Genomic DNA, 522915 nt, shown 5'->3' with positions numbered 1-522915 from the left:
AATTAGAAGATAACTTGAGAATACAACAATGGTATATAGAAATGAATAAATGTATTCCATTAGAAAAAATAACATATAATTTAAGAAATAACATTACAATATTTGAACAAATATGGGAGCCATACATGAAACATAATAGAGAAAACCCACTGTGGACATCTACCACCTAAAATGACAGAAGGAGAAGAGAATGAAAAGAACTGACTCAGTGGAATTTCTTGTTTATTTTTATTGAGTGACAACATTGTTTGACGGGTTTAATGTATCTTATTTTCTGAACTTTAAATAAATGGGAGGGGAGGTAGGGAGGGAGGGAGGGGAGGAAGGAAGGGGGGGAGAAAATGACACTGTATATATTTAAGAAGGAAAATGTATGTATCTTGATCTATATGGTTTATAGTGTGAAAAATAAAAAATTTAAAAAAAAACAAAAAAAAACCTCATTGACTGATCAAGGCAGAGTGGAATGAGGAGCATGCAAAGGGCTATGGGTGGGATCGGTCTTGGGAGGTGTGTCCAGCCAGCAGAAGCCAATCATAGCATAACAATCGTTATAACAAAGAAATATAAACAAACTGTGCAATACAGAAAAAATAATAAATATTGTGCAAAATAAGAATCCTTAAATGAGTCTCTGATTGAGTTTGTTGATTGTGGAGGAGTACCAACCTGAACCTGGTGGTACGAGTCTTGTGGCACCTACACCGCTTTCCTGTCTCGAGGAGTGGATGCTTCGACATAACTTTAAGGAACGTTAAAGGATGCCTGAAGATATTTTTAGGCTGGTTTTCATCTGGGCGCTCTGGTTTCCTCAGACCCTCCAAAATTGTTTGGTGTTGGAAAGTTAATTGGTCACATGGATGTATTTGTGCAGTGTGGGATCGTGGGCTGGAAGGGCCTGTTATCATGCTGTATTCCTAAATTTTAAAAATAATTAATTAAATATTACACGTGTTTCTCCACTCTGTGCACAATGCCGGCAACCAAATGACAGGAACATCAAATGGCTTTGGAAGGACTGCAAATTAGGTCGACTAGAATGAGCCCAGGGCGAGAAGGCTTAAATTACAAGTTCAACTGGCACAGGCCAGGCTTGTATTCGCTTGAAGAAAGAAGATTAAAGGTTGATATAATTGAGGTGTTTAAGATGATTAAAGGATTAAATGGGACTGACAGAGAGAAGCCATTTCTTCAGATGAGCAGTAAAGACAAAGGCACAACATTAATATTAGCGTCTGCCATTCAGCGAACACTTTTCACACAAAGGGAAGTATCAGTCAGCAATTTTCCTCAGCAAAAAGACTGTTGAAGGTTATTTCCAATCTCATTCTTTCCTCAGCAAAGACAGGGGTACGGAGTTTACCGAATAGCCACAAAATCCATGCTTGGTCAAACAGGTGAAAGGGGGTTGAGTGGACCTTTGTTTTTAAAGCAATATCAAAGGAAGAAAAATAAACTCCATCCTTTTGATAATTGAACAGGATATATTTCAAAACATTCAAGATGGCCCTATATGTTTAAACTCTAAAACAGGGCTAGTGCCTTTTTTTTAACATTGAAAGCTCATAAGCTGCATGCCCAAGATGGCGGCTCTTGTGCTCAGTAGACAGGCCATGAGGGTTGTGGCACCAGAGTGTGAGAACACGTCCATACCCAACACGCTCCCCCCCCCACCCCACTGAGAGTGGAAGGACTACAGCAGCAGACCGGTGTAGGGTCTGGTGGCCAAAGGACTCACACTAGGTCACGGGCCAGCAGGAACTGGGTATTGGGTCTGGAATCCATGATCGTGCCGATGTTGAGCAGATCTCCTGAAGGGCCTTGCTTTTTGGGCACTATTATTTGTTATTATTAATTTTTTTTATAGTAATGTTGTAAGATGGTTATAATATGAAAGTTTACAATATGACACTGCCATAAACCACCTAATTTCATGACTTGTTCATGAGAATAAATCCTGATTCTGATTCTAAATTTATTGTCATGAACAAGTCATAAATTCAGTTATTTGTGGCAGCGTCACAGTGCAAACATTCATATTATAAGCATCTTTTGACATGACTATAAAAAAATAACAGTGCACGAAAAGAAAGGCAGCGTCTGGTTCATTGATTATTTCAGGATCTGATGGCAGTGGGGAAGAAGCTGTCCTTGTGCCTCTGAGCGCTCGTCTTTAGGTTCCTGAACCTTTTTCCCTAATGGCAGCGGAATGAAGAGGGCATGTCCTGGGTCTTGAAGGACAGAGGCTGCTTTTTTATGACACCATCACATGTATATGTCATCGATGGAGTGAGGTCTGGTTCCTGTGATGTCACAGGCAGATTTAACAATCCCCTGGAGTTTATTCTTGCCCTGAGAGTTGGCGCCTCCATACCAGGCAGTAATGAAACCAGCAGAATGCTCTCCACAGTACACCTGCCGAAGTTTATGAGAGTCTTCGATTACATACCGAATCTCTTCAGACACCTCAAAACATAGCCACTGGTGATCCTTCCTTGTGATTGCATCAACATGGAAGCTCCAGGACAGACCCTCGGAGATGTGGACACCCAGGAATTTGACCCTCTCCACTAATGGGCTCTCGATGAGACTGGGTGTGTTCCCCTGAAGCCCACAATCATCTCTTTGGTTTTACTGACGTTGAGTCGTTACACCATTCAATGAGCTGATCTATCTTCCTCATTGCCATTTGTGATTCTGCCAACAACTAGCAGATAAACAACAATATCCACAAGCAAGTAGAATATCAGGATGCTACAATTTAAATTATTTGAGGAAATTAAGTCCTAATGACAAAAACATACGATGAGATTATTCGGAAATACAACAGCACTTCCATTGCTACCCTGCTTGAGGTTTCAATTTATCTGCAGAACGCTGCAGAAATGAGCTCGACTCCAGGACCAAAGATCTGTCTGCACCATTCAACATCACAATTTTTTGCACAAACTGCGACTGTCGATATTTATCTCCCCTTATTAAGTTTATTGTCTTGTTTTCTTCTATCATGGAGTGATTTAATTTATTGTTTATTAGTGTATTTGTGAGCTCTTTCACAAATCCATGGAATTTTGGAAGGTGCAAAGAACACATTCAGTATTTCCATAGGCACTCACTTTCCAAACCTTGGGGGGGCAGACCCCTGCCTCGGTATTTATCAACTTCCAGTGGCATTAATTACTCCAAAGCTGCATGGTTACCAATACTATATATTTCCAGATCCTTATTAACTGCACCTGTTATTCCTCATTAATTGATATGGCTTCTTCATTAAGACACAAAATATTAACTTTACGGCCATTCTCTTATTTACCGATACAAGTTTTTGCTACTTTCTGCAGACAACGTATGCGTGGAATGATAAAGAATATACAGTATGATAGGTGATAGACTCCCATCAGTGCACCAGATTGCAATCTCTTTTACTAAGGGACAGGTGTTTTAGAAATATCATATCACGATGAAATATGGGTGACCAGAAGTTCCACTGGATACATTCTTTCTTTGGCTTGGCTTCGCAGACGAAGATTTATGGAGGTGTATGTCCACGTCTGCTGCAGGCTCGTTGGTGACTGACAAGTCCGATGTGGGACAGGCAGGCACGGTTGCAGCGGTTGCAAGGGAAAATTGGTTGGTTGGGGTTGGGTGTTGGGTTTTTCCTCCTTTGTCTTTTGTCTGTGAGGTGGGCTCTGCGGTCTTCTTCAAAGGAGGTTGCTGCCCACCGAACTGTGAGGCGCCAAGATGCACGGTTGGAGGCGATATCAGCCCACTGGCAGTGGTCAATGTGGCAGGCACCAAGAGATTTCTTTAAGCAGTCCTTGTACCTCTTCTTTGGTGCACCTCTGTCTCGGTGGCTAGTGGAAAGCTCGCCATAGAACAGGATCTTGGGAAGGCGATGGTCCTCCATTCTGGAGACGTGACCCACCCAGTGCATTTGGGTCTTCAGCAGCATGGATTCGATGCTTGCGGACTCTGCCAGCTCGAGTACTTCGATGTTGGTGATGAAGTCATTCCAATGAATGTTGAGGATGGAGCGGAGAGAGCGCTGATGGAAGTGTTCTAGGAGCCGTAGGTGATGCCGGTAGAGGACCCATGATTCGGAGCCGAACAGGAGTGTGGGTATGACAACGGCTCTGTACACGCTGATCTTTGTGTGTTTCTTCAGGTGGTTGTTTTTCCAGACTCTTTTCAGTAGTCTTCCAAAGGCGCTATTTGCCTTGGCGACTCTGTTGTCTATCTCGTTGTCGATCCTTGCATCAGATGAAATGATGCAGCCAAGGTAGGTAAACTGGTTGACCGTTTTGAGTTCTGTGTGCCCGATTGAGATGTGGGTGGGCTGGTAGTCATGGTGGGGAGCTGGCTGACGGAGGACCTCAGTTTTCTTCAGGCTGACTTCCAGGCCAAACATTTTGGCAGTTTCCGCAAAACAGGACATCATGCGCTGGAGAGCTAGCTCTGAATGGGCAACTAAAACGGCATCGTCTGCAAAGAGTAGTTCACGGACAAGTTGCTCTTGTGTCTTGGTGTGAGCTTGCAGGCGCCTCAGATTGAAGAGACTGCCATCCGTGCAGCACCGGATGTCAACAGCGTCTTCATTGCTGAGGTCTTTCATGGCTTGTTTCAGCATCATGCTGAAGAAGATTGAAAAGAGGGTTGGTGCGAGAATGCAGCCTTGCTTCACTCCGTTGTCAATGGAGAAGGGTTCGGAGAGCTCATTTCTGTATCTGACCCGACCTTGTTGGTTTTCGTGCAGTTGGATAACCATGTTGAGGAACTTGGGGGGGCATCCGAGGCGCTCTAGTATTTGCCAAAGCCCTTTCCTGCTCACGGTGTCAAAGGCTTTGGTGAGGTCAACAAAGGTGATGTAGAGTCCTTTGTTTTGTTCTCGGCATTTTTCTTGGAGCTGTCTGAGGGCAAAGACCATGTCAGTAGTTCCTCTGTTTGCGCGAAAGCCACACTGTGATTCTGGGAGGACATTTTCGGCGATACTAGGTATTAGTCTATTAAGGAGACTCCTAGCGAAGATTTTGCCTGCAATGGAGAGCAGCGTGATTCCCCTGTAGTTTGAGCAGTCTGATTTTTTGCCTTTGTTTTTGTACAGGGTGATGATGATGGCATCACGAAGGTCCTGAGGCAGCTTTCCTTGGTCCCAGCAGAGCATGAAAAACTCATGCAGTTTGGTATGCAGTGGATACATTCTTGCCTACATATCCTCAAGAGGTTCTGGTGTAAAGGATGAAAGCCCTCACCTGAACAATCCGGAAGCGGAGTAGAAAGTGTGTAGAAACCGTAAAGTTGCAGAACGATATAGACAGATTAGGAAACTGGGCAAAATTATGGCAGATGAGATTTAACATAGAGAAATGTTCAGTTGTACATTTTGGCAGTGGAAATAAACAGGCAGAATACTATTTAGATGGAGTGAAAATTCAGACCGAGGATGTGCAAAGGGACCTGGGTGTCCTCGTGCAGGGAAACCTAAAAGTTAATCTCCAGGTGAATTTGGTAGTGGGAATAGTGTATTAGAGTAAAGAGATGTTGATGAGGCTCTATAGGGCACTGGTGAGACCTCATTTGGAGTACTGTGTGCAGTTTTGGGCCCCCTATCTGAGAAAGGATGTGATGTTGTTGGAGAGGGTGCAGAGGAAATTTACTAGGATGATTCCCGGAATGCAAGGGCTAATGTACGAAGAGTGTTTGGCAGCTCTTGGGTTGTATTCATTGGATTATAGGAGAATAAGAGATCTCATAGAGACATTTTGTATTTTGAAAGGTTTAGATAGGGTGGATGCGGGTAAGGTGTTTCCCTTGGTGGGTGAATAGAGGACAAGGGGTCATAGTCTGAAAATTAGAGGTTATCCATATAAATCAGAAATTAGGAAGAACTTCTTTAGCCAGAAGGTCATGGATCTGTGGAACTCACTGCCACGTACAGCAGTGGAAGCCAAATCACTGGGAGTATTTAAACAAGAAATAGACAAGTATCTCATTAGTGAGGGCATCAAGGAATATGGGGAAAAGGTCGGAAACTGGAACTAGTGTAGAACAGCTTAGTGTAGATTTACGGAACAGACTCGATGGGCCTAGTGGCCAGCTTCTGTTGCTTTGTCTTGTGGTCTTGTGATCTAATAGGCATTTGGAATTCTCCCCCTGAACCAACACTCAGCTCAATAGGAAATTATTCTTCAGAAGTAACAAAAGACCCTGTCATGGAACTCCAGAGATCGGTTTTTATCCCAATCCAAGTTCTGTCTGTGTGAAGAATGGACTTTCTCCCCGTGACATCCTCCCCTATGCCAAAGAGGAGGTGACTGGTCAGTTAATTGGCCCCTGTAAATGACCTCTCGTGATGGGGCATGGCAGGAGAATCAGATGAGTGGTGGGCAGGGAGGGGGGGAGTTGATGCATAAGAAAAAAAATGGAATTTGTCTCAGGTTTTATGGCTTTAGTGTTGGTGGAAGCTTAATAGTCAACCTGAGCACAGTGGCCTGTTTCCATGTTGTATGACAACCTTGTGCGCCAACCACTCCATGACTTCTCAAGGCCATCTAGCAGAAGGCTCACAAACCCCCTGAAAAAATTAAACAATATTTTTCTGCATATTTCTCAAGCAAGAGGAGCACCCTTGGACATAGTGTAGGTCCTTGACATCACAGAATAGTTCTCAGAAAAGGGAAAGCACTAAATGTAAAATGCCCAAGGGAAACAGAATAACAAGAGCAGATCTAAATAACAGATTATCCCTCTCCTAATTTTAGGAGACCTGTAACTGGCTTTGTGTGGTGAATGCAAAACTCCTGGGGTTGGAAAATATGGAGTTAAAACTGTAAACGGACCTAGAATTTGTAGAAGATAATTGTGGTGCGCTGTTAGCCAGAATCAGATACACACAAAGATAAAGACTGTACAACAGGCTTTAATCCACAAAGACTTCCACAGAGCCAGGTTGGCTGTAGCTGCAGCAACTCTGAGTGAGGCCTCGGGAGGCCGGCGCAGGCTTATATCCCGGAGGGTGATTGACACCCGACTGGGTGGGGCTTGATCCATTCAGGCCGACAGGTGTTGTCCTGTCCCCTTACACTCCTGTAGGTACAAACGTTGCCCCCTGCAGTAGGCCGGTGGTGTACCACCACAAAAATTGATTAGGTTCCGTTCAAGAACAATGGCCTGTTAACTCAGCAAAAACTTACGAACAACTGAGACTGACTGCAAACATAGGAGAGGAGAGATAAAAGCTTAGAAGCAACTAAGGGAAAGAGGGCAGAGGGTAGCTCTCCGATAAGAGGTTAAGGGAGCTGGAGGAGGGATGGAAGGATAGGGAAAGGGAGAGAGAACAGGTTAATGGAAATTGGAGGTTGATCATATATGGTGTGGCTAAAATCAGGATCATAATGCAACAACAAGGAATTTTATGCATCTTGGCAAAACAGTCAATATTTGCTGTTAGTACTTAATTAAATTGACCATTTATGGTGCCTGCAGATGCTCAGTAAAGACAAATTCTGGAAGTTAATAGCAATGATCCCAACTCCTCCTCATGCACATTCACTGATTTGACATAACATTTTACACACTATTCTCATCATGAAAATGCACTGGAAATAGTAATGGTTCCACTGCCGTAGGAGATGAAGAGAAATGTTATCTCCCACCGAGTTACGCACCTTTGGAATGCTTTGCTCCAGAGATCAGCGAGCTGGTGCATTCAATTGATTCAGGGCTGAAAAGATAAAATGAAGACTTTAGAGATTGCAGATATTGGTACCCAAAGCAGAAAAAGCAAACTGCTGGAGGAACTCAGCAGGACAGCCAGGACATGGAATGCTGATGTTTCGCGTCAAAACCTTGATTCAGGACTGTGGAGGGAGAGGCAATATTAGTGTGCAAGGGGTGAGCCAGACAGTGACAGGTGGACCAAGGAGGAGTGAAGGATGATGGACAGGTGGAACCAGGTAGGGTGCCATTGGGAGACAGAGGGAGGTAGAAGCAAAAGGGGTGGAGGTGGAGGGGGAAGGAGCAGACAACTGTTGAAGGAAGGATATTGATTGATGTATATGAAAGGAGGGATGGTGGTCTGATGGGAATAGTGGGTGGGTGATTGGTGGGGTAAGGTGAGAGGGGGAAAGGATCTGGGGACTGGGAGGATGGTTGGAAAGAAAGGGATGTTATAGGACCAGGTTGGATGAGAAGGAGAGAGAGAGAAAGGAACAATGGGGAGTGAATAGTCCCTACTTCTTCTGTTCCTTTGTGTAATGAGCTGTTGCTAACATTTCAACCATCGTAATTACTGATGAAGAACCCTCTGGCCGAAAGATCTAATTTTATATCATGAACAGCTTGGGTTATAATTTTGTAAAAGAAAATTTTAATTTGATAATTCAAATGATTTTTTTGAGGATGTAACTAAAGGAGAAATCAGCACATGGAATTTATGTGATCCCAAGGCAATTGAATGGAAGGGGAATTGAGGGGAACGGGGAATAGGTAGGTAAATTGGGCTGAATCTTCGACCATATCAGAAAGGATCTCATTGAATGGCAAAGCAGGTTCAACAAGTCTGATGGTCTACTCATCTTCCTTCTTGAGATGTTCTTATGCACTTAACAACTAGAGCAATACAGCACAGTACAGGCCCTTCAGCCCTCAATGTTGCATTGTCCCATATATCCCTTAAAAAAAAGTACTAAACCCTCCCTACCTGTAACCTTCTATTTTTCTTTCATCCATGTGTCTGTCTAAGAGTCTCTTAAATGGCCCCAATGTTTCAGCTTCCACCACCATCCCCGGCAAGGCATTCCAGGCTCCTACAACTCTTTAAAAAAAAACTTACCCCTGATGTCTCCCATAAACTTAGTTCCCTTAACTTTGTATATATGTCTTCTGGTGTTTGCTCATACTGCCCTGGGAAACAGGTGCTGGATGTCCACCCTATCAATGCCTCTTAATCTTGTAGACCTCTATCGTCTCATCCATCCACACTCCAAAGTGAAAAGTCCCAGCTCTGCTAACCTTGCCTCACAAGTTTCCCCAATCCAGGCAACATCCTGATACATCTTTTCTGCATCTTCTCTGTAGCTTCCACATGCTTCCTATAATGAGGTGACCAGAACTGAACACAATACTCTAAATCTGTAGTCTTACCAAAGATATGTAAAGTTGTAATATGACCTTTCTATTTCTGAATTCAATCCCCCTATTATTGAATCCCACCATGCCATAGGCCTTCTTAACTATCCTATCAACCTGTGTGGCAACCTTGAGGGATGTATGGATTTGCGCCCCAAGGTCCCGCTGTTCATCCATACTCTTAACTAACTGACCATTAACCTTTTGGTTTGTCCTTCCAAAATGCATCACTTCACACTTATCTGGATTGAACTCCATCTGCCACTTTTCTGCTCAATTCTACGTCCTGTCTATATCTTCTTGTAACCTTCAACAACTTTCATACCATCCACAACTCCTCTAACTTTTGTGTCATCCGCAAACTTACTGGTCCAACCGTTGCATCTTCATCCAGGTCATTTATAAAAATCGCAAAGAGCAGAGGTCCTAGAACAGATCCCCGTGGCACTCCACTAGTCAGCGACCTCTAGGCAGATTACTTTCTTTCCAGTTTTCCATTGATCCTGTGACTCATGACTTTCTGGATGAGTCTCTCCTGGGGAACCTTGTCAAATGCCTTGCCTTTTTGGTACGATACCATAAAATAGGTCACTGTCTAACTTAAGGGCTTGTAGGCAATGAGTAACATATAGTTAGAGAAATGGTGAAAGGACAGTTGGAATAAAGACACAGTTTCAGCCTCGGGCTCTTGACTACTTACAGTTTATGCCGAAGAATTAGGAGAAAATATTGGAGATAATTTACCAGGTTTGTTAATGATACTAAATGAGGTTTGTAGACAAATTATACTGGAGGATACAGAGTCTGTATTGGGATGTGTACATGGTTAATGAGTGTGCCGATGAAGATAAGGAATTGGATGGGAAAATGAGATTACTGGGAATAAAAAACTATAATATTTTTAAACTGAGATACCTTGGTGCACAGAGGAATCTTGATGCATTAGCTCAAGAGACACAGGAAGTGATCACGCAGGTGTAACAAGCAATCAAGAAGCAGAAAAGTGTTGATTTTTATTGCGAGAGGGTAGGTGGTCAAGTATAAAATAAAGTTAAAGTCTGCAGACACTGGGTTGAATGCAAAATGCAAACGTACCAGAGGAACTCAGCAGGTCAGACAGCATCTATGGAAAGCAAAGAGTTTCAGGCCTGAGGCCTAAGGACATCTTCCTGCAAAAGAGCACAGGCATCAAAGGGGGACTGGTCTTTGAAGTAAAGGATGGATGCATTCGTCATGGAGACAATGCAACATGATTGCTAACAAGGGAGAAAGTGTGTTCTTGGAGGAGACCGTGAATAAATTTAAGGATTTAAGGAGAACTCACTCACATTAGAAGAATGAATGGCAATCTCACTGAAAATTGTGACGGCTGTTTCCTTCATATGGAACCAGGAGTTTAGCTCAGAAAAGGAGACACCTCTTTACCATTATGCTGTGAAATTTTAGACTGCTCTATTCTGAAGGGACTCAGAAGCCTCACAGCCTATTTTTGCTCCAAGTTTTTTTATGATCTTGTAAGGCTTGCTATTTGCTCCAAATAACATCTGAAAATTCCATGGATTTTAGCCAATCTATAATTGGTGCCAAATCCACGGTTTCCTCCACCTGAACTCTTGCATCAGTTGATTCGTGGAAAAGTCCAGACTGTAATGCCCTCTTTATCTTCTTAAGACTTCAAATATGTAGCTCCTTTCTTCCATCTGCTTTGCCTTCTCCTGGAGCCGAAGCTGCATCTTACAAACCAAAATAAGTCTCCTCTTGATCATTACTTATTATGTTCAGGTCTGCGCCGCTTAATGACCATGATATGTTCTGTGAAATCGGCCGTTATGCGATGTGGACATAGTAGCAAAATTATATGAGATACTATTTAGTGTAAAACTTTTTATTTATAAGTAGGGATCAGTGTGGGAACTGACACAGGGCTGTGGGAAGAGAGCGGGGCAGTGGGATTAGTTGTGACCGATACAGGGCTGTGGGGAGAGAGCGGGGCAGTGGGATTAGTTGTGACCGATACAGGGCTGTGGGGAGAGAGCGGGGCAGTGGGATTAGTTGTGACCGATACAGGGCTGTGGGGAGAGAGCGGGGCAGTGGGATTAGTTGTGACCGATACAGGGCTGTGGGGAGAGAGCGGGGCAGTGGGATTAGTTGTGACCGATACAGGGCTGTGGGGAGAGAGCGGGGCAGTGGGATTAGTTGTGACCGATACAGGGCTGTGGGGAGAGAGCGGGGCAGTGGGATTAGTTGTGACCGATACAGGGCTGTGGGGAGAGAGCGGGGCAGTGGGATTAGTTGTGACCGATACAGGGCTGTGGGGAGAAATTGGGGCAGTGGGATTAGTTGTGACCGATACAGGGCTGTGGGGAGAGAGCGGGGCAGTGGGATTAGTTGTGACCGATACAGGGCTGTGGGGAGAGAGCGGGGCAGTTGGATTAGTTGTGACCGATACAGGGCTGTGGGGAGAGAGCGGGGCAGTGGGATTAGTTGTGACCGATACAGGGCTGTGGGGAGAGAGCGGGGCAGTGGGATTAGTTGTGACCGATACAGGGCTGTGGGGAGAGAGCGGGGCAGTGGGATTAGTTGTGACCGATACAGGGCTGTGGGGAGAGAGCGGGGCAGTGGGATTAGTTGTGACCGATACAGGGCTGTGGGAGGAGAAAGTGGGGCAGTGGGATTAGTTGTGACCGATACAGGGCTGTGGGGAGAGAGCGGGGCAGTGGGATTAGTTGTGACCGATACAGGGCTGTGGGGAGAGAGTGGGGCAATGGGATTAGTTGTGACCGATACAGGGCTGTGGGGAGAGAGCGGGGCAGTGGGATTAGTTGTGACCGATACAGGGCAGTGGGAGGAGAAAGTGGGGCAGTGGGATTAGTTGTGACCGATACAGGGCTGTGGGGAGAGAGCGGGGCAGTGGGATTAGTTGTGACCGATACAGGGCTGTGGGGAGAGAGCGGGGCAGTGGGATTAGTTGTGACCGATACAGGGCTGTGGGGAGAGAGCGGGGCAGTGGGATTAGTTGTGACCGATACAGGGCTGTGGGGAGAGAACGGGGCAGTGGGATTAGTTGTGACCGATACAGGGCTGTGGGGAGAGAGCGGGGCAGTGGGATTAGTTGTGACCGATACAGGGCTGTGGGGAGAGAGTGGGGCAGTGGGATTAGTTGTGACCGATACAGGGCTGTGGGGAGAGAGCGGGGCAGTGGGATTAGTTTTGACCGATACAGGGCTGTGGGGAGAGAGCGGGGCAGTGGGATTAGTTGTGACCGATACAGGGCTGTGGGGAGAGAGTGGGGCAGTGGGATTAGTTGTTACCGATACAGGGCTGTGGGGAGAGAGCGGGGCAGTGGGATTAGTTGAGACCGATATAGGGCTGTGGGGCGAGAGCGGGGCAGTGGGATTAGTTGTGACTGATACAGTGCTGTGGGAGGAGAAAGTGGGGCAGTGGGATCAGTGTGGGGACTGATACAGGGCTGTGGGGAGAGAGTGGGGCAGTGGGATTAGTTGTGACCGATACAGGGCTGTGGGGAGAGAGCAGGGCAGTGGGATTAGTTGTGACCGATACAGGGCTGTGGGAGGAGAAAGTGGGGCAGTGGGATTAGTGTGGGGACTGATACAGGGCTGTGGGGAGAGAGCGGGGCAGTAGGATTAGTTGTGACCGATACAGGGCTGTGGGAGGAGAAAGTGGGGCAGTGGGATTAGTTGTGACCGATACAGGGCTGTGGGGAGAGAGCGGGGCAGTGGGATTAGTTGTACCGATACAGGGCTGTGGGAGGAGAAAGTGGGGCAGTGGGATTAGTTGTGACCGATACAGGGCTGTGGGATGAGAAATTGGGGCAGTGGGATTAGTTGTGACCGATACAGGGCTGTGGGGAGAGAACGGGGCAGTGGGATTAGTTGTGACCGATACAGGGCTGTAGGGAGAGAGCGGGGCAATGGGATTAGTTGTGACCGATACAGGGCTGTGGGGAGAGAGCGGGGCAGTGGGATTAGTTGTGACCGATACAGGGCTGTGGGGAGAGAGCGGGGCAGTGGGATTAGTTGTGACCGATACAAGGCTGTGGGGAGAGAGCGGGGCAGTGGGATTAGTTGTGACCGATACAGGGCTGTGGGGAGAGAGCGGGGCAGTGGGATTAGTTGTGACCGATACAGGGCTGTGGGGCGAGAGCGGGGCAGTGGGATTAGTTGTGACCGATACAGGGCTGTGGGGAGAGAGCGGGGCAGTGGGATTAGTTGTGACCGATACAGGGCTGTGGGGAGAAATTGGGGCAGTGGGATTAGTTGTGACCGATACAGGGCTGTGGGGAGAGAGCGGGGCAGTGGGATTAGTTGTGACCGATACAGGGCTGTGGGGAGAGAGCGGGGCAGTTGGATTAGTTGTGACCGATACAGGGCTGTGGGGAGAGAGCGGGGCAGTGGGATTAGTTGTGACCGATACAGGGCTGTGGGGAGAGAGCGGGGCAGTGGGATTAGTTGTGACCGATACAGGGCTGTGGGGAGAGAGCGGGGCAGTGGGATTAGTTGTGACCGATACAGGGCTGTGGGGAGAGAGCGGGGCAGTGGGATTAGTTGTGACCGATACAGGGCTGTGGGAGGAGAAAGTGGGGCAGTGGGATTAGTTGTGACCGATACAGGGCTGTGGGGAGAGAGCGGGGCAGTGGGATTAGTTGTGACCGATACAGGGCTGTGGGGAGAGAGTGGGGCAATGGGATTAGTTGTGACCGATACAGGGCTGTGGGGAGAGAGCGGGGCAGTGGGATTAGTTGTGACCGATACAGGGCAGTGGGAGGAGAAAGTGGGGCAGTGGGATTAGTTGTGACCGATACAGGGCTGTGGGGAGAGAGCGGGGCAGTGGGATTAGTTGTGACCGATACAGGGCTGTGGGGAGAGAGCGGGGCAGTGGGATTAGTTGTGACCGATACAGGGCTGTGGGGAGAGAGCGGGGCAGTGGGATTAGTTGTGACCGATACAGGGCTGTGGGGAGAGAACGGGGCAGTGGGATTAGTTGTGACCGATACAGGGCTGTGGGGAGAGAGCGGGGCAGTGGGATTAGTTGTGACCGATACAGGGCTGTGGGGAGAGAGTGGGGCAGTGGGATTAGTTGTGACCGATACAGGGCTGTGGGGAGAGAGCGGGGCAGTGGGATTAGTTTTGACCGATACAGGGCTGTGGGGAGAGAGCGGGGCAGTGGGATTAGTTGTGACCGATACAGGGCTGTGGGGAGAGAGTGGGGCAGTGGGATTAGTTGTTACCGATACAGGGCTGTGGGGAGAGAGCGGGGCAGTGGGATTAGTTGAGACCGATATAGGGCTGTGGGGCGAGAGCGGGGCAGTGGGATTAGTTGTGACTGATACAGTGCTGTGGGAGGAGAAAGTGGGGCAGTGGGATCAGTGTGGGGACTGATACAGGGCTGTGGGGAGAGAGTGGGGCAGTGGGATTAGTTGTGACCGATACAGGGCTGTGGGGAGAGAGCAGGGCAGTGGGATTAGTTGTGACCGATACAGGGCTGTGGGAGGAGAAAGTGGGGCAGTGGGATTAGTGTGGGGACTGATACAGGGCTGTGGGGAGAGAGCGGGGCAGTAGGATTAGTTGTGACCGATACAGGGCTGTGGGAGGAGAAAGTGGGGCAGTGGGATTAGTTGTGACCGATACAGGGCTGTGGGGAGAGAGCGGGGCAGTGGGATTAGTTGTACCGATACAGGGCTGTGGGAGGAGAAAGTGGGGCAGTGGGATTAGTTGTGACCGATACAGGGCTGTGGGATGAGAAATTGGGGCAGTGGGATTAGTTGTGACCGATACAGGGCTGTGGGGAGAGAACGGGGCAGTGGGATTAGTTGTGACCGATACAGGGCTGTAGGGAGAGAGCGGGGCAATGGGATTAGTTGTGACCGATACAGGGCTGTGGGGAGAGAGCGGGGCAGTGGGATTAGTTGTGACCGATACAGGGCTGTGGGGAGAGAGCGGGGCAGTGGGATTAGTTGTGACCGATACAAGGCTGTGGGGAGAGAGCGGGGCAGTGGGATTAGTTGTGACCGATACAGGGCTGTGGGGAGAGAGCGGGGCAGTGGGATTAGTTGTGACCGATACAGGGCTGTGGGGAGAAAGCAGGACAGTGGGATCAGCGTGGGGACCGACACGGAGCTGTGGGGAGAGAGCGGGGCAGTCGTATCAGTTTGGGTATAGAGTATACAATTTCCTAGAGCTAGCAATCGCTTTTTCTAAATTGCTGCGGACTTGCTCGCAGTAACTGAATAATTATGGGACCATGAACGTATATGCAGTTGGACGTTGCCTGAATGGACGTTAAGCAGCGCATATCTGTATATTTAATTATGCCTATATTATTATTTTGTTTATGACAAGTGTGTCCTCATTAAGTCATTTAGGGTTTTTTTCCCCAATTGGAAGCCCTGGATGAATAATGAAATCTAAAACCTGCTGAGAGCCAGATCTAAGGCATTTAAGTCCAGAGATCAAGGACACTACAAAAGGCACAGGTATGGCCCACAGAAAATCATCTCCTGGACGAAGTGAAGATTCCAGTCGAAAATGGAAACAACAAAGCTTACCTGACAGCTGTGCCGGGGTCTAAATAACACAACCTGCAACAAAGCCAACTACGTTGTAATAGGAGACAGCAAGGCTTCACTCCCAAATGAAGCCAATGCCTTCTACATCCAATTTGACTACCAGAAAAAGGAGGACCATTGCATACAACCACATCTCCTGATGACTTCTATTATCCATATGTGAAGATGATGAGCGGGCACCCCCTTCAAGAGAGGGAACCCAAGAAAATCATCAGTGCCTGGCTGAATACTAAAAATCTGTGCCGACCAACTGGTCAATGTATTCTCGGATATCTTCAACATCTCGCTCCAACAGTGTGTAGTACACACCTGTTTCAAACAGATTTCAATTGTACCCGGTGACCAAGAAGAGTGTGGGAACCTGACTAAACCTGCCTAGGGCGGTATGGTTGATGTAGCGGTTAGCATAATGCTGCTACAGTGCCAGTGATAGGGACTGGGGTTTGAATCCCGCGCTGTCTGTAAGGAATTTGTACTGTCTCTGCGTTGGTATTTCCCAGTGGCTCTGGTTTCCTCCCACTGTTCAAAATGTTCTGGGCATGATAGGTCAATTGGGCAGTACGGGCTCTTGGGCCAAAAGGGCCAGATACTGTGCTGTATGTCCCAATTTAACATTCAAATAACTATTGACTAGTGGCACGCACATCCACAGTGAAGTGTTACATGAGGCTGGTATTGAAGTATATATTCCTGGCTGAGTGGCGACATAGATCCGTTCCAAGTTGCCTAATGCAGCAACAGATCGAGGACAGATGCCGTCTCACCTGCTCTTCACAAAACCCTGGAACACCTGCATCCATCAGGATGCTCTTTATTGACAATAGTTTGGCATTTAACACCATCAGCCCCTCAAAACTGATCAGTAAACTCCAAGTCCTGGGCTCCACTGTGTAACTGGATTCTGGATTCCCTCACCTCTAGACCCCACTCAGCATGGATTGGCAAGAACATCGCCCCCACAATTCCCTTCAGTACTGGAGCACCACAGGGATGAATACTTAGCCCCTTGCCTTCTCCCTTTACACCTGTGACAAGTTTGTTGACATTACCACCTTAGTGGGCCATATAAAATGGGGTGATGAGTCAGCACACAGGAGGGAGATTGAAAACTTGGCTGGATGGTGCCCCAACAACCACCTCTCACTCAATGTCACCAACACCAAGGAGCTGATTGTAGATGTTAAGAAAGGAAAACTAGAGGTGTATGATCCAGTGATCATTGGGGGAAAAAATATCAGAGGTGGATAGGGTGAGCAAATTTAAATTCTTGAGTGTTACCATCTCAGAGGGCCTGTCCTGTGCCCATCATATGCTATTGTGAAGAAACCACTACAGCACCTCTCCTTCATCAGGAGTTTGAGGAGTTTCAATGTCATCGTAAATGTTGGCAAATGTCTATAGAGGTGCAATGGAAAATGTGCTGACTGGCTCCATCTCCGCCTGGTATGGGGTCACCAATATCTCTGAGCAGAAAGCCCCACCAAAGTTAATGGACTCAGCCCAGTACATCACAGGCAAAACTCTCCCCTAACATTGAGAACATCTGCATGGAACATTGCTGTCAGAGAGCAGCAGTAATTATGAAGGATCCATGCCACCAAGGTCATGCTTCGTTCCCACTGCTGCTGTCAGGAAGGAGGTCCAGGTGCCACTAGACTTGCATCTACCTCCAGGTTCAGGAGGCATTTGCTACTTCTCAACGATCAGACCCCTGACAACAGACTCATTCAGAGACTCATACTTTGCTAAATATTTATTTATTACGGAATATTTATCCTTCTGTATTTGCAGACTCAGTTTGTTTACAATTCTTTCTGTCTTTAGTACAGTTTACAGTTACTGGTATTTGGAAACTTAGCCTGGCCCGCAGAAAAAGAAGTCTTGTCGGCACTCTGACAAAAATGTGAACTTTGATATTTACCTGCTCCTCCATTTAGCAAATTTACTTCATTTTCCATGATTTATTTTATAATGAAAATACCAAGTGACTAAATATCAAGTTAACATCAAGTTGGAAGATCAGAAAAAAAACTCAGAAAAACGGAGTCAACCACCTCTTTGCATCAAAAGAATATTTTGATTAGAATGGCAATTAGCAATGAGAAAGACCATCGGTCAGTTTATCTGATTAATCCTTTCACAGAAACATAGGACACAAGCAACAGAGGATCTGGCTGAACGTTAAATGGTTGGAATTCTTGCCTTCTGGAAGAATGGTTTTGGTGTCTACATTCACCACCACAACTAGTTTGACTTCACACCAACTCTTCCTACAGTTGTGTGTGAACATGATATATAGCACAATGTTTATCTTTATATTTCAACCAGACTCATTAAATCTCTAGGTTTTGATTATTTTCCGTCTATGAATCCCTTTCTTTGCATAAAGTTTCTGTAAAGACCTTACCTTTTCATAGAGCAGTAGAAAAAAAATTGGGCTTTCGAATTTTGATTCTAATCCTTTGGAACTGAGAGAATGGAACCACCGAATAGAACTATACTAAAAGAATGGTCTTTGTAATCTAAAAGCAAAAATACCAAATTCCGAAATGACTACAGGACGTGTCAATTATTGTCAGATTTTCTGTGTTCATTTCAAATTTTCAGTAACTTTTTTCAGTCAGTTTTCTCTCTCCCACCCCCCAAAATCAACAGTTCCAGAAATGCCCTGCACTATTTGCAAATCATTTGTTGATTTAGATTTTATGATGATAACATGTTTGACTCTGTGGACAGGGACATTATTTATGGCTTGTTGGAACATCCTGGATTATTGGATCTTAATAAATTTATTATTCAGCTTTTAATAAACAAATGGGATTAAAACAAAACTGAAGCCAACAAGACAGCATTTCAAAATTCCAAAAGAATGATTCAATCAAGAATTATGGTGAAATTATGCAGAGGAACAAAATAGACAGAGAAAATTCAGATTGGCTCATTTGTATGGATGAAGAATGAAGAATGAGATTAAGCCTGCAGAAAGGTGTAACCTCAATTAACTGTGCAGTGTAAACCAGTTGGGCCCATTTCTCCATCATTTGTAAGCCATCATTTGGCCATAAACTGATCTAGTGTAGTCATATACACAATGCAGCTACAAAAGCAAATGAGGGGCTAGGAATCCTGCAATGACCAACTGACCTCCTAACTACCCTAGAAATGTCCACCATCTCGAAGGCTCGTCAGGAGTGTGATATACTTGCTTTCAGATGCAGAAAGACTTACCTTGAGCAGCCTTTAGAAGCATTATTTTACAATGCTAAATCAATGTAATATGTGCCCACCACCTTGTTCCAGGCATCTCTGGCCTGTGTCTCACTCAGTGCAGCAATGTTAAACAATCCAAATTCCTGAGCTAGGATGGCGTTTAGATGTGGGGTGGTTTGGATGGCAGTGGAGCTCCTGATAGTTCGGAACCCAGACTTTATATTGTAGACTTGAAGATGCATATGCATGGTAGGGTGACCATTGCAGACCAATTACCCCATGGGCATCACAAAGCAAGGTATTGATCTAGTAGCAGGGTGGACCAAAATCTTTGAAGTCTATTAATGCTGAATGGGTAACTACGTTCATAGGGGCATGATCCAGAATTCCAGTACTCATGCACTCACAGGCACATGCATACAAGCACATACACATGCATGTTCTCACACACACATGCACACAAGTACACACACAAGTCACACAAATCTGTGGGCACACATGCACAGAAGCACACAGACACACGCACAAATGCATACATGCACACACACATGCATGGAAGCACACACACACACACACACACACACACACACACACACACACACACACACACACACACACACACACACACACACACACACACACACACACACACACACACTCCACCCCCCTCACCCGCTCAGGCTCAAGTGTCTTTGCCCCCACTCTCCTTCTCACATCTTTAATCGGCTCCTCAGCATGGCTGTCCTTTCCCCTTTCATCTGGCCAAAAAAACACGGCAGTGACTGCATACTTAGCCCACATTCTCAAAGCTGTCAGCCCACCTGGAGCACATTTCCGAACCCCCACTCCAGCTGCACAATCTCCTGGGTTCCCAACACCCTTCCGGCTCTGCTCTGGCACCTGGGCCAATTTTCTGACCTTCAGTCCCAGCCACACATTTGGCCAAAGTTTTTCCCACACTCTCACCCTCCAGGTCCTGCCATGATTGCCCATACTCCCTCACCCTATCCTTTCAACACCCTGGATGTACACACAGCTGACATGGATTAAACCAGGCTCCATCCACAGACCTGGCCCACATTGTTAAACCCAAGTCATTTTGGGTGCAATATATCCATGATATTCATCATACTTTTTCTGCAGAGCCCAAAATGGCCTAGATTCAGGATGTGGCAAACACACAACAGCAAATAAGTCCTGGAATAGAATCATCTCTGCCCAAGGATGGCACATCAATAGAACCAAGAGAAAGCTGCCATAACTGATGAGCAATACATATACAAAAGTACTGGAGAAGCTCAGCAGGTCACACAACATTTTAAGGGATAGAATCATTTCAGGACTGAGCACTTCATAAAGGTATGAGCACAAAGCAGGCCTGAATAAAAAGTTTGGGGGAGGAGAGGAGGGAAGAAGGAGCACAGGCCAACAGCTAATGGGTGGGAAGGCAGAAGAGAAAAAAGTGATGGGGGGAGGGGGTAGCTCCTTGAATATAGAGCAGGGGTGTCAAACTCAAATTCACGGAGGGCCAAAATTAAAAACTTGGACTAAGTCGAGGGCCGAACTAAATATTTATTGAAAATTTTCAACAACATCTGCATGTTTTCTCTTCTTTCAACATATGTAATGTTAAACTTTAGGATATAACTTTAGGAGGATAATGTTACAGGTCAGGAGTAGGTAGCTCAAGTTCACCCTTTGCTTGACCTGAGGGAAACCTATTTGGTCCCTGTGGAGATGTAGTCAGCATTCACAGGCTGTGCCCATTTTGGCCTGCATCAGGACTCAGCATTTCCTGCTCACTCCTCAGGCTCTAGGCCTCTATTCACCCTCGACCCACCATCCCTCTACCTGACCAGTCCTTTACCCAACCTCTACTCACCCCTCACTCCACTCGCTCTGCCTCTACCCACCCCATCCTATACACGCCCCTCTACTGCCTATCCCCTCAACCTGTTCCTCCCTCTACCCGTCTCTCACCCTCTAATCACCCCTCCCCTACTCGCCCTGCACCTCCCCTTTTACCTCTTCCCTATTCACCCCTCCTTCTACTCATCCCTCCCTCTAACTGCCCCTCTTCACCATCATAACTTCCCCTGCCCATTACTCCTCACCTACACCCTCTGCCCACCCCTGCTTACCTACCCACTCAGGCCCAGCGCGCTGCCGATCAGCCTTTGCGGACAGCCACCAACTCTCTCTTCACGTGCAGGGCCGAACCAGCCGTCCCTGGGGTCCGTGCGGGTGCAAGTGCTGAAGGCCGTGGTGTCCGGGAGAAGTGCGCTCGCGCTGTGGAAGGGCTGTCCGGTGCCAGTCGCGCGGGGCTCGCGCTGCCCAGCAGCCTGCCATGCCCGTCATGCCGACAGGAAATCACAGGGACTCGCCCATCCGCCGCACCGCTCGACAGGTGGGAGAAGTGACTGGTTGTGCGGGGAGCCTTCCAACTGGCTTGCCGGCTGATGACATCGACAGACTTCTCGTGTTACAATTTCTCGTGTTACAATGGGGAAGGATGTGCAATGAAGGGGGAGGATGGTGGGGGTGACATTACCAAAAAACAGCATCGGCTCTCGCTGCAGGGCGGGCCGCCTCTAATACATTTTTGAAATGATCTTGCGGGCCAAATATAATTATATCGCGGGCCAAATTTGGCCTGCGGGCCAGAGTTTGACATGTGTGATATAGAGGGATGGGTGCTGGAGAAAAGGAGAGAGAGAGAGAAGAAACTAGAAAAGTTGACATTGATGCGTCTGGTTGGAGAGCAACCAATCAGGATGGTGATCATGGTGACGGGGTTTCATTTTATTCTCATCGTCCAATAAACAAGCCAATGAAATACAATCAGCATCAGGTGTAAATTAAAGAGTAGTGATATAAACATTACAATAAAACAATGAAAACCAACCACAACGAACTGTTAAGGAGTACTGATTTGACAATCTGAGTGCAGAATCACTCAGCGCCAGGATTCAGTGTTTCAACATAGTCACAGCATCATTTAAAAAAGCTCTCCTTGAGCCTACTGGTGCATGATTGAAGATTCCTGTAGCGTCTGCATGAAGGGAGAAGAGTGAATAGACTATGTGTGTTGCACCTTTGATAATGTTTCTTGCTCTGTCCAGGCATCTTTCCCTATAGTTTTTTTTTATGGTAGGCAATTGGTGTTGTCCACTAATATGTGGGTTGCCTCAATTTGGCAGTGCAAGGCCATGGACAGATACATCAGTATGGCAATGGTGTGTGGAATTGAAATGGGTGGCCACTGGGTGGTGTTTGCCTTTGCAGCTGACGGAGTGAAGGTGCTCAATGAAACGATCTCCCAGTCCGCGTCCAGTCTCTCTGATGTAGAGGAGACCACAAAGCAAGAACTGGATGCAGGAGATGACCCCTGCAGATTCACAAGGTAAGTGTTACTTGGAAGGACTTTTTGGGGTGATGTGGGCACAACTATAGCACTGCATGCAGTCATCACAGGTATGGTTGGTGGGAAGGGACGAGTGAACTAGGGAGTCATGGAGGGAGTGGTTCCTGTGGAAGATGGAGCGGAGAGGAGAGGTGAAGATGTGTCTGGTGGTGGGATCACATTGTTTGTGGCAGAAATTGCAGAGGATAATACATTGGATGCAGAGGCAGGTGGGGTGGGAGGTGAGCACAAGGGAAAACCCGTCCTTGTTGCATCTCATGGCCAGGGCAGATGTATGGGAAATAGAGTGGATGCAGGTAAGAGCTGAGTTGATGGTAGTAGAGGGAAAGCCATATTTTCAGAAAGAGGAGGACATCTCAGATCTTGTGGTTCAAAGTTGAAAGTTCAGAATTATTATCACATACAACCTTGAGATTCTTTTCCATGATTTCTACTTAATGGTCAAGAGGGTGCAGGGGAGATTTATCAGGACATTGTCTGGATTGGAAAATAAGTCTTATGAGGCAAGGTTAGTGGATCTTGGACTTTACTCCTTGGAGTGTAGAAGGATGAGAGGAGACTTAATAGAGGTTTGCAAGATTATAAGAAGCATAGAGAAGGTGAACAGCCAGCACCTGTTTCCCAGAGCAGGAATAGCAAACACCAGAGGACATGGGTACGGAGTAAAGGGAAGGAAGTTTAGGGGAGACATCAGGGGTACTTTTTTTTTAAAAACAGAGACTTATGGATGCCTGGATTGTCTTGCCAGGGATGGCTGAAACATTAGGGGCAATTAAGAGAATCTTAGACAGGGACATGGCTGGAAGAAAAAGAGGGTTATGGGGTCAGGAGAATTTAGTATTTTTTAAAATTAAGGAATATATGGCTCAGCACAGCATCAAGGGCTGAAGAGCCTGTACTGAGCTGTAGTGTTCTATGTTGTAAATGAGTCTTCGAGCTTGTCATTAAGGAGCCTGATGGCAGAGGGGTCACAAGTCTTGCAGAACCCGGTAGTAAGAGTCTTGTGGCACCTATATCTCTTTCCTGATGGCAGCAGTGAGAACAAAGAAGGTGTTGGATGGTGTGGATCCTTGACGATTATTGCTGCCACCCCATGGCAAGATCCCAGGTAGATTTTTCTTCATAGCAGGGAGACATTTGCCTGTCATGCACAAGTCACTACCTTTTGCAGGGATTTACGCTCAGGGATATTGGTGTCCCCACTACCAGACCGTAATGCAGCCGGTCAGCACACTTTCCACCCCACATCTGTAGAAATCTGCCAGGGTTTCCGATGTTATACCAAACCTCTGCAAATTCCTGAAGAAGTAGAGGTGCTGACGTGCTTTCTTTGCTGAGCCATTAGTGTGTTGGGTCCAGGAATGATCATCTGAGATAGTGACTCCCAAGAACTTAAATTTGCTCACCTTCTCCACCTCTGATCCCCCATTGATCACTGGAGTGTACACCTCTGGTTTTCCCCTCCTGAAGTCAAAAATCAGCTTCTTGGTTTTGGTGACATTGAATGGGAAGTTGTTTTTGCTGCACCAATCAGCCAAGTTTCCACTCTTCCTTCTGTACGCTGACTCATTTCCCCTTTATGTACAACCCACTACCATGGTATCGTCAGCAAATTTGTTAATGGTGTGGTTGTATTGAGCAGCACAGTCATAGATGTAAAGCGAGTAGAGCAGGGGGGCTAAGAACGCAGCCCTGAGGTGTTCCAGTACTGATGGAGATTGTGGAGGAGATGTTCTTACCAATCCTCACTGTTTGGGGACTGGAGGTGAGGAAATCCAGGATCCAATTACACAGTGGGGTGCTGAGTCCCAGGTCTTCCGGAATGGAAGGCCTCATACTGTTAGCAGATGCGACAGAAATGGAGGAATTGAAAGAAAGGAACAGAATCTTTGCAGAGGAGAGAGTGTGAAGCGGTGCAGTCGTGGTAACTGTGGGAACTGGTGGGATTGTGGAAAACAGCTCAAGAGATTGCTTCTCTCGCTCTCTGTCTCCTTTCCAGCAACTCCCAGCACCCTTCCCATCACTTTCTCAGCTTTATTCTTTTCTCCCCTCCCGCCCATGTCCATTTACCTCTCACCCTGCTCTCTTCACCATGTCCTTTCTTCCCTCCTCTCCTTTCCCAAGGAATTTTATTAGGAGCCAGTCTGCTCATACCTTGAAGAAGAGATCGGGGCCAAAATGTTGGTTAGGTCGATGGCTGCATGTTTTTCTCCAGCACTATTGGGCCATTGCATAAGGAACACTCCTGCTTACCTACAGATCAGATGTACCGGCATTTGCCCTCACATTTGTGAGAATTTCTCTGAGTTATCGCCACCACACCCCGCCCTGTCACATTCAATCCTCCCACACCCCCAAATTACCATACTCCCACACTATATACTGGCACAATGTCACTACAATGCCAGCAATCCAGGTTCCTATCTGCTGTTACCTGTACGTTCTCCTTACATTCATGTGGGCTTCTTCCGGGTGATCAAATGTCCCAAAGGCATACGGGGTTCGTAGGTAGATTGGTTGCATAAGTGTACTTAGGCAGTTCGGATTCTGGCCAAGTATCTTTTAAAAAGTAAATTAATTAAATCATGAATAATGTAAAATTATCTGGCCATAAACTGTTGTTTCTGGACCTCTACTTTGTGTAAACTACAGTTTCTGACTGCTCAACAACTGAAATGCTAAACCTGTTAGTAATTAATTCATTCAGACATCCTGAGGTTGGAAAGGTACTTCACAAATGTATCTCTTCTTTCTCTCAGACAAAACTCCATTTGGATTCCCATCAATCCCATCAATGAGGTGGAGTGAAATATCAGGCCTTTTGTCTGCTTGCAAATGCACTGAGTTCTGCAGGAAGGTCTCTCCCCATTTTCACAGCATGAATGAGAATTAGTTCTTCATCAGAATAAGACTAAAATTAGATGCTCAATTTCAGACTTGAATGGAAATTTTCAAACACTGGGGGGGGGGGGTGGGTGTGGGGGATGGAAGTTCTGATAGCTCAATGGTTAGAGCACTGGTCTTGTAAACCAGGGGTTGCGAGTTTGTTCCTCGCTGGGGCCTCAATTCTGTGAGGGGCGGTGGACAAGTTGGCAACTTTCTTTCTGTCTTGTGTTAGACAAAGTTAAAGAATTTCATTTATGTTTCATTCTAAATGAGGAACTTTACCTTATCTTTGATTTGTTATGAAGGTAGAAATGCTGCCTTATGAGGTAATTTTTTTTGGCCAAATAGCCTCTTTCTTTATAATGGGTTTAGATTTTCCTTTTTTAAAAAAAAATATCAATACAATATAATCTGTTTGATTAAAATTTGGGAAATCAAGGCTGAAATGACATGATTTAAGTGTAATGTGTCCTTCTGAATTTTAACATATATCCATATACACCCTGCATTTTTGGATGTGAAATTCCAATGTTAATAAAAATATTGACAAAGAAGAGAATAATAAAACAGTGGAAGATTCTCCAGGGTCCGTGACAATGCAATAGTTCAGCGTGATTTTATAACAGATGGTGTGAGGAGCAGAATATTCGATCACGGATTAAAGCTCGTTGTAAATCCAGATGTCCTTGCTTTCTCCAAAAGTTAGCCTAGCATCTATGCTAAGCTGATTGCCGATCTTCAAGTCCCTTCCCCCCATTAGTTGAAGCTTATCATTTGAACTTAAAATTTGAGCAGTATCCTCCTGCAAGCAGTAATTGAAGGCATCAGTTGTCAATTAGGGGTGTGGTGAAATATTGATTCCAAATCCTTTTCAACACGTGCCCTTCATAAACAATTCTTGAAAAGTCAAGTCTTGCATTTTTATTTGCTGCTGCAATTTTTTGCTGCAATTTGTCCATTGGGACCTGGCATTTGGTCATGTGGCCCAGGCTGCACGATCAGCCTCTCCATCAGCTGCATGCTTATGGGCAGTATTCCGACAAACATTCGAAGAGTTTTCAAGAAGACGATCATCATCATTTTACCCTTCTTCAAAGGCATTTGTTTTCCCCTTGGAGATGATTTTTAATGAATAAAACAAGCAATTTTTAATTGATTAATGACACCAAGTTTTCCTTCTTCAAAGTTTAAAATTCTTTCCTCAGTGATGTGATTTAACAATTGAAACAAGAGGGTGCGGTCGCGAGGAGGTGCAGCGAGCAAATCACACCGACAGCCATGAGCGAGCTAAACCAACTTATTTTAATTAAACTCACGCGCGCTTGATTCTCCCAGTTCCCGACCATGCTAGCAACTCCCGGGATGGAAATACCGTCAGCCCCGAGGGCTGTAACCACACCCATTATATCGGCACTCTCTGCCCCCCGCGAGTCCTCGGTTCTGTAACCCGGTTCGCTTGCAGAGTGGTTCAGCCCGGCACAGGACCCCATCCCCCCACTCTACCCCAGAATTGGTGTTTGGAGGTGGTGAGCCATCTGACAATACGGTTTGTACGTTTAGGTGGGCGATCCCTCCACCACGGGCACGCTACTATCACCGGTTGCTCTTAGTCGATGTGTGCAGGCTTGAGGCGGTTGACTGTGAAGGTTTCTTCCCTGTCCCTAATGTCTAGGACACACACCATGTCATTGTGTTGAAGCACCTTGTACAGACCCACAAATGGGCACTGAAGTAGAGTTTGGTTCATGCCTCTCCACAAGTAAACATATTAGCAGTCTTTGAGGTCTTTCGGGACATAGGAGGAAGTTATACTGTGTCATGAGGTTAGGATAGGGGCTAAGGTGCCGACTTTTTCCCCGCAGTCATGTCAGGAGTGCTGTGGGCAAGTTTTCCTGTCCCCGAGCTGCAGGCATGAACTCACCCAGGTCAGTAAGTAAATCCTCCTTCAGCACTGTGCATATGCCTAAAAGCACCCAAGGCAACTCGTCTACCCAATTTGGGCCTTTGAGGCGTGCCATTAAGGCGGTCTTCAGATGGCGATGGAATCTCTCCACAAGGCCATTGGACTGTGGGCGGTAGGCCATTGTATGATGCAACTGGGTGCCAAGGAACTGGGCTAGCACTGTGTATAATGCTGACCTGAACTGCGCTCCCCTGTCTGAAGTTATGCCAGCCGGTATTCCAAAATGAGCTACCCAGTTCACAATGAGGGCCCTGGCGCAGGACATCGTAGAGGTGTCCAAGAGCTGGTCAGCCTCCGGCCATCTTATGAATCTGTCAACCATCATGAACAGGTACTTGGAGCTTCTTGAAGGTGGCAGAAATCCAACGATGTACATGTGAACATGGTCAAAACGCCTGTGCCTCGGAGGAAAAGACTGCAGAGGGGCTTTCATGTGTCTCTGTACCTTGGAGGCCTGACAGTGCACAAAAGTTCTGGCCCAGTGACTGAACCGTTTCCGCAGGCCATACCACATAAATTTGTCAGTGATGAGCTGTGAGGTTGCTCAGATGGATATGTGTGCCAGGCCATGAATTGCATGGAACACACGGCGTGTCCAAGTGGCAAGTACAATAGGTCAAGGTTGGCCCATGGATAATCGCAGAGAAGCGAAGCCCTGGATGGTCTGAACCTCACGTCCTCTAGCTTGAGCCCTGAAATGGTGGTACAATAGGCTGGTATCTCGCTGTCCTGCTGTTGTGTTGCTGTAAGAACTGTGTAGTCAATTCCTGGAGACAAAGAATGGATTGAATGAGCAGATGTGCATCCGCCACGAGATTGTTCTTGCCTGCAACGTATCGAATGGACGTAGTGCATTCCAAGATACAGGAGAGATACCTCTGTTGCCTTGGTGACCATGGGTCCAACACCTTGGCAAAGGCAAACGTGAGGGGCTTGTGGTCTGTAAAGACAGTGAAATCTCTTCCTTCCAGGAAGTACCAGAAATGGAAGATGGTAAAGGGCCAGGAACTCTCAGTCAAATGTACTCAAATGTTTAGGAGGCCTTAAGTGTCTGCTGAAAAAAGGCCTATGGTTTCCAATTTCCATCGGCCAATTGCTTTGGGACACCACTGATGGGCATGTCAGATGCATCGACCACGAGCACATTGAATCGTGGATGCACCTAGCACAGTCGCATCGGCCAATGTGTCTTTGGCTCTTTCGAAAGCTGCCGTCAACTCCTCGTCTAATTTTAGATCTATGGGCCATCCGGACAGAAGTTGAAGAGGGGTTGAATAATTCTAGCTGCTGTCGGTAAAAATCAATGGGAGAAATTCACCATGCCTACAATTTCCTGTAGACCCTTCACCCTGGCTGGCTTGGAGAATTTGCGTATGGCCTCCACTTTAGACGGGAGTGGCACTGCTCTGTCTCAGTCGACACGGTGCCCAAGGAAGTCATTAGCTGCAAGGCCAAACTGGCACAGAGATGGATTGATAGCCATGCTGAGTTGCTGGCAGAGTTGATGCAGGTGCATGCTGTGCTGATGAGAGCGGCTGGCAATGTGAATGTCCTCCAGATAAATGAAGACAAAATCCAGGCCACGACCCATTGAATCCATAAGCCTCTGAGATATTTGCGCTGCGCTCTTTAATTCAAATGGCATTTGATCAGCCTGAATGGCATGATGAGTGCCATCTTGGGAACATCATTGGGGTGCATGCTAACCAGTTCGATCTAGGAGAAGATCTTAGCACCGTGAAGGTTAGCGGTGAAATCCTGGATACGAGGAACCTGGTAACTGTCTGCAGTCATGACATCATTGAGCCGGTGATAATATCCGCATGGTGTCCATCTGCCAGAAGCCTTCGGCACCATGTGTAGGGTGGGGGGGGGGGGGGGATGCCCATGGACTGTCCAAGTGACAAACTATCCCAATCTCTTCCATCTTCCAGCACTCCTCTTTGGCGAGCTGCAGCTTGACTGAAGGCAGTCGGCATGCCTGAGCGTGTAGTGGGGATCCTTCCATGGGAATATGGTGCTGGACCCCATGCTTGGGTACAGCTGCAGAGAACTGCGGGGTGACAATCCTTGGAAATTCTGCCAAGATTTTGGCATTCTTATTCTGAAAGAAATTCACCGTCCAGATTGGGTGTCAGCGGAGTGACTTGGCATAAAGCGTGCGATTCAAAAGTCTTGGAATTGACCAATCGGCATCCCTTCAGGTCCACCAGGAAGCAGTGAGCTCAGAGGAATTGTGCACCCAGCAAAGGATGCCCCAAATTGGCCAACGTGAAGGTCCATAAAAGTAACAGGAGCTGAAGTCAAGTGGGATGGTCCACACACAATATGTTTTAATATTGCTGCTGTTAGCAGCAGTGAGAGAAGGCCCAGACTTTCCAGCACAGTTGTCCCAGCTTGTGGGAGGAAAAATCGACTGAAATGCTGGTCCCCACAAGTAGAGGAGCTGTTTCGGTGGCCAGCGTCATAGCCATTAGTGACGACTGGCCCGGGCATTTCCCGGACTCGAGCAAGGTGGGCAGCAGTGGCGGCCCACAGAACCCCATCTCTGGTGGTAGTAGCACCACCACTGCTTTTCCAGGCTTTTATCTGCAGTAGCTGTCACTGCCCTCTTTACTGGGGCGGGGGATTAACTGAGTGTTCTGGCATGATCAGCAACTTGGTCGATGGTCATCCTATCATGTTGCTTGGTGGGCTATTGTACATCAGCGCAGGCTGCCGAAATCGTCATCTGGCAGGAGCAAGCGAATGTCCTCTGGCATCTGCTCCAGGAATATTTGATCGAACAGCAGGCAGAATTTGCGGTCGTCCATTAGCACCAGCATGTCGTTCATGAGGACGGATGGTGTTCGGTCAACTAGGCCGTCCATGTGTAGCAACCACGCTGCCTGTTCATGGCGGGGAAGCCAGAAAGTATGGATGAGGAGCGCTTTAATGGCCTCTTACCTGTTAACAGCAGGGGGTTGATGCAGGAAATTAACAATTCTTCCCATGGTCTCTTGGTCAGTGAGCTGACCATGTAGTAATAGTTTGTTGTGTCCATGGTGATCTGTCTGATATGAAACTTGGCCTCAGCCAGCTTGAACCAGACAACAAGCTGTGAGGTCCAAAAGGCAGGCTGTTTCAGAGAGATCACATTTAGAGAAATTAGCCTTGTTCATCGTGGGGACCAAAATTGCCATTCAGGCCCATTGGGGTCACCACTGTGGTCGCAAAGAGGTGCAGCGGGCAAACCACACACCGGCAGCCTTGAGTGAGCCAGACCAACTGATTTTAATCAAACTCGCACACGCTTGTATCTCCTAGTTCCCGTCGACACTAGCGACTCCCGGGACAGAAATGACGTCAACCTCAAGAGCTGGAACCATGCCCGGTACATTGGGGCTTTCTGCTTCCCACCCTCCCCACATTTGCAGAGTGGCTCAGCCCACCACAAGGGACACAGGGATTCTTCAGGTTCAAAAACTTGACTTTAGATAAATTATTCCCACACAATTTTAAAATACTTTTCAAGTATGTAATAATAATAGCAAAACTTTTAATGGTATTCATTAATGAATGAAAACAATGTATATTAGTTTAATTTTTGGTAATATTAGATGATTACACAATAGAATGAAAGAATTATAGCAAGTATATGCAGAGCAATATTCCATGGCGGTTTCTGTCTTCCATAGAAATTGATTCTCTTGATTGCCACCCGAATGTAACTCGGGGATTGCCTATACTGTTCAATTTCTTTTTATTCAATGTAAATTTATCTGTTTGAAAAAAAACAATGATCTGAGTTGATATTCTACCTGAAAAGAAAGGAAAATGGAATTATGACCTTGAGCTGCCAGTCCTGCCCCTCCTACAACCAAATTTCTCTGATGGCTGCTGTGTTCCTGGCTTCTGTTTCAGGCATGATTGAATGATAGAGGGAGGAGTAGCATTGCTTGTCAGGGAAAATATCACAGCTGTGCTCAGACAGGACAGACCAGAGGGCTTGCCTACTGAGGCGAAATGGGTGGAGCTGAGGAACAGGAAAGGTATAACTACACCCATGGGGTTGCACTATAGACCACCCAATAGCCAGCAAGAATTGGAGGAGCAAATCTATAGAGAGATAGCAGACAGCTGCAGGAAACATAAGGTAGGAGATTTTAATTTTCCACACATTGACTGGGACTCCCATACTGTAAATGGGCTAGATGGCTTGGAGTTTGTCAAATGTGTTCAGGAAAGTTTTCTAAATCGACATTATAGAGGTACCAACTAGAGAGAGTGCAATTCTGAATCTCCTATTAGGGAACAAGCCAGGACAAGTGACAGAAATATGTGTAGGGGAACATTTTGGGTCCAGTGGTCATCATGCCATTAGTTTCACGTTAATTGTGGAGAAGGATAGGTCTAGGCCTTGGGTTGAGATTCTAAATTGGGGAAAGGCTAATTTTGAAGAAATGAGAAGGGATCTAGAATGCATGGATTGGGAGAAGTTGTTTTCGGGCTAGGATGTGCAAGGTAAGTGGAGGACCTTCAAAGGTGATATTTTGAGAGTACAGAGTTTGTCTGTTCCTGTCAGGTTTAAAGGAAAGATTAGCAGGCAGAGGGAACCTTGGTTTTCAAGGGATATTGTGTATCTGGTTCAGAAGAGAGGAAAGAGGTGTTTAGTAGGTATAAGTAACATTGAGCAAATGAGGTACTTGAGTACAAAAATGCAAGAGAAAACCTCAAGAAAGAAATCAGGAAGGCTAAAAGACCCAAGGCTGCTTTAGCAAACAATGTAAAGGAAAATCGTAAGGGTTTCTGCAGGTTTATGAAGAGAAAAAGCACAGTTAGATCAAAGGGATATTAAGGGACAACATTGGTCCCTTCAAGATCAGAGTGGTCGGCTTTGTATGGAGCCAAAAGAGATGGAGGAAGATCTTAAATGTTTTTTTTTGCATCGGTATTTACTCAGGCAAGAGTAGAGGAAAGTAAGGAAAACAAGCAGTGAGGTCATGGAACCTATTCAGATTAAAGAGGAGGAAGTGCTCTCTATCTTAAACCAAATAAAGGTGGATAAATCCCCGTGGTCTGACAAGATATTCCCTCTGACCTTGAGAGGGGTTAGTGTAGAAATTGCAGGGGCTCTGGCAGAAATATTTAAAATGTCCTTGGCAACAGCTGAGATGTCAGAGGATTGGAGGATAGCTCATGTTGCTCTGTTGTTTAATAAAGGATGCAGAAGTAACCCTGGAAATTATATGTTGATGAGCCTGATATCAGTAGCAGGTAAGTTATCAGAAGGTATTCGAAGAGATAGGATATCTCATGGATGGCCATGAATTGATTAGAGGTAGTCAACATGGTTTTGTGTGTGGTAGGCAGTTTTTAAACCAACCTGATAATTTTTTTTTTAGGTTACCAGCAAAGTGGCTGTCGATGTTGTCTACATGGACTTCAGTAAGGCTTTAGACAAGGTCCCAAATAGGAGATTAGTCAGGAACATAGAACATAAACAGGTTCGAAATTCATGGTGAAGTCGTTGAACTGGATTCAACATTGGCTGGACGGGAGAAGCCAGAGAGTAGTGGTGGATGATTGCTTCTCAGTCTGGAGGCCTGTGACTAGTGGTGTGCCTCAGGGATCAGTGCTGGGATCATTTTTGTCTATCATCTCCATCAATGATAGAGATAGTATACAATAGTAGGGGTGGAGAATTGGATAAGCAAGTTTGCGGATGATACAAAGATTGGTGGTGTTGTGGACAGTGAGGAAGATTACCGTAGATTAAAAAGTGATTTAGGAAGGCTGGAGGTGTGGGCTGAGAAATGACTGATGGAATTTAATACAGATAAGTGTGAGGTGTTACATTTTGGAAAGGCAAATCTAAATAGGTCATACCCATTAAATGGTAGGCTATTGAGATGTGCAGAGCAACAAAGGGATTTAGGAGTTGTGGTAAATAGTACCCTCAAGGCTGATACTCAGGTAGATGGTGTGGTGAAGAAGGCATTTGGGATGTTGGCCTTCATAAATCGGAGTATTGAATTCAAGAGTAGGGAGGTAATGATGAAATTGTACAAGGCATTGGTGAGGCCAAATTTGGAGTACTGTGTACAGTTTTGGTCACCAAATTATAGGAAAGATATAAACAAAATAGAGAGAGTGCAGAGAAGGTTCACGAGAATGTTGACAGGATTTCAAGGTTTGAGTTACAGGGAAAGGTTGTGCAGACTGGGGCTTTTTTCTCTGGAGCGTAGAAGATTGAGAGTGGACTTGATAGAGGTATTTAAGATTTTAAAAGGGACAGACAGAGTAAACGTGGATAGGCTTTTTCAACTAAGAGTGGGGGAGATTCAAACTAGAGGACATGGTTTAAGATTGAAAGGGGAAAATTATAAGGGGAACGTGAGGGGAAATTTCTTTACGCAAAGGGTGGTAGGGATGTGGAATGAGCTTCCGACAGACGTGGTCGAGGCGGGATCATTGGTTACATTTAAGGAAAGACTGGATAGTTACATGGATAGGAGAGGACTGGAGGGGTATGGACCGGGTGCTGGTCAGTGGGACTAGGAGGGTGGGGATTTGTTACGGCATGGACTAGTAGGGCCGAACTGGCCTGTTCTGTGCTGTAAGTGGTTATATGGTTATATGGTTATATGGTTAATGATCTGGATGATAATGCAGTCAATTGGATCAGAAAGTTTCCAGATGGCACAAAGATTGGAGGTGTTGTGGACAGCGAGGAAGGTTTTTCAGAGCTTGCAGAGGGATCTGGACCAACTGGAAAAAAGGGATGAAAATTGACAGGAATTTATTTCCGACAATTACGTAATGTTACATTTTGGAAGGACAAACCAAGAAAGGACATGCATGGCAAATGGTCGGGCACTGAGGAGTGAGGTAGAACAGAGAGATCTGGGAGTACACACAGATAATTCCCTGAAAATGGCATCATAGGATTGTAAAAAGAGCTTTTGGCATAATGGCCTTCATAAATCAAAGTATTGAGTATCGGAGTTGAGACGTTATGGTAAAGTTCTAAAAGACATTGGTGAACCCAAATTTGGTGTATTGAGTGCAGTTTTGGTCACCTAACTACAGGAAAGATAGAGTGCAATAGAAGATTTATTAGGATGTTGCCCAGATTTCAGGAACTGAGTTATAGGGAAAGGTTAAGTGGGTTAGGGCTTTATTCCCTGGAGCCTAGAAGAATGAGGGGAGATTTGATAGAGGCATTTAAAATTATGAGGAGGGTAGACGGAGTGAAATGGGAAAAATTCAGGGGAAATTTCATCACACAGAGAGTGATGGGAGGGTGGGACAAGCTACCAGCTGAAGTGGTAAATGCGGGCTCAATTTGGACATTTAAACCATTTCATCTATTTGGACATTTAAGAAGAATTTGGACAGGTACGTGGATGCGAGGGGTATGGAGGGCTATGGACTGGGTGCAGGTCAGTGGGACAATGGAGAATAATAGTTCAGCACAGACTAGAAGATTTGAAGGAGCTCATTTCTGTGCTGACGTGTTCTATGTATCATTTAATGTTCAGGTTGAATTTGAAGTCTCCCGGAGTTAGCTGGAGTAGATGGCAGGAAATTGTCAGTGTCTACCCATTCGTCCCATGTTAAAATTGCATGTGCTATCAGTTATGCAGGACATGTGTAACTCTGGGCACTGAGGGGCTGAGACTGTGGTGAAGCCCTCAAACATCAGAGGAGGAGGAATGATAAGGCACCACACTGGTCATAATGGTGTCAATAGAAATAAATGTAACAACAAACAGTGATAGAAGCATATGGATTTGAAACTAAGGGTGAGAAGAGACTTTGGATGGTTTTCCTTTTGTAAATCATTTATTTTGAATAAAATGTATTTTTGTTTAAAAAAAATCCAACTCACTGGGGTTTCTACCTGCTCATATCCCCAGTTATCAGTCACTTTCTGAGTTCATTAAGACTTGGGTGAGGTTACAGGCATCCATTAGAAAACCGAACATCTTCAGAAGTGTGAGGGCAGCTTCGATGGAACGAGAAGTAGTTTCTCATCAAATGTTTGGAAATTAAGAGAAAAGAAAATCATCAGGCCCTCAGTCCTGCACAACAGCTCTGTAATGTATTTTCAATTTGGAGGGTTACGGCTACCTAACTTTCAATTTTATTATGAAGCAGCTCAATTTAGATTTCTTAGCGCATTAATGGCCACACAAGATACGCCTAGTTGGGCACAGATAGAATTGACAATTATTTCTGAAAAATTTTCGAATGAATTTTTATTTCGATGGAATAAAAATTTGTTACGAACTTATGATGTACCAATATTGAAACATTTAATGAATTTATGGACAAGTAAATTACATAAAATGGGATTGAAAAATAAGTGGTCGGGAAGATTACCATTATATAATAATCAACTTGTTCCTTTCACGGTACCTAATACTATTTTGAAACAATGGGAGGAGAAAGGAATACATAATTTATCTGACTGTTTTTTAGAAGGTCATTTTTGTTCTTTTGTAGAATTGCAAAAGAGATTTGATATAAGTGGTTATTCTATATTTGTGTATTATCAGTTAAGATCTTTTGTAAAACAGGTATGCGGTCGTCAAATGAATTTACTGTCTGAAACTGATTTTGAGAAATATGTGCTCTCATTTCCAGAAAAGGGTTATATATCAGGTTTGTATCGTATTTTGTTGGAAAGTGAAAGTAAAATAGATTGGGATAAAGATAAAATGAAATGGGAAAAAGATTTAAGTTTAACAATAACTGAAGAAGATTGGTCTGAAATCTGCCGTAATAGTGTTCGAAAATTGATTAATGCTAGATTGGCGATGATTAATTATAGTTTTATACATCAATTATATTTAACACCCGAAAAATTTAAAAAATTTGGTTTTAGTCAGTCAGATCTTTGTTTTCGTTGTGATCAGGTTTCGGGTACTTTTTACATGCTGTTTGGTTGTGTGATCGGTTACAACAATTTTGGAAAGGTATTCAATCTGTATTTAATAATCTATATAATCTTCATATTGCATTAGACCCTGATATATTTTTATTAGGGAATATGCAACTGTTGATTGATTTAGAATTAGATAATTACCAGATCTCTTTTATTTATTTAGCGCTGGCAGTGGCCAAGAAATGTATAGCGATTACTTGGAAGAATAGAAATGTATTGTCTTTAGATAGGTGGTATTCAGAGATGAAGTTTTGTTTGGTTATGGAAAGAATATCTTTTTCTATACAAGATAAGATGTCTTTGTATGAGTTAAAGTGGATCCCATTTATTGATTATATACAATTTAAATAAGTTTGAATTAATCATTTTTTTTCTTAAAAAAACTTTTTTATTATATATTTTTTCTATATATATGTTTTCTTTTTTTCTTTCTTTTTTCTTTTTTTTCTTTTTTTTAGTTTTTTTAATTATTAGTTGTTTTTTTTTCGTTTAAGTTATTTTTGTTTTTGTTTTTTCATATATATTCTTATATAATTTTTTTTTTGATTAATAATTAATACTTAATTAATTTTTTTTGTTTTTTTATATATATCGATCTTTTTTTTAAGATATATTTTTTTTAAATTATACTAATAGTATTAATTCTTCACTCTTTATCGTGGGGGTGGGGAGGGGGGGTTTAGGGGTTAAAAATAGGTTTTTTTTTAGTCTTAGTTTTTAGTTGTTAGGGGGAGATGCCGAGATTGGTATTGTATTAACTATGTTACTTTGTACTTGTATTACTTTATTTTGTATTTTTTCTGTACGTGAATTACTTACTTTCTTCATATGTTAAAATTAATAAATAAAGTTTCAAAAAAAAAACAAAATTTGCCCTGTTCTTTCATGTGGAATAACCATCTGGATTGCAGTCTTTCCTGGGTTGTATGGCATTGATACAATTCAGTGATTTGAAACTGCTTCTCAAATGACTGCACGTCCTCAGCTTTCTTTGACAATTAACACTTTTTTTTTGATCACCCTGCAATCAATTTTGATGCCAAAGCCACCACCATCATCTGTATAAAAGGCAGAGCAGACCTCCCCCTTTCTCGGTGGAACATTCCTTTTGAATAGCAGTACCCAGCAGATGCAGTTTCATTTAATCACTAAGCAAGCACATCAACCAACCCCCACCCCCATTTATTGCATTAAATACACCAAGGTCTATTTATTAACAACGACCTCTCCAAAGCCCAGATGTCTCAGAACTCATATTAAACAGGGAAATTGCACTGATGGTTGGCTGTTTCTTTCCAAAGGGAACATTCAGAACTGTTGGAATCTGACAGTAATTGATCTGTACCTGAGAGAAGGAAGTTTCATGGTGTTTTAAGCATGGAAAATAAAATAGACTCGGTTTCTAAATCTGTTTGTGAATTGGAATACTTTCGGACAGGGTAGTTGTTGAGCAGGGGTGGGATTTGGTGCTTGTTCCTCCAAAAATTGAGCAGTTAAGTAGACCTCAGCTTTTGCAGCAAGATGAATAGTAATTCATCTAACAAGTTAACTTCAAACTCTTTTCATTCTGATACATAGAGTCCTCCCCTTCTGTCATTATGTGGTGAATCACTGTATTCTCATTTATCTGGTTCCACCCCACTCTGTGACTCCTCCCTTTTGGGCCTGTATAAAGGCTCCAACACCATAACCTCTCCCCAGAAAGCCTGGGTCACAGCACAGGACGACCTTCAGGTTTATTGTAAATAAAAGCCTATCGTTCTGTACCCCAGTCTTTCAAGTTATCAATAACACATCAATTTTATTTACAATTTTTTTTCCTCCCCAACCCTTGAAGCCTGATAAGCTGGAGATTGACCCACAATCACCAGAAGCCTCAGACTGCTTTGAACTCTGGCTACGCTCCTTAGAGGTCTTTCGACAAAATTACTTCAGAATCGTAGCCACAGAGGCAAACAAGCTGCATTAACTTTCTCTCCCCCTCCAATGATCTGGGACATCTCCATGTCCAGGGAAGCAATGGACATACTCAAGGACCAGTACAGAGAGAGAGTCAAAGAAGTATACTCCAGGCACATGCTGGCTACCCACAGACAGTACCCAGGTGAATCGAGCTACGAGTTCCTCTGGGCCCTGAGGGGACTCACAACTTCCAGTCGGTGTGGGCTGCCTGAAACACGGAGGACATCAGGTTGGACTAGGTGTGCCAGAGCCTACTCAACCAGAGTAAGTTGGGGTGATTGACCTCATGAAATCGCCCTCCGTAACATAGAACCTTACTCAGTGATTGGCACAGGGGGTCTCCGTCTTGGGATGCGGGTTTACAAGCCAGTCCGCTACTGCATCTGACGAGTGAGCCTGCCACAGCTGCAGTCTCGTGGGAGAACTCCAAGTGCAACTTCCGTCACCAACCAAAGCACCCCCGAAAACACTGCCCAGTGAAAGACGTGACGTACTCAAAGTGCAGAAAGAAGGGACACTATGCAAAGATATGTCGATCACAGCTGCCTTCCAGTCTCAGCACTGCCCCATGCTCGGGGCTGCTGTCTTTCCCGTTGTCATCTTCCGGAGACAACCGCACGCCGACATGGGGGCTGCCATCTCGGATGCCACCAATTTCTGGGGATAACCACGCTGCCGCATTGTCACCACCATTAAGCTCCCAGACTACGAGTTGGCACAGATTAGATCACAAACCAACACTGGCCTCTGTAGTACTGGATCAAAGCAGTTTGCATCAACTATAATGGACATCTTGATCAATGATCAAGCGACAAGATGCCTTTTCAATAGCAGGAACATTGAGTTTTATCCAGTTTTTCTACTCTCCGTATTGATCGCCCACTGCTGTTCACGAACCTCACCCCCACAACTGTAAACCAGTCGCTACAAAAAAAAGCGGGCGATACAGTGGACGGTGTTTCTAGAAATGGAAGTGCAGTAACTCTTGAGGGGGATCAGAGGCCAGAACCAGTTCGTGGAGAGCTCAAGTAGTGATGGTCAAGACAGAATGGTGATTGACTATAGCCAGACCATTAACCGCAATACAGCTAGATGCTTATCCCCTCCTCGCATTGCAGATATGGTCAAATTGTCCAATATCGTGTGTTCTCCCTCTGCCTATCACCAGCTCCTCATCCACCCAGTGGACCACCTTCAAGGTAGATGGCCACCTCTACCATTTCTTCAGGATCCCTTTCAGTGCTAATAATGGTGTCTCCGTCTTCCAGTGGGAGATGGATTGGATGGTGGACCAAAATGACCTGTGCACCATCTTCTCCTACCTGGAGAGCATCACGAACTGCAGCCTCGACCTGCAAGATCATGACACTAATCTCCAGAAATTCCTCACAGCTGCTAAATGTCTAAACCTGACCTACAACAGAGATCAATGTGTTTTCCACATGACCTGCCTGGCAATCCTTGATTGAGTTGTGGAGATTGGAGTCATTGACCCCAACCCTGATCGCATGTGCTAGAACTCCCCCCTCCCCTACAGCCTCAAGGCCCTGAAAAGCTGCCTGGAGTTCTTTTCCTACTACGTCCAGTGGGTCCCCAATTATGCAGGCAAAGCCCACCCCTTATCAAGTCCACATCCTTCCCCCTGACGAGAGGCCTGGGCAGGCTTCTGTTGCATAACAGAAGAAATGGCCAAAGTCACACTGTATGCGGTGGATAAATCTGCCCCATTTCAGATGGAAAGCAACACGTCGGATTTCGCCTCGGCCACCACTTTTAACCAGATTCTGACCAGTGCCAAGATAAAAGTGTAAATTGACAGGATCAAAATTCAACGGTTCTCCTCCTTGCTTCTCACTTGCCTCTCATTTTCCCTTAATTTTGCCTACTGTCCTCAATACATTCACTCCTTTCTTCTCCAAGATGTAGCAGTGCTGCAATTGCCTTCCCGACGGTAAAACAATCAGAAAGATATATCAATACACAGATATATCAATCTGAAACACACATGCAATGTAGGAATGAACAAACTGGCGATATCTATACCTGGTTACAGATAACTCCAGTCCTGCTGATTCAGTCCTGACCACTGATGTTGTCTGACGAGTTTGGGCTAGTCAATGGTCACTAAGTTTTGCATCCCTTGTGTCAGTAAGTGGAGAAGCAAGGGGAGTCAATGGGAATGCAGAGAGAACAGAATAGGATGAGTTTAAATGGGTGCTTGATGGTTTGTGCTGACTTGTGGACAAAATACAATGGCATCCGACACAAGCAGCCTGCGGCCGGGTTAATAGGTACCAACAGTCCAGAAGACTGGGTTATTCACAAGGTGCATGGATTTCAATGAAGTCTTTGATGCAGAGGTCTGGCGCAAGTTGAAGGCTAAATTAAAATCTTCTTGAAACTGGCAACTAAATCGCATCAGGAGTTCAGAACAAGGGGCCAATGAGGGCACCTTGGAGCAAATAACAATCTGCTGAAGGAACTCAACAGCTTGGACAGCATCAGTGAGAGAAAAAGAATGGACGATGTTTCAGGTCGGAACCCTTCAAGTAATTGGTGAAGGTTCTGATCGGAAACGTTGTCCATTCCTTTATTCCCCCATTGATGTTGTTTGACCCACTGAGATCCTCCAGCAGTTTATATTTTTTTGGTCCAGATTCCAGCATCTGCAGTTTCTTGTGTCTCCACATGGAACTTATCATTGCTGGTAGCACAAAATGAGTCAGTAGAATTCCCGATGGAATAGAATTTTCATAATTCAAATGTAATTCCAGATTTGGTCTATCCATTTATCCATTTGGGATGCTGAAGATTCAGAAGTTCTCAGATTAGTCTTTGTCAAAAGGGCAAAGTGAGATAACTTATCCAAAATAAAATACAGTACTGTTGATGCTGGTATCTGAAATAAAAGCAAAAATGCCAGAAACCCTCAGCAGGTCAGAGGTGTGATCAGGGAAGCAAATTCATGTTGCAGCTTGAATTGTCATCAACCAGAAAAGTAATCTGTTCCCAGCATTTTCTGGTTTAGTTGGCCAATTATAACACTTGGCCATTTTCCTTCTGATTGAATTTGACACACCTGTGATTGTTTGTTTGTTCACCATTTGAAAAATATGTTTGCTCCATGCAAGGCTTTGAATTAGATGCGCTGTGATACTTTCCCAATTTTGACTGAACTGAAATCCACAGCCTAAATAATTACACTATCAGACATCTAATTTTAATTATCAACCAGGATTTGCTCTCTAACCTAGGCATGTTACGATGCTCATCAAGATTCAATAAAACCCCTGATATCCAACAACTACAGGGATTGGCACATGTCAGATAAGTGAATTTTCTGATTGCTTGAGATTGCATGTTGCATGATGCAGAGGCATACCAAATTTAAACTTCTATATTTTTTTTACCTGTATATTTTCCACGATTTTTTTTGCCAGTGGCTTGAATTCTGGATAACGGAGATTTTACTGCATAAACAGTTGGAGTCATTTCTGAGAATGAATTAGGATACAAGAGTTGAGGTGTGCAAAATTCATCAGCTGACTCCGAAATGCACAGGAAAAGACAGAACCAATCAGAATCAGGATTTATTGTCACGAACAAGTCATGACGTTCAGTGTTTTGCGGCAACATCATGTTGCAAACATTCATATTATAACCATCGTACAACATTATTCTAAAAAATAAAATAATAATAAGAATAGTTAGTACATGAAAAGTGAGGCATTGTCTGGTTCATTGATTATTCAGGAATCTGATGGCAGAGGGGAAGACGTTGTCCTTGTTCCGCTGAGTGCTCGTCTTTAGGCTCCTGTACCTTTTCTCCTGATGGTAACAGAGTGAAGAGGGGATGGTCTGGGTGGAGCGGGGTCTCTGAGGATAGAGGCTGCTTTTTTAAGACATCGTCTCATGTAGATGTCCTCAATGGAGTAAAGTCTGGAGCCTGTGATATCACAACCATCTTGTCCTGAGAGTTGGCGCCTCTATACCAGTCGATGATGCAACCAGCCAAAATGCTACCCATCATAGATGTTTATGAGAGTCTTCGGTGACATACCAAACTTCATCGGACACCTCAAAGTATAGCCTTCTTTGTGGTTGAATCAACACGGAGGCTCCAGGTCAGATCCTCGGAGATATTGACACCCAGGAATTTTAAGTTCTTGACCCTCTCCACTACTGAGCCCTCAATGAGGACTGGGTCATGTTACCTTGACTTCCTCCTGAAGTCCACAATCATCGCCATGGTTTTGCTGACAATGAGCACACGGTTGTTGTCATTACACCATTCAATGAGCTGATCTCTCTCACTTTCCTGATCCCCCTTTCCACCTCCATTATCAAATGGCCAGGCAAAGCACTTGATTTGCACACTAACAAAAGCTACTGGGACAAGAGTCAGAGAAGTACCAGGTTGGAGGTCAATTAGGTGTAATTAAGGCAGCATGGGTTTGTGGGCTAAAAGGGCTTGTTTACACCTAAATATAAAATGTAAATGTCTGTCTGTCCATATGAAATTTCAGTGAAGCAGTGATATAGAGCTTCAAAGTAATGATACTTTGAAGTGGGGGGGGACAGAGATTTTAAGAAATTTAAGCATAAAGATAATTTATACAATAACCAGTGAGAGCAGCTGAACATACAATCTGAACATAGAATCTCAAAGATTGGTGTATGCAGATTCAACAGTGTTTTTCAAAGGGAATTGGATAAAATATGGATTAGAAAGTGTCAGTGAGTGAAATTATTAAGAGCTGGCAATCAAGAAATTCTTTTCATTCTACATAATTCTGACAAACCCTTCAGGAGAAAAACACGTAAAGACAGCCATCAGAGAAATTAGCCGAATTGTTCCACTGAGAGAATTTTTTCCTTCAGATTCTTGCTCAGATGAACATCTTGGATTTTGCGGAAGTGCAGTGCTCGCGTTACATGAGCGTGGAGAAGCACGGCACACACACCAAAGCCTCGGAATCGAGACTGGTTTATTGCTTTGGCTGTTGCTCTTATACAGGCCTCAGGCACTGATGTCAGGGCCCCGCATCATCAGAGTGCTGGCCCAGGATTGGCCAGCATTCCCGCCAGAGTTCCCCATCTTCCCGGCATGTGGGAGGTCACCTGGGAACCTGGGACAACGGTCAGTGTCACCCCCAGGTCCGCGCAGTCGCCTGCCATTTTGTGGGCCGTACCTCCATGTGCTCCAGGAGAACCTTTTCTGATCTCTGAGTGTTTTCAGTTTTTACAAAATGTTGAGTCGATAAATTAAAACCTGCCATATAACCCAACAACAAATCTCATTGATGTTATAATGTCATAACGACAGGCCTAACAAAATTATTAATTCTATGCTTACTTTCCAAAACGTGTATAATTACTGGTTCAATCATCAGTTCTGTCTAATGAATGAGTCTGATCCCAGAAGAAGCAATTCCAAGTGAAGTTAAGAACAGAGTCAGATACTCGCCACCTACATTAGGGCTTGCAAGCCATTACATCCTGCAAGGCGAAGCCCAACATCATAAATGGCTGTGATGCTTCACTCCTCGATCACCTTTTATACTTGCTTTTAAATGGAGAATTCAATGAGAATCCCTGCAGAAGCTGGTGACCCTGTGCTAACTGTTTCAGAGGGCCAACGTCGGAGCATCCTTCAAGAGGGTGAACCCTCGCAAGTTGCCATGTCACGATTGCAGACCTAGAGGGCTCTGAAAAATCTGTGCCAAACAAGAAGCTGGCGCGTTCATGGATATTTTCAATCTCTTCTTGCTGCAGTCAGAGGTTCCCACCAGGGTGAGCCACCTTAAATGACTATCGCCCAGTAACACTCACATCTACTGCAATGAAATGCTTTGAGAGATTGGCCATTCTTAATTACTATCAAAACTTGTAGATTATTATTAGTATTTTTTTGACCCCATAGTTATTATTATTTATTAGTAGAGCACTCCTCAACTTGGCCAGCAGCTCTCAAAGGATAGGGTTTGATTCATAGTTTTAAAAAGTTTATTTTTTTCTCCTCCCCCCCCCCCCAATTAATAACATTGGTTCATAAATAGCTTGTTCACTGTTATTTGATATTTGTAACTCATTATTAATTTACTTTATTATAATTATATGTACCTATGTATTTTGCACATGTTAAAACCAATAAAAAGATTGAAAAAGAAAGATTGGTTATGGTCAGAATTAACTCGTAACTAAGACCTGGAGCCACTGCAATTTGTCTATAGCCACAATCGTTCCACAGCAGATGTGGTCTCCCTGGCTCTCAGATGGAGAGTAGCAATATCTACATTGGTCTATTTTTGATTGATTACAGCTCGGATTTTAACACCATCATCATGGACCCCTGCACGATGGATCCGTGACTTCCTCATTGGAAGACCACAGTCAGTGCAGATCCGTAACAATGTCTCCTCCTCACTGACACATTAGAGAAGTACTTAGTCCACTGCTCTACTTACTCCACCACCGTGATATGCGCGGCTGCGCACAATTTAAATCCCATCTACAGTTGGCCAAAATTGTCGGCAGAATCACAGATGTGAGAGAGATCAGGTGGTTGAGTGGCGCCACAACAACCTTCCACTCCACGTTAGCGACTGACCGCGGTGTTCAGGAAGAGAGCACAAGCCAGTCCTCATCGAGGAGTTCGCCCTCTGCTGGAGGGTAAGGAACTTGAAACTCCTAGGTGTCAACAAGTCTTGGATGCAATCATGAAGACGACTCACCAGCAGCTAATTGTCATTGGGGAGTTTGACGAGATTTATTCTGTCACCAAAATCTTTTGCAAACTTCTATGGGTGTACCGTGGAGAGCATTCTGACTGGTTGCATCACTGTCTGGTATGGAGGCGCCAATGACCAGGAGAGGAAATGGCTGGAGGATTGTAAACTCGGCCAGCACCATGATGGGCATTAGTCTTCACTCCATTAAGGACATCTTGAAGAGGTGGTGCCTCATGTAAGCAGCCTCAAATATTAAGAACCCTCACTCTCCAGGTCATGCCCTCTTATCACTGCTACCATCAGGAAGGAGGTAAAGGTGCCTTAAGATGCAAAAACAGCTTCTTTCCCTCCGCTAACAGATTTCTGAACAGACAATGAACCACAGACACTACCTCTTTTATTTGTACTAATTAATTACTTTTAAGAAAAGAAGTAGATGGTTACGGCTGCTTGGAAGACAAACCCCACAGAATTACTGCAAAAAAAATAATTAGAAACTAAGATCAGCTGCATGGAAATGGCTGAAGTGCCAGAAGATGGTGGTGAGGAGGATGGAGAATCCAAAATGGAAGCAACATCTGAAATAGAGGATGAAATACAACCAGGTAATAGTGCATCAAATACTGGTAGCAGGGGAAGCAAGAGAAGTTCTAGATCAAGCTCCAGTGTTTCAAGTACTGCATGCAAAGGTTTGGGCTGAAAAGGCCACTCTTGAAGTAGTACGAGAAAGGCTTAAGGATAAATATGCCTTTGAAGAACTAGAGGAAGAGAAGAGGACCAGCCAGGAATGGAGAAAAATAGCTGTTAATGAGTCCAAGTCAAGGGAATTAGAAAGATCAGAAGTATCTGGCACTCAAAGTAAATTATCTAGCATGTCTAACATTTGGGAGTCATGTTTTGAGGAAGATCAACAGAAAAAGAGCCAGGGTTAAAGTCATAAGACATATATGGTCCTAACCTAGCCAGCTTAAGGCACAGAGGTGCCAAATTTCAAGCCCCAATAATGAACCCAGTGGACATAGATATGAGATGTGAGCTAAATACCATCTTATGAAGTAGAATACACACCACTAACATCAGGTAACAGAAATCCAGGTGGACACCGTGACAATGCACAGGGAAATATATTGTCAATCATGGGGGAAATAAATGAAATTATTGCTTTATTAATACAGCCACAAGGTCTCTAGGCCCTGCCCAAGAAGGAGATTCAAATTTTTGGTGGAGACTCACTTCAGTATCAAGCATTTATTAAATCTGTGATCAATTCTACTTTAAAAAGAACCACTTGACAACTTCAAGTTCAAAAGAACAACTTTATCTAGGGCAGCAAAATTACCTATACACTTCTTCCTCTGTCATTTTTCTTCTGCAACACACAGCATGTCCTCCAAGCTATATCCAAGGCACACAGGAAGTAAAGAAGGCAGACAAGACAAAAAAAAACTCTCCCAGCCTCACTTTAAAAGCAGCTCACATTACAAGACTTCTCCCCCCTTAAAAATCCGACATGGCCCAAATATAATAGAACAATGGTGTCATTAGCTTAGATACTCCCAAACCTTATAACAAAATCTCATCAACAATTTTGTAATATAAAAACATCTTAAAAATGTGGCAGATTCCACATTCAGTCATAAAAAAAACTGCCCAATCAAAGATTCACTCTGTCAGGAGATTTGAGAGTATGCTGTGATCTGTGCACTACCCCAAATAACTCAGCAGGCACCACTGACAAAGGTAGTTGGGGCAGATCTGGTGTTAGAGGCAGTGTCCATGTGGGAACATACATCCTCTTCAGAGGACCCAGACAGCCCCCCTCTCCACACACACACACACACACACACACACACACACACACACACACACACACACACACACACACACACACACACACACACACACACACACACACACACACACACACACACACACACACACCTTCTTAGCCTCCTCTGTAATTCCACAGAAAAATTACCCCATCCTTTTTTTCATACTCCAGCCAATCCTCAAATCTATCAATAATCTCAAACCTGGCCATTCAAACTCGCAGCCCTGGTTCAAAACAGGTCAACACTGACACAAAACCAAAAATACATGGTAACTTCTACTTTAACTTCAAGCTCAAAAGAACTTTATCTAGGACAACAAACCCAGATTCTATGAGCATAAACTTACCTTCTTCCTCTTTTATTTCCCCTCTGCCACTTACAACCCCACCTCCAACCTATATACAAGGTACACAGGAAGTAAAAACCCTCCCAGTCTCACTTTAAAAGCAGCTAACACTACAACAAAATATTTTGAACACAATATTGAAAGCAAGAATAAGAACAACAGAGATCATCTTTATTACCTGAAACAGTACATTGAGGGGAGGGATAGCCAAAGGAACTTGTAAAGTGTTGCCTACATATGAATTCAGGAAGGGGATTCCTGAAAGTAAGGGCTTTATTACAAGAGCATTTTGGCAACAAGCATAGAATTGAAACAGCTTATATGGATAAGGCATTTTCATGGGCATCAAGTCAGATAATACAAAGGCTTTACAAACATATGGTCTCTTTTTAAGAGTACGTTGTAATGCTATGGAAGATATTGACAACATGCATACACTTAAAGATGTTTTCTAATATGTTAACCATCAGCCAGAAGACACCTTACCAGCTGTGGAGAGCAAAGGTTTGCAAACTCCAGATAAAATATAGACAAAATATTACTTTTGAAGATATTATGGATTTTCTGAAATGCCATGTGTAGATTGCAACTGTACCAGAATTGGAGATATCAAAGATACACCAAAGTTGAGCAAAGAGATGGAAAGTTTCAAATTGCCACCTGAAACAAAATTGAAAAAAAGTACATTTTTCACCCTCCTTGGTAGTTGCAGATAAAGAAATTAAGGAAAAGGAGAGTTTGCCTGCTGTGTGTTGTGTAACAATAAGCATACTTTGGGAAAAGCATGCACAGTAGGAAAGGAAGGCGCACGGTGAGAAAATCACTTTTCTGAAGGAAAATTGAGTATGTTTTGGCTGTCTGTGTAAAGGACACATCAGCAAAATGCAACTTAGCTGTGACATATGCAGTCAAAAGCATCCCAAAATGCTACATATCTTCCCAGAAAAGGAACAAACAGCAAGAAAAGAAGCAGTTGACAACAGTGCTGAAGCCTTGGTACAGACAATTGGTCTTTCTGGGGCTGGAAAGAACAACTGCCAACTTTTAAATCAAGGCCAAGAAAAGTGCAATAAGGCATACTTATGGATTTCTTGACCCAGGTAGCACTTTTGTACTGAGGGGCTAATGAATAAGCTTAAGGCCAAAAATTCTATTGAGAACTCTAGGTTAAGTTAAACTCATTGAAGTTTGGGCCTAGTGATCGCTGGACTGGATAGTAATGACTTTATGAACTCCCAGGTGTATGCACTCAGAAGGCAATGCCTGTGCATGAAGAAAACATCCCACATCAAAATGACATTGAATTGTGGATGCATTTGAAAAATGTTTGTTTACATGAAATCAACCCTGAGATTGGTTCTGATGTGCCAAAAGCTCTGGAATCACTAGATATGATGAGGATTGTGGGTGACAGGCCTTATGCTGCCAAAACTATGCTTGGTTGGACAATGAATGGACCATTTGGAGGAAGAAAAGTGATTCTGGATCAGTCGGTGAAAAGGCAGGTAGGTGAAGATGAGCCTATCATCAGATCAGCCATGATCTTGTTGTATGGCGGAACAGGTTCGATGGGCCAGATGGCCGATTCCTCCTCCTATTTCTTGTATTCTTATCTTGCAAGTATGTAGAGATAGTGGAGATATTGGGGTTGCCAGATGGTGGAGATGGTGGGGTTGCCAGATGGAGGAGATGTTGGGGTTGCCAGATGGTGGAGACGGTGGGGTTGCCGGATGGTGGAGATGATGGGGTTGCCAGATGGAAGAGATGTTGGGGTTGCCAGATGGTGGAGATGGTGGGGTTGCCAGATGGAGGAGATGTTGGGGTTGTCAGATGGTGGAGACGGTGGGGTTGCCAGATGGTGGAGATGTTGGAGTTGTTCTCTTTAGAATAGAAAATACTGAGGTGAGAGTTTTTTAAAAAAAACAAGAATATGGAAGTCGAACATTTTTTTAAAGCATAACTGGATAGATATTTTAGAGCAATAAGAAAAGAGTGGAAGAAAAAAGTTTGTAGCCATCAAGGAGTTACAGATGCCACAGGACTCTCATCTCCAGATTCAGGAAGAGTTACTACCCCTCAATCACCAGACTCCTGAACAGACTCACTCAGAGAGGCACTGAAGGACTCTTAACTTGCTCATTATTACTGAAGATTTATATTTATTTCTTTGCACAGTTTATATTAATTTCTTTAGTATGCATTTCTTTGTTCTTGAGTACAGTTGACCATAATTTAGAAATTCTGCTGGCCCGCAAGATAAAGAATCTCAGGGTTGTATGCGATCTTATGTACAATAAAGTTGAACTTTTAGCTTTGAATGCATCCAACTGAGCAACTTGCATAAAAAGGCAGAAGCAGTATCAAGGTTCTTTCTGTCAAGTTTCAACTCTGGTCTGTTCTTAGACATGGTAGCACAGTTTAGCTATTGCATCCAAAGCTCGAATAGGTAGATTTCTTAGCTCAGGTTGCAAAAATGAATGTGGTATTCTAGTGCCTGAAAGCTGCATGAATCAAGTATTTTAAATGTGTTCTTGCAGCGTGTCGAATGACTCAAAGACTTGTTGACTCAAACCAAGGCTTTTATTTACAAAAGACTGGAGCGTATTACATTGAGGTTGACCAGTCCAGACTGACCTGGGTCTGGTTAGGAGCAGCCCTTTATGACCTGTCAGTGGGCGTGACTACATCTCTCAGCCAATCACTACCACTCTATGTAAATATATACAAATATGTACATTGGTGATAGCATCCTGTACTATCTGAGTTTTTTTTTCCATGATGTGGGGCAGGTCCAGGACAAACCAAGTGACAGAATTTGGCTTTGTCCTGTTGTTCAGAGTTCATGTGAAATCCATAGCCCAATCAAGCTGGGAATGTAGCATTACGCTGGGAATCAATTTCTGAAAGTCCCATGTCGAGTAACTTTTGCAAAAAGGATCAAAGCCCATGTTCCTTTGATTGGGGATTCCCAATTTAGAAATTAGAAGGTAGATTTGTTTTAAAATGTTTTTCTTAAAAACAACAAATTGGAGCAGGAATAGTCCCTCCAACCCTTCAAATCTTCTTATCATTGTTTAAGATCAAGACAGATCTTCCAGCTCACCGTTTCCTGCAGTTACCGCTTTATTCTATTAATTCCATAAATCTATTATTTCTGTGTTTTGAAAGAACCAAGCAATGACCAAGCGTTTGCCATCCTCTCAGCTGGTTCTTTTGAAGCATTTAAAGTGAAGGCAAATATATTTCTGTAAAAACAGGTGTTTGAGGACAATGGGGAATCTGCCACAAGGAGCAGAGCTCTGACTTTTTGAATGGCACAAAATACCAAAAGATCTAACATTTATTCTACATGTTTGCAGATTGCACTCAACCCCAGCATCTGCAGACTTTCTTGTTTTACTATATTAAAATCGTGTTGATCTATTGATAGGTTAATGTCCATAAGACTGGATAAACCACCTATCTCTCATCACAACAGTAACAAGGTAACAGATTAGTGGAGTTTTATTGTCGATCCTTTCTTGTTATGGAGACCAAAGGTGCACATAATGTTCCAGGTGCAATATTATAAAGGCCCTCTAAAACTAAAATAATGTCTCCTTGTTCAAATCCCCTTGGCAAAAATATTACCATTTGCTTTCTTCATCAATTTCTGCACCTGAGCTTTGAGCAACTTAAAGCTTCTGAACATCGGTGTCACCCAACGTTTATTTTACAAATATTCTGTTTTTGTTTTATGTATGACAAACTGGAGTACTTCACAAATTATATTCCACCTGCACACTCACACAACTTGCCCATACCTCCCTTGAAGCCTTCTTCAATCCCCATCTTGAAGTATATCCTAGGCATGGGATCTATGGATCCTTGGTTGTGTGGGTTCAGAATGGGCTTGCCTTCAGAAAGTAGAAGGTGGGATGTATTCTTGCCGGAGGTCAGTGACTAGTGGAGTTCTGCATGGATCTGTTCTTTATGATTTTTATCAATGACCTGGATGGAAAGAAAAAGAGGGATGGTCAATAAGTTTACAAATGACACGAAGATTGGAGGTATTGTGGATAGAGTTGAAGGTTGTTGTAGGTTACAACAGGATGTAGACAGGATGCAGAGTTGAGTGGAAAAGTGGTTGATAAGTGTGAAGTGATGCATTTTGGAGGCGGGATTCTTAACAGTGTGGAAGAACAGAGGGATTTTGCAGTCCAAATCCATAGATCATTCAAGATTACTGCGCAGGTTGGCAGGGTAGTTAAGAAGGCTTATGGCATGCTGGTCTTCATTGATCAGGGGATTGAGATGAAGGGGCATGAAGTAATGTTGCAGCTCTATAAAACTCTGGTTAGACCACACTCAGAATATTATGCATAGTTATGATCGCCTCATTAAAGGAAGGATGTGGAAGCAATGGAAAGGGTTCAGAAGAGATTTACCAGGATGAGGCCTGGATTAGAGACTGTATCTTATGAGGCAAGGCTAACAGAACTGGGGCTTTTCTCTTTGGAGTGAGGATGGACAAGAGGTGATTTAATAGCAGCCTAAAAATTATGAGAGAATCCAGTGAACTGGGATTCACTGGTGCTCTGTTGCGCTGGTGGCTGGCTCCGCCCCCATCTGCTCACATATAACCCTGGTTTCCCACCTAAACCCAGAACTGTTCTGAAGATGACTGTGAAACCCTACCCTTAGTTATAAGCTAATAAAAGCGTTTGTTCTCCCTCCAGTCGTGTGCGTTAAAGAGGTATAAATAAGATAGACAGCCAGGACCTATTTCTTGGAATGAGAGTAGCAAATGCCAGATGACATCTGAATCAGGTGAGGGGAGGAATGTTTAAGAGAGATGTCAGAGATGTTTTTTTTACACCGAGTAGAGGGTGCCTGCAATGTATTGCCAGGGGTGGTGGTGGAGGCTGGTACAATATGGACGTTTAAAAGACTCCAAATCATGGGTCCTCTATCGGCATCACCTACGGCTCCTAGAACGCTTCCATCAGCGCTGTCTCTGCTCCATCCTCAACATTCATTGGAATGACTTCATCACCAACATCCAAGTACTCGAGCTGGCAGAGTCCGCAAGCATCGAATCCATGCTGCTGAAGACCAACTGCGCTGGGTGGGTCATGTCTCCAGAATGGAGGACCTTCGCCTTCCCAAGATCGTGTTCTATGGCGAGCTCTCCACTGGCCACTGAGACAGAGGTGCACCAAAGAAGAGGTACAAGGACTGCTTAAAGAAATCTCTTGGTGCCTGCCACATTGACCAGCCAGTGGGCTGATATCGCCTCCAACCGTGCATCTTGGCACCTCACAGTTCGGCGGGCAGCAACCTCCTTTGAAGAAGACTGTAGAGCCCACCTCACTGACAAAAGACAAAGGAGGAAAAACCCAGCACCTAACCCCAATCAACCAATTTTCCCTTGCAACTGCTGCAACCATGCCTGCCTGTCCCACATTGGACTTGTCAGTCACCAACGAGCCTGCAGCAGACGTGGACATACCCCTCCATAAATCTTTGTCCGCGAAGCCAAGCCAAAGAAGAAGAAAAGAAGAAGACAAGCACATGAAAAATAGAGGGTATGGATGTGAGGTAGGGAAGGTTTATATTGTTGAGTAGGATTATATAGGTTGGCATAACATCGTCGGCACAAGGGCCTGTATTGTGCTGTTATGTTCTATGTTCTATACCAAAGATTCAGCCACCATAGCTTTCTGGGATTTCGCAGTTCCTATGATTAGCATTCCTTTATAGAACTTTTTTTTCTCTCATCTCAGTCTTAAAAGGGCACTCACTTATTCTGAGATCAACCTCTTTCATCAGAGATTCTTCCACACTTACTCCAGTGGTAAACAAGAAGTTTGCAATTGCTGGAAAACTGGAGCCACATACAAAGTGTTGGAGGAACTCAGCAGGTCAGGCAGCATCCGTCTATCTATCCTAAAGTCAACTGTCTATTGCCTTCCATGGATGCTGCCTGATCCATTGACTTTCTTCAACACTTTGTCTGCTGCTCTGTCAAGCTCAAAATATGTTTCAGTCTCTTGTTCTTCAAAACTATGATCAAAGCCCCAACCTGTTTAATCCATCCTCAGATAACAATCCCCTTACTCCTGGTGAATCCTGTCTGAGCTGAATCTAATAATATTCTATCTGAGGACAAAACTGTTCATTGTAGGCATGGCTGTGGTGGTACAACCACGGGGCTCTCTGTAACTGCCTGCACCTGCCTGCACTCCTACACAGCCTACTGCAGGGGGCGACCCATTGTACCTGCAGGGGGGGTAACCTGGGAGACTGGCACTACCTACTCCCTGCCAATCGCCAGCCCTTGGGCAGGGGTGGAGCACACAGAGCCAAAGAGGATCCAGAACCTTGTGTGCAAGTTTTAAGCTAATGAAGGCCTTTTGCTGTTTGTGCTTGTTTTGTTCACACTGCAGCGCACCACAGTGGCTTCACCTTGTAGTAAGGGTTCCCTATGTTTGTACACCAACCCTCTTGAAATTAAATTCAGCAGTGCATTAATATGTCCAATTATTTGTTGGGCCTAAATTCTAGCTCTCTGTTTCTGGTATACCCTGAAAGGTCCTTGGTACTGCAATACATTCCTGTTGAAATAATATTTCATCATCCTTCCTTCCAAAAGGAAGAACTTCACATTTTTGCACATTATATTCTAGGGGAACTTGTGCCTACCTGCCAATACCTCTGTGTAAATGATTTGAATCCTTCTCAGAACGTGTTCTTCCTATCTATTTTTAATAGGATTCACAAATCCAGCTGTGAGCATAGCCCACCTTCATCTGAATGATGAATGTGTATTGTAAATAGCTGTAATCCCAGCAATGACCTGATCTGTAAGTGGCCCCCATATCTCTATTCACTGCTTTCTGTGGTTATTATTAAACCTATGCTCTTTTAAATATTTTTTATTGAGTTTAACGTATAAACTTGCATACATAACACGTCACCTCATAAATATATACATACATATACATATGTATACATATTTATTTATTTATATGTATATGTATCTTTCTTTTTTTCTTTGGCTTGGCTTCGCGGACGAAGATTTATGGAGGGGGTAAATGTCCACGTCAGCTGCAGGCTCGTTTGTGGCTGACAAGTCCGATACGGGACAGGCAGACACGGTTACAGCGGTTGCAGGGGAAAATTGGTTGGTTGGGGTTGGGTGTTGGGTTTTTCCTCCTTTGCCTTTTGTCAGTGAGGTGGGCTCTGCGGTCTTCTTCAAAGGAGGTTGCTGCCCGCCAAACTGTGAGGCGCCAAGATGCACGGTTTGAGGCGATATCAGCCCACTGGCGGTGGTCAATGTGGCAGGCACCAAGAGATTTCTTTAGGCAGTCCTTGTACCTTTTCTTTGGTGCACCTCTGTCACGGTGGCCAGTGGAGAGCTCGCCATATAACACGATCTTGGGAAGGCGATGGTCCTCCATTCTGGAGACGTGACCCACCCAGCGCAGCTGGATCTTCAGCAGCGTGGACTCGATGCTGTCGACCTCTGCCATCTCGAGTACTTCGACGTTAGGGATGAAAGCGCTCCAATGAATGTTGAGGATGGAGCGGAGACAATGCTGGTGGAAGCGTTCTAGGAGCCATAGGTGATGCCGGTAGAGGACCCATGATTCGGAGCCAAACAGGAGTGTGGGTATGACAACGGCTCTGTATACGCTTATCTTTGTGAGGTTTTTCAGTTGGTTGTTTTTCCAGACTCTTTTGAGTAGTCTTCCAAAGGCGCTATTTGCCTTGGCGAGTCTGTTGTCTATCTCATTGTCGATCCTTGCATCTGATGAAATGGTGCAGCCGAGATAGGTAAACTGGTTGACCGTTTTGAGTTTTGTGTGCCCGATGGAGATGTGGGGGGGCTGGTAGAGATGGTGGGGAGCTGGCTGATGGAGGACCTCAGTTTTCTTCAGGCTGACCTCCAGGCCAAACATTTTGGCAGTTTCCACAAAACAGGACGTCAAGCGCTGAAGAGCTGGCTCTGAATGGTCAACTAAAGCGGCATCGTCTGCAAAGAGTAGTTCATGGACAAGTTTCTCTTGTGTCTTGGTGTGAGCTGGCAGGCGCCTCAGATTGAAGAGACTGCCATCCGTGCGGTACCGGATGTAAACAGCGTCTTCATATAGAGATATATATGTATGCGTGTGTATTTTTGTTTGTGTGTGTGTGTGTGTGTGTGTGTGTGTGTGTGTGTGTGTGTGTGTGTGTGTGTGTGTGTGTGTGTGTGTGTGTGTGTGTGTGTGTGTGTATACATACATACACACAAGTACAAAAAATAAATGAATGGAAACACATTAGACAGTTCCTTGATCCACATAAGAAACAAGTAATTGAATTGATCTGTCTCTCTTTGGCTTGGCTTCGCGGACGAAGATTTATGGAGGGGGTAAAAAGTCCACGTCAGCTGCAGGCTCGTTTGTGGCTGACAAGTCCGATGCGGGACAGGCAGACACGATTGCAGCGGTTGCAAGGGAAAATTGGTTGGTTGGGGTTGGGTGTTGGGTTTTTCCTCCTTTGCCTTTTGTCAGTGAGGTGGGCTCTGCGGTCTTCTTCAAAGGAGGTTGCTGCCCGCCAAACTGTGAGGCGCCAAGATGCACGGTTTGAGGTGTTATCAGCCCACTGGCGGTGGTCAATGTGGCAGGCACCAAGAGATTTCTTTAGGCAGTCCTTGTACCTTTTCTTTGGTGCACCTCTGTCACGGTGGCCAGTGGAGAGCTCGCCATATAACACGATCTTGGGAAGGCGATGGTCCTCCATTCTGGAGACATGACCCATCCAGCGCAGCTGGATCTTCAGCAGCGTGGACTCGATGCTGTAATTGATCTGTAATAGTCACGTTAAACCCATATTTGCCAAATTAAACCAAATGTAAAAATTATAAAAAGAAAATAAAACTTTTTTAAAAAACCTAAATCTAATTGGCCCCCTCCCTCTAGTCAATATATCCTTTGTAAAGGAAAAGGGAGCTTGTGGATCGGATAGCGACCTCCAGTCCTTGGACAAAGAATCTCTGAAACATTCAAAATTCTTAATTCTTCCAATCGTGATAAGTGTTCCATTCTTACACCTATGATATCATTAGCCTTATATCTTAAAAAGTAGCCAATGCATGATATTTTGTTGAATTCCTTCTAATGTCTTCGAAGGGACTCTCTGGCCTCTTTTTCTCTACCTAATAGGAGTGCTTTCCTAGTGGTAACATAAATAACTAGTGGCAAACATAAGTAAACAAATTTTGTGTATGTATGTATATGATGATAAAGAAATATTGAAAGTCTAAATGCTTTATATCTAACAGTTACTTCTATCCAGGCTGCCTGATACTTTCTCAAAGACTAATTTTCTCAGATATGATGTTTGCCTTCATGAAGCTTTGTCAGCTGTTGTGACTTTCCAGTGGATTCTAACATTTCCCCAATGATAGGCATTAGACTGGCTAATCTAGTTACTTGACCTCACTTCTGTTTCAAAAAAGAGTATCACATTGACACCTTTCCAATGATCTGGTACTTCCCCACAGACTAAGGATCTTTGGAAGATTATAACTATTTCATCATCCCTCTCTGCGGTCATTCTATTTCACAATCCTGCGGTGTATTACAAATCGAACATCGAGTAACCATTTCTGAATTCTCATCTGTAGACCCGGCAGGGTTGCCTGCTCTCTTTGGGTTTTTGCTTCACTGAGTTCCATTGTGATTTGGTAGGTTGCAGAAATAAGGAATGAGAATCAGCCAATCAGTCCCTGGAACCTCCCACATCATTCAACAAAACTATGGCTGATCTAACATTCCACATCTCAGCTTTCTATAATTATTATCCGTGTTAATCTTTTCTCTATTCCAAAATGAATATCATTTTCCCAAATTATACACTCTTTCTCACTTTTCACCTACTTGCCTATTAATATATTTTCTGTAGATCATTTGCAATCCCCATATGGCCATTTGTCACAAATTGTTCATCTGAAAATGAACTCCTGAACTCTTGCTGCCTGTTAGTGAATCTATTGCCCAGGCAAATATTTTTTACCTTCAAAACCATGGGTTCTTATCTCATAACTTAACCCTTCCTGAAGCACTATGTTTGTTATAGGTGGTTTGTAGAGAAGCATGCGGCTTCCCTGCCTGTCTGGAATATTGTGGATTGTGGTGATCATGTGTTCTCCCTGTCTGAAACTTATTCGGATGTTACATCACCTGTCAATCAAGATTGGACTCCAGCCACCCATTAGTGCACACCTTGCTGTTGGCTAATTTAAATCACCTAGGGTCATTATTGGCTAGATGCCAAGATCAGAACTATATAAAACATTCTTTCTCTCTGCCTCGTGGTCCAAGCCCAGGACATTGCTCTTTGGATATTGCTGGAAGTCTTGCGGGTAAGGTGTTCACTGCACTGAAGTTGAGCTGTAGTACTGCGATACGTCAGTACTTGCAGAGAACCGCACTTCCATTCGTACAGGGAACCAGGTGTGTGTGTGAAAGTCCCTGTCTGTAGAGCGTGTATGCAAGCATGTGAAGTATAAGTGGCCATTGGTATCAGAATCCAATGTTTTAGAACCATAGAACTTTACAGCACAGGAAAACAGATCATTTAACCCTTCTGGTCTGTGCTGACCAATAAAACTAGCTAGTCCCACTGACCTGCTCTCATTCCATAACCCTCCAGACCTCTCCTATCCATGTATTTATCCAATTTAATTTTAAAGCTCAAGATCGAACCTGCATTCACTACATCAGTTGGCAACTCATTCCACTCTACTACCACTTTCTGAGTGAAAAACTTTCCCCTAATGTTCCCCTTGTACCTTTCCCCTTTCAGCCTAAGGCTTTGACCTCTCGTATTTCTCTCCTCCAATCTAAATGGATGCATCCTTCTCACATCGACTCTACCTATACCCCTCATAATCTTATAAACCTCTTTCAAATCTCCCTCATCCCTCTTTGTTCCAAGGAGTATAGTCCTAACCTGTTTAATCTTTCCTGATAACTCAATTCCTGAAGTCCCGGCAACATCCTAGTTAATCTTCTCGGCACTCTTTCAGTCTTATTGATATTTTTCCTGTTGCTGGGTGATGAGAACTTCACACAATATTCTAAGTGTGGCCTCACTAATGACTTGAATAACTTTAACATAACATTCCAACTTCCATGTGAATGTCTATATTGTTGTTTAAGTAATATAGGAGTCGAGTACCATTTGAAGATCTCCCCTGTTTGTCTCCCTTGTGTTAATTAAGTTGCATGTGATTGTAACACTTGTGTACAGACTTGTCTCTCTCTGAACCCACTGAACCTGATAGTCCCCATCACGACATTGCCAAAACCTTTCTGATGGTCCAAATTCATCCACTGGTTCCTCTCTATCCACCCTGTTCAACATTTCTTCACAATTTGGACAGCACAGTTGGTGTAACGGTTGGCGCTACGCCATTACAGAGCCAGTGATCGGGACAGAATCCTGCACTGTCTGTAAGAAGTTTGGTTGTTCTTCCCATGTCTGTGTGGGTTTCCTCCGGGGGTTCCGGTTTCTTCCCACCATTTGAAACATACCGGGGGCTGTAGATTAATTGGGTATAATTGGGCGGCAAGGGCTTGTGGGCCGAAATGGGCTGTTACCATATGTATTTCTCAATTTAAATTTAAAATGTAATCTCCCCTTCATGAAGCCATAACGACGCTACTTGATTTTATTACAATTTTCCAAATATTGTGCCATTACTTCCTGACTAATTGAATCCAACACTTTTCCACTTTTCTAACATTAGCTATCTGGCTACTTTACCTGCTTTAGGTCCCTCCCCTTTTTAAAAAAAGGAGTATCACACTGGAATTTTTTTCTCCAATGCTCTGGCAGTTCTCCAGAAACTCAAGAATGTGTAAAATATCAGAGCTAATGCTCCCCCACTTAATCGTTTTGTGCCTCCTACATGTCTTTTTTTCTCTCACCATGTTTTCTTTCATTTCTTACCATCATTTATCAGTTTTTTTTTCTCATTTCAGCATTTGTTTTTATCTCTCCACAGCTCCCCCTCTTCTAACCATTCTCTTTTGCTTGTTTTCTTTATCATTCTATTGAAATTACTCATCCAAAATATCTTCAGATCCTGATGAAGGTCAGAGAGTGGGTTTTTTTTTCCAATTTAGTTGAAGATCCAAAGAAACGGGTTGACTGTGATAGTATCAGAGGAGTTTTGGGGGGGGGGGGCGAGGTGAAGTGAAAGGACAGGGTGAGTATAACGTGGGAAGATGTTACATTAACCACTTTAATAGAGAGGGTGGCAAAGTGGACTTTCTCCAAGGTCTTGTTTACAAATCGCTCCAAGGTAAGCATACGAGTTGAGCAAGCGACTGGGATGCCAAACACATCGACTTTTAAAGCATTAGGATATGAGCATTTAAGACATTGTCCTGGCAAGATCTCGCCTGGAATATTGGTCCAGTCTCCCTACTCGAGAGGTGACATCATTCTGAAAGAGGGAGCACAACAGCAATTCATCAGATTGATTCCTGGAAAGTGGGGGGGGGGGGGGGAGTTATAAATGGTGGTGGAGGAGTGGGGGGTTGTGAGGGAGGCAAAAGGGAAGTGATTATCCAACCCAGAGATTAAGCAGATTGAAAGATAAAAAAGAATGGGTGGGAAGGGGAGGTGAAGGGGGTGATACATTGCTTTAATTCACTCAAGGGGATGTTAGCTTTGAAGGCTGGCTCAGCATTTAATTGCCCATCCCTAATTACCCTTAAGATGGCAGTGAGCTGCCTTTGTGAACAGCTGCCATCCTTGACTTGTGAGTATAGCCACAATGAAATATGGAAGGGAGTTCACGGATTTTTGACCCAGAGAAGGAACAACCAAGGGGTGGTGTGTGACTTGGAGGGCAACTTCCAGCTGGTGGACTTCCCATTGCCTTTCTGCCCTGGTAGGGTTTATGAGTTTGGGATCAACTGTCTACGAGGTTCAGGCTTCTTGTATCGTCATGTAATAATACATAATTTAATATGCATAACATAATTCAATTTTTGTCTGCCAAAGGCAAACCCAGTCAGCATGAGCATTGCCCAGCTCTCCTAACAATAAGGAGAAACAAAAGAGAGTTCCTTCAGAGCTACTGAGTGTCCACCTCCCATGCTTCCGCAACCTCACACGTTTTTGTTCAGACTATTGTATAAAGGAAGGGGATGAGCAACATGCAGGAGGGAGGATGAAAACTTGGCTGAATGGTGCACCCACAACAACCTTGCACTCAATGTCACCAAAAATAAGGAGCTGATTGTTGACTTCAGGAAAGGAAAACTAGAGGTATTCAATCCAGTGATCATTGGGGGATCAGAGGTGGAGAGGGTGAGAAAATTTAAGTTCTGGGAAGTCACTGTCTCGGAAGATCTTTCCTGGACCCAACAATCCAAAGGCATCGTGAAGAAACCATGTGAGCACCTTTACTTCCTTTGGAGTTTAGGAGGTTTGGTATGACATCAGAAACCCTGGCAAATTTCTACAGATGTGTGGTGGAAAGGGTGCTGACCACCTGCATCACGGTCTGGTATGGGGACACCTTTACCCCTGAGTGTAAAGCCTTCCAAAAGGTAGTGGCCAGAGCCCAGGACATTACAGGCAAACCCCTCACCACGATCGAGAACATCTATAGGGAACGCTGCCATTGGAGAGCAGCAGCAATCATCAAGGATCCACTCCAGCCCACTGTTCTCACTGCTCCCATCAGGAAAGAGGTATAGATGCCACAAAACTCACACCACAAGGTTCAAGAACAGCTGCTACCCCTCCACCATCAGACTCCTCAATGACATACTCCATCAGGGACTCATTTAAGGACTCGTGCTTGTTAACTTTATTGATTTTTTTAATTCTCTCTGTATCGTGCAGTCAGTTTGTTTACATTTGTCATCTGTTTACAGTTCTTTATTTGCTTACATGTATACATTGTGTACAGTTTTTTATTGCACTACCAATAAGTAATAATTCTGCCTCACAGAAAAAGGAATCTCAGGGTTGTATGATGTCATGCATGTAGATTTGACAATAAGTCTGAAATCTGAATCTAAAAGGTCACTGTTCTCCTTTTATATGTGCATTTGATTATATCAGTTTGATTTGGAACCTGTAATACAGTCCTGCTGTTATTTCAGATAAGACCATTTTCCATTTTTGTGTCACATCAGCACCACACAGTGAGTTCTGTGGACATGGCAATTTGCAACAATTAATTTGCTTGCAGCTACCCAGCACTTTGGTCAGGTTGAATTATCTCAGAATGCATAACACAAAGGAGTACCTTTGAAATACTCTGGCTTATCAATAACCGAATGAGGCAGAAATTCCATGCCAGTGATGGCCCAGAAAGAGTGGTGATGACTAATCAGATATTGGTATTGAAGATTATTAATTGGGAGGCAAACTTTGACCTTGACAAGCAATGTTTGAGTGGTGTCGTGCACCCAAACGAACATATTGCATATTCAAAATACATCACCTCCAACAGGCTCTCTCAGCTGTGCCTGGAACATTGTTCTAGTACAGGGTTTGGACGCTGACCTAAAATATCCTAATGTAGCAGCAATGCAGTTACATTGATATTTTGGGGGTGGAGTGCCCTCTGCTGTAATAAAGAGAATGGATAAATAAGAATTCTTCCAGCTCTAAGAAATAATGGGCCTGACAGCTCCTTGCACTGTGATTTGAAAAGGTAACTGGGTAAGACAGACAAGAATGAATTTTTTTTTGTGGGCAGATATGCAGGTCCATGAAACAGCCAACATATGAATCTATTCCTGGATGCGGAATTCCTGATGCCCTCTGTAAATCTTTGGTGTGTGTCAACAATTTCAACTTCCACTAATTTCTCAGGGGTACAGGAATAAGTTATAAACGTGTCTATGTAACAGTTTCCCATTTACCAATGTTAACATTGAAATGATCACTCAATTTCAGGTGCACTCGTTTATTTTCTTTTAAGTCTGAAATATAAACTGTGAATGGAATGTTTACCCACTGCTGAAGACATCGTTGGAAGTGGATAAAGAAGCCAGTGGAGAATCATCTGCCATTTGCTGTAGCATACACACCTGTACTTGAAAATACAAACCCCCATATTCAAGGACGCTTTCTTTCTTGCTGTTGTCAGACTCTTAAGTGGAATGTTCATTGGCAAAAGATAATTCCGTGGCATTGATTTTAACTTTACTTTTCTCTATATTATGGCGTGAAGCAAGGCTGTGTTCTCGCACCAACCCTCTTTTCAATCTTCTTCAGCATGATGCTGAACCAAGCCATGAAAGACCCCAACAATGAAGACGCTGTTTACATCCGGTACCGCACGGATGGCAGTCTCTTCAATCTGAGGCGCCTGCAAGCTCACACCAAGACACAAGAGAAACTTGTCCGTGAACTACTCTTTGCAGATGATGCCGCTTTAGTTGCCCATGCAGAGCCAGCTCTTCAGCGCTTGACGTCCTGCTTTGCGGAAACTGCCAAAATGTTTGGCCTGGAAGTCAGCCTGAAGAAAACTGAGGTCCTCCATCAGCCAGCTCCCCACCATGACTACCAGCCCCCCCACATCTCCATCGGGCACACAAAACTCAAAACGGTCAACCAGTTTACCTATCTCGGCTGCACCATTTCATCAGATGCAAGGATCGACAATGAGATAGACAACAGACTCGCCAAGGCAAATAGCGCCTTTGGAAGACTACACAAAAGAGTCTGGAAAAACAACCAACTGAAAAACCTCACAAAGATAAGCGTATACAGAGCCGTTGTCATACCCACACTCCTGTTCGGCTCCGAATCATGGGTCCTCTACCGGCACCACCTACGGCTCCTAGAACGCTTCCACCAGCGTTGTCTCCGCTCCATCCTCAACATCCATTGGAGCGCTCACACCCCTAACGTCGAGGTACTCGAGATGGCAGAGGTCGACAGCATCGAGTCCACGCTGCTGAAGATCCAGCTGCGCTGGATGGGTCACGTCTCCAGAATGGAGGACCATCGCCTTCCCAAGATCGTATTATATGGCGAGCTCTCCACTGGCCACCGTGACAGAGGTGCACCAAAGAAAAGGTACAAGGACTGCCTAAAGAAATCTCTTGGTGCCTGCCACATTGACCACCGCCAGTGGGCTGATAACGCCTCAAACCGTGCATCTTGGCGCCTCACAGTTTGGCGGGCAGCAGCCTCCTTTGAAGAAGACCGCAGAGCCCACCTCACTGACAAAAGGCAAAGGAGGAAAAACCCAACACCCAACCCCAACCAACCAATTTTCCCTTGCAACCGCTGCAATCGTGTCTGCCTGTCCCGCATCGGACTGGTCAGCCACAAACGAGCCTGCAGCTGACGTGGACTTTTTACCCCCTCCATAAATCTTCGTCCGCGAAGCCAAGCCAAAGAAGAAGAAGGATTGTGGAGGGTCATGTGACCTCTTCATCAAGGACCTGGTGGGAGTGTGGATTGTGGAGGGTCATGCGACCTCTCTATCAAGGACCTGGTGGGAGTGTGGATTGTGGAGGATCATGCGACCTCTCCATCAAGGACCTGGTGGGAGTGTGGATTGTGGAGGATCATGCAACCTCTCTATCAAGGACATAGTGGGAGTGTGGATTGTGGAGGGTCATGCGACCTCTCCATCAAGGACCTGGTGGGAGTGTGGATTGTGGAGGATCATGCGACCTCTCCATCTAGGACCTGGTGGGAGTGTGGATTGTAAAGGGTCATGCGACCTCTCCATCAAGGACCTGGTGGGAGTGTGAATTGTCGAGGGTCATGCGACCTCTCCATCAAGGACCTGGTGGGAGTGTGGATTGTGGAGGGTCATGCGACCTCTCCATCAAGGACCTGGTGGGAGTGTGGATTGTAAAGGGTCATGCGACCTCTCCATCAAGGACCTGGTGGGAATGTGGATTGTAAAGGGTCATGCGACCTCTCCATCAAGGACCTGGTGGGAGTGTGGATTATGGAGGATCATGCAACCTCTCCATCAAGGACCTGGTGGGAATGTGGATTGTAAAGGGTCATGCGACCTCTCCATCAAGGACCTGGTGGGAGTGTGGATTATGGAGGATCATGCAACCTCTCCATCAAGGACCTGGTGGGAGTGTGGATTGTAAAGGGTCATGCGACCTCTCCATCAAGGACCTGGTGGGAGTGTGGATTGTGGAGGATCATGCAACCTCTTCATCAAGGACCTAGTGGGAGTGTGGATTGTGGAGGATCATGCGACCACTCCATCAAGGACCTGGTGGGAGTGTGGATTGTGGAGGATCATGCGACCTCTCCATCTAGGACCTGGTGGGAGTGTGGATTGTAAAGGGTCATGCGACCTCTCCATCAAGGACCTGGTGGGAGTGTGGATTGTGGAGGATCATGCGACCTCTCCATCTAGGACCTGGTGGGAGTGTGGATTGTAAAGGGTCATGCGACCTCTCCATCAAGGACCTGGTGGGAGTGTGAATTGTCGAGGGTCATGCGACCTCTCCATCAAGGACCTGGTGGGAGTGTGGATTGTGGAGGGTCATGCGACCTCTCCATCAAGGACCTGGTGGGAGTGTGGATTGTAAAGGGTCATGCGACCTCTCCATCAAGGACCTGGTGGGAATGTGGATTGTAAAGGGTCATGCGACCTCTCCATCAAGGACCTGGTGGGAGTGTGGATTATGGAGGATCATGCAACCTCTCCATCAAGGACCTGGTGGGAGTGTGGATTGTAAAGGGTCATGCAACCTCTCCATCAAGGACCTGGTGGGAGTGTGGATTGTGGAGGATCATGCAACCTCTCCATCAAGGACCTAGTGGGAGTGTGGATTGTGGAGGATCATGCGACCACTCCATCAAGGACCTGGTGGGAGTGTGGATTGTGGAGGATCATGCGACCTCTCCATCTAGGACCTGGTGGGTGTGTGGATTGTAAAGGGTCATGCGACCTCTCCATCAAGGACCTGGTGGGAGTGTGAATTGTGGAGGGTGATGCGACCTCTCCATCCAATTGCCTTTGCTCCCTGACCATGACTAGCAGGTTCAGAGACTTAGAAGGTACATCATGCAAGTTATATATGATGTAAGCTGCTGAGGAAGGGACAAATATTAATGTCTGTAAACTGTGAGTACTGCTGCAGCCATACTCAAAGGCAAAGAGAATTTATTCTCATTCTGATACGTTCCTACACATGGATTTGATCCATTTGGGGAAAAGAATGCCCTTCATTTGCTCTTGTATCCACAATTTTTTTTATTTGGATGGAGACGTCCTGTTTCTGATACATGGTGATTGGCTGGGACAGTGAAGTGGAGAATTTGGCTACTGAATAATGTCAAGGGTGGTGTTAGACTCTCATTTTAAACATAAATCTTTTGTGACAGAAATTACACTTTTCAGTCTCAATTTTAATTTAAAAATAAACTTTATTAATTAAGTATAAAAGAGCAATATTCTTTATATTATTAAAATAATCCATCTATACATCAGCATTCTGTCCATAATCAAGTTAACATTTGTCTCCAGTACCAAGGACCAATGCCAATCGTATGGCCTCAGGTGATACGCCCTTCCATTGTGTGGTGGGCTTCTCCATCAGACTCAGCCCTTCATTGCACAGTAGTGAAAAACCCAAAACTGTTGTGCATCCCAACAGGGCCTTCGCTTTGGCTGCACCTCCACGTGCGCTCCCGCAGTCTGGAAGGAGCCAGGAGCAGCATTCCCTTAAGGCACCTCAGGGTGCTGAAAGACCAACAAGTTTTGGGCAGATCAAAGAGCTCTTTTCACTGAGTTGATGATCTTGCCAAGGTATCACTGCATGTAGAAACAGATTACTTCACTTTCTGAATTAAAACATTAAAGAACACTCCCACTTGGGATACAATGGATGGGGGTAAAAAATGAATAGCTGAAAATGATCAGGATTTGATCTGAGGAGTTTCACCTAGTGGTAGCCCGCTTCCCATTGGTTCACTTTGCTGGGGCTCTTCAATGCCACACTCAAAAGCTACCATGACTACAATGGTACCAGTTCTGACTTCTGGAATTCAGTTTAATTGTGGACAAATAAAATGATTCCCAACTGGACAACAGTGGGCATTGAACAGCTAATCGTTTTTTCCCCAGGTTTGAAGACCCCCAAGCTAGAAGGCATAGACTAGAGCAGGAGGGAAAGGATTTAAAAGTGACCTGAAGAGCACTTTCTTACATAAAGAGGGGTATTTGAAACAATCTGCCCAAAATAGATCAAAACTGAGGGTCAATGCATGGACTGAGAATCGACCCATGGTGCGATAACTGAAAAAAAATTCAATTTGCCCAACATTTGTCACCGGACGCTCTTGGAGCTGGGCTGAATTTTAAAACATTTAGCAAAAGCAACAGGAAGTCCACAAAACCATCTGAGCCTTGCCCAGATAGCGTTATCCATAATCTTTGCTGTTTCCAACGAACGCAGGCATTGTTTAAAAAAAAAATTAACCTTATAACCGCAAGAAACACTGAAGTCTGCAGGCGCAGTGATTGTAGTAAAATCACGCCAAAAATTGCTGGAGGAACTCCAGCATCTGTCAAAGACAAAGATATTTTGCTGATATTTTGGGCCTAGGCCCTTCCTCAAGGAATAAAAAGGGCAGTGATAGGGGATGAATATTCTGGTGAATATGGAAACAATGGAAAGACTCAAGAGCCAGAAGGCAATATCGCATCACGGAACACAACTCTTCTCTAATCGGCTCATACAGCTACAGTACTTGTTAACTGATGCTGGTAGGTTTCTAGTCGATAGCAACACCAGGATATTGGTAGGAATGGTAGTAATCCTACTGGAAACATTGGAAGGCTATAGACTCACTTATAAATAGGCTCCAGTAGCACAAATGTTAATGATCAGCCTCAGCCACCCCTCGTTTCGCTTCATTAGGAGTAATCTAAAATCAAATCATTAATTCAAAAAAAAACAAACAGCCTCTGATCTTAATGTGTTCTTACACCCCTGTGGCTGAAGCCTCAGATGTTGCACTGAAAAATTGCCAGCAGGATTGGATGAGGTGGCGCTGATCAGAGGGAGTTGCTTTCCAAATTTCCAAAGCCATGAAGACACCCAGCAGTAGACAAAATTCCCAGAGTATGACCATTTGCAGCAGTTTTAAGTGTTAGCGCCAGTCCCAAGACGCTTGGGAATGGGAGCTTGCAGGATGGGGGTGCCTGCAATTTGCCGGTCAAAAGCAGGAGGCCCACTTCTTTGCCGTTGTTTGTTGCAATTAAAGTGGAAGCACGTTGGGCCTGGAATCAAAGCACGACTTTCTGCTTTCATTCATCGTTCAAATTGGGTTGCGTTCCGTTTTTATTAGTTTTCTGTAACCCCAATTTTAAAAATTGCATGGACTTTCAGTCGAGAGTACAAATGTAAAATAGCAATAGAATCATGTCCAATGTACACCAATTTTGTAATCTGACTGAGAAAGAATTTGAGATTTGAAATTCTTCCTCCCTAATTGGAGTAAGACACATATAAGCATCGTGGGGAGATGATGGGTTTTTATCATTCAACAGAGCAAAGAACTTGGAGATCAACTACTTGACAATCCACATGAAGTAGATTTAACATTAACAGTGAATCAGCACCATGTCTTGTTTGATCTTCCTTCGCCAAATCTGAGTTTATGACTTCAGAGGCTGTTACTTTGCAAAGACCTTCAGACTGAACAATTTCAGGAAAACATTTTCTCCACTCCACTGTACATGCCTTTGGTCTCTCACTCAATTCGTCGCCACCTTGTTCTTGACAGACAGTAGGTGACATGAGCAGTTTGAAAGCTATTTGCACCATTTTCAGCTGTACAGTAATTCAGCCTGATTGTCGCTAATTGTCAAAGTTTTAAAAGGTTCCAAACAAAATTTCTTATTAAAAACAAAAACCCATCTCCAAGTGGAAGTGCAAACATCTGCAGACGCTGCGAATGTAGTAAAAATGCTGGAGGCCTTGCAGCATTTGTAAGAGGTAAAGATGGAGAGCCAACGTTTTGGGCCTGAGCCCTTCCTCAAGGTACAGTATAGAGTGGAGACAGGCCCTTCAGCCCAAGATATCACTCCAACCACGGCTAGCACAATGCTATTACAGCGCCAGCAACCAGGGGTAGAATCTGTCAGTAAGGGGTTTGTATGTTCTCCACTCATCTGCAGGGCTTTCCTTCAGGACCTCCCACCCACCAAATACGTATTGGGTTTGTAGGTTAATTGGGCAGTATGGGCTCAGGGGAAGGAAGGGCCTGTTGCTATGCTGTGTCTCTAAATTATATTTTTTAATTAAAAATTAAAATGTCTCACCCACTCTAGTCCCACCTGCCTGCGTTCGGCCCATATCCTTGTAAACCAGTGGTTCTCAACCTTTTTCTTTCCTCTCACTGAAATATTTCAGTAACAATTGGGTCTAGAGCAGTATTCTCAACCTTCCCTTCCCACTCACATCCCACCTGAAGTAATCCCTATGCCATTGCTGCTCTGTGATTAGTAAGGGATTGCTTCAGGTGGGATGTGAGTGGGAAGGGAAGGTTGAGAATACTGCTCTAGACCCAATTGTTACTGAAATATTTTGCTTGAGAAAAATTGTAATTGTCCCATTTCCTTTGGAGCTCTGAAACCATGCACATAACGAGCCAATGAGGGATGATTAAAACAGTGGTTTTCAATCTTTTTCTTTCCACCCACATCCCACCTGAAGCAATCCCTTACTAATCATGGAGCACCAATGGCATAGGGAATATTTAAAGTGGAAAGAAAAAGGTTGAGAACCACTGTTCTAAACCCATCCTCTCCAAATATCAATTCATTTTTTTTTATTAAACATTGCTATAATGCCTGCCTCAACCACTTCCTTCAGCAGCTCATTCGATGCACCCATCACCCTCTCTATTTAGAAAAAAAATTACCCCTCAGGTTACATGTGATTTTGGTTCCCATTCAACCAATGTATATTCACAAAAAAGATCTGATCTTTTGATTGTGGCGTTACAACCACTGGACTGTCTGTGACTGCCTGTGCCTGTCCATGTTCCTACCTGCCTACTGCAGGGGGAAACCCACTGTACCTGCAGAGAGGAAACCTGGGAGGCTGGCTCCACCTATCCCTGCCAATCACCAGCCCCATATAAAGGCTCACGCCACCGGCCCTTAGGCAGGAGTAGAGCACACGGAGCCAGAAGTGATACTGAACCTGGTTTTAAGCCTTCGTAGTTTGCCCTTGTTGGTTCGCACTGCAGTGCACTACAATGATAGTAATATTTTTAAAACCTGAATTCAAAGTTAATTCAGGTCAGCTCAATTTGAAGTAACGTATTGGCAGGTGGTGGGTAGTTGATGAGGTGGTCCACTTCTGCCACTCTTGTAGGGCCTCTGCACCAATTCATGGCTTTGTTTTCAACTCCACTAGCAACTCCTCCAACTGTAGTGGTCATGGCAAGGAATAGCCAAGAGGCATCGAACATCTCCTTTTTACCACTGTAAACCTGACATTCTCTTCTCTTCAAGATCAAGATCAAGATTCAATTTATTGTCATGGTAATAAAACAGTATCCTATTACATGAAATTCCCTTTTGCCTGTTGCAAGGCTGACAGATTCACCACTGGCAGGAATTGCCTTGGCACCTCTTACATATATTTACAGTGAGAGAAAGAGAAGCAAAAGAGAGTCCTCCCCCCAGCAGGGTCACCAAGCGTCTGTAGATTCGCACCCCCCCAGAGACCAGTCCAAACTATTGGTGACCTGAGTTCCAGATCTGAAACTCTACACGGTCAGGGACCCTTCGGTACCCTCAGGACCTCCTCACATCCCAGTTCCGATACCTGGTACCCCTCCAGCCAGTTCGAGCCAGCTTCCAACAGTCCGCAGCCCGGCAGCAGTCTCCAGCAAATTGCAGCTTCCGTGGTCTCCTCGCCTCAAGTTGCCAGCAGGCCGCAGCAGAGCCCCGTCACTGGTCCAGCTCCGTGGTCTCTGTCCTTCTTAGACGGGGGGTTGGTCTTCCCATCTTCTGCTCTAGTCCTCCGCTTTCCCGGTGGTCTGCAGCCCCCCGTGGCTGATTAATAGGTGCTGACATCCTTGAAGCAGACCCCAAAGTCGCAGGATCTCAAATAAAACCACTTGGGCTTTCTCAGCTGTTCAAAGCCCGTGCAGAACTGACGACAGTTGACTGGTTGGCTGGAGCCTGCGGGAGATACAACGGCTCCGACTGTGCCGCCATCCTTTGACGGAGATCGAAATAGTGCCTGTTTCAAGAGTGCTGATTGGCCATATGAACAACAGCACCTGCTCAAGTAGCCAAAAGAGCAACGTAGACGTCTGTTCTGACATCCGTTCGCGTGTCCTTCCAATGAATTTGAAGGGTTTTTTTTTTTGGAGAGCCAGCATTAATGGTCCTTTTCCCTAGTGCCAAGATGCTTCCTACAGGTATCCCAATCTGTCAAGACCAGATGGGGAGGAGGGATCGCTGCTAGAAAAAAAGAGAAATCAAAAATAAATATGCAAAGCAAGAATGAGTTTCTGATTGAGTTTGTTATCTGGGAGTCCAATGGTGGAGGGGTAGCAACTGTTCCCGAACCTGGTGGTGTGAGTCTTGTGGCATCTGTATCTCTTTCCTGATGGCAGCAGCGAGATCAGAGCAGGTCCTGGGTTGTGTAGATTGCCGCTGCTGTCCAATGGTAGATTTTTTTCAATGATGGGGAGAGCTTTGCCTGTGATGCACTGGCGGGCTGTGTCCACCATTTTTTACAGGGCTTTCCGCTCAGAGGTATTGGTTCCCCCATTCCAGGCCGTGATGCAGCCGGTCAGCACACTTTCCACGACACATCTGTAGATGTTTAGGCAGATGTACATGCAGCACGGTGACAGGCCATTTCAGCCCATGCCGCTCAATTACACCCAATTAACCTACAAACCCCGGTACATTTCGAATGGTGGGAGGAAACCGGGGCCTCCGGAGGAAACCCACACAGACACAGAGAGAATGCACAAACTCCTTACAGACAGTGCTGTAACAACATTGTGCTGACCAGTATGACAATCATTTTCCAAGGTTTTCATACCAAACCTCCACAAATTCCTGAGAAAGTAGAGGCGCTGCCATCCTTTTTTCACAACAGCATTTGCTGGGTCCAGGAAAGGTCCTCTGAAATAGTGCCACCCAGGAATTTAAATTTGTTCATCCCTCCTCCTCTAATCCCCCAATGATCACTTGATCATACATCTCCAGTTTTCCTGTCCTGAAGTCCACAATCAGCTTCTTGGTTCCATCCATCTATGGCCCATCTCTTCGCAAGTGAAGATGAATATGGAGCCTTGTAGCTTTTCAGCTTTAGGCACCATGTGCTGGGGCAAGGACTTGGAGGCGAGTGCTTGCCCAGGACCAACGCCTCCCTCTGGGTCTAACGCCACTGAGCCTGGTGGAGTGTGAGGCCTGACAGCCAGAGTGATGCGGGATTGCCCTGTAGTGGTCTGTTTCAAGACCATGCTCACTGGCTGTTGTCCTTACGGATCCTTCGCCCACCGAGTTTGGCGCTGGAAACTGTTTCCTGCGCTCTATCACAGCTGCCAGCCCCTGCTGCCAGACTGACATGTGCTAGTTGCCCATAGCTAGGGCCCTTTCTTGGTTCACTGAAGCAAGAATCTAGGAACACTTCGCATTCCTTTCTCCATCAAGTTACCATGGACCAACTATTACAACATGGCAGAGATCGCCATGGGCAACACGCAACAATGATGATCTCAACGTACATCAGCCAAGGTTGTGGAGGATATTTTTTGTCAATTCATTTTTGGATCCTATTTTAAAACGCACGATTTAGTGCTGATTCAACTTAATTTGTGATTCAGGTTTTTTCCCAGTCATCTTTTATTTGTTAATTATGTATATTAAAGACCGGAGTAGGCAATTTCCCCTAATTGTGCTGACCTTTTTCAAAGAGCAATCCAAAGAATTTCTTTCCCTTGCTCTTATCCCCAGGACTATAAATACTTCCCCTCAAGATTGTTACGGCATGGACTAGTAGGGCCGAACTGGCCTGTTCTGTGCTGTAAGTGGTTATATGGTTATATGGTTAATAATCTGGATGATAATGCAGTTTCCAGATAATATAGGGATTTCTCTTTTGAAACTTAATGTTCTGTTACGTCACAGACCAGCAGCAATGAAATTCAACAAGACAGTCTTATTGTTTTCTTTTAAAACAATATATTTATTAATAATTAATAATAAAATAGCACATTAATTAAATTAACCCTAACTATGCACGAATGTGTGTGTGTGTGTGTGTGTGTGTGTGTGTGTTTGTGTGTGTGTGTGTGTGTGTGTGTGTGTGTGTGTGTGATACCCAAACCTTAACAGTTTAGGTACAATTCTGGAAAGTCATTCCAAAGTTCAGTCTTAGAAATCCTGTGTTGAAATGCAGACACTCAATCTGATGCCCAGAAGTAATCACAAAGGAGGTGGGAGAGAATGAGTGACAGGACCGCTGAAAACTCATGAATCCTTGTTGAGTTTCTTGCTGAGAAATATCCTTTCGGACAAATGGTTGTCACAACTCACCTTTTCCTTGCATAGGGGAAACGAAACACGTGACTGCCATGATGCTTCCACAACCCAGGTGCAGGTCAGTCAAAGTGACCTTTCTTTTGGTCACGGTGTTGTTCACAACCATTCTTTTGTAATAACTCTGCTCCTGCAGCTTCATCTCCAGCATCTACTGCAAAAGAAGATGGCTTTCAAATACAGGTGACTTAAGCACAAGCTGGTGACATAAAATGGCTTTTAGTTTGTCAAATGCTTCCTGACAAAGTTCTGTCCAAACAAACTTTTCACCCTTCTTCAGAAGGTTTAGTCAAAGGAAGTGCAAAATCAGCAAATTTTTAGCAAACTTTTGATAATATTCTCCCATTCCCAAAAACCTCCTAACATCTTTCTTAGCCTTGGAAACGGGAAACTCAGAAATCGTCTGAACCTTTGCCTGAAGATGCACCAATTTTCTTTGACCAACGACATAACCAAAATAAGTTCATGGATTTCCTCAAATTCCTGAATATTTGCCGATAAGCTTCTGGAACCAATTTATAAGCTTTAAGCACGGCTTGCTTCACAGTCTCATAATCAGCAGCTTGTTCGATTGTAAGGGCAGAGTAAGCCTGCTGGACCTTGTCTTTAATCGCACTTTGTAACATGAGGGACCGATGGTCTTGTGGCCACTTTAAACTCTCAGCAACTTTCAATAAAATGCTGGAAGTACATCAATCACAGCCTCATCAATCGGAAGAAATAGCCTAACCTCCCTACCGGTCACAAACCTCTCACTAGGACCAGAAAGTGGAACTCCATTTCTCATCTCTCTCTCAAACTTCTTCCTCATATCTGTGTTTTTTTCTAGATCAATCAATCCAACGTTAACGGATGCTCAAGGAATTTACTCTCGGAAAATTGATCTAACTTCCCCTCTCCAAATTTCCCGGCTGCTATATAGTTTGGTTCAATAATTTTCTGGATCTCTGCCTTTTTCATAGATGGGTTTATCATACCAAGTAACAATTTCAGGGCAATGTCCACCAACTTATCCTTTCTCACCCTCTGCAAACCCACAGAGGATGGCAATTTCAAAAACTCATCAATATCCATTGCTGCTATTTATTCACACACCCACAAGCCTTTCAACTGGCTTTCAAAAAAAAAAGGAATTTAACCAATCAAATAAAAATCAATTGATAAATAAGCTCTAATTTTTGTCACATCCCAGATGAGTCCTCATTGACCACCAACAACATTCATCATGACAGTCTTATTGTTTTCTTTAAAAACAATATATTTACTAATAGCTCTAATAATATAATAGATTTCTTAAATTACCCCAACTATGGGCAAATATACGTGTGTGTGTGTGTGTGTGTGTGTGTATGTGTGTGTCTGTGTGTGTGTCTGTGTGTGTGTGGTGGGAAAATACCAAAACTATTACAGTTTAGGTATAGTTCTGGAAAGTCATTCCAAAAATTCAGTCTTAGAAAACCTATGTCAAAACATAGACTTTTAAACTGATGCCCAGAAGTAATCACATACGAGGTGGGGGAGGCTGAGTGACTGGACTACTTAAAACTCACAAATCCTTGTTGAGTTTCTTACTGAGAAATATCCTTTCAGGTAAACAACTATGCTTTTCCTTGCGTAGGGGAAATGAAACATGTGACTGCCACGATGCTTCCACCACCCAGGTACGGGTCAGTTGATGTGTTCTTTCCTTTGGACATGGTGTGATGCAATAATTCCTCTGACCAGGAGAATTAACCAATTTGTCCATTTCACACAGAATCACTCCACCTCAGTGTTCCACGAGATGGCTGGTGGTCAATAATAAAAAATGCTGTTCCGCTCACATGACTGTCTCACCACCTGGATCAAGCAACAAATGTTCTTTCTCTTACTCTGGAGTATCAACTTTGGGCATAGTGCATACTAGATGGTGCCACCCAGTCTCTCCTCAGCTGTGAATGGTTACAGCTGGTACTAGCCCTTGAAGTGATGCTCACACTAAATGAAATGGAAGCTCGTAATAATTGAATTTGCCTGCACTAACATATCAGGCAACATGTTCCATTTCATGATAAACAAGTTTTCTTTGTTTATGAGCAGTATTGCATTCCACGTTTCCATATTCATGACATTCGTATTCATGCTCGTTTAAAAATTCAAGGTATTGATACTTTAATCAGGCTCTGATGGATATTCACAACTCATCTCTTCCACACCAAGCTCATTAGCCTCTACCAACAACAGCCCAACCTTGGGACGTTCATAGAGCTGAAATTCAAACCTGATCACCCTCTTTGCCTTGTGAAATAGCAAGAGGGAGTCCTGCATATCGTCCAGCTTGAATATAACGACTGAAAACAAAGACATCTGAACAAATGCAATGTAACCATTGATCTTTCTCTTGCTCCAGGAAATGTCTACAGTGAACACTTTGTTGACACACTGAAATGGGAATTTAATTGGATGGGGAGTTCACAGTCACAAACCAGCATCCCATCATTGCTTTGACAGAATGTCTCATTGGTTGGAAAGGAAATGGTCAAGATTGGTCGAGACAGTGCAAGGTAGTCTTTTACTGTGCAAGTATCAGACAGCTTCCTGATTAATTACCTTTGATAAATTGGTCTGAATTTTGAAAGAACAGGTCCTCTCATTCCTTCAAGTCCTTGGGGCAAATTCCTCATCTGTCCTGCAGAATGCTGAAGTGGGAAAAGGGATGACAAGTTGATAATGATAATGAATTTATTATTATAACACGAAATGTTACTTGAGCAAAATTCTTACTTGCATAGTATACATTAAGTTACTCCAGTACAAAAAATTAATAAATACAAAACTAGATACAAATTGAATTGTTACAGGGTGCAAGAAGGAAAAAAGTGCCTTTTCAAATAGTACAGACAGGTAGGTTTCTTTTTTGGTGCCAGAGTAGTTTACAGTGAGTTCAAGAGCCACTGTTCTTGAACCTGGAGGTGCTGATCTTCAAGTTGCTGTATCTTCTTCCCGAAAGTGGCAGGAGAAGAGGTTGTGACCAAGCTGATGGGGGTGCTTTATGATGGCTGTCTTCTTGAGGCAATGCCTCACATAGATCTCTTCCATGAATGCAAGATCAGAATCTGTAATGGACATGGCTATGTTTCTGCCACCTTCTGTACTGTAGATTGTCTCTCTGTCTGGAACCTGGTGGGAGGGTGGATCGTGGAAGATCCTATGGCCTATCCATCTGGACCTCATTCGGAAGACACCTCACCTGCCAATCAAATGTTAGATCTGCCCACCTGGTGTGTGTGATTGCCCTGGCAGCTGATGTGTGATGGGTCCTCCAGGTCACTTGGACGAGCCCTGCATTGAAAAGCCGTTCGTTCATTTTCTTTCTCTCTCTCTCTCTCTCTCTTCCTCCCTCCGCCTTCAGGCCATTGGCGAAACTCCAGCGTTAAGGCAGTTCCAGAGGGTCGAACGCAATGGGTCCATCCCGGATCCCGAGCTGTGGTTGATGTTGGAAACCAGATTAATTGTTGGTTGTAATTAACTTACTGTTTGTTAGTGTGCTGTGCCTGCTAGAGATAGAGCGAGTTGTTGGATACTGTGTGTTTAACCCTCGCATTCCCAATCAGGAGATGAGAATGTTTAGTAGTGATTTATTTGAACCAGATGTGCAGTTATTTGTGTATTATTTTGCGTGTGTTTGTTAGTTGTGACTATTGCTATACTTCAGGCTGCGAGCCACAGGCAGCTCCAGAGGGTCAACTGCAATGAGCCCGTCCAAGATCCCGAGAAGCGGCGACAATGGAGATCAGGTTTGTGTATATGTACCCGTTAAGTTACACGGTATACCATGCCTGTGGGTGGTGAGTGCTGAAGAAGATAAACCTTCATTTCTCAATATATCATTCCTGTGAGTGCTGGGAGCTGAAGAAGTTAAACTCTCGTTTCTCAGAAGGCCAGGCTTGTGGATGAAGGGTGCTGTACAGGTTAAACCCTCATTTCTCAGTATACCGTGTCTGTGTGCTGTGTACGTTAGTCAGTCAGTGTGTGCCCTTTTAGTGAATTTCCCTCTATTTAAAAAAAGACCACTGTTTGTTCGTAACACTTGTCCGGCCTTGATTCTCTTTGAACCCATTGAACCTATTCTTGAACCTATTCCTGGACATTCAAAATTAACAAACCAGACCATGATGCAACTGGTCAGTATACTTTCCAGTCAGTATACACCTGCAGAAGTTTGAAAGAGTCTTCATAGACTTGCCAAATCCCCTCAGACTTCTTAGAAAGTAAAGGCATTGATATGCCTTCTTCACAGTTGCCTCAATGTGCAAGCTCCAGGAAAGGTCATGCAATATGCAAACTCCTACAAATGAAAGGTACTAATCCTCTCCACGTCTATCCTATCAATATGGGCAGGTACGTAGTCCTTTCGCCTCCCCTTTCTAAGGACCGCAATAAACTCCTTGGACTTCTTAACTTTGAGAACAAGATTGTTGTTCTGGCACCTCCCAACCAGATTCTCAATCCCCAGCATACATTCTGACTCATTATTTGCCCAAATAATGTTGTTCTGAATGCTTTTTTTCTGATCAGCCACACTTCATAAACTCAAACTAAGTTCTGCTACATATATTCTAATTCAGTGGTTCTCAAACATTTTCTTTCCACTCACATACCACTTTAAGTAATCCCTATGCCATAGGTGCTCTGTGATTAGTAAGGGATTTCTTAAGGTGGGATGTCAGTGGGAAGAAAAAGTTTGAAAATCACTGTTTTAATCATACTCGTTATGTGCGCGGTTTCCGAACTCCAAAGGAAATGGGCCAATAACAATTTTTCTCAAGCAAAATATTTCAGTAACAATTGGGTCTAGAGCAGTGATTCTCAACCTTCCCTTCCCACTCACCGACCACCTTAAGCAATCCCTTACTAATCACAGAGCACTTATGGTACAGGGATTCCTTCGAGTGATATGTGAGTGGAAAGAAAAAGGTTGAGAAGCACTGATCTAATTAGTGCCAGGTTTCCTTGTCCCAAATGTAATCATTACACAGTCACTCTTCCTGACCACAAATAACTGGAAAATCTACACAATGATAACAAAAAACATTAAATTTCTTGTTATTTTGGTGGTGAATTCTGGGCTACAAAATTATTTTAATCAGGAAAAATCAGAATCAGAATTTATTGTCATGAACAAGAAATGAAATTTAGTGTTTTGTGGCAAAATCATATATGTATGTATATATATATTTTTTAAAATTTAAATAACAGTGCACAAAAAGTAAGGCAGTATCTGTGGCTCATTGAATATTCAGGAATCTGATGGCAGCGGGGAAGAAGCCGTCCTTGTGCCGCTGAGTGCTCGTCTTTAGGCTCCTGTACCTTTTTTCTGATGGTAGCAGAGTGAGGAGGGCATGGCCTGGGTGGTAGTGGGGGTCCTTGAGGATAGAGGCTGCTTTTTTAAGACACCACCTCATGTAGATGACCTCGATGGAGTGAAGTCTGGTGCCTGTGATGTTTTAGGTTGAGTTAACAACCCTCTGGAGTTTATGCTTGTCCTGAGAGTTGGCACCTCCATACCAGGCAGTGATGCAATCTGCCAGAATGCTCTCCATGGTCCACTTGTAGAAGTTTTTGAGAGTTTTTGATGACATACCAAATTCCTCAGACCCCCAACAAAGTATAGCCACTGGCGAGCCTTATTTCTGATTGCATCAACATGGATGCTCCAGGACAGATCCATTGAGATGTTGAGACCCAGGAATTTGAAGTTCTTGAACCTCTCCACTACTGACCCCTCGTTGAGGACTGGGTCATGTTCCCCTGACTTCCTCCTGAATCTAGGAGTGTTTGAACAAAGATCCTTTCTATATTGAAGTTTTACTTAGTAGACACATTCTGTCAAAATGTTATCAGCTCAAGGTCAATTCCCAAGGCCTGATCACATTACCTTCTCGACTGTGCAGAACTATTATGTTCCTCAAATCTGAGCAAAATCGTAGTAAATCTTCACTGAACACTCAATTTTATTCATATCTTTCCTGTAAATAAGTCACCCAAAACTGCACTCAATCCTCCACATTTGGCCTCATTATGTCTTGTACAACTTTACCATAACATCCCAACTCTTATACTCAATACTTTGATTTATGAAGGCCAAGTGCCAAAAGCTCTCTTTACAACCCTATCCACCTATGATGCCACTCTCAGTGAATTATGTACCTGTATTCCCAGATCCTTCTGTTATTCCACACTCCTCAGTGGCCTACCATTTACTGTGTATGTTCTTTCTTGGTTTCTTGCAATACCCCACCCTTTTCTGCATTAAATTCCACCTGCCATTTTGCAGCCATTTTCCAAGCTGGACCAGATCCTTCTGCGAGCTTGAAAACCTTCCTCGCTGTCCACTATGCCTCCAATCTTAGTGTCATCGATAAACCAAAACAAACCAAAAGATGCACATAATTGAGGTAGATGCAAAATATCCTTCAGCATTTTCCAAAGGAAACCTGCTTTTTTTCCCCCATTTCAATACAAATTCAACTAATTGCAAAGATAAATAATCGCCACCTTGTTCACTAATGATTTCTGTACGTGAGAAGGCGACAAGGATAGGATACCCACAACATAATACAACTTATTTTATCTATTTCCTTTTGTTTACCCGTCCACCAACCTCAAAGAAAATTTGGCTACAAATAATTCTCATATTATTTGGATGGCTTATGGAGAAAAGAGATTTGTTTGAACAGGTACTTCTCAAGATTCCACTTCAACGTAGCCCATGTTCAGTTACATCGAACCTGCAATTCACAACAATCTGTGTGGGTACAGGTATTCCTCATCTTCACCGACCTTTCAGCACATCTTTCCATCCTCCTTTCTCCAATTATTTTTGAGAAGATCTCAGGAATGTGTATTAAGTAATTCCCGCTGCACAGAGTTCCACATTCTGACCATTAAGTAAATTGCATTTTCTGCATTTATGACCATCTTGTATTTATGTCCTCCAGTTCTGGATTCTCCACTATAAATGCTCTTTTCCCTGTCTGAATTATCCATAATTTAAAAGCCTTCAACTTTCTCTGTCCACGGAGAAATGAACAAGCTATTCACTATTTCAAGCCAGCTGCATTCTCTTAGTTCTTGCACTGACCTGGTCAGTCTCTTCAATCTCAGTTTCCCTTTTTTTTTCTCTGTGTAGCTGGCTTCATTTTTCCCTCATGAACATAACATCACATGGAAAAAATGTATTTGAATGTGTCAGCGATGCAAGTTTTCTAATGTAATATACTGAACACTCTCACTCAGGTACAATTTATATCCCCCATATGGTATCACCTGAAAATTCATAGACCAACTTGATTTGTTGCTGGACTACTTTCTCAACTGGCAACGAATTCAGTAATCGGAGATGCAGAGGGATTTGGGAGTCCTGGTGCAAGATTCCCTCAAGGTTAACTTGCAGACATAGTGGGTGGTAAGGAATACAAATGTGGCGCTAGCATTCATTTTGAGAGGAATATAAAAGCACGGATGTAATGTTAAGGCTTTACAAGGCATTGGTCAGACTGCACTTAGAGTATAGTGAGCAGTTTTGAAAGTGTAGGGAGCATTTTTGCTGGCTCTGGGACTGTGCTCGCTGGAGTTTAGAAGAATGGGGGGGGGGGGGAACCCAGTGAAATATGAAAAGGCCTGGAAAGAGTGGACTTGGAGAAATTGTTTCCTGTGATGAAGAAAGTTTTTGGACCAGAAGGCATGGCCTCAGAATACAAAAAACATCCCTTTTAATCAGAGATGAGGAAGTATTTCTTTACCCAGAAGGTGGTGAATGGGTGGAATTCATCAGCATGGTCAGTTGCAGAGGCCAAGTCACTGAGCAGATAGAAGACAGAGGTAGACAGGCTCTCATTGAGGAAGAGAACCAAGGGTTAGAGTGAGAAGGCAGGAGAATTGGGTTGAAAACGATAGTATATCAGCAGGCAGATCCAATGGGCCGAATGGCTTAATTCCACTCCTACGTCTCATGGTCTAAATTCAAATCAATGAAAACTAATAACATTGTTCTCCCAATCTGAATACATAAAAACCCCTGGTATCCAGAATTCAAGTAACCAGTAGAATAAAAATAGAGGAAAATAAATGTTTAAAAATTAAAATAAATAAAAAATAAAATAATAGGTAAAAAATGCATGTTTAAAATTGTAAAAGTAAATGTTCTCTGAAGTAACACATAAACTTTGGTGAGGATGGAAGCAAATATTCAGCCAGCGGAGGGTCTTGGTCAGGCTTTGCTCGTAGCAGCTGTTTGAATAAAGTTGTTGAAACAGCAATGGCATCACCCAAGATGACGAGCTGGTTGATGCCGCTCGCCGTAGGGTGACTTTATTAAAGTGTCTTCTTATCCCTGCTTAGTAAGGGTCACCCCAGTCAGAGGCTTTACCTGTAAAATGGGTCGGGTGGGGGGGGGGGGCGGGGTAATTATCTATAACAGTGGTTCTCAACCTTTTTCTTTCCACTCACACACCACTTCAAATAATCCCTATGCCATTAGTGCTCTGTGATTAGTAAGGGATTGCTTAAGGTGGGATGTGAGTGGGAAGGTAAGGTTGAGAATCACTGCTCTAGACCCAATTGTGACTGAAATATTTTGCTTGAGAAAAATTGTCATTGGCCCATTTCCTTTGGAGTTCTGAAACTGTGCACATAACGAGCCAATTAGGTACGATTAAAACAGTGATTTTCAAACTTTTTCTTTGCACTCACATCCCACCTTAAGCAACCCCTTACTAATCACAGATCACTTATAGCATAGGGATTACTTAAGGTGGTCTATGAGTGGGAACAAAAAGGTTGAGAACCACTGATCTATAATGTTACTGTTCATCTTTCGGGCAGTTCCTTGGTGGGGGAGGAACCTGCAGATGCAGTGATGGGTAAATACTTTCAAAGAATGTGACTGAAAATAAAGTCATATGCTTTTTAAGGTCTATATAATAATGCAAATGAGGTTTGTTCAGTGCAAGTACAATTTAATATTTTTGTCTTTTATACTGTTTATTCTTAATGCTGATGTATAATTAGGCATTGCAAGAGTAAGTCTCAAGCAACCGAAAAATACACTTATCCGGCACCTACCAATCCCCATAGGATACCAGGGGTTTTACTGTATTAGTTTTTCAGCAGATTTTTCATTTATCTAATTTCCTGTCTTTTCAGTGTATCTGCCCCAACTCCACACCCCCAACTCCACACCCCCAACCTGGGTATTCTCCTGCCTTCTCACTCTAACCCTTGGTTCTCTTCCTCAATGAGAGCCTGTCTACCTCCGTCTTCTATCTGCTCAGTGACTTGGCCTCTGCAACTGACCATGCTGATGAATTCCACCCATTCACCACCCTCTGGGTAAAGAAATACTTCCTCATCTCTGATTAAAAGGGATGTTTTTTTGTATTCTGAGGCTGTGCCTTCTGGTCCAGAACTTCCTTCTTCCCAGCATACAGCATTATTCTTACCCATTTTGTCCATCGCCTACTCAAATCAGTTGAGCAGTTGAATTTTTCAGTGTATCACTGTATTTGCTGCATTCTACATATCCTGTATCACTTCTTGGAGTACACCACTGATGAGAACCATGTGCCAATCAGCTTGTTTTGTAATCCCCCTTGTTTTGGATATCGGAATAAAATTAGCCTTTTGCTAATCCTCTAGAACCATGACATCAGATAATTTTAAGCTTTTGCATCTACTGCCAGTCCTTTAGATTCATTGATGCACGGGTTCAAATGATCAAGCAGGATTTTGCTATCTAGGAATTACTCACTCCCTTTCATGCTCGATCATTTACTTTGTTAACTCTGATGACCACCCAGAAACTCTCTTTAACTCTCTTGTTTCTCAGTACTGACTTCAGAAAGGGAAAGCCGGAGGTATACAATCCAGGAATCATTGCGGGATCAAAAGTGGAGACAGTGAGCACGTTTAAGTTCTTGGGAGTCACTGTCTCAGAGGATCTTTCCTGGACACAACACTCTGATGGCATCGTGAAGAAAGCACATCAGCGCCTCTACTTTCTCAGGAGTTTGAGGAGGTTTGGCATGACATCAGAAAACCCTGGCAAATTTCTACAGAGGTGTGGTGGAAAGTGTGCTGCCCGGCTGCATCACGGTCTGGTATGGGGACACCAATAGCCCTGAGCGTAATGCCCTGCAGAACGTAATGGTCACCATAGGCAAAACCCTCCCTACTACTGAGTACATCTAAAGGGAACGTTACAGTCAGAGGGCAGCAGCGATCATCAAAGACCAGCACACGCTCTGTTCTCGCTGTTGCCATCAGGGGAGAAGTGTAGGTGCTACAAGACTCACACCACCAGGTTCAGGAACAGCTGCTACCCTCCACCATCAGACTCCTCAACGACAAATTCATTTAAGGACTCTTACTTTTGTACTTACTCTGACGTTTTTATTGTCTCTGGATTACACAGTTTCTTTACGATCGTTATCTTTTTACAGTTCTTTATTTGTTTACATGTATACACTGTGTACAATTTGTTTTTGCACTACAGGTACCATTTAGTGGTAATTCTGCTGCGCCCACAGGAAAAAGAATCTCAGGGTTGTATGTGATGTCACTTATGTACTCTGGCAGTAAATCTGAAATCTGATGCCTCGCACCATCAGTGCATGATGCTATTACATTCTTTCCACTGTCTCTATCACAGAGAAGCATTCAGGATGCCCTCAAATCCACTTTGAAATGTACCATCCCTTTCAACTACAGATAATCTCTGGCTTCAGACCACTCCAGAGGAAGAAAAGATTTCAGGGGAACTATTGAAAGCCTCACGCTCCTCCATCAGCAAATGGGGTGATCACTATGTCGACTGCATCTGCTTACCTTAAGGTAACAATGCCCCACAGTTCAGAGGAGACATCCCACACATTTATTTCAGAATCAACAGTCACTTCCCCAAAACTTCAGTGAATATTGGAAAAAATCTGCTGCAGTCACTTCTCAAAAGGTAATCTCTTAATCACAGGAATCATTTTGGCAAATCTATGTATTACAACTCCAAGGTCAGCAAATCCAAGATAATCAAATTCTACACAGTATTCCAAATATGCATTGAAAGTGCATCCCAATTTCATCAAGACTTCCTGTGATAGTACAGATCTATCACCAATGTACATAGTGTATATACTTGGTTTGGATCAACAAGTCTTTGGTTCTTTTGACGAGCTCTACAATTTTATTAGCAAAATAATTTTTTTTGAAAGGGATGGAGCATTTAACTCGGCCAGAAAAACTTGATATCGACCCACAGTCAGCTACAGCCTTCAAAGCCTTTAACTTCTGGCTGCTGAACTTTGAAAACTTCCTGAGATTCATTCAGGTAGAGGAGGATAACCAGCGTCTAACAGCATTGCTGTCTATGGTGTCCTTGAGAGTCTACGAGAACATCCAGGATGTTACACACTTACACCGCAGCCATAAAGGTACTGAAAGGACTGTATGATCAACCGGTGAACAGAGTTCATGCCCGGCTCGTGCTTGCGTCGAGGAAACAACAGCCCAGTGAGTCCAGCAGGGCATATTTACAAGTATTAAAGGCATTGGGCAAGGACTGTAACTGTGTGGACAAAACGGCTGCCGAGATCACAAATGATCTTGTCCGGGATGCCTATGTGGCCGGGCTCAGATCGAATGAAGTGAGGCTGCGCTTGCTCGAACAAGGGGTAGAAAAACTAGAGGACATGGCCCGGATTGCAATCACAATGGAGGATGCAGCCTTAAAGTCCACCGAGCTCTCTAGGGACTGGACCCCTCATTCTGATGTGAGTAGAGTGCCCTTTTACCCTACCACCCGCCGAGATACTGACGGCCTGTTGGCTGCTGCTACACTGCCCCGTGCGAACCCAAAATGTTATTTCTGCGGGAGGGACAAGCACAGCAGGTCCCAGTGCCCAGCAAGAAAAGCCAGGTGCCAGAAGTGCCTTAAAAACGGCCACTTTGCTGCAGTCTGTAGGTCTAAAATGGCCACCAGCAAACACAGTGCCTCGTGTGAAGCCCAATCGCCGCTATCCCATTCAAACTCTTCTTCCCCAGAGCTCGCGTCCAATGAGAGCGAGGGCTCCCCTGCACGGCAACGCCTGACGTCACGGAGACGACGAACCCGGAAGGGGCAACCCACCCTCGCAACCATGGTGTTGGCCCGCCTCTCGCCCCCATGCGGAACACTCGACGCTACCACCGCTGCTGCCGCCACCACAGACACCCCCGGGGCCGACGCTACCGCCGCCGCTGCTGCCGCTGCTGCCACCACCACAGACAACCCCGGGGCCGACGCTGCTGCCGCCGCCACAGCCAAACCCGGGGCCGACGCTACAGCCGCTGCTGCCGCCGCCACAGCCACCCCAGGGACCGACGCTACCGCCGCTGCTACCGCCGCCACAGCCACCCCCGCGGCCAACCAGGTGCTCACCCTAGCATCCATCGCTGACAACCGCCAGGGCCCGACTGCCGCGACCAACGACCTACCCACCGCCAATCGCGAGCAACTACAAACCCCACTACTTACCATTCACCTGCCAACGCCGCCACAACAGCACTTCCGGGAGGTCCTCCAACCTGCTCCTCGAGCGTTGACTACGTCATCCTGTTGCGTGACGTCATCGCGCAAAACTCCCCTGTCAACTGCTTCAATAACATTAAACCAGCAATGCTCTCATCCCCTCACCAGAGCAATGGAACTGATTAAAGTGCATGGACACTACACCAATTGCTTATTTGACTCTGGGTCAACTGACAGTTTTATCCAGCCAGATCTGGCCCTCCGTTGGGGACTTGACATTATCCCCACTACCCAGAGGATCTCATTAGCGACGAGGTCGCACTCGACTGGGATAAAGGGGTATTGCATCGCCACCCTGGAAGTACAGGGCGTGATGGTCACCCACTTCAAATTAATCGTCCTTCCCCAATTGTGCGCCCCAGTGTTGCTGGGATTAGACTTCCAGTGTCAGTTCCAAACAGTGTCCCTACACTTTGGGGGACCCCACGCCCCCCTCTCGGTCTGCCATCGCCCCACTCCCGAAGCACCCGAGCAACCTGCCCACGTACCCCAGGGCCAATCCTGCGGCCTTTCCACACTCCGGATTGCCCCGCCAGCACTCTTCGCAAACCTCACCCCTGGCTGGAAGCCTATGGCCACCAAAAGTCGGCAATATAGTTACGAAAACAGGCAATTCATTAGGAGTGAGGTGCGTAGATTGCTGGATGAGGGCATCATCGAACCCAGTTCAAGCCCCTGGAGAGCCCAGGTGGTGGTTGTCAAGAATGGGGAAAAACTACGGATGGTGGTCAACTATAGCCAGACCATTAACCGCTTCACGCTCCTGGATGCGTACCCCCTGCCACGCATCACGAATGTGGTGAACCAGATCGCCCAATACCGCATTTTCTCCACTATTGACCTACGTTCGGCCTACCACCAGCTCCTGATCCGCTGCAAGGACTGACCATTCACGGCCTTTGAAGCGAATGGGCGGCTATATCAATTTCTCAGGGTACCATTCGGGGTCACGAATGGTGTCGCGGTCTTCCAGCGGGAAATGGACAGGATGGTGGACCAGAACGGGCTAACCGCTACCTTCCCGTATCTGGACAATATCACCATCTGTGGCCACGACGTGCAGGACCACGACGCCAACCTAGACAAATTTCTTCAAACTGCCCGTCGGCTAAACCTGACTTACAATTTGGACAAGTGTGTCTTCCGGACCACACGACTCGCTATTCTAGGTTGTGTGGTGGAGAACGGGATAGTCAAGCCAGATCCTGACCGCATGCGTCCCCTAATGGACTTACCCCCCCACCCCCACATACCCAGAAAGCTCTCAAACGTTGCCTGGGCCTTTTCTCGTATTATGCCCAATGGGTTCCACACTACGCCGACAAGGCGCGTCCTCTTATCAAGACCACCTCTTTTCCCCTCTCGACCGAAGCCACAGCGGCTTTCGATCAAATCAAATCTGACATCGCTGCTGCGACGCTGCACGCGATCGATGAGTCTGTCCCGTTTCAAGTCGAGAGCGATGCATCCGACTTCGCCCTGGCAGCCACCTTGAACCAGGCCGGTCGGCCTGTAGCCTTCTTCTCCAGAACCCTCCAGGGTCCGGAGAGTAGACACTCCTCGATCGAGAAGGAGGCCCAGGCCATAGTTGAAGAGGTGCGTCGTTGGAGACATTACCTCGCTGGGAGGCGCTTTACACTGTTGACTGATCAACGCGCGGTCTCCTTCATGTTCAGCAACACCCAGCGTGGTAAGATAAAAAACGACAAAATCGCCAGATGGAGAATCGAACTCTCCACCTTTAACTATGACATCCTGTACCGGCCTAGTAAGCTCAACGACCCGCCTGATGCGCTCTCCAGGGGGACGTGCGCCAGCATACAGATGGTGAGACTACGGAAACTCCATGAGGCGCTCTGTCATCCAGGGGTCACTAGGTTTGCTCACTTTGTCAAGGCACGCAACTTGCCCTACACAGTCGAGGAGATCCGCTCCATGACCCGAGCCTGTTCGGTGTGCGCTGAATGCAAGCCCCACTTCTTCTGTCCGGATAACTCCCACGTTATCAAAGCCAACCGCCCCTTCGAGCATCTTAGCGTAGACTTTAAGGGGCCCCTACCGTCGACCAACCGTAATACCTACATCCTTACAGCCATCGACGAGTACTCCCACTTCCCATTCGCTGTGGCCAGCCCAGACACCACTGCCACCTCAGTGATACAGGCCCTTCACAGTATTTCCACCATCTTCGGGTACCCCAATTCCATCCACAGTGATAGGGGGTCTCATTCATGAGTGCAGAGCTGCGACAGTACCTTCTGGAGTGTGGTATTGCTTCAAGCAGGACCACGAGGTATAACCCACGCGGTAACGGCCAGGTCGAGAGGGAGAATGCCACCATATGGAGAGCGGTTACACTGGCTCTCCGGTCTAAAGGTCTCCCCACCTCTCACTGGCAGGAGGTTCTCACTAGTGCCTTACACTCCATCCGCTCCCTCCTATGTACTGCAACAAATGCCACCCCCCACGAAAGGATGTTCCTTTTCCCGAGGAAATCCGAATCAGGAACCACTGTACCGGCATGGCTCACCGTCCCTGGCCCCGTCCTTTTGCGACGCCACGTCCGGCACTCAAAGAACGACCCCTTGGTCGACCGAGTGACTCTACTCCACGCGAACCCACATTACGCCTACGTTGAGTTCCCAGACGGGCGGGAGGACACTGTTTCGGTGCGGGACCTAGCTCAGGACGCGGTAGACCCAGCAAACCCCCCCCCCAACTCCTTATTCTCCAGGCCCCGTGCTGCAACAGAAGGACCAACAGCACCCCAATGACCCGGGCCACCCTGCCGACAACACGACTGGGGAATTGAGCGACGGAGCAGTCGCACCCGACGAGCCCGCTGGCGACACCACTCCAGCGACCCCAATCCCGGCACCACGGCGGTCACGCCGGATGGTCAGAACCCCTGACCGCTACAGTCCTTGACCTACCCCTTCCTTTCATTCTCTCCCTTGTTTTTGTTTTTTTTTCCCAGGGTCAATTCTCCAAGAAGGGGTGAATATGATAGTACAGATCTATCACCAATGTACATAGTGTATATAGTTACTGTATCTAGACTGTGCTTACAGCGATTGGCTGAGAGCTAAGCCACACCTATTGTCTGGGCCTTAAAGGGTTGTGTCCCTAGCCAGGTCGGATCATTCCGGACTGGTCGACCACCTGTGAAGAGCTCCGGTCTTTTGCTAATAAAAGCCTTGGTTTGGATCAACAAGTCTTTGGTTCTTTCGACGAGCTCTACACTTCCTAATGACATTTTCATATATTCTGGAAAGGAAGGGTACATCTTGAGAACATGTACACTGGAAGACAGGAGACAGGTAGGAAGAGGTGCAGTCAAGGTTGCGGGAGACAAGGTTGGGAGGAGGTTAACAGAAGACTGGGTTGGAAGGCTAACACACTCTGTCAGAGGAGTGGTGGATACGTCTGCCATGATACACTTAAGAAGATTTTGGACAGACAAGGCATAATAGGTTATGGTCCTAATGCAGGCAAATGGAATTAATGTAGATGGGGGAGAAAAAGTTGGAATAGACATGGCTTAAGTGCTAGTTTCAGTACTAGTACTATGAAGTTAGAATGGATACAGGTGGCAGGTGATGAGTTGACCAGCCTGGCTGTTAAATCTACTTGACCTTGCCAGTCTCTTGCGGATACAAATGTTCATTACCAGCTTGGTAGAACTGACCATCACACTATTCTTCTCACAGAGGCTATCCGCTATGGCAGTTGTACTGACCAGGTCATTGTGCTAAATGAACCTGGCCACTCAAACCTGGATAACAATTAAGAATTGTGGAACAGTAGCAAATGATAGGATTGGATTCCATCAGAATCTGCAAGAGCATGGACTCACTCACATGACTTCAGGACAGGAGTCCTTGTAGGGCAGCAAGAAACGTGAGAGAAGGAGCCTCAAAGGATTTGAAAATGAGGATGAGAATTTAAAATCAACTTATCATTTGATCTGCAGCAAATATTGCTGGCAGGCCACGGGGTGACAGATGAACAAGATATTAATATACTATATATATTAATATACAGGCAACAGAGTTTTAAACAACTTTGCACTTGCCAGGTTTTCTTATTTTACTCTTTATAAATAGAGAAAAGAGATGAGCATAGATTATGAAATTGGCAAGGTGTTGGCTGATGGTGTACACTGTGGGTGCTAATGGGAGTGTGCGCATGTTGGAAAGAAGTATTGAAAGAATATTTTAATTCTTGAGAAACTCGTAAATGGTTGCTTTGAGCTGGATCTGGATATGCAAGTTGAGGGGATTCCAAATTGAGCATGTGAGTATGTCAAGCAGATGATAAGCAAACATATCTCTATTGCAAGGCACAGGAATGGAACACTTGCTCTTACATCTCCCCCTAAGGACCTAAACAGTCCTTCCACACGAGACAAAGATTCATGTACACTTTCTCTAAACTATCTATTGCCTTTGGTGCTCCCAATGCAGACTTGGGGACCATTTCATTAAGCATCTACACTCTGTCTGAGGTGGCAATCTGAAGCTTCCAGATGCATGTCATAACACCTCCCCTTCCCATTCCAATCTGGTTGAGGTCATCTCCACCGCCAGATTGAGACCCATCTCAAGATAGAGGAACAACGCCATGCGTTGGCAGTTTACAGCCCAATGGCATGAACATAGAATTTCCTAATTTCTTTTCTCTGCTCATCCCCCTTTCTCCTCCCTTTCCCATGGATTCTCATCTCCTTTCCCTTTTATTCCATTCCCTTCCAACCCCATCTCCCCAATTAATTCTTCTGCTCTCTCTGCTCCACACCCCTGTCCCATCTGGTCTCTCTTTATACCACCATTGTCACCTTCTCATCAGATTCCAACACTGCCAGCTCTTGTCTTCTTGTCATCCACTTGAGCCTGTTTGACTCATATTCCCCAACCTGATCCATTTTTTTTTGCCTCTTTCTCCCTCTGTCTGATATCTGCCAATATACTGCCTCTATCTACTAAACCGATCTCTGGTTCGGCCAATCCCACAAAGGGCCCTGTCCTACACTTCCCATCCAATCCTCTTTACACAGACTTCTCCCAAACATCACCCTCTTCTTTTTCCCTCACTGATACAATAGAGTCCTCCTGCTTATTGCATTTAGATTCTGGATATTACCAGTTTGTTTAAAAAAATTATCCTTAAATCAACTTTAAAACTCCTTCCTCTCACCTTAAACCTATGCCCCTTTGATTTTGATACCTGTACTGTGGAAAATTGATTCTCTCTACCTAATAAATACCTCTCAATCTTGATTTAGGTCTTTGATCCAGAGTACATTTTATGCTTTTGTTACTTTCAGTGCCATTTGACAAAGATCCAATTTATAAACTGCAAAAGTATAAATACTTTTAACCATGAGGTAACTTGCTTGTAAGCGCATGTCACTTAATGGGTTAGTTCTAATGTTGAGGACTCCAAGAGTCATGCCATTCAGCCTATTTATAAAAGCACCTCACCTCTGTGATGTTTATTTTTATTGTAATAAAGAAACTTGGGTTCTTTTAAAACAACTACCTTTATTAGCTATCGACTCAAGACTGTGTGGAGGCATCCATCTTGAGTCCAACCGAAGCTGCAACCAACTTATCTCCAGCTCCCTCTTGTGGTCAGGAGGACCACTAGCACTCTATCACTATAACCTCTGGAGGATCCATTTTGCCAGTGGTTCAGGCCATGATCAGGAACAATACTAGAGGCCAGTGACCATTTTCCTCAATCATTATTAATCGGATGCTTCTCCATGAGGTTTTTAACATTGTTCTGCCTCGTGGAAAGTCAGTAAGTTGACTTTCAAATTTAAATAGTTATAGGGCACTACCAGTAACCACAGAGACAAGCTGAAGAAATTATAGGCTTTAACACACAGAAGAATCTTGCTAGCCCGAATGCCAGGATAGGAATGGCGGCAAGGTGGCTCAACCTTTATGGCCCAGGACCATGGTGGAGGAGTCATAGGGAATGAGTCATCTGTGGGTGGGCCAACTCCATATATACAACCGACAATGATAACTATATACAATGGAGGAAACATATCAACACAAGAGTCATTGCCATAAATAACCTCAACAGAACTTTGTAATCCCCTACCCTAATTCTCTGCCAATTTCTGTGTTGAACAACACTATGACTATCTCAACCAGGTAGGCTACTGAGAGTAAAATAAACATTAAGGGACAGCTACTATTAATCACATGAAATAGTCACATCATCAGTTTTAATACAATACTATGAAACACACATTGCTACACATTGTCAGTGTCTAGTTAGGTGCAATGCAATTCCATAAATGTAATGGAGGGCTTGCTAATTTTATTGGCTTCATGCTGGTAAAAAAACATTACCCTTTAGATCTTTAACAGCCACTTGAACCAATACATTTTAAACTCTCATCACAGTCCCTTGACAATTGACCTGAACCCTCCCTCAATGCTCATGTAAAGGCAGACAAAGCCCAGAATCCTCTCGCCTGCTAGTCACAAATCTGGCTGCCGCAGTAAACTGGGCCATAAGGCCTTCTGCAGCACAGGTTTCTGTGCGATAACGTGGAAGCTGGAGCTGGGAACGTCTACAGGGAACGCTGCCGTCGGTGAGCAGCACGGATCACCAAAGACCCACACCACCCAGCACGTGCCCTGTTCTCGCCGCTGCCATCAGGAAAGAGGTCTCGTGCCTCAAGACTCGCACCACCGGATTCAGGAACAGCTGCTCCGCCTCCACCATCAGATTCCTCCTCGACAAACTCAATCATACTCATTTAAGAACTCTTCCTTGTGCTCTTTATAGATTTTTTTATTCTCTCTGTATTGCACAGTTTGTTTACATTCATTATTTGTTTACATGTATATATTGCATATAATTTTTTTTGCACTACCACCAAGTAGTAATTCTGCCACAGGTTTGTATGTGATCTCATGTATGTACTCTGACAGTAAATCTGAATCTGAGCAGCCTGTTTGATCCCCAGCTTGGCGCCCACCACCCACTCCCGCCTGTCGGACCCAATCCCCACTGAGGCATAAACAAGCCACTACCCTATTCACCCCGAGTTGCTACCTCTGCTCCGCTGCCTGAATCAACAGCACCTCCACTGTCTGGCACCCACGACCATTTGACAGTCCCTGTCATCCCACCACCAGGTGCTGCTACCCAAAAGAACCGAGGAGAACAGGGTGACTACAGCAGGCACCAGGAGCTGCCAATCTCCGACTCGGCAGCGCAAAGGGTGCCTCAACTTGAACACTTGTATTAAGTTTAAACTTCAGGGAAACAAATGCTCTATCAGCAGTCAACTTTGGGAAAAGGGTGAACTATTAGATGGAATTTTTAAAAAAATATACATACAGTATGGTAACAGGCCAATTCACCCCTACAAGTCCCTGCTGCCCATTTTACACCCAATTTACCAACACCCCTGTATGTTTTTGAAGGGAACCAGAGCCCTGAGGGGAAACCCACGGAGACATGGGGAGAACGCACTCAACAAACAGCATGAGAACCCCAGGGAAAACCCACACAGACACGGGGAGAATGTACTAGACAGACAGCATGGGATTCGAACCCAGGTCCGGACCCAATCGCTGGCTACTCCAAACATGCCCCCTTAAGTGGATAATCCAACTGAAAGAAATGTTAAACAAACAAAACATAATAATTTATGATATATTTTGTCCTTGCTTTGATACATGAGACCACGAGAGCACAATAGAACGTCCACACTTTTTGAAATGGTGGAGTCAATCAATTTTTAATGAGATTGCGAGTGTTGTTAACGCTGCATTATTAATATTCCCCCTTTGTTTTGCAAATGTCATTGGAAAATCAATGTGACTGAATCATCCATGATGACCCGATAGTAGTTTCCAAAAGTTGCAGATGCTGGAAATCTGAAATCAAAACTGAAATTGTTGGAAATTACAGGGCAGGCAGTATATGAAGTGTATAGACAGAGTAAATGCAAACAGGCTTTTTCCACTGAGTTAGGTGAAGCAGGAACTCGTCTTAAGAAGGCCGCTTCCATCTTCGAAGATCCCCATGCCCTCTACACACTGCTACCATCAGGAAAAGGGTCCAGGAGTTTGAAGAGGAGCACTCAGTTCTCACAGATCTTCCCCTCCGCCATCAGTTTCCTGAAAGGACAATGAACCACAGACATTACCTCATTTTCTCCTACTTTCTTTCACTACCTATTTACTTTTGAAGTGTAATTTATAGCAATATTTGCACTAATGCTGCTGCAAAACAGCAAATTTTGTGAGCATTTTCATGGCAATAAATTCTGATTCTGAATTGGTGAAGGGTAAAAGGTGAAATGCTTAAAGGGAATACGGTGGGGGGTGGAACCTTTCATTGTGAGGGTGGGAAATGAGCTGCCAGCTGAAGTGGTGAATGTATGTTAATTTTGACATTTTATAAAAATGTGGGTTGGGTCGGGATGGGAGGGGTATGGAGGGCAATGTTCCACGTGCACGTCATTAGGACTAAGCAGAATAATACTTCAGCACAAGCTAGATGGGTTGAGGGCCCATTTCCGTGCTGTAATGTGGGACAGTTTCTCTATTTGTATGCCTAAATCTTCATAAGTTTAAAGTCTCTCAAATTTCACCAACACCACCCCCCCCCCCCAATTCATTGTTCTAGGGCAGTGGTTCTCAAACTTGTTCCTTCCACTCTCATACCACCGTAAGTCATCCCTTATTAATGTCAGAGCATCTATGGCATAGGGATGTCTTATGGAGGTATGTGAGTGGAAAGAACAAGTTTGAAAACTTCTGATCTAGGGAGAACAATCTCTCCCTCTTGTCCTCATAGCTAACATCCATCCAATAGCGAATCATTCTTCTAAATATGTTCTGAAGATGTTTCAGAAGAAAAGGGCATTGCAGCAAGTGAGTTTCAAGCCACAAACACTCAACACCTCAGGACATCATTTCCAGTTCAATTTTCATAAGACAATGCAGGGGGTGCCAGAGCAGCTGCAATTAGCACTGCTGCTGGTCTGGACCCAGGGGGAGCTGGGTCCGGAGACACAGTGCTGTGTCGATGGGATCCACATCCCAGTCCAATCATCAACGGCTACACACAGCCTTTAAACCACCTGTTAAAGAAATTGATAGTGTTTTATTTAAAATTTTGTGACCGTGGGGTCTGTGCTGGCTGTGGCCTCAAGGGGTTGTGGACTCCAGGGAAGCATAGGATTGGTGCAGGGCACCAGAATGCCACCCCCCCCCCACCCCCCCCACCATTTGAGAAAGTAGAGCACGGCGGTGGACCAGTGAGGGGCTCTGCGGCTGAAGAACACGCAGGCAGCAGGCTGTTGGTGACTCGAGGCAAGTAACCCACACAGGCTGCAGGCAACTTGCTCTCACACCAGCAGCGGATGGCTGGGGACTGTCTCAAGACTGGCTGAAGGGGTACCAGGTTTTGGAAGCAGGACGCAAGAGGGAGTCGGGAGTGAGAGGGGTTCCCGAGGGGTCTCGGGCATTGAAGGCTCCCTGATCATGTTGGAGGTGTGAGGAAGCTAGTTGAATGGTATACCAACAACAACCTTGTACTCAACTTTAGCAAAACTAAGGAACTGTCTGTGGACTTCAGGAGGGGAAAATCAGAAGAACATGCAACAGTCTTCATTGAGGGATTAGTGGTAGAAAGGGTTAAGAACTTCAAATTCCTGGGTGTTGTTACAAGCCCAAAGGACCCCAAAACCCAGCAGCAATAGATATTCACCAAGACAAGTGGCTTTCAAAACAAAAGTTATTTTTAATAAACTTCAAACATGAAAATAGAATCAAACTTTAACTTAACTCTATACTTATACTATATACTAACCCAAATTACCCCCTTCTAATTCTAAGCACACGTGTATGTAATGTGTGTGTGTGGATTTAAGAAAAGTTCTTTGGCTCACAGTTCAATCTCACTTCTCCTTCTTCCAAGTTCTCTGGTTGCATGCAATCACCATACTGTGCACAGAATTCAACATGTATAAAGTTCACCAGGCTTGGTGCTTGAAAGGTAAATGTTTATCACTCAAGAAGGATCTTGTAGGGTTTGCAGAGAGAGATATTTGTTGCTCTAGGATTTCCACAACTGAGGTAGCACCATTAGTCACCTCAGGGTCTCGCTGATGAAACTTGACCCATCAGGGTCTTCCAGATGGTAACCTCTTTCTTCAAGCTACCACAGAGTCCCATTCCCTCCTCTATTTCAAGAGAAACACCAGACAGGTAGCACTTCCAGCCATCTACTGCTCTGGAACTTGCTTTCATCAGTTTCAAACAGTTTTCCCTGGTTTGCACTTTTCAGTTACTTGTCAGTGTCCCACACACTGACTGACTGGCTGACTGAGCTGTTAACTCGACTCTTCTCTTTTCCAACTGAAACTCCAAAGAGAGCACATGACCCATGTCTTGCAAAACCCCCACCTTCTCCAGAAAACAACAGGAGTTCTTTCTTCTTCTCAAGTTGTTATCTTAGGTAAACAATCCAGGAGTGACCTTTCTGTGCACTCTGGCAAAACCCTTGAAAAGAACTTCCACTAGCCATCGTGTCTCCAGTTCCAAACAATGGTCATTCATTGTATGAGGTCAGTTCAATTAACACCTACTTGTGAAACTTGCTTACACCAAGAGATCTTCAATATTTCTTCAGTCTTTCAAATAAGATCTGCTTTAAAATGTGTGTATATATATATATATGACCTACTCTAAATCTTAGAAATTCTCCCCAAATATTAATATTGTTACAGTGTCAACATCTCTGAAGATCTGTCCATCTCGATGCAATCATGAAGAAAGCTCACCAGCAGCTATACTTCGTAAGGAATTTGAGGATTTTTGGTAAGTCACCAAAGAGTCTTGGCAATTTCTACAAGTGTACCAAGGAGAGCATTCTGACTGGTTCGTATGGAGGTGCCAATGCAGAAAAAGACCAGAAAGATGTGAACTCGGCCAGCGTCATCACGGGCATCAGTCTTCACCCCATCAAAGACATCTACAAGAGGTGGCATCTTCAAAAAGCAACCTCTATCCTCAAGGTCCCTCACTGTCCAAGCCATGCCCTCTTCCCGCCACTACCATCAGGAAGAAGGCCCAGGAGCCTGAAAGCGAACAGCCAGTCACAGAAAAACAGCTTCTTCCACTCTGCCATCAGATGAATGACCTGCAGACACTACATCTCTTTCTCTTTGCATTAATTCATTTATTTTTAAGTGTAACTTATAGCTTGAGATGCTGCCGCAAAGCAACAAATTTTGTGGCACGTTCATAATAATAAATTCTGATTCCAATTCTGGATCTGCAGCTCGGGTTGCACCTAAGGGGATTGCAGATGCCGGTTATGAGAATTTTCCAGTTGGCTGAGACTCCTTGCAATACCTAACCTAAAACACCTGCATTAAGAGTCAAAATTTTAAAAGGCAAATATTTCATGGCAGAGGTGCACAGATTTTCGACAAGCAAAGAGATAAAAGATTTGGTTATAGCAAAGGAGCTGAGAATCCAGACTTGGTGTTACCGTGCTCTTATTAAATAGTGTTCTACTTATGCTTCTAATCACAGGTTTGCATGTTCATACAATTAAAGATTGATGTTGGAGCGAAGTTATTTTTACTGAAAAAAAACATGAATGAAGTGCTGGAGACATCAGAGACTATAGATACTGGAATCTGATGTAAAAAGAAAACAATTTACAGGAGGAACTTAGCAACTCAAGCAGCATTAATAAGGGTAAAAGAATTTGACAGTTTTGGGTCAAAAGCCTTCATTAAGGTTGAATAACGTGCTGTTTCTTAAGTTAGAAATATCTAAATGCTTTACGATCAATGAAGTGCATTTCTTCTTGTAATGTGGCCTGCTAATCTGTACGCATTAAGGTCACCAAAACAGCTTTCAAACAAATGGCCATTTCATCATCGTCAAGAACTTGAATTGTTAAAGCATCCTTTGCTTTCTTAGCATGTCACAAAAATACTTCAAATCCATTGCATTATGTTTTGAGGTCATCTTTTTCTCAAGACGACTTCTATCCATCAAGGTCCATGAGCAGAGATCAAGTGAGTGACTGGTCTACGTGTGCTAAGTGATCATGAAAAATATTTGCCGGCCAAAGCATCAAAACACTTTCCCGTTCCTTTTCCATCATTGTCAGGGGATCTTTCTACACATACCTGAGCTTGAAGACAATCACACAAATGATCCTTGACATTGTGGCGCCCCTCAATACTGCATGTGGATTTGCAGAGATTGCAAGCTAAAGCCAAGTCTTTGGTCATTGTTCGTATCGCTTCCAATGCTCGAAGATGATCCTTTTAAGTAGGAACCCCAGGACATTTTCTGTCTCAGCACAATGCCCATAATCACAGCGTTAGCTCCCTTGAGAGCTATTTGGTTACATTCCACCTTTACAAACATTAGATTTCTTCTAAATCCAAAGTCTAGATATGGACTACAAGAGTACTTTTTAAAAGGGGCAAACCATATATGGGTAATGTTTCAAAGTCTCAATTTGCCAGAGCAGGGAGAGCCATATCTTTTCCCACCATATGAGAGAGCAGGAAGGATCTTGATTCAATGAATCACCTGAGAGACCGCCCCACCAGTAGTACGGAATTATCCCAGTGTTGGCCCGAAATGGCGGCTTAGATTTTTGTGTTAAACTCCGTGGTGTGAGACAGACTCAGAAATTTGTGATTCTGGAATAAGAGTATATCATCAAGCCATAAATGACACAAAAAGGGAAATCCCAAATATTCTGTTTTAGGGCATTCCTATCATTCATCATCATCTAACTGTATATATATAGTACAAGCAGATGGGGCAACATTTCTCCGGACCACATCCCATACATACATAAAATTTTGACTATTAGCGTAGCTTAGTGGTGAGCACAACAAGGTTACAGCGCCAGCGATTGGGACAGGGGTTTGAATCCCATGCTGTCTGTAAGGTTTGTATGTTCTCCCCGTATCTCTGGTTTCCTCCCACTGTTCAAAACATACCGGGAGTTGTAGGTGAATTGGGCGTGACTGGGCAGCACTGGCTGGCGGGCCACAAGGGCTTGTTACCATGCTGTGTGTCTAAATTTTAATTTAAAAATTTAAATGTGTATAAATATTCTGGAATAATTTACAGTTTAATTTGCAAAGTTACAGGATAAAACCATAAAACACTTACAGCACTGAAATAGCCCTTCAGCCCATTTAGTCAGTGCCAAACTATTATTCAGCCGAGTCCAATTGACCTACACCTGGACCATGGCACTCCATACTCCTCCAATCCATGTTCCTATCCACATTTTTCTTAAATGTCAAAATCAAGCCATTCGTCACTTCAGCTGGCAGTTCATTCCACACTTGAGCCATTCTCCACATGAAGAAGTTCCCCCTAATGTTCCCTTTAGATGTTGCATATCTCACCCTTAATCCATGTCCTCTTGGTGACAATAACAGACCTCAATGATTACCGCCCTGTGGAACGGCCCTCCACCATAATGAAATGCTTCAAGTGTCTGATGATGGAACGTGTAAAGCACACCACCCAGAGACACTGGACCCATTTCAATTCACCTAGAGAAGAAACTGCTCCACAGATGATGCTATAGCCTTGTCGCTTCACTCCATTATGACCCATCTGGAGAACAACACCTCATACGCCAGGCTGCTGTTCATCGACTTCGGCTCGGTGTTTAATACAGCCATTCCCCAGAGGCTGGTGGAGAAGCTGCCCTCCCTGGGACTCAACACCCCTCTCTGTAACTATTCCTAATGGAATGATCACAGTCTGTCCGGGTCACTAGCAGAACGTCAAGCACCGTCATGCTGAGCACTGGCGCACCTCAGGGCTGTGTGCTCAGCCCGCTCCCATTCATGCTACTGACCCACGACTACATCACCAGCCCCAGCTTCAACAGAGTCATTAAGTTTGCAGATGACACAACCATCGTTGGCCTCATCAGCAACAACGATGAGTTGCAGTATAGAGAAGAGGTGGAAAATCTTGTGAAATGGTGCGAGAGGAACAACCTGTCTCAACGTGGACAAAATGAAGGAGAAGATCATGGACTTCAGGAGGACCAGGAATGACCACCCTTCACTGCACATTAATAACACTGTAGTGGAGAGAGTGGAGAGCACCAAGTTCATTGAAGTTCTCTTAACTAGTGACCAATCATGGGCACACAGCACCTCCTCACTTGTCAGGTTGGCACAACAGCAACTGCACTTGCTGAGAAGACTGAAACAGGCATTAAGTCAATCTTCTACAGGAGCTCTATCGAGTGCGTCCTGGCCAGTTGCATCTCAGTGTGGTACGGTTGCGGCAGAGAAATGGATCAGAGGTCACTCCACAGGACCATAAGAGGGGAAGAGAGCATTACTGGAGTCTTCCCCCCTCCATCAATGTGATCTATCAGGATCACTGTCTGAAGAGGGTGCACAAAATCACTGAGGACCCCTGCACACAGCATCTTTCAGCTGCTCCCATCGGGAAAGAGATACAGGAATAACAGCCAGCACCACCAGGCTGAGGAATAGCTTATCCCCTGGGAAGTGAGAGTGAGCTGTTCACACTAAACATCCAAGACACTCATATTTATGAAACAAAATTTATTCATTTATTTATTTGTGTGTGTGTGTGCATATGTGCACTCTCTCTCTCTCTCACACACACACACACACACACACACACACACACACACACACACACACACACACACACACGCACGCACGCACGCACGCACGCACGCACGCACGCACGCACGCACGCACGCACGCACGCACGCACACACACACACACACACATATATATACACACACACATATACACAGTATACAGAATATACACAGACACACACACATATATATACAAATGCACATATATACAGTATATATACACACACATATATACTGAAGAGTCTGGAAAAACAACCAACTGAAAAACCTCACAAAGATAAGCGTATACAGAGCCGTTGCCATACCCACACTCCTGTTCGGCTCCGAATCATGGGTCCTCTACCGGCATCACCTACGGCTCCTAGAACGCTTCCACCAGCGTTGTCTCCGCTCCATCCTCAACATCCATTGGAGCGCTTTCATCCCTAACGTCGAAGTACTCGAGATGGCAGAGGTCGACAGCATCGAGTCCACGCTGCTGAAGATCCAGCTGCGCTGGGTGGGTCACGTCTCCAGAATGGAGGACCATCGCCTTCCCAAGATCGTGTTATATGGCGAGCTCTCCACTGGCCACCGTGACAGAGGTGCACCAAAGAAAAGGTACAAGGACTGCCTAAAGAAATCTCTTGGTGCCTGCCACATTGACCACCGCCAGTGGGCTGATATCGCCTCAAACCGTGCATCTTGGCGCCTCACAGTTCGGCGGGCAGCAACCTCCTTTGAAGAAGACCGCAGAGCCCACCTCACTGACAAAAGGCAAAGGAGGAAAAACCCAACACCCAACCCCAACCAACCAATTTTCCCCTGCAGCCGCTGCAACCATGTCTGCCTGTCCCGCATCGGACTTGTCAGCCACAAACGAGCCTGCAGCTGACGTGGACTTTTACCCCCCTCCATAAATCTTCGTCCACGAAGCCAAGGCAAAGAGGATATACACACAGACACATATATATATATATACAAACACACACATATATATATATATATATATATATATAATATATATAGACGTGGACTTTTTACCCCCTCCATAAATCTTCGTCCGCGAAGCCAAGCCAAAGAAAGAAAGAAAAAAAAATATATATATATATATAATATATATATATATACATACAGTCTATATATACATATATACACACACACAGACACAAACATACACACATACAAATACTAATCCGCATTATGTATTGTCTGTCTGTATGTGTGTTATATCTGGTTGTATGTCTGCATGTTTTACACCCAGGACTGGAGAACACTGCTTCATCAGGTTGTACTTGTGCAATCAGATGACAAAAAACTTGACTTAACTTCAGTGAAAAAGCCTACTTGCATTAATTCTATCAATATGCCTCATAATTTAGGATACCTCAATCAAATCTCTTTTTACTCTCTGATGCTACAGAGAATAAAGTCCTAATCTATTTAACCTTTCCTTGTAACTCAACTCGTCAAATCCCAGTAACATCCTTGTAAATCTTCTCATGTACCATTCATCAATTTCATAGCCTGTGGGAAGAAATTATTTCCCAGCCCAGCAATCCTGAATTTGATGCTCCTGTGCCTCCTTCCTGATGGTAGCCGGTCAAAGATCATGTGTGATGGATGGCAGAGATCCCAATAATTCTTTGAGCCCTGTCTCAGCAACACTCATGGTCAATAGAGGAAAGGGAGATCCCAGTGATTTTCTTGACTGTTTTTCTGATTCTTTGTACCAACTTAGAGTCCGTTGCTTTGCAGCTACCATACCACAAAATAATGCACCCAGAAAAGACACACGCATTTGTTCTCCTGTAAAATGTTGTCAGGTAACCTTACACCCCTCCCCCCCACCACCACCTCCTCAGAGAATGAAAGCACTGCCGCACCTTCCTGATAAATGAGGAGGAGTTGTGGATTCATTATATGAACACCAATGAACTTTGTGCTCTCTCACATTGGGGCCATTCATGTGTAGTGGAGAGTGGTCGACTTTCATCCTCCTGAAGTTCACGATCTCTCCTTTTGCCTTGTCCACATTGAGACTCAGGTTGTTGTTCTTGCCAGTCACTGTCAAATTATATCTGAATACCAAGGAAATGTACTTGAAGCAGTGATGGATATCAGTATTTCCTCAATTCCATGCAACAGGTGTTTGATTTAAACAACTCAAAATCTTGCCTTAAGGTCGCTAAGTATAAATTCAGATAAGACTTCAAATGTTACCCTTCCACTTGATGAGCATATTGATGACGGGGGTTTATTGTCATATACATGAGCACAATGTACAGATGCAATAACGTTCTTGCTTGCTGCAGTGCTACCTTGAGGATTGTAATGTCAGATAGCATGATCCAAAAAAAGACCCCGGTTCAATTAAAACATATTTCCTTAAGATCTAAAAGGAGGCCATTCATCCCATTGAATCCAAGCTAGTTCAACAAAACAAAAGTATTCCCCAAAGATTTTCCCTCTAAACTAATCCCATGAGCTCTTCCAAGATTTTGCAATTTGCCTGCTCACAAGGGACCATTAACAATGGCCAACTAATGACCTATCTGTACAGCTTTTGGATATGGGAGCAAACCAGAGTACCCGGGGAAAAACAGAGAACAGGGGAACTCCACAGAGACAGCAGCAGAGATCGGGACTGAACTGGGATCACTGGAGTGTTGAGATAGCAGCACACCACTTTACGATCCAATGGGTAGTCCGCCCTCAGCAACGTATACTCATGCGAAACGTTCACTTTCTCATAGTCTCAGTGGGGAACCACATGGGCCAGGATTCTTGCCCCTGACAATCACCACAAATTGTAAAATAATTATCCATGTCTGCCAGATGGAGAATTTTGAATAGTTGTAACCCTTAGTTTCTTGGGACCATTGTTCCATGCCAAGAAAATGCTTTCAATTCACTTCAAATTAGTAGCAATCCCTCAATAAACCACAGGATTGTTGGAATAGAATGTGTTTCAAACCACCTAATCCATGTCTTAGTTGAGGTGCTATAATTTTTGCTTGGGGATCTCTGCTTTACATTGCACTCATTTATAACTGATCTGAGAGGGAACAATTGGCCAGGTGAGCTGCTCTCACCTCAGAAGGTACAACATCTGCCTGCATTTGAAACAAAGCAGGTGTAATTTGATAACCCCACATAATATTCTTCAGCAGGGACAGAACAAAACAGCAATGCTGTTTGATCAAATAACCAGTTGGGCTAATTAAACTACTGATCAATCAAGCCCTTTAAGTCATGTCCTGACCACCGATATTCCATGGTTACACCGGTAATAAGCCATCTGGGCGAACATATGGCTGAAGTGGAAACAATAAAACAACTGAATTAAACAAGAGTGCTTTTGACAGGCAGCCATTACATAGTTTAGTTTGGTATTATACTGTCTCAGATGTAGAAATAATATGCTTAAAAATAGCTCATACCAAACAGCAAGGGGACTCATACTTTTTATCCAAAATTAAAACAGAAAATGCTGGAAAAACTCAGCAGGTCAGGGCAACATGAGAAAAAGACTTAACGTCTCAAGTCAAAGACCCTTCCTCAGAACTAGGAAACAAGACAGCACATTTTTTTCTCTTTTTTGAAGTTTTTGATGAACAATTTTTGTGCAGCTATCTCTACTGTTCCATTAAGGATGTTTCCACATGAGACGACACCACGTTAAACTGTGGCTAAGTCATAAGACGAATGCTGCATAGAACCTCGATACCTCTCAACATCTCACACAGTTCTATAAATCCAGCTGCTTGGAGGGCAGTTTGAGCTTAGACTGATTCCAGAAAGCAGGTCTGGTGCCCTTTATTTGTATTGAGTAAATAAGCCCGCAGAAACTGCAGAAGGTGGAACTATGACCTAGAGCACACATGTCAAACTCTGGCCCGCGGGCCAAATTTGGCCCGCAGTATAATTATATTTGGCCCGCAAGATCATTTCAAAAATGTATTAGAGGTGGCCCGCCCTGCAGCGAGAGCCGATGCTGTTTTTTGGTAATGTCACCCCCACCATCCTCCCCCTTCCTTGCACATCCTTCCCCATTGTAACACGAGAAATTGTAACACGAGAAGTCTGTCGATGTCATCAGTAGACAAGCCAGTTGGAAGGCTCCCCGCACAACCAGTCACTTCTCCCACCTGTCGAGCGGTGCGGCGAATGGGCGAGCGCCTGTGATTTCCTGTCGCCGCGACGGGCATGGCAGGCTGCGCACGGCCCCCGGGCAGCGCGAGCCCCGCGCGACTGGCACCGGACGGCCCTTCCACAGCACGAGCGCACTTCTCCCGGTCGCCACGGCCTTCAGCGCTTGCACCCGCGCGGACCCCAGGGACGGCTGGTTCGGCCCTGCACGTGAAGAGAGAGATGGTGGCTGTCCGCAAAGGCTGATCGGCAGCGCGCTGGGCCTGAGTGGGTGGGTAAGCAGGGGTGGGCAGAGGGTGTAGGTGAGGAGTAATGGACAGTGGAAGTTATGGTGGTGCGAGGGGAAGTTAGAGGGAGGGATGAGTAGAAGGAGGGGTGGATAGGGAAGAGGTAAAAGAGGAGGGGCAGGGCGAGTAGGGGAGGGGTGAATAGAGGGTGAGAGACGGGTAGAGGGAGGAACAGGTTGAGGGGAGAGGCAGTAGAGGGGAGTGTATAGGATGGGGTGGGTAGAGGCAGAGCGAGTGGAGTGAGGGGTGAGTAGAGGTTGAGTAAAGGACTGGTCAGGTAGAGGGATGGTGGGTCGAGGGTGAATAGAGGCCTAGAGCCTGAGGAGTGAGCAGGAAATGCTGAGTCCTGATGCAGGCCAAAATGGGCACAGCCTGTGAATGCTGACTACATCTCCACCGGGACCAAATAGGTTTCCCTCAGGTCGAGCAAAGGGTGAACTTGAGCTACCTACTCCTGACCTGTAACATTATTCTCCTAAAGTTATATCCTAAAGTTTAACATTACATACGTTGAAAGAAGAGAAAACATGCAGACGTTGTTGAAAATCGTCAATCAATATTTAGTTCGGCCCTCGACTTAGTCCAAGTTTTTAATTTTGGCCCTCGGTGAATTTGAGTTTGACACCCCTGACCCAGAGGAACACAGTGAGTCAGGCAGCTTCCCAGGGTAGAAACGATGAGTCAACGTTTTGGCTCAGAGGTGGTGGGGGAGCATGAAGGGTGGAACAAAGGATGAAAGAGTGGGGGTACTTGCTAAGATGGAACTCCCTTGTGAAAAGTGATGCTAATTATGTATAATTAATGCTGCATAGTTTGACTTAAAACATGTTTTGATTTAAAACATGACAAAAAGGAAGCCAGGCATTTCTTCTATAAACAGAAATAAAGCAAGTTATTTAAATTTATTACATTTTAAAATTTAGACATACAGGCCATTTTGGCCCTCAAGTCCATGCCACTGAATTTACACCCAATTAACCTACACCCTCCAGTACATTTCAAAGGCTGGGAGGAAGCCCCGGAGAAAACCCACTCGGACATGGGGAGAACATACAAACTCCTTGCAGGCAGCATGGGATTTGAGCCCTGGTCCCGATCATTGGTGCTGAAAAGTGTTGCATTAACCACTACGTCAACCATGTTGCCCCAAATCATCTAAATTGATCTTATCTTCTTCCATAAATACGCCAAGTCCTGACAAAATATGATCAGTTTCATCAAAACGCTCTAGTGTGAAACTCCTTACATCAGCTCTGCTTTACCCCTGAGAGCTGATTCTCCAATGTTCAACTTCTTGTATACCGGATAATTATCGCCATGTATTTTCTGAATTCTGTTCTCTCTCTTCCAGGTTAATGTGAGCATGGACGTATTATTCAGCACTTGTCAGCATTCGCCTTCATATTATTGTGTATGTCTCCCCAACTAATTATGGATCTTCCTTAAACCTCCATCATTATGACTACTTTTGCAGTTGGCTTCATTAGATAAGCCTTTCTCACATCTGAGATTTTTAACCAATGTCGTTCACCTTCCCAAACCTCCTAAATCCATTATTATGTCTCCTTGCTTTAGGTCTGAAGACCATGCTAACAGGACGGATGAGTGGCCATTTCTGATCTTCTGTAAATTGTAAGTAGAACAGAGTGTGATTGTAATGGGATGTGAAGTGTGGACGGAGCTGATGGAGGGAAGTTGGGTTTGTGTGATGGCCTGAACTACGTTCACAACTTCAATGTTTGTATTTAGGTCCCTCCAACCAAACAGGACACGTAATTCTTTTGGTGTGTAGCAGTTCAAAACTGGCTCAAAGCCCTGCTTTCTGTACTCTCCTCCATCCCTGCATTCATCAACACCATCCCCAGTGGGACATCGGACAGGAACAAATCTGAAAACTGCGATGGTTTCAGATCCATTACTCTGTTCGCCTCTGCTCCATATTCTTCCTGCACGGCCTCATGCTGCTTCCAATCTTCTGTTGTAGGTGTCGATGGGCATCGTGACCACTGGGTGTTCATTGTCACCCCCCCCCCCCCAATCAGATTTGAAGATGAGCCAAGGGAACAGGGAAAAACACAACATCTTGATGATTGACACGTGGCATCAAAAGGAGGGGGAGTGGCAACTGACCATTCAGCTCAAAATTGTTGTCAGATGAGATGCGGAGACAAAGTGTTGGGATAGTTCGGGAACAAAAGAAGAGGCAGCCATCATGCCGGGGGGGCGGGGGTGTACTGAAAATCTCTGATCAATCAAAGGAAGAAGGAAGCACAAATATGAAGGCAAATTAGACTTTGGCTCTCCTGGGCATAATTCTTTAGAATCAGAGGAAAGGAAGAACAGCGAGTTTCCCTAATCTCCTTCCCAATATTTACCTTTCAGTCCTCATGAATCAACTAGGAATCAGCTTTGCATTGTTCTCATGGTATCTGAAGTTGAATAGCCCACCGAAACCAGACCAAAATACAAGGATGATGCTGTTACCTTGACGAAGGGCTCAGACCCAAATCATTGGTTACCTCTTGCTACCTATAGATGCTGCGTGACCTGCTGAGTTCCTCCAACTCTTCTGCGCATTGCCCAGAAAATAAGAGTGTCAGCTTTGCTGAGCTGTGGAAAAGTTTTGAGTCGGTGCAGAAGCATCGTCCCCTGTCTCTGCCCGGAAGAAACAGGGGGTCAATAGTCACCATCTTTTTTAAAAAATGTGCTCATTTACCTTTAATATCCAATCCACATCCTAGCAAACAATCCAGAAATATTCACTCCTCTGTTCCACATTTCCGTAGAGTGTGTTTCCTTTCTGTGTCACTCACGGGTGACTGATGTTGGCCTTGACAATAAGTGTCGGCATAAATTGAGTCCTTCCCATATTCACTCCAGTGTTCAGGAACAGGAAAACGCAGATAATCCAGCACCCTCGGGATTTTATTAGTACCGTCCTAGCAGATCTTTGGGACAGTTAGATACTATTCCTATTAATATCTAAATGCACTTCTACCTCACTTTATTAAACATTCTTCTTTGGCTTGGCTTCGCGGACGAAGATTTATGGAGGGGGTAAAAAGTCCACGTCAGCTGCAGGCTCGTTTGTGGCTGACAAGTCCGATGCGGGACAGGCAGACACGATTGCAGCGGTTGCAAGGGAAAATTGGTTGGTTGGGGTTGGGTGTTGGGTTTTTCCTCCTTTGCCTTTTGTTCGTGAGGTGGGCTCTGCGGTCTTCTTCAAAGGAGGTTGCTGCCCGCCAAACTGTGAGGCGCCAAGATGCACGGTTTGAGGCGTTATCAGCCCACTGGCGGTGGTCAATGTGGCAGGCACCAAGAGATTTCTTTAGGCAGTCCTTGTACCTTTTCTTTGGTGAACCTCTGTCACGGTGGCCAGTGGAGAGCTCGCCATATAACAGGATCTTGGGAAGGCGATGGTCCTCCATTCTGGAGACGTGACCCATCCAGCGCAGCTGGATCTTCAGCAGCGTGGACTCGATGCTGTCGACCTCTGCCATCTCGAGTACTTCGACGTTAGGGGTGTAAGCGCTCCAATGGATGTTGAGGATGGAGCGGAGACAACGCTGGTGGAAGCGTTCTAGGAGCCGTAGGTGGTGCCGGTAGATGACCCATGATTCGGAGCCGAACAGGAGTGTGGGTATGACAACGGCTCTGTATACGCTTATCTTTGTGAGGTTTTTCAGTTGGTTGTTTTTCCAGACTCTTTTGTGTAGTCTTCCAAAGGCGCTATTTGCCTTGGCGAGTCTGTTGTCTATCTCATTATCGATCCTTGCATCTGATGAAATGGTGCAGCCGAGATAGGTAAACTGGTTGACCGTTTTGAGTTTTGTGTGCCCGATGGAGATGTGGGGGGGCTGGTAGTCATGGTGGGGAGCTGGCTGATGGAGGACCTCAGTTTTCTTCAGGCTGACTTCCAGGCCAAACATTTTGGCAGTTTCCGCAAAGCAGGACGTCAAGCGCTGAAGAGCTGGCTCTGAATGGGCAACTAAAGCGGCATCGTCTGCAAAGAGTAGTTCACGGACAAGTTTCTCTTGTGTCTTGGTGTGAGCTTGCAGGCGCCTCAGATTGAAGAGACTGCCATCCGTGCGGTACCGGATGTAAACAGCGTCTTCATTGTTGGGGTCTTTCATGGCTTGGTTCAGCATCATGCTGAAGAGAAATCAGACTGCTCAAACTACAGGGGAATCACGTTGCTCTCCATTGCAGGCAAAATCTTCGCTAGGATTCTACTAAATAGAATAATACCTAGTGTCGCCGAGAATATTCTCCCAGAATCACAGTGCGGCTTTCGCGCAAACAGAGGAACCACTGACATGGTCTTTGCCCTCAGACAGCTCCAAGAAAACTGCAGAGAACAAAACAAAGGACTCTACATCACCTTTGTTGACCTCACCAAAGCCTTCGACACCGTGAGCAGGAAAGGGCTTTGGCAAATACTAGAGCGCATCGGATGTCCCCCAAAGTTCCTCAACATGATTATCCAACTGCACGAAAACCAACAAGGTCGGGTCAGATACAGCAATGAGCTCTCTGAACCCTTCTCCATTAACAATGGCGTGAAGCAAGGCTGTGTTCTCGCACCAACCCTCTTTTATTAAACATTACACTGTAGAATAATACATTCTCCAGTGAACCTGATGATCTTAAAGGGAGCAAGAAAAATGGGAACTCACCAGCTGCAAATCCATCCTTGCTCCTGATCCTTGTTGATTTTTTTCTTAGCTCCAGCCAATATGTGAACTCCTGGTTTTACCACCATACCTGGCACATAGTCAGCAAGAACAAGAGATCCAAATGTTGAACCAGCAAGTGGTCCAAGTCATGAGCTGCCGACCTATTGAGATTTTCTGCATATGATTGGTAGCAGGGGGTCTGGTGTCTTTTTCATCTCAGGTGGGCGGTTACAATTCCTTCGGATACCTATTGCAGATTAGACAGAACATCGCACAACAGGGATCGACTCTAGGAATGTTGGAGTCCATAGAGTTCTGTTTCCCACTGCCTAAAGCTATTGGAGACCTGAATAATGAACAATGCACTCATAAGGGAGGGTTGCACTGATGGAGGTGCTGTCCTTTTGGCAAAACTTCAAATTAAGAAACATTCCTTCAGATAAAATTGCTGGAAACGTTCAGGAGCTCAGGCAGTGCCTGTGGAAAGTGAAATGGTGAGCTTTTTGAAGTCCAGTACTGGAAAAGTACTGCGCACACTGCACTCCACCTAAAAGCTCCTTTGCGCAGGCCCGAGGACAGGTCCACGTCCTCCCCCTCCACGTCCTTTAAATCTTCGTCCACGAAGCCAAGCCAAAGAAGAAAAGACTGGAAAAGAGAGAAAAAAATTGAATTTTAGGTAGCTACCGAACATATAATTGCTTTATCTCTTTCCCAGTTTTGGGGCGGGGATGATCAGGACAAAAGGGAACATCTGTGACAGGGTGTGACCAAATGACTTATTGCGACCTTTAAATAACTGTTACGAATAGATTAAGTGTCATTGTCTACTACATTCAGTGCTCACCATGAGGCCTCCTCTACTTCCATGACACCAAGTGCAGACTGAGCACCTGCGTTCTGTCCCCAATGGCCTTGCTGGGCTTGCCTTTTCAATTCTCCTTCCCATTCCCACACCAGCCTATCTATCCATCCTCAGTCTCCTCCACTTCCAGGGTGAGACCCAATACAGCACCTCCTATTGCACCTGTGTAGTCAGTGGCCATTTGTTATAAATATGAATATTTCCAAGTTCAGGTTATATTCACCTTCTGTGTTTTTTTTCTCTCTCTCTCCCCTCCCCTCTTTCTCTCCCGTCTTCTTTCCTCTTTCACTCTCCCTCTCTCTCTCTCTCTCTCTCTCTCTCTCTCTCTCTCTCTCTCTTGCTCTCTCTCTCTCCTCCACCCCACACCCCCATCTTTCTGATCCACATACAGTCCCCCTCCCTCTTTGTGTTCTCATATGGACACACCCTCACCTCCAGCCCCATTAACTTGCATTCATCTCCTGGGTCCATTCTCTCTACCCGTTCATTTCACCCACTGGAACTCCTTCCCATTCTGGTGCCATTGGTCCTTCACCTCTTCCCTCACGGTTCCTATTATCACCATTACCACCTTCTTTGTGTAAAAAGGTTCCAGCGTTGGTAGCCTTTGTTCCTGCTAATCACGTTCAAATTCATGTTTATTGTCAACTATACCAAAATGATGGATTTTGTTTAGACACCTGATGTATAGTTCAATAAGCAAGACTTAATACAAAAGTGTCAAATAAACAGAGAGATCAGTGAGGATTGGTAAAAACATCTTTTCCACAATCTCCATCAGTCCCAGAGCACCATAGGGCTGTGTTCTTAGTCCCCTGCTCTGCTTGCCATACGCCTATGACTGTGTGGCTCGGTAGGACAACAAGACCATCTACAAACATACTGATGATACCACAGTTGTGGTTGTATAAAAAGGGGCATTAAATCAGTCTACAGAAGGGAGATTGAAAACTTGGCTGAATGATGCAGCAACAACAACCTCATATTCAATGTCACCAAAACTAAGGAGCTGATTGTTGACTTCAGGAAATGAAGACGAGAGATGTACGATCCAGTGATCATTGGGGGATCAGAAGTCACTATCTCAGAGGATCTTTCCTGAACCAAACACACTAATGGGATTGTGAAGAAAGTACATCAGTGTCTCTACTTCCTCAGGAGTTTGTGGAGGTTTGATATGACATTGGTAACTCTGGTAAATTTCCACAGATATGCGGTGGAAAGTGTGCTGGCTGCTTGCATCACAGTCTGGTATGGGGGCGCCAATACCCCTGAGCATAAAGCCTTGCAAAAGGTAGCGGACACAGCCCAGGACATCACAGACAAAACTCTCCCCACTATTGAGTGTGTCTACAGGGAACGCTGACGTCGGAGGGCAGCAGCAATCAACAAAGACCCTCACCACCCAGTGCACGTTCTGTTCTTGCTGCTGCCATCAGGAAAGAAATGTAGATGACACAAGACTCCCACCACCAGGTTCTGGAACAGCTGCTACCCCTCCACCATCAGATTCCTCAACGACAAACAATCAGGGATTTATTTAAGGACTTTTACTTTTGGACTTTATTGATTTATTTTCCTCCCTGTATTGCACAGTCAGTTTGTTTACATCTCTTTATTTGTTTACATGTGTAGGTTGAGTGCAGTGGTTTTTGTTTTGCATTGCCAATAAGTGGTGATTCTGCCTTGCCTGCAGGAAAAGGGATCTCAGGGTTGTACGTGATGTCATGCATGTACTCTGACAATAAATGTGAAATCTGAATTCATGTTGCTGGCTTTATCATACTTCTATTTGTCAGATTATGTACAAATTGTCTCTGAAGGTCAGCTGCAATGCAAAATTATTTATTTGATGCAAAACAATTTCTTGATAACTGAAGATCATAAAAGATACCACACAAATGCAATACCCCCTCCCCTCCCCACCAAAGAGAAGATTTACTTTAGAAGCACTTAGGATAGAAGTTGGTGAGAGTAGTGACTTAAGGCAGTGATACTTCATTGGAGAGTGAATGGGTCATGATGCGGGTTGTTATGTGCAATACTAAAAACAAAAGTAGCAGATCTAAGGAATCTAATTAGAAAAAAGAAGGTGCATGCTACCCTTAAGTGTGACGTGAGTTTATCTGTGGCCACTCTTTTGACCTCTGCTGGATGATAATGGGTTTGATTAGAAAATTGATTGTAATCGTTAATTGGATGAGGTAAGATCCAAAATCAAACAGTAGTCCAAAGTGGGTGAATGGTTAAATGAAAGGCGGATAAAATACAGGTTAAATCCATCCTGACTAGTGGGGTTTGAGCTGCAGGCATGAATAGAACATCCATTGCAAATATTTGGTTAAAAATAGAGGCAAGTGGTAATTATGGAGAAGATTATACAGAAGAAAACAACAGATAAAAGGGAAGCAAGAAGATTAGGAAGGAATGTAAGAGGCTGAAAACTGGCAGTTGCCTCAAGGGATGTTAAGGTGGTGCAACCAGCACACATGCAGCAAGACTGAAAAGTGATTGTCTCCTGCTTTCGATTTTAGAAAGTGATAGTGATGCCTTGATTTCATAGAGCAACATAAAATGAGTCCTTGGGAAGTTGCGAATCAAAGCACAGCAACGTTCAAACAAATAGGATGGACAACCTGTAAATATGTCCAGATTCCCAGGCTGAAGCAGGAGGTGGTGGGAAGAACAGCTAAAGCCTCACCAAGATTTTTCCAGGAATCCTTGTGGATCAAGAAACTTTCCTGGTTCAAGAGGGCATGAATGCGCTCTGAAGCAATATGTTGAATGTGGGTACATTTCTGGAGTCACAAAGATTGAATGTTCAGAAATGAATGGAGAAATACAATGAAACAGATACAGCATTAGTGTTTAATAGGGTTTTAAAGAGACACATAAATATGCAGGGAGGGGAGGGGGTGGTGAGGATCATGTCCAGGCACCTCAGTTTGGACATTGTGTTTGGTATAGATATCATGGGCTTAAGGGCCTGTCCTATTGTTCTAAGTTCCATGTAAATCAGTTTGGTGTGTATGAGAGAATGGGCAAGCACAACCATGCTGATTGAACTTCACTAAGAAATTATTCGTACTTATTCTGAATGCTGTTTTTTTAGAAAGATGTTAATAGAAGTAAGTATAAAATATATTGTTCAATTGAGAAACGTGATATTAAAGGGACCATAGTCATGTGGAACAGAAAAAATACTCATGGAATGATAGAGCGCATTGGGGGAAATAGAAATTCTGCCAAAAAGATTTATGCTGAGCTCTTCCGTTCCTATAAAAACATGGGCTGGGCATAAATTCGGTAAATAATCAAAGCTTGCTCATGAAGAGTGCAGAAAAATATGACTGTTCAGCCAAGTGGGCAGATGGTAGGAGAACCAATTCAGAGTAAAATCCATTTTCAGAAAAAAAGGACAGTTGAAATAATCTTGCAGTAGAATTTCTTTATGGAGTAAAGGAATGGGGAGATCATGGAGGTCATTCAGGATGGTATGAAGAACCTTGAGTCTGTGTATGGAGAAGTCCAAGTGGAACTGTGTAACTGGTGATAAATTGGAGAGATACATTGATGTCTGGAGGGTTATGAAATGGGAGCAGGTGAATGGGACTAGTGGAATGATGATCAGCATAGATTAAAAGGGCCAAATGTCCTGATTTTCTATGCTGCAGCATTCTATGGTTCTATGGTGAGGTTCAGGCAAAACTTTCCAAATCCCAATCTTCAACTCTCCAGTTAGCACTCCCATTACCATCAGATCTTAAAGCAGAACCTATCTTGTTGAATGCCTTCGTGAAACCTCTTAATTAGAGAGTGAGTGTTCATCCTTCTGTTGATAGATACTTCTGCATTTCATGATTTATGTACTCTTCAACCTTAAAAGTGACACATTTTTCTTTCGTGTATTCATTTTCGTTTCTCAGAGTAATGAAGGAAATGCGTTTTTATCTTTCTTTGGTTCTTTCTGATCCCAAGGGGATTTTACTCTTTGCTTTGTTTAATGTGGGAGTTTTGTAAATGATTATTTGCTCATTGTGGTTCCGGTTCCTACCACTGGAGAATGCAGTGATTTCCATTTCAGGCTGTTACTGTACCACTGAGGCTTTTGAATAATGATGCTCGGTACCTTTATTGTTCAGCTCCCACTCTCAGTGGCTTGACTTCCATCTAAGTGAAACTCAATCCATCACATATAAAGTTGTCGGCATAAATTGATGTTGTCAGATTAATTTTTTATAGCTTCTGTTCATTTACCTGAGACGTTATGCAGGAATGTTGCAGTACATTACTGGTTGTGAACACATCATTGCAATGAGAACCTTGCAGAGTTTTCTCCAATTTTTACCACTGTAAGTTCCTATTTTGTTGAAAAGGTTGATTCTTGTTATTGTTTCTATCCATGAGTATTGGCTGCCATGCTGAATTAAGAACCATAGAACTGTAGAATGCTACAGCATTGAAAACAGGTCATTCAGTCCCTCGAGTCTGTGCTGACCCTAGTCCCACTTACCTGTTACAATTTCATAACCCCTACAGACCTCTCCCGTCCAATTTATTCTTACAACACAAGATTGAGTCCGCATTCACCACATCAAATGGCAGTTCATTCCACACTCCCCCCACTCTCAGAGTGAAGAACTTTCCCCTAATATTCCCCCTAAACCTTTCCCCCTTTCAGCTTAAATGTATGACCTCTCATATTTATCTCCCCAATCTAAGTGGAAAAAGCCTGTTTGCATCCATTCTGTCTATATCTCTCACAATCTTGTAAACCTCTATCAAATCTCCCCTCATTCTTCTTCACTCCAAGGAATAATCTTTCCCTGTAACCCAACTCCGGAAGACCCAGCAATATCATAGGAAATATTCTCTGCCCTCTTTTAATCTTATTGATATTCTTCCTGTAGTTAGGTGACCAGAATTGCATACAATATTTCAAATTTGGCCTCACCAATATCTGAAACAACTTCAACATGACATCCCAATTCCTATACTCAATACTTTGATTTATAAATGCTAAGATGCCAAAAGCTTTCTTTACAACCCTGTCCACCTGCGACACCACCTTCAGGGAACAATTTATCTGCATTCCCTGATTTCTCTGCTCCTCTGCACTCCTCAGTGCTCTGCCATTTACTCTATATGTTCTTCCTTTGCCCTTCCAAAATGATTCACCTCACACTTGTCTGCATTAAACTCCATCTGCCATTTTTTGGCCCATTCTCCCAGTTGATCCAGATCCTTCTGAAAGCTTTGAAACTCTACCTCACTGACCACAATGCCTCCTATCTTTGTGTTGTCAGCAAATTTGCTGATCTAATTTACCACATTATCATCCAGATCATTAATCAAGATGACAAACAACAATGGTCCCAACACAGATCCCTGAGACACACCACTAGTCACAGGCCTCCAGTCTGAGAAGCAACCATTCACTACCATTCTCTATTTTCTCCCACATACCCAATTCTAAATCCAGTTTACAATTTCTCCATAGATACCTTGTGTCATAACCTTCTGAACTAACCTCCCATATGGAACTTTGTCAAAGGCTTTACTGAAGTCCATGGCAACAACATCCACAGCCTTTTCTTTATCTACCTTCTTGGTAACTTCCTCGAAAAGCTCTACAAAATTTGTTAAACACAACCTAACATGCACAAAGCCATGCTGATGATCCTTAATTTTCCTGTCCAAATACCTATATATCCCATCTCTCAGAACTCATCCTTAATTTGCCTACTATTGACATCAGCCTCACTGACCTATAATTACCTGGTTTATTTTTGGAGCCTTTTTTAAACAATGGGATGACATGAGCTACCCTCCAATCCTTTGGCAAATCACCTATGGCTGAGGACAATTTGAATAAATCAGCCAGGGACCCTGAAATTTCTACACTAGTGTCCTTCACAATCCAAGGGAATATCATAACTGGCCTGGATGATTTGTCTACCTTTATTCACAGTTCGGCTGGCAGCAACCTCCTTTGAAGAAGACCGCAGAGCCCACCTCACTGACAAAAGACAAAGGAGGAAAAACCCAACACCCAACCCCAACCAACTAATTTTCCCTTGCAACCGCTGCAACTGTGCCTGCCTGTCCTGCATCGGACTTGTCAGTCACCAACGAGCCTGCAGCAGACGTGGACATACCCCTCCATAAATCTTCGTCCGCGAAGCCAAGCCAAAGAAGAAAAAAGAAGAAGATTCATTGTAAGGCAGCAAGCACTTCTTCCTCCTTAATTTCCATATTTATTCCATGACCCTTCTGTTTGTTTACCTTCCTTCCTTATACACTACGCCAGTTTCCTGAATAAATACTGATGCAAGAAAACTATTAAGACCTCCCCATTACATGAGGCTCCACACATAAGTGACCACTCTGATCCTCTAGGGGACCAATTTTGCCCCTTACTATCCTTTAACTCTTAATATACTTATAGAAACCCTTTGGGTTTTCCTTCACATTATCTGCCAAAGCAACCTCATGTCTTCTTTTGCCTTCCTGACTTCTTTCTTGAGTATTTTCCTGCATTGTTGTACACTTCAAGTACTTCATTACCTCCTTGTTGCCTATACCTTCTATACACCTCCCTCTTCTTCTTAACCTGATCACCAATATCCCTCAAAAACCAGGGTTCCCTATGACTGTTAACTTTGCCTTTAATCCTAACAGGAACATGCAAACTCTGCACTCTCAAGATTTTGCCCTTGAAGGCCATCTACTCACTTAACACACCCTTGCCAGAAAACAACATAACCCCATCCACTCTTCCTAGATCCTTTCTCATTTCCACAAAATTTGCTTTTCTCCAATTTTGAATCTGAACATGAGGACCAGACTTATCTTTTTTGCAATACCAACCTCATCTTCTTTCCATTTAAAGTTGTAGTCAATGGTTGGACATGGATCTCAAGTGGAATGGGCCAAGTTATAGAGAACCCACAGAATAGTTATGATCTAATTTAAGATACTAATTCCTTAAAAGTGCAAAAAGTGATTGGTCTTCTTTCCGTTAAGACAGAATTGCTCCAGCTTGATCATTTGTTCCCCATCCCCTGACCTTTTATAGGAGAGGATATAATTAGACAAGTCACAAATCAAATCAAGTCAAGTCACCTTTATTTATTGTTCATACCATGCACGCATAGTAAAGTTGAGATAGTGTTTCTCCAGGACCACGAAGCATATTTATGTAAATTTGTTAGAATAGAAGTTAAACACGTTAAAATATTAAGATGTAAAAGTTCATGGTACCCTATCCACAAACGTCTTAGGAATTCAGGAACCTGATGGCTTGGGGGAAAATGCTGTTGCCCAATCAGGACGCAAGGGCCCGAGTACTGTGGTACCTCCTACCAGATGGCAGAATGGAGAAGAGTTTACGCGAGGGGTGTGTGGAGTCCTTCACCATGTTTATTGCCTTTCACCTGCATCAAGTGGAGGTGATGTCCTTCATGGTAGGAAGAGAGCTCCCACTGATCTTTTCCGCTGACTTCACTATCCTCTGCGAGGTCTTGCTGTCCGAGGAGGTACAGCTTCCAAACCAGGCAGTGATGGTCTCCGTACATCCCCTGTGGAATGCAATGAGGATGGAGGGTGAGAGATGGACTTTCCTCAGCCTTCGCAGGAAATAGAGGCACTGCTGGGCTTTCTTGGCTATGGAGCTGGTGTTAAGGAACCAGGTGAGATTCTCCGTCAAGTGCACTCCAAGGAACTTGGTACTCTTGACGATCTCAACAGTGGAGCTGTCAATGGTCAGCGGAGCGTGGTCTCCCCAGGCCCTCCTGAAGTTGACAACCATCTCTTTTGTTTTATTAATGTTCAGATACAGGTTGTTGGCTCTGCACCAGTCTGTTAGTGACTGCACCTCATCTCCGTACATTGACTCCTCATTCTTACTGATCAGGACCACCACGGTCTGATAATCTCTGGAGTGAAATTGTTTTTCCGTTCATCGAGGATGCAGTCAAGCTTGACGGCGAGGTGGAGAGTTGCTGTACATCAGTAAAGAAATTAGTGCAGACTCCCGAGTTCATTGGTGTGGAAGATGTCTCTGGTCGCATTCAGGTAGGCCTGGAAGCAGTCTAGCCAGTATGTGAACTCCTCAGCCACGTCAGGGGACAGAGGGTCCGTCAGCAGCGTACCAGGCTTGAGTAGCGCTTCCATCGTTTAGGGAAAAAGCTAATAAAATTGTAGTGTGAATAAAAGCTCTCACGACTGAAAGGAGAACAAACACTTTTATTAGCTTATAACTATGGCTAGGGTCTCACAGCAGTTTTTGGAAGGGTTCTGGATTTAGGCAGGAAACCAGGGTTATATGTGAGTAGATGGGGGTGGAGCCGGGAGGCAGAGCCAGCCATCAGCTCAACATACTACCAGTGAATCCCAATTCACTGCAGATTGCATTGGAATTGTGCCTGGCCACACAGTCATGGGTGTATAATGAGAAGAGAAGTGGGCTAAGCACGCATCTTTGGGGTGCGCCTGTGCTGATAATCAGCGAGGAGGTGACCTTGTTTCCAATCCGCACTGACTGTGGTCTTCCGATGAAAAAGTCAAGGATCTGGTTGCGGGTGGGGGGGGGGGGGTGGCGGGGGGTACAGAGGCCTAGAGTTTGTAGCTTCTTGAGCCCTTCATCAAGGTTTTGAAACCTTGGTGAAACTCAGTTTGACCAACTGAGTTTTTCCACCATTGTGCTCAACTACAGTGTCTGCAGACTTTGTGTTTCCCATGAAACTTAAGGTATCTGGGACTCTGTTCATCCCTTTTCCACTGCATCCTCCACTTCCTACCAGCAGACCTCAGTCAGTGCAGATCAGCACATCCTCCTTGTGTCCCAAAACGGGGACACCTCAAAACTATGTGCTTAGTCTCCAGCTCAATTTCCTGTACACTCACGACTGTGCACCCAAGTTCAGCTCCAACACAATCTATAAATTTGCTGACAACATCACCATTGTTGTCTAAACAACAGGAAATGATAAATCAGAACACAGGATGGAGACTGAGAATTTGGTTGGGTGGAGCCAGAATAACAATCTTGCTCTCAGAACCACTAGCTAGCTGTGTTGTTCCCTATTCCCTCGGCTCATTTGCAACCCCGATGGGAGAATTCCGATGGGAAAGGTGGGGGGTAGAGGATCAACAACTAGTGGTCATGATGCCCATCGACACCTGCAGCACAAGATGGGAAGTAGCATGAGGCCCTCCAGGAAGAATATAGAGCAGAAGCGAACAGAGTAATGGATCTGAAACAATCACAGTTTTCCAGATTCATTCTTGTATGATGCACCACAGACCAAAGATAACAAGAATGATGCCTGATGAACTCAGGAATGGAGAAGAGCACAGGAACCAGAATTTTGGAATGAATTTTTAAGATGGCTGATCTTGTACAAGGAAAAATTCCATATCATCTCTTTCTCCAAAGAGAACGGCCTTGCTTCAAGATGTTGCCTGGATTAGAGAACAAGTCTTAAGGCAGAGATATGGGTTTTCTTTTGGGAGCACCAAATATGAAGGGTATTGTAACCCGGAGGATTATCCAACAAGTTGGATAGCGAGCTGATTAGGCAAAGGATTGTCCATGTGCTTGTTCTTAGAGGATCACCTGATCACCCAGACAGGAGGCAGGTGGCAAGTCACTTTCCCATATCAATGAAGGAAACGCCTGCCACAGGTACCTTCCGATTGGTCTGCCTCCCCACCTAAGGTCACATGGACCTACCAGCCCCAAAGCCAGCTGCAGGATTAAAAACCCAGTACATGGGCTAGTCTGTTCTCTTTTCCCCTTGTCAATCTTGCAACTAAATAATTCCCAAGCTCCACTGCAGGTTGTGAGCCAGGGGCGATGCTGGAGGACTGATTGTAAGGAGTGCGCCAGTAAAGGGTGGGGCTATTTGTGGCATATACACAGGTGAGGCTTGTGCCTCACTCCGTATATTGTATTTATTTGTTAATCAGTGTGCTGTCCTGTGATAATTAGTAATTAATCTATCCAATATGCCAGCTCTCCAGCACATGACGTCCTGTTTTGCAGAAACTGCCAAAATGTTTGGCCTGGAAGTTAGCCTGAAGAAAACTGAGGTCCTCCATCAGCCAGCTCCCCACCATGACCACCAGCCCCCCCACATCTCCATCGGGCACACAGAACTCAAAACGGTCAACCAGTTTACCTACCTTGGCTGCACCATTTCATCTGATGCAAGGATCGACAATGAGATAGACAACAGACTCGCCAAGGCAAATAGCGCCTTTGGAAGACTACACAAAAGAGTCTGGAAAAACAACCACCTGAAGAAATACACAAAGATCAGCATGTACAGAGCCATTGTCATACCCACGCTCCTATTCGGCTCCGAATCATGGGTCCTCTACCGGCATCACCTACGGCTCCTAGAACGCTTCCATCAGCGCTGTCTCCGCTCCATCCTCAACATTCATTGGAATGACTTCATCACCAACATCCAAGTACTCGAGCTGGCAGAGTCCGCAAGCATCGAATCCATGCTGCTGAAGACCCAACTGCGCTGGGTGGGTCACGTCTCCAGAATGGAGGACCATCACCTTCCCAAGATCGTGTTCTATGGCGAGCTCTCCACTGGCCACCGAGACAGAGGTGCACTAAAGAAGAGGTACAAGGACTGCTTAAAGAAATCTCTTGGTGCCTGCCACATTGACCAGCCAGTGGGCTGATATCGCCTCCAACCGTGCATCTTGGCGCCTCACAGTTTGGCGGGCAGCAACCTCCTTTGAAAAAGACCGCAGAGCCCACCTCACTGACAAAAGACAAAGGAAGAAAAACCCAACACCCATCCCCAACCAACCAATTTTCCCTTGCAACCGCTGCAACCGTGTCTGCCTGTCCCACATCGGACTTGTCAGTCACCAACGAGCCTGCAGCAGACGTGGACATACCCCTCCATAAATCTTCGTCCGCGAAGCCAAGCCAAAGAAGAAAATGCATTATTGGTGTGATATTGCTGTGTGTGTGTATGTGCATGCATGTCTCTCTGCGTGTGTGTACCTGTGTGTGTGAGTGTGTGTGTGTGTGTGTGTGTGTGTCTGTGTGTGCGTGTTTCTCTGTGTGTGTGTCTGTGTGTGTGTGTGTGTGTGTGTGTGTGTGTGTGTGTGTGTGTGTCTTGTAGCATATTTCTCCATATGTAAATAAAGTTGTTTATGGTTCAGAACTAATATTGTATGTGTCCACGATTGTCATTCCTTGAATCCTTCTGACGCCCCCTTTTTACAGGCATGTAAGATTAGGAAGGGCATAGATAGGGTGGACAGCCAGCACTCTCTTTCAACTGTTTAAGGTAAGTGGAGGAAAGTTTAGGGGAGATGTCAGACGTAAGATTTTACACAGAGAGTGGTTGGTGCCTGGAATGTACTGCTGGGGGTCGTGGTATAATAGGGACATTCAAGACACTCTTAGATGGACACATGGATATGAGCAAAATGGAGGATTATGGGTGTGAGGTAGGAAAGGATTAGATTGCCATGAAATAGTTTTACACAGGACAGCACGGGCCAAAGGGCCTGTAATGTTCTATGTTCTTTTTTCATATTGTAGGGAAGGTTTCTTGCATTGTTAAAAAGAGTTCAAGTGTCAGGGAAAAAGGATCTGCTATCAGACTCAGATGGGTGAGAAGCAAGGCTGATGATGGAAAGCAGGGAATGTGGGATGGACAAGGAATAAAAACATGAAAATAGACACCAAAGGAACTTCTGGCATATAATTCCACGAGATCATGAGAGTAGAATTAGCCATCTCGGCCCATCAGGCCTGCTCTGCCATTCAAATCATGACTGATATATTATTCCATATAAGGAGCCTAGTAAAGACTTAGACAAGAGAGTATATACAAATGAATATAAAATTCAGGCTACTATTTGGCACTTGGCAGAAGAAGAACAGGAATTGGAACTCCAACATCCAGTCCACACAGTTTTCAAAAGAGATGCAAAATGGAAAGCACAGCTGTAAAGTTGGGTTCATCAAGTGAAGCCAAATCTGCCGAGAAAGAGCAAAAATAGGGCAGCGATCATGCTGGAGATATATACTGTAGGCCTTCGATCAGTTAGGGTAGAGAGAAACATAAATATGAAGGAAAGTTCTGAGAGTGTTGAACAATATTGCAGTAATAGTATGATATTTTAACGATCCCAATCAGTGGAAAAGATGCAGAGCATAGATTCAGTGGATGACCTTATCCAGAGGCAGAAACCTAGCCAAGGAGAGGTAGTTCCAAGGAATAAAAGCTGAGCAAACAGGGTATAACAGGAGAGTCTTTCGGTGGAAGAGATCATATTTCATGGAAAAGGATAAAGATAGCCTGGACTAAAGGTTCCAAACTGGGGAAAAGGCCAATTTCTGGCAGATAAGGACTGCAAACAGCTAGTTGATAGTAAATCACTGCAGAGCAGCAAGATGCAACGAAGGAGGAAGTAACCAGCATAGCTTCATTGAAGTGTATAACATGCTGATAGGATGATACAAACTGATGTGAGGGGAGGGGTGTTTTCCCAAACTGGAGACTCAACAATAAGAGATTATAGACTCAGCATAAAGGATAACATATTCAGGACAAAGATGAGGAGAAATGTCTTCTTTCAAAGATGCTGCTTCTCCAACCTCAAAACATTTATCCCATCTAATATTTCTCGACCTGCGGTCATGAGGCCCTGGTGGTCTGTGAGTTTGTTATGGGTGGTTTCCACCAAAGACAAATATTACAGATTTAATACACAAGCAGCATATGAAACAAGCTTTGATGACAAACAAAACCAAAACTTCTCAAAACAATTACCCACAGAGAGAAAAAAAATATCCCCTCAGTAGTTCGGGAAAGGCTTGAGCTCACTTACCCCTTCTGGTGGCCTGTGGGTTTGGAATTGGAAATCCGCTGAAAGTTAAAGAATACATAAGATGTTCTGTGAGTGAAATAAGGTAGAGAACTGTGCACATTACAAGAATTGCCTGCAACCAGTGAGATTGATTTGTGATCCTAAGAACTTTCCTAATTATATACATTTTTAATTTTAATACATTTCTAATTATACACTTTTCTAAATATACATTACACACACCTGCGCTTAGTATTAGAGGGAGGATTAAGTGGGTTAGGTAGGTTAAGTAATCAGTTAAAGTTTAATTCTGTTTTCTTGATCAAATATAATTAACAACTACTTTTGTTTAAGTAACCCTGTGTTGTAGTAGTTTTTGAGGTCCTCTGGAATCCGTAACAATATTCACAAATTCACATTTGTTTACAAAACTTTTATTGAATACATAATAATAAGGACAAATTAAATAACTCACCAAATTATAAAACACATCTAACAAAAATACATCAAAATAATTTTTTGAACATGTAGAGCTTGATTGTAAACCCCATCCCCTAACCCACGTTGTATAACTAAAGAAAAAAAATGGACTTCGTTCGTGAAGTAAAATGGCAAATATTAAAATTCAGAAATAATATTTTGCCTAGCAGTTATGAAAGGGAATTCAGGAATAGTCCCCACAACATTTGAAGCCTTATTCTTGAATTATTGATTGAGTAACAGATCTTTTCTATATTTAAACAGGATAATGTCCCTCGGCCATTGAGCGTGAGTTGGCCGGACAGCATCCTTCTATCTAAACAGTATAGCAAATCTGGCCAAGAGAGATGCAAAAGATAGAGAACGACATTTAATTGATGTTAAAAGAATATCATCCTCTCCAGTTCCACCAAAAAGTGCAACTAAAAAATTAGGGACTAAATTTACTTTAAGAATTAAAGTCTGAAATACCTCCCTGCAGTATTTTTCAAGGCTAGGACTCGTCCAGAACATATGAATTAAAGATGCCTCTCCTCTCATACATTTATCACAACAAGAATTTACATCTGAATAGATACGAGATAATTTAATTTTAAACATGTACAACTTTAAATTGTAACCAGGAATGATGGGCACATAAGGATTTAGTATTAACCATATTAAGAATTTTTTCTGTTAATGAGAGGCTTAAATCCTGCTCCAAGGCATTTTTCACTTTAACTAGAGGGGCATGGCTCAAACCCACCAACTTATCATAAATAGTAGATATTAAACCTTTGCGAGAATGTTGCACCCCAAATTAACACATCAACAATGTTCGCATCAGGTGCCTGAGGAAAATCAGGTACCTGAGATTGAAGAAAATGTCTGATTTGGAAATTTCTGACAAAATGAGTATTTGGTAAATTGACCTTTCCAGAAAGCTATCCAAATGACGCAAAACTGTTATCAATAAAAAGATCTTGGAAGCATTGAATACCTAATCTAAACTATCATGAAAAACTATATTTTGCAAAGAAGTTTGAAAAAGATGATTGGATAAAATAGGGCTTGAAAGAGAAAATCCATGAAGTCCAAAGTGTTTTCTAATCTGCACCCACACTCTCACAGTGTGTCTAACAGGATTATCAATTGATTTATTTCAAGAAAAGGGACGTGAGGATCCAAGAAGTGCTGGAATGTGGTGGAATTCAACACCATTGCTACCCATATTGGATGGTCCACTCAGTTACGAAAATGTAACCAAATCATAAAGTTTTGTTAACCAAGAGTTTCTAGTCCTCAGTTTGTAATTTTTCATCCTCAATGAAACACATCTATTCTGAAATATCCCCATGAGTGCCAGTCACTATATCTCAATTGGCAATTCCCTTACCCAAGTTGGTCAGTTCATTTTAATTCATATTTGTATCAGAGCTATTGTCCAACCTCTTATCCAAGTTTAAACTATTAGTCTTGGACCTTTTTTCCTCTCTCTCTCTCTTTCTCTCTCTCTCTCTCTCTCTCTCAAACTGAATGTAATTCTCAATCATTCATGATAATGATAACCAGTTTATTTTCATACACAGCATCCAAAGTACACATGCACTGAAAATCTTACTTGTGCAGCCAAACAGGTATGCTGTGTTAAAAAAAAGTGTTTGTTAAGTTAAATTAAAAGAGATAATAAATGCAAAAGGTTGATAGATAATAAATATTCACAGTTACCTTAAAACAAGAAAAAATATAGCTTTCTAATAGAGCAGACAGGCCTTTGTACCTCCAATTTTTTCTCCAGTCTTCCTAGATAAAACTCCTCTATGATTATCTCAACATCTTTTGGAAAAGCTCCCATTATTTCTTCCTTTTTACTCTGTCCTCCTATATGGTTAATGCTATGGGGCTATAAATCTCTCCCTTTAGCCTTTATTATCTCTATTTTTCCATCCAAAATGCTTCGACTTCCTGGATTCCTGAACTTGGGCCACTTCTCTCTCTGACACTAAGATCATTGATATTAACAGAGCCTCACCTTTATTTTCCCTGAGCTTCCTGAAGGAGATGAGCCTTTCAATGATGACAACTGAATTCATGGCCGTACTGCAGCCATGTCTCTGCAGTGTCTATCCAATTATATACACGAATCAGTACAACGTATGATCTCAGTTCTTTGCTTGCTAAGGATAGTTCGCCCTGTGTCACTGAGGCTTATAAAACATCCTGACCCAAAACTTTGTGTCTAGATCTCTCTGTCGCTACTTCCTGACCCGTTGAGTCCCTCCAGGTTTTCATTGTCTCATCAAAATTGACAATGGAGAATGAGGCTTGAATCTCCTTCTTTCTGATGTGTATGACCCCCCTGCTTTAATATCCTAACTCTTGTCAGCCTCCTCAGCCTGAAATTCTCTCCAGTGGCCTTCCCACATTTATGAAACAGCATAACTAAAGTTGAACATTGTTTTCAGCTCCTATGTTCCTTCCATCGGTGAGCAGAAATGATCTTGTGGAATTAAAAACATTTTTTTAAAATATAGACATACAGCACAGTATTAGGCCATTTTGGCCTACGAGTCCGTGCCGTTCAACTTATACCCCATTAACATATACCCCCGGTTTGTTTTCAACAGTGGGAGGAAACCTGAGCCCCTGTGGAAAACCCACACTGACACGGGGAGAATGTACAAACTTCTTACAGATGGTGCGGGATTCGAACACTGGTCCTGATCACAGTCGTTGTAAAGTGTGACAGATATGTTTTTGGAAGGTAAATTGGGAAAGGTTTTGAAGTCCTCTGGGATCATAACAAAAGACATTGCACTAACCGCTGCACCAACCGTGTGCCATAACAGCTCCACAAGATGCGACACCTGAGAGCGCTTGGTGCTCATTTTCTCTTTTCATTGGTCCACTTGGGGTGGGACTGAGCCATGGCGTTGCCCTTCATTCTTGAGACTCATTGGTTGGCACTTTCATTTTTGTGGTGGAGACACTCCAGCTCTCAGAGGCAGCCCATGACCTTGATGAACAAAGTGCACCCATTCCCCCACAATTCTTTGCAACAACAATTTGCCCACACTGTTTTCTCATTTCAGTGAGAGTTTTAATGGGATATGTCACCCTGCACACTTACACAGAATAATTAAGATTTTTGACATCCATGAGGGCTGAACAGGAGTATAAATAGAAATGGAAACAACCCAATGAAAGAACTCTTTGGGCGGTTGGTTATGTTACGAGCCCAAAGGACCCCAAAACACAGCAGCCATAGATATTTACCACGACAAATGGTTACTTAAACAAAAGTTGTTTTTAATTATCTTTAAACATGAAAACAGAATCAAACTTTAACTTATCTCTATTAACTTAACTAGCCCAAATTAACCCCCTTCTAATTCTAAGTGCATGTGTATGATGTGAATGTCAATTTAAGAAAAGTTCTTTGCTTCACAGTTCAATCTCACTTTTCATTCTTCCAAGTTCTCTGGTTGCAGGCAATTCTTATACTGTGCACAGAATTTAACATATATAAAGTTCACCAGGCTTTGGTGCTCCAAAGGTAAATGTTTTCCGCTCAGGAAGGTTCTTGGGAGGTTTGCAGAGAGAGATCTGATGTTCCAGGATTTCCACCACTGAGGTACCACCATTAGTCACCTCAATGCCTTGCTGATGAAACTTGCCCCATCAGAGTTCTCCAGATGACAACTTCTTTCCTTCAGGGAATCACAGAGTTCCTTTCTGTTCCACTTATTCCAAGAGAAACACATCAGACAGATAGCACTTCCAGCCATCCGCCGCTCTGGAGCTTTTCTTCAGTTCCAACAAGCTTCTCCTGCTTGTTTCAGCCATGACTGTTCAGTCTCTTTCAGTGTCACACTCACTAGCTGAGAGATCTTGTTTCACCTCTCACTCTCTCTCCAACTGAGACTGCTAGAAAGCCCATGTGACTCTCTCACTTTCAAAAACCCCACCTTCTTCAGTAAACAACAGGAGTTAGTCTTCTTGGACAAGCTGTTGCCTTTAGGTAAACAAAACCCAGGAGTGACCTTTCTGTGAGCACTAAAGATACTTGCAAACAGCCAGAGTGTCTCCATTCCAGTTCATTCACTTTATGATGTCATTTCAATTAGCACCTACTTGTGAAATGTGCAAACCATTTTCCATGGTTTCTATAAAGTCCACTGAATATGAATTCTTCAGTATTTCAAATAAGATCTGTTTTAAAATGTGTGTATGCATTTTACCAAATTCTCCCAAATATATATTCCATTACAGATGAAAGGGTAAATTTCAAGCTGTAGGGAGAGGGAAGCCACCTTTTCTACTTCAAAGACCTTGCTCAGTCAGCTTGTAAATTTGCAGGATTTTGAAATGAAAAAGGGGAGAGGGTACAGGGATGGGATTCAGAGCTGAGGGCCTTTTGCAGTTGGAAGCAAATGAAGAGAATGATCATAAGGAATAATGCACATTGATCATGTAAGGTTGGGACAGGAAGAGTTAGAAATATGTGCCATTGACGAAAGTATTTGAATGACAAACAAAAACAAAAATTTTGGAAACACAAAAGATCAGACAACATCTGTAGAAAGAGAAACAAAGTTTTTTTTGATTATTTTATTTACATTTTCAAATCCACATGGAATTCAGCAATTACATCAAAAAACATAATCTTATAATTCGATGTTGACTTTGAGTATGAAAAAAAACAAGAAAAAAAAGAATGAGCCTTAACTCTCCCCCCTTCCCTCCATCCAGGGGGTAGGGGGGGAGGGGGGAATGGAGAGAAATAGTCAATAGAATTGAAGAGAGAAAAAGAGACGGAAAAGGGACAAACATCCTAACTTACCTAGAATCCCAGGTGGTTCCCGGATGCAGGGGGGCCGGGAGCAGTGGAGGGCATCGTTAAGAATCTACACCTATGTGTTGAAGATATGGACTCCAACTCTTTAGAAGAACATTGTATTTTTTCCTAAGGTTGTAAGTAATTTTCTCCAGGGGAATACAAGCATATATTTCCGCTTTCCAATGTGTCATATCCAGGTGGGAATCTGATTTTCAGGTAACTGCTATACACTTCCTGGCCACCACCAATGCGATCTTTACAAATTCTAACTGGTGTTTCGACAGCCTCATTTTAGGTCTTACATCTGCTATATTTCCTAATATAAACAATTCCAGTATCTGTATAAATCAAATCTTAGTAATTTGTTCCAGAAGATTTCCCATATCTTCCCAGAAAGGTCGCACAAAGTTAATGTTTTGATTGAAGATCCTTCATTAGAACTGGAAGCAAGTTGACTCCATTTTTATTCGAAAGTTTTTAGCAAACTGTTCTGCATACTACATGTGGCAACATCCACTGTTTCAATTGGGATACTTTCACATTAGACAACATCAAGTTAAACAATGTCTAAACAATGTTAAGTCCAACCTTTCATCTCTCTATGTATTGTGATGAATTCCAAATACTTTGGAAAGCAATTTTGGCTGTCCAGTGCTGGACAAGCAGAGGAAGCCAGGTGATGGGTTTAATTATTTTTTTATTTGCTGGAGTGGGATGAGTTCAAGTTCAAGGAACAACCAGACAAAACATTTCTCCAGACCACGGAGCACAAACGTAATACACAGCGTACAATCATTATCAATATACATCAAATATCATATAAAATAAATATGTAGACTTATTTTGGAATAATTTAATTACTCATTCATAAGAGATCCAAGGTTAGAGGATAACATTCATTAATCTCACAGCCTGTGGGAAGAAGCCAGCCGGGCAGTCCTGATTTTGATGCTCTTGTACCTCCTTCCTGATGGTAGGAGGTCAAAGATCACGTGTGATGGATGGCAGGTATCCTCAATAAATCTTTGAGCCCTGTTTTCAAGAAACAGCTGGAGTGAATGCCATTGATAGGGGAAAGCAAGACTCCAGTGATCATCTAGGCTATATTGATGATCTTCTGTCAAAACACAGAGCTGCTGGGGGAACTTAGCCAGTCTCACAGGGCCCATAGGAATGAACTATATATTACCTATGTTTCAGGGGAATGGTTTGAACAGAAACCGAAGATGATGTAAATGCAATTCGGTTGGAGGGTGTTCAGACGGAATATAAGTTATCGTTCCTCTGATTTGAGGGTGGTCTCAGTTTGCCTGTGCATGAAACTATGGACAGACATGTCAGCAAGGGATTGAGGTGGGGAATTGAAATGGGCAGCCACTGGGAGATCTACGCTATGGCGGCAGATGGAGACAAGGTTCTCAGCTAAGTGGTTCCCCTCTCATTCCACTCAATGTAGAGGAGACCACAGTGGGACCACCAGACGCAAAGGATGACCCCAGCAGATTCTCAAGTGAAGTGTTGACAGAGATTAGCAAAGTTAATTTGAGGTTGGGGTGGAAGTACTGTCGAGGTAAACAGATATCCATTTGGTGGGATAGGAGCAGGCAAAAACAATGGATCTGCTTGGACAATTAGCTTTGTGGATCTGGGGTAGGAGGCAGTGCAGGATTGGGAAACAATGAGGTTGGAGGCTGTGTCAGAGATGACCAGAAGGGATGAGCTCAGAGACAATGTGTGATAAAGTGGTTAGATGAGTTTTTGTGGGGTTCTGTTGAATGGGGTAAGTACGAGGTGGTGTCTGAGAGTTGTTGTCTGGCTTCATCCAGATAGAGGCCAGTTTGCCAGATCACAGGTTTGATGGTTGGGTTTGGAATGGTGTGGACAGAGTGGAAGGCACAGGTTCCAAAAGGGTGAGACTGTCGATACAGTTGATGTCCACTCTGCTTCATCTTCCACCCTGACCTCAGACTTACTTGTTCCATCTCTAGCAACGCTCTCACTTTTCTCAATCTCTCTGTCTCCATCTTGGGAGACAATATTTACAAACCCACCAACTCCCACAGCTTGCTTGACTACACCTCTTAACATCCTGTCTCCTGTAAGGATTCCATTCCTTTCTCTCAATTCCTTCATCTCCATGGCATGTGCTCCCAGGATGAGGCCTTTCATGCCACATCATTAGAGATGTCCTCTTTCTTCAAACCACATGGCTTCCCGTCTACCATCATCAACTCAACCACATATTCTCCATTACCTGCACATCTGTCCTGACCCCCTCCACCCCCATGCTCAAGAAGGACAGGATTCCCCTTGTGATCACCTACCTCACCCCCCAACCAGCACCCTCTGCCATTTCCTCCATCTACGATGTGATCCCACCACTAGACATATATCCTCCTCTCTTCCCCTCCTGCCGTCCATAGAGACTGCTCCCTCCATAATTCCCTCATCCACTCCTCCATCCCCACTAATCAGCCCTTAGCTCTGTGACTACAAGAGACAGGGCTAGACTTGCACCTCCACCTCCTCACTCACCACCATTCAGGACCCCAAACAGTCCTTCTAAGTGAAGCGCCATTTCACTTATGAATGTGCAGGGGTCGCCTACCGCATCTGTGCTTGTGCTATGACCTCTTCTACATCGTTGAGACTGGGCACAGGCTGAGAGATCGCTTCGTTGAACACCTCACCTCTGTCTACTGCAATAGCGTGGATCTCACAGTGGCCACCCATCTCAATTCCATGCCCGAATTAGAGGAACAACATCTTGTATACTGTCTGGGCAATCTCTAACCAGATGGCATTAACATCACCTTCTCCATTTTGTGTTAGAACCCCCCCCACCCCCCCGTGTCTCCTTTCCTCAAGCTGTGTGTCTCTCTCTCCCTCTTCCCTTTCCCTCTGTCTCCCTTCACAGATCCAAAATCAATTCTCACCTTTCCTCTCCTGTCTTCTTATCATATCCAATTAGCACCTTTTGTCAATTGCTCTGCACTCCCCACCACCCCCCCACCACCATTCTTTCCCCCCAGCCTTTAACACAGACATCTGTCTTTTATCGCTCATAACTTGAGGAAGGGCTCTGGCCCGAAACATCAGTAATATATCTTTACCTCCTACAGACGCTGTGAGACTGGCTGAGCTCCTCCAGCACCTCTGTGTTTTCACCACAATCATAGCATCGGCAGACTTTCGTGTTTCACTCCGTGATGATTTCCCATATTGACTTCTGGACAAATACTTTCCAGCTACCATATCTCACAGGGATCTCGCAGTCACACAAGACAGTCTCATTTGTGCTCCTGTAAAATGTTGTCAAGATGGAGACCAGTAGCTTTGCCCTCCTCAATCTCCTTTGGATGTCTAGGTACTGCTGTACCTTCCTGACTAATGAGGAGGTGTTGTGGGTCCAGGATAGGTCCATCATTACATGCACATCCTTGTTCTCTCCATTCTCTCCATGATGGAACCATTGTAGTGGCGAGTAGTCAACCTTCATCCTTCTGAAGTCCATAATCATCTCCCTTGTCCTGTCCACATTGATACTCAGGTTGTTGTTCTTGAACCATTTGACAAGCCTCCCAACCTCCTCTTTGTAAGGTGATGCTTCGTTGTTGCCAATGAGGCCAACTACTGGTGTATCATCTGCAAACTTGAATGATGGCCAGGATTCTGGATCATCTACCCCCTCTCACTCTACTCTGGCCAGGATGGAAAATGAAAAGGGAAAAAAAAACACAGATGCTGGGTCTGAAATAAAAACAGCAAAATAATGGGATCCTTCGTCAGAACCTTCCCAGAGCAACTTTACTCAACTTCACCTTAAGAATTGAATCACAATACATAAAAGAAACAAGGAGAAATTTACTTCTCTAATAACTAGGACTAGATCACCACCTACACACTGGGAATATGTGCTGAGGGATGCACTGAGGTTGGCGCAACAAAAGCGAGGGCTTTGTGGGGAAGGACCACAGTCTAGAATCCTTCTGCGACTGATCTTCGAGGGGCTGAGACCAGAGGGGAAGCCCTTGAAACCACGATGGGGAGTAACTACAAGGACCATGCTTCATAGCAAATTAGAGAATGAATGTAACAATGTACAGTTATGGAATGTATGAATATGACACTGAGGATGTGAAAAGATATTGATTGCACATACATTTATTGTGAATCCCTTCGAAGTTACACATTAACCTGATGCAGACAGATATCACCCTACCTTCATCATGGCTGAGTTAACATTTCAGATTTCTTGTCAACGTGACATCACATAAAACCCTGAGATTCTGTTTCCTATGGGCATGGCAGAATTACCACTAGAGCAAAAAAAAAACTGTACACAGCGTAAACATGTAAAAAAAAGAATTGTATACAGATACATTCATGCAAGTGAAGTTTGTTCAGTGTAAGTACAGTATGGTATTTTTGTCTTTTAAACGGTTTATTCTTAATGCAGGTGTATTAGTTGCGTATTACAAGAGTGAGACAGTTGCAATTCCTGCAGTGTCAATGTGCCACCCACGGTCTTCCAGTTTCCTGATTTTGTTACTGCAGGAAATATAGAAAACTTAATGGAAATTTAGGGCCAGAACCAGGAAATATATTTCCTTCTCATCATAAAATGTCCTTGAAACTTTTCAATAAGTATATTTAACTAGATTACAGGTAAGATGTACGGAAGGTGTATGGAACCTTGGTTTTCAAGAGATATTGAGACCCTGGTTAAGAAGAAGAAGAACGGGACCATTGCCTGAAGAGGGCGCACAAAATCAGTGAACCGGTGCGGACTTGAAAGGCCAACATGGCCTGTTTCCGCTCCGTAAATGGTTATATGGTTATAACGAATGTAAATAAACTGACTGTGCAATACAGGGAGAAAACCCATAAATTGTATGTCAAGAGTCCTTAAACGAGTCCCTGATTGAGTTTATTGTTGAGGAGTCTGATGGTGGAGGGGGAGCAGCTGTTCCAGAACCTGGTGGCACAAGTCTTGTGGCACCTACACCTCTTTCCTGATGGCAGCAGCGAGAACAGAGCGTGCGCTGGGTGGTGTGGGTCTTTAATGAATGCTGCTACTCTCCGATGGCAGTGTTCCCTGGAGATGTACTCAATAGTGGAGAGAGTTTTGCCTGTGATAATTGAAATCCCAATCAAACAGCACCATTACTCTCCCAATTTAATCACCAGAACAAGGAAGAACCACCGTGCATCCCCCGATGATCTTCCGGTGTCAGTAGCTGCCTTCAGGAGAATGAATCCCAGCATCTGGCCAGAAGGAGTACCCAGTCAAGTATTGAAAACCTGTGCTCACCATCTTGCCAATGTATTCACTGATCTCTTCAACATGTCACTCTGGCAGGGTGCGGTATCCACCTGTTTCAAACAGGCCTCAATTGTACCTGTTTGTGCCCAAGAAGAGTGTGGTAACCTGCCCAAATGACGACCAACCTGTGGCACTCACATCCACAGTGATGAAGTATTTGCAGAGACTTATGTTGAAGCATTATCACCTCCTGTTTCAGCAGTTCCAATTTGCCCACCGCAGCGACAAGTCAACAACAAATGCCAGCTCACTGGCTCTACAAAAAGCCCTGGAACACCTGGACATCAAAGAGGCATACGTCAGGATGCTCTTTGTCAACTACAGTTCAGCATTCAACACCATCAACCCCTCAAAATTGATCATCAATCCCCAGATTCTGGACTTCAACATCCCATTGTGTAATTGGATCCTGGATTTCCTCACCTCCAGACCCCAATCAGTGAAGATTGGCAAGAACATCGCCTCCACAATCCCCATCTGTACCAGAGAACCACAGGGCTGTGTTCTTAGGCCCCTGCTCTATTCATTTTACACCAATGGTTGTGTGGTTTGGTACGCCATTGTCAAATTTGCTGATGATACCATGGTAATGGGTTATATAAAAAGGGGTAATGAGTCCACATAGAGGAGGGAGATTGAAAACTTAGTTGAACAGTGGACTAACAACAACTTTGCATTCGGTGTCACCAAAATGAAGGAGTTGATTGTGGACTTCTGGAGGGGGAAAACCAGAAGAATATGATCCGGTGATCACTGGGGGATCAGAGGTGGAGAGGGTGAGAAAATTTAAATTCCTGGGAGTCACTATCTCGGAGGACCATTCCTGGACCCAACACACGAATGTCATCGTCGGCGCCTCTACTTCCTCAGGAGTTTGCAGAGGTTGGGTAAGAAATCGAATACCTTGGCAAACTTCTACAGATAGATGGTGGAAAGAATGCTTCCAGCTTTCCAGTTGTAACTAAAGTTCTAATATGTCTCTTCGCATGACGTGTGCAAAGAATAGTGATGGCTGTTTTTTGATTCCTTTAAGAGATATGTTTCCTCCATTGTATATAGTTATGGTTGACTACTATTTATCTGGAGCTGGCCCGCCCACTGATGACTCATGCCCTATGACTCCTCCTGCATGGTCCTGGGCTATAAAGGTCGAGCCACCTCACCCTTGCCCTCCATTCCTCTACCTGGATCCGGGTCAGCAAGGTTCTTCTGTGCATTAAAGCCTATCGTTCCCTCAGCCTAGTCTTGGTGGTTACTGGCAGTGCCCTACAGTGCGTTTTGTTTTCGCTCTTTGCAGAACATCTTCATCTGTTTTCCTTTCCGTAGATGATCTGCGGAATATTCTTCTGAGAAGCCACATCAGCGCCGCGTTGATTCTTCCCCCCCCCCCCCCCCCCCCATTGCATTTGTGATGGTCCGTGACCCGCAGCCGGACACCATCGTCGGAAGAACCCAGAGGCCAGTTGCTCTTGTGCGCTGGGACCTTTCGCACTTGCATAAAAATGCTGTTCTGCCCATTTTGCTGTCCCTTCGCCTTTGCAAAGTTGCGAACTTATTTGAGGATTTAATACCCACAATTTGGAGGTTTCTCCGATATGACCATGACTGTTTGGTTTAAAGTCAGGCCAAGTCTTTCGCTCTCTGTGCTGACGATGGTCAATCTAACTCCACTTGTCTGCATGTTGCAACATCAGAAGTGGAGCAGCCGGTGCCCAACCCACTGAACCGTGTCCATCATCAACCTCACGGACGGGCTGCAAATAAACAAGCGTCAGGTTGATGGCAGCAGTGCAGCCAGCAAAGAGTTAAGGGGCCAATTTGGACGGGAAGCATCACTCCCTCTCCTGGTCCATCCCCTCAGCTATTTGTTGTCTCGCCCCCTGCGTCACTCACGCGCTCAGCCTGGAGCAGTCGAACGAAGAGAACGGCTCAGGTCAGCCCCCCCCCCTTTCTCCTCCTCCTCCCTCTCCTTTTCAGCGCTGGAGACACCTCTGGTCGCCCTCGCCCACCGCAGTGATCCCAGCCTAACACCCCCCCAGTCAAAGAAGGGGAGGGGGGGGGGGGGGGAGCTTGGAAAGTCAGCGCAAAGAGAGTTGACGGGAGCGAACCAAAGTTGCCCAGTCTCTCGCTCTCCTGCAGCGCTTGGTTTTCGGGGGAGATCGACTGCATAGGCAGTTGATGGCTCTCTGGTCTCTGCTTGTAACTTTGCAGAAACCTCGCAGGCATGTGGGCCAGAAGGTAAAAGGGGAATAAAAAAGAATGCAATTTGGCCTTGCGTCTGCATAAACATGTTTAGAAACAAAACCCATTGAGACGCCGAGTGTCAGAGGCGCATGTGGGACTCGAACTGGAATCTCGCAGGATCTCTTGGAGAGAGAGGGGAGGGGGGGGGGGGGGGAAGAGAGGGAGCCTTGCATGAAAGAAGAGCGTTCAATGACCGATTTTGAAAGAGAGTTCCCCTCCCCGTGTCTTTCTCCCTCCCTCGATGAATCGAGACAGCGATGCAGCCGGTGATTTACACGCCAAGTTAATCCAGCACAATATGGCAGATCGACACCGTGTTTAACGAGGAGGAGCAGCTGGCTTTTGTATTCTGCCATGCATAGCCCACAGCGTCGCACCGATGGCCCCAATGTACCAAGGTAAGAGTGGACATTAACCCCCCCCCCCCTCTCCTTTGGCGGGCGGGCACAGGTTGACGGTGGAACAGAGCGGAGGAGTGGGTGGTTCATTGTGAAGGATGGATGAGTGGGTGGGGGGGGGAGAGATAGGGTCCATTTCCAGGACCCCCCCCCCCCCCGCTTGAAGGGGGGGGGGGGGAGTGGAGAATGAATCGGGAAGAGAGAGGAGACCTGACAGTGGTTATTTCACGACGAGCCTCCTTGTTATTGTTGAAGGGTTTTGGTCCAGACGCCGGGATCCCATGGGTTCGGATCATTAACCTGATACATTTTATTTGAAGGTGGGGGGGGGGGTGAAGCTGAAATAGATATTTGCAATTGCCACTTTGCAGATATCTGCCCCCCCTCCCCTCCGTCTTTGTTGTTGTGCACGAACCCACCTTGGCCGAATCCGAAAAGGGGAGACGGGTGATTAATTTCGCAGCCAGACGAGCGGCAAGTGAGGAAACTTTGCGTGGCGTGTGAAAGTCCCATTGATTTACGGGGGAATAGTTGGGAGGGTTTCCTGCTGATAGCGGGGTCTCGGATTAAACACCGGGAGACAAAGGAACGTCTTAAAGGAGGCTGAGAATCCGAAGTGCTCCGTTCGCGATGGGCTTTTTATTTGTTCGCTTCGGTCATTTTGCGCGTCGTCCCTCTGCACAAGCGAATCGGCTCCTTTCCAATCGAGCAGTTTGCTGGAAGCCAGGATCCCCCCCCCCCCCCGGGAAACATGAGCACTAAACTCCGCGCTCTGAGACGATCGCCTCCTCTTGCCCGCCCTCTGCCGACCCCGGCGGGATGTGGATTCCCCGTTCCCCCCCCCCCCCGGGTGAGAACGGGGAGGGGAGGGGGGGTGTCCTTTTATTTGTCGATGCTGCTTGCGATTTATTACTGCAGTTGTCCCGATGGACGCGGTGCCCTCCTCTTGTTGCAGATGCCCGGGGTCCCGTTGAAAACGTGTCAAAGAGATTTCGGGGGGAACTGGAACGCTCTGCCTTGTTGCAGATTTGTTTGTGAATTCTTGAATTGTGTAAATGTGAAAAAAAAAAACAAACAAAGCATCTGTATACATATAGGAAACACCCAGCAGGTCAGGCAGCATCCATGGAAAGGGAGAAGGTTGATGTGTCTGGTTGAAGAGCGTTGGTTTGCTGTACGACCAGAGATTGCTTGGAAAAACTCAGCAGGTCAGGGAGTATCCATGGGAAGAGGATTTCTGTTTGAAGAGTGTTGGTTTGCTGCAAGAACAATGGCCGGAAAAATCTCAACAGGTCAGGCAGCATCCATGGAAAGAGAGAAGGTTGGTGTGTCTGGTTGAAGAGCGTTGGTTTGCAGTAAAAACAGAGATTGAAAAAAAAACTCATAAGAACAGAGATTGGGGGAAAAACACTCATAAGAACAGAGATGGGGGAAAACACTCATAAGAACAGAGATTGGGGAAAAACACTCATAAGAACAGAGATTGGGGTAAAACACTCATAAGAACAGAGATTGGGGAAAAACACTCATAAGAACAGAGATGGGGGTAAAACACTCATAAGAACAGAGATGGGGGAAAAACACTCATAAGAACAGAGATGGGGGAAAAACACTCATAAGAACAGAGATGGGGGAAAAACACTCATAAGAACAGAGATGGGGGAAAAACACTCATAAGAACAGAGATGGGGGAAAAACACTCATAAGAACAGAGATGGGGGAAAAACACTCATAAGAACAGAGATGGGGGAAAAACACTCATAAGAACAGAGATGGGGGAAAAACACTCATAAGAACAGAGATGGGGGAAAAACACTCATAAGAACAGAGATGGGGGAAAAACACTCATAAGAACAGAGATGGGGGAAAAACACTCATAAGAACAGAGATGGGGGAAAAACACTCATAAGAACAGAGATGGGGGAAAAACACTCATAAGAACAGAGATGGGGGAAAAACACTCATAAGAACAGAGATGGGGGAAAAACACTCATAAGAACAGAGATGGGGGAAAAACACTCATAAGAACAGAGATGGGGGAAAAACACTCATAAGAACAGAGATGGGGGAAAAACACTCATAAGAACAGAGATGGGGGAAAAACACTCATAAGAACAGAGATGGGGAAAAACACTCATAAGAACAGAGATGGGGGAAAAACACTCATAAGAACAGAGATGGGGGAAAAACACTCATAAGAACAGAGATGGGGGAAAAACACTCATAAGAACAGAGATGGGGAAAAACACTCATAAGAACAGAGATGGGGAAAAACACTCATAAGAACAGAGATGGGGAAAAACACTCATAAGAACAGAGATGGGGGAAAAACACTCATAAGAACAGAGATTGGGGAAAAACACTCATAAGAACAGAGATGGGGGAAAAACACTCATAAGAACAGAGATGGGGGGAAAAACACTCATAAGAACAGAGATGGGGGAAAAACACTCATAAGAACAGAGATGGGGGAAAAACACTCATAAGAACAGAGATGGGGGAAAAACACTCATAAGAACAGAGATGGGGGAAAAACACTCATAAGAACAGAGATGGGGGAAAAACACTCATAAGAACAGAGATGGGGGTAAAACACTCATAAGAACAGAGATTGGGGGAAAAACACTCATAAGAACAGAGATGGGGGAAAAACACTCATAAGAACAGAGATGGGGGAAAAACACTCATAAGAACAGAGATGGGGGAAAAACACTCATAAGAACAGAGATGGGGGAAAAACACTCATAAGAACAGAGATGGGGGAAAAACACTCATAAGAACAGAGATGGGGGAAAAACACTCATAAGAACAGAGATGGGGGAAAAACACTCATAAGAACAGAGATGGGGGAAAAACACTCATAAGAACAGAGATGGGGGAAAAACACTCATAAGAACAGAGATGGGGGAAAAACACTCATAAGAACAGAGATGGGGGAAAAACACTCATAAGAACAGAGATGGGGGAAAAACACTCATAAGAACAGAGATGGGGGAAAAACACTCATAAGAACAGAGATGGGGGAAAAACACTCATAAGAACAGAGATGGGGGAAAAACACTCATAAGAACAGAGATGGGGGAAAAACACTCATAAGAACAGAGATGGGGGAAAAACACTCATAAGAACAGAGATGGGGGAAAAACACTCATAAGAACAGAGATGGGGGAAAAACACTCATAAGAACAGAGATGGGGGAAAAACACTCATAAGAACAGAGATGGGGGAAAAACACTCATAAGAACAGAGATGGGGGAAAAACACTCATAAGAACAGAGATGGGGGAAAACACTCATAAGAACAGAGATGGGGGAAAAACACTCATAAGAACAGAGATGGGGGAAAAACACTCATAAGAACAGAGATGGGGGAAAAACACTCATAAGAACAGAGATGGGGGAAAAACACTCATAAGAACAGAGATGGGGGAAAAACACTCATAAGAACAGAGATGGGGGAAAAACACTCATAGGAACAGAGATGGGGGAAAAACACTCATAGGAACAGAGATGGGGGAAAAACACTCATAGGAACAGAGATGGGGGAAAAACACTCATAGGAACAGAGATGGGGGAAAAACACTCATAGGAACAGAGATGGGGGAAAAACACTCATAGGAACAGAGATGGGGGAAAAACACTCATAAGAACAGAGATGGGGGAAAAACACTCATAAGAACAGAGATTGGGGAAAAACACTCATAAGAACAGAGATTGGGGAAAAACACTCATAAGAACAGAGATTGGGGAAAAACACTCATAAGAACAGAGATTGGGGAAAAACACTCATAAGAACAGAGATTGGGGAAAAACACTCATAAGAACAGAGATTGGGGAAAAACACTCATAAGAACAGAGATTGGGGAAAAACACTCATAAGAACAGAGATTGGGGAAAAACACTCATAAGAACAGAGATTGGGGAAAAACACTCATAAGAACAGAGATTGGGGAAAAACACTCATAAGAACAGAGATTGGGGAAAAACACTCATAAGAACAGAGATTGGGGAAAAACACTCATAAGAACAGAGATGGGGGAAAAACACTCATAAGAACAGAGATTGGGGGGAAAAACTCATAAGAGCAGAGATTGGGGGGAAAAAACTCATAAGAGCAGAGATTGGGGGGATAAAACTCATAAGAACAGAGATTGGGGGAAAAAACTCATAAGAACAGAGATTGGGGGGAAAAAACTCATAAGAACAGAGATTGGGGGGAAAAAACTCATAAGAACAGAGATTGGGGGGGAAAAACTCATAAGAACAGAGATTGGGGGGGAAAAACTCATAAGAACAGAGATTGGGGGGAAAAACTCATAAGAACAGAGATTGGGGGGAAAAAACTCATAAGAACAGAGATTGGGGGGAAAAAACTCATAAGAACAGAGATTGGGGGGAAAAAACTCATAAGAACAGAGATTGGGGGGAAAAAAACTCAGCAGGTCAGGAAGTATCCATGGGAAGAGAGTTTCTGGTTGAAGAGTGTTGGTTTGCTGTGAGAACAGTGGCTGGAAAAAACTCAGCAGGTCAGGCAGCATCCATGGAAAGAGAGAAGATTGATGTGTCTGGTTGAAGAGCGTTGGTTTGCGGTAAGACCAGAGATTGCTTGGAAAAACTCGGCAGGTCAGGGAGTATCCATGGGAAGAGGATTTCTGTTTGGAGAGTGTTGGTTTGCTATAAGAACAGAGATTGATTGGAAAAACTCAGCAAGTCAGGAAGTATCCGTGGTAAGAGGGTTTCTGGTTGAAGAGTGTTGATTTGCTGTAAGAACCGTGACTTGAAAAATCTCAGCAGGTCGGACAGCATCTGTGGAAAGAGGAACGGCTGCGGTTCTGGTCTGACAGTCCTGACGGAGGGCCACAGACCTAATTCACTTTCCTCACCACCTGATTTCCCCCCCCCCCCAGCATTTTCCACTTTTGTCTTGCATTTCCAGCATCTGCTGTTTTGTGGTATTTATTTGCTGTCAATTTTTATTTAAACAAGCACACACAGCTGACTAAATAATGAGAAGGAGAATCAAATTTGAAGAAATGTTGTCGGGATGTTCAAGGATGTTCATTGCAGGAAGGCCGTAGAAGCCATGGAGAGGCTGCAGAGGAGATTTACCAGGATGTTGTCTTATGATACAAGGTTACCGAGCTAGGGCTTTTCTCCTTGGAGCAAAGAGAGGTGACTAAATGGAGGAAAACAAGATTATGAAATTCATAGATGGGATGAACTTTTATCCTGCATTGCCGGGGTGGTGGTGGAGACTGGTAGAATAGGGACATTTAAAAGACCCTTAGACAGGCACATGGATGGAAGGTTATGTGTGTGAGGTAGTGAAAGTTTAGATTGTTGAGTAGGTTTAGATGGATCAACACAATAATGTGGGCCAAAGGGCCTGTACTGGTGGTAGCATTCGATGTAATGAAGATGGAGATCTTGGGGCACCCAGTTACTGTATTGATTGGAGTCATGCTGAAAGGCAGCAGAGGGGAGAACTACCTTGATGGGTATGATTCTAGGCAATTATATTATCAGTGTGGGGTCACTTGGGGAACCAAGACCATTGGGTTAATTCCGAGGGTCAAAAAGAAATCTCTTCTGAAGCAGAAGACAACAAACCAATAGAAATGAGAAGGGGACCTGGGAAGGATACAATTAAACAAAAATTGAGAAGCAGATGCTCGAAACAAAATAATCGCAAGAAAAGCTCAGCAGGTTGGGCAGCATCTTTTGAGGGGTGCGGTGGCGGGTGAAATGTGGCTAATGTTTCAGATTGAAGTGTGTGTTTTTTTTTCCTGCAAATATTGCCTGATCTGCAGAGGTTTCATTGTGTTTATCGTAAGTGAAACCAAATATTGTTAATACAGGTACACAATCCTTTATCCAGAACCCTTGGGGGCCAGTGTGTTCCGAATTTCGGATTTTTCCAGATTTCGGAAAGCCAGATTTAAGCCCACCTGAATTGTGCTGCAGTATCCACCCCTACCCTCTTCCAGTCGCGCTGCTGCCTCTCGCCACACCCCTCCCCTCGCCTGCCCGACTCGCGCTGCCGGACTCTCACCCGCCCAACTTGCACTGCTGTCTCTCTCCACTTGCCGGATTTTGGAGCTTTCTGGATTTTAGATGTCTGGAAAAAGGATTGTGTATCTGTAGTCCATATTGAAAGTACGGGTGATCAACTTGGAGCAGATGTTTCAGGTGTAGGCTGGCTTATTGACAGAAGGGGAAGAAGGAAAGAAATCTGAAGTTCCCTGAATAACAAATGCAAGTAGACAAGATGAGACTGAAAAAGTGAAGGTGTGTGAAAGAAGGAAGCTCACTGGGGAGTGGGAAGAAAAATTAGATGGGAGAAAGTATAGCAGTAAAAAGGGAGAATAGCAGAGGCGGCCAAATAGTGTGAGTAATGTTGGAATAAAATAAAGGAAAATGAGAGGAGGTAGCAGAGATAATACATTGGAATGAAAATTAACAAGGAGGAGGTACTAGAACAGATGATTCAGTTTGAGACAAGTCACCAGGCTCTGATGGGTTAGTCTAATGTTGGAGGGATAGGTGCTCTAGAGGTTGTAGGTGCTTCCAGTCTCCCTAGATGCAGGGAGGTGCTGTCGGTCCAGAGAATGAATGGACAGGCCATGTGATTTGATCTGCATTTGGTGGAAATTTTTAGGAATGAAGGTCAGAGCAAAAGTGTACAGGCACATAAACAGGAGAACGATTTCAGAAAAGGGGGAGTTGCATTTGATCAACTGGAAGGCATTCTTTTGTTAAGTTAGCAATAACAAAGTTGCAATAAGCATTGACTGTGTGGATTTTTGGAAGGAATGCAATATTGGTTAATCCATGGGATTAAAGGCAGGGTAGCAACGTGTGCAGGAAGGGAATTTCACACAGAAAGCAGAGAGTAATGCTGGCTTGGATAGAGACTGCATGTTTTACTGCAGACAAGTTGGGTAGTCAACATGATGGCATGGAGAAGATGGGCCAAAGATGCCGTTTCTCTGCTGTAAATTCTAATTCAAAATGTTCTTCATTCTGAAGGATAATAGACGGTAGTGGACATGGATGTGGAAAGTAAAATCTTGAAATTTGTGGATGAGACAAACATTTGTGTGAGGTGCAGTCCTCAAGGAGGGGCCCTGTAATGGGCGGTTGGAGAGGGCATGGTGAGGGTAGGCATGCCAGAGGCAGGTGACTGGAAGAAGTGTGGAGTGATGCACTTTGGCAGAAAGGAATCAGAGAGTTGTTTGGATAAAAAGGTGTAGTTTAAAGTGTGGGCATGATCAGAAGAGGGCTGTGAGTGTAGATGAGCATTAAGCTTCCAAAAAGGCTAGGCACGTTGGAAGAGTGGTTAGTAAACCATGTGGAATCCCAGGCTTTATAAATAGAGGCATAAAGAAAGATGCCTGGATGGGCTTGTTGAGCCTGTATAAAACATTGGTTAGGTAAAAGGGGAGAAAATGAGGGAAATGTTTGTGTGTATTTTGGTCAGTATGGTTCATAGTACTTCGATATACTCGAGCTGGCAGAGTCCGCAAGCATCGAATCCATGCTGCTGAAGACCCAACTGTGCTGGGTGGGTCACGTCTCCAGAATGGAGGACCATCGCCTTTCCAAGATCGTGTTATACGGCGAGCTCTCCACTGGCCACCGAGACAGAGATGCACCAAAGAAGAGGTACAAGGACTGATTAAAGAAATCTCTTGGTGCCTGCCACATTGACCACCGCCAGTGGGCTGATATCGCCTCCAAGCGTGCATCTTGGCGTCTCACAGTTCGGCGGGCAGCAACCTCCTTTAAAGAAGACTGCAGAGCCCACTTCACTGACAAAAGACAAAGGAGGAAAAACCCAACACCCAACCCCAACCCACCAATTTTCCCTTGCAACTGCTGCAACCATGCCTGCCTGTCCCGCATTGGACTTGTCAGTCACCAACGAGCCTAGAGCGGACGTGGACATACCCCTCCATAAATCTTCGTCCGCGAAGCCAAGCCAAAGAAAAGAAAAAAGGTTCATAGTGTGAAAAATTTTTTAAAAATAATTTTAAAAAAACATTGATTAGGTTGCATCCAGGGTAATGCACCCAAATCTGGTCGCTTAACTGGATTTGAGGGATTTCAGTGCAAGCTTAGACTTGGAGAAGCAGTGATAGTTCTCTGGGGAGCAGCAAAGGTTGAGAGGAGATTTGATGCCTGTTTTAAGATAGAGTAGGTCGAGGATACTGTACCTTAAATTGGCTGGTCCATCATTTATGATTCTGGGTACAAGATGGTGTGTCAGGAACACAATTGTGGTGGTGTTCAGCATGTAAATGGGCACTTTTGATTCGACTCATCCATGCCGACTGGTACATATCCATGCTTATCCCATTTTCCTGCATTTTAAATTTAATTTAAAAAAAAACATTAGATATACAGCATGGTAACAGGCCATTTCGACTCATGAGCCTGTGCTGTCCAATTATGCCCACTTGACCTACAACCCCCCAGAGCATTTTGAAGAATGGGAGGAAACCGGGGCCCCTGGGGAAAACCCATGCATATGGGGAGAACATACAAACTCCAGACCTGATCACTGGCGCTCAAACAGAACAGCGCTATCTGCTACACTAACCATGTTGCACCCTCTTTTGCCTATTCTTTTCCTATCCTTGTACCCGATATAAAAACGGTGATTGTATCTGTCTCCACCATCTCGCCTGGCAGTTTATTCTGTGTTCCTGCCACACACTGTGGAAAAGCCTGCCTTTTAGATTTCCTTTAAATATGTCCTCTCTCACCTGAAAAACTTGCATATTTCCCAACTTTTTTAATATATAAAGCTCTCTACACCCTGGATATGCCCTTTGGAATTTTCTAAATCTGTATAAGGTTACCCGCCAGTCTTTTGTGTTCCATTGAGAACAAACCTGGCAGACAGTATTCAGTCTTTTGCAGGGCACAAAAGTGCTGGAGAAACACAGCAGGTCACGCAGCGTCCAAAGGAAGTAAAAGACAGTTGATGTTTCAAGCCTGAGCTCTTCTTCAGGAATGCTGGGAGTCATAAAAAGGCGGGGGAAGGGAGGGAGGGGGGGTGGGTGAAGGCAGGGAGCGCAAGCTAACAGTTAAGAGGTATTAGGTGGATACCAGTGAGAGGCTAGAAGAGAAAGAATCTTTTTAATTTTTTTAAATTTTTAACACTGTGAACCATATCAATCAAAATACATACAAACATTTCCCTCTTAAATATACACAGTGGCATTTTCTCCCCTTTTTTCCCCCCTACCTTCCCTCCCCCCCTCCAAACCCACTAAACTTTCAACATATACAATAAAACCATTAAACAATGTCATCACACAATGAAAATAAACAAGAAAAATGTGCCATCTATTTTTACACACTGGGTCAAGTCATTTTGTCTTATCATTTTAGGGTTTGGAGGTCTGAGGCAAGCCCTTTCTGTTATGTTCCATGTATGGCTCCCAAATTTGTTCAAATAATTTGACTTTATTTTTTAAATTGTATGTTATTTTTTCCAATGGAATAGATTTATTCATTTCCATGTACCATTGCTGTATTCTCAGTCTCTCTTCTGATTTCCAAGTTGACATTACACATTTTTTTGCTCCAGCTAAGGCTATCATAATAAATCTTTTTTACACTTCATCCAGTTTGAGGCCTAATTCTTTACTTATATTACTTAGAAGAAAGATCTCTGGAATTTTTTGGTATGTTGCTTTTTGTGATTTTATTTAATACCTGATTTAGATCTTCCCAAAACCTCCTCACATGCCCAAATTGCATGTACTGTTGTTCCCATTTCCTTCTTACAGCGAAAACATCTGATACTGTTGGGTCCCATTTATTTAACTTTTGGGGCGTGATATATAACCTGTGTAACCAATTATACTGTATCATGCGTAACCTTGTGTTTATTATATTCTTCATAGTTCCAGAGCATAACTTTTCCCATGTTGCATTTTTTATCTTTATGTTTAAATCTTTTTCCCACTTTTGTTTGGGTTAATAGCTTATTTCATCATTTTCCTTCTCTTGCAGCTTGATGTACATGTTCGTTATAAATCTTTTTAGTATCATTGTGTCTGTAATCACATATTCAAAGCTGCTTCCTTCTGGTAATCTCCGTCTGTTTCCCAATTTATTCTTTAAGTAGGAAGAGAAAGAATCTTCGAAGTGATGGGAGACAGAGCAGTGGGCAATCTAAGAAAGAGAGCTCGCTGATAGTTGAGGCCACCCACAAATTTGAGGAACTGCACCGTGTATTCTGTCTTGGCAGGCTCCAAACCGACAGCATCGATAGCGACTTCACCAATTTCTGTTACCATCCTCCCTGTGTCTCAGGCGCCTTTCCCAAGCTTCCCAACCCTTTCCCTTCTCCTGTCGGAGAGCTATCTTTCTTTGCCCTTTTTCCACTATCCTTTCTCAGCTGCTCTCACTTGATTGCCTCTTTCCTCTGCCCTTTCTCTTCCCTTCCCTCACAACCCCCACTTTATATATTCAGGAGCCTACCTAACCCTAACCCAACGCACCTTATGAAGGGCTTTGGAATGAGGCATCAACGGCCTTTTTCCTTCTACGGACCTGCTGAGTTTCTCCAAACCCTTTTGTATACAGCACTAGACTCCACCATCTACAGACTTTTCTTGTTTACCCCTTTTGTACCTCGACTCCTTAAAACTAAAACTCCCCCATTCCAGAGAACATTTTTTCCACACTCTTTTGAGCACTGACATTTTTTTCTGTAGTCTGGTGGCCAAAACTATGGCCTAACCAGTTGTTATGTGATGTCCCAAGTCTTAGACTCCACTCCGCTGTCCATGAAGGCAAGCAAGCTAAACACGTTCATCACTAACCTATCTATCTACTTGTGTCTCAAGATTCCCCCCGTGTGTCAATGTTTCCAAAGTCCCTCAAAGAGTAATATCCTTTCTATGCAGAGAGTCGTAATGACCTGGAGCTTGCTTCTTGGAGAGAATGTGGAAACTGAATCAGTCAGGGCTTTCAAAAATTTTCTGACAGGGACTTGAGTGAAAAGAATTCTGGAGAAAATACAGGGAATGGGAGCTTCTAAGATACTGTACTGAGAGCCAATAAGGACTCAATGTACCAAACGACCTCTGCTTTAACCTCTCTGAATTATACTCGTGATGGGATTTACTATTTTTTTTCCCCAGTTACATTGGATTTTTTCAATATACTCTCACAAAGGCAGAACTCACGAGGGAAAATAAGGGATTTGTTCGTGGCGTTGTAATAGGGGAATGTATTGTGAAGAAGTAGAATGCGACTATTAGTGTCTGTAACATCAAGAAAAAAAAATTGGGTTTGCAGAACCAAGGTGCCAATATAAAGCTGTCAGGGAGGGGAAAAAGAAATTCTTTAGCACCGCCAGCAAATGGGTTAATCTCAGTGACTAAGATTCAGCACAGCTATCAAGGTATTTTGAAGGTCAGTTTTTCAAAAGTTTCTCTGTGAGTGGCACCAAGCAAAGTGGAAAACTTTTAAAGCTTCTCTGTGAATACTAATGTGTTCACAGGCCCCTCTGTAAATATGAACGTACACACAGACCCTCTGTTACTACTGTCTCTGAACTAAATGGCTGTTATTTATTTAACAATTTTACGAACACGGGAGGTCTGTAGATTCTATTTAGCTGTTGAATTGTGTGGTTGCTCTTGCAATATTGTGCTCGCAGCAGTCATGTTGTACATAGCCTTGTCTCACTAAAAGCACTAGCAAGGAAAATGACCATTGAGGGCTTTGGCCTGAGCTCTCATGCACTTCCAGAGGGACCTTTTGGAACCACCTTTGTGTCAGTGTTTCTTCTGAAAGAGAATGACACTAGTAGTTCCACGATAATGCTTGGCAGTGATGGCTTGGAGTTGGATGATGTTGTCGAGTTTTGGGCTCAAAGCGGGAGCCAGTGAGCTTCAGAAGTGGGACTAAGCCAAGGCTAGGTCAAAATTTGAGGAGATAGAAACATTCGGATGATGAGCAGGGAGTAGGTCAGAATGTCCATGGAGTCTGGTCCATTATTCATCTAGAATCAACATCTTGTAACCTGTGACATGTGGACCACTGCACATGGGTTTGTTATAGGTGGTCGCCAGCAACACGGCAAAGACAAATGTCACTGATGTAATAAGCAGGTAACGTGTAAAACAAGGTTGTAACTTTCATGACAAAATCAGCGAAGATTGTCAAAAAATGTTCCCACCAAAAGTCCCATTGGTGGTTTGGGAAGGCGCTTGAGGTTGCCCTCCCCACTGGCTTGTTGTAGGCAAATAATGAAACACTGAAGATGGTCTGAGGGTGAAAGGGAGGTGGAGAACCACTTACCTCGATCATGGCTGATCTTCTGTCTCAGTTCCAAGATCTCTACATCTGTTGATCTCGTTTTTGAATGAACTTAGTAAACTGACCCTCCACGATCTTCAGGAACAGAGAAAGTCAAAAAATTTGCGGCACCTCGGGTGAATTTGTTTTGAGAATGCGAATACATGTTCGAGGATGCTCATTGAATCCAGCTTGTTGAACCTGACCGTTTGTAATGTCAGTTTCCACCTGGAGTAAGGGAACTTATTATGGAAGATGCATTGACGTAGAAGTGTCATTGATAGAATGGTGACGAGGTGTGAGAAGAGAGATGGTTTTACGATAAACACAATAATTTGCAGACATGGTGCCCCAGTGATGGAAAATCTATCAAAGCATGGAGAGGCTGCACATGCTGCAATCTGGAGGAAAAGGCATGCGGCATCAACGAAACCTAGTAGGAAAACAAGCTGAGTTACCCATAGGTGAGGTTCAGAGAACTGGAGAGAGAAGAGCCAGGGTGCAGGGTGCAGGTTGCTGAAGTGCACTTGGTTTGGGGCATTAAGAAATGTGAGGGAGAGCCTAATCGGAAGGGCCTGGGGAGAGGAAGGAGACGCAGAGCGGGTAACGTTGTCGGCCGGTGGTTCTTACCTCGGCATGGTGGCTGGAAAGGGCCGGTTTTACTCCAATTCCAACCTGCTATGAGAAGAGAAATAATGCAGTGCCCCCGTTTGTTGAAAGGAGATGCACTCATTAGGGTTGTCCTAGCCCGTGATCGCATACCCTGAAACTGTTGACCTATCTGACTTCCCAAGCCCAGGGACGGAGTGATTCTCACGATTACTTTCTTTAACGTTCCAATCAATAGTCCGCAGATCACCAAGGTGTCTAAAAGAAGGGAGTTACATTTATATTGTGATTTTCACCAAATTAAAGGTTCCATTATTGTCATGTAATACTACATTTAGGTTGTAACGTACATGAAATTCTTTAACTTTGTCCTGTGCCCCTTGCAGAAATGAGGCCCCAGCAAGGAGTGAACTCACGACCCCTTTACAAGACCAGTGCTCTAACCACTGACCTATCAGATGAGACATTACAGGCAATGGATTGCTTCAGAAAGAAAGGCCCTGCAATGCAGCAGAAAAACTGCAGCTAAATGCACACAGAAAAATCCCAGAAGCAGGAATTTGTGTCACTGATTGGTGTGAAGTGAAATTAGGTTTTTTTCAGTGCAACTTTGAGATCTCTCCGTCGAAGTTGGGTCATCAGGCTTAGAGCAAGGTACCCCACCATATTGGTGGCTGGTTTATCTCCATCAGGGCATGTTGTCAGAACAGATGGAAGGACTTTTACTGTAGACCTTTCTAGATGTCTTGTGATGGGTTGATATCATGAGGACAGAAAGGGTTAATCACTCACCAGAATGGAAATAATATTCACAAGTAAAACAAGGAAGGGCGGCTTACCAAATAAAAATGCAAGCAATGGGCTTTGTCTTTGATTAGCGTGCGCACTTTGTAATTTAAAACAGAGGTAGTAGAATAAGTAGGTATGCACATTGCTGGAAGTCGAAGAAGGAGGATTGGCTCGGAACGTTCATGTTGGTGGGCTCAGAGGGGTTTGTTACTGAAATCTTGAACCCAGCATATCCTTCTACTGAGGGATAAGCAAGAGGTAAACTCCCTTTGAGCCACAGTTCTTCTTTGTTCCTCTCTTGGTCTCTCACAGTTATCCATGAAACCTATCTCCTCTTCCCTCAGCCCTATTCTCAATAAGATGCTCCAGAACCGGCATCTTGGGCATCCTGAAGTTCATTGCTTCTCTATTCTCGTGTGTTTTCAACTGCTTCAGCAGGAAAGCTTTCTTCCCTCAAAACCATCTTCTTTCACAAATGATCTGCTTCGCAGTCTATGCATTTCAAGTCACCTTTATTTGTCGTTCATACCATCCATCGGTAAATTGAGATAGTGTTTCACCAGGACCACGGAGCAGATATACATAAATAGAAGTTAAAATATTAAGAAGTATACAGTGAAAGTCCACTGTACAGTCCACAAATGTCCTGGGAATTCAGAAGCCTGACAGTTTGGCGGGGGGGTGGGGGGGGGGAAGGGGCAGTGAAATCTGTTGCCCAATCTGCGCGTAAGGGCTTGAGTGCTATGGTACCTCCTACCAGATGGCAGAAGGAAGAACAGTTTACGTGAGGGGTGTGTGGAGTACTTCACAATGTATATTGCCTTTCGCCTGCATCGAGTGTTGTTGATGTCCTTAATGGGAGGAAGAGAGCCCCCAGTGATCTTTTCCATTGAATTCACTGCAGGGCCTTGAGGTCTGAGGTGGTACAGCTTCCAAACCAGGCGGTGATGCGGTTGCACAGATGCTCTTGATACATCCTCTGTAGAATGTAGTCAGGATGGAGGGTGGGAGATGAACTTCCCTCCGCCTTCGCAGGAAGTCGAGGCGCTGCTGGGCTTTCTTGGCCATGGAGCTGGTATTAAGGGACCAAGAAATTCTCCATCAAGTGCACTCCAATCTCCTCATGTGAGTCATTGTTAAGTTCAGCCTGATAGATTCCTGGACATAAGTGCAAGTTGTTATAATTTATTTTCTAAAAGTAAACTTTATTCACAGAAAATTATTGACAAAAGAGAACTGTTCGTGGTACTTTCATATCCTTAGTGTCCTATCCATAAATTGCTCTCACTGAACATTGTTGAGTCTTTCTCTTTAGCACCATTTCCAGCCCTATGAGCTCTTGTAGCTTCTCCCTCTTCTGTTGTTTGAGGGGTCTCAGTCCCTCATTGTCCAGTAATGGAAGGACTCGAAACTGTGGTCCTTGCCAAGCCTTAGTGTACCCATGCAGCTTGGAATGTGCCAGTCGGCTGCATTCCCTCACCAACGTCCTGCTGTGCTGGAAGACCAGTAGATTTTGGGAAGTCCAAAGGGCATCTTTCACAGAGTTGATGATCTTCCAGTAGTTCTGGATGTATGACTCTGTGTTCGTCCCCAGGAGTAGCCCGTATATCCGAGTTCTCTGACATGTGTTGAGGACCTTTGCATCCTTGTCGACACACTGTTAGCAAATCCACGTTCTGCAAAGAGCTGGGCAACTAACTCCACCTCACCACAGTCATCTCAGGGACAACGTGAATCACAGGTGATACTCTTGTCACACAGGAAGGATCTGACCGGGAGGGCTCTTCTAATTGCCAGCCAGACCAAGTCCTGGTGTGTATTAGTGACCACTGGTGATGAGGCAATCTGCCAGATGACCTGGACAGTTTGCTCAGGGAATCATTCCACAGTATTCAACGAGTCCTTGCCCCTCAGTGTCGGCAATGCAGACTATGCTGACTACTGCCTGGTGGCCTTGTGGTCAAAGGTATTCGGCCTGGAAAAACCTTTCCACAAAGGATAGGTGGTGTGACTGGGACATTGTGGGGCAAAGGGGCCAGTCCCATCCTTTGCAACACCCAGGACAGGTAGAACCTCATAATGTCAATTGATGCTCTTGTACTTTGGTTCCACGCACAACCACACAATAAGGTGGTCATCAGGATGAGGGGCCACATTCGGTACGCTCTTGCCCCCATTGACTGGTGACTTGTACATGGCGACCTCTCGGCCCCTTTTCATTTGAGATCCCCACGTGAACTGGAAGTTTACCATCAGGGCTGAGGTGCGGGGGATGGGCCACACCTATGCCATGTACAGGAGCAGTGAGAGCACCTCACACTTGATGGCCAGGTTCCCCCCTACCTTTAGTAATGGCTCTGTAGTGAACCTTGCTGAACTTGGATTGCATTGAATAGCTGTAATGCTCTGTACAGCCGAATTGATCTGTTCCTGTCAACTGGGCCTGACTAGAACCTTGGTTCTTTACTTGCACAAAATTTAGTTATTTATGTCCATGAGACTGTTTTGTACAGAAATCTAGAGCAATTTAACTTGAAGGAATAATTCTGTGAGCCTCTGGATGAATATTGCATAGTGTTCCAGGACTATACAGCTAACTTTCATAACAGATGGTTTAACATGCTGGGACATTGTGATGCAATGAACTACAGTGATTCAGGTGACCTCTTCCATATTCATGGGTAATCTATTTGGAGTTTCCCCTCTTCTAAGAGCGTAGAGGATGGGGCAGAATTTGGGGAAAATGTTAAATATTGTGTGCGCGTGAACTCTTGAAGTAAGCGAGTGTTGGTTCGCATTCCCGTTTGACTTTGGACAATGGGTTGATCTTCCAAACTGAAAGAGAGGGAGGTAAAAAAAAAACCCCAAATTCTTTTTCAGTGAATGAATGAATGCCCACCGGTTGAATGTTCTGTTTGTGCAGACCCTTTGGCTAAGTGTTTATTTATTAGAAGAAGGGAATGAATTGTTCTTTTTGGTAACAGCTGATGATCAGCAGGCCCTTCTGCTGCAGAGTCTGCCTTACATTTCTGCTTGGAAATTGCTGCCAGCGGGATTGCAAGTACAATGAGCCTCTTCTAGGCTCGGGGCTTGGTGATTGGCTGCCCCTCGATCAGTTTGCAATCGATTGCTCTGCCCTTTCTCCTTGCATTCAGTGGTCTACCATCCTGGGAGCCACACTGGCTACACAGTTGTCCCTTCTACAAGGGGAATGAGTATAAACATGAGGAGAGTTATCAGCACAGGACACAATAGACTATTTGGTCTCTGTGCCTGCTTCACCATTCAAAATGAAGCCTGGCCCTCCTCTCCCTGTACCCTTCGATTCCCTGCGATAATCTAAACATCTTTTCCATGCCCATTGCATTGAGAATTGCAATGATTCACACTTCATGAAATTTCTGAACAGACTGGTGTTTGTTTTTCTTTGTGGGGCTGTTCCGATGGAGAGCTTTAAAGGGGAGGTGTATGGTTTCCATCCATGCAAAGTACAAAGTTTTGTGGGGGGGGGGGGATTTGGTCAGGAATTTAATTACATGGAGAATTTATGATATGGAATATGCCAGCACGGGTTGTTATTTTTTTTTTAAAGTATGCCTTTAAAGGAATGTTTGGTTGACCAGACCAGAGAAAGAATAAATGGTTTATTGCAAGACTTAAGTAAAAATGTGACAAAGTTGTGCTCCAGTTATTATAAAGGGCCCTGGTGAGACCACATCTGGAATAATGTGCATATGTCTGATCCCGCTATCTAAGCAAGGATAGAGGGAGTTCAGCAAAGGTTCACTGGATTGATTTCTGGGTTGGTGAAGCTGTCTTGTGAAGAAATTTTAAGCAGATTGAGTAAATGAAGGCAGATTCAGTTGAAGTTTCAAGATTATAGAGATTGACAAGGTGGATGGAGAGTTGCTGGAATATATCTGGGAGCAAGCATCATTTTAAAATAAAGGATCGCATTCAGAACAGATGAGGAAAAAACATTTCTTTCCTTAAAGTTGAATCTTTGTGGAATTCTGGTCTTGAGTGTTGCGGAATCTGGGAAGTTGGAATACTCCAGGCAGACGGGCAGATTAGTTGGCTATGAAGAGAGTCAGGAGATGTGAGACAAGTGCATAAAAGTGAGGCGGATAGTGACGTTTAATATTGAATGGCAGATCGTGCGGAGGGCCACAATGGCCTACTATTTAATCAAGTAAAGCTAGATGCAAGTGCCTGATTTTTGTACGACATAATTTTACATCGCGAGCTGACATTGCAGCGGGCCAGCTGCCAATCAAACACATTTACCCAGCAGTCCTTGCGTGATGCCAGGTTCACCAAGGTTGACCCCGGAGATGGGGGGGGCGAGGTTGACCTATGAGGAGAGACTAAATCATCTGGGATTATACTCACTCGAATTCGGAAGAATGAGAAGATACCTTATAGAAATATATAAAATTATGAAAAGGATAGAGGCAGGAAAATTGTTTTCACTGGTGGGTGAGACCAGAACGAAGGGGCACAACCTCAAGATTCAGGGGAGTAGATTTAAGACAGCGATGAGGAAAAGCTGTTTTTCCCAGAGAGTAGTGTATCTGTGGAATTCTCTGCCCAGGGAAGCGGTTGAGGCTACTTCATTAAACTTATTTAAGGTTCAGTTACATAATAGAAGGAATTAAGGGATATGGGGAAAAGACAGGTAGGTGGAGTTGAGTCAATGATCAGAGCAGCCATGATCTTATTGAATGGCGGAGCAGGCTCGATGGGCCATTTTGGGCCTACTCCTGCTCCTATTTCTTATGTTACTATAATGCCATCATTGGCCTGTTCTTATCCTTCTACTTCTCCAGCATTCATCACTTCAAGTACGATGAAGCTTTCCTGATTCCTTTTTGGATTTATTTCCCATCAGTAATGTCTCTCCGTCAGGCGGAAGCCGTGGATTAGGTTCTGCTCCACTTCAGGATTGCCGACCCTCCAGGCTTGGCCTAGAATTTTCCAAAAGTTAATGATTGATCAGCAGCGAGCCACACAAAGCAAAAAAAAACAGGAGTGATTAAATAAGATTGTACATTGCTTGCTTTCAACTTGTTTGTACACTTTTCTCTTAGGGGAAAAATTGACAATTTGTCAATTCCGTCTACAGAGGGGAGGAGGTGGGAAGAAGGGTCCTATTGAGTTTACTTGCTGTGGGAGAAGGTGAAGTTCAGGGTTGAGTGAGCACTGAGGAGAGTTTGGCGGGGGGGGGGGTCGTGTGCTTGGAAGTGGTAGGTTGTTGGATGAGTCCAACCTTGCGGGCGGCCTCCTCGAGGCATTTTCCTTCTTGCTTCCGCTGCAAGCCTGTGTGCCCTGTGGCAACTGTTTAAGATTATGAAATGGTGTGCAAGTCCTTTCATTTATGTCAGCTCTCCTGTAATTGCCCTGGTTCCTCACAGTCAGTTGAGCTTGAATTGATCACTCGTGTTTAAAGAGGCATTGCTGATATTTCCCTCTCCCTCTCCCTTTTTGGTCACCTCCTCCAGCCCTGCATGATCCAAGGTCACCACGCTCCTGATTTCACTCCATCTTCTCGCTTCGAAAGTGAGTGGCTGTGCCGAGACATGCCAGGTTCTTGGAATTCCCTCACTGCCCGTAAATGTTTTTTTTCCACCTCTCTTTTTCATTAGCTCTGGTGAAACGTTGTCAAGCTGAAATCTGAGCGACTTCTCTTTGCATAGATGCTGCATCACCTGAATTTTGTTAGTGTTTTTTCAATATTGTACGAGCATCTAATGTGAATCCAATTACAACCTAATTAATGTGTCGAAAAAAAACCCCACACATTTGAATGATATACAAGTGGACATCTTAATTTTAAATCTTTATTCACAACACAGTAGAAGCTGATGCCGTACATTGAAACCCGTGTCACCTAGTAACCTATGTTTTGGAGGGCAGGGGGAAACCGGACCCTGCGTCGAAATCCTGCACATCACTGGGAGAACATGCAAACTTCTTGGAGACAGCGCCAGATTCAAACCCAGGTCGCTGGGGCCAGAATAGCATGGTGCCAACCTACACTCACCATGCCATAAAGTTGTCTTGGAGCAACAGTTGGGGCTTTTTAACTGAGCTGGGAAGGAAGATGAAAGATTTTTTTTTAAACAGTCTGATGCGGTGGTTTGAAAATTTCATAACAGGTTGAATAAGGAGAAATTGTTTCCAAGGGCAGGAGGAGGGTCAGTTTGCTGACGTTACTGAGATGAGTATTTCTTGCATGTGATGATTTGGAGCTCACTGTCTGCAAGACTGTTGCAAATCAATTCGGCAGCAACTCTGAAGAATAAATTGGATAAATGCTTGAAGAGGAGACGTTGCTGAGTTAAGGAGAAATGAAGAGGAATGTGAAGGCATTTGGGTAACAACAAAGGAGGCACGATGAACAAAGCTTGCTTACATGCTGCATCATCTTTTGTGGCCAGCTGTTGGTCATAGCTCTTGGGGATCATGTAGAGCCGCTAAGAACATGGTTAAATGTAACCCCTGAAGGATATTTCCTTTAAATACAAATACAAAGAACTTGTTCCACGTGACCACAGTAGGACGCAACATTTTGGTTTTACAATTGCACTCCAAAGCCTCCACTCGAGCCCCATTGTTGATCCACCTGAAAGGCCTGGTGGGGCTGAGAGCCAGGCTGTTTATGTGGGTCAGACACAGCATGGGTTTGACAAGCTGAGCAAATGGAAATCTATGGCAACAGGACAGATCAGACTGAAGGACAAATGATTTGCATTCAACGAGAATCCGGTCTGCAGGCACCAACACCACTGCCAGACAGAGACGAGCGTGACTCTCTTTTGTCTGTGCGACGTTTTGTCCGATTGTTCCATGTGCCGCAGGATCTTCATCCCAGGACTCGGCTGGAATTCCCTTTCTTCCAGGAAGCTCTTGGGAGGCAGTTTCCTTAGAAATGCCATCTCTGCAACTGCCCCAAGAGTTTTAAGGCTGTTTCCTCGGAGTTGCTGCTTGTTTGGTTGAATTAAATGCATAGAGAAGTCAAACTATTGATCAGACGCAAGTAGCCAGCAGCCAATTCTGCTCATCCAGACAGGACACTCATTAACCTCTGCGCCCCTCCCCCCCCATGAGCTAGCCCATTGGATCTTTCAGTCCATCACATTCTATCTTCCTTGCCCACCACGTGGGCATCGAGGTTGGCAATGTTCTCCCTCCATGTCCTCATTGCACATTCTATGTAACCTCTAACATCTACTTGACCCACTGCTTTCTCTGAACTCCTCTATTCTGCACTGCCATGAATCCCCACTGTTCTTGGTTTCTTCGGTCTTCAGCTGTGATTTATTTCTATTACATCTTCACTTTCTATCCAAGTCACTTGTGCCATCATAAAGCGTGGAAACAAGGCTCTTCATCCCAACTGCCCACGCAAACCAAAATGTCCCATCTACACTAATCTCACCTGCCTACGTTTTGCCCACATTCCTCTAAACCTATCCTATCCATAATGTTTCTTTACCATTGCAATGGTACCTACCTTAATTACCTTCAGCACCTTGCTCCATACTCTTTGTGTGAAGCAAATTACCCCTCGGGCTTCTATTAAATCTCTCCCCTCACCTTAAAACTATATCCTCTGGTTCTCATTTCCCCTACTCTGGGCCAAAGGCCACCTGATCTATTCCTCCCATGATTTGGATTTACAGCGCCAGCGATGGACATGGGTTCGAATCCTGCTCTGTCTGTAAAGAGTTTGTACGTTCTCCCAGTGTCTACAGGGGTTTTCCTCAGGGGCTCCAGTTTCCTCCCACAGTTTGAAATGTACAGGGGCTGTAGGTTAAATGGGTGGCACGGACTTGTGGGCCACAATGGCCTGTTGCCATGCTGCAAATCTAAATTTAAAATTTAAATTTAAGTAGAAATTCTGCTCTGCCTACAGGAAAAAGAATCTCATGGTTGTGTGATGTCATGCATTTATTCTGACAATAAATCTGAACTTTGAAACAACAGGCCATCTGCTTAAATTCACCTTCATATTCAGCTCTATACTCCACTTACCAAAACCTCTAACTTGGTAAATATTTGCTGGGTGTTTAAAGATTAACCAATCAAGTTAATACTTTATTTTGCAGCTGCCTTTGTGAGATTGCCATTGCAAAGATTAAAAGCAACATATTGACCCGAGGAAGGTGTTAAAGTCCTGTTTATCTCGGCAGTCTTGTTTGTTCCCTTGTCCTCGAGCATTTGCTGACTTTCTCATTCATGTGTGACGCATTGTGAATGTGCAAAAGAAGCACGTCCAAGAGGTGATTATGTGCTGACTGTAAAATGAAAATTAGTCACGCGACATTTGGAGGCAAGCTGCGAGGTTTGGCAAAACAACGGGAGCTAGGGCTGGCTGGTCCTCGGCCTGCCTTTACAACCATCTCTCCATCTCAACCACCTTTTGATTAGTGAGGGGATGCTTCAATGTCTGGTGTGTCACCTTGTACCGAATCTCTCAGATAGATAGAAAATCTTGTGGCACTTCTCGAATAAAAGAACACCGATGTTCTCATCAGTGTCCTGGCCAACATTTTTTTTCCATTCTACAATTGGTTGTCTACCGTTATCTCATTGTTATTTATGGGAGCCTGGTGTGTGGATGTCAGCTGCCATGCATCCAGTCTGTTTGCCTTTCTTTCCTTCCCAATAGCAGCCACGTGGTGGGCTTTTTGTGCGAGTGTGAAGTCTCTAGCCACTTTGATTTCTTTCTTCGCTGTTTGTTGGACCTTCCAGAGAGGACATTTTCATCTTGCCAACTCTGGCCTGAGTGTAACTCCCAAAGATGCACCTTGAGCAGGGATTTCCATAAATACTTGGTAAATTCATCTCTTGCATCCAGATTTGCCCATCTGCTGTCCACTTGCAAGGAAACCCATTGTGGAACCAACAATTTCCTTCTGTCACACCCTGTTTGATTTGCCGTGGCCCGCTACTGGTCACACCTCTGGATCGGATTGGAGCACGTCTTTATAAGCTGAAGGTATTGATTGAATGCTAATGGATGCTGCCCTCGTCACTTGCATGTTCTATATCAAGATTACAAGCGAGCATCAATAATCAGCAAGAAGTCAATGTTTGTGGGAGGGGGCTTAGAGTTATTTATTCAGGGGATGTGAATTTCATTAGCAGGACCAACTCATGATGGTGATTGAAGCAAGTGGCTTGCTGTGCTGTTTTCAAAAGAGGATCGCACGTGCAGGAAGACTGGCACAGCTCAACCAATTTCCTTCCACAAAGAAAATGAGACCAAGCGGGTCTTTGTGACCATTACTTTATTTTTTTGAATATTTTATTTATAATTTTTCAAACTCAAGCAGGTTGCATATTCAAATATAATTATAGCATTGTACAAAATCAACCGCCAAGTGCCAGTCATTTTTTTTCCCCCTCCCTCCAACCCTCCACACTTGTACCTCGCGTACAGGACATCTACAACATAGGTGAGGGAGTCAGCATTGGAGTCGTCCCTGCCCCTTATTCCTTTCAGGTAGCTCATTCTATACATGCTAATCTGTTGAGGGGCAGCCCGTTACTGCAACTAACTCTCCCTTCTGGATTTCTGAAATGAACTGAATCTAATTTCTCCAGCTGCTGCAATGAGGTTTGAACTTGAATTTCCAGGGCACGAGTCCAGGCCTTCGGCAATGTATCGACAATGCTGACGTTTGCTGCTTGCAAACAAACAGACGGGTTGACCAAGACAAATAAAAGCAGGAGGAGGCCATTCTGCTCCTCGTGCTTGCTTCAGCATTCTAGGAATTTTAAAAATTACATCAACACCATTTACCTGCATCAAACCAACCTTCCTAGCCTTTCTTAATGTCCCAACATTCATCCACTTCTGCTCAGCAACTGATCCTTCAGTTGCTCTCTGGAGCTGAGATTTCCAAAGGGTTACTGCCTTTTCTCCCCTTAATCTTGATCCCTGACCTTGAGGCTCTGATCCCCAGTTCTAACCAGAGCAAACCTCAATTCTGCACCCATCCCGTGAAGGGTTTTGCAGCTTTCAGTGAAGTAATTTTTTTTTTCTTTCGTCTATGCTAGACCTGGCCGACTTAATCTCTTCTGTCCCATTACAAGTCGGGGAGCTAAGTGAAGACCTGTCAAAGTTGTAAAGGGCAGAGGGGAGGTGCAGCATTTGAAGATTGTGGCAACTCGTTAGAAGGGGCAGTGAACTGTTTTTGTGGTTCAAGGGAAGTTGCCCAGAGGAGAGCCCAGGATGGTGCATGTTAATGTTGGTGGTTTAAGAGAAAACAACTGACAGCAGTGATGATAGTCAATTGGATGAGAACGGTTGTTTGGTTAGAGATAGCTTGAAGATTAAACCACATAACTTTTTTTTTGTATCTTAGCCATGAGTATAGCTGGCAACCAGCTTCCCAGTCTATGGAGTGGGTCTTTGCACTGATTTGGAGTCCACTGATGAAGACTCCCGAAGCAAACTTGACCTAGTAAAAACAAGGACTTTTCTGTAATCCATGCACATTATTTATCGTAAAATATAGCACAGCTTTCCTTCGTGTGATTACAAAAGTTGATCTTCAAAATGTTGCTTCTTCTTTTTTTTTTTTTTAATTTTTTATTTTTCACACCATAAATCACAATAGCCATGATATACACTTTTTCTTTTCCACACATTTACAGTGACTTTTTCTCCCTCCTCCCAAGCCACCCCCCCATCCCCCCCCCCTCTCATCCATTTTAGTTATACAATCTAGGTTGCATTAATTCAGTTAGACAATGTTGTCATTCAACAAAAATACACCAGAAATTCTACTGAGTCCATTCTTTTCTTCTCTTCTCCTTCCATCAACTTAGGTAATGTTTGTTCCCGGTAGGTTTTCGCTATTGTATTTAATGTAAGGCTCCCATACTTGTTCGAATATTTCAATATTATTTCTTAAACTATATGTTATTTTTTCTAATGGAATACATTTATTCATTTCTATATACCATTGTTGTATTTTCAAATTATCTTCCAATTTCCAGGTTGACATAATACATTTTTAAAATGTTGCTTCTTCTGAGTTTAGAATTTCAACAGAGGGAGTCTCAGTTACATTAGTACCACGATTGAAACAGCTGTTTCAATAGCCATGTTTTCATTGTTAGAAAAAACAGTGGTTTATATTTGAATGTTCTAGATCAATGAGGTTGGTTGCCATAATCTATTTTGCTTAAATTAAGGTGGATTTGTGAATCAGCTTCCACTATTACAGGGACACAGGAAATATTACAGGGACACAGGAAAAGAAATATAGGCATTTTGTACGTTTTCCATTGTTTCAACATTTCTGTGTAAAGGGCTTCAACTAAAATAAATAATTTTAAAATGCAGCATGTTATTATTGTAGATGAATGTCACAGATTAACAGCAACAACCAATATTTGGAAATGTCTGTGTCCCAGGCTTTTGGGAAGATTTGGTGCTCCTCGGGATTTCAGCTGGTCTGCATGGTGTGACTATTGCTCCAGTTGCATGCTCTTAAAGGCCACATCTGTGCAAGCATGACTTCAATGCTGGAGAGAGATTATTCTCATTGACAGTGCAGTAGTTTAACAACTAGGCTGACTTCTGACCAAGTTGCCCACTCTCTGTGCATTGTGGAGCGGAGCCCAAGGGTGTTCAGCCGTTGGTGCCGAGGTTGAACCCACCACTCATGAGATGTGGGTGTTGCTGGCAAGGCCGGGATTTATTGTTCATGCCTTTGCGATGGTGGTAGCGCCCACTCAAGGATGAAAATTGGGCTAGTGGTTGGACTGAGACTGTGATTGGTTCAGGAGAAGCATGGTTTGGAATAAGTATAAAAGCTCAATATTTAAATACTCTGAATGCGTAGAGATGATGGAATCTGCTCCTATTTGGGCATTACATTTTGTAAATTTGTTCACAGATTTTATCTCTTTCATAATCTTTAGTGACGTAGAGTAGGTCTTATTCCATGAAATTAATTTGCACCATGGTTGAGTAATTTTTGTGCACTTCCTGAGATTTGTTTGAGCTCCCTCTTCTGTGCATCTGAAATTCCCTGCATCGTGACAGCGACCGATGATTGTTGGACTGACCACTACTTAATCCACACGAGTCACAGTGAGCCTTGTAGATTTTGATTCATTGGGTCCGTATACTCGCACGAGGGCAATGAATCATGTGGGGACTGATTGGAGGGTTGAATGAAGACAGTTTGAACATTTGTGATATGGGGACCCAAAATACGCTGATTCCCTGTTGGCGAGGCCATCCCCTTGCAGCAGGTTCTCCTTGAGATGATTTCCTTGGTGTGTGACCTCTCCTCCATCCCTGCCCTTATCGGACCTAGTTATTGGTCCAGCCACATCCACCACAATCTATCCCAGAAAGTGGCATGATTTTTTTTTTGGTACTCCATCTTGATCTCCACCTAACTTGCACTTCCACCTCCACCTGTCTGCTAAATGAGGACATATGATGTGTTGAAAGCCCTGCTCCACACGCTTGTAGTGCCGGGCCATAAGCATGATTGAATGTCACTCCCGGAGACCCTTCCACAAAACTGTCATCAGCCGTACTCCAGTGCCACTCTGGGCATCATCCAATTTCCTCCTCGCGATCAGTTCTGGAATTGAATTGAAGGAATGCGATAATGGACCCACATAGGAGTAGGGGAGCTGAATGGTTTTCAAAAGAATTCAAAGACCTGAGGCGAAACACTTCGACAATAAGGAATTTGCGTCGGGGATGGTGGTACTTTATTCGAGCAGCACACAAAGTGCTGCAGGAACTCAGCAGGTCAGGAGCTCCTCCAGCACGTCGTGTGTTGCTCCAGTTTTCCAGTACCTTGGGATCCAGGGTCATGTATGCCGCTCCACTTGTTGGGGCGCTGTCACTGTATCCAGTGCAACAGCGTTTTAGTTGCCACTGGAGCCAGGCTGCAGGGGGTGAGAGTGGATCAGGTGGCCGTCAGTGTAGCGGCCATCAGCACCTTTTACCTACACATGCAGTGTGGATGTTCTTGTAGCCTCTTGCTTGGATAATTATGTATTTTTAAAATATTTTTATTGATTTTAATAAAGAACTTATTAAAATAATACAGTACAATGAGATAATCTGAATAGTTACACATAATTAATAAGACAATCAGTGTATCAATAGCAAACTTAAATTGTAAAACACTTAACTAGCTACTACAAGCTATGGCCCTGCGGGAGAGGCGCAGGAGAGGTTCTAGCTGTATGCAGGTTAGCTCAGAAAGAACAAGCTGTTCCCAGAAAGAATGACATGAACCCCAGTTGAGTGTAGTTAACACTGAGCTTCATTGGGCTCAAGCCCAATTTTATTCTCAAGCCGAACGGTGCAGTCAAAGCCTTCTCAACGCTGATCGGTGCATTCGCCATCTGCTTTCCTCGTTAGGCCAGTTAGGCTCCTTTAGATGTGGTCAACTGGAGGGCCTCGTGCGACCTGCTGGATCGTTGTGTTCTCCCTTCGTTTAGTGAGGCGCCCCGAGGGGTGGGGGGGGGGGGGTTGGGGCTGCGACGGGCTGCCGTGAACATATCCATAATTTGTCATCCGGGTAGTATTTTTTTTAAAAAAGGAAAAAAGGAAAATAATTTTAAAAAACAGAAACAGAACAAAAAGGAAAAAAAACCCTATCCCTCTCTAACCGCGTTGCCAGATTAGCATTCAAAGAAAAAACGAAAAAAAAGAGAACATGGAAAAGACACACGTCAGATAATTCAGTTACATTGGAGTGAAATTATAAAATAAGAAAGTGGATCATAAATGACCCCCACATGTATTCTAAAGTAATGGCAGTTTGGGACCAACTTCATCTCTGCTGAAGCAATATTTGTTATGATGTAATCGTGCTCCAAGCATTGTGTCCGAAGGAGAGCGCCGCTGTCCTTGGCTTTTCTTGCTGCACAGACCTTGTGGCTTCCTTTCTATTCCTTGCATTGATATCACTTGTGTCCTCCTCTGGGACCTGAAACTGTAATATTTTCCCAAGGTTTGAAGGTGTGTTTGCTCTCTTCTATCACTTCCATTGTCGGGTCCTGTGCATCCATCATTCTGATTCCATGTTGGCTGTTGAATTGCCTTACGGCAGGCAGAAGGCAATCTCCTGTAATGGTTCATATTCAGTACTTTGACTTGATGATAAAAGAATCTTGAGCCCTGAGTGCTCCCACCCCACAGGGCGAGTGGCTGGGGCACAAGATGACCTCATTCTGGATGGGATGGCTCCTCTTCCAAAAGGAGAAAGTGCTCGCACCTTTATTCTTTGATCGAGTTATCTTCTGTCCAGCTGAAAGTGACTGATCTTGGGGATGTTACAATAGAACAGAGCTTGGGCCTGGGGCAGCTTGGATGGCCCGTGAGATCCAGATGTACTGCGTCTCTGAATTTCCACGGTGAACTGGAGGATGTCTGCGCATGTTCTTTTTAGTAAAAAAATTTTTTGTTAAAATTGACACAACAGAAGCCGAATCTGGACATTGATATTCGTGCTGCCCAATTAACAACCCCGTATGTGTTTGGAGGGTAGGAGTAAACTGGAGAACCCACTTGGGTCCTGGAGAAAACATATAAACTCCTTACAGACAGCGGATTAGAGCTCGAGTCACTGGTGAAGCAACGGTGTAGCGTCAACCGCTACACTAACCATGCTGCCCAATGAACAGTGTACAAAGTCTCCTAATGCCCAGTAGCCAATGCACTACTAGCTACCGCTTCGCAAGCTGGTCCTGATCAAGTTGACTGCAGATGAGGTGTTATTAGCTGAATGTGGTCATGAATGTTGGCTCTTGCTGGCATGCATGTACTCTCACCCATGAGCTGATGGGCACTGGCACAGTTATCCTTGCCATTCCCTTGGCCCCTACCCCAACCATCCTCCTGCTAACCTTTTTCAACCTCCAGCCTGGTGCCACATGAATTGTTTGATTGTTCATGGACCGCTGTATTATTGACTGTAAAGAAGGTTGGGTTCTTGAGGTTGGTAAGGCATTAACCATTAGGAAGATCAATAAATTAATGCTCTCTCAGTGTTTTAGAAACTTAATTTTATGACTGTTCTCTCATGAAACATTGGACCCTGAAATAGATTTGGGTTTAGGTTTCAGATTTATTGTCAGAGGACAAGCATAACGTCCCATACAAGCCTGAGATTCTTTTTCCTACGGGCCAGGCAGAATTGGTAGTGCAAAAAAAGAAATGTCCTGGGCTGTGTCCACTACCTTTTGGAGGGCTTGACCTCAGGGGTATTAGTGTCCCCGTACCAGACCGTGATGCAGACTTTCCACCACACATCTGCAGAAATTTGCCAGGGTTTCTGATGTCGTACCAAATCTCTGCAAACTCCTGTGGAAGTAGAGGCACTGACGTGCTTTCTTCACTGCCATTAGTGAGTTGGGTCCAGGAAAGATCCGCCCAGTTAGTAAACTTAAATTTGCTCACCCTCTCCGCCTCTTGATTCCTCAATGATTTCTCCCCCCCCCCCCCCCCCCCGTCCCCCAAATATTTCAAATATCTCCCAAAGAAATGCTGGAAATAGCAGGTCAGGCAGTATCTATGGAAAGGGAAGCAGAATTTGGCATTTTTACATACAAACTTTGGAACTATTCTGAAATTTTTTTTTGAGCAAACTTACTTCCGAATGTCCTGATGTGGTCTTTTAGGGCATTTTTACCCAGCCTTCCTGTCTTGCGGAGTTTGTCGGTGGGGGATCTCCACGTTCATTAGGCCTGTTTCTTACGGTGTGCCTGCAGCTGCCCTGTAAAAAATCTGTAGGGGTGCCAGTGGAAAAATTACGGAATGTAAAAGTGCCTAAAGATGGATGAAGTGTTTTAGGCCTGAAGCATTAATGCTGTTTCTCTTGTGGCAGGTGACCTGCTAAATGTTTCTAGCGTTTTCTGTAACTTCATCTCAGGTTTCCAACACCTGAAGTTTTTTTAAAAGATTTTGATATCCCAAATGAAACTGATTTGCCAGAAAGCAATTCTAGCTTGCGATCGGTAAGAAACGTGAAGAAGACGGGTATCTTTTTATTAATTAGTCAGCACTTGAGATCACTTAAGGGGAACTAAGAATGTTTCTGTTTGGAACCTGTTTTGGTGTGACAATGACTGCATTAAAACTGGCTTAACTCCAGCCTTTCGCTGCAAGCTGAGGCTATTGTGAGTCGGAGGCATTGTGTGGAGCAAGCTGTCTTGTGCCGCTGCTGAGTCCAGCTTCTTGTGAAGCAAGGGCTGTCAGCTTGTTGTGTCGCCATGGAAAAGCAGAGGAGGAGGTGCCTCTCGCTGTCATTCTCAGCTGGAGTTCACCAGCACTAAATTTTCCAAACCCATTTGCGCATTGAAAACAAAAATGAGATTGGGCTTTGTCCTCCTCCTTTCGTAATCAGCCTTTGATGCATTTGAAGAGCAAAGCTCTGGGGAACTACTCTCTATCTTGGCTAAATTCTGGGGAAGAGGCAAGCCCAGCCACGATTTTGATTTGAGATTTATTGTCAGAGTACATACCAGATATCACGTACAACCCCTGAGATTCTTTTCCTGCAGGTGAGGCAGAATTACTGCTATTGGCAATAAAAAACTACACGATGTGCACGTGTTAACAATTATGTAGACAACTGCAATACAGAGAGGAAAAAAAATCAATAATGTGCGCAAGTGAGAGTCCTTAAATGAGTCCCTGATTGAGTTTGCTGTTGAGGAGTCTGATGGTGGAGGGGTGGCTGAACCTGGTGGTGTGAGTCTTGTGGTCCTGATGGTAGCCAGTGAGAGCAGAGTGTGTGCTGGGTGGTGTGGATCCTTGATGATTCCTCTGACGGCAGCGTTCCCAGTAGATGTTCTTGATGGTGGGGAGGGTTTTGCCTGTGATGTCCTTGGCTGTGTCCACAACCTTTTTGCAGGGCTTTATTCTCAGGGGGATATTGATCTTTCCCATACCAGACCGTGCTGCAACACACTTTCCGCCACACCTCTGTAGAAATTTGCCAGGGTTTCCAATGTCACACCAAACCTCAGCAAACTCATGAGGAAGGTGAGGCGCTGAAATGCTGTCTTCACGATGTTTGGTCTGGGCAAGATCCTCTGAGGTAGTGACTCCCAAGAAGTTAAATTTGTTCACCCTTTCCACCTCAGATTCCCCCAATGATCACTGGATCGTAGACCTCTGGTTTTCCCTTCCTGAAGTCAACAATCAGCTCCTTCATTTTGGTGACATTGAGTGCAAGGTTGTTGGTGCACCATTTGGCCAAGTTTTCAATCTCCCTCTTACATGCTGACTCATCCCCTCCCTTTTTATACAATCCACTACCATGGTGTTGCCAGCTAATGTTGTTGTTGAACGGAGCCACACGGTCGTAAATATGAAGCGAGTAGAGCAGGGGGCTGAGAACGCAGCCCCATGGTGCTCCAGTACTGATGGAGATTGAGGAGGAGATGTTCTTACCACTTCTCACTGATTGTGGTCTGGAGGTGCGTCAAGGGCACCAGCCTGCCATCCATTGAAAGCATCTATACGAGATGTTACCTCAGGAAGGCAATCAACATCAGAGAGGACCCACCGTCACCCTGGTCACAACCTCTTCCTGCTGCCTGAAGTCTAGCATCTCAAGGTTCAAAATCAGTTTTAGATCCAAAAGCTATCAGGTTCCTGTAATGGGATTACCAAAAGATCTGTCTGCACTACTGAAACACTTTTTACTCGCAATAACTGCAACTGTGAACATCTATCCTTGTGTTTTGTCTTTCTTTCTGTTTTGTTATATTTGTAGTAACATGATGTTGCATTAACTGCATCTTGTGTAAATGTGGCGGTAGTGCGTAAGAATTTTGGTGCAGATGCACACTGAGTTTGTGGAGATGATGAGAAACTCTCGTCCCAACTATTGAGGCACCATAATTTCCACGGAAAGAAAAGCGAGTGGCCCGTGGAAACTGCACCGTCGATTAAATTGTATTCGGCAGGAAACCGAACGCAAGAAGAGATGTGACTTTTCGGATAGCCAGGCCAGAAATGCTAAATTAAACTCTGGTATTTTTGGCACATGCAAGAGATCAGATTAAAATTCCATGTGGGACCGCAGTGTAATTTGATTTTAGTGGAGTGTGGTGATGAACACATTTCTATATACAAGTCCCTGGTTTGAATAAACACTCTTTGTGCGTCTGGGCCTTGGATTCTTTCTCAAGTAGACTGCAGCTTGAGAAGCAAAGCAAGTCTCCTTGGGTGGGGAGGGAGGAAATAAGGTGCAAAGTATAATGGAGCTTGAAGAGGTTTTCTCTGATTTCAGTCAATTGTGGGAGGCTTGTGGGAATTTGTCTCTGCTGGTACAATAAAGGATGGGGTTAAATCAGTCATGAACTGAAAAGCAAGAGGATGGAATCACACTCCAAGATTTTGGCTCCTTGATGAAATCTGAAACAAAAACCATGAGACAAAACAGAACTATTAAAGTTACTTCTGAGGCAAGAATTGGAGAAATATAAATATTAATTTGTTCCAGCGATGATGTGTGTGAGTTCACAAGAGAGTGAGAGCAGAGGGATTTAAGACTCACAAGGTTGCATGAGCCTAGGTTTGCCTAATGTTAAAAGGAATGCTGACCAAGAGTGCTTTGATGTAATCAGTAAGGCTTTTGGTGTAGGGGCAGGTGATATTATCAAGGCTGAAATGGGCTGTCTTTGTAATGGAATGGATAAGTGGCTGGAATGTGTCTTCGGATGAAATGTGACACCTGGGGTTGTGAACAGTCCAGGTGAGCCTCAGATGATTTTGCAGGGAGAGGGGAGGTGGAGCTGGCGAGCAGAGACAGGATTTTGTCTTTTGCTACCTTGTACCTGCTTGATGGTGAAAGCTTGCTTTTTCATTGCCAAATTTGGGTCAAGCAGCGGCACACTTTTGAGACAGGATAAGGTGAGGTAGTCGTGAGTCAGAGCAATGTCAATAGCAGGCACGGGCAACTGTTGCTGCCATGCCGTGAGGTACCACCTCCCTTTGTGACTGAGCACAGAGTCGGCCCATTTGATCACGGCTCCAAATATATTACTCTGCCAGAATCTGGCTGATGAACGGAGGCTTGGTTAATGTCGTGGTTAGCCCAATGCTATTACAGTGCCCATGACCAGAGTTTGAATCCAGCACGATCTGCGAGGAGTTTGCACGTGTCTGCATGTGTTTCCTCCCATGCTTCAAAGACATGCGAGGTGGGAAAATTAATGGGTTATATGGGTGTATTTGAACTCGTGGGTCTTGAGCTGGAAAGGCCTCTTACTACGCTGTATCTCTAAAATGAAGAAACATCCACAAAGTGCTTTGGATCACTTTATTGCAGCTAAATTTATTGAAACTGTCTCTCTCAGCTCCCTCTAACATAAATTTCCTCCATTTTTCAGCTTCTTCTGCCTCATAGCCTCTGTTTTTCAGCCTCTAAGACCCTCCGTTTTCTCTTTCTTCTTTCACCCTCCGTTTTCTCTTTCTTCTTTCACCCTCCGTTTTCTCTTTCTTCTTTCACCTCCATTTTTCTTTCTTCTTTCACCCTCCATTTTTCTCTTTCTTCTTTCACCCTCCGTTTTCTCTTTCTTCTTTCACCCTCCATTTTCTCTTTCTTCTTTCACCCTCCATATTCCCTTTCTTCTTTCACCCTCCGTTTTCTCTTTCTTCTTTCACCCTCCGTTTTCTCTTTCTTCTTTCACCCTCCGTTTTCTCTTTCTTCTTTCACCCTCCATTTTTCTCTTTCTTCTTTCACCCTCTGTTTTCTCTTTCTTCTTTCACCCTCCATTTTCTCTTTCTTCTTCTTTCACCCTCCGTTTTTCTCTTTCTTCTTTCACCCTCCGTTTTTCTCTTTCTTCTTTCACCCTCCGTTTTCTCTTTCTTCTTTCACCCTCCATTTTTCTCTTTCTTCTTCTTTCACCCTCCGTTTTTCTCTTTCTTCTTTCACCCTCCGTTTTCTCTTTCTTCTTTCACCTCCATTTTTCTCTTTCTTCTTTCACCCTCCATTTTTCTCTTTCTTCTTTCACCCTCCATTTTTCTCTTTCTTCTTTCACCCTTCATTTTTCTCTTCTTTCACCCTCCGTTTTTCTCTTTCTTCTTCTTTCACCCTCCGTTTTTCTCTTTCTTCTTTCACCCTCCGTTTTTCTCTTTCTTCTTCTTTCACCTTCCATTTTTCTCTTTCTTCTTCTTTCACCTTCCATTTTTCTCTTTCTTCTTCTTTCACCCTCCGTTTTTCTCTCTAACATAACAATTACAGCACGGAAACAGGTCATTAGGCCCTTCTAGTCCGCACCGAACCAAACACCCCTTTCTAGTCCCACCTCCCTGCACAATGCCCATAACCCTCCATCTTCTTCTCATCCATATACCTGTCCAACCTTTTCTTAAATAATACAATTGACTCCACCGCCACTATTTCTCCCGGAAGATCATTCCACACGGCTACCACTCTCTGAGTAAAGAAGTTCCCCCTCATGTTACCTCTAAACCTCTGCCCCTTAATTCTTAACTCATGTCCTCTTGTTTTAATCTTTCCTCCTCTTAACGGAAATAGTCTATCCACATCCACTCTGTCTATCCCTTTCATAATCTTAAATACTTCTATCAAATCCCCTCTCAACCTTCTACGCTCCAAAGAATAAAGACCTAATCTGTCCAATCTCTCCCTATACTCTAGATGCTTAAACCCAGGTAACATTCTGGTAAACCTTCTCTGCACTCTCTCCACTCTGTTTATATCCTTCCTATAATTAGGCGACCAGAACCTCCGTTTTTCTCTTTCTTCTTTCACCCTCCATTTTTCTCTTTCTTCTTCTTTCACCCTCTGTTTTTCTTCCTTCTTCCACCTTCAATTTCTCCAATTCCAATTGCAATTCAAAAGATCTATTCTCTGGAAAATTTTCTAAGTCTTTCTCAACAAATTTTCCCTCACCTATATAACATTTCACTTTAATCCTCTGTATTTGTATTTTCCTCATCCAATGTTTAACTTCAGTCAGTTTTAATGCCTTAGAAATAGCCATCAGTTCCTCTTTTCTCTTGCTCTGCAGGTGATGGTTGTGACAAAAAATGTATCAACTTCCATTGCTGCTGTTTTTCCAGGAACCAGCTTTACATTAGCTTGAAAAAAAAACCAATTAAATAATAAATCACAAAAACTACAATTTTCAAATCCGAAATGGTCGAGCCCCCATAAAATGTTACGAGTCCAGAGGACCCCAAAACCCAGCAGCAATAGATATGCACCAATACAAAGGGTTACTTAAACAAAAGTTGCTTTTAATTATCTTTGAACATGAAAACAGAATAAAACTTTAACTTATCTCTATTGACTCACTTAACCTACTTAACCTCTCTTCTAATTTGAAGTGCAGGTGTGTGTAATGTGTGGAAGTTTCAGCAGTCCAATCTCATTGGTTGCAGGCAATTCTTGTACTGTGCACAGAAGTTAGCATTAATAAAGTTCACCAGGCTTTGATGCTTAACAGGTAAACGGTTACCACTCAGGAGGGTTCTCATTGGCTTTCAGAGAAAGAGTTTTCTCGTCCTAGGACAGCCACTCCAGTGTCTTGTTGACGAAACTTGCCCCTTCAGGGTTCTCCACATGATCACCCCTTTCTTTCAGGTCACCACAGAGTTCCTTTCTGTTTCTCCTATTCCAAGAGAAACACCAGACATCCAGTCCTCTCCTTGGACCAGGCCATCGTCCAAAGCTTGCCAGCTTGTCCCTCTGGAACCAAAGTCTGTAGCCGCTTTCAGGTGCATTCTCCACCAAGAATGCACCTGCAGAAGTGAATTCAGACCTATGGAATGGTTGATCAGGTGACAGCGCTAAAAGTGCAGTGCCGGGCACCTGAAAGGGACAGCTGCACGGAAGGTGCCTCGGAGCACACTCCGGCTCCTGTCCCTTCAGGATGTCAGGGCTGCACCGGCCGCTCCAGCCCTGACGTCCAGCGCCGGCCTGCAGGGGCAGCGGGGAAGGGGACTGTTAGGCGCCCACCAGCAGATTGTCATCCCCTAAGCTGCCGCTTACAGGCGGCTGCATTCATGTGCAGGGGGGGACCTCAGTGCTCCGGCGATTATCCCTCCCGGAGGATGGTTAGAAAGTACATCACGCAGGCACCTCCTGCGCTTTCAGGTGGCCTCCCAACAGCCGCAAAGGGATAGAATATGTGGCTTTATATCGGGGTATTTTGGCCATCTGAAAGTGCCTAATGTCTCTCCTTTCTCTCACTCCCTCCCACTCTGAGAGCAAGGCTGTTCTGCCTCTGCCTGCAAAGAGCTCATGCTCTTCAAACAGCAAACTGTTTCTCAGACAAACTGCCACTGTATGTTGCTACTTTGTTGCCTTTTGCAAAATAGCGTCCATCATTGAAGATGGTGAGCACTCTGCAAAACTCCTGCAAAAATTCTGTGTTTTAAATTGTTTGTGTGTGACCTGCTCTAACAAACCTTTCCCAATTTATCTCCCAAACACCTCTATATACTTTGTCACCATACAAACTTGGAGCATGAGGTGGCCACTCTGTTCCTGGAATCTGCTTTGCCTTTCACTGATTGTAATCTCAACTCTGCACTTGGTAACCTTATCACGACCTTGCTTGGTGAGAATGCATCTACTGCCTCTGCTTCCATTGCCCTCTGGAAAAAGCTTCTGACCCTCTGAAAGAGAAGTAAATGGTCTGGTTTCTGACAAATGGGTGACCTCTTATTTTAAAACCAAGACCCCTGGTTCTGGATGATCTCTCAGATGGAAACATCTTCTCTGTCAGGGCCCCTTAGCATCTTGTGTTTCAATCAAGTCCCCTCTTGCTCCTTAAATCAAGTGGATTCAATCTTTCCTCCTAAGATAGATTCCAAATATCAACCCAAGTAATTTCCAATGCATTGATGTTTCTTAAATCAGTGGTTGGGAAACTGGTGGAGAAGATTGGATTTGTACATATTTGGAAAGACATAGAATTGGGATATGTAACATGGCTTTGTGCAAGGCAGGTCATGTCATACAAATTTGATTATTTTTGAGGCGATGAAGGTGATTGACGAGGGTGGGACAGTGGGGACTATCTGCCTGGTCTTTAGGAAGGCACTTGACAAGGACCTGATCCAGAAGGCACAGATGTATGGGATTCACAGTGAATTGATAATTTGGATTCTGAATTGGTTGGCCCCCATTAAAGACAGGGCAAGGGAGGAAGGACTGGAGGTCCGCGATTACTGATGTTGCGTAGGGATCAGCTTTGGAGTCCCTGTTGTTTGCGATTTGTATCAGTGGCGTGGTTGAAAAAAATAGGTTGGTGGATTAGTGAGTTTATAGATGACGTGATGGAGCTGCGATCTGTACAGGGGCCTACCAAAGAATATAGCAAGATCTCAATCAATTACAAATATTAGCAGGTAGATGGTTTAATCTGACAAGTGTGAGGTACTGCACTTTGAGAGCTAAAGGCTCTGTTATTGTCACTTAATTAGAATGCAACGTACATAAAACTTATGCTATCGTAAGGAAGGCAGAGAGTCGCCTCTTTGTCCATCGCCCCTCACAGAAATGAAGTCCCAGCGAGGAACAAACTCGCGACCCCTTGTTTACACTACGCTATTGGAGGTGAAATGTAAGGTGAATGTTTACAGCTGAGGTGCGGAGGAAACTGGCGGTCCAGGTGCATAGATCCTTGAAAGTGGCTGTATTCTAGTCTTCGTTAGCAAATCATTGCGTCTAAGAGAAACAAAGTCATGTTCCAGCAAGATAAATCTTTGGTTGGGCTACAGTTGGAGTTTTGTATACCATTCTGGTTACCCTTTTTACAGGATGTGGAGGCCTTGGAAAGGGTACAGGGTGCATCCAGAATGTTGTCTTAGATTAAAAGATCTGAGGTATGGAGAGCTGTGTTCTGTAAGGAGACCAAGGCTCCACAGTGCTCTATGTTGCTGAAGTATCACTTTCTTTTTTTCATATTCATTTCTCCCAACAATAAATCATAACATTGGAAGATTTGTTAATTACTTGCTGTACCTACATTCCTGCCTGTTGTGGATTACTCACTAGGACACCCAGATCTGTCTGCGTCTCTCACTTCTGCACCTCTTACAATTTGAGTAATGTGATTTTTGGTTATTTAGAAAGGGTTTATCAATGCTCTCCTTCTGCAGGCTAACTGCTTGGGTTAGAGCAGTTGACTTGTGTCTGTCCTGGAGGAGGACCTCCGAACTGCAAATTTTCACCTGCCTGACTTGCTGAGTGTTTCCTGCACCTTCTGTTATTAGTTCGGATTTCTAGCATCCACAGTTTTTCAAGTTTTAATTTGGGGTGTTTTTAAAATTTATACGTAAGGTATTAGGACTGAAAGAAATACTGTAGCAAGGTCCCTGTGGCTACATCTAGGTTATAGCTCTTGGTCATAGCCTAAGGTTGTAGCTCGAATCCACAGAAGAAAGACACATGACAGTAGAGTGTATTCGATACTGAGTTCATTCAGTGGCAGCTCTCCCTTTTATAGTCAGCTCGGCTGCGTCACCACTGGGGCCTGGTTTGAACGGACCAGCTGCTGATTGGTTATCTTGGATGCCCGGGCCCTGATTGAGCCCCCCGTGATCCACCAGCGGTGATTGGCCAGTTTCTCCACTCTGCCGGCAGCCTATGGAAACGGGCATTTCAGTCTGCACGATGCTTTGCCGGTCGGTGCATTTGCTGGCCATTTCCTGTGTCGGCCATTTCCTGTGTCGGCCATTTCCTGTGTCGGCCATTTCCTGTGTCGGCCATTTCCTGTGTCGGCCATTTCCTGTGTCGGCCATTTCCTGTGTCGGCCATTTCCTGTGTCGGCCATTTCCTGTGTCGGCCATTTCCTGTGTCGGCCATTTCCTGTGTCGGCCATTTCCTGTGTCGGCCATTTCCTGTGTCGGCCATTTCCTGTGTCGGCCATTTCCTGTGTCGGCCATTTCCTGTGTCGGCCTGAGGCGCGGGCCACTACACAAGCCGCCCCCCATCCAGAACCGGTGATCGGGGCACTGTATTTAGGAGGCTGACCTCTGAACCGTGGGTTGGGTGAGTGATGGGCTAGTCAAAGTCCAAGTAGGCCGGTTTCAACCGGTCGAATTCCCTGCCACCAATGTCCAAAACACAGGTGGAGCCATTGTTTCTGATGACACAGTGTGGCCCCTCGTAGGGCCACTGTAGAGTTGGCCGTTGAGTCCCGCGTCAAACAAACATGTATTTACAGTTAAAGTTCTTTGGGAGGTAAGTGTGGAGTTGGTCCTGTGGCCAGGGTTGCTAGGCATTCGTGTAATCGGGACAGTGTGGTCGCTGGGGGCTCCCAGGGGCCATCATGAATTAGCCTGGTATAACTAGCGGTATGCCATAGACTAATGGCAGAGGATGCCTCGAGGTCCTCCTTGGGTGTGGTGCGGTTGCCTAACAGGACCCAAGGGAATTCGTTGGCCCAGTTAGGTCTGGTAAGCTGTGCCATTAAGGCTGCCTTAAGATGTCTGTTCAACCTCTCTACCAACCCGCTGGCCTGTGGGTGATGTGCCATGGTGTGGTGGAGTTGGCCCCCCCAGGGCATGGGCTAGGGCGGTCCACAGACTGAAAGTGAATTGAGCCCCCCTGTCAGGTGTAAGGTGTTCGGGGTCCCCGAAACGCACTAACCAAATGTTGAGTAAAGCCCATGCACGTGCTTCTGTGGAAGCCTCTGATAGTGGCACCGCCTCTGGTCAACCGGTCGACCATTGTGAGAAGGCAACGTGCCCCTCTGGATATGGGTAGGGGGCTTACAATGTCATTGTTCATGTGGCTGAAGCGGCGACATGCTGGCTCAAATGTCTGTGGAGGAAATTTGATCTGAGTCTGGATTTTGGATGACTGGCACTGAGTACATGTCCTGGCCCACAGGGCCTGTTGGCCACCATTTTAACAGTGGTCTTGACTAAGTTGTGGACCGAGTCGAAAACCCATCTCCTCCATGCAGCCAGAATGACAGGGCGAAGTTTACCCGTCACGGTGTCGCAGAGCAGCGAGTGATTGCCAGGGGTGATCTGGATGTCTTCCATTTGTAAGCCGGTGAGTGCTGTCTGGTACACTGGAAGGTGAGGGTCTGCCTGCTGTGCATCAGTCATGGCCGCGTAGTTGATGCCAGAGGTAGGGCCATTCACTGCCAAGATAGCTGGACAGGATTTGCCGGCTATGTGTTCAGCATCCATTGTAAATTCGGAAATGTAGGACAGGTGCTGCTGTTGCCTGGCTGACCACGGATCTGATACCTTACTGAAGGCGAAGGTAATGGGATTGTGGTCCATGTAAATTTTGAACTTCCTGCCCTCCAGGAAGTAACAAAAGTGCTGAATTGCCAGGTATAAGGTTAACAGTTCTCTATCAAAGACCCTGTACTTGAGTACTGGTGACCTGAGGTGTTTACTGAAAAAGGCCAGTGGTTGCCATTGTCCATTCACCATTTGCTGAAGTACACCCCTCACCATTGTGCTGGAGGTGTCTTGTCGTGAGGGCGGTCGAGGCATCTGTCAATAGGTGCACGAGAAGGGTGGCATTGACTTGGGTGATTTTGGTGGCCTGGAAGGCCTTGATCTCCTCCTGGGTCCATTGTGTGTGTTTTACTGGATCCTGCCATGAGGGGAAAGTGTGGGCTCATTGAAGCAGGCGGCAGCAAGCATGAAGCGGTGATTAAAAATTGACCATACCTGCAAACTTTTGTAGTCCCTTCACTGTTGATGGCATGGGGAAAGAGCGAATAGCATTCCTCTTCAACCGAACTATTCCTCACCTGTTTCAATATGTGTTGCTTCTTTTCTCATTGCATTGGTGCTGAGGTGCAGCATAAATACAAGTTATTCTGAACTTTTGTTGCTTTGGTGTGGACCCAGGGGAATGGAGGGTTCAGCTGCCTGGTCCGGTTGCCAGCGGTGCCGTACAGGCTTTGAACTGCCGGTAAAAGGAGCCAACGGTGTTTTGTAAGTGCTAGAACGGTGGAGGACTGGGCCCAAGATGGTGGCACCTGTGCTCAGCAGCAGGAACGAGGGTTTGCAGACTCCAAGGAGCAGTGGGCTGGTGCAGGACACCAGAAGCCATGAGAACATTTCAACCCCCACCCCACCTACCGTTGAGAAGGAGAAGCATAGGAGGCAATCCTACAGGAAGGCCACGACGGCAGTGGACCAGGAGGGACCCACACAGGCTGCAAGTGACTTGCAGTCGAGGGGCCTGCACAGGGCTGTGGGCTGCTGGAAACTGGCTCATGGAAACCAGGTATTGGAGCTGTGATTTGAAAGGGCGCCAAAGGCAAGAAGGGCTCCCAAGGAGCCTCAGGCTTCCTGATCATGTTTACCTCAACCCTTCCACAAAGGTGGAATGCCACTTAAATGCAGGGAAGTAAATAGCCCCGACCACAGTTCAGAACTCCAGGAGCGAACCGGGAAGGAATATACTGCATCCTGAGCTTAAGATGAAATTTTAGAGCAGTAAATATAATCTGTGGTTTTGATGAATCTGAACCTTAATTTAAGCATATTGCAAATTTAATAGAAAAAAAGTGGCCATTTGTTAAGCTTGAGGTGATGATATTTAATAAGAATTAATAGAAACCTTTCAACAACAGATTTAAAATGGCTATACTTAATAATTTTGTGACTAGAAGTTAAATTCCATCCGTTTTCCTCGCTTTCTGTTTGTCTGGTTTCGATAACATTCCTGGGGAGCTGCAGATGAAAGGGCCTGATAAGGTGGACACAAACTATTGATTTCCTCTTGGGGAAAGGAGGGCTGATTAAAAGTGAGGCCAGAAAACTCGAGAGTGAAATGAACAAATGCAATTTCTCACTAAGTCTGGTGTTGAACCTGGAATGCTCCTCTCTAAAGAACAGGGGTGGGATGGTTAGTACGGTGCCAGCAGATCGGGAAGGGGTGGGGGGGGGGTGGTTTTTGAATCCCATGCTGTCGTTCCCCCGCCCGGGCCTTCCTGGGTTTTTGGGTGCTCCATTTTCCTCCCACCATTCAAAACTCACCAGGGGTGGGGAAGTTGTAGGTCAGTTGAGTGTAATTGGGCGGCACAGGCCTGTGGGCTAGAAGGTCCTGTTACAGCACTGTATGTCCAAATCTAAAAATTAAAGGACAACTGTAAAACTGACAATAATATTTTAGCTGTGGAAAGGCTGTTTAGGAAAAAGGAGCTTGGGTGCAGATCAACTCTAATGGATAGGCAGGGTTTAGGGGCTGTTCCTGTTCATTCGTCCTCTCCATTTTATTTTGGGCAGTACATTGGTGCAGCTCATAGCATTGCTGCCTCACAACAGCAGCAGAACCTGGCTTCCATCCTGCCTTTGGGCGGCTGGGCCCGCTCCGTGCGGCTGGGCCCGCTCCGTGCGGCTGGGCCCGCTCCGTGCGGCTGGGCCCGCTCCGTGCGGCTGGGCCCGCTCCGTGCGGCTGGGCCCGCTCCGTGCGGCTGGGCCCGCTCCGTGCGGCTGGGCCCGCTCCGTGCGGCTGGGCCCGCTCCGTGCGGCTGGGCCCGCTCCGTGCGGCTGGGCCCGCTCCGTGCGGCTGGGCCCGCTCCGTGCGGCTGGGCCCGCTCCGTGCGGCTGGGCCCGCTCCGTGCGGCTGGGCCCGCTCCGTGCGGCTGGGCCCGCTCCGTGCGGCTGGGCCCGCTCCGTGCGGCTGGGCCCGCTCCGTGCGTTCTCCCCAAGGCCTCTTGGATTTCCTCTGGTTTCTACCAAAACTATTGATGGGTTAATTGGATGCTGTGAAATGTCACCAATGTTCAGGCAGGGAGCTAAATCTAGGAGGAAATAAGAATGTAGGGAGAATGAAAATAATGGGATTAGTGTTTATGGCTGTCCTATTTCTGATGGATCGAAGGGCTTTTTTTTTTCTAAACTCTGGATGAAACTGAATGTCTGGCTGACGCCTCTCTGGCCTTGGGGTGTTAAAATATTTATCATTGGGAGCGGTGGGGGTGGTGGGGGGGGGGGGTGTATTGGACTGATGTTAAAAGAAAGGGCTTGGAATGAAGCTGTTTGGTCCAGTGAGCCTGCCATTAATGCAACAATGCTGCCAGCTTCGTTCAGTTATCAGCCATTCGGTTGGAAGGCTATTGGTTCAGGTGATGCAATAGAGGGGAGAGCACTCTCCAAGTTCCAGTGTAACACGGAAGAGGTGCTGTGGAGTCTGCCGTGGGACCTCTGCGGTGGAGTGTTTGACCTCGTGATAAGGGCTGTAGGAAGAGCCCAGGGACCCTCCTATCAAAAGTGGGTCAAGATGATCTCGGACCTTGGGATCTTGCTGTGTGCAAATTGGCTGCCACATTTCTACACAAGCAATAAATACCCAAATGCTTCCAGAGCATTTTGAAATGTGCTGAAGTCATTGTGTAATGAGGCTATTTTAATCGAGTGTTGATTTAGGGTACCCTTGTCATAAAAAAATACATTACTCCACTTTAAAACCAGTTTATGGGGTGATGTATTTTTTTTTTAAAAACATCTTGCTGCTTTGAAAATTGCTAAATTAATGTAAGATTCTCCATTAAAGCTTAACTCCAGTATTCCCTGTCACTGAGGCTGATGTGAAAGGGCCTTCAGGAGGGTGAATCCTTGGAAACTATCCGGCTCAGATGATGTGCCTGGTCATGCCCTTAAAACCTGTGTGAAGCAACTTGTATGAAGTTTTTGTGCAGACACTTTCCACCTCTCGCTGCTACCGTCTGAGATCCCTGTGGGCTTCAAAAGGATTCCATCACACTGGTGGTCAAAGAAGAGCAAATTAACCTGTCTCAATGCCGATAAGCCGGTGATGAAGTGCCTTGACAGGTTGTTTGTGGAACAAGTTGACTCCTGCCTCTAAGTCCTGGACCCACTTCAGTTTGCCTACCATCAGAACAGGTCAACGTCAGATGCCACTTTACTGGCTCATCACACTGTGGCAGATCACCTGGACTACAACAATCCTCTGTCAAACTCTTATTCATTGACTACAACTTGGTGTTTAACGATCGTACTAGGAAAACTCTGGGATCTGTATCTCTCTTCATCCCTCAAATTGATCTTTCACTTCCTCATCAGTAGATCCCAATCAGGGTGGATTGACCTCCTCCTCACTGACCGCCAATGTGGGCACCTCCAAGGTTCCTTTTATTGTCATGTAATACATTAAAAATGTAATATGCATTATCTACTTCAGCTTTTGGTGGTAAGTGTGCTGACTAGCTGCGTAATGGGGACACCATTACCGATGGTCACCTTCCTTGTTGGGTTGTTTCCTATGCTTCTCCTTCTCAACAAGGGAGTGGGGTGGGTGGGGGAGGGGGGGAATGTGTCCTGTTTCTGGTGCCCTGCTCTGGTCCGCTGCTGCCCCTGGAGTCTGCAACTCCTCATCATCTGCTGCCCAGCATGGGCACAAGCCAGAGGTTGCTGGATTTTACAAAAAAAAACCACCACCATTGGCTCCTTTAACGGGCCTGTGCGAAGCTGCCAGGATTGGGACCCAGCGGTAGGACTCTGCAGGACAGGGGAAAGCTGCATGCTTCGTCCCCTGCTCTATTTCCTCTCTATCTTCGTGTGCATAGCCAAGTTCTTCTCCAAAGCAATCTTGAAATTCACTGACGACACTGCTGATGTTCGCCGAGTAATGGTAAATGTTGTTAGAAAAAACACAGCTGGAGGAACTCAGCCAGTCTTTTCAGCGTCCATAAAACACAAAGGTATATTGCCGATGTTTCAGGCCTGAACCCTTCCTCAAGGAATATTCATGGAGTTCCTCCAGCATTTTGGTAAGCTTGTACCACAATCACAACATCTGCAGACTTTTGTGCTTCACCCAAATGATGTTAGAGCGTGGAGATCGCAAATCTGGTTGGGTGATGCCAAAACAACAATCTTGCTCTTAACGTCAGGAAAACCAAGGAGCTTTTTGTGGACTTTAGAAAGAGATGGCCAAGAGATCATGCATTTCTTTTCATTGGTGGGATGGCACGGTCACTACCTTCACCTTTATGGGATTGCACATATTGGAGGATCTCTCCTGGAGTCGGCACATCAAGACAAATACGAAGGTACACCGGCGCTGCCAACTTCTAAGAAGTCTGGGGAGGTTTGGGATATTGTCAAATACGCTGTATACTGTGAAAGGTATAGTGGCTGATTACATCGTTGCCTGGTTTGGAAACTACAGTGCCCAGGAAGGCAATGGATTGCAGGAAATGGCAAATCTAGCCAAGTACATTGTGGTCTTCACTACGTCGGGGAGACTGACGCATCCTGGGAGATCACTTCCCTGGGCATTTTTGCTCTGAATACATCAGTGGCAGGGATCTCCTAGTGGCCAAGCATTTCATTTCTGTGCCTCACTCCCCCACTCACACATCTGTCCACTACCTCATGCACTGCCAAATTGAGACCACCTATAAAATGGAGGAGCAACACTGGGCACTCTCTAGCCGGATGGCATTAACATTGGTTTCTCTGGTTTCTGCTGGCCCACTCCCTCTGTCTTCTTTCCTCCAGCTCTCCATACCATTCACAGAACCTCCCCCCTCCCCCCCACTTCTCCCCCCTCAACCCCAATCCACCTATTACCCCCTGCCTGTGGGACTGTGGTCCTCCCTCTGCCCTTTCCCCCCCCCCCCAATGATTTTGTTCGGTTGCCTCACTACATTTTGTCGTACCTTGATGAAGGGCTCAGGCCTGAAACATTGGTTATATATCTCTCTTTGCTATATAAAGTACACTGTTTGACCTGCTGTGTTTCTCTAGGGCTGTGTTTTTTCTTTATGTGCACTAAAGTTGTGTCTATTGAAGATTTACTGCCTCGAGGGCTGCTAACATTGTACAGAATCCCCATCAACCTGGTCACAATCACTTCTCTCTGCCGTCTTCAGGCAGAAAGTACAAAAGCTTGAAATTCAGCACTTCTTGGTTCAAGAACTGCTTCTTCATGACCCCATGTGAACCTTCCCTGTATGACCTTCACTCTTACCACAAAATGCACTGAGACCACCAAAAGATTTGTCTGCACTACTGCAACTGCGAAAATTTATATCTCCCTTTTAAACTGATCTCTTCTTTCATCTCATGGCACATTATGGTTGTTTTGTGCATTCAGCTGCGGCAAGTTAATGTAATATTTGTGTATATTGACAAGAAACCAATGCCATCAACCTCTCCCTGGCAATTTGGAGAAAAGAAAATTTGATAACCTCCCAGGGTGACCAGAAGTCAGAAAATTCTCGCCTCCCCTCTTAATAAAAATGAATGTCATTTACTGACCACGAGTTTAGTAGCCAACATTTCGCTGAGCTTTTGAAACTTGACACTCCGTGGAGGACCCCCAGTGCTTTCTTAAGCCATTGTAGTTTGAACTACCAATTATTGAGGGTCCCTACCATCCATCACACCGTTTCTTGTACCTCCTTACTGATGCGATTAGGCCAAGGAGTATCAAAATGAGGATGGCCAGGCTGGGAAATAACTTCTTCCCTGCAGTCTGGGAGATTGATGAACAGTATCATGTAACCTTGGGTCTTCTGTGAATGAAAGTAAGTAAATTATTCCAGAATACTTGTACATATTTATTTTGTATTAAATGTTTTATGTTTTTGACTATTATGTGCTGTTTGTGAAATGTATTCTGTATGTACTGTACATGTAGGCAGTATTGTCAGAGAAACTTTGTCTCGTTCGAGCGTGCGTGCGTGCGCGTGCAATGACAAAGGTTCAATTTAAAAGTTCTTGTTCTTGTTTACCAATCTCTCCCTGATTTCCTGTCTGAAATCTCCAGCCTCTAATCCTTGAGGAATCCCTATATTTAATTACTGCATCACTGGCAATGTGCTTACATCTGCTCTCTATAAATCCCTTGAAGCCTCTCCACCTCTCTGAGATGCTCCTTCAAACCTCTTTAACTCTGCTTTTGGTTGTATGCCCTCATAGCTTGACTGCATTAATTCTTGTTTGATAATGTTCTCCGATTCTGATTTCAGATTTCTTGTCAGAATACATACATAACATCACATTAAATCCTCAGATTCCTTTTACCTGTGGACGCAGCAGAATTAGTTGTGCAAAAAAAAACTGTACACAGTGTAAACATGTAAACAAACCAACAACTGTAAGCAGATAATGAATGTAAGCAAACTCTCTGTTCAAAAGAGAGAAAACAAAAATGCACGAGTAAGTGTCCTTAAAATGAGTCCCTGATTAAGTTTGTCGTTGAGGAGTCTGATGGTGGAGGGGTAGCAGCTGTTCCTGAACCTGGTGAGACAAGTCTTGTGGCACCTACACCTCTTTTCTGATGACAGCAGCGAGAACAGGGCGTGTGTTGGGCAGTGTGGATTAATGCTGCTCTACAAAGGCAACTTTTCCCTGTCGATGTTCTCTATAGTGGGGAGGGTTTTGCCTGTGATGTGCTGGGCTGTGTCCACTACCTTTTGGAGGGCTTTACACTCAGGGTTATTGGTGTTCCCATACCAGGCAGTGATTCAGCTGGTCAGCATACTTTCCACCACAGCTTTGTAGAAATTTGCCAGGGTTTCTGGTGTCGGACCAAACCTTTGTAAACTCCTGAGGAAGTAGAGGCACTGATGTGCTTTATTCGCGATTCCATTGGTGTGTTGGGTCCAGGAGAGATCCTCCAAGACAGTGACTCCCAAGAACTTAAATTTGCTCAACTCTCCACCTCTGATCCCCCTATGGTCACTGGATCGTTTACCTCTGGTTTTCCCTTCCTGAAGTCAACAATCAGCTCCTTAGTTTTGGTAACATTGAGTACAAGGTTGTTGTTGGTGCACCATTCAGTCAAGTTTTCAATCTCTATCCTCTGTGCTGACTCATCCCCTTCCTTTATACAACCAACTTCTGTAGCATCGTTGGCAAATTTGTGGATGGTGTTATTGTGGTACTGAGTCATGCAGTCCTAGATGTAAAGTGAGTGAAGCAGGGGGCTAAGAGCACAGCCCTATGGTCTGGTACTGATGGAGATTGTGGAGAAGTTCTTGCCAATCTTCACTGATTGTTCACACAAGGCAGTTTGAAAAAAAAGTTTTGCAAAGTTTAACGTGCTGATCAAATGGAAGTATTTTTGTGTAAAGAGCTCGAACATGCTGTCCATTCGAACAGTTCATTCATGCAGCATTCCTCAGCTCACTGCTGATTTGGTGATGTTACTGTCGGTCATCGAATGCCCTGCGTTCACAATGAAATGCAGCCAGTTTTGTTGCAGTTTTATCTTTCTCCTGGGAAAGTGGGAAAGAGAAAAAAATAGTTTAAAGTGTGAAACAAAAACATCAAATCTTTCAAATCAGTATCCAAATTGTAATAATTTTTTTGTGCTTAATGTTTTGGAAAAGGAAAGTCTGTAGGATTTCATTCTGAAACCTCCCTCCCTGTTAATTCCCAAATAATCTTTCTGGCATGGGTCAAGGAATTACAGAAAACAAGCAGTAGTTATGCAATATTCTCCGGGGACTCGGAACTGTACAATGTCCTTTTTGAGAAGTAGTTCTTTGAGGTACAGACCAAGGGCTAGACTGTTAAGCCTTGGGCAACCTGAGAGTGACAAATGCATTGCACTTTCACTGTAAAATTTTGGTGTTAAACTGTTCATGTAAGTACATTTTAAATATTTTGTAGCTGGGCATTGAATTTTCATTTTGGCAAACACAAAGCCTCTGTTTAATTCATTTCGCCCATCTTTTAATTCAAACCCAATGAGCATGTTAAGCACATAAACCAGTGTGATACTTTGGATACTCTGGAGATGCTAACTTTCAGGCAAAGTGTTGCTCTAAGAACCCTACTGCTTGTTCAGGCAGGAACAAAATACCTGCAAGATTGGTGGGGGAAGAATATGCTATCAAAATCAGAATTTATTGCCATGAACAAGTCATGAAATTTGGTGTTTTGCGGCAGCGTCATTATGCAAACATTCATGTTATTACCATCTTACAACGTGACTATAAATAACAATAACAGGGCACTGAAAGTGAGGCCGTGTCTGTGGTTCATTGATTATTCAGGAATCTGATGGCAGCAGGGAAGAAAGCTGTCCTGTGCCGCTGAATGCTCGTCTTTAGGCTCCTGTATCTTTTCCCCGATGGTAGCAGAGTGAAGAGGGCATGGCCTGGGGGGTGGGGGTCTTTGATGATAGAGGCTGCTTTTTTAAGACACCGTCTCAGGTAAATGTCATTGATGGAGTGAGGTCTGGTGCCTGTGATGTCGCAGGCTGAGTAACAATCCTCTGGAGTTTATTCTTTGTCCTGAGAGTTGGCGCCTCCGTACCAGGCAGTGATGCAACCAGCCAGAATGCTCTCCACGGAACACCTGTAGTTTTCGAGAATCTCCTCAGACACCTCACAAAGTATAGCTGCTAGCGAGCCTTCTTTGTGATTGCATCGACATGGAGGCTCCAGGATAGAGAGATGCTGACACCCAGGAATTTGAAGTTCTTGATCCCTCAATGAGGACTGGCTCATGTTCCCTGACTTCCTTCTGAAGTCCACATTCATCTCTTTGGTTTTGCTAACTAATTCTGACCTCTGACTAAACGAGATCAATCGAATTCTGCTTACAGACCCCGCTTCCTCCCCCTTCACTGCTTTCAGTTTTCAGTTAGTTTAATTGGCTGGTGCAGTCTAGTGGCAACGATGCAGCAAGTGGGCACGATGCTGTTGGATTGACAAGGGGAAATATTCAAGACATTTCCCCAAACATGAATGTAAACATAAGCCTGCTCTGTGTGTGAAGACGACGATAATGGGAGACTGTGCTGATCGTCATTCCTGCTCTCTCATTTCTCACTGCTCCTCATTAGATAGAGTAATACCAAAGATGGGGTGGAGTCGCACATACTCTGGTGCTTGCAGGTTCCCAACACAAAAACACCAATCTTTTCCAAGATTGGCCCTGATGTGGACATGTGATGAGGATTTTGGTTTGCACCTTACTATGAGACCAATGTAAATCGGAAGCATTTCTTTTAAATCAGCTGAACTCGAGGACAGTGTTCCCCAGTCCCATCCTGTTAATCGAATTCTGCGCTTTAGTGAGGTTAGCGATTTTTATTTTTTATTTTTTATTTTATTTTTTTTTCTCCCCCCTGCACGTCTTCGTGTCACCTGGTGAAGTCATGTCCACTGCATCTCCATTCGTCTAGAATGGAATTAACACTGTGACTTAGGGAGCAGGCTCTTCCGCCACTGACGATGACTTTCCTCAGACCAGGCAGACCGTTTTGTCGATCCCATTCTCGAATATTCTCAATGCTGGTCAAGGTTTCTGCATTTCTCCTGCCCCCAATTAAGCAAGAATTATCATATTTATGAAACAGCCCATTCAGCCCTTCGATTGGAGCCTGTTAAGAGCTGGTTTGCCCAGTACCAGCTATTCGTTCACTTTTATTGACACTTTTCTCTCTGAAAAGTGTCTCCATTGGTTTCCTCAGAGCCTGTTGTTTCTGGGGAAATACTAAAGTTTTTGTCAATGCATTTGTCACAGCTGTGAAGGAAGGTTTAGTAATTGAGAACAAGGGTGTTTTTCGGGGGAAAAATGGTTAATTTAAGATTGTTTGGATATGATACCAGATTGTTTCACAGCTACTGTCCTGAATCAAATAGTGAATTCACAAGAACCTTTACACGGGCAATGGTGAGAGTGTAGAATTCACTAGTAGGAGTAATCGATCCAAGCTAATACAAGAGAGAAGAGAATACAGTAATTCTGACAGATAAGGAGGGAACTCAGTGGGCATAAATGCTAACTGAGACTTCTTTCGTTGTGTGGGCTGTAAAATCTAAAATACTATGTAAAGAAGGTAATGTGGGAGAGGGAATTTATTTTCATCTTTCCAAATGCTTCTGTTACCATAGTGACCTCATGGAAACGCATATATAGAGCCATGGTGCTAAGACCAAGCACCTTGTCATCGGTGATCGATAGCTTCTCTCCACACCCACAAGAACATGGGGAGAATTCCTTGGCTGATGTAGATATCATTTAATTGCAGTCTGGTGCATGGAGATGCTTGATTTGTTTTCATTCTGTGACTGGTTCTGTGTGAAGAGGGGACAATTTTATTTTCCATTTGTTTATTACAACAATAAATCCTATGTCTGGCTCAGTAGTGGCACTCTCAATTCAGAAGGTTGAACGTTCAGCTCCAAGACAGAAATCTCGTGCAGGAATACTGCACTGTTGGAGTTACCATCTTTTAGATAAGATGTTAAACTTTGATGCTGGTTCACCACTTGGTGGACACAATAAAATTCCATTTGAAAGACTAGGATGTCCTGGTTTATATTATGATTTAACTAAAATAACTAAAATGGAGTATGTGGCATTAAGATGCTGTTTGAGGGAGATTTATTTGAGAAAATTGGTTACTACTTTTTCCTATTTAAAATGTAATCACTCTGTAAAGTTCTTAATTAATGGACACTTTTGGACATCCTGAGATTGTGAAATGAAGACAAGTGCTTCTTTGACTTTGAAAGACGTGAACAAAACAACTAAAAGCATCTATCCATATTTCACAAATCATTCAGTTCAGTTTACTTGAGTGTGCATGATCTCGGTGAAGGTAGGTGGGTTGGAGGTTGTCCTGGTATGCTGAACTAATGTGTAATCCTGTCCTAACCTGCGGCGATCGCGTGTCAATAATTTGTAGCTCATCTCTTCCTTGCCATTCTGGAGATGATTGTGCAGGCAACTCTAGGACCTAACATCCCTTCCCTGTCTGCTTCCACTGGAGCTCCAGTTTATAATAGAACAAGTCTGCAGATGAAGACGAGACCAAGCCCCAGACGATACAGTCAGCTATCCAGCCTGTGATCCCTCTCCCTATTTATTAATGAGTCATGGAGTACCTGCAGTAGGCATCTCCAAAAAGCTGGAGAGATAACACCATTACTGCAAAATATTTTGATGGGATTAGCAAGTTAACATTGGTTTCTGATCTTGGTGCATCACTGTGTGGGATAGGAACTGGCTCCACACCCCTCCCCAACATGAAATTGTGGGGGTTTGTGGCTCAGTCCATCAAACATGCCCCCCCCCCCCTTTCCCCAAATCAACTCCATCTATAACTCCCACTACCTTGGAAAAGTAATCAAGATGTCATCCCATCCTGGCCACAGTCTCTTCTCACCCCTCCCGTCATGAGATTCAACGACCCGTCTTCTTCTGCCATCATCAGTCTCCTGAATAAACCTGAAACTCATCAAATGGTGTTGCCTTTGCAACCATACCAACTTATATCTCTGTGTAACACTGCACGTGTGTACTGTCTTACTTGCTGTACCATGTGTGTGATGTCTAATTGGTCTGCTAGCAAAACAGCCTCTATCACTGTCTTGGTGCATGTGACGATTTAACTTCAACTTGTCCTTGTTTTACTCTCTATTGCATCCATTTGGCAGTCCACATCGTTTTCACCCAAGTTGTTTGTTTATTATATGTACTCAGATGTAGTGAAGTTCCATGTGCTGTCCAACGTTGCAACAAAGGATCTTGATGCTCTGTCACTATTTAGATTTAATAATTCACAGAAAACATGGGAAAAGCAAAATTAACAAGATTATTGTGACAATGGTATAACTTGTTTCCAGCATTTTAATGTGACAGGCAAATCCAATTCATTCCCAGTAGCTTCCTGCTACTCCAGAAGCCGCTTGACCCTTGGCAGGTGGATGGGGAATCCGCCTCAACGAGTTACTCTGTGCTGTCAGTCATTATCCTGGAAAGAGCAGCCGATGTGCCCTCAGTGACTCGGCTCTGGTCACCACCCGAGTAGCCACCATGCTCTCCCTGGTCCAACCGACCACCAGCAGATTCTGAAAACCAATGCACTGTTCCAAACCCAAACAGCAAGAGTGGACAGAATAATTAATCCAAGGTTTCTGCCATGTATAATACCTTCACTGGCTTCCTTGAGAATCCCTGACCCATGACTGCTCAAAGTGAATAAGGAACATTTGGGATGGAGCAGAGTCCATTTGTTGGAAGTGCTTGGAATTCCACAGCAGAAGAATCGAATCATTTTCTAATCCGTTCACCCGCCCTGCTGAACACCTCCTATCCCAGCTGTGACAGCGTCTGAAGGCCACCCCTGGTCTCCTTACCAGAGTGGGTGTAAATCACCCTTTATCTCGAGGGACCGCCTCAGAGGTGACCTCAATCTTCCAATAATAAATGGCAAGGCCAGAGAGAAATTGGAAGACCCTCAAACAACATTCAGCGGGGGTGTCTCCTTATGATGTTTTCTTAATTAACTAAATATTCCAGTTATGTGAAGAATTTGTATAATCTGACACTGCTCTTGCAGCAGAAATGATTAAAGCAGAGATTTTGAGTGGCGTTTCGAAGGGTGAGGGAGAGTGGAGTTGGTGACAAAGGGTAAATGATCTCTTGCCAAGTGACACAGATTGAGGAAAATGGACAGAGGTAGAGTTTAGCTGCATATCATGATCTGGGATGTACTTTTGGCAAGGATTCAGCAGTAAATTTCAAAAGTGAAATGAAAGGGAAAAATATTTACAGATAAAAATCCCTGAAGTGGGTGGAACCGAACCTTTGAAAGACATATTGTGGAGGGGATACTTTCAGAGCTTCTTTCTTAAGGGTGTGCCCTGCGAATTTCACAGAAGGTTTCGAATGACTGCAGCCAGGGATCTGTCTGTGAATGAAAGCTCCAGCAGCCAGATACTCGGTGTTTAAACACCAACCTGACCGGTCGGTCCCCAGGAGTAGAGGACGACTTGCTTCCACATGTTCGGAGGATGCCTGTGAGTGAAGTATTGTAATGTGGGGTGATAGCAACAACAAGGGCTTCACAAAATCTTGAATAATTTATTATTGTGTACTGAAATTCAGGGAAAACTCTTGCGTGCTGTCCAGGCAGATTAACCTACCCTCGAGTAAATGAAACAAAATCCTGGTCCCGATAGATGGCGCTGTAAAGCTGTTGCGCTAACAGCATTGCAGAGAAAACGTGAAGTTGAAACAACGTAAGGGCAATGTCATTTTACAACCAAAAATCCAGATGCCAGAATCTAGACAACCTGAAAATCTGGGCTTTTTGGAAACTCTCAAACTTTTAAAATTTAACAGGCTTTTGTATGCATGCACGTGTAAGCGGCACGGATTTACAGCAGTAGCAAGCGGTCATGTTTAATACAGGTAATCTTCATCTCGAAAGAAGTTTATTTGTATACTGTATTTTTCTTTAATAATGCTTATTTTTAAATTGTTTCAAGCATTACCTGCTCTTTTTATAGTGAAAAAATTTTGTTTACTTTTTTGTCAAGTATTGACTTTACTTTTCTTTATACTGCTAGTTTTGATAAATGGTGCATGCTACATTTGCTAATGAATAGAGTATCAAAATTGACCTGTTTATCTCCTCTTTATTCCTCACTAAATTTGAATTTTAAAAGTACTCCCTGAAAATCCAGAACATCCCAATTTCCAAGCAGTGCGGATTTTGGGACTTCTGCCGTGAGGTCAATTCAATAGCCTGGCTCCTGCAGGGAAAGGAACTGTCCTTGAAATGGGTGGTGAGAGTTTTCAAACTTGTTTCTCCTGCCTAATGAGAGGGAGGTGGGGAAGAAGGAGCGACTGGGGTGGGATGGCTGTTTAAAGAGGTTGGCTGCTTTCCTAAGTAGATGGAGTCAATGGAAGAGAAGTTGGTTTCCACAGCCGTTTGAGATACATTTGTAATTCTCTACAGTTTTTTTTTGCAGTCTTGGGTAGAAAAGTTCCCATATCGATTTGTGATGAATTTGGAAAGAATACTCCCCATTATGTAGCTGTAATAATACCTAAGAGACATTGGGGACATGGCAAATTTCTACAGGCATCTAAGGAAGTAGAACCGTGGTGCTCCTTCACTTTGTTGACATTGATGGAAAGTTTTTTTTTGACCTGACACCATGATCGTCAATGTCAGAACTTTGGCCTTCGACACTGGTGTCATTTGCTCACTTGTGGAAGGAGCTAGAGTGGTATTTGGCCACACGACCGTGAATGTACACGTAAAATAAGGTATTTCTGGTTGTAAGCAGAGTCTTCGGGACAGTTGTAAGAGGTAGATTGGTCACCAGGTGTCTATGCTGAGGTATTCTGACCATGTAGATGCCATGTACACATGATGCTGTCTGCACCCCTTACCTCTGATTTCTGTTGTGTCCTCTTAGACTAGCTCCCTCCCACTTCGTGTGGCCATCTTACTCCCCCAACCTGCCCTTCCCCATTGCTCTATCTTCTCCTTGACAAAGATAGTCTATTCAGCCCAAAGTCTGTTCCAGTTCTCAGAGCAATTTTATCAATCTCTCTCAATTATTTCCTTGCACATTATTCTATGTCGGATGCCCTTTGACAGCCTTCAATTCTCCCAACCACCACCCACCGATACTAGGGGGTAACATGCAGTCACCAATTAGCCAAATTACCTTTCCACAGGGAAACCCATCCAGTCATGGGGGAAATGGGCAAACTCCACATTCATTCAGGGAATTCAGTTAGCGCCAGTGATTGGGACCGGGGTTTGAATCCCGCACTGTCTGTAAGGAGGTTGTACGTTCTCCCCGTCTCTGCGTGGGTTTTCCTTGGAGGCTCCGGTTTCCTCCCACTGTTCAAAGCAAATTGGGAGGTTGAAGGTCAATTGGGTGACATGGGCTGAAATGGCCTGTATGTCTAAATTTAAAAAAAAAAATCCACACAGATGGCACCCGAGGTCAGGGTGGAACTTGGCTCACTAGAGCTGGGAGGCAGCAGGTCCACAGTTGTGCACTGCACTGACCCATAGTTCTTGCTGTATTGAGTTCGTGTGCAACGCTAACTCACCGAGAGACCATGGCCTGCTGACAGCGAGAAACACCATGCAGTCTTGGTGTGAGAAAGCAGGAGCAGGCTAAAGGGTTGGGGGAAGAGTGAGTTGGAAGGATGTTTAAATTGCACTGGATAATTAAGCTCATTTTGTCCATGTCCATACTTGATTGGTGTGACAGTAATCCTTCTAATGGGATCCTACCCTTCGGGTGGCTCTGGTCTGAATGGATGGCTTGACAATCGACATCTATGTATTGAAGATTGGAACTGTTTGCTTTGTTCTGGTCATTTAATTTTTCCATTTTAAAATCTTCATCAAGCTTTTGTACAAGCACATCCTGGCAGGTGCAGTCATGCTCAAAGGGGAGTGTAAAAACCCCTTTTACTCAGTTCTCAATCAAGTTCCTTACCGAATCAATATCGGTGAATTGTTTTCTCTCACAAGAACTTCTCCACACTGAACTAAACCCTGCTGCCTCTCACCTCCTGTGATGGCAAGGGCTGCTTTGATTTAAAAAAAATCTTACCCTTGTCTTCTAATTGGTTTGCCTCATCTGCATTTCTCTAATCCACCCATGTGTCTACCAAAATCTTTGCCCTCTTGCTCTCTGTAATGTCTTGCACCATTTGTTACGGGAACTGCTCTGTCGAAGACTGTAAGAAACTGTAGGGAATTGTAACCTCAGCTCAGATCATCACATAAACCAACCTCCCCTCATTGACCCCATCTATACTGTCTCAGGGAAGCTGCCATCCCACCTCGGTCACACTCTCTTCTCCCTTCTGTCAGTGCTTGAAAGTACAAATCTTCAGATTTAAGGACTCTTAAATGGATGTCGCACTAGACAAAATTATGCCCTTGCTATCTGCTGAATGAGTTGATCTGCTTGCATTGCATGCAAAACTAAGCTTTTTATCTACACCTTGGGGCACGTGACAGTTCATGATCAGTGTGCCTTAAACCTGCCTTTTTTTACCCCCATGCTCCCGTTTGCTCTCGCCATAATCGGCATCTCTGCTTCTTTGTCCGTGATTTTTGGTTCCCTCATTCAAACGGCAGAGTATTGTTTTGAGAGCAGGAAACATGATCGATAGCACTTGGAGACTTGTGAGGAGTACAGACACACTTTTATGAACTTACAGAGGACTTCAGGTGAATCTGGGGTAAGGCAGGAAAACAGAGTTTATATCGGGACTGACGGGGAGGAGAGCCAAGAGGAGGGGTCAGCCGTCTACACACATACAGAGAACTCCAGTTCTCTGCAGAGCAAGAAGCTTAATAAGATGACAGCTGATCTGTCAGTAACTTTGACCCTACTTTCCAGCTTGCCCCTGCTACACCTTTCGCTGTCTTGCTTATCCAGAATTGATTACCTCTCCCTTTTTAAACAGTCCCTCTGCTTTTGTCGCCCTTTGAGGAAGAATCTCATCTCCAGAGAAACAATGTTTACCTCATCATTAAATCGGTAACCTTTTACTTTTGAACTGTCGCCTGAGTTCTGGATTCTTCCACAAGGATAAACATTCTCTTCCTGTCGAAGGAAGTCACGTGATGGAGTAGTGGCTGGTTGGGTTGAACCAGCCCTCTCCAGAAAAAAAGAAAATAAGTTTGGAAAAGACAGAGCTCAATGAATACAAAACTCAAGAAATAGAAGATAAAGTTACAGAGAAGAACAAGAAGATGGCACTCAAGAAAGAGATTGTAAGAACAACGGGGAAAAAAAGAAAAATCACCGGAGAAAGAAAGAAGAAGGCCTTACCTGCATGAAGGAGCAGGGAGCTGCGGTGATGAAGAGCATCCGATCTCTGTGGTTGGTGAGTTCCCTGCGAAGTCGTGACCTCCCGACCAGTGGACTCCAAAAATGGCTCTCGGAGCCAAACAAAAGTGCGCAATCAAAGGAAACAATGAACACCGGCAGGAGGGGGGCTCAGCCGAGGAGTGGGCAGTTACAACAAGACCAGCTGAGGGATGCCCAGCATTAGGGTGCTCAGCTGGAGGATAAAAACAACGGTGAGGAAAGGAGCGAGGAGCTGGACAAGAAAGAACGACAGCAAGAGGATCAACAGCAGGAGGCCCGACAGACAGACTGCCCGCGAAAGGAAGGTCAACAGCAAGAGGCCAAGCAAGTGGAGGCCTGACAAAGACATAGAAGTATTTCATCAGGAAAAACAAAAGAGACACAGATACAAAGAAGAGATGAAGAAGGCACAAACACAGGTACAGATACAGAAGAAGAAGACCAAGATCTTCACAGGGAAATAGAAGGTAAAAAAGATGGACAGAATATAGATAAAGTCTTTTTTGAAGAACAAATGAGATCACTAAAAGAAAGGTTATCATTAGAATTTAGTGCAATTAAAAGAAAAATGAAAAGAGCAGAAGACAAAATGCAAAGTTTAGGACTGGTCATGACAGAAATAGGGAAAAGAGTAGAAAATGCAGAGGAGCAGGAAACACCTTTAGAATTGGAAGTAAATGATTTAAGAGAAAAATTGGAAGAAAGTGACAAAAAAATTAAAGAGACACAAGAGTTGATATCTCAGAAAATTGATATTTTGGGAAACTATAGTAGGTGAAACAACATAAAAAAGGAGGATGAAGAAGGCGCAGACATGAAGGAATTTATAAAAGGATGGATCCCAAAGGTTTTGGGAATGACAGAATAGCAGGAAGAAATAGAAATAGAAATGGCACACAGAGCATTAGCTCAGAAACCACAGATGCATCAAAAACCAAGATACATATCTTAAAAGTTTTAAGATATACGACAAGAGAAAATATACTGGAATGGACAAGGAATAAAATTAGAGAAGATAATAAACTATTGGAATATAAGGGACAAAAAATATTTTATTACCCAGACATAAGTTTTAAACTCTTAAAGAAGAGAAAGGAATTTAATACAGTGAAAACTATTTTATGGAAAAAAGGTTACAAATTCATATTAAGACATCCAGCCGTGCTTAAAGTATTTATATCCGGGAAGCAAAACAGACTGTTCTCGGATGCAGAGGAAGCACAAGAATTCGCAGAACGTTTGCAGGACAGATGAAGAGATGTAACAAGAAAGAAGAACGGAGATAAAGTATATATAAAAATGTAAAAATAATGTATATGTAAAGAACTAAAGAGGGAAAAGAGAAGGGAAGGAAGGAAGAAAGGGGGAAAAAAGAGAGCTTTGTTATATGTGTGTATATATATATATATATATATATATATATATATATATAAAAGTTTTCTGGGGGGGAAGAGAAAAACCGTCACTGCGAAATCAGTTGACGCTTGCGAGCAAGATCGCAAACCAAATGGAAGGGGGAGTTGTGGTTGCCCGGCAAGGCATAAGGGGCAACTCAGAGTGGGGGTGGGGGTGTTTTTGGGGTTAAGGTGTTATTGGTTGTGGGAACTGTTGGAGTATTATGATTTAAATGTGTTGTTATACATTGATATTAAAAAGGGAAAACTGAAAGATAAAAATGGGAAAAAGGGGATGGAGGTGTAAACAAGATATAAGATGGTCACGTTGAACTATATGACTATAAACATTAATGGAATACATAACCAAATTAAAAGGAAGAGGCTACTGAATTTACTGAAACAAGAAAAAAATAGATATAGCATTTGTGCAGGAAATATAGCTAACTGAAGTGAAACATAACAAATTAAAGAGACTAAGTAGGACACGTAGCGGCAGCGTCATAGAATTCAAAAGCTAGAGGTGTAACCATATTAATTAACAAAAATGTACCAATCAAAATAGAGGAGGAAATAATAGATCCAGCAGGGAGGTATGTATTGAAAAATTGTCAAATATACTCAGAATTTTGGAATTTGGTGAATATATATGCACCTAATGATGAGGATCAAAAGTTTATGCAGGATATTTTTTTTTGAAGATTGCAGACACACAAGGAAATATATTGATAGGAGGGGATTTTAACCTCAATTTGGATCCATTGTTGGACAAGACTGGACAAACGACTAGCAAAAAGAATAAAGTAGCCAAATTTATGGTTAAATCAATACAGGAAATGAAACTTATGGATATATGGAGGAGACAGCACTAAAAAGAGAAGAAATATTCATTTTATTCGAGTAGGCATAAAACATACTCAAGGATGATATGTTTTTGTTGTCAGCTCATATTCAAGGGAGAGTTAGGAAAACTGAGTATAAATCTAGGCTGCTTTCAGATCATTCACCCTTGTTATTAGCAATAGAACTGGAAGACATCCCACCAAGAATATGTAGATGGAGGTTAAACTCCATGCTACTTAAAAGGCAGGAATTTAGAAAGTTTATTGAACACCAAATTAAAACTGAATCAGTGAAAGATAAATTTATACTATGGGACGCAATGAAAGCGTTCATCAGAGGACAGATAATAAGTTATGTAACTAAGATGAAAAAGGATTACAATAGGGAAATAGAGCAGCTGGAAAGGGTGATAGTAAATACAGAAAAGGAACTAGTGAAAATGGACAATATCAAGAAAAAGAGAGAATTGGCGGACAAAAAACTAAAATATGAAACATTACAAACATACAAGGTGGAGAAGAACATAATGAAAACAAAGCAAAAGTATTACGAATTGGGAGAAAAAACACATAAAATATTGGCCTGGCAACTTAAAACAGAACAAGCTAAAAGAACTGTATTGGCATCAAGGAAAAGGAACAAATAAATCACATATAACCCAACAGAGATAAATGAAAACTTTAAGGAATTTTATGAACAATTATACCAAACTGAGAATGAGGGGAAAGATGATAAAATAGAAGAGTTTTTAGCTAAAATTGAACTGCTGAAATTGCAAGAAGAGGAACAAAGCCAACTGATAAAACCATTTGAAATAGAGGAAGTACAGGATATATTAAAAAAGCTGCCGAACAATAAAACACCAGGAGAAGATGGATTCCCAATAGAATTTTATAAAACATTTTGAGTTATTAATTCCTCCTCTCCTGGAAGTAATGAATCAGGTGGAAGGAAACATAAAACTTGCCAGACTCATGTAAGACAGCAATAATTACAGTAATACCAAAGAAGGGGAAGGATCCATTAACACCAGCATCATATAGACCAATATATCTGCTAATAATTTCGCTATTATCTTCTAATCTGAATTAAGTAAACAGATTAGCCGGTTGTGTACCAAAAATAGTAAAACAAGATCAAAACAAGATTTATTAAGAAAAGACGATCAGCGGATAATGTCTGTAAATTTATTAATCTAATTCATGCAGCTCAAGGAAATAAGAAACCACCGGTGGCTGTTGCCTTAGACACAGAAAATACCTTTGATAGGGTAGAGTGGACCTACTTATTTAAAGTATTACAGAAGTTCAATCTGCCAGAAAAATATTATTTGCATTAAAGCATTAAAAGGATAAAAATAAAGGAGGAATATAAAATCAGTTTATTTGCAGATGACATCATAATATACCTAACAGAACCAGAGATATCAATAAATGAATTACATAAGAAATTGAAGGAATATGGAAAAATATCGGGGTACAAGATCAACGCAAATAAAAGTGAAGTGATGCCAATGAGTAATGCGGATTATACAGAATTTCAAAAAGAATCACCATTTAAATGGCAAGCACAAGCAATCTGATACCTCGGTATCAGGTTAGACAATAACTTAAGCCACTTGTACAAACTAAATTATCTCGCCACTAATAAAGAAATTGCAGGAAGACTTAGAATATTGGAAAGAATTACAGCTAACATTGATCGGGAGGGTGAATTGCATTAAAATGAATGTGTTCCCAAGGATACAATACTTATTTCAAATGTTACCAATTCCCTTAACAGAGAAATTCTTTAATGAACTAAAGAGAATAATAAGGAAATTCTTGTGGAGAGGGGGGAATCCTAGGGTAGTGTTAGATAAATTAACAGAGAGGTATAACCAATGTGGTTTGCAGTTACCAAACTTCAGAAATTATTTTAGAGCCGCACAATTAAGGTATTTATCAGATTTTTACCAGATGAGAGAAAAACCAGACTGGTCTAAGTTAGAACGAGATAAAATAGGGGAGAAGGTACCAGAACATATACTTTATAAGTGGGATGAAAAGCTGGTGCAATATAAAAGCTCATCAGTATTGCATCATTTACTTAATATATGGAAGAAGACCTGCGTAGAAAGGAAAAAAATGAATGACCAAATACCAAAATTGTTATTGACGCAAAATCCACTAATCCCTTTTACAATAGATAACCTTTCCTTTAGAGAATGGGAGAGAAAAGGAATCAAAAGAATGAAAAATTGTTTTTTGGGAAATAATTTATTAACATTTGAACAGTTGAAGTACAAATATGGAATAACTCTCGGTACAATGTTTGCATACCATCAACTGAAAGCTTATTTAAAGGATAAATTGGGAAACAGATTGAGATTACCAGAAGGAAGCAGCTTTGAATATGTGATTACAGAAATAATTATAATTAAAAGATTTATAACAAATATGTACATTAAGCTGCAAGGTAATGAAAATGATGAAATAAGCTATAAACCTAAACAAAAGTGGGAAAAGGATTTAAATATAAAGATAAAGAATGAAACATGGGAAAAGTTATGTTCTGGAACTATGAAGAATATAATAAACACAAGGTTACGCATGATGCAGTATAATTGGTTACACAGGTTATATATCACGCCTCAAAAGTTAAAAGAATGGGATCCAACATTATCAGATAGATGTTTTCGCTGTAAGAAGGAAATGGGATCAACAGTACATGCAATTTGGACATGTACAAAAGTGAATATGTTTTGGGAAGAACTACATCAGATATTAAATAAAATCACAAAAAAAATTCCAAAAAATCCAGAGATCTTTCTTTTAAGTAACATAAGAAGTAAAGAATTAGGCCTCAAATTGGATAAATTGCAAAAAAGATTTATTATGATAGCCTTAGCAGTAGCAAAAAAAATGTATAATGTCAACTTGGAAAATGGAAGAGAGCCTGAGAATACAGCAGTGGTACATAGAAATGAATAAATGTATTCCACTGGAAAAAATAACATATAATTAAAAAAAATAAAGTCACATTGAACAAATTTGGGAATCATAAATGGAACATAGCAGAGAGATTGCCTTGGACCTCCATCCCCGAGAATGATAAGAAGACAAAATGATTTGATTTAAAGTGTAAAAATAGATGACACATTTTTCTTGTTTGTTTTTCCTTTGTGTGATGACATTGTTTTATGGTTTTATTGTATTGTATGTGTTGAACATTTATTGGTTTGGAAGGGGGGTAGGAGGGAGGGAAGGGGGAAAAAGCCACTGTGTATATTTAATGAGAAATATTTGTACATATTTTGGTTGATACGGTTTCACAGTGTGAAAAATAAAAAAATATTTAAAAAACATTTTCTTCCTGTCAAGCCCCTGCACATTCTGCCTGTCGAGGTTCCAGTGCATTATTTACCCACTCAGAGATCTGCTCTCCCCACCCCCCCCCTGCCCCGCCTCTCACTTTACTGCTACCTTGCTGTGTGAGTTAAAACACACTTGTTTCCTCACTTTTCTAGTTCTGATGAAAGGTCATTGACCTGAAAGGTCATTGACCTGAAACATCAAACGCACTCTGTGTTTTTATTTCAGATTTTCAGCATCTGCAGTTTTTGTGATTTATTTGTTGCCCCCTAGAGTCTAGTGTTTCAATTGACCATGTCTCACTTCTAAACTACACCAGCCGAAAGCATAGTGTGTCTAGATTTTTCTCATATGATAACCCACCCATTTTGAGTGTTAGTCCAGTTAACCATCCCTGCTGCCAAGATGTTAAACATCCTTAAAGTACTCGTTATCACTTCAGTCGAGCCTCAGCCAAGCAGTTGCGCAGAGCTGTAATGAAAGGGGCATGAATTTGCCCAGTACATTTTAAACTCTTTTAGCCAGGAGAAGGGAGAGAGCGGTCATCTGCTTATTGATTCAAAGTGTGAGAATTTTGGAAAGAGCAGAGCCACAAATCCAAAATCAGTTGAGTCGGCCCGGCCTCCTGTCCATTGAAAACATCTATTCAAAGTCGCTGCCTTGTGAATGCTGTCAATGTCGCAGAGGACACCCATCACCCTGCTTACAACCTCTTCTCGCTCCTCCCTTCAGGCAGAAGGTGCAGAAGCCTGGAGTGCAGCACCTCCAGGTCCAACAGCTATCGACCTCTTTAACTACCCCATCCTAACTGAGCCCTAACCTTTACCATAAACTACTCCGGGACCAGCACGACCGAAAAGTTCCTTTTTTTTGCACTAATTGCTACTGTGAGTAGGCAAATTATGGTGATTGAATATAATGCTACTGTAATTCATGTTTCCTGCATACCTGTTTGTCTGCAGCAAGCAAGAAATTTGGTGCATCTGTTGTTCTAAAACAAGGTTGTTCTAAAACATTCACACAATTCAATAAGTTCCTTTCACCAATAAGTGAGCCATTCCAGTAAGATCAAGATTGAATAATTATTTAAGATTCCTGTCTTCAATTATTATAGCAAGAGATGGGAACAATGAACAGAATAACTTTCTTCCAAAATTATGCTCCCTGCTAATTTCAGGTAACCCACTTACCCTCTGTTCTTTTCCCATTCCCACCATTCCACTCTGGTCTCTCTTCCATTGATTCCCTCTGACATCCCTTCCCCTTGTCATGACCAAGTCTCGTCACCTTCCTCCACCTGGTTCTATCTGCCCGTTGCCCAAATATTTATCCACCTGGGTATCTTCTACCTAGGTTCAATTTTTCTATCCTCCTGGTATTGTCACCCCCTCCCGTGTCTGGTTCCGCCTGTCTGCTGCCTGTTTCTGTCTCTACCCGTCCCCCTCACCCCCATCACCTGGCTCTATCCAATATTGAATGAGGCAGTCTGTGGGAAATAGTGGAATGAAATCAGACTGTTGGAATTGCTTCTTGAGATCTACATCGGTTGAGTCTGGACTCTTCCTTCTCCCCCAATATAAAACCAGGCTCGTAAGCAACTCCCAATGTAAAGCAGAGGGAAAGTGAGAAGTTGGAGACAGAGATTTTGGATGTTTGCTGGAGGTTAATACAGAAATTGTCAGGAATGAAATATATGACCATTGTAATCTAAATATTACAGTGTTTGGTGAAGTAGATCAAAAATAAAGAGCAGGAAGATCACAGTGAATCAGACAGGATCTGTCGATGCAAAGGAATGGTCGACATTTTGGGTCAAGACCCTATGTCAAACGGAATCTGTTCCTGTGCAGAAGCTAATGAGTTTCTCCGTTGTCTTCAATGGAGTGCAGTGAGTTCAGAAGGAAATGAAAATAATTCACTTTTATCTTCGTTCCAAGATGTTACAAAACATTTTTCTTTCAGAAGCATTGTCCCTGCTGTAGAAAGTATGAGAGCCAGAACAGTCCTGGAAACGGCAATCAGATAGCAAGACCACTGTTTCTAGTGATTATTTTGTTTCACATCTCCATTTTACACAAGACACCACTTTGGCCCATTGAATGGAGACTGGCTCACACAGTGAACCTGTACTCCACTAACTTTCCGTGTAATCCAATCTCCCCACAATCCTGCCCACTCTTTCCTAATTCCACCATTCACTTCAAATGAAGGGAAATTCACCACAGCCAATTAATCTACCAACTAACATGTAAATGGCAGGACACAGCACCCAGAGGGAAAAACTCCGTGGCCACTGGGAGAACATGCAAATTCCATTCAGACTGCATTGGAAATCAGGTATATAATATCACTGTGGTGAATGTCTGCCAAGCTGCCTGTCTCCCGTCTGGCGGGCCTTGCTGTACTAACATTGGCTGTCCATTATCTCTACTGTTAAGGACACTCCCCTTGGGTAAAACTGTGTATGCACCTATTGTCTTTCATTATTGTACCATGAGTTTCTACTAATAAAAGCCATGATTATTGTTTGACCACATCGTCTTTGTCTACTTCATCAACTGGCACTTCAATCATGAGGCACATAGCTTTAGATTTAAAGGATCTGACTTTATTTATCAGGCACAGAGTTAAAGTGCAAGGGGAAAGATTTAATGTGAACTGAGGGGCACTTTTTCCCCTCCACACACAGGGTATGGAACAAGCAACCATGAAGAAATAGTAAAGGCAGGGATCATTGTAAACTTTAAATGACATTTTGATGGGTTCGTGAAGAGGAATTGTTTGGAAGAATGTGGGTTGAATGCAAGCAAATGGGATGAGCTTGGCCAGTATGGATGAGTTGGGCCGCACAGCCTGTTTCCATTGCTGTAAAAGTTGATGACTAAGACTTTATTAAATCTGGGTCACAATGATGCGATGCAAAAGTTTCAATGAGCTCCAACTCTGTGTTAATGGGAGGGATGAACATTAGCTGGGAAGTTGGAGAGAGAGCCCTTGCTCTCCCTATTGTAGCAGTGAGGGATCCTGGACATCTTTCTGACAGGTGACAGAGCAGCCTTCATGTGTTTTCCAACGACAAGCCATCTCTGATCCAAGTTCCCATCACTAATTGTATTTTCAACAATCTGAATGTCATTGAAAGGCAAGGGAAAAGATGATTTAAAATGAACATCTGGAAATGAGCGAGCCACTTAACAGTGATTGTGATTGTTCAGATACCTCAGCTGCTCTCTGCTCTGAACAGCTAGAATAGAGAAGAGGAAAGCATTAGGAAGAGGAAAGCAGCATTATTTAAACATCAGGCATACATGGTCACATTCACTTCAAGGTGATGGTTCTGTGAGGCAAAGCTCTGTTGTTTTTCTTCTGTGAAAAGACTTCATCTTGGATCCTTTCCTAGTTCTTGTGAGGTCGATTGGCCACCAACATTAGCCAGTGAGTTTGCAGATTGCGCCCTCTTGGATGAAGGAAATTAGCTTGTGCTCGGTACGTTGTTTCTTATGTTTTGGCCATGTTCTTCTCTTTCCAATTATTGGGAAAGTATTTTTCGCACCTTGTCCTAATCCTTTTCTCACTCACTTTGGAACAAGTAAGCCTACTGACTTGGTTGTCTGGGCTACAATCCCATGCAATTGCCTTTGTTTCTCTTATCGCAAGAAGAGCTATATTGATGAGCTGCCCCTCCTGCGCATACCCAGTAGCCGTCTGATGTGATGGCATGTCTGACTTTGGAAAAAAGTTTTAACTTTGGAAGTTTATGGGGTCATTTTCTTAATTATTTTCAAATTATAAGGCTACTTGGATCCTGTTTTAGTGATTTGGCTGTTTCCTTTTTTATACAGTGGTGGAGTATGTATGTTCAACCATCTACTTCATAAGGATGGGGTTAGATTATTAGGATAATTTTTGTTTCTTTCTATTGGATATGTATCATAGGTATTCACAGTGAGATGCACTGAATATAGTTCCTTTAATGGATATTTACTATTATCTCTATATCTTCTTTCTTCTTCTTTGGCTTGGCTTCGCGGACGAAGATTTATGGAGGGGTATGTTCACGTCTGCTGCAGGCTCGTTGGTGACTGACAAGTCCGATGCGGGACAGGCAGGCACGGTTGCAGCGGTTGCAAGGGAAAATTGGTGGGTTGGGGTTGGGTTTTTCCTCCTTTGTCTTTTGTCAGTGAGGTGGGCTCTGCGGTCTTCTTCAAAGGAGGTTGCTGCCCGCCGAACTGTGAGGCGCCAAGATGCACTGCTAAAACTCAATAAAAATATTAAAAGAGAGAATGAACTTGTACTGAGCTCAGATGGACGAGTGTTCCAGCATCTTGTATGTGAATGCTCACTGAGATGCTCTCAATGCATCGTCGCACTTTAAAAATAACAGTGCACGAAAACTAAGCCAGTGTCTTTGGTTCGTTGATTATTCAGGAATCTGATGGCAGCGGGGAAGAAGCTGTCCTTGTGTCGCTGAGTGCTCGTCTTTAGGCTCCTGTACCTTTACCCCAATGGCAGCAGAGTGAAGAGGGCATGGCCTGGGGGATGGGGGTCTTTGAGGATAGAGGCTACTTTTTAAAGACACCGCCTCATGTAGATGTCCTCGAAGGAGTGAAGTCTGGAGCCTGTGAGTTAACAACCCTCTGGAGTTTATTCTTGGGGCCTCCGTACCAGTCAGTGATGCAACCAGCCAGATGCTCTCCATGGTCCACCTGTAGAAGTTTCTGACCATCTTCGGTGACACATCGAACCTCCTCAGAAACCTCACAAAGAATAGCCGCTGGCGAGCCTTCTTTATGATTGCATCAAAGTGGAGGCTCCAGAACAGATTCTCGGAGTTGTTGACACCTAGGAATTTCAAGTTCTTGACCCTCTCCACTACTGTGGAATCCTTCAATGAGGACTGTGTCGGGTTCTGCTGACTCCTTCCTGAACTCCATGATACACCTGGTTTTGTTGATGTTGAGCACAAGGTTGTTGTCATTACACCATTCAACGAGCTGATCTATCTCCCTTCTGTACCATTGCCATTTGTGATTCTGCTGTCAACTTGTAGATGCCATTGGAATTGTGCCTGGCCACACAGTCGTGGGTGTATAATGAGTAGAACAGTGGGCAAAGCACGCATCCTTAGGGTGTGCCTGTGTTGATAATCAGTGAGGAGGAGATGTTGTTTCCAAATCCTATTCCACATTCATGTATCAAATCAATGTATCCAATCCTATTCCACATTCTTTGTGTGATGCTGCCATATGGAATCACCCACTTGTGGGCCAAATTTGACCAGTCGCTCTTACAAAGTGAACATGATTGGAAAGGTCTCACGGGTAAAATAGTTTTTGAATTGCTGGAAAATGACCTCTCACTTGAACTGGAACATTTTGTTTACATTGGAAAAGCTGGTCATTGTGGATAAAATTCAAGTAAGTTCAGGACCATTCCTAAGGTGAATCATCTTGAAATTTGTAGAAGAGAACGCAAAATGGTGAGAGTTGGAGGTCAGAGCTGTAAGGGTTAAAAAATAGGTTTAAGTTGCATAAGTTGAATTTGCATTACGTTGAGAATAGCTGGTGGAGCTACTGCCTTGTAGTGTGATAGACCTGGGCTTAGTCCTGACTTTGAATGCTATCTGTGTGGAGTTTGCAAGTTCTCCCTGTGACTTGGAGAATTTCTTGCAGTTTCTCTGGTTTGCACCCTGTCTGAAAAAAAATAAGTGCAGGTTGGTAAGTTAATTGACTGCTGTAAATTACCCTTTAGTGTGTAGGTGAGTGTTAGAATCCGGGGAGGGGGTTGATGAGAATGCAAGTGAATTAAATGGGTGGATGGTGTGGATTTACTGGGCTGAAGGAACCAATTTCTGATCAATGTCTCCTTTTGAATCTTGAGCACTGAAGGTTGACGAATCTGACGAATGCAACGTGCATTGGTCAATTAACCAGTTAACCTTTAAAACCAGAGGGTGGCAGAGTGGAACTTGTGCGCAGAAAGCCTCGAATGACACTGAAGTTTTCAAACCTGAGAATAATGGGTTTTTGTTAGATATTAGGGGGTGAAGGTGGAGATCAGGCCTGATCTTGTTGAACGCAGAATTGATCAAGGCTCCCTTGTGTCTTGTTTTGATATGTGATAATCATTGATTTATTGTACAGGAGATCTTCAGTGAATTTAGGATGCAAGTGAATGCTGTTTTATAAAAAAAAATGCATTTTTAGAGGATCAAAAAAGACAAATCCCTTTTGCTAATGTTGAACTGTCAATAGTTCAGCTGTTCAAACAAACATGTTCAAAATCTGATTCAGCCACTGCATTAAACCAGAGGACTGCTGGGTGTTGGCCTAGTGGATACAAAAGTGAGAGAGGGACATTATAGTGTATGGCTGTTGAACATTAGGATCTCACATAGATTTTGCTGGTGTTTAAAGGTGTAATGTTGGGCAGATAATTTTCCGATTTCACAACTTCACAAGGCTTTTGATGTGTTTGATAAATTTGTATGTGGGATGGAGTAATATCACAGAATATTAATTACAGTCATGCAATCACAAAGAAGGCCCTCCAGCGGCAATACTTTGTGAGGTGTCTGAGGAGATTCAGTATGTCACTGAAAACTCTCGAAGACTTCTGCAAGTGTACTGTGGAGAGCATTCTGGCTGGTGGCATCACTGCCTGACGTGGAGGTGCAACTCTCAGGTCAAGAATAAATTCCGGAGGGTTGTTAACGGACTGCAACATCACAGGTACCAGACTTCACTCCCTCGAGGACATCGACATGAGGTGGTGTCTTAAAAAAGCAGCCTCTATCGTCAAAGATCCCCAACACCCAGACCATGCCCTCTTCACTCTGCTACCATCGGAAAAAAGGTACAGGAGCCTAAAGATGAGCACTCAGCGGCACAAGGATGGCTTCTTCCCCTCCGCCATCAGATTCCTGAATGATCAATGAACCAAAGACACTGCCTTAGTTTTCGGGTACTAGTATTATTATTTCTTGATTTTTTGTTGTTGTAAGATGGTTATAATATGAATGTTTGCACCACGACGCTGCTGCAAAACACCGAATTTCATGACTTGTTCATGACAATAAATCCTGATTCTGATAACACTGATAAGGTGGGTGTGGTTCGTGCAAGACTTGTCAAAATATGATCTCTTCTGCTGTCATTTCCCCATCCCATTGTACAAGTGAGAGATCTACTGATCTTTAACCCTTCACTGTCTCTTCACACCAGTGTTTGGAAACGACCTTGCCCCCTCATTTATAGGCCAGCTCCGATGTAAACTGGAAGATATTAGCCTGCTTCCAGTCGTCTCACCTTGTTGGCTGCTTCTACTGTTTCCATTAACTCTGATGAGATTATTGAAGCCATGACCAGGATGGGAATGGGGAGCAGGACTGTTTAGCTCTAGTCTAGTTGGTTTTTTTCCTCTCCTGTCCTATTTTATTTTTAGCTGCCAATGCTTTGAGAAACAGAGCACAAATGGTGGAGACCTTTGCCCAGTTGTTTAGGGGCTGGTGTGTAATTAAACTGACAAGTCCAAGATGGATTTCTAGCATCTGCAGTGCTTTAATTTTCATGTACTTCACCTTAAAGTGCCATCTTTTACGAACATTTGCTTCTCTCCCTGAGTGGAGTTCCATCTGTCTTTTATCCCCTTTTCAATTTGTAACCAACTCGTGTTCTCTCATGTTCGAGTGAAACACGAAATGCTGGAGGAGGAACTCAGTTGGTCTTTCAGTGTCTGAAAAAGCGAAGATGTTTTGGGTCTGAGGCCATCGTCTTGTGCACTGCCAGCCTGAGACCACCTGCAAGTTGGAGGAACAGCACTTCATCTTCTGACTGGGCACCCTCTGACCAGGATGGCATTAATATCAACTTCTCTGGCTTTTGTCAACACCAACCCCACCCTCCCCCACACTTCTTCCTTCATCGCTTTCCCCAGTGCATGCTCTCTCTCTCTCTCTCTCTCTCTTTTCCCTGTCTCCTTTCGTGTAAACACGATAAATTCTTACCTCATCCCTTAACATATCCATTTAACGTTATTTGTTGGTCTGGACTCCTCCCCCATTGTCTGAATTCTGAGATTTCCTGCTTCTGGCTCATTCTGCTTATTCCTTGAAGAAGGCCTCAGGCCCGAAACGTTGGCGAATATATCTTTGTCTCCTATGGATGCTGAAAAGACCGCCAGAGTTCCTCCAGCATATCTATGTGATTTTTGCTTTCTCTTTGAACCCCCCCCCCAAAACAAAACTGCTGTGGGAGCTCAGCAGGTCACACAGCATCTGGTGGGGGGGGGGGGGGGGCAAGGAATGGTTGACATTTTAGACTGAGATCTTGGATCTTTCCCATTTTTGACAAATCCCTGTCCTGAAATTTTTAGCTCGGTTTCACAGATGTTGCCTCACCTCTGTTGTATTTCAGATTTCCTGTTTTATGTTATTTTTATTTCATGATTTTGTTGTTATCAGCTGAGAATACCAAGTGATTATGCGGCAAGGTTGTGATACAGAACAACTATATTGTATCAGAATGCTGCACACGTCAGACTTTAGTGTACAATGCAGAGGCTTTGTTGCTGAACTTGTTAGAGGGTTGAATATTTCTTCAAACTATTGGGAGAGAATTTCTTCTTTTCACAATGTCACAAGACCTTCATGTCTTGGTAAATCTCCAAATGGGACTGTATAGCTTCACTGAATATAAATTACAGTCACAATAACTTGGAATTGATTCAAGCAAGGGTTGCAATGTATACTCTCCCCTTCCGATAGCGTCTTTGCCATCCAAATGTATAACATTGTGCATTTCTGGTTGCTTTGCGATAGAAAGGATGTTCAGTACGAGGGGAAGGGTGGAGGAAAGGTTCAGCAGGATGTTACTGTGACTTGAGTTGGAGGAAGAGACTGGATAACTATTCCCCGGAGTGCCAGAGGCTAAGGACCTTGTAGAAGTTTACAAAATCATGAGGAACATGGATAAAGTGGATTACAGTCTTCTTCCCAGGATACATGATTCTAGAACTAGATTTAAGTTCAAATTTATCGGCACATCCCAAGATACAGTGAGAAAGTTTATTTTGCCAACAGTCTAGCTAGTTGGCCCCTACATGGTACTGCAGTTAAAAATACAGAGTTACAGAGAGAAAACCAGTGCATTGACAACATTACGAGCATGAGGTTTGGTTCAGGCGTCTGGGAAAGAAACTATCCTTGAATCTGGTATGTGATCTTCTTCCTGATTGGGGATGGGGTGGGGTGGCGGTGGAAGGAGAAGTGTGGCCAGGATGGGATGAGACTTTTAATGTGTTGTCTGATTTTCTAAGGCAGTAGGAAATGTTGAGGGAGGGGAGAGAGGTGGTGCGATGCATTGAGCTGAGGTCACAAGGATTTGCAGGTCCTTGTGGTGTTCGGTGGAGCAGTTCCCTGCACAGTCGTGCATCCTGACAGGATACTTTCAGTGGTGTATCTGCAGATGTCGCCGAGGGGTGCGGGGTAGCCTGATTTCTTCAGGCTTCTGAGGAAATAGAGGCGCCGTGCGCTCACTTTCTTGACCATTGCGTTGACATGGTTGGACCAAAGTTCAGATTTATTGTTTCGAGAGCAGACATAACATTTCATACAGCCTTGGGATTCTTTTTCCTTCAGGTCAGATCAAACTTCTACTTTACAGTAGTGCAAAAAACTGTACTCCTGAAAAGTGAGTGAAATGTAAACAAACAAGACAGTGCAAACAAACTGTGCAATACAGAAAATAAATGTTCAATAATAAATAATGTGCAAAATTTGGGAGTCCTTAAATGAGTCCCTGATTGAGTTTGTCGTGGAGGAGTAGCAGCTGTTCCAGAACCTGGTGGTGGCACCTAGACTTCTTTCCTGATGGCAGCAGTGTGTCCTGGGTGGTGTGGATCTGAGGAATTGTGTAAAAGATCAGGAAGGATTGGCATATGCTTAAACTTGTTCATAACCTTGAACTACCTATTATCTGCTTAAAGAACTTTATTACGTTCATGACGGTCATGACTCGTGTACATGGCAGCGGCAGAGGGACGACTTCAAGTACCTGTTAAATACTTATGTGTGCATAACAGTCATGAATCATGCATACAATAGCTGCAGAGATATCAAGGCTGAGGTGCTCAGACAGGGCATGCCTTCAGCCTGAGGTATCTGTGAAGCCCTCATCCAAGTGTACCTGACAGCTGATGTACAAGAGGCAGCTTTGGACCTTGTTTGGGGCTCCAACTGAGCGATGAAAACGAAAGACGAAAAGGGCGTGTGGTGTGAAGTTTGTCGGGTCTGAAGCCGATCCTCTAAGTTTGAACTGAGTGAAGGACGGAGCTCCACAGATCCTTGATGACGGCTGCTGATCTCTGACAGCAGTACTCCATGTAGATTCTCTCGATGGTGGGGAGAGTTTTACCTGTGATGTACTGGGCTGCGCCCATTACCTGCTGCCGAGTTTACGGCTCAGAGGTATTGGTGCCCCTGCACTAGGCTGCGAGGCAACAGGTCAGCACACGATGCATCTGCTGAGGTTTGCCAAGGTTTTCGATATCATGTCAAAGCGTTGATGGGATTTCTTCACGACGCCGTTAGTGGGTTGGGTCCAGGAAAGGTCCTCTGAAGTAATGATTCCCAGGAATTGAAATTTGCACACCCTTCTCCGCGTCTGATCCCCCAATGATTACTGGATCATACACCTTTGGCTTTCCCTTCCTCAAGTCTGCAATCAGCGCCTTAATTTTCAAGACGATGAGTGCGACGTAATTGTTGGTACACCATTCAGCCAAGTTTTCACACTCCCTCCTGTAGGCTGACTCGTCGTCTTTCTTTATACAACCCACCACCGTGGTACCATCAGCATATTTGTAGATCTGTTATTGTCGTACTGAGCCACACTCACGGGTGTAAAGTGAGTAGAACACGGGGCTAAGAACGCTGCTCTGAGGCACTCCGGTACTGATGGAGAACCTGGAGAAATAATTTTGTCATTCCTCACTGATTATGGTCTGGAGGTGAGGAAATCCATGATATATTACACAGTGGGGTATTGAGTCCAAGGTCTTGAAGTCAGTGGGGACAATTTCTATAGATGTTTGGACGGACGTATAGAGAAAAGGCTTGGCAGATCTCGGCCCTATGTGGAAAATGAATTGGAATGCTAACTTGATTAGTCTGGGCAGGTAGGGCCAAAGAGCCTGCTCCATGCTTCTGACTCTGAGTGACTTGATCTTTAGCCCTTTAGCAAGAGGATTTTGGGTGTGAGGTAGGGAAGGTTGAGATTACTGAGTAAGTTGGGTGGCTCGCTTAGTGTAGCGGTTACAGCGACTGGGGTCTGCCGCTATCTGCAAGGACTTTTTGCATTCTCCCTGTGACTGCTTAGATTTCCTCCGGTTGCCCCGGTTTCCTTCCACTTCTCAAAAGCTTACTGGGGTGGTAGGTCAGATAATTGGGCGTGATTGGGCACCGTGGGCTTGTGGGCCAAAAGGTCTAAATTTTTTTGAAAAAGTTCATAAATCTAGGTCACGGTCTATGTTCCCTCGACACGCCAGGGATTGGAAGCAATTTTCCCTCTATCTACTGTGCCCACCCATCTTTGCCACCTTTTGATCTCAGATGAAACTCTCAAGAATATTGGGTGGTGACCTGAACTAAGTTGTATGGGAGCTGCAGTGGTGGATCATTGGAAATCTCTGCTCCAGAGGGTTAAGAAGGAAGTTTGGTTATTGGGAACTGGCTCAGAAATGGAGTTGAGGCTGTGTAGATCAGCCACCATCAGCCATATATATTTAATGGAGTAGGGGAAGGTGCTGGCTTGAAGGACCTACCGCAAAAAGCAAAGACCTTAGTGGAAATGTTCCAGTGGGAACAAGGCTAAGGAAAGAAAAAGTAGTGTAGAACTAATTGGGGTTAAGGGTTGATTGATTTTTCCTCACTTTCTCCACTGACCTGTATTCCACCTGCAGCCTCCCCCCACCTTGCTCTGCTCAATCTTCCCACCCACTAATCTCTGACCCCTGACACTCCCCCCGTGCCACACCTCCTCCCTCGCCATCATCCAGGGACCCAAGCAGCCCTTTCAGGTGAGGCAAAGATTCATGTGCACCTCCTCCAGCCTCTTCTGCACTCCATGCGCCCGATGTGGCATCCCCCTACATCGGTGAGACCAAGCGTAGAGCAGTTGACTGGTTTGTAGAGCACCTGTGCTCAGTTAGCAATGGCCACCTGTGCTCCCAGTTGCATGCTATTACAGCTCCCCTTCCCATTCCCACACTGACCAGTCTGTTCTCAGCATTCTCCACTACCAGGGTGAGGAACAGTACACATTCAAAGAACAGCACCCCATATTCTGCCTGGGTAGCCTCCAACCTAACAGAGTGAATGCTGAAGCTTCCAATTTCAGGTAACCATTATCTCTTGTGTGTTTTTCTCTCTCTCTACCCCTGATCCTTCCAGTTACATATTTTGTTCCCATTCCCCCACCCCCACCATTTCCTGATTCCATCCCACTTACTACCCACACACCAACCACCAGATCCCCTCCCTCTTCTGGCTCCATCTGGCTTTCATTTTTCCCTTAAATGTTTCCATGATCATCTTCCTTTCTTTTCCGACTCCAGCACTTGGTACCACCATTCATCACTTTCCAGCCGCTGGCCCTATCCCTTGTCTGCTACCACCTTGCACTCACCAACTTCGACCTCCCAACGTTACGTGCCCCATTCCTCCACCAACTGGCTCCTTCTGCCCATCATCCCCCACCCCTCGCACTCCACCCATCACCAACCAGCCTGTCTCACCCCCACCTCACCAATCTCTGCCCTGATGTAAGGACCTAGCCCAATTCTTCCCCCCCCCCCCCACCTCCCACCTCCAGTAAATGCTGGTCAACTCTCCTAAGGTAGCTGGATTAAGTGGATATATCTCTGATGGAGCACATGAATTCCAAGTAGACACATTGTCTACAAAATTTTGTCTTTTTTTTTCCCTGATCTGCTCTCAAGAAAGTAGAGATGTATATGTGAGCATTAAATAGTTAGTCTGGATAATCGTGTCAAGGAATATGAAGATATATTAGAGTAGAGATATCAAATGCAACCTTAGATAAATTTAATATTCAGGTTGAAGACAATAAGCCAGCAGATAGCTCAAAATGAAAAGAGAGTAAACAAATAATTAAATAGATTTTTCAAATGCTTGTTTACTGCAAAAAACAAAGACCCCACTGGAAATGTTGGGGAACTGGGGATCCAGTGGGAACAAGGATAAGGAAAGAAAAAAGTAGTGTAGAACTAAATGGGTTGATTGGTTGGGATAAGGGTTGATTGGTTTCATGGTTTTCGGTGAGAAGCATCCTCGCATGTGGGTGGCTTTCTCCAGTCTTCCAGTGTTTCTTATGCTCTGAAACAGTTCCTGTGGATTGAAAGATGCATCCCTTAAGTGCTCAGGAAAAGAGGGACTGTACAAGGTTCCCAGAACTGCAGCTGATGAATGTAACATTAGTAATACGAATGCAATATTATTATCATTAGTAATATTATCAGTTCCATTTGTTATTAGGGCAAATTCAATGCTGTTAAATGAAAGTTACCTTTTTTTAAAAAACCTAATTTTTTTTTTGCTGCTGCAAAGTAAATGGGGGGAAATCATCTTCCTCAGAATGCATTTGAGAAGTTGTCATACAAGAAGTGTTACCCAAGGTTATGTTTCATGGGATTTGAGGTGATGTATGTAAACGAGTAGAGAATTGGTTAAAGGAGGGGGTCAGTGTAACTGGTGGTTCAGTGCTGGCAAGGGTGGCCTAGCAGTTAGTGCCACGCCTTTACAGCATCAGCAATTGGGACCGTTCCGGGGTTCGAATCCCACGCTGTCTTGTAAGGAGTTTGTCCATTCGCCCCGTGTCTGAAAGGATTTTCTCCGGGGGCTCCGGTTTCCTCCCACCCTTCAAAAACTTACCAGGAGTATAGGTTAATTGGGCGGCATGGACTTGTGGGCTGACATGGCCTGTTACCGTGCTGTATGTCTAAAATTTTTTCATTAAATTATTTCAGTGACAGATGTAGAGATCAATTGTAAAGTATCAAAGCTAGCAAACAATCGCAGACTGGATGGGAAGGTTAGCTGTGTAAAGGTTTGTGTTGGACTTTTTTTTCCCATGTTTTAGGGTTAGGGTTAGACTCATGGATGGGAGAGATCTGGAGGGTTATGGATTGGGAGCAGGTCAGTGGGACTAGAGGTAAGATGTTATTGGCACAGACTAGAAGGCCCAAATGGCCTGATTTCTGTGCTATAATGTTCTATGAAGGTTGCATGAGGGGAATGGGATAGGTTGGAATAATAAAAAGCAATAATTTTTTGAAGGGCAAGGTGGTAAACATTGAAATTTTGAAGGGCAATGTGCATCAACAAACATTCAGAAATGGAATAATTGCCAACTGCATGGAATGGAAAAATAAGCAAGTATTACAGCAATTAAGGTTAATTAATCTCTGCCCCCCAAAAAGTATTCGAGGCTGCTGCATTAAATACATTTGAGATAGCTGGATAGATTTTTTTTCCCCAAAGCAAGGGAATTGAATGTGATTTGTGGGGGTGGGGGAGAGGATGGGGGAATAGCAGGTAGGTGGAGCTGAGTCTATGGTCAGATCAGGCTCAATTTCATTCAATGGCAGAGCAGATTCGACGGGTCAGGGGACAGACTCTTACTTCTGCCCCTATTTCTTGTGTCTTAATGAGACCAGTCATAGGTTGCTGTATATGCTTTTGGTCTCCTTCCCTATGGAAGGGTCGTTGGTTTAGAATGAAGGCCCACTGGATTAATTGGACGAGATGTTTGTTCCACGATAATACCAGAACTTTTTTTTTTCCTTTCTAAATCACTGGTATTCCAACTTTTTCACCCACAAATATTCCTTTACTTACTGTTGTTAAGAAACCCTTTGACCACTGTTGGGGTGGTGCTGACGAGTTGCGATTTTTATTTTGACGTAAAATATTTTGAGAATGTTCATTTTTTAAATTACAACCATGTTTGAAATATTTCTTACTATATCAATAATGTTTGTATTACATTATATCAGGAACATTTGTCTCCTCACTGTGTACCAGCTGTAACAAAACCCCAGACCACTACTCATCCGTGCGCCGCAGGTTGAGAACTGCTGAACTAGACAAGGCAAATGTGATTATGATGAGAGGACAAAATAAAGCAGAATCTAGAAACTGGACTAACAACCCAATCAGTAAGATGTGTTCTGCCGATCAGAAAGTGTCTGGGAGAAATCAGAGTTAATATTTCAGGTGACGGTAAGGTGGATATGAAAGAAACTGTGAAAGGTTCTGAACAATGGTTGGATTTGTTGGAATGAAAAGCATCTTTCTCTGTTATGTCTCCTTTGGAAATTTTGCATGATCCCAGGATTTGCCAAAGTCCTTCATGTGCAGTGAAGTATTTTTGAAATGTTGTCTTTGGTTTAATATAGTGAGTTGTGGAAGCCAGACCATTCAAAATGAAATCCCTCAAATCCGCAACCAGTTGGTATGTATCAGGTGCTGGATAAGGCACTGCCCAGATTAATATCATGTAATCTTTTTTTTTTAAATGCTTGCTTCAAAGTCAAAACATTAAGGATAGTTGTTTCAATACTGACAATCTGATGAGCTATGAAGTACAGTTGATGCAAGCATGTGGAAAATTTCAAGAGTGTTATAATTTCTCTTTCTCATTTTGAATAAAGGCTTATCGAGGCTAAGCAGGTCGGAGAACTCTCAGCTTTGATCTCTGGATCTTTCCCACTTCTGGAATCAGGTTCCAGAAAAGACCAATGATATATTTGCCCATCAGTGCTGCCGGTTAAGGAGGAAGCAAGACTGTGACCTCACTTGTGGGAATTCTTGGCACCAATCACATGCCCTCAAAGAAGTTGTAATTGATGAGTCCACTTGTGCCATTGGACACAGATTTCTGTTTGTGTTTAACAGATTGATTTCAGGGTTGTTCCCTCAGAGAGCTGTATTTGTGACTTTTATAGTCAACATCTCATTGCAACATTGCACGGGGTGGGTCCTCTACAATATTGGCATTGGGCAAAGAACTGGTTTCTGCTGCTTTCCTCCAGTGGCCTATTTAAATACTGGAGACAACTAGGAAAGTTGGAGTAGGTAACCCCCAGATTCCAAACAACTTCTCCAACAACTGCAGTTGTTAAACATCTATCAGACTTGGTTTTGAACGTGATTGAGCATCCATAGCTTGGCAGGATAAAAAATTCCAAAGATTTTGGATTTCTGGGAAAAACGTGGGCGGCATGGTTAGTGCAATGCTGTTAGAACTCCAGTGATTGGGGTTTGAATCTGGCACTGTCTGACAGGTCTTTGTACATCCTGCCCCTGTCTGTAAGGGTTTCCACCGGGTGCTCTGGCTACCTTTCATTGCTCAAAACATATCAGGAGTCTAGATTGACTGGGAATAATTGGGCGGCACAGGCTCGTGGGCCAAAAGGGCCTGTGCCGTATGTTTAAATTTAAAACTTGTAGCCTGCTCTAGAGAGACTGCACTTTATCCCTGTCCTTCATAACTGACCCTTATCTGGAGGTCTCTACCCAAGAAAGCAGACTGTCCAGAAAGCTCATGCATTTCAATTAGATCAGCCCTTGTTTGACCAGTAAATTTAAATTTAGACATATAGGCACTTCTAGCCCATGACGCTTGCTGCCCTAATACTCCAATTAACCTACAACCCCCATACATTTGGAAAGATAAGAGGAAACAGGAGCCCCCAGAGGAAACACGCAGACACAGGGCGATCGGACAAATTCCTTACTGTCAACGCTGGATCCGATCCCGGGTCACTGGCTCTATAACAGCGTCACCCTAACTGCTGTACACATTGTGCTGCCCCAATTTAGGTCCATTCTGTTCAAAGATAGGATAGTTTGTAAAATAGTACACGTAATGAATCTTCCATGCAGCCCCTGTCATAAATTCTTCCTGGTGGGGTCATTTGAATGCAGTCTGCGTGACGAGGCGTCAGGTGTGCCAGGTTGCATAGCTCCATTCGGTACCTGGTCAAACTTCCAGGGCTCTCTCATTGCATTTTGTTTAGTTTCCTCACAAAGTTGGGCTATTTTCAATCCTGTAATGCTTGGTGCTGCCCGATCCACTTACATGACAATCTGGCTTTGGTGAGACCACACCAGGAGTACTTTGGGTTCCCAACCCAAATGAGGAATGCACTCCCCAGATGAAATGTACACGTCTAATCAACGCCTTGTGTTTGGGCTGGACTCAAGCGTTTGGGCCCTCCTCTGAATGAAGCACCCCCAGGTGGGAGCGGGAAGGGGAGCAGAGAGGATGGCAAGGAAGCTGAGATTTTGGAAAGACAAAGATCAGTGCTGTTAGGTGGTGTGTGCAACGTGCTTGCGGTTTACTAGGGGCAATGTTTATTACCAGAAAGGTTCATGGCTAATTTACATTGCTGGGTTATCGATGAGGGGCTCAATTGGGGTACCCTCCTTTCCCCAAGAACAAGAAATGTCCTCCACGGGGACTTATTCCAGCATAACCATATAACCATATAACCACTTACAGCACCGAACAGGCCAGTTCGGCCCTACTAGTCCATGCCGTAGCAAATCCCCACCCTCCTAGTCCCACTGACCAGCACTCGGTCCATACCCCTCTAGTCCCCTCCTATCCATGTAATGATCCAGTCTTTCCTTAAATGTAACCAATGATCCCGCCTCGACCACGTCTGCCGGAAGCTCATTCCACATCCCTACCACCCTCTGCATAAAGAAATTTCCCCTCATGTTCCCCTTATAATTTTCCCCCTTCAATCTTAAACCATGTCCTCTAGTTTGAATCTCCCCCTTTCTTAATTGAAAAAGCCTATCCACATTTACTCTGTCTGTCCCTTTTAAAATCTTAAACACCTCTATCAAGTCCCCTCTCAATCTTCTACGCTCCATAGAAAAAAGCCCCAGTCTGCACAACCTTTCCCTGTAACTCAGACCCTGAAATCCTGTCAACATTCTCGTGAACCTTCTCTGCACTCTCTTTTGTTTATATCTTTCCTATAATAATTTGAGCAAGAATCAGAAATTAACTTTCATGCTACAATGAAGCATGGATGTTGCCATTAATGGCTGGTTTTAGCAGGTTCTTCCTGGACTCTACCTCTTCCACGTGGGTGAGGGGATCTGAATCAAGGAAGGTGGATCCAGCAGCTATGCTACTGAGTATGCCCTCAGGGGTGGAGCTCTGTTGTCCAATATTGTATGGGTGAACCACTTACCTCCCTCAGTCTTGACCCCCTGTAGTCTCGGCAAAGCTGTCAACATTGGACAGGACCCATCCCACCCCGGTTGTCTTTTATTTCTCTTCCTTTCTGTCAGGCAGAAGACACATGAGCACAAAACACGAACCTTCAGATTCAAGGCGGTTTCTTTCTTGCTGTTATCAACTCTTAAGTGGACTTCTCACTGGGTTAAAAGATGATGCCCGTGCTCCGGTTGGCTGTACTTTTCTCCATGATCTCCACTTTGCTTATGCAGCACCATACCCATGTACCAAGTGGTGTATTTAATGATAGAGTTGACTTGTCAAGATAGCACACAAAATGAAGCTTTTCAACATATCTTGGTACACGTGGCCATAAATAATTCAAAATCTTGCAGCTGGTTTTTTGAGGCAAAGATCGAGCACAGTTTGCATGCGTGCGTGAGGATCTGGATTGATTCGAGCTTTGGTTATATTGGTGTTACGAGGCAGGGATTAGTCATGGGGATCAAACGCGATATTTAATATTAGTCCCATCTGTAAATTTGCATACTTGGCACAAGACTTTATATCGCATTGCTGGTGCTTTATATTCATCTGTCATACTCTCTGAATTTCACCATTTTTCCCTCCACTCCATCCCTCCCTCAACTTCCCACAATCTCCTTATTGTGCAAGGATGATTTCAGTTTGTTAGCTCCTTGAGAAATGCCACGGATGGTTGAATATGTTTAAAAATGCAAGGATAACATCGTTGTTTGGCGCTCTCATTTAAAAATCTTGGTCATGGCATGGTTAGTGCAATGCCAGTGATCGAGACCGGGGGATTCAATCTGTAAGGTGTTTGTACGCTCTCCCCGTGTCTGCGTGGGTTTCTCCTGAAGGCTCTGGTTTCCTCCCACCATTCAAAAACGTACCAGGGGTTGTAGGTTAATTGAGTGGTATGAGATCGTGGGCCAAAATGGCCTGTTGCCATGGTGTATGTCTAAATTTAAAATTTAAATTTAAACTTAATTTTGAACCTTTTGATCACACTGAATCTAATTCTTCCCATTCCTGTAACCAACCACCTTCCACTCTTTCTCCTCCAATGTTTTTCCTGCATCATAGAAATAATCCATAGATCCTCAACTTCCCGCTCAGACATAATTCCACTTTCTCGTTCTGCCTCGTGACCTTGAGTTTTGCTTCAGTTCAGTGCTCTTTGGTTATCTTTAGTCCTGTTTTTTTCCTGCCGTCTGGTTAGAGCCAAATTCTCAGTGCTCATTGTGGTTGCTCATCTATTCTCCACACAGGTAAAGGCCACCATCATTGTCCCCGTGCTGAAGAAGTTGTCTGTGTTCTGCCTCAATAACTACTGCCCTGTGGCACTCGTGTCCACGGTCATAGAGTGCTTCAAGCTCTTGCTGCCCCCGTCACTGGACCCCCTGCAGTTTGCCTACAGATCAAACTGCTCTACAGACGATGCCATCACCACTGCCCTCCATCTAGCCCTCACCCACCTGGAAAATAAGGACTCGTAGGTTTGAATGCTGTTTATTGACTTCACTTCAACATTTAACACAATCATACCTCAATACCTGATAAGGAAGTTGAACCTGCTGGGTCTAAACACCTCCCTCTGCAATTGGATTCTTGACTCTCTGTTGGGGAGACCTCAAGCGGTCCAGATCGGTTACAGTGCTTCCAAGACCATCGCATTGAGCATAGCTGCCCTCCCCCCCCACCACCCCCACCCACCCCAGGGCTAGGTGTTTAGTCTACCGCTGTTCATTGGTGCAGAGACAACAACCTGTATCTGAACGTTAATAAATCAAAAGAGATGGATGTCAACTTCAGGAGGGCCTGGGGGGACCACACTTCGCTGACCATTGACATCTCTATCGTTGAGGTCAAGAGTGTCGAGTTCCTTGGAGCTCAGTTGGCGGAGAATCTCACCTGGTCCCTTAACACCAGCTCCATGGCCAAGAAAGCCCAGCAGCGCCTATCCTTCCTACAAAGGCTAAGGAAAGTTCATCTCCCACCCTCCACCCTGACTACATTCCACAGAGGATGTATCGAGACCATCCTGTGCAACTGCATCACCACTTGGTTTGGAAGCTGTACCATCTCGGACCGCAGGACCCTGCAGTGAGGTCAGCGGAAAAGATCACTGGGGACTCTCTTCATCCCATGAAGGACATTAACACCACTCAATGCAGGCGAAAGGGAATAAACATTGTGAAGGACTCCACACATCCCTCATGTAAACTGTTCTCCCTCCTGCCATCTGGTAGGAGGTACTGTAACACTCAGGCTCATATGCCCAGATTGGGCAACAGTTTTTTCCCCCAAGCCATCAGGCTCCTGAATTCCCAGAACATATAGGGATAGGGTACCGTGGACGTACTATATATTTTAATGTGTTTAATTCTAACATAAAAATCTGCTCCGTGGTTCTGGAGAAACGTTATCTCATCTTTACCATGCGAGTAGGGTATGAATGATAAATAAAGGCAACTTGTCGTAACAAATACATCACCAGGGCATGTCAGATTCTACCAGTGATGTCACAGTTACCATCAGTAGAACTTTAGCAATAAAATAAACGGCGAAGATTCCCAGTTAATATTCTTGAATAATTTTTTTTGTCTTGTGTACCAAGATGCAGAGAGAAGCTCTGTTGTGCGTGCTATCTAGGCATGCCAATGCATCCTTAAGAACAGGGCGATAATAATACAAAAGGGTGGGGTGTCGTATTAAAGTAAATCGGTAACAATGTCGAGGGTATTCTTCTACCAGGGGTGATTCTGGTAGTGTTAGATATACAAGCTAGAGCGATTATAATGGACGTAAGGAAAAGACATGCTGGGAGCTGGTCACAAAATGTCATCATGCTTTTGTGCCATGTTGAACATTATCGTTTCGAGGCGTGATTGATGATGCTCAGTTGCTGGGTAGGAGGAGAACTGGGCTTGGCTGTGATGGCTTCCTTGACTTTACTAACATCCACGACGTAAAGTAAGAAGCACTTTTTAGAAAAGAGCTCTTAGCTCTTAGACGCCGGTGGCCAGTTGGACCTTTATCGTCCATCACTCAGTTTCCTTTGCCAAGGTGTTTCTGAACCAGGCTGTGCATTGAAGGGAATCTCACAGAGTTTGTTAGGTGGGAGAATTCTAGATTTTAACCCATTGTCAATGGGAATGGAAATTGGGCTGGCGAGTGACTGAAAGAAATTACACCGCTTTGGACCTGCTGATTTTGTTTACGGTGTCAGTTTAAAGGCTAGTGAGGTGCTGTTGTAAAACCTGGATGAAGTTTCTGCAATGTCTGCTTGGACAGGGTTATGGGAAGTACAAGCACTAGGCTTCAGTGAGACGAATAAAGACACTGCAGAAGTGGTTGCCCTTGTGTCCGAGTCAGATTATAGATTCCCACAATTGCTTTTCTTGCAGCCAAAAGTTTTTTTGTGATTGTTAATGCATAGTGTATGAGATGCTAAAGCATGCCAAATTGTCAGACGTGAATTCTGTGACCGCTTTCCAGAATAACGCTATTGGCTGACAAAGGATCCTTGCTTAGGGACAGTAACTCTCGATTCTCTTTCCACAGATGTTGCCTGGCCTGCTGAGTGTTTCTACTATTTTCTTAGCGTTAAACAAGAAAGTTGGCAGGTGCTGGGATTGAGTGTGATGCACACACGTGCTGGAGAAACTCAGCAAGTCATGCACCATCTATTTGAAGGGTTACAGATGTTTTGGGCCTGTGCCCGTTGTCAGGGAAAAGCAAAAACAGACAGCTTCCTGAATTTAAAAAAAAGTTGGTGGGGGGGGGGGGATGGGGTAGGGAGAGGGGAGGAGAGAGGAAGGGAGCACAGGATAGTGAGTAAGTGGTCCTAGGTGGATACAAGTGGGAGGGTAGAACAAGGAAGTGATGGGGTAGAGAGATGAGGGTAGTTCTCCGATGGGGAGGGATGTGGGTGGGCAGCTGGAAGACAGATTGATACGAGGGAAAGAAAGATTCGGGGGAGGGGGTTGAGAAAGTGGAAAAAGTGATGTTGATGCCGTGTGGATGGAGAGGATGTAAGGTTCCTTCAGTTTGCAGGGTAACCTCAGTTTGGCAGTGCATGGATAGGCAATCAATGTGGGAATGGTGTGAGGAATTGAAGTGGCTGGCTACTGGGAGGTTTTTGCTGTTGCAGCAGACAGAGCAAAGGTGCTCAATGAAATGATCTCCCAGTGTGTTCAGTCTCCCTGACACAGAAGAGGTGACATCAGGAGCACACTGGATGTAGTAAATGACCTTCTACAGGCACAAGTATTGCTTCACTTGGAAGGAATTTTTGGGGGGCCCTGAATGGTGGTGAGGGAGGAGGTGTGGACTCTGAGCGCTGGCGGTGGTGTGACCTGGCAGATCTGGGTTTGATAGTCTTCAACCTTTTGCTCTTTGTCTGTGCAGGTATGGGCTCCCAAGTGGAAGTTTTTTCCCCTCACACAATTCAGTCAAGTGCCTTCTGCAGTGTGAAGAAGCTGAAAGTGGAGCCGGGTTCTAACTGGGATATGACCGGGTATGGTTCACACAGTAAAGTCTACACCCAGACCAAGAGTACGACGATTGCCCAGTCAACAGTCAGCGCCTCTCTCCAAGTTACCAATCCCACTCTCTCCTACGAGCAGACGGTGATATTCCCAGCCAGCGCTGGCCACATTGTCTTCACGACTGCCAACAGCACGTCAGGGTTGGTGGCTGTTTCTGCTCAGGCCTTGGGAGCTCCTCAGAACCTGACCCGCCGCAGCACCGTGAGCCTCCTCGACACCTACCAAAAATGCGGCCTGAAGCGGAAGAGTGAGGAGCTCGAGAACACTAGCAGCGTGCAGATCATTGAGGAGCATCCGCCAATGCTTCAGAACGCCACCAGCGGCACCACTGTTGCCACGGCGGCCACCTCCACCACCAACTCCAAGAATAGCGGTTCGAACAGCGAGGGTGACTACCAGCTCCTTCAGCACGAAGTACTGTGCTCAATGACCAACACGTATGAGGTGTTGGAGTTCCTAGGCCGGGGAACGTTTGGCCAAGTGGTCAAGTGCTGGAAAAGGGGAACCAATGAAATTGTGGCCATCAAGATCCTGAAAAACCACCCGTCCTACGCACGGCAAGGCCAGATTGAGGTGAGCATCCTCGCCAGGCTAAGCACAGAGAGCGCGGATGACTACAATTTTGTCCGGGCCTACGAGTGCTTTCAGCACAAGAACCACACTTGCCTCGTCTTTGAAATGCTGGAGCAGAACCTGTATGACTTCCTGAAGCAGAACAAGTTTAGCCCACTGCCCCTCAAGTACATCCGGCCAATCCTCCAGCAGGTGGCCACGGCCCTCATGAAGCTCAAGAGTCTGGGGCTAATTCACGCTGACCTTAAGCCGGAGAACATCATGCTGGTGGACCCGGTCCGGCAGCCCTACCGAGTCAAAGTAATAGACTTCGGCTCTGCCAGTCACGTGTCAAAGGCCGTCTGCTCCACTTATCTGCAGTCCAGGTATTACAGGTAGGTTCTGCTTTCTGTTTCCACATTGCTGAATGTCAAACAGCATTTGCTGCATTGTGTTAACTCCAGTCTAATTTGGCCTGACTTCACTTACTGAGAAACAACCCTGTCATTTTTTTTTTAACCATGCATTTGATTCTGGATGAAGGGTCCCAACCCAGCATGTTGACTATCTCCACGGATGCTGCCCGACCTGCTGAGTTCTTGCAGCTTCGGTTCATTTTCTCAAGATTCCGGCGTCTGAAGCATTTGTGCTTCTGTTTTCCAATAGTTTGTCTGGAGTACCTGAATTATTATTTTATCTCTGGCTGACTGGACAACAGTGATTCCCCAGATCTGGCTCCTCAGTGCCCCTGCAGCCCCAATGATGCTGGAGATGGTGGGACATATTAGTCCCAAATTGATGTGATTTTCCCTTCTACATTTTTTCACTAATACTCCTGCCCTCCTCGTGATCTTGGCATAATTGGAAACTCCCTGGGATTTTCCCCTGAAAGGAGACAGAGATAAGAGGGTGTAAGGAGCAAAATCACCTGGAGAGTTTGTTCCCTCCTTCCGGTCTATTCACAGGATTCATTCCTGAGGATCGTCCGTAAAGTGATTTCTCCATCACTCACAGCGTTCGTTCACTGTGGCTACTAATATGGTCTCCCTCTTAATTTTGTCAATAATTCTGAATAAATATTTTTATTTTGGTTAAAGAAAATCCAATTCCTTGACTTGTACTTGGTATAATTCTCTCTTTTCATTGAATAATCACCCAAACACCTGCCCATAATTAAACTAATGGAATTTACACTGTATTCAGTCATCAAGGAATACCACAAAACATTTTCTTAATATTGTTAGTTTGAAAAATGCCTTAAACCAGTGGTTCTCTACCTTTCTCGTTCCACTCACATGCCACTTTAAGTAACCCCCCTCTGCCATCAGTACTCTGTGATTATTAAGGGATTAAGGTGGTCCATGAGTGGGAAGGTTGAGAACCACTGCTCTTGACCCAATTGTTACTGAAGTATTTTGCTTGAGTAAAATGGTCACTGGCCCATTTCCTTTGGAGTTCTGAAACCTGCACAAAACGAGTCAATTAGGGATCATTAAAACAGTGGGTTTCAAACTTTTTCTTTCCACCCACATACCACCTTAATCACAGAGCACCGATGGCATAGGGAATACTTAAAGTGGCACGTGAGTGGAAAGAAAAGGTTGAGAACCAGTCACTGCCTTAAACTGAATTTGTACAAAGTCTGATATGTTTTATTAAAAATGTACTTTGGACATACAACACGGTAAATACTCCAATTAACCTAGAGCCCCTCCATTTTTTTTTTTGAAGGGTGGGAGGAAACCCATGCAGACACAGGGAGAACGTACAAACGACTTGCAGTTTCAATCAGTCAGGTGATCTGTAACCAGCGAGCCCCTGTGCTCCTCATAACCCTGGCGGTTCTGTGTGTTTATCCAGCTTTCCTTCACACATGTCAAGACGTTAGAGGAAATGGAATTTGAGGCATCAGGAGATTAGACAAGTGGAATGTGTGGTGATTTGGATGAGGAATTTGGAGCCATGGAAGGTGTATTTAAGGAGAAACTTTATGTGAGGGAACAGGCCGCATTGAGAGAAGGACCATACAACCTATTTTTTTTTTCTGCTGTATTTTCTTTGGAATAATTTGTGAGGATCACGTGGACTGGATTTAGGCCTATCTAAGGCAACATTGAAAAATGGGTGATGGGAGATTGGGAAAATAAAGACAGTAATTAATCGGGTTATAGTGCATGGCAGGATAGAGGGGAAGATAGAGTGCACAGCATCTGATGATGGATTTTGTTATGATGAATGCTCTCTTCCCCACCCTATCCCAGTTCAGGAAAACAATCCGGCAGATTTATGTACTGTTAATGCTTTAAAATAAAACTCTAGTACTTGCAGCTTTGTTTATTCATCTTTCTCTCTATAATCTCATCCTTTCTCTCCTCCCACACCACCCCCACCCTTCTCCCCTCTCCTTTCTTGAATCTGATTCCTCTGGTGAGGAATGTTTAATTTATTCAATAGGGGGAGGTGGACATCACTGGAGGAGAGCCACTTATTTATAGCTGATCCCTAATTCCCTGAGACCCACTGTCCCATTGATCTGCTGCAGACCTGGTGAATCCGATTCTTCAGTATTGTTGGATAGGAAGTTTCAGGATTTGGATCCTGCAAAGTATTTACAAGTTGGTGTCACTGTCAGTGTGAGTTGATATACCTACTAAAAAAAAATGAAACACTCCTTATCTCATAACTCTTTATTTTTCTTCTTATGCATCTAAAAACCTCTTAAATGTTTCCAATCCTGGTAAATCTCCTCTGCACCCTCTCCATAGCTTCCACATCCTTCCAGTAATGCAGTGACAAGAACTGAACACAATATTCTTGGTGTGGTCTCACCAGAGATCTATAGAGATCCGTGAACTCGACCCCTGACAAATAAGGCCCAGCCTATTACCATAGGCTTTCTTAACTATCTGTGCGGCAACCTTCGGATAGCTATGGATTTGAACCTCAAGGTCCCTCCAATTTTCCCACACTGGGACAAACCTATCCAGAACCCTGCGCAAGTGTTCCCTAAACATCCTCCACATACTTCTGTGATATCTCCCGTGATCTGTTCCAAGTTTACTCTCCGTAGTTCCTGCCTAATCCTATCATAATTAGCCCTTCCCCATTTGAGCATTTTACCATTTTGCTTTTATCCTTGTCCATATGCAAAAGCTCGAGGAGTTGTGGTCACTAATTACCAAATTGCCCCCCTCCACCACCCCCTCCCCCAAACTGGGAGGCCTGTCACCCTCCAGGTTCATTAACTAATATTGCCTCTCCTCTAGTCAGCTGGTCCACATGCTCTGTCAGCAATACTTATTGGATAAACCTGACAAATTCTACCACATCTTATCTCTTTTGGAATAAGGAAGTGCCAGTCAATATTTGGGAAGTTGAAATTTCCCGTGACAACATTAATTATTTCTACATTATTCCAAAATCTGCCCACAAATCTGTTCCTGAGTGTCCCAAGGGTGATTTGGGACCTTATGAGAACTCACAATAAAATGATGGCTTCCTTCATATGTCTGAATTCCATGCACACCGACTCTCAGTAGACATTGCCTCCACAGCATCTTCCCTTTCTGCGGCCCATCATCACCGAAGGGTGATGAGACCATATTTGGCCATTGCATGATGAATCAACTAAACCTGCTGCCTGCTTTCATCTAACGGTCACACAACCTGCACAAAAGTCACCGAATACCCTTCAGGAGTAGTGGTTCAATGCAAGCTCTGTTCTCATCTGTAAATGAATGGGCTGATATTCTGGACCACATAACTTGTTATGGAGTGATGAAATAATGTTTCCGGATTGAGGAGATTGATCTGTATGGTGATTGGACTTGAACATGTTGGGCTTGCAGATCTGACGTTTCCCCTGGCTGGGGTGTCTGGAACTAGGGATCACAGCCTCAGTAAGGGATTGTCTTTTCAAGATGAGAATAAACTTGCTCACCCTTGCGGGTGGTGAATCTTTAGTATTCTGCTCCTCTGGAGGCTCAGTTACCGGGCGGATTGGCAGGTTTCTGGCTGAGAGGCACTAAATGCCGTATGTTTTCTGTTTCTTCACAAAATCGCAGCCCTGTGCTGCACAGTCAGTGAGATGTGGGTCTCCCTCTCTCTCAAAGAGATACTTTGACGATCAAGAAAGTTCTCGCAGCACTCTGGCCCACGATTGCCCCAAAATCAATTGCGTGAGGTCATTGTCACATTGCTGCCTGCGGGAGCTCGTTCTGTGCAAATAAATCTCTTTATTACAAGTGATTGCAGTGTCAAGGTCACTCTTTGGCTGTAAACTGCTGTGAAGTTCTCTGACCATATGTTACAATCGTTTGCCTTTGGGACTGAATCTTGAGGTGATGAGTATTTTTTAACGTTGCTTCCATCCTATAAACCTTTCCAGGATTCCCATAGAGCAAGATCTAAACATGGGGTGTCTTTAATGATTGTTTTGGTTGAGGGCTGCTTGGATGTACTTGAACTATATTGGCATAGCCAACAGAACAAATGACACCACAGGCTCACTGCAATAATTATCCCAAATGTTGAGCACAGACAAATGATTGAGGTTAGGAGGCAGAATGCTTGGATCACTAAAAGTACAGAGGTTGAAAGTTGACAGAGACGAGCGTGTGTGGGGAAACAGCTGCTTCAGCCCACTGAGTCTGCACCTCTGAGGATGATCACATTTAAGTCTCCCCACTTTTCCCATTTCCATCCTCCCAGGTTCTGCCAATCGCCTAACACAGGAAAGACAATTTACCGGTTCACGTGCCACGTTACCGGGAGATAGGAGAAAAACCAGAGTGCTCAGAGGAAATCCGTTTGGTTTGCAGTGAGAACGTGCACCTGTCCCGCAGGCAGCACCCGAGGTCAGGACGGAATCGGGGCTTGGAGGTGGCAGCCTGACTCGCTGTGGTATGAAAGTTGGGGGGGGAGTGGGGGGGGGGGGGGAGATTGAGAACCACTGCTCTGGACCCAATTGTGGCTGAAATATTTTGCTTGAGAAAAATCGTCTTTGGTCCATTTCCTTTGGAGTTCTGAAACCGTGCACATAACGAGTCAATTAGGGATGATTAAAACAGTGGTTTTCAAACTTTTTATTTCCCCTCGCATATCACCTTAAGCAATCCCTTACTAATCATAGAGTCTTTATGGTGTAGGGATTGTTTAAGGTGATATGCGAGGGGAAATAAAAAGTTTGAAAACCACTGATATAAACCAGCTTACAAAAATAAATAAAAATATTGCATGAAAATTCAAAGTAAGGCAGTGTCTTTGGTTCATTGATCATTCAGGAATCTGATGGCAGTGGGGAAGAAGCTGTCCTTGTGCCACTGAGTGCTCATCTTTAGGCTCCTGTACCTTTTTCCCCGATGGTAGCAGAGTGAAGAGGGCATGGCCTGAGTGAGTCCTCGAGGATAGAGGATAGTCTCTTGACACTGCCTTGTGCAGGTGGAGTGAAGTCTGGTGATGTCGCAGGCTGGGTTAACAACCCTCTGGAGCTTTTTCTTGTCCTGAGATTTGACACCTCCATTCCAGACAGTGATGCCACCAGCCAGAATGCTCTCCAAGTGGCTTGGCGATATCTAAGAGGCAGAACATGTGCTGATGTCCCTCAGACTGGTGCAGGACACGTGTTGATGTCCCTCAGAATGGTGCAGGACACGTGCTGATGTCCCTCAGAATGTTCCAGGACACGTGCTGATGTCCCTCAGAATGGTGCAGGACACGTGCTGATGTCCCTCAGAATGGTGCAGGACACGTGCTGATGTCCCTCAGAATGGTGCAGGACACGTGCTGATGTCCCTCAGAATGGTGCAGGACACGTGCTGATGTCCCTCAGAATGGTGCAGGACACGTGCTGATGTCCCTCAGAATGGTGCAGGACACGTGCTGATGTCCCTCAGAATGGTGCAGGACACGTGCTGATGTCCCTCAGAATGGTGCAGGACACGTGCTGATGTCCCTCAGAATGGTGCAGGACACGTGCAGATGTCCCTCAGAATGGTGCAGGACACGTGCTGATGTCCCTCAGAATGGTGCAGGACACGTGCTGATGTCCCTCAGAATGGTGCAGGACACGTGCTGATGTCCCTCAGAATGGTGCAGGACACGTGCTGATGTCCCTCAGAATGGTGCAGGACACGTGCTGATGTCCCTCAGAATGGTGCAGGACACGTGCTGATGTCCCTCAGAATGGTGCAGGACACGTGCTGATGTCCCTCAGAAAGGTGCAGGACACGTGCTGATGTCCCTCAGAATGGTGCAGGACACGTGCTGATGTCCCTCAGAATGGTGCAGGACACGTGCTGATGTCCCTCAGAATGGTGCAGGACACGTGCTGATGTCCCTCAGAATGGTGCAGGACACGTGCTGATGTCCCTCAGAAAGGTGCAGGACACGTGCTGATGTCCCTCAGAAAGGTGCAGGACACGTGCTGATGTCCCTCAGAATGGTGCAGGACACGTGCTGATGTCCCTCAGAATGGTGCAGGACACGTGCTGATGTCCCTCAGAAAGGTGCAGGACACGTGCTGATGTCCCTCAGAAAGGTGCAGGACACGTGCTGATGTCCCTCAGAAAGGTGCAGGACACGTGCTGATGTCCCTCAGAATGGTGCAGGACACGTGCTGATGTCCCTCAGAAAGGTGCAGGACACGTGCTGATGTCCCTCAGAATGGTGCAGGACACGTGCTGATGTCCCTCAGAATGGTGCAGGACACGTGCTGATGTCCCTCAGAATGGTGCAGGACACGTGCTGATGTCCCTCAGAATGGTGCAGGACACGTGCTGATGTCCCTCAGAATGGTGCAGGACACGTGCTGATGTCCCTCAGAATGGTGCAGGACACGTGCTGATGTCCCTCAGAATGGTGCAGGACATGTACAATAATGTGGCTGTTGTTCTGATCCTTTGCAAGATGATTGTTGCCCAGTCACCAGGCACTGGAATGTTTTGCCATTCTCCCATTCTAAAGAGTGAGTTCAAACAGATGACCGCAGGGGAAATGAACATGGCTGTTCCCTGGTATACACCTCACTGAAGGAACTTGTGAACTGTCCCCAGGAGCAAGAACGATCAGCATTGCAATAGCAATGTTCTTATCTCAGAATGTCCCAAAGCATTTAAAATGTTCTTCTGACTGTACCTGCTACTGTGATGAGGAAACCTAGCAGGGTCCCAACATAAAGGACCATGCAATATAGACCCAGACCATCTGTCGTGATGAATTGGGTTCAGGGGAAAAAAATGTAGAACATGGATTCAGGGAGAAAGTATTTGCTCCTATAAATGGGCTTCTTTACGAGTGAGGTCATCTGGCATCTTACTTTAAATGTGTATCAAAGAATGAGGTAAAGAAGTGTTTGAGCAGGGGGGTGGGGGGGAGGGGAGTTCCGAAACTGGCATGAAGGCCAACAGTTGTACGTGCATCAGCAACACCATGTTTTGATCCAGCTCTCTCTCATTTATTTCCTTGCTGATCTCACCCCAGTGGTAAATTCTGAAATGGGGATGTTCCCTGGTGAGCAATGATGAGAATTAGCAGTCAATTGATTATGTGTTTATTGATTAGCGAGAGCCAACATGGACGTGTCAAATTTCTGTCATACAAACTTGATAGATGAAGCAACAGCGCGAGTCCACGAGGGAAACACAATTGACGTGGTTTATGTGGGATTCCTCAAGGTATTTGACGCTTAATAAGCTTTGTTTCAAAGTGACCGACCATGGAGTGAAAGGAGCTGCAACGGCATGGATAAAATTCTGCTGGAGTCAGTCAAAGTATTGAGCAGGAATGAATCTAGGCCTGGATGTATAGGGCTGCAGATGAGAAGGAGGACTGTATCAGAACTCACGGAGAGAAACAGACAGATTGCTGGACAGGTGTCAGCCGAAATGTCACGCTGAGCAATGAGAGTGTGTTTTAGAAAGAACAGAAAGATGCGATAACAACTCAAGGTATAGTTCCAAAAAGAGTACAAGAGCAAATAAGAACCGGAGATGTATGTGCTTGGTTCACTGAAAGTATCGCGGAGAATTAGAAAATGGTTATATTACCAGAAAGGATCCAGGGCTTAATATTATAGCGGCCTGGAGTGAAAGAACCAGGAAGAGATGGTGAGTGTTTGTTAAATGCCCGTCAGCTGCATCTGTTGTGACTAGCTCTGGGTGCTACACCGAGAAGAAACAATTGGGTTGGTACAGATGAACCAAAGTGGTTCCAGGGATGAGGGACTTTTGTTCTATGGAGAAGTTGGGGTTGTCCTCCTTTTGGAATATGAGAAAGGACACGAAGCATCGATCCCTGTGGGCAGAAGGCTCAAGAAGCACAAGATGCAAGATGAAGGTGTTGGATAAAAGTGACGTTAAAGAAACATTTTCTTTTAACTCGTACATATTTTGAGTCCGGGATGCATTGCCACGGGGATTTAATTTAGACATACAGCACAGTAACAGGCCATTTCGACCCACGAGTCCATGCCATCTGATTTACACCTATAGCCCCAAAACATTTTTAATGATGGGTGGAAACCGGAGGCCAAAGGGAAAACCCACGCAGACATGGGGAGAATGTACAAACTCCTTACAGACAGCGTGGGATTCAAACCGTGGTCTAGTCCCACTTGCTGGCGCTGTAAAGGTGTTGTGATGACTGCTATACTAACAGAGTAGTAGTGGAAGTGAGAATGTTCTTTTATAATGATAAGAAGTTATCTGGATAAATACCTGAAAAGGAAAGAAGTTGCAGGGATGGGAAACTGGGACGAGCCTGATTGATTTTGCATAGTCCTAATTCTTGATGGACCACAGGTGGTCCTTTCACACTGTAACCATTCTGCAAACAGACAAGATTCAATTTTATTCTCAGCTCCCCAAATAACCAGGCCTACTGAATGAGCAGCAAACATTTATGCATCTTCTGCCATGCAGTGTGTTACGGAGTCCAGAGGACCCCAAAACCCAGCAGCAATAGATATGCACAACACAGGGTTACTTAAACAAAAGTAGTTTTTAATTATATTTCAACAAGAAAACAGAATTAAACTTTAACTTACTACTTAACCTACCTAACCCACTTAATCTTAATATTTAAGATTAGAAAATTGCTTTGGATCACAGTCCAATCTCACTGGTTGCAGGCAATTCTTGTACTGTGCACAGAAGTTAAAGTTCACCAGTCATTGGTGCTTAACAGGCAAATCGTTACCACTCAGGAGGGTTCTTGCTGGTTTTCAGAGAGAGATTCCTTTTCCAGGACATCCACAACTGATTCCTTCTCAATCAGTCTTGCTGACAAAACTTTCCCCCTTCAGGGTTCACCACATGATCCTCTTTCTTTCAGGTCACCCTTCAGACAGCCAGTCTTCTCCTTCGACCAGGCAGCCTTCCAAAATTTGCCAGCTTGTCCCTCTGGAACTGTGACTCTTTATCTCTCACTCCCTCCCTTTCTGAGAGCAAAACTGTTCTCCCCATGTCTGCAAAAATCATATGCTCTCCCAGGCCAGCTGGATTCTGCAATCTTGTGGCTCTTTCTGCAAAAATCACTCTGCAAAAGTCCCACAAAAATTCTGTGGTTTGAAATGTGTGTGTGCAAACTGCTCTAGCAATTCCTCCCAAACCACCTCCAAATACTCTGTCACAAGTGGCATTGGCTATCTCCATCTGGAGGAGATCTTAGCACCTCCCCTGGAGATTCAAAGGGATCATTAACACCCTTGGAATAACTGCTGACAAGAAACTAAAATAACTAAATAAAACTTTATCCCTACAAGCAGGTTGGAGGCTCTGTAATTGGTGAGTGATGGGCATTCTAGTGCACCTGATGACCTGCAGCAAAGCCCCATCCGCTGGCCTGGTACATCCCTCTTCCCCACCCCCCCCCCCCCCCCCCAAAACGTCACTGCACCTACACTCTTCGCTCTCCACAAGACTTATTGGCACAGCCTCTTTGGCAGCACCTCTCAAACTTGACCATGGTCCCTTGGCAGGACAAGGGTGCCAGTATACAGGGATACCACCATCACTCTGGCTCTCCTCTAAGTCACGTGTTTGGAAGTGTATTCCCATCTGTCTCAGCCAACAGTGAACAAACCTTTTTAAAAAAAAAAAGACCACTGTGACTGAGGTTGGATGTTGACCCCAGCTGTAGCTCCGTGTCCAATGTCTGCAACTGGCATCGGTTAAGTGTGTGAATATAGATGAGGTGTGGAATGTTAGTTGCACAGGACTGTGACGCATTATTGCCAGTGTGTGGTGTTGGAACTGTTATGCCCCCGTCCCCCCTTCGATAATTGGGCAAGTTATGTACCCTTCAGTTTTAAGGATGTCTACTGAAGAAGATGGTAGCTGGCTTAAAATGATACTGACCAAGTTAACTTTATGATCTACATCAAATTAAAAAAAACAAGTCCACTCAGCTGTCAGTCATTTGTGGAGTTCTTGCTGCTTGATTTAGAAGGTCGTGGGATCAAAGCCACAGACCTTTGAGCCCATAGTTTAGACTAAACCGCTGAGGGAGTGCTGCACTGTAAGGCGAGATGCTACTCAGCGGCTAGCCCCACCCGTTCAGCTGGCTGGATAGGATTGCACGGCACTATTTGTGGAATTGCGTGGGGCTTCTTCCTTCGACCAAAAGCGGCAAAGCAGGTGACCTCCCCTTTTCTGTTCTTGCCATCTTGCTCGGAACGTTAGGCGTTTCAACCACACTGACACTTCAGTCGAGATCTGGCTTTGAGCACCAACTCCCTCCTTGCATGCAGCTCCTGCCTGCTGCATTAATCTTTTCTTGGTGTCAAACCTTGAAATTATATCATCAGTTCCCAGCTTCCAGTGTTGCAGGGGCTGGAAATGTGATCAGCTGTGCCCAGTATGGATGCCCAGGACAGACCCAGCCCAAGAGTCAAGTTTCAGTCTTGAACCATGACCCCAGTCAGGCTTGAAATCCAAAGAGCTTAAATCAGCCATTGGCCATGTGGACTTTGGATCAATCTGATGCACTTCAAGACCTCCTATTTTCCTGATTATCTTCCCTTCTATCCAGGCTTTCAACTCAGAGCAATACTCCTGTGTTCTTGGATATCCTCGATTTCTGGATTAATTCCCAATGAGGCTGGGTATGTTTGAGAACAACCATTTGTTTTCCAAGGGTGATCACTGAAAAGTACTCGATAGGTTTTTGAGAGCTGGAAATGATTTTAGGAATTTGACTTCTCTCAACAAGGTCTGGTTAACCTTGATATACTCTGAGCTTGCTTGAAATCCAAAGCATGCTGCTCTCTGACCTTCACTCCATGTGGGTTTGGTTTATTTTGGTGTTAAAGTGGCCTTTTTCTAATCCAACGGTTCCATCCAAAGTACTAACAAAGGTAAAGTTTCCATTATTGTCACATAATAAGACAGTTAGAATGCAACATACATGAAATTCTTTAACTTGTGTCTACTGTCCCCACTTTGTCCAGCATCCCTCACAGAAACCCACAGCACCTGGTGTTCCCAGGTGATCTCCTCTCAAAGGATTCCATTCATTTAGAGCAGACATACCTGTGTCTCATGCTGTTTCAGTTCACACCCTCCCCCCCCACCCCAGGCAGCAATGTTGGAAGGAAGCATGTTCAGCACTGCAATATGGTAAGGGCTGTGTGCACCCATATGTAACTGGACTGCCATTAATTGCAAATTTAGATTTTTAGAATCTTAACATAATTCCCTTGAGTCTATAATATTTTAACATTATTAAAAACTTCACAGAAACACGTTTTATAAATTTCAATATTCAGGGAGAAGCAAACCCCACTTTTTGTATTGTGAGCACTTCCGTCATTGTCGACAAGAGATGGAGACAGGCCCTTCAGCCCAAGCGTGCCCGTCCACTCTCAATCGTTTATTTCCACTAATGATCTTGTTGTGTACACATAAATACAAATGCACTAAAATTCTTACGTGCTGGAACCAAGCAGGTACTTAAAAAAATACAACTGCAATAGTCTACTTAAATTACCCCAGTATAAAAAGAGATAATAAATATAAAAGATTAATGTTCATAGTACAAAAAAAATTGGTTTGAATAGTGCAGACAGGTCTTTTTTGTAGTACTGGAGTAGTTTATGCATGGGGGTGGGGGGAAGGGGAGATTCAAAGCCTGATGACCATTGGGACCAAAAACTGCTCTTGAGGTGCTGGTTTTCAGGCCTCTGCCTGGAAGTAGCAGTGAGAAGAGGATGTGGTCAGGGTGATAGGAGTACTTTATGATATTGGCAGTTGTTTTGAGGCAGCGCCTCGCAGAGATATGCTTGATGGATGGAAGGCCGGAGCCTCTGATGAACCTGGCTGCTGCCTTCTGTGTTCCTGGGCACTCAAATGTCAAAACCAGGCAATGGGTCAGTAAACTTTCTGCAGTGCATCCGTAGAAGTTTGATAGTGTAATTGGGCAACGTGCTAAATCTCTTCCGGCTTCTTAGAAAGAGGAGATTTGCTAGAGTTATTTCAAATTATGAGGGGGATAGACAGAGTAAATATAGATAGGCTTTTAGCATTGAGGGTAGGTGAGATACAAACCAGAAGACATGGGTTAGGGGTGAAAAAAGAAAAGTTTAGGGGGTACATAAGGGGAAACTTTTTCACAAAGAAAATGGTGGGAGTGTGGTACAAGCTGCCAGCTGAAGTGGTGAATGCGGGCTCAGTTTTAACATTTAAGAAGAATTTGGACAAGTACATGGATGGGAGAGGTATGGGAGGTAGGGTTCAGCACAGACCAAAGGGGCCTGTTGCCGTGTTGTAGTGTTCTTTAGATCTAAAGTAGAGGCATTTGTGCTCCTTCTTCACTATTGTCTCGATATGCTAGCTCTAGGGGAGGTTTTCTAATGTACGGATTCCCAGAAAGGTGAAGGTACTAACCCTCTCTGCATCTATCCCATCCATGCAGTTCCTAAAATCATCAATAAACTCCTTGGTGTTGTTGATGTTGAGAACAATTGTTGGTCTGGGACCATGTAACCAGGTTTTCAATCTCCATCCTGAATTCTGATTCATCATTTCCAGTTATTTGGCCAACATCAGCAAATTTATAGATTACATCGGAGCCGAATTTATTATGACATCATAAGTGTAGAGGGAATGGAGCAGGGGGCTAAGCACGCAGTGTTGAGGTGCCCCAGTGTACGTGTTTGGCAAGGAGGAGGTAATGTTACCAATCCAATTAAGGAAGATGAGGACCCAGTTGCAGATGAATGAACTGATTCCCAGATCCCTAGTTTTGCGGGTGTGATGGCGTTGAGTGCTGAACTGTAGTCAACAAACAATCCCATTTTTTTCTCTCCACCCTAGACTCCCTAGAAGATTATACTACTCAGCTATACACCAGGGGCAATTTATAAGTGTGTGAAGGGAAACCAGAGGAAATCTATGCACTCACAGGGAGAACACACAAGTTCCACACAGGCAGTGCCAGAGGCCAGAATGAGGCGGGTGGCTATACTAGCTATGCTTCCCATTTGATCTTGGGTCACAGTTTGCCGTTAAGAATCTCTTAAGAATGCTGAGCCACCTCCTTTGAAATCCAGACCATCGCTCTTTATTTACCTTCCCTCAACAGGCCGTCTCTCCCTGAGGAGAGGCAGCAGGTAGTAATTTCTCAGAGTGGACACAGCCATTCCAGGGGAGGTGAGTGGGGATGCTTCTGGTTTGTAATGCACCCTTCATCCTTGCGAAGATTTGCAATATTAGGAGAAAATGAGCAGGCAATGTGTGAATATGTTGATCTGATTATGCACCAGTGAGAGGATTTGGTCTAAATGTATTGGATTATTAGGGTGACAGAATTCATGGTGCAGAGTGAAGGCCTTTCTGCACGAGAATGGTCAATTCGATCGTAAACGTATCTTGCTATCCACGGAAGCCAATTTAAATCTGGGTTGAAATGGTGACATCGATGAGAGATGGCAAAACGTATGTCAGCAGGCTCCCATGCTTGATGAAAAGGGTCTTTAATGTTTGGGGCTTGCTGCTGTGATTTCATTTACCTCGCCGAGAAACACATTTCCAATCATGATACCTGACAGTTTCCATTCCTGGTTAGGGCCCAAGGGAGGCTGAAATTTCTGTAGAAACCACAATAAACCTGGGGGGAGATCAATAAATGGGGTGAGAATCACTGCAGCAAATGCTGAAATGCTCGGCAAGATAGGACACACCTGTGGAAAATGAAATTGAATTGATATTTCATTTGGGGAGAATTTTCAACATTTTCCACTTTATTTCTGTTTCCAACAGTGGAAACGATCTGGGGGAATCTCTACCGATGATTAAAGAACAGAACCAATGTGGCTGAATAGTTGGGACCACTCTCATTGCGGGATCCTCGTCTGTACAGTCTAGCTGCACTGTTTTCCTGTATAACAAAGATGACTGCGTTTAAAAGTGCTTGATTGGGTCTGAAGCATCTTGTACAGTCCTGAGATAGCGCAAGATATAAAGTAAATATTGTCTGTTCATTCAATCATCTGCCAGGATTCTCTTCGACTTTTCCTTCCATGCTCAACTCTTCCGTACCTTTTGGGGCTTCTTTGACCTCTACCTGATCCACTTTGACCTCTCTCCGTTACGCTCTTTCTGGCAGCTGTGTGGTAAAGGCACGAAGCCATACAGTCATGGAAACAGAGCCCTAAGCCACTGAGTCCATGTTCAACATCGAAGCACCTATTTAAGCTAGTCCTGAACATCAATGTTATTAGAATCATAGAACACTACAGCCCAGACACAGGCCCCTTCGGCCCTTTTAGTCTGTGCCGAACCATTTTTTTGACTAGTCCCACTGACCTGCACCCAGTCCATAGCCCTCCATACCTCTCCCATCCATATTCCTGACCAAATTTTTCTTAAATGTTAAAATAAGACCGTAGTTGATGGCAGCTCATTTCACGCTCTCACTGCTCTGTGTGAAGAAGTTCCCCCTAAATATTTCCCCTTTCACTCTTAGCCCATGTCCTCTGGTTTATATCTCGTTTACCCTGACATAATTTTAAATACCTCTATCAAATCTTCCCTCATTCTTCTATGTTCCAAGGAATAAATTCCTAACCTGTTTAACCTTTCCCTGTAACTCAGTTCCTGAAGTCCGGGCAACATCCTAGTAAATCTTCTCTGCACTCTTTCTTTCTTACTGATATCTTTCTCCTTCCTGTAGGTAGGTGACCAAAACTGCACACAATACTCCAAATTTGACCTCACCAATTTCTTGAACAACTTTACTATAACATCCCAACTCCTGGTTTATGAAGTTGCCAAAAGCTCTCTTTACAACCCTATCCTCCTGTGTCACCATTTTCAGTGAATTATGTATCTGTATTCCCAAATCCTTCTGTTATTCCACACTCTTCAGTGCTCTACCATTTACTGCGTATGCTCTTCCAAAATACAACACCTCACATTCCCATCAACTCCCCCCAGGATTTGTCCAGTCACCAACACTCATGGGCGACTTACAATGGCCGATTAGCCTACCAACTTGAGCGTCTTTTGGACATGGGAGACAACTGGAGGAAACTCTCACAGTTGCAGGGAGGACCTATCTCTACGATGGGTGAGCACCCATTGAGCACCATGGAGGCTCGAGCTGCGAGGTGCTAGCTGTGCCAGAAGTAATTTAGTGGTGTTGAAAGATGGCCTGATGAGACTGAGGGAGGTTTTATTGACCTTTCGAGTTGGTTAGATGGAATTTCATCTCACCAGAGCAAATTGGAAAGATAAACAGGTTGCTCTGTGCTGATGTCATCAAAATCACTGTATGCCTCACTACATGTGAAAAATAAAGCTGTTATTTTGCCAATAACTCGTACAGACAGCTGCTGAGTAATCACCTCCTGGGCAGATGCTAACTGATCTTTCACCGCTTTGTTTTCCTCATTCAAAAGAACATCAGGACCAAAGTTGCTGACAGCACCGAAATTGCCAACATGGTCTTTCAAAAATCGTTAGTGTGCGCGTTCATTTTAGGTGCCCTTCACTTTCAAAGAGTAACCCACGATGACCGATGGAGTGGCGGAGATACTGTTGTGAAGAGGTAGAGGTTTAACCAGAAACACACTGATGCAAAACCATAGATCTGGGAAGTTCAATTACAACCCCTTTTGCATTCAAGTTCAAGTTTATTATCATCTGGACATATACCACCAGCGTTTCTCCAGACCACGATTTACACACAATACACAGCATATAATAATCACATTTATTCATATATATAATTTAAATATCTGTGGGAGGAAGCTATTTCTCAACCTGGCGGTCCCGATTTTGATGCTTCTGTACCTCCTCCTTGTGGCAGTAGATAGAAGATGCTGCATGTTGGATGGAAAGGGTTCTCAATGATTCTCAGCATGGTAACAGAACCTCGGCTATCCTGCTCCAGCAACCAGGGGCTGATCCCAGCCCCCGTCCATGTGGAGTTTAGCACATTTTCTCTGTGGCCCCGATGCTCTGCTTTCTTCTTGCGTCAACAGGATGTCCAGGTTTCAAGGTTAAACCTTCCCCTTGTATGCAGACGAATGGTAGAATGTCAGGCAAGTGGATTAGAGTGTAAAAATTGATGCTTCAGACTTGGTAGGCCGACAGGTCCGTTTCTGTGCTTCATCTCCACAACTTAAATCTCTGCAATTCCCTCCATCTTAAGGTTCAAGGTCCCTTTTATTGTGCATCAAATTTTGCCTTGAGTATTGCCCCTTGCCCCAAACAATAAGAGAAAGAGAAGCAAAAGAGATTCCCTTCAGAGACATTGAGTGTGCAGGGATTCACCTCCATTGTTCCCACAGCTGCACAAACTACATTTCAAACCATTGGTAACCCAATCTCCAGATACAAACCTCCAACCTGATCAGGAAACCTTCAGCATCTGAGACCCTCTGGAACCCTCTTGCCCTTGGCACCCTCTTCAATCCCAGTTCCACTATCTGGCTCCCATGAGCCGGTCTCCAGGAGCCCGCAGCCTCTGCGGGTCTTTTGACAGTAAGTCGCCCACAACTTGCATGGGTCCTTCGACTGCAAGTTGCCAACCGCCTGCAGCCTGTGTGGGTCCTTTCCTGTCGGGCTGTCTCGTATGCTTTTCCTTCCCCATGGAAGGTGTTTTCCGGCTGTGCATTGGTCTTACGCTCCCCCAGAGTCTGCAATCCCTTGTAGTACGCTGCCCAGCACAGACGCCCATTTTGAGAACAGACCTCTATAGTTGCACGATTTTTTAAAAAAAAACACTGTTGGCTCCCTTAGCAGGCTGTTTAAATCCTGTACGGAGTGATTAGCATCAGGACTGGGAAGTAGGACCCTGCAGAGCAGCTCTGTATCTCTGCTCCCTGCTCTCCCCAGCTTTTTTTATCTCTCCTACTTTTAAATTTCTCTGTAATTTGTTGAATCACTAGCTGTTGATTATCTTCCCTATTCCTGCCTCATGTTAATCTGTCCCTATCTTAATAATTCTCCCGTGAAGTTCCTTGGCGTCCTTTATCATGATAGAAACACTATTCTAGTTAGTTAATCATTTAAAAAGCTTGGAGTTTTATGTGGAATTTGCCATGAAAATCTAGCTGGTCAATTAATGCCCTTTTTGTGGTTGACATTTTCTGTCTTTGCTCAGTCTGGCCTATTTATAAAACTGCAGATGATGGAAATTTCCAGTGAAAACAGGGATGCCTGGTCACCCAAGAGACCGGGAATCTCTGCAAAGACAGGGACAGAGTTAATGTTTCAGATCAAAAATGTGGAACATTAACTCTGTTTTTCGATCTGCTGACACTGCCCGAGTTATCCATTCTACAACTGCTAACTTCCGAGATTCTTTTATTGTCGTGTAATAAAACAGATGTGATATTACACAAAATTGCATTTAGTCTGCTGCCTGCTGTCACCATCAGCAAACATTTCCCGACGCCCCTTACAGTCAGCCAAGGGCGGGGGGGACCCTTCAGAGTCACTGAGGGGCCCATGGATTTGCCTCCAGAGCTTCCGTAGCCTCTGCAGTCCAAACCATCAGCAAACTGAGTTCCTGATCCAAACCTCCAACACAATCATGCCCCCTTGGGAGCCTCACCCGCTCCCTGGCACCCTCTCGTATCAAGGTTCTGATACCTGGTACCCCCTTCAGCCAGTCTCGTGCCAGTCTCCTGCAGCCCGGGGTCTGGTGTGAATCCTTTGACCGCATGGGTTCCTTTGCTGAGTGCCTCCAACTTTTTTGTTTCCAGTCGATTTGTGACTCCAGACCCCAAGCCTGATAATCGTACATAGATGTTAGCACAACATTATTACAGTGCCAACAAACCAGGTTCATCTGCAACACTGTCTATAAGGGGTTTGTATGTTCTCCCGGTGTCTGTGTAGATCTCCTCCCACCCTTCAAAAGATCACTGGGATTGTAAGTTAATTGGTGCATTTGTGGGAGGGGGGGAGGGGAATGGGGAGATTGGGCTCATAGGCCAGAAGGGCCTGTTGCCGTGCTATATGTCTACATTAAAATTAAACCATTAAGCACTCTGATCGAGCAAGCCATAATGGCATTGCCAATACTCCCAGCCACCCTCAAGCTGTGAAGGAATAAAACGACTTCTGCTCTCAAGCTGATGGTGTTTTGGCGTCCTTCCCCTCATCATGTCCTGTCCTTCCAACTCGTCTACACGTGGTGTTCGCGACCACAGTGGTGACTGGGCGGTCTCTTGTTTATGGGGCAAATGGATAGGATTCAGTCCAGAGGTTGGTTCATGGATGAGAGACCAAACAGTTAGCCAAGCCAACTCCATCAGAGATTGCGAGATGTTAAAAGGCTTGAATATTTGCCCTTCCCCCTCTTTTCAACCAAGGGACAGTGGGCCAACATTGAAAAAAACACAGCTCACGCTGCAGCCATGGAACCCCATCTGAGCTGTCGGGAGGGTAGTAACTTGATTTAAGCAGACTTGCTTGTTTCTGTGGTTGGCACAGCATCCTGTGTTATTTCACTCTTGTGCTGCCTTTGCTCTATACCAGCTGATCTCTCCCTGTAACCCTCCATCTTGTCAAATGTACATTAATTCAAGGAACCAGAGGGTTGGATTTCTTTAGGTTTTTTTAGACATGCAGCACGGTGACGGGCCCTTTTGGCCTACAAGCCTGTGCTGCCCAACGACACCCAATTAACCTTTGTCCTCAGTACGTTTCAAATGGTGTGAGGATACAGGAGCCCCCATAAAAAACCCACACATCCACGGGAGAGTGTAGGAACTCCTCACAGAGAGCACAGGATTCAAACTCTAGTCCCAATTGCTTGCCTACCAACTTAAGCGTCTTTTGGACATGGGAGGCAACTGGAGGAAACTCTCACAGTTGCAGGGAGGACCTATCTCTGCGATGGGTGAGCACCCATTGAGCACCATGGAGCCAGCCAATTGCTGGCTTTAGCAAGTGTTGTGCTATCTGGTATGCCAACCATGGAGCCTGAATGGCAGATTTTGGTGGGGCCAGTTGAGGACAATGACCTTGAATCAAGGAATAAGGTAAAAAAAAAAATCAAGGAATAAGGTCTGGCAGAATTCGGCATGGAATTAAGTGGTTAGATGCAGTGAAAAGTGGTTCTGCATGCTACCCAGCAAGTAGTACAATAATTAAATGAAATTGCAAGGTTTCATGGTATATGAATTTCTTTCTTTTGTGGCTCTGAATGATTGTAGAATTATCTGCTTTCAGCAATCTCCATGCCAGCATATTATATAGAGAAGGCTGCATATATTTTAAAAGATATGGTTTCTTGTATGTTCTGCCAACATGTATCACCTCTAATTATTTGAAATTTCTGTAATTTAGTGGCGCTGATAAACTGCATAAGAAATGCTGGTAATAATTTGATCTAGTCCATTGCTTATTGAAAGAACTGCCATTCTTTCTGTCGTTAATTTGTCCACACTAAGATTCAAAAGAGATAAATGATACCTGTCGATTTTAGGTTGCGTTGATTTGATCCAGATATGGTTTGAATGAATTGTACTTGTGCATGTTGTTGGCACAGCTGCATTCTGTGTGGGTCTAGGATAAAGGGACTCCAAAACTAGCCTTTGAAATCCTGAGGCTGCTTGGGAGAGAGGAGTTTGGAGTTGTACCAGAAGATTCTGTTTAGATTTGTAAACAGTAGTTTGAGTGTCTAGGAGCAGTAGCATTCCCATGAAGAGCAGGTTTTGTGATGGTGTGAGAGAGGCTTTGGGAAAAGAAAGATCGGGTCAACGTATTTCACTTCTTATAAAATAATCCGTGATCACGATTAAGATTTCTGGTACTGGCGGTACTGCCAAGCGTACTGGAGGCAGCACCTGGTAAAGTGACGATGAGCTCAACCAGTGGAAATTGTTGAAAGGACATGGAAACCCTTAAAAGGAACAAGAAACTGTGAGAAAAGGTCAGTGGGATCTGTGGTGAGAGAAAGAGAGTTAAAATTTCACCAGGAGATTCAAAACCTTCAACTCAGTTTCTTTCTCACGGGAGTAAAACCCGAAAATCTTCAGACCCTGTAGCTGAAGTAAAAACTCAAAGCTGGAGAAACTCGGCAGGTCAAGGTGATGATGAAGGGCTGAAGCCTGTAATGTCAGTTCTGCATTTTTACCTTTGCGATATAAAGGATCTATTAGACCTGCCAAGTTTCTCCAGCTTCTTTTTCTCACAAATGTGCCTGACCTGATGATTACCATATTTGATAGGATTTAAGACCCAATTTTTTTGGCTTAAAAATATCCCTCGGTTCTTAATGTGCGAAGTTGAAATGAGAGTGACAATGGTGAGTAATGCTGACAGGGATTATCATCCCTGCTTGACTCACTAGCGTCACCGCCATCTATCGTTGGGGGCTGGTTTTGGGCTATTGGGGGAGGAAGGGGCGGTGGAATCAGTGTGGGGCCTGCTATCGGTCCTTGCACTGGTCCCATCGCCCCGCTCCAGCCCTGAGAGAGAGCGGGGCTGTAGGACTGACAGCAGGCCGCTGGGAGAGAGCGAGGCAGTGAGCTGCTGGTAGAGAGCAGGGCAGTGGGCTGATGGGAGAGAGCGGAGTTAGCAGGCTGCCAGGAGAGAGGGGAACAGTGGGCCGCCGGGGTGGGGGGGGGGGGGGGAGAGGGGGAGCAGCGGGCCGCCGGGAGAGGTGGGTGTGGATATCAGGACCAGCACAGGGACCAGCAGCAGTTTGTTTTTATAAAATCTTTTTTTAAATTAAAATTTAGACATGCAGCACTGTAACAGGCCATTTCGGTTCTGCAGTCCGTGCTGCCCAATTTACACCCCATGAACCTATACCCCAGTATATTTTTGAAGGATGGGAGGAAACCAGATACCCTGGGGAAAACACACGCAGACACGGGGAGAACGTACAAACTCCTTATAGGATTTTAACCCTGGTCCCATTCGCTGGTGCTGTAAAGGCGTTGCACTAACAGCTAGGCCAACCGTGCACCTGTAACTAAGCTGCTTTTGTTTTCTCCTGTAAATTACAGCAGTATTATTATTATTAAAAAGATTTTCCCTGTTGTCCTAATTGCATGTTTTGTCCAAGTTTTAAATGCTTACACGTAAATGCACTAAAAAAAAATTCTTAATATTCCCCGGTGAAATGGAAGGGGGTCTTGTGTACCCTTGGGTCTTATATGTCCTTAAATATGGTATTTAGATTTCAGATGTACTGTCTAGTTGATCTTCTCTTCAAAAACCCATTTCTTCTTCCTTAAATATTAGAGGATGTTAAGTTCTTCCTACTTAATGAACTTCAGCCATAAATTCCTCTTTCATTGGGAAGTTAAAATTTAAAGTTAATTTAAAGTTTTATATGATTTTGTTCTGAGGAGCAGCGGCTTTAATCATGTCTCGGTTGAAAGCCTCTCTTCTGTTCATTTGCATTAATTTAACAAAAAATGTAAGACACTAAAGAAAGGAAAGCCTGTTTCTGGAGTGTATTTTTCAACCTCATGATGTCCCCAGAGCATTTAACAGCCAATTAAGTTCCTTCTGAAGGACAGAGGCAATAGAGGAATGTTCAATGTTATAATGAAATTAGTTCATTGGTTTTGTTGGAGAGTGTTTAATCTGGTGACTTAAATGCATCAGAAAGCAACCATCAGTTGGAGCAGGCCCACATTCATTCGCTGGAGTTTAGAAGATTGAGAGGGGATCTCATAGAGACGTATAAAATTCTGGCAGGACTGGACAGAATGGATGCAGATGGGATGTTTCCAATGATGGGAAAATCCAGAACCCGGGGCCATGGTTTGAGGATAATAGGCAAACCATTTAGGACCGAGATGAGGAGGAATTTCTTTACCCAGAGGGTGGTGAATCTGTGGAATTCATTGCCACAGAGGGCAGTAGAGGCAGGTTCATTAAATATATTTAAGAGGGAATTAGATATATTTCTTCAGTATAAGGGAATTAGGTGTTACGGAGAGAAGGCAGTGACAGGGTACTGAACTTAAAGATCAGCCATGATCTCGTTGAATGGCGGAGCAGGCTCAAAGGGTCGAATGACATACTCCTGCTCCTATCTTCTATGTTTCTATGAGCAGGTTTCTGGATTGCAGGGAAAGGAGATGTAGTTTAATTTGGGCATCATGTTGGACACAGACATCACGGACTATAGAGCCTGTTCCTGTGCTGTAATGCTCTCTCAGCTCCATTCAAAGCAGTTAGAAATAGCCAAGTGAATTAAAGCCAGATCCAAGGACCTGCAGGATTCCTCTTATTTTTAGTTATTTTTTGTTTAAAAATACCTTGTTTTCAATCTGTTTCCTTTTGCCAATTTTTCCTCTTCTGAGCAGTTTCTCAAAGTCAAGTGTCCTTCTTTCGACTGGTTGAGTCACTTCCCAGTGTCAGCTGATGCCGGGATTTGATTAGGGGTTGAGGGCGTCAATCCCCGGAGTGGTGATGGTTTGCCTTTTCCACTGGGCCCTTAACCAGTTAATTCCCCATGAATTCCTGGGACAAGGTGCCAGTGGAAAAGGGGCTAAAGTTTCAGATTTATTGTCAGAGTGCAAACATGACATCACATGCAACCCTGAAAATTTCTACTTATCGGCAACTGCAAACTGTACTTAAGAAAAAAGTATGTATACAGGTACACAATTCTTTAATCGGTCCAAAAATCAGCATTTTTTCCCTGGTGCTGCTACAGCAGAGGGAGAGAGAGAGAGAGAGAGAGAGAGAGAGAGAGAGAGAGAGAGAGAGCATGAATAGGTTGGGCGGGTGGGGGGAGAGAGACAGCAGTGCGACTCAGGCAGGCGAGGAGAGAGAGATGGCAGCATAACGGGCAGGCGGGGGGGGAGACAGCAGCACGAGTAGTTTGGGCGGGGGAAGAGACGGCAGAGTGACTCAGGTGGGTGGGGGAGTGAGACGCCAGCGCGACTTGGGCGGGCGTGGGGGAGAGAGACGCCACCGCAACTGGATGGGGGTGGATACGGCAGCACAATTCGGGTGGGCTTAAATCTGGGCCAGCTGGCTTTTGTCCTGAAATCCGGAAAAATCCAATATTTGGAACACAGTGTCCCCCAAGGGTTCCAGATAAAGGATTGTGTACCTGTACAAAAGAGAGAAATGTAAACAAAGAAATAAATTGTAAACAAACTGTGCAAAACAGGAGAAAAATCCATAAATATTCAGTAATAAATATGTTCAAAATAGAGTTCCTTAACTGAGTCCCTGATTGAGTTTGTCATTGAGGAGTCTGATGGTAGAGGGGTTGTGGCTGTTCCTGAACCTGGTGGGGCGAGTCTTGTGGCATGGATTTAGGGAGTTACAATATCTGAGGCTCCATAGAGGAAAAAGAGGTTATGTACATGGCAGAGGGCAGGTACGTCTGGCCGATGTAACAGAGAATGGAGAATGCTAGATCACAGAAGGTGTCTGTCTGACCTATGATGTCTCTTGACAATGGTCGTGGTTAGGGCCAAACTCGTACATGAGACATCGAGGATACATAATCATTGATTAATAGAGTTTGCTGCTTTATCTCACTCCTCTTTGTTGATTTGGGACGATGCATTTGCACTATTCCTGTATTCAATGACCATGTGTCGTTTCTACCTTTCCTTTGATCAGTGGTCAAGACTGCATTCTATGTGGACCAGGCAATGTAATAACCTTCAGAAGTGTGTGCATTACTAGGCCATTTCATGCTAGGCCTCCGCCTGGAGGCCAGCTCCAAACACAGAGGGAAAACTTAAAACTTACCTTTCAGACAGCAGACCTAAAAGGCTGCTCTAGCATCACATTCATATTGACCAGTGCCTTGTAGCGCCCTCCGGAGCTAATGGAGGCGGGGCGACTGATGCTGCAGCACCACCCGTCATAAATACGTGGCAGAGCAATGGCCATCTTCCCTACCCATAATCCCCCACGCAGCTGGAACCGCTCTGTTTTCCAAAACAGTTCCAGCTGTGTGGGGAATTATGGGTAGGGAGGATGGCCAATGCTCTGCCACGTTTTGAGCCGCAGAGAGCAGCCCCGAAGACCGAAGCGGCCCAGTGAGATTTTCCCAGCCTTCAGCGGTCGCCCCCTGATGGTTCCCGCTGGCCCCCACTGCCCCGATGGCTCCCGCCTACCGCCCCTGCCTTGAGGGGGCCACGGAGGAAGAGGGGTGAATGGGGAGATGGGTCGCGGGCTGACGGCGTCATCAGCCCGCCCCCTAGCCAGCTTCTTGCAGCGGCTATATATTCAGGCCAGGTGGCAGAGCACCGTGCTCCACCAATTATCCTTCCTCAAGGAGGGTTGGATTCAGCACTCGGAGCCGTCCAAGGTGTATTCAGAAAGGTACATGTCCAGGTGTAAGGGTGGAGAACCTTCATCTTTAGAGTCAGACATTTTCCTTGCTTGAAAGGGTCTCCTGTCTATTGTCCTTCACCTTATTGCAGATCACGCACATATCCACTTATGTTTCAGAGACCTTTTCACCTTGAGTCCTCCCTCTACATGAGATTTCCCTTTACATCTTTAACCTGCCCCAGAATATTCTCAACTGTAGTAAGGTCAGAAAATATTGGAAATACTCAGAAGTTCAGGCAAATTTCAGTCATTGGCCTTTTGATGTAATTGACAAAAGGTCATCTCAAGCTAAACTATATTCATAAAATGTTGTAAAATTTCCAATTTAGTGTTAGCTACTATGCATTTCTTCCAACGTCCTGCCTCCTGTATGAACTCCGATGCTTTTCATTAACTTGGTGGTTATTAATTGAATTGTACTTTGAACATTAATCATATCCACATTTTTATTTTTCATTTTCCCCTTCTTTGAGGTTATATTATTGATTGTTCTATATTTTCCCCTGAAAGAGGGATGGTTTGGATCTTGTACTTCCTTAACAAAGTCCCTGCGACTCATTGCTTCTACCTTTTGGCATTGGGTCCTTTTAAATTAAGTTTTCTTATTTTGATTTTATTTTCCTTGTCACTTTCCATAATTCTGTAATTGTGTTTATGAATCTGCCCAGAGTTCACAAGTTAATCATCCCTTGGTTTGGTTCTGTTCCTTTCCCAGAACAAGATCCAATACGGTTTTTTGCATTGTTAGACTACGGATGTCGCTATCAAAATAAATTCCTCTCCTCCCCTCCAGTTAGCACTTTGTTTACTTTAATCTGGATCGAGTTAATTAAAGTATCTTAATATCACTGATACATCCCTTTGAAATGTAGTATCTTTCTAATTGCTTGGTGCATTCCAAAAAAAACCCAGCTCTTCATTCCTCAGTCTGCAAAAACAAATTCGGTCCTGGTACCATTTTAGTCCTGTTTATTTTTTTGTATTTAAAAACCAAAATGACTTTTGGAAGTCCGGTCACTGTAGTAATCATTGCTTTCATTACATGAAGTTTAAAAGAATGAGTAAAAGCACCACAATGCTTGGAGGAACCCAGCTGGCCTTGCAGTGTCCATAGGAGATGAAGATACATTGCCAACATTTTGGACCTGAGCCCTTCTTCAAGGTATAGGCATTCTAGGACTAATCCTTCAAGAAGGGCTCAGGTGCGAAATGTCGGCAATATATCTTCATCTTCTATGGACGCTGCAAGACCGGCTGGGTTCTTCCAGCATTGTGGTGTGTTGTTACTACAATCCGGCGTCTGCAGACTTTCATGTTTCCCTCATTGTAAAGAATGTATTCTAGTGATGTTGGTTAAGAGTGAGAAATATCCCCCCCACCTCAGACACTTCTGGTACATTGCAGTGGGACCTGAAGGGAATAATTAAGCACATGACTTGAAAGGCGTGGCCACGTCACTGTGCAGAGAATCAAATGGGATGGGTAAATGGCCACTTGATAGACAGTGTGAATTTAATGGGCCAAAGGGCTTGTATGATTCCAAGTGTGACGTTCCTGAATTAACTGAATGATGGACAATGACCTTTGTCTTTCAGCATCGCTCCTTCTGGCACTCCCCTCAACCAGCCTGTCCCAACTACATCTGGGTCTGGTGTGCAGGAAGGATTACCAGGTTGACCAGACTTGTTTGTTGGCAACTTCTCCTACAGTGGTGACTTCTGACCATTTTTTTTAGTCTCAAGGGATCAAACAGTCAGTTCACACAAAGTTCTGCATGTACATGTACATCTAAAACAAGGGTGTCCGCCATCAACCCATTGAGAGTTCAGTAGAAACCTCTGACATCCTCTGATGGGCTGCGATCACGCAATTCTTTTAATTTTCTAATGAGCATTTTGTTGCTTTGATGTTTGAAAGGGTTGTTACGGCAACATGGTCAGGTTCTTGCATTTTGATCTGGGTTTTTAAGCATCTATCTATCTGTCTTGGTTCTACGACCCTCATGTCCTTGCAGTGAACGCCATCCTGAAATTCTCAGTTGACCTCCAGCCTCATCAGCTTTTTGGAGGAGAACCTCCAATTTCCACCTTGCCCGGTGAAATTATCCCTCAAAAGGCTCCAGTGTAATTTTCATGGTGTGTTCAGGACAAGCTCACTGGAGAAAATTCAGGTATGTCTGCTATTCAGTTATTTGAACCATTTCAAGCAGGTCACCTCTTAAACTTCTACCCTCGAGATAATACAGGAGTGACCTTTTAACATCACACAGGTTCTGTTCCTGGTTATTCTCTATCTCAAAGTGAGCTTTTAGCTGTAACACTTGATGGAAAGACTATCATTATGTCTGGTTCTATATTTTGTCCCTGAAGTCTGAAAACTTTCCCCCCACTTCCTTTCTATCTGCCCTCTCTTCCCCTCTTGTTTCACTTAACCTTATTTTGTCTATATACACTTCATACTTTCTCATAAGGCTCTTTCAGGTGGCCAGAATACCCTGATGTAAACCCGCATATTCTACCCCTGTGCGACTCTTGGGGTACCCACCTGAAAGACCAGGAGGCGCCTCTGAGGCGCACTTTTTAACCCTCCTCCGGGAGGGATAATCGCCTAGCTCTGAAGTCCCTCTAGGCACCTGAATGCACCCACCTGAAAGCGGCTGCAAAGAGGTGGGCTGATGACAATCAGCTGGCAACCCAACTCCCCGCGCCCGACAGCACCCCCATCCCCAGCGCGGGATGTCATGGCAGGAGGAGCCAGCGTGGGATTTCAGGGCAGGGGCGGCCGGTGGGGTCGTCGGGGCAGGGGGGGCCGGCGGGGGACGTCGGGGAAGGGAGGCCGGTGGGGGACGTCGGGGCAAGGGTAGCTGGTCTGGGACGTCGTCCCACGGCAGCTGCCCCTGCCCCGGCCCCGCGCCGGCTGCCCCTGCACCAAAGTCCCACACCGGCTGCCCCGACGTCCCAAAGGGACAGGAGCCGGAGTGCTCTCCGAGGCGCCTCTCCTTCAGCTGTCCATTGCAGGTGGACAGCACAGCGCTTTCAGGGCTGCCACCTGAACGACCATTCCACACGGCTGTATCCACTTCTGTGGGTGGATTTTTGGCGGAGAATGCACCTGAAAGCAGCTATAGTCGCTCTCTAATAAACCTACAAAGCCTGAACGTTTATGGAGGGTGGGAGGAAACCGGAGCACTTATAGGAAACCGTTGCAGTTCAAACTTCTTGCAGACAGTACTGAATTCAAATCCATGCTAGTGCATGCTAATCATACGTATGATTGAAGATATGATTTTAGGTTATTGGCATGGAAAAACAGACTTGGTTTTGTATCTAAAATAGCATTTGTGCTCTTGGCAGTAAAATGAGCTCTGTAGTCAATGAGGTGTTTTAGAATTGCAGTCCCTGCAATAATGTTGAAAACATTGCAATTTGCACACAACAAGGTCACAGAAGGTGCAGTTAAACAAATGACGAAGTCATCTCTTCCTAGCTCTTCATTTTTGGTCCGAATATGCCAGGACTCCACTGCAGTGTGCAAGAATGTCATTGTGACTGTGTGACATCAGTGAGTGCAAGTCACTGAATAATATTGGGACTCAGAAGTGGTGGGGACAGGCCTGTTGCTATAACATTAGGGTACAGAAGAACTTTGTCATCTATATCCCTGGGGTAAAGAATTCCTCTGTCACACTGGGTTAAGTTTGGGTGTGTACAGGCTTGTCATTATCACATTATGGTGTAGTGATATAGATTATTCACTGTACAAACACTAGGGTTCAGTATTGATGGGAGCAGGTTATCTTATGAGGAGAGATCGAATAGCCAGGGATTATACCTAGAGTTTAGAAGAATGAAAGGAGATACTGAAATGTATAAAATTATGAAAATAATAGATAAGATAGCAGCAAGGAGGTTTTTTTCCCCCCCCCCACAGGCTGATGAGGTGACAACTAGGGTAATGCAGCCTTAAGATTCATCAGGGCCATAGATTTAAGACAGATTAAAGGGGGGTAAGTGCGTCTCGCAAAGAGTGCTGAATCTGTGGATTCCTCTGACCAAGAAAGCAAGCGGAGGCTGAATCTCTCAATGTATTTAAGATGCAGATTGATGGAGTTTTGAATAGCAAGGGGATTAAATGTTATGGGGAGTTAAAGGCTATGGGGAACAGGTGGATAAGTGGAACTGAGCCCACGGTCATGATTGTATTGAATGGCGGAGCAGGCCCGCTAGGCCAGATGGCCTATTGCTGCTTCAGTTACTTATGTTCTCATCCAACCCATAGCGAGAGACCTGTCACTGTATATCACTGGAGCATCATACCAGTGAGATCACATCTGTCTCTGTATAACATGAGTACCCTACTATTGGGGACAGATCTATTATTCAGTAATACTGTATAGCATGAATGCAGTGGGGACGGAATATCACTATCCTGTGGATTCTGTACTGGTGGGGACAGGTCACTGCATTACACTGTGATTCGGTATTGGTTTGTATGTATCTGCCTAGATAATGCTCACAGAATTATTCCAGGATGTAACTCTTGAATGAATAATGCCAGTGACAGTTCTGGTGGGTGTATTGGTGTATCATCCCTCATGCTGTTCTGAGACTAGGAGGTAGGAGTCTCTCTTTAGCCACTTTCAGGTGGCCAAAATCCCCGCAATATGCGGCTGTCGGGAGACCACTTGAATGTGCAGGAGGTGCCTGCGAGGTGAACTTTGTAATCCTCCTCCGAGAGGGATAATTGCCGCAGCAAAGTGACCTCCCCAGCCATCTGAATGCAGCCGCCTGAAAGCTGGACGTCAGGGCAGGGGCAGCTGGCGTGGGCTGTCAGCGTGGGGACTGCAGGGCTGGAGTGGTCAGTGAGGGTTGAAGGGGCTGGGGCGGCCGGCAGGGGTGCAAGGGGCTGGGGCAGCTGGTGGGGGAGTACAGGGCTGGAGTGGATAGCAGGGGAGTACGGGGCTGGGGGCGGATGGCAGGGGCGTACGGGGCTGGGGCGGATGGCAGGGGAGTACGGGGCTGGGGGCGGATGGCAGGGGAGTACGGGGCTGGGGGCGGATGGCAGGGGAGTACGGGGCTGGGGCGGATGGCAAGGGAGTACGGGGCTGGGGCGGATGGCAGGGGAGTACGGGGCTGGGGCAGATGGCAGGGGAGTACGGGGCTGGGGGCGGATGGCAGGGGAGTACGGGGCTGGGGCGGATGGCAAGGGAGTACGGGGCTGGGGTGGATGGCAGGGGAGTACGGGGCTGGGGCAGATGGCAGGGGAGTACGGGGCTGGGGTGGATGGCAAGGGAGTACGAGGCTGGGGCAGATGGCAGGGGAGTACGGGGCTTACACCCGCACACAAAATCCGACTAAATTTAAAAGGTGAGAGGTTTCGATGTCATGATTCTCGGGTATGGCTGCCCCAGCCCCGTACTCCCCCACCGGCCGCCTGCCCCAGCCCCGTACTCCCCCGCCGGCCGCCTGCCCCAGCCCCATACTCCCCCGCCAGCCACCCCAGCCCAGTACTCCCCCGCCAGCCGCTCCAGCTCCATATTCCCCCGCCGGCCACCCCAGCCCCGTACTCCCCCACTGGGGCAGAGCAGCGCAGAGTGATTAGTGTGGGGACATCCTGCATGGGATGTCCCTGCGCTGATAGCCCGCGCTGGCTGTCTCAGCTCTGACACCCAGCCATCCCAAATCTGACAGCCCAAGGGACAGGAGCCAGAGAGTGCTCAGATATGCATCCCAGTGCAGTTGTCCCTTCAGGTGGTCAGTGCTGCACTTTTAGCACTGCCACCTGAACGACGTCAAAGGGCCGCTTCCTATTCTTCAGGCGCATTCTTAGCAGAGAATCCACCTGATTCATACAGTATTGTTGGTGACAGGTCTGTCACTGTCTAATGACTGGAATAGAGTTAAGTACATTATCAGTTAAAGGAAACATTGAACCAGACCTGTCATTATAACAACTTTTTTTAAAAATATCTTTCACCTCTAAAGGTTTTGGTATCCCTCTTTGGAACCTCCCTGCCAGCTGATGTTCAACATTATTATCAGATCGTCCTGCAAATTTCACATTCTTTGCTGAACCCAAATATTAGTTACTTCCATGGATAAGTCTGTGATAGCTTGTGATTGTGATATATCAATACTCTTGATCCAACACTGGGGACCAGGTCTCTTGGATTGTGCTCAGATGATGTGCTAAGGTCAACCGTATTTTGTTCTTGTCCATGGGAAAAGTGTGTTCTTGAGCTGCATTGTTAGGTGAGCAGAGAGTTAATACAAACATTCAGCAATTCCTGTACTTGGTGTGTACAGGCAAAGTTTGTTCACCCGCTCTTTGATGGCTTGCAGAGTAATTCTGGGTTCAGAACCAAGTTTGCCACAGTCACACTGGAGAAGCCTTCAAATCAGCTATGCCCTTAGCTTTCTGTTTTATATCTGAAAACAGCACCAGATTTTTATTCAAGTTAAAACATCGATTTTTGGTGAATTATCCTGTAACAGTGCTGGTTCCCTCCTTTATTTTTTTGTACTGAGGCTTTCCGACCCGTGGAGGGATTTACTTGCAAGGCTGCCTTCTTTGTCGACAAGATTGGTGGGTGACTGGAACGCTGCCCTTTTCCTTAGCAATGGGACCAGTTGGACCATGGCTAAGCCAACAGCGACTAAACTCAGATTCGTCCTGGGGGTTTTTGCCCGTTGCCTTACACTCCAGCTGGTGGGGGGGGGGGGGGGGGGGTGTGGGGTGGTGGTCTGGGTTTGTGGCGGCTTGTCCCCGCTTTGGGAGGTTTCTTCCAGCCGATGATACCACCCCAAGTAGTTAGTTCATCAATCCCGCCTGAGAAGCCCCCAGTTGACAGCACTGTTGGGAATGGCTCATGAGCTTCCCAGATGGGCAGTCAGGGATGCGCAATGATCGTTGGCCTTGCCAACAATGCCCACATCACAAAATTAATAACCTTAAGAAAATGAATCCAGGGTCGCTTTATTCTTAGTTTTGCTAATGCAGTCTGTATGCACATTTATCTCATTTATTTTTTTCTTTCTCCCACACATCTTGCCAACAGCATTTTCCTACCGGGACAGAGAAAGAAAATCAAGGCAACGGTTGTCTGATCCAATAAAAAGATATTTCCACTCAGAATACCTGGCTCCTCTTTCGCCAGCTTTGAAAATTAATCTGAGGCGCATTGTGCCTGTCTGCTGAGGCAGGCCACTTGATTGGACAAAATAGCTGGAGGGCCCCTTTGTCCAGCTGGGTTTCAAAGGGGCTTTCAGGAAATGCTTTCAAAGTGCTTTCAGGATGAAATGTGCTCTGTCTGCCCCGGGAACAGCCCACAGCTGGCTGTTTTATTGAAATAGGAGAGTTCAGCCGGAAGTCCTCGTGTATTAGTTCATGTTATTGTCGATGGAATCGGCATTTCTTTTTTGTCCCTGAGGATGATCTTCCTCCTGGACCGGCCGCTTAAATCTGTGCCCTGGAACGCAGCATGTGAACGTCAGACGGAGGAGCCAACATCTCCATTCTTGACTTCAACCGGCAGCGGAGAAGGTCAATGGACTTCATCACTCCCTCACCCACTGCTTCACCTCGCTCTGAACTCACTACCGCCTCCTGTGGGATTCCCTTGGCCGGGCAGCTCGCATTGCCCTGGAGGTGTTGCTTCTGTGTGCAATCTGCAAAGTGGATTGGGCCACAAACATAGGGATCAGGCTGCTGATCGTGGAGCCCTGAGCCCAGGCTGCCCGCATAACCTTGGCATTCCATGGATTCCAATTCTCTAACAAACAGAGGCAATTGGAAACATTTTTAAAAAGCACAAGAAAAACAATTGTCATCTTAAAATGATGAAAAATGAACAATTTTCCTTAAAATTCTCTTAACTCTTAAATTCATCAGCATAAATTTAGAAAAGAACACACAGCCACTCTTGGCCTTTGTAATGAAGATCAGTGGCCCCTCCTGGTGCGGGATGTGAAACCACCATGAAGGACATGTCAAAGCTCCTTTTTAACCTGTTCTCCTCATTCATCAAATTATTGGCAGATCATCTTCTCTTGGATCCCTCAATCTATTGATACCCTCAATATCCAGAAATCCATCAATCTTTGTTTTAAACCAGTGGCTCTCAACCTTTTTCTTTCCACTCGTATCCCACTTTAAGTATTCTCTCTGCCGTCGGTTTTCTGTGATTAGTAATGGATTGCTTAAGGTGGAATGTGAGTGGGAAGGGAAGATTGAGAACCACTGCTCCAAACCCAATAGTTACTGAAATATTTTGCTTCAGAAAAATTGTCATTGGCCCATTTCCTCTGGAGTTCTGAAACCATGCACATAACAAGTCAATGAGGGACGATTAAAACTTTTTCTTTCCACCCACATTCCTCATTCATCACAGAGCACCTATTGGCATAGAGGAAATTTAATAGAAAAAAAAAGTTGAGAACCACTGTTTGGAGTGAACAGTCCTCCAAAGATTTTCTGGGTGAAGAAAATTCTCCTAATTTCAGCCCCATCTCTTTTTTTGCGACTGTGGCTCTGGACATGATAGAGGTAATGTCCTCTCCATATCTGCCCTGCCAAGACTGTTTCAACAGGAGTTGAGGCCTGGGGCAGATCAGCTGTGATCATATTGAATGGTGGGACAGGCTTGAGGGGCTTCCCCGTCTCTTATCATCTTTCATTCTTTCCTGATGCAAATTTACCCAGCCCCCATGTTCATAATTCTGATGCCAGTTTACAAATTACAAGCTTAGTTAAGTTAATAGTTTGCCATGCTGAAATTTGATCTGAGGTGACCGTCCACTAGTGTCACCACCAAATTTCCATATCCAAATTAAATACATCAGAGTCTTTGCGCGGCACTGTCTGACTTGCTGCTGCCTGTATAATTGCACATAGTTATAACATAAGCATAAAGAAGTAAAAGTTGGAGAAAAGATTAATTTAATGGTATGTTCTACTCCTTTATGATTAGTTTCCAGTGCAGCTACACTTAGAGCCCTGCAGGCAGATATATATCATGTCGAACCCACAGTTCCAGTGGAATTTCAAATGAAAGGGGAGTTCTTGCAATTAGAATTTGATGTCATCTCTATTCGTGGCAAAGCCCATTTCCTGGAAGTTGCTTTGCGTCAATTTCAAAGAAAGCTCTTCGCATATTGAGACCAGTGGAGCCAAGTAAGTCAAGTGTGCTGCCTGATATTTGTGTCCCAGCGCTATTTTGTCAGTAGATAATCTTGTTCCCATCGTGTCAGCTAAGATGTCCATAAGAGGAAGTACGTTGGATTGTTAAAGCCTTTAACAATCAATTCTGAGTTTCTGGAGTGCAATGTTAGAAACGTAGCAGATAGTTTAATCCCAGAAGAATCCCACTGATAATAAATTTGGAATGTCTGTCATCTGTATTGGTCAGAACACGATAGAACTCCTGTGCTTTTAGTTTAACATCCAAATGTCAAAATATCTACTGGTGCAACAGTTGCATTGTCCTGAACGTTCAGGTACGTCTCTGGAATGAGGCACGAAGCCAAACGAAACAGGTGCTGGTTTAAAATACCAGGTGATGCTGATTCTTGATGTCATTGTGTCTCAGTTTACTCCCCCCCACCCCCCAACAGTGGGACAGGTGGCATCTGATAATAGTGTGAGCCTCCTTTAAATGTGGGCCAGCACAGGCAAAGCAAAAGCATTGGACTGGGATCTACCATCTGCATTGGAATGCAATCCTGCACACTCCAAGGGTTAGATCTGTGCAGATGGCAGGCTTTCTGAATTGAAAGAAGTATCTTCAGAAGTAATCAGCAGAAAATTTAAACTCACAGGGTGAACAGTGAGATGAAACCCAGAATAGCCTGTAGGCTGCAGATAAAGGCAAAGCCGGGGAGCAGTAGAAGAAAGTAGGAAGATGAGGGAGGGGATCTGGCAGCCGAGGAGAGAGTGCTGAACAAGGAAGCAGCTTACGCTGCAGTCTGAACAGTAGTAACTGTGAGTACCTTGATGTTGCTCTGTGTGTGTGTGTGGGGTGGGTGGGGGGGAGGGAAGGAAGGACTCAAGTTTGTGTCAAGATAGAAGGCTGGATTGTCTTCAGGAAACCCAGGACTTCTAACTGAATGGGGTCAGTGGTGGGAATTGAGACTCAAATGGTGCAGAGATTTTGGAGCCCGTCTAGAGGCTTTCATGAGTGTAGCTGTGGTGGGGGTGGGTGGAGAGATTGCGTGAGGTACCAGTCAGTCAGTGGTTAGCACAAAGCTCCCTTCCAGCATTAATTCCTACCCCCGACTCTCAAAAGAGCTGACAGAAGAAAGATAAAAGCTAGAAGAATAAAAACAGAGAGCAAAGATTCAGTTGCCAATTGTGTTTACTGCATTAATTAGATAGCGTAGCTGAGAGTGACATTAAGAATTTGCTCAGGGATTACTGCTCCAACTTCGTGCAAGAGGTTGGCAACGCAATGAATTGTCTTATTATGTTCTCCTGACTTTCCCTTGGCTTCTGTAGCATTTTATTATTTGTGATCAATCCAGTGCAGCCTGTCATACACCTGACAGTGAAATAAATGGAAGTGTTTCTCTCCTGGCTCTTTTCTAACAGAATAGCTGTGAACAAAGGCCAAAAAGGTGCTTTGCCTGAGCCCCATCCAGGAAAATAACTTGCATTTATACAGAGCTCATCATGTCTTCAGTTGGTAACGCTTCTGAGTAATGCACCAGACCCCATTTTATCAAATAATCTGTCACCCAAATGAAGCATCAAGACTTTAACTGAAGGTGATAGCAGTTGTATTCCTGCATGGGATTCTGCCAGAAGAATTCATCCTGTGATTGCTCCTTTGCAAATATACCTGTTGGTTGATGTCTTTGAAGGCATCTTTTTATAAAGTGCCTTTGAAGCCATCAGGGGCGTCCAAAATACTTCAGAGCTATTGAAGTACTTTTAATAGAGTGGCCAGAAAGTGCCAGAGATATCTAGCAGGTCTGATAGCAAGAGTGAAGAGAGAATTCAGAATTAATTTTCAGACCAATGGCCTTTCCCTCAGCCTTTTATTTCAGATTTGCAGCATCTTTTGGAGGTGACGTTGTAGGCCATGCAGGAGCCACCTTACACACAGAAGGATCCCCTGAATGAGATACTCAAGCAGTGGGGGAAATGGAAGCTCAGAGTGGTTGATGGCCACGGTATTGTGGATGGTTAAATGCATCCGTTGAGCACACTTCTCATTTGGGCATCGGGAAGTTGCATGGCACAAGTTATCCTGCTTCTCTGCTCTTGGGGGCAAGGTATTTGTGTTGCTGGTATCCCGGGGATATTGATTTGACCAAGGTAACATCGCAGAGCATTAAAGGGTAAATATTAGATTCCTTCTTATTGGAGACAGCTATCTGGCGTCTCTTGACTTTCAGCTCGAGATGTATTTTGATGAGGTCTGCTGCACTGATTGGTGAAACGAGAGCTGCCATCATCCATGAGCATCCCCACTTGTAGATTTGTGATGGTCATTAACAAAGATGGTTGGGCCAAACACGTACCCCGAGGAACTCCTGCCATCATATCCTGGGGCTGTGAAGATTATCCTCCAATAAATTCAATAACGTTCACATGCTCTTAAAGCAAAGAGTTTTTACAGATCCCAGATCTCAGCTAGGGTTGGGTTTGCGGGGATATTGAAGGTGTATGAGGCAGCCAATTGTAAATAGCTCCTGCTGGAAAATGCACACATGTAACTCTTCCGATAAAGGTGGAAGGAAATCCATTACACAAACATAATTACTGACAGCTCGACTTGCAGATGAGATGAGCATTTGCAAGATATGGGGGCAGTCATTTAAAACTGAGGTGCATAGCAATTTTTTTCTCACAGTGGGTGGTAAATCTCTGGAATTTTCTAACCCCCCCCCACCAAGAGCATTGTGAAGGTGAGGTTTCAGAAGCATCATTAGGCTTTTTTATGGTGAAACCCCGCACTAGAGCCGGCTCAAGTTTTTTCTTAAAAGGTGATTTTACCTTTTATGGTGAAGACCTATAAGGCAGATCATGTGGCTTAGTCGGGAGCCGGCTTCCAGAGGCGGGACGAGTGGTGCTGCAGCACCGCCCGCCACCTTGACCTCAAACATATGCGGCGAGGAGGGAAAGTGACCTGTATTGAAAATGGCGACCGAAGAGCAGGTAAGAGATCTGTGCGAACAGTCTTAGGACTCGGGCCGATCTCCTGCGCAACATAACAGCCTCTATTAACCATATGGGTTTTTTTTAAATTTGCATTCCTGGGTCATTGCGACATCATCTGCCCTCCCCTTTACAGCTGTTTTCAGCGGCATTCCTTTTATGGAGGAGGTGGAGTGGTTTCACTCCAGCTCTAAGTGTACCCTCTCCCCCCCACCCAGGTGAATGGAGCGAGTTCGACGAGTCCAAGCGCCTTCAGACCTTTTATGGAGGTCAGTGCAGTGATGTAAATCTCTGACTTTACATTCACCTTTTTTTTCCTCTATAAAAAGGCCTAATATGAACTGAGGGCTGTGGATATTGAAGCAGATTGGCCATGATCGCATTGAATGGAGAGGCAGCTTTGTGGGGTCATCTGGTCTACTCCTTCTGATGTTCTTGTCATGAGCTGTCTGTGATTGGGGGGCAAAGCGAAGTGCAGGGCTGGAGAGCAAGGGTACTGAGAGAAAGTTCAATTTTCTTAGCTAGTGACGAGAAATCAGATGGTCTAGTTAAATTATGACGAGCAGTGCCCATCTACAGCTCCCCTCACTGCATTAAACCTGGGGCGTTAGTGAATGGCAGACTATTGATGATTGTGGCAACACTGGAGTCTACTGTGTCTGCACAGCCAGAAGGAGTCGATAAACAGTCCCGCAAACTCCCAGACGTAAATCTCCAAAATCCAATTATTAGAATGCCAGAGGAAACAATAGATGTTTAACGCATCTACAGCGTTCAAAAGGCATTTGGACAGATATATGGACAGGAAGGGTTTAGGAGGATATGGACCGAATGCAGACAAATGGGAGAGGCAAGAATGCCAACACGGATGAGTTGGGCAAAAGGGCCCACTCGGTGCTGTATGACTGAAGCACATCTCATTCCTTCACTGCATATTCATTACAGTCTTTAACTCTTTGTTCCTCGATGCTTGAGGCACCATTCAGTCTCAATTTACAGGGTCCCAACCTGAGACTTTGACAGATCATTTCAGCCCCTGGTTGCTGCCTGGACCATGTGACCTCCTCCAGCATCCCTGCCTTCCTTCGCTTTTGTTTTCCTCCACACCTGCCTGGGTCTGCCTGCCATTGGCTTTCTACTCTCACTGATCTCCTGGGTGGCCTCCCACTTCCCTGGATTTAAACACCCAGAAAGGGCACTGCTGCCACCCCCGTTCTCTGGCAGTGGACCCATTTCATCCATCAGCTCACAATGCCTCAGAGCAGGGGGGGAAAAAAACCTTCCCATTCTCTTCATGATTTCCCCCACCACCTCCATTCCTCAGTTAAAGACGCTGGGGTCTAGTGCAGTGCACAAATGTGCTTCAGAAACTCCGCAGGTCATGCAGCATCCACAGGAAGTAAATGGTAACCAACGTTTTGGGCCTGGACCGTTCATCAAAGTACTCCATTCCTGGAAGGTGTTGATTGGGGTTGCCCATGGAATGAGAGTGCTGAGCATTCCGAACTCCAGTGAGGCTCTCTAGGGGACAGTGCCTCCATGTCCCCCTTCTGGATATCAGTGATTGATCTGAGGTGGGCAGAGCTTTAACCAAATGTTGGTTTTCATGCCTGATGGGCCCAGTTCTTTGACTACCATTCTGTTTGTCCATCCAGGGCAAACCCATGGGCAGGACGATGAGGCCCACTAGCGCAGAACTCTAGATAAAACAACGTCCAAACCTATCTCACACCTTTTCTGGCTTGTGGTGAGGTGATTCCTCTCAAGGGCCTCCCTTCACTCCTTAGAAACATAGAATGCTGCAGCGCAGAAACAGGCCCTTCAGCCGATCTAGTCTGTGCAGAACTATTACTCTATGTAGTCCCATTGATCTGTACCTGGACCATAGCTCTCCATGCGGTTAGGGTAGCAGTTAGTGCAATGCCATTACAGCGCCAGGGATCGGGACAAGGATTTGAATTCCCCCATTGCCTATAAGGAGTTTGTACGTTCTCACCTTGTAGATTTCCTTCAGAGGCTCTGGCTTCCTCCTACCATATATCGGGGATTGTAAATCAACTGGGTGTAATTGGCTTGTGGGCCAAAATAGCCTTGTTACCGTGCCGAATGGCTAAATTTAAAAAAAATATATACTCCTCCCATCCATGTGCCTATCCAAATTTTTCTTAAATTGAACCAGCATTCACCAGTTCTCTGCATGAAGACGCTCCCCCTAAACAACTCACCCTTAAGCCATCTCCTCTGGTCCTTGTGTCATTCCACTGCAATATAGGAGTTGGGAGGTAATGTTGAGATTGTATAAGACGTTGATGCGGCCTAATTTGGAGTTCTGTGTGCAGTTCTGGTCGCCTAATTATAGGAAGGATATAAACAGAGTGGAGAGAGTGCAGAGAAGGTTTACCAGAATGTTGCCTGGGTTTAAGCATCTGGAGTATGGGGAGAGATTGGACAGATTGGGTCTTTATTCTTTGGAGCGTAGAAGGTTGAGAGGGGATTTGATAGAAGTATTTAAGATTATGAAAGGGATAGACAGAATGGATGTGGATAGACTATTTCCGTTAAGAGGAGGAAAGATTAAAACAAGAGGACATGAGTTAAGAATTAAGGGGCAGAGGTTTAGAGGTAACATGAGGGGGAACTTCTTTACTCAGAGAGTGGTAGCTGTGTGGAATGATCTTCCGGGAGAAATAGTGACGGCGGAATCAATTGTATTATTTAAGAAAAGGTTGGACAGGTATATGGATGAGAAGAAGATGGAGGGTTATGGGCATTGTGCAGGGAGGTGGGACTAGAAAGGGGTGTTTGGTTCGGTGCGGACTAGAAGGGCCTAATGGCCTGTTTCCGTGCTGTAATTGTTATGTTATGTATGTTATATCTCACCATTCCTGCAGGTCTCTCCATTTGTTTTTTTTTAATATACCCAAATGTTAAAGCAATATTCCTCTCCCACTTCCTGTAGTGATGTCACATTCTAATCGCTCCCTGAGTAAATAAATTTCACTTTACTCCTCCACTGAATATATTAATAACCATCTTTCAAATGTGGTATTGGATTTTCCCATTTCCTGTTCATCTGCCTACTGATAATATGAACAACCAGTATCAGGTCATTCTGCTTTAGAAATAAAGAGCTGACCTGCTCAATCCTTTTCCAGCTGCAGTTTCTGTAAATATTTTTTTCGGTGGTCCCATGTGCTTCATGTACTTTTATGATACGGAGACCACAACAGTGTACGAAATTGTAAATCTCTCACAACGCTGTTAGACATGGGCCGTTTCATCCTTTGGGAGCGTTCCTGCTCTTTCTGAGAGCTATCCAATTATACCCCACCCCACCTCTTTACCCTCAGCCCTTCAGATTTTAAAAATACTTATTGAATTCCCTTTTGGAAGTTATTATTGAATCTGCTCCACTGGTGCTTCAGGCAGTGTAGCGATATCAAGACCATCTAATTTCCCTTATGGTTCTTTCATCAATTAACGCAAGTCTTTGTCTTCTGGATATTAGTTCTATGAACTCAAAGTACCTCTAAAACAATCAGGAAAGTAGATAAAGAAGTCCGGTAATGAGCAGACAAAAACTGAGGGGCTCTGAAAAGTTGGTTGTAAGTCATTAGGATGTCGAAGATTAAAGAAAGGAGTTTGTAAATACTGGAGCACATGTAAAGTCATAGAAGCAGACCCTTTGGCCCATCCTGTACATTCATCCTGCATCCAGTTCAAAGCCTCTCCTGTCCATGTACCTGTCCAAATTCTTCTCAAATGTTAAAATTGAACCCCCATTCACCACTTCAGCTGGCAACTCATTCCACACCCCCCTCCCACCACTCTCTGAGTGAAGAAGTTCGCCCTAAAACCCTTTCACTCTTAACCCACGACCTCTGGTTTGTATCTCACCTACCCTCAGTGGAAAAACCCTATCTATATTTAATCTGTCTGTTCCCCCTCATAATTTTAAATACCTCTATCAACTCTCCCCTCATTCTTCTACACTCCAGGAAATAAAGTCCTAACCTGTTTAACCTTTCCCTATAACTCAGTTCCTCAACTCCACGCAACATCCTAGTGAATCTTCTCTGCACTCTTTACATCTTATTGATATCCTTCCTGTAGTTAGGTGACCAAAATTGCACACAGTCCTCCAAATTTGGCCTACCAATGTCTTTACTATAACATCCCAAATCCTATACTCAATACTTTGATTTATGAAGCCCAGTATGCCAAAAGCTCTCTTTGCAACCCTATCCACCTGTGACAAGACTTTCATGGAATTATTGCCCTTATTCCCAGAACCCTCTGTAATTCTGTACTGAATCTATTTCCAAATGACCAACATTGGTCTGTAGCCTTTTGATGCCTTAGCAATTCAAGTACTTGTTAAGATGTCAGGAACCCAAATTGCTGGGCTATGCATCCTATTTGAAAAGAGAGGGTGAGTCACTCTCTTGTTCAGCCACTCAAATCTGTTCTTTCTGAAGTGTAGATCTTGGAGTACATGGTGCATTCTGAGTGTAGTCCATTGTGGGTTACGGAAGCAGGTCTACTCTTTGGGGTAGAGCGTTCATTCTGATATTACAGGGATTGAACTTGAGCGTTAATTCTGAGATCCAGAGACCAAAATATGTGGTCCATTTTGGGATAAATCAGGATGTATATGGTCTATTCTGGGGATCAGTATTGGGGTACTGACATTGGGGTACATCTTCATTGTTGGGTATAGAGTCTGCCATACGATCAGATCTGTAAAGTCTGGGTACAGTGTTCATTTGTGGGACAAGAGACGTGTGGAAACCATTCCGCAGTACAGAGGTGGTTGTGTGCATGGATATTGAAGTACTTATGGAGACTCTCGACTGTGGGCAGACAAGTATATTTATGGCTCAGGTCACATAGACTGGGATACATAATTATTCTGGAATATAAAGACTAGCAGAAACGGTCTGTTTTGGTTTACAGAAAATAGAGACAGCCCCTTTTGGTGTTCAAAAATCAGTGTACAATAAACTGGGGGTTGGAGACCTGCTGGATATAATGTTTGTATCGTGGCTCTTTCTGTGACCCCGTCAGCTCCATGGGATATTGTCTCAACCAACTTCACCCCCTTTCGATTCTCCCCTCTGCAAATGTAACTAAATGCAATGCTTGTTGGCATGGGCCTGTGCTATGTCCTGCAAATCTTAGTTCATGCTTGCCAACAGATTTTAATCTTACTCAAGGCTTTAAGCAGATCCATATAATTTTTTTTGTTCTGCTATCAATTCAATAGAAATGTCAGCAGTGAATTGGACTCTTTCTGTGCTTAATGGGGTTGTCAGGAGTTCAGGTTCCATCTATGTCCAAAACAAGCAAACAAAGAAGGGGCTGCAGTCTGCGCATAATGTTTGCAGACCTGAATTCTCTGCACTGCCTGTGAACCTTAGTGAGTTGAGCCTTCATTTGAACAGTAGGTCCACCCAAGTCATCGCTGCTGAGCTGAATGCACATCTTTGAACTGAAAGTCTACAGAACTGCAAAACTTTCTGGGCGAAGCACCAAATGCCACTTCAGAATATCGGCAACCGGTGCTGGAGTTAGTGCAGCGCCATTAACAGCGCCAGCGATTGGGACTGGGGGCTCGAATCCCACGCTGTCTGTGAGGAGTTTGTACATTCTCCCCCCCAGGTGTGCAAGGGTTTTCCTCGGGAGCTCTTGTTTCCTCCTGCCGTTCGAAGTGTACCGGGTGTGATTGGGTGGGACAGACCAGTGGGGCGAAATGGCCTGCTACCATGCTGTAGGTCTATATTTAAAAATTAAAATTGAGAGGACAGGATTCTCAGGCCTTGCTTCCAGTACAGCATCAAAACAGGAGAGCTGAATGTTCCACAGAGAAACGTTCAGTATGCCGCAAAAAATAATTGATCTCTCAACAATAACAGCAATTTCTGCATGGCGTCCATGTGGCTACATGAGCTAAGCTCAAGTTTTCCTGCAGTTTGTTCCAAGCTTCTGTCTCACGGTTTAGTTGCATTCCTTCACACGTTGAAGTTTAACCTTCATGCCTGCTTTTCTCTGCTATTTATTTTGAAGCTGGCCAGTTGACAGGCTTCATTTTTATCTGTGCCCACATCAATAAGGCCCGTGTTTGGGTTTTATCTACACCTGGCGGAGTGGGGGGGGGGGGGTGGCAGAAAGTCAGTTGAGACCACTGCCCAGTGAAGGCATTGCAGCCAGTGACAAGCTAGAGCTGGGAAACAAAGGGAAGCCATTCAAGCTTCATGCAACATATGAATTAGGAGCGGGAGTTGGCCTTTCAATGGGTTCACGGATGGTCTGCTTGGAATGTCAGCAGCACATTCTTGCCTGTCCGCTCTAATTTTTCACTTCCTCTCTTGCGCAGAGTCTGTCCCCCTCAGCCTTTAAAAATACTCAAAGGCTCTTCTTCCACTGCCCATTGAGGAAGAGAACTGCCAAAGCTCTCAATCCTCTGAGGGGGAAAGAAATGACTTGTCTTTCCCTGAAATCAGTCAGCTATAAACAGGAAAGTGTGCTGGTAGAGTGATTGCACTGCGGGGCAATACACAGAAGTGTTGGAGAAACTCAGCAGGTCGCGGAGCATCTACTGGAAGTAATCAATTTTTCAGGCCTGGGAACTTACCTTGACAAGGGGCTCGGGCCCGAAACTTTGGATACCCTTCCTATAGATGCTGCATGAGTTTCTACAGCAATTTTGTGTATTGAAATAAGTGTGACCCTTGTTTGAGGTTTTCCAACAAGTGGAAACATCCTCTCTCCACCTCCATCCCATCAAAATCCTTTCACTTCCAAGCTAGAAATGCCTCCCAAGTTTTGCTCAACTCATTGGACACTAAAGCAATATTCTCAGTTCTTGAGATGATTTCTTTAAAATTGGCCCATACGTAGCTAACTTTTATGTATATCTGGTGCTTAAGAATACATCTTGGCCTGCTTCAAGTGATTGAGCCCCACTTCCAGCAGAAATCTGGCCCATTGGGAAATTAGATAGTGCTCTTCAACATGGTTGTGTGTTTCTGGTTGATGCTAAATTAGATGGAAAGTTTATCATTCGCATCCTATGTGAAACACTTACAATAAAATGAGAAGTCAACACACTGAAAGGAGCAAACTCTGTATGAACCAGTTACTGTCAGCCACAGCGGTGTGCGCACATAAAAGTTCCACTCCAACTGAAAAGGTCAGGTGCTTGAAACTTTTGCAAACAGGATGTGCGATTTGTCTGATCCATGTAGTACGCAGAAGAGCTGGACAAACTCAACAGGTTACGCATCATCCGAAGGAAGGAAAAGGCATTTAGGGCCTGAGCCCTCCCTCAGGTGGGCTGAAAATTAGGCGGGGGAAGGGTGGAAGAAACTGAGAACCGATGGGGGGGGGGGGCGAGAGTTCAGGGGACTAAGAAAGGCAGATGTCTGATAGAAAGGAAGTGGGTGAGGAGATGGAGGAAGGGAGACAGAGATGAGGGAAAGAGATGGACCTGGGGAGGTGGGGTTAACGGAAATTGGAGAAGTTGAGATTGATGGCTTATGGTTGGAGGCTGCTGAGGCAGATTATAAGGTGTTTCTACAATTTGTAGTGGCCTCCATTTGTCTGTACTTGAGGCCATGTCAGTGTGGCATATATGGAATTAAAATGTATGGTCACTGGGAGGGTCCTTGCTGTTGGAGTGGAGAGAGCGAAGGTGCTCAACAAAACGATCTCCCAGTCTGCGTCCAGCCTCTCCGATGGAGAGGAGGCCACGTTGGGAGCACCGGATGCAGTAAATGATCAACTATGAGACGTTACTTCACTGGGAAAGACTGTTTCAGTCTCAAATGGTGGTGAAGGAGGAGGTGCAAGTGCAGTATATTTCATGGGGTTTTGGGGGTCAGTACCAAGGGGAGTGGGTGGGAAGGAATGAGTTGTCAATGGAGTCTGGAGGGAGCAGTTCCTGGACAAAGGGAATTGGGGAAGGAAGGGGTGATGTGTCTAGCGGTAGGATGCAGAGAAAGTTGTAGAGAGGGATAATTTGGGTGTCGAGGTTGGTGGATAGCTTATAATGAGGAGAACCCTGTCGTTATTATGTCGGGGTGGGGGGGGGTGGGTAAGCAAAGACCAAGGCAGGTATGCGGGATGTAGAGACGATGTGGGTGAGGGTTGAGTTGATGGCAGTGGAGGGAAGCCACCTTTTTCTGAAGAAGAGGGAAACTTTGGATGTCCTGGAATGGAAGGCCTCGTCCTGGGAGCAGATGCAGCAGAGACGGAGGATCCGAGAGAAAGGAATGGAATCCCAACAGGAGATGGGGTGGGAAGAGGTGTAAACGAGGTTACTGTGGGAGTCGGTGGATTTATTAGAAGATGTCTTCAGATAAATTGTCTTGAAATGGAGACAGAGAATGAGAAATGGGAGAGAGTTACCAGAGATTATCAAAGTAAATATGAGTTCAGGGTGGAAGTTGGTAGCGAAGTGGATAAAGTTGACGAGCTCATTGCGGGTGGAGGAGGCAGCACCAATGTAGTCATTGACTTGCCTGTGTCGGCTTGCAGTGTAGATTTCTCAACATAGCCAACAAAAAGGCTGGGCCCATGCGAGTATCCATGGCTTCTCCTTTAATTTTAAGGATCTGGGCTGAGCCAAAGGTGTGAGGGAGTAAGGAAGGATAGGGAGTAATGGGAGGTTTGAAGGCGCAGTGGGATCCAGCTGTGGTGGCATCCACAGCTCCAGCCTGTGAACTGGCGATGGAGTTGGTGGGAACGCTGGCTGAGGAAGACTGGGGCGAGGGTTGGAACTGGTGATGGAGTCGGTGGGAATGTACTGAATTTGTGGAATCCATTGCCGCAGATGGCCTTGAAAGTTGAGTCATTGGGGATATTTCAGGCAGAGGTAGATAGGTTCTTAATCAGGAAGGGAATCAAGGGTTCTGGGAAGAAGGCAGAAGAATGGGGATGAAGATTATTGTAAATCAATCATGAAGAAATGGCAGAGCAGACTTGATGGGCCGAATGACCTAATTTGCTCCTATGTCTTATAGTCTCAATTGTGCACCTGTAAAATGTCAAGATGGGTGCCGGCAGCCTTGCCCTCCTCAACCTCCTAAGGAAGTGAAGGCACTGATGCACCTTCCTGACTAATGAAGAGTTGTGGCCCCAGGGTAGGCCGTCCTTTACCTGCACACCAAGGAACTTGGTGCCCTCTGCCCTCTTTGTGACGGGGACATTGATGTGTAATGGAAGGCAGTTGACCTTCATCTTCCTAAAGTCCACAATCGTTTCCTTTGTCTCGTCCACGATTAGACTCGGCTCCTTGTTCTCACACTATTTTACGAGCTCTATCCGCCCTCCTCTCAGTAAGTCAGTGTTGCCGATGAGGCCAACTACTATCTCTACTTACAATTACAAATGGAGATCTGCAGAGAAGGTCACCCCCACATGAGGTTGGTGTACCTGCAGCAGATTCAGTCAGAGCCCACTACCTCCTAGTGATGGATTTGGCAAAGATACTGAGTGACACAGTGATTTTGTAACAACTAATGAAAGTACTTCTTTACATGATCAAAGCCATCCAAGCTCTTGCATCTCTTTATCACTGGGAGCTCTGTCATGGCTCCTTGTCATTGATTTAAATGACACCCACCCAAAGCTGCTCAGATCTCTACCTCTGTTGCCTCTACTCTTCCTGACACTTTCAGCTTTTGGCCACCTATTTTAATATTTGCTGCCCTGGCTTTTCAATGACTGCGACATGCTCATCAGTCATTGGGATTACTTTGACGGCTGGTCATCCCAGAGCAGGAACTGATGATGTCACTGCAGACTTGTTGTCCCCATTGAGAAATGGTATCACTCTCGTTTCTATTACCGAAGCTCCTGCCATCTTGTGCAAACGTAGTTTTCTATTTTGTAGTGATGAATCACCAAAAATGTATTTGTGTAGTCGATGATATTCAAGCAAGAACAACAATAAATTCTTCATTAGCCCCAGTGATTTCCAGCAGTATTGTACCTTGGCTTAAATCAGTGATTATGTTGTAATGACCAGAGGAAATTGCATTGCAGTAATCCAATGGAGATATGAGTGACTAATGCGCTGACATGAATGCCTGTAAGCTTAACATCCTCCAAAAAGATAACTACATTTTCTCACGTCAGTCTACTTCTCGCTGTTTGCTCCGAGTAAGAAATATATTTCACCACTGCTTTGAGAGTCTGTCGTTCTCGCTGTTTGCTCCGAGTAAGAAATATATTTCACCACTGCTTTGAGAGTCTGTCGTTCTCGCTGTTTGCTCCGCGAGTAAGAAATATATTTCACCACTGCTTTGAGAGTCTGTCGTTCTCGCTGTTTGCTCCGCGAGTAAGAAATATATTTCACCACTGCTTTGAGAGTCTGTCGTTCTCGCTGTTTGCTCCGAGAGTAAGAAGTATATTTCACCACTGCTTTGAGAGTCTGTCGTTCTCGCTGTTTGCTCCAAGAGTAAGAAGTATATTTCACCACTGCTTTGAGAGTCTGTCGTTCTCGCTGTTTGCTCCGCGAGTAAGAAATATATTTCACCACTGCTTTGAGAGTCTGTCGTTCTCGCTGTTTGCTCCGCGAGTAAGAAATATATTTCACCACTGCTTTGAGAGTCTGTCGTTCTCGCTGTTTGCTCCGCGAGTAAGAAATATATTTCACCACTGCTTTGAGAGTCTGTCGTTCTCGCTGTTTGCTCCGCGAGTAAGAAATATATTTCACCACTGCTTTGAGAGTCTGTCGTTCTCGCTGTTTGCTCCGCGAGTAAGAAATATATTTCACCACTGCTTTGAGAGTCTGCCGTTCTCGCTGTTTGCTCCGCGAGTAAGAAATATATTTCACCACTGCTTTGAGAGTCTGTCGTTCTCGCTGTTTGCTCCGAGAGTAAGAAATATATTTCACCACTGCTTTGAGAGTCTGCCGTTCTCGCTGTTTGCTCCGAGAGTAAGAAATATATTTCATCACTGCTTTGAGAGTCTGTCGTTCTCTCATGGCTTCAACAGTCACCTTAGAACCCAAAGAGCTAAAGTGGAACCAGTTATCCTCAACCTCAAGAAACTGTCTAAAAATAACTTGAGGCAGAAAGCAGGCCATTCAGCCCTTCGAGTCTGTGCCAAAACATCATACTGCTAGTTCCACTGATCTGCACCTATTCCATAACCTCTCCCATCCATATATCTGTCCAATTTATTCTTAAGACTTAAGAGTGAGCACTGCATTTACCACATCAGATGGCAGCTCATTCCACACTCCCACCACTCTCTGAGTGAAGAAGTTCCCTTTCACCCTAAAGCCATGTCCTCTTATATTTATCTCTCCTAATCTAAGTGGACAGGGCCTACTCACATTTACTCTGTCTATCCCCTCATAATTTTGTAAACCACTATCAAATCTCCCCTCATTCTTCTTCGCTCCAAGGAATAAAGTTCTAACCTGTTTAATCTTTCTCTGTCACTCAACTCATGAAGACATGGAAACATCCTAGTAAATCTTCTCTGCACTCTCTCAATCCTTCCTGTAGTTTGGCGACCAGAACTGCACACTATACTCTAAATTTGGCTTCACCAATGTCTTATACAACCTCACCATAACATCCCAACTCCTGTACTCAATACCTTGAATTATGAAGGCCAAGATCTCACACTTGTCTGCATTAAATTCCATCTGCCATTTTCTGGCCCATTTTTCCAGTTGGTCCAGATCCCGCTGATAACTTTGTAAACCTTCTTCACTGTCCACAATGCCTCCAAGCTTAGCAGCATCAGCAAACTTGCACATTATCATCCAGATCATTGATATAGACAACAATGATCCCTGCACCGATCCCTGAGGCACACCACTAATCACAGGCCTCCAGTCTGAGAAGCAATTATCCACTATCACTCTCTCTCTTCTCCCATTCAGCCAATTTCAAATCCAATTTACAACCTCTCAATGGATACCTAGTGCCTGAACCTTTTGAACTGTCCTCCCATGTGGGGCATCCACAGCCATTCCTTCATCTATTTTACAAAGAAACCTCCCTGAAAAACTTGTAAGATTCCATTAAGCATGATCTACCATGCACAAAGCCATGCTGACTATCCTTAATCAGCCATCAGGTGTCCAAATTCTTGTATACCCAATCTCTTGGAACACCCTCCAATAATTTAGCTATTACTGATGTGAGGCTCACTGGCCTGTAATTTCCTAGTTTACTTTTGGAGCCTTTTTTAAACAACAGAACAACACGAGCTAGCCTCCAATCCTCCGGCACCTCACCTGTGGCGAAAGGTGTTTTAAATATTTCTGCCAGGGCCCCTGCAATTTCTACACTAGTCTCCCTCAAGGTCTGAGGGAAAATCACGTCAGACCTGGCGGATTTATCTACCTTTATTTGCTGTAAGACAGAAAGCACCTCCTCTTCTTTAATCTCTATATGTTGCATCACACTACTGCTTGTTTCCCTTCCTTCCTCATACACTTTGCCAGTTTCCTGCAAAAACAACTGTTTAAGATCTTGTGAGGCTCCACACATAGATGTCCACTCTGATCTTTTAGGGGACCAATTTTGTCCCTTAGTATCCTTTTACTCTTAACATACTTGTAGAAATCCTTTGGGTGTATCTGCCAAAGCAACCTCACGTCTTCTTTTTGCCTTCCTGATTTCCCTCTTAAATACATTCTTATATTGTCTATTCTCTTCTAGTACTTCATTTGCTCCTTGTCGCCTATACCTGCTATACATCTCTCATCTTCTTAACCAGATCACCAATGAAAAATACATTTCTTTCGGAATCTGGGCATCACTGGCAATGGAAATATTTTTTGCGAATTCTGAGTTGTCATTGATCTGCCTTTTTGAATAGCTGCAAGCCTTGTGGTTAATCCACTCCTAAGGTGCGTTTGGGGAGGGAGTTCTCGCATTTAGACATGGCGATAGTATTTGACTGTATTTGTCAGTCAAATAGTTGTGCGACATGGAAGGCAACCCAATGGTGTTCCCTGGCATCAGCTGCCCTTGTTCTTGGTGGCATAGATCACAAGTTTGCTGGGGAATTTTTGCAGAGTAACTTCCACGTGCCTTGTGGATGATATATATGACAGTCACTGCCTGTTGGTGGGGGGGAGGGGGGTAATGAGTTGCCAGTCAAATGGACTCCTTTGACTTGGATGGTGCTGAGTGTCTTGGCAGTTATCAGGGCTGCACTAATGAAGACGGTTTAAGAAGTTACCTCAACCATTCTGATGCATAAGGGTGCAACAATAGGACGACTCTAATCCCTCACCCTTCAACTGCACCCTCCCTCTAAAGTGTAGCAACCTCATCTTCCTAGATAAAGAATCCTAGGGTAGAATTTTATTCCTTGATGTATATGTTATTCATGCAATGTAGTACATCTGACCCAGCATGATTTTTTGGATGACACTGAGGTCCAAAAGTCTGGCGGATTCCACCCTCTCACTTAGTTCTTCAACCCAAAGGCATGAGGCCAGTTGCAGTGTCCTGCAACGAATGAATTAACTCATTGCACTAGGATTTGAAGTTGCTGAACCGAACTGTTCCATCCAACTGCTTTCATCGCTACCCACCTTGTTTACGACGTACCTCCGTGCATATTTCTGGCAAGTGTTATTGAAAAGGTATCATTGACTTTGCTGACCTGGGAACTCCGACCACCAATGGGAATGCCCTTTGGGTCTTCATTGAACCGTGAGAATGTGTTGGTGTGGTGAGTCAGAATACACTGTACCAAAGGAATCTGGGTGGGTTCTTAGGAGCTACATGGCACTCAGGTCTTGGTGGAGCTGGGATTCATTTTGTTATTGCCACATAGTGGGCACGCTAATCATGCATTTGCCAATGGACGCAACATAGGCCAGCAAATCATACATATATAATATATATTTGTGCATGTTTGTCTGTTCTCCATGCAAATCAATGTGGAGCACTTTAGAAATGTTCAAGGAAGCTCAGTAGAGGTAACGTTTGATGTCATGACAACTTTGAATTTAACCATTAAGGACATATGAAGTTCAAAGGTGTTTTTTGACCAGGTTGCACTGACTTGCATTACTGTTTATTATACAAGTATTTACTAGGACTGACTTGCATTACTGTTTGCTGTAATTGTGGTAACATTTGATGCTGAATGTCATGACAACATTGAATTTAACCTTTAAGATCATATGACATTTTTTAAAAATTATGAACTTTAACCAGGGACTCCAAATTAGTTACTATGCTGGGCATCAGTGCACATTCAGAATAAAAACAGGGGCCAAACCCAGTTCAAAATGGGCCCAAAAAAGCAAAGCAACATTGGCAGACAGTCTTCACAAGCCTGAGGAGTTAGACCAAGGAGAAAGCAAGAGACAGCAGAGGAACATCAGTCTCGCCCCTCACTGTTGTTGCTTCCAGACAGGCAAGGAGCAGGCAGCAGGAACAATGCCAAGCCTTTCTCAATGTTGATGCCAGCAGGCATTCCATGAACAGTCAACAAGAGTCTGCAGAGAAAGAACAAGCAAGACTGCAAGCAAAACTCCAAGCAAAAGCCACCAGCCGAAGGGCAGCACCATTTACTAGAGCCACTATGTAGTCAACAACTGAGTGTTTTATTTCTGGAGCAATGCTGGGTATCCTGCTAATACATTAACATAATACAGAACCACTCATACAGTGCTCCATTGCTGAAGGGAAGGCATGATAATATTTACAACCACGCTCATCTGAAAGTACCATGCAGATGATTGTAGAAGCACAGAACACACTACATCCCAGAAACAGGCCCATCTAGTCTGTTGCAAACTATTATTCTGCCCAGTCCCATTGACCTCCAGTAAAAACACACCATAATGCTGGAGGAACTCAGCCGGTCTTTTCTGCATCTATAGGAGACAAAGATATATTGCCGACGTTTCGGGCCTGAGCCCTTCTTCAAGGAATAAACAAAATGAGCTAAAAACTGGAAATTTCAGAATTCAGAACTCACAAAAGGAGTTAATTGGATATGATAAGGGACGAGGTAAGAATTTATCATGTTTGTGCAAAAGGAGATGGAGGGGAGAGACAGAGCTGGGGAAGGTGACAGGGGGAAGAAGTGAGGGGGTGGGGTGCTAGAGAAGTCTAAATTAATGCCAAACAGTTGGAGGGTGCCCAGTCAGAAGATGAAGCGTTGTTCCTCCAATTTGCGGGTAGTCTCAGTCTGGCAGCGCATGAGATCCTGGACAGACGTGCCAACAAGGAAATGGGATTGGGAATTGAAATGGGTAGCCACTGGGAGTTCCATGCTATTGTGGCGGACAGAGCCAAAGTGATCTCCCAATCTCCGTCCACTCTCTCCAATGCAGCCTAATATTGACTTCTCCAGCTTTAATTTGAAACCTGCCGCCCTCACTTCTTCCCCCCCCACCCCCCCCCCCCAACGTTGCCTTCCCCAGCTTTGTCTCTCCCTTCCATCTCCTTTAGCATAAACATGATAAATTCTTACCTTGTCCCTTATCGTATCCAAGTAGCTCCTTTAGTTGGTCAGGATTCCTCCCCCAGCTGACATTGAGTTCTGAGATTTCCTGCTTCAGGCTCATTCTGCTTATTCCATGAAGAAGGGCTCAGACCTGAAACATCGGTGAAATATCTTTGCCTCCTATGGACGTTGAAAAGACCAGCTGAGTTCCTCCAGCATCTCGGCATGTTTTTACTACAGTCACAGCATCTGCAGAGTTTTGTGTTTCATCCGTTGACCCTTAACTGGACCATCGCCCTCCATTTCCATCCATGAACCGCTCCAAATTTTTCTTAATTTTCAAAATTGAGCCTGATTTCTAGTAAGTCATGAGCTAATTTGATATCAAGGAACAGTTGAGAACACTGGTCACACTCCAAGGCTCTGGTAATTCTCCAATGTAATAAGTTTAGCCTTGCTTGATTTAGGTTACACCAGAAATTTTCTGCTACAGATTTTAGCCTCGATCCAGTTATTGATAAAAGAGCTGAATTCTAGAGTTGGACTGAGTGACTGCCCTTGACATCAAAGCTGCATTTGACCAAATGTGTCATCGAGGCAACCTCGATAAAACTGGTCGATGGGTACGAAGGGTTTGAATCGTACCTTGCACAAATGAAGACAGTCATTGCAGCCCCAAGATATCAACGCTGGTTCCTCAGGCATTGTCCCAAGATCAACCACCTTGCACTGCTTCATCAATGACCTTCATTCCATCATAAGTTCTGAAATTACAACGTGTTCCGTAATTTGGAAATCACTCCCCAATTTAACTTTGAGAATTACCTTTGTCAGAAAGGCTGCAGTATTTCAAGAAGATTCCTCTCCACAATTTTCTGGAGGGTAGTTAAGGCAAAGCAAAATAATTTCTGGCATTTACCTCTTGATGCCCAGCTCCAGAAAAACGATAAAACAAATACTGTTAGAAGCAGCACAGCAAGGGCGCACAATCATGTAACTTGCCGACTGCTGCATGTCATGCTAGAGTTTAAGACGTTTGGCTGCCTTTCTGATAAGTCACATGAAAAATTCCTATGTTCCATTGGCTATGTATCAGCCAGTCAGATTGGCTAGAAAGTAGAGTTGGAAGCAGTCAGAGCCAACCAATGTGTTCATGCCTGAACTTGTTCAGGGATCTAAACTTTCCAGGAATTAAAGATTCCTTGCACCTGATGAAATTATTTTAGAGTATGGGGAGAGGAGTAAAACACAAAAGTCTGCAAGCACCGTGATTGAAGAAAAAGCACAATGCTGGAGTAACTCTGCAGGTCAAACAATGTACATTATATAGCAAAGATAAAGATACATAACTAACATTTCAGGCTTGAGGCCTTCGTCAAGATACACCTTGAAGAGCCAAGGTATACCTTGATGAAAGGCCCAAGCCTCAAACATTGGTTATGTATCTTTATCTTTGCTATATAAAGTACACTGTTTGACCTGCTGAGTTACTCCAGCATTGTGTTTTTATTTGATAGTGTTGTGTGATATGATGATGTTGATCAATGTACATTGTTGGTGTGTAGAATTGGAGTGGAGTCCTCATGAGTTCTGTGTAACTGCATTGAGAATTTCCTTAACCCAGATGTGATCCAGGTCTGATCCTGACCTCCAGTGCAGGAATTTGAATATCCTACCTACGATTGAGTGGGTTTCCTCTGGGTTCCTCCCATATCCCAAAGGTGTGTGGCTTAGTAAACTGCCAATAGTGTGTAACTGAGCAGTAGAATCTGAATGGGGTGATAGGGAATGTGTGGGGAATGCAATGGAATTAATGTAGGTGAAGTGCCAATGGGCGGTTTCCGCAGATTTGGTGGTTTGAAGAGCCTGTTTCTGTGCGATGTAACTAGAAATTGATTTTTGTTTATTTAACTGATCCTTACAGAGGTCACTGAGATAATGGATGAGGGAGGAGTTGGTGGAATTGATGAACTGGACCCATTTTGTGCCGGTTGGACAGCCGAATATCCACAGGGATTATATTGACAGGTTAATTATGAGCACCAGCCTCCCACCAAATAAAGACATCTACGTGCGACGTGGCCTTGTGAATGTAGCCACCATGGTGGCCCCCCATCACCATGGTCACAATCTCTTCTCACTGATCCCTTCAGGCAGGAGGTACAAAAGCCTGAAGGACGGCAACTCTAGGTTCAAGAAAAGTTTTTTTTTCCAACAGCTATCAGGCTCTTGAACCTCCTGGAACTACACTAACCCTAACCTAGTTAGAGACCACCAATTGTCTACACTATTGAAATATGATCTTTCTTTCCTTACATTCTCTACAATTGTGAATATTTATCTATATATTCTTTTTTGTTTATTATCTATTTCTCAGTTTTGGCATATTGTGGTGTTACAGAATTATGTTTTTATTAATCTTTAAGTTATAAAATAGATATTACTTTTACTAAAGACCTATGTGGGTTTCAAAACAGGGGAAAGACACAACACCATTTTGAAGAGATGCTATGTGTCCTATGTCCAGCTGTAAGCAGAACCATAAAACTCGAGTTGATCGTTCCATTGAATTACTAAAGGCAATGAATATTTACCCAGAAAGACATCTGGTCAAACAGAAAACTATTTGCTTCATGAACTGGTTTCTGGAAAAATGAAACTTCAAACAGAGCTAGTAGTGATGTCATGACATGTGATTACAACACTTCAAGAAAACATCTTTTAATATAATGAACCATTTTCATCTGAAGTCAGAAATGCAGTAACATTCTATGAGAAAGGATTGCTATTATGTTCTCCTTGTCAAGGGAGGAACACAGGATCAAAGTGGCTTCAGAAAAGATGGCCACTTCGATTGTCTCTCTTTGTTAAGAGAGACTAATGCTGTCATTTCATCTAAAACCCTCTAAAATCATTGTGGAAATCACATGTTCCATAACCTCCACACAAGAGAGGGGAATTGTGGAAAAATCATTCGTATGAAGATACATTTCTCTGAAAGCAACTTGACGAGAATTTGTGAGTTTTGAGAAGTCTGATGTCTTGGCGCCTCTCACCTTCTCCATATTACTTTTGAACAATAGTTTAAAGATTCTGAGTTTCAACACAAAAGATTTAGAAGACTGAACTTTGAAATTAACTTCAGAATCATGCCTGACCTTTGGGATCCTTTGGGATCTGCCCTGTGCACACATATGTACATTTACACATAGTGGGGTTAAGTTTAGAGTTAAATAAGATTTTCTATTATTAGAGGTTTAAAATAAGGTAAAGGTTGAAGATTCCATTGCCTTGGTGAATTTCTATTGCTGCTGGTCTGTGTTGGAACAGTGGTAATTTAATGTATTGTAGAATTCACGCTACGGAGTGAATAACAAGATCGGCAGTCAACAGGTTCATTCCAAAACTTCCTGCTTTATTGTTTGCTCACTGAGCATTTTAACGGCACTCCCTGTTCCCACCGCTGGGAACTGGAAAGTCACGTCGCTGACTGGCAGCTATTCATACTTTGCGCATGCGGCCCCTTTTCTTGAGGGGAAGGGGAAGATGCCCAGCACCATCTTGGTGTAGGCTGCTCCATCTGCACGCGCGTTACCATCAGTTCGCCTGAAACTAAAAGCATTGGTTGCCACAGTATGCGATTTTCATTGGTGAATGATACTATTGTAATTGTGTGGCAGCAGCGAGTACTGATTTTGGGGCATCTGTGTACACTGCAAAAACCTGGCATCATCTCAAGATCCATGGAATATAGGAGTTGGGAGGTAATGTTGAGATTGTATAAGACGTTGGTGCGGCCTAATTTGGAGTTCTGTGTGCAGTTCTGGTCGCCTAATTATAGGAAGGATATAAACAGAGTGGAGAGAGTGCAGAGAAGGTTTACCAGAATGTTACCTGGGTTTAAGCATCTAGAGTATAGGGAGAGATTGGACAGATTAGGTCTTTATTCTTTGGAGCGTAGAAGGTTGAGAGGGGATTTGATAGAAGTATTTAAGATTATGAAAGGGATAGACAGAGTGGATGTGGATAGACTATTTCCGTTAAGAGGAGGAAAGATTAAAACAAGAGGACATAAGTTAAGAATTAAGGGGCAGAGGTTTAGAGGTAACATGAGGGGGAACTTCTTTATTCAGAGAGTGGTAGCCGTGTGGAATGATCTTCCGGGAGAAATAGTGGCGGCGGAGTCAATTGTATTATTTAAGAAAAGGTTGGACAGGTATATGGATGAGAAGAAGATGGAGGGTTATGGGCATTGTGCAGGGAGGTGGGACTAGAGAGGGGTGTTTGGTTCGGTGCGGACTAGAAGGGCCTAATGGCCTGTTTCCGTGCTGTAATTGTTATGTTATATTATGTTATGTTATGTTAAATTAATGATCTCTAATGCTGTGGCACTACAAACCTCAGTCAGAGTTACTTATAAGCAAATATTTAAGGCCACCTTGCCTATCCATGCACTTACATTTTCTTGATTGCTACACATTTAACATGCTTAAGTTTCCTAAGTGGATCAGTGCCTCCTAATTAAAGAGCGGAGGATTGGCATGTTGGTGGGATTATCACTCACCCACTTGAAACACCAGGATTTCTGATTTCTTGTCTTGAAATGGAGTAACATTTTGAAATGTTGTACCTTGCCTGAAAATGGAGGAAAGTACACCCTGTAATAAGGATTTCCGTGGCTTTCAATTTGTAATTGAATCTGCCTCCACTCTCCTTGCGGGCAATGCCTTTCACATCGTTACAACATGTTGCATGAAACAATTCTTGCTATTCTGAAAACTGAATTAAATTTACATCTCCTGGGTTCAAGTGGAAGTTTCTTTATTGAAACTCTTCCTGAGACTGAACAGCCTGTTGCCTCCCCTTTAAGAAGAATGGCCTTCTTTTGCTCTCTTCATTTTTCAGTTGCATCATCATTGATCCTATGGAAACAACATCTTCCCTGCACACTCTCCTCCAACAAGTGAAACTCTTTTGGTGCGCAGGTCACACTTGGAAGTTTGGAAACAGGACAATTAAGCAGGATCCCATGAACGGTAATGCAGCCACTGGAAGCAGAGGATCATCAGAATGGTCTCCCTTTCCTCCACTGATGACATTCACCATGAGGGTAGCTTAAATAGGACCCTTTCTATCCCGCACACAGTTGCTTTGACCCACTACCATCAGGAAGGAGGTAAAGGAGCATCAAAAGCAGGATTCCCAGGCTGAGAAATAGCTTCTTATAGCAAGCTGTGAGATAGATGAACTGTGTCATGTCACCGAGTAAATCATCTATGTATTTTTTTTTAATGATATCTTTATGTATACATGTGATTATTATGTGCTGTGCATGTGATCTGGAGAAATGCTGTTTCGTCTGGTTGTACATGCACAGTCAAATGATAATAAGCTTGAACTTGTAATGGCCAGGTCATGACTGCTGTTAGTTGAGCATGAAATTCTTACCAGATAAGCCAGGGAATTGCCTCACTATTCTTAAAAGATATTGCCGTTGCATCTTTTATCTCCATATGAAAAGCCAGTTAGCCAGAAAGGACATGGCCTCGGTGCTTCATCTGAAAGATGGATCATGTGGTATACCCAAAAGCAGCAATTGGACTAGACAGTATCAGTGTAGATTGTGTTCTCCAGTTGAAGTAGAACTTAAACGTACAGACTACTGAATCTGATGTAGCCCTGTTGCCGGTTGGGCCACCCCTCATGCTGTGCCGATAAACTTGATTAGAGCTGACCCAACAGCAGACTGGGTTGCACATGAAGTTGTTATTGAGGGAAGGACAGCTGGCACCTTGAGCTCATCCCCTGGGGACAGTCGATCCTTTTGAAGACCATATTATTAACAAAAACCAAATAAGGAATATTATTTTGAGCAGTACAGAGTATCCTGTGTTTTCCGGTTGATATTATTATATGATGCTGTGTCTGTCCATATAGATACAATCAGTGTATTTCTCCAGCAAGCCACAATTGTTTTGGTATTGCCAAATAACAGTGAGGGTAAAGGTGGCATAATATCATCCATGTTTAACTTTTAAAACGGTTTGATATAGTAAACATTAACTGGATTGGTTAATATGGTTAGTGTTTGCACTCCACGAGTACAGATTGGTACAGTCAGAGCACATTCACCAACATTACCAATTCATGTTGTCAGTTGATAAGAGAAAGCATACATTAGACTGTAATGTAACAAAAGGAAGGACACAAATCAAGAAAGTACAATCACCTGATGTAACAACAGCCATTGACAAATTATGAGAACCTATTAATTAAGATGTTACACCAGTGCAATGTCTGCAAGATTTTGTGGGGAAAAAAGTCAACCAATTCATTGGAAGGGTTTGAAGAGGGAATATTTGCTGTAATATATATGCTTGGTTTTCATGTTGGCATTTGACAAGATGTCACATGAAAGGTTATAGCAGATAGGTGTGGGAGGTAACACATTGCTTTCGATAGGCAGGCAAGATCATCTCAGTGCTGTCGTTTCAACATGTTACAATTTATATTAGCATTTTTGATTAAGGCCCTTTTGGTAGCAATACAAAATGTTCTGATTCAGAGAGGTAGCAGAGAAAGAGAATAGGAGGCTACAAACGCACATGATAAGGTGGCCAGAGATCCGGCAAATGAAATATTACAAACGAGCCTGCAGCTGACGTGGATTTTTACCCCCTCCATAAATCTTCGTCCGCGAAGCCAAGCCAAAGAAAAGAAATACAATATGCAGAGCACTGTGGTGCACGGGGATATGGATGTCCATCAGTACTTGTCGATGTCGGCAGTGTGTATTCCACCATTACAACCTGTCGGTGTGGACATTGTGTAATCCCCCATCAGTACCTGTCGGTGTTGCCTATGTGTAATCCCCAGCAGTACCTGTCGGTGCGGGCAGTGTGCAATCCTCCCATCAGTACCTGTCGGTGTGGGCAGTGTGTAATGCCCCACATCAGTGCCTGTCGGTGTGGGCAGTGTGTAATCCTCCCATCAGTACCTATCGGTGTGGGCTGTGTGTTAGCCCCACATCAGTACCGGTCAGTGTGGGCAGTGTGTAATCCAGGTAGTGTGGGCAGTGTGTAATCCTGTTGGTGTGGGCAGTGTGTAATCCCCCATCAGTACCTGTCAATGTGGGCAGGGTGTAATCCTCCCATCAATACCTGTCAGTGTGGGCTGTGAGTAATCCCGATAAATACATGTCGGTATGGGCATTGTGTAAATCCCATCAGTACCTGTCGATGTCGACAATGTGTAATCCTCATCAGTACCTGTCAGTGTGGGCAGGGTGTAATCCTCCCAGTAGTACCTATCGGAGTGGGCCATGTGTAACCCCCCCCCATCGGTACCTGTAAGTGTGGACAGGGTGTAATCCTCCCATTAGTACCTGTCAGTGTGGGCCGTGTGTAATTCCCCACATCAGTACCTGTCGCTGTGGGAAGTGTGTGAAACCCATCAGTACCACTCAGTGTGGGCAGTGTGTAATCTCCATCAGTACCTGTCGGTGTGGGCCCTGTGTGATTCCCCCCCATCAGTACCTGTAAGTGTGGACAGTGTGTGATTTCCCCCCCCCCCCCCATTCATTACCCGTTGGTGTGGACCAATTTATACCCTCCTTTCCCCTGAAATTCCTATTATCTCTCTATAACTAACAATTTTTATTTTGTCAGAATTGGCTTCAGTTTTATTGTCATCTGGCAAACGAATGTGCATTAATATAAAGATGTAATTGTCTGATCGGTGACCAGCTTGATGAATTTAATCCACCACTCCTCAGTGTACAGCTTGGATAAACTTCTCTTCTGTCAGTTTGTTTTGGGGCTTGCATCATTGTACTGGACATTCATGTAATGACACTTTACATCCAGTGTGGTTGCTTCAAGCTCTGTCATAGCCTCACTGCCTTTGTTTCGTGTTATAGTCTTGGTTGAATACAGCCAATGTGTTAATTGGGTCAGCATCTTGTGTACCATTGTGTCTCCAAGGAAACGGGGATGAGTGGTCTTGCTGGCTTGGTGTGACAGTCTCATTGCACGCTCCCCATTGTGCTTGGCTTGGCTTGGTTTGGCGTTTGTGACAAATTTCTTCTGTGGAGTTAGGTGGGAGGCGGGGCTGTTGAGTCGGGTTCAAACTTTGATTTGTTGTGTTCGGCAAAGGAGTCCGATTATGTATTTAGATGATTGAAATGCCCCACAATGCCACCAACCAAGCAATTGCTCCTGGAGTGCTCCATGTGGATAATTCTAAGCCTGACCACTCGATTCACCACTGAGAGTGAAGGGGCAAAACATTGATGGCTTTAAAAAATATTGGCCGATCCAGGCACTGTTTGGGGACAGGGCTTTATTGGGACAGAGGATCCTAGAGCCATTTGGGCAGGCGAGGGTCCCAGGACCTTTGCAGAGTGTTCTCACTTGTTTCAAGTTCACGTTTATTGTCTCGTATAACCGAGGTGCAGCGAGAAAGTTAGTGTGATGAGCAGTCCAGCAAGTTAACCCATACATTCTGCAGCAGTCAGAACTCAGTACAGATTTACAGAGACAGTGCAATTGGGATTGAGCAAAATCAAGAATATTTTAATAGAGGGATGTTGGTTCAGGAGTCTCACAATGGTGGGAAAGAACCTGTCCTTGAATCTGGTGTCTTTGTTGCCCAGATGTTCCAGGACAATGTTGGGCCAGGTTCTTTGTTGCCCAGATATTCCAGGGCAATATAGATCCACCTGCAGTAGACCTAATGGGTCAGTCGGCGAATTGGAGTCGGTGGAGGCCGGCTGGGATGCTGAAGTCAATGTGAACCACAACCGGCCTCTTGAAGTACTTCATGATGGAGGAGGTCAGAGCCACCAGGGGCAGTAGTCATTTGGATCTGTTGTATGTTTTACTGCAGCTCCGGGATGGTTGTGGCCTCCTTGCACCAGGCTGGCACGTCAACCTGGAGGAGCCGTTAAAGGTGTATGTTGAAGATGTCTGTGAGTGTGCAAGCTTGAGGGAACCATCGGGGGACTCTGGGCTTGATGAACTGAAGCTGAGTCAGCCATTTGACACTTCTAGCTGAACTTGACTGCAAACCCTTCAGCCTACTTTTCACTGAGGACGGGGATGTACTTAGAACCTCTTCTTCCCATTCGCTGTTTAATTGTCCACTGCCATTCACGACTGGATACGACAGGCTGCAATGCTTTGCTTTGATCTGTTGGTGGAGAGATTGCTTTGCTCACTATGTTGCCTGGTGACCGTACTGTTTTACCATGATTTCTGTCTCCTACAGCAGCCTCGTAACCTTGGTACTTCATCAAGTTTTGGAACTCCCAGTCCTGCTCCCAACCTGACCTTTTGCACCTCATTGAACCAGGGTTGCTGGGCAGTGATGTTGGTGAGGAATAAGTTGGGGTTAAAGATGATTGTTGCTGCTTCTGATGACCATCATACTTTCTCATATCTTCTAATGAGATAAAATAAGGCCATTCAGCCCATTGAGACTGCACCAGCTCTCTGAGCAATGCCTCTAATTCTATTCCCCTGCCAATTTCTCTGTAACCCACTTTGTCTCACATGTCCATCATGTACCCTATTTTCTTCCCATCGAACTCTCCTAGCACATTCTTGTGATGTGGGAATAAACTGGGGCACAAGGAGGAAACCCATGTGGTGACAGAAAATGATTGATCTCCACACAGTCAGCACTGGGGGTCAGGATCGCACCTGGGTCTCTGGAGCCATGAAGCAGCAGCAGCGTGCTGGAGAATTTCCCAGTCACACGAAGAGGCAGTTTGCTGATAACCTAGTCCAGAATGTTGTGCCAACGATGAGCAGCGACCAGAATCTGGAGCAGAGATACTTTGTGGTCACATGATTTGACTTGGAGGGATATCCAACCAGAGTCAGGTTAACTAGAGGGCTGATGTCAGGATATTGTGCTCCTGAGATGGGTTGCCGCAGGCAAAAATTGTATTCATTGAAGAAATGCGGTTGTCTCTGGGTGGATGTTTAAAGACTTGAGTCAAGTTGAAGGTCACACCAGCCTCTCCAAACTGGGAGAAATTGAAGTCGTGTTGCCCAGTTGGGACAGGCACAGATTGACACAATATGATTGTACTTATTGGTTCGTTTGCACATATCAAACGAAGGATCTGAACTGCCGGCCATTGGACTGAATTAATATTACATTTTGGTTATTTTTGAACCCAGCATAATGCAGCCAGACTGATAAAGTTTAAGCAAGAGACAAGTTTCCGATGCTGAAATCATGATCAAGGAGCTGACGGAGAAACTCAGCAGGTCGGGCAGCATCCACGAGTCAGTCACCCATTGCATTGAACATTGCATATGAATTATAAGGAATGTAATTTACCGAATGCCAATATCCTAATGACCAGCTTTGAGACCCCCTGCCAGTGCAGATCAGAGAGATATAGTGAGGCTAAGGAATCCTTCTGTTAGCATCTTGATTTTCACTTTAACCAGTGATATTCCCAATAACAGGTTCAACCTGACTGGTCGCGCAAATGTATCCTTGCTCCTGACAGGTTTGTGCCATTCTAGTGTTGTTGAAAAGAGCAGAGGTCAAAGGCTGGTTGAGTGGGCAGCGCAGTCACGCAACAAGTTGAGTTGCAACCTTATTTCCAGAGACCCGGTGCTGTCCAAGTGGAATTTTTGTTCTCTTTGTAATCTCGCGGGTTTCCTCCCCCCTCCCCTAGGTGTTCAAATTGGTGGGGGTGGGGGGGGGGGGGGAGGTTGATTGGCCACGCTATCTTTACCCTAGTGGTGGAATCTGTGTGTGGTTGATAGAAAGACGTAGGTGCCTCTTTCTGTGACTCACTGACCCAGCTTGAGAGAAATGGTCTTTGCCTTCCTGATCACTAACCCTTTGTAACCAGTCTGATAACACTTGTACACTGACAGTCCTTCCTGGCCTACGGCTAGTTTACTTGGTGATGTTCGAATATGCACTTAGTCACTAATGTAACTGATGTTCTTGCAAGCTATTCATTCCCTCTCTAATTGTTCTTTATAAATCACTGGCCTCCACGTTGTTCAGGAGTTTGACCGTGAAGGCTGGGATTGACTTAACGGTGAGTGCCCGAGATGTTACAGGCGATACCATGCTCTCCGCAGAAATGTCTTCCACCTTTGACCCTGAGAGCTCGAGCGGAGAGTAGACTTCAACTCTGCCATTCTGCGATCGAATGCAGGCTGAGTTCTCCCTCATTGGGGATTGAGATACAGTCACCATGCATGATCAGAGGGCCGAAGGGAATAATGACCCACATTTAGACTCGTGCAAATCTCCACAGTTAGAGCAGTAGGTCAATCGAAGGTCATGTGTTGACAGCTGATTAAAATGATGACGAATCTGATCATAAATCTTCTCTTTATTTTAAAATGTAGATAGAATGGGGTTTTTTTGTGCCCAGTTGGGTGGATGAAGTTGTTCTCTAAACACTGAATTGATAACACCATTTGCATGAAGTTGAGGCTAATTTGCTGTTGTAATTGTTCAGCCCAGCTGCGTGTTTTGAAAAATAATGGGAGCACATTTGTCTTGTCTGATTGTGAATGTTAATGATCACTTTCACTGTTGTGTAGCCACTGGGTTTCTCTTCCCCATCAGGCTAATGAGTTCATTTCTACTTAAGTGGACTTGAGAGGATCAGATGCTCGCCACTGTTTGCACAAACCTGACTTGATCCAGTCTGTTGACAAGCCTCTTGCGGCAGGACAGGCCCAACCGAGGGGTGAGCAGAGGGACAGCCTGCTTTCAGAGCCCACCCATTTTGGGCTACATGCTGCTGACTTCACCGCAGCCTAATCAGAAGAATAGGAGGTCAGCAGGTTATGTCTCTTCCCATCCACTGTCCCTCCCCCTCCCCCCACTCCACACCCTCCTCCAGCCTGATACGGAGAGAGTTCTACATGCTTAGAGATACAACTGTGGGAGAACTGCACCCTCAGGGGTACACACTGAAGTAGACCTCCACCCCCTGAGGTGCACACTGAGGGGCACCTGCACCCCCTGCGGTGCAGTTTGTGGAATTTCTTCCTCACAGCTCATGTGACCCAGGTTCAATCTTTACTTTGGGCACTGTTTATGTGTAATTTGAACATTGGAAGGTTAGTCGCCACTATAAATGCATCTAGGTTGGAGGTGTGTGGTAGATCCAGAGGGAGCAATGATAATGTGGGGAGACAAAGGTTGCAGAAAAAATTATGGAGGACTAGAATTGCCCTCTGCGTTAGTATCGGCGCATGGGCCTATACTGCTGCTTTCTCTATCAGAAGGAAATGTGGAATTTGGAGCGTTCCCTCCGGTTACAGACCAGTAATTGAAAAGGACCACGAGATGATGAAGCGTGCTCCACAACTGTGTCAATCGGCCTGCAATAGAATCATCCAAGCCTGGAGATAACCAGGTCTATTGTTTTGTCAATTAATACACAAGACCTGGTCCCTTTGTCAGGTTCAGTAAAAAGAGGCAGACCCCTCCCCTCCACCCATCTGTCTGTTTTTGCTTATGTCTGGCGAAGCCACGTAAATGCTGCAATCTTGCCTGCAGTGTGTTCCAGGCACCTACCACTCTCTGTGTAAGAAGAAACTTGCCCCGTACATTTCTTTTAAACCTCCTCACCTTAAATATGGCCTCTAATATCTGACATTTTTACTCTGTTAATATAGATTCCAACTGTCCATTGTATCTGCGCCTCTCAGAATTTTATAAACTTCCGTCAGGTCTCCCCTCAACTGTCGATTCTCCAGAGAAAACAACCTAGGATTGTCCGGCCTCTCCTCATAGTTCGTACCCTTTAATCCAGGCAGCAGCCTGGTTAATCTGTATGCTTTCTGAAGCCTCCACTTCCTTTCTACAATGGAGGCGTTCAGAATTGCTCTGTTTGGTGCCATAGAGTTAAGTCTAGTTGGAATTAACACTTCCAGAGAAGTGGGTTGGGATTCAGTGCGAAGTGTTATAATTTAAACCATTTCAGTAATTTAGCCAATAGCTTTAAGAGAGGGGAACTTGACTGGGATCCAGCAACTATGCTGGTGGGGATGGCCACTTCTGGGACTAATCGTGCCTTGCACAGTCTGCTTCCTGAATAACTCCCCTCCTAATTCTCCTTTGCAAAGGGCTGACAGCTGTATGGCAAGGCAGGGCTTGCTTTGTGTCAACTGCTTGGCAGTTTGTCTTTACAGAGTGAAAGAACGGAGGAGAGTCTTCTCATCCGGAAGGAAAATCTGACACTGTTCTCATGTACTATTTGAAAACATTTCCACAAGAATCAAAGTCAAATTTATTGCAAAAATTCTGGAGAAACTCAGCGGGTCACGCATAATCTCCATTTCTTTTCAAACTGCCGTGTAAAATGGGGTTAACCGGGCAATTTGCTCAGTTACGCGGCAGTTAGAAAGGGCCTGACCCGGTCAACCCCTTCGGAATCAACCAGGTCCCTGATCTACCTCAGATGTAGTCAGGGAACCTAGTTAAACTTACCTAGGTCGCTATTTGAAAATGAAAATGGCTGACCTGCTTGTTCCGGTGACGTCAGCGCTTGCGTGCGTGCGTCACCGGGCAGCCAGCATCCGAACATCTGGCAGTACTTTGATTGAGTGCGCGACGTGTCGTTGTGGGGGCGGGATCTCCCTATGGGTCGATCCCCCTGCATTTTAAAAGGTGTTTCCAGTACCTTTGCCCCAGTAATCGCACCCAGGTCCCAGGAGGGCTGCCCAGGTGCTGCAGTTTAGAAGGGACTAATGAAGTAAGGAGTAACCAGCGTTTGTCCAATATGTTTTACACAGCTGCTACATTCCAGGAAATTATTCCTAATTTCCCAGAGTAGTCTGCATAAAAAGATCGGAACAGGAATAAAAGGACTCATTCATGATCCAACATTTTACCTCCTCGGCGCTTAGTTATTTTCATAGATCGTCTGAAGTCTAAACTGAACTGCAGGCGATCCGTGGACAACAGGCTAATGAATAGGACCGCATTTGGGTATTTTGTCTAAACTCGAAGTGTGATACGGATATTTGGAGATTTGGACGTTCCTGTGTGAACGGGCACTCATGCAAGGTAGGGAGACACTTCAGAATGAAAAAAAGCACGCAACTTCTATATGGGGAAAAAAACATAAAGGGCTCAGGCCAGAAAAGTTGGTTACCCTTTATATCCTACAGATACCACGTGACTTTTGTGCATCATACTATAATCTGCAGACTTTCCTCTTAAGTTTATTGTCACATGTACCAAGGTGCATTGATAGAGGTTGTGATCAGATTAGTTGGGCATCTCATTCATGGTACAAGTAATGGATAGGACAAAAGTGCAGCATTTTCCCATGGTACCCGCGGTTCTTCAAACAATTCCACAAAAGGGCAAGAAGCTTTGAAGGACCAGCCTGATGCTCAGCTCAGGGATGGCCAACACTATATATGGCCCTGCCTCTCTCATGTCATTATCAGTCAATTGGATGAGGTCCTGGAAGTTAACTGGCTCAATGGGCATATTTTGGCCAATATATAGTTTCTGCCTTTAATCAAACCATCTTTCAAATGGGGCATATTTCTCAATGAAAACCAGTTGAATTCCGAGCTGTTGCATGGGATAAAGGTTTGGTTTGGAGGTTGTGATAGCATCTAGGTCTTGTTCCTGTGAGGGCTGGAAATTACTTGCGCTAAGGTTTAACAGTGAGGACTGAAGATATTGGGGGGAGAAAAGGAAGAATGGGAACAAGAGCTCTAACCCTAACCCAACAGAAACCTCGCACTCAATGTCACCAAAACAAAGGAGCTCATTGTTTATTTTAATATATTGTATTTATAGATGCCATATAATTAATTAGATTACATATATATCATTCTCAATTAAACATACATGGCTTTTACAAGTAGAAAAGAAAAAAGAGAAAAAGGAAAAGAAAAAAGAAGACCCCCCCCAACCATTCAATCCCCCCGAAACCCTGAGAAAGAAAGAAAAGGAACCCCCCCCCCCTTATTGGTGCTTAGAGATATAGCACCACACCATTGTCTGCTGTTCGTTGGCTCCTTGTGGCAATGAGCCACATCCCATATGAAGAAGGGAGGAAAGAGCTGATTTTTGACTTCAGGAATGGAAAGCCAGAGGAATACAATCCAGTGATCAAGGGGGGGATCAGAGGTGGAGAGGGTGAGCAAATTTTAAGATCTTGGAGTCACCATCTCGGGGATCTCCTGGACCCAACACACCCAGTGGCATCGTGAAGAAAGCATGTCGGCGCCTCTGCTTCCTTAGGAGTTTGCGGAGGTTTGGTAGGACATTGGAAACGCTGGCAAATTTCTACAAAGGTGTGGTGGAAAGCCACCCAGCACACGCTCTGTTCTCGCTGGTGCCATCAGGGGAGAGGTGTAGGTGCCACAAGACTCGCACCACCGGGTTCAGGAACAGCTGCTACCCCTGCACCATCAGACTCCTGAATGATAAACTCAATCAGGGACTCATTTAAGGACCCTTACTTGTGCACTTTATTGAATTTATTTTTTTCTCTGTACTGCATAGTCAGTTTGTTTACATTCATTATCTGTTTACAGTTCTTTTATTTGTTTACATGTTTACGCTGTGTACAGTTTATTTTTGAATACCGATTAGTGGCAATTCTGCTGTGCCTGCAGGAAAAAGGAATCTCAAGGTTATATGTGATGTCACATATACACTCTGGCAAGAAATCTGAAATCTTGGAGAGACAGCGAGGGGCATGAACTCCTCTGAGAGGTGATGTTGAGGCTTGCTGCCCTTCAGTCTGATTGTTTAGCTACATCCTGCAGTCCGCATCTAGCTTTATACGGCTGTGGCTTTTACCTTCACCTGCCCCCCCCCCCCCCCCCCCCGATCACGAATCTCATTCCCTTTCTCCTGAAGCCCCTTGTGAGGGGTCAGTTTCATAGGAGAACGCTGGAAAGTTTCAGTTACTCCATCTAGTTGACACCTGACACCCATTAACCCAAAACATGCTGGAATTAAACTTGGGACCATCTGGTCCATTTCTGTTTCTTGACATTAATTTTTAAAGCATTTGCTAGGCATTACAAAGGAGAAACCCCTCGCTGCACTGCACTTTCCTCTCGCTCACCAACTCCTCTCTCCCTCTGTTCCTCTTTCATGTATTTCCTTTGTATTGCTTCCCTATGATCTGTTGTGTCTCACTATAAATATAAACCTTTCCGACTGCTTCCATTGTTGCAGCCTCCTTTCACATCGATGTTTTTCATTCTTGTAATGTTTGTTTGTCTTCCTGGGGGTTAATCCATTTTTCTGTGTGCCTGTATCAAATTTCCTGCCTCTTTCTCTCACACATTTGCTTTCACAGTCCTCTCTCCCTCTTCCTTTCTGTATTTTCTTCTCTCTCTCGCTCTTCCATTCTCTTTCTCTCATTCTCTTTTCTTGTTTATTTTTGTCCTCACTATTTTCCTTTGTTGCCCCCCTCGCTCTCTCTGTTTTCCTTGTGAGATGGGATTGCGAGTAGGGAATGAAGATTTGGGTGGGAGGTGGAATGTGGACAAGCTGTGTGAATGGGTGACCACATGACAGATGGAATATAATGTGGAAAATTGTGGAGTCACTTTGGTTATGGAACAGAAAAAAAAGCCAAACATTTTTAACTCATGTAAATTGGGAAATGGTGTTCAGAGGGAGTCCTGTCCACAAGTCGCTGAAAGCCAGCATTAAGCTCCAAGAGCAACTGGGAAGGCAGATAGTGTGGGAGTGAAAATCCACAGTAAAAGCTGGAGGAACCACAGCGACTATACGAGGTAAAGATATATTAGTACGGGAGACACACAGGGATGGGAGATGCTGGAATCTAAAGCTAAACACAATGGAGGAACTCAGTGGATCGAGCTGCCTCCGTGGGGAGAAAAATAACAGTCGATGTTCTGGCCTGAAACTTTCCCCCACTGATGCTGCTCAAACCTGCTAAAGTTCCTTCAGCTCCGGGTGTTTAGGCAGATTTGTGTCAGCTCCACTCACCTGTGCTAGGGGGAAATTAACAGCGGCCAACTAACCCATCAACCTGCGTACCTTTGGAATGCGGGAGGAAACCCGAGCACCCGAAGGAAATCCACTTGGTCACAGGGAGAACGTGCGAATTCCACACTGAGATCAGGAATGAACCGGGTTTCTGGCACTGTGAGGCAGCGGCTCTACAAGCTACGTCACTCTTCAGTCATCAACTTGTTGTTCCACTGTGCACGGTTCTACGAACCATCGTGAGGCAACTATGGTGCACGGACCTTCAAGGTGGGTGATAGGGACTCGCATCATCTATTTCCCAGCAGCTGATAAAACATAGTGAGCGTCTAGGACAGAGATCGTTATCCATGGGCACCCACACTAAGAAATGAGGACTTGGGAGCTGGGTGAGGAGTGATACGTGCTGTTCAGTTTGTAAGGCACGTATGTGCACAAGATCATATCTCCATTGATGTCCAGTGTGTGAAACACTACCCAAGTTGTCATCTCCTGGACCACACATTTTGCTCATCTGTCCTGATGTATCCCTTTGTTAAACCTTGACAAGCTCTGTTGGAAATCAGCGCAGTGAAGTTTAAAAACCAGCTAAACCCGTAAGAGTGATGGTTATGAAGTGGAAGGTCCCTTAATCCCTCATCCACTGATACTGAGATGGAATCCTGCTCATCAGATGCAATGTTGGGCTGAGACAGGGAAGCTGGCATCATTCTGGTGAAGAGAAAATCAAGTGCTGGCTTTAATTTGCTGATCAGTGGGGAGAATTAAACAAGTCTGTGGAAGTCGTTGAGTCTGAAGTGAAGTGACTTGTCTCCATTGATGCTGATACCAAGTTGCACCGAAGCTTCCTTGTGCCCAGAATTCATTCCTTTCTTTTTAATCTTTGCAGCCAGAATCAATGCTTCCCACTTCCTAGTGAATCCAGTTACTCAGTCAAAGTTGTTTCATGTGTTTGGTATTTGAATGGTAGGCTGGGTTAGAATGAGTCCACTTGGCCACCAGCTGCGCTCCCAAGAGATGTGAATGTAGTGTCTTCCTGGTTTCGTTTAGAACTCATTGCTGGACTGAGACCTGCTGTATGGCTTCTGAGGAGAGGGTTGGACAGGCTCATCTTGTATCTACTGTGCTTTAAAGTGGTCGTCACAGGGCAGATGTGAGCATGGTGCTTCTGGAAGGGTCCCTGGTTGAAAGTGAGAGCCTGTTCGGGTCAAATGGAAATGAGGCAAAGTGCTTTCCTTTGGAGTATCATATGGCTTTTCCTGAATGGGTGGTAAGAACAGTATTTTCAGGATTCTCTTGATGAGAAAAGGTGGAGAAGGAAGGCGAGGGGTGGGGTAGAAGAGGTTACTCCAGGCCAATGGGGAATGTAGCCTGACTTTACAGTCAGATTGGCTGTGATCATATGAAACAGGAGGAACAAGTTCAAGGAACTAAAGGACCAACCCCTTCACTGATTTGTATGTTTGCCGAAACATTCATTGATTGTATGGCTCAGTTAAAGGCCCAGCAGTTGTGGGTAACATCTGGGAGCAGAGAGCGGAAGGAATTGTCCCAAGGTCTGATCAGAGAGCACTGTTACACTGGGTCAAGTTCAGCTGCAAGATGAGCTATTAAACTAAAAGCACAGTTACCCTTATTGTTTCTAATGGAGTCTTAAGGGAGCTTTAAGGTGGGAGAACACTGAAATGCTCTGGATTAGAAAGCACCCATGTACTATTTGCAAAGAAACTCAATAAAGGGTTTCGGCTCAAAACCATCACCCATTCTCTTTCTCCCATTTACGTTGCTTGACCCACTGAGATCCCCCAGCAGATTGAGTTCAGCTTCCAATTCACATTCTTCTTACGTTAACTCCATTTTATCCGGAGTCAGAGTTTAAACTCCACCCAAACTAGTCTCAGAATGTCTTGCTCTCCAGTTTGCAGTGTCTGCAGTTGCTCCTGTGTCCCAACTCGTGTCTGCAAGCCAGCAGTACTCTCTGCTTTCTGTGTGAAATTAATTTCCTGCACATGCTTGCTGCCAAGCCTTTACTCCCTAGCTTTAACCAATATTTTGCATAGGACTACCAGATTCTTTCCAAATATCAACAGTCAGTGTTCACTGCAATTTAAATATTGCTCCCTCATCAAAAATTCAATCATGTTGATCAAATGCAATATGTCCTTTTCCAAAATCATGGCTGCTCTCCTTTATGTATTTAAACTTCTGCAAGTATATTGTTTCTCTGTCTTGCATTCCTTAAAACTTTATCCAAACCTAGATCAAATTGCACGGCCTTTTACTGGCTGGTATGTCCATACATTCTTTGGTCCCTCTGGCACCTCTCCCTGTGTTTCATCTTGTATTAGTTTGTGTGAGTTCTTAGGCAACACATGGATGAAGGAAATGGTTCTTTACTTTAAAATTGTTGCAAACAGCACCATTAGGCAGGCCATGAGGCTGCAAGCCTCCATTACAGATCTTGCATACTGTCTCTTGCTCTGTGTCGGCCCCCTGCTGGCAGCCAAGTCTAATCAAACAGGAATTATAATCAAGGCCTTTCTAGTGGCCATGCAAATATGATCACTATCATTATGCCTCCCATTATTAAAACAAAAGTAGCTTACTGACCTCTCACTCCTTGGGCCCCAACACTGACCTCTCACTCCTTGGGTCCCAACACTCACCTCTCACTCCTTGGGCCCCAACACTCACCTCTCACATCCTGGGTCCCAACACTGACCTCTCACTCCCTGGGTCCCAACACTGACCTTTCACTCCTTGAGTCCCAACATTCCCCTCTCACACCTTGGGTCCCAACACTGACCTCTCACTCCGGGTCCCAACACTCACCTCTCACACCTTGGGTCCCAACACTCACCTCTCACTCCTTGGGTCCCAACACTGACCTCTCACACCCTGGATCCCAACACTGAAATCTCACACCTTGGGTCCCAACACTGATCTCTCACCCCTTGGGCTCCAACACAGACCTCTCATGTGCTTGGCCCCGACACTGACTTCTCACCCCTTGGGCCCCAACACTGGGCTCACTCCCTAGATCCTGCACACTGGCTTTCTGTAACACTGGAACCTGCCACTGAGGCACAGGATATGAGAGAACAACACCAATGTGGCAGTGTGACAGGTCATTGTGAATGTGCCTTCAGGGGTCCAGGGTAAACGGGAGTCGTCCTGTTTGCTATTTCACTATTTCTCTATCCAAGTAAAAACAAATGTCAAAAGGGCAGGAGGGTAAAAGTGTTAAATAATATTTCCAAAAAAAAAACAATTGTTTCCCTGCGCAGTTTGTGTGTGATTTAATGTGGCTCTAAAAAGTGAGTGCCCTGCCTTGCTACCCAGGGGAAATCCATAAATGATAGGATTGCTGAAATGTGTTTGCTAGGTAACAGCATAATTAAAGCTTTGAAAAATGAGGCTGAGATGGAATCTGACCTTTCTCAGCCTTGTGTTTTCACTTATCTCCACTAATTATGTTTCAGTGATAGATGGCCCATTGGTCTGAAAGGGAGCTTTTCACAGCTTCCCGTCACCACCATCCCCCACCGTGCTGCATCCCCTCCCTCCGCATCCCCAACCCTGTCATCGGTGAAACCGAAACCCTCTTTCCAGGCATATAAAATGTAACATCAGAAACTGTCGTTTTGTTGGCCTCATGTCACTGCCATGGTAACACATAAGGGTTCATTCTATTCTATATCCAGCCTTAATGCCCATCTCTATATAGTATTAATGTCAATCCATATCTGGGCCCAGCATCAGTCTGCAGTAATCTGCATGGAGTAGAAATATTGCTGCAGTGAATCTAGGAGAAATAACTTTGGTTGCAGACAGACTAATGTAAGAGAGATTAATGTGATCAACTGAAATTAATATGATAGACTTTCATTGATCTATTTTATAGAGCTGGAAAGTATTTCTCAGAGGTCACTTTATAAATAATGAAGTAATAGAGATGAGAGTTATTTTGACATTGAAGTGTTTAAGGTCCATGCTGCCATAATGTACAACTCTGTCTGTGGTAGGAATTCCCTCATGTATAGCCCTCCCAGTACCATTAAATCCCTGATGGATATCTCTTTCCATAAGGCTTCCTCCTTGCCTGTGCAAGAGGGCACTGCTCCCTTGGGTTTGCATGTAAAACCCAGGAAGCATGCTTCCTTGCAGAGCTAACTAGGTCAGACCTCAATCACTTCCCACGGGCAGTGAGAACGCTGAACGATCAAAGAGACTGCTCATACTAACTATCCGAGGCTCTTATATTCCTGAAGCAAATTCTATCTATCTATCTATTTATTTATTTATTTGCATAGATGAATACTTGTCCTGCATGTGTTTTGTTTGTCTGTATGTGTGTCTGTGTGTTTTGCACCAAGGACCAGACAAAGTTTTTTTTCCCGTCGGGTTGTCCTTGGACAATTAGATGACAATAAATTTTGACTTAATCATGTACTTCTCCCTCAGTGGAAGCTCCCTGATGTGGAGCTCTCTGCATATGAGCTCCCTAATGTCCTACTCTCTTGACACCAGTTCTCTAACATAGAGCTCCCTTGTCATGCTTCCTAATGTACATATGCCTTTATATCTATGTAACAGAGTTCTCATGATACAACCTCCCTTGTGCACAACTTTCACGGCACAAACAATTTCAAATATACTTTGATGCAAGCTCGTATGAAGAAAGCAGGACTTTATGAGCTCTCCAATGTTGAGTTCCCTTAGAATACAAATTCGGTTGCAGCTCTCTTTCTCTCGATGAAGAATCAGCCCCTTCATTCTGAATAACAGGAAATGGCTTATTGCAAAATCCAGATGCTCAGATTTAAAACTGTTACGAGCTCTGCTCGATTTGCACTCCCTAATTTGAGCGTATCTTTTCCCATAGTCAGGTAGTAACAGTGTTGTACTGCAGAAGGCTTTGTTCTGGAGTGTTTCATCCACTGGGGCCGGGAGGTCATCAGGACCCCTAGGTCTTTTACTGCAACTGATATCACCCAGTGATGTCATTCCGGCCTACCAAACGAGCTAAAGGCTGCCACCTCTGATGCTGGAAGCTCAGGGGAAACACAAGTGGATCACAAGGCTGCCAATGTTACAGGCTTTCTATTTGGACTCTGTGCATGGAAAGATTCATGAAGCTTCCTCTGAGTGCATCTCAAAATGGTGTTCTTTAATTCCCCAACCCTTATGACAGGATCTTGCAGACTACAAAGCTTTCACTGAACTTCTTCCTCGATAACACTGTACTCTAAACTTTTGATCCTTGAGCACTCTGCACTACTCAAGGGTAGGTCAACCGTGATCAACGGCAGCTTCTTGTTGTCTGCAGAAACACAACTACCTTTCCCTTTAAATACTCACCTTCTGAACTGCTTTCACTCCAAGTGGCAGCATGCAGTCTTCTTGTCAAAAACCAGTTGCTGAACCATGTTAATGATCTTTATCCCTTCCAGCCACTGCCTCGCAGTCTGGCAGGAACGCAGAGGCCTTAAGGGACACAGCAACCACCAAGATCAAGGCGTGTCATGAGGGGCCAGGATCCAACCCAGACTGAAGCGCAGGGGACTGAGACCTCTCCTACTACCCATACCACTGGCGAAAGTCCAGTCATTAGAAAACAAAATAATTGACCTCCGGGCAAGGCTGCTTTATCAGATAGAGGTGAGACAAATTTCAGTTGTTTGCTGCACTGAGACCTGGCCAACAGAGAGCACACTGAACACTGCGATCCGACTCAGAGGTTTTACAATTCACAGACTGGTCTGCGACTCGGATTCTGGCAAAGAGAGAGGCGGTGGCATGTGCTTTTAAGTTGATACCAGCTGGTGCATGGAGGTTGGGGTCATGTTGATCTGCTGCCTTAGATCAAATCTCACCTAAATGTAACCCAAGAGTTCTCATCGGTGATTCTCACCCGAGTTCATGTCCCTCCTGATGCCGATTACAAACAGGCCCTTGTAGAGCTGCCTGATGTGGTCAATAAACAAGAGACGGCCCAGCCCGACACACTACAAATCTTAGTCGGTGACTTGAACCAAGCTTGTCTCAAGGAAACCCTGCCCAATTACCACCAACACATGACCTGCTGTTCCAGAGATCCCAGCTTGCCTGATCACTGCCACACCAAGATAAGAAAGGCCTACCAATCTTTCCCAAGACTGCATTTTGGCAAGTCGGATCACCATACAGAGAAGCTCCGGAGGACAGAACAGCGGGAGGCTGAAGAACGGTTGCAGGACTTCCTCGAGTCAGCGGATTAGATGGTGAGGATCTGAATGAATACATCAGGATTATGACAGACTGTCAAAACAGCTGTGGATGAGTGTGTCCCCACCAAATCGTTCAGTGTTTTCCCAACTAGAAACCGTGGATGAACAATGAAATCTGGAACCTACTGAGAGCCATTTAAATCCAGAGATCCAGAACACGACACAAAAGGTGCAGGTAGAACCAGTGAAAAGCTACCTCCCGGATGAAGTGGAGATTCTGGATGAGAATGGAAACAACAAAGGATACCTGATAGGTGTGGCAGGGCCTAAATGACATAAACTGCAACAAAACCAAATCCAGTGAGGTAGGAGGTGGCAAAGCTTCACTCCCAGAAGAACTCAATGCCTTCTATGCCCAATTTGACCGCCAGAACAAGGAAGAACCACTGCGCATCCCCATTTCCCCTGATGATGCCCTACTCTCAGTGTCCGAGGATAACTTTCAGGAGAATGGAACCCAAGGAAAGTATCTGGTCCAGATAAAGTACTCAGCGGAGTACTGAGAAACTGTGCTGACCAACTTGCCAATGTATCTCCCTCTGGTAGGGTGTGGTACCCATCTGCTTCAAACAGACTCAATTGTTCTGGTGCAAAAGAAGTGTGGTAACCTACCTAAACTATATCTGACCAATTACACTCATATGAAGTGATTTGAAAAGCTGGTGTTGAAGCCTATCAACTCCTATGTGAGTGGTGACATGGATCTGTTCAAATTTGCCTACCGCAGAAACAGGTCTACAGCAGATTCCATCTCACTGCACCACACATGACCCTGGAACATCAGGATGCTCTTTATCGACTACAGTTCAGCATTTAACACCATTATCCCTTTAAAACTGATCAGCCAACACCAAGAGCTGGGATCCTGCATCCTACTGTGTAATTGGATCCTGGATTTCCTCATCTCCAGACCACAATCAGTGAGGAATGGTAAGAACATCTCATCCACAATCTTCATCAGTACTGGAGCACCACACGGCTGCGTTCTTACCCCCCTGCTCTACTTGCTTTACACCTGTGACTGTGTGGTTCGGTACCACCACACCATTAGCAAATTTGGTGATGATATGATGGTAGTCGGTTGTACATAAAGGGGAGATATGTCAGCGTACAGGATGGAGATTGAAAACTTGGCTAAATGTTGTGCTAACAACAATTTTGCACTCAATTCACAAAAACCAAGGAGCTGATTATGGACTTCAGGAAGGGAAAATGAGAGGTGCACAAGCCAGTGATCATTGGGGGATCAGAGGTGGAGAGGGTGAGCAAATTTAAATTCCTTGGAGTCACCATCTCGGAGGATCTTTCCTGAACCCAACACACTAATGTCATTGTGAAGAAAGCACATCAGCACCTCTACTTCCTCAGGAGCTTGAGGAGGTTTGGTATGACATCGGAAACCTTGGTAAACTTGTAGAGAGGTGTAGTGGAAAGTATGGTGACCGGCTACATCATACTGTGGTATGGGGGCAGCAAATACTTCTGAGCAGAAAGCCTGCATGAGGTAGTTGGACACAACCCAGGGCATCACAGGCAAAACTCTCCCCACCACCAAGGAAAACTACATGGAGAACTGCCGTCGGAGAGCAGCTGCAATCATCAAGGATCCACACCACCCAGCACACACTCTGTTCTCGCTGCTGCCATCAGGAAGAGGTGCAAGACTCACACCACCAGGTTCAGGGACAGCTGCTCCCCCTCCACCATCAGACTCCTCAACATCAAACTCAATCAGGGACTCATTTAAGGACTCTTACTTTGCATTTTAATTATTACTGAATATTTATTTTTTCTTCAGTCCGTTTGTTTACATTTCTTTCTTTGCACTTCCCTCTTTGGTACATGTATCTTTTCTTGAATACAGTTTTTTTTGCACTACTGATAAGGAGAAATTCTGAACAGCCCACGGGAAAAAGAATCTCAGGGGTGTATGTGATGTCATGTCCATAAGCCTGCACTTTGAACTTTGACTTGCCTGGATGCCAAGCAAGACAAAGCTTTGAACACAAACAGGTTACAGTAAATAGTTCAATTCAATTTGATCATTCCTGCACAATCCCAGACAGGCAACTATTTCATTCTGGATTTGGCCAGTTTGAGGGCCGATGCTTTGAAGCCACTTTAGTTGACGCCCAGTGCAGATTCTGCTCTCTGGAGTACATTGGGCTCTGCTACATCTCACTGCCATTACCTGAACGATGGCTGCAGGAGGGTTCCTTGCCTCCATTTGACATGAAGCCATGAAACCTCATGGGAAGCAAGTCCTGGGGGAGCCCTGCAGTTGTCCTCATATTATTGAATCTGAACACAGTTCATTTCTCTTGGCTACCCAGACAAGAACCCACCAACCACAGCCATAACACTTCACTTCCCCCCCACACCCCCTCCACCCCTGCCAGAGTCCCACAAGCTATCAAAGTGCACAGTTCTGAATTTCAGCTCAGGATTCATTGGTGCTCATTCCTCTCTCTGTGCAGCTAGGAATTACAAATGACAGTGGTCACTGGAGGTGAAATTGGCTCTGGGGAGTGTACTGAAATGGATGATGGTAAATCAGTAGCCTGTTTATTGATGGAGTAGGGAATCGGCAGAATGAACCCTGAATACAGGTTGGGTCTGATTTTTGTTTGGAGTTATGAAGATTGAGGTGCGATTTCATGAGATGTTTTTATGGAACGATGCTGCATTGAGGCCAGCTCCATTGGAGGGAGAAAAAGGAGGCTTATCTTTTTATGGAGAATGCTTATACAGCTGATCCAGTTTTGCTTTCATGGAGAGCGGCATCAGGATCTCAGGGAGGCAAGGCGAGTGGTTCAGAAGTGCCACCCGTCGCTGTGATGTCGAACATACACACCAAGCAATGGCCATCTTTGTTACCCACAATCCCTCACGCAGCTGGAAACACAAACTGGTTCTGGCTGCTTGGAGAATTATTGGTAATGAAGAGGTCATTGATCCCACATTAAAACAAAAGAGGTTCATATATTATGAAACCTGAGGCTCCTTCTTCCAACTTTTCTGCCCGGCATTGCCCCTCTGGCACGCCAAGCCCGGCAATTCGCTCCACTCTTGCATCCATTGGACTCCCTGGTTCTGCTTCCCTATGTCTACTCCTCAGCATCTCTCCTTCCTCCTGGTCTGTGGAGCTCAGCACCCGGGTCCCTTCACCCTCTGGCCCTGGCGGCTTGGCGGGCTCAGGCTCTCCTCCCCCCCGCCCTGCTGAGCCTCCATGCTTTTCGGGCCGAACTCCCTCCACCCCCCCTCATCTTGCACTTCCGTTCCCGCTCTCTCCAGCTCCTCAGTCTCGGTGGCCTTGGTGAAGGAGTGAGGGGCGGAAGGGGAGATGAGAAGAGAACATATCGTGGCAGGAGGGGCCCCAACCCTAGCAACAATCACCACGGGAGCTCTAGCGGGGGCTCTTGGGTTGCATGCTGACTGCATCATTATGACATCATCAGCCCACCCCCTAAGCAGTAGCCTTCAGCGGCATTGTGTTTATGGAGCGAGGTGCAGTGACTCACTTCATCTGTGAAACTATCTCCCTGGACAGATCGGAGTCCGCACCCAGCATCCAACTTCAGTGTTTTTATAAAGGTAGTTGAATTGAAGTAAAGGTAGAGAATATTCGCCTTCACGCTCACGTTGTTCTCCTATAAAAAAAGGCCTATTAAAATGACTTCAGGATGCAGGATAGATGTGATGGTTTCTCCAGTGGAAGAATCTCAACAAGGACACAGAGATAAAAGTGCAGTCTTTTAATATTGAGGTTTGTAGGAATTTCTTCTCACAAAGGAGTGGAATTCTTTGCCCCAGGAATTATCGAAGCCAGCTCATTTAGAAGTCCTTAAAGTGAGGGTAGAAACTTTCTGAAAAGTTGAGGGATTGATGGTGATTTGGCACAGAGGAGGAGTTGCAGCCTGGGGCAGATCCTCCACGATAGTACTGAATATCAAGGGCTGAATGCCCTACTCTGTTATTTCTTGCGTTTCTTGCCTATTGCAGGCAACAGCTTCCCCACGACTTGATGCTACCTGTGTGAGATGATAGAATCATTACAGCTTAGAAGGAGGCCCCACGCCAGCTCCTCGAAGGAGGCCCCACGCCAGCTCCTCGAAGGTGGCCCCACGCCAGCTCCTCGAAGGTGGTCCCACGCCAGCTCCTCAAAGGAAGCCCCACGCCAGCTCCTCAAAGGCGGCCCCATGCCAGCTCCTCAAAGGAGGCCCCACGCCAGCTCCTCAAAGGCGGCCCCATGCCAGCTCCTCAAAGGAGGCCCCACGCCAGCTCCTCGAAGGAGGCTCCACGCCAGCTCCTCGAAGGTGGTCCCACGCCAGCTCCTCAAAGGAAGCCCCACGCCAGCTCCTCAAAGGAAGCCCCATGCCAGCTCCTCAAAGGCGGCCCCATGCCAGCTCCTCAAAGGAGGCCCCACGCCAGCTCCTCGAAGGCGGCCCCACGCCAGCTCCTCGAAGGAGGCCCCACGCCAGCTCCTCGAAGGGGCGTTCAGTCACATCCATCCTTCCCTTTGTCCCATCCACCCAGTGGTGATCCAATTCCCTTTTGATCTTTGCTACCACATTCTCCAGGAGAGGAAGGAAAAGATTAGAAGGCACCCAGGCTTCACATCACAATGTTCATCTCACAAGTGACAATTGGATGTTTCTGTGACTCTGAAGGTGTTTCAAGAGGCATCGTCATTTCAACTGCATTTTGATAAATGCATACTCCAGATGATTGGAAGTAGTAGGGTTTGCCCTTCCCTTGTATCTCTGGCTTCTGTCCCAATTCTACTTGTGCTCTTGTCTCATCCACCTATTCTCAATGTGCACACTTCTTCCATATGTTGCAAGCCCTCAAACTCCACCCTCTGGAAGGTCCAGATATAGTCAGTCCAATGGAGTTGGACAGTGGGATTTATTATCTAGGGTATTTTTAAAACCCTGTAATAATAGGTTTGGGTAGTGTTAACATGGGGTTACAAAAGGGGAGTCATTTTTGCAAAATTCTCGGAGCTGTTTTGAAGTTGTAACCAACAGGACAAACTGCGGGGAATGAGTAATTGTGGTGAGTTTGGGCCCTGAGAAGCCCTCTGTTAAGAAATGTTTAATATCTTTTCAACTGCATTTCAGTGTAGCTGCGAGCATTTTGGAGTTATTGACCCAGGCAGAGGGAGTTTTTTTTCCGTCCATCTTCAATGGGTTGAGGCCTTCTTTACATTGTTGGCTAGAAGAGTTGTCCTATTCAAATGGAAAGGCTGTAGACCTCCAACAGTGATTTTCACATATTATGTCTTGTTTAAGTTTAGAAAAAAAAGTTAGATATCATGCATTCGATTCATTGGTGAAATTTGAAGATACCTAGTGACTTTTATGTCTTATTTTCATATGATGTAAATGTTTCTTTTTTTCTGAAAATTTTATTTAAAGATTTTACAAAACATTAAACATAAAAAAACAATCCAAAAAAAACCCCTTACCCCCCTCCCCCCCAACCAATTCCCATCTAAACTATCCCGTCCCACCGACCCCACTTCAGAGCTAAGAAAAATATAATGTTAACTGTTTGGTGTGTCAACCCTTTACATATCATTTACTTAACTTACATACCCGTATGTTCTAAATAAAAGGATAATTATTTCGCAAATTATGTTATTTTTTCCAAATACAAACACGATTGCAATTCACTTTGTATATTCAATTCTACATCATTTTTGCACGTAATAGCTATACATTTTCTTGCTACAGCCAACCCTGATGTAAATATTTCTAATGTAATTAGATGTACAGTACAACTCCGGATTCTCTGAAATCCTCATTTATCCAAAGTTTTTCGAATCCAAACTAACTTCACAGGTTGAAAAAAAAAATTCACCCAACATGGAATTAGAATGACGATTGTCCTCATTTCAGGTAACTCCCTCCCCTCTTTCGTTCCATTTATTCTATACTTTCTCCTATTGACTTTTCTCTCCAACTCTCCCTCCCAAACTGCGAGTTGCTGTCTCCCAGCCGCAGGCAGTTGGAAGAATCCCTAGTCCAGGCATCATCAGGGAGAGCAGCTTCCCAGGCAGGAGTCAGACCTTGGACTCCCAGCAGGAGCAGTGATGTTGGGCTTAGTGGCGTTTCCTCCCCTTCCTCACCCCTTCCCTCCCTCCCTCCTTGCTCCCTCCTTGACACTGACTCTGATCCCTCCCCTCGGCCTACTGCAGCGGGCGCACACCAGACTCCCGGTGTGCGTGTGCAGTAGACGAGGAGGATTCGGAGTCAGGACTTGGGCGTCAGGAGCTCCGGTGACCAGGGAGACAGAAGCCCTCAGACTCAGCAGTGAGTGTTCCACCGGCGCGGGAAGCCTCCGCGGGGATCAGCGGCAACAATAGGTTTTTGTCAGTGATCGGCACTTAGGTCATGTCAATGGTTGGCTGTGGTCACATTTTTTTTTAGTGAGAATTAAACATTATTTTAATGCTTAAAAGGCCTTCCCTTGTTTGTGTTTAAACATTGTTCCAAGTGATTTGCTTCTTACTACTGGGCTGTTTTTAAAATAAATGACCAGTTCTCTGACAAAATCATAAGCCGGTCCTGAGCATTTTGGATAATCGTAGTTGTACTGGATTTACTCTTCCAGATGAGATGGAGCATTAAACGAGAACTTACTGGTTCAAAGATTGATGATTATTATTTGAGTAATGGGAGTGGTGAGATAATATGAGATCCCATCTGCGCATGTCCAGCCAATCTTTGAATCTCGAAAAAGACAACCAGTGGTATAATTCTGTCAAAAGAGCATTTTATTGTGAGGCCTACATGCAGCACTAGAAACTATCTTAACAAAGTTCAAAACAATTACGGGAGGCCGAGGAGGGTATATTATCTCACCATTCCCTTCGAACCGATAAGTTCTCGTTTAATGCTCCATTATTTTTCGTAATGCTCATAGATTTGCTAATGAGATTTCAAAGCTCAGTGGTCTCTTTTTTTACATGGTGCAAAAGACCATGGGGTAGATCAATGGGCCTCCAGTAAGAGGCACAATTCAATCCGTAGCCTGCAAAATTGCTGCAGTCAAATTTTGACCCTCTGTCCTCCGAGGTCTATTGTAAAACCTGTTAAAAGTTCTTTCATTTGACCATCCCACCTGACGGATGATATCCAAAATGGGGACTTCTGCTCTCCCAGTCGTAGACGTAGCTGCCGCCCTGGTTGAGTGAGCCCCAAACTGAGTGGTATCCACTCTGGTCAACCTCATGGTCCTCTTTAGCCATCTGGCCAAGGTCTGAGAGGATGCCCACTGATGTGGTTTCCTGTAACATATAAACAAGAATCTTTCTTCCCCTCTGATATCGCGAGTACATTCAATATATTGTCTCAGATACCACACCCCACGTAATCTTTCATCCTCTTGATAAGCGTACAATTTAAACTTTGTTCCCACACTACCAGGTTTATCATGTTTCAACAAGTCATGAACATGAAATTCAACAAAATCATTTTCCCAAATAATATTGTCCAAGTGTAAGCAAGTTAAAATCTGTATTCTTTGGGCTAAAGTCAAGGCCACAAGCACGAGCCATTTCCGAGATAAGTCACGTATGTCCAAAGTGTATGCTGGCGATAAATGTCGCAACAAATCTAACACAACTTTAACATCCCAGACAGCGTGATGACGTGGCATAGGCGGACGTAAGTGAAATGCTCCCCTCATGAAATCAGGGGATGATTCCCGACAGAGTGTTCGGTGTCTCATAGAGTCAGGAAAGCCGCCAAAGCACTCTTGGCCATAATGATAGCACAATAACTGGCTACCTGAATTATAAAACAAATCAGTGAGGAAATGCAAGATGTCTAAAATTGAAACATAATTAACATTAAAACTCTCATTAAAACAAAACAGTTGCTATTTGTTAACATAAGTGGTGTATTACTTCTGAATTGACTTTCTCCATGAAGTACAAATAATGTCCACAGTTTTCGGCTGCAATCCTTTTGCACCAAACCTTTCACACCAATCCTGCAACATAAGAGATTGAGATGAGTGAGAGGATGAGGAAGGAAAGATACTAGTTGAGCTAGCAAGTCCTTGCTCCTTCTCAGCAGTAAAGGCTGTTCCAGCAGCATCCAATTCAGCATGGGGAACCAGGACTGGGAAGGCCAATTCGGCACCACCAAGAGTCCAGTGGCCCCGTCCTCCTGAACTTTGTACAGGCATTTAGCTACTAATGAGAAGGGGGGAAAAGCATAGAAATTCAGTTCTGCCCAATCAATCTATGGCGTCTGCCTGGAGGTCTACAACCAGGATACATATCTCAGTACTTGGGCATTTAAACGAGATGCAAACAGATTGATATTTGGCAACCCAAAATGTTGTACTATCAGATTAAAACTCTCCCAACAATATCCATTCTTTTCTATCATTGAACTTTCTAGACGTTCAGACGCCCTGGCAGATACTTGACCTTAATCCAGATATTCCCTTCAATACACCAACTCCACATCTGTATTGTGAGTCAGTTACATGATGGGGACTTCAAACCTCCCATTTTATTCTGGTATGCTACTGTTGAGGTGTTGTCTAACCTCATCAACACATGTATACCCCGTTTCTCTGCACAGAACGATTTCAGTTTCAACTGAGCTGCCAACATTTTTAGAATGTTAATGCCAGATGCTGGTGCCAGTCTAATCTCTTGGATAGTCCATCTGCCACCGGCAGAGGTAGTTAAGTCTGTGGTGCCCCATCCTTCACCACAAGCATCTGATAGATTTCCATGTCAAACTTTCTAATCTCTTTCATGCCATAAGCCTCCAACACATTTGTCATCCACCACTCTGCTCTAGCCTCTTGCAATAAGCTCATAGGTCTATCAAAATGACCCCCGGCAGCCTTTAGGCTGGAATCTATATTTTAGCGCACCGTACTGAACGGAAAGTAGCCACCAATTTCCCAATGACCTTTGAAACTTTACGTATAGAGGGATGTGATTCTGCAATCAAAGCACTACAAGCCTGAAGAATCTCCAACTTTTTATCTTCTGGCAGGGTTATTCTCATAGATTTCGTATTTAAGAGGAACCCGAGGAATTTAATTTCTCTGGTTGGGCTGAGGACTGATTTTTCTGGGTGTATAATAAATCCCATCTCCTGCAGCAATGCCATAGTGGCGTTCACTGTTCTCTGTGTTTCGCCCATGGACCTGCTGATCACGATAGTGTCATCCAAGTAACCCATCACCATGGGCAAACCATTTAGGACCGAGATGAGGAGGAATTTCTTTACCCAGAGGGTGGTGAATCTGGAATTCATTGCCACAGAGAGCAGTAGAGGCAGGTTCATTGAATATATTTAAGAGGGAATTAGATATATTTCTTCAGTATAAGGGAATTAGGGGTTACGGAGAGAAGACGGGGACGGGGTACTGAACTTTAAGATCAGCCATGATTTCATTGAATGGCGGAGCAGGCACGAAGGGCCGAATGACCTATTCCTGCTCCTATCTTCTATGTTTCTATGACCCTCCTTTCTGAGCCGGGAGAAAACCAGTTTCAGCAATTTTGTAAATATACTGGCCGCTGAACTAAGTCCATTAGATAGTACCTTATATTGCCACAATTCGTCCTTCCAAATAAACTTCAGGTACTTTCTAGAGAGCAGGTGTACAGATACTGAATAATAAGCATCTTGTAAATCAAAAGATGCCATAAAATAACCCTTTTGCAATAAAGGCGTAATGGAGTGAATCGTGTCCATTCTAAAATGTTGGTAAAAGACATACTCATTTAGGTCAGATAAATCTAAGATCATTCTTGATCCCCCGCTTCTCTTTGGTCTTGTGAATATGTTTGAGATGAACTCATTCTCTTCCCGGCAGCAGCGTTCTATTACGTTTTTGTGTTCTAAAACCATAATCTCTTTATGTGTAGCTTCCATGAGCCGGGGGCTGCATATATAATTGTATAAACCCTTACTCTTAACTGGATGGAATTTCTGTGGGTCAAACTCAATTTGATACCAGACACTATGCTGTACATTAGCATTAGTAGTAAGATTACTCCATTGGCTAAAGAACATTGTTAATCGACCGCCCACAATCTTATCATCATAATTGGAAAATGCACTCAGCCGTCTATAGGTGGTGCCCATTTTTTCTGCGCACTTGGCTGGTGTGGCTGTGCAATCTGGCTCGACCTCTGCGAAGAGCTTTGGGCGGGAAAATTCTGCCACCGCTGTCTCCACAGAGGACGTTGCCCTAAAAAATGCCTGTGTGGTTGTGCCGCCCAAGAAGGATATCCTCTCTTAAAGTCCCTCACGTACCTGCGATAGGGATGAAACATAGCAGTTGCTCTGGCCTGTACATTCGAGCCTCTAACCACTCTAGTGCTGCCTTCTGCTCCTCATTCCTACACCTGTTTACTCAGATCCTCATCAAAGAGAAATTTAGTGACAGGATTAGCGGGTTAACATAAATAAGCATATACCGAACATTTAGATCAGGCTTTATCGGCTCCTTCCGGAAGGCATTCAGTTCGTAATTGGCATGGGGGAGCAATTCCAGCTCATCTTGTTGTGTCTCCTTTATATCTGACGACAGTGTCTGGGCAAACGCAGTGATGGCTTTAACCAGAGAGCCCTGAAATCTTCACAGCTTCATGTCCTTGGCTTTTGTGGGGACATTGAAATTGTCCCATATTGTGGGGTTTACTTTTGGTACATCCAGCAGAGGGCAATTGGCTGGGCGGGGTACTTTTTAATTGAGTCCTCTAGCACCATCTCTTCAAAGACATTAGATACAAGATAAGATATTGACCCCACAATTTCTTCGTTAAGGGGTTGCCCAATACCCCTCAGTACTCCAAATTTTGCTGCAATTGATGGAAATTTTCTCTCATCTCGACCAATGAGAGAAGTGTATTGGGGGTTAGGGGACTCGATTTCCATGTCCGACTCCTCAGGCTCTACCTTGTCCCATTCATATTGGAAATAAGATTCCTTCCCCTGCTCAGCGCATGTGGTTTACTCACGATTGCTTGTCCAGTCTTAGCAAGATCTCCTCATTATTCATAGGCTCTGCACTCTGACAGGCTTTTGTGATGGACCCCGATTGCCCGGGTGCCCATGGATCAGAGACACTTACCTTCTCTCAGGCTTTTTGTGTGGCTGGAGGTCGTCCTCGCCCGTCAAGCAGGTGGATTAACTAGGCCCGACGAGCAGGTCATAGGGCGGCCAGGCCTTGTCTTACTAAGTGAAGGCACCTCCTCTTCACTGCTGCTAGAACTGAGGAGACACGCCCCCACTGAGCTCACCTCCTGCAGCAGCATTTCCGTATCACTGCCAGACATGTTGGACCTCAACCTCAGCGAAGCTAGGTCAGTGCATCTAGACTTGGGCCCCATCCTTCACGAGGGTAGGCTGCTATCGCCTGGGCCCAACCCCAACAGAGGTAGATCGTCTTGCCCTGATTCAACCTCCAACGGAGGTAGGTCGGCATTGCTGCTTCTCAGCAGGTTGACTGCTCCCTGGCCGGCCCGCTGGTTCTTCAGCACTGTAGGAGCTCTGTGAGCTCGAGGCCTTTTTGCTGCGCACCTCCCCCACCTCAACACCCGGGAATCTCCCACCGGCTGCCCTGGATCGCTTCTTGCTCACCTCCTTTGAGGGAGAGCCTCCCTGGGGTTTGTGCTCGGCCTCCATACGTTGTTCAGATCGTCTTAAACACAATTTACTGACTTTTTTCTGCCGCTCAAAATGGCGCCCGTGCTGCACGTATGCAGATGGGATCTCAAATTAGCGAACCAACAAGCATTATGGAAAATAATATAGCCTTACCTTTGTTTTTTTTTGGAACCAAAAACTACAAAATATATGTAACCCTCCGGATAAGCTGCTCAGCTGTTTTTTGTTATTTTTTTTTCTTAGAGTAGGTTAGGTGGGTGTTTTTTATACAGTATTTTTGATTTCTTTTTTCATATTCATTCAGTGCAGTGGAGGGGGTCGAGTTTATACTGTTTGAAGTTTTATATTTATTTATATATATATATATATTTATATTTATATATATATATATATATCACACACAAATGAGCACGCGATACAGTATCTTCAATTTTGTTCCCTTTTCTTCATTGTATTGTATTATATAAAAAAAAGATTGACAAAGAAAGAGAAGCCCACTGCTAATGTACTTCCCAGAATGAGAGCACTTGAATTGACGATTGATTAACAGGCAAGGATCAGGAATGGGGATAAACTGCTTGTTTTTGGGTGGAAGGCTGGCGAGGCAGGGATTGGTGCTGGGGCCCCAGCTGTACACAGTTCAAATCAGAGACTTGCAGTTAAGGTCCAAGTGTAATAAATCTGCTGTTGAGGCGCAGCCAGGTGGCAGTGTAAATTGAAGAGGATGCAGGCAAGGTTCAGGTGCGTACAAGTAAGCTGAGTGAGTGTCATATTGAGTGCGACAGGTGAAATAGGGTACTGTAACAGGGTAATGGATGCTGTGACAGGCAGAGGGTCAGAATTTTGTTTCTATGATATTTGTATCAAAAGCAAGATGGCATGAGTTTAATGTGAGATGAAAATGTATAAGGGATTTGGGGGGGCGGGATAGAGGTGGTTGATATTCACGATGGTCAGAAGAGGTAGAGGAATCAGATAGAATAATCATGTTCAGAAGGTATTTAGACATTTTAGACTTAAACAATTTAAATGTGGAGGGATATGAACCTGATGCAGGCAAATGGGAGTGGATTAGGTAGGCACAAATGTTGGTGTGGACATGGTGGATGGTGGGGCCCGTTTCTGTGCCATGAGGTCATCGATTAAAAAATAGCAGAGGAGAAGAGATGAGGACCGATGGAAGGTGGTGCTGAGAGAGACCTGCTGCACAAGGCAGTGTACACGCAGTTAGGAAGGTAAACCATATGTTGGTCTTCATTGCAGGAGGGTTTGAACGTGGGAGTGAAGACCTGGAATGTAGTCTGCAGGCCTGGATTCCTAGCTTAAGGGAAGATATTCCATTGATTGAGTGTTTAAATAGATTGACTCCAGGGATTTGTGAAAGGTCAGGTTATCCAATGAGGTGTGAAGAATGAAAGATGAACAATAATATAATTTGTAGGGGGTTTGAAAGGGCAGAGGCAGGGTTGGTGGTTTATGGCAGGAGTGCGAGTGCCTTCTCAAATTAAGGAGCCATTGATTCAAGGCAGAGATGAGAAGTAATTTCTTAATTCAGAGGGAGGGGAAACTTTGGAATTCTCTATCCCAGAGGGATGTAGGTAGGCAAAGACTTTTGTTTATTCAACACAAAACCTTGTAGATGTTTTGGGTACCTGGGGAAATCAAGTGGAGAAAAGGGCAGGACAATGGTTCAGCCAGTAGGGATGCTGCCTCACTGCTCATCCCGGGTTCAATGTAGAACATGATGGATGTCTCTGTGGAGTGTGCATGCATGGGGTGGGATGGGTGGGGGTTCCTCTGGGTAGCTTGACATCTTCTTGCGTTGGGCAGCTTGATGGTGTAGCTGGTTGTAGTGCCTGAAGCCTGTTGATCTTTTAGCACACAGAGATGTCGGTGAAGAAATGCTGCCATCTGAGGGAAGGACTGAGGCTTGGTGCAGCCAAGGGCGCTGCGGGGAAGGACCACAGCCGAGAGTCCTTCCCCCACCGGGCTTTGAGGGGCTGAGACCGAGGGAAAGGTGTAATTAAGATTCTCTTTCACCTTCAAGATTCCTTTATTGTCATATAGGACATAAAATTGCCTTCTGCCTGCGTCACCACCGGGTACTCCTTACAGTACGAGTGAAAGAGAAGCTAAAGAGAGCCTTTCCAGGATTCCCGCATCCTCTGCACAGACTCCTGTTTGATTCATCGGCGACCTGAGAGCTGGATCCAAATCTCCGACATGACTAGGAGACCCTTACGGGAGCCCTTCTTGCCATCAGCTTCCAGCTCCGATACCTGGCCCCATGAGCCGGTCTTCAGAATCCCACGGCCCATGTGAGACCCCGACTGTAAGTCACCCGCGGCATGCGTGGGTCCCTCAGCCACCTTAGATTGCTATCAATACATATCGATGGAAATGTGTGGATATGATCCTAAGGATATGAAAGGATTTTGTCTTTTTTTAAATCATTTATTGCGAGTGTAGGTGGCTGGTAGAATTGATGGAAGTGTGGGTAACGGGGAAAATTAATAGAAATGGGTTTTGCTTTGTGAGCTGCTTAAACTAAATGACTGAATGGTCTCTCTCTCTCCGTCAGAAGATATCGAAATGAGTTGAGAGTAAGATCATGTCTTATAAATATTCCTTTTCCATTTTTTACGTCCTCGAATATTCTTTCTGGTTATTGGATGATTTGAACTATTTAACAACGGTGTTTGAGTACTTTCACTGAGAATGCTGTGAATCAGCTTCACATTCTCAGAATGTGCTCATCGGTTGTAACAGCAATGGCCAAGTCCATAGAATGAATAAAAAGGGATTTATAGCTGGACCATTGTCGTTCATTTGTTTTTGTTTTGCATCAAGATCCAAAAAAGTGACAAGGGTCCACAAGTATTGATTCATTGCATGAAGTTCAATTAAGGGAAACATTCTCTAAAATCATCTCCCTTCGTGACAGCTCAGGCAGGTTTTCGGTGCAAGATGTACATTGATGAGAGTGGGACAGAAGTTGTGGGGATGTACAATTGACTGCAGATGCTGAAATCTAGAGCTAAAACCAAACAATCTGCAGGAGGAACTCAGCAGAACATCACCTGTCCAGTGGAAGGTAGAACGCTCCAATCATTGGGGATGAGTGTGTTCAGTGGAAAAGCAGTCAGTGTCCCAGATAAAGGTGGCCCAGTGGAAACACCTCCAAGGGCTTCCTATCCAAGGACACTGCAAAGCCAATTAACTGGGATGCCAGTGGAAAAAGGGGATGATGGTGTTCAAGATTTTAATACCTCTGCAACTGCAGCAGATAACTCCTGTTCTTCCCAGAATACTGCCGTGGAAATGTTTTGACGTCCATCTGACAGGGCAGACTGGGTTTAACTGTTCATCCAAAATACAGTATCTCATACACTGTGATCATCCCTCGGTCTCCACCAGACTGTGAATCTGGAGTGGACTTAAATGTACAACCTTCCGGTGTGGAGGTGTAAGTGCCTTGAGCAAAACACAAAAAGACCCAGTGACTCAGTAAACCATTAATTATATTTCTGTTTTGGAAAGTAATAATGTCATTGAGAGGGTGGAACATGATACCTTGTGGTGCTGTTACCTCGCTCTGTTACTTACAGTGTGGTTGGGCTTTAATCTATTGTCACCAAAAGACACGGAAGCATTGAGCAAACATGAAGCCCTAATACTTACTTTAAAAACTGTAAACTTGCTATTGCCTTCAATTTCTCTTTCTTGTCCTTCCTCTCTTCTTTCCTGTATTTTTCTCCCTTGAGTGTTTTTCAAAGTTACTTAATGAAGAGAGAAATGACAATGGGGGTACAGCTGTCCCAGCATGCACAGCAGCAGTGAAAGCGCCTTAGAAAAGGACAAGGGCTTTTCGTCATGTTGGTTGCAGGCAGCATGTTGTATTTGCACCCAGTGTTAAATTTGAACACCTAATGATGCTCATGTATGGGTCGAGACCCAGGCATCTGGCCAAGGATGGGATCTGAAGGCTATTGCAATGATTCCTGTTAACCCATTGTTTTTGCCAAAAGCAAACTTTATTGACAAAAAAAGAAAACCATTCAAAGCCTCCCTGCATCTCCTGCGTCATGTCCATCTATTCCTATCATTGTACATTGTTACGCACACTCTCTATTTACACAATTGCCACCACTCCTGTTTGAGGAGTCTTCCCTTGGTCTCAGCCCCTCACCGCCCATTGACGGAAGAATTCTTGACTGTGGTCCTTCCCCACAGTGCCCTCATATGGGCTGCGCCTAGCCTCAGTGCATCCTTCAGCATGCACTCTTGCAGCTTGGAATGTGCTGGCAGCATTCCCTCACCACATGGTGAAAGAGCAACAAAGATTCCTGGCAGCCCATGGTGCACAGCCTCATTATTACAGGCCTTTTGTGGATGCTAATAAAGGTGTCTAGCTCCTTTACAACCAATTCCCTATCCTCTTTGTATGCCGGTCCTGAACCTGTGGCAGTTAAAGACGACTGCAGGCAGCTTGGTTCAGTGACCCCATCTAGTGGTAGTCCAACATATTTCACAACTGCTTTTAAAGTTCATTCTGTGGAAAATGAGCACATTAAAACCACCACTGTCAGATTTAGTTTCAAAATTTGAAATACAACTTGGGAAGATGGTATATTTGTTTTGTTGAATTTCCACAACAGGATATTTTTAACTGGAGGACAATTCTGATCAGAATAGTTCCCTGGTGATTTTTCCAAAGTGCAGAAGAGCCTGTTTATTTACACTTTAAGCAGGTCGGTGGAAAACTAGCATAAGGTTTATGCTGGAATCTGAAGCTAAAACATGTTTTTGTTTTGGTGCCTATATGGCCTGTTTCAGACACATGTTCTGGTTCATTTCTGTCAGGGATCGTCCTTTTTAAGGGATGCTCAGCTGAGACTCTGAATGTGTGCAGGTAAGTTCGCAAAGCACTCTTTAAATGATAGGGAGCTGTTGTCTCTCAATTAGCGTCCAGAAAGACAGCTTGTTATCTCGACGCTGTTATTGGAAACTGGCTGTCTGTGGCAGCTGGTACGTTTAAGAGTTTCTTTCAATAATATGGAGCAGGATGTGTTGGGGATTACTGGAAGATGCATGTGACCGCTGGAAAGGAGGGTGTATTTGTTCAGCAATCACACCTTCCAAATTCAGCACGAGATTTTAAAATGCTCTTCCTTTATTTCAAGCAATCCCTTGGACTTTAAAACTGAAACAAAATTGTTATTTTTAAAATTTAAACTTGTACATACAGCACGGTGACAGGCCCACATGCCTGTCCCGCCCAATTACACCCAATTGACCTACAACTTCCAGTACGTTTCAAGCAATGAGAGGAAACCGGAGCCCCCGGGGGAAGCCCACGCAGATACGGGGAGAACGTAGAAACGCCTAACAGCGCAGGATTTAAACCCTAGTCCCATTCGCTGTTGCTACAGCAGTGTTGTGCTAACCACTACGTTAACTGTGCTGCTCTAAACTGTTGCGAGAATTTAATTCTAGTTTAGCTCTGACTCCGGTATTCCAGGTTTTCATGCCCCCAACACCAACAGCTGTCTCAGTGCTCAAGACTGTTAGGTTCAAGAATTCCTTTCCTAAATATTTCTGCCTTCTTTGGGATGGTCCCAGATTCTGCCTCATTCTGGGCAGCTTTTGCTCATCCACCTACCATTTCCTTGCATTAAATATTGCTAAAATGTTCCTTGTAATCTTGCAGAGAATTCCCATGGGGTGTTGAGGGTGCTGCAATTGCGGTCAGAAACTTGCTTTCTCACGGAGGTTTGCAGTTGCCTCAGTAACTTCTTGTGCTCATCAGAAGCTTCTCAAAATACTTAGGGAAGTAATTGTCTTTGGCTGCAATATTCAAATTGTTTCGAACACAATGCAACCTCACAGACAGCAACTTTTTGCCTTGAGACCCTGGTGCCTTTGTGATGTTTAGTGCCTTCTGCTGTTCCTTGATGTCACTTGGAAGTAACTTGAAAGGTAAATCAATGTTTGAGCAATTTATTGAAGGTCTCGAAGAAATAACATGCTCTGGATCGAGGGAATGTTGGGGATTTAGTTTTCAAGATGTTTGATTAGGTGCCACATCAAAGGTTATTGGGCAATAAGAGCTCCTGAACGGCTCTGGCGCTGAAGGAGGTGTCTGGGCTCGGGTTTGAACTGGACTGGAGTCTTTGTGGCTGCAGAGCCTGTGGGAGCGCTGGAGGTGAATCCTCGGACACTCGGTGACTGGGGAAACTCGCTCTGACTATAAGGGATGCCGGGCAAGGCTAAAAGCAAAAATAAGTAAAACACGGAAATGCTGAAGGAACTCAGCAGGTCTTGCAGTGTCCATAGAAGGTCATGGTATACCGTATAACCGACGTTTTGGGCCAGAGCCATTCTTGAAGATATGAGTGAAAAGGAGGCAGGTGCCTGAATTAAAAGGCTAGGGAGAAGCGAATAATGGGCAGACAAAAGGTTTTCATTGGAAATGGATGGGTCACAGGAGAGAGGAAAGGTGAGAATTGACTGAGGGAGGGACGGTAGTTTTTTGGCTCTGTGGAAGCAGAGCTGGGCAAAAGGAGACGGGGAAAGGTGGGGGGGGGGGGTGGAGAGAGAGAGAGGCCTTTTTAATAGAGAGAAAATAAGTATATTCTCTGCCTTCACGTCGCTTAACTCGCCTTCACAGAAGCTCCGAGGGCAGATCCAAGACGCGAACTTTACCCATCCTGAGGGGACACTGAGATGTTGATCGCAGCCGCTCCACCTCCTCCATAAAGGCAATTTGGCTGTAAATGGGGGCGGGCTGATGACATCACCGTGACATCATCAGCCCGCCACCCAGGAGCCACCATCCAGGGTGATTGGTGAGGGGGATGGCTTGTCGAGCTGCTGATTACGGAGGGGCCATCGCGTGTGTGTCCAACTGCGGAGCTTGGCCTTAGTTCCAGTGTTGGTCACGTTTTATTACAATCCTTAAGAGCACATTAAATATCACTAACAGCAGAAAATCAGCTCGATTACAAAAGTGGAATGACCTCAAATAACTCAAGCTGTCACCCAGTAATGTTGGACAGAAGAGCTGGAAGAAGGAGCATCAGGGTTTATCAGGAGAACCTCTTTTTGCTTTAATGTGGGATGGTTACCCATAATCCCCCATGACAGAACAGTTCCAGCTGCGTGGGGGGGATTATGGGTAACGAAGACAGCCATTGCTCGGCAAGTACTTGTGACATCACGTTGAAGGGCAGCGCTGCGGTACCAGTCTCCCCGTCTCCCTCAGCGCCGAAGGACGCCATCTGGTGCCGCTCTCCATGAAAGCAACGCTGGATCAGCCTTATAGGCCTTTTCCGTAAAAAGGTAAGTCCATTTTTCTTTACCCCCAGTTGAGCCGGCCTCAATACGGCGTCACTCTGTAAGAAGGCCTAGAAAGCAGACATGGGAAAGATGGGGGGTGGGGAGTGGGGGATTATAATAGCAGACTAAAGGCAATTTTGTGTAAAATTACACTTCTGTTTTATTACATGAGAATAAATATATCGGGGAAAGTAAAAACTCATTGGCTGGTTCACAGGAAACCGAGGAGAGGTTTCAATGGGTCTTTATGTGGTTGGCAAAATGTCATGAGTCGGTGTGTCAAAGAGATCCTTGCTGGGGGCTCAGATATTCACCATTTGTGAAAATGCTGTGTTCGAGGGCACTGAAGATGTGGTCGCTAAGTTTGTCACTGACTTAAAATGGTGGAAAAGTAAGTTGTAAAGGGGACATCAGTTGCAAGCTTGAAATCGGAAATAAAAGCAGAAAATGCACTTCGCAGATCTGGCTGCATCAGTCAGCAAGGGAGAGGAAGTTCACCCTTCAAGTTGCAGACCCTTTTGTGAGAAATAAATCTGAGCAAGGGTCTTTAACCAGAATGTTAATTCCGTTTCTCTTTCCGCAGATGCTGCCTGGCGTCAAGTATTTCCATTGTTCTCTAGTTTCACTTCAGATCAGCTCTAATCTTGTGAAATGGTGAAGCAGGATGGAGGGGCTGTGGCCCTCTTCTGCTCCTATCTGTTTAATGCTGAGGGAAATCATTCTGCTCGGCCTTCTGGCCCAGCGGTGACTGCAATTGTCAAATTTTGGGCACGGATGCCGCCCTTGCTCACTCAGCCAGGAGGTCGGCAGCAGACTGTGCGGCATGATACCGAAGAAAAGCTTCCTTCTCACAGAGAGTGGAGAGTTGGGCTCAGTCTCAACTATTTCCTGACCGTCTCAGAAGTGAGAGGTGAAAAAAAAATGATGGATTATACAGAGCAGTTACTTTTATGGCAACAGCCTGTCTGTTTTTGAAAGAAATTCTTTGCTCATGTTTGGGTTAATGGCATCGTCAATCTGGATTATGTTAGATATAGTTTGTGTCAACTCATTGCACTGCTTAAAGATTTAAAATCCAAGAGACATACATCCTTTTATTGGCCTCGAGGGCGATACAAGCTTGATGCTGCAAGGAGTTCCAGCTCTGAAAACACGATCCTTGATTTTCCAATGGATATTTTCACTGCTCTAGAGTCCTGGGTTCGATCCTAACCTCTGGTGCTGCCTCTGTGGAGCATGCACGTTCTCCCGATATCCAAGTGGGTTTCATCTAGGTGCTCTTGATTTCCCCCCCCCCCCACCCCATCTCAAATGTGGAAGTCGGGAGGTTGAACGGGTCTCTGTGTTTGCTCTTCGTGCATAGATGAGTGGTCGAGTCTTGGGGAGGTTGATAGGAATGTGAGGAAAATAAAAATGGATTAGACCGAGTTGTCATAAACTTGATGGGCTAAAGGGCCTCTTTCTGTGCAGTATGACTTGATAATTTCCATGAAATCGACCACTTTTAAAAATAATATGTTCTTTAAAACCAGATGCTGATGTATTTAATGTAAGATTCTGGCTAATTTCACCTTTTGGTAATTTTTTTACGAAGATGATTAACAAACTGGACACCACTTTTGAAACATTGAAGCCAGGTCCTTGAAATCTAGGAAGTCTTTAAAGAAACTTTACAGAAGTAACAGTAAGGATCTTTCATTCAGAAGCGGTTTGCAATATAATATGCCTTCTTATTGCTCTCAGTTGTCTCCTTTGATCTGTTTAAATGATGTTCAACTCTTCACAAGTTTTTTGCCTGTGGCCACTCAACCATCAAACCTAGACCCCAAATCCTGATGTGATTGTCAAGGGTCACCAGGAAGTGATCAGTAGAAGCTTGAGTTTCTCCCAATAACCCATTTTACTACCTACTAGTCATGGCTTAGGATTGCAAGAAATAATTGGGAGTTTATGAGAGCATTAAGGAAATCCTGGTTGTGTGTTAATGCTTCTCAAAATTTGAGGAGAGCAGGCTGTTGCAGTAGGGTGAGTTCGAAACACACACCACCAGATTCAAGGAGGGGTCTTTCCACCAATTATGAGACTCTTGAATGGCTTCCAATATGTAAAAGACAATCACTTGTTCTCACAAAACCCACCTCAACATGGACCTTGGTAACTTCACTTTTCTCTGTAACCTTCTGTAACACCATGCGCTGCTGATGTCTTATTTTCAATGCCTGTTGTACTTAAGTGTGAGTTGATGTGCCTGGATAGCATGCAAAACAAAGCCTTTCACTGTATCTCGGAACACATGACAGTAAATAATTCAATTTAATTTTTAATTTACAACGTAGTGGAAGCTGATTCCAGCCATTGAACCTGTGCTGCCCAGTTACACCTAATTAATCTTCAACCCCATACATTTTGGACAATGGGAAGAAACATGGACACAGCATACAAACTCCACACGCACAGAGCACTGGATTTCTACCTGGGTTGCTGGCGCTATAACAGTGTCATGCTCACCGTGCAACCCCACAGAAATGCCCAAGAATCAACTTAGAGTTGTCTCACCAATGGGTGGTCATTGCTTTTGGAGTGGTGTGACTCTGTCTGAAGCAGAATTCACCACACCTTATTATAACACCCCCCCCCCCCCTTTTATTGGCTCCATCAGACCAAGCACATAAATCCTTAGAGTGAGGCTTCTGATCCACTCCGAGTTTGGCAATATTAGTTCCCCAGTCCCCCAGTCCTCTGTGTGTGTGTCGGGCAAATGAATGTGCCTTGTGACCAGGGTATGAAAACAATCTGCAGGAGGAACTCCTGTGGGGCAAGCAGCATAAATAAGAACGGTCCACGTTTCAGACTAGATCCCTTCATTAAGTTGACTTATTTTACCTCTCCCACCGGACGTTTTCAGACCGTTGAGTTCCTCCAGATTCTAGCATCGTCAGTTTCTGTGTCCCCTAGTAAGTAGTATCTTTTTGATATGGCATGTGTATTTTTTTTCCTCTGCTACCTATCAAACAGAGGAGCCAAGGCAATGATTGTCCTGTCCCGTAGACACCCATTCCGTAACTCATTTCCTTTAAGTTTTAGCAACTCATAATATTATAGGGAGACTCATCTGGTAAACGACAAGGATTCCACAAAAATGCCTGAAGATCAGCTTTGAGTTGATCCACCTGGTAACATCATCCATTTCCAGCCTGTTATTTTTATGATGAGATGAACCCTCCTTTGGTTCTATATTATCCCTCCTCCTCCTTGAGGTTCACCCATATCATCCACATTCAGAGAAAATTATGGAATTATACAGCCTTTTTTACCCACCAAGTAAAGATTGGGGGCCATGGTTTAAAACTGTGGTGCAGAGGGTTGTGAATATAGAAATGTTCAACTGAGAGGGATGTGGAGTCAACATCACCAGGAGATTTGCAAACATTCATATTATAACCATCTTACAACATTACAATAAAAAATAAAAATAATAATGCATGAAAAGTAAGGCAGTGTCTTTGGTTCATTGATCATTCAGGAATCTGATGGCAGCGGGGAAGAAGCTATCCTTGTGCCCCTGAGTACTCATCTTCAGGCTCCTGTACCTTTACCCCGATGGCAGCAGAGTGAAGAGGGCCTGACCTGGGTGGTGGTGGGTCTTTAAGGATAGAGGCTGCTTTTTTAAGACACCATGTAGATGTCCCCAGTGGAGTGGACTCTGGTGCCTATGATGTCGTAGGCCGAGTTAACAACCCTCTGGAATTTATTCTTGTCCTGAGAGTTTAAAAAGATATAATTTTTTAATGTAAGATTCAGGAAATGAGGACTCTGAGGAACTGGCACAAAAAAGGAAATGAAGCCAGAGTAGATCAGATATGATTATATTTAAGATTTTTTTTCATATTGTACCTCGTATAGTGTTCTTCTGTGAGCAGTCCAACAGGTTATCTCTAATATTTATTCATCCATGTTGAAAACACAATTTACAGAGTAAAGGATTACAATGAAAAGAAATATCAGTTAGTACCATGCAATGACGGTATAAGAGCACTGTGTGGGGCTCATTCAGGAGCCTGACGGCTGCTGGGAATAAACCAGCTTTTCGCCTGGTGTGCACATTCACACTCTTAAGCCTTTCCTACAATAGGAAGATGGTTGTGATGGGTCTTTCAGTGTGTTGGCTACCTTTCCTCGGCAGTGGGAAATGCAAATGGAGTCCACAGAGGGGAGGGAAGTTCATGTTATTTTCTGAGCTGCGTTCCCTACCTCCAGAAGCTTCTGATCTTGAGAAAAGCAGCTCCTGCCCCACACTGCGCTGCATCCTGCAAATATTTTTCCAGTGGTGCGCCTGAAGAAGTTGTTGAGGGAGAAGGAAGATATGCCAAACTGTTTTGGTTATCTTAAGAAAGTAGAAGTGTTGGTGTGCTTTCTTGACCGTCGTGTCAGTGTGCTTGTCCCAGGCCAGGCCATTGGAAATGTTTATTCCTAAGAACATGAAGGCATCCACACTTTCCACTTTCAGCATCATTAACGTGGACGGGGTGGACTCTGCCCCCACTCCTGAAGTCGATAATCATCTGCTTTGTCTTACTGAATGATGGGATAGGCTTGAGGAGTAAGGTGTCCCACTCCTCCCTTTTCTTGTATCAATGTGTAATCTATTGAAAGAACCAGTCTCATCCTCTTCAGGTTCAACTCTCTCGGAAACCTTTTGCATTCCACTGTCACTCTTTACCTTGCTGACTGCCCCCAGTCCCTTCTACCCTCCATATCAACAGGTTCGATCATCTGTGCCTCATGTTATTCTGAGAGCTTACACCCCCCCCACTGTTATGAAAGACATTGCAAACTTCCATTAGACACTCGGTTGGCATGCTCTTTTGCCGAAGAAATCTCACTTCTTTCAAGCTTTGTATTTTCAACTCTTTGCTACCAAACTCAGGCTTTGAATTATTTCTAAAACATAATTTAAAATAAAGTCTTTGGTATAACCTTGGTTGGGAACATTGAGCAAATTGCATTAGCTTTGTTCATATTTTGTTAACGGCCGCTGGAGATTCCTCTTCAGAACCAAGAATTAGCATTTCAAATGAGAACGTTCATGAGACCAGACCGACAAATTGTGTCTTCCCGTGTCTGTTTAGAATGTGTATTAATTTTCTGAAGTTGAACTGGTATGCTTTGGCCTCAGGTGAGGAGAAGAAACCTGGAATGGTTTCAGAGTAAATTGCACATTGATCCCCAAGGAGTCATTATTGAGGGGATTTACTTGGAAATGATTCTGCAATTCAGAGTTGATTTCTGATGGAGCCGTTTGATAGATGCAGGGAAGTATTTTAGGAGCCAAAGCCGCAAGACAGCTTTTAAGCCAGCAATAATATTTTGGACTGGAACCTTTCATCAGGAGTCTTAATGGAGGCTTCTCGCCTGAAATGTTGACAGTTCTTTTTGTTCCCCACTGATGATGCTTGACCTGCTGAGTTTAGAATCAGGATTTATTGTCTCGAAAAAGTCATGAAATTTGGTGTTTTTGCGACAGCATCATAGGGCAAACATTCATATTATAACTGTCTTACAACATGACTAGAAATAAAAGATAAAAATTAAGGCCGTGTCTTTGGTTCATTGATCATTCAGGAATCTGATGGCAGCGGGGAAGAAGCTGTCCTTGCGCCGCTGAGTGCTCGTCTTCAGGCTCCTGTACCTTTTTCCTGATGGTAGCAGAGTGAAGAGGGTGGTGGGGGTCTTTAAGGAGAGAGGCTGCTTTTTTTAAGACACCATGTAGATGTCCTTGATGGAGTGGAGTTTGGTGCCTGTGATGTCGCAGGTCGAGTTAACAACCCTCTGGAGTTTATTCTTGTCCTGAGAGTTGGCGCCTCCATACCAAGCAATGATGCAACCTGCCAGAATGTTCTCCATGGTAGAAGTTTATGAGCATCTTCGATGACATATTGAATCTCCTCAGAAGCCTCACAAAGTATAGCCGCTGGCGAGCCCTCTTTATGATTGCATCAAGGCGGAGGCTCCAGAACAGATCCTCGGAGACGTTGACACCTAGGAATTTCAAGTTCTTGACCCTCTCCACTCCTGAGCCCTTGATGAGGTCTGGGTTGTGTTCCCCTGACTTCCTCCTGAAGTCCACGATCATCTCTTTGGTTTTGCTGATGTTGTCATTGCACCATTCAATGAGCTGTTCTAGCTCCCTCCTGTTCACTTCCTTATGGCAATTTGTGATTCTGCCCACAGCAGATTGATTTTGTTCCAGATTCCAGCTTCTCCTGTGTTAGGAATGCAGGAAGTTGTGTGGCATGGTGTTTGAGCAAAGGGTCTTGGAAACAAGATCTTGGATTCATTCATTTCTCTGATCAAGTTCTCCTTGACCTAAGAGTGCTGACTGATGGAGTTGTTCACCTGGCCCTTAAGTATTGCAGAGCAGTACAACTGATCCCACCTTGTTCATTAGGGCTGAGAGGCTGTGAGTTTGATGCCATAGATTTCAGCTCTCGTGCCCGTGTGCAACCAGACCCGGACATATTCAGACATGGGCTGATCAGGCAATTATATTCATTTAGTGAAGTTCCAAATTATGACCATTCCAATCAAGTAAAGTAATGACCTCCATGGCATTACCATTGATGTATTCTCTATCGGTAACCTACCAAGGATAGACACGATGATCAAAAACCTAACTGGACCAGGCAGGTAACACTGCACAACAATTTTTTTTCTAAAGATTTGCTTTCTCAAAATAATTGGGGATTTTGATAGACATCTTCAAGCTGCACACAAAGGTAACTATGGATTTATTGTATCACTTAGGAAGGTGGAGAAATTTTAAATTAACTTTTATTGAATTTAGCATGTTTAATTGCATAATGAGGCTTTAATTCAACTGACCTAAAAATGTTTTGCCGCTGATTTTCATTTGTACTCTGCATCTGATGCCTCTCCTGTCAGTGTCCAACAATAGTTGGCCATCACTGTTGCCCTGTTACTGATTTTTCATGGTTGTACTGTCCTGGTGAAACCTTTCACCGTGTGTGTCACTGGCTGCACCAAGATCAGGATTTCTGCTGTATTGAATCTGCCTGAAGACAATAAATGCTATTGTAAGTACACCACTGTTGTATTGTCTGAAGAACATGTGCATCAACATGCGTTCAATGTATATCAATATAATGCCAAGCATCTTTTTATAGCCTGGCTGCATCTATCTTGACTCAACATGCCCAGTCCTAATACAACATTTGCATAGTGTGTGCCCAGGCATGCTTGGAATGACCAAAATAGCTTGCTTTGTGGGCAATATAATAGTAGATTTAAAATATGATATGAAATCATTAAAAAATGGGTTGTATTAAAGAAAAGGGTATGTGATAGGAAACATTTTAAGTTGATTTTTGTGATCAGCAGCTCAGAAGTGTTCAGGAAGCAACATCTTCATTGTCCTATGTAATTTTTATGATAACAGAGCAGGCGAGAACCGAGTATCCTGTAACTCACTACCCGTCACCTGTAAGCCTTTTCACAATCTACAGGACACATTCATGAGTATCATGGGAAATTGATCATGTGCTTGGACAAGTATAGTTCCAACAATAATCAAGAAGTGTAAGTGTAATTGTACTTTGAGAGGTCATATATAAGGAGAATGTGTACAGTTAATGGAAGGGCTCTTCAAAGCACTGGGGGTTCAGGTCTACCTGCTCCTTGAAAGTGACCACATGAGTAGCTAGGCTGGCAAAGAAGGAGTGTGGTATGAATGCCTTCATTGGGGTGGGGCATTTAGTATAAAAATAAGGAAATTATGTTGTAGCAATCTAAAACATGGGAGTATTGTGTGCTATTCTGGGTGTCCCATTGCAGGAAAGATGTTGAGGCTTTGGAAAGAGGACGGAAGAGATGTGCCAAGATGCTAAGTAAAACGATTACCAATTTGCTGCCTGGATGAGAGGGTGTGAGCCATGGTGGCCAAAGTTTGGTCATTTTCTCTGAAGCATTGGAGGGAAGGAGAAAATGAATGAGACACATTGAGTAGATGTAACCGTTCTCTCGGGGTAAAAATGTGAAACACTAGAGGTTATGCATTTAAGGTGAGGTGTACAGGGTATGCTTTTTTATATTCAGAGTCTAGGAGCTGCCTGGAACAGGCTGCCAGCAAAAACTTGTACGATAGTAGCATTTAAGAGTTCTCTATATAGAAACATGAATATGTAGGGAACAGAAGTATATGTATCATGTGCAAGCTATGAGGTTTAATTTGGTATCATGTTCAGCGCAGCCATCGTGGGCCATGGGTTCTATTCTTGCATTGTTCTGTTTTGTGTTCCATATTCTCAGAAGCTCCACTAGATCAAGGACAAAACCAGGTTCTCTTGTGTGTCCCTAGATCAAAGCAGCCTGGTTGATTGGCACTTGAAATATTCATTCTTTCCACCACTGGCGCGTCGTGAATGTGTGTACAAAATGCTCTGAGGTTTCTCACCCAGACTGCTCCATTATCACCTTCTGCACACATGACCTCCAATACCAGGAAGGACAGGCACACGGGAACATCAGCAGTCACCTTAATGCCCTCCCCCCGATTAGATTTGTTCTGACGCCTGTAATCATTTAACTGCCAGCAATACATCGGGACTATGACAACAATAAGTATTGCCATGGTGGGGGATGCTGCTTTGTTTACCAAATCCAAAGAGATGGCAAATGATCTTGGACGACACTGACCTGAATGTCACCCAAACCTATCGGTGCCCATTTGTGCAATTCATACAAAATCTCAGATAAATATTTGGCTCTGTTTAAATTTCTCCCTGCCTTTTCAACTATTTCATGCAAACCTTTGTGTCTCATTTAACAGAAGAGTAAAAACTTGCATTTATAACTTCCCCATGACAACTCCAGGACACTGCAAAGCATCTTACAGAGATTGTATCTTTTGTTGAGTTGTAATCACTGTAAAAATGTCAATCATTTTATATCTCAATCCACATTTTCTCTCCATTCGTGCATGTTTGCCTGGTTTTATCCTTGTTTGTACAGCTGTATATTTGCTGTGATGTCCCCTTGAGTTACATTCATTTCTGGTTACTTTAATCTGTGCTCAACTGGCTGCTGGCAGGGAAAATGTGTTTGGTAGCTGGTTGTGAAGGCCATTGGAAAGGTTAGTGTATGTCTCACATTCAGATAAGCAAAGTTAATTAAACAGAATGCCTGAGGTTCCCGATTGCCGCCCCACTTTGGTTATTTCAGCATGAATGCTCGTGGGGAAGAAGTTATGCCTGTCATTAGTATCTAAGTGAGGGAGGTAGATAAACAATGACTAGCTCCCACACTGCCCACGGGGGCTACAAAAGGATTGAATTTGGCTGATACCTTCAATTTTCTCGATGCCTAGTAGCACGTTATCTGAACTTGTGGAAGGTTATTGTGGAGCTCCTGACACCTGCAAATCCATAGGGAGATGGGATTGAGATAGAAAGGAGAATGTGTTCAAGTTTCAATTTATTTATCATCCGATTGTACAAGTACGATCGGATGATAGAGCGTTTTCCAGTCCTCAGTGCCACACACTACAAAAACACATACAGACATAATACACATACTGACAACATGCACAGAACTCCTATACTAATATTAAAATAATAAATATTATTGGTTAAATAAAAAGCTGGATGACAGAGGGTTCGTGTGAGCATTTCAACAATTGTTTAGCAGTCTCACTGGCCGTGGGAAGAAGCTGTTTCTCAGCCTGGTGGTTCTGGCTCTGATACCCCTGCATCTTTCCCAACTGGAGGAGCTGTGTTCCAGGTGGTAGATGTCCTCACTGATTTTGTAAGCCCTCTTTAGACAACGATCCCGGTAAATCCATTCGAGTGGGATGGGGAGAGAGATCCTCCCTGCAGGTCTTAGGATCCTGTGGATTGACCTCCGATCTGATGCCCTACAGCAACTGTACAATACAGCCGGCTAGGATGCTCTCAATAGAGCTCCTGAAGAAAGTTGACTGATGGTGGCTGGTAGTCTTTGTGGTGGTACACCACCGGCCTACTGCAGGGAGCAACCTCTGTACTTGCAGGAGAGCATGGGGACAAGGCAACACCTGGCCAGCTGTCAATCAGCCGACCTGAATGGACGGGTGCCAATCACCCTCCGGGATATAAGCCTGAGCCGGCCCTCCGAAGACTCACTCAGAGTTTACAGCAGTACAACCAGCCCTGCTCTATAGATGTCTTTGTCGATTAAAGCCTGTTGTACAGTCTCTTCGGTTTTGTGTGTTTGCTTCTGTCTAACAGCGCACTACAGTCTTGCCCACCTCCATCTTCTCAGGAAGGGCAGTCGTGGCTGTGCCTTACTGTCAAGTGAGGAGATGTTTTGCATCCAGGTCACTTCGTAAGTGGACTCTGAGGAACTGTGGCACTAACCCTTCACTTTCTTTCTCTCTGTAGAGCACCAGAGATTATCCTGGGATTACTGTTTTGTGAAGCGATCGACATGTGGTCACTTGGATGTGTAATCGCTGAGCTGTTCTTGGGGTGGCCATTGTATCCAGGGGCGTCAGAGTACGATCAGGTATGTTTCAACCATGCTGAATGGTGTGCTTGGGCTAACTCAAAGGCTTTGAGTGAGTTGGCCTCTTATCTCTGTGCTGGGGCACCTTGGGCCCATTGATTGTTATTGCATGTGCTAATGCAATGTCACAATTGACAGTGCCACTGGTTAAGGTGTGAATGTTAACTGTACAATGGGAGTTCCACTAAGATGAATCTTATTCATGAATGTGAAAGAATCCATAGCCTTACTTTGAAGCGTAAGGGAATCATCTTTGATTTGCTTGTCCTAGTCATATTTACCTCAATCAACATCAGAAAGAGGAGTCACGTGATGGAGTAGTGGCCGGTCGGGAAAACCAGCCCTCTCCAGAAAAATAGGAAAAAAGTTAGGAAAAAACAAAGCACAACAAAAATAAAGTATAAGAAATAGAAGATAAAGTTACAGAGAAGAGAAAGAAGATGGCACCCAAGAAGGAGAAAGTAAAAACAACCGAAAAAAAAAAAGTAGAAAAGTCGCCGGAGAAGAAAGAGGAAGGCCTTACCTGCATGAAAGAACAGGGAGCTGTGGTGGCAAGGAGCATCCGATCCCCGAGGTTAGTGCTGGCCCTGCGGAGTCGTGACCTCCCGGCCGGTGGACTTCAAAAATGGCTCGCGGAGCCAAACAAAAGTGCGCAATCAAAAGAAAAAGAGGGGGGGCTCAGCAGAGGAGTGGGCAGCCACAGCGCAAACAGCTGAGGGACACCCGACACCCGGATGCTCAGCTGGAGGATGAGAAAGGTGGCAGAGGAGGGAGCAAGGAAACTGACGAGGGAGAAAGATGGAGAGGTGACTGACAAGAGGATCCACAACAGGAGGCCCGACAGACGAGCAGCCCAGGAGGGGAGGACCAACAACAAGAGGCCCAGCAAGAGGAGGCCCGATAAACAGATACAAGCAACTCAACAGGAAAAACAGAAGAGACACAGATGCAGAAGAAGAGGAAGAACACCAAGATCTTCACAAAGAAATAGAAGGTAAAACTGATGGACAGAATATAGATAAAGCTTTTTTTGAAGAACAAATGAGATCATTAAAAATGAGATCATTAAAAGATCATTAGAATTTAGAGCAATTAAAAGGAAAAAGAAAAGAGCCGAAGATAAAATGCAAAGTTTAGAACTGGTCATGACAGAAATAGGGAAAAGAGTAGAGAATGTGGAACAGCGGGAAATGGCTGTGGATGGAAGTAAATGATTTAAGAGAAAAATTGGAATGATAAAAAAAAATTAAAGAGACATGTTATCTCTCTTGCAGTATCCTGGAGTTGTTATCTCAGAAAATTGATATGTTGGAAAATTATAGTAGGCGAAACAACATAAAAATAGTGGGCCTAAAGGAAGGTGAATTTATAAAAGGATGGATCCCGAAGGTCCTGGGAACAACAGAAATGCAGAAAGAAATGGAAATAGAAAGGGCTCACAGAGCATTAGCTCCGAAACCACAGGCACATTAAAAACCAAGATCCAACTAAGTAAAATTTTTGAGATATATGACAAGAGAAAATATACTGGAGCGGGCAACGAATAAAGTTAGAGAAGATAATAAGCCATTGGAATACAAGGGTCAAAAATTATTTTTTTTACCCAGACATAAGTTTTAAACTCTTAAAGAGGAGGAAGGATTTTAATACAGCGAAAACGATTTTATGGAAAAAAGGTTACAAATTCATGTTAAGACATCCAGTCGTGTTTAAAATATTTATACCTGGGGAGCAAATCAGATTGTTCTCGGATCCAGAGGAAGCACGAGAATTCACAGAACGTTTGCAGGACAGAAGAAGAGATGAAGAGATGTAACAAGAATGAAGAATGGCGATAAAGTATATATAAAGATGTAAAAACAATTTATATGTAAAAAGAACTAAAGAGGGAAAAGAGAAGGGAAGGAAGGAAGTAAGGGGGGGGAAGAGAGAGCTTTGTAATATGTGTAAAAAAAGTGTTTTCTGGGGAGGGCTGGAGGGATAACCGTCACTGCAAAATCAGTTGACACTTACGAGCAAGATCACAATCCAAATGGAAAGGGGAGTTGTGGTTGCCCGGCAAGGGACAAGGGGTAACTCAGAGAGGGGGGAGCATTTGGGGTTAAGGTATTATTGGGCGTGGGGACTGTTGGGGTATTTTATGTTTTAAATGTGTTGTCGTACATTGTTTAATAAGGGAAAACTAAGAGATCAAAATGGGAATAAGGGGGATGGAGGTGGCGAGGAGGTGGAAAATAGGTGTAAGCAAGATATAAAATGGCCACGTTAAACTATATGACTATAAACATTAATGGAATACATAACCAAATTAAAAGGAAGAGGCTACTAAATTTATTGAAGGAGGAAAAAATAGATATAGCATTTGTGCAGGAAATGCATTTAACTGAAGTGGAACATAACAAATTAAAGAAAGACTGGGTAGAACACATAGCGGCAGCATCCTATAATTCAAAAGCTAGAGGTGTAGCCATATTAGTTAACAAAAATGTACCAATCAAAATAGAGGAGGAAATAATAGGTCCGGCACGGAGGTATGTAATGATAAAGTGTCAGATATACTCAGAATTTTGTTATTTTCTCAATATATATGCGCCTCATGAGGAACATCAAAAGTTTATGCAGGATATTCTTTTGAAGATTGCAGACACATATATTGATAGGAGGGGATTTTGACCTTAATTTGGATCCAGTGTTGGATAAAACTGGACAAAAGACTAGCAAAAAGAATAAAGTGGCCAAATTTATGATTAATTCAATGCAGGAAATGAAACTTATGGATATATGGAGGAGGCAACACCCAAGAGAGAAAGAATATTCATATTTTTCGAGTAGGCACAAAACATACTCAAGGATTGATATGTTTTTGTTGTTGGCCCATATTCAAGGGAGAGTTAGGAAAACTGAGTATAAAGCTTGACTACTATCAGATCATTCACCCCTGTTATTAGCAATAGAAATGGAGGACATCCCACCAAGAACTCCATGCTACTTAAAAGGCAGGAATTTAGAGAGTTTATTAAACGCCAAATTAAAACATGTTTTGAAATAAACACAGGATCAGTGAAAGACAAATTTATATTATGGGACGGAATGAAAGTCTTCATTAGAGGACAGATAACAAGTTATGTGACTAAGATGAAAAAAGACTACGATCGGGAAATAGAGCAGTTGGAAAGGGAGATAGTAAATACAGAAAAGGAATTAGTAAAAAGGGACGATATAAAGAAAAAGAGAGAATTGGCGGACAAAAAACTAAAATACAAAACATTACAAACATACAAGGTGGAGAAGAACATAATGAAAACAAAGCAAAAGTATTATGAACTGGGATAAAAAACAAAATATTAGCCTGGCAACTTAAAACAGAACAAGCTAAAAGAACTGTATTGCCATCAAGGAAAAAGGACAAACAAATTACATATAATCCAATGGAGATTAATGAGAACTTTAAGGAATTTTATGAACAATTATACCAAACTGAGAATGAGGGGAAGGATGATAAAATAGAAGAATTTTTAGCTCAAAGTGAACTGCTGAAATTGCAAGAGGAACAAAACAAACTTATAAAACCATTTGAAATAGAGGAAGTGCAGGATATATTAAAAAGCTGCTGAACAATAAAACATCAGGAGAGGATGGATTTCCAATAGAATTTTAGAAAAAATTTAAAGAGTTATTAATTCCTCCTCTCCTGAAAGTAATGAACCAGATAGAAGAAACACAAAACTTGCCAGATTCATGTAAGACAGCAATAATTACAGTAATTCCAAAGTTGGGGAAAGATCCATTTACACCAGCATCATATAGAACAATATCTCTACTTAACTCAGATTATAAGATAATAGCGAAATTATTAGCAAACTGATTGTCCGATTGTATACCAAAATTAGTAAAACAAGATCAAACTGGATTTATTAAGAAAAGATGAACAGCAGATAATGTCGAAACTTATCATGCAGCTCAAGGAAATAAGAAACCAACAGTGGCTGTTGCTTTAGATGCAGAAAAAGCCTTTGACAGAGTAGAGTGGAACTACTTATTTAGAAATGTATAGCGCTTACTTGGAAAGATAGAAATATACTAACCTTAGATAGGTGGTATTTAGAGATGAAGTCTTGTTTAATTATGGAAAAGATATCTTTTTCAATTCAAGATAAGCTGTCTTTTTATAAGCTGAAGTGGACTCCATTTTTTAAGTACTTGCAATTAAGTCTGATTTAAATATGTTTTATGTGTGATATTTTAGATTTGCTAACTTTTTTTATTAATATTTTTATTTGTTATTTTCTTTTGTTTGTGAGTGTTTTTTAATATATAATATTACTAACTTTATTAATTCTTCACTCTTTATTTGGGGGGAAGGGTGGGGTTTTTATATATAGTTTTTTTTAGTGGTCGTATATATGGGGGGGTTAGATTGATTTAAGTTAGGTTATTAATGTTGTGTTGTAATCATTACTTCATTTTTATTTTTTCTTTAAATGTAATTTCTTTGTTTTATTCATGTAATAAAATCTTTAAATAAAGTTTCAAAAAAAAAAGGAACTACTTATTTAAAGTATTGCAGAAGTTCAATCCACCAGAAAAATACATAAATTAGATTAAAGCATTGTATAATGGACCGTTGGCAAAGGTAGCAGTAAATGGATATGTATCAAATCAATTTAAATTAAGTAGGTCAACTAGACAGGGATGTCCATTATCCCCCTCATTATTCGCCTTAGGAACAGAACCTTTGGCAGAACTGTTAAGAATAGAAAATAAAATAAAAGGGATAAAAATAAATGAGAAGGAGTATAAAATCAGCTTATTTGCAGATGCCATTATAGAATACCTAACAGAACCAGAGATATCAATAAAAGAATTACATATGAAATTGAAAGAATATGGAGAAATATCAGGGTGCAAGATCAATGCAAATAAAAGTGAAGTGATGCCAATGAGTAACGCGGATTATACAGAATTTAAAAAAGATTCACCATTTAAATGGCAAACACAAGCAATCCGATACCTAGGTATCAGGTTAGATAATAACTTAAGCCACTTGTACAAACTAAATTATCAGCCACTAATAAAGAAATTGCAGGAAGACTTAGAACATTAGAAAGAATTACCGTTAACGTTGATAGGGAGGGTAAACTGCATTAAAATGAACGTGTTCCCAAGGATACAATACTTATTTCAAACGTTGCCAATTCCCTTAACAGAATTTTTTTTTAATGAACAAAAGAGAATAGTATGGAAATTCTTGTGGAAAGAGAGGAAACCGAGGGTAGTGTTAGATAAATTAACAGAGAGGTATAACCAAGGTGGTTTGCAGTCACCAAACTTTAGAAATTATTATAGAGCCGTACAATTAAGATATTAATCAGATTTTTACCAGACAAGAGAAAAACCAGACTGGACTAAGATAGAACTAGATAAACATCCCACTTTATAAGTGGGATGAAAAGCTGGTGCAATATAAAAACTCACCAGTATTGCATCATTTACTTAATACATGGAAGAAGATCCTCTTAGAAAGGAAAAAAACGAATTACCAAATACCAAAATTATTATTGACGCAAAATTCGCTAATCCCTTTTACAATAGACAACCTTTCCTTTAGAGAATGGGAGAGAAAAGGAATCAAAAGAATAGAAAATTGTTTTTTGGGAAATAATTGATTAACATTTGAACAGTTGAAGTACAAATATGGAATAATTCATGGTACAATGTTTGAATATCATCAACTGAAAGCTTATTTAAAGGATAAATTGGGAAACAGATTGAGATTACCAGAAGGAAGCAGCTTTGAATATGTGATTACAGACACAATGATAATTAAAAGATTTATAATGAACATGTACATCAAGCTGCAAGAGAAAGAAAATGATGAAATAAGCTATAAACCCAAACAAAAGTGGGAAAAGGATTTAAACATAAAGATAAAAAATGAAACATGGGAAAAGTTATGTTCTGGAACTATGAAGAATATAATAAAGATAAGGTTACGTATGATACAGTATAATTGGTTACACAGGGTATATATCACTCCTCAAAAGTTAAAAGAATGGGATCCAACATTATCAGATAGATGTTTACGCTGTTAGAAGGAAATGGGAACAACAGTACATGCAATTTGGGCATGTGAGAAAGTGAATATGTTTTGGGAAGAACTAAATCAGATATTAAATAAAATTACAAAAAATAAACATACCAAAAAATCCAGAGATCTTTCTTTTAAGTAACATAAGAAGTAAAGAATTAGGCCTCAAATTGGATAAAGCGCAAAAAAAATTATTATGATAGCCTTAGCAATAGCAAAAAAATGTATAATGTCAACTTGGAAAATGGAAAAGAGCCTGAGAATACATCAATGGAACATGGAAATGAATAAATGTATTCCATTGGATAAAAATAACATATAATTTAAAAAATAAAGTCACATTGTTTGAACAAATTTGGGAACCATACTTGGAGAGCTTGCCTAGGACCTCCATCACCTAAAATGAAAATGATAAGAAGACGAAACAGCTAGATTCAGTGTGTAACAAATAGATGATGCTAGATGACATATTTTTCTTCTTTATTTTCCTTTGTGTGAAGATATTGTTTTATGGATTTATTGAACTGTATATGTTGAATATTTATGGGTTTTGGTGGGGGTTGGGTAGAGGGGAGGGAGGGTAAGGGGGAAAACAGGGAGAAAATGCCACTGTGTAAATTTAATGAGAAATGTTTGTATGTATTTTGGTTGATATGGTTCACAGTGTGAAAATTTTTTTAAATTATTTAAAAAATATCAACATCAGTAAAACAGACTGAAAATATTATCTCTTCTCTTCTGTAATTCTGTCTGGCCTGCTGAGTTTTCCCAGTGATATTCACATTGTTAATACCAATTTGAAGGGTTTATTTTATTTTTTTTATCAAAAAGAGCATTTAGCCATAAGCTCTTTGCTGTGTGCAAATTCACTGCTGGTTTTCCAAGTTCATGGTCCACAAAATACTTTGGAACTCTTGGACATGAGAGAGTCCATGATGGAAATGTTTGAGAGCAGCAAGGAAAAAGAAGCACCTGGAAGTTAAACGGAACACACAAAAGTGCTGGAGAAACTCAGCAGCTAAAGCAGCATCGAAGGGAGGTAAAGGATAGCCATCGTTTTTGGCCTGAATCCTTCATCAAGTTATGAGCACAAAGCAGACAGGTACCTGAATAAAAAGTGGGGTTGGAGGAGAGGAGGGAGGGAGGAAAACAGACTATCAGGTAAGGGATCATAGTGGAAATGGGTGGGAGGGTCGAAGAGGGGAAAAAACTGAGAAGGGGATGGGGAACTGGAGGAATGGAGGGAGACGGAGAGAGGCTTGGGGGAGGATGGGTGTATCAGAAACTGGAGAATTCGATGTTAATGCTGTCTGGTTGGGGAGTGTCTGCATAAACTTCATTTGTGGTGGTTTGGTCCACATTCACCCAGGCCTCTAGTGCTCCTGGAGTCTGGTAGAAGCCTCATTGAACAGTGCTCCTTGTCAGCTTGCAGTTCATCTCCCACCCTTGTGCCACTAATGTCCATAACCACCAGTAAATTTGTGGGTCTCCTCTACTGTAATTTTATTGGCCCTTCTGCTCTGTTACGATCAATTGGCTCCAACCCGCTGATCTGCTGACTCCCTCCAACCTCACTGATCTCCCGTTCTCTCCAACCCATACACAATGGTTCCTCCCCCAATGTGACCCATACTCACAAACACTCGCCAACCCTGGCTTCAACCGATCAAAGTTATTCCTTTTGTCCTATTAATCAATCCCCTGTCTTCTCTGCAAACTAAAACTACCCTTTCAACCCCTCTTGACCAATTCTGGAGAAAAATCTTCAACTTGAAGATCTTTCTCTGCACATACTGACTGATCTGCTAAAGGTTTCAAGCATTGCCCGTTATTGTTTCTGATTTTTATCCTGTGCATTTTTTTTAAATTCATTCACTGAACAAGTATGCTTTGGTATGTGATACCTATGCAGAGATATTTGGCATGGAAGTGAGAAACAGACTTTCATGAACCCAACCTGCCCAGACCTGAGACATGGCCAGAGACACTATGAGTCCCAAACCAAACCACGGTCCCATCATATCAACCTGCTCAAACCAATCTGTTGCAGGAGACACCACATGTCTCTATTTAACTCGAGAGGCCACTGAATCTATGGGTATATTTGCCTTCAAATGTGAGGTTTCTAATTGCATGTGACAAAGAGAATACTTTGTGTCACTTTATGTCTCAGGCAGTCACTGCCCTTCCAACCCAACTTCTGAGTACCCTTTGAATAAAGAGGTACATTCTGAATTTGGTGACAATCATTCTTAATCCCAGCCATTGAGGCTGATCTTAAATCCAAAAAAGTCATTATAAATACATGATATTAATGCACCGTTAACAAACTGTAAATGTAAAAATGTTCTGTACTTTCACCCTTGAACATCTGTTTCCAATTTTCTCTCGTTAGGTCCTGCCTCATCCTATTGAAATTATCCCTTCCCCAATTAAACACTTCCCCATTTTATCTGCTTTTATCCTTATCTATAGCTATGCTAAAGCTCAGGGAGTTGTGGTCACTCTCACCAACAAGCTCCCCCACTGAGAGGTCTGCCACCTGACCAAGTTCATTACCCAGAATCAGATTCAGTCTGGTCTCTCCTCTTGTCAACTGGTCCATAATGCTGTGTCAGGAATCCTTCTTGAACACACCTGACAAATTCAGCCCCATCTATCCCTCTTGCAGTCAGGAAGTGCCAGTCATTATTAGGGAAGTTGAAGTCTCCCATAACAACAACCCTGTATTTCCCCACCATTTCAAAATCTGCCTGCTTACCTGCTCCTCAGTGCCATGAGGGCTATTTGGGGCCTATAGACTAGTCCCAGTACAGTGATAGCTCTCTTCCTATTTCTCTCTCCCACTCACACCATCTCTGTAGACACTCCCTCTACAGTTGGCCTCCCTTTCTAAAGCCATGATATTATCCCTGACAAGTAATACTACTCCCTCATCTCTTACCTCCATACTGTTCCCTTTAAAACATCTAAATCCCGGTATCTGCATCAGTCAATCCTGCCCTTCCTCCAGCCAAATCACTGTAATGGCCAGACATTATAGTTCTAAGTACTGATACACGCTCTCAGTTCATACCCTTTATTCCTAATACTCCTAGCGTTGAAATAGACACATTTCAAACCCGCTAACTGACTACATTTATATTTTGTCCCCTGCCTGTCCTTCTGCAAGAACACAGAACACATATGCCTTAAATTCTAGGGATACCATTGGGAAGTGCAGGGCAATGAGGACAATTTTGGTCATAAATCACGGCTTAACACTGCACTACAGACCATAAAACAGGAGCAGTACCTCATCAAGGTACCCTTATCCTCATTTCTTAGGCCAGGCTCGTGATTTTGTCCTTTACAAGCCTAATTTGGATGGCTGACAAAAGACGTGGAATAACAAATCTGGTAGGGTTTAGGGAAATCAGGGGATTGTGAATGTGGATCTTTGGGGGACTGTGGGAGTCTGGAAGAGTTTGGGAGATTGTGACATGATCTCGGCACGGATTTGGCATAATGCACAGATGGCAGAGTGTCAGGGTCGGTGAAGTTGGTTGAGTCCTGAGGGATTGCAAGTAGTGGAAGAGTTGATGGATTGCAAGGTTTTGTCATGTTGGGGCATTGGGAGATTGGTCGAGTGTTGGAGGATTGTCAGATTGGTTGATTATTGACTGAATGTTCAGGCATTGCAAAGTTGGCCCTATTTCCTGATGCAAAATTCATGTCAGGTCACAAGAATGACTGACAATAAAAATTGCCTGATTTTATTACAAGAGGGATCCCAAATGGCCTGCAAATGATCACTGCATTGCTTCACCCCAAGAGGAAATCAATTTTCAGTTGCATAACACTGAAAAACCACTTTGCAGTCAAATTTCCAGGCAGTTGTTTCTCACCACTGTTCTGAAATGACAGGTGGATCGTTAAACTCTGTGTCTGGACTTCAGATTTACCCAATATACTTTTGACTCCAAGGCCAGAGTGAACCATTGAGCAAGGGCAGAGAATAAAGGATTAGCCGCACCCAATCAGGTTTTCATATCAGGAACTGATGTCGGATCCATTCTGGATTGTCAGGATCCTACAGGGGAACATAAGAAAGAGGAGCAGGAGAAGGGGGTAAGAGACTGAAGGGTGTAAGGATGGCTTGCATCTAACGAATGGATACAACTCACATAAGGAAATAGGAACAGTCGGTCTTCAAGTCAGCTCCACCTACTTTCCTTTTCCTCATAGTATTTAATTCACCTACTGTACAAAAATTATCCATGAACCCTAAATATATTTAATGAGGCAGCTTTTATTGTTTTCATGGGTAGAAAATTCCAGATTCACTACTCTCTAGAAAAAGCAATTGCTTCTCAAGGTACCCTGAATCTTGCTGATAATCACAAGTTCTCATACATCTGCCAGTGTAAACGGCTATTCAGCATCTGTCTAATCTATCCCTTTCATAATTTTAGATATTTCTACAGGATCCCCTCTCATTCTTTTGAATTCCCCTGAGTGTTGCCCCAGACAATTTAAACTCTCCTCATGTGCTATCCCCTCATCTCCAGAATCAACCTGGTAAACCTTCCTGTACTGCCTTCAAAGCCAATTCTATTTTCTCAAGTAAGGAGACCAGAACTGCATGTAAGTGCTGCACCAGTACCCTATACATTTGGCAGCAGAACCTCACTGCTCTTGAAGTCAACCCTTCTCACAATGAAGGCCTACACTCCATTTTCCTTCTTGTTTACCTGTTACACCTGCAAACCACCATTTTCCTGTTTATGCACAAGCACTGCTAAGCCCCTCTGCACAACAGCATTTAACAATTTGTCATCATTTAATTGATAGTCTGATCCACTATATTTTCTTCCAAAACGGATGACCTCAAATCTACCAACCTTGTACTACATCTGCCCACTCACCTGACCTATTTATATCTCTCTACTGATTCTCCATATCCTTGGCACCATTCAATTTCATGTCATTAGCAAGTTTAGATATGCTACTCCAGATACCTCTTCCAATTCTTTAATGTATATCATGCCCAGCACCGACCCAACAATCCCTCATTTATCCCAATCCTCCTTTCATACTCGTACATTGCCCTAACTCCATATTCCATACATTCTTATCTTGTGGATAAGACTTCTATGCGGTATGTTATTGAACAACTTCTGAAAATACCAAGTAAACAACATCCATCTTTTCCCCTCAGTCCACTGTGTTCATTATATCCTCAAAGAACTCCAATAAATTTGTGAAACATGAGCTGCCCTTCCTAAATCCATGCAGTGTCTGCCTGATGGAAGAATTTCTATCCAGAAGTCCTTAATGATAGCTTCAATTATATTTGACGGGTGTTAAGCAATCTAGCCTATAGTTCCCTGCCTTTAGTGTGCATCCTTTTTTAAATAGTTGCATGACATTTGCTGTTTTGCTATCTGCCAGGATCTGCCCAGGCACCAGAGAATTTTGGTAGATTATTACAAAAATGCTATTTGTAATAATGTCTTTTAGTACCTTCAGATGTATTTCATCAGGACCAGGGGATTTATCTACCTAATTTGCTCAGCACTTATACTTTAGTGAATGAAATTATATTGAGATCCTCACCTTCCATCGTGTCCTTAACATCTCTTTTTGATAGGTTAGAACATCTTCAACTGTGAATACCAACACAAAATGGCTATTCATGCCCTCGGCCATTTCTACATTACCCAATATTAATCCATACTTCTCACCTTCCAAGGATCTTGTGCTTGCTTTATGCTTCTTTCTTGCTTTTTAAAGTTTTGTTTCAATCTTCAGTTGCCCACTCATCTTGGCCAATTTGTATGCATGAGCTTTTAATTTGATGCCTTCCCTTATTTTATTAAGTATCTAAGGCTGACTTTCCTTACTTTTAACTTTTGTTGAGCACTGTGAAAAATCTCTTTGAAAGTCTTACACTCTTCCCTCAACTGTCCTACCCACCTGTGTTCCCAGTCTAGGCCGGTGAAAGCCTCCCACATCCCATTGCAGTCTCTTTTGGTTTGGGATAATACACAGGTTTTAGAGCAAATACTGTAAATTTGCACCCTACATTTGTATGAGAAATTCATTCTTATTGTGAACGGTCTGTCTGAGAGGATCCCAAACCAAGAGATCATTAATTTTACCTGATTCATGGCTTAGGACATGAGCTAAAATAGCATGTTTCATTGTACGTCCAGGAACATCTTCAAGACTGTGTGCAAATTAGTGTCCCCATCACAACTTATATTCCATTCTTACATGCATCAAATTTATTGCTTGTGCCCCTGAAACATTATTTGGTGGCCAGTGGACTTCCTCCAGTGATTTCACCACCACCACCTTACTATTTTTAACTCCACACTGATGGATTGGATTCAATATTTCTGCTCCTTGGGTTTTGTATCATCTCTCATTATCGCCATGAGCTCATCCTTAATTAATATCACTACCCCATTCACCTACCTTTCTGACTATCTATCATTCTGAATTACCTGATAACCCTTGGACATTTCTTTTCTGGTCATCTCCAGCCTGCATCCATGTTTCTGTAATGGCCACTTTGTTCTGATTTGTGCCACAAGTTCATTGGCTTTGTTTCAGGCATTTAGATGAAGTGCCCTTACAACTCATTGTCCTTTTCAAACATAGGAATATGTCTCTCTTGCACTTGACTTTTTGGTACTCGATTTGTATGCGTTTTTTCTAATTTTGGATTTGGTCTCTGCATTGCTCCCCTCTGTCCTTCTGCATGGATTCCCACGCCCTTGTGATGTTAGTTTAAACTGTCCCCCCCCCCCCCCCCCCCATAGCATCAGCATACAATCCCCCAAGGACCTTGATCTGGTCCTACTCAGTTGTAGACTAGTCGAAACAACCATAGGTTTGGTTGTTGAAGAAGCGATGTATAGATATTATGTGGGTGCTTGGACTTGAACAATGTTCCTGTAAATCTATCTAATTCTATCTTATTGTTGTGGTTACAGTGGCATTATTTGCGAAATGGTGTCTTCAGAACATGAAAGGTGCAAATTGCCACTCGAATGAGGGGCATAATTGTTATTAAGACATACCTGACAATACAGTACTCAGATTAAGCCTGCAAACTAAGCGGCACAAGGAGTATAGATGATGCTTTCCCTATTCTAATATATCCTAATTTCAAAGTATCATCTTCCAAAGAGTGAGCTGCGATATCCCAAAGTTCAATCTCTTAATCCAATAAATCAAACTCTGTGGCTGTTACTTTATGTAGTTTTAGTTCTTTGATAGAACAGATAAACGTCTTGCATAGGTTCGCCGCAAGACTTGCATAACGGTGAATAACAAAGCATTTACTGTACAAAGGTACAAGGATATATAGAGATAAATATACTTAGAGATACAAAAACTTAAAGAAAAATTTCTCGTGCTCTCACTTACTTTTCATCTTGTAGAAAAAGTGCAAGTACTTAGCCTGGGCAGATATTACAACATATTACATCATAGTCACTATGGAAACACTACAAACAATAGTTCTTAAAGAGACAGACACAAAGTTAACTAAGAATCAAAAACACAGGGTTTTAACCTTTACACGGAGGAATCACTGCTGCTCATTGTTACTGGTTTGATGGTGATTGGGTGTCCCTCTGTGCCAGAGCCATCTCAGTGGTCCAGTGAGAGAGGATGCTGGCACAAGTCATATTCACTGCAACTAAACATCAAGCTAGAATAATGCCCAAAATCTCAGGGTGGCTATACAAAATACATGACTGAATAACAAAATCTCTGAAGGGCCAGAAGCCAAACCACACTGTTGCCATAAAGATGTCTACCATGATGAGTTGCATCATTAGTCTGATGCCAAATGTATAGTTGTCAACAATGAAACCAGAGATTTTTGCTGAATGGAGTTAAACAGGAAGGTCTGCAGACACTGTGACTGTACTGGATAACACCAAGGTGCTGGAAAAACTCAGCAGGCCTCACAGCATCTATAGGGAGTAATGGGTAACCAAGGTTTCTGGCTTGAGCCAAAATGCGGGCGGGGCGTCTAAATCAAAAAGGTAGGGGAGGAAAGGGCAGAGCACAGGCTAACAGGTGAATATAGGGTGGGGGGGGGGGGAGAAGACAAAATTTTGTTATGGGGAGGGGGTAGCTCTCTGAATAGTGAGAATGGAAGTAGCGGAAGAATGTAGACAGAGGGATAAGCAAAAAGTGAGACTTGGTGGGGGGGGGGGGGGGGGTGGGTTATTGGAAGCTGGAGAAATCTGGTTGGAGAATGCCCAGACAGAATATTACGTGTTGTTCATGAGGCCATAGGTAGACATTTGATCGGGGGTTTTTTGTTAGGACCCTCTAAAGCTGCGATGACATGGGTCCCTTTATTTTTTTGTGAGAATGGGTTTGTTTTGTGTGTTTTTTATATAAGAATATCGTACTATGATGGACTGACTAGAGACTGAGTTTGCTGCACTGATACAGTTGCCAAAGGGCACAAGCAAAGAAGTTTGAAGAGACTTGAGTCTAAAAGCGTTGTATAAGCGACTCACCGATAGATGCACTGCAGCATCACAGGAAGTGTGTTGGTTGCTTGATAAAGCAGTGCTTAAAGCAGAAGCCTAATAGCCTGAACAAGCATGAGATTGTCTGAGCTCGGACACTAAGCAGGCTCCAGCCTAGTCAGTACTTGGAGGGGAGACCGCCTAGGAACACCAAGTGCTGTAGGTTTCTGTGAGGGGCGCTGGACAAAGTGTCTGCCTCACAGTAGACAAAGATCAAAGAATTTCATGTCTGTAAATGTAGTATTACATGACAATAATGGAATCTACTTTTACCTCCATTTTTGCCAGCTAAAAGCCAGTTTATTGACCTTCATTCCAGTCCCCACCTCATCTGGTAATTCTGTGTCCTCAAGTCCTTTGGTTGCATCAGTTTCTGTATAACCCATTACATTGAACAAGGCAACATAAACAGTTCATAAAATGAGCTTTCTTTTATTTGGCAAAGGTTCTTTGTGAGATATTTTGCATTTGTAAATGGAAGGGTCCAAATCCTATTATTTGGAGTTCAACAGGAAGTTTTGCAGACGTTGTGGTTGTAGTGCAATACACAAAAGTGCTGGAGAAACTCCTCAGGCAGTGCAGCATCTCTAGGAAGTAAAGGACAGCAAAACATGAAAGTTTGCAGATGTGATTGCAGTAAAAGCACAGAAGTCCTGGAGGAACTCACCAGGTCTTGCAGGGTAGCTGAGTTTTTACTAGGAAGTGAAGGGTAACCAAGTTACGTGCAAAAAAAAAGGCACATTTTTAATCAGGCATCTTCCTGATTTTGTTCATACCTTGAAGAAGGTTACTCTTCACTTTACTCTCGGAATTTTTCCAGCAGTTTTGTGTCCTTTTATTTGACACTGTGTTCTTTATATTTGATAATTATCTCTTCCCCACCTCCCCACAAAAAAAAAAACACTTGCAAGCTTATCAACGTGTCTGGGACATTAAGAAACATTTGCTCTTCTTTGTAAGTAATTGCTGTTTGTCTACCTTTACTGTTAAACAAAATTAAACACATTGTGTTAATTATGCACATGATAATAAAGAAATCAGGAATTCTGAACATTGAACTTCTTGCTCCGCCTGTCTGTTTATTTGGAGACTTGTACTGGGGGTTCTGGGTTGAGGGTAAAATGATGGTAATTATTTTTTGGGCAGATGTCTGGGGAGTTCTCCTCTATGTACTGGAAAAACATTTGGCAGGGAGTCTGTTGATATACTGTGTTAATTTCAGACTTCGAGCATCTTCAGCAGTTTGTTCTTTCAACACTGCATTTAGTTGTGATGAACCTGTTTCGTGATCCCAGGTTTTAAGATGAGTTAGCCAATCGAAATACCATTTGCGTTTGGGTGAAGTCCAGAGAAAGGGGAGGGTGGAATGGATGCATTCTCATAGCTGTTTTTGTGTGTGGCTGCATTGAGCTGTGCATAGACTCCAGGTCTGTGCATGTGCAGTCCATGGGACTGTAAAGAATGGGTTTGGCTATAATACCATCATCCCATTCATTTGGAATGTGTTTCACCACCTTTCTTTTGTTGGAACTTTTGTGCAGAAAAATATATTTGACCACAAGTCAATCAGGTAGTTCTCTGAGACAGTTTGGGAAAAGATGGTGGATCAAGCAGATGGTCAAACTCACTGGGCAGAATGCTCATCAACAGAAATTTAAAACAATCAACAGGACTTATTTGGCTGGTGTTGAGGAGGATTCTCCACATCTGGTTCTTCACGTACAGCACGCAGATATCGAGGTGGCTGGGGATGGAAATGAGACGACCATTCATCTCTTTCTGCAATGTGCGTTTGCCAAGATCTGGAAAGGAAGACAATGGTCAAGGTTCATCCTGAAAGCAGGGTAACACAGGATTCTGTACCATGGATTGTTGCGGGGACATAGAACAAACCTGCTGAAAGAATATTAATTGGGTGGAAGACACCATCTAATGTATCCAAAACAGGAGCCATCCAGAACTAATGGTTCTAGATGCATTTCAAGACTATGTGCTAGGCAATATGCAGAGCTTGGAACAGCGATTGCAAAGGCTGTACATAACGCACCTGCCATTGCTTGATGAAGGGAGGGAACCTGTGTAAGCATGTAAAAAGTGTTCTGGCTTATATTGTAAATAGTGGCCTTTGATTGTACACTACTATATATTTGCAAGTATTCAAAATGATGTCGAATTTTGGGGAAAAAAAATTGATAATCTCAGTGACTCTCATCTGGGGAGAAAGAAATCTAAAACAGGTTTCCTGTTTCTGACCTCTCTCCTGTCCATGTGAATGGATGCCATGAATTTGCCCATGAGAGGGAAGGTACAAAATGTGAAAGCTGGAGTTTGGGAGAATTCCACCTAGGTCAGCTGAGGATCTTACACCATACGGGGACATCTGTTTCACTGCTGGCTTTTCCCTTTCTTTTGCAGATCCGTTACATCTCACAGACACAAGGGTTGCCAGCAGAGTATTTGTTAAGAGCAGGGACAAAGACAACACGGTTCTTCAACAGAGATCCAGATTCATCGTATCCACTGTGGAGACTTAAGGTGATTCACTCTGTTTGAATTTTACCTTAAAATGGTTCTTGTTGTTTTATTCGCTATGGGGCTGTGTATCTCAGCTTATTTAGGGTATGGCTAACCTCCATTGACTGCACAGTGTAAATGGTGCAGTCAATTGATGACTTCTGTTACAGTTCTGCAAACATCCCCTTCTGTGTCTAATTACCCTCAATGCTGCTGGGACACTCACTATACATTGTAGTCTCAGATGACACTTTGGTGTACTACAGAACCATCGTGCTCTTTAAATGATACATATCCAGCTGTTAAATCATTTATTCTAAGAAGCCCAAAGGAAATTTTAAAATGAAATAGGCTGAATTTTTGCTTGAGTCTTTTAATTGCCTGTTATCTCACCTGCTCTTTCCCAATCTGATATCATACTTCTTTGTCATCCCACATTCTGCTGTACCTATAACTCAATAACCCAGACCTTGCTATGCACTGGTGTCATAGCTGTTAGTTGGCCTACCCACATGGTTAGACCCTTCCTGGTTAGTGCTTCCTCAAGTATTTGATACAATATACAGAGCCATACTTATTCTCACCCATTGACTGTAATGAAGGATGAAATAAAAATAGAGGGTCACAGGGTAGGGTGGGTTTTGTACTTTTTTTAAGGAATATATGGGTCGGCACAACAACTGTGCTGCAGTGGTTCTATGTAAGCAAGCACTTCCCAGTGACATCCACTTGATGGCGGTCAGGAGTTGTCATCATCCCACTCCCATCATCTCCAGCTTCCAGATCAGAGGCAAATGCACCATCTCAGATGTTGACTCGGGGCAACGGTAAATTTGGGTACCAGAAGCTGATCTGGCAATTCTTTGTAGAGTCATTAAGGACCAAGACAGGCCCTTTGGCTCAACAAATCCATGATGAATCTATATAACAGATCCTGAAAATGTATTATGTTCATTATATAAGAAACTACAAGGTTATGGAGAAATATCTGGTTATAAAATTAATTGGGACAAAAGTGAAGTTATGCCATTAGTTGAGGGGATTATGATGTAAACAAATTACTCAATTTAAATGGACACAAATCCAATTAAGTATTTAGGTATTAAAAATGATAAAAATTTAGACTGTTTGTATAAATTGAATATTTACCATTACTTAATAAAATTAAAGAAGATTTAAATAGGTGGAATAATTTACCTATAACTTTAATAAGTACTTAATTGTATTAAAATGAATATTTTTCCAAGGATTCAATATCTTTTTCAATCTATTCCTTGTTAAATACCTCAAAATTTTTTAAAGATCTTAATTGATAGGAAATTTTTATGGAAAGGGAAAATGGTTAGAGTATCTTTGGAGAAATTAACTTGGAAATTTGAATTAGATGGTCCACAACTTCCACATTTTCAGAATTATTATAAAGCTGCTCAATTGAAATTTATTAGTGGAATGTTCGATTTGAATATGTCTTCAGTGTGGGCAAATAGAGAATTAGTTACAATTGATGAGAAATATATGCAAGAATATATTTATAAATGGAATTCAAAATTGTTAGTTGGTAGAGACCCAACAATATTGAAACATTTAATTGAATTATGGAATAAAATTGATTATGAGATACGTGGAAAGTATGACTTCATCTAAAACACCTTTATATCAGAATAAACTTTTTCCTTTTACTATTAATAATCAGTTTTTAAAGATATGGAATCAATTGGGGATTAAAAAGGTGGAGGATTGTTTTGAAGCAGGGAAATTTATATCTTTTAATCAAATGAAGGAAAAATTTGAGATTCCTAATAATACTTTTATTTTGTTATTATCAAGTAAAATGCTTTTTTAACTGAAAAGTTAGCCCATAGTTCAAAATTACTGAGACAATGTGCTTTAGAATTATTACTTACTAAGTTTATTTCTGTGATGTATCGATTATTACAAAGTAAAATTCCTAAACCAAATAGTCATAAATCAAGATTGAAATAGGAAACTGATTTGAATAGAAAGATAGATGAAAATGATTGGAGAAATTTATATAAAGATAATATGACTAAGGTTTTTAATATGAGGTATAGACTAGTTCAATCTAATGTTTTGCATCAATTATATTTAATCCCTCAAAAATTAAAAAAAGATTTAATTTACTATCTTCAGATTTATGTTTGAGATGTGGTAAATAGATAGGTTATTTTCTTCATTCAACTTGGATCTGTCCTAAAGTCAAGACTTTTTGGATAAGTTAACTTATTGGAAAAAATATTAAAAGTTAAACACCAGTTTGTTGTTTTTATGAGGAGATATTAAAATTATTGGTTTAAAATTAGGATTAACTATGTATTAAGTTGAATTTTTACGTTTAGCTTATCTAAGAAATGTTTAGCTATCACGTGGAGATCTGATTTGGTGTTGGGATTGAAAAGATGGCATACTGAAATGAAATTTTGTATCCCTCTTGAAAAGATGACATATAATTTACGGGATAAATATCATTTCTTTTTGAAAGTATGGAGTCCATACTTGCAAATTGTTGGTTTGAAGATTTGAGCTCTCCATCCGTTCTGGTAATGATACTTAGTTTCACAGCTGGAAAGTTGAATTACATATATATAAAACTGATGATCTCCTTCTTTATTTCTTAGTGGGTAACTGTAGGGGAAGGAGGGTGGGGATGTTGGTGAGTAATGAGGAGGGAGAGGGGGGTTGGGGGGCTTTGTTTATAATATATATGTTATATAGAGTCCACATATATTTTTCTCTATATGAATTTTATTAGAATTAGATGTAATTGTTGTTTTAATTTTTTTTTAAGTATTCAAAAGCACATCCATGAAGACATCAAGAATCCATGCATCCATTTTATTTCAGCACTTTCCATGTAGCCTTGTATTGGTAATTCAAGTGCTTGTTTAGATACTTAAATGTTGAGACAGTGCCTGCCTTCACCACTCAGTGAAGCAGCACATTCTAGATTCCAGTCACATGGTGGGTGAAAATATCCTACCTCAGATCTCTCAATCTTCCACTCCTTTCTACGAAACACTGTCCTCTGGATTTATATATCTTTGCTATGCAAAAAAGTTTGCTGCTCTCCTCTTCTCTTTGGCTTGACTTCGCGGACGAAGATTTATGGAGGGGTAATGTCCACGTCAGCTGCAGGCTCGTTTATGGCTGACAAGTCCGATGCGGGACAGGCAGACACGGTTGCAGCGGTTGCAGGGGAAAATTGGTTGGTTGGGGTTGGGTGTTGGGATTTTCCTCCTTTGTCTTTTGTCAGTGAGGTGGGCTATGCGGTCTTCTTCAAAGGAGGTTGCTGCCCGCCGAACTGCGAGGCGCCAAGATGCACGGTTTGAGGCGATATCAGCCCACTGGCGGTGGTCAATGTGGCAGGCACCAAGAGATTTCTTTAGGCAGTCCTTGTACCTCTTCTTTGGTGCACCTCTGACACGATGGCCAGTGGAGAGCTCGCCATATAACACGATCTTGGGAAGGCGATCGTCCTCCATTCTGGAGACGTGACCTACCCAGCGCAGTTGGATCTTCAGCAGTGTGGATTCGATGCTGTCGGCCTCTGCCATCTCGAGTACTTCGATGTTAGGGATGAAGTCGCTCCAATGAATGTTGAGGATGGAGCAGAGACAATGCTGGTGGAAGCGTTCTAGGAGCCGTAGGTGATGCCGGTAGAGGACCTATGATTCGGAGCCGAACAGGAGTGTGGGTATGACAACGGCTCTGTATATGCTAATCTTTGTGAGGTTTTTCAGTTGGTTGTTTTTCCAGACTCTTTTGTGTAGTCTTCCAAAGGCGCTATTTCCCTTGGCAAGTCTGTTGTCTATCTCGTTGTCGATCCTTGCATCCGATGAAATGGTGCAGCCAAGATAGGTAAACTGGTTGACCGTTTTGAGTTTTGTGTGCCCGATGGAGATGTGGGGGGGAGATGACAAAGATGTAGGGGGGAGCTGGCTGATGGAGGACCTCAGTTTTCTTCAGGCTGACTTCCAGGCCAAACATTTTGACAGTTTCCGCAAAACAGGACGTCAAGCGCTGAAGAGCTGGCTCTGAATGGGCAACTAAAGCGGCATCGTCTGCAAAGAGTAGTTCACGGACAAGTTTCTCTTGTGTCTTGGTGTGAGCTTGCAGGCGCCTCAGATTGAAGAGACTGCCATCCGTGCGGTACCGGATGTAAACAGCGTCTTCATTGTTGAGGTCTTTCATGGCTTGTTTCAGCATCATGCTGAAGAAGATTGAAAAGAGGGTTGGTGCGAGAACGCAGCCTTGCTTCACGCCATTGTTAATGGAGAAGGGTTCAGAGAGCTCATTGCTGTATCTGACCCGACCTTGTTGGTTTTCGTGCAGTGGATAACCATGTTGAAGAACTTTGGGGGGCATCCGAGGCTCTCTAGTATTTGCCAAAGCCCTTTCCTGCTCACGGTATCCACCCTACCTACAACTCACATAATTGATTCATCTTGGTGAGGAATTGTCTGTATTTACTCATTTGTACTCATGAAAATGTTTAAAACTTATATTTAGACATACAGCACGGTAACAGGCCATTTTGGCCCACAAGTTCGTCCTGCCCAATTAACCTACATCCCTCAGTGGGAGGAAACCAGAGGTCCCGGGGAAAACCCACACAGACATGGGGAGAACATACAAACTCCTTACGGACAGCGCAAGATTTCAACCCCAGTCCCGATCGCTGGCGCTGTAAAGGTGTTGCGCTAACGGCTATGCCAACTGTGCTGCCCAGTTATATAGCATCAACTTGAGGTGCCACTGGTTTGGTTTGCATGTAAATTAAAAGTTAAGACCTCAAAGGCAGTGATCTCACAATTACCACCAGTGCCACTTGTTGGTTTGGGTAGAAGGAGCAGGACAATTGGGATAAACACTTGGCTCACAGAGTGGTGCAGGAGGGAGGGATTCAGATTCCTGGAATTAGTTCTCTGGGAGGTGGGACCTGTACAAAACAAGCGGCCTACGCATGGGCAGGACTGGAATCAATGTCTTAGGGTAATGGGGGAGAGGGAGAGAGACTTGCCAGGGCTGAGAAGGAGGGTTTAAACTAATACAGTAATATGGCAGGAAGGTAATGGAATGAGAAGCAAAAGTTATAAAGGAAAGAAAGTAGAAGTAGAGAGCAGAAAAATCAAATTATATTTATCCATTTATATTCTAAAAAGTCAGTGAGTGTCAGGACACTTCATCTAAATGTTTGTAGCATTTGAAATAAGGTTTAATGAGTTTGTGGCACAAATCAATACAAGTAGGTTTAATTTAATGTCCATTACCGAGACATTGTTGGAGGGTTACAATTACTGGGAGTTAAGTACCAGGCAATTCTGAAGAATAGGCAGGAAAGTAAGGCAGGTGGGCTAGTCCTCTTAATTAAAGATGGGATCCAGATGATAGTGAGAGATGATATAGGCTCAAAAGAGCAGACTGTTGAACCAATCTGGTTTCAGGTCTGGAATGATAAGGAGAAAAACTCACTGGTGGGAGAGGTTACTTGGCCATAAAATAATAATATTATGGTGGGAGAGGTGGTAGAATGAAGGAACAACGGACTCATGTAAGAATGGAACAGCCGTTGTCACGGGGGACTTTCACCTACTCATTGATTGGTCAGATCAAGTCAGTTTGAGGCAGCCATAAGGTACAGTTCATAGAATGCAGCTGTGATAATCTTCTTGAACAGCACGTTATCTTAGACCTGGTCCCGTGTAATGAGAAAGTAATGATTTCTTAGGTAAAATGATCCGCATGGAATAGTTAAATTTCTAATACAGACAGAGGGTGAGAAAGTAAAATTAAAATCAATGTTTTATGCCGAAACAAAGGAGACAACAAAGGTATAAGGGAGGAGTTGGTTGACGTAGACTGGGAGCACAGGCTGTGTAGACTGGTGGGAGAGTGGGGGATTTTCAGAGATTTTTCACAGTGCTCCATGAGAGTTAAAAATGAGAACAGTCAGAGTTGTGATAGCCATTTGTGGCTAACTAAGGAAAGAAAGGAAGACCAATTCAAAAGTGAATGCATACAAAGTGGCCAAGAGCAGTGTGAAACTGGAAGATTGTAAAGCTTTAAAAAAAATTTTTTTAACTGAGCAGCAATTAGAAAGGAAGGATAGGTTATGAATATTTAAAGACAGGTCGGAAGGTTTTTATAAATAGACAAAGTGGAAAAGAGTGGCTAAAATGAACATGGCTCCTTAAGAAGATGGAAAGGGGAACTTAATGCCTTTAACAAGTATTTTGTGCCTGTCTTCTCTGGAAGTCACAGGTAACATTGCCAAAGATTGTCAGGGGGGTGATAGGAATTGAGGATCTTGATACAATAGCTATTACTAAAGAGGTAGTGCTGGCCAACTCATGGGCTGAAAAGTAGCTATGTTTAGGAATGGTGGAGGTTATGGTGGGTGTATTTGTGGTAATTTACCAAAATTCTCTAGACCTTGCTAAAGTACCGGTGGTTTGGAAGACAGCAAATGTCACACCACTGCTTAAACAAAGAGGTAGGCAAAAGGTAGGTATTTATAGGTAGATATTCATTTAATATCTGAAGTTGGGAAAAGGCTTGTAGCTATTACTAAGAAAGAAATAGCGAGACATCTAGCTATAAATTGTTCCATCAGAAAGTTGCTGCATGGATTCAGGAAGGACGAATCATGTTGGATAAATAGAGTTTTTTGAGGCTCTAACAAGCGCACTGGGTGGATGGGAACAAGTGAATGCAGTACACTTCAATTTCCAGAAAGTGTTTTGTAATGTGCCACACAAAAGGCTTGTACATTAAATAAAAATGCATGGATTTGGGGTAGAGGATTGGTTAACCAATAGAAGGCAGAAAATTGGGATAAATCGATGCTTTTCTGGTTGGCAAACCATGGTGAGAAGAGTGCCACAGATATATGTGTTGGGCCCATAACTGTTCACAATATTCATTGAAGATTCGGAAGTAGGGACCAAGTAGCTGATGACACCAAATTGAGTGGAGAAGCAAATAGCACACAGGATGTGGAGAGTCTGCCGAGAGATATACATAGGTTAAAAGAATAGGCAAGGGTCTGGCAGATGGAGTGCAATGTCGATAAAGGTGAGGTTAACCACTTTGGAAGGACAAATAGTAAATTGGTGTATTAATTTGTGAAAAGCTCTTGAATGCTGCGTGCAGCGATCTGAGAGTGCTTGTACATGAATGACAGATGGTTTATTTGTAGTTAAACAAGAAGGAAAATGGAGTGTAACTCTTCATTGCGAGAGGGAGTAAATTTAAGAGCAGGAAGGTTCTACTGCAACGGTACTGGGTACTGGTGAGGCCACACCTAGAATGTTTTGTACAAATCTTGTCTCCTTACCTGACAAAGGATATACTGGCTTTGAGGGCAGTGCAGGGGAGGTTCACCAGGTTCATTCCACGAATGGGGAGGTTAGTTTATGAACAGAGATGCAGAGGTCTGGGACTGTACTAATTAGAGTTTAGAAGGTTGGGGGGGGCGGGGATCTTGTAGAGAAGTAAAATTATGAAAAGGATAGAAGGAAGAAGGTTGTTTCCATTTGCAGATGAGTCTGAAACCAGGGGGCATGGCCTCACAATTCAGAGGAGTAGATCTAAGATAAGGATGAGGAGGAACTGCCTCTTCCAGAGAGTAATGAATCTCTGGAATTATCTGCCCAAAGAAGCCGTAGAGGCTTCATTCAATGTACTTAAGGCACAGATAAATTTTTGAATAATCTGGGAATGGGTGGGTGAGTGCAGCTGAGTCTTGGCCAGGTCAGCTGTCATTTTATTATATGTCGGAGCAGGTTCAATGGGCCAAATGGCCGACTCCTGCTCCGATTTCTGGCATTCTGATATTACACTGGGGTGGTTTTCAAAATATTTCTTTTTCCTCACATTCCACTTTAAGTAATCCCTATGATGATCTGTGATTGGTAAGGGATTGATTAAGATGCTTTGTGGGTGGAAAGAAAAAGTTTGAAAACCACTGTTTTAATCGTCCCTCATTGACTCGTTATGTGCGCAGTTTCAGAATTCTGAAGGAAATGGGCCAATGACAATTTTTCTGAGGCAAAATATTCCAGTAACTATTGGGTCTGGAGCAGTGGTTCTTAACCTTCCCTTCCCACTCACAGACCACCTTAAGCAATCCCTTGCTAATCACAGAACACCATAGAGATTACTTAAGGTGGTCTGTGAGTGGAAAGAAAAAGTTTGAAAATCACTGGTTTATACGTTCCTTCCATAACCACATGGGTTTCTGCCAGGAACTCTTTCTTCGCACATCCCAAAGATGAGTCGTGCATTTAATTTGATACTGTAAATTACCACTTTTATTTTAGTTCAGTTGTAAAACTAATGGGAGTTGATAGCATGTGAGAGGGAGCTAGTTACAGGATAAAAAGGAAAAGAGGAGGGTGATTAGAACGGTACTTTTGGGAATCGGGGTAAATGAGCTGGCCTCTTGTGTTTCACAGTGAGAGAGAGAAATGTAATTATTTGCTGAATTTCAGTCAGATTCAGCAAGGCGCCCTTGAACAGAACACTGGCATCTTTATACTGAAGTTAGGTTCTCTCTTCCACTTGCTGTGATTCTGTGCAAGGTCAGATTGTTCTCTCAAATTAGTGTGTTCATTATTCTGCTTCAGAATTATAAGAAAGGATGAAATAAAAATCCTCTGTTCCAATAATATTTGATAGTTGGCACATCCATCGAATAAACATGTTTTGCTTTGAGGTCTTGAGTCTAAAGGAACTTTCCATGAAGGCAAAATGTGTTGGAAAATCTGGTTGCTTTTATAGGGAATTTTCCCATGGCTCCAGGCAAGCAAAAATCAAACAGGGAAGCACCTCGTGGGAAAAGGCGAAGAGCTTGCAGGTTAATGCTCAAAGGCAAGACATTGTGTGGCTCCTGCTTTATTTGCATTTTAGAAACTCCTGAAATGTCGGCTGACTCCATCTGTTAAACGCCATTACTGAAGTGAGAATTTAATTGTTTATTGTCACATAAACTGCCCCTCACTGATAAAAAAAAACTTTGTATTGTGTGTTATCCAAGCAAGTCGACCCATAATTAGGTACAAAATAAATCAAAAGTGCAGAATATAGTGTTACTTGAAATAAGAGGGGCAGACCATAGCGTTACATGAATTTTTTTTTCAGTTACAAAGGTGCAAAGGCATCATTACTTTACTAATGAGACCAGTCTTGTCACTGTGGGAAGAAGCTTGGGTAGTCAGCCGTCGGCCATACTTCTTAGTAACATTCACCCGGTCGGTATAAGGTACCAAGCAATGCACATGAAAGTTTTAATGCCTTGTTAGATATAATGTTAAAAACATGTTCTTGTTAAAAATTGCAGACACCAGAAGATCATGAGACGGAGATGGGAATCAAGTCGAAGGAGGCAAGAAAGTACATTTTTAATTGTTTGGATGATATGGCACAGGTATGACTGAACTTCTTGGCCAGTTTTATCCTCTTTGTTCTTTTTGATGGACTACAATATTGTAGGCACAAGCTATCTTCAGAACACTCCCACGAGTCCTTTTCCCTATCTAAGCTCTGGTGATGATTGAAGAGTATTTCAGCAAACTGTTCTCGACCAAATTCATCAAGCACTCTGCCACAAACTAACTCCTCATTCTTATGCACCCACTCTCGTCAACCGCTTGTACAAAAATCTAGAGAGACAGTCACAGGCCAAAGTTTACAGTGCCCTCCATATCGTTTGGGACAAAAGTCACATTTTTATCCTTTATTTGATCTGTGCTCCACAGTTTTAAAGTTGTAATCAAATGGTTCGCACATGATTAAAGTGCGCATTCCAGATTTTATTAAAGGTTATTTGTATACATTTTGGTTTGACCATGGAAAAATTACATCACTTTTTATACATAGTCCCCTCATTTCAGGCACCATAATGTTTGGGACATTTGGCTTCACAGGTGTTTGCGAGTGCTCAGGTATATTTAATTGCTTCATTGGTACAGGTATAAGAGAGCTAGGCTTGCTCCTAAGTTTTTGATCATCTTTGGCATCTGTTGATGCTATTTTTCAACATGAGGACCAGAGTTGTGCCAGTGAAAGTCTAAGAAGCCAATATGAGAACAAGAATAAAACAGTAAAAGACACCACCCAAACCTTAGGAACTCCAAAATCAACTGTTTGGAACCTCTTTAAGAAGAAAGAGTGTACTGGTGAGCTCAGTAATTGCAGAGGGACTGATAGGCCAAGGAAGACCCTCCACTACTGCTGACAGAAGAATTCTCATCATAATGAAGAAAATTCCCCAAACGGTTGTCCGACAGATCAGAAACACTCTTCAGGAGGTAGGTGGGGATGTGTCAATGACAACTGTCCACAGAAAAATACAAAGTCTACACTGCAAGATGCAAACCACTAGTTAGCCACAGAAAGGATGGCCATGTTACAGTGTGCCAAGAAGTATTTAAAAGAGCCTTAAAAAAGATCTTGTTGTCAGATGAGACCAAGATTAACCTGTATCAGAGAGATGGCGAGAGCAAAGTGTGGAGGCACGAAGGAACTACCCAAGGTCCAAAGCATACCCCCTCATCTGTGAAACATGGTGGTGAGAGTATTGTGGACTGGGCATGTATGGTGCACTTATCTTCATTGATGATGTAACTGCTGATGGCAGTAACAAAATGAATTCTGAGGTGTCTAAAGTAAACCTGCTAAAGCAACAAAGGAGTTTTTCAGAGCTAGAACTACAAAAAACCCCAAAACAAGCGGGAGCTGAAGACGGCTGCAGTAGGGGCCTGGCAGATCATCACCAGACAAGATGCTCAACACCTGGTGATGTCTTTGAATCACAGACTTCAAGCAGTCATTGTCTGCAAGGGATATGCCACAAAGAACTAAACATGACAAATACATGGTACATACCATTGCTGTGTCCCAAATATTATTGTGCCCTGAAATTATGGGACCATGTATAAAAAATGCTCTAATTTCTACATGATCAAACCAAGATGATTGTATACAAATCACTTTTAATTAAATGTGCACTTGAATCACAAGCGAATTACAAATTTAAAACTGGAGCATAGGGAGAAATAAAGGAAAAATCTGTCTTTGTCCCAAACATTCTGGAAAGCACTGAACATACAGTTTAAAGTAGGTGCAGGCACTCACATCCAGAGACTGGCCCACACATCTATATAGAGTTGGGCACTGCAACGGATATAAACACTCACACAAGACCAGATGCAGTAAATAAGTGGGGGGGGTTGGGAAATGTTTTTAAGTGAAGCCTGAGGGCTGCGAAAATTCAACAAAGGGCAGAGACTGATTCTCAGCATCGAAAGCTCCACCAGAGGATATGGAATTACTATGGGGAAACTGGTATGTAAAAGAGAGCCATTATCTTAAAAACTGGTGGAGCAGGCATAATGGTTAAATGGCAACCTCCTCCTTTTAGTTCATCTCTTCATAACACACACAAAGCAACTTACAAAAGCATGAGCTCTGTCATCGAGTGCAGGCACTACCACCCAGCGACAGGGAAACACAAATGCTCGGAAACACATACCCACACACAGACGTACGTACAATCAGAAATAGTTCAAAGTCTTGCACACACAGTCCTCAGAATGCACGTACAGACTCCCAAATTTCTGGAGCAGCCCTAACCGACAGTATTTCCTCTCTCAAACGTGAAGGGATGAAACAGTTCGCCTGATCTCAGCACTAATGGTGTGATGTGTATGACACAGGCCAGGAAGCCACAAGTAGAGGGTGATATTCCTCTTTTTCTAGCTGGACCAAAAGTACAAATAGGTTAAAATGGCACGCATCGTTTGAATATTTTGAACATTTCTTTATTGTTCTGCTTCATGTCTGTATTCTGATGACCTGGCTTTCTAACAGCTGCAATGCTATGACTCAAATATCTACAGCAGTGTATCAAGTTAAACTGCGGGGAGCACCAGCAGCAAAAAAAAATTAAGTCATTTGCATTGAAGAATATTTTTTGTGTCGGTGACTTAGTGCCTTCACCTCAATTAGCAACCTATCAAGTTCAAAAGCTCCATATTCCTTCAGGAGAGGAAGTAGAAATTAAATATAGATATCCAATGTATCCTACCACAGTGATTAAAACACTTAGAAGAGCTTTGATTTTAGTACTCCACTTCTCTCTCTCAGAAAGCTGATTACAGGACAGACGGAGGGCATTCATCTGTTGAGTCCATACTTTTCTTCTTCTTCTCTTTGGCTTGGCTTCGCGGACGAAGATTTATGGAGGGGGTAAAAAGTCCACGTCAGCTGCAGGCTCGTTTGTGGCTGACAAGTCCGATGCGGGACAGGCAGACACGATTGCAGCGGTTGCAAGGGAAAATTGGTTGGTTGGGGTTGGGTGTTGGGTTTTTCCTCCTTTGCCTTTTGTCAGTGAGGTGGGCTCTGCGGTCTTCTTCAAAGGAGGTTGCTGCCCGCCAAACTGTGAGGCGCCAAGATGCACGGTTTGAGGCGTTATCAGCCCACTGGCGGTGGTCAATGTGGCAGGCACCAAGAGATTTCTTTAGGCAGTCCTTGTACCTTTTCTTTGGTGCACCTCTGTCACGGTGGCCAGTGGAGAGCTCGCCATATAACAGGATCTTGGGAAGGCGATGGTCCTCCATTCTGGAGACGTGACCAATCCAGCGCAGCTGGATCTTCAGCAGCGTGGACTCGATGCTGTCGACCTCTGCCATCTCGAGTACCGGCACCACCTACGGCTCCTAGAACGCTTCCACCAGCGTTGTCTCCGCTCCATCCTCAACATCCATTGGAGCGCTTACACCCCTAACGTTGAGTCCATACTAGAGATATGATGATGACTGCATTTCCAAATACCAATACATTTTGTAAATTTATCCAACTTCCTTTTGAGGGCCACAATTGAACCTGCCTCCACTGCTGTCTTTGGGAGTGTATTCCAGAGCCTTAAAAACCCACTTCTCTCAAATGACTATTGTTTCTTCAGAATTGTTCCCTATACCTGTAAATTCCTTGTAATTCAGCCCAAGACACATCAACATGCTGTTGGTCAAACCCATGTGTGTGTGTGTGTGTGTGTGTGTGTGTGTGCATAAAACAGCGATCTCCAGTCAATCGTGCAAAAACAGTGCAAACACACATACAGACATAACAGAAACAGTGAAATGATACAAGTACTCAGAACTTATACACAGGTCTTACGGCCAGATATTACAAATAAATATTATTGATAAATAGTTGAGTGCTGGGGAGTTGTTTGAGCAGTCACTCAGCAGCATCACAGCCCGTGGGAAGAAGCTGTTCTTCAGTCTGGTGGATCTGGCTCTGATACTTCTATATCTCTTTCCCGAAGGGACTATCTGGAAGATGCTGTCTCCGGGGTGGTAAGGGTCCTTACACATTTTGCAAGTTTTCTTTAAACAATGATCCTGGTAAATCACATTGATGGGGGAAGGGAAATCTCAGTGATCTTCTCTGCTGCTTTTATGGTCGTGTGGATTGACCTTCGATCCTATGCTCTACAGAAACCGTACCACACTGGGATGCAGTTGGTTAGGACGCTCTTGATAGAACACCTGTAGAAAGTTGACAGAATGGTGGCTGGTAGCTTTGCCCAGTTCAGCCTTCTAAGGAATTGCAGTCACTGATGTGCCTTCCTGACAAGTGAGGTATTATGTGTCCATGATAGGTAACTTCTATAAGTGGACTCGAAGGAACTTGGTGCTCTTCACTCTCTCCACTCCCAAGCTATTAATGTGTAATCCTCCTGAAGTTCACAATCATCTCCTTTGACTTGTCCGTATTGAGACTCTGGTTGTATTTTTTGCACTATTTCATAAGATTTTCCGCCTCTTATTGCTGTTGAGGCCAACGACTGTTGTGTCATCTGAAAACGTGATAACTCTGTTGGAGCTGGTCTGCTGTTGCAGTCGTGAACAGGAGTGGGCTGCGCACACAGCCCTGAGGTGCACCAGTGCTCAGTTTAAAGGTGCTTGATATTCTGCTGCCAATCTGGACAGACTGTGGGCTTTCCATTAGGAGGTCCAGAATCCAGTTACAGAGAACAGCTTCTCCGCCAGCCTATGTGGTATGATTGTATAAAATCCCAAGCTGAAACAGCAGCCTGACATATGAGGTGGCATTCTCCAGGTCAGGACGGAGTGGAGGGACAAAGCTACAGCATCATCAGTGGAACAGTTCTGTCTAAAGGCGAATAGAAATTGGTCCAGCATCTCTGGGAGCTGTGCTTTGATGTGCTTGAAGCATTTTGTAATGGTGAAGGTCAGTGCCACTGGGCAGTAGTCACTGAGGCCTGTAACTGTAATGATGGTACTGCGATAATGGTAGCTGCCTTAAAACTTGTGGGGGATGATTGATTGCTGCACTGGGGTGTTGAAGATTAGTTGCAGTGCATCAATGAGCTAATGAATCTGTTCTTTCAGATTTCGATCTAGATCTATAGCACGGCAAGTTGCTGAAAATGTAAGATGATAGCAGAGTATCTTGAACTTTATTGAATAGGCATGGCATTTTAGACTGGAATGGTCAATTGCTTCAATGAGCACCTTGACTCTGTCTACCGCAGTAGCATGGATCTCCCAATGACCACACATTTCAATTCCTTGCCCCATTCTCTTGCTGACATGTCTGTTCATGGTATCCTGTACTGTCAGACTGAAACCAGCCACAAAATCCATTTGGGCATCCTCGAACAGGATTCCATTAACATCGAACTACCATTTCCGTTAGCCCCCCTCCCCCATCTATTTTTATGTCTCCTTTCCTATTGCTCTGTTTCCCTCTTTCCTTTTCCCTCTGTCTGCTTTCCACCAGCTCTGCATTCAGAAAGCTAAACATACCCCCCCCCCACCTCTTCTCCATCAAATCTCACCCTTCCTCTCTCCTGTCGTCCTATCCATGTCTTTTGTCTGTGGCTCTGTGCTCCTCCCCCTGCCCTTTCATTTCTTCTCCTCCGTCTTTTAATTCAGATGCCTGCCTGCTTTTTATTCATACCTTAAAGAAGGGATGAGGCCGAAATGTTGGTTATATACTTTTGCCTCCTACGTATGCTGCGAGACCGGCTGAGTTCATCCAGCATTCCTGAGTTTTTACAGCCCCTGTATAACTCTACCAATTAAATCGAAGAATTGTGAAATTAATGGAACGAGGATTAAAAAAAGAAGGAAAAGTTAGTGGGTTAATTCAGATTATCAGAAGAACACAGATTGGATTAAGAAAGAGGGAGAAAATATTTTTGAAATGTTACATCTTTATACAGGTTTGCACTGCCTAACGTCCATGATATGTTCTGTGAAACTGGGCGGGATGAGATGTGGACATTATGCGAAAACCATAATATTCACTTAGCAAAGCTAAATGGGACACTGTAGTGTACCTGTAAACTTTTTATTTGTAAGTAGGGATCAGTGTGGGACCGACACAGGGCTGTGGGGAGAGCATTGGGCAGTGAGATCAGTGGGGGACTGATACAGGGCTGTGAGATCAGTATGGGGACGACGTGGATGCTGTGGGAAGAGAATAGGGCAGTGGGATTAGAGTGGGAATTGACACAGGGCTGCAGGGAGAGAGCAGGGTAGTGGGATGTGTGTGGGGACTGATACAGGGCTGTGAGCAGAGAGCGAGGCAGTGCGATCAGTGTGGGGAGTGACACAGGCCTTTGGGGAGAGCAGGGCAGTAGGATCAGAGTGGGAACCAACACAAGGCTGTGGGGAGAGAGCAGGGAAGTGGGATCAGTGTAAGGACCAACACAGGGCTGCAGGGAGAGTGTGGGGCTGTGGGATCAGTGTGGGGACTAATACAGGGCTGTGGGCAGAGAGCGAGACAGTGGACAGAGTGGGGACTAACATGGGAGCTTTGGTCAGAGAACAGGGTAGTGTGGGGAGTGACACATGGCTGTGGGGAGAGAGCAGGGCAGTAGGATGTTTGTGGAGAGTGATACAGGGCTGTGGGCAGAGAGCGGGACAGTGGAATCAGTGTGGGAGCGGCACAGGGCTGTGGGGAAAGACCAGAGCAGGAGAATCAGTGTGGGGATGAACACGGGACTGTGGGGAGAGAGCAGGTCAGTGTGGGTACACAGTATACAATCTCCTATAGTTAGCAATCACTTTTTCTAAATTGCTGTGGGCTTGCTTGCGGTAACTGAATAATTATGGGACCATGGAAATATATGTGGTCAAACGTAGCCTGAATGGACATATCTATTCTTTTTTTAAATTTAAATTTAGACATAAAACATGCCACATGTTCGAGCCACCCAATTTACATCCAATTAACCTACACCCCCAGTACATTTCGAATAGTTGGAGGAAACAGGACCCCCCCCAGGGAAAACCCACGGAGACATGGGAGAACGTACAAACTCTTTACAGATAGCATGGGATTTGAACTCAGGTCCTAATGGCTGGTGCTGTGAAAGTGTTGTGCTAACTGCTACACTAAGTGTGCTGCCCCCAAAACATTGTCACCAGAAGGAAAGCGACCCCACTCTTGTGAAATTGGTATTAATTTACTCCTCTCATTGTTTAAGTAAAGATACCTGAAATTTGAATGGCATACTTTGCAAATACAATTATGTCAGCTTTGTCATGGGATGTCAGAAATGTGGCAGACAGGTACATGGTGCCTTATGTAATATATAAAGACTTGTGAATAAATAGAGATGTTAAGTTGTTTTTATACAGATTTAATTAAACGCATTGAGAAATAAAGCTGTGTATAGATAATTCATAGATGATAGATTTGTTTGGTAGATGTATTTTGTGACACTTTGATGAGTTACAAACATCCCATTGTGAATGTCTGAGGATGAACTACATTGTTTCCAACTTAGATGTTCTTTCCAATTTGAAGAATTTAAAGTATTTTTTGCTTCTATAAAGTTGTAACATTTCAAAAATGTTTTTTTCCTCTTTCTTAATCCAATCTTTGTGTTCTTCTGATATTCTGAATTAACCTAACTTTTCCTTCCTTTTCAATCTTTGTTCCTACTTCTGCAAAGAATGGGAAGTTGGTGTTCTACTTACGCTCTTCGTGGATGTGTGGTTCATTCTTCTGCAAAGAATGGGAAGTTGGTGTTCTGCTTACACTCTCCGTGGATGTGTGGTTCATTCTTCTGCAAAGAATGGGAAGTTGGTGTTCTGCTTACACTCTCCGTGGATGTGTGGTTCATTCTTCTGCAAAGAATGGGAAGTTGGTGTTCTGCTTACACTCTCCGTGGATGTGTGGTTCATTGTGAGCATGAGTATTGTGCAAAGCACCAGTAGAATGACTATGGTATCTTACTCTCAGTATTTCCTACCACAGACTATGCATTCTTATTGCAAAACTGTAGAGCTGCACACTTGTTACTGTTCTCTACATACAACCCTTCTAGGGTGCAGCTGCACTTGATGTCACTGCTGGTTTGATGTGTTCCTGCCTAATTTTCGCCTTTCTCTTGCAGGTGAATATGACCACAGATTTGGAGGGAAGTGAAATGCTGGCAGAGAAAGCCGACAGACGAGAGTTTATCGACCTGTTGAAGAAAATGTTGACCATTGACGCAGATAAGAGAATTACTCCGATCGAAACGCTGAGCCATCCCTTTGTAATGATGACCCATCTTTTGGATTTTCCACACAGCACACAGTATGTTTTCATCTGTCAGAGCAGGTGCCATTTTTTTTCCATTGCATATGTCAGAGGTTGGACTAGACCATAATGCTGTATTTAACCCCTTTGAAGTCAGTTCAAAGTTCATCACTCAGGTTGACTATCTCTGTTGCATTACCTCACCTGACTCTATCTCTGTCCTAACTGGTATGTTACTAAGTCGCTCATCCATGCTTTTGTTATTGCTAGCCTTGACTAAGTCAATGGACTAATGGCTTCTGTTGTTCCATCACCAAAACATCAGTTAAATCTGACAGGAAGATTGCAATGAAGAGAAGTGGATAAAAGAAATTATGTGGGATGAAGGTATAAATAAAAAGAGATAAATTGTCTGAAATTGCCACAGAAAATAAATGAAGGCCAGAAATGTTTGAATGCACAGATCATTTGGCCTGTTAGTTCCATACTGGCTCACTGAACAATCTTATTTCTCCAATAATTATCTTTGTAAATAATTATCCCTATCTTCCCATCAACTTTTCCCAATTTTTCCACTCACTTGCATGTTGAGGGCAATTTAATGGCCAATTAAGCTTTCAATGCTCACATCTTTGGGCGGAAACCAGACTACTATGGAGGAAATGAAAACATTCAAAGGAGAATGTGCTAACTTCACACAGACACCACCTCGCAAGGTCAGGATTGAGCCCATATTGTTGGTACCCAAGGAAGCAGCTCTGCAAGCTGGGCCATAATGCCACCTGAAGTGTGAATGACAAGGCTGTTTATCTAAAATGACTGAATTCATCATTGAGGCCAGAAGGTTATATTGTACCTTGGTCGAAGATGAGTTGTTCCTCAAATTGCCATTGAGCTTTGTGGGAATAGTTTTGGAAACTATAGATGAGGCCAGGGTGGGAATTGGTTTGAGAATTCAAATGACATGCAGTTTAGGACCACCTTTTCAGACTGAATGGATGTTTCCTTCAAAGCTCTCATCCAATCTTCATTTGATTTTCCCAATCTAACGGGAGGAGTTGGGGACAAGCAAAAAACCTTTTGTCACGTCATTTAACCTTTTGGTTCCTGAGAATTCTTACACCGTTATGTTTGAAGAAACAGTTTGCAACAATTAGACTCAAGGAGATTAATTGAGGAACCAAGACTAAATCAAGAAACTTGCATTCTGTTTGAAGCCATTTGCTACTTTTTGAAAATGGGTAGTCATTGTGGTTGGGTTTGAAGCATCTTTGAACTGACTCCAATTATTAGAAAATTCTTGGCCTTCAGAAATGAAATTCATGGCTTTGATAAGTGAAATCACTAGCTTTTATCTTCTTCATAAAGACTAACTCCTCATCCTTCCTTCAGCGTCAAGTCTTGTTTTCAGAACATGGAGATTTGCAAGCGAAGGGTTAATATGTACGACACAGTGAATCAGAGTAAAACACCATTCATCACACATGTGGCTCCAAGCACATCAAGCAACCTTACGATGACCTTCAGCAACCAACTTAGTACAGTTCAAAACCAGGTATGTGTGCAATGAGTGATGTAAATCTGGTCAAATGGGATGCAGCCAAATCTGTGTTGAATGTGATACCTAAAGCTGATCTGTACTGTTTGGGAAAAGGTGAAGATTGAAACTAGGTAATCACAGGTAGATAAACACAGAAGAACTGAAAACACAAATGTAGCATTTCAATGTGAGGTCATCTGATTACAATGGTGAGCTCTCAGTAGAATTGTCCATTGGCCCTCTTTGATGGGGCTTTTATGCAAGATGCAATGTCTCACCATACAGCCGTGTGTCAGTTTCTGTACAAGTCTAAGGAGGCAAATTACCACCTCTTCCTTGATAGCAAGTCCTTGTCACCGAGTCCATTCCCTTGCTAATATTTGTTTTATCAGACGAACAGAGCTCATACGGCAACCTGGAAACTCCTGATTAGGCAGTCAAGATTGGTCTCTATTCTCTTTGTGGTTTGTCTCTATGATGACCACCTCTGAGATCCAGTGGAGACCTCGAGCCTCCAATTCAGAGCAACGAGAGTATCCTCAACAGGCAATACGAGCTGTTTTACAAATTTTATTATAATATTATGTTACAATGGAGTCAGCAGATTTGATGGATACAAAGTCAGAAATATAATGTGACAATAGTTTTTACAAGAAAAAAGTTGTCAAAATCAGCACTTCTAAGTAGTGGTAACTAACTCTTTGTCTTCCATGCATATTATGCTTAGAAGTCACTAGGTGGCAGCAATGATGTCAATTTGTGTACTGAATGGCATTGTGGATCCTCAGAATGAGCTCTGTTGATTGCAGTTGCAAAGGCTTCAATATTCCTTGAATGCACAGGTTCCTCATACAAGCATGCAGAGTATCTTGGAATTTGTGTAACTCTTTACAAGATATGCATATGAGAAAAATTATGAAATGCCCTTTGAGCATCTGGTGATGGAATGCATCAAAGTGCACCTCCCAGACACTGGACCCATTTCAATTCACCTACAGATGGAACTATTCCACTGATGATGCTATCGCCTTGTCTCACTTGGAGAATGAAGCCTCATTGATTTCAGCTCATTGTTTAATACGGACATTCCCCAGAGGCTGGTGGAGGTGATGTCCTCATTGGGATTCAACCCCTCTAACTGGATTCTGAACTTGCAAACAGAAAGTTCACATCTTTCCAAGGTGGCAACAGAACGTCGAGCACCATCACGCTGACCACTGGTGTACCTCATCCCGCTCCTGTTCGCGCTACTGGCGCACAACTGCAATGACATCCAGCTCCTACAGTGTCATCAAGTTTGAAAATGACATGACAGTAGTTGGCCTCAATGGTGAGTCGCACCACAGAGAAGAGGTGGAAAATGCTGTGAAATGGTGCAAGAATAACAACCGAAGTCTCAAGGTGACAAAGGAAATAGTCATGAACTTCAGGAGCGCTAGGGATGACCACTCTCCACTACATGTTATAGCTCAAGTTTCTCGGAGTCCATTTATGAAGTGACATATCCTAGACACATAACACCTCCTCACTTATTAGGAAGGCACAACAGCGACTGCGCTTCCTTAGAAGGCTAAAGTGGGCAAGGCTACTGGACACCATCCTGTCAACTCTCAACAGGAGCTCTGCCAAGAGCATCCTGGCTGGCTGCATCGCAATGTGGTATGGTTGCTATAGAGCAGGTTTCCCAAATTTTTGGGGAGCACTGGGAATGGTGGAATCCTAATCGTCATGTACAGTTTGCAGTACCTAGTATATAAAAAAAGAATAGTAAGAAAGTAAATAAACTTACTATTCTCCAAGTTGAAATTATTTGTTGTCTCTGATGTACATTTAATGGGAGGAATGAAATTGTTTCTTGTCATCACAGATCTTCTTAAAGTTATGAGATAGTTGAATCCTTATGCCAGGAGGGGCATCAAGTCGGTTTCTGTATTTTGTTTTTGATCCATGGTTCTTAATATTGCGCACATGGAATATCAGTAAAATATGAGCAGTTCCTTTGCCAGCTTCATGACAAAAGAATTTAGATTCTCATTGGTTAAAAATGATGCGCAGGCCTGACATCTGGCACTGCAAAGAAACAGCTTCTTCCCATAAGCAGTGAAACATGAACGACTGATAAAAACATTCATACAACCCCTTTCAGACTCTATTTAACAATATTTATATATACATATATGTGTATATACACACATACACACACTCTTCATGTATACCGTTTGTATGTGTGATGTGTGTTCTGTATGTATGTTTGCATGTTTTTGCATCAGGGGCTAGAGAATGCTTGTTTTATCGGGTTGTGCTTATACATTTGGATGATAAATAAACTTGAACTTGAAATCGATTCTCCAAAAAACTGTCAGAAGTCCTCTGAGCACTGTATTTTTTTATTAGTATGTTAATGATTTCAGTGTGCACTTTTAACAGCACATGTTTCTAGGCCAAAAAAGAATGTAATATTTATTATAAACAATGATTTAATATGTGACTAACTGCTCTCTGAGGTGCGACATTATTTACAGAAATTTTCAGGGAAAAGCCCTTGGAACTGAAATATTATTTGAGATGCTTTTCCTCATCTGTGTATCTGTACATCCTACAGTGGGGATCTCAGGGTATAGCAATGTAATAAGCTTCATTGGTATGGTTCACTTTTTTTTGTAAACTTCCATAAAATTATTGCTGAATCTTCTGAACTCAGGAAAAAAGAATTCTTAGTCGATTGAAATTCTTATTGTTCTGTGCGGAACCCCTTCCATATCCAATGTGCCTTCTCTTGAGGTTCTATACACAGTTTGGCCAAGGCCTGATAGATCATGACTTGCTCTCTTTTTTCATCTGCAAAGGCAGATATTTCATTAGTATTGTTTTTTTATTCGTTTTGGACCGGTACAGTTGCTTTTAGTGATTTGCCTCAATTCATCTTTGATGTTGGGCTCAGTGTTTTCAACCAGCTATGCACTCTATTAGAACCACATATTAGTAACATCCAGCTGGAGCATCTCACAGACCGAGTTAGGGAACTGGAGCTGGGCCATTTGGGAGGCAGAGAGGGTGATAGACAAGAGTTACAGGGAAACAGTCCCACCAAGGAGGCAGGTAGTTGGGTGACTGTCTAGTGAGGGAACCCCTGTGGCTGTTCACTCATGAACAAATAAATTGGTTTGGATAATGTTGGGGGAGTGGGGGGAGAAAATTACCTACTAGGGAAAAGTCACAACTGCTCGTCTCTGGCACAGAATCTGGCTCCGTAGCTCAGAAGTGAAGACTAGAGAGGAGGAGAGCAATAATGATTAGGGATTCACTGGCTGGTTCATTTATTGGTTGGGGGGACAGTCAGGAGATTCTGTGGAAGGGATCAAGACTTGCAGATGGCATGTTGCCTCCTAGGTGCCAGGGTCAGAGGCATCTCCGATCAATTCCATAAAATTCTTGAGAGGGAATTTGGGCAGCCATATGTCATGTTACACATTGGTACCATTGACATAGATAGGAAAAGAGATGAGGTCCTTAAGAGTCAATATAGGGAGTTAGGATGGAAGCTAAAAAGCAGGACTGCAAGGGAGGTCATCTCTGGATTACTTCATCTGCAACACACCAGTGAGGGCAAGAATATGAAGCGTAACTGAAAAATTGGTGCAGGAGCAGGTTTGTGGATCACTGGGGTGTTCTCTGGAGTAGATATGGACAAGTTGCACCTGAACTGGAGAGGCATCAGTATCCTTGTGGGCAGGTTTGCTTGAGCTTTTGGGGAGGGTTTAAACTAACTAGGCAGTGGAATAGGAACCAGTGCTAGGTTGTATGATGGACCATTTGGTAAAATGCTAGATGCTATATCTAGTGACACTGTGACAAAGGACAGACAGTGAATAGAGGTTAAATGCAGTCAGTTGGATCATTTGAAATGTGTGCGCTTCAGTATGAGAAAGATTAAGAATAAGGGTAATGAACTTAGAGCATGAATTATGACATGGAATTATGATGTTGTGGCCATGACTGGGAGTTGGATAACTCAAGGACAGGAATGGCTGATGCAAGTTATGGGGTTTAGATGTTTCAAAAGAGATTTGGAGGGATAATAAAAGGGTGGAGAGCCCATTACAAATCAGCGATATAACAATTGCAGAGGACATAGTGGAAGGATAAAAGGAGAAACATGACTGGAGGTGGGGAGGTCTGACATGAATACTTTGCTTCACTCAGGCCTTGGTGAACGTAAGGTCAGTATAGAACAAGCTGAAAGTTGAGTTTAAGAAGAAAAGGTACTAGCTTTTCTTTAAAATACTCAGATAGATAATCTTTGGCATCATACAGGAAGGTTGAAGGTGCTTTAAAGAAGGTGCAGAAGAGATTTATCAGGATGTTGCTTGGATTGGAGGCTGTGTTTTATGAAGCAAGGTTAACAGTGCTAGGACTCTTCTCTTTGGACCAACAATGAGAGGTGATGGTGGAGGTATATAAGATTGAGGGGTAGCGATAAGGTGGACAACCATCAATCTTCCCAGGGCAACAAAATCTGAGGACATATGTTCATGACAAGTGATGGAAAATAGAGGGGAGATGTCAAAGTGTGGCTGAGTATGACAATAACACCTTCCACAAATTTGCCGATGATACCGCAGTAGTGAATTGTATAAAGAAAGGTGTTGAGTCGGCGTACAGGAGGGAGATTGAAAACTTCATTGAATGGTGCACCAACAACAACCTTGCACTCAATGTCACAAAACTAAGGAGCTGATTGTTGACTTCAGGAAGGGAAAGCCAGAGGTGTACAATCCAGTGACCATTGATTGATCAGAGGTGAGCAAACATAAGTTCTTAAGAGTCAATATCTCAGAGGATCTTTCCTGGACCCAACACACTAATAGCATTGTGAAGAAAGCACGTCAGAACCTCTACTTTCTCAGGAGCTTACGGAGATTTGGTATGACCCTGGCAAATTTCTACAAATATGTGGTAGAAAGTGTGCTGGCCAGCTGCATCGTGGTTTGGTATTGGGAGATCGATACCCCTGAACTTAAAACCCTGCAAAAGGTAGTGGACACAACCCAGGACATCACAGGCAAACCCTCCCCACCACTGAGAACATCTACAGGGAATGCTGCTATCAGAAAGCAGCAGCAATCATCAAGGAACTACACAACACATGCTCTGTTCTCGCTGCTGCCATCAGGAAAGAGTTATAGGTGCCACAAGACCTCACCACCAGATTCAGAAACAGCTGCAACCCCTCCACCATCAGACTCCTCAACGACAAACTCAATTAGAGACTTTTAAGGACTCTTTATTTAAATATTTTAATTAAATTAATTTTTAAAAATTTAGACATACAGCATGGTAACAGGCCATTTCGGCCCAATAGCCCATGCCGCCCAGTTACACCCAATTAACTCTGGTACGTTTCAAAGAGTGGGAGGACACTGAAACACCCAGGGAAAGCCTACACAGAAATGGGGAGAATGTAATGAGATGGATTATTTCATATTTTATATTGTATATAGATATGTTTTTTAGGAGATAGATTGTGGAAGTAGGGTAGGTCACAAACAGACACAAACACTTCACAAAACAGATCTCATTTAAAATGCAAGAGCTTTGCTGAAAGTGAGTCATGCAGACACTGAGAGCCTTTGCAAAGACAATAAAACAAGGAGACTGCTTTACTCAAGAACTTCAGAAGCAGGTGTAAATGATTATTGTTTTGAAAGCAACAGATGAACGGACTCAGAATTTTGGGTCCGGTGCCGCAATCTGTCTGGTTGCCGTTTGCTGTTCTAAGAAGGTCATGTGGTTTTCCAAGCAGAGAGAGAGAGAGAGAGAGAGGACCAAACAGGCTTTCTCTAAGAGAGAGAAAACTCATTTCTTCAGTCATGGCAAGCTGGCAGCTTGTGAAACCCCATTTTGAACATGGGTTGTGAGTTCTGAATTCAGCCTGATGGGAACCCTTGTGGTACATATAAGAGAAAATGGCTGCTGAAGCATTTCACCTGAAATAAGGGAAACAAAAGGAACTCTGTGGTGGCCTGCAGAAGAAGAGACTATCACTTGGAAAACCTTGATGAGGCAAGTTTCTTTGGCAAGAGATTTAAGTGGCTGATCGGAGGGAATCAGTTTGTGTGTGTCCAGTGAGCAACAAATCTCTCTCTAAAACCAACAAGAACCTTCCTGAGCGGTAACCAATTACCTTTAAGCACCAGAGCTTGGGTAAAATTCATAAATGTTAGATTCTGTGCATGGTCTAAGAACTACCTGACACTGGTAGATTTATATTGCTGCTGGGTTTTGGGGTCCTCTGGACCCGTACAGTACAAACTCCTTACACACAGCGCGGGAACCCTAGTCCCAATGCACTAACTGATATGCTCACCGTGCCACCCTTGTGCACTTTATTGATTTTAAAAATTTGTTTGTTTACATTTATTGTCGGTTCACAGTTCTTTATTTGTTTGCATATAGACGCTGTGAACAGGTTTTTTTTTGCAATAAGTGGTAATTCTTCCTTGCCCGTAGAAAAAAGAATCTTAAGGTTGTATGTGATGTCATGTATGTACTCTGACAATAAATCTGAAATCTGAGGTAAGTTTTTTTTTGCATAGAGTGTGTTGGATACTGGGAATGTATTGCTGGGATTGGTGGAGGAGGCTGGTACAAAAGGAATATTCAAAAGACTCTCACATGGGCAAATGGATATATGAAAATAGAGGGTTCTGGGTGTGAGGTGAGGGAGAATTAGATTGTTGTAGAGTAGGTTTGCATAGGTCGGCACAAAATCATGGGTCAAAGGGCCTGTACTGTTTTTTTATTCTCAGTCTGGAAAGGTTCTCATTTGCATGAGCATGGACCACAATTAGAGAGGTTTGCACCAATTGTTCAAAATCAATTCACGACCAGTGGTCAAGTAATGTATGTTAATACAAATTAGATGAATACAAAGCTATCCAAGCCAATTTTATCCAAACTATCCAAATTAATATGTGCAATTAATTTGCATTCAGATGAGTGTTTCCAGTGACAGTGTACGTGGCCATTGCACTTGTACAGTGAACTCAGAGCTCCTTTGCTCAGTTATTCTTTAAACAATGTACCTGATGTGGACTGCATGGTATAAATCAAATTCCATAACTACACTAAATCGAAAATTAAAGTTATCTTTAGAGTGATTAGAGCTTATACCATGGGTCACCAAGTGATGGGGAAAAGGATTCGGGTAGGGGGGGACACGCGCGGCTGGCTTTGTGTTGGGTAGGGGAGAAAAACTGCTCTGCAGAAACAGATAAGGTTATGCCTTGGGGCAGGAGAGATTGGGGAGAAAAATCAAGAAATTTCATGAGTTGGAACCACGGAGCACTACAACACAGAAAGCAGGCTATTTGGCCCTTTTAGTCTGTGCCAAAATATCATTCTGCTAGTCCCACTGTCCTACACCCATTCGATTACCTTCCAGTCCTCTCCCATCCATGTATCTATGCAATATATTCTTAAAACCTAAGAGTGAGCCCTATTTAGCAGATGGCAGAATAATTTTGTAAACATCTATCAAACCTCCCCTCATTCTTCTACACTCCAAGGAATAATCTTTCCCTGTAACTTAAGTTAACCCAGCAAAATCCTCGTAAATTTTCTCTGCACTCTTTCAATCTTACTGATATCCTTCCTGTAGTTTGGCGACCAGAACTGCATGCAATACTCCAAATTTGGCCTCACCAATGTCTTATACAACCTCACAATAACATCCAAACTCCTGTACTCAATATATTGATGTATGAAGGCCAAGATGCCAAAGGCTTTCTTCATGTCCCTGTCTATCTGTGACACCACTTTCAGGGAATTAATATCTGTATTCCCAGATCCCTCTGTTCTACCACTCTCCTCAGTGCCCTCCCATCTACCGTGAATGTCCTACCTTCCAAAAAGCAACACCTGCGTTAAATTCCATCTGCCATTTTCTGGCCCATTTTTCCATTTGGTCCAGATCCCTCGGAAAGCTTTGAAAGCTTTCCTCGCTGTTCGCAACACTCCCCGTCTTAGTGTAATCAGCAAACTTGCTGATCCAATTTACCATATTATCATCCAGATCATTGATATAGACAACAAACAACAGTGGTCCCAACTCCGATCCCTGAGGCACACCACTAGTCACAGGCCTCCAGTCTGAGAAGCAACCACCCACTACCACTCTCTGTTTTCTCCCATTCAGCCAATTTCAAATCCAGTTTACAACCTCCCCATGGATACCTAGTGTCTGAAACTTTTGAAATAACCTCTCATGTGGGACTTTGTCAAAGGCTTTACTAAAGTCAATGTAGACAACATCCATTGTCTTTCCTTCATCTACTTTCTTTGTAACCTCCTTGAAAAACTCTAAAAGATTCATTAAGCACGAACTACCATGCTGACTAGCCTTAATCATCCCTTAGCTGTCCAAATTCTTGTATACCCAATCTCTTGGAACACCCTCCGATAATTTACCTCTACTGACATCAGACTCTCTGGCCTGTAATTTCCTGGTTTACCTTTGGAGCCTTTTTTAAACAACAAAACAACATGAGCTAGCCTCCAATCCTCCGGCATCTCACCTGTGGCGAAAGACGTTTTAAATATTTCTACCAGGGCCCCTGCAATTTCTACACTAGTCTCCCTCAAGGCCTGAAGGAAAATTCATGTCAGGCCTGGGGGATTTATCTGTCTTTATTTGCTGTAAGGCAGAAAGCACCACCTCTTCTTTAATCTCTATATATGTTCCATCACATTACTGGTTGTTTCCCTTCCTCCCTCATACACTTTGCCAGTTTCCTGAGTAAATACTGATGCAAAAAAAAGCTGTTCAAGATCTTGTGAGGCTCCACACATAGATGTCCACTCTGATCTTTTAGGTCACCAATTTTGTCCCTTAATATCCTTTTACTCTTAACATACTTGTAGAAATCCTTCGGATTTACCTTCACATTATGGGGAGAAGGAGGCAAGATTTGCAATGTATAGACCAATGATTGCCGAAATTTTGTAAGTGATGATAAGATAAACAACAGTAAGTTAGGAAGACTTAATTGTCCTTGAATGATCAACAATTGTATCAAGATATCTCAGATGGTAAAGGCCCCATGTTATGGATTTATGTGAAAATGGTTGAAATTTTTTTTTATTGCAGGATGACATAATTTTCAACTCCATAAAAGAAATATCAGCATTATTTTAGTAATTGGTAGGCCATGTCTCACAAATCTATGGAGGTTTTTTGAAGATGTATTAAGAAGTTTGACGAGGGCAGACTTGTGGACGTTATATGTATGGATTTTATCAAGGCATTTGATAAGGTTCTGCTCACTGCAAAGTTAGATCAAATGGGATCCAAGGAGAGATAGCAGATTGGATAGAAAATTGGCTACATGGAGCAGGGGCGTATCTACACAAAAGGTTACTTATGGCAGGGGTGGCCAATGCGTTAAAAATAAATGGTGACAAGGAGGTTTTGCGACAGCTGGCGTTGGTGGCTACCATGTTGTATTTGGCGTTGCATAATTGAGAGTGAATGCTGGGCTAAGGAAGGAGGATGAGTGTATTGAGTGTAGGTGTGTGTTCCTTCTAGATCCAGGGTGGCAGCAGAGGCACTGAGCGGGGTGGGGTTGGCCTCCCCCTTCACATGGTGCCGCAGGCATCTGCCATGCCCTAGATATGGCCCTGCGTGGAAGAAAGCAAAGGATAATGGTGGAAGGTTTTTTGGACTGGAAGCCTGTGACTAGATGGGTGCCACAGGTTTCAGAACTGGGTCCATTGCTATTGTTATCTATGTCAATAATTTAGATGAAAACAAACATGGCTTGATCAGAAAGTTTGTGGATGACACTGGTGTCTGGTATGTGGATAGTGAAGATGATGTCAAAGATTGCAGCAGAATCTTGATCAGTTGAGCAGAAGAATAGTTGATGAATTTAATACAGAGAAATATGAGATATTGCATTTTGGGAGGTCTAACGTCGGTAAAACCTACACAGTGAATGATCAGTATTTGGAGAGTGTTGTAGAGCAGAGGGATCTCGGCGTGCAGGTGTATTATACCTTGAAAATGGTGTAACAGGTAAATAGTAGTCAAAAAAGCTTTTTGGCATATTAGCCTTAATTAGTCAAAGTATTGAGAATAGAAGTTGGAAAGACATATTACAGTCGTACAAGATGTTGATGAGACCCCATTGAAGTATACTGTTCAGGTATTGTCACCATGCTATAGGAAAGATGCTGTCAAGCTGGAGAGGGTGCAGAGATTTACAAGGAGAAGGACCCGGGAGCGTAAAATATATGGAGAGATTGAGAAGGCTGGGGTTTTATTCCTTGGAGACCAAGAGGATGAGGGGTGATCTCAAAGTAGTATACAAAATCATGAGAGAATAGATCAGTTGAACACAGAGACTGTTGTCCCAAACAAGGAAATCAGTGACCAGAGGACATAGGTTTAAGGTGAGGGGATAGAGATTTAACAGGAACACTTTTTACAGAGTAGGTGGTGGGTGTATGGAACAAGCTGCCAGAGGAGTTGGTTGAACCAGGTACTGTTGCAATGTTTAAGATACATGGATAGGGTGAATTTAGAGGGATATGGGCCAAATGCAGAGAGGGGTGACCAGTGTGGGTGAGCTGAAGGGCCTTTTTCCATATCTGTGACTCTGTGAATTGAATTTCTAGGCAATTGCCAAGAAAAAACGATGACTGATCTCCAAATTCAGGATATTTTCTGGAAGTGGTAAATCCCTTTAACTCTCATAACAACATTTAAGTGAGTTCTTTCTTGTTTAAAAAAAAAATGTTAGAACTGAAAATTAAATGAGTGATCGTAAACTGCCAAGGTCATTTACAGGCCAGTTGGAAAGTTGTCGCTTAGCTCTCACTTTAAGGGATAAGAATATAAAGCATTGGGTAAACAGGAACTCCATATGTTCGAACAACTCACTCTAACGTTTATCTTAAAAAGACACTGTTACATCTGTGTTGGCTTTGCTACTTTGCCATATTATTCATCATGATGTAATTCTTAAGCTGAACAGGCAGGTACACTTGGAAAATATGACCATCTTCTCTGGGAACTGCCCTTTCCTTGAAACACCATTAAGGATAAATCTGAAAATAAAAATGGGTTTCCTGGAAATATGAAATGAACAAAGGAAATTCTGTATATACTTTGGTGTTCAGGTAGTAGATATTGGAGAAAACTAGTTAGTGAGTGCTTCAGGTCGATGACTTTTTCTCACATGCCTGGTTAAATTTAAATTTAAGTTTAGACATACAGCACGATACTAGACCATTTACGTGCCACTCAATTTACACCCAAGAACTTATACCCCCAGTATGTTTCGAGTGGTGGGAGGAAACGGGAGCCCCCAAGGAAAGTCAAAGCAGACACAGGGAGAACGAACAAACTCCTCAAAGACAGAGCGGGATTTAAACCTGGTACTGGTGCTGTAAAGGCATTGCGCTGCTACGCCAACCATTGCGCTAACTGCCTCGCCAACCATGCTGCCCCACACCAACGTGAACTTTTGGCCACAATGACTTGCTGAGGATTTGCAGCATTTTCAGGTTTTATTTCACAGTTAGAATGGTTGAATAGCGGGATTGTCAGACTTGGCTTTTATTGATAAGTCTAGAGACCTCATGGATTTGTCATTTCTTCTCATAAGCCAGAACGAGTATTTCATCAGGCAGTGCTTTACTTGAATTAGTCTGGGGGTTTGAGCTTGCATTCCATTCCACTTTATACTTTGTGTTCCGTGCTTGAAAGGTCATACAGAGTGGAATTTGGCCATATTGTAACTCGGACACAGCTAAAATGGGAAGTTTGATGCACGTGGGAATTTGGTGTGGCGTTAATAGGGTTTGTACTTGTTCAGATTTGTACTTGGGATTTGGGAAAGCTTCAGGCTGTCAATGCTCATTGCAAGTTAGAGTATTTTGATGGTTATAAGAAATACTGACTAATTCATTTTAAGTGATAAAGCAACCAAAAATCTTAAAAGTGATTAAAAACAGCAAATTGAATATATTAACAAAATATGATAGGGATGGCAAGTGATGGTCACTGGAACATTTGGAGTATGGAGATCATTGAGATCTCTGGCAGAATCTGCATTTGTTCATGGATTCTGAGCTGCATTGGTAAGGGAATGGGATAGTTACCTGGATGGTTTGATCCAGGAAACGGCCAGACTTCATCTCGATTAGGTTAATGACAAAATAATATATTACTCCACGTCTGACAAGTTTTGAAATCTTTGATGTAGTGATGGAGGAACTTCATCTTTTTTAACCTTATCTGATAAGTATGAGCTACTTGCTACCTATATGGATGTAAAGAAAAGATAATAAGGATGACGGGTACGCTTACAGAAGAAAATATGCACCCACCAGTATTGTCTATAACTGCTTTGGAATGATTAACCTAGAAATGCCTGCAGGTATTTAGTGTCACAGGATTGATGTGCCTATACCACCAGTACTTCAGTGCAGCATTTTAATTGATTGATCGACAGTGCTGGGATTGTATCTCAGTGGTAGGAAGTGAAAGATCTGCTCCCTCATGTACTCTAGTCAAGTATTATGACAATAAGACCATAACTCAGTGACAAACCTTTTAATTCTAGTCTTCTGCTTATTATAATGATGGATGTGTCTTACAGCCAAATAGTACAGAAGCAGGCCCTCTGACTGACTTCATCTGTGGCAATCATCAAGCATATAGCCACACTAATCCCACATTTTTCTTGTAGTCCTACCAACGGCTCCCTCCTAATACTTCATTCTCCTGCTATCCATCCTGGGCTATTTAGAAGTAGCTAATTAACCGACCAACCTACATGCTTTTGGCATGTGGAACAAAACTGGAGGTACCAAGGAGAACCTAAACACTCACTGCAGCCAAAGTTAGGATTGAGCCAAGGTCTCTGGAGCTATGAATCTTTTCTGGTGGGGATGTTTATTCACTACAACTATAATGTTAGTTTAAATTTGTACAGCACAATTTAGAATACAAATATTTGTCCTTCAAGTCATCACTATTCAAGCACAAAATTACTGAACAGAAAGTTGAAGCTTTGTTTTCAATTACATAGCCAACTCTTTGGGCATGAATATTGTCAGATAAGAACACTGAAGATTTTTCTGATTTTTCTTTCAGTGTCTTTATTGTTCTCCCAATACAAGGTTTCACATAAAATTAGGATACATAAATATGCATTTGACAAATTATTCTTTTTTTTAATAAAAAAAGTAAATATACATTCTGGAGAAAAGTGCCTCACTCTTCAGGAAATCAAATTGTTTGTCTTTTAACTTCTCTTTTCCCAAGCAGCTGTGCTTACCATTTCCATTTGTTATCCCTTTAGGCCAACAGTCTGGCTCCCACATCCACAAGTGCCACCCTTTCCCTTGCCAGTACTGATGTCTCCTTACTTAACTACCAATCTGCACTTTACCAGCCTTCAGCAGCTTCCATGGCAGCCGTCACCCAGCGGAGCATGCCACTGCAGTCAGGAGCCTCGCAGCTGTGTGCTCGACCTGATCCCTTCCAACAGGCCTTAATTGTGTGCCCACCTGGATTTCAAGGTGAGATGTGTTTGGTGAGGTTTTTACCCCATTGCTCAGATAACTTTGCCCTCTTCTTAGGCAGAGGGTTTTGAGATCGATGATGACTCTTGTATGGATTCATAGGTTGACAATGAGGTCAGGGTGAGATGCAGCAGGTGTTGGCTGAGGAAACATTGTTTACGCACACTATTTTTGCCATTTGCGCAGGATCTCTCTCTCTCTGTGCTCCCAATGTCTTGGTTCTCAATGCCATCCTAAATGTTCCTTCTTCACTGTGAGTGGTCTTGGGCTGTATTTCTAGGAGGCAGTGGTAATGTTGCATTTCCTTAAGTAAGTTTTTAGCACATCTTTGAATAATTTCTTCTGTACGCCCAGTAATTTTTTTTACCACAACAGACCTAGGAAGAGTGTGTCTGGCTTGGAAGTCAAGTGTTGATCTTCTGAATGATGTGAATTGAGATGACTGAGTGTAACTTGGTCCTTGAGAGCAGAGATGTTGGCCTGGGAGAGGGAGACAACTTTATAACTCAATATATATGACACTCTTTCCGATTGTTCTGAAATGGTATTCCTACATCATATTCATATGACATGTTCCCATCAGCAAGAATGGTTGGCTGTACTGAGGAGACTAGAGGGGTCCAAACACTGATGCCTGACCTTTGTGGGAGAAGGGGGGCTGAAAAAATGGAGGCTCTTTTAATATCTGTAGAAAGCTATCTGATGAGTGAAATAAAACTTTAAAAATATGATGTAGTTTGATAAGGATAAGAATTATCATTTCATGGGTGTATTTTGAGAATTGGGACATAAATAAAAGGCAGTCATGTAAATCTATGAGGGATTTCAGGTTTTACTTGTTTGTCCGTGGTGGTTAAAACATTGAATTGCCTGATCAGAAATAATTTAGAAAGCTAGCATTTGATGGCATTTTACAAGATATGTGGAACAAAAATATTGACAAAGAATAGTGGGACCTGTTTTAAGTTCTATGCAGTTGTCATCAGCATCAAAGGAGTTGAAGAACTCTTGAGTATGGTAGAAAACATACAGGTGAGGGTCGGGTCAAGTATGGATCAACACTTAAGACCTCAAATGGAGATATGTTGGAAACTAGAGTATCTTTTGATATTAGAAGCTTGTGACATTTGTTGGGGTGGTGGGGGTGGGGGGGGGGGGGGGGGGAGAGGACAAATTGCTTCTTAAAATAATCATTTTTTGAATGTATTTATTACAGACATTTCAATCTCTTTTTTTTTCTTCTTACCTTTTAAATGCATGCTGATCAATGCCAATAGGATTGCAGGCATCCCCAACCAAGCATGCTGGGTACTCAGTCCGAATGGAGAATGCTCTTCCTATCGTCACACAGGCTCCAGGAGCTCAGCCTCTTCAGATCCAACCTGGCCTACTAACACAGGTAGATGGTCCTTACAGATGTGGTGACCAAAAGTGTGTAACATTTCAAGAGAATTCTACAAGCAGATAGAACGTGAGCTGTGGCATGCAGATCAAAAGATCTTGTCTGTGATTCACAGGGGCTGAAAGATTAGGAAGAGTGTACAATTGGCAGGTCTCTACAATAGCACTTGTTTAACATTACTGACCAATGATGAGTTTGTAGCTCCTAGTCTGTGCCAAGGCAATTAATATCATGAAGAAAGTATTGGAAGGCTCCAGTTCTGCTCTTTTAGGCTACAGAGAACGAATCAGAAAGTGCTCCAATTCTTGGACATAATTGAAGAACCTCTTGGTACAAGAACAAGGAAGAACTGTAAATACATAATAATCATCATTATCAAGTTAAAATTACAAATGAGAGCATGGAAAGAGGTTAGGAGAAACTTCAAAAGTTTGGAGTATTGGAGCATGCATGCTTTGTCATGGAGTAGTTGATTCAGAGGAGATAATTACTTAAAACAAAGGAAAGGACATGGCGAAAGGTGGGAAGCAGAGCAATGAAGATGTTTCTGTAAAAGAGTGAAAGGGGAACACAGATATGCATTATTGAACTATTTGAGAAGGACTGATTGATGGATATTTTTTCTTTTCCTTATAGCAGACTTGGCCTAGTGGGACCCAGCAGATTCTTTTACCTCCAGCATGGCAGCAGTTAACAGGAGTGACCACTCATACCTCAATGCAGCATGCTACTGTTCTTCCAGAGACCATGGCTGGGACCCAGCAACTAGCAGATTGGAGGTAAGCCTGATTAAAATAAAAGTGAAAATGCAGAAATACTCAGCAAGTCAGGCTTATTGTAGTTGTCAACTAAAATGGAATAATTTTCTGCCAGCTCTTCAACAGCTGGATAGCATATCAACACAAGCTAAATTTGATGTGTTGTGACTATCAGACGTCTAGCAGATGTGGAATTTCCCAATTACACCACAAAAGCTGACACACAGTGCAGAATGAGCACTTTCACTAATGTGTCATAACTCATTTTGGCTTATTCCAGAGAAATGAGGGCCAGGAGAGTTTAAAGACTTACTAACATGGAGGTCAGTTAAGCTCCAAGCTGCTTACATTTGTTGGTTTACAGGCCAAGTTGGACCCAGCTGTAATATATCTACTCTCAATGTCACAATCTTTAGATTTTGATGTATATGGATGGATAAATATTGTATATTTTTGCACTTTCTCTGATAGTTTTTCTCTGCTTTCTTGTCCATTTCATCTCTGTAAATGTTGACACTGGTGCTCGCTAACTGGTCATTCACTACTGATGACTGGAGGTAGTTTAGTGTTGAATAATTGAGGATATACTGAACGTTCATCTTCCCTTGTCCTATGGATTTACATCCAGGTGAATCATTGTAAAGCTAATATAACCCCTACAGAAACTTTTCTCGCTCATTCCCCATTTCCTTCTCCAGGGTGAGTATCACTATTTGGTGCCATAATGGGTGGCACGGTTAGTGTACTGGTTACCACAATGCCAGCGACAGAGAGCATGGTTCAGATCTGTCGCTGTCTCTAAGGAGTTTGTACATTCTCCCTGTGTCTTGGGGTTTTCTCTGAGTGCTCCGGTTTCCTCCCACTTTTCAAAACATACTGGGGTGGTAGATCAATTGGGTGTAATTGGGCAGCATGGGCTTTAGACTGAAAATTATCTTTAAAACTAGCAACTGATTGGCTCAGTTCTAATCTAATATTATGACATGTTCATCAGAAATGAACATGACATGGCCATTACTGAGACTTAGATGATGCAAGGACAGGATTGGCTTATTCAAGTTCCAGGTGTTAGATGTTTGAAAAAGGATAGGGAAAGAGATAAAAGATGGGAGGAGTGGCTTTGCAAAGCAGGGGTAGTAAACAGAGGCAGAAAGGGAGGACATTGTAGAGGGATCATCTACTGAGATCTTGTGAGTTGAAGTCAGAAATACTCCATTGGGAGTAAAAAATTGGCCCTCAAAGAGACATCAGGAAACCGAGAAGAGGATAAGCAGGCAGATTGTGGAAAGATGCAAAAATAACGGTTGTTGTCATGGGAGACTTCAACTTTCCAAATATTGACTGGCACCTCCTGAGTGTAGGAAGTTAAGATGGGGCAGAATTTGTTAGGTGTGTCCAAGAAGGATTCCTGACACAGGATATGGACTAGAGGCAAGTCCTTTCTTGATCTAGTAATGGGTAATGAACCTGGTCAGGTGACAGAATTCTTGGTGGGTGAGAATTTCAGAGACAGTGACCACAACTCCCTGTCCTTGATCAAACCTATGCACAAGGATGGAAGAACAAAAATTAGAAAGTGTATAATTGAGGAAGAGCTAATTACTATGGGAAAAGGTACAGGTATACTTGGGGAAATGCACAGGAGAAATGAGGAGGATGTTCAGGCACTACATGCATGGGGTCCTGGATATTTTGTTGTACTGAGACAGGGAATAGATGGTGAGATAAAGGAGGAAGCATACAGGAGGAAGATAGATCAGCTCATTGAGTGGTGCCACACCAACAACTTTGCACTCAATGTTTGTCAAAACTAAGGAGATGATTGTGGACTTCAGGAGGAAGTCAGGAGAACCTGATCCAGTCCTCATCAAGGGCTCAGTGGTGGAGAAGGCCAAGAACTTCAAATTCCTGGGTGTCAATATCTCCAAGGATCTGTCCTGGATCCTCCATGTTAATGCAATCACGAAGAAGGCCCACCAGCTACTATATACTTAGTGAGATGTTGGAGGAGTTGTGGTACATCACTAAAGACTCTCGAACATTTCTACATGTACCATGGAGAGCATCTGGCTGGTTGCATTGCTGTCTGGTACAGATGTGCCAATGCTCAGGACAAGAAAAAAACTCCTGAGGGTTGTTAACTTAGCCTATGGCAACATGGGCATCAGACTTCACTCCATCAAGGGCATCTACAATAGGTGGTGTCTTAAGAAAGCAGCCTGTATCCTCAAGGACTCCCCTGACCTAGGCCATGCCCTCTTCACTCTGCTACTATCAGGGAAAAAGGAACAGGAGCCTAAAGACAACCACTCAGTAGCACAAGGACAGCTTCCTCCCCGCTGCCATCAGATTCCTGAATGATCAATGAACCAAAGATACTGCCTTATTTTTACTTTGCGGGCACTATCATTATTTATTTTTTGTCATGTGATTTATGTGAATGTTTGTGACTTGCTCAGGACAATAAATTCTGATTCTAGTTGACCAAAAATGTGGGAGCGTTAGTCAGGATGCAAATATCAGCCGGGCTCATGAGAATCATATGGTCACCAGGAAGGAGCTTAAAAAATCTTAGAGCTAGAAAGGGGCATGAGAAGATCTTGGCAAACCCTAAAGCATCCTATGCGTACATGAAGAACAGAAGAATGATGAGAATGAGGGTAGGACCAATTATGGAAAAAGGAAGGAACATGCCTGGAGGAAAAGGAAGTAGCAAAGATCCAAACTGATTACTTTAATGTTCACTGGGGAGAGAAGATCCAAAATGTTTACTTTAATGTTCACTGGGGAGAGAGACCTTGGTGAATATGAGGTTAGTCTAGGACAGGCTAATGTTCTGGAGCACGTAGAGATCAAGAAAGAGAAAATGTTGGATTGTATGAATATTCAGATAGTTAAGTTGCTGGGACTGGATAGAATGTACCCCAATTTATTACAAGAAACAAGGGAAGAGATTGCTGGGGCATTGACAATGATCTTTGCATCTTCCTTGTCATAGGAGAAGTAATAAATGTCTAAATAAAGAAAAATATGAGAGGATTAGAAAATGGCAAATGTAGTCCCCTTATTTAAAAAGGTAAGAGGTAGAATTCTCGAATTATAGACCAGCGAGTCTTGCATTAGTGGTGGGTAAACTATTGGAGAGAATTTGTTGGGACAGGATTTGCGTGCACTTAGTGTAGCACAGTCTTCTCAGGGATAGTCAGCATATGGCTTTATGAGAGGAAGGTCATGCCTCACGAGTCCAATCGAGATTTTCGAGGAAGTGACAAGAAATTGTTGAAAGTAGTGGATGTGGCCTATGTGGATTTTTAGTAAGGTATTTGACAAGGGGCCCCTTCAGAAAGTCATGAGGCATGGGATCCAAGGAACCTTGGTTCCTGAATTTGAAATTGGCTTGCCTGCAGAAAGCAAAGACCATATTCGGTCTGAAGGTCAGTCACTCTTTATCATTTTTAATGAATCACTTGGATGAAGAAGTGGAGGGCAGGTGGTACAAAGGTCAGAGGATACAACAGTTTATCGATAGGATGCATTCGTTACATCTCTTTGCTTCCTATAGATGCTGTATAACCTGCTGGTTTTCTTCAGCTCTTTTTAGGGACTCATGACTATGCTTAAGGCTCACCTGTCATAGATGCTCAGTCTGATACTGAACAATTTATTTCCTGAAGTTTGTGAATCAGTGTAAATCTTGAAGAAGTCACGGAAATTGCTGACCATGTTGAACATTAACACTTCCTCCCCACTTCCTTTGAATTGTCTTGAATCTGAAGAACAGTTGTATGTAAGGTTAATTAATGATTGTGGCAGATGTCTTATTTATTTATTTATTCTGATTGTCTAAATAATATCTTGCTCTTGTTCAGGAATACTCATCCACATACTAGCCATTACAACACCATCATGCAGCAGCCGGCTCTGCTGGCAAATCATGTGACCCTGCCATCTGCCCAGCCACTGAATATTGGTGTTGCTCACGTAATGAGACAACAGCCCACTTCGAGTTCCTCATCAAAGAAGAACAAGCAACAGTCCTCTGCCAGGTGTGTACAATTATATCATTATAAACCTAATATCATTCTTCTGATGGTTGAATTTGACTTTCTGAGGTCATTTAAGTCTGTGCCTAAGATTGTTCTTATTTATACATAATGTTTTTCACAATCTTGGAATATCCCTAAGTACTTTTCAGGCAGGCAAGTGTTTATGAAGTGCAATTACTGTTGAGTAATAAGATGGAGATGGGGCAGCCAAGTTGTGTATATTACACCCCTTTCGTTGAATGCTTGTGTCCATGTTGATGGCAAATTCCTGACTCAGAAGAGGGACTCTGATTTAGAAGCATGCGTATTACCCTGCAATTCAATCGGATCATGGATGATATTTTGCTGGCCATAGCTCCCCTTCTCTGCCAGTTTCCCTGCTAGTTTTCTTGCCACCATCTTGGTAAAAGCAAAATATGAATTTGTTAGCTCATCATAACAATCTGCAACAGACCCAGATCATACACAAGAGAAATTCATTGAGAGAGGGGCGAGGGAATCGTCATCCATTGGCATCTATTTCTCTAAAACGTACCAGACCGAAAACACAATTTCTCATTAAAGCCTCAATGAGCCCAACACTTAATCCTTTATACATTTGGGTTCCACCTGCAATCATCTTGAGCTAATTCCATTTGAAAATTAAATTTAAATCTCATGATTTTAAAAGGAAAGTAATAATCAGAATGGTACTTCCCTCCTCTGAGGGAAAATGAGACCGACTAGAAATCTCAGGTTCATTGTGCAGTACATACTGTTGACATTAGTAATGTTATTTATGCAAAGTTATTAAATTCAGCATTTGATTGATAGCCACACTTCAAAGTCAAGGAAATCAAACTGATAATAGACATGGGTAAGTGCTTCTTTTTGTTCCTTGGATCATGTTTACCGTGATCCACTACTCAGGAGTTTTTCGTGCACATCTTAACATTTCTCTTTGTTCGCCACAGGAATACTTCAGCGTACGAAGTTTCCTCTTCCCGAGGCTTCAGCTCACACTCACCACAGCGCTCGAAGCGTGTCAAGGAGAATACTCCTCCTCGTTGTGCTGTAGTGCAGGACAGTCCAGCATGTAACACCTTGACGTGTGGCTGGGGAGAGGCCACCAGCACAACCCAGGAGAACCAGAGGCAAACCATCATCATTCCTGACACACCAAGCCCAGCAGTCAGTGTCATAACCATTAGCAGTGACACGGATGATGAAGAAGAACGCAAGCGTGTCCCCAACAGGTGAAGAAATAGAATATATAGCAGAGGAGCAGGTCTGTGCTCATGTCTTACATTAGCCTCCTCTAACATTATTTCATCTTACCATAGCAAAGTGGTCCACACTTTTCGTTATTCAATGTGTTGTACATCACGTAATTCCATTTAATGTGTGATAGTGAGTTCAACAAACGAAACTACTGCTAACTTCCACCCTGTCCCCAAATTCCTACAGGGCATCTACGGAAGAACTCTTCCCCTTTTTTCATCTCTGTCTCCACCTTGGGAGACAAACAAAAAATAAAGCTATCCCCTTCCCCCAAAACCTTTTTTCTCTTCCACCTATAATGACCTCTTACCTGTTAACCTGCGCTCCTCCCTCTGCCCCTTCCTCCCTCCCCTCCTCCCTCCACCTTTTTCTTCAGGCTCCAACCTGCTTTTTGCTCCTACCTTGACAAAGGGGTCAGGCATGGAACGCTGGTTACCCTTCCTGTTGATGCTGTGTGACTGGTTGAGTTTCTCCAGCACTTTTGTGTATTTCACTATAATCACAGCATCTGCAGACTTCACTCTGTGAAATTCTTTGCTGGATATATTGATTTAGTTATGTAAATGAGGCAGTTTGGCTTGAATAGTATTATTCAGTTAGTCACTGATTGAAGCTTTTTCTGACGATCACATTTCAAACTCAGCAACAATATTATTCAGTGGTTAGGATTTCCTTGGAGTAGAGTCCTGCATCAGTAACTGCATTATTCTGATCTTTAAGAGATCTACAGCATCAACTCCAATGTACAAAGATGGATCACAGGAAGGAGATTATTATGTAAGAATTCCTGTAAGTCTACATGGTCCAAACAAAATGTGCTGAAGATTTTACAGTGGTTTTAAATGACTTCAGTTATTTTGGTCTTCAAACAATTTGCTGATAAAACAATTTCTACTTGTTCATTAAGCATTTGGGTATTGTACATTGCACCATCTTCCCAATTTATATATCTTACACTCTGTTTGCCTTGACATCTGTCAAGAGCTAAGACAGGATTCTAAGTACGGAATTATGCTTCCTACCTGGAAATAAGATTTGCATCTGAGATGCAGAAGAAAACAGGCTATGAAAGTTGGAAGCAGAATTGTTTTTAAGTACTGGAATGCAGTAAAAATGACTCAACCAAAGGAAAACTAGAAAAGGTCGAATATCACAGTTGGACTTAGTTTGGGTATCAATGAATTCTTGGAATCTGTAATCTCTGAAGCATTAACTGTTGACAGCAAATGCTGCAGAATACTGAAATGCAAGTTGTCCTTCACCTGCATCATGGAAGCATTACATGAAAGATAAAGATCCAAGACAGAAACAGACCCCAATTCCATTTTGATCATCATCTATCCAATTACATTTGATTCTATATTAATTCTTTTCTTAAATTCTCTCTATAATTTTATTAACTCCCTGCCCAAATTCTAGCACTCACCTAAACACCAGGAGCAAATTACAATAGTCAATTAATCTAACAACCAGCACCTATTGGGATGCAGAAGAAAACTGGAGCACCTGGAGAAGATCCACATAGTTGCAGGGAGAACTTGGAGACAGCACCTGAAGTCAAGACTGGTCTTTGGTATTGTGAGGTGTCAGCCCCACTAGCTGTGCAACCCAAAATGGGGTACCCACGATCAATAAAGATCTGATAAGGGAGTACGCAGGTGACTAGTATATCCTTTCTCAAGTAAGGAGACCAAAACTGCACACAGTTCTGTAGGTGCGGCCACATGAATACATCTATCTAGGGCACCACCTCCAGAAGGCAACCAACATCATGCAGGACCACCATCAAAGTGGTCACAACCTTTTCTCACTGCTACCTTCGGGCAGAAGGTACAGAAGCCTGAAAACTAACACCTCTAGGTTCAAGAACAGTTTCTGTCCAACAACTATCAGGCTCTTAACCCATTATTATTCTAACCATGGACTGCTCCGACACTACAAAAAGACAGTCTGTGCTACTGCAGTCACTTTTTTGCAGCTTGATAACTGTCAATATTTATTTATCTATCTATTGTATTTATTGTCTCATACTTCAGATTAGTATGCTATTGTAGTTTTTTATTACAAAGTACTTGTACAGCTGTAGCAAATAAGAATTTTGCTGCATATATGTCAGGGACGGGCAGCCTACGGCCCAAATTTTTTGTCACCCTTTTGTGCTGTAAGCTTGTTTTGTATGTCTCCAATGGATTATTTAAAGTTCCTCTTCAATGTTTGCGCTGGAATTTTCATTATAGTTGAAATGCAATTAGTCTCGACAATAAGAGCAAAAAATCTGTGGCAAAATCTTCATTTCCATTGTTAATTCCTCATGTCTGTATGTTCTTCCACTCTGTCCTGACCCATCTGATCCATACACCAGCCTGCTGTTAATTAACTTCAGCTCGGCATTTAGTACAATCATACCCCAGAGCCTGGTGGAGAAGCTGTCCTCGCTGGGACTCAATACCCCTCTCTGCAACTGGATACTGGACTTCCTAATGAGAAGACTGCAGTCTGTCTGGGTTGGTAGCAGAAAGTCAAGCTGCGCAATGGTGGACCTTAGGGCTATGTGCTCAGTCTGCTTCTGCTCACGTAGTGACCCATGACTGTAATTTCAGATCTAGCTCAACAGCGTCTTCACCAATAACGATGATTCCAAATGCAAAGAAGAGGTGGAAAATCTTGTGAAATGGTGCGAGAATAACAACCTGAGTCTCACATGGACAAGACGAAGGAGATGATTGTGGATTTCAAGAGGACCATGGATGACCAGATGAATAGCTCTGTAGTGGAGAGCACCAGGTTCCTCAAAATCTACTTAAGAAATTATCTAACCTGGACACAACATTTCACTTGTCAGGAAGGTGCAACAACAATTGTACTTCCTTAGAAGGCTGAGACAGACAAAGCGACTGGCCACCATTCTGTCAACTTCCTACAGAAGTTCTATTAAGAGCGTCCTGGCTGGCTGCATCAGATTGTGGTGCAATTGCTGTAGAGTATTGGATCAGAAGTCAATCCTCAGGACCTTAAAAGTGGCAGAGTGGATCACTGTGGTCACCCACCCCTCATTGTTGAAAAAGAGGGATTCCAGCTTCTCCCATCAGGGAAAAGATACACAAGTATCAGAGCTAGAACCACCAGGTTGAGCAACAGTTTCTTCCCACAGGCAGTGAGACTGCTGAATCACTGCTAAAGCATCTCTCCATAGCTCTACTTTTTATCTAGAATATTTATTTTAATAAATGTATATCTTTCTTTGGCTTGGCTTTGCGGACGAAGATTTATGGAGGGGTAATGTCCACGTCAGCTGCAGGCTCATTTGTGGCTAACAAGTCCGATGCGGGACAGGCAGACACAGTTTCAGCGGTTGCAAGGGAAAATTGGTTGGTTGCGGTTGGGTGTTGGGTTTTTCCTCCTTTGCCTTTTGTCAGTGAGGTGGGCTCTGCGGTCTTCTTCCAAGGAGGTTGCTGCCCGCCGAACTGTGAGGCGCCAAGATGCACGGTTAGGCGATATCAGCCCACTGGCGGTGGTCAATGTGGCAGGCACCAAGAGATTTCTTTAGGCAGTCCTTGTACCTCTTCTTTGGTGCACCTCTGTCTCAGTGGCCAGTGGAGAGCTCGCCATATAACACGATCTTGGGAAGGCGATGGTCCTCCATTCTGGAGACGTGACCTACCCAGCGTAGTTTGATCTTCAGCAGCGTGGATTCGATGCAGTCGGCCTCTGCCATCTCGAGTACTTCGATGTTGGAGATGAAGTCGCTCCAATGAATGTTGAGGATGGAGCGGAGACAATGCTGGTGGAAGCATTCTAGGAGCCGTAGGTGATGCCGGTAGAGGACCCATGATTCGGAGCCGAACAGGAGTGTGGGTATGACAACGGCTCTGTATACGCTAATCTTTGTGAGGTTTTTCAGTGGTTGTTTTTCCAGACTCTTTTGTGTAGTCTTCCAAAGGCGCTATTTGCCTTGGCGAGTCTGTTGTCTATCTCGTTGTCGATCCTTGCAGCCGATGAAATGGTGCAGCCGAGATAGGTAAACTGGTTGACCGTTTTGAGTTTTGTGTGCCCAATGGAGATGTGGAGGGGCTGGTAGTCATGGTGGGCAGGTGGCTGATGGAGGACCTCAGTTTTCTTCAGGCTGACTTCCAGTTTCCGCAAACAAGACGTCAAGCGCTGAAAAGCTGGCTCTGAATGGACAACTAAAGCGGCATCGTCTGCAAAGATTAGTTCACGGACAAGTTGCTCTTGTGTCTTGGTGTGAACTTGCAGGCGCCTCAGATTGAAGAGACTGCCATCTGTGCGGTACCGGATGTAAACACCGTCTTCATTGTTGAGGTCTTTCATGGCTTGTTTCAGCATCATGCTGAAGAAGATTGAAAAGAGGGTTGGTGCGAGAACTCAGCCTTGCTTCACGCCATTATTAATGGAGAAGGGTTCAGAGAGCTCATTGCTGTATCTGACCCGACCTTGTTGGTTTTCGTGCAGTTGGATAACCATGTTGAGGAACTTTGGGGGGCATCCGAGGCACTCTAGTATTTGCCAAAGCCCTTTCCTGCTCACGGTGTCGAAGGCTTTGGTGAGGTCAACAAAGGTGATGTAGAGTCCTTTGTTTTGTTCTCTGCACTTTTCTTGGAGCTGTCTGAGGGCAAAGACCATGTCAGTAGTTCCTCTGTTTGCGCGAAAGCCGCACTGTGATTCTGGGAGAACATTTTTGACGACACTAGGTATTATTCTATTTAGGAGAATCCTAGCGAAGATTTTGCTTGCAATGGAGAGCAGCGTGATTCCCCTGTAGTTTGAGCAGTCTGATTTCTCGCCTTTGTTTTTGTACAGGGTGATGATGATGGCATCACGAAGGTCCTGAGGCAGCTTTCCTTGGTCCCAGCAGAGCTTGAAAAACTCATGCAGTTTGGCATGCAGTGTTTTGCCGCCAGCCTTCCAGACCTCTGGGGGGATTCCATCCATACCTGCTGCTTTGCCACTTTTCAGTTGTTCATTTGCCTTATATGTCTCTTCCCGGGTGAGGACCTCATCCAGCTCTAGCCTTAAGGGCTGTTGAGGGAGCTGGAGCAGGGCGGAATCTTGGACTGAGCAGTTGGCACTGAAAAGAGATTGGAAGTGTTCTGACCATCGGTTGAGGATGGAGATCTTGTTGCTGAGGAGGACTTTGTCGTCTGAGCTGCGCAGCAGGCTTTGGACTTGGGGCCAATGTCCGCGCTGAGCTGGGTTCATTTGGCGAGGCTAGTCCACCACTCATTTTGGATCTCCCGGAGTTTGCGCTGAAGATGGCTGCATGCGCGACGGAATGCTCGTTTCTTCTCTGGCCAGGACGGCTTTGCAAAGTGAGCCTGGTGGGCAGCTCGCTTCTTTGCCAGCAGCTCCTGGATTTCCTGGTTGTTTTCGTCGAACCAGTCCTTGTTTTTCCTGGAGGAGAAGCCCAGTACCTCTTCAGTGGATTGCAGTATGGCTGTCTTCAGCTGATCCCAGAGGGTTTCAGGGGACGAGTCCGTGAGGCGGATTGCATCCTCGAGCTTTGCTTTGCGGTTTGCCTGGAAGTTTCCTCTCACTTCGTCTGACTGCAAGTTTCCAACATTGAACCTCTTTCTGCGGGGTTTACTGTTCCTGGACTTTGGCTTGAAGTGAAGGTTGAGCTTGCAGTGAAATAGCCGGTGGTCAGTGTAGCATTCCGCGCTGGGCATGACACTGGTGTGGAGCACATCTCGTTTGTCTCTTTCTCGCACCAGGACGTAGTCCAGGAGGTGCCAGTGTTTGGATAGGGTATGCATCCAGGTAGTCTTCAGGCTGTCCCTCTGCTGAAAAAGGGTGTTTGTAATGACAAGCCGCTGTTCTGCGCAGAGCTCCAACAGGAGGCGCCCATTGTCGTTGCACTTGCCGACACCATGCTTGCCCAGGATTCCTGGCCAGGTTTTTGAGTCTTTGCCGACGCGAGCGTTAAAGTCGCCAAGGATGACAACCTTGTCGACTGTAGGGGTGAGTTGAATGAGGTTGCGCAGATCAGTGTAGAACTTGTCCTTTTCTGCTGGTTCCGCCTGGAGGGTTGGAGCATAGACACTGATGAGGGCGATGCGATGCTTGTTTTGAAGGGGGAGTCGCATGGACATGATCCGGTCCGAGTGGCCTGTCGGGAGGTTTTCGAGTTTGGAGGCAATGGAGTTCTTGACCATGATGCCTACACCAGAGAGGCGTCGTTCATCCATAGGCTTGCCAGACCAGTAGAGTGTGTAGCCCGCGCCGCGTTCTTGGAGGCTGCCGACATCTGCAAGGCGGACTTCACTGAGAGCGGCTGTGTCGATGTCAAGTCTGAGGAGTTCATGTGCGATGAGGGCAGACCGACGTTCAGGTCGGTGGCTGTCAGCCTTGTCTAGCATGGTTCTGATGTTCCAGCATGCTAGCTTGAGTTTGTGAGCATCTTTTGAGGGGGAGGACGTGGAGGGGGAGGACGTGGACATGTCCTCGGGCAGTATGGCTGTCTTCAGCTGATACCAGAGGGTTTCAGGGGACGAGTCCGTGAGGCGGATTGCATCCTCGAGCTTTGCTTTGAGGTTTTCCTGGAAGTTTCCTCTCACTTCGTCTGACTGCAAGTTTCCAACATTGAACCTCTTTCTGGGGGCTTTACTGTTCCTGGACTTTGACTTGAAGTGAAGGTTGAGCTTGCAGTGAACCAGCCGGTGGTCAGTGTAGCATTCCGCGCTGGACATGACCCTGGTGTGGAGCACATCTCGTTTGTCTCTTTCTCGCACCAGGACGTTAAAAGAAGTACAACTCAAAGGAGCTTTTAGGTGGAGTGCAGTGTGCGCAGTACTGGCCCCACCCTTTACACCCATGGTTCGTGTGCCATGGCCAAGCAAGCTGGGACGTGGCAGCGAGGTCCTTGGGTCGTAGGTTTTATATCGGAGTGGCCTTCTCCTATGCAGGTTTCTTACCCGGGCTGGAGAGGCCTGCCTCCCCTCCTAGGTCGGACCATATCTGGTCGCAAATCACCTGTGGACATGGCCTAGGTACATGAGCAGTAAGGAGAAGGTTAGAATGCAAACAATGAAAGTTTGTAGTAAGTATTTGAATATGGATGGGCAGGTGATAGAGAAGGGAAATGCTCTGGAAGAAGATGAAGGGCAATTGGCAGGAATAGTAAATAATGTTGTTCTTAAAGATGAGGGAAAACAGGGATTAAAAAATGGGAAATCCCTGAAATTCATATATTTTAATGCCAGGAGTATTGTAAAAAAGGTGGATGAGCTGAAGGTGTGGATTGATACTTGGAAGTATGATGTGGTAGCGATTAGTGAGACATGGTTGCAGGAGGGATGTGATTGGCAACTGAATATCCCTGGGTTTCGTTGTTTTAGGTGTGATAGAGTCGAAGGGGCAAGAGGAGGTGGGGTTGCATTGCTTGTCAGGGAAAATATTACAGCGGTGCCTAGGAAGGATAGATTAGAGGGCACATCCACGGAGGCTATTTGGGTGGAACTGAGGAGTAGGAAAGGAGAGGTTACACTTGTAGGGGTGTATTATAGACCACCCGGAGGGGACCGAGACCTAGAGGAGCAAATCTGTAGGGAGATAGTAGATATTTGTGATAAGCACAGGGTTGTAATTATGGGAGATTTTAACTTTCCACATATAGATTGGGAAACACATTCTGTGAAAGGAATGGATGGGTTAGAGTTTGTGAAATGTGTGCAAGATAGTTTTTTACAACAATATGTAGAGGTGCCGACCAGAGAAGGAGCAGTGTTAGATCTACTGTTGGCAAATGGGATGGGTCAAGTGACGGAGGTTAGTGTTGGCGAGCACTTCGGGTCCAGTGATCATAATGCCATCAGCTTCAATGTCATTATGGAAAGAGAGAAATCAGGGCCAAGGATTGAGGTTTTTGATTGGGGAAAAGCTAGATTTGAGGAGATGCGAAAGGACTTGCAGGGTGTGCATTGGGACAATTTGTTTTAAGGGCAGGATGTAGTAGAGAGATGGAAGTCTTTTAAAGATCAGATTTTGAGAGTGCAAAAGCTTTATGTTCCTGTTAGGTTAAAAGGAGGGGCAAAAGGTTTGAGAGAGCCGTGGTTTTCAAGGAATATTGGAAACTTGGTTCGAAGAAAAAGGGAGGCGTACATTAGATATAAGAAGCATGGAGTTAAGGAGATGTTTGAAAGATACATTGAATGTAAGAGGAATCTTAAGAGAGGAATTAGGAAAGCTAAAAGAAGGTACGAGAAAACTATGGCAAGCAGGGTGAAAACTAATCCAAAAGAGTTCTACAAATATGTTAATGGTAAGAGGAAAGCTAGAGACAAAATTGGTCCCTTAGAAAATCAGAGTGGAAAACTGTGTGTGGAACCTAGAGAAATGGGGGAGATATTGAACAGTTTCTTTTCTTCGGTATTCACTAAGGAGAAGGATATTGGGAGATGTGGGATAAAAAAAGCAAATTGGGTAAATATGGGGAATATAGAGATTACAAAAGGTGTAGTTTTAAGGCTTTTGAAGAATATAAAGGTGGATAAGTCTCCGGGACCAGACGGGATCTTCCCCAGGACATTGAGAGAAGTGAAGGAGGAAATAGCAGAGGCTCTGGCGGTAATTTTTCAAATGTCATTAGATATGGGGATAGTGCCGGAGGATTGGCGCATTGCGCATGTGGTTCCGTTATTTAAAAAGGGTTCAAGGAGGAAGCCTGGCAACTATCGGCCTGTAAGTTTGACGTCTGTGGTAGGTAAATTAATGGAGAAAATTCTTAGAGATAGTACTTATAAACATCTGGATAGACAGGGTCTGATCAGGAGCACTCAACATGGATTTGTGGGAGGAAGGTCATGTTTGACCAATCTGATTGAATTTTTTGAAGAGGTGACTAGGAATGTGGATGAGGGTAGCGCAGTGGATGTTGTCTATATGGACTTCAGTAAGGCCTTCGATAAGGTACCACATGGAAGGTTAGTTAGGAAGGTGCAGTCTTTAGGTATAAATTTTGAGATAGTCAAATGGATTGAACATTGGCTGAAAGGGAGAGGCCAGAGAGTGGTAGTGGATAATTGTCTGTCAGGTTGGAGGCCGGTGACCAGTGGTGTGCCTCAAGGATCTGTATTGGGCCCATTGTTGTTCGTTATATACATTAATGATCTAGATGATGGGGTGGTGAATTGGATTAGTAAATATGCAGACGATACTAAGATAGGTGGAATAGTGGATAATGAAGAAGGTTTTCAAGGATTGCAGAGGGATTTGGGCTGCTTAGAAAAGTGGGCTGAAAAATGGCAGATGGAATTTAATGCTGATAAGTGTGAGGTGCTTCATTTTGGTAAGAAGAATCAGAATAGGACATACGTGGTAAATGGGAGAACATTGATGAATACAGAAGAGCAGAAAGATTTAGGAGTGACGGTACATCGTTCCCTGAAGGTAGAAACTCACGTGAATAGGGTGGTGAAGAAGGCTTTTAGTATGCTGGCCTTTATCAATCATTGCATGGAATATAGGAATTGGGAGGTGATGTTGAGATTGTATAAGACGTTGGTGCGGCCTAATTTGGAGTTCTGTGTGCAGTTCTGGTCGCCTAATTATAGGAAGGATATAAACAGAGTGGAGAGAGTGCAGAGAAGGTTTACCAGAATGTTGCCTGGGTTTAAGCATCTGGAGTATGGGGAGAGATTGGACAGATTGGGTCTTTATTCTTTGGAGCGTAGAAGGTTGAGAGGGGATTTGATAGAAGTATTTAAGATTATGAAAGGGATAGACAGAATGGATGTGGATAGACTATTTCCGTTAAGAGGAGGAAAGTTTAAAACAAGAGGACATGAGTTAAGAATTAAGGGGCAGAGGTTTAGAGGTAACATGAGGGGGAACTTCTTTACTCAGAGAGTGGTAGCTGTGTGGAATGATCTTCCGGGAGAAATAGTGGCGGCGGAGTCAATTGTATTATTTAAGAAAAGGTTGGACAGGTATATGGATGAGAAGAAGATGGAGGGTTATGGGCATTGTGCAGGGAGGTGGGATTAGAAAGGGGTGTTTGGTTCGGTGCGGACTAGAAGGGCCTAATGGCCTGTTTCCGTGCTGTAATTGTTATGTTATATGTTATGTTATGTAAGTTTAATTGGGTTCTCTAACGACCTCTGAGGTAGGTCAGGGACCCGGTTGGATTCTGACGGGGTTAACCAAGCCATGAAAGACCTCAACAATGAAGACGCTGTTTACATCCGGTACCGCACGGATGGCAGTCTCTTCAATCTGAGGCGCCTGCAAGCTCACACCAAGACACAAGAGAAACTTGTCTGTGAACTACTCTTTGCAGACGATGCCGTTTTAGTTGCCCATTCAGAGCCAGCTCTTCAACGCTTGACGTCCTGTTTTGCGGAAACTGCCAAAATGTTTGGCCTGGAAGTCAGCCTGAAGAAACCTGAGGTCCTCCATCAGCCAGCTCCCCACCATGACTACCAGCCCCCCCACATCTCCATCGGGCGCACAAAACTCAAAACGGTCAACCAGTTTACCTATCTCGGCTGCACCATTTCATCAGATGCAAGGATCGACAACGAGATAGACAACAGACTCGCCAAGGCAAATAGCGTCTTTGGAAGACTACACAAAAGAGTCTGGAAAAACAACCAGCTGAAAAACCTCACAAAGATAAGCGTCTACAGAGCCGTTGTCATACCCACACTCCTGTTCGGCTCCGAATCATGGGTCCTCTACCGGCATCACCTACGGCTCCTAGAACGCTTCCACCAGCGTTGTCTCCGCTCCATCCTCAACATTCATTGGAGCGACTTCATCCCTAACATCGAAGTACTCGAGATGGCAGAGGCCGACAGCATCGAATCCACACTGTTGAAGATCCAACTGCGCAGGGTAGGTCACGTCTCCAGAATGGAGGACCATCGCCTTCCCAAGATCGTGTTATATGGCGAGCACTCCACTGGCCATCGTGTCAGAGGTGCACCAAAGAAGAGGTACAAGGACTGCCTAAAGAAATCTCTTGGTGCCTGCCACATTGACCACCGCCAGTGGGCTGATATCACCTCAAACCGTGCATCTTGGCGCCTCACAGTTCGGCGGGCAGCAACCTCCTTTGAAGAAGACCGCAGAGCCCACCTCACTGACAAAAGACAAAAGAGGAAAAACCCAACACCCAACCCCAACCAACCAATTTTCCCCTGCAACCGCTGCAACCGTGTCTGCCTGTCCCACATCGGACTTGTCAGCCACAAACGAGCCTGCAGCTGACGTGGACATTTACCCCCTCCTTAAATCTTCGTCCGCGAAGCCAAGCCAAAGAAAAGAAAAAAAAAGTAACTCGGGTGTAAAATGCAAAAAGCGAGAGGGAGGCGGCGGCCCCAGCCTCGGTAGAGTGAGGCAGGCGGAGGCCCCAGTCCGGGCAGAAAGAAGGAGGCGGCGGCCCCGGTCAGGGCACAGGGAAGGTGGCGGCGGCCCCGGCCCCAGTCCGAGCAGAAGGTAAGTGGCGGCGGCCCCGATCCGGGCAAAAGCGAGGGGGAGGCGGCGGCCCTAGCCTCGGTAGAGCGAAGCAGGCGGAGGCCCCGGTCCGGGCAGAAAGAAGGAGGCGGTGGCCCCGGCCTCGGCAGAGCGAAGCAGGTGGAGGCCCCGGTCCGGGCAGAAAGAAGGAGGCCAAGGTTCCCTTTCATATGTGTGTGTAAGAATGGATATCGACTAAGGTCAGGACCAGGCTAACTGTGATGCTGTAAGGTTGATGGCCTTGCAGACCCTTATTTCCAACTCCCATTGTCAAGAATTGTACCTAATAAATGTATGTATGCACTGTATATATGGAATATTTCATTTGTCTATATGTGTGTAATGTCTGTCTGCATGTTCTGCACCGTGGACTGGAGAATGATGTTTCATCGGGTCGTATTAGAACGATCAGATGTCAAATAAACTTGAACTTGAATTATGAAGGCCTATAAAGTACTGTCCATCATTTTTATTAAATAAAGATTAATTATTGGCCACAAAGAGCATCATGGATAAAATGCTTTGGCTAAAAAGAACATAAAAGTAGATCCAGAGCCCCATTTTAATGGTTTTTAAGAATAAGCTGTTCCCTTCAAGGGTATATCAATACATCCGGTTAAATAGTTAAGAAATCTGACAGCGTTCAATGAAGCAACATTCATAAATTTCCCATTACAAGGGAACACAGTAGATCCCCTTAAATAATTGGGTTTTTTTTTAAGCCTGCTCACAGTAAAATGGGCACCAATTGATCAAGTGTGAGGTTTATTTCTCTGGCAATATTAAGATCCAATTTGATCATCTCTACATGATAATAAAAGTAAACAGTTACTATTTCTGATGATGTAAGCAAAGAATTAAGAGGAGGAGGAATTTGGAAAACTTATAAACACCTAAGTTATGGACACCCTGTGCAAACAAACAGTGTTTAAGGGACTGACAGGATGCATTTGCTGGTTGCAGCTGGGGAGGAATGGCATCTCTTAATGCCTTCTCTCGCCACCTCACCCAACACTACCCACCCCCCACCAAATGCATCAGTTGGGTATTGGGTTAAGTAGAACAGACCTGGGAGCAGTGAGCAGATTCACTCACTCGCTGAGTCAGTACAGCTGGCAGACAGCTACTCTTAACTGTTCCTGCTTGCACTCCTGTCGATAGCTGTTTCTGTGATCTTCTCCCACAGGCTGCTGTCCAAAGTCTTTGGAATTTGCCCTGGTATTCTGGAGGTGGGAAAATGCTGGCCAATATTCCCTTTCATATGTGTGTTTAAGAATGGATATCGACTAAGGTCAGGACCAGGCTAACTGTGATGCTGTAAGGTTGATGGCCTTGCAGACCCTTATTTCCAACTCTCATTGTCAAGAATTGTGCCCAATAAATGGCAGTCTTAGGCACATCACAGCTTGGCTTGTCCCAATGGAACAATAGTTCAGAAAAAAATTAGAGGCCTCAGGAAAGAGGTGATGTTGGAGGAAATTATCAAGGAGGTAAGCTGCAAGTTGTCATGTTAAAAAGGTCAATTCATTCAAATCCATTCTTAAAAAGCACTTGTTTTTTTTTAAAACTTCAGATCATCAAAACAGAGGAAGAATGTGATCAGCTGTGTCACGGTTCATGACTCACCAGATTCAGATTCTTCCAGCAACGGCAGTCCAACTGCGGTGCGACAACGGCACACCATTGGCAACAACACCACCTACAATTCGACCAAAGGACAATCGGAGAGCCACTGTGGTGGAAATTCACGGACTATTATTGTTCCACCCCTCAAGACGCAGTCAAGTGACACCGTGGCAGGATGTGATCGGCTCGTGCCAGGTAGATGCAGCTGGTCCGCAGTGCTCCTGTGTACCACACAAGTGCCCCAGTCAGTCCAGATCACTAATGCTACTTCCATCCTCAGTAAATCACTAACATGAGAGACAAACTTCCCAAGGGCATTGAACCTAGCTGAGGGAATGTAGACTGGAGCTGGTCTTGGCAGTTCCTGAGGAGAATCCTTGTGTTGTAAATTTCACACCATTTTTTTTTAAACATCCCCTACAACACCATTTAAAGCCACCTCTCGAAAATGATGACTTTCTGATTTTCACGATATTTTTACTCCACTATCAGATGTAAATTAAAAGGGAAAATTGACCAACCACTTTTCTATCATTTGCTTAAAATATTGTAGCATTTAAAGTGTTAATTATGGGTGGTTACCGATAAATTATTTCCTCCGGTGAGGGAATTGAGAACATGCGAACATAATCTGCTGCCCTTGGAGATGCTACAGAATTTTGGGCCTGTCCCTTTTAAAATCATGCCTTCAGTAATAACACTAAAGACATTCAAATATGTACAAAAATCTTAAGTACTGTAATCTGGACTACATTCATACCTGAAAATATGAGAATGAAATGGATCCAAAATTTCTACCTCTGCTAATCTAAATAATTGGTGTCAAGAAATTTATTTTTTGGTCAGAAAAAAACATATATTTACATTTCTTGAGTACTCTAAACTAACTCTTTGCAAACATTGTAAGTTTGTGTTGTAAAAAAAAATTGAGCTTGCTGTTTATCCCTGACTTGCTGTGAAGATCCATTTGAAAACAAATGATCAGATTAGACCTAATCACATTGACTCGTAATGATATGGAACACAGAACCAGAAAAGATATTGGCAACAGTTTCAATAAACATGCAAAGCAAACATTTGTAAGCCTTTGAGGAAAATGCTAAAGATTGATAGGAATTGGACATCAGGCTGGACCCACTTGTGCTGTAAAATCTATGAACAGCCTTTCGTGAAAGGTATTGAAAAACAGTGCAATCAAAAAACAAATTGCTGGAGGAACTCAGCAAATTAAGCAGTGTCTGTGAGCACAAGGGATGGTCAGTGTTTCATGTTGTGACCCTGTATCATGACTGAGGGTGGAGAGATAAGATGGTTGGAATTACAAGGAGATGGGGAGGGGTGAGATGGAATGAGAGGTGATTAGTGGGCCAAGAAGGAGTGATGGGGCCAAGTGAGGGATGGGACATGGAGATGAGAGGCAGAGGCAGGTGGATGATAGGTGGAAGCAGAGAAAGAAAAAATATGGATCAAGAATGAACAGATGGAGATCAGGTGTGAGCTTGTGGAGGTTTAGAGTGAACATACAGGGATAGGGTGTGAGTTTCCTCGATTGCTTCCAACTATCACTCACCTGACCCTGTCTTCCAATGCTTCCCCCCCCCTCCCCCCGAGGTCCATCTGCCGATTGGTCTTTGATCCACCTATCATCTAATGAATGCAGTCTCACCCCTCCACTTGTTCACTATATACTGGCTACTTTTACTCTCAGATTCAAGATTCCTTTATTTTCATGAAATAGAACATGTAATATTACATAAAGTGGCCCTCTGCCTGCTGTGAGGCACCCGAGGCACTTTGGGAACAGTCCGTGACTGCAAGTGGCCCATAGATGTGTGGGTCCCACAATAGCTAAGCCCCTCACTGATCCACTGTCATGGTCTCTGTCCTGTAAGATTATCTCCCCTTTTTCTCCTCAACGGAGGATTTTCCCTTTCTGTACCCTGTGCTGTCCAGTTCCCCGAGTCTGCAATCCCTTGAAGCCGCGGATGAACATAGGTGCCACCATCTTGACCACAGGTCTTCGCGATTTCATGATTTTAAATCAAACACTCTCAACTTCTTTAACAGACCATTTAAAGTCTGTGCAGAGCTGACAGCATTAGGTTGAATCTTTTGGAGCAGCACCGTGTCTCCACTCCCCACTCTCCCAGGTCTGCACCAGCAGCAGTGCTGCCGTTCCTGTCCATTGTCAGTCCTGATGCAGGGTCTAAATCCAAAACATCAATACTTTGTCCCCCCCTCCCCACCCTACAGATGCTACTCAACCTCCTTAGTTCCTCGAGCAGTTACCTCCACATTCCAGCATTTGCAGTCTTTTGTGTCTCCAAAGAAAAACTGATTTTTTTTTAGTTACTTTCTCTGCCCGGAGCAGAATCGAGAGGAGCACTTGTTAATATTGAAACACGCTTATCAACCAATGTAAACCTTGTGGCTTTCAAGGTCAGGCACTTAACTGGCAGTTAAATAATGTATTATTTCCTTACTCAGTGTACAGTGGCAAAGATGTCACCTTATTCACAGTAGGTGCTGTCAAATTAGATTAACTAGCAGTGCTGCAAAGCGTATGGGGGTTGTAAGTTAATTGGGGTATTTGGGGCAGCACAGACTCATGGTCCAGAAGGGCCTGTTACCATTCTGTATAGATGTTTAAATATGTATGTCTAAATAAAGAGAAACACTTTAATTGAAATTTAATAATATTTTTGACTTTTCACTATTCTATGTCTATTTGCCATATATGCTAATAGTTTGGTCCTTATCTCATAGAACTCCAGCCAATCTGAAATCTACTGCAGAGAATAACTGGCTAACACTTTTTTGAACACAATGGAGCACATAGTATCCAATATGTTAATTTTTTTTAACAGTTTCAAGTCAACAATGAATTGAATAAAATTGAATGTGATGAGTCCTTCCACGACAGTACAGCGATTCCTCCTTTTCATGAATTTTCTTCTTTCAGGCATACAACATTCATTGGGACACAAGACCAAAAACTCCAGCACAGCTACATCGAGTACAAGCCACTCCTCAGGGAATTTCTCGGGGATATCACCTTACCGGCAACAGAGGACAACAGCCCATTCCTTACAACAGCAACCACTTAATCTCAGTCAGGTACCTTGGGTAAACGTTTACATTAATTCAATGATAGAGTGCATGTTCCTGATCTCAGTTCACCCATCCAGTCTGTTCATTCATACTCAGCTTTATCCATGTACTATTAAATAACGCTCAATCTTTATCTAGCCATTCTTGATTTCTGCGCAATATTTCCGAATCTTGTTTGCATTCTTCGATCTCCTCCTGCTTGCTCCTGGTATCAATTTTCTTCAGAAACTTGTATCTTTGCTACCCTACCAATCCATGACTGATCCTCCTATCCCTGAACTGTAACTACTTATGCTCAATTGCTGTTTGCTTTGAACTTGCTCTCATCTGCTGCCTGCCTCCTCCTGCTGTTTGTCCACTTCCCATCCCTGTCTGCTGACTTGAGATCCCTATCAGTTCAATCCTGACATTCACCTGTTTATTCTTGATTCCTGCTCATTTTCTTTTGATCTCTGTTCACTCACTTTGAATCTTCTATTCACTGTTAACCTCCCTTTCTTCTGTTCTTTGTCCACTTGCTCCTATCTCCATTAACTTACTTCCTTCGTTTCTTCTTGACCCTTATTGTGCTGGGTTAGGGTTAGAGTTTCAGAAAGGAGTTTCAGAAAGTGCAGCAAGGGTTGTTTCAGGTATCCTCAACCGAACTCAGAAATGGACAATAATGGGATCTCTCCAGTTATTATTGGAGAGGCTTGAGTGTATTGGGGAACCTTTCACAAATAAAGAGAATAGAAAATATAATAGAATTTTAGCTGTTAGGTTCAGAAATTTAGAGATGTCCAGGATCACTTCATTTATGAGGAGAGGATCAGGTATGAATGCTCCTTTTCCAGAAAAAGAGAGGGTTGAGTGTGATGGGATCTCTCTTGGTGTAAGTTGTGCTGTATTAGATCACCGTTAGTATTATTGGAGGGAAAGAAAGATCGTGGAAATAAAGCTATGTTTCTTGAGCAGATTCTATTTAACATGTTTATCTATCTCAATTAACAATAAATGTGTGCTTTAGGCACAGCAACATGTGACAAGCATACCAGAGCGGACTGGGAACCATGGACATCGAAGGCAGCAAGCTTACATCACGCCGACCATCGCACAGGCTTCTTACTCATTCCCGCACCGTAGTCCTTCCCACACCACTGTGCATCCTCACCTGGCAGCAGCTCATCTACCGGGTCAGCCTCATCTGTATACCTATGCCACACCTGCAGCTCTGGGCCCCACAGGCACGGTGGCTCACCTTGTGACATCGCAGGGCTCTGCTAGGCATGCCTATGCTACCCATTCTGGGGGAATAGTTCACCAAGTGCCCGTTGCTATGGGGCCAAGAGTACTGCCATCTCCGACCATCCATCCAAGTCAGTACCAACCCCAGTTTGCCCATCAGACATATATCAACGCCTCACCAGCCTCGGCTGTCTACACAGGATACCCACTGAGCCCAACCAAGGTAAACCAGTACCCCTACCTTTAAAAGTGGAGATCAATAAGACATTGTTTTGAATTGAAACAAGCAGCAATGCATCTCACATTTGGGAAGGTACTTCAGAATCAGCCTGGAAAGAAGTGTGCCTCGTCATGGAATGGGAAAAACAAATCTTTTTATGAGAAGTTTGTTTTTAAAAGAAAAATCACCAAAACCTGAGCCTGTTAATTGACCTCTGGTCAATGTTGAAGACCTTCAAAGGGGAGTCTGTCAATTAATGTTGCAGGACATGAAGGATCTGCAACTTGGAAGTGACTCTCAGAGTTTGGTCGAACTTTTACCAGTGAAGTTCAGTAAATGTACTGCAGCTTTTGACTTTCCCATTTTTACTTTCTTTTGTGGTTTTTTTTTGTAAAGCAAAGAGTTGCTCTTCCTTTTCTCAATCAAACCATCGCGGATAAATAAAGGTTGCCAGGGCCCCTTAGAATGTAGAGTCAAGGAAAGCTTCGATCACTGACACGATACTAATGGATCATACTTATGATTACACAACCAGCCTAATAATTCTGAAGGCATTCTAGTTGTGTCTGTTCAGATCTCATGAATGTGTGTATGAGAGTGTGTGTGTATGTATAGGTGCGCATGTGTGCGCAATGAACTTCCTGGCATAGACACTGGTTTTGAACATATTCCCTTGTAGTGCCTTACGGAAAAGGTTGGGAGTTCCACCAGATTTCTTGGCGGTCAGCGTTAATGCTGAGGCAGTCCTCCCAATTGTGACTCTAGGGCATTATGATCTCGAGTGGCAGAAAGGACTAGTTGTAAGAGATCACTGAAAGCTGAGGTAGGAGTACCTTTGAAGAAAGGTTTGGGGTGGTGATTGGGCAGAGAGGATGTGCATACTTGCACAATTCTCCCCGAAGGGTGTAATTCTACAGGCTCTAACTTCATTTTCAGTGGAATAACTTACTCTCAAGGAAGAACCATGCCATTTGGCCCTTCATAATCACCCAGAGTATTTATTTGGTTAATGCTGATTAGATGGCTTCCTCTTTCCTCTGCATATCTATTTGCCGATTTATGGAACGACGCTCTCCTTGGGGGGGGAATCAAGACTTGCCAATAATAAAATCACCAGTGTTCCTCTTCTCTTAAAGGTGCCAGTTGTCATGAATCAATTGCTCCCTACAGTTAATTGGGATTGACAGGCCTTTCACATGTTACAGTATCACTGGATGGATCCTGTCCTCAGCAAAACTGGGAGAAAAATAAAATGAAGAAAAAAGAAAATGTAAGGAATCGAAAGGCAGAGTCAGTGATCCCCAAAATATTCCAAGTTATGCAATGAAGATACATGAGTGAAGTGTCACCTTTAAACTTCATTCTTTTCCTAAAAATAATTGGTTCAATCAGCGTCTCATTTCAATATCAGTCCATCGGCTTTTCAAGCAAAATTCTGCTATTTGTAAAAAGTAAGAACTCAATGCTGGAGAAACTCAGCTGGTCAGTGTACTTTATCAGTCCTTCATCAAGGCTCAAGCCCAAAATGTTGGTTATGCATCCTTATCTTTGCTATATAAAGTACACTGACCTGTTGAGTTTCTCCAGCATTGAGTTCTTACTTCAACCACAGTGTCTGCAGACTTTCATGTTTTCCTTTTCCTATTATTTGTCACTGGGAGCATCACTTCATCATTGGGACAATTTCCTGTCGTTCACAAGATGAACCATGTTTCTTCCCACCTAAACGGGACTTCAATTTCCTGCCATTTTTCCATCTAGACCTCCCAATTTAATGCAATACTGATAAGTGTCGACCGAATTGAAAGGCACCTATGCTTAAAAGCAAAGTAACCTACTCCTGTTGCTATAACTGCATGTGCACGTGTTGTTTCTTGGTATCCTGTCGGAGCCCGTTCGGCAAGCACTGGTCTGCTCTTTTACCCAAAACAGCTGAGCCCCGATGCTGGCAGGTGCAAAGCTATGGGAATGAGGATTCAGCGCTATCACTATTTACTCAAGAGCATTCAAACCACTTATGACTCCATTTGCTTAAAACTGGGACCAACCTATGCAAAAGGGTTCAGCAACTCGCTGACAGGCAGAAAACTGAGGAGGGTGAAGCAAATAATTTAAGGAAGGGCAGAGTTTCTTGATTTTAATTAGCCCTGACTCACATCATTTCATCACTGAGTTTGACTACCACCTTGTGGTAAAAAGCACTGTGATTCTTTTGGTCTGCTTGTGTGAGCTGAGGAAGAAAAAGCAGACTGAGAATTGGAAGTCAAGGAATATTTTTAATAGGTGCAGTGTCATGGGCAAACTGGGCCTTTTCTTGAAAAATATCTTGGGAAGAAAATATATGTTTTTTAAAAATAATATTTCCTTGATCAACACACAATTTGTGATGGGCATTTAAAAAACATTTCAATTTTATGTCTCAGTGATGGATTTAACATGCAGCTGCCATTTTTAATATTTTGAATTAGCATTGATTTTATTTTTTTCTCCTTGCCCTGGTTTTCTTTCTGGTGACCTCTTCTCCACAGATTTTAATGGGAACTATTCAATTTCTTCCTCTACTATTTGTTTCAAGTAATATTGTATTTATTTCCTTTTGCAGCAGTGCTGTCCAATATATTTTTAAAAACCTGCTATCAACAGAGCTATCAATAGCTAGTTATAGCCTTCTGCACTCATTTTATAATTAGACACTCTCACATCCTGGTAAATGCAAAACATACATGTACAATTAATAAACATCCAGGATATTTAAGGAATTAAGTAAAAGAGCCCTGATGATTAATACTGGCTCTGTTTCTCATTTTGTTTTTATCAGGAAATGCCCAAAATGGTGAGAGTTCACTTGTGTAGATCAAATGAATATGACGCTAATGGCAACTTTTTATATTTTTCCAAATATCCCCCAGTTAGCATGTGGCTTAAGGCTTATTTGGCAACACTGCTTTGGGATATAACTGGTAGAAAATTAAAGGTGTTGAGAAGGCATTTCTGCACGCAGATGGGTTTTTATTAGGACAACATGAGCTGTGTCATTTCGGTTGAGACTGGTCTAGAAAGAAATGCATTGGAACTTTTCCATAAGATGAATTATCTTGTTACATTTACAGTCACTGTACATTCTGAAGGCTGGGGTCTTACTACAGGGCTGTCAGCTGCCAGCTACAATTCATTTAGGGAAAAGTGTTGGTTCTGGTGAGGATGGAAACACAAGGAAAATTACAATTAAAACTTATCTCTAAAAGCAAGATGGCTCTAGTCACCAAAGAAACCACATTTTATTGCTTCACTTTCTGCCCCTTGACCATTGGGTTATAACATGAAGCTTTCTTTACCCTGTTAGGAGGAGGGAGCTGGAACTTGCTCCTCCTCTCGTGTAACTGAACTCATTTCCTAACTTCATTGTTTTTCTTTAGGTTAGAATTTCATAGTTTAATGATGACTGGCATTGCTGCTATTTTGATGTATTTATACATTTGAGTGAGTCCTTATCTGTTCTGTGTGTATATACATATATTTATATATATTAAAAAAGGAAACAAATGTTCCTAATCATTGAATCCAGAAAGGGGCTCAAAAATCTACTGAATACCAGGAAAAGTGAGCTGTCTGCACAGTTTAGTTCTTATGTTACATGAGAATTTTTATTTTGTTTAATGAGTTTATACATGTACTTTTTAAAGACATATTGAGATGCAAGTATTCGTCAGCTCAATGTCAATCAGAACCCCTTGGCCGCAACCACCACCCAATCAGGTTTGGGTTGGTGGACAGATCAGCATTGACTTTGGGAGGATTAACCAATGACCCCTGCAAATATTTCAGCTGAGAACAATGTGACTGAAGTTTCTGGATAGCTTGAATTCATTTGTTGTTTGATGTTCCATAATGCTTGCTTACTTAAGATTCTTTGCTGTTCACTGTACTTTGATTGTTTACTATCAACTGGTAGCCTTTATGCTTGTTAATCCCTGTGAAGTGTTATGGCATTGGTGCATATTGAATGTTTTTTTTTTCAGTTCGGCTGCAAGTGCCTTTGATCCAGAAGATCTTCTATGTATATTGGCAATAGAGCATGGCTTTTTTAAAAAAAAGAATGTGGGTTTCATACATTCAGCAGAAAGGTGGCACCAGTTCCCTGATGCCAAGCATGGAGAGTAGACATAACTATAAAAATGGTAACAATTCCTCAAATGTAGGGCTTCCTTTGGCAACAATATTTGGAACATTGTTCCGTTAAACTGAAATGCCCCATGTTGGAGATACTCTCGCATGCAAAGAGTTATGTGGATTACAGGCAAGAAACATGGATTGATTTGGAATTTAAAGATTTTGCTCTACAAGCAACCCAGGAGAGAAACTATAGGGGTTAATAAAAAGGTCTCTTTTTTTCTAATATTCTTCATTAAATATTCAGGTGCTGGTGATAAAAATGATTGTTTTGGAGGGTGTAGGTAGTGGGGGGGGGGGGGTGTTGTGATGAAACATCCAAGAATATAGAGAATCAGGATTGACTAATCCTAGAGAACGTTGGGTACACATTTGGAATTTAGAGGGGATAAAGAAAATAATCAGAAATATCCTCCCATTATTTTCTCCACTTCTTTGTGATTATATCTATGTCTTTTTGAAACTTTGCAAGCATAAAGGTCTTTGATAGCCAGAAACATGTCTGCTACATTTTGGAGTAGAGACTGTTTCATTTCACCATTACACACTATACTATTCAGATTTTCTTTTTACCTGCTAGAATGCAGAGACTGTTATGGTTCTTGCCTTGGGCGAGAACAATTTTCAATCTGATACTAATTTGTAAGAGTCTTTTTTATTACACAAACTAAATTAAACCTCATCAAGTGGTCGATTTTGTCCTGGAAGCATAACTGGCTGTTTTTTTTTTCTTTAAGCCACCAAAGCAGCTACGATTAAGTTTGACGTGACTGCTGGAGGAATTGGGTCTCTTTCCCTCAATCGTTTTAGTTCTCCCTACTTTTGAGTCCTTGCTTCCATGCTGATTAATTTGATATCATGCTAATGGAGTTGATCCTCACTTGTGAAGGCAGAACAATGATTGAAACAGGGCCCCATAGGCTTGTCCCCAGTGCCACTAATATTAGCCCTGCTCGTTGTAACTCACCCAACACAGATCTTGGAATTTCAGCTCCTTGACTAAATTTACAAAGCCATCAGTGAAGCACACTTTTAAACCATTACAAACATTTTTAGCTCAGTAGCACTTTATTGTCATCTATAATACATACCAACTCTTAATCTGAAATGAAGAAATAGTGATGTTGATAACTTGGACATGCAGCTAAGGTGAAAAGGAGAGAGCTAGGTGTGATGGTTTGAAGTCAGAGGAATAAAGTGACATGATGAAGTTGGAAAGGGTTAAGGTGACAAAATTAATGAAGCGGGACAATTGCATTGTGCACAATTCACAAAAAGGAAAAAAATGTGGGTTGCTTTAGTTGGTATTGTAGTTGGTATCTATTATTGTTCATTTTGGAATGCTGCTGTGTGAAAGTTTAAAATTCGTCCTTTGCTATATTTTCAAATAAAAGTAATATTAATTTCCTTGCACTAGTAAAAGGTCATCAAAAGTACCACTTCAAGGTTAAAAGATGCAGAGTTTTATTCTTGATGAGAAGCAAGCCTGACACTTATCTCTCCTGTTCACCCATCGCAGAATACAAACTGGTCAAGAATGGCAGAGTGTAGAGGCAGGAAGGCAAAATACCAATTGTGCTCTCATTACATTGCCATGGCATTCCCACACTGGATTGTCCTATTCCCACACTGGATTGTTGTATTCCCCCAGTCATGATTTTATCATTCTGTCCTAATCTCCCAACACTTTATATGTACACTGCACAGCCTTTCTCAAACTGCTCTATTCCTGAAATAATAATGCCAAATCTTAATTGCACTGCCTTGCCAATATATTTGTAGTCTTCAAACTTTACATTGAGTCCTACTAACTTTTAACTTACCAGGCTGGCTGCGCACACCATTCCACACTTTTCTCTCATTCTGCATTGTTGTATCTAGTTTCCTGTCCTGCGATGCTTAAATGTTGTCTTGCCATTTTTAGGCTGCCCACACTGTACACCTTCACCCAAATGATTCTGCTTTCCTCATTCCATCCTGTTCTACTTTCACTTAGTCTCATTGCTATTACAGAAGTGGATAGTTATTGAAGGAACAGAATCTTAGGCAGATTGGAAGAGATCTGATTTTACACTCTTATCAAGCCAGAGATAGTAATAATCTGGAAAAGAATCAAATTAAAAATTAGATTCATAACCTAGAATACACAGAAAATGTTTCCTCACATACAAAAAAATCCTATCTTCAATTGCTTGAAAAACACAAGTCTCACAAACCTTCCCCACCATTCAATGTGATCATGACCGATCATTGCTTGCCTCTTCTATTGTCAGTTTCCACAAACCCTCAATTCCTTGACTTTTCAAATACTTATTGATCAATATCTTAAATATATCTAGTGATCTGGCATCCACTACATTTAATTACTGAGAATTCCAGAGATTTTTACACCCCTCACTTTTCAATGACCTGTCAACCTCCTTAGGATGTTTGGATATGGTCATCCATCATTCTTCTAAACTCCAAGGAATACAGACTCAAAATCTCTTCACAAGGACAATTCTCCTATCCCAGTAATTATCTTGTTAAATCTCCTTTTGAATGCATCCAATGCTATTGTGTTTTTTTTTAAGGGGTTAAGGGGACCAAAACTTCACACAGTATCCTATGTATGGACTTGCCAATATCCTGTAAGAATTCTAGCAAAACTGCTCTTAAACTCCAACTTTTCACAATAAAGGTCAAAATGGCATTTGCTTTTGGAGCTGCCTGCTAACTTTTTTATTATTCATACCCTAAAACACCTTGATCCCTTTGAACATCACTCATTGCAGTTTCTCTCCATTTGGTCTACAATCTACCTTTTTACCCCTCTTATTGACATGCACGACCTCACACATCCCCACACTTCCATTTGCCAGGTTTTCACCCTATCTACATCTTTCATTAAACCATGCTGACTAGATGCAGCATAACTAAATGATTGGTTCTTAATCTTTAATGATAAATGTAAGCAAATTGCCAATAATAGATGTTAAAGGAACTGGCCAGTAATTCTTCATGTTCTATCTTTCTCCCTTTCTGAACAGGTGATTCACATTAGCTGTTTCCTCATTTTCTGGTATCACTGGCATTTTTTGAATTTTGAAAAGATTCAATCAATGGATCTGCTCTCTCTGCAACCACTTCACTTAAAACCACAGGGTGCATAAAACTCAAAACAATTGTTTTTCTGAACTTATGGGTTTGATTTTTGTTGACTGTAACACGTTATGTAGTAGAGTGCCATTTAGAATTTCCCGATAGTTGCTTGGAATGAAAGGTTTTCAGAATGAAAGATTTTCAGATCCTGGTAGATAGGAAAACTCTCTGTTTACCAATATTCCATGTAATTCACCATGCTGAAGTGGGAGATGAGGGAAATAAAGAGGGAATAAAGATTTAATTTGTCAGTATAGGGCATATTTATTAGAGTCATATAATCTTTAAACAATACCCACTTCCAAACTCTTCTGCTGGCTTCGCCAAGGTACATTTTGAGTTTTTTTTTAGACCAAGAATCCCATTTCATCCACTTTCGGCATCAAGGCCTGGTTATCTGTATTCATTCTCTGTAGGTTTGTGTATCAAAGTGTTTCTCTGTTTTTCTTTGTGGACTGTCTTTTTGCTCTGTGGTTTGTTGTCTTTTAAAGGCATGGGTGCAGGGTGTGGGGTGGGGGGAAGTGTGAGATGTTGTAGGATTATATGTACAATGTAGAAACTTACTTATCTTTGCCCCATATTCTAGATATGGTTATGAGAATGTTTATTTTACTGAATTGTAGAGTGTTTAAAAGCAAAATACAGCCAGAAACTCAGTTGTAGCTACTAAATGCTTGTGTTTTTTTTAAAGATGTTGTGAGCTCACTCTTAACTGTTTCAGTTGTAGGAGGAATGAGTGAAAATTTTTATGGTCTCATCTTGAAACTAATATTAGAAGCATTGTAAATTAAAAGAGGATTTTAATTGAAAAATATAGAGTATATAGTTATTTTAACTGTTACTACTAACTGTAGGGAGAAAAGGGGGTCTATTGTTGTGAACTGTTTAGCTTGTAGTTCACTGGTTGTTGATCATTTTTTCGGTCTCCAAGGTAAATCTGCTTATCTCCTAATCAGAATATAAACACACACATATGCATATTGTATATGTGTAGAAATGTAATCACACACTGTCTTGGATTTGCATTAAACGGTTTTAAGTCACTATGTGAGCAGTCTGTATGTGTGCCTATCTACCTGTATATGTTACCATGCACTTTCAACATGTCACACTGCTTGTGATTGCCAACTCTCTTTTGTCTGCTCAAGCTAAGTTTATGAGAAGCAAATGGGGCCTGCCTTTTTCTGGGATCTGCAAAAGGCTGAATAAAAAAGTCATACCTGCTCTTTTATCATGCCAGAGAGACAGGAATTTGAATAGTAGAGTGAAATTTTTGAAATTAAGACATTGCTTAACTGGGAGACATTATGGGTGAAAGATACACAAGGAAGGACATTACGTGAGACTCAGTTACAATTGAGGATACGGTTAATAGTTTTGCATACATGCAAGTTTATTGAGGCTTGAATGCTGGAGGCCATTCATTAATGAGTTAGAACTGTCATATCTGGAAGTGTCATCTTGGTGGCTAATCAGCTGGAAAATGGTGGTATGATAAACAGTTGCTGGGATAAGGATGGTGAGACAGGTAGTTGAGAGTGAGTCGTTGAGCTGTGAGCAAACCCAAAGCTGGAAGGTGGAGGGAGCCTTCACAAAATTCAGCTAACTAAAAAGGTTAGCAGTGGACTCTGCAGTCCGTGACCTGCACAAGCAGGAACCTTTAAGTCACACAGAAGGCCCGCATGGAAGGAGTAACCTGAGACAGTCAAGTCAAGTTTATTGTCATCTGATTATACAAGTACAACCCGATGAAACAGTCTGGTCCTCGGTGCAAAACATGCATATACGCAAGACATAACACACATACAGACAAACAATACATGTGCAGGACAAGTATTTTCTCTATAAAAATAAATCAATAAATATTGCTTTGTATAAATAAGTGTCTCAGATAATTAGTTCCTATGGTCACTGCCCGTGGGAAGAAGCTGTTCCTTAGCCTGGTGGTGCTGGCTCTGATCCTCCTGGATTTCTTCTCCAATAGAGGCAGCTGAAAGATGCTGTGTGCAGGGTGGAAGGGATCCTCAATTTTGCACGCCCTCTTCAGACAACAATTCTGGTAGATCACATCGATGGAGGGAAAGGAGACTTCAGTGATCCCCTGCCACTCTTATGGTCCTGTGGATTGGACTCCGATCCAACACTACAGCAACTGTACCACACTGTGATGCAGCCAGCCAGGAGTCTCTCAGTAGATTTCCAATAGAAGGTTGGCATAATGGCAGCTGGTAGCCTTGCCCACTTCAGTCTTCTCAGGAAGTGCAGGGACTGTGGTGCCTTCCTGATAAATGAGGAGAAATTAAGTGTCTACGAGAGGCGTTTAATTAGTTAATTTAATTAGTTAAATGAACTTCAAGGAACTTGGTTCTTTCCACTCTCTCTATCATAGTTATTGATGTGTGGTGGAGGGTGGTCATTCCTGGTCCTCATTCATCTCCTTCATCTTGTCCACATTGAGACTCAGGTTGTTCCTCTCGCACCATTTCACGAGATTTTCCACCTCTTGTCTGTAGTGCGACTCTTCGTTGTTACTGATGAGACCGACTACTGTTGTGCTTCTGGAGTGTAGTGGTTATCATGTTCATCTCACACCAACTACTGTTGTCATCTGCAAATTTGATGATACTGTGGAGCTGGATCTGGCAATGCAGTCATGGGTCAGTCGCGTGAACAGGAACGGGCTGAGCTCACAGCCCTGAGGTGCACCAGTGCTCGGCGTGACGGTGCTCAATATTCTATTACCAACTCAGATTGGTCTTTCCATTATGAAGTCCAGGATCCAATTACAGAGAGGTGCATTGAGTTCCAGCAAGGACAGCTTCTCCACCAGCCTCTGGGGGTATGATTGTATTAAGCATCAAGCTGAAGTTAATGAACAGCAACCTGTCATTATAAGGCATCCTTCTCCAGGTGGGCCAGGACAGAGTGAAGCGATAAGGCTATAGCATCACCTGTGGAATGGTTTCCTCAATAGGCAATTTGAAATGGATCCAGTGTCTCTGGGAGGTGTACTTTTTTTTAAATTATTTTTTATTTTTCACTCTATGAACCATACTAACCAAAATACACACAAACATTTCCCTCTTGAATATACACAGTGTCATTTTCTCCCCTTTTTCCCCCTCCCCTCCCCACCCACTCAACGTTCAACCTATATGATACATTAAACAATGTCATCACACAATGAAAATAAACAAGAAATTTGTGTCATCTACTTTTACACACTGGGTCAGTTCATTTTGTCTTCTCCTGTCATTTTAGGCGGTGGAGGTCCACGGTAGGACTTCTCTGTTGTGTTCCATGTACAGTTCCCAAATTTGTTCGAATACTGTGATGTTATTTCTTAAATTATATGTTATTTTTTACCAATGGAATACATTTATCCATTTGTATGTACCATTGCTGTACTCTCAGGCTATCTTCTAATTTCCAGGTTGACATAATACATTTTTTTGCTACAGCTAAGGCTATCATAATAAATCTTTTTTGTGCTTCATCCAGTTTGAGGCCTAATTCTTTACTTCTTAGAAGAAAGATCTCTGGATTTTTTGGTATGTTGCTTTTTGTGATTTTATTTAATACCTGGTTTAGATCTTCCCAAAACTTTTCCACTTTCTCACATGCCCAAATTGCATGTACTGTTGTTCCCGTTTCCTTCTTACAGCGAAAACATCTGTCTGATCCTGTTGGGTCCCATTTATTTAACTTTTGGGGTGTGGTGTATAGCCTGTGTAACCAATTATATTGTATCATGCGTAACCTCGTGTTTATTGTATTTCTCATAGTTCCGGAGCATAGCTTTTCCCATGTTTCATTCTTTATCTTTATGTTTAGATCTTGTTCCCATTTTTGTTTGGGTTTACAGCTTGTTTCCTCGTTCTCTTTCTCTTGCAGCTTGATGTACATGTTTGTTATAAATCTTTTAATTATCATTGTGTCTGTAATCACATATCAAAATTGCTTCCTTCTGGTAACCTCAGCCTGCTTCCCAATTTGTCCTTCAAGTAGGTTTTCAGTTGGTGGTATGCAAACATTGTACCGTGTTGGGAGGTGTACTTCGATGTGTTCCATCACCAGACGCTCGAAGCATTTCATAATAGTGGAGGTCAGTCCCACAGGCCGCTAGTCATTGAAGCCTATTATTGTCACCCTCCTGGGTACTGGAATGATGGTGGTTGTCTTGATCCCTGCGAGAATGATGAACTGCAGCAGTGAGGTGTTGAAGATGACAGTGAAGACCTCTGTCAATTGGTCTGCGTAGTCCTTCAGTACCCGGCCAGGTATTTTGTCTGGTCCCACTGCCTTGTGTGGGTTCACCTTGGACTGGGTTCTCACCTCAGCCGTGACTATGCAGCTTTCTTTAGCAAGCTGCCTGAATGAAACATCATTCCGGCAGCATTGGATGCCATACTGAATATAGGCTCCTGTGCATTTGCATGTCAAGTGCACAGAGGAACTCGAGGAAAATTGCAGGCTTTGTGCAACATGCAAGAAACCTAATGTTAAATATTGTTTTTCACTAAAAACAGCAATGCAAAGCACACAAAATGTAACATTAGGTTTCTTGCATGTTGCACAAAGGCTGCAAATTTTCTCTGGTTCCTCTGTGCACTTGACATGCAAATGCACAGGAGCCTATATACAGTATGGCATCCAATGCTGCCGGAATTGTTGTCTGAAGAGGGCGTGCAAAATTGAGGATCCCTTCCACCCTGCACACAGCATCTTTCAGCTGCCTCTATTGGAGAAGAAATCCAGGAGGATCAGAGCCAGCATTACCAGGCTAAGGAACAGCTTCTTCCCACGGGCAGTGACCATAGGAATTAATTATCTGAAACACTTATTTATACAAAGCAATATTTATTGATTTATTTTTATAGAGAAAATACTTGTCCTGCACATGTATTGTTTGTCTGTATGTGTGTTATGTCTTGCGTATATGCATGTTTTGCACCGAGGACCAGACTGTTTCATCGGGTTGTACTTGTATAATCAGATGACAATAAACTTGACTTGACTGTCTCAGGTTACTCCTTCCATGCGGGCCTTCTGTGTGACTTAAAGGTTCCTGCTTGTGCAGGTCACGGACTGCAGAGTCCACTGCTAACCTTTTTAGTTAGCTGAATTTTGTGAAGGCTCCCTACACCTTCCAGCTTTGGGTTTGCTCACAGCTCAGCGACTCACTCTCAACTACCTGTCTCACCATCCTTATCCCAGCAACTGTTTATTTCTAGGCATATGTAATTCCCCATTGAGTGTAAAGAAAGCTTCACTCAAGTCCTGCTCACTCATTTGCCCACCACATCATTATCTTGCCACAGGGACTTTAGTTCCTCAAAAATTTATGAATATGGTCTTCAGCTGAACTACTCTTCACTGATATAGTTCAAAGCAAAACTCTCAGACTAACGAGTCTGTCATTACAGCTTCCCTTCTTTGAATAACAACTTTCCTTCATGAGCTTTTATTGGAAGTACTAGAACCAACCAAAATTTACTGTGTAGTCAATGTTTCTATAAGCTTTACAAAGGTAACCCAAAATAACCTCTGCTAATTGGGATCTACTTCAGGGAATACCACTCTTCTGGATATATTCATTCTCCAGTGTTGAGTTCAGCAGAAATTAGAAGTTTGCATGTGGTTTGTTGGGTGACAATGCTAACTTGTAATGTTACTTGTGATTTTTTTTGGTGGCGTATTATTCAAGATAGATTAGGGTTAAATATTTTTGGTGTGCCATTTATCCAGAGACCAAAAGGAAAATCTTTGTGTGGTACCAGGGAATAAATAGGTGTGAGCTGAATGAACTGCACTTCAGCAAGAAGATGAAGATGGAAAGTTAGGGGAAGTATATTCTGATACTCTGAAGCATGCATGATTCAGCAAACAGGGAGTGTTAGAGATATTGACAAACATTAAACTGGACAAATCCCCAAGGTGTTATGGGAAGCAAGGGAGGATATTTCTGACACAGATTCTTGCATCATCTTTAGCCATAGGTGAGATACTGGGAGAGTAGTTAATTTTGTTCCCCTGTTCAAGGAGGGTAGTGGAGATAATTCGGGAGTAACAGGAATCCTACTGGGAAAACAATTCTTCGGGATGGGATTTATAAACACTTGTAAAGTCAGGGGCCACTTAGGGGAATCAGCGTGGTTTTATGCATGAGAAACCCTGCCTCAGAAATTTGCTCTCATAAAAGTGATGAAGGCAAGGCAGTAAAACAAGCTATACTGTATGTGAATTTCCACATTGCTTTTGAAAAGGCCCCTACATCACTCTGGTCTAGAAAGTTAGTGATTTTGGCAAACTGAATCCAAAATTGGCTTGGTGATGGGAAGCAATGAGTAGGGGTGGGGGGTTGTTTTCTAACAGGAGGTCTGTAAACAAAGACATATCCTAGAAATTGGTGCTGGAAGTTTGGTAGTACATAAAAAGGACAGCATGCAAACAGGTTTTTCGACTACCATGACTGTGCAGACCATGGCATCAATCTAACTGATCCTACCTGCCTGCATATGGTTCATGTCCCTTCATAGCCATGCCTTTCATGTAGCCATCTAAACACCTCTTAAATGTTAACTATTAAATCTGCTTATTCACCTCCCTGTCAACTCGTTCTAGTTACCCATCACTCTGAATAAAATAAACAATTGCCTCACAAATTTCCTTGAAACTGTCCTCTCTCCTTAAATCTATATCCACTCTTGAAAATAAGACTTTGTCCATCTACTCCACAAAAGCTCTCATAGTTTTATATACTTCTGTCACATAAACAGGCTCCAATGCACTGGAGAAATGAATCCAAGTTTGTCCAACCTCTGCTTACAATTAATACTCTCTAATCCACACAATCCTTTCCAAATCTGCACCCTTTCCAAAACCTTCATGTCTTTTCTGTAATAGACAACCAGATCACACAATACTGCAAATGTGGCCAGAACTATGTTTTTTAGAGCTGCACCAACTTTTAGACTCAAAACCCTGATCCTGAAGGCTAGTATGCCATTTGTTTTCTTTACCACCACTTGTGTGGCCATTTCTAGGGAACGATAGCCTTATTCCCCAAGATCCCTCTGAATGTAAATTCTCCGAAGGATACTACCATTTACTTTATATTTCCACTTTGCCTTTAATCTCCCAATGTGCAGCACCTCGTTCTTGTCTGGATTACATTTTCTTGTCATATTTCCAAATGATCTATATCCTTTGACAACTTTCCTCACTATCTACAACACCACAATTCTTGAGTCATTTGTAAACCTACTAGTCAGCCCATCTAACCATTCATCCAAACCAGATAAATATATCACAAACAACAGAGGTCCTAGCACTGACTCTTTGGAATACCTATAGTCATAGACTTCCAGTCAGAATAGGAGCCTTCCCCTACTACCCTTTGTCTTCAGATAACAAGCTCATTTTGAATTGAATCCACCAAGTCTCTGCAGATCCCATGTGCCTTCATTTTTTGAATCAGCCTAACATGAAGGACCTTGTTGAATGCTTTACGTCAATCCAACTGACAACATCCACTACCCTACATTCATCAATAATCATCGTCTCCTCAAAATAGCTTACTTAAGTTTGCAAGATCACCTTCACCCCACAAAGCAATGCTAAAGATACAGAGGGAAAAGTAAAAATACAATGCTGGATAAACTTAGCAGTGTCTTTTATATAGCAAAGGTAAGGGTATATAACCACCACATTTCTGGCTGAGCCCTACATTAAGATATGGAAAAATGTCAGCATGCATCCGAACAAAAAGGTAACAAGGGAGAGGAGCATAGTCCCAAAGGCAGGAAGTAAAAGGTGGAGAAGGGAGGAAGGGCACAGCAGCAAGCAGGGGGAGTAGAGATGGCTAGGGAGGGAGAAAGAAGAATAGGTTATCAGAAACAGAGAAGTCTGTTAATTCCATCCGGTTGGAGAGTGCCCAGACAGAAAATCAGGTGGTGTTCCTCCAATGTATGTGTGCATCTGGTGGGATAGTACGAGGCCATGGACAGACATGTGAGTATGGGAATGGGATGCAGAATTGAAATGGTTGGCCACTGGGAGGTCCCTGTCACTAATGCAGACAGAATGAAGGTGCCCAGCGAAGCGATCTCCCAGTCTGCATCCAGTCTCTAATGTAGCGAAGGCTACAAAGGGTGCATCGGATGCGATAAATCACTCCTGAGGATACAGAGTGAAGTGTTACACCACTTGAAAGACCTGTTTGGGGCCCTGGACTTTGGTGACGGAGGAAATGAAGGTGTGTGTTGTACCTCTTGCAGCCACAGGGGAAGGTGCTGGGATGGGCGTGGGGGGGGGGGGAAGTATTAGTAGGGAGTGCTGGTGCATGAGAAAGTCATGGAGGAGAGATCCCTACAGAAGGTAGCGAGGGAAGGAGAGGGGAAGATGTGTCTGGTAGTGGGATCATGTGGTAAGTGCCGGAAATTGCGGAATGTGTTGGAGACAGAGGCTGGTAAGGTGGTAGTGAGGACAAGGGGAATTCTGTGTTTGTTGCATCTAGGGGTAGAGGGGGCCAGGGAAGATGAGTGGGAAATGGAGAAGATGTAGGTGAGGGCTGAGTTGATGATGGTTAAGGGGAAGCCTCTTTTCTGGAAGAATGTGGACATTTCAGATCATCTGGACTGGATGACCTCATCTTGGGAACAGATGGAGTGGAGGTAGAGAAATTGCGAAAAGGGAACAGAATCCTTGCAGAGGATGTGAGGATGTGTAGTTGAAGTAATTGTGGGAATTGATGGGTTTGTAAAATATGTTGGCAGAAAGCTTCTCTCCCGAGATAGAGGCAGAGAGATCCAGAAAAGGCTACCCAGATGCTTGGGTTTATGTACTTTGGGGAAAAGGTGAAACTAGGCAGTGCAGGGTTGGAAACCGTGGGAGGGAAGAGACCAAGTGGTGTTGGAGACAGTTGCTTGGTGAGATGTGGTGGGGACCTGTGGAAGGGAAAAATAAGAGGAGGTGGCTTAGAGCCATCATCTGGCCTCAGCGAGATCAGTGTGCAACATAACAGCATCACTCCTTGTCTGTGGGTTTCATGGTGAGGTTGGGATTTTTGTGGAGAGAGTGGAGGGCAGAGTGATCAGAGGAGGTGAGATTAAAATAATAGAGGGTAGTGGTTAAGTTGAGACAGTTGATGTCTCATCAGCAATTGGTGAAGGGTTTAGGGAAGGTTAAGGGGTGGTGGTGGAGATGATGGGCCTGTGGGATCCAGCAGTGAGGTCGGGACCATGGTAGGCCTCTATGTCATTGAGAGTCACCATTGGAAACTGTGGCTTAAAGGTTGGCATGGAAGTAGCATGGAACTCTGGTAAGTGGACTTCTGAGGCCTAGGCAGTAGTCGGCAGTTAAAGCATTGGGATTTTTGGTAGGTAGGTGGCCGGGGCCAGGGTTCGAGTCAACGGCCAAGGTGTTGTGAGCTCCAGTAAGCAGGTAGCTTTGGCCAAGGTTGGAGTAGGCAGCTGAGGCGTCGGGCCCTAGGTGGCAGTTGGCGACACTTCAAACAGAGGTAGGTGGCTGGTGTCTGGGTTGGAGTCAGTGGTTGAATTTTTGGTGGCTCCGGTAAGTAGGCGGCCAAGACCTAGGTGGTTGTCGAAAGCACTTCAGTCAGAGGGATTTACTTCAGCTGGACGGAGCAGTGGGAGATGGAATCTAATGCAAACAAATGTGCGGTCATGGTTTTGACTTGTCTAATATCGAAGATATAGACAATAAGTGGCAGGGACCATAGAAATGTTAATGCACTCTCTCCAGCATAATCACATTCTTCTGTGTGTCTACGAGAGCAACACACAACACTCCAAGTGTGGTTTAACCAGTCTTCTCTAAAATTGAAACATAATATCTCAACTCTTCTGTTCTCTGCCCTTACCAAAAAGGCAACATGTCACATGCCTTTTTTGCTCAATCCATCTGTGTTGCCACTATAGATTTAGACTTTGTTCATCAGCATTCCTTGGTGCTCTGCCATTTACTGCATATATCCAAGTCTGATTTGACTTCCCAAAATGTACCATATCACAATTGTCAGTATTAAATTCCATCTGCCAAAGCTGCACCCAACTGAGCAATATCCTGCTCTCGCCTAAGACAACCTTCCTCACTATCCATAAAACCCTCAATTTTGTGTCATCTGCAAATGTATTAGTCAGATCTTCTACATTTGCAGACAAATCATACAGAGAGAGAGATTTATCAAGATATAGATAAACATTATAGATAGATATAGATAAAACTCAAACAACCCAAGGTCCCAGCAATGACTCATGCGCTGCACCGCCACAGTGCAAAAGTCACAGATGTCCTATCATAAAAGCATCCTTCAACCACCATCCTCTGCCTCCTATCACTGCCAATTTGAATTCAATCAGATAGCTCACCTTAGGGAAGTCACGTGATGGAGTAGTGGCCGGACGGTGAACTCCAGTCCTCTCCAGAAAAGTTGAAAAAAATAAAGGAAAGGACAAAGACACAAAAATAAAAATTAAAGTAAAGTGAATATAAAGGTGGAAAGAAGATGGCGACGAAAAAAGAAAAATCGAAACCAACAGTAAGAAGAGAGGAAGAGAAGACAACGAAGAAGAAGGAGAAGGCCTTACCTGTTCGAAGAGGCCCGCGGTGGAGAGAGAAACCCGCTCCCTCAGGTCGGTAGAAAGTGTACTACAAAAATGGCTCGCTGAGCCGAGTAAAAGTGCGCAATCGCGCAAGTAAAAAAACACACCGACGGGAGGGGCGACCAGCTGGGGAGTCGATCTCCACAGCCGGCAATGACAGCTACAGAACAGCAGCAGCAAGAGGAGAACATAGAAGACAACGAAAACAAGAAAGAAGAGAAGAAAAAGAAAACAAAGAAACAACAGATGGCCAACCCAGAGGAAGAAGAAGAGGAAGAGTACAGTGAAATGGAAGAAGAAGGGAAAGGCAAGACAATGGATATACTTTCTCTTATTAAAGAATACATGGATTCATTTAAAGAATGGCAAGCACAAGAATTTAGTGATTTAAGAAGAAGAATAAACAGTACAGAAGAGAAAGTGAATAAAATAGATATGACCATATCAGAAATAGGAAAAAGAATGGACAAGGTGGAAGAACGAGAAGCAGCAGTAGAAATGGAGGTAGAGGACTTAAAAAAGAAATTAGAGGAATCTAATAAAAAAGTTAAAGAGACACAAGAGCTGTTAGCTCAGAAAATAGATATAATGGAAAATTATAACAGAAGAAATAATATAAAGATAGTGGGTCTTAAGGAAGATGAAGAAGGCAAGAATATGAGAGAGTTTATAAAAGATTGGATCCCCAGGATCTTAGGATGTCCAGAACTACAGCAAGAAATGGAAATAGAAAGGGCACATAGAGCATTAGCCTTTAAACCACAACCACAACAAAAGCCAAGATCCATTTTAGTAAAATTTCTAAGATATACTACAAGAGTAAAGGTACTGGAGAAAACAATGGAGAAAGTAAGAGAGGACAACAAGCCACTGGAGTACAAAGGGCGAAAAAATTTTATTTATCCAGATATATGTTTTGAACTCCTGAAGAAGAGAAAGGAGTTCAATACAGCAAAGGCGATTTTATGGAAGAAAGGGTATAAATTTATACTAAAGCATCCAGCGGTATTGAAAATATTTATTCCAGGACAGCAAAACAGACTATTCTTGGATCCAGAGGAAGCACGAAAATTTGCAGAACATTTACAAAATAGACTGAGAGATGAAGACGTGTAACGAAAGTACAAAAGACTGCGAACTAAAAAGACACATAAGTTTTGAACTCCTGAAGAAGAGGAAGGAGTTCAATACAGCGAAAACGATCTTATGGAAAAAAGGATATAAATTTATGTTAAGGTACCCAGCGGTACTTAAAATAGTTATTCCAGGGCAACAAAACAGACTATTCTCGGATCCAAAGGAAGCAAGGAAATTTGCAGAACAACTACAAAACAAGCAGAGAGATGAAGACATGTAACAAGAGTAAAAATGATCACGATCTATATATATGTATGTAAAGGGGTATATGTGTGTATATATATATAGTGTGCATACATGAATGTATCCGTATTTAGAGGAAAATATATAGAGTATAGACAAGAATTAATAAGGGAGGGAAATGGAATAGAGGGAATAAGGAGGGAATTAAAAGAGTGACCTTTGTTACATGTGAAAATTGAAATCTTTTCTGGGGGGGGCTGGGTGAGGAGGAGTTACGGTCACTGCAAATTCAGCTGACGTTTGCGAGTGAATTCGCAAATCCAAATGGAGAGGGGAGATGTGGTTGTCCGACAAGGGATAAAGGACAACTCAGGAGGGGGAGGGGGGATTGGGATTAAGGAAGTTTTAAATAGGAGAATAGGGAAAATGTTTGATGTTTTAGAAATGTTGTCTTATAAAGTGTTCAAAACAAGAAAGCAGAAATGGATAAGAAGGAAAGGTGATGATGGAGAAACGGAAAGGGAAGATAAACAAAGTATAAAATGGCTACGCTGAACTATATGACTTTAAATATTAACGGAATACATAACCAAATTAAAAGGAAGAAACTGCTAAATTTACTGAAAAAAAAATTGATATAGCATTTGTGCAAGAAACACATTTAACTGAATTGGAGCACAAGAAATTAAAGAGAGATTGGGTAGGACACGTAACAGCAGTGTCGTATAATTCAAAAGCAAGAGGAGTAGCTATATTAATTAGTAAAAATGTGCCAATTAAAATAGAAGAGGAAATAATAGATCCAGCAGGGAGATATGTAATGATAAAATGTCAGATATATTCAGAGTTTTGGAATCTACTCAATGTATATTCACCTAACGAAGAAGATCAAAAGTTTATGCAAGATATTTTTTTGAAGATAGCAGATACGCAAGGGAACATATTAATAGGAGGGGATTTCAACCTGAATTTGGATTCAAATATGGACAAAACTGGGAAAAAAATTAACAGAAAGAACAAAGTAACCAAATTTATAATTAAATCGATGCAAGAAATGCAACTTTTGGATATATGGAGGAAACAACACCCAAAGGAAAAGGAATATTCATATTACTCAGCTAGACATAAAACATACTCAAGAATAGACCTATTTTTGTTATCAGCTCGTATGCAAGATAGAGTAAGAAAAACAGAATATAAAGCTAGAATATTATCGGGCCATTCACCCTTAATATTGAAAATAAAGTTAGAGGACATCCCTCCAAGAATGTATAGATGGAGATTAAACTCCATGTTACTCAAAAGGCAGGATTTTAAAGAATTTATTGAAAGACAAATTAAAATGTATTTTGAAATAAATACGGAATCAGTGAAAGATAAGTTTATACTATGGGATGCAATGAAAGCGTTCATTAGAGGGCAAATAATAAGTTATGTAACCAAGATGAAGAAGGACTATAATCATGAAACAGAGCAGTTGGAAAGGGAAATAGTAAATATAGAAAAAGAATTAGCAATGAAGGAAGATACAACTAAAAGAAGAGAATTGGCAGATAAAAAAATAAAATATGAAACACTACAAACATATAAGGTGGAGAAGAACATAGTGAAGACAAAACAGAAATATTATGAACTAGGGGAAAAAAACGCACAAAATTCTAGCATGGCAGCTTAAGACAGAACAAGCTAAGAAAATGCTATTGGCATCAAGGAAAAAAGACAAACAAATCACATATAATCCAAAGGAGATCAAGGAAAACTTTAGAGAATTCTATGAACAATTATACCAAACTGAAAACGAAGGGAAAGAAGGGAAAATAGATGAATTTCTAACTAAAATTGAACTACCAAAACTACAAATAGAGGAACAAAATAAATTAACAGAACCATTTGGAATAGTAGAAATACAAGAGATAATTTAAAAATTACCAAATAATAAGACACCAGGAGAGGATGGATTCCCAATAGAATTCTATAAAACATTTAAAGATTTATTAATTCCTCCCCTCCTGGAAGTAATCAACCAGATTGATAAAACACAAAGCTTACCAGATTCATGTAAAACAGCAATAATTACAGTAATACTAAAGCAAGGGAAAGATCCACTCGCACCAGCGTCATATAGACCAATATCTTTACTTAACATTAAGATTATAAGATAATAGCTAAACTATTAGCAAACAGATTAGCAGAGTATGTACCGAAAATGGTAAATCTAGACCAAACTGGATTTATTAAAACAAGACGCACAACAGACAATATTTGTAAATTTATTAACTTAATTCATGCAGTAGAAGGGAGTAAAGCGCCAACAGTAGCAGTTGCTTTAGATGCAGAGAAGGCCTTTGACAGAGTAGAATGGAATTATTTATTCAAAGTATTGCAAAAATTCAGTTTACCAGAGAAGTATATTAATTGGATTAAAGCATTATATAAGGGACCATTGGCAAAAGTGACAGTAAATGGATATGTATCAAAGCAATTTAACTTAAGCAGGTCAACATGGCAGGGATGCCCACTATCACCTTTCTTGTTCGCGTTAGCTATAGAACCACTAGCAGAATTGATAAGATCAGAAAATAATATAAAAGGGATAAAAATAAAAGACAAGGAATATAAAATCAGTTTATTTGCGGATGATGTTATAGTATACTTAACAGAACCAGAATTATCAATAAAAGAATTATATAAGAAATTGAAGGAATATGGAGAAGTGTCGGGTTACAAGATCAGCGTAAATAAAAGTGAAGTAATGCCTATGAATAATGCGATTTCTCAAAATTTAAGAAGGAATCACCATTTATATGGCAAATGCAAGCAATAAGATACCTAGGTATACAAATAAATAAAAATCTCGGCCAACTATATAAACTCAATTATTATCCACTAATGAAAAAATTACAGGACGATTTAGAGCATTGGAAAGATGTACCACTAACACTAATAGGAAGGATAAACTGTATTAAAATGAACATTTTTCCAAGGATATTATACCTATTTCAGGCATTGCCAATACACCTGACAGAGAAATTCTTCAAGGAGTTAAAGAAAATAATAAGGAAATTTTTATGGAAAGGGGGGAAACCGAGGATAGCACTAGATAAATTAACAGAATGGTATAAACAAGGAGGCTTACAACTGCCAAACTTTAAAAATTATTATAGAGCCGCACAATTAAGATACCTATCAGATTTTTATCAAACAAGGGAAAAGCCAGATTGGACCAGATTAGAATTAGATAAAATAGGGGAAAAGATACCTGAACACATATTATATAAATGGGATGAAAAATTGGTACAACATAGAAGTTCTCCAGTATTACATCATCTACTCAATATTTGGAAGAAGATTCATGTAGAAAGAAATAAAACAAATTATCAATTACCAAAACTAATATTGACGCAAAACAAGTTACTCCCTTTTAGAATAGATAACCTTTCCTTTAGAAAATGCGAAAAAAAGGGATCAAAAGAATAGAAAATTGTTTTTCAGGAAATAGATTATTATCCTTTGAACAAATGAAAGATAAATACAATATAACTCAAGATACAGTGCTGGCATATTACCAATTGAGATCCTATTTGAAGGACAAATTAGGAAGCAGTCTGAGTTTACCAGAGGGAAGTAACTTTGAATATGTGATTACAGATACAATGATAATCAAAAGATTTATAACAAATATGTATATTAAACTGCAAGAAAAGGAGAATGAGGAAACAAATGGTAAAACTAAACAAAAATGGGAACAAGATTTAAATATAAAGATAAAAAAGGAAACATGGGAGAAGTTATGTTCTGGAACGACGAGAAATACAATAAATACGAGGTTACGTATGATACAATATAACTGGATACACAGGCTATACATTACACCTCAAAAGTTAAATAAAGGGGACCCAACAGTATCTGATAGATGTTTTCGATGTAAAAAAGAAATGGGAACAACAATTCATGCAATCTGGACATGTGAGAAAGTAGAAAAATTTTGGGAAGATCTAAATCAGATATTAAATAAAATAACAGAAAACAATATGCCAAAGAATCCAGAGATCTTCCTCCTAAGTAACATAAAAAACAAAGAATTTGGAATTGATTTGGAGGATGCACAAAAAAGATTTGTTAAGATAGCTCTAGCCGTAGCAAAAAAATGTATTATGTCAACCTGGAAATCGGAAGATAATTTGAAAATACAACAATGGTATATAGAAATGAATAAATGTATTCCATTAGAAAAAATAACATATAGTTTAAGAAATAATATTGAAATATTTGAACAAATATGGGAGCCTTACATGAAACACAATAGCAAAAACCTACCGGGGACATTCACTACCTAAATTAACGAAAGGAGAAGGAAATTAAAAGAATTGACTCAGTGGAATTTCTTGTTTATTTTTATTGAATGACAACATTGTTTGACTGGTTTAATGTATCCTAGATTTTGTACTTTAAATGGACGGGAGGGGGGAGGTAGGGAGGGTGGGATGGGAGGTGGGGGGGGGGGAGAAAATGGCACTGTATATATTTGAAAAGGATAAAGTATGTATCATGGTTAATGTGGTTTATGGTGTGAAAAATAAAATAATTTTAAAAAAAAGATAGCTCACCTTATATATCACATACCTTAATCTTCTGATCTTCTGTGCCTCCCTACCAGATCTTGTCAAATGCCTGCTCAAGTCCATGTAGACAACATCCATTGTTCTGCTTTCATCAATCTCATCGCTTACCTCCTCAACAAACTTGAAAAATTAGTAAGATAGGACTTCTCTCTCACAAAGCGATGCAGGCTAATCCTAATCTGTCCCAGATTTTCCAAATGAACATAAATCCTGTTCCTTAGATTTCCTCCAATAATTTCCCTACCACTGATGAAAGGCTCACTCGCTTGTAGTTAACTAGATTATCCCTGTTGCCTTTCTTTAATAAAGGCAGAGCATTAGCAATCCTTCAGTTTTCAGGTATCTCTTGCTTGTGACTTACAAAAGATGCAAAAATGTGTCAGGGCCCAAGCAGTCTTCTTTCATGTTCCCCAAAGCATCCTGGGGTAGTTCCAGCCCTGGGGATTTATCCAGCCCATTGTGTTCAAAAACATTTTCAAAATACTACTATGGTACAGAGAATCAACATATCCCTCCTGGAACCAATTATTCTCCACTTCCATCTCTTTTAAGAATGCAGACATCTAGTATTTATTTCGGAACTTATCGATGACCTTTCTGTCTCTAAGTTAACTAGACATGAATCTGTTTCTAACATTTATTATAAAATGTCAATTTTCGTTCCTTTTATCTGCCACGAATGTTTCATGATCTCTTCTTGCTCTCCTAATTTCTGTAAATACACTCCTACCGCTATATTCTTCAAGGGACTCTCTTGACTGTAGTTTATTTAATTACTTCAATATTATTAAAATATTATTGAAACTCCTGTAACATTTGATACTCTTTTGAAGAACCTGTGAACTCAGGGTTGGGAATCACTGAAATCACTTTGTCTTGCTGTGTAAAACTGATCGTTGGAATTTTCTGCACTTTAACCTATTTTGGATCATTGGTTAATGTCTGGTTGTAAAGCACTTTGTAATGTACCAATTATGAAAAGCTCTATGTAAATGTAATCTAATGCCTTTTTGGTTTGTGGTAACAGACTATTCAACTTTATGGAAGACTGATTAATTTTTTCCCTCCTATTAACATTTTAGAGAAGGAGTGACTGAATCATATATTGGAGAAGAAGCACCAATTGCATTTTTGTTGACCAAGTGAACCAATCTTAGTGAAATTGTTGCTGATTAGTTGTTAACAATTCTTTCAATATATAAATGTGGTTTGGCTGGATGGCTTGGTTAATACAGTTTTTTTTTGAGCAAATAGATATTCCCCAGTTTCTATCCCTTTTCAGAACAGGGTCCCTGACTAAAAGAAAGAGAAGTGAATTCATTTTCACAACTGGCTATAATAGCATGACAATCAACCCATAAAAAGCCACTGTTATTAAAAATAGTGGAGACGGCAGCATCAAAGCCAACCATTTTGTTTTTGTTGCCTGGTTTCAGGTTGACTACCCAAACCTACCAGAACGCAGGGTTTTCAATTCACCAGCAAAACACCAGCCAGTAAAACGGTTTTTGTTGTCAAATCTATTTGAAGACCTATCACATTAAAAGCAAGCAAACAAAATTCTTTTGAGCACTTCTTGAAGATCACAATGAGCTGTTTACCAAAAACAGAGATGATCCAATGCTTCTTGGGACTTCTCACACATCTTCTCCTTCTTTTCTTCTTCTTTGGCTTGGCTTCGCGGACAAAGATTTATGGAAGGGTATGTCCACGTCTGCTGCAGGCTCGTTAGTGACTGACAAGTCCGATGCGGGATAGGCAGGCACGGTTGCAGCGGTTGCAAGGGAAAATTGGTGGGTTGGGGTTGGGTGTTGGGTTTTTCCTCCTTTGTCTTTTGTCAGTGAGGTGGGTTCTGCGGTCTTCTTCAAAGGAGGTTGCTGCCTGCCGAACTGTGAGGCGCCAAGATGCACGGTTGGAGGCGATATCAGCCCACTGGCTCATATCATATCATACATAAGGTACAGTAAATTGTACTTGACAAGTGTTTAGGTCAATTGGCTGATGCTTCAAAGAGAAAGTATTTGAGTAAAACCTTGTCTGTTAATTTACAGCATCCAATGTAAACTTCTTTATCTGAGATGAGAAAACACACAAATGCTGGAGAAACTCAGCAGGTCAAACAGTGCCTTTAAGTTGGTGATGTATCTTTACCTTTGCTACATAAAGACCTGCTGAGTTTCTCCAGCATTTGTGTGGGTTTTTTTTTTCACTTAACCACAGTATCAACAGAATCCTGTGTTTTACCCCTTTAACTGAGATGATGTCCCTTCAATTAATATCATCATTACAAGATACAAGTTCTGTAAACAGGTTAGACAATTGTAATTGAAATTTGATCACTTGAATGGCCTTAACTGAGTACATAAATCTGTAAATACAAGGACTCACATTGCTAGCAAGTCCATAATGTGGCATTTAATCAATGATCTCTTGAGAGTATTGAGATCAACCACATTAAACCAGCCATGCCTGAGGAATTTCAGATTTTCAGATGAGTTTTTAATATATCCTAACCACCTGCCATTTCCAACTTTTTTCCCCCAAGGTGACAATTCTATTTTGAATTATGATTTCCAGAACTCCTCAATACTGGCATATGGGTGAATGACCAACATTTACAAAGTTTATCCCTTTCCCCTTTACTTAATTTTAGTGTAACATTTAAATCCTCTGGTACTCTGGCAACACTTGTATTTCCAATAACAACCAAAAGAATTTTAAGGTGTGCTTTCCTACAGTCTCCAACAGCTTTGCCTTTAATTCCCTCACCTATCCAGGACATATCCATCTGTTCCCTTATCCACCCATCTGTCTTTTAAGACTTAATGCTTCTGTTTGCTTCTCTCTGTATAATCCTGGACTCTCCCTCACTCTTCATTTCGCCTATCTGATTATTTAATCTATTCCTCTTCCTGTCTCGGATCTTTCAGCCTTTTTTTTCATCATGTCACTTCTCTGAGCATTAGTATTATTCTAAAACAGCGTACAACACAAGCTATAATGGGTGGAAACAGCTGAACAATCAACAACCAATTGATCAGATCAAAACTTCATATCAGTCATCCAGTTATGACTGATGGTAAATAACTAAATATTAAAGGAGTATGTTCCAGGAACATCTTTGCCAAAATGTAATTACAAAAGACAAAGCTGAACTGTTTGCAGTCATATCTTAACAGGTGCATCTCAAGGATGCATGCTTAGCCCACTGCTCTACTCACTCCACACCCATGAGTGTGTGGTTAGACGATGCTATCTACAAATTTGCCAATGACACCACAGTTGTTGGTAAAATAAGATGGCAATAAGGAAGTATACAGGAGGGAGATAGATCAGCTAGTTGAGTGGAGTCTTACCAACACAATGTTAGCAAAACTTGGGAGATTTAAAAAAATTTAGACATACAGCCCTGTTACAGATCAATTCGGCCCTACAAGTCCGTGCCGCCCAATTTACACCCCATTAACCTACACCCTGGTATGCTTTTTAGAAGGGTGGGAGGAAACTGGAGCCCCTGGAGAAAGACCATGCAGACACGGGGAGAATGTACAAACTCCTTACAGGCAGCGCAGGATTTGATCCCAGATCCGGTTCTGATCACTGGTGCGGTAAAGGCATTGCACTAATCACTTCTGAAATTATTGTGGACTTCAGGAGGAAATCATGAGGACACGGACCAGACGTCATGAGGGGCCATCAGTGGAGAGGGTCAAGAACTTCAAATTCCAGGGTGTAACCATCTCCAAGGATCTGTCCTGGAACCTCCATGTTGATGCAATCATGAAGAAGGCTTACCAGCAGCTGTACTTTGTGAGGTGTTTGAAGAGATTCGGTACGTCACCAAAGACACTCAAAAACTTCCACAGGTGTATAATGGAAAGCATTCTGGCAGGTTGCATCCTTGTCTGGTACCAAGGTGACAAGAAAATGTTCCAGATGATTGTTAACATCACTGGCACCAGTCTTCACTCTATCAAGGATATCTGCAAGAGGCGGTGTCTTAAAAAAGCAGCTTCTATCCTCAAGGGCCCAGGCCATGCCCTCTTTACTCTACCATCGGAAAAAAGGTACAGGAGTCTGAAGACGAGCACTCAGCAGCACAAAGGCAGCTTTTTCCTCTCTGCCATCAGATTCCATCAGAACCATGAACTACAGACACTGTCTTACTTTGAATTTTTCTTGCACTACATTTATTTTGTAAGATGCTTTAATGTTTGCACTGTGATTACTGCCACAAAACAATGCATTTCATGACATGTTCATGACAATAAATTCTGATTCAAGATGTTTTGAGAGAATGGCCCATTTCAGTTTGAGATTTCTACTGTCATAGAAGAAGCTTGGAATTAGCCACTTGATTTGCACCATGTATCAAAGACGAATAAAGAACACTGAATACAAAGATCAGGGGCTTGGCAATAACTTTTTTTTAAATTCTGAAATCTTGGGTCTCAAAACAACCACACATCTATCTAAGTGCCTCAACACAAGCATTTCCTGATTTACAATTTCCAGGTATATCTCTGTCCATAGAAACATTAAAAGTCTATCCTAGCTAATTACCACTTAAGCAGCCTACTTTAAATTGTCAATAAACTGATGGAATATGTTGATACCACAAACAAGTGGCAGTTACTCACCGATCAGTTTTAATTCTGCCAGCACTACCAAGCTGCAGACTTAATTATAGCCTTGGTCCAATGAAGACAGAAGAATTGAATTCAAAAGATAAGATTTTTTGATACAGATGTCCACCGTGATTACACTGAATGGTGGAGCAGGCTCGATGTGCCATATGGCCAACTCCTGCTCCAATTTTTTAAAGTTTCTAAGTCATTGAGTTTAACAGCAATTAAGCATTTGATTTAGTGTGGCATCAGTGGGTCCTAATGAAATAGAAGGAAATGGAAATGAAGGAACACTCTACAATGGATCAATCATTCAGAGCAATGATGTTAATGCAGAAGGTTCTCAGGACAATATCCTGGCTCTAACCATCTAATGATCAGGAAATATCCTGGTTCTAACCATCTATTGATAAGGTGTTCACAAGTGAGTTGGGTGTCCATTGATTATTGCATACATGTTCAGTTCCATTTGCAAACCCTCAGATGATAAAGCATTTTTCTCAAACTAAACAATATTTAGACACTGCTAGTAAAACACAAGTAATATTCAAACTACAATTGGCAGGGGCTGATCACATCTTAACAACAAAGAATCTAATTTGATATTGGAAAGCATTTTCATTGCTATCAAGAGCTCCTAGTTTATAAAGATCAAGAAAATGTTCCCATTTATCTTTCTTATATCTTGTGGATGATTTAACACTTCTCCACATTTAATTATCAGCTTCCTCACTGTTTATAGACCTCACATACATACCAATACCTGTATATGAATTGGGAGTAGGAGCAGGCCAGTAAAATAATTATGGTGATTCTCATGGTGGTCACTTGGTCCTCATGGTAACTGTAACTCCACGGTGCCATCTTCCAGCAGCAATCTTTCAAGCCCTGAAAATCAAGAATCTGTCCACCTCAGCCTTTGAAGTAATCATCCCCTGTCTAATTTACTTTTTTTGTTTCTTATTTCTATTGTTTTACTTTCAAGCTATTCCTTTTCTTCATTTTTTTTATCCACTTTGTTTCCTCTTGAAATATAATTTATACTAATCTTCTGCCATCACCTGTTTATTTTTTTTTTAGACATACAGCACGGTAATAGGCAATTCTGGTCCACGGGTCCATGCTAACCGATTTATAACCCATTAACCTACACCCCTAGTACGTTTTTGAATAGTGGGAGGAAACCGGAGCCCCTGGAGAAAACATATACAAACATGTGGAGAAGGTACAAACTCCTTACAGACAGTGTGGGATTCAAACCCTGGTCCTGATAGTTGGCATTGTAAAGGCATTGAGCTAACCGCTATGCCAACTGTGCCATCCTATTTATAAATTTTTAATTTATTCATTTTTATTTTCTCTCTACTATTAGTTTTTCCCCTTCTTTTCAGTCTTACTTCATTCTTTTCCTCCCCATACTCTCACACACACACAAAACAAAATTTGGCTCTTTGGTTGTTTCTTGTTTTTTTTGTCTCAGCGAAGATATTTAATTACTTTTCCCTCTTACCACCCCCCCCCCACACACACAAACATTTTACCCATATTTCTCCCATTATATTTTCTCTCTTAACACATGACAATATAGGTTTTTAACAAAAATCTGAACAACACTGTCATCAAGGAGTTTGTATATTCTCTGCATGACCACGTGGGTTTCCTCCAGGTACACCAGTTTCATTCTAAGTTGCAAAGATATATAGGGTTGGTAGGTTAATTGGTCCTATTGGTGTATTTGAGCTACCATATCTTAAACTCCAGATGCTGGAAATCAGAAATAAAAACAGAATGGTATAAATGCTCAGTGGATCCAACAACAACTGTGGAAAGAGAAACAAAGTTAACTAGAACTCTTTTACAATTCTGAAATCTTAAACCTGTTTCCCTTGACAAGGGCGCTACTTGACCAGCATAGGTTTTCATCCTGCCGTTCAGGGGCGTAGCTGAGGGGTGGGAACCAGGGGGAGCAACTGCTTCACCAACCTTTTTAGCCTGGCAGCACCCTTGACCCCCACAGCTCTCCTGCACCATTTATTTTTGAACTGTGCTGTACAACCACAGCATTTGCCACAGATGCCGTGGTCTCATAGTTCAAAAACAGACACCACTGAATCCCTCGGCCTACATCAGAGCTCCGAACCCTCCTCTTGGCCTACACCAGAGTTCCTGACAACTGACTCCAAACCCGCCCTTTGGCCTACACCGGAGCTCCATTTCAAACCACAGGCAACAATCACCGAAAAGAATACACAACTGCTCTACTCAACCCTTCCCCCAAAAAAGAAAACAAACTGGCAGGTGCATTACAGAGTTCTTTGTAAATGATCATTTTGACAGACTTTTGTGTGCACTGGAACGGTCCATAACAACTTTTACATATCAAATAATTGAACGTGGTCTTGGATTTTATTTTTTCCCATTTGAATTTAAAAAAATCAGAATTAATAGTATATTACATAAAAGTCCATTCTTGGGGGAGGTAGATTTGATTCTTTTGTAAGCCAATCTTTTAACTGGACAGTGGTAGATTTGAATCCCTTTTGAACATTAAGACCTAAGATTTTCTCAGATATTGTGCTGGTAAAGTTACAGATTTTTTTTCATAACTTGCCTCCTTTCCTGCAGTTCATTGCGAAGCCGCACGACATTTCCTAAGAGGTTATAATGTCTTCTTTGCATTTTTATGATGAAAAATGCAAACCTAGATTTTGTTTTGAATCAAGGTAATATTGTTGTTTATTCTATCAATGTGGCCAGGCCTTCAGGAGTATTACAGGCTGCAGTGAATTTGTAAATTAAAGGAATAATGAAATATACAAAGGGAATTCATTGCAAAGCCTCTTTCGCTATATTATTTCAATTTCAGTTTAAGAAGCTGATAGACCTGAGACATGTGCCTTCATGTTGTTGGGTTATTTCCATACCCTCCCTCTCCACTTCTCTAGCCAGTACTTACAATTTTGCCTTATAGGAGATTCTCAATCTTGATTTGGTTGTGTTCCTGCAATTTACTCTTCATCTGTTATTGGTGACTTTTCACTGGGAGATTCCCGTTTTTGTTTTAAATTGCATAAAATAAAAGAACTTTAAAAAAAAATCTTCATTCCTATCTCTGTTTTGTAAACTTAATTTTAATATTGTATTTGAAATTGGGTTTTTCTGTTAAAGATAGGATGGAAGGGAGCCTCAAATGCCCACTGTTCTCTCTCTGAGGAAGTATTCCCTGACTTCGCTCCTGAAAACCCTACCTTTAAATGTTGGATTATGTCTGCTAATCTCCACCTTTGGATCAGAACTTCTTGATCTTTTCCCTTCAGTATCTAAAAAACTTTCATCAGAAGTGAGAATAAATAGTTTTATTTAAAGTAGTAGTGTTTCTAAACTGGACCAATTAATTCCGAAGCTAGAAAATTTGTGTTGAACTATTTTCAAGTTGGTAGCAGTACTGCAATACTATTTATGTACCTCTTGCTGATTTGGATGCAGTTTTTGTCTTTGTTTAATGTCTAATCATAGAGCCAGTTTGTAAACAGAATAAACAATATGCATTATCTCATGTCGTTTGGATTCTCATTGAGAGTGTGTGTGAGAGTATGTGTATGCGCTGGTTGCAAAACATGTGCGTGCGCATATGTGAACAGCTGTGGTCATGACGCCTGTTTTATGTGTTCTTGCTCCCCCTAACATTAAACCTGGCTACGTCCCTGCTGCCACTTCTAAGAACCTATGGACATACAAGCCAAGATCCCTTTGTACATTAACGATCTGATGAATCCTGCAATTTATTGTATATTTTCCTCTTGCATTTGACCTTCCAAATGCAATACTTCACATGTATCTGCATTAAACTCCATATGCTATGTTTCCACCCAAATTTCAAACTGATCTGCATCTTGCTGTATCCTTTGCCAACCTTCTTCCATAATACTACCAATTTGCATCTGCTCTGTAAACCTGTAATCAGACCACCAACATTTTCATGTTGCTTGTTTAGGTGGCTGCAATGATCCTTGCAGAACACCACTGTCACAGGCTTCCAGTCAGAGAAACATCCTTCCACCACTACCCTTCGTCTTCTGTAAACAAGCTAACTAAAACATATAAACTTAAAAAACAACTGAGGAAAATCAATACCTCCAAGCAATAAATTACAGTCCGTTAATTAGGTATCTCTATCAATAAGAAACACTGTAAAGAAAGTGTGAAATACAACCTGTGTAATTTAGAAAGTAATCAGTTTATCTTGTCATTACACCGCCATATTGACCACCGCCAGTGGGCTGATATCGCCTCCAACCGTGCATCTTGGCGCCTCACAGTTCAGCGGGCAGCAACCTCCTTTGAAGAAGACCGCAGAGCCCACCTCACTAACAAAAGACAAAGGAGGAAAAACCCAACACCCAACCCCAACCCACCAATTTTCTCTTGCAACCGCTACAACCGTGCCTGCCTGTCCTGCATCGGACTTGTCAGACTCCAACGAGCCTGCAGCAGACGTGGACATACCCCTCCATAAATCTTCATCCGCGAAGCCAAGCCAAAGAAAAAAAGAACACTTTAACCCCTCAGGCAACCCACTCTGAACAAGACTCAAGATTTGGTAAGGCTGGTTAATCTCTTTTAAATTCAAATAGGAACTGTTGGAGATACTTGGCGATATAGATAAACTACTGTACTAAATTTGTCATCACCTTTCACCTGCCTCATTCAAGTGATCAAGGGCAGAGGAAGCTCTTCAATCACCTTCCAGCAACCTCTATTTGTCAGATCTCATATCTAGCTTTAATGTCCCTCAATGGTTACTGGATTGTACTCCTCTGGTTTTCTATTCCTAAAGTCTACAAACAGCTACTTGGCTTTGGTGACATTAAATGTGAGTTTGTTTTTAGCACAACATTCAGCCAAGTTTTCAATCTCCCTTCTGTGTGCTGACTTATCCCCGTCCTTTATGCAACCCACTACCATGGTATCATGAGCACATTGTAGATGTTGTACAAAACCGCACATGGGGGTGCACAGTGGTTCTTCCCTGTTCTGGTGGTCTAATGGGCGTAGAAGGAATTGAGTTTATCTGGGAGTGAAGCTTTACTGTCTCCTATTGCACCGGATTCGGTTTTGCAGCAAGTTATATCATTTAGGACCTGCCACAGCAAGTCATGTTTATTGTCATCTCATTGTACAATGTACAGCGCATACACAACCCAATGAAACATCATTCTCTGATCCTCGGTGCAAAATACGCAGACAAACAACCTGACGTAGCACACATACAAACAATACATATGCAGGACAAGTATTTTATCTATACAAAAAAATTAATAAATATTGCTTTGTATAAATGAGATTCTCATATGGTTAGTGTAAGTGGTTCCTTTGATCGTTCAGATTTCTCATTGCCCGTGGGAAGAAACTGTTCCTCAGCCTGGTGGAGCTTGCTCTGATACTCCTGTAACTCTTCCCTGACTAGAGTAGCTGAAATATGCTGTGCAGGGTGGAAGGGGTCCTCAGTGATTTTGCACGCCCTCTTCAGATGATAATCCTGACAGATCACATTGATAGGCGGGAGAGAGACTGCAGTGATCCTCTCTGCCACTCTTATGGTCCTGTGGCCTGACCTCCCATCCATTTCTCTGCAGCAACCTTACCATACTGTGATGCAGCCGGCCAGGCCGCTATCGATAGAGCTCCTACAGAAGGGTGACATAATACTGACCAATAGCCATGCCTGCTTCAGTCTTCTCAGGAAGTGCAATCGTTATCATTCCTTCCTGACAAATGAGAAGATAGGTCACTCGTTAAGTGAACTCTAAGGAACTTGGTGCTCTCCACTCGTTCTACTACAGAGTTGTTGATGTACAGTGGAGGATGGTCATTCCTGGTCCTCCTGAAGTCCACGATCATCTCCTTCATCTTGTCCACTTTGAGACTCAGGTTGTTACTCTTGCACCATTTCATGAGATTTAGCGCGGCTTATCATTGTTGGCGATGAGGCCAACTACTGTTGTGTTATCTGCAAACTTGATGGCACTGTTGAGCTGGATCTGGAGATGCAGTTGTGGGTTAGTAGTGTGAACAGGAGCAAGCTGAGTATTCAGTGCCGTCATCCTCTCTAATATGATGTCTGCCACACTTTACTTGTGCATACACATCACTGCCATTTTCTTGTCTAAGCAGCATTCACAGCACTCAAATAAAGTGTTACTGATGTAAATTTCAGTTATAGTTGAATGTTCCCCAGCTATTTTCATTTTTCTACACCCTCCACAGTCATAAATCATCTCTAAAAGTATTACTCTTTTCTGATTGGTACAGAAAAAGGAAAGTGATAGAGCAGAAATTATTACAAAAGAGAAAGACAATTTCAGCATTTGTGGATAACACTAAATTTGGGTGTGTTACAAGGAGTGGAACAAAATAAATTTCCAGAGTGAGAGCTCGGCAGATAAATGCCACTGGACAATGAAGATTTTTCTTTCAGAACACTTAGGGGATTATTTTATAGATTTTGGGCTGCTGATCATAAAAATCACCTTAAAATTTTTCTATCACGTACCATTTTCAGATATAACCTATTTTTGTGATTTCTTGTTATATTTTAAGTCTACAAACATACAAAAGCATGTCATTAAAAATTCATTTTCTGCATTCGCACTTGCACTTTTTCTCTGCTGATCTTGGTGTATTCAGTGACGAACATGGTGAAAGGTTTCACCAGGACATTGTGACCATGGAAAAGCGGTATCAAGGCAACTGGAATCCATCAATGCTGGCCGACTATTGTTGGACACTGACACAAGAGACATCAGATGCAGAGTACAAAGGAAAATCAGCGGCAAAACATTTTTAGGTTAGTTGAACTAATGCAATGTGTCAGTATCATTATTTGATTAAACACATTAAATACAATATTGTAGCCGTGCACTATGCAAAGATAGATAGAGAGAGAGAGAGAGAGAGAGAGAGAGAGAGAGAGTCACACACACACACACACACACACACACACACACACACACACACACACACACACACACACACGTGTAGTCAGGTATAACTCTATTGGGGGCTCAAGCCTGACTTTTATATGGTTTATGTTCCCGCCATTTACGATGGCCCGCATACCATGGGTTTCCCACGTGTGGGTACATTCCTACATTAGAATTCCTTCTTCCCCACATGCTGTCCCTGTGTGTTGGCTGTGCAGTGAGGCCAATGTCATTTTGGGGTCGCTGGCCCTTATGCTGCCCTAGCCGTTCATCCGCTGGTTGGCTTGCTGGGGCCAACACCGCTGCGCAGTGTGCTGGCTTTTGGTTGTGCTCGCCGCCGTGAGCGCCGGCCCGATTGCTGTGGCAGGTGGAATCATACTTTGAAGTATTTTTTAGAATTATATTTTTGGGCTCAGACAGGGTTTTTTTTAAATCTCCGACAATTCTTAAAAACATGTTATGTTCTTAATATCCTAAAGCAAGTCAATTTCTAGAATTCATTTTGTGTTATTATTAATCAATACAGCATGTGATTGTTCTGTACTATTACATGACAATAAATTAATGTTGAATATTGAAAGAATGAGGGGCAGCATGCCACGTGATGACGTGAGGTAAGACTGATAATTCCTGCTTTCCTCGAAAAAGTTGAAAAAAAAGTGATAAAGACTTCAAAAGTTACAGAAACTATAAGGAAGAATTGTCTGAAGACATACAGAAGTCATTAACAATACCTCCAAAGAAGGATAAATGTCTTACTGCAATACAAGAAACTGAGCAAGAAGAGGAACAAGAAAAGGCCTACTTTGAGAAAGGATCCTGGAGCTGTCCGTAAGGTAACATCCAAAGGAGAGCAGCCAGAAGCCGGGGAGACCTTGGACACTGTTGCATAAGTCTCCTCTGATAATGGCCACTGACATCGACTGAAGAAGTGTCTCTGGATAAAAGTCTTTATCACTTTTTTTTCAACTTTTTCGAGGAGAGCAGGAATTATCAGTCTTACCTCTTGCACGAGCACAGAGTACATAAAAACATGGAGGAAATTTTAAAGAAGATTCAAGCTCCAGTGATCAAGAAGAGGACCTGGAAAATCAAAGGAAAGATCAAGAACGACCTACAATCAAGAAAAAAAAACAGAAAAGGTGCAGAGGCTTCTTTATCTTCTGGAGAAATGAAGCAATTTTTAGACTTTTTTCGACAATTGATGAAGTAAGGAAGAATGGTGACAAGGTGGAAAGATTAATGCAACAAGTTGACACGAGATTTGAAATAGCGGATGGTAAAATTAAAAGGAATGAACTCGAGATGCAAAATCTTGAAGACCAAATGAAGAAAGTACAAACAGATGCTGCTGCAAAACATGATCAGTTAATGCAAAAGATAGACATTTTGGAAATAATATTAAGATTGTTGGAGATGAAGGTGCAATGGTGGATACGGGAATCTTTGGGTCAAGATGAATTTCAAGGAGATCTGGAGATTGAATGAGCCCATAGGGCATTGAGACTTAAACCTCAGCCTGACCAAAGGTCCCATCCAATACTTTAAAAAAAAATTATTTAAAATAAAAGCAACCATGATTACAACAATAATACAATATATCCTAATTTTAACATGGTTTATATATTATTTTTAAAAATCTAAGAAACAAAAAAACCCTTTACCCTCCCCTACCCTACAAATACATCCCACCCATCTTACCACATATAACCCACCTTACCCCTATTAGAAAGGGGGGAAAAAAAGAGAAAAAGAAGAAAAGAGGAGAATACCAAAACACAAAATAAAACATCATGGAATAAGGAAACCCCACTACATTCAGATTACAATCCTCAAATTTTCCAATTAAAATAATCCAAATATGGGCTCCAAATCTTCTTAAAATATAATATTTATCATTCAAATTATATATTATCTTTTCCAACGGAATACAGGACCTTAATTCTGAATGCCATCTCTGTAAACTAAGTTCTACCTGATCCTTCCACGAAATTGCTATACATTTCCTCGCCACTGCTAATCCCAATCTTAAAGAAAGCTATTTGAAATTTATCAAATTTATACTCTACCAACTAAAGTTATCGCTAAATCTGTCCATTTATTTAAATCCTCTTTAATTATAGAAATTAATGGCAAATATATAAATGATCTATGTGTCTATCTATTTTTATACCTAAATACTTAATTTGAGCAGTCCATTTAAAACATACTACTCCTTTACAAACAGAATAATCAGCTTCAGACAATGGCATAAGTTAACTTTTATTCCAATTCACTTTATACCACAATAATTCTCCATATTGTATTAACTTTTCCTGTAACAGTTTCAATGACTCCTGTGGTTCAGTTAAATAAATCAACACATCATCTACAAATAAACTAATCTTAAATTCATCCAATCCTGTTTTAATACCCTTTATATTCCTTTCCTGCATTATTAATTGTGCTAAAGGTTCAATTACCAATGCAAATAATGCTGGTGATAAGAGGGCAACCCTGACGAGTAGATCTCTCTAAATTAAAAGATAAAAGCCCATTTTTCATAACTCTAGCTCCAATTTATAAACACTGGTCCAAACCAAAATTTTTCCAATACTTTAAATAAAAAACACTATTCCACTTTATCAAATGCCTTTTCGGCATCCATTGGTAAGACCATTGGTAAGTTGAATTTCTCCTGTGAAATATTAATTTAACTAATTAATTTAATTACATTATCAACAGAATATCTTCCTTTAATGAAAGCTTCTTGATCAATATGAATCAAATATTGTGCTAGTCTATTAGCCAAAATCTTAAGTCAAAAGCTTATAATCAACATTTAATAATGAAATTGGCCTATAAGACCCAGGATTCAAAGGGCCTTATCTTTTTAAAGAATTACTGTTATAATAGCCTGTGAAAAAGATTCCGGTACAGATTGTGTTTATCTAACTTGCTGTAAATCTTCAACAAACAATGGAAGCAATAATTTTTGAAATTTCTTGTAAAATTCCACAGTAAAACTATCCTTTCCTGGAGATTTACCATTTGGCATTGAATTGACAACTAACATAATCTCTTTAAAATCTATTGGCTTCTCCAATTGTTCCTTAATCCAATCATTCAATATTGGTTACTGCAACTTATTTTAAAAAACATCTATTTTACCTTGATCTTGCTGCACTTCAGAAATATAATTTTTCATAAAATTCCTTAAACTGTTCATTAATATCTTGAGGTTTATAAGAAATTTTCATATTTTTTCTAGAATCCTTAATCATTCTAGATACTTGCTCAGATTTCAATTACCATGACAAAACTTGATATGACTTTTCCCCAACTCATATTTTTGTTTAGATCTTTGCAATACACATTCAACTCCATAAGTTTGTAATGTATTATATTTGTTTCTTAGAATCTAATTGTACTTTTTTCTCTTTATCAAATGGATTCCTCTGTAACTCTTTATCCAAAATATTTATATCTTTCTCTAACTTATCAACTTCAACTAAATATTGTTTTTTAAGTTTAACTGTAAAACTAATAATGTGACATCTTAAAAACACTTTTAAAGCATCCCATGCTACAAATTTACTCTTCAAAATTTCTATTTATATCTAAAACCTGTTGTATGTGTTCATTAATATATTTACAAACTTCTTCATTTTTCAATTATAAAGGATTAAACCTCCAACGATATGTAGAAACCATCTTTTACGTTACTGCATATGTCAATAAAACCAATGAATGGTCTGACAAAATTCTAGACATATTTAGTCAAAACTACGTTGTCCAATAACTGAGCCGACAATTAAAAAAAAAACAATTCTAGAATTCATTAAGCTGAATAAAATGAATAATCTCTCTCTCTTGGGTTTAATTTTCTCCATATATCAATTAAATGAAATTCTTTCATCAAAAAATAATAATTTTTTTAGCCATCTTAGTTCTGGACATCACTTTATCAGATTTATCAACTAAAGGATCCAAACAATAATTAAAATCGTCCCTATCATAATTTGATCATAGAATGTGTTAAATTAAGTAAAACATCCTTAAAAATCTTCTCATCGTCCACATTTGGTGCATAGATATGCACCAAATTCCAAGACTTTGATTATAAATGTTATAATTAACTGATATAATGATTCCAAAATAAATGTGAATTTTTTATGAAATAAAATTGCCACCCCTCTAGCTTTAAAATTAAAAGAATAGAAAACTTGACCCACCCAATCTCTTTTTAACTTTTGATGTTCAATTTCAGTTTAATATAAGTTAACACTCTCATATTTAATTGGATTATTGAGCCTATTCAAATTAAATGATGCAAATTTTAAATTAGCCATCTAGTATGTAAAGATCTCAATCTGTGCAGCAGGGTCTCCATCCACATAAAAATTATTAATCCAAATCTCCTCAAAGAATAAAAGAAAAAAAACACACTCAAAACAATATTAAAAAATCCCTCTCCCCTCCCCCTTTAAGTACTTAAAGTTTCTTTGGCTTGGCTTCGCGGACGAAGATTTATGGAGGGGGTAAAAAGTCCACGTCAGCTGCAGGCTCGTTTGTGGCTGACAAGTCCGATGCGGGACAGGCAGACACGATTGCAGCGGTTGCAAGGGAAAATTGGTTGGTTGGGGTTGGGTTTTGGGTTTTTCCTCCTTTGCCTTTTGTCAGTGAGGTGGGCTCTCCGGTCTTCTTCAAAGGAGGTTGCTGCCCGCCAAACTGTGAGGCGCCAAGATGCACGGTTTGAGGCGTTATCAGCCCACTGGCGGTGGTCAATGTGGCAGGCACCAAGAGATTTCTTTAGGCAGTCCTTGTACCTTTTCTTTGGTGCACCTCTGTCACGGTGGCCAGTGGAGAGCTCGCCATATAACAGGATCTTGGGAAGGCGATGGTCCTCCATTCTGGAGACGTGACCCATCCAGCGCAGCTGGATCTTCAGCAGCGTGGACTCGATGCTGTCGACCTCTGCCATCTCGAGTACTTCAACGTTAGGGGTGTAAGCGCTCCAATGGATGTTGAGGATGGAGCGGAGACAACGCTGGTGGAAGCGTTCTAGGAGCCGTAGGTGGTGCCGGTAGATGACTCCCCTTTCAACATGGGTAGAGGCCTAAGCCACTAAGTGACCGATGGTGTCAGTTGAGCTACAATGAGATTCTGCATCTCTCCTGAACAGAAATAACAAAGAAAATATATGAAAAATAACTTCAGGTATGATAAACTTCTTCCAAGTCTCTATTCACTTGTTCATGATCAAACAAGATTTTTTCAGAATCACTTGATACCTTTTTTTGCATCTCTTCCAATCGATCTTTCTGTACTTTCTTCTTTTTCTCCTTCTGTGCAGCATTATCATTCTTCTTAGTAACTCCATTTGATTTTTGCGCTTGAGAAGACGAATACTGACCGTTTGTAAGATCGGGCAAAGAATTAGTGAAAATCAATGCATCCCCTTTATCCTCAAAAAACTGAGATTCATATTCTCCATAAAAAACTTTTAAAACAGCAGGGAATCTAAAAGCAAATTTATAACCCTTCTGCCAGAGAACTATTTTCGTCAGATTAAATTCTTTACATCTTTTAATAATATTTTGGCAAGATCCGCATAAAAAAACTCTTGTCCTGGACCATCAATGGACTTCCATGTTGCCTTACATTTTGAATTGCCAGTCTTATAATTAATTCTTAATCCTGATACCGTAAGCATCTGACCAAGACAGATTGAGGTGGTTGACCAGGTAGAGGTTTCCTTCGAAGTGCTCTATCGGCTCTATCCAGTTCCAATCCATTCGGAAATAATTCTGCTCCTAAGAATCGGGTGTCAATTTTTGACTGGTTCAGAGCCTTAAAAATCTGGTAAACCCACTATCTTCACATTATTCCTCTGGCTCTGATTCTCCAATGAATACATTTTCTTCAGTCAATCACTTTTCTCAATCCTCCATCCAATAAAAGAATCGTCAAAAGTATTCAGCTTTAGTTGACACTGATCAATATCACAAACACAATCCTCCAGCTTATATTCCATCTTCTTAACCTTCTCTTGTACTTTATCTACAACTTTTGCAAATTTTGCAACGTCAGATTTAACATTTGAAATATCTTCCATGGCATTTGAAAGCTTATTATTAACAGATGTAAGACCAAAGAAGTCTGCTGTGACATTGCTTGCAATTGTTGCTCAAAATAGTCTTTATATTTAGATAAATGCCTATCCTGAGCTGCAACATTCTTTCCTTATATTTCTTCTTGTTCACTAAATTGCAATTCTTCTGAACTTGATTCTTGAAATTCTTCCACTGCTGCTCCTGCTCCCAGTTCTTCTGCTTCCATCACTATTACTTTTTTACTTCCTCCTCCCCCGTCGGGTTTTGGATTGATCCTCCACCAGACTCACTGGACCAGCGAGCACCAGCCACCCCTCCCCCAGGGAGAAAAATACTAGGGATAATGTGCATGTGCACAGAAGTGGATATGCGCAAAGACTCTTGTTTCTGCAGAATGTTGCTTCACGTTGGCACCATCTTGTCCAGGGCTCTGTAGCAAAGGCACTGTCGTTATCCTTGGAATAGCCAGCTGTCGTCACTGGGAGTAAGGAGGAACATTATCTGAGTCACCTGGATCCAGCTCCGAGGTAGGCTGAACCTCTTCCAAGCTCACTGATTGCTTCAAAACCGTTTTTTTCATAGTTTGAGTTCTAGTTTTTTATATAATTATTTCCAACTGTTCCAGTAGTACACTATTAGTTTATATATTTAAAAGGGCATTTATAAATATGTTTTTATTACAAATCTGTCAGGAGAGATGACTACCCGCATCTCTCCCCTTCGCCATCATGCCAAGCCCCTCAGTCCCATCCAATACTTGTCAGATTTCTTTAATATGAAGTAAGAGAAAAGATATTGGAGTTGGCAGCAAAGAAAGCTAAAGAAAGACAATCACCTTTGTTTGTAATGGAAATAAGATTTTTTTTTATCCAAACATAAGTTTTGAATTGCTGAAGAAGAGAAAAGATTTTAATCTGGTTAAAGATGTATTATGGAAAAAAGGCTAAAGCTAGGGGAGTGGTGATATTAATAAATAAAAGTTTACCTATTAAAATATTGGATGTTATTATTGATAAAGTGGGGAGATAAATTGTAAAATTTATTCCAAATATTGGACTTTGATGAATATATATGCACTGAATATTGATGATGGAAAATTTGTACAGGATGTTTTTATGCAATTAGCTAATGCAAAGGGGAAAATTACAAATAGACAAATATCAAAATTTTTTATTGGAAAGATTACCTAGACAAGGTTGTCCACTATCTCCTTTTTTATTTGTGTTGGCCATAGAACCTTTAGTGGAGGTGATTAGAAGAGATAATGAGATTGAGTGTTTAAGATAAATGATAAAGAATATTAAAATTAGTCTTTTTGCAGATGATGTAATATTATATCTTACAAACCCTGAAAATTCATTCATATTCGACTGGTCGGATATGGGTTAATATCAGGTGTGACAGAGTATTTAGAGGTGGTTTGGGAGGAATTGTTAGAGCAGCTTGCACACACACATTTTAAAACACAGAATATTTGCAGGACTTTTGCAGAGTGCTTTTCGCAGGAGGCAACAATGTATCGACACCAGCTTGCATGGGAGAGCATGTGATCTTTGGAGGCAGAGGGGAACAGTTTTGCTCTTGGAGAGGGAGGGTGTGAAACAGAGAGAGAGGAGACAGAAATCAGTTCAAGAAGGACAAGCTGGCAAACTTTAGAAGGCTGCCTGGTCAAAGGAGAAGACTGGTGGTGTGAAAAGTGACCTGAAAGAAAGAGGATCATCTGGAGAACCATGAAGGGGGTAAGTTTCGGCAGCAAGACTGATTGAGAAGGAATCAGTTGCGGATGTCCTGGAAAAGGAATCTCTCTCTGAAAACCAGCAAGAGCCCTCCTGAGTGGTAACCATTTGCCTGTTAAGCACCAAAGACTGGTGAACTTTGTTAATTCTATCTTCTGTGCACAGTACAAGAATTGTCTGAAACCAGTGAGATTGGACTGTAAACCAAAGAACTTTTCTAATCTTAAATATATATTACACACACCTGTGCTTAGTATTAGAGAGGGAATTATGTAGTTAGGTAGGTTAAGTAATAAGTTAAAGTTTAATTCTATTTTCTTGTTCAAATATAATTAAAAACTACATTTGTTTAAGTAACCCTTTGGTGCATATCTATTGCTGTTGGTTTTTGGGGTCCTCTGGATTCCGTAACACAGGTTATAAGGTAAATATTGATAAAAGTGAAGTAATGCCAATGACTGAGACAGATTATACTCAAGGTAATAAAATGACAAAATTTAAATGGCAGAAGGAGATGGTCAAGTATCTAGGAATTAATATTGATAATAATTTAAATAATTTATTTAAATTAAATTTCATACCTTTATTGAAGAAAATTAAAGAAGATTTAACAAGATGGAAGCATTTGCCAATTTCTTTAATAGGAAGGATAAATTGTGTGAAGATGAATATTTTTCCTAGAATACAATAGTTGTTTCAATCATGTCCTCTTGCTATCAGATTGATGAAAAGACAGCATGGATACAAATTGAAATGAGTAAAATCGGAGAAAATAATTTTGAGCTATTTTGTATAAATGGCATGAAGAACTGTTGAAAGGGCAAATAGATACACCAATTTTGAAGTATATGTTTTAATCTATGGAATGGAATCAACATAGAAAGGGCAATGAAGAATAATCAGTTGGCTGGAATGTTATTAAAACAAAATCATTTGATCCCTTTTATGGTTAATAATGTTTATTTTGACATTTGGTATAATTGTGGAATAAAAAGGATAAAGGATTGTTTTTTGGGTTCTGTTTTTTTGACATTTGACCAATTGAAAGATAAGTATAATACAGGGTATACCGAATAATACCATTTTTTCTTATTATCAGCTTAAATCATATTTAAAAAGAAAGTTAGGGATGAATTTTAGATCACCTGAACAAAATCAATTTGAATATTTAATAATGAATATGCTTATCGAAAGATTTATTACTAATATGTATATACAATTGCAAAAGACTATGCATAAAAAGGATTTTTTTTAAATCTAAATTGAGATGAGAAATAAATTTGGTCAAAATTATGTTTCATGAAAATAATACAATTAAAATTTTTACATCAATTTTATTTCTTCTTTGGTTTGGCTTCACGGATGAAGATTTATGGAGGGGTATGTCCACGTCTGCTGCAGGCTCGTTAGTGACTGACAAGTCCGATGTGGGACAGGCAGGCACGGTTGCAGCGGTTGCAAGGGAAAATTGGTTGGTTGGGGTTGGGTTTTTCCTCCTTTGTCTTTTGTCAGTGAGGTGGGCTCTGCGGTCTTCTTCCAAGGAGGTTGCTGCCCGCCAAACTGTGAGGCGCCATGATGCACGGTTTGAGGCGAGATCAGCCCACTGGCGGTGGTCAATGTGGCAGGCATCAAGAGATTTCTTTAGGTCGTCCTTGTACCTCTTCTTTGGTGCACCTCTGTCTCAGTGGCCAGTGGAGAGCTCGCCATATAACACGATCTTGAGAAGGCGATGGTCCTCCATTCTGGAGACGTGACCCACCCTGCGCAATTGGGTCTTCAGCAGCGTGGATTCGATGCTTGCGGACTCTACCAGCTTGAGTACTTCGATGTTGGTGATGAAGTCACTCCAATGAATGTTGAGGATGGAGCGGAGACAGCGCTGATGGAAGCGTTCTAGGAGCCGTAGGTGATGCCGGTAGAGGACCCATGATTTGGAGCCGAACAGGAGCGTGGGTATGACAACAGCTCTGTACACGCTGATCTTTGTGTGTTTCTTCAGGTGGTTGTTTTTCCAGACTCTTTTGTGTAGTCTTCCAAAGGCGCTATTTGCCTTGGCGAGTCTGTCGTCTATCTCGTTGTCGATCCTTGCATCTGATGAAATGGTGCAGCCGAGGTAGGTAAAGTGGTTGACCGTTTTGAGTTCTGTGCGCCCGATGGAGATGTGGGGGGGGGGGGGGCTGGTAGTCATGGTGAGGATATTATTCTACATACAAATCACATGGAATTAATTCAAACTGTTGTGATAAATGTTTTAGATGTAATAAAGAAGTAGGAATTTTTCTCCATGCAGTTTGGCAATGTAAAAAGGTAGGAAAATTTTTTGGGAAGATACAAGTATTTTATTGGGACAAGTTATGAAGGTACAAATTTTGAAAGATCCCAAAATATTTCTATTAGGAGATATTTTTGATTTTTAAGTTAGGATATTTATCAGAAGAAGTTTTAAAGTGTAGCAATAACAATAGCAAAGAAATGTATAGCCGTAACGTGGAAATTAGACAATAATGTGGAGTTGAATAAATGGCAAACAGAATTATTACATTGAATGGCATTAGAAAAAATAATGTATAATTTATGGAATCAACCAGAAAAATTTGATGATTTGGAAACCTTATATGGATTTTATTGCTGTGACTTCATCTACTCTGTCTGCCATTCCTGCTCCAACTCACCTTAGTTAATTCAAGGTTGAAGATCACTATGTAAATTTAAATGTAATTAATTAAGAGGTTATATGATTATCAGCCAGGCTTTATTTCTTTTCTTCCATCTTTCCTACTTTTTTGGGGAGGGAGGGGGTGAAAATATTAAATTGTGTATTCTTTTTGCATCATTTTTAAATTAATTTTCATGATATAGATAAATACTGTACTTGTATTGATACAAATGAAAAAATAAAAATTTCAAGAAAAGAGAATGAACAAACTGGAGCTCTTTCCCATGGAACATAAGATAGTGGGGTGAATGATAGAAATCATTAATTTTTGATTGTGTAATTGGAAAAAAAAATTTCTACCTTGGACAAACTCTGACTTCAACACTTTATTTTATGGGAATTTAGGAACTGTACGATCCAGTGAATGCTTAGAAGTGTGGAGTACAACTTACTAAATGTGAGGCCACAAAGAGCTTGTTTAATGTTTCTCCCTAGAGTGTACTAGATCTGCAAGTTTTATCTCTACAAGCTGTTAAGTAGTCAAAACTTATTTGTCAGACAAAACAAAAAATAAAGTAAGCATCTGACCAGCTAAATTGCCAAATGGGGACTCCATGCAGGTTACTTTGAATAGCAAACTATCTAACCTAAATTTGGAGCAGGAAAATTATACCGTGTGTTGAAATGGCTACTTCCAGCAGCCAATAAGGAGATAATTGCAAAATCCAGTTATAGTGTGGGTCATCCTGGTTAGACCAGAGACCTTTGCTACACTCATAATATTAAGTAGATCATGTGATTGGGATAGGCTTGGATCTACAAGACTGGGAAGTTAGTGAAGGAGAATGGATAAAAATGCATCCACACAGTCACCTGTTGACTATGGCAAAGCATGCACGGTATCATGGGCTACAAAGAGAAAACCAACAGTGTTGCAGGTATCAATGCATCTCTCCCCTAAGAGGCCAATGACCTGCTGAGTTTCTCCAGCATTGTTTTTACTTTAATTGGTATGTCAACAGACTTTTGTGTTTCACTCCAACCTCTCCCTTAATGTCTGCAAATTGGAAACAGTTAGGGGGTGGGGAAACAATGTTCTTGTCTGTATTGACTGTATTGAGATGGGCACAGTGGAGAGCATCCAGCTGCAGCTCCTGGGAGACAGTGTTAAGAAGCTGGAGCTGGATGAACTCTGGATCATTCGGGAGGCAGAGGCCGTTAAAGAGAGGGGCTTCAGGGAGACACTGACCCCTAAAAGGCAAGAGACAGGCATCAGTGTAGAGTACCCTTGTGGCCATTCTCCTCAACAACAAGTTTACTGCTTTAGGTACTTTTGAGAAGGGGCAATCTATCAGGGATGTCCGGCATAGAGGATGACCTCCCAGCTCAAACTGGAAAGGGCGAGAAGAGGATAGCTATGGTAATTGGTGACTCATCGGTTAGGAGAGCAGATAGGAAATGAAAGGTGAATGAAGCAGATAGGTGAATGAAATCGAGGCTCCTGGATGGTATGTTGCCTCCCTGGTGCCAGGGTCAGGGATTTCTCTAATTGAGTTAATCTCATCCTGGAGGGGGAGGGTGAACAGCCAGATGTCGTGGTCCACATTGGAACCAAAGACATAGATAGGAGTAAGGATGAGATCCTGAAGAGGGAATATAAGGAGTTAGGAAAGTTAAAAAGCAGGGCCTCAGGGGTAGTAATCTCAAGATTTCAATTTGTAGTTAAAGGTGGGGCTAAAGAGGATAGGAACAAATCATAAAGGTAGCCATTTAAAGGGATTAAAATGTGTCTATTTCAATGCTTGGAGCATAAGGAATAAAGGGGATGAACTTAGAGCATGGATCAGTACTTGGAACTACGATTTTGTGGCCATACTGAAACTTGGTGGAGGAACGGCAAGATTGGCTGATGTAGGTACCAGGGTTTAGTTGTTTTAAAAAGAATAGGTAGAAAAGGGTGGGGTGGGGCAGGGAGTAGCATTACTGGTCTGGGATAGTATCATGGCTATTGAAAGGCAAGATGCTGCAGAATTGGTGTGTCAGAAATAGGAAGGGAGCTAACACTATGCTGGGAGTAGTCTATAGACTCCATTGGTGACCCTGAAGGCGACCCTCAGAACACGGTGTACTGGCAATCCTCCAGGCAGATAGGGAGCTGGTGGTATGCCGACTTTATCAATGGTGGAAAATGGGCAATTTGGTTTACCATGTTGGCTATGTGGGGGAGGGGAATGCATCCAGTTGCGTAAACCTGTTAATGGTTTGACCATAGTCAATAACCATTCTGTGTTTTTCCCCACTATTAACCACCACTACCTGAGCTCTCCAAATGCTGGCACTGAGTTCAATGATCCCCACAGTCAGGAGCCGAATCACCTCTGATTTGATAAAGGCCCTGTCCCCAGCACTGTCTCACCTGCTCTTGGTGGTGATGGGCTTACATTTGGGGGTAAGGTTGGCGAACAGAGGTGGGGGAGAAATCTGGCGGGTGGAGCACTCACAGGTCACCCGTGGTGGATGGATCATGGGTTACTGGTTGGATGCATTCGGAGGGGAGGGCGGGCAGTTTAAAAACTGGTTGTAGACCATGGCGAGGGGGGGGGGGGGATGTGGCCCATCATATTCCATGCTGACACTCTTAAGGTGGCACTGAAAGTCTAATCCCAGTACAGGTGTGCAGACCTGTGGCATCACAAGGAATTTTAAATTTTTGTACTCTGCATCATGCACGGTCAGCATCACTACACAGCTGCTGCATATCTCTGCTGAGTGGGACATAGAGGCCGTGGAAACTCTGTACCTCACTGGTCTCACCACAAGGGAGTAATACTGCACCATGTCAGGAAGGATGAAGCTCTCCATGCTCCCGCTATCGAACAGGCAGCTCATCTTGCGCCTGCTTTCCTCTATGTCCATCAATGATCTGGCCAGCTGATGAGGGCTACTTTGGTTGAGTGTGACTGAAGCCAGAGTTGCGTTGCTGTCTGATTTGCTGTCCTGGCTCCTGGTCTAGTAAGACAGCAGCATCCAAGATAGTGGGCTCCTTGGTTGTTGTTCATTGGAAGTAACAGTGGCGGGCCACATGATGTGCACATGGTGCTGTTGTTGTTCTTTGGAAGTAATGTTATCCAAGATGGCATCCCCAAAGGCACGCACACGGTACTACTGTTGTTCATCGGAAGTGGCGGCAGCACGGCCCCCACTTCCTGCATGCGGCTTGCTTGGGTTAGAAGGTTGCTTGTATTTGCATACCTTCGCGTAGTGTCCCTTCTTCCCACAGCCGTAACAGAGCACATCCTTAGCCAGGCAGTGATTCCTGGGGTGCTTCTGCTGGCAGCATAAGTAGCACTCTGGGAACTCACCGGTGGCCGTGACTCTAGTCAGTTCGGGTCATGGGGCGGCCTGTGATCTCGTGTCCCAAAATGGCTGCACCCATGTTCCCCACAAGACAGCCGCATTATCGGTTGAGAAAGAGTCCACATTACAGAGGCTTCTTCCAGAGTTTTAGCTAGTTTGATGGCTTTCTGCAGCTTCAGCTCACCCTCTTTTAGCAGTTGCTGGCAAATGTAATTCAACCTAATGCCTGCTGCACAAGCATCTCAGATCAGCTCCTCTATGTACTCTTCTGCTGATATGACTTTGGAGCCACAGACCCGTCCGAGGCCTCGCAGGACCCGAAGGTTATCATCGATTGACTCGCTGGGTTGCTGCTTATGCATAGCTAGGATATGCCTGGTGTAGACTCCATCCACATGGGCCAGGTACTGGCCTTTCAGAATGTCCATTGCTTCGGTGAATTTCTTGTGGTCTCTGACCATTGGGTAAATATGCTTCCTGAGCTGTGAGAACAGTAAGTACAGCTTGTCTGCACCAGATTGGATGATCTCGGTGGAGGACTGCAGGAACACGTTGAAGCAGCGCAGCTATAGTTCGAACTGGTCGGATGCTTCCAGTGATCGCGGGTCGATTCCAGCCTCTCTGGTCTCAGCAACTTGTCCATTCCAAAAAAATTATGAGAATAAAATTGATGTGCCATCAGTAACTCCAAAGTTACCGGACTGATAGGCTTTTATTACCATAAACTGATGGCACACCCCATGTTGCTGACCTAAGCTTGTTCTGGGGGAGGGGTTATGGTGATGCCATCTTTATTAGGGGAATCGGGGGGGTGGAACCAAGGTACAATCAGCAAGGGGAAGGCCAGTCGTACAAATACAAACAGTAGCCGCTTTCAGGTGGAATAGCTGGAGCTCTGGAGCTGGCTGCGGATGTGTGTGAAGCGACATTCAGGTGGCAGTGCTGAAGGCTCTGTTCTGGCCCCTGAAAGATCAGCAGTGGGGAGAGGTGCAGTGGAGCAAACGCCAGCTCCTGTAGACTGTGGCCTGCCTGCTGTCATGACGTCATTTGCAGTGCATCGAGGCTGAAGCTGTAAGGATCGTGGCGGGCCTGGAGCAGAGAAGAGAAATGCTTAGGATGTTGGCATCCTGTGTCAGCGTTCAGGACCAGCTCCGTGAAATCCTCGGTAAGGCCATGAAATATGTTGAAGTTCTTCTCAGCTCCATGATATCAGAACATCGCATAACGAAGATCAGGCAATGGTTCCTGCAAAGGTTGTGGGCCAGAAGGTGGCAATTATAGGTGGAAACGATTGCAGAGCATGGGTGCCGTAGACGGAGGCGAATGCTGCTTGTCAGTCAATTGGCTGTGATAACAAATTGGACTCCCTGAAGGTTGAACAGATCACAGGGGACTGCATTCTGAAGTAATGTCCTCACCAAATTTGATGATGACGAGTGGAAGAGACACTTTCATTTGACACGTGGCACCTTCAACTTTGTGCTGGAACTCATAGAACCTCACCTGCAGCCTCATAGACCTGTGCGCATCCCTGCCAAGTGGAACACGCCTCCAGGAGACAATTGGTGGCTTTGCGGAAAGAGGCTACCCAATGTGTGCTGGTGCCATTGATGGGTCGCATATTCCCATTATTTCCCCCGTCGTGGACCCTGCAGCATACTACATTGGCAAAGGGTGGCACTTGGTGGTTCTGTTGACCACGTTCTAGTCAGTTAGAGCCATTTAAGTTTGTCAACTCACGTGCCAATGTCCATAAGTACACAGGCTACTTTCTATGTTGCAGCTTCTTGGACGTGTTTGTGGGTTGGCCTGGCCGCACGCATGATGCACGCATGCTTGCTAACTCTCCTCTGTACAGAAAGGCAGAGGACCAGGCTGGATACCTCTTCCCACGTGACATGAGTGATCACCCTTCAAAGCTCCTCGTGCTGACGTTGTTCATGCCCCGTGTAAATGGGCAGGTTGGTGAATTAACAGCATTTCTGCACTTTTGTGCCCACAGGTGTCCAAATATGTTGATGGAATGGAAGTCCCAGCTCATCTTGTGGGTGATGTGGCTGATGAAGGGGTTCACATAACATCGAGTACTGGATGCAGACCAGCGACGATTCAATAAAGCGCTGAATTCCGCAAGGATAGTGGTGAAACATGCCTTTGGCTGTCTAAAGGGCCGCTGGCGATGCTTGTCCAAGCGTCTTGATGTTGATACTGCTTTTGTCCCAGATGTTGTATTTGCCTGCTATGTACTGCACAATATATGTGAGCTCAACAAAGAGAACTTTTTGCTGGAGTGGGCATTGGTTTGCGCAGATCCCCTTGCTCCCAGTAGCCAGGATTGCAATGATCTCCAACCCCATTGACTGCAGGCCATCCCTTCTGCAATTATGTCCATCCTGAAGGGGTGTAAATCTGAGGGGTGGCCTGTGCTACACGGGTATGTCCCTCCCACCCACCGACCCCCACCCCCCTCCCCAAAGGCCATGAGAGGAGCCTGGCTTCATATTCCATACTCTGCTCGCATGAAGGGAAAAGTGAGGAATTAATGTAACATGAGACTTTTATGCTTTTTGAAACTTTTTATTAACATGTTCAATAATACTTGTCTGGTTTCTGCCTGAGGTAGATAACACACAATAACAATTTAACATTTTCAACTAACAAGCTGTAAACATTTGAATGGACAAAAAAAGTGCAAATCCATTCCACACATGAACACAACAGGTCAGACACAAATAAAAAAAACAGTTGACAACTAACACTTTCACCCGGCACCATTTCATTCCACTAATGCACAGAATATTGCACATATAACAGGGTTTCATTAACACCGAAAGTGGCAAGTGATTGAGCAGCATTAACACACACAGTAACGGCGGACACACAGATCATTCTGTCAGTATTGAGAGGAAGTTGGGGGGAACCTGGTGCTGGACCCCAGCATCTCATTCCACTCCATGTGCCCACCCCCATGATGCGCTGACGTTGAATGATGTGGAAAGCCAGTGCGAGGGTGCAGGTACATGGGAGGGGCTCCAGAGGGCTCTTGGAACTGGGACAGGCAGGCCTCAATTTGCATGAAGACTCCTTGGAATGTCCATTGCAGCACTGAGATGCTCCAATGCAGTTGACAAGCTAGTCATGGCCTGCACACGCTTGTCACCTTCCGACCGGTGCGCTGTCTCGTCCTTCTTCAGCTCCGCGAGCAGCGCTCTCTCCTGCTCCAGTGCCACCTCGGCATGCTGGTGGTCCTTCTCTCCTTCCTCCCGGTCAAGTGCGGACATCATGCGCTGCAGCTCTTTGGGCAGAATCTGAGCCTTTGTCAGCCTCTTGCGGTTGCGTCCGTGGGAGGGCACTGAGGGTCAAATCAGGAAAAGTGCATCAGTATTTCAATGTGCTTCCTAATACACACAACCCAATCAATTCTACTATACCTGTGTCCTCCGGTGAGAGGCTACTTCCATTTCTTCTGCTGCTTTCAGGGGAGCGCTCGGAAGCGGAGAATACAACCTACCCGAGGAGGGTTGGGGATGGCCTCCTCGGGTCAGGGTCTTATGCTTTGAGGTGGCCTGCCGAGCCGACAGCCACATTCGGGTATTCTGGCCGCCCGAAAGCGGCTGGTGGTTCGGGCACCAGACCCCATTCCACCTCCAGGAGGCGGTGCCTTAAGGCAGCAGCCTCTATCCCTCAAGGACCCCCACCACCCAGCGACCATCGGGCGGAAAGCGGTGCAGGAGCCTGCCAGCCCCACAAGGACAGCTTCCTCCCCGCTGCCATCAGATTCCTGAATGATCAATGAACCAAAGACACGGCCCTGTTATTGGGTACTTTTTATGCGAAGGTGATTCGCTCAGATGACGATAAATCCTGATGCTGAATATTTAGCTTTATTTGGCCATGCCCCTCACCTCAAGGAAAACGGCCTCTGCCTGACTCGGACCCAAAGTTAGATTGTGGGTTCCGCCCCGCCTCAGAGCGCGGCCATTACTCCCGACCTCGGACGGACGGACGGCCTCCCCTCCCCTCCCCTCCCCCCTTCTCTCTCTCGGGCCGCAGGCACGGCACGTGCCCAACGGCGACTCCCCAACCAGGGCAGGGAGCCGCAAGCGCCCTGCGATTGGTGGGCGCCGACGTCGCCCTGGCACGAGCGCGGGTCCGCGGCGGCGGCGGCGCGCCCGGCCTGGCGAGCGAGCGAGCGAGCGAGGGAGCGAGCGAGGGAGGGAGCGAGCGAGGGAGGGAGCGAGCGAGGGAGGGAGCGAGCGAGGGAGGGAGCGAGCGAGGGAGGGAGCGAGCGAGGGAGGGAGCGAGCGAGGGAGGGAGCGAGCGAGGGAGGGAGCGAGCGAGGGAGGGAGCGAGCGAGGGAGGGAGCGAGCGAGGGAGGGAGCGAGCGAGGGAGGGAGCGAGCGAGGGAGGGAGCGAGCGAGGGAGGGAGCGAGCGAGGGAGGAAGGAAGGAGAGGCGGGCGAGGTGGAAGCGGGGAAGGGAGAGGAAAATTATGGACGGGGTCGATGGGTGGCGGTGGCCGTGCTTCTCTCTCCTCTTCACGGGCCACCGAGCTGCGGCGCGGCGCAGGCTCCTCAGGCACTGCAGCTCCTTGCTCGTGGCTTCGCTCCTGCTGTGGCTCCAGGCTCCTGGCACCACATCTGGTAAGTAGCGGTCCGGAGCTGTTGTTCCCTTCTAATGCCAAACCGGTCCTTGCATCGCTTGCCATGTAATTAAAAAGAAAATAATCTATTTAGTGTTGGTCGTTTGCTATGAGCTTGCACCTTTACATCGGTGGATGCGCCATCAGCCGTATTGTTTCAATGCTGTTCAGTGGCTTGCTGGATGGCCCCCAAAATTCTAATTTTTCTTCCTCTAAAGACGATCAGTTTATTTGCATCCGATGCATGTTCTATTTGTGTGAAGTTTAGAGCAAGGGTCTGTTTGGAACTCGTGTTTTGGGTACCATTTCCATTGTGGTCACTTCCCAACTCATTCTAAGTAGCGCCGCTGCTTCCTGAGCAGGGTTAAAACTCTTCCACCCCCCCTCTCCCCTTCCTCCCCCCCTCTCCCCTTCCTCCCCCCCTCTCCCCTTCCTCCCCCCCTCTCCCCTTCCTCCCCCCCTCTCCCCTTCCTCCCCCCCTCTCCCCTTCCTCCCCCCCTCTCCCCTTCCTCCCCCCCCTCTCCCCTTCCTCCCCCCCCTCTCCCCTTCCTCCCCCCCCTCTCCCCTTCCTCCCCCCCCTCTCCCCTTCCTCCCCCCCCTCTCCCCTTCCTCCCCCCCCTCTCCCCTTCCTCCCCCCCCTCTCCCCTTCCTCCCCCCCTCTCCCCTTCCTCCCCCCCTCTCCCCTTCCTCCCCCCCCTCTCCCCTTCCTCCCCCCCCTCTCCCCTTCCTCCCCCCCCTCTCCCCTTCCTCCCCCCCCTCTCCCCTTCCTCCCCCCCCTCTCCCCTTCCTCCCCCCCCTCTCCCCTTCCTCCCCCCCCTCTCCCCTTCCTCCCCCCCCTCTCCCCTTCCTCCCCCCCCTCTCCCCTTCCTCCCCCCCCCTCTCCCCTTCCTCCCCCCCCTCTCCCCTTCCTCCCCCCCCTCTCCCCTTCCTCCCCCCCCTCTCCCCTTCCTCCCCCCCCCTCTCCCCTTCCTCCCCCCCCTCTCCCCTTCCTCCCCCCCTCTCCCCTTCCTCCCCCCCCTCTCCCCTTCCTCCCCCCCCTCTCCCCTTCCTCCCCCCCCTCTCCCCTTCCTCCCCCCCCTCTCCCCTTCCTCCCCCCCTCTCCCCTTCCTCCCCCCCCTCTCCCCTTCCTCCCCCCCCTCTCCCCTTCCTCCCCCCCCTCTCCCCTTCCTCCCCCCCCTCTCCCCTTCCTCCCCCCCCTCTCCCCTTCCTCCCCCCCCTCTCCCCTTCCTCCCCCCCTCTCCCCTTCCTCCCCCCCTCTCCCCTTCCTCCCCCCCTCTCCCCTTCCTCCCCCCCTCTCCCCTTCCTCCCCCCCTCTCCCCTTCCTCCCCCCCCTCTCCCCTTCCTCCCCCCCTCTCCCCTTCCTCCCCCCCCTCTCCCCTTCCTCCCCCCCCTCTCCCCTTCCTCCCCCCCCTCTCCCCTTCCTCCCCCCCTCTCCCCTTCCTCCCCCCCTCTCCCCTTCCTCTCCCCTTCCTCTCCCCCCTCTCCCCTTCCTCCCCCCCCTCTCCCCTTCCTCCCCCACCTCTCCCCTTCCTCCCCCCCTCTCCCCTTCCTCCCCCCTCTCCCCTTCCTCCCCCCCTCTCCCCTTCCTCCCCCCCTCTCCCCTTCCTCCCCCCCTCTCCCCTTCCTCCCCCCCTCTCCCCTTCCTCCCCCCCTCTCCCCTTCCTCCCCCCCTCTCCCCTTCCTCCCCCCCCTCTCCCCTTCCTCCCCCCCCTCTCCCCTTCCTCCCCCCCCTCTCCCCTTCCTCCCCCCCCTCTCCCCTTCCTCCCCCCCCTCTCCCCTTCCTCCCCCCCCTCTCCCCTTCCTCCCCCCCCCCTCTCCCCTTCCTCCCCCCCCCTCTCCCCTTCCTCCCCCCCTCTCCCCTTCCTCCCCCCCTCTCCCCTTCCTCCCCCCCCTCTCCCCTTCCTCCCCCCCTCTCCCCTTCCTCCCCCCCCTCCCCTTCCTCCCCCCCTCTCCCCTTCCTCCCCCCCCTCTCCCCTTCCTCCCCCCCCTCTCCCCTTCCTCCCCCCCTCTCCCCTTCCTCCCCCCCTCCCCTTCCTCCCCCCCTCCCCTTCCTCCCCCCCTCCCCTTCCTCCCCCCCCTCCCCTTCCTCCCCCCCCCTCCCCTTCCTCCCCCCCCTCTCCCCTTCCTCCCCCCCTCTCCCCTTCCTCCCCCCTCTCCCCTTCCTCCCCCCCCTCTCCCCTTCCTCCCCCCCCTCTCCCCTTCCTCCCCCCCCTCTCCCCTTCCTCCCCCCCCTCTCCCCTTCCTCCCCCCCCTCTCCCCTTCCTCCCCCCCCTCTCCCCTTCCTCCCCCCCCTCTCCCCTTCCTCCCCCCCCTCTCCCCTTCCTCCCCCCCCTCTCCCCTTCCTCCCCCCCCTCTCCCCTTCCTCCCCCCCCTCTCCCCCCCCTCTCCCCTTCCTCCCCCCCCTCCCCTTCCTCCCCCCCCTCCCCTTCCTCCCCCCCCTCTCCCCTTCCTCCCCCCCCTCTCCCCTTCCTCCCCCCCCTCTCCCCTTCCTCCCCCCCCTCTCCCCTTCCTCCCCCCCTCCCCCCTCCTCCTCCCCCCTCTCCCCCCCCTCTCCCCTCCTCCTCCCCCCCCACAGTGGTTTTCATAGATTGAAATTAAAATCATTTGCGGTTGGGCAAGAGTGACAGCGTTATATTAAATCCTATCGAGCATGTCCCAGGGTTAATTTTTGTCGTAACTGAGCACAGCCCAGGTGACAATTGGGTAGTGCAATTAACACAGGGAGGATGAAGGCAATTATCAGCCACATTTCCATCTTCTAAGGGTCACCTGGTAACTTGCGAAGGAGAGACCAGGATTGTGCTTGGGTATGATGCTTTCCACACCATTGATGTTCTCAGGGAATGAATGGCCCTTGGTTCTCAAGAAAAAAAAATGCAGATGCCAGAAACCTGATTAAAAGCAGAAAATGTTAGCAAAGCTATCTGAAGAGGCAAATAAAGTAATTGACCTGTAACATTAACTTGAAACCAGAACCTGTGTTTAGTTTATTTCAGTGTAAGGGTACCGATTTGACCAAGTTGAAAACTTAAAAAATATATCTACAGTGGTTTTGCTCGATTTGAAGGGGCTTCAGGTTGGCAATAGGAATTTGGATAGGAAGAAACAAAATTCTTCCAACCCACTTTTTGTTTAGGTTCCTTTGGCTTGTTGTGTGCCAAGTGAATAACTTCAGAAAAGTGATCAGAATTAATTTTAATTTTTCAAAGTCTTCCTTTTTTCATGACATTTCTCCCAATGTTTTCAGCTTGGACTTGTAAGAAGTGCAATTTTCCTCTTTCTAGTCAGTACAAAAATATTATGGAGCTTGATGGATAAGTAAACTCAATAGTTGATCCTTAATCCTTTTCACTAAGCACAGATCAACACTTAATATTCATATGTAGATGTTATTGAGCCTGTGCAAAAAAAGTGTAGTGTATTGTAAAATTAGTCATGTATTTTTATAAATTTGATGAAATTCTGTCTTGGTATCCAAATTCTTAAGGCTAATGGAGTTTTTTTATGTGTGTGTGAAAGGTTAGTGTATTAACCCTGCTGGTTGATATGATCTTCAATCCTTAATGAAGCAATGGAACAGTTGCTACAAGTAGAATAATGAATGAATAGGATTGGGTTTCAGAGTTATTACCTAATTGGAACGTTCAAATCTCTTTTACATTTTGTGTCAATTATATTTTTAAATATCATGTTCCATCTTTAAGATTAGGTTACAGTTATGAAACTCTAACTTAGCTTATTTTCAGTAGTGTTAAATGCTTTATTATTGAATCAAGTTGATAGGTTTATCCAATTCATTTAATGTGCATGTAAGGAGTTGCATATTAACATGGATAGAGGATTGGTTAACTAAAAGAAGGCAGAGAGTTGGAATAAATGGATGTTTCTCTGGTTGGCAATCATTGATGAGCAGAGTACTGCAGGGGTTGGTGCAAGGCCCACAACTGTTCATGATATCCATTAATGATTTGGAAGAGATGACAGAGTTGACCATATCAAAGTTTGCTGATGACACTAAATTGAATGAAAAAACAAATTGAGCAGAGGATGTGGAGAATCTCCAGAGAGATGGAGATAGATTGGGCGAGTGAACAAGGGTCTGGTGGCAAATGGAGTACAATTTGATAAATGCTAGGTCGTCTGCTTTGAAAGGAAAAAAAAATAGAAGATCAGTGTATTTAAATGGCGGAAGATTGCAACATGCTATTGTGCAGAGGGACTTGGGAGTACTTGTGCATGAATTGCAAAAGGTTGGTGTGCAGGTACAGAAGGTAAGAAAGGCAAATAGAATGTTGGTCTGAATTGCTGGAGGGATTGAATTTGAAGACAGGGAAGTTCTGCAACTGTGAGGGGACTGGTGAGGCAGCACCTGGAGTATTGCGTGCATTTCTCGTCTTACTTGAGACAAGATACATTGGGGTTGAAGGCAGTGCAGAGGAAGTTCACCAGGTGGATTCCTGAGAAGAGAGTAACCCTCTCTGCCCATCAGGCAGATAACAACTATAGTGTATACTTGAATTCAGAAGAATGAAAGGGGACCTCTTGAAACATAACATTTTGAGTGGGATAGAAGAAATAGAGGCAGGGAAGTTGCTTTCAGTGATAGATTAGCCTAGAACTAGGGGATATAGCCTCAAGATTTGGTGGAATAATTTTAGGATTGTCATGAGGAGGAACTACTGAAGGAAGCAGTAAAGGTTGCCTATATATTTGAGAATTATTTAGAAAGATTTTTGCATAATGGATATGTGGAAGAGGCAAGACTGATTAAATTGCAGAGCAGGCTCAGCAGGCCAGATGGAGTACTATTCCTCTTTCTTAAATAAGTGCGTCCATTCATATGATTCGAGCCATGTATACAGCAATTTTTTTTAACACCCTCCCCCCAACTTTCTTTTCCCCAGCTCACAAAATTTTTTTGATTCTGCCCACCCCAGTCTCTGTTCACCGCGTTGGTTGTCAATTGATAGTTTTGTCTCAAACCCATGACCAATTTTTTCAACAGTAAGTTTTCTATAGGAACCATATCCTATGCCCTTCGTTCAATGTCCAGTTCACTGATCATTTTGTGTTCCTTCATTTTCAGAATCAGAATTTATTATCACGAACAAGCCCTGAAATTCAGTGTTTTTGCAGCAGAATCCTATAATAAAGATCTTACAACATTACTAGAAACAATTAAAGTAACAGTGCTCAAAAAATAACGCAGTGTCTGGTTCATTGATTATTCATCTTTAGGCTCTTGTACCTTTTTCCGTGATGGTAGCAGAGTGAAGAGGGCGTGGCCCGGGTGGTGGGGTCTTTGAGAATAGAGGCTGCTTTTTTTTAAAAGACATCGCCTCATGTAGATGTCCTCAATGGAGTGAAGTTTGGCGCCTGTGATGTTGCAGGCTGAGTTAACAACCCTCTGAAGTTTATTCTTGTCCTGAGAGTTGGCACCTCTACACCAGGCGGTGATGTAACCAGCCAGAATGCTCTTCTACACCTGTAGAAGTTTGAGAGTCTTTGGTGAACTACTGAATCTCTTCAGACGCCTCACAAAGTATAGCCACTGGTGAGCCTTCTTGGTGATTCATCAACATGGAGGCTCCAGGAGAGATTCTTGGAGATATTGACACTCAGGAATTTGAAGTTCTTGACCTTCTCCATTACTTAGCCCACGATGAGGATTGGGTCATGTTCTCTTGATTTCCTCCTGAAGTCCACAATTGTCTCCTTGGTTTTGCTGACATTGAGTGGAAGGTTGTTGTTGTGACACCATTCAACGAGCTGATCTCCCACCTGTACGCTTATTGATTCTACCGATAGCTGTGGTGTCATCGGCAAACTTGTAGATCGTATTGGAATTGTGCCTGGCTAAACAGTCATGGGTGTATAATGAGTAGAGCAGTGGGCTAAGCATGCATCCTTGTGGTGTGCCTGTGTTGCTAATCAGTGAGGAGGAGATGTTGTTTCCAATTCGTACTGATTATTGTCTTCTGATGAGAAAGTCAAGGATCAGGTTGCAGAGGGGGTACATTTTTCCGCAATTTAATATTATTAATAGCTCAATTTGTTTGGAAGCTTTTGAACAACTGTAGTCATCACTAGTAGCTTTTTATTTAAAAAAAAAATCACATTTAATCTGTGCTGCACCCATTGTAGCTTTTCTTTTTTAAGATATTTCATATGGCCTCTTTGAAATTGTCTGAATGAAACCTTTTTTTAAATTTGACTTTATTTGGGACAATTAATTTGGTCATTCCATCCCCTCGCATGTCTTCTCCTGCTGAAGAGCTCTGTGTAATGTCTCCAGGTTAGTTGTACTGAACTCTCCCAAGGCATGCAGACTATCATTCCAATGTTTATCATCGTGTTCCCACATAGATGCATCTCTCATTCTCTGGGAAACATTTTTAACCTGTTCTTCAATATCTGCATTCCATGGTAGAATGCATCTCAGGCATGGGGGTAATTTTCAAGAGTACACAGTCAGTTCTTGTGATTTGAAAGATGGGTTTGATTGAGATAAAATTGAGTAGGAGTAAAATTGTGTTCAACTAACTATTTGGAACTTCAGAGACACTTACAAGTTGTTCAAATGCATGATTGCCTCTTGCTGCCTGTTTTTAATTTAGATCAGGTTAGGGAGAAAATGCACTATCGTTGGCGAGCTCAGGCAGTGGACTACAATTGATGCAGTCTGGCCCAATAACTCATTTGAAAGGCAATACCTCTGAAATGTAGCATTTAATTCTGTAGTGAATTGTCAACCTGAATATGTACTCGGGTAACTCCAGTTGATCATAAATCTAAATCTGCCTTGACTTGAGGTGCTGCCACTAGAACAGAATAATACAGCACCGTACAGGCCCTTCAGCCCTCTGTTGTGCTGACCCATATCTTCCTTTCTTTGAAAAAAGTACTAAACCCTTCCTACCCAATAACCCATTATTTTTCTTTCATCCATGTGTCTGCTTAAGTCTCTTAAATGCCCCCAATGTTTCAGCCTCCACCACCATTCCTGGTAAGGCATTCCAGGCACCCACAACTTTTTTTTTTTAAAAAAAAGCTTCCACATTCTTCCTATAATGAGGTGACCAGAACTGGACACAATAAATGTGTGATCTTACCAAAGATTTTCAGCATAACCTCTACTCCTGAATTCAATCCCCCTATTAAAGAATCCAGCATCTCGTAGACCTTCTTAACTATCCTATCAATCTATGGAATGACTTTGAGGGATGTATGGATTTGCACCCCAAGGTCCCTCTGTTCATCCACACTCTTAAGTAACCAACCAGTAACTTTGTATTCAGCCTTCTGGTTTGTCCTTCCAAAATGCATTACCTCACACTTATCTGGGTTAAAATCCATCTGCCACTTTTCTGCCCAACTCTGCATCCTCTCTATATCCTCTTGTAACCTTCGACAACCTTCAGCTCCATCTATAACTCCTCCAACCTTTGTGTCATCTGCAAACTTTTGACCCATCCTTCTGCCTCTTTATCCAGGTAACTTTATAAAAATCACAAAGAGCAGAGGTCCCACTAGTCATCGACCACCAGGCAGAATACTTTCTTTCCACTACTACTACTCTCTGCTTTCTTTCTACTGTTACAAGCTCAGAGGACTCAAACACCAGCAGCAACAGAAATTCACCAGGACAAAACAAAAATGGTTTTATTTTCTTAATACAGAATAATAAGATAAATATTTAAATTATTACTATTAAGTTAAGGCCCTTCTAATTCTAAGCAGACCTGTATGTAATGCTTACGTGTTCTGGAAAGTTCATTTTCACTGTTTCACTTTTTCAGTTCTCACTTATCCAAGTTCACTGGTATCAGGCAATCTTCCCTACTGTGCACAGAATTAAACCTTTATTATCTTCATCAGGCTCTGGTGTTTTAACTTAAATTGTTACCACTCAGGAAGATCTTTGTTGGTTTCAGAGAGATGTTCATTGGACACACAAAAGGATCTCCTTCAATCAGCCACTGAACTGTCTTGCTGAAGAAACTTGCCCCTTCTTTGGTTTTTCCAAAAGATATCCTCTTCCGGGTTACCACAAAGAGTTCTTTTCACATATTCCAGGAGAAACACATTAACCAGCCGCAGCCTCTGCAATTGACTACAGAAATGTATAATAGCCTGAACTCTGAACTCAAAACCCACCTTGAAATGGGGTCTTGCAGCAGGTCTGCAAACTTGCAGTCTTCAACACCAATGGCTGCTGAATCTCTGTCTCTTTCTCTCGCTCTCAAAGAATGAATGTTTTCTCTCTGCAAAACCACATGACCAAACAGCAACCTTCAACCAGCATTTTAAACTTCTGGCAGCAGTCTTAATAGCAAAACATTTTCAGTTCTTTATCCTGAGCACTAACGTGCTGATCCATTAACATCTACTTGTAAAACTCTCCCAAGTACTCTCCCATTGTCTCAGCAAAGACCATTGGAGACATGAAGTCTATCCCTGCATGGCACTTGAGATGTCTGTTTGTGAAATGTGATCTAGCAACTAAACCTCACAAACTTAACCTTTTTAAAATATATTTTATCATAATTTTATTAACCTGTTTAGTAACACTACAAGCTAATTTTTTTATCCACATAGCCAAGATTCCACTGATCCCCTGACTCGTGACTTTCTGGATGAGTCCTGTGGGGGACCTTGTTAAAATCCATGTAGACTCCATCTACCGCCGTACCCTCATCAATTCCTTTTGTTACCTCCTCCAAGAACTCCATTAGTCTGGTGTCAGGATGCCCCAAGTATTCATCGATACCAAGTGTCGTTTTGATGTCTTTCAATGGCAGGTTTTTGGTCAGACATTGCTGTCTTTTCTCTGTGAATAATCTATTCAGAAAATTTTGCCAACACTCTGCATTCTTATCGAGTGGTCATTTGAGATGCACCTACTGGTAGATTAGCCTTGTGTCATTTGCAGCCAACCACTCTCTTCTGTGGTCCTCTTCAAATGCTGGCCTACATGGATGAGGTTATTAGAAACAACGCAGTGTTAGAAATAAGGTTAGTGAACTTGAGGCACAAATCTGTACCCATGCCTATGATTTGGTAGCCATCACTGAAACATGGCTACAAGGTGACCCTAAATGGTAATTAAACTTTCAAGGGTATCAGGTGGTGCAAAGAGATAGACAGGTAAGGGATGTGGAGTTGCACTCTTAATCAAAGATGAGCTCCAGGCAATAGTGAGGGATGATATAAGATCTAAAGAGCATAATGTTGAGTCCATTTGGGTAGAGATCAAGAATAACAAAGGGAAAAAATTATTGGTGGGTGTTATCTATCGCCTACCAAATAACAATAGTTTAGTGGCACAGGAAATAAATAGAGATAAGTGAGGCATGTAATAATGATACGGCACTAGTCATGGGGGACTTTAACTTCCACATAGGTTGGGAAAATCAAGTTGGTTGTGGGAGTCTGGAAGAGGACTTCATAGAATGCATTCGCGATAGCTTTCTTGAGCACCATGTTAAGGAGCCCACAAGAGAAAATGCTCTCCTGGATCTAGTGTTGTGCAATGAGATAGGTAGAGTAAATGATGTAATAGCCAGAGACCATCTGGGAAATAGTATGATTGAATTTCTCATTCAGATGGAAGGGGAAATAGTTAGATCTAAAACTAATATATTATGCTTAAACAGGGGTGACTACCATAGGATGAGGGAGGAATTGGGCAGAGTGGACTGGGAGCACAGGCTAATTGATGAAACAGTTGAGGAACAGTGGAAGATTTTCAAATAAATATTTTGTAATGCTCAACAAAAATGCATTCTGGTTAGGAATAAGGGCAGCAAGGGAGGGAAAAATCAACCGTGGTTAACAAAGGAAATAAAGGAGAGTATAAAATCGAAGGTGCAGGTGTACAAAGCTGCAAAGAGCAGTGGGAAACTGGAAGATTGGGATAACTTTAAGAGACAACAAGGGGTTACAAAGCGGGTAATAAGAAATGGGAAAAAGGATTATGAAAGTAAATTGGCACAAAATATAAAAACAAAGGAAAAAATTTTATAAATCTATAAAATGGAAGGGGTGGCCATAGTTAACGTAGGACCCTTGGAGGATGAGAAAGGAAAACTGGTAGCAAAAAATGAGGAAATGGCCGAGGCATTGAACAAATATTTTGTGTCAGTCTTCACGGTGGAAGTCACGTCCAGCATGCCCAAGTGTGGAGTTAAGAATGTGAATGTTGGGGAGGGCCTTGATAAAATAGTTGTTACTAAGGAAGTAATGATGGAGAAACTAATGGGACTAAAGCCAGACAAATCACCTGATCCTGATGATATGCATCCAAGGGTTCTGAAGGAAATGCCAGAAGTTATAGTTGATGCATTGGTGGTCATATACCAAAATTCCTTGGATTCTGGGCAGGTCCTGGCAGACTGGAAGACAGCAAATGTCACGCCACTTTTTAAGAAGGGATGTAGGCAGAAGACTGGAAATTATCGGCCAATAAGCTTAACGTCTCTAGTTGGAAAAATGCTTGAAGCCGTCATTAAAGATGAAATAGTGAAACTTTTGGAACGTAAGGATTCAATCAGGCAGATGCAGCATGGTTTTAGAAAGGGAAGATCTTGTTTGACAAACTTGTTAGGATTCTTTGAGGATATAATGGGTGCGGTGGATAGAGGGGAACAGGTTGATGTTGTATTTTTGGATTTCCAGAAAGCGTTTGATAAGGTGCCGCACAAGAGACTTATCAGTAAGTTACAGGAAAGTGGAGCCGGGGAAGTATATTGGCATGGATCGAAAATTGGTTGTCTGACAGGAGGCAGAGAGTCGGGACAAGTGGGAGTTTTTCAGGTTGGCAGAGAGTGGTAAGTGGGGTGTCGCAGGGGTCGGTGCTAGGCCCACAACTGTTCATCATTTACATTGATGACTTGGAGGAGGGGACAAAATGTGGTGTAGCCAAGTTTGCGGATGACACCAAATTGAGTGGAAGAGCAAATTGTAATGAGGATGTGGAGAGTCTGCAGAGGGATATAGTTAAGCTGGATGAGTGGGCAAAGGTCTGGCAGATGGAGTACAATGTTAGTAAGTGTGAGGTTATCCACTTTGGCAAGAAAAAGAAAAGAGCTGAATATTATTTAAAGGGTGAAAAACTACAGCATGCTGTTGTGCAGAGGGACTTGGGAGTGCTTGTACATGAATCACAAAAAGTTAGGTTGCAGGTGCAGCAGGTTATTAAGAAGGCAAATGGAATGTTGGCCTTCATCGCTAGAGGAATTGAATTCAGGAGTAGGGAGGTAATGTTGCAGCTGTATAAGGTACTGGTGAGACCGCACCTGGAGTACTGTGTCCAGTTCTGGTCTCCATATTTGAGGAAGGATATACTGGCTTTGGAGACGGTCCAGAGGAGGTTTACTAGGTTGATCCCTGGGATGAAGGGGTTGACTTATGATGAAAGATTAAATCGTGTAGGATTGTATTCGCTCGAGTTCAGAAGAATGAGAGGAGATCTTATAGAAACATATAGGATTATGAAGGGTATGGATAGGATAGATGTAGGAAGGTTTTTTTGAGCTGGCCGGGGAAACTAAAATGAGAGGACACAGTCTCAAGATTTGGGGGAGTAGATTTAGGACCGAGATGAGGAAAAATAGTTTTTCCCAGAGAGTAGTGAATGTTTGGAATTCTCTATCCAGGGAAGTGGTTGAGGCTGCTTCATTAGTCATATTTAAAATTGGGTTAGATAAATTTTTACATGATGGAGGAATTAGGGGATATGGGGAGAAGGCAGGTAGGTGGAGTTAAGACATAAATTAGATCAGCCATGATCTTATTGAATGGTGAAGCAGGCTCGTTGGGCCATTTTTGGCCTACTCCTGTTCCTATTTCCTATGTTCCCAACTGTTTGATGCATCGAAAGATGAGATGACTAAATGGAGTAAAAAGTACAAATGGTTGTTGTATGGTAGTAGATGAGAAAGGGCTTTGACCAAGTAACTTTCACGATTGTGCCTAAAATTTTATCAGTAACCATGATCTTTCAGATTTGCCCAAACAGAATAGAAAGAACTGGAACATTTTGCCAGAACCCCTATATTTCCTTCCTCTTCTCTCTTTCCTTCCCCCCCCCCCCCCCCAAATCCTGCAGATTGCCTGGAAGTTGCGGTTACTTGTGAGAATGGAAAATCAGAAATGAATGTAAGTTGGGAAAGGCTGTGGAATTCTTTGCCTTCTCTGGATACTAAAGCCATTGCTTAACAGACAGCATATTCTTTTGAGCATGAAATTTTAGATGTCAAAGAGAGATACAGAATGGAAACAGGCCCTTTGGTCCACTGAGTCTATGCTGAATATCAATGCCCATTTGCACTATTCAAGTGAAACTTTGATTCTCATCAAACCCCACCCCCCTTTCCCCCCACTCTATGACTCATCTAACCGCTGGGGACAATTTACAGTGGTCCATTAACCAATGTGGGTGAAAACAGAAATCTGTAGGAAATGCATCAAGTCCCAGTAAGAATGGGTAAAGTGCACACTGATTAAATATGCATATACCATGATTAAGCTGTAGCTCTTCTAACTACGCCAATGGCTTAAATAAATATATAAACTTCCCTGGATTTTGTAATATCTTATTTTTAATGATAATTCATTTGAAACACTTTTAATCTTCAGAAATCTTAATGCCATTGATTGGCTATATTTAAACTGGCTCCTTTTGATGGAATGCAATGGTAATTTCATTGTTCTTTCTGGTTTTCTGTCGCATTTTTTCAAAGTTCTGCATTGTGTTTGATGCGTGCACCTTTATATGCAGGCCTGGAAAGTGCCTGCTGGATGTGGAGTCATAAAGAGGACTAAAGACGATGTGCAAAACAGGATGTTGAGGAGTAATCAGGAACAGGGTGTCTGTTAACATTTCCTTTTTCCACCTTGCTAACTTAATGGCTATGAAGTCCAAAACTAGTGTAACATTTGCTTCCATAGCTGACTACAGTGAAATTAATCATGACTAATAAATTCATAATTGATATGACAGAAGAACAATAGCTGTTGACTTTAGTGATGCTGGCAGTCTTATTCATTGGAATCCTGAAGCCCATTCTGGAAATATCTTCTGAGTTTAGAGTAATTGTATTTGGTAACAAAATTAATTGACACTTGCATCCTATCCTCTCAGACAGAAAATTGTGGATTCACGTTGGTAGAGATCCACTCATTTGAGATAGTAAGCTGAAAGCCCATTTGTTCTCTCAGATGGCTAGAAATCCCATGAAAGTTTGAAGACCTAGTGAGTCCTGTGTGTCCTAGTCAGTATTTATCAACTTCCGAGAAGCTTGGTCATTCATTTTCAGAATGCAGTATACGTGCCAATTGTTATTTTAATGGTCCCTGCAATCCCTCCACGTGATCCTCTTAATGGCATCACTTTCTTGACTTTGACAGAGGAGAGATGTATCAGGAACCCAAGGTGTATGGAACAGACTGGTGGAGCAGATAGCTGAGAAGTTGGCATTGCAATGTTTTTTAAAAAAATGTGGGCAGATACATAGGATGTGTTGAGAGGGATATGGCCAAATGCAGGCAAGTGGGACTAGTATGGTGTGGGCAAGTTGGGCTGAAGAGCTCCTTCCATGCTGTATGACTGACTTCTTACCAATCTAGTAAGCTCACAATGCTGTCTACACTAGCAAACCAAATGCACATTGGTTGATTGTTCTGTGGAGCATATGCTTGCAGACAGCAGTAGTTGCCTGTTACTTAAATTTTTCATCCCATACTCACTCTGACCCAACTATCTGTCTGTAGCCTGTGGCATTTTTGTTGATGCCCAAACAACTGAAGGGATAGCACCTAGTCTCTCATCTGTGCACATTGCAGCTTTTCTGATTCAGTGGTTTTACATTTATTATCTGTAATATTAACTCAGTTTTTCGACAAGCACTGTATGTGCATTTCCTACAGCTGCACATTTTACAGATTTTGGTGGGTTTTTTTGTGCTCTCTGTCTCTTACTCTGGACCATTGGTGCTGTCTGGATGGAATTGGCATTTTCTCCCTATGACCATGTGTATTTTCTCTCGTATTTCAAAGATGTTCAGGTTGGTGGGATAAATGATCACACTGAATTCTCCCCATTGTGTAGGGTGAATGTTTAGAATATGGGGACATATTCCCACCATGAAATGTGGAGAGAATAAAATGGGGCTAGTGTTCAGTGCTTCTGTACTCTCTTTGTTTCATATGGACTTTGTGAAGAAAGATAAATTTATAACCTATTTTTCAAACATTTCAGTTAGTACCCCAGTAAATTTTGAAGGGTCAAATTACATAATTGCATGGCTTCATGTAATGGTAGCACGACACTATTACCTGTGCAGTGTCAGTGACCCATGGTTTAAAATCTGGCACTGTCTGAAAGGAGTTTGAAAGTTTTCAGTGTCTGGAGGTTTCCTCCAAGTGCTCCAGTTTCCTCCTACCCTTCAAAAATAAATGGGATTTGTAGGTTAATTGGTGTACGGGGTGGGGGGGGGGGGCATGAACTTGTGGGCTGTTATTTAAATTTAAACTGATATAACTATGACGGATGAAGAACACCTTCATCAAATTTCTACTCTGATTCTTCTCCAAGGAAGTTCCTGCTATCTGGTTATTAATTTCTATATATCACTGACAATGGTACTGTTTTGTCAGTTGCTCATTATTTAAGTTTGACTTGGGTGGGACATCCAAATATGTTGGTGTTTCAAAACTGTCAGTAAACTGAGAGAGACAGTCCTCAAAGCAATAGAGACAGTTTGTACTAGTGGGCAAATTTGTAGCAGATGAAATAGACTATGAGTCAATGAGGTTATTCATGTTGGAAGAAGAATGCAAGTCAGGATGTTATTGAAATAGCAAGAAACTAAATGTCTGGTGGAATCTTACTGAGCTAATTGATAGGGCGCAGGAAGTAAGCATTCAGGGACAATAAGCACTTCAACTTTATTATCATCTGATTGGACATGTATAACCCGACAACAGTCTCTCTGGACCATGCTGCACACAATACCCAGTACATAATAATCATTTAAGCAATCAAAACAAACATATTGCTAGCTGGATGGCTGAATCTGCAGTGGATTCCTGGAGCCACGTTTCCGTAATTATCAGTTATTACCAGAGTGCAGCAGCCCTTAATTTTATTCTGGTTCAGATGCAGTTGCAAGTAATTCAGTTTATTTTCCAGAGACTATACATTTGTAAGTAAAAGCATCGAGAGAGCAGGCTTGGATGTCTTGAGTCTTGCATGAATGCTGGCACGGTTAGTGCACTTCTGCTTCCTTGCACACTGTTTTTGACAAACTCTTCCCCTAGTTTCGGAAGTGGGATTCAGCTTGATGTTAGGGCTTACTGCTTTAATTGTCATGTTCACAAAGTACCTTCATGATCTGGACCTCCAGCTTGGTAGACCTACAGGTTTTAGTGTTCCTTTCATTTAGCACTGTTTTCTGATCATAGATAAGGCGATCAGAACATTTGTGTGAACTCTGTGTGAACAAGTATTCTCCAGTTCTCGATGTGATAGTCAAATACATGTGCAGCATTGAAACAGGGCCTTTGGCTCAACTTAATTATGCTGCCCAAGGGTCCTACCTAAGCTGGTTGTATTTGTATGCATTTGGCACCTATTTCTCTTAATCTTTCCTATCTACATTCCTGTCCAAAATGTCTCTTAAACATTGTAATTGTACCTACCTTTTCCACTGGCTCCTCATTCAATACATATTTACTTCCACCCGCTATATGGAAAACTTATCCTTTAGATCCCCTTTAAATCTGTTCCCCTCTCAACTTAAGCAAAGAAAAGTGCAGGGTGGTACAGGATCTTTGCCCCACACTGTGTCAACCTAAAAAACAATTGTCAATCTAACCCTTCTCCCACCAGTTCTCTTGCCCATCAAAAGTCTTTTAAACATCTGTTGTATCATTCTTCATTATAACCTCAGGTTATGTGTTTCAGGCAACCACTATACTCTGTGTGTAAAATTAAACCTGCTTGAATATCCCCTAAACATTTTTCAACTCGCCTTATTGGCCATTGCTTCCCTGGGATAAAGAAGCTGACTATTCACTTGATCTTCACCTCTCATAATCGTATACACCCCTATTAAGTTGTCTCATCCTCCATTGTTCTAAACCCCTTGCTTGTTGAACCTTTTCTTCAAAGGACATCTCCAGTCCAGGCAACATCCTGGTAAATCTCCTCTGCACCCTCTTAAACTTTCAAGTCATTCCCATTATTTTTTTTGTAAAAACTTTATTTATTCGTTCAAAAAACAAATAATATATGACATATACAGCAATTGAACATGAACGTTTTTTTTTATATATATATATATATATATATATATATATATATCAAAAAAAAGAACCCCCCTCCTTCAGCCAACTCTCCTAAGGAGAGCCATAAAAAAGAAAAAAGAATATTAAAGAAAAAGTTAATTAAACATATTAAAATCTAATCAATATAAATTGAAATGTAAATATTCTGAGTATAACAGCCACTTGTTAATAAAAAATTATAATTATCATGCGAAACATACGTAATTTTTTCTATTATTAAACAATATTTCGTCTCATTATGTTATCTATTAATATCAATCATATTTGTATCTTTCCACGTACTAGCAATACATTTTTTTTGCTATGGATAAAGTTAAATATACAAAAGCAAGCTGGAATTTATCTAATCCCAAACCTTTCAGAGGATGCAAACTACCCAATAAAAATATTGTTGGATTTAAAACTATTTTAATCTTATACAGGTATTCTAAAAACGATTGAATTTTCTTCCAAAAAGATTGTATATGTATACAAAACCAAACAGCATGAAAAAAAGTTCCAACGGTATCACCACATCTAAAACACAAATTTGATTCATTAATACCATATTTTTTTAATTTTTCAGGTGTCAAATATAATTGATGTATAAAATTGTAATTAATCATTGCATAACGTACATTTATCAATCTAGTTACACTATCATAACATATCTAATCAATTATCTTCAGAAAAAATAAAACCAATATCCGCTTCCCATTTAATTTTAGATCTATCCATACCAAACCCTTATATCCTATCCATATCATATCCTATCCATACCCTTTTTATCCATACCATCCGGTAATATTTGATACATAAATGAAATATAACCCTTCTCTGATACCTTCATAAGAAAAGTCTCAAATTTGGTCATTTTAGGTAAAATCATATCTCTACCAAACAAGCATTTTACCAAAGATCGAATTTGATAATAAAGAAATAAAGAATTCTTATCAATTCCAGAATCTTCCCTCATCTGATTAAAAGATAAAAACTTACCCTCTTTAAAACAATCTCCCAAATTTTTCACACCTTTAAATCTCCAATGCAATAAACTTTGATTATGTATTGAAAAAGAAATGTTGATTATTATGTTGAACGGAGTCAAAGCCAATAATTTACTCATAGAACCTATCATTTTATTTTTCTTTATCTATAACTTCATTAAATGTTTTAGTATAGGGACATTATTTTGTTGTAACAAATTTATATTCCATCTAAACAAAAATTGATGTATTTCAAATTCAGAAATACTTGGCATCTCAATTTTAGCCCAACTAGGAGGCCGTACCAAATCCATCAATGAACTAATAAATTTAAGTTGGGCTGCCTTATAATAATTTTGAAAATGTGGTAAACGTAGTCCCCCTAACTCATATTTCCAAGTTAATTTATTCAAAGCTACTCTCGAAAATTTACCCCTCCATAAAACCTCCCTAACCATTTTATTCAAATCTCGCAAAAAAAAATTATCAAATACATATGGAATAGATTGAGACAAATATTGTATACGCGGAAAGATATTCATCTTAATTGTATTTATCCTTCCCATTAAATTAATAGGAAATCTTTCCATTTAATCAAATCAGTTTTAATTATTTTTCATTAATGGAGCATAATTTAATTTATATAAAGATTGATAATTAACATTCAAAATTATACCTAGATATTTAATTCGATCAGTCCACTTCAAATTAATAATATTCTTATAAACTGAATAATCTCCTTCACTTATCGGTAATATTTCACTTTTTTCCCAATTAACTTTATATCCAGAAAGACATCCATATTGTAATAAACATTCCAGCAAAAGTGACTGAGCTGGGTTTATTAAATACACCAATACATCATCAGCAAATAAATTAATTTTATACTCCTCATCTAAAACTTTCATACCTTGTATCTGTGTATTTTGTCTTATCAACTGTGCTAAAGGTTCAATCACTAACACAAACAAAGCTGGTGATAAAGGACAACCTTGATGAGTTGATCGAGTTAACTTGAAAGATTCCGAAATCAAACCATTCGTCAATACTCTAGCTACCGGTTTACTATATAGAGCCCTAATCCAACCAATAAAAGAAAGACCAAACTTAAATTTATCCAAAACTTTAAACAAAAATTTCCATTCAACTCTATCAAATGCTTTTTCTGCATCTAAGGATATCACCATCGGGTGATCTAAAGATTGTCGAAATCTATTAGTCAAACTAATCACGCGCAAAATATTATCTGAAGCATATCTTTTCTTTATAAAACCTGTTTGATCGATATGAATCAACTTTGGTAAAAATTTAGTCAATCTATTCGCTAATATTTTAGCTATTATTTTATAATCTACATTTACAACGAAATCGGTCTATAAAGATTCTTAAAGGATCTATTTTGTTTAGGAATTACTGTAATTAAAGCACTAGAACAAGACTCAGGTAATTCATAATGTTCTCCAACTTGACGCAATACATCCCCAAACACTGGAGATAAAGCATCATAAAAAAATTTTATAAAATTCAACCGAAAATCCATCATCACCAGGTAATTTACCATTTGGCATTTCCAGCATAGCCATTTTAATTTCGGAATCAGTAAATGGTTCTTCAAACTCCTGTATATCTGCATCCTCTAATATCGGTAAATTCAACTGTGATTTTTAAAAAAATCAATCGATCCAGTTTCCTGTTTTCCTTCAGATGTATATAATTTTTTATAAAATTCGTCATTAATCTCATGAGGTTTATAAGTAATAAGAGAATTCCATCTCACAGCATAAATAGTTCTCGATATCTGTTCTTTCTTTAATTGCTACCTTATGTGCTTTCTATCCCCATTTGTAATACAGTTGTTTAGTCCTATTAATCACACATTCAAATTGATAAGATTGCAAAATATTATATTTCAATTTCAACCTAAATAATTCTATTTTCTGATCTTCTGTAGCATCTTTCTGAAATTCCTTTTCTAACTTATTGATCTGTTTCTTTAATTCAAGACTCTGATTTAATTGATTCTTTTTTATTTTAGAAGTATAACTAAATATTTGTCCTCTCAAATAGGCTTTCATAGCATCCCATAATACAAACTTACTTTGAACAGAATTAGAATTTTCTTTGAAAAAATTTTTTTTCAAAAAATCAATAAATTCCATATTTTTTAACAACATTGTATTAATTATCTCAGGTTTCATATGTAAAATATAACAGAGAATGATCTGAAATCGCCCTACTTTTATATTCCGCTTGTATTTTCCCTTGTAAATGTGCCGATACTAAAAAGAAGTCAATCCTTGAAAACGATTAATGTCTAGATGAATAAAAGGAAAAATCTTTCTCTGTTGGATTAAGACGTCTCCAAATATCTATTAAATTAAGATCTTTCATCAACGCTTGGACCTGAATTGCCATCTTGGATTTTTTAAATTTCTTCAGAGATTTATCTAATAAAGGTTCCAAAACACAATTAAAATCACCATCAACTAAAATATTATCATTAGCCTGACCCAAACATAAAAATACATCTGAAATAAATATTTTATCATCTGCATTTGGGGCATAAATATTAAGTAAAGTCCAAAATTCACTAAAAATCTTACAATTCAATTTAAAAATACATCCTGCCTTTTCCTCCATTGATTGTAATTCAAAAAATAAATTTTTATGTTTCAAAATTGCTGCACCTTTAGCTCTAGAATTAAACTAAGAAGAATATACATGCCCAACCCAGTCCCTTTTTAATTTCACGCTTTCCTTCACATTCAAATGTGTTCCTTGTAAAAAGGCAATATCATTTTTCATTTTCTTAATATGCGCCAAGATTTGCTTACGTTTAATCGGCTATTTAATCCTCTAACATTAAAAGAAGCAAACCTTAACTTTGATATATCTGCTATTATTACTAAATACCAATAATATCTTTATATAAAAATTCAAATCAACGTATATAGACCCTCCAATATAAAAATCACAAATTAAAAACTTTAAAAAAAAAGAAAAAAAAAGAAAATCCCCCCCAAAAAAAACTACCAAAAGGTAGTAATCCCCAAACAAAAATTGGGTGTGGGTCACCCACCAGTGGCTGATGACTAGTAAAGAACTTAGTGCACATCTCTCCCTCCCCAGACAAACAGTCAATAACAACAAAATATCATAATAACAAAAAAAATAGAATAAGAAAATTCTTCTTTTCACCAGAAGATTCCAATCTCGAAGATCCCAATTAAGAAGGAGGTGGACTCTTTCCATTCCCGTTTTTCCCATTTCTGCCATTTCTTCTGTTTCCAGAGCAACCAGATTTTTCTTTAGGAGATAATGGTGGACTACGTCTTTGTCCTCTCTTATCTGGCAATGAATCAGCAAAAATCATTGCTTCTCGATCAGTTTCAAAAAAACAAAATTGATAGTCTCCATAAAACACCTTCAACACTGCAGGGTAACGAAAAGTAGATTTATAACCTTTATGCCACAAAACTTCTTTAACTGGATTGAATCGACGTCGATGTTGAATGGCCTCTTGACTCAAATCAGGATAAAAAAAGACTCTGCTATTCTGAATCAATAATGGGTTTTGTCGTTGATTTGCATTTGTACTGCAAGTCGAAGTATTGCTTCTCTGTCCAAATAACTCACATAGAATTATTACTGGTCTCGGTGGTTGACCAGCTGAGGGTGTTCTTCTTGAAGCTCTATGGGCTCTTTCCAGTACCAATCCCCCAGAGAAAAAATCTTGCCATAATATTTGCAGAATCCAGTCTTTAAAGAAACGAAGAGGATCTTGTCCTTCTATACCTTCTGGCAAACACAATAATTTTCACATCATTCCTTCTGTTTTGATTTTCCAAATAATCTATTTTTCTTTCTAGCTCCTCACATTCTCCTAATTCTATGATTGAATTTTCCATCTTCAACACTTTTTCTGTGTGAGAAGTCACTTGTTTACAGTCCAAAAAAGCAGTCTGAAATTTTTAAAATTCTTATTAAAAAATTTTAATTCTTCATAAGATGCATAAATGTCTTAACCATATTTAATTCTGAACTTGTACCAGCATTCATTTGAGCCATTTCATTCATTTGAGATGTCAACAAAGGTTTTATAACAGCTTGAATAACTTCATTTAATTGCATACACTGTGATTCAGTAAAGCTCAGTTCTGTTCTCTCTAACATAGTGGCAGAACAAGGTAACTGCAGCATTGCTGCAACTCAACAGAAGGCATTTTAAAAGTTTTACTGTGGGTCTGGACTCCCAGTGACGGCACTCTGACTTCCTCAGGGAGTCGCCGCTGGTCTCCCCCCTTATCTCGTTTTTTCATCAATTCACGAAGGAAAACGATTTCTTCAGATTGAAATGCTACCTGATGCATTTCCAACAATGGAGTCGTCTTCCTGTGTGCTCCCTCCATTGAAATCAAAAGGCTTTCCAAATCGGGGTCCACTTCTTGGGAACAGGCACCTTCTTCTGGAGAACGGGTAATTCCAGCGCCATTCTTCATTTGGTGAGTAATAGGTTTTTTTTCAGCCCCCACAGGCGGTCTTTGGGGTTTAGACAATGAAGAGATTGAGCCTGGGGCTGTAGCAAGTCGTCTAGGCCCCAAATCTTCAGCACTTCGAAAATGTAACTTGTTATGAACTTGAGGTTTAGTCTTTTTACCATTAGTGGCCATAATAATTCCTTAATACTTTAAACTAAAATTTTAAAAGTTTAAACTTGAAAACAAAGGGTTAAAAAACAGGTATTTAAAAGTCTGGCCAGAGAGGTCGAGATTGCACGTCTAGACTCTACGCCATCTTGCCACGCCCCGTCATTCCCATTGTGTGACCAGAACTTAAATGTAGGCTCTCTGGTTTGAAGCTTCCCTAACATGAGCAAAAGTGTGATTATTTATCTTTTCTGTGCCCTTTGTGATTTTATAAATCTCAAATCAGCTTCCTTCACTCCAGAAAAACTCCCCTAGCCTATCTACTCCTTATAACTAAAGCCCACAAGTCCCAGTAACAGTCTGAGATTGTTCTCTGTTCCTTCTCTAATTTAATTACAGCCTTCCGATGGAATGACAATGAGAATTGCATGCAATATTCCAAGTGCTCTGTGCCAATGTCTCATGCAATTGTAACATGACATCCTGATTCCTGTACTCAGTGCCCAGTTCAATGAAGAGATGCAAGTCATATGGCTTCTTCGCCCTTCTATCACCACTTCAGGGAACTATGTACTTGTGCTCCCTGTAGTCTCTGTTCAACAATACTCCCCAGGGCCGTGTCATTCACTGTATCTCCTGCCTGCTTATTGCACTCTTGTGAGATAAATTACACCCCTCCCCACCCCCAAATACTTTGTCCACTTTTGTGATTTTATCCACATGGAACATATTACAGTACAGGTCCATTGTATATAAACCAACAATTTACACATTCCCTACCTCACACCCATAACCCTCTACTTTTCTTATATCCATGTACTTGCTAAGAGTCTTTTGTGTGTCCTTATTGTACCAGTCTGCACAAGCTCCCCTGGTAATGAATTCCAGGCAACCACTACTCTCTGTGTGCAAATATATAAATAGAACGTCCCTCTTGTAAGTCTTATCCAAACTTTCCTCCTCTCACCTCATGGAGATGTCCTCTGGAATTTGCTACTGTCGCCCTAGTAAAATGGTGCTGGCTGTCCACCCTATCTATGCCTCTCGTAATCTTGCAGATCTCTACTAAGTTACTTCTCATTTTTCTTCACTCCAAAGAAAAAAACTCCTGGCTCTGTTAACCTTGTCTCATAAGATATGTTCCAATCAGGCAACATCCTGGTAAATCTCTTCTGCACCCTCTCCAAAGCTTTCACATCCCGTAATGAGGTGACAGAAGTTAACACAATATTTCAAGTGTGTTCAAACCAGAGTTTTATAGAGATGAAACATTACCTCATGGCTCTTGAAAGCAATCTCTAATCAATGAAGGCTGTATACCAATATCCTTCTTATCTACCCTAACAACCTGTGTGGCAACTTTTAAAGGTCCATGGATTTGGACCCCAAGGTCCCTCTGCTTTTCCCACACTGTTAAGAATCTGGCCATTAACTATGTACTTCATTTTCAAGTTCAACCTTCCAAAATGCATAACTTTACACATCCAGATTGAACTACAAATGCCACTTCTCTGCTGCCCAACTCTATATCCTGTTGTAACCTGTGACCATCTTCTACACATTTCCACAACTACACCTCCAATATTTGTGTCATCTGCAAACTTGCTGACAGAACCTTCCACTTCTTCAACCAGATAATTTGTAAAAAAAAAAGCCAAAAGAGCAGAGGTCCCAGAACAGATCCCTGCAGAACTCCACCAGTCACTGACTTCCAGGCAGAATATGTTCCATCTATTACTACTCTCTGCTTTCTGCAGGCAAGCCAATTCTGAATCCACATATCCAAGGTTCCATGCCTCAAATGAGTCTGCCATGGGAGACCATGTCTGATGCCTTACTAGTATAACTATATATTGTCATTTTAAAAAAAACTTTAGACATGGAGTAAATGACTAACTGTGAGATGGTTGTACCAGTACAATTGATAATATATTGGAGATACTGTGAACATAGGTGCCAAGGTGGTCAGGGAGTGGGGGGGCCAGGTGTGTATCTGAGGGTGCATGTGAACATTTGTGTACGTGTGTTGGTTTTTTTATAAATGGGAACACAATGTACATCTGTATAATGTGTACAAAGTTGTTTTTGATGCTCAATAAATATATTTTGGGAAAAAAAAACTTTAGACATACTGTACAGTAACAGGCCCTTCTGGCCCACAAGCCTGAGCTGCCCAAATATCCCAATTAACCTAGAACCCCCATACATTTTGAAGGTTGGGAGGAAACCTATGCAGATAAGGGGAAAACTTGCACCTTCCTTACAGACATCGTTGGGTTGCTGCTACGGTAACAGTGCTACTGTAACTGCTACGCTAATGATTGCCACCCAATCTGACATTACCTTCTTGACTGTCCACCTCAATACCAATTTTGTGAACTCTGCAAACTTGGCAATCAAGCCAGCTACATTGTCATTCAAATCATTGATATAATACATTTTTCTTGCAATAGGCGGGCTCATCTTGGATCCCCTGATATCTCACTCTTCAGATAGCTTACCACACACAACCTCCTCAGACCTTACTGAAATCCAACTTTCAGTGCCCTCCCCTCATCAAACCTCTTGGTCACCTTTTTAAAAAAAAATCTAATTCTCAAGACTTCCCATGTACAAAGCAATGCTAACTATCCTATTTGGTCCTTGCCTTTCCAGATGCAACAATTCAGCCTCTCTGAATCCTCTCTGGCAGCTTTCCTACCACTGATACATTCACCAGCCAGTCATTCCATGGTTTATCCTTTAACCTTTCTTGAATGAACAGCTTTGTCCACCTTCTGATCCCTTGGTTAACAAAGATGCAGAAATCTTTGCTGGGTCCTCAGTCATTAATTCTGTTGTTTTCTTCAACATCCTATGAAATATCTGGTGAGGCCTTGAGGATTTGTGTGCTTCAAGACTTCTACACCTCTTGCAATGTCGATACTGTATGTTCTCTTTGCTGAACTCATTAGCTTCATAATCCTTGATAAATACAGGAGAAGTATTCATTTGTGACATTGCCCATCTCCTGTAGCTCCACACATAGACAATCATGCTGATCTTTAAGGGGACTGACTCTCTCCCCAATTGCCCTCTTGCTCTTCATACACTAATGGAGTATTTTGGAATTCTCCTTTTCCTTGTTTGCCAGCTGTATATCGTGGTCCCTTTTCACCCTCTCCTGATTTCCTTAAGGGTAATCCTACATCCCTTATCTGAAAGAAGAATGAAGAGACTGTAGAGCTTTGTTGATTCCACTTCTTTGAATAGGTTGTTTTCTTTCCTTGTATCAAAGGAATATGTACATTCTTGACAGAAGTACAGAGGAGATTCATTAAATTATTCACTGGAATGAGGAAGCTGTGCAATGAATATTGAGTAATATTGAACTAAACTCTCTTGAATTTTCAAGAATGGGCAATGACCTTATGAAAACATAAAATATTTTGAAAAATTAACTGGTAGATTTGAAAAGATGTTAAATTGGGTTGGATAATTTGGAACTATGTATCATAAACTTGTAAAAAGGGGCTTGACAATTTATGACTGAGATGAAGAGAAGTTGCTCTGCACAGGATTTTAAATGTTTAGATCAATGCTGCACATTTCTGTGGATGTACAATCATTGAACATCTTGACAATGATAGATTTTTAAATATTAAATGTCTGGATAAGGAGATCAGATTGAAAAGTAGATCAAGTGCCCATCAGGCATTATTATCTTGAATGGTGGAGCAGGCTCAAGGGAGCACATGACTTAATTCTGATTGTTCTATTGATGGGAAGGAGCTCTAGTTTGAACATTGTCCTTTTCTGATTGCTAACTAAAAAGAAAATATTTTATTGGGAAATCAGTCATTAAATCAATGGCATGCATGGAGTTGGGCAATGAAGAAAAAAAGCAGCAACCTGAGCATTTCCTGAAAATGCCTAAAAATTAGTGTTGAGTGTTAAGCAAGGTTGTAGATGATCTAGGAAAACATGACCTGAAATTTTACCTTAAATTGGCTTGGGATACGAGGGAGGAAATTTCAACATAAATGCTAGAAAATCTCAATCTATTATGTCATTACTTCTGTATTTTATGAGCAAAATACAACTGGGAAATGGTAAATCATGGGAAAACATTTCCTTTACTTACCCTTATTTTGATCCCTTGGCTGCCACATCCACTGTTCACTGGATGGCTCTGCTTTTTTTTTACAAGTGTTCCCAGATTTTCTTTTCCTTTATCTGCATGTCTACATACATGTGTGTATAACGCACACGCATACACTCTCTTACTTAAAGTGCAATTGCAGCACTTTTTAGACTTCATTTCAGGGCATCATAATGTTTGGGACATTTGGCTTCACGGATGTTTGTGAGTACTCATTTGTGTTTATTTGCCTCATTGGTGCAACTATAAGAGCTAGGCTTGCTTCTAAGCTTTTGATCACCTTTAGAGCCTGTAGTTGCCAATTTTCAATGAGGACCAGAGTTGTGGCAATGAAAGTCAAAGAAAGAAGCTATTATGAGCTTGCAAAACAAGAATAAAGCAGTAAGAGACATTGTCCAAACCTTAGGATCACCAAAATTAACTGTTTGGATCATCTCTTTAAAAAGAAAAAGTGTACTGGTGAGCTCAGTAATCGCAAAGGGCCTGGTATTCCAAGGAAGACCTGCATTGTTGGTGATAGAAGAATTTTTGTCATAATGAAGAAAAATCCCCAAATGTGTGTAGGTCCTACAGATCATAAACCCTCTCCAGGAGGCAGGCATGGATATGTGAAGATTCAATGTATTGTCATGTAATAAAAAGTGTCATATTACACAAAATTGCTTTTGTCTGCTGTAAGGCAGATTGATTTACCCTTGGTAGAAATTGCCTGAAATGCCTTTTACAGTTAGTCCGAGAAAGAGAAGCAGAAAAAAGTCCCCTGTCATCGAGTGTCGGTGGATTCACCCCAGCGCTCCCTCAGCCTCCGCAGCAACAGTCTAGTCCAAACGATTGGCAACCTGAGCTCCAGATCCAAACCTCCAATATGATAGAAATCTTTCAGCGCCATTGGCACCCCCTCGCACTCCTGTTCTGATACCTGGTACTCCTTCAGCCAATTTCGAGCCAATTTCCAGCAGTCCGCAGCCTGGTCCGAGCCCCTTGACCGCAGTCTTCAGTAGTCCACAGCTTCTGTAGGTTCCTCGCCTCAAGTCACCAGCAGCCTACCACTTGTGTGGTTCCTTCAACTGCAGAACCCCATGGTGATCTGCCACCATGGTCACTGTGCTGTGGGTCGTCTCCACTGCTTCTCTTTCTCAGGGATTTGTCTCCGTCTTCTGGTGCCCTGTGCCAGTCCTTCACTGGAGTCTGTGATCCCTCATGGCTATTGCCAATCATAAGCACCGCCACTTTTGGTCAAGACCCCGCGGTTACAGGATTTTAAATAAAACTTTAACGGGCCATTCAAAGCCTGTATGGAGCTGACAGCAGTCAGACTGGGTGGTTGGACCCCGCGAGCGTAATGTCTCTCCACTCTCCAAGGATCCGCACCAGCGGCAGTGCCACTGTTGCACCAGCTCTGGCTGCGCTGCCATGTGTAGGTGAGTAGTTAATGACTACTGTCTGCAGAAGACTTCATGAACAGAAATACAGAGGCTACACTGCAAAATGATAACCACTAGTTCATCACAGAAATAGGATGGCCACATTTCAGTTTGCCAAGAAGTGTTTAAAAGAGCCTGCAGGGTTTTAGAAAAAGGTCTTATGAAAAGATGAGACCAATATTAATCTGCATCAGAATGATGAGTAGAGCAAAGTATGGAGCCCAGTCAATTTACTCCCCAGTGACCTACTCCCCCAGTTCGTTTTTGAACAGTGGGAGGAAACCGGAGCCCTCCGAAAAAAATGTACAAACTCCTTACAGACAGTGTGGGATTCAAACCCTGGTCTGGTCTCGATTGCTGATGCTGTAAAGGTGTTGCGCTAACTGATACGCCAACCGTGTCGCCCTTCACCAATGTTCTTAACAATCCTTACTGATTTTGATGAGGAGGTGAAGAAATCCAGGATCCAATTACACAGTGGGGTGTTGAAGCCCTGGTCTTGGAGTTTAATGATCAGCTTTGAAGGAATGATGGTGTTGAATGCTGAACTGTAGTCGATAAAGAACATCCTGATGTATGCATCTTTTCTGTCCAGGTATTCCAGGGCTTTGTGTAGAGCCAGTGAGTTGGCATCTGCCATAGACCTGTTGCTTCACTAGTCAAATTGGAATGGATCCATGGTGCCACTTAGACTGGAACAGATATGCTTCAGTACCAGCCTCAAAACATTTTGACATTGTGGATGACCACCAGTTGTTGGTCATTTAGGCAGGTTGCCACACTCTTCTTGGGCACAAGTTTGATTAAGCCCTGTTTGAAACGGGTGGGTTCCAAACCCTGGTGGAATGAGATGTTAAACATATCCACGAATACATTGGCAGCCCACATGTCATCTTTGGATATTGCCAGTAGAGGTTCATTAGAGGTCATGGGGTTGCCCAGTGGTTCTTTCTTGTTCTGATGGTCAAATTGGGCATAGAAGGCATTGAGTTCATTGTGGAGTGAGGCTTTGCTGTCTCTCACTACACTGGATTTGGTTTTATAGAAGGTTATGTCATTTAGGCCCTGCCACAGCTGTCGGTTATCCTTGGTTGTTTCCATTCTCAACTGGAGTCTCCACTTTGCCCAGAAAGTGTTCTGGATCTCTGGACAAATGCCTGTGGTCGTGCTCTCAGCAAGTTTCTGATTTCATTGTTCATCTAGGCCTTTTGGTTGCGGAAAACCCTGAATGATTTTGTGGTATTGCAGTTGCCCAGCTGTTTTGATAAAGTCTGTAATGTCCCTGATGTAATTATTCAGTTCTTCACCTGACTTCTTGGACACTGCCCCAATCTACTGACTAGAAGCCATCCTGTAATTCTTCTTTAGCCTCCCTTGACCATCTTCTGGCTATCCTGATCTCTGGAGCCTCTTTTTCAAAAGGAGCCTAATGTGGGACACACGTGGAAAAACATTGATGGGGCTAATGGTTTTGTTCGTGCTTGTAAATGTTTTGTGTGCTCTGCAGGGATTCTCCAACCTTTTCTTGATGATCCAATAGTCTGCTGATTTACATTTGGTCATGTAAAGTCAGTCAACTGCATCTCGCTAGAGCATCAGCAAGTTTGCCTTTTGGGTGAAAGGCGAAATGTAGTACAACTGATTATCCAAAATGGTTGAGACTGGACCCATTTCAGAAACATTTTTAAACAGTGCAGTAGCTGCAGCAAATCACTTGTAACAGTGTTAATATAACAAGATGAGGCTTTTTAAGCATTAAAATAGTTTAATTCTCACCAAAACAAAAATGCTGCTGGGTGCTGATCACTAATGCTTCCATACCGAGGTCCACTTTCAGTGTCGGGAGCCTGAGGTTGCCGGTCATTTCTGTTCAAAAGAAAATCTCGGAAAAGTGAGGATTTCAGATATCCTCGTTTATCTGAAATTTTTTTAAAAAACTGACAATTTTGGAGAATAAAATTTCGGATAATCTGAGTTGTACTGTAAGAGGTTTGAGAGAGCGTCTCACTGGAAAGTTTCTTTTTTTATGTATGTGAGGTGTTTGAGCTGTTCGTCAATTCAAGTTTTTATCATTTATACATATACAACCAGAAGAAATAGCATTGCTTTGGACTACAATGCACACACATACCTAATAATCAAATAGATACATAAAGATATAAATTAAAAAAATTATTTTGGAATAATTCACTCAGTTGCAGGATATCATTCATCAATCTCACAGCCTCCAGGAAGAAGCTATTTCCAAGCCTGGCCATCATGATTTTGATGCTTCTGTACCTCCTCCCTGATAGTAGTCGGTGAAATTTTTCAAAGTAGGTCAAAGGATTTGGATGACGTGTCAATCATAATTAAATAGTACCCTGTACTAGCAGAATGTAATTAAAGAATTCTAATCTAGTGGTTATCTCTTAATAAGTTTAGCAAAAACTTTCAGATAATAGTTGAGTGATTAGTTGAAGAAATTGTATGAATTTTGGGAGTCTCCTTGGGTTATTTGTAGCATAGAAATGGCCTGTAAATGAAATTGCTTCATTCTCAATGAGCATTAAGATTGTTGGCCTTTGTCTTTTAAGATGAAATGTTGGCCTACAATAGCACTAATTAGTAAATTGACTCTGCAAATTTAATTTTTGTTAGAATCATAGTCCTGACCAGTCCAAAGGTACCGCATGAGTGTGAAGATATTGGATAACACTAAATTAGCTTTGTTTTCAGATTTTCAGTTGCATGAAGATTGTAATCATTTATTTCTTATAGTATGGATAACTCTGAAGCACAGAATATATTCTTCTTTAGTTACCCTTTTGGCGTCAAACACTAACATGGAAGACTTATTTGGATAATAGAACTTTGGCTAGTCTGCCAAATAATTAAAAAAAAATATTTAATATAAAATCTTATGCAAACGTATCGCAATATTTCAAACTTAATCCAAATACATGTGATGGTTTATATAAAAAAAAGAAAAAAAAGTTTAAAAAAACAAAGTAAAACCTCCTATAAATCTCCCCCCCCCCCCAAACTGCCTACAAATTAAAAAAGAGGGACAAGAAAACCACATCAGGAATATTTTCCAATAAAGACCTATACGAGAAAGGGTATGTTCGACATTCATTTACATTTTAATACCAACAATTTGTAAATAAGGGTTCCATAGTTCACAAAATGTGTGATATTTATCTTAAATTTTTAGTGACTTTCTCAAGTGGAATACAACTCTAAAATTTCTGCATGCCATCTATCCATTCCCAAATCAATATCCAACTATACATTTTCTAGCTATTGCCAAGGCAATTTGAACGGATTTTACTTGATACATATTCAGTTTTAATTTAGGTTTAATCCCTCTAATATCTCTCAGTAAAATAACATTGGGAACCTTACTCCAGTTATTCGTTCTCATAAATTATCCAAATCAAGCCAAAAAGTCAAAACGCTGCCAAGTCGAATGCAAAAAAAGTACCAACTTCTTGTCCACATCTAAAACATAAATCATATTATGTAACTTTTGTGGTGTTAAATATAACTGATGAATTAAATTATATTGAACAAACCAATATCTCACATTTATTGCACTTTTCAGACTCTCTCTACATTCCTGAATCCATCTATGTTCATCTATTTGCTTATTTTAATCTACCTCCCATTTTTGACTTGATTTATGAACTTCTTTTGTCATAATTTGTACATCTCTGAAATGAATTTCTTTACATCCCTTGTACTTAATAATAATTCTACTTCTGTCTTCACTGGTAATACTAAATCTTGACCAAAATTTTCCCAAAAATCTCTTAACTTGATAATAACAAAATTTTGTATTTTCCAATATGTTAAACTTTTCATTCTTTCTATTAAAAGTGATAAATTTCCCAGCTTCGAAACAATCTTTAATTTTATAAATACCACAATTTTACCAAATTTTAAAAAAGTTATTTTCCATAGAAAATGGAATGACTATTTTGAAATAAAGGTGTTTTTCCAGACATTAAATCTCTTCCTCCAATCTCTTTATCAATTTTATTTCAAAGTTCAATTAAATGTTTCAGCATGGGTGTTTCTCTATTTGCTGTTAACAATCTTGCTTTCCATTTGTATAAAATATTGTGGATCTCTTTCTCTTATTTGTTCAAGATCTGTAGTTCCCCATGCTGGAACATTATTTAACTCGTACATTACATTAATAAATCTCAACTGTGCTGCTTTATCATAATTCATAAAATTGGGGAACTGGTCTGCCAAGTAACTTGAGTTCTGATTTTGAGTTTCAACCTAAGCCAAGTGCAGTGAATCCAAACCAGACGCAAGTGCAGGTGCTTAAAATTGTTTTAATTCTTGACCCAACCCATGGAGATAACCATCTCAAACATGCTGTTTGCATGTAGTAATATGAAGCAAATAATATGGAGTCAAATAAAGTACACATCAACCCAGCTGAGCCTGGTTGACTCAACTTGACAGAAACCTGAGTATTCATCAGAATGTGCATCTGAAGGTAATGCATATGTCACCAGGTTCTGGCAGGCTTGGGTGAGGTTGCCAGTAATGTTGTGTTTTGGGTACCAGGGCGCTGCTGTGAATTATTTTAATTTTCCCCACTACTGTGAGTTGAGTCTACTAGTGGCGGTATTAGGAGTCCCATTCTGTACTTTGATTCTTTATGCACATGTTACGCATTGAGGCAGGTAATCTCATTTCCTAATAAGACATTTATTCCATTGTCTTAAGTGTATTTGAATGTCATTCTTTTAGATATCTGAAGTACCAAGTTCATTTTTGAGTTGTATATCTTTTGTGTAACATACAGATTTGAAATAAATCATTTTACTTTTTAAATTTTAGAATGTAAACAATATTCAAGGTCTATTAATAATTCTGGCTTGTGTAAGTACTTCTGCTGAGGCAAAAGGAAATGTCGAACAGCAGATTTCTCTGTATCAAATTGTCACTAAGCCCTTTCAAATTGCCTTGTAAAACGGGGTTAATCCGGCAATTTACTTGGTTGAAGACCCAGGTACAGGGCTATTTGTAAGGGCCAAACCAGGCAAGCCTGGTCAAAATCCACCCTGCTCCCAGACCTACCTCGCAAGTGGTCAGGGAATCCAGTAAAACTTACCTGATGTCCTCCTCCACAGATTTGAAAGGGGAAATGATGCACCTGGTTACTCTGATGTCAGTGGCACATCGTTGCAGTGCCCCCCCAGTTTGTGGGAGTGGGACACTGCAGCACCCCCCCCCATGACCGCGGTAGCGGCACATCGCTTTGTGGTGGGGGGGTGGGGTGTCTAGGAGAACTTAACCTTAAACCAAAAGGGAACCTTAAAACAGAAAGAACACAGGGACGAAAATTTTTTTCAAATGGTTTTCTTCCTGGAAATGTGGAATATGGTCAACAACTTCAAAGATAATTACAGATTTGCTGTAACAACATTTATTCTCAAATGGTTCAAACTGTAGGATGAATGGCCTGTTATACCATTCTAAAATTCTTTGAACTAAAACCATTGCAACCTTTTCATCATCTTTTAATTTTAAACACTTGTTGGTTTTGCTGACCAAAAGATCCAATCTCCATCAATGTAGAAGCAAATCTTTGAATGTACTAGATACACAATAATTAAACCTTTGCCAATCTTGTACCTTTTTTATGGTTTTGGACAAGAAACTATAAAATAAAGAATGATGACTGAACTTGGACTGCCCTCTGGTGCAAAATCTGAGGCTTCTAACCATTGGCAAAATCTATACAGTATAATTTTTGGATGGAATGGGTAAAATTCTACATTCCAACATTAATATTTCTTGTTTCTTTTTGACACCCACTGCAAACAATAAACAGGATTTCAAGTGTAGCATTTAGTTGTTGCTGTCCTTAGTGTCTAACATTCTAAACTGATGTATTTAACAGGTAATAGCTTCCCTCTGGAAGATTAGCTATCAGCCTTTTCAAAAATGGATTTATCACCAAGTAGTATTTATAACTTGCTTATCCTGTTAGAATCTAATTCTATTTTTTGTTCTTGGAGAGAATTGTAGAACAAGAGGGAAAAGCAATAGAGCCTCTGTTGCAGCAGAAACCCAAAAATATAAATGCGATAAATAAATAATTGCAAGATATATGGACAACTCCACTGCGTGATATGATCTTTCAGAATGGGTATCAATTTGATGTCTTATTTGAGATTGGCAGCTCCACTAGTAGAGAACTCCCACTGACTCTGGTAGACACTCCAATCTCTGGTGAGAGTATCATCGTCGGCCAAGGTGTAGAACACAGGTCTGCTCTGGAATTACTCATGTAGCTTGCCCAAGAATGTTGCAACAGTGGACCATGTAAATGTAAATATTATAGCCCTGATTTATTAGTGGTTGAAGGAGAAAATATATTAATTGGGGGATTCGGAGCTAGTCATTTGTGTTGCTTTGTCCATAATAGTGTTACCCATGGCAAATGTGCTAGAGACACAACAGCCCCTTTTCCACTGGCACATTGTCCCAGGAATTAAGGGGGAATTAACTAGGTCCGTTCCAGTGGAAAAAGAAAACAGTCAGCACACCGGCATAATGATAATTTCACGTAGGATTGATGGCCTCTCCCCCTATTCATATCCCCGGCATCAGCTGGTAAAACCATTGGAAAAAGAATAGCAGATCATCACCTGTTTCCATTTTAAGGTAGAACACTCCAATCCCTGGGGCTGAGTATGTTCAGTGAAAAAGCAGTCACTGTCCCAAATATAGGTGGCCCAGTAGAAACAGCACAAACAGCTCCCCATCCTGGATGGCCAATTTAATGGGGATGCCAGTGGAAAAAGGACTTATCATTTCATACCACAGGAAAACAGTCTCCTAATGATTCTGTTGTTTGTTGAGACATGAGGTGAATTGTGCACTCAAAATACTTAGCATCTGTTGTATTTTTATGGCTAAGTTTCTGATTATTAATGATCATTGGATGTTGATATATCAGCTAAAAAATGCTATTCCTGCCACATATCAGGGTCATCCAGAATGTTGTCCATGTCTTGTGAACTGGTACCATGTGTGAGGAATTGTAATAGAACGATGTTTATGCAGCACTCAACAAGCGTTTCCATCTGATGCCTGAGAGGTCTTTATGAACCTCTCATCAACTTCAATGTAACTTGCTTTTTCATGCCATACTCAGTAAAATGCCGCCTTCTTGCCTCTGAAATTTAACTCTTGTTCATATTTAGATCAGGAATTTAAGGTCTCAAGGAAAAACATGAAAGTCTGCAGTCAGTAGACCCTTTTCCACTGGCATTCCAGTTAATTGGCTGTGCAGTAGTAAAACAGGTCGACAGCATCAAGTCCACGGTGCTGAAGATCCAGCTGCGCTGGGTGGGTCACGTCTCCAGAATGGAGGACCATCGCCTTCCCAAGATCGTGTTATATGGCGAGCTCTCCACTGGCCACCGTGACAGAGGTGCACCAAAGAAGAGGTACAAGGACTGCCTAAAGAAATCTCTTGGTGCCTGCCACATTGACCACCGCCAGTGGGCTGATCTCGCCTCAAACCGTGCATCTTGGCGCCTCACAGTTTGGCGGGCAGCAACCTCCTTTGAAGAAGACCGCAGAGCCCACCTCACTGACAAAAGGCAAAGGAGGAAAAACCCAACACCCAACCCCAACCCACCAATTTTCCGCTGCAACCGTGTCTGCCTGTCCTGCATCGGACTTGTCAGCCACCAACGAGCCTGCAGCTGACGTGGACATTTACCCCCTCCATAAATCTTAGTCCGCGAAGCCAAGCCAAAGAAGAAGAAAGAAGAAGAGTATAAACAATGCTGGAGAAACTCAGCAGGTCAAACAATGCCCTTTATACAGCAAAGTTAAAGATACATAATCAACATTTCAGGCTTGAGCCCTTCATCAAGGTACCGGTTATTCCAGCATTGTGTTTTTACTTTAAGGTCTGTAGCTGGGTACCCATGACAGAACCCAAACTGAACATCACTGAGGACATTCCAAGGTGTTGGACTCTTCATATAGGGATAGACTTATTGGGTGATAGGTGGCTGGAATGAATTTATAGAAGCTGAAAGGCAGAACTACTGTACCCAGAAGAATGGGGAGTGGAAGTGCATTGCTCCTCTGTGGGGTCCTACTTGTACATGACAATAAATGAATCTTGATAAATATATACTTGAGATCTGTTGAAAGATGGGCAATTAATTAGAATGTGTTTAAAATTTTTGCTTATGTTTGAATTGCTAAAGTTCTTGAAACCTTGTCCAATGAGCTATTAGTTCTCTTGCTTTATCTTTATTGCTTCTATTCAGTCAGAGTAGTCGGTTTGTGCAGAGGGCAATGTGCATTTCAAAATGGGCATAAACATCATTTTAATATAGATTTGACACAACTAGTAGAAGTATCTTCATTCACTTTAGGATGTTGCTACCAGTTGTATCAAATAAAAAAACAAAAATCTGGTAAATTTCTAGGTTCTGCCATTTAATTCCTGTTGATTTTGATGGCAGCAATTCTAATTGTATGATTTAGTTATTTTTATTATTTTCCATTCTTTAGGTGTTTATTCATTTGCTGTTCAGCTTCAGTTCAGTTTCTAAATCATGCAATCTCAATGCATAAATATTATGAAATCAGGCATTTTAATTTGGGAACCTTCTAAAGACTCTAGATGCATTTCAATTAATCTACAGATGGAATTGTTCCACTGATGTAGCCTTGTCCCTCCACTCTATCCTGACCTACCTGGAGAACAACACCTCATACATCATTCATTGACCAGCTCAGTGTTTAATATGATCATTCCCCAAACTCTGGTGGAGAAACTGTCCTCACTTGGACTCAACATCTTTCTCTGTAACTGGATTCTGGACTTCCTAATGAAAAACCACAGTCTGTCTAAGTAGGCATCAAGCACTGTTATGTTGAGCACTGACACACCTCGGGCTGTGAGCTCAGCCCACTCCTGTTCACTTTATTGACCCAAAACTGCAACTCCAGATCCAACATCAACAAAGTCATCAGGTTTGCAAATGACATGACAGTAGTTGGCCTCATCAGCAGCAATGATGAGTCGCACGACAGAGAAGTGGAAAATCTCATGATGTGTGAGAATAACAACCTGAGTCGCAATGTGGACAAAGGAGATTATTGTGGACTTCAGGAGGACCAGGGATGACACTCTTCACTACACAATAACAGCTTGGTAGTGGATAGAGTAGAGAGTTCCAAGTTCTTTGGAGTATCCTGGACACACAACATCTCCTCATTTGTCAGGAAGACTGAAGAGGACAAGGCTACTGGCCACCATCATGTCAACTTTCTTTAGGAGCTCTATCGAGAGCATCCTGGCTACCTGCTGTAGAGCATTGGATCAGAGGTCAATCCATAGGATCTTCCACGTGAACTACTGGGTTTGTTATTTGAAGAGGGCATGCAAAATTGTTGAGGATTCCTCCCACCCCACACACAGCATCTTTTAACTACTTTCATTTGGAAAGAGATACAGGAGTATTAGAGTCGGAACCAACTTGAGAAACAGCTTCTTTCCATGGGTAGTGAGGCTGAGGAACGGCTGAACGAACTGCTCATAAATGTGTCTGTGTGTGTCTGTGTGTGTCTGTGTGTGTCTGTGTGTGTCTGTGTGTGTCTGTGTGTGTCTGTGTGTGTCTGTGTGTGTGTCTGTGTGTGTGTCTGTGTGTGTGTCTGTGTGTGTGTCTGTGTGTGCGTCTGTGTGTGTCTGTGTGTGTGTCTGTGTGTGTGTCTGTGTGTGTGTCTGTGTGTGTGTCTGTGTGTGTGTCTGTGTGTGCGTCTGTGTGTGCGTCTGTGCGTGCGTCTGTGCGTGCGTCTGTGCGTGCGTCTGTGCGTGCGTCTGTGCGTGCGTCTGTGCGTGCGTCTGTGCGTGCGTCTGTGCGTGCGTCTGTGCGTGCGTCTGTGCGTGCGTCTGTGCGTGCGTCTGTGCGTGCGTCTGTGCGTGCGTCTGTGCGTGCGTCTGTGCGTGCGTCTGTGCGCGCGTCTGTGCGCGCGTCTGTGCGCGCGTCTGTGCGCGCGTCTGTGCGCGCGTCTGTGCGCGCGTCTGTGCGCGCGTCTGTGCGCGCGTCTGTGCGCGCGTCTGTGCGCGCGTCTGTGCGCGCGTCTGTGCGCGCGTCTGTGCGCGCGTCTGTGCGCGCGTCTGTGCGCGCGTCTGTGCGCGCGTCTGTGCGCGCGTCTGTGCGCGCGTCTGTGCGCGCGTCTGTGCGCGCGTCTGTGCGCGCGTCTGTGCGCGCGTCTGTGCGCGCGTCTGTGCGCGCGTCTGTGCGCGCGTCTGTGCGCGCGTCTGTGCGCGCGTCTGTGCGCGCGTCTGTGCGCGCGTCTGTGCGCGCGTCTGTGCGCGCGTCTGTGCGCGCGTCTGTGCGCGCGTCTGTGCGCGCGTCTGTGCGCGCGTCTGTGCGCGCGTCTGTGCGCGCGTCTGTGCGCGCGTCTGTGCGCGCGTCTGTGCGCGCGTCTGTGCGCGCGTCTGTGCGCGCGTCTGTGCGCGCGTCTGTGCGCGCGTCTGTGCGCGCGTCTGTGCGCGCGTCTGTGCGCGCGTCTGTGCGCGCGTCTGTGCGCGCGTCTGTGCGCGCGTCTGTGCGCGCGTCTGTGCGCGCGTCTGTGCGCGCGTCTGTGCGCGCGTCTGTGCGCGCGTCTGTGCGCGCGTCTGTGCGCGCGTCTGTGCGCGCGTCTGTGCGCGCGTCTGTGCGCGCGTCTGTGCGCGCGTCTGTGCGCGCGTCTGTGCGCGCGTCTGTGCGCGCGTCTGTGCGCGCGTCTGTGCGCGCGTCTGTGCGCGCGTCTGTGCGCGCGTCTGTGCGCGCGTCCGTGCGCGCGTCCGTGCGCGCGTCCGTGCGCGCGTCCGTGCGCGCGTCCGTGCGCGCGTCCGTGCGCGCGTCCGTGCGCGCGTCCGTGCGCGCGTCCGTGCGCGCGTCCGTGCGCGCGTCCGTGCGCGCGTCCGTGCGCGCGTCCGTGCGCGCGTCCGTGCGCGCGTCCGTGCGCGCGTCCGTGCGCGCGTCCGTGCGCGCGTCCGTGCGCGCGTCCGTGCGCGCGTCCGTGCGCGCGTCCGTGCGCGCGCCCGTGCGCGCGCCCGTGCGCGCGCCCGTGCGCGCGCCCGTGCGCGCGCCCGTGCGCGCGCCCGTGCGCGCGCCCGTGCGCGCGTCCGTGCGCGCGTCCGTGCGCGCGTCCGTGCGCGCGTCCGTGCGCGCGTCCGTGCGCGCGTCCGTGCGCGCGTCCGTGCGCGCGTCCGTGCGCGCGTCCGTGCGCGCGTCCGTGCGCGCGTCCGTGCGCGCGTCCGTGCGCGCGTCCGTGCGCGCGTCCGTGCGCGCGTCCGTGCGCGCGTCCGTGCGCGCGTCCGTGCGCGCGTCCGTGCGCGCGTCCGTGCGCGCGTCCGTGCGCGCGTCCGTGCGCGCGTCCGTGCGCGCGTCCGTGCGCGCGTCCGTGCGCGCGTCCGTGCGCGCGTCCGTGCGCGCGTCCGTGCGCGCGTCCGTGCGCGCGTCCGTGCGCGCGTCCGTGCGCGCGTCCGTGCGCGCGTCCGTGCGCGCGTCCGCGGAGTTTGCACAAAGAGATCCAAAATGAGTGGTGGACTAACCTCGCCAAACGAACCCAGCTCAGCGTGGACATTGGCGACTTCAGGGGTTTCTACGAGGCTCTAAAGGCTGTGTACGGCTCCTCACCCCAAGTCCAAAGCCCGCTGCGCAGCTCAGACGGCAAAGTCCTCCTCAGCGACAAGATCTCCATCCTCAAACGATGGTCAGAACACTTCCAATCTCTTTTCAGTGCCAACCGCTCAGTCCAAGATTCCGCCCTGCTCCAGCTCCCTCAACAGCCCCTAAGACTAGAGCTGGATGAGGTTCCCACCCTGGATGAGACATATAAGGCAATCGAACAACTGAAAAGTGGCAAAGCAGCAGGTATGGATGGAATCCCCCCAGAAGTCTGGAAGGCTGGCGGCAAAACTCTGCATGCCAAACTGCATGAGTTTTTCAAGCTTTGTTGGGACCAAGGTAAACTGCCTCAGGATCTTCGTGATGCCACCATCATCACCCTGTACAAAAACAAAGGCGAGAAATCAGACTGCTCAAACTACAGGGAAATCACGTTGCTCTCCATTGCAGGCAAAATCTTCGCTAGGATTCTACTAAATAGAATAATACCTAGTGTCGCCGAGAATATTCTCCCAGAATCACAGTGCGGCTTTCGCGCAAACAGAGGAACCACTGACATGGTCTTTGCCCTCAGACAGCTCCAAGAAAAGTGCAGAGAACAAAACAAAGGACTCTACATCACCTTTGTTGACCTCACCAAAGCCTTCGACACCGTGAGCAGGAAAGGGCTTTGGCAAATACTAGAGCGCATCGGATGTCCCCCAAAGTTCCTCAACATGATTATCCAACTGCACCAAAACCAACAAGGTCGGGTCAGATACAGCAATGAGCTCTCTGAACCCTTCTCCATTAACAATGGCGTGAAGCAAGGCTGTGTTCTCGCACCAACCCTCTTTTCAATCTTCTTCAGCATGATGCTGAACCAAGCCATGAAAGACCCCAACAATGAAGACGCTGTTTACATCCGGTACCGCACGGATGGCAGTCTCTTCAATCTGAGGCGCCTGCAAGCTCACACCAAGACACAAGAGAAACTTGTCCGTGAACTACTCTTTGCAGACGATGCCGCTTTAGTTGCCCATTCAGAGCCAGCTCTTCAGCGCTTGACGTCCTGCTTTGCGGAAACTGCCAAAATGTTTGGCCTGGAAGTCAGCCTGAAGAAAACTGAGGTCCTCCATCAGCCAGCTCCCCACCATGACTACCAGCCCCCCCACATCTCCATCGGGCACACAAAACTCAAAACGGTCAACCAGTTTACCTATCTCGGCTGCACCATTTCATCAGATGCAAGGATCGACAATGAGATAGACAACAGACTCGCCAAGGCAAATAGCGCCTTTGGAAGACTACACAAAAGAGTCTGGAAAAACAACCAACTGAAAAACCTCACAAAGATAAGCGTATACAGAGCCGTTGTCATACCCACACTCCTGTTCGGCTCCGAATCATGGGTCCTCTACCGGCACCACCTACGGCTCCTATAACGCTTCCACCAGCGTTGTCTCCACTCCATCCTTAACATCCATTGGAGCGCTTACACCCCTAACGTCGAAGTACTCGAGATGGCAGAGGTCGACAGCATCGAGTCCACGCTGCTGAAGATCCAGCTGCGCTGGATGGGTCACGTCTCCAGAATGGAGGACTATCGCCTTCCCAAGATCGTGTTATATTGCGAGCTCTCCACTGGCCACCGTGACAGAGGTGCACCAAAGAAGAGGTACAAGGACTGCCTAAAGAAATCTCTTGGTGCCTGCCACATTGACCACCGCCAGTGGGCTGATCTCGCCTCAAACCGTGCATCTTGGCGCTCACAGTTTGGCGGGCAGCAACCTCCTTTGAGGAAGACGCAGAGCCCCCTCACTGACAAAAGGCAAAGGAGGAAAATCCCAACACCCAACCCAACCAACCAATTTTCCCTTGCAACCGCTGCAATCGTGTCTGCCTGTCCCGCATTGGACTTGTCAGCGACAAACGAGCCTGCAGCTGACGTGGACTTTTTACCCCCTCCATAAATCTTCGTCCGCGAAGCAAGCCAAAGAAAGAAAATATGTGTGTGTGTATATATGTGTGTGTGTGTATATATGTGTGTGTGTGTATATATGTGTGTGTGTGTATATATGTGTGTGTGTGTATATATGTGTGTGTGTGTATATATGTGTGTGTGTGTATATGTGTGTGCGTGTATGTGTGCACGTGTATGTGTGCGCGTGTATGTGTGCGCGTGTATGTGTGCGCGTGTATGTGTGCGCGTGTATGTGTGCGCGTGATGTGTGCGCGTGTATGTGTGCGCGTGTATGTGTGCGCGTGTATGTGTGCGCAGTGTATGTGTGCGCGTGTATGTGTGCGCGTGTATGTGTGCGCGTGTGTGTGTGCGCGTGTGTGTGTGCGCGTGTGTGTGTGCGCGTGTGTGTGTGCGCGTGTGTGTGTGCGCGCGTGTGTGTGCGCGCGTGTGTGTGCGCGCTAGTGTGTGCGCGCGTGTGTGTGCGCGCGTGTGTGTGCGCGCGTGTGTGTGCGCGTACGGTTGTGTGCGCGCGCGTGTGTGCGTGCGCGCGTGTGTGCGCGCGCGTGTGTGCGCGCCGGTGTGTGCGCGCTGTGTGTGCCTGCGGCGGTGTGTGTGCGCGTGTGTGTGCGCGCGTGTGTGTGCGCGCGTGTGTGTGCGCGCGTGTGTGTGCGCGCGTGTGTGTGCGCGCGTGTGTGTGCGCCGCGTGTGTGTGCGCGCTTGTGTGTAGCGTGTGTGTGCGCGCGTGTGTGTGCGCGCGTGTGTGTGCGCGCGTGTGTGTGCGCGCGTGTGTGTGCGCGCGTGTGTGTGCGCGCGTGTGTGTGCGCGCGTGTGTGTGCGCGCGTGTGTGTGCGCGCGTGTGTGTGCGCGCGTGTGTGTGCGCGCGTGTGTGCGCGCGCGTGTGTGCGCGCGCGTGTGTGCGCGCGCGTGTGTGCGCGCGCGTGTGTGCGTGCGCGTGTGTGTGCGTGCGCGTGTGTGTGCGTGCGCGTGTGTGTGCGTGCGCATGTGTGTGCGTGCGCGTGTGTGTGCGTGCGCGTGTGTGTGCGTGCGCGTGTGTGTGCGTGCGCGTGTATGTGCGTGCGCGTGTATGTGCGTGCGCGTGTATGTGCGTGCGCGTGTATGTGCGTGCGCGTGTATGTGCGTGCGCGTGTATGTGCGTGCGCGTGTATGTGCGTGCGCGTGTATGTGCGTGCGCGTGTATGTGCGTGCGCGTGTATGTGCGTGCGCGTGTATGTGCGTGCGCGTGTATGTGCGTGCGCGTGTATGTGCGTGCGCGTGTATGTGCGTGCGCGTGTATGTGCGTGCGCGTATGTGCGTGCGCGTATGTGCGTGCGCGTATGTGCGTGCGTGTTATACATGTTTGCATGCTTTTGCACCAAGAATTGGAGAGCGCTGTTTCGTTGTGTTTTGTACAATTGGATGATAATAATCATGAATATACATAGCTGTATTTTTATTATTTTTCCTTTCCCATGCTAATTATTATTTCTGCTGCTTGTTTCCAGTAAGGATTCATAATACATATCACAATTTTACTTCAACTGCAGTTCTTTACAGGAACCTATTAATTTTTAACACTTCACTCTCAAACTTATAATCTATGAACCATAGAAACATTCTGGTCAGTCACCTGCTTCTTGACCTTTTCCAAACTAAGTGTGCTGGTTTTGTTCATGATCTGCTTTGTTTTATTGTGCCTGGTGAACTATTTTAAGCAACAGTTTTATCATGCCTCATTATTGTAATGTCAACAATTGTGTAATGCAGCCATTCTCAACAGGGGCCAGAACACATTGAAGTAAAAGAATTGTTTTCTTTTCAGATCAAGTAACATTTTTTTTAAATGTAGTCAGGAGGAGAGAAGTGTAGAAGACTGGGAACGAGGGTCCATAAGCTTTGAACGGAGTCCTCGGGGGGCGGGGGGGGTGGGGGGGCATAGCCTAAAATTGGTTGAGAATGGCTGAATCAACTGGACAATTTTGTTGAGCTTCATCCTCTCTTTGGCCAGCTATTCACCATTGCAACCCTATTTACACTCAGTTCACTTTGTTGGGCAGTTCATGTGTGACAGAATATATATATTTATAGAAATATTTTTGGGAGATAAATTGGGAAATGTTAAAGAGTAGGTTACATACACACACTTTAAAACAGTTCTTATTTGAAATATTGGAGACTTTGCAGAAATTGTGAAATGAGCAAATTAAAACTAGTAGGTGTTAATTGAATTGAATGATGAACTACTGTTTTTTTTTAATTTTTATTTTTCACACTATGAACCATACTGACCAAAATACACACAAACATTTCCCTCTTGAATATACACAGTGTCATTTTCTCCCCTTTCCCCCTCCCTTCCCTCCCTCCTTCACCCCCCCTCCCCACCCACTCAACGTTCATCCTATATGATACATTAAACCCATTAAACAATGTCATCACACAATGAAAATAAACAAGAAAATCGTGTCATCTACTTTTACACACTGGGTCAGTTCATTTCGTCTTCTCCTTCTGTTATTTTAGGCGGTGGAGGTCCGCGGTAGGACTTCTCTGTTGTGTTCCATGTACAGTTCCCAAATTTGTTCGAATACTGTGATGTTATTTCTTAAATTATATGTTATTTTTTCCAATGGAATACATTTATTCATTTCTATGTACCATTTCTGTACTCTCAGGCTATCTTCTAATTTCCAGGTTGACATAATACATTTTTTTGCTACAGCTAAGGCTATCATAATTATTTTTGTGCTCCATCCAAATTGAGTCCAAGTTCTTTACTTCTTGTATTACTTAGAAGAAAGATCTCTGTATTTTTTGGTATGTTGCTTTTTATTTAATACCTGGTTTAGATCTTCCCAAAATTTTTCCACTTTCTCACATGCCCAAATTGCATGTACTGTTGTTCCCGTTTCCTTCTTACAACGAAAACATCTGTCTGATACTGTTGGGTCCCATTTATTTAACTTTTGGGGCGTGGTTTATAGCCTGTGTAACCAATTATATTGTATCATGCGTAACCTCGTGTTTATTGTATTTCTCATAATTCTGGAGCATAGCTTTTCCCATGTTTCATTCTTTATCTTTGTTTAGATCTTGTTCCCATTTTTGTTTGGGTTTACAGCTTGTTTCCTTGTTCTTTGATGTTCATGTTTGTTATAAATCTTTTAATTATCATTGTGTCTGTAATCACATATTCAAAATTGCTTCCTTCTGGTAACCTCAGTCTGCATCCCAATTTGTCCTTCAAGTAGGTTTTTAGTTGGTGGTATGCAAACATTGTACCATGAGTTATACCATATTTGTCTTTCATTTGTTCAAAAGATAATAATTTATTTCCTGAAAAACAATTTTCTATTCTTTTGATTCCTTTCTCTCTCATTCTCTAAAGGTTATCTATTATGAAAGGGATTAGTTGATTTTGCATCAATATTAATTTTGGTAGTTGATAATTTATTTTATTCCTTTCTACGTGAATCTTCTTCCAAATGTTGAGCAGATGATGTAGTACTGGTGAATTTCCATGTTGCACCAGCTTTTCATCCCATTTATATAGTATATGTTCAGGTACCTTCTCCCCTATTTTAACTAGCTCTAATCTGGTCCAATCTGGTTTTTCCCTTGTTTGATACAAATCTGACAGGTATCTTAATTGTGCTGCTCTATAATAATTCTTAAAGTTTGGTAGCTGTATGCCCCCTTGTTTGTACCATTCTGTTAATTTATCTTTTCCATAAGAATTTCCTTATTATTTTCTTTAGCTCCTTGAAGAATTTCTCTGTTAGGTAAATTGGCAATGATTGAAATAGGTATTGTATCCTTGGAAAGATATTTTAATACAATTTGCCCTTCCTATCAGTGTTAGTGGTAAGTCTTTCCAATGTTCTAAGTCGTCTTTTAATTTCTTCATTAATGGCTGATAATTTTGTTTGCATAGGTGGCCTAGATTATTATCTAGTTGTATTCCTTGGTATCGAATTGCTTGTGTTTGCCATCTAAATGGTGATTCTTTCGCAAACTTTGTGAAATCCGCATTATTCATTAGCATTGATTCACTTTTATTTGCGTTGATCTTGTACCCCGATACTTCTCCATATTCCTTCAATTTCTTATGTAATTCTTTTGTTGATATTTCTGGTTCCGTTAAGTATACTATGATGTCATCTGCAAATAGACTGATTTTATATTCCTTTTTTATTTTTATCCCTCTTATTTTATTTTCTGTTCTTATCAGTTCTGCCAGTGGTTCCATAGCTAACATGAACAGTGAGGGAGATAGTGGACATCCATGCCTAGTTGATCTGCTTAATTTAAATTGGCTTGATATATATCCATTTACTGTCACCTTCACCAATGGTCCCTTATATAATGCTTTAATCCAATCAATATATTTCTCTGGTAGGTTGAACCTCTGTAGTACTTTGAATAAATAATTCCATTCTACTCTGTCAAAGGCTTTCTCTGCGTCTAAAGCAACCGCCACTGTTGGAGTTTTGTTTCCTTGTACTGCATGGATTAAGTTAATGAATTTACAGATATTGTCCGTTGTTCGTCTTTTTTTAATAAATCCAGTTTGATCTAGTTTTACTATTTTTGGTACACAGTCGGCCAATCTGTTTGCTAATAGTTTAGCTATTATCTTATAATCTGTGTTAAGTAGAGATATTGGTCTATACGATGCTGGTGTTAGTGGATCTTTCACCGTCTTTGGTATTATTGTAATTATTGCTGTTTTGCATGAATCTGGCATGTTTTGTGTTTCCTCAATCTGGTTCATTACTTCCAGGAGAGGAGGAATTAATAAGTCTTTAAATGTTTTATAGAATTCAATTGGGAGTTCATCCTCTCCCGGTGTTTTATTGTTCGGTAGTTTTTTTAATATATCCTGCATTTCCTCTATTTCAAATTATTTTATTAATTTGCTCCTCTTCTTGCAATTTTGGTAGTTCAATTTTAGCTAGAAACTCATCTATTTTGTCTTCTTTCCCTTCGTTCTCAGTTCAATATAGTTGCTCATAGATTTCCTTGAAGTTTTGATTGATCTCTGTTGGGCTATATGTAATTTGTTTGTTCTTTTTCCTTGAGCCAATACCATTCTTTTAGTTTGTTCTGTCTTAAGCTGCCAAGCTAGTATTTTGTGTTTTTTTTTCTCCTAGCTCATAATACTTCTGTTTTGTCTTCAATATATTCTTCTCCACCTTGTATATTTGTAGTGTTTCATATTATTTTTTTGTCCGCCAATTCTCTTTTTGTTGTATCTTCTCTTATTGCTAATTCTTTTTCTGTACTTGCTATTTCCCTTTCCAGCTGTTCTATTTCCCGATTGTAGTCCTTCTTCATCTTAGTTACATAACTTGTTATCTGCCCTCTGATGAACGCTTTCATTGCATCCCATAGTATAAATTTATCTTTCACTGATTTTGTATTTATTTCTAAATACATTTTAATTTGTCGCTCAATGAATTCTCTAAAATCCTGTCTTTTAAGTAGCATGGAGTTTAATCTCCATCTATACGTTCTCAGTGGGATGTCCTCCAGCTCTATTGCTAATAACAGGGGTGAGTGATCCGAGAACAATCTAGCTTTATATTCCGTTTTCCTAACTCTCCCTTGGATGTGGGCTGACAACAGGAACAGGTCTATCCTTGAGTATGTTTTATGTCTACCCGAATAACATGAGTATTTTTCTCTCCTTTGGGTGTTGTCTCCTCCATATATCCAAAAGTTGTATTTCTTGCATCGATTTAACCATAAATTTGGTTACTTTGTTCTTTCTGCTAGTCTTTTTTCCAGTTTTATCCATCTTTGAGTCCAAATTAATGTATATTAATTATTTATCAGTATATTCCCCTGAGTATCTGCAATCTTCAAAAAGATATCTTGCATAAATTTTTGATCCTCTTCATTAGGTGCATATACATTGAGCAAGTTCCAAAATTCTGAATATATCTGACACTTTATCATTACATTCCTCCCTGCTGGATCTATTATTTCCTCTTCTATTTTGATTGGTACATTTGATTAATATAGCTATTCCTCTGGCCTTTGAATTATATGATGCTGCCGTTATGTGCCCTACCCAGTTTCTCCTTAATTTCTTGTGTTCCACTTCAGTTAGATGTGTCTCCTGCACAAATGCTACATCAATTTTTTCTTTCTTCAGTAAATTTAACAGCCTCTTCCTTTTGATTTGGTTATGTCTTCTGTTAATATTTATAGTCATATAGTTCCACATGGCCATTTCATACTTTGTATACCTCTCATTTCCGTTTCCTCATCACTGAGAACAGTCTGCTTTGCTGCCTCAGGATAACTATTTTAAGCTCCGCTGGATATTGTAACATAAATTTATAGCCTTTCTTCCATAGGATCGATTTTGCTGTGTTAAACTCCTTCCTCTTCTTCAGGAGCTCAAAACTTATGTCTGGGTAGAAAAATTTTTTTTGACCTTTGTATTCCAGTGACTTTTTGTCTTCTCTCATTTTTTTTCATTGCCTTCTCTAATATATTTTCTCTTGTCGTATATCTCAGGAATTTTACTTGAATGGATCTTGGTTTTTATTGTGGCTGTGGTTTTGGGGCTAATGTTCTGTGTGCCCTTTCTGTTTCCATTCCTTCCTATATTTCTGGCATTCCTAGGACCCTGGGGATCCATTCTTTTATAAATTCTTTCATATCTTTGCCTTCTTCATCTTCCTTAAGGCCCACTATCTTTATTGTTTCTCCTATTATAGTTTCCATTATATCCATCTTCTGAGCTAACAACTCCTGTGTTTCTTTAACTTTTTTTTATCATATTCTTCCAATTTCCTTTTTAAGTGGTCCACTTCCATTTCTACGGCTGTTTCTTGTTCTTCACCTTGTCTACTCTTTTCCCTATTCCTGTCATGACCATCGCTAATCTACTCACTTTTTCTTCTGTACCTTTTATTCTTTTTATTTCACTAAATTCTCGTGTCAACCATTCTTTTACTGCTTCCATATATTCTTCAAAAAATTTCCTATCTATGTACAGTCCATTCCCTTTATCTTCTATTTCTCTGTGCAGAACTTGATGTTCCCCCTCCTCTTCCCCTGTGTCCACTCCAGGACCTGTGTCTTCTACCTCTCTTCCTTGTGTCTGTGTCTCTTCTGACTTTCTTGTTGGGCTGTTTATCTGTTTGCTGGGTATTTTTTTTTTATTAATGGTGTCTTGATGTTGGCCCTCTTCCTCTGGGCTGGTCATCTGCTCTCCTCAGTACACCTGCAGAAGTTTACGAGAGTCTTTGGTGACATACCGAATCTCCTCAGCCACCTGACAAAGTACAGGTGCCTAATCTTTTATCTGGGATCGTCAGGACCAGACACCTGCCCTTGTTCAGAATCTTCCATATTTTAGAATAATTTTAAAATAGTGGTCCCTTTAACCAAATGCAATGTTTCAAAATTACACAAAACAAGTGTTAAATTAACTTGGATAAATAAAGACTATAATATCATGAGCATGTTTTTTTTAAAATTTAAAATGAAACTTCAAAATAAAACTGTCTCAGTCTGTCATCCTCCTCTTTAGTGGAAAGGTGACTCTTGGACCCGAGCCTGGCGGCAGAGGATGGCTCACTGGGGGAGCTATCGCTGTCTTCCTTATCCATAATCAACCACGCAGTTGGAACTGTTCTAGCACTAGCCATTGGTGAATTGGCTAGTGAATTGGCCACCCTCCCACCCATTGGGTTGTCGCCATAAATTAACTCTGGGCTCGGCAGCACTGAACCACTGCTGCTGCATTGGACAGATAGCTGGGGGTTGGCATGACAGATGGATGGCTAGGGGCAGGCAATGGATGGACATGGAGGTGGCAGACAGGGGACTGGTGGGTGACCAACGAATGACAGGGGGTTGGGAGCTATGAGTGAGGTGGTCAGGTGTTTTCATTACTGAGAAAAGTGCAGATTTTGGAGGTTGCCGGTGTTCGGAATCCCGGATAAAAGGTTAGGCACCTGAAAAGCCACTGGTGAGCCTTCTTTGTGATTGCATCAACATGTAGGCTCCAGGACAGGTCCTCAGAGATGTTGACACCCAGGAATTTGAAATTCTTGTCCCTTTCCACTACTAAGCCCTTGTTGACTTCTTCCTGAAGTCAACAATCATCTCCTTGGTTTTGCTGATGTTGAGCGCAAGGGTTTTGTCATTAAACCATTCAATGAGCTGATCTATCTCATTGCCATTTGTGATTCTGCTGACAACTGTGGTGTCATCGGTAAACTTTTAGATAGCATTAGAGTTGTGCCTGGCCACACATTCATGAGTGTATAATGACTAGAGCAATGGGCTAAGCAGGCATCCTTGTGGTGCGGCTGTGCTGATGATCAGTGAAGAAGAGACGTTGTTTTCAATTCGTACTGACTGTGGTCTTCCAGTGAGAAAGTCAAGGATCCAGTTGTAGAGGGGGGTACAGAGGCCTAGAGTTTGTGGCTTTTTTGATTATTTTATTTGTATTTCAAATCAACATGAAAACCTGAAGTTCATCAATTACATAAAAGAAACATAATCTTATTTTTGATGTTGATTTTGAGTAAGACCTCCCATTCACTCGGGGAAAAAAGAGCAAAATAGTCAATAGAATCGAAAAGAGAAAAGAAAAAGGTTTCATTGGATTCATCAATATCCTGACTTACCTGGAATCCCAGGTGGTTCCTGGATGCTGGGGGAGTGGGAGATGCTGTGGACATCATTAAGAATCTACACATATGTATTCAAGATCTGGACTCGTATCTTTTAAAAACTTTTTTAAAAACATTGAATTTATTTTTCCTAAGGTTATAAGTAATTTTTTTCCAGGGGAATACAAGCATTTATTTCTGCTTTCCAACAGGTCATACCTAGATGGAAATCTGATTTCCAGGTTTACTGCTATGCACTTTCTGGCCACTGCCAATGCGATCTTTACAAATTCTAATTGGTGTTTTGACAGCCTCATTTTATGTCTTACATTTGCCACCATCAGAGACAGATATCACAGGGTCATCAGCCTTTTCAGGGATTCTAGAAGGCACTGTTTGGTTCTTTCTCAAACTGGGCTTAGAAGGTGTTCAACACATCGGGTAATGAAGCATTACAGCCATCCATGGTGTTTGCCCTTGCTTTGTAGGCTGTAATGGTCTACACTCTCTGCGTAGTTGGTGTGTATCTGTCTCTAGCTTCCTCCGGAATTGCTACTTTGCTTCAGAGATGATCTTCTGCAGGTCGTATCTGGACTTCTTGTAAAGATCCTGATCCCTGGCCTTAAATGTCCTTGTTCTCACCCTCAGCAGGTTGTGAAATCTCTGATTCATCCAGGACTTTTGGTTGGGGAACACCCAGTATATGCTTGTGGACACACTCATCCATGCAGGTCTTGATGAAGTCAGTGCATATTCATTAAAGTGGATGAGTTCTTAAATATATTCCAGTCCACTGATTCAAACCAGTCCTGCAGACTCTTCCCTGCTTCCCTCAACAATATTTTTGCAGTCTTCACCACTGGTGCTGTGCTCTTCAGTCTTTGCTTGTATGCCGGGAGTAGAAGTAAATCCAGGTAATCCGACTTGTCGATGTGCGGTCGTGGTATGGCTCAATATGCATTCTTCATGGTGGTGTATTCATGGTGGTGTAGCAGTAGTCAAGTGAGTTGGTTCCCTTGGTCTCTCATGTGATGTGTTGGTGGTAATTTGTCAGGTTGGCCTGATTGAATTCTCCCACACTGATCAGGAAGGCATCAGGATGTGCTGTTTCATGGAGCTCAGTCTCTCCAGTGCCAGCCTGGCATTAGCCTAGGGCCGAATGTACATTGTGACCAGGATGATGACTGTGAACTCCCTCCCCAGGTAGACTGGGTGACACATGATCACCAGATGTTCCAGGTCAGTGGAGCAGGACGTGACTGGGATGTGACTGTTGCGACTGTGCACCACGATGAATTGATGATGACACAAGCGCCACCTCCCCTTGTTTTTCCAGATGCTAGTGTTCAGTCAGCGCAAAGGAGGATGTAGCCGTTGGGCTGCAGCGTTGTGTCTGGAATGTCCATGCTTAGCCATGTTTATGTGAAGCACATTACACAGCACTCCCAAGTCTGGCTTGGAGTTCATCACGTTTGTGCTCCAAAGATTGTACACTGGCTAGGAGGATGGTAGGGAGCAGAAGTCTCAGACCCTGGTGTCTCAGCGTAACGAGTAGACCCCCCCCCCCCTTTTGTTAGTATTATTTAATATAATGCATGTGTGCACTTCAGCTCATGTCTGTTTCGGGGCCTTGTCCTCTTCAATTTTCTCTTCAGCAGAGCCTAAGGTGGTGGTGCAGGAGCTAAGGTAAGGACACCCTGTTGAAGAATAAAAGGATTCAGCAAGAGTTTTACTAACTTTTTAGAAGCAGTAAGATGTTGCGGTCTATGTAGGGACCGATGACAGGTAAAAAGGGTGATGATGCCCTGCAAGGACTGCACAGTGGCTCTTCCTTGTTCTGATGGTCATTTGGGTGTAGAAAGCATTGAGTTCATCTGGAATTGAAGCTTTGCTATCTCCTACTGCACCAGATTTGGTTTTGGAGGAAATTATTACATTTTGGCCCTGCCTCATCTGCTAGTATTCTGCATTCTTGTCTGGAATTTCTACTTTGCCCATCAGATGACTTTTTGAGGGTTGCGGTTGCACCTACTCCTTGTATAGTGTTCTGAATCTCTGGACTTAAATGCCTGTGTTCTGGCTCTCAGTAGGTTCTGGATTTCATTAGTAAACACACACCGAAATGCTGGAGAAACTCAGCTGGTCTTTTCAGCATTAATAGGAGACAAAGATTTATTGCTGACATTTTGGGTCTGAGCCCTCCTTGAAGAAATAAGCAGAAAGATTTTGTTATTCATCCAGGGCTTCTGGTTAGCAAAAACCCTGAACGATTTGGTGGAGTCACACTTATTTACAGCTGTTTTGATAATGTTTGTCATGATCTTTTCCTCAGCTGAGTTCTTGAACACCACTCAATCCACTGAGGCAGTCCTGCATTCTTCAGCCATTTTTGACCACCTTCTGGATGTCCGATCTCTGGAACCTCTTTCAGCTTTGTCTGTATGAAGGCAGAAGGAGCACAGCTAGGTGATCCAACTTGCCAAGATGAGATCTCAGGAAAGAACTGTATCAATGATCGAGATCAGGGAGGCACATTGGATGATGAGAAGTGGTGCATTGCACCCCAGTGATAATAATAAAATAAAAGCCTACTCACGCAAAAAGTATTAACCAAAAATGGATTTGTAGAAAAAAAACCCACAATAGGAATTCAAGTAGAGTAGAGCTAAAATGGGTTTAACTGAGAATCTTTGGCTTGGCTTCGCGGACGAAGATTTATGGAGGGGGTAAAAAGTCCACGTCAGCTGCAGGCTCGTTTGTGGCTGACCAGTCCGATGCGGGACAGGCAGACACGATTGCAGCGGTTGCAAGGGAAAATTGGTTGGTTGGGGTTGGGTGTTGGGTTTTTCCTCCTTTGCCTTTTGTCAGTGAGGTGGGCTCTGCGGTCTTCTTCAAAGGAGGCTGCTGCCCGCCAAACTGTGAGGCGCCAAGATGCACGGTTTGAGGCGTTATCAGCCCACTGGCGGTGGTCAATGTGGCAGGCACCAAGAGATTTCTTTAGGCAGTCCTTGTACCTTTTCTTTGGTGCACCTCTGTCACGGTGGCCAGTGGAGAGCTCGCCATATAATACGATCTTGGGAAGGCGATGGTCCTCCATTCTGGAGACGTGACCCATCCAGCGCAGATGATGCCGCTTTAGTTGCCCATTCAGAGCCAGCTCTTCAGCGCTTGACGTCCTGCTTTGCGGAAACTGCCAAAATGTTTGGCCTGGAAGTCAGCCTGAAGAAAACTGAGGTCCTCCATCAGCCAGCTCCCCACCATGACTACCAGCCCCCCCACATCTCCATCGGGCACACAAAACTCAAAACTGTCAACCAGTTTACCTATCTCGGCTGCACCATTTCATCAGATGCAAGGATCGACAATGAGATAGACAACAGACTCGCCAAGGCAAATAGCGCCTTTGGAAGACTACACAAAAGAGTCTGGAAAAACAACCAACTGAAAAACCTCACAAAGATAAGCGTATACAGAGCCTTTGTCATACCCACACTCCTGTTCGGCTCCGAATCATGGGTCCTCTACCGGCACCACCTACGGCTCCTAGAACGCTTCCACCAGCGTTGTCTCCGCTCCATCCTCAACATCCATTGGAGCGCTCACACCCCTAACGTCGAGGTACTCAAGATGGCAGAGGTCGACAGCATCGAGTCCACGCTGCTGAAGATCCAGCTGCGCTTAACTGAGAATAAATCTCAAGGATAGGCATTATTTTCAGTGATTTTTTTAAAAACATTTTTTAACTTTTAAAAATTATTTCATGCACTTCTTTGAGCAAATGTTAACTTTCACATTAATCTGTTTTCAATTTTTCAAAAAAGTGTTCCATGAGTCAAGCTTGGAAGGAAGGACTTTTGATCTGCAGTCATTCCATAACTGTTCAATACACATTTGATACTTGTTTGATCCTGAGATGCCAGGCATCTGCACCAGCGGGAGTTGCAGGTTTTTGCTACTCAGTTTACAATTAACGCTTGTGCGTCACTGAGTTATGCTTGGTTCATCCTTTGTGAACAATGGCAGTTTTTTGAAAAGTAAACTCCGTATTTACATTCAGTTCCTCATCACAGTTGCAGAAGAAAAGCAGAAAATGATAGCATGTGCCAATTTAATGAACAGTGGAAAAAATAGTTCTTATTGATAGTGGGTCTGTCAGGGAAAACCGTCATGCATTGTTTGTGAAAACACTTTCTCAAGTAAAAGAAGATGTGATCTTTATAGACACACGACATCAGATTGAAATAGAAGAAAATAGAAGAAATAGAAGCTGGTACTTGGGTCTGGATTATGGAAAGAATGTGATTAAGAAAAAGGAAGAAATCAAAAGAAGACAGTATATTTGTTGAAAGTTGTGAAATTTTGGTGGTGACAGAAGCATCCTACGAAATTGCTCTAGCATTTGCCAAAAATGGAAGTCTTTTTATAATGGAGAAGAAATTGTTAAGCCTTGTCTCCAAGTATTTGCAAGATGCCTTGATGATTTTAAAAAACAAAATTGAAAGCTCTATCAAAGCAAACAGTTGCAAAACACACTGAAGAACTCTCGATGTATCTGAGCAACTGAAAGACTTTGTCCATGATTGTACTTTTTAGTTTTGGATGAATTTGCTAACCTATGTGATGTAGTCCAGTTATGCATTTTTAGAAGAGGAATTGATGATCATTTTTAATGTATTTGAAGAACTTACTGGTCTTGAGTCGCTTCATGGAAAAACAAGAGGATCAGACGTATTTGACAAAGTAAAATCATGCCAAGAAAATCTACAACTAGATTCTAGTAAACTCATCAAAATTAGAGCAAGATGATTTATTACATTTTTAAATTTAATTTAGACACACAGCACGGTAACAGGCCACCCAGTTTACGCCCAATTATCCTATACCCCAGGTACTTTTTGAACAGTGGGAGGAAACTGGAGCCTCTGGTGGTGGGGGGGTGGGGGGGGGGGCGGGGAAGAGGAGAGAAACCCATGCAGACACAGGGAGAACTTATAGACAGCACAGGGTTCTAATCCCGGTCCTGATCGCTGGCTTTGTAAAGTCATTGCACTAACTGCTACCCAACCCTGCTGCCCGTAAACAGGAGAATTCAGAGAATATTAGGAATAATGTGATCTCGTCCTTCATTGTGAGGTGCCCTGGCTTTCTAGAGGACAGGTTCTGAGCAGATTTTGGAAACTGAAAAATACTGTTCATAATTTTCTTGAAGAGAAAAATGAGCTGCCTGAGGAAAGAGCCTTTTTATGTGATAACAATTGGCTATTTGATTCAGCATTTTTAGTTGATGTTACCAGCCATTTCAGTGATCTAAATTTGAAACTCCAGGGCAAGAACAAATAGTTTCCTTGCTTAGTAAATGATATCGATACATTCAAGATGAAGTTAAAACTGAAGAGAATGAAGATTTGAGCCAGTTACCGCACTTAGAAGAGCTGTGAATGTGCTGAAGATGATGGCAATTTTACAAAATATATTGAAAAAAAATCAGGTTATTGCAAGAGTCATTTGAAAGTAATTTTCATGATTCTGCTAAAGACCACATCCTTGCATTAAAAAACCCATTTTCAATTAGTAAACAAAAAAAATCAAGATGCCTAGTAACATACAAATGGAACTTATTGACTTGAAATCAAATTCATTATTGAATTTTGATTATATGAAATTTGATGAGTTTTCATCAGTCCCACATGCTTCTGACATGATTAATTTCTGGCATTCATTACCCTGCGAACATTTTCCAGAACTAAGGAAATTTGCCCAGAGTTGTTTCTGTCATTTCGGAATGATGTATGTACAGTACAGATGTGAACAAACTTTTTCAGCCATGAAATTGATTAAACACAAAATGAGGTTGTGATTGATTTAAATTTTAAGAATTCTCTGGGTAATTTAACTCCAAACGTTAAAAGCTTGGTAAAATCAAAACAAACCCAAAAGTCTCATAAAGGTAAGTAATGTTTACCTTGTTTAGATAGTAAATCAATATATAATGTAAAATGCTAAATATGTCTATATTAACATTTTTACAAAAATTGAATGGGGGTACAAGAGTTGTATGGCGCATCTGAACAGATATGTGAGGGAAAAGAATTGATGCATGGAATGTAAAAGGTTGGCTACCCCTGATCTAGATGATCATGTGGTGAGTTGAATCAGCAAGTTTGCAGATGACACCAAGTTTAGAGGTGGAGTGGACAGCAAGTATGGCTTCAAGGCTTGCCAAGCAGTCAGGACCAGCTGGAACAGTGGGCTGTAAAATGGCAGATTGAATTTCACACTGACATGTATGAGGTGTTATTTATTGGAAAGACAAACCAAGGTAGGATATTCATGGTGAATGAGAGGGGACTGAGGAGTTCAGTAGAATAAGGGGATCTGGGAATACAATTACATAATTCCCTGAAAGTGGTATCACAGGCAGAAAAGGATCATAAAAAGAGCTTTTAGGAGGTGGGATGTTATGGTCAAGATGAATAAGACATTGGGGAGGCCAAATTTGGAGTACTGTGTGTGCAGCTTGGTCACCTAATTGCAGGAAAGATATCAATAAGATTGAAAGAGTGCAGAGAAGGTTTACTTGGATGTTGCTGGGATTTCAGGAACAGAGTTACAGGGAAAGGTTAAGCAGGTTAGAACTTTGTTCCCTGGAGTGTAGAAGAATGAGGTGAGATTTGATTAAGGTATACAAAAGTATGATGGGTATAAATTAAGTAAATGCAAACTGGATTTTTCCACCAAGGTTAGGTGAGAGACAAACTGGAGGACATGGATTAGGCTGAAAGGGAAGAGGTTTAGGGGTAACATTAGGGGAATTACTTCACGCAGTAAGTGGTGGGAGTATGAAATGAGCTGCCAGCTCAAGTGGTGAATGTGGGCTCAATTTGTAAATTAAAAAAAATGTGGACATGTACATGGATTGGATGGGTGTGGAGGCATATAGAATAGGTGCAGATCACTGGGTCTAGGGAGAGTAATAGATCAGCCCAGACCAGAAGTGCCGAATAGCCTTTTTTGTGCTGTAATCTTGTATGTTTCTATGCTTCTGTCCTGATACTGAACAAGAAACATTGCCATTTAGACTTGGTTGTTGAGAAGAGTGTCTAAAGTCCTCCCCAGCTATCATCCTATTACCACAATATTGATTCCACCAACTTAGTTTCCTAGTGCCATGGCCAGGTTGCTCATCCTCCCTCTGTTTGCATACAGTCTACGAGAACTTTGTACCACGCTACTTTATGAGCCCTGCTATTTGCCAATTTGTAGTCACACTTTCCTTATCTCCTTCCACTGGTCAGATTTAAGTTACCTAACCTAAGAGTTGTAATTGCCTCTTGAAATGCTGTTCAAGTCATCTTCCCCCTCCCTAATGTATTACAGGGCTCAAAGCTTGGATTCCAGCTGAAAGCTGACTTAAGCCACAGATATGGCCTTGGTGGTATACCAACACTTGCATGTTACAGCGCAACACATTGAAATATAATAAAGTTTTCTAATGGGTTATTTATAATTTTGAGATCCATCTTAGTGAATTTAAAATATAATAAAGTCACAATTTTAGATTGGACTGTTGCTGCTGGACTGTAATTTAGTGTGGATCTTTTCAAGATGGAGCGCATAAAAACTCTTCTGCTGGTGCTTCTTATTAACTTTTCTACTAAAAATGCAATATAGTCTCTTCGTGCCCTCTTCCCCCCCCCCCCCCGTCCCCCCACCACACTACAAGGTCGCCCATTCACCAAAATACAAGAGTTCATAATATTTGTGTCCTGTGGAATGTGATTTTGCAGATTTTGAAAGTTGAAGGTTCCTTTATTGTCATGTAATAAAAACAGTGCAATATTGGAATTTGCAGCAGACAGATTTGCCTTTGGGCAGAAATTGCCTGAAGAGCTTCTTGCAGTCAGATAAATAAAAGAGAGTCTCCTCGGGTCACTGAATGTCTGGGGATTCACCTCCAGCACTGCTGTGATCCCCATAGCCAAACGAAACAGCATCTCTCCAGGCCGTGGTTGAAGTTATTGAAAGATAAAATTTAATGGCACTGAAATGTTGTTTAAGTTGAGATTTTTATCAAGTTAAAATGAAAATCTGCATTGTTCATAAAATCTGGGTTTTAACAATACACTATCTTTAAAAGGATCAAATACTGTGTGTTTATAGTGCTGAGAGATGGCTGCATTGTGTTGACATCCTTTGAATGAAATATTTAAATGGGAGTGTTAAATTAATTTTCAAGTTTTGCAGCACAATTTATGAATTTCCATTGAATTGAAACAACAGCTGAATTGATGCTTGATGAGAATAACTGGTACGTTTATGTATGCAAACCATGGCCTGCCAAAATAATTCATTGTTTAAACCATTTTTGAAAAATGTTTAAATTGTATTTCCCACGTTGTTTCATGAAGAGTTAGAAATTGCTCATTTCTGGGGGGAAAAATGACACTATAAAGGAAGTAAAATATAAATTAAATCAAGGGAATGATGTTCCATCAGAGAAAATATATTAATAAATTATTCAGGAAAGTTTTAATAATCATGCCATACATCTTGCCAATTATTGATACCAATTTTCAGTTTTTACATGGTCGACCTACCCTAAAATAAATGACTTGAGAAGATTAAACAAAAGAAATTGTAATTTGTACATTTGAAGCCAAGAAAACACAGCTGGTTTCCACAAATGCCTTCTAAATTGAGTTGTTCTACTTCTTAGCTTCTCAATGCACAATTGTTGAATATTTAAAATAACAGCCTATCCACTACAAGGAACAATATCATAATGCAAGATGAGAGCCCTTGCTACTATAATTGGGCAGATTTTACAAGGTTTGAATTGATGTGGGGTTGGAAACCTTGTTGGGAAATTATCTTTGTGCAATAGTTACATCAGGTCCTTGAGTCTTTTTAATTTTTCAAAAGACCTGTTGAAACTTTACCTTTTTACCTCTTTTTAAATAGCAAATGTGGTATAAGTATTTCCTTGATCAAGAATTAAAACTACCAGTTCTAAAGGTCATTTATGATGACCCATTGATCATTATTGAATTTCAGGTTTGTGTGATTGCCAGGAAAATGTGAATTCCTATTAAAGTATGGCTTTGGCTTGTGAATAGTTGAGCCATGCACTCACCAAGCAGCAAATGTGATTACTGTGGTAAACTTGACATGCTAGCATAACCCTAAAACTCACTCCTTACTGTTGTCAGACACTTCCTTAATTGTTTGAATGCAATGTGTTAGGAAGTGGAATTTTGTTCCACTCCCTTGTAGAATCCAAATTGTTTAAACATAGCAGTGAAGACAAACCGATGCTTAAACTTGTACATGTTTTTCTCCAAAATAGCTCAATATTCTTTAAACTAATTTGTGCATTCAGCTTCTATTGCCATTTGGCCATTGATCTTAATCATCGGGACTTTCCTATTGTGTTGGGAATATCAGGTTTGGTGGGTTCACGGAGATGAGTCTGGCCACAAGTGTTACAATTGCACATAATTTTAATTAACACACAGGAGGCCAACAGGGGAGAATGTTAAATGGTACTCAATTACTATTTCACTTAAGCAACTAGGACCTAGATTGGACTCTGACAATAGTGAACCTATACTCGACACATTTACACACTTGAGTAGGCACACTATAAACAGGGACGTTTACATTTGGTTCTGTGTACCAACAGGAGTGCGACTCTGCAAGTATTGATCTATCGCTTAGCTTCATTGTAGTACATACCTTATCTACGACAAATTTTTAGCAATGTTCACAGTAGCAAACTGGCGTGAAGCAATGTCTGGGACTTGTGCCACGAGGCAGAGAGTGTGTTGGGGTTCCATATAGTGCTTCTAGCAGTGGTTTAAATGAGCCAATGGCATGGTGTACACTAATGGGTGGCCAGAGTTCAACTTTAAAAAAATATTTAATTGTTTGCATCATTACAGAAAAAAATGAATAAAACATTAATTAAATATCCAGAGCCAATGAAACAAAAAATACTTTTATATTTTTCTCCCCTCCTCCCACCCAAAAGTAAGAAAAGAAACACCTACCATTTAATATACAGTAATATTAGCAGAGAGAATCATTAATTGTTGTTAAAAATTGCTAATTAAGAGGAGTGGATAAGATGTGAGATGGACAGAAAATTATCCATAAAATCCATATGGTTTCCAAACACTATAAAAAAAATTTTTTCAACTCGATTCCTTAAACTATATGTAATTTTTTCCAAAGGTCTACAATTTCGCATCTCATTATACCATCTACTTAATAACACGTCTCTATTATCTTTCCATGATATTGTTATACATTTCCTTGCAGTTGCTATTGCAAAATTCTTGGTATTTGTCCAATTTCAATTTTATAACCTTTTCATAAATATTTCCAAGTAAAAATATTCTTGCATCCTTTGGTATCTTTATTTTCCACTTTTTCACAAGACCACACTGAATGCAAAAAAAGTCCCTATTTCTTTTGCAAATGGAAAACATTTATTTGAATAATTAAGATCAAGCCCATTTAACTTGTGTGGAATATAATACAATTGATGAAGAAAATTATATTGAATCATTTGATATCTAACATTTACTGTATTCATAACACTTTCATAAAATAATTTTGACCAAATCCCATCCTGAATTTGTATATTTAAATCTTTCTCCTATTAGATTTTTGATTTATACATATCTTTTATTCTTTGCGGTCTCTTGTAATTTTATATACATATTAGTAATAAATTTCTTAACAACAAATGTTTCAGTTATCTTCAAATTGATTTTGTTTAGGGAGTCTCAAATCTGCTCTGTCTCTTTTTCAAATAGATTTTTAATTGATAATATGCAAAATTGTATTATTATGTACATTGTATTTCTAATCGATTAAAAGTTAAGAAAACAGATCCTAAGAAATGATCTTTTATTCTCTGTAAACCTTTACTGAACCAATGATCAAAAAAAAAAAGATTTATTCAAAGTAAAAGGAAGAAGCTGATTTTGTTTTAACATTTTTGGTCATTATTTTTTAATTCCTCTCTATGAATTCTATTCCATATGTTTAAAATCTGTTTCAATACGGAAAAACCTTTAGTTCCTTTAAACGACTCACTCTTCCATTTATACAAAATTAACTATGGAATAGTTTCACCAATTTTATTTGTTTCTGTTTGAATCCAAGCTGGTTTTTCATCCCGTTGATAACAGGAGGACAAAAACCTCAATTGAGCTGCTTGAAAATAATTCTTAAAATTTGGCAGTTTTAGTCCACCCTGATCAAATTTACACATTAATTTTTCTAAACCAATTCTTGACATCTTCATATAGACCTATACCATTATTGAATACAGATTATAAAATTGCATCAAAATATTTAACTAATAGGCTAGTTGAATTTTTGTCAAAATTAATAAATTAGTTAAATTTTAAAGTTTAGTAAATATAGAACAAAATAGGAAGATTCCTGTGGATATTCCTGCAGAGAAAGCATTTGATTGAGTGGAATGGAATTTTTAAATTTGAGGCACTTAATGCTTTTGGGATTCCAAATACTTTTATAAACTGGATAAAGGCATTGTATGATCAACCAAAGGCAAAAGTAATTATGAATAAACTAATCTCACAACCCTTTTTGCTTGAAGGGTCTTCTACACTAGGTTGTCCATTATCACCCTTTTTTATTGCATTAGCGATTGAACTATTGGCAGAATTAGAACTGATAATGAAATTAAAGGATTTGAAGTAGGTAATAAAGAACATAAAATTAGTTTATTTGCTGATGATGTTATAGTATAGGAGAATTAGGAGAAATACAAGTAATTTGTATTTGCCATTTTTAAAAAAACAATTGGAGGAGGATTTAAAAAGATGGAAAAATTTACTATTAATGTTAATAGGATGAGTGAATTGTATTAAAATGAATATTTTTCCAAAAATCCAATATTTGTTTCAGTCATTGCCCATTCAAATACTAGAATTTTTCTTTCAAAACTTGAATAAAATAACATGGAGTTCAACCTTAATTGACGGGTGATGAAACTTCCAAATAAGTTTCAGACAATATTCCAGACAGGCAGGGAGGCCACATGTTTCTCCACAATCCCCATAGAACACATATAAAGAACTGTGTGAGTCAAGAGCATGTTGAACTAAATTAGATGGCCTTGGGTCAAGAGAAGTGCACATAACACAATTATGCTTAATTGCTTGTGTTTTTACTATTTGGTTGAGTGACAAATATTCAACCTGAGCTGGAACAAAGCTAACGAGTTCTGTGTTGTGAGTAGAGTTCTGGTTTTGTGTTTTTAGGCTTCATAATGACCTTCATCTGTAAGGGTTATTTTTGGCTTTGATACATTGACCCATTCAAATTACAAGGCAATAAAGGCAATTTATCTCTTCATCAAAGGTCTCACAACAAACTTTTGGCTCTCCACCTCAGTGGAATATATTTGCTTTCCTGTCATAAGGAAAATATCAGCTGTATGCTTTGTGTTTGAAGTTTGGTTTAATGCAGCAAAAGAGAACAGATGCAAGCACTAGATCACTCAGATTGTGACTTTTGTTACAGATTTTATATTCCAGTATGCTCATTGAATATGTGCTGCTCTGTATATTTGTTGCCTGGCAGTTGGGTTGGAGGGAATTTAGTAGCTTGGATGCAGTTGATTTATCTTAAGAGCTACAAGTTCAAAATTGAAAATCTAATTGCACTTGCTCTGTATTACAATAACAGGTCTTAATAAATATTGTCTTGAGGCATTGACCTTCACCATTATGCAATGCTTCGAGCTCTTTTGTGATGTAAACACCTCAAAGCACACCTCCCAGAGACACGGAGCCCATTTCAATTCTCCTGTAGATGAAACAGTTTGACTGATAATACTATAGTTTTGTCCTCCCACTCCATCCTCACCCACCTGGAGAACAACACCTCATATGTCGATTTCAGCTCTGACTGGTGGAAAAGCTGTCCTCGCTAGGGCTGAACACTCCTCTCTTTTACTAATGGAAAAGCTCATAGTTGAGCACTGGAGTACAGTGTCCTTAGCCCACTCTTGTTCACACTTCTGATCTACAACTGCAACGCCAAATCCAGCTCCAACAGAGTCATCGCATTTGGAGATGACGCAACAGTTGGTGGCATCATTAGCAACAATGATGAGTCGCACTACAGAGAAGAGATGGAAAATCTAGTGATGTGGTGGTGGAATAAACACCTGAATCACAAAGTGGACAAGACAAAGGTGATCCTTGACTTCAGGAGGACCAAGAGCAACCACCCTCCACTAGACATTAATTGGTCGTGCAGAATAGAGAGCACCATGTTCCTTGAGCCCTTTCTCAAACATCTTCCTCTTATGGATACTGGAAGACCAGCTGAGTTCCTCCAGCATTTCTGTATTTTGACAACAACCCCTAACCCTAATGTGTTGGCAGAATTTCGTGTTTCACTCGACCTATCCTGGACACAACATCTCCTCGCTTGTCAGGAAGATGCAACAGCAAGTGCACCTCCTGAGAAGACAGGCTACTGGCCATCATCCTGTCAAGTTTCTATGGGGCCTTCATCGAGAGCATCCTGGCCAGCTGTATCACAAGTGTGGTATGGTTGTTGTGGAGCAGTGGTTTTCAAATATTTTTCTTTCCACTCACATACCACCTGAAATGATCCCTTACTAATGACAGAGCACCTATGGCATAGGGATTACTTAAGATGGTATGTGAGTGGAAAAAAAATGTTTTAATCGTACCTAATTGACTCATTATGTGCATGGTTTCAGAACTCCAAAGGAAATGGGCCAATGACAATTTTTCTCAAGCAAAATATTTCACTAATAATTGGGTTCTCAACCTTTATTTCCCGCTCACATATCACCTTACTAATCACAGAGCCACTTGTGACAATGTTCACTGTTATCTGCTATTTGCTGCAACCAGAGGCCAATTAGTACACAAAGCAAACCAATATTGAGCACAATTACCAAAGTAAAAGGTTAAAAGTGAATGGTTTCATTGCAAAATGTGTTTCTGTAGCCTTCAAATTTGATCTAATTTATGATATTTTAATTATGATAATCAGATTTTTAATGGCCTGTGCTGCAGACACTGAGGATGACCACTGGAGAAGGAAACACAGTGAAGAAAGTGAGCCTCTGGCTGCATTTCTTTTAATGGTTAATCATGACTTTATTTTCTGAAGATGGATACGTTGTTGAATGGTTCATTCAACGTGATGTCACTCATTGGCTAATGTAGATTTTGTACAATAATTGGGCAATTTTTTTGGCATAATTTTGAGTTAAACCTGCATTCTGATGAACAAAGTGATGTTTGAGACAGGTGAAGAAGTATGGAAAGAGGGAATAGGTCTTGTTCTCCAAGAGCCGGCTTTCAATTGAGGCTGAAATGCAGCTAACATTGCAGATTGCTGAGAAATAAATAAGTCACTTGAGCTACCTGGCAACGTGACTAGGAGAAATTTCATCATATAGAAGAATCTAGAAATAGAAATTGGTGTTTAAAAATTATTGAGGGGTTGCCCATTTGAGGCATAGATGAGGTGAATTATTTTTTGAGGATTGTGTATCTATGATTTTTTTTCCAAAGAGCAATAGAAGCAGAGTTTCTATGACCATAAGTAGATGGATTCTTAATATAGATTACAAAACAGTAAAGGAACAGGCCAATCTAAATGAATGCCATTTGCCTGCATAAGATCCATGTCTGTCCTTTCTCTGCCAATTTTATGTGGCTGTATAAATGCTTCTTAAGTATTGTTATCATATCAGCTATTACGACTTCGCCTACACTGCACTCCAGGCACCTACCACACTGTATACTGTATATTATTTTTAAAAAACTTGCTTTTTGTATCTACTTTTAAACTTTTCCCCCTCTCACCTTAAAACAGATACCCTCTGGTATTTTTACCATTGCCTCATCTAGTTAGTGTTCAAGCTAGTTCTATCAGTTCAATAGAATAGATGTTTTCATAATATTTCTTGGAATATTACTAAGGAATATCTATGTTGAGAACCTGTGTTTATGCCTGACTAGTGCTATCATTATTTATATCAAGAATGTTTGATGGCAGCTTATAGAATATTTTATGTGGCTCAAGCAAGCTATTTTTTCCACTTAAACAAGCTGCTATGAATTTATAGTTTTTAATTGGGATGCCAAAGACAAGTAAAGAGTCTTTCAGGATGTGAACTTTCATGCAAATCTTGTTGATGATGTGAGCAGTCTTTCCTGCCATGTAATGAGAATAATCTCTAGTGTAGTTCTGATCCATTCTAAATCCCTGTAATGCTGTGTTTGAGCTAGGTTGAAGAGCTTCATTTAATTTCACTTTTGAAACCAAGAGATGAATCTTAACTGAGTCTAGAAAGTGGATCAATGTTCTTCCAAAGAAGCCAAGTTTGGGCTCAGCACTGATGCTCATAGTGGCTCATTCAGCTTCCAGCTGTAATTAATTGGGAATCTGGGGGCTGCCAAAGTAATCATTGCACAAGTCAAATTCTTGAGGAGAGCTACATTAATATTTTAAGAAAGTTTTTTTTAAGTAACAGCTTTGAGCTTTTCTTGATTCCCAACTTGAGGGGAAATGGCAATTAAAAGCAAAGTTTTGTTTTGAAGTTAGCCGAATCCTTTCAAAATTGCATTATTTTTGTACTGAACCTGAAGTTTAAAGGTAGCTTGATGAGCAGAGAGATCTTGGGATCCAACTCTATCCCTCATCAAAAGTGACCATGCAAGTTGATAGGGTGATAAAGAAAGCATACAGCATGCTTGCCTTCATTGGGAGAGGCATTGAGTTCAAAAGTGTGGAGTCATGTTGCAGCTATATAAAACATTGGTTAGTTTATACATGGAATACTGTGTACAGATCTGTTTTCCCATTGTCAATAAGGATGCAGAAGCTTTGCAAAGGGTACAAAGTCAAGTTTACTGTCATCTGATTGTACAAGTACAACCCGACGAAATAGTGTTTTCCAGTCCTCGGTACAAAAACATGCAGGCACACAACCAGACAAATAATACATATGCAGGACAAGTATTATATCAATCAATCAATAAATATTGTTTCTTAAAATGAGAGTCTCAGATGGTTAGTGTGAGCATTTCCTTTGGTTGTTCAGCGTTCTCACTGCCCATGGTGTTGGCTTTGATACTCCTGTATCTCTTCCCTGATGGGAGCAGCATAAAGATGCTTTGTGTTGGGCAGAAGGGGGTCCTCAATGATCTTACACGCCCTCTTAAGACAACGATCCTGGTCGATCACGTTGATGGTGGGGAGGGAGACTCCAGTGATGCTCTCTGCCATTCTTGTGGTCCTGTGGATTGACCTCCGATTTATTTCTCTGCAGCAACCATACCACACTGTGATACAGGCGACCAGGATGCTTTCGATAAAACTCCAATAGCAGTTTGACGTAATGGTTGTTGGTAGCCTTCAGTCTTCTCAGGAAATGTAGTTGCTGTTGTGCCTTTCTCACAAGTGAGGGGAAGTTGAGTGTCCACAATAGGTCACTAATTAAGTGAACTCCAAAGAACTTGGTTCTCTCCACTCTCTCAACTACAGAGTTGTTAATGTGTAGCAGAGGATGGTCATTCCTGGTCCACCTGAAGTCCACGATCATTCTTTTATCTTGTCTACATTGAGAATCTGGTTGTTATACTCGCGTCATTTCACGAGGTTTTCCACCTCTTGTCTAGTGCGACTCATTGTTGCTGATGAGGCTGA

At 43.3% G+C, this 522915-nt stretch overlaps 2 protein-coding genes and 1 long non-coding RNA gene across 17 annotated transcripts in view; 2 read left to right on the top strand and 1 right to left on the bottom strand.

The window, feature by feature from the left end:
• The first annotated feature begins 135192 nt into the window (after window positions 1-135192).
• hipk2 (homeodomain interacting protein kinase 2) lies at window positions 135193-410788 on the top strand. 10 transcript variants are annotated; one of them, XM_069903172.1, is made up of 16 exons: window positions 135193-135236; window positions 135803-135945; window positions 221574-222660; window positions 327331-327454; window positions 344501-344620; window positions 353958-354044; window positions 362058-362266; window positions 363578-363740; window positions 377096-377315; window positions 378596-378717; window positions 379357-379499; window positions 383348-383524; window positions 384478-384759; window positions 397827-398074; window positions 400842-400996; window positions 401997-410788. In XM_069903172.1, the coding sequence occupies exons 2-16, from the start codon at window positions 135927-135929 to the stop codon at window positions 402459-402461; spliced, it is 3621 nt and encodes a 1206-aa protein (XP_069759273.1). In that variant the 5' UTR covers window positions 135193-135236; window positions 135803-135926; the 3' UTR covers window positions 402462-410788. The 10 variants fall into 10 exon arrangements, with proteins under 10 accessions (XP_069759273.1, XP_069759278.1, XP_069759281.1 ...); XM_069903177.1 differs by lacking the exon at window positions 135193-135236 and having other exon boundaries at window positions 135261-135945; window positions 353958-354002; XM_069903180.1 differs by lacking the exon at window positions 135193-135236 and having other exon boundaries at window positions 135261-135945; window positions 362058-362242; window positions 377189-377315; window positions 379360-379499.
• A 43535-nt stretch (window positions 410789-454323) lies between these two features.
• On the bottom strand, window positions 454324-455830 carry LOC138745518 (uncharacterized). 2 transcript variants are annotated; one of them, XR_011346317.1, is made up of 2 exons: window positions 455199-455830; window positions 454324-455119 (listed from the first exon to the last, which is right to left on the bottom strand). It is a non-coding gene; the product is annotated as an uncharacterized lncRNA (long non-coding RNA). The 2 variants fall into 2 exon arrangements; XR_011346318.1 differs by having other exon boundaries at window positions 455673-455830.
• Window positions 455831-456213: 383 nt separating this feature from the next.
• LOC138745821 (UPF0606 protein KIAA1549) overlaps window positions 456214-522915 on the top strand; it is a 350579-nt gene continuing 283877 nt past the window's right edge. For all 5 annotated transcript variants that reach the window (XM_069903162.1, XM_069903161.1, XM_069903164.1 and 2 more), the window contains exon 1: window positions 456214-456409. In XM_069903162.1, the coding sequence (XP_069759263.1) occupies window positions 456259-456409 (151 nt within the window). In that variant the 5' untranslated portion in view covers window positions 456214-456258. The remainder of the gene's footprint in view (window positions 456410-522915) is intronic.

Source organism: Narcine bancroftii, chromosome 11, assembly GCF_036971445.1.
Source record: "Narcine bancroftii isolate sNarBan1 chromosome 11, sNarBan1.hap1, whole genome shotgun sequence".
NCBI classification, from domain to species: Eukaryota; Metazoa; Chordata; class Chondrichthyes; order Torpediniformes; family Narcinidae; genus Narcine; species Narcine bancroftii.
The sequence above is the reverse complement of the archived record's forward strand: the minus strand, read 5'-3'. Positions and strand labels throughout refer to the sequence as shown.

Excerpts from the sequence above, each read along its gene's own strand:
- hipk2 (XM_069903172.1), top strand. Across the intron at positions 222,661-327,330 it reads CTGCAGTCCAGGTATTACAG|AGCACCAGAGATTATCCTGG; the intron begins GTAGGTTCTGCT and ends TTCTCTCTGTAG. Across the intron at positions 363,741-377,095 it reads TTAGTACAGTTCAAAACCAG|GCCAACAGTCTGGCTCCCAC; the intron begins GTATGTGTGCAA and ends TTATCCCTTTAG.